General features: G+C 43.4%; 6 protein-coding genes and 2 long non-coding RNA genes across 25 annotated transcripts in view; 4 read left to right on the forward strand and 4 right to left on the reverse strand.

The window, feature by feature from the left end:
* The first annotated feature begins 528 nt into the window (after positions 1–528).
* PSMD6 (proteasome 26S subunit, non-ATPase 6) lies at positions 529–18,352 on the forward strand. The gene is made up of 8 exons (XM_003410032.3): positions 529–688; positions 1,559–1,764; positions 4,265–4,410; positions 4,686–4,905; positions 5,016–5,124; positions 11,664–11,832; positions 17,953–18,030; positions 18,147–18,352. The coding sequence occupies exons 1-8, from the start codon at positions 544–546 to the stop codon at positions 18,241–18,243; spliced, it is 1,170 nt and encodes a 389-aa protein (XP_003410080.1). The 5' UTR covers positions 529–543; the 3' UTR covers positions 18,244–18,352.
* ATXN7 (ataxin 7) lies at positions 2,275–196,054 on the reverse strand. 17 transcript variants are annotated; one of them, XR_010318961.1, is made up of 14 exons: positions 151,926–154,120; positions 135,377–135,646; positions 135,079–135,147; positions 84,335–84,439; positions 51,172–51,424; positions 48,855–49,114; positions 48,147–48,229; positions 43,903–44,168; positions 42,222–42,420; positions 41,779–41,900; positions 33,982–34,948; positions 26,235–26,338; positions 25,528–25,556; positions 2,275–24,921 (listed from the first exon to the last, which is right to left on the reverse strand). XR_010318961.1 is itself a non-coding variant. In XM_064274274.1 (14 exons), exons 3-14 carry the CDS (start codon positions 135,633–135,635, stop codon positions 31,125–31,127), a joined length of 2,748 nt encoding a protein of 915 aa, XP_064130344.1. In that variant the 5' UTR covers positions 135,636–135,646; positions 151,926–152,022; positions 196,005–196,054; the 3' UTR covers positions 27,202–31,124. The 17 variants fall into 17 exon arrangements, 12 of the variants coding, with proteins under 12 accessions (XP_064130349.1, XP_064130348.1, XP_023403327.1 ...); XM_064274274.1 differs by lacking the exons at positions 2,275–24,921; positions 25,528–25,556; positions 26,235–26,338 and adding exons at positions 27,202–31,225; positions 33,122–33,185; positions 196,005–196,054 and having other exon boundaries at positions 151,926–152,022; XM_064274277.1 differs by lacking the exons at positions 2,275–24,921; positions 25,528–25,556; positions 26,235–26,338 and adding exons at positions 27,202–31,225; positions 33,122–33,185; positions 184,908–195,374 and having other exon boundaries at positions 151,926–152,022.
* Positions 195,343–214,181, forward strand: THOC7 (THO complex subunit 7). 2 transcript variants are annotated; one of them, XM_010589701.3, is made up of 8 exons: positions 195,343–195,458; positions 208,473–208,590; positions 209,306–209,433; positions 209,754–209,840; positions 211,495–211,552; positions 212,270–212,336; positions 212,428–212,497; positions 213,852–214,181. In XM_010589701.3, the coding sequence occupies exons 3-8, from the start codon at positions 209,325–209,327 to the stop codon at positions 213,917–213,919; spliced, it is 459 nt and encodes a 152-aa protein (XP_010588003.1). In that variant the 5' UTR covers positions 195,343–195,458; positions 208,473–208,590; positions 209,306–209,324; the 3' UTR covers positions 213,920–214,181. The 2 variants fall into 2 exon arrangements, with proteins under 2 accessions (XP_010588003.1, XP_064130352.1); XM_064274282.1 differs by lacking the exon at positions 195,343–195,458 and adding an exon at positions 196,192–196,315.
* Positions 214,182–215,175: 994 nt separating this feature from the next.
* C22H3orf49 (chromosome 22 C3orf49 homolog) lies at positions 215,176–232,846 on the reverse strand. Its single transcript, XM_064275179.1, is given in 8 exon segments — positions 215,176–215,398; positions 215,807–215,920; positions 219,909–220,033; positions 225,889–226,088; positions 226,090–226,209; positions 231,643–231,712; positions 232,116–232,180; positions 232,821–232,846. Coding segments are annotated over 8 exon segments (918 nt in total). The 3' UTR covers positions 215,176–215,200.
* A 17,297-nt stretch (positions 232,847–250,143) lies between these two features.
* LOC111750619 (uncharacterized) lies at positions 250,144–279,812 on the forward strand. The gene is made up of 5 exons (XR_002785729.2): positions 250,144–250,812; positions 256,344–256,515; positions 258,286–258,374; positions 265,653–265,784; positions 277,711–279,812. It is a non-coding gene; the product is annotated as an uncharacterized LOC111750619 (long non-coding RNA).
* A 16,546-nt stretch (positions 279,813–296,358) lies between these two features.
* Positions 296,359–313,034, forward strand: LOC135228461 (uncharacterized). Its single transcript, XR_010318962.1, has 4 exons — positions 296,359–296,697; positions 302,694–302,858; positions 303,592–303,699; positions 311,570–313,034. It is a non-coding gene; the product is annotated as an uncharacterized LOC135228461 (long non-coding RNA).
* An 86,083-nt stretch (positions 313,035–399,117) lies between these two features.
* Positions 399,118–415,447, reverse strand: SNTN (sentan, cilia apical structure protein). The gene is made up of 4 exons (XM_003409818.3): positions 415,213–415,447; positions 412,730–412,764; positions 403,732–403,871; positions 399,118–399,497 (listed from the first exon to the last, which is right to left on the reverse strand). The coding sequence occupies exons 1-4, from the start codon at positions 415,389–415,391 to the stop codon at positions 399,348–399,350; spliced, it is 504 nt and encodes a 167-aa protein (XP_003409866.2). The 5' UTR covers positions 415,392–415,447; the 3' UTR covers positions 399,118–399,347.
* Positions 415,448–447,534: 32,087 nt separating this feature from the next.
* The window catches only part of SYNPR (synaptoporin), a 433,067-nt gene continuing 303,885 nt past the window's right edge, over positions 447,535–576,716 (reverse strand). The window contains exons 4-6 of the mRNA XM_003410033.3: positions 518,320–518,518; positions 455,657–455,848; positions 447,535–447,982 (exon numbers count right to left, since the gene is read on the reverse strand). Coding sequence (XP_003410081.1) covers positions 447,725–447,982; positions 455,657–455,848; positions 518,320–518,518 — 649 coding nt within the window. The 3' untranslated portion in view covers positions 447,535–447,724. The remainder of the gene's footprint in view (positions 447,983–455,656; positions 455,849–518,319; positions 518,519–576,716) is intronic.

A 576,716-nucleotide genomic window follows, 5' to 3' on the forward strand; every position in this document is an offset into this window, starting at 1 on the left:
TTTTTTTTTTTACTTACTTAGGCGTAGTGGTTAAGAGTTCGGCTGCTTAACCAAAAGGTTGGCAGTTCAAATCCACCAGCCGCTCCTTGGAAACCCTATGAGGCAGTTGTATAGGGCCACTGTGAGTCGGATGTACTCGACAGCAATGTGTTTTTTTTGTTTTTGTTTTACATAGGTGTTGGAGCCCCGGTGGCGCAGAAGGATGTGGCAGTCTGCCTCCGTAAACATTTCAGCCTTGAAAGCCCCATGGGGTAGTCCTACTGCGTCCTATAGAATCCCTAGGGGTCGGAAGCTGCCGCGCGCGGCCACGAGCGAGAAAAAACCTGGCGCGGCCGCATGAGGGCGCCGGCGCTAAGGCCGGGTGAGGCGCTCCCGGTGGTGGCCAGCAGAGGACGCTGTCGGCGTGGGCGGAGCCGGAACCGGAAGCGGGTCTGCCAGGCCCACTCCTCGGCTCCTCCCGCTTCCGCTGCGGCCGGCGCCTTCCGTGCTGCCCGGCTTCACCCCGCCGCCGTCGCTGCCGCTGTCGCCGCCGCCGCCGCCGCGATGCCGCTGGAGAACCTGGAGGAGGAGGGTCTGCCCAAGAACCCGGACCTGCGCATCGCGCAGCTGCGCTTCCTGCTCAGCCTGCCGGAGCACCGCGGGGACGCGGCCGTGCGCGACGAGCTGATGGCGGCCGTCCGCGACAACAGTGAGGCCCGCGCCGGCGCCGAGTCAGCGGCCTAGGCCTCCCGCCCTGCGGCCTCCCGCCCTGCCGGCCTCCCGCCCTGCCGGCCTCCCCGACTGCCTCCCCGACGCCGGCCCCGGCTTCTCGGCCCCTCGGGGTCTTCCCTCCGCTGGGGGTGCCGGAGGACACCCCGATGTTGCTCTCGAGGGGTCTGCGGCTCTGTGGGCCTTGCCCCTCGAGGGAAGCGCGGGGAGGTCCCGAGATGTACGCCCCGGGCCGGGCACAGAGCCAGAGCCCCTGGATGTTGTCGGGAACGGCCCCGGGCCTTTCTCCACGTTGTCTTTAGGTGCCGTGGAGTCGGTTCCGACCCATGGCGACCCTCTAGGACAGAGCAGAACCGCCCCATGGGGTTTCCAGGGAGCGGCTGGTGGATTCGAACTTCCGAACTCGTGTTAGCGGCCGCGCTCTTCACCACTGCAGGGGATTCGGGTCGGATCCCCTGGGCCCTTCCTCGCAGGGAGCAGCGCTTGGCGGGCCTCGGTGTCTGTCTGAACGTCCAAGCGTGTGAACGGGCTTAACCCGTGGAGCCGCGTCCCCTTTTCGTTGCTTGAAGGCTCTTGGGACAGAAGCTGCCCGGAGGATTGCCCTCCTGCAGCCTCAGTAGTGGAGGCTGACGGTGCCAGCATAGTCGCTGGCGTAAAGCTCCCACCAGCAAACCTTTAGGGGCGCCCACTCTTCGCCAAGCCCTGTACCGGGCTGTCTCCCATCCCTTCCCGGTGGTAGGTGGAAGGCTGCTGGCGACCTAGCAGTGTCTGTGGGGAGGAGGGGGCGGACACTGACTTCAGACTCCAAGTGGCCCCGCTGGTAAATCGGAGCCCTCTTTCTTGCTTTCAGATATGGCTCCTTATTATGAAGCCTTGTGCAAATCCCTCGACTGGCAGCTGGACACGGACCTGCTCAGTAAAATGAAGAAGGCCAATGAAGAGGAGTTGAAACGCTTGGATGAGGAGCTGGAGGATGCAGAGAAGAACCTTGGAGAGAGCGAAATCCGCGACGCAATGATGGCAAAGGCTGAGTACCTCTGCCGGATAGGTGACAAGGTCAGTGGAGAGGGTGTCCCTGCCCTGTAGTTAATGTACTCCAAACTTGGGAGGCATTCCGCATTAATACAGTCTTTATTAAAAATCAGTTTCCTTCTGAAAAAGTACAAAGGTAACATGCTTGCCTGAATAGTGAATTGACACAAAGATGGATAGAGAAGAAGTTAATAGTCTTGCCGTACGCTTTCTGTTACCTGCCGGGACAGCAGCCAGGTGTATTCTTCCCCGTCCGTGTCTCCATGCCAACAGAACCTAAGTGCACTTGCAGAGATGTTTTTCTTCGCTGTTTTTACAAAGTTGGGATCACTCTCAGTAGTCTACTTTTCTCACTTTATCTTGTTGGGAAGCAGTGGTTCTGGTGCATTTTGAAATTACCGTTATTTACACAAGTAATGCTCTCATTAGGAATTAAAACGTTGTAGTTAATGTTCAAGTTCTGTTTGATCCATCTTTACTCCTTACCTCCCCAGAGATAACCTTACTTCTTTTATTTTCCATGTATGTGATGTACTTGTAGAAAATAGGGAGGTTTTTTGGTTTTTTTTTTTGAACAAATGGGATCCTGGTGTATTCAGCATTGTGTCTGAGCGCTCATTCCACGTTAGTGCCTCTAAACGTTGTTCTTTCTAGTTACCTGCTGCCTGGTATTCCATCGTAGGGCTGTGCCATTGTTTACTGAGCCGTGTAGTAGCTATTGCTAGACATATATGTTGTTTTCAGGGTTTGTTTTTTTTTTTTTACTATTACAAACTGCAGCTGTAGAAACATTTTTCTGTATGTATGTATGTATGCTAGTGTTTCTCTAGGGTACATTCTAAAAAGTGAAATTGCTGGGGCTTAGATAATGTTGTTTTTGAAGTGAAATGAACTGTTTTTGTTTTAATTTGGCCAAATTGTTCCCCAGCCCAATTTATACTGTCCCAGTGTGACATGAAAGGGATGCCTCCCAGCATTTGATCTTAATGTTTTAGTAGCTGTATGACAGTTAAAAGGGTAGGCTTTGAATATGCTTAATTTAGCAGTGTACCCTGAAGTATTTAAACACAGAAAGTCATGATGTTAATATAAACTGTAAAATAGTGTGGGCTCTTGGGTCAGATTGCCTAGGTTCTAATTCCATTTTCAGTAATTACCATTTACTGAACCTCTGTCTCAGTTTCCAAATCTGTAAAATTGGGGTGACAGTTCCTACTTAATGAGGATTAAAGATTGGGGCAAAGAGCTTAGACTAGTACCTGGCACGTAGTAAATGTTTGCATGTTAAATGATGGGAACAATTATTATTTAAATTTAAAACAAGCTGTGTTTTTTTTCCCTCTGACTCTAAATTTAAGACTTGGTCATTGTATAAATTTGGAAAATACAGAAGTTTTAAAAATAGCTAGAAGTTTTGTGCTTACTTCTAGTTTTGTTTTTGTGTGTGTGTGGTTTGGTTTTGACAATGGTACGTTAGTATATTCCAAGCAGGGCTTCGAACTGCTGAGAGTTTACATTACCACCCCAGATATACAGAATCAGAATCTACAGTTTAACAAGATCCCCAGGTGATTCTTATATGTAATAAATCTTGAGAACCAGCAGCACTTGTAATTTATAGTTCAAGCAGCACTTGTAATTTACAAGTGAATGAGAAGCCTGTAGCTTTAGATTGAGGCCTTGAAGAATTTTTGTTCTTATACTGTATTCCCACCGTGTTTATTGAGTGCATTCTTCTAGAAAGAAGAACATTCTTTTTTTCTCCTACTTACTCTTTTATTTTTTATATTTTATTTAGTATTACTAAATACTTAGTGAGCTTAATGGAATTTTATTATTCAATAAAAGCGCCTTTATGGTGCTCAGTTTGCTGCACTTTGTTAGTGGAAGGTCCTTCAGGACAGTTCCTTCACCCATTTGACATGATCTCAGTAGTTTTCCTCATTATCTGTACAATGAGATGTTGCAGGCTTATCTGCTATTTTTCTCCCCAAACCTGGAATCATGCATTTCTCCCAGGAGCCCTGGTTCCTTTTAAGTGGGAGATGGTGTTTAGAAATCAGGACCTGAGTGCTAGGTGTGCTTGTTGCCGTCTCGCTACTGCCTTTGATAAACCTGTGAGACATAACTGGTAATTACGTAATATAAAGGCAGACACATGCTAAAAAATACCCGGTATAAACAAGGGATTTTACTCATGCTGTGTGTTTAATTAAACAAGAGAATTATTTTATTCCACAGTGCCTTGAGGTAGAATTGTATATTTAAATACTGGATTTTGTCCTAAGTCACTATCAGAGCGCAGTCGAGCATGTAAATACTGATGTACTTTCTGTACTTCACACAAGTGGAGAGAGTAGTCTAATGAGCCTCTGGGTACTTGAGCATCTAATCTCCTCATGGCTACCGTGTTTCATCTCTGCTCCCATCCATTTCCTCATCACTTCTGGAAAAAAATTGCGGACAGTGGGTAGGCTTTGAATCTTTTCGTCTTTTCTCACCTGGTTCCTTGGTTCCCTTGTAGGAAGGAGCTCTGACAGCCTTTCGCAAGACGTATGACAAAACTGTGGCCCTGGGTCACCGACTGGATATCGTGTTCTATCTCCTCAGGATTGGCTTATTTTACATGGACAATGACCTCATCACACGAAACACAGAAAAGGCTAAAAGGTATTTATTTAATGAGGATATGTTCTGAGTTATGATGCTATAAATAAGAGACTGATAAGAAATCTACCTATTTTGTTTACAGCTGATAAATTTGGTTAAATAAATAATGTATATATTTAGCAGAATCTTTTTTAAAAATATTGAAATATTTAGTAAAATATTCCCTTTTGATGCAAGTCATCACAAGTTGTTGACTTTTTGAAAATAACACAAAACTTAAAAAAAATAATGCTATCCATTTCCAGGTTATGACCTTACCGTTTCTGATTTTACAGCTTAATAGAGGAAGGAGGAGATTGGGACAGGAGAAACCGCCTAAAAGTATATCAGGGTCTTTATTGTGTGGCTGTCCGTGACTTCAAACAGGCAGCTGAACTCTTTCTTGACACTGTTTCAACGTTTACATCCTATGAACTTATGGATTATAAGACCTTTGTGACTTACACTGTCTATGTCAGCATGATTGCCCTGGAAAGACCAGATCTCAGGGAAAAGGTGACGACTGAACCTTTAACATTCATGTTTAAAGATACCCTGTGCTTTGCTAAACTTAAATACACAGCAATCATTAAAGCTTAAGATTTTTTATTTATTTTATTTTCTAGGTTATTAAAGGAGCAGAGATTCTTGAAGTGTTACATAGCCTTCCAGCAGTCCGGCAGTACCTGTTTTCGCTCTATGAATGTCGCTACTCCGTTTTCTTCCAGTCCTTAGGTAAGGATACAGCAGCTCATTGCCATCATCTGTCTTCATCTTAGCTCTTGAATAGCTCTGTATGCTGATGGCCTAAGATGATTTTTCATAAAGCTGAAAAAATGTGCAAACAGCCACAGGCCTTTGATTACTATGGCTAAGCGTTTTGCTCTTTTTTGTTTAAAGGGTGGTCAGCAAACTGAGTGTGCTTTCTTATGGCTTAGGAGGTGAGAATTGTTTTTTTATTTTTAAAAAAAACCAAACCCGTTGCCCTCAAACCTGACTCATAGTGACCTTTTAGGACTACCCCATAGGATTTCCAGGGAGTGGCTAGTGCATTTGAACTGCCAACCTTTTGGGTAGCAGCGATAGCTCACTGTAGCTCTTAACCACTGTGCTGCCAGGGCTCCTTATACTTTTAAAGAGTTGTTAAATTAAAAACAAAAACAAAACACAGAAGAACATGCAACACAGATACCTATCTTTGAGGCTCGCAAAGCCTGAAAATATTTCATCTTTGGCCCTTTGCTGACAAGTTTGCCAGGCCCTGGTTTAGGCATTGAAGTGTGTGAGGCAGAAGGGAGCACATGGTTCTAAGCATTGAGTTTTTATGGGGAAAGAGGTGGACGAATTCTCAATCTCCTGTTAGTTGGAGATTAACTGACTCTTGAATTCAACAGTGGGTTATTTATACAATAGCCAAATATTTGTTGCTGATTTGCAAATTGTTTTTAAGGGCTGTGGGCTGAGAAAGTAGTCTGTTGAAAATACTTGTGGTGTTCCTCCAAAGCCAGATTATAGTGATTCTGCTTGTGCAGATCATGTGAACTTTGTGAGCTGTGTCACGCCAGCTGACTTGTCCTGAGACCGTGGTCCTAAGCCTTCAAACCCAGAAAACTGACCTCGGAGGGTATTTGGTTACATCTGAGGAATACCTGTAGTTGTGCCTTCAATGAATGTATGTGTCTGACAACACAGATCTGTATTTACAGGTATGCGTAGATACTTCTGTCCTCACGTACGTATACACCGGCACCTACCCGTTTATGTACATGACACGCATCCTTACGTGATTTTACTCTCTTTTTGTGTCTTTGTGGATTTGTTGCCCTTTTATATACGTCAGGTTCTCAGGTACAGGCATCCTTTTTTTACGAGCACTTCTCAGCAGCATCATTTACTTTGGGCATGATGTGCTCCCATGTTCAGTGCCACTTTTCCCATCACCAAAAATAACAAGTATTTATGATCTAAAGTATGCTTTCCCCTTGCCCTCTCCTCCTCATGATAACCGTGATAACCACCATTGAGCTTTGGTCTCTTTATATGTGTCTATGCTTGTATTCTCATAAAAGATGGATCATACAGTGTCCCAGTGTCCTTAAATGCTTGATTTATGTTTTAATGTGTTTTGTGGACGCATCATTGTTCTTTATCGTTGCATAGTGTCCCATTGTATGCATGTACCACATTTTGTTTATCTATTCATCCACTGGTGGGCACTTTGGTTGTTCCCGTTTTTTTTTTTTTTGCTATTTTGAATAAAGCTGCAGTGAACATAGGAGTGTATGTATCTGTTCATTTCACTACTTTCAGGTCTCTAGGGTGTATCCTCAGGACTGGGATTGCTGGATCACAGGAGTGGGGGCGCCGGATGGTAGGGTAGTTCTATTTCTAGTTTTCTGAAAAAGCACTATACCGTTTTCCACAGTGGTTGTACTGTGTTACAGTCCCACCAGCAATGGATAAGGGCTCCAGTCTCTGCACTTCCTCGCCAACATTTGTTGTTTAATGTTTTTTTAATCAGTGCCTTTTTAGTGGGACTGAGATGGTATCTCACTGTAGTTTCGATTTGCATCTCTCTGATGGCTACTGATCGTGAGCTTCTTTTCAGGAGTTTGTTGGCTGTTTAGATGTCCTCTGTGGTGAAATGTCTGCTTCTATCCTTTGCCCGTTTTATAATTGGGTTGTTTTTTGTTGTTGAGTTGAAGGTTTCTGTAAATTCTGCACATTGGAGCCTTGTGTGATATGTTTCCAGAGATTTTTTTCCCAGTCTGTAGGTTCTCTTTTTACTCTTTTGATGAGCGTAAGTTTTTAATATTTACAAGGTTTCATTTATCAGTTTTGTCTTCTATTCGTGCATTTGTTGTTATGTTATTCTGTTTTTACAAAAGATTAGGTCCCTTAGTTTTCTGGGGCAGACCGTATGCTTCCTTTATCTTCATAGTGCCTGATACACTATTGAGTTCTCTGTGTAAATGCCTGTTGTGTTTAATTAAATCAACAATTTAAGGGGGAAATGTCATCTTAGTGTAATGAAATTGACGGCTTTTGGAAAGCTTTGAATGGTTAAAGGATTAACCTCCCACCTTCCCCATCCTCACTAACAACCTTTTGTTTTAGCACTTTTGAATGAAACTTTTCATCTTTCCCAAATGTAGACGGCAGAATAGTTCATCTTTTGATGACTTCGGGTCATGATTGTTTGTATTATTTTCTGTGATAGTATAGTGAGACGTGTAGGGCTTATTGGGTTTTGTAGGACTTGCTTCTCCAAATGTTTATAGGCTAACGTGCTTTAAAACGTTTTAATTGAAAAAGAAATATACTTTTTTAGGTGATATCTGAATGTTTTTTAAAAGTTCAGTGTTGAGAAAGTGAAAAGCACTGTATCATACCAACCCCCCCGGCCCGCCAAGAAAAGGAAACCCACACATACACATACACATGCACACAGTTATTTCAGAGGTAATGAAGTCAAGATTTTGGGATATATCCTTCCAAACTTTTTGTTCATTTTATTAAAAAAAAAAAAAAGTTGCCGTCAAGTAGATTCCAACTCATAAGCGACCCTGTAGGACAGAGTAGAACTGCCCCATAGGGTTTTCAAGGAGCAGCTGGTGGATTCAAATTGCTGACCTTTTTGGTTAGTAGCCGAGTTCGTCACCACTGCACCACCAGGACTCCATTCATTTTGTGTCGTTAGTTGTTAGGTGCCCTCTAGTCGGTTCTGACTCATAGCGCCCTATGTAGAACAGAAGGAAACTGCCTGGTTTTGTGCTATTCTCACAGTCGTTAATGCTTGAGCCCACTGTTGCTGCCACTGTGTCAATCCATCTCACTGAGGGTCTTCCTCTTTTTTGCTGACCCTCTACCAAACATGATGTCCTTCTCCAGCCAACCAAAAACCAAACCCACTGCTGTTGAGTCGATTCTGACTCATAGTGACCATGTTGCACAGAGTAGAACTGCCCCATAGGGTTTCCAAGGAGTGCGTGCTGGATTAGAACTGCCGACGTTTTGGTTAGGAGCTGTAGCACTTAACCGCTGCACCACAAGGGTTTACATCCTTCTCCAGGCACCTTAAACCAAACCAACACACACACACACCAAGGTTACCTGTGCCCCTGGAAAAATTAAAACAGTACAAAGTGAATATGATTAAAAAGAAGAAAAGGGCTTCCTTTTAATCCCTGATTGCCAGTGTCCTCTTCTAGGGGCAGCTGTGGTTACGTTTCAGGTGTGTCTTTCAGGGCATTTGTATCCAGGGATTCAAGCATGTGATGCCTGTAAACATAGGCCTGTGGATGGTTTCACGCGGTTTCCTCAGTAGTTTTTTGTCTTCACAACGGAATGTGAACATCTTCTCATGTCATCACAAGGCAGTAAGTGTTTCTAAGTGGCTGCCGTGTGCTGGACAATTAGTATGTAGTGGGGTAAATTGAACCAGTAGACTTCCTTGGAGTTCCTAGTTACCTTTTTAAGGACTTACTAGTATTTCAGGCTATTGGGTGTGCTATGATTTTGAATCATCAGTGAGAATGAGCATCATCTGATGTTCACTGGACATTGATCTCCATGTTGGTGAATCATGTGTCTCCGTACTCACCTTAGCTGCTTTCACGTTGACCATCCTGTGCTGCTTGCCACAACTTTGTTCTTTTGGCTGCACAGTGGCACGCTCTTGTTTTCTGTGGACCTCCTCCTCATCCTTTGTCAGACCTCTTCATGGCTGACCACTGCAGGCTGGGTCTTCATTTTCTCATCTCATATATCTGAGCGGCCTGATCCCCAAATTCATGTCTCCAGTCTCAAACTTGTCAGGGAGCACCAAACCTGCCTAAATGGCTCCTTGATGTCTTCACTTGGGTGTTTGATAGGTGAATCCACTTGAACACTGCCAAAGCTTAGTTCTTGAATATTGGCCTCCCCTCCCTCCAGAAAGAAAGCTCCAAACCCAAAAAACAAAAAACTTACGCTCCTTCTCCAGGGATTTCCATCTTGTTTGAGCCAAAAACCTATGGATGATTCTGTCCTCTCTTGCTCTGCTTAACCGTGTTCTCCTCCACCACGTGCACTGCTCTGTACCCCTGCTGTCCGCGCGGCTGGCTCCTCAGAGGGGTCTTCCCATGCACCGCATCCAGTGGAGGACCTCCTCATCACTCTAGCACATCACGGTTTTATTGTCTCCATAGAACTTGTCATTCCATGACATTTTCTTGTTTTATTTGTTCATCTATTTCTGCTCTTTGAAAATTTAGTTTCTGTGGCAGCAAGGATCTTAGGATTTTTTTTACTGCCACATCCTCACCGTCTAGAGCAGTGACCTTCAGTAGTTATTCAGGGAAGTACTTTGTACTTGTGTGAATTGCTGATTAATATCCTGTGTACATTTTATGGCTGTATTCATCTCGTCTTACTGATTCATGAGCATTCCATAGAGCAGTGCTATTAACTTTTTAAAATTTATTTTGTTCTTGAGAATATACACAACAAAACATACACCAATTCAGCAGTTTCTACATGTACGGTTCAGTGACGTTGTTTACATTCTTTGACTTGGGTGATCATTCTCACCCTCCTTTTCTGAGTTGTCCCTCCCTCATTAACATAGACTCAGTGCCCCCAGCGTTCCTATCTAATTTTTCCAGTTGATGTCACTTTGATCTCATAGAGATACTTCTTAAAAGAGTATAATGTTCGAGTCAGGCCTTTTTTACTAGTTACGCTAAACTATTGTTCCATTTTAAGATGACTTCAGGGGATATTTTTAGTTTAAGGTTTAAAGATTGTATCAGGGCAGTAGTTTCAGGGGTTCAGCTACCTTTCATGGCTCTAGAAAGTCGAGTCTGTGAGAATTTGAAATTTTGCTCTGCATTTCTCTCCTTTTGATCAGGATTCTTCTGTGGAATCTTTGATCAAAATGTTCAGTAATGGTAGCCGGGCACCATCCAGTTCTTCTGGTCTCGTGGCGGAGGAGGCAGTTGTTCATGGAGGCAGTTTGCCACATATTTCACTTCCTCCTATTCCTGACTCCTTCCTCTGTTGGTCCAGAAGAATAGAGACCAATTGTTGCAACGTGGATAGCCCACTCCCAAGCTTTTAAGACCCCAGGCATTACACAATAAACTATGAGGTAGAACAGACTCACTAAACACTTCATTAGGCCAGTTAACTGGGATGTCCCATAAAACCATGACCCTAAACCTCCAAACCAAGAAACCAGATCCTGTGAACTGTTGGTTGTACATAAGCAGTCTCAGCAAGTACTCTTTTTTTTTTTTCTTTCTGTCGTAATAAATATATCTCAACTTTTTACAGGAGTACAGCTTATTGGTAGCGATTTCAATGGTTGGCGGTGCAACCCTACCCTTAATCAATGCAATTTTTCCACCACTTAATCCTCCCTCGCCCCCCTCTCCCGCCCTGGTAACTGTTAAAAAAAAAAAACTTCTGTCTCTGTACATAAGTGAGGTCATACAATAGTTGTCCTTTTGTGATTGGCTTATTTTGCTCAGTATAACGTCTTCCAACTCCATCCATATTGTAGCATGTATCAAGACTTCATTTCTCCTATTGGCTGAGTAGTGTTTCATTGTATGTACGTACCATATTTTGTTTATCCATTTGTCTGCTGACAGGCATTTAGGCTGTTTTGACCTTTTGGCTACAGTGAATAGCGCTGCCATAAACATTGGTGTGCAAGTCTCTTTTCAGTGTTATTAATTCTTATGTTACAAATACATACTCCACTTCATAATTTGTCTTCAGGCCTTACAGTGTTTTGTTATTTAGAATATTTAAATTTCTGACAGTAGAATTGATCAGTCTTTTCTTTTATTGCTTCTAAATTTTATTACTTTTTGAAATGTCTGAATTACAGCTCTGTGTAAGTCTTCCATATGTCACAGTATCTGCTGTTAATCTGTTAGAATTGTTTGTAAATAAATATAGAATAAGATGAATTTTCCTCAAGGGTATAAGAAGATGTCCAGGATTAAAATATTAGTACCGAAACATTGTCGTCATCCGTAAACAAAGTCCTTTAGAAGCTGGGCTTTGTTGGATGGATGCTGCCTAAGTGGGATGTTAGCACGGCTGGCTCTCCTCTACAGACCCTGCTGCTGGCTCCCTTATTAAGGGGATGACACGGAAGGGCAGTGAGAAATTCTTGACTTGTTTGACTCTGTCTGTCGGACCCATCTAGACTTGCTTTAGTAAATTTAATCTCTTAACCTGAAAGGGAGAGTCTTAATCATTTGCCGGTTTTTTCATTGTAGCTGTTGTGGAACAAGAAATGAAGAAGGACTGGCTGTTCGCTCCGCATTATCGATACTATGTGAGAGAAATGCGAATTCATGCCTACAGCCAGCTCCTGGAATCGTACAGGTCACTAACCCTTGGCTATATGGCAGAAGCCTTTGGTGTTGGCGTGGAGTTCATCGATCAGTAAGTTTAAGTAATACTAGGTTAATTTAAGTGATTTTTTAAAGTTGTCTTTTAAGTAATCTGTGAACTTGCATATTTTCTCTCTGCTTTGCGTTGGCTCCCTCAGTTTTAAGGGTGGCGGGGGGGACAACAACTAAGGATTTTTGTCTGTTGTTATTTCTTAGTGGACCACATTGCGGCTGCGTCACTGACCTTAGGTTTCACATTAGATCATATTTCCTCTGATAACTCCTCCAGGTTTTTAGGTTGCTGCTGCTTGTCTAGTCAAATTGGTTGTCAAAATGTGGGACTTCTAGCAAGTCAACAAATACTTACTGAGCCCTTAGTGTATATATGACCTTGTTTTAGGTCCCTGTCTTCATGGACCTCTATTGTGTAGGAGAGAGAGGACAACTAAGCAAAACAGTGTAGAAGTTATTTCCAGATAGAAATAAGTTTGTGGAGATAATGTGCCATGGGGACCCCAGCTTAGATGTGGCAGGTCTGAGGAGGAGAGTTTGAGATCCGGATTGAGAGAAAGTCAGCCCTGCGGCGTGCTCTGGAGACAGAAGGGACAACGTGTGGAAGCTCTGAGGCAAGAAAAGCTTGGGCGTCGCAGGGACAGCGAGTGTTGAGGCTGGATACTTACTTAGGCAGGGGTATGTTCTGAGGGCTTGTGGCCGCTGGTACACAGCTTGGGTTTGAACTTAATGTAGCGGGAAGGCATTGGAGGACTGTCAGCATGGTCTCTGGCTGTGTTCACACAGCGAGGGGCTGTTCACTAGCTCATGGAGGTGTCACGGTGCCTTGACTGGGGCGATGGGGTAGGGTTAGGAGGAGTAGACACACGGGGGTGGGTGATGTCTGAGCCGCAGTCAGCTCGACGGCAGCGGGTTTTGTTGGTTGGTTTTATGTGGTGTCTGGATCAGTGGTCTCCAAACATAGGTTTTTTAAACATAGTTTTGAGTGGTCCACAATGAAAAAAGTAATTTTAAATAAAGTTGCATTTCATTGAAGTAAGGCCCTCCTCTTTTTAGTGGTTTTGTTTTCTCCATTTTATCGTGAAAAGTTTCAAACATGCAGAAATAATTATATCATAAACTCTCAATGTATCTTTTATTCATTAATCTTTTATTCCGTAGTTAACATTTGGTTATATTTGCTGTATCACGTATCTATCCATCTTATTTTTTAAACACACTTCAAAGTAAGTTTCAGAGCCTAAACACTTCAGCACACGTACCAGTATTTGTTTATGGGTTGGTTGGTTTGTGAGGTAAAACTTACCTTCAGTGAAATGCATACATCGTAAGTGTAACCCAAATGCCTGCCAAGCTATGGAGCATTTCCATGATGATGAATTCCCTCGTTCTCTTCCTTTGAAAGAAAAAAGGCAGTGATACCTTTGAAAGAAAAAAGGCAGTGATAGTTATATTTTTTTGTTTTTTAAATTACATATCCTTACGTAAACAGGCATGTATAGGTTGGTTTTGTTTAACTTCCTGTCTGTGAAATCCAGGTTGGCGACCTCTGCCCAAGAGGCTGCTCACTGGGATGGAGGGTCAGGCATTAGGAACGTGCTTTCCACAGTCAGCGGTGGGTGTTTACTGTGGGGAGCAGAGCCTGGGAAACAGGAGTTGGCCTGGGTCTTGTTCAGCTCGCCACTAAGCAGCTGTGTCCTTGGTCAGGTTCTGTCCCTTCATCAGTTTCGTAGCTGTCACATGGAGCTGACAGAGCCTTTGCTGTTGGGGAGCAACGTGAGCCTCAAATGACATTGTGATGAGAAGATGCACTGAAGCAGAGAAGGGCCATTTAGACACACGGCAGTGTTCTCTGACTCATCCTGAGGACACGGAAATTCAAGGCAAGGTAGTATAGCATTTGAATTGTTTGGTTATTTGTTCCTGGTCTGAGACCAGCCCTGGAGGCGGAGGACACACCGTTGAGCTCTGGTTGCTGTTACCCAGAAGGACCTTGTTTTAAATTTGTGATATCTGCCTCAAGTCTGGGTTTCCATGGAGTCTTTTTTCTTCTTGTGAAATTCCTGTTTTAGAATAGACTGAGGTACAGTAAGTTTGAACTAAGTCTACCTCATTACTCTTCTCCCTTTCTTACAGCCTGTAAGATACCACTGGAGAAGGGGAAGGGGCCATTAGTTGTGTAAACGGTTGACTTGTTTTTGTAAGCTTTTGACATGTTTTAAGGGTAGAAACCATACCATGGGCTGTGTTCCACAATTTTATTTGTAGGTTTTTTTTGTTTAAGACTTGATGCGTTCGTTCATAAGAACCAAATCTGTGTATGAGGCACTGTGCTGAGGGCTTAGAGAAATAAATACTAGGGATGGGGGAGCTGAGTAATTGCGGGATGTTTGATTTGTCCGGCTTGATTGGCACACATAGGGAGATGACAGAAAAGTCGCCTGGATCCGAAGCTGGGAATGGGGCTAGTCAGAACATAGATTCTTCTTGGCACACAGCACAGATTGAACTAATTGTGAATCAGAGTATTTAAGTGTTGGGAAAGGGCTTTCCAGATAGAAAAAACAGAGATAATGTAGGAGCGAGTTTGTAGTCTAGCTGACCTGGCTGGAGTGTGTAGTGTTAAGATATCAGCTTGGACCTAGAGCATGTTATAAGGCCAGACTAAGGAGTTTGAACCTTGTTTCAAGTCTTTTCTAATAGTCTAACAACAAAACCTGTTGCTGTCGATTGTGACTCATAGCGACCCTACGGGACAGGGTAGAATGGCCCCATAGGGTTTCCAAGGAGAACCTGATGGATTTGAACTGCCGATCTTTTGGTTAGTAGCCATAGGTCTTAACCATTACACGATCCGGGTTTCCTTCTAATAGTCTAGGCAGGGGTCAATGAGAACCTGAGCTAGTCTGGCGACTGTGGGAGCGGGAAGCAGCAGCTGAATCATCGCCACGGAGCAGGGGGCGTTCTTGAGTCAGAGGCGGCTTTTAAGTTAGGCCCAGTGCATTTCTGTCCTGTAGCTGTGTGGCCTTGTTCCTGGACTCTCCTCACGAGGTTTTCTTCCCCCTTCTGTAGGTTTGGGAAGGACTAAGACGACTGATGGTTAAATCTGGTTGTGTCCTTCAGTCCCAGAACAAGAGCTGCAAATGGGGTCAGCAGCCAGGTGTGGTGGCGCAGCTGTTAGGTCCCTGGGCCGTGAGCAGACGTGAGCTCGGCAGCAGTGCCGACCCTTCCGGCTGTACTTAGGGGCCGCTCAGTTGTCAGGTCCCTGGGCCGTGAGCAGACGTGAGCTCGGCAGCAGTGCCGACCCTTCCGACTGTACTTAGGGGCCGCTCAGCTGTTAGCAGAGAAGGAACGGGCACTGTAGCAGCTGGGTTAAATGCATTGAGAGGAGACAAAGAAAGCGGGCTACATGTTAAAGTTGTTGCTAGTTTAGGGTAACCTATAGCTTAAAACCTTCAATAGCATAACATTTTCTTTTTTCATGCTCAACCAGATTTTCAAAGATTGTACACTCCATTATTAAAAACATTCGGTGCTTTTTAAAAATTGTGGTAAACATATAACAAAACATTTGCCATTTCAACATCTTTACATGTACAATTCAGTGACATGAATTACATACATCATTGTGTTCAGCCATCCTCCTCAACAGAACCTGAGTGTCCCCTAACCAAGGAGACCTTCTTTTCCCCCTCTCTCCTGAAGCCTGCCCCTGGTTACCACTAAGGAACTTTGGGCTCAATACACCTCCTTACCTATTCTAGGTATTTCATGTAAGTGGGGTCATACAATGTTCTTTTATGACTGATCTATTTCACTCAACCTAAGGTTTTCACGGTTCATCCAGTGTTGTAGTGTGTATCAGGACTTCATCTCGATGGCTGGGTAATATTCCATTGCATGTATGTACCACATTTTGTTTATCCGTTCATCTGCTGATGGACATTTAGGCTGTTTTCACCTTTTGGCCGTTGTGAATAGTGCTGCAGTGAACACTGGTGTAAAAACATCGTTGTCTTCCCGCGTTCAATACGTGTAGGCAATGTTGAACTTTTTGAGGACCTGCCAGATTGTTTTCCACAGCGGCTGTACCATTTTACAGTTCCACCAACAATGGATGAGGACTCTGATTTCCCCATGTCCTCACCAGCATCTTAGTGGGTATGAAGTGGTATCTCGCTGTGGTTTCAATTTGCATTTCTCCCTAATGACGCTGAATGTCTTTTCATGTGTTTGTTGGCCATTTGAACTTACTTGGTGAAATGCCTATTCAAGTCCCTTGCCCATTTTTTGATTAGGTTGTCTTTTTGTTGGTTAAGTAGTTGTAGGAGTTTTTGATATATTCTGGAGATCTGAACATTAAACCCTCATCAGATACATGGTTCCCAAATATTTTCTCCCGGTCTGTAGGTTAGCTGTTTGTTCATTTTGTTGATAAAGTCCATCAGTGAACAAAAGTCTTTAATTTTGATGAAATACAATTTTATCTGCTTTGTCTTTTGTTGCTCACGCTTTTGGTGCCATATTTAAGAACCTGTTTTTAAAAACTAGTTCCTGAATACCCTTAGGGTTTTAATTCTTCCATTTAGGTCTTTGATCCATTTTGAGTTAGTTTATGGTAGGAGGCAGGGTCCAGGTTCATTCATTGTTGTGGAAACCCAGCTGTCCCAGCACCATTTATTAGACTGTTCTTTCCCCAGTGGATAGACTTAGTGCCCTTGTCAGAAATCAGTTGACTTTAGATGAATGGATTTATTTCTGGACTCTCAATTTTATTCCATTAGTTTGTGTCAGTCATACCAGTACCAGAGTGTTTTGATTATTGTAGCTTTATAATATGGTTTGAGATCGAGACACGTGAGTCCTGCATTGTTTTCTTTTTCAATACTGCTTTGGCTGTTTGGGGTCCCTTGCTGTTCATATAAACTGGAGGACTGGCTTTTCCATTTCCACAAAGAAGGCTGTTGGAATTTTGATAGGAATTGTTTGAATTTATAGGTTGCTTAAGGTATTATTGACATCTTAACAGTATTAGGTTTTCGGATCCATGAGCATGGAATGTCCTTTCAGTACTGTTTTATAGCTTTCAATGTACAAGTCTCTTTCTAGGTATTTTATTCTTTTAGATACTTATTTCTAGGTATTTTACTCTTTTAGATGCTGTTGTAAGTGGAATCGTTCCCTTTCATATTGCTCACCGCCGACATATAAAAAACTATTCTTGCCGTTGACTTGCATCCTGCACTTGGCTGAATTCGTTTATATTAGCTCTAGTAGCTGTCCTGTGGGTTCTTTGGGGTCTACATAGGGTCATGTCATCCTTTGGAAAAGGGATAGTTTTACCTCTTTCCTGATTTGGATAGCATCTCTTTTTCTTGTTTAATTGCTGTCTTTGATGGCTAGTTTCACCACTATTACTTATTTTTGAGGTATATTTGTAATTTTAGTGTTACTTAAGTAGCCATATCAATTCTGAATTTTGGGTTATGAGTAGATATTAAACCAAACCATTAAACCCACTGCCATCAAGTCAATTCCGACTCATAACGACCCTATAGGACAGAGTAGAACTGCCCCATAGAGTTTCCAAGGAGCCCCTGCTGGATTCGAACTGCCGACCTTTTGGTTATGCCACCAGGGTTTCCGCGGAGTAGATATATTCAGGAGTACCTTTTTCACATTGAAGATGAAGTTTTTCTGTTATTTGTTTATATTAATGTGCTCAACAGTTTAACACATCTTTGTGATCCTAATATGCTGGGGCATATTATTCTGGCTTGCTTTTTTCTTCATGCCCTGAGGCATCTTGAGACCAAGAGTTACCTGCTGTTGAGGAAGCCGTCTGGGCAGTTTATATCAGTTTTTTTCCCCCAGTAAATTTGGTTTTCCTCTGAGCACTTCTGTAGCTTTAAAGACCTGATATGAGGGTCTCACTCCTCGACACTGATGTTCCATCTGAGTGTGAACTTCTAGGGTCATGTTTATTCCAGTAGGTGACTTAGTCTTTGGGGATGATCTTTTTACTGCATACGCAACAGCTCCAGTTTGAAGGTAAACTGTTACCTGGAGTGACAACTGAGTAATATTTTAATATATTTAGTGCAGTTTATAAGAATTCTCTCTAGAACTAACGGTGTTCCTTCTTTTCCTCCTCAATCAGGGAACTCTCCAGATTCATTGCTGCTGGGAGACTACACTGCAAAATAGACAAAGTGAACGAGATTGTAGAAACCAACAGGTACTGTCCTGCTGCACCTCACTTGTTAACTGCCTTCTTTTAAAAGTAGGTCAGCTGTTGTTGTGGAGCAGTGTGACTAGTAAATAATTCATTTTTTTTCTCAAATTTATTTGTAGACCTGATAGCAAGAACTGGCAGTACCAAGAAACTATCAAGAAAGGAGATCTGCTACTAAACAGAGTTCAGAAACTTTCCAGAGTAATCAATATGTAAAACCCTACACGAAGGATTCCTTCAGAGATTTGGGATTTTTATAGCTCACTTCACTGCCCTCAGCACAGCTGTATAAATAAATTCTGCATTGTTGTTTCTGTCCATTTTACTAAGGTGAGTGCAGTCATGCTAAAATAATGGGGTCTTAAATTACTCATCAGTGAAAATATTTCATGTGAAAACCATTTTTAGGATAATGGTTAAAATCAGAGGCTTTAGTGTGTGGGTTCAGATCTTGTGCCTCATCTGTAAAGAAGAATATTACAAATGCCCAGTACTACCTTTTGGCTTCCTGGGTTTGAGAAAGAACAGAATAGCACATGTGACACAACAGCCCAGAATTATATACATTGTCTCCCATTTAGCACACAAAAGACAGAAAGTAAGGAAAATGTATATAATAAGCTTTCCCACAGAAACAAATAACCACAGAAGAGGGGAAGTTACCATTTTGTAGGAGGCTGGCATAACCTAGATTTTAGAATTTTCCAAAGCCAGTCTCACTAAACAAACACAGAACAAAATATAAAGCCAGATAAAAGGGACAGAGTGCATCTGGGGTGGAGGGACCTCTTTTCTAGGGTGTTCATGGAAGGCCTCTTAGATAAGGTGACAGTTCAATAAAAATGAGGGAGAGAGCCATGCACGATACCTAGGGGAGAAAAGAGATGGACTCTCACTGAAGGCTTAAGAGGAGGGGTGACCTGATTTGACTTAATTTTAAAAGAGTCACTGTGGCTCTCAGCTGAAGGGGGCACCGCATGATGGTGGCTTGCCTGTTAGAGGAGCCCCTTGCTAAGAGATGGGGAAGGGGTGTACTTGCAAGGATGATCCCAGGCTTTTTGGCAAGTTAACCCTTTCAAGACCCAGTTTTCTCCTTTGGTTTTTTGTTGGTAACTGTTTTCACTAATAGAAAGCATACTGCTATTAAGTTATGGATTTTGACACCCGTTATTTGGGATCAGATGTCCAAGCAGACCTCGGACACTGTAAATCCTGCCAATAGGAGACAAAGATAAAAACATCTGTATCGCTTTTCAAAACATGGTAGGTACAATGCATTCTTTCTACTGCACACGCAGCACTAACAACAGCTAGAAGTAGAAACAGCTGCCCGGGAATACTTCTGAACTGCTCACGGTGGTGCGCAGTGATTGGGCCCTAAGATCGAGTCTCTTAAAGTACCACCATAGTGTGTTATTCCTTATTGCAAAAACGTCATTTACTGTTCAGAAGCTAGAAAAGAAGGGAGTCAGTAACACCTGGGAACAATGAATGGCGTCCAGGAGAAGGTGGCCACTGTAACTGAAGACAGGCAATAGCTTATCCTCACGATAAGGACATTCTCACCAGAACACAGTAATAAGGACACATAGTAAGGAGGCTTATATCACAGAAATAAAAAGGCAGTCCTGTCAAAAGTTCAGAAAACTCACACATCCAGGAGGCCTCACCCAACACCAAGACAATGCCCAGTCTATACAAAAATGAGGCTCCAACTCAAGGTTTGCATTTCAAAAGGCTCCCCGCCTTGAGGCACAATGGGCTGCTGCTTTCCCAAAAAACTCTAGAGGCAAGATAAAGTGGTTGGGCTACCAGCTGACTTCCATGGGAGCAGCTTTAGTGGACGTGAATTAAGAAGGGAAATGGAATTTACTGCAAAGTGAAGAGGGGGAGGGAGGAAATAGCATTTTTAACGGGAGTGTGTTTACACGCTGGTGGGAATGATCTATTAACAGGACAAAACACACGATCTAAATCAGTTGACAATAATTGATAACAATTCAACAGTCGGTTCCTGACAAAAACAAAAAACTTGTGATTAAGGTTGGACTTAGTAGAATGGGAAACGAAAGCCCAACAGCATACTTAACGGCAAAGTATCAGAGGCATCACCTTTAAAGTCAAGACGGTGGCTGTCGTCAGCAGTGTACTGGAAGAGAGCCCTGGATGGAGGAAAGCAATGTGGCAGAGCCATGCTTTGGGAGGAGTTTCCTGTATGGTGGATTGAAGGGTGTTAAGATGCTGGATATTCCCTAAGCATTTGAGATACCCACTTATGTAGTTCTATAATGCTTATCTCTAAATCCTTATTAATAATGATGACGGTAATTTCTTGAAGAGATTGTGAATAAAAGTACCCTTAATAAAACCCATGATCCTATAAATTAGTATAGTCTGTCATTTAGACTAAATCTGTTGAGTCCAACAAGTAGTCATTGAGAACTTACCATGTTCTCTGTGTTCACTTAAAAATTCACTCGTATTTAAGCTCACACTAAAGGAAAAAAGTAGGATTAAAGCATCCGTTTGTTAAAACAACAACTCCTAACCGATAAAGCCACTCGGACTGATGTGATCATGGAGATGACTTCGGTGAAGGCTTAGACTGACTGCTGGCCTAGAGGAGAGGTAAGTCTCAGTTAAAGCACTTTGTTTTCCCCTTTCTTAAAACTGGCTTGATTTTCCTTTTTTTTTAAACCATGTTAACCCAACTGCCTAGCATTAGTAGATGAGGATGACAGATGGTAGATGCTACAAGAAACGAGAATTGCTGTTCATTCCCATTGCACGCTGAGGAGGTTGAAAACTCCAAGGCTGGTGATAACGATCTAGCAGAACAACTCAGCTCGTAATGAAGTCAACAAGAGTACAGTTTTGAGGTGGAGAACCTGACTTTCCCCACTTCGAGATTCTGCTGTGTGTAGATAACTACTGTTAACATCTTGACCAGTCTTCCCCATGCCTAGTTCTATGCATACATAATTTTCAGTACAGAACTGGAGACTTCTGTTACATACTGTTCAACAGTTACTCTATGTAATTATAGATCCCAGTGGATTTCTTTCTTAAGCTTCAAAGTATGAATTTGAAGGTGAAAGTAAAACTGGAATCCAACATACCTCTCTTTAAATGGCCGAGACAACACTGGGTGCTGGAGCCAGAAAAGCTGAATTGTGGGCCCAGGTCTCACACTAGCTTCTGACTCAGAGAGATCCCCTCATCTTTCTGAGCCTACCTGTGAAATGAGGTAGAAAACAGGCTTATTTATGTGAAAGCACTACAGTTTGTAAAGCAGTATACCACAACACGGATTTCTGACTACGTGAAGGAGAGGGAAATAGTAGCTGCTGTCACGCTAAAATGACTTCGGTCATCTCTGCCACGTTTGAAGCCCTGGTGATGCAGTGGTCAGAGTGCTTGGCTGCTAACCGAAAGGTCTACCCACCAGCCGCTCCGTGGGAGAAAGACGAGGCAGTCTGCTTCTTTGAAGATCACAGCCTTGGGAACCCTATGGGCAGTTCTCTGTCCTATAGGGTCACTGTGAGTCACAACCGACTGGATGGCAGTGGGCTTGGTTTTGGTGGGATGCCAAGTTTTACAGGACAAGAATTTTTTTACTTTTCTATCATTAAATTGGTGTTTTTAATAAACTCATGTTTATTATACAGGCATGACTACACAGAATGCTGATTTCAATCCTTGGTTTTCTGTTTTTCAACCAGTTAATTCAGGGTATTATAAACCTGATGAAAGGAAAAGGCCCAACCCATCAAAGAAATTGTAGGTCCATGCCCTTACTTTTCACAGGTGGGGATACAGAAGGCTCAGAAAAGCAAAGCAAGTCAGCAGGCAGCACGGAGGTTTCCTGGTGGTACAAGGCAGCAAGGTGACTACCCACAGCCTGCACTTAGTCTCCCAGATACGCTTTCAAACAAACAAACAAAAACACACCCTTCAAAAATCACATGGGGACCTTCTCAGGAAAAATGAGCACGTGAGGCAACCCTGGGCTCACACTCCCACCCGGCGAAGTGGAGTGTGTTCTCCAGTGAGCCCCGGCCACCGGCCTGCCCGGCCCTGCAGGCACGTGAGCTCGCTGTTCCTGCACATCCCACCCCCCACCCCATCAGCACTGTCCACGTGGGGACCAGCTAGGAACAGCTCTCCCAGAATTCCTGACCCTTCATCTTACCTTTGCTGGCTCCCATTTACGTATATAGCTTGTTTTCTGAAAGTCTTGGCAGTTTTCTAGTTTTAATCATGAAGGCACTTCGCCATATGAAAATAAGATTATCACAGTATGAATTAGATTATTATAAATGGTAGTTTGATAAATGACAAAGAACTAAACTGTATTTAGTTCCTTTTTCATGTTGGTGCATGTTTCCTTTTGAAGTTGAAAACTTCATCTTTTACCAACTCTGGTCTTGCCTGTAATACTATCCAAATATGAACAGAACCATCAGGGTCAACTCTCCTTTGTGAACGGAACCACCGGGGTCAGCTTCCCTTCGTGATTATCTTTTAAAGCAATAGTGCCATATTTCTCCTACCTCAATAAAATTTGATTATATATCAATTTTATCTATCCAGTAAGAGAAATAAGTGTTTTAAAACTGTGTCAAATTATGTTAAGTATTTCCTATATTAGAATAGCTCCAGATAACTTAGTAACTAGTAGTAGCTTTTAGGGATAGACATGCTACTGAGTGTTTGCACCCAACTTGACCCAAATGTGATCACGGAGCAGGTGTACGGCCATACACTTAGGGCTCTATAACTGAACACATTCAGTCCTTAGTAACCTGACCAGCCACCACCTGTCAGCTTATACTGTGGTGGCGTGTGCATCGCTCTGCTGGAAGCTGTGCCACCAGTGTTTCAAACACCAGCAGGGTCACCCATGGTGGGCAGATTTCAGTGGTGCTTCCAGGCTAAAGCCAGGAAGAAAGGGCTGGCGATCTACTTCCAAAAATCAGCCAGTGAAAATCCTGTGGATCACAAGAGAACACTGTCTGATGAAGTGCTGGAAGATGACCCCTAGGTTAGAAGGACTCAGACGTACCGAGGGTCATGAAGGTGGCAAGGACTGGGCGGAGAGCTGGAGCTGACCTGACTCCAACAACAACCTGAGCAAGCTTTAATTTTATCAGTAGATGGTTACTGGTTGCTAATTTCATGTTCTGAATTAATCCTTGGTATTGTTTTTAACCTATTGTTTTCTTAAGAGGATGAACAACTGAACTTGAAATACTGTTTGCCCCCATGATTATGAAAAGAAACAGAGGGCTGTGGTAATTGCTTGTCTTTAACTGTACACAGACGTCTGCTGTTAGTAACAAACCTCGTACCTCCACAGTGGCAGTTGGGGAGTGAGGTGGGACCCTCCCCAGAAAAAAAAAAGCTTTAGTCTTGGTGTCCAAGCAAGCCACAGAGGCACAGGCTGGCATCACCTCCTGTTTTTGCAGACCTACAAAGAATATTGCGACTCTAGCAGTCCAGTCCAGCCCATTGTAACCTTGGAAGTACATGGTGTCAAGGGTAAGGTTTAACCTCTTTTTTCATCACTCAAAAATCTTTGAATGGCAGTTTGCCCTGTACAGAAAGTGGCTGAGCAGCCTTCAATCCAGCCAGTATGTCTGTCACCTCTCCAGCCTGAGGTTCCCTTGGGGAAGGGACGACTTGCGCAGACTTCCAGTAGGTGGCGCTCTGACAACTGTCAACCCTCCCTTTCGGAGGTTACTAGAGGCCAGGTTTTCCTAAGGATCTCGGCAACTAAAGCAGTATCAACGCTGATCAGCTCTACACTTGGTTTTTGAGGACTCTGCTTTTCTGGAAATCCTCTAGGTTAGAGGCTGTCCATATCCACCTCAGGAATGTGGAGCCAAGAAGTCCACATTCTCCACTCCCTTATTCCCTCCCACCCGGTAATACCAACTCACCATCCTCACCGCCCTCAACGACAGGTCAGGTTACCCCTACTCCGTCCAGTCACCGAGGGCCCGACCAGCATCTCTAACAACTTTCAGGTGGACAAGCTCTACAGTAACAGCCTAGCTTCACGGTTCCTCCACCCCTGTGTTTTCTACCTCCTCCCCACGTCCATCCCCTCCGCTGGTCTCACCCGGGACCCGGGAGTGATAAATAAGCACCGCTGAACAGCTCCACTTCTGGAAATGAACCTGGAATTCCACTCTGACCCTACAATCCTATTGCCCCACTCCCTGCCCAACTTGTAAATGCTGTGCCAACGTAATAGCCCTGCCCTGGGCCCTGCCTTGTGTGTTAGCTCCTCTTCACTCTGAACTACCCTGACTTTGCTCTGTGACCTTGAACAGTCCACTTGTCTAATTCTAGATAAGTATCTGGAAGGGGAAGACTTAAGCACAGGGTAATTCCAAACAAAACAATGCTTTCAGAGTGCCTGCATAGCCTCCACATGGTAGCTTCTAGTTCTCCTTCCTGGCTACCCAATCTAGACCATCGTTAATCACTTAACCACACCTTCACTAGTACTTTTAATTCCTTGGCAATCTCTCTGCTCAACTTCTTCTAACTTTCCTGCCAACCAATAGCCACTGCTCCAGTGATCCTGGAGAAAAGAGCAGGAGAAAACACCAAACATTACTTAAGTGGGCTGATGATTACAATGAAGCTTACTCTGAGTTTCACATCTCAACCTCATCCTTCATGCCTCTGCCCCTTACCTCTTTAGTGCCAGTTCTCCATCTGTCTTCACCAAAATACTCTTCTCTGGGGTTTTGTCTTTGGTGAACATTCTCTCTTTGGGCTATGGAGGGTAGGCTTCAGGTTTAGCGAAATCCTCGAACATAAAATATGTGCCTGTGCCTCTGAGAGGATCCACAATTTCTTTCCTGTGATTCTCGAAGGAGTCTGTGACAGAAAAAAAAAAGGTTAAGACCCACTTAGTTGATAGACCTGAACTTAAGCCTGGCTCTGCAGTACCAAGTACAGGGCCTCAGGCAGGACACTTCCTAGGAGCTCCTCATCAGTAAGACAGGAATCAAAATATCTATCCTGTAGGGCCTTTGTGAGAGAGTGTAAGTGCTTGGCACAATATCTGGCATATTAGGCACTTAATTAGGTAGGTATTATTTTTAATAAGCCAAATAATTAAAATCTACTAGTTGCCTGTTTTCTTCCAGGTGAACCCATCCACTCCCAGAGCCTCACTTACTGTCTAAAGTGAAAGCCAGCGCCTTTTTTCAGCCCAAACCTTCCTCCTAGGCTCCATCCAGACTGTACCTCCACCTGGATACTCAGCTCAAATCCATCCTTGTGACATTTTCTTTCTTTGTCACGACATCTCTTTCATTTAAGCCCAACCATCAGTTGGCAAAGCTAGAGATCTCCAAGTTGTCTCAGACTCACTCTTCCCCTTAATGTGCCACATAATGTGCCTCTCTAGGAGCTGGTCACTGCTTTACCTGGAAACTTAATACCTCTTACCTGGATTATCACAACAGCTTTGTAACTTACTTTTGTCCCAAGGTTCTCCCCTGTCCATTCTGTCAAAAAAACGTATTAAATTATAAGTGTCTGATTTTCCCCTTTCTCCGGAAAACGTTTTCTCTGGCTGATCCTCTCACCCTTCTCTGCCTTCTAAAGGATATTCGGATCATGCCAGCTTTGGTTGTGGAATATTAGGGTAACAGGCGCAAAGAACTGCAGCCTCACCAGGTGAAAGACTAGTTTAATTGGCTTCCAATACCAACAGAGGCAAGAGTTCTTCCTAGAAAGAGGAGACAGTGGGAAGAAAGGGGAGGACCTCGGGCTTGACGTGGGGGAAAGTTTTCTGATTAGGACTTCAGGGAAAGGAGTAAAGACATATTGAAGGCAAAAGAGGGAAAATGCAGGAAACAGGGAAATACATTTTAGTGGTCCTTAGTTTTTCCAGACTCCAGTCAAGATCTGCGTGACTTGTGGGCAGCTTCACCAGGCTGGCACTGGACCAGGAGATAACCTCTGGGCTCTGACTGTTCCATTTGGGTTAAACTGAACCTGGCCCCAGGCGTTCCTGAGAGCGAAAGCCCCATGACACCATCCAAAGTCCTTGGCAATCTGGCTCCAACTTCCCTAGCCCTACGGGAACCTCCCTCCAGCAAGCTCCATGCAGAATGATTCTGCTTTCCTCCTTCTCATGCCTCACTTGCCCAGTTTCTTTCCTCTGCCTACAGTGACCTTACCCTGCTGCCTTTCTGCCTGGTGAATTCCCACATGCCAAGATTCAAAACTGCCAACTCCCGCTGCCTTGAACTGGGCTAGCTCTTGCTATCCAGGGCCAGGTTACCTGCGAGGGAATGAAAATAAGAGATTAAGGGTTTGAACCTTTCTTTACCTGGGATGTTTGAGAAGGACACACAAGTTCAAAGAAGGGATTGACAAGGCGCTGATGAGTGGATCTGAGTAGTTGGCTGATGTAAGCACGAAATGGGAAGTCTGTGGGGCAGTGGGGGTGAGGGGAGCCTTCGGTCTAACTCTTCACGTAAGGGATGGACATCTTCTCCAATATATCGGCCTAACTCTTCATGTAAGGGATGGACATCTTCTCCAATGTATCGGCCTAACTCTTCACGTAAGGGATGGACATCTTCTCCAATATACAAACAAATGCTCCCCTTATTTTAAGCAGCAAGAACAAAAAATTTGTAACTTTATTTACCAGCGGTAAAACTGGCCAGATTTCCAGAGATAAAAGATTATCTTGTGCCTGAACTGAAATCCACTTCTATTGCCAATAATGGAAGTATGTAAAAGCAATGAAGAGATGATAGGCCAGCTCTGGTTAAAAAAATTTATCTCCAACTCCAACTGGCTACATATTATCAAATTTACATATAAACACATGCAAAGAATGGTCTCTCAATTCATCAGCTCCGGTTTGTTGTCTCGGCAAACCTGCAGGGCAGGAATGCAGCAGTCCTCACTGTTTACTCTGCAGTTATTAATTCATCCAAGGCAAGCTTTCTGACCAAGAATGGAAACATTCTAAGCCCTCAGAAGTATTCTGCTTATGTAGGAGGGACATGAAAGTGAAGGTGCTTTAAAAGGGTGTTTGTCTGATGCCAAAAAGGAAGACAAGTCAGACTACACTGAATGTAGCTGATATCACAACGAGGCAGAAAACATGTCAAGTACTTCAGGCAGCCAACCTTATTTATTGAAAAGTCCTCATTTTATTGCCCGTTTAGTAACATGTTGGTTCCACAAACTAATTTTTCATGAAGCAAAGCACAACTTTTTCTTATAAATAGTATAAATTATTTTATTTACAGAAACTTGTTACAAAACAAATAGACTATATATTTCTTCTCTTTTAAATATCCAAAGTAATTTTCTATCCTCTGACATTTGTTCATGTTCTATACAGCAGCCAACACAGAGTCCAGCTGAGATGCTCTTGATTATGTATACAAATTATCAAACTATTCACACATTTTAACACAGGAGATTGCTTTTATAACCCAAGCTCAAAACAAAACAAAACAAAAAAAACAACAGCAAAATGCTCTCAAGGCTCTGCGTTCACACCGACAGTATGTAGTGCTCATTTAAAATGATCTGAAAATGTTTTGCACAAAATGTAAAAATGATTATTGTCCGTGACACAATGAAACTTTTTAACAATCATTTTCCAAAGCGCCCCCTCCCCGCGATGAGCGACATTAAGGAATTCCTTGGCAACAGAACTCTTGCAGGAAGACAGCTGCCTTCATAGATTACAGTTGTCAAATTTTACATTTTTTTTCACTGTTCTCAGAGGTACTTCTTTGTATGGTATTTTTGGAATACAAAACATTTTAAATATTCTATTTTAAACTCTGTATTTCACGAATGAGTAACAGAAGCAGACGTATCACGTAAGCTGCTGGCTGAAGAAAAAGATCTGTAACCCTTGGTGCCGCTGGGCAGTCCATCACCAGCTGAGTATCACTATGAACCAAAAGATCTTAATTTTAAAATACCTTATAAAATTACCAGCATTGGTGGGATTTAACTCCTCCCCTAAAATTTTAGAAACAATATTTAGGTGGAAAAAGCAAACTCCAAAAGTTCAACTGAACATTCAAGTCTTTTTTTTAAAGAGAATCTGTCTGAGCTTAAAACTAGCTGTCAGGCACTTTCAGTTTTCCCGTTAGTTTTAAACCACATCACACACTAATACAGATGTGCTCAGGACGCACACACACGGACACACAGGCAGGCGCGCGCACTCTCACACGTAAACACCAACAGAAGAAAAGCAGTGTGTCACTTACTACGTGCCGTCTATCGGGAAATCAGGCAGCCAGGGAGAAGCAATGCCCGCTTCACCGGAAGGAACCTGCTCCCCGGACTGAGACGGGACAGAGACTTTCACAGGACAGAGGCATCCCCCCAACTGTAAGGAGGCAGGTTCTGGAACTACTGGCTTGGCAGTGAACCACTTCAAATTATAAAAAGGTATTTACTTTTATGAATTAATAAATAAATACTAGATGATCTCAATTGTACCAAAACAGGATATCAGAAAAAAAAGACCTGTGCAAAAATACGTATTTAAATATGTACAGTTCATTTTTAACAAAATATGTCTTCTGAAATAGGGAGACTTCCGTATTTATAATAGAGCAAGAAATTCCAAAATAAAGATACAAAAGTAGGTTTTGTATAATTCTTTGTTCATCATTGCAGCACTTTTTTTTTTTCTTTTTTGTAGGTTAAGAAAACTGCAGGAGTTGTCATGAAACTTTATTGAAAAGAATATAAAAACTATCTTGGTTTTAAATTGATACCAAAGTCTGTCTAGAAGCCACCCAACCACTGCAAATTTGGTTTCTGCAAGTTAATTTAATTTAAAAACAAAAACAAACTTGTACTCCCATGTTTTAAATGGTCTTAATTGTTCATCATAATAAAAAGTAGTTGTAGGAGAAAAGAAACTACTTGAACAACAGTCTAAACTTTAATAGCACTGTTTAGAATAGGTCTGTTTGTGGCTGGCAGGCAGAATCCAAAATGGCTAATTCCTAATCGCGATGCTGTGTGTACTACCGGGAGACAAACTGAAAGGCTATTAAAACTTCAGTCTAAAAAGTCAAATGACCAGCACTCGCTAATCTAAGTATCTACATTATTCTGAATCGACTTGCTGTCATGAATCCTGTTCACATCTTTCAGAACAACATGATCTGTCTGTAAATTCCATCCCTAAAAGCAACTTTATTTATAACCATCAAGTCTCCTCAGCTTTGAAAATAAAATTCTACCCACACCCCACTGCACTTGTCACCAAGGAATTAGCTCGGTGTGTTCTGATTCCCCTTCCCTCCTCTCGCTCTCTCACTGGGATGGAACAACTAGGCCACTTCTCCTAACTACATCAAACTGGCCCATCCAAGCCTCCTCCTCACTGCACGTGCCTATAATGCCATTTAAAAACATTTACTGATTGATTGCATAATAAGTGAACAAGGTACTGTTCCCCCTTTTTTAAAAAATCAGTATTTTACATCAATTTATAGCTAAAGTATCTGCATAAAGTTTTTCTCTTGGTTTTCTTACATAATAAGAAGAATTACGTAGCAATTCACATTATTAGGCCGGTGACCACGTACTCGTCCTGTTGGCCTGAAGTTCCCTGAAGCTGGAGTTTGTAACCCAAGAATTTGGAAAAAAAAGGCTGCGCTGCTTGGCTCTGTTCAGGCCCCGAGCAGGGTGATAATCAGAGCTTTGGAGAGTTTACCCTGTTTTCGGCAACTTTGTGTGTTCTTCTGAACAAGGATACCTGGTTCTCGTTTCGGGGGGTGTGGCGGTAGCCTCACCAGTTAAAAGCCCCCCAAATGCAGTGACACTGCCTCAAGCAATGATGTTTGAAGGTATGAAGTTCTCTCCTCTGGGGTGGGGGACTAGAAAACACACCCTGGAAGGCTCCAAACCCTGTTAGGAAGATGGCTGGCACCGATCCCACTAAAGGAGGTGGCTGCGTGGGTCCACCCGCTCTCCGTCCCTGCTCCCCACCCCACCTGCGTCCCAACAGACGAACACCTGTAGCGGATGAAGGCGTGTGCACACACACACACTACGGTGAGTGCTTCAAGCGGCGGTTTACGTTTAGCTCCAGGACAGTACCCAAAGAAGAGACTGAGGGCACGCAGAGAGCCCCGGACACACCGTGTGTAGAATGACTTTGTGAAGGGCAGTTTCTGCTGCATCCTAATGGGTTCACTTTAAACAGGCAACTTTTTGAGAACAGACGACTAGGTAGGACAACCAGCCCAATCGGACAGACTCTTCCACGTGCGGATGGAAAGGATAAAAAAATTCCATTCTTTGACAATCTTGGAAAACTTTTCTCTCCCATGATGGTTTTATTTCTCCCCCTCCCCCCACAATTTGGCTTTCTTGTTAATCAAAACTAGCTCACATTTGTATCACATATATTTATACTTTTTAAAATCCCACGGAATCACTTCTGTACCATAAATAGCAAGCCTCTAAAATGGTTTATACTTGCTCTCTGGGCAACAATGGCTTCAAACCAGTTTGTAAGATGGGAAATTCTGACAGTTTCTTATTCTAAATGACTTGCAAAAAGGCTGGGCAAAAACACAGGCTGTTTCCTCCCAGTGCCTTGCTATTGCCCCTACCCCATTCCTGGAACACGGCTTTACAAACCCACAGCCAAAGCCCCTCCTCCAGAGAGCTGCCTGGGTGCAGCACCCTGCCTCTCCCTCTGGGGGCGTCTCCAGTTAGGGGCCCAACTACTGGAGAGTGACCTACAGAAGACAGTGTAAAAATTAAAAAAGCTGGCAGGGTGTCAGGGGACAAGGCTACAGGAATGCTCTTGCCAAAACATTCTTCTGCCCAGCCAATCTATTGGAAGAGCGGCTCCTTGACATACTGCAAGTGAAAAAAATAAACAGAAATGAAAACTTCTCACAGATTGGCAGCAAGCAGTCCAGACCACTTTAACACTGATAAAAGCAAATCGGTGGCTGAACTTGATCCAGTGTCCTTTGTGAGTCCTCACTGCTACAGACGTAGCTTCAGGGAAACGAGACCCACGGGAGGCTGGGAAAACAGACTCAAAGGCCTCATGGAGTCCAGAGTGTTGAGTGGAGGTCTAACTTGTCGTCAAAAGTGTCCAGATTATTCCTCCCCGTGCTATTCTCAGCTGTCAGGGATGTGCCTTTGGCTTTTAAGAAAAAGGGAAGGGAACAATGGAGAAGGTAAGTCGGTGGCTTTACACTCTGCTGCCCGAGCCTACACGAGAAGTCTCCAAAGACCACACGGCACTCAAGTCGCCAGGGGCAGTCAGCTATGGAACTCTGCCTTAGCTTTTCAAAGCCTTCGTTGCCCTTGGGCACAATCATTCTAAAAGATTTACTTTCAGAAAATTGGCTACTGGGAACACAGGACTGGGTCTCTGGCTAAAGGAAAAGTCCCATGTGCCTGCTTTTTGGTTTCACTGACTGACTGTGTCCCTGAAGGTATCCCAGGCTGTCAACTGAGGCCTGAACAAGGTCAAACGGGCCAGCACCCACAGGTGTGAAAGCTCCTAGCCCGGGGTGTGCTCTGGCCAGGGGAGAGGGCACTCCGGCCTGCTCTGCCCGGGCTGGCTGCTGTCAGGCACGTGGGGACAGAGGCCGTGAGCTCTGCGAGCTGTCTGCCCAGTGCCGTCTCCCAGCACGTCCTCGACTAGGTGGTTTCGCTCAGTCAGCCGTCTGTTTTAAAGCCAGCTCTGCAGGGGCGGCAGGCTAAGGACCCTAGTTTAGTAGGAGCAGCATCCTGTGATGCACTTGGAGGCTGTGGACCCCTTGAGATTCTGGTGAGAGTTACAGGATCCCTTCCCGTACAGAAATGACAGACATAAAAATGTGCAAAACTCTTGGGGGTTCACCCATCCTCTGCTCGTGATCCAAGGGCCCACCCCAGCTCTGCAGTGCAGGCAGTCCCCCGGCCACCAGCCAGGTCTGCTGCCAACTGTGTCTTCAGGTCAGACTGTAGTTAAGTCGGCACAGGTGCACGCGGTTCTTATTTAGTGCCAGGGAAGACTGGAAGCCTTTTCAGTGATTTCAGGGCTGCAGGGCAGCAAGTGAGGTGATTGCGACGGAGTACGTGTTGTGAGTGGGGGTTGCTTCCATCATTCCCAAGTGAGGGCAAATTGACAAAGCAAGAAAGGACAGGTGCGAGCTGTCCCCACGTCAGACGTTCCTAACCCAGGGACTGCCTGTATGATAAAAAGTACTGCACTGCAAAAAAGAGCACTTTTCCAACTTACATCAAAGCTGATTTTAAGGAACAGAACCCAAAGTTAGGCTGTCTGGGTTTTCTTCGTGGGGCAGCTCCTCCCCCAATGGTGTAAACCAGAGGTGGCAAACTGGCAGCTCCTGAGCCGAGCTTGGCCATCAGGCATGTGTTTGGATTACACCAGATGAAAAAGACAAGACTACGTTGCTTTAACATTGGGCACATCTCACATAAAGGCCAGATCTGTACTTTCTCTTTTAATACTGTCTGGGTGAGAAGCAGCCCCTGCCTGTAGGGGGGCCCGTGCTCCTCAATTTTCCAGAGGCGCTGTTACTCCCTACCGCACCCCACCAGCCCCTCTCACTGCTACTCGTGGGCAGCAGGGTCTGGATGAAGACAGTGTGTGTGCTCGGGGCCATGTGTGACGTGGACACTAAAACCCAGTGGAACCCTGTGGGGCTCACAATCGACCAGGAGGCGGCTCGGAAGGGAGGTTCTGGGGGAGGGTTGAACCACTTCTTGCTGTTTGCACTGCATTGTACGCTTCTCATAAACTACACTGAATGACTACAAAGCCCAGGATCCTCTGATCAAAAAGACACACACGAAAAGCCCAGGAGTAGCTGAAGCTCCAACAGAAGGCTTTAAGCAGTTGCTATTTAAATTCACAGATAATTTTCCTCATACTTTTGGCAACAGGTGTTAATTCACAGAGATAATAGAAAGAAATTAAATCACAGCAGGAAACTTCTTGGTATTTTCTTAAAAAAAAAAAACAAAAAACCTTAACCAGGTATTTAAGCTCTAAATATGAGGAAGAAAAAATAAAAAAGAGCCTCACATTTTAAACCAGGGCTCTGGGGTGATGCTGATGACAGTCCTGCTGGTAAGCGAGGTGAGCCATCCTGATGAATGAAATCACAAGAGGAGAGGTGAGCTGGAAGTTAGAGGAAAGAAGGCTGGAAGACACAGCTACTGAGAAAGCAGAGAAACAGCGTGAAGACAGAGTCCCGGCCAGCTCTGGGTCAGCGTCCACTCAGCCTTCTCCACTAACGGGCCATTTCTCAGGGTTCTGTCTCATCCATTAATTGACCTGAGATTTTGGTCTGCTCTTATGCCCATGCTCAATCCTGTTTTCCTGTCTCCCTTGAAACCAGGGAGGAGAAAATACAGGGGGAGATTTAACCACGACCTCTGGACTGTTCAGGGGGCAGAAGTATTGAAAGCTCTCAGATTTTCACATTTAGACCACCCCTTTCCAGGTCACGCTGCGTTTAGCCTAGCTGTCCTCTGAGGAACCCCCTCAAGAACCCCCTCTCAGGAAGCACTGCTGGCTTCCTTCCCTCACGCAGGACAGGACGCACACCATTCTCCCAGGACAACGCCTCGCTCGCTGGCTGCCGAGAACAACTCCCTGCGGATTCCGGCTCTGCCGCTGCCTGTTGGTGTCCACGGGCCCCTCTGCTAAATGCATTGCCATGTTTCCTAACCCAGGAACATCTTCCAAAGTCAGCAGAAATTCTGGCAGAGAGGAGCCCGTTTTACCGTCACAGGGCCATGAACTCTTTTTTAAAGACACACGAAGCTGGGTCTCTGTTCACAGACAAGCCAACCAACCCAACGGCACAGATTTCCAAGCTGGCAAGAGATCCCCAAGGAGAGGAAACAGGCATCCCCGTGGGCTCAGAGTCCACTTCCTACCTGATGAAGGAGGGAACTGTTGGTCAGTCCTTGTGCCCCTGGGAGGACGCCTGCGTGTTTCATGTGGATGTTGTTCACGGCCGGCAGCTTGGAGACCTTTGTGGGTTTGCTGCTATTGGTGCTGACACTGCTTGAGCCAGACGGGCACTTTCTTTTCTTCCCTGTGAGCTGGTCTAGAGGAGTGTGTGAGTGTGAGGAGCGGCTGTGAGCGCTGGCCGCCAGCTCACTGGACTGGTGGACGAACGGGCCCAGAGAGAGAGTGGAGTCGCTGCTGTTGACCACCACGCTCATCCTCTTGATGGACTCTGCCGGGCTCCCACTGGGGGGGCCCCTCCCTGAAGGCTCGTGCCGGATGCTCACCGAGTTAGCTCTGCTCATCACACAGCTGAGGCCCATGCTGTGGGAAGATGTCACCACGGAGGGAAGGGGAGGCCCAGCATGAGCCACGCAGTTTTTCCTAAAAGACTCCATGGAATGAGAAGAAGAGGAACAGGAGGAGAACGGGGGAGCTAATAGCGGGGAACCGCTTTTGCGTTTCTTTCCTGAGCCCCCACTGTTACTGCTACCGGTGCCGTGACAGTTGGTGCTGTTACCAGGAGACTCCCTGGGCCGTACAGACTTGCTGGCTTTCAGCTTCTGAGGTTTCCTGGACATGGGTGAGGAGGGGACCGAGGAGAGGCCGGAGGGCGTGGAGGGGGATGACGATGAAGGGCACACATGTCTGGACTGTGCGCTGCACACAGGATCCACTGCTCCCGAAGCTGCCGGCTGGGCGTTTAGTGTGGTTCCGTGAGCTGGGACCGATTTGCCAGTGGGGGAGACACAGGCGGGTGAGGGCAGGACTGGGGATGGACAGACAGATGCTGCAAGGGAGCTGGCCCCGTACTGGGGTGTCGGCACAGCGTTGGCCCGGTGAGGTGCGCGTGTGGAGACAGGTGACGTGGTACTGGGCACTGGTGGGATTTTCCTGGGAAGAAGAGAGGGCAGGAGGTAAGATTTGCCACAACCATTCAGCTCCGACGCCAAGGGTCGCCCTGAAATGCTATGGACCTGGCCTGCCACTTCTCTGCGTGCAGAATAAAAACCAAACCCTCGTGCTCTATAGGGCCTGTGTGGCTCATCCCTGCCCCAGCTTCACACCCCATTTCCCAGCCCCAGCTCTCTGACTCCAGCCGCTGGTCCTCCTTAAGGTCCAAGGATGCGCCTTCACACTGCCGGGCACTGCCGAGCTGACTCCAACTCACGGCGAGCCCAGGTGTGCCAGAGTAGACACGTGTTCCACAGGGTTTTTAACAACTGGTTTTTCACAGGTAGATCACCAGGTCTTTCTTCTGAGGTGCCTCTGGTGGGCTTAAACCTCCAACCTTTCAGTTAGCAGCTGAGCACAGTTAACTGTTTGCACCACCCGGGGACTTAACACCCCAACTTAAAACCCTGTAAATCCTTCACCTGGGATACTCTTAGCCCCAGTTCTGGCTCATCACTGAGTTCTCGGAGATCTGGCCTGACCATGCTGACTTGTGTAGTTCCCCACAGTCATGCACTGCCCGTTCTTAGACTTTGTAGACGCAGGATGGTAACTGTGTGACTGGTGACTAGCGTCTGACTCCTTTACAGAGTATTCCCAGTGCCCAGCACAGAGCCTGGAACACAGAAAGCACTGAAGTGCTGACAGAATTCCTGAATGAATGACGGCAAATCAACAACAGTGAGGTCTTAACCAGTGGCCTGAATGGCCGCTCAAGGGAGGGCGCCACAAACTCTCAGGAGACTTCAGTCATGGTGCTATGGTAACGTATTCTATTAATAATACATGGGTAAGATATTTATCTGGGGGTGGGGAGGCCATTCGAATAATCAAACCCCCTCCTCCCACCCAGCTCCGATTTTTAAATATCGCAGCACCAAAATTTCAAAAGCTTCTGTGGCAGAATGAAAACAGAGGCGGTAACATCGAAAATGGTACCAGGGCTGCTCTGCTCCTGACCTCACGGGGTAGCCCTGGCTGATCCGGTCAGTGAACCAGCTGCAGCTCCATCTCATCTCTGCGATGAGGGTGTCGGCCTAAATGGCTGCTGAGCTGCTCTGCAGATGCTTCTGAAGAACCATCATTAAAAACCCTTTGCCACTGAGTCCATTCCGATTCATAGCGACCCTACAGTTAGGTATCAAGAAAAGAATCGCTGCAAGTGCTTGCACTTGCTTCAAGACCCTCCTCAGGCGTGCAGCCCTGCTCCAACTGGTGCTTCTCAGCCCTGGCTGCACATTACAATCACTTGTGCAACTCAACCACACCCCAGACCCACTACACCGGATCTGAGGGGTGGGCCCAGACATTAGTAACTTCTCATTTCCCCAAGAACCTGGCTCTAGTCTCTCAGAGGCTTTAGAAACGCTGAGTTCTGTGTCTCTGCCCCAGACCAACTTCATTAGACTCTGCACCTCAGCCAGCCCCCAGAAGCTCTCGGGCAGCACCTTTGAGAAGCACCCTAGTTCTAAAGGAAGCACAGGCCCTGCCGCTCGCTGCGTGCAGTGGCGTCTTGTGGCCACCAGGTGGCGCAGGAAGCCGGGGCCGAAGCATAGGCTGCGCAACCAAATCCTGGGCAAAGGCTTCCCTGGGGGGAAGACGTGGATCTCTTGGGGTGACAAATACTGGTTCCTCTTATAAAACCTCTTTTAAGTAATTTCTCACCTTTTGTATGTAAGAATACATAATCATACTGACTTAACGTCTGCACAAACAAACTCTGCAAAGGTATACAAGAAATTAACAAAAACATTTCCATCTGTGGGGGGTGGGTGTGCGCTAGGAGCCTGGGGGACCGGACTCTGTAGCCCTCTTCACACATCGCCTCTTCGTTTTAGCCAAGTGAATGTACTGCCTGTTCAAAACGCTGAATTACCAAACGACAGCCAACCAGCCCCTCTGAGAATCATCCAAGCCCCTCCTTAAAAAAAAAAAAAAAAAAATTTTTTTTTTTTTTTCAGGGGAGGAAAAGAGGCTCCAAAATCATTAGGGGGCAAGAGTTCATGGAAATCATGGGGGTAAGAAAGGGCCTCCTTCAGAGGAATGGCTGGTCTGATTTCACTGCCATTCGGGCCCCACATGCTGATGACAATTTACCTCATACTCAACTCGAATCCCACCTCCACTCAATCACAAATTAATAATATTCAGGGATAGTGCAGGATGCTGGGAAACAAGGGCTCTTCCTGGAAGGGAAGGTTTCTGGCTGAGCCAGTAGGATGCCACCGGGACCACAGCGAGAGCATCCTTGAGGGCCTCAAAGATGCCACATGTGAGCGGCGCTCACTGGGTGAGAAGCACTGGGCCACCTCCAGCCAGCTCAGGGCTGCCTCAGCCTACATCGCTCCTGTGTGGAACCTTTCCTCACACCTGGCCCGGCACCGGTCTCTAGACCTCCAGTCCGCCCTAGGCCTGTATGCCAGCATGTCACTGAGCAACAAGTCTGCTCCTGTTGTATGGACTTTTTTAAAAACTAAAGGTCACATTAATGGAAAGTAGTAGTTCCCTCTTTCCTAGAAGCAAACAGTAAGGCAGTCAAGCCTTCTGGCTGAGGATAGCACACAGTGGAGTCAACTTCATGATCCTGCTTTGCAAATGTCCACAGCGCAACAGGAAAGCCTGTCTACATGAGCCACTTCACGGGGAACCAGAACTATCTTCATCTAGATGGGCTGCTGGCCACAAGCCACTTACCAAGATAACGGGGGTGAAACGTTCTGAAGACCCTTTGTAACACAAGTGGACTGAACCCACAGGCAACCAGCTCGAGTCCCAGCGGGTAGTCTGCCTCAACAAGAAGCTGAGATCTCATGTATCTTGAGGTGTTTTGATGTGGAGACACCTTCAGAACCCCCACAAAGCACTCCCCTGGCCCTGCCCCTGGGCAGGGACTACTGTCCCTTCATCAAGGTCTCCAAGAGAGCATCTAACCAGTAAAAACCAGGAGGACATGTGCAACAGAAAGGCAGAGTAACAGTGCCCTGGATCTGCCTTTCTAAGTGAACACATCTAATCTAAGTCCTATTCATGATCTTGGATTCGGTCCTCTGCCTGGTGGACATACCTCTTGTATGTAAGAATATACAACCATACTGAGCAGACAAGTCTCTGAGCAGCCCGCTGTGTCTTTATTAGGAAACCAAGGCAGGGAGACGAGCAGATATACTGGGAAAGAGTCCATTCAACGAGACACTACTAAACTCTGCCCCAGTGGAGGGCTGTGGAAGGCTCTGTTTCCCAAAGGAGGTTCTATCAAACACTGGTTCCTTGAGATGCTCCCCGACAAACAGTTCCTGGTTCAGAAGAACCTGGGAGATGTTTCACAGGATACATGATATCCCCCACTTTCAGAGTTACGATGGACACTGCTCATTAAAGGCTGACAGGTCCTTCAGGAAAGAAAACTACTTACTTAAGGAGAGGCCAACTTAGGCTTTTTTTTTTTTTTTTTGCCATGGAACCTTTTCCAAATCCCCTTTGGGAAAACTAGGACACAAACGACCGTCTCACCTTAAAACAGTACATCAGGCCACATGGCTCCTCTACCTGAAGACGTGCAAAAGCGCCCGGCTGCACTTAGGACCACTGTCAGCACCCTCCTCCCTCAGTGTACTCAGGACCAGCGTCACCACCGTGCTCACGGCACTCAGGACCAGCATCAGCACTGTACTGACTGCACTCAGGATCAGCGTCAGCACTGTACAGCCTCACTGCACTCAGGATCAGCATCAGCACTGTCCTCACTGCACTCAGGATCAGCATCAGCACTGTACAGCCTCACTGCACTCAGGATCAGCGTCAGCACCGTCATCACTACACTCAGGACCAGCGTCAGCACCGTCCTCACTACACCCAGGACCAGCGTCTGCACCGTCCTCACTACACCCAGGACCAGCGTCAGCACCGTCCTCACTGCACCCAGGACCAGCGTCAGCACCGTCCTCACTGCACTCAGGACCAACGTCAGCACCGTCCTCACTGCGCTCAGGACCAGCGTCAGCACCGTCCTCACTGCATTCAGGACCAGCGTCCGCACCGTCCTCACTGCACCCAGGACCAGCGTCAGCACCGTCATCACTGCACTCAGGACCAGCGTCCGCACCGTCCTCACTGCGCTCAGGACCAGCGTCCGCACCGTCCTCACTGCGCCCAGGACCAACGTCAGCACCGTCCTCACTGCGCCCAGGACCAACGTCAGCACCGTCCTCACTGCGCCCAGGACCAGCGTCCGCACCGTCCTCACTGCGCCCAGGACCAGCGTCCGCACCGTCCTCACTGCGCCCAGGACCAGCGTCCGCACCGTCCTCACTGCGCCCAGGACCAGCGTCCGCACCGTCCTCACTGCGCCCAGGACCAGCGTCCGCACCGTCCTCACTGCGCCCAGGACCAGCGTCCGCACCGTCCTCACTGCACCCAGGACCAGCGTCCGCACCGTCCTCACTGCACCCAGGACCAGCGTCCGCACCGTCCTCACTGCACCCAGGACCAGCGTCCGCACCGTCCTCACTGCACTCAGGACCAGCGTCCGCACCGTCCTCACTGCACTCAGGACCAGCGTCCGCACCGTCCTCACTGCACTCAGGACCAGCGTCAGCATCGTCCACCCTCACTGCACTCAGGACCAGTGTCAGCACTGTCCTTCCTGCACTCAGGACCAGCGTCAGCACCGTCATCACTACACTCAGGACCAGCGTCCGCACCGTCCTCACTGCACTCAGGACCAGCGTCAGCACCGTCCTCACTGCACTCAGGACCAGGGTCCGCACCGTCCTCACTGCACTCAGGATCAGCGTCAGCACTGTACAGCCTCACTGCACTCAGGATCAGCGTCAGCACCGTCCTCACTGCACTCAGGACCAGCGTCAGCACCGTCCTCACTGCACTCAGGACCAGCGTCAGCACCGTCATCACTGCACTCAGGACCAGCGTCAGCACCGTCCTCACTGCACTCAGGACCAGCGTCCGCACCGTCCTCACTGCACTCAGGACCAGCGTCCGCACGTCCTCACTGCACTCAGGACCAGCGTCCGCACCGTCCTCACTGCACGCAGGACCAGCGTCAGCACCGTCCTCACTGCACCCAGGACCAGCGTCAGCACCGTCCTCACTGCACTCAGGATTAGCGTCAGCACCGTCATCACTGCACTCAGGACCAGCGTCAGCACCGTCCTCACTGCACTCAGGACCAGCGTCCGCACCGTCCTCACTGCACTCAGGGCCAGCGTCAGCACCGTCCTCACTGCACTCAGGATTAGCATCAGCACCGTCATCACTGCACTCAGGACCAGCGTCAGCACCGTCCTCACTACACTCAGGACCAGCGTCAGCACCGTAATCACTGCACTCAGGACCAGCGTCCGCACCGTCCTCACTGCACTCAGGGCCAGCGTCAGCACCGTCCTCACTACACTCAGGACCCGCGTCAGCACCGTCCTTACTGCACTCAGGATTAGCGTCAGCACCGTCCTCACTGCACTCAGGACCAGTGTCAGCACTGTCCTCCCTGCACTCAGGACCAGCGTCAGCATCGTCCACCCTCCCTGCACTCAGGACCAGCATCAGCACTGTCCTCCCTGCACTCAGGACTAGCGTCAGCACCGTCATCACTGCACTCAGGACCAGCGTCAGCATCGTCCACCCTCACTGCACTGAGGACCAATGTTAGCACCATCCACCCTCACCGGACCCAGGACCAGCGTCAGCATTGTCCTCATTGCACCCAGGACCAGTGTCAGCATCATCCACCCTCACTGCACCCAGGACCAGCATTGGCACTGTCCTCACTGCACTCAGGACCAGCACCAGGACCGTCCACCCTCACTGCACTCAGGACCAGCGTCAGCACCATCCACCCTCACTGTACCCCGGGCCCAGCGTCAGCACCGTCCACCCTCAGTACACTCAGGACCAGCGTCAGCACCACCCACCCTCACTGCACCCAGGACCAGCGTCAGCACCGTCCTCACCGCACCCAGGACCAGTGTCACACCGTCCACCCTCACTGCACTCAGGACCAGTGTCAGCACTGGCCACCCTCGCTGCACTCAGGACCAGCATTGGAACTGTCCACCTTCAGTGCACTCAGACCAGCACCAGCAGTCTCTTCACTGCACTCAGGACCGGCATCAGCACCATCCGTCCCTGAGGGCTCTCACACCTCACACTGCACCATGCTTGCCTTCTTGCTATTTTTCAAACCAGCCGTGCTCTTTTCTGACTGGAGACCACTGCATGTGTGGTTCCCTCTGCCTGGACCCACTCCTACCCGCCCACCCCAGTGGCTGCTCTTCCTCACCAGTCACCTCAGTTCCATGACTGCCTCTCACAGGCCTTCTCTGACTGCCCCCGGGACCCAATGCCAACGTGCTGTCTGAACACACACCTCAGGTTCACTGTCTATAAAACGGGCATGACCACGGCAACCTGACATAGACAACTGTGAACATTAAATGTGTCTAACCAGCTGCCAGGCACGGAAAAAGCTCAGTGTTAGCTATTGCTATGTTTTCCATGACAACATGTTATGTTCCCTTTACTCTTCTGTTTATGGGTTCTTGTCTTTCTCCCCCAACTAGAATGTGAACTCCCAGCACCAGAACACCATGTTTGTGAATGAGGGAATGGCTGACTCGGCCTGCTCAGGCTAGCCAGAGGCCCTGCTGTCATTTTAGATAAACGATCTTCATGAAATCATCCCCAGAAGAAATAGGGAAAACAAAGATGCAGGCCCAAGGAGTCAGGCCTCCCACCACGGCTGGTGCAGCACTCACCTCCATAGCTGGGCGTTCAGATGCTTCTCCACTAGGAAGCTGAGGGCGCAGCGTAGCCGGTTCCACCTGGAGTCGAACACGTAGTAGCCTCTCCCGATCTGCCGGCTCCCAAACGTGCAAAACTGGGAGAAAGCACACAACCACGTGCTTACCCACCCGACAACGGAAAGGCGCAAACTGTGAGAGACAGAGCTTACTCAGAACCGTAAGCTGTGAAGCATGAGTGACAATGCCTAGCCCTGAGTGTCGCAGAAGAGAAAGGGAAAGCATGAACCGGCCCCGCGGACAGAGGGCATGGGCCTCTGGGGAGCCCTGTTCTGAGCTGGTTTCACGCCTGGGCCGCGAACGGCACCGACGGGCATGCCAAGGTCCCTGGCACACCCCTGCAGTGCCCTGTCCATGCTGCGTGGGGAGGTGGATGTGGGGGTGCGCGTGGAACTTACAGATGCTGGCTGAGGGTGACGACCTGAATAATGACAGTCCAGTTTCTCAACAGACTCTTCTCTGTCATCACCTTCACCCTCCTCACTGGACAATCGAGAAGCTGGCTCAGTGGCAGGCAGGGGTGGATGTGGAGACTCATGGGCTGGAGGGGGGCCAAAGGGGGCACTCCCACCTTGCTGAGCAGGGCAACCTGGAGGCCTGGTGAGTAGAAAGTGCATCACAGATCAGTCAACACCTGGGCATAGCCGCCTTAACTCAGATACAACAACGTAGCCCAAACCACCACGAGAGGCCTGGGTTTGACCACTAACTCTGGGGAAACAGATGCTGATCCAGGTGGCGCAGGAGTAAGAGGCCTGGCCCCGAACTACCCGATGTTAACTGAAGCTGTCTGCCAGACTTCACCCAAGGTAACTTATTTAACTAGTTCCCTCTTCTAGCATCACTCGAGTGGCCTGGGTCCCCGTTCTACTCTCTCTGAGGGGGAAACACATATGGAATTTAAGAGAATTCCTTCTTTAATACCTCTTCCACTGGGTTTGGATGACTGAGGCAATTATTTGAGATAAATGGCATGAGACAGTGATAAAAAAAACAAGGCAGCATGGCTGCTTCACACACAGCCTGTCACGCAAGGACGGTAATGTTATCTTTCCTACACTTATAATGGCCTTGTGGTTCTTCAATTAAACTTACCTTTTAATGCATGAAACACTTCCATGAGGAGCTGGTCAAAGAGCTTGCTAAGGAAGCCACAGCTGGGGCCTGGCCATGTTCTAGAGGGTCTCCTCAGACCGCTCCTTGCTGCGTGGCTGAGAAACCACATGGCTCTTGTAGGACAGGCTCAAGCACACACTTGGGTTTCCGTGAGGGAGAGACTTCCACCCTTTATGCAACCATTTCAAGGATCAGACACGTGAGGGTGAAGTGTTTAGTCAGAGCAAGCAAAGGTGAGCACCTTCCTGAACGGAAGCTCTTGTGGCCGATATGTGAACAGGTGACACCAAGCTCCCTCATCCTCTATGCCTTTCTTTCCCTTCCCTCTGGAAACTGGGGACCAAGCCCTTAACTTCACCTTAGTTAACAACGCAAGCACAGACACATGCGTTTTCCACACTCACTGCCTTCCAGGTATACATGTGATAAATTCTCAGTAAAACACTTTGATCCATTGCTTATGATGGTGCTAAAATGCCTGATACACACTCAGGCTAAAGTCCCAAATAAATGAATGAAAAACACGTTGAAAAATGGATGCTATAGAACCTCAGGCTAAAAACCTGTCCCCGGCAAAGATTCCCTTGGTGTATTTGCAAGAACTGAGACAAATGAACGGGAAGTTACTGCCAAAGCTGTGTGAGCTGTTCCAATCACTAACCCGCACAAAGGACCAGAGTCCCAGCCCTCGTCAACGGGGTTAACAGATACCTCATGCTGGGCAAGGCTGGAGCAGGCAATGCCCTCTTTACTTTGCTCCTTGTATTTGGCCAAGCAGCAGCCCAGGTTGAAACATCCTAGTGAATCCAATGAATTTTTTCTTTGTCTCATAGTAAATCCAAATGTAAGAAAACCTCTCCATAGTGAGCCTGGTGTGCGTTTCTGGACACTGTGGCCGTGCTGAGTTGTACAACGGCAAAGGAGTTCTCTGAAGGAAAAGGACAGGGTGGACGCTCGGCTTACCTTGGAAGACCGGGGCTGTGGAGTTTAGGTTTACTAGCTACGAAAGGCTTTGATTCGGGAGCAATCACTCCGTGAGAGTTTTGGTGTGGCTCCTGGGAAGTTCTGAGAGGGGCAGGATGCAAGTCCCTGAGAGGCTGCGTTGGCTGCTGAGAGTCCGGATGGCGAATTGATTCCTTTTCCCTGGTTTTGTTTTTGTGCTCGGCTAACAACACATCAAATCGTTTTCTTCTGCCCTGGACAGCCCTCCGCTGGGTTAAGGAATGCGTCTACACACCAAAAAAAAAAAAAAAAGGAAAACCAGAGAATGAGGAATCACAGTGAAAATTTTGTATCTGTCCTGTATTCAAAAGGAGCCCTGGTAGCACAGTGGTTAAAAGCTCAGCTGCTAACCAAAAGGTCAGCAGTTCGAATCCACCAGCCACTCCTTGGAAACCCTAGGGGGCAGTTCTACCCTGTCCTATAAGGTCGCTACGAGTCGGAATCAGCTTGATGGCAGTGGGTTTGATATGGTTTTTGGGTTTATGTTCAGAAACATTCCTCTCAATAAAAAAGCATCCTGGACTGCTAGCACGGTCAAAGGCTGCTCAGCATTTGATGAGCTAAAATTTCTCTGAGTTCAATCTTTTCTCTTTGCTGGAAAGAAGCACGTACTCCAGGCTCTAAGTACATGTGGTCGTTTCCCCCACGAAGAAGAAGAAGCGAGAGCTGTGCCACCTCTTGTGTACCTGACAGGCAAATGGGGAAACACAGGTGACAGGTACAAATGTTGTATTTCGTGGCACAATAAAAATCTACCTATATGAACTCTCGACTCCATTAGAAACACCACACTTCGGACTACTAAAAATTTTGTGTCTAGGGGAAAATTATTCCATAAGACCTGCATCAGAAAGTCTTCCTTTAGTAACTTGCCAGAGAGTAAAAATTAAATAAATTGCTTTTCTCTCTCCCAAGGAAAACGCTATGTAAAGCAAGGCAGTGATGCTGTCTCAAGGAAGGTTGTGGGGCACAGAACATAACACTGAGCGATGAAGCCAGCGAATGCTGTAAAGACACTCATTACTGAAATCAGTAAAACGGGACAGATAGCATCCCTGAGTCTGAAGATAACATCTCATCTCAGAAGTAAGAAACATCACGTTGAGAAAAAGAAAAGCCAGTTATGGTCGTGCTTTCCTTGAGAGGGCAGGGAATACAGGCCTCTGGCAAAAGCACATTCTACCAAAAAAGTCTTAACTCCAAACCCATCTGATAATTACTGGTATCTTAAAAAGCAAAGGCTCCCTTTGGGCTAAGGCCACGCTTGGCAGAAGGTGAGGCTGTGTACCCAAGTGTGAACTGGTCAGAGCTGGGCAAACCTTACAGGCAGCCAAATCTTATGGCTGCGAAAAGACTGTGCAAGTCAAGATAACTTGATCGTTCTGCGTTGCTGGGGTCTCCATCTGTAAAAGTGCAAGGAGACACTCATTCTCAGGAGCCAATGAATTTACGTTAACCACAGTGTCCCCAAATCACATATCCATTGAATACAAGGGAATTCAACTACACACTTCTTTTTCTCTTTTATGCTGAAAACACCATAAACAGTATTTTGTGTTTGTGCCCATACGCATCATACACACACGTTGCTGCACAGGTCTACACAGCACGTTTGCTACAATTTCAGAGATTTAAGGGAATTATGCTTCCAACATCCATTTAAATTTCGGTAACATAACCTATCCCTCCTTGTTAGACACACCACGAACTATGCCTACCCAAAATCTAATCCAGCACAGGCAGCTGGATAAATGTGTTTGGCCTCTTTTTAAATTTTTATTTAATTTTCTTGGATAGGTAATAATATCCACAAGAAAACCTAAATGAGGACAAGGAACTCTGCCTGTTTTGTTTATTGTTTTACCAACACCTAGAGAAGTACCTGGCACTCAATCAATCCTTCAAGCAAAAATACTATTAAAGCAATAGGCACTGGGCGGTGAATGCACCTAAGATGTCACCGTTCCACTGGCCTGTCTCTCCTGACAGGTTATGAACGTCTCGTCATCCTTCAACGTCCCCAGGTGCTTAGGATGGCAAAGCCAAGTGAAGGAAGTGGGCAGAGATCATCAACATCTTCCCAGATCGGTTTAAAGAGTGAAGGCTTTCCACAGAGCTCAGAAAGACATTCCAGACAGCAAGCTGACGATTCCACGGCTCCCCACTCCCCAAGAACTCTCCAGGGGCTGGGGGCGTAACTAACCTTGGGGGTCCTGCATGGTCTTCTTGCTTGCCGTTCCCTCCTCCTCTGTCCCATGGGCCTCCCCCTTCCTTTCTGTTCAGCTATGTGGCCTTCCTCAGGCCCTAAGGTGTGTGCTCATTACAGAGCCTTCTCACAGGTCAAGTCCTCTGCCCTGAACATCTCCCTACCCTTCTCTGCCCAGGCAAATCATCACGTGGATGTCAGCCCAGTGTTCCATGGCAAGGAAGCCTCCCTGGCCAAACCTCCTCACTGCGGGCTCCCTCCCTGTGACTCACTGCGGTGGTTTACATTTCTTTGGGTGATTATCTGATTAATGCCCATCTCTTCCTCAGACGACTCTAAGCTCCACAAGGGCAGGACCACATCCTGACATCTTGATTTTATTAAACCGTGCATCCTCTGGGGCCCAGAATGAGGTCTATGCACCTAAAAAAGTGCTGCTGCTGTCGAGTCCATTCCAACTCATGGCGACCCTACAGGATACAGCAGAACTGCCCCATAGGGTTTCCAAGGAGCAGCTGGCAGATTTGAACTGCCAACCTTTCGGTTATCAGCTGAGCTCTTAACCACCACGCCACCGGGGCTCCACTGCACCTAGACATATGCAATAAATAATTTCCCAGTGAATGAAAAGGCCAACGGTGACCAGAGTCAAAATCTATTTTCAAGGAAGACTTAGAGGAAGAAACAGGACATTAGATAGTAAGGAAGTGAGGTAGGGACAGTGAGGGTGGCAGGTAGACAAGATGGGAAAGATGGCCAGAAGCGGGAGCAGCAGGCCCCTGACAGTGAAGAGCAGGAACAGAAGGGACAGAAGAGGCCTGGGCAGCACCCTGGGGACACTCTGGGTAAGAGCATCCTACACAACTTAAGAGATTCTGCCAAAATGGAGGCAGGGAAGGAGAGAAGGACTGACAAAGGAAATTCTAAGGAAGAGTAGCCTACAAAAGGGCACGCCTGACAGGATGCTGTATTACCTGGGAGTTTTATGCTGAACTCACGACAAGCCGGAGCTGAGGACATATACTAACGCAATGACAGGCTTAGCATCATGTCACAGATAGCTAATGACATCCTTAAAAGAACATACGGAGAGCACACATGTCTGAAAAGGAAGGCAGGGAAAACAAGGATCCACACAGTTTACCCAGCAATAAGGCTCAGGAAGAATTCGGCACAAACTCCTGGCGGATGCTGAGCTGAAACGACGTTTAGTTTCACCACGGTGCTTTTCAGGTGATTAAAAAGAGCATCTTGGGTAAAGAAAGCACCCTTCACTGACCAGGTTAACATAATGGTGGCAAAGCCAGGGAAGCAGGAAGGGAACAGGAGAGGGTGGCCAGGTGTGAGCACACGCGGAATGGGCAGAGGCCTGCCTTCATGAGTTCCCTCTGAGGAGTGAAGCCGTGACACAGTCTTGCTGCCTTTCTATCAGTGCACTGGCATTTTAAAGGAATTAGAATCTCAGGACAGAAAGGAGAATCCTTGCGTTTTATTGATTTATGTATAAATTAGATGGTATTTTACCAGCTCTATTAAAAAAGAATTAGAAAAACAAGGCTATCTCAACAGAGTCACAGATTTTTAAAAGTGGTTCTTTAAAATTTAAGAACCATGGATTACACAAACATTTAAAGAATACTCATTTGTACGCAAGGGAATGTCTATGCGTACTGTAAATCGGCACGATCTGAACCACGGTAAGGGGTAGCCTCTAGTATTAAATCTCTATGGAGAGATATGTCAAGTCTTTGAAAGAACAGACTGATCGGGAAAGAGCATTATTCCCCTGGATACCAGAGGGCTCAGCAGAAGCAAAACCTCTCTAAGATTGTAATTTCTAACAACAGATTCCACATCTCAGACACTCTGCATCATTTACAAAACCGGAACATCCACAGCTCGCCAGGGCCCTCTGGGTTAGAGACTCCGGGACCCTGCAGGGCACCACATTCCCTGAGCTGCTCAGAGTCGGGTGCTCCCACTGCAGAAGGCCACCTACCTTGCATGTCAAAGACCGGGTGCAGGGCTTCTTGGTGTCAAGGTCAATGACCCCACAGTGTATATCAGGATCAAACTCTCTTTCTGTCAAAAGCACAGACATTACAATGGGCTTGCCAAGCTCTCCTTGGTTTATTTTGTAAAGAAAATAGAAAAAAATCTCCAAACAAATTATAATCTGAATAAAATCTACCACATTATCAATAAGTACAAAATATACAAGATATGTAACAACATAACAAATTATAAAATAACAAAGAATATACATAAAATACAGCAAAGAAGCAACATCACCTAGAGCGCTAAAGTCATTACCACATTATCAATACGTTCGCAGAAGATCGCCAGAAAGCTGTCTGTGTTACACACACACACGCACACGTATGCACACACATGTGCATGCACACACGCACGCAGTCACGCACACGCGCTCACACCCACGCACACATGCACTCACGCACTCACACGTGCACACACGCACACACACTCGCGCACACATGCACGCACGCACGCACACGCACATACGCAGACTTGCACACACACACGCTCTTTAAAACCCAGAGTGCAGAGAACGAGCACATCACCTACAGACAATTCCTCTTACAGCTGAAGCTGGCCAGTATGTAAAAGAAGCTTACAGGTAGTTCACTTTGCTCCCCACGGATGGCCACTTACACATAAACGTCACTACGAGGAAGCGCAAAGTTACCTGATAATCTCTTATTTAAAAATTTCCGACTACCGCAACTGTCTTCAGATTTCTTTTCTGGGGCGGGCGGAGCAGGCAGCCCTTTGCCGTTGAGAATCTGTCCAGGTGAAGGCAAGGTTGGCTTTGGTACAGAGGAGCAGTTAAGGCCAGGCTTGACTGAGGAACTCACAGGTGCAGGACAGGCTGGCCCGGTGACAGATTTCAGTAGTGGGCCAGCCACCTTTGGGTGAATCTTCTCCACTTTAACAGAGGCTGTCATGCTGTCGTAGGGGAAGCGAGAACACCAGCGTCTGAGTGTCCTAGCGACCCCAGGAGGCTGCTGAGCCCGAGGGACAAGGGCAGAGCCTGCGAGTGCCCAGGTCCTGCACAGGGCCTGCTCCCATGGGGCACCTTATGGATGTCTGTTAGGACTATTCAGAAACACCGGTAAGGTTCACCCTTGTTTAGTGCAAGCCCCACTGGCAAGGCAAAGCTCCAGGGCACTACCACATTTACTTGACCTTTCTTCATTTCAGGAAAATGTTACACGTGGGCTAAGGGCTAAATCAGACCTTAAACCAAATACAATTCCTGCAAGAAGTGAAAACATGAAACGGTCTAAAGGGACCAAGACTACCTGGAGGACCTTTAGAGAATCTTTTGAGAACTGTCACTTTTAATAATCCAACACAACAAAGTAAATCTCTGAAGGTGCAAAAAAAAAGAACAATCAGAATTTGAGAATACTTCCAAGAAATATCACCAAAGACTTACAAAAACTCCAACGAGCCTAACAATATATCTGAAAGCAGCTGAGTTTAATACGTTTTCACTTGACAACACATATTTTAACCTAAATGCACTGATTTTAAGGGTCCTGCACTTCTGTCAACGAGGAAGACCAATGTTTAGTTAGCGCATGACATGTTAGCAAAGTGGTAATTCTCCAGCCCCTGAAAAAAGCCTCTACTCTAGGAGCGTAGGGTATAAGCACTGGGCAGGACCGCCGGACAATGAATCCACGTACCGCAAACGAAGAAATGCTCTCTCGGGATCTACTGACAAAGCGTTTTGCTTGGTAAAACTCACCAGGGTGGAAAGCTCACAACTGGCCTGGTCCCTCCTACAGCCCAGCTGCAGTGAAGGTCAGGACTGACAAGGTTTATGCTCTCTGCTCAGTAGTCAGGGCTCCAGCAGCAGTAAGCTGGAGCGTGGCTCACGCGCTGAGCTGGCACTTTCTTTGGCTTTCAGACCATTCAGGAACGAAAGCCAAGCTTCCTGCATCACACTTCTGCCAGGTGAGCAGGGCTGGGGGCTTAGCAACCAGGACAAACAGCCCCAATCACCTGTATCTACAACAGCCCGGCAGCAGCGGAGACACTGCAAGGAGCCATGGCCTCTCCCAGCTGGCAAGGGCCTTGGGCACTAGCAGGTGCTGGACCCTGCCCTGAGATTAAACAGGTTATCAGAGTTTGGGACTAAGATGTGCCGCGTGCCCTCCAAAAGGGAGGCAGGCCAGGAATGCCACCAAGGCTGAGGGATGCTGTGACGAGGCAAGAGGTGATTACATGGGAGTGCCTGGTGCTTGCTCACGTGATTCAAGGAGCCTGCCGACCAACGCACCCACGTGGAAACTTGCCAAGGCCTTGCCTGGTGGCTGAGAACTTCTCTGTCCTTCCTTATCACTGTGGTGACATGAACCCAAAGCTGGCAGGGAGGAGCACTGCTTCCCTATTTGCTTTGCAGGCCCCAGAAAATCCTAGAACAGCTTCTGGAAATATCCTCACCTTTTTATTATCACTACTGCCAACGACAGCAACAGACACTCAGGCATCTATTCATTAACTGTCTCTGACGCATCAGACCTACAACGTGTACCAAGTCTAACACCCCCAATAACCTTGCACAGTGGGTGTGAGAGAGCTGCAGTGTCTGCCCAAGGCCCTGCAGCTAGGAAGTGACAGAGGTGGGATCAGAGCCTGGGCCTGTTCGACCTGAGGTCATCTCGGCTAACATCCCTCAGCCTTATCAAGCTTCCTTCTCCTTACCTAGAAAATGGTGATAAAGACAGTATCTCATAGCATTGTGAGCAGTAAATAACATGCTACACACACAGAGCCTGGTTTCAGCACTTGGTGCAAAGAAGGGTTAGTAAGTATTCTCTTTGCTATTACTGCTCCGTAAGGTCTCCCAGGATACGACAGGGAAACAAAAAGAATCAACATCGTATTTCTGAAATTTCCCCCAAATGGGCTCTCTTTCATATTATTTACAGATCCACCCAGGCATATACCATTCCCAGCAGGTAAGCTCTCAAAACCCTCCTGGCCATACTCACATTCTACTATTGGGGCCCCTACTTTGCTGAGTGAGATGCGTTGGCCCAGTGTTCCCCCTGAACTGCGGTTTCTCTTTGGGTGATTTCAACAACTTGGAGCTTGACGAACACGCGCTCAGGGCGCCTCCAGTGGAAGACCGGCTGCTCCCGCCTGCCCCGCCTCCTTTGCTTTTGGACAGAGAAGGGAAGAAGGAATACACTGAGGTGGGAGGGACGGCCAAAGGCGGCTTGCTGGGTGAGCTGTGTCTTCTTTCTGGAAAGGAAAACAATGAAGAACATCACCACGTTTCAGTCAACTCTCAAATGGAACCCTGGAAGAGTACCTGAAATCAACACGTTTAGGTTAAAATACGTGTCAGTAAGTGAAAATGTATTAAAGTTAACAGCTTTCAGAAATGGCTTATCTGGGCCCCACAGACTGTTGTTTAAGATTCTAGGAACCGGTCCTCCTGCTCAGGAAACATCTCAGCATACGGGGGTTTATCACATGTACCCATTAGGAAATTAAACAGCCAGTCAAAACCTGAGAACTCTGCCTTTTGAGTCCTGCACGGGAGAAATGAACCTTGCTGGCTGTACCTTGCGGCCAGAGAGAGGAGAATTATTCATTCATCTGCAGAGTTCTGCTACTGACGCTAAATAAAATTCTCTTTTCCTTTCTAGCACAGTGCCTCTCCAATTTTCAAAATAGCAAAATGTTAAGAAACAAGTTGTACCTTCATTTTTTGTCACTACCCGCCAGCATACAACACCAATAAGAACATTTCTAGGGTTATTTTACCGTTCCTTAAGAATCTGTGCTGAAATTTTCCAGTGAATCATTTCATTCCCCTTTTTTAATAATCTCACTTGACTACAGATGGCACAGCTCCGGTTCACACCACTAAGATGCCAAAGGCGCAAGACAAAAATACCACAAATAAATAGCTACACCCATTTTCTAAACCAGGAAGTAAGTAATTCATAGTTAAGTACAGACCACATAGGTTCAGCTGAAAGGAAATCTAAAATAAATAAGACAACACATCTATCCACTAGAGAAATAGGTTTTCTCAGAGGAAAGCAACCCATGCATAATATAAATCGGAAGCTGGTAAAGAACGTCACCACCTGAAACGAGTAAATTCGGTAACTTTATCCACTGAGATACCTTACGATGGTGACTTGGCAGCTGCTTTCAATTAACCTTGTAATTTAAAATTACACATTTGCTTAACTTTGTTTTAAAATGCATGTGATCCAACATCTACTTAGGACAATATGGGAGCTATATGAGTATTTAAAAATAAACATAAATAAAAAACCAAACCCGTTGCCGTCAAGTTGATTCTGACCACAGCGACCCTATAGGACACAGCGGGACCGCCCTATAGGGTTTCCAAGGAGCCGCTGATGGATCTGAACTGCCGACTTTTTGGTTAGCAGTAGGGCTGCATGTTGAAATCAGTGACTACAAGTACTACTTCAATGTTTTATGGCCAAAGGTCTCTCTACAGCAGTCCCTAGCATTTCTGTGAAGCTGTGCTGACTTACTCCTGAGAGGACACCGGTTCCACAATGCTCCACACCAGAACAAAATTATTACACAATCTGCAGACAAAAATCAAACTCTCCAACTCGACCACACAAAGGCTACAATCAACTGATAGTGGTTTTTTTTTTTGTCCTCTTGCCTTTTTTTCCCCTCCTGATATGAAAGTTATGTATAAGAAAGGGAAAACTAAAAAGAACCTAAGTTTAATAATTTACAAATTCCCCGTCAAGAGTTTTTTTTTTTTTTAGTCTCTCCTCTGTGATCTCAAAATCCTTAATATACTTCCAAACATCAGCATTTATCAGCCAGGACTCTAAACACCTACTTACAGTGTAAATACTGGGGCACCTTGGCAGGCAGCTTCCTTGAGCCTTGTCTTGGTGACCTTCCTCTGTAAGCCATGGCACAGAGTAGGCCTTCAACTAATGTTCGCGCATTAATTAACTCAACTAACGGTTGCTTTAACATTTACTTTGATTCATATTTGCTCTCCCTGTAAAGAGGAGTGATTTTCCAGCGACCCGAGGCCAGCAGGTCTCAGCCCTGGCTCCATACAAACAACACAAGCAGTGGTTTTAATTGGTGTGAGGTGTGGCCCAGGCATCCAGAAGTTGACAGGCTCCCCTGCAGGACTCTACTGTTTAGCCAAGGCTGAAAGCCTGCCCTAGACATAAGTCCTGTCTCAAGAATTGGTAACCCCGGCTGAACGAGCTAACATTCGCAAGGCACTGAGGACACTACCCAGTACAGGGCACTAATGCTCACCGGGGCTACCTGCCCTAAAGCAGTGTTCCAAACTGCCATCAACTGAAAACCATTTTCATAATTTTTACCAACATTCACAGAGAATACTATTTTTTCCTCAACATTTTAATTAAAATTATTATCAACTCTGTTGTCAACATCCTCCTCCCCCACCTTCTCGGCCTAATACCAACCAGTCTTTCTTCACAGGAGCATTATCAGGATTTTTGGGCAATTCTTAGTGCAGCGTTGCCAGATGGTTAGCCCCCCACCTTTTCATCACCAGAGGCAACAAGAAACCTCCCCCCAACCCATCTCCACGTGGCCCCCAAAACAGGTAGGGCCCCACCCTCAGTTGAGATATATTTTCTAAAACAAATCTCTGATATGTATTTACGAAACAATAGGTTTGATAAGCTTGTTACATGAATTTTTATGACATACATTAAAATATCCATCCAGGTTTCTCCTACAATCACTTTGTGGACCCCCAGTGCAGTGCAATGAAGGCTGAGAGCCCATATGTCTGTGATGGAAAGACGGTAACCAACCAGAGCTTCAACTTCTCAAAAGTGTACGCCTTTTAACTCTTCTTTGGGTATTCCAATTCTCAGGCAGGCATTTTGGAGCAAATGTGATGTATTCTATCTTAAGATCAACTGGTGGAAATAAAATTCACGATCCAATTAAGTCAGTCAGTTCTGTTACAATGCTTGTTTTAAAAATGCAAATTTATTCCAAAGTCATTGACATACTAGGGAACAATTTGAGCATAATAGAAATGCTGCGTGTGCTTACAAGAAACACTGGGAGAATGCAGAAGACTACACACGGCTGAACGGAGCCAAGTGGGAATACACAAAACGCACACACCAACTACTGGCTGATTCACCGCTGGTGTTACAACACGCCACACCCACCACGGCCGGCCGGTGTCACCACCCTCCTTCCGATTTCAGGTAACCCTCCTCTTCCATCTCCCACCACTTCATAATAACTCACAAGCTGCAACCAGCCCTTCTGATGCCTACTTCAGAGCTTCCAACCAGTTTATTCTGGCTGAACCCCTGCTGATAATCTGCATTTCTAACCAGTTCCCAGGAAGTTATACATAAGAATCACCTGGGGACCTTGTTAAAATGTAGATTCTAATTCAGTATATCTGCAGATTCTCAGCAGGGAACTTGTTAGAAATATAAATTCTCAGGAGGGGCTCAAACCAGTTCAAAGCCCTGGCCCACTTCTACAATCATAAATAGTCGAGGCGAAGTGCTGTATTTATTCTCGTATCTATACCCTTTAACCATTTAATGTATGTATAACAATTCTGTAGCGTGCAGCAGGTTCCTATCTTTTCGTGTGTGCGTCACTATGAGGGTTTTCAGTGTGTTGCCCGTGATGCCATTCCCCATCAGCCCGTGTGGTTTTTCACTGCGTGATTTTGCACGGTGCAGTCATTTTTCAGGGGGGCGTCCATCATGTTATGGCAGCACTCACCAGAACCCTGGGCCTGTCCTCTCACTCTCCTACTCCCGCCACAGCCCACCTTTTCTTTCCTTCAGTTAACATCTTCCTTTCTTGCCTATGAACTCTTGATGTAGGATTTAGTACTACAAAGTCGGGACTCAAAGTCAGCTGATTCATCAATAACATTTCAAAATAAAATCGTATTTTCTACTTCAACAATAAAAACTATTTAGGAAACTAAGAATGGCAATCTATCATGTGGATTTCTTTCATTCACAAAAACCTGAACAGATAGTGTGTGTGTCCAACAGATCCTGGCTGAAAAGTGCCAGCTCCAATCCTCGTCATGCTACTGAGTTAAACTGTTCCTTCGTGTTATAGTCCGGTAACTTACTCTGCGAAAAGGGCAGCATCTGGCTTTCCTCTCACAAGGAAGCAGAGGTAAAACCAAATTTAATTACAACTGAGTTGAACTCCCCTCATCCTTTGACCCTGGGTCCTTATTTAAGATTCTAAACTGGGCTTCCAGTTCTGTTTTGTTTTTCAAAATAAAGTGTTTGTCCCTAGATCAAAAGAGAAATAGGCAAATTATGGAAAAACTTAGGGACCTATATTAAGTGGACAAAGTGGTGGCCAGATGCTAAGCGTGACAGCAATGTGGCTTGCCAAGGAGTCCAAGTTGAATTTTCAAAGCACTCCTTTCTCCAGAGTCTGGCACCAGCCCAGACAAGGCACAAGCTGTCCCTGAAAGAGGAAGGCACTGTGAATGGCTCCAGCCAGAAAGAAAGGCAGGCAGACTGACAGACAGATACAGATACACAGTGAGTCAGAAAAAGACACACACAGGTCAATGTGTGTGTTGGGGACACGAGGAGGGGCAGGCAGACACACAGACAGAGACAGAGCGAGGGATGGATCCCGGGGCTCCCCTCCTCCTTTGTGGTTTGAACATGTGACACCGCTGAAGGCAATGAAGGATGGGTGGAGGGGCGGGCGGGGGGATGGTGGACAGCTCTCTGTACGTCTTCCAAAACGGAACACAACCAACATGCTGAGATTACGTATATATGTGGTGTGTGTATGCACTGAGACCTAGGTACTCCAAAAAGGAGTTCAAAGCAGATACTTCGATCTTTCTATATGTCATAAATATCACTGCTTTGAAAATAACTAAAAACAATTTATAATGCACAAGGGTCAAAATTAGGGCACAAACCTAAGAAACAGTCAAAGCAAATTACAACTTCAAATGTTATCATCCATGCTTGAAAGTATCTAAAAGGATATATATCAAAGTTTTTTGTTTTTTTAAAGTGGTTATCTCTGGAATTATAGGTCCTTTTTTTCAGCTTTTGTGTACTGTTTAATTTTTCTACAATGAAAACTGGCTACCAAATACATACCTAAAAAAATGGAAATATTATTTGGTGTTCTGGCCTCAATTCCACATGTGCCAAAATAAAGCAAGGTATGTTATCCTTCGTGAGCATGATATAAACCTGTCCCATTCTCAATGGGCAGTATGCAAGGGTGGCTAACTGCTACTAAGAAAACCTCACAAAGCTCCTTTTCCCCAGGCCTCTTGTCTCTCCTTACTCTGGCTAACGTTTTATAGTCTAAATAACTGACTGAGAAGTCTCACCTTCAGCAACAACAGCTGCTGCCGCTTACCAGGCAGAAACCAAGTGCCAGGCACATGCTACTAGATTTTACAGGGATTATCTCATTCAATCTTGACCATCACCCTTAAGAGGCAGACACTGTTATCACCCCCACTTTCCAGATGAAGACACCAAGGCCCTAAAAGGCTTGAGTCGCTTGCCCAAGGTCACACAGCTATTTAAGCGGCAGAGTTGGAATGCAATCTCTGGCAGGCTGACCCAGCGCTCAGCCTAAACCACAGTTCAAGCCACCTGCCCCCAGATGGTATTGTTAGCAAGCCAGGACACAGGGATCAAAGGCAGGCAGAAGGGAGAGAAGGCAGGAGCGGCGTAAAACCAGGCAGTAGAAGCCCGTCCTCCAAAGTGCTCAGCAAGAGCAAGGTAACTGTTAGCCAAAAGGCTGCAAAGGCTGAACGTACAGCAAGGTTGTTGAAGACAAGAGTTTGGTAAATTCAGGGTAAGGGGTCCAGAAAAAAAACCTAAATTGTTCTGGATTTCATCTTTTCATTTTAGAAGCTGCTGTCCCTAAAGATCGGCTATGGGGGTCAGCCAGCAAAGCGTATTTGGTTCAGGGGCTCTTAAAACATCGAAGAAGGTTTGAGGAGTGAATTGTGGTGGAAAGTGCCAAACGGGACTATCTTTCTGGCTTGGATAGAAAGAAAACACCTTACAAAGTTCTCACATGAGTATGTTCTACAAAGAACCACCAGGAGGAGCAGTAAATACCTCTTCTATAGACTCACGCTACACCCCACCAGCCAACAAAATTATGACTACAGCTGGTCAATATGTGGTCACTGATGGCTGTCCTCCCAGTGGAGTCTCGAGGCTGTCAGATCCAGTCTCTGATATTGGCTAAGTGGTTAAGTGATATGACTGCTAACCAAAAGGTCAGCAGTTCAAATCCACCAGCCGCTCCTTGGAAACCCTATGGGGCAGTTCTACTCTGTCCTCTAGAGTCACTAATTGACTTGACAGCAATGGGTTTGTTTTTTTTTTTTTTTAACTGAGTAACTAACCAGAAACCAAACAGAATGGAATCTAAAGCAAAATAAAAATAAGAGACATAAAAAGGGCAAGAACTTTGGAGTCAGAAAGATGTGGGTTCAAATCCTTGCTCTGCCACTTACTAGCTAGCTGGGTGACCTTGAGCAACTACGTGACTCCGTCCACCTTGGCAGCCTCTTCATCTTGTCAAGGCCTACCCTGCAGGGTTGTCGGGGGTTAAATGACAGAGCTGTGAAGCCTGCAGCCCAGGGCCTACCATGTACCAGGTGCTAGGAACTCGACAGGGAGTAAGACAGACAGCTCTGTTAGTTCAGCTGATGCCAGCCACAGACTTACTTCTTTAGAGAAGTACCTGTGAGAACAACCGCTGCCCCCCAAAGCAGGGAGAGGCTACTGAAGAGCAAACCACACCTGCTTTGCTCTCACTGTCCTCTCCAGTATGGGGAGAATTTAATTTACGTGTTTCATATGTATGCTCCTCTGGGAAGACACGGAACTCTTCTCAGATAAGGAATGCGGAAGGACAACCGTTAGAATTAATTTAAAAACAAATGGAGTCGCACCAACCAAAAAGGATGCTCATTCAAGATAACATTGTATGAATAAAAGGTTAGGTCATTTTCCTGACGGAACTGAATCACTCAGAAAGAACTGTAGGTAAAATTGAATAAAGTGGAGATCAAGCCTCAAATTCAGTTCATGGCTTCAAAGGTGGAAATTTCAGGAAGGTTATCAAAGTAGTGATTCCTAATCTTCATAGATTTTTCTTTAAATGAAGCACATACTTTTGGCTGGATTTGATCAGGTCAAACATCATGCATACTGTATACTGAAAAGACTTAGGACAACTACCAAGCCACTCTTCAAGGAACCACGGTCCCATGGAGCCTCTGACAGCCCCGTTCCACTAACATCCATAGCCACTGCCATTTAAAACAGGGCTTTTGATAAGCTTACACATGGCTAGAAAATATAAAACACAGGCAAATATTTATAGATCTTTTAGCCAAGCAACAATTAACAGTTACATATTTCAGAAAGCTCAGTTTAGAAACTCTGAGCTGTTGATTAAGCTGTCCCTTCACAGAATGAAACTATTTGTATATCCAGGTTGAAAAAAAATTCCATTTACTGTTACACAGTTCACAATTAAACTAACTGTCATACTTCACTTTCAGGTGGCCAAGCACAACTGGTAAGGTGTCATCTGGCATTACCACCTTTCGTAAGGGCTATGACCCTCTCCCCACAAGATCCAGACCTGAGACAGGCTATCAACCAAGACTCTAGGTTTCTTTTTTTAATCTCAGCACTTTTTCCTTACAAATCAACTCTGATCCACACCTGTGTTTCCCTCAAACTTCTTTCAATACTGACATTCAGGATCTTTCAGCATATCTGCATATTACCTGGATAATTATTTACATTATATATACACACATGTACACATGGGATACATACACGTATACACACACGTACACATGGGGTATATACATGTATACACACACATTTACACATGGGATATATACATGTATACACACATTTACATGTGGGATATATATATGTATACACACATTTATACGTGGGATGTATACATGTATACACACATTTACACATGGAATGTACACATGTACGCAGACACACTTATGCATGGGGTTGTCATGAGCTGAAATCAGCTAGATGGCAACCAACGACAAACCCTACCTGTATGTGCATATATTTTAATTCAGGGGCTGACTTCAGAGCACCTAAGCCAGCGCTATCCTAAGCAATAATACCTCTGAAAACATGGCACTGGGGTTGATGCAGCGGTTATTTATCTTTCCTAGTAACTATTAAAAATATACTCGGCATGCCACTTACAATCACACCACGGACATTAAGCATTTAATGGTTTTCTCACTATATTCACTGTGATTAGCTTTTCCCTGTAACTTTTCTCATTCTTTCCTAAAAATACTAAAATGTGCCTGAGCCGCAAACCGCAAAGGACAATCCTACAGAAAAATTACTCTACTCTGTCATCCAAGAACCAAAACACCAAACTCATCGCATCGATTCCGACTCATCGCGACCCTATAGGACAGAGCAGAACTGCCCCTTAGGGTTTCCAAGAAGCAGCTGGTGGATTTGAACTGCTGACCTTTTGGTTAGCAGCTGTAGCTCTTAACCAATGTTCTGAATCCTAAATCTGAGTTTTCTGTCATTCCATCAGGGTCCCCAGCCATTGGATTAGACTACAGAGAAAGCTGGGTGTAGTCTGATTTCTGAGAAGTAAAGTAAAGCTCTGGGACTGTCCCTGGAACATCTACATCTCAAGCTGGGGAAGCCAGAGCTGACCCCTGACATGCAGTGCCTCAAAAGACAAATAGCCAAAACAGGAGAAGGGAGGCGGCCTTAGGAGCACGCTTCAGTGGGTTACAAAGAGCACTGGAAAACACTGAGAGAGAAACAGCCTTCACCAGGAAGCCCAGGGCATCATTTCCACTTGAGAGGCTGCACTGAAAAGGGTGATTTCAACACTGGCTACCCTAAGGCGTCAGTCTCCAACAGTAGCCGCTGCCAAAGGCATCTCTCCTCCTGCAGGCACGAGGAAGTGCTTTTATGTGAAAACCTAAGGGAAAGTGCAGGACAGAGTCCTTAACAGCACTTGGGCCACCTGAAACAACTTTTCGCCAAAGGTCTATAATCAAATTATCAAGCTCTTCAAGTTGGTGCTTTATGATGGAAATAAAGGCCCCAGTGAAGAATTCCGGGTCTCCCCGCATTTCCCCGTCTCTGGGCAGAGTGTGCGCCGCAGCATCCCTGGTCACACTGGCCACGTGAAGGAGTACAGACCACAGAGGGCAGACTGTAGGGAAGGCGACCCCGCTGGGGCAGGGCCAGTGTGAATGGCGTGTAAATAATATTGCTAAGAAGGGAGCAGAAATATGGCAACCTCAAAGAATCCTCTTGCCAGGAATTCCTCCCATGAGCACTGTTCCTCCTGGACTTCACCTGCAACTATGTCAGAACTATGAAAACCTTATTGAGTGTCTGGCGGTAGGGTACCCCACCCCTGCCTTCTCAACTTGTATTTCTTTGTAAACATTTTAAAAACGGCCTTAAAACATCCGAATACTTTATTAAAGGAGATGAAAAGGTAGAGAGAAAGAGGAAGTACTGAAGGCTGTAGCAGCTGACCACCTGGATGGTGAGTCCCACATCCCTACTTCGTAATCAGTGTCACGAGACAGCCTGTTTCAAGGACCCTGAATGGCCTGCTGAGTGGAAGGCTTTCTCCCTCTGCTCCCACAACCAAGCCTGCTGGAGGCGCGCACTCTGACCCGCAGGTCACGCGGTCTCAAACACGCACATGCACAACACCGGCTCTTAGGGAGAGTACCCTTGTGAAAGGCGCTGCTGCCCTGAGCACAACACAGCCATGGAACTCATGCCAGCTCCATCTCCTGTCACCACCGCTGACCACAGGCTACCCTGCGATGAACGACATGCTGGCTGACACTTCTGCTTTGCCAACGGTCGTGTGGACTTTCCCCTCTGGCCTCAGGAAACACAGCACTCCCCTGATGGTATCGACAGGTACAGCCAGCCTGAAACAGACCCAAGCTCACCACCTGACTGCTGCACACCATCTCCCCCAAATTCACGCCCCTCTCCTCTGCACCCCATCATTCACTTGAAATGTTGCTATTCCTTATGTTATCAACATATGAGAAGGAAAAAAAAAAAAAAACCCAAAACTAAAAATCCATCAGTCTCCAGTTACTTTTGATTTAATGCTTTGATCTGTTAGGGAGAAAAAGCACCTAGAAGTCCAATGAATCGTCAGAATTTTAGCTTTCCAATTTGTTACACCACCTGAAGCTCGAGAATCAGACACACTCAGACACAGTCATTTACACAAATCTCTGCAGCCACATCTTAGGTTTTGGTCAGCTTTTCCCAAATGAAAGACAGACCATCACTAAAAAGACAAAAGCACTAAGGTATGCCTTTGCCACGCCAATCCAATTTTCATACACAGACACACACACACACAGAGGAGAGAAAGGATAGCCCCTACAGGATTAAGAATGGGGGGTGGGGGTGAAAGGTAGAGAGAGAAAATTAAAGGAATCTGGGGAAACTTAAATTAGAGACGCTGTCTTACAATTTTTTTTTTTTTTTTAAACTGCAACTTCTGTGCAGAAATCCCAGAGGGAGCGTCATCTTCCCAGGCCAAGGGGCATCCGCTCCAGGTGCAACGGAATGACAGCACCATCTGCCAAAAAGCACTGTGCTCAGTCTCTAAGTCACAGTTCCTATTACTATTTTTCACTAGTTTCTATTTTTTTCATCTCACTTTTTTCTAGAGGGGACACTTTATTCTATTCTGGATGGACATGGGACCGATAACAAAACCTCAAACTCAGAACACAACCCAAAAGGCCTCCTCCACTAAGCATTCTCTTGATAACGAGTGGGTGATTCACTTCTTTACAGATGCCATGTTTTCAATGAGTTTGCAGCGTGTATTTATTTGTTCTGAAGAGAGAAACAGTATCTGCCCCAACTGCACCAAAACCAATATTCAAAAACGAAAGCAGAAACAGCAAAACTAAAACTACCTGATAATTCAGAGAGAAGGATTTGCAGAAAAATCGATTTTAGTGAATTAACAGCAATTTGATTAAAGGTTTAAGAGCTGCTTGTATTTAAAGCCCTACAACTAGGTAACTAAATTGCCAACGTTAATGAAAACCATCCGATCAAGCTCATTATTGCAGAAGGCATGAAATTTGAATCCAGTGAAACTAAAGAATTCAATTGTCAGCTCACTTCCTGCCAGAAGACAGAAAGCAGAAAGAGCTAAGGTAACTTTGAGCACAGCCTGTCCCCCCGTGTTGGTTAAGGTTGTGTATCAACCCCCCTGCCCCCCAAACACTTGGCACAAGCCGCTCGGTATCTTAGTAACGCAACTGAAAAGAACCATCTTTTCTGGGAGTCGCCCCACAATTAAACGTTTATACACTCAATTTCAGTCACTGAATGACTTCCCAGGGTTACAGTTTGTATTCTCAAGTTGTCCTTCCTCTTGACATGGTGCTGTCTGAAACTGCTGTGGATCTGAAGTCTCTGACAAGACAGCTCTCAAACACTCTACAGGAAACACTGCGAGCCGCCTGTCATGAAACCTCGCTTACCACAGAGAAGATAAAAAACAAACAGCTAAAGTGTGTCACAACCCTCTTCCATTTTTAGAGAGCGACATAACCAACGCTCTCCCTGTTTTCAGATAGGAGAACTGTTTGGTGCAAACCTCAGCATTTTGTTGGAGTTAATAGCAAACTCGACTCCCGTCTGCTTTTGAACTTTGGCCAGATCTCTCAAGTGACATTTCAGAACGGCTCCTGGGGACTGCTTGCAGCAGCTAATCCCTCCTGCTGCAATGCCCACACTGATCCGCTCCCGGTGTAGAGCTGAGCCCCCACCACCTCGCAGCACGCCCCTCCGGGCCTGCTGGTGGGGCAGCAGCGGAGGCCAGGAGGGAGGAGGCCTGCACGAACTCTGCCGGCCTCTGCTTGGGTCCACATAATGCCAGCGAAGACCTAACCCACTTTCCGCAAGCTCATCTAGAACTGGGCCTCGAGCCAAGCCCGGCCTCGGAAAACTTACCCAGTGGAGCTGTCAGCCCCTGTGCAGGGGAAGGGCTGCTGTGCAGCGGCTTCTGGTGACCTTCCATTCACAGAATCTGGCTGTGCTTCACTGCACACTTGCTACTGCAGGCTTGCATCATGAGTTGGGTCTGCCCACCAACTCCAAATATGCTCCATGTTTGGACTTATGTAACATTTGCTACTACTGTAAAAAGCACTTGAATTACAAAGGTCCTGGCAGATCAACAGAAAACAGGGGGTGGAGTCTAATTTCATCTAATATGGTCATACAAGGCGTCCTGGCCGGTGTAAATTAATCCTTCTATTTGAAAGGCAACTTGCCAAAACTGGGGAAGGTGGAAGTAAAAAATTTAACCTGCTAAAATGTGGATTACTCACAGCCTACTTTTTCTGAATACTTTAAACTGACACTGTTACTGCCAGGTATATTAGAAAATCTACATGATTCATTATAAAACCTACATTTTAAGCCTCAGTAGATCTAGAAGTCTTCAACATACTTCTATAAGCCTGAGAATCCTTTCACCACGTTTTATTTCCACATGCTCTATCCTTAAAAAAAGGCTATTATACATGGCATACGTTTCCATTCTAATAAATGTAGTTATAGAAAGCTTAGCTCATTTTCTGTATTTTATATGTAAGTGTGTGTGTGTATGTATATATACATATAGTAATTTCAGAAGAATATACAATTGATTGTCCAGAATTTGATGTTCAATCATTAGATGACAGATAAAAGTTGAGGATAATTTTAAGCCCAAAATTTTTGTCATTAAGTGGCTCTTTATCAACAGTGCCATCCTGATTTGGCTGGTCCCTACCTTGGCCCTATCACACCCTTCACACAACTATTTCTCCTCTTGCCAGTCGCCAAATGCTACCATGAAATAGACATAGAAAAGAACCACCAACTGATCTGAGTTTTATGATAATAAAGGCTGCACACGTACATAAATAGACTCAGATTGACAGTTCAGAATGAATGTTTTGAAGTATCCAAAGAAGAGGCAAAGACTCCCCTACAGAATCCATCACCCTACAAAGAATATTTGGCAAAAGTCACGAATGACGCGTGTGGGAAAGATAGGGTCTGGAAGGGGTGGGGAAAGGCTTGAGGCATGGCAAATGACTTCTATTAGGCCAGATACAGATTCTAAATTTACACTATTTCATTTTCACTGCAAGCATTCCGCTCCAAACTCTTATCAGCAAAATTAAGATCCAGGAGATTTTCTGAAGCCTACCTTTCTCAGGTTTCTTACAACCACATTCAAACCACCAAAGGCCATGGTGGCCCTTAAGAGATGCCAGAGGAGCATAAGGGAAGAGCCACCGGCAGGCTGAGCACACTTCTCCCAAATCTTTAAAAAAATCAATCTGCAAAAAATTAGAATTTAAGGTTTTCTTAAGTGAGAAGGAAAAAAAAAAAAAAAACCAAAAAACCCTACTGTTGTACTATACCTGATTGCAACAAGTCTCAGCACTGTTCACTGGATGCACGCATTGTCCCCAGGGCCAGCTAAGGGCTCTTTTTGATGGCATCAACTGCAGAACTGAGCTGAGACGAGAGGACCCTTTCTAAGACAACCCTCAGTTCCACACACATGGTGTGCGTGTATGTGGACACCCAGTCCTTGCTGGTCTACTGGCATAAATGCTTGCCTTTCGAATGTTCCTAGAGCCAGCCAAGCCACGACAGCGTGGGAACAAAGTCTTTCTGCAACCCTGACGAAAACAACAGTGAACTTCAGCAAATGTTCTTAAATCCTACAAACATGTCTACATTTAATTTCATGTAAAAACAAGGAAAAAAACAATTTAAATCTATTTTTAAGACCTACATCAAAAAAAGGATGAATGGTAGTATAAGCCAGGAAAATATAACTGTGTCTGATAAAAATACACACAAAACCTGAGCATAAAGCACACATTTCATTTTTAAACACATGCATGACCCTCAATGCCCTGAATAAAATGTTCAAGCAAATACCACTTTGTTCTGCTTGGAAAGCATCTGTTTTTAAACCATTTCCCAATATCCTATCCAAATAAAGTTTATTTTGATATTAAATCTCCCAACGAAGGCTCATATTTAAGTATCTAGGTCTGGGGACATGGTCACATTTCTTTTCACTAAAAAAAGACCACAGACTAAAATACCATTTTAACAGAATAACATCCATGCCCTACAGACCAGAAATTACATGTATCAGCTGTGGTTTGGATGGTGTGCACTCATCAATTTAACTCTGGTGCACAAAGGGAGTCCTGAACTGACAAAAATTCTGTGAATTAGCCTACTCACAGAAAATAAGCAAACAAGCAGCAGCTAGGAGGGGAGAAAGGGCAAGAGTTATGGCCCTCTGTTGGGCTGAAATGCCCAACTAGCCAATCGGCTTGGCATTCAATTATCTGGGAAACTCTTTAACTTGGTAGCGAGGACAGCGAGCCTGCAGTCTGATCATGTCTGGTTGTGGGGCCTTGGGTAAGAGACTTCTGTCCCTCAGGGCCTTTGTCTTCAACTGGAAAACACGGATACCACCACTACCTCCTCCCAGGGAGCTGGGTGAGGAGAAAATGAGGTACTAATGCAACACCCAGCACATCACAAACAGGTGGTCCCTGACTTACGACATACTCGAGTTACGACGAACCACGTTTAACGGCTGTTTGTGGTTCTTTTTTTTTTTTTTGGTACTACATGCAATGCTGCAGCATGTAATTTGCTGATACTACCATTCTCAGATGTTTACTCACAGATGTTTAGGCCAGACAGATTCTAAATTTACGCTATTTCGTTTTCACTGCAAGCACTGTGCTCCAAACTCTATCAGCCAAATTAAGACCAAGGAGGTTTTCTGAAGCCTACCTTCTCAGGTTTCTTGCAACCATATTCAAACCACCGAAGGCTATGGTGGCCCTTAAGAGATGCCACAGGAGCACAAGGAAATAGCCACCAGCACTGTAACGTTTCCAATCCCCAAAGACAAATAAAGATTGGATTTATAAAGATACCGATAATACAAGGCAATAATAACGGAAACTAAAAAAAAAAAAGGATATTCGACTTCCGTGAGACCTGACTTACAAGGCAGTCATCGGAACAGAACTCGTCATAAGTTGGGAAGTACCTGTAAACGTTAGCTACTATGACTAGAACCCAAGAGAGATTTAATGGGGCACAGCATGTGAAAGAAAGGAACAGTAAGAGTAAGACAGGACAGACACCGAGGGAGGTTCTACTATGGAAATCAGTGAAGTCTCCAACCAACCTTGGGATTCCCTAAATCGAATCCCTGAGAAGCCAGCACTGTGTCATTCGGTGTTTTACAGGGCAACAAACAAGCTGTTGGCTGTCATGAAATAATGTGTTCCTGTCACTGGTGGGAGCCAGTTCTCCGTTTTCCAGAAGTATGAGTCTCCACTAACTCCACTCCACAGCCTCAGCAGGGCTGGGGGCGGGGGGGGGGGGGTGGTTACAACTGGCCTTAATTGGCACTTACAGGGGCTTCCTTACCTGCTGCCAAGGAGCACTTGAGGGGGGAAGTATTTTCAAACTTGGAAAACACCGAGCAATTCATTCAGCTGTGGGCATGGAAGCCTGCTACCCAGAATCAGATCAGCTTCACCAAGAAATGTTGCTATGTTACTCCCCAGCGCTCACTAGGTACACACGCCAGATTAGGAGAGGTGAGAGACAAAGCTTAAAGGGGATAATTCACCACGGGGGCTCATACCATGCAGTGGCCCTCGAGCTGGCATCGTCTGATCTGTTTGTGGATGGCTCTTCAGGGCTTAGCCACACTTCATCTGTGTGTCTCTTTTCAGCTGTTCCAACCGTCCAACGGCAGGCAAATAAAATACACCCTCAAGGCCTGATTTACACAGGCTTTGGGTCAACTGTGGGCTGACCTCAGCCCGCTCATTATTTGATACACAACATGAACACTGTTAAATGCGAAGAGCACAATGAGATCAGAAAAAGAACTGATGATGGTTTTCAACTGGCTCTGCAATTAATCTTACCCAAAATTATTATCCTCCAGGAGGCTACAGGTTTTGCAGAGATTAATCCCAGCCCGAAAGAACTAGACTTGTTCCCTAGGGTAAATTCCACACAGAATGAATAGAAATTTCCCAAAGGTGCTGGGAAAACCACGTATAGTTTAAATGAAGTGGCTTTAAAAACATGGGTCATTTGAAAGATCTCTACCTTGTATCACTAAATGTTATACAGGCTCAGAAGAAATCTGCCACACGAGCAGTGAATGTTCGTGCTTGTTTGAGAAATTTACTTCAAAGTCAAATCAGAATTAACCGTGTGTGTGTATGCACGCCCGCCCGCCTGCGAAGAATATTTTAAGAGGCTTTAGAAGAAATAAATGAAGTTTAGAAAAATAAACACGACATTACTCCTGGCCAAGACACACTCACATAGGGCTGGTGGAGATACAAGGTATCACACAGGCTTTGGGAAAGCAGATCTAGCTGCAGCTCTTCACAATGAAAATCAATACCCTTTCAGACCCGAGAATCCCTTCCTGAGACTCTGTCCCACAGGAACTAAGCCATAGTAGGTAAGGACACACGCACAAGGGTGTTTACTGCAGCTCTGCTCAGAGTCAAACACCGGGCAACAAGGTGAATGTCCACAGAGGGGCTGGCGGAGGCAATGCCAGCGCAGCCACACCTCACGACTGTAGGCAGCCTTTAAGCGGGGGGACTGGCCTTGAGGCTGTGACTGGATTTCCGTGCGGTATCGTGGAGTAGAAAAGAAGAGTGCGTGACAGGATCCATTTCTGTAAACCACGACCAGATGCCCCTACTGATAAAACGTAATCCTGCTGTATGTGCCTGGACAGTCGTGAGCATGAGGAGAACGAGAAGACACACGCTAAGTCACCTACTGAACTAACCTGGTTTACAGGGTGGAGAGAAGGGTGGGAGGAGGTGGGGAAGCAGGAAGAGCCAATGAAGTCAAGCGGGCTGCACTCACAAGAGCATTCTGAGATTGCTACACTTGTCATTTATGTAAAAATACGTTGACGCATACGGGAAAACAAAATTTAGGAGGAAAAATTTCAATATATTCATGTGTCAGGCAAAAAAATGTATAGACATTGGTTTAGCAGTTATTTTTGTTGTGAAAAACACATTATAAAGAACAATTTAGGAAGCATGAAATTCTGACATTATATCAAACATATAACGTCACTCTTTTTTTTTTTTTTTTTGGTCCAGCTCAGCAGACTGAGATTCAAGTAGCGGAGCTGAACACAGTAAGAATCTCACACAAAAAAGGCTTTTACAAAATCTGGTGAAACAACACTGTAACTTTCTAAAAAAAAAAAAATCTAAAGCACACCACAAATCCGCAGCATGAGGCGTTCTAACAGTCATTTTTTTAAACTGTAAGAGGTAACGGAACAAATGTCATTCTAGAGTTTGTGACCAAGGAGAGGAGAAAACAAGAAGTACACCATGTGTGATCAGGCGCTTATTACTTTTATCTAACTTTCTTTAAATCTAGATCATTACCTCCCCTGATCAAACGCCCAAGAAGGAAAGGGATACTATTACTCTGAAGTTTGATTTGAGAACTGCTGTCTTAAAAAACCAGATATAACAGTAAGTCTAAAAACTAGGACTTCTGTATACACATAACAAATGAGGAGAGGAAAGAGCTAAAGTCAGCCTTCCCTCTTGTCCACAACTAGTTTGCTTTATGGGCTTGGGCTCGCGCAGGCAGTGGAGGCATGATCCTGGTGATGGGTGCTACAGTACAAAGAAGCAATAAATACTCCCTCTTCGGGTCATACCAAAGACCACAGCTAAGAGGGCCGAAGTACCTGTGTGTGTGGCAGGGCGGGGCAGGGGGGGAAGGTTACCTTAAATAGTCAACATACGTACTAGGCTTATGAAGTAACTTCAGGAAAAGCATCTTTTATCAAATACAACTAAAATGTGGACTTACATCCTGAAACGTCCCCTTTAATGTCTGAAGCACAGCCGTCCTATACAGCTAATGACTTCTATATGCAGCAGACACATCAAAAGTGGCTCTGCTGAATGTTAATGATTTATATTCTATTTTTCATACTGCTAGAAACTCACGTGTTCACTGTCTTACTCTGGTGACACTATCAGAACTGTGAAGTGCTAACCTGGCGGGAAGCTGAGATGAGGCTCAGCCTAGGGAATCGATATGCAGAAATGCTGACGATCATTAAAGCCTACATGTAACAAGGCAGCACTGAAAACCTAAACGCCTACCAACAGACGACTGGCCGAACTAATCATCAGACGTGGATGGAGTGGAAACAGGCGGTCTTTAAAAAGACCTCGGCACAGCAACATGCATCAACGCGCGAAGGTATTTACAATTATTTTTAAGTTAAAAGTAAATTCATAACAAATCTAAATTTGTGTGTTTGTGCGTGGGAGAAGGGAAGTGCGTAGATATCATTTTGTCCAGGGTCTAAAAGCGTCCCAAGGGTACAGGTAAAACCATACTCCTGCGAAGAGAATGGAGCTTTATCCATTCTGATTGCATCCTTGTCTTCTTGTCATTGGTAAATTTTTTTTAATGATATGCATGTATATTCATTTAATTATGAAAAACAAATTAAAAAAATTTTTTTAAATCAATAACATCTTGGTACTCAAATAAGAATATGAGAAGTCCCAGGAAGGCCCCTGTGTCCCCTTGTTTCCTGGCTTATGTGGTATGACTGGGCTGCTGTTCCATTAAAAAAGGAACTTTTGAAAAGAATAAACGACTCCATAACTTGGTGTGGTAAAGTGAATTACTTAGTATGGCTCTTTTAGTCATGCCTGGTCTTGTGACTCCTACAAAATGATTGGGTGCTATTGTTAGGTGCCATGGAGTCGGTTCGGACTCACAGCGACCTTATGTACAAGAGGACTAAACACTGCCCAGTTCTGAACCATCCTCACAACTGTTGTTATGCTTGAGCCCATTGTTGCTGCCACTGTGTCAATCCACCTCACTGAAAATCTTCCTCTTTCTCACTGACCCTGTACTCTACCAAGCGTGACTGGATGGGACTATGCTAATAAGATGCTTGTGGCCCAAGGGGATTGGACAGCATTGCTAATAATACAAATAAGGTGTATGGTACCCTTCTAGAGGTGGGAACATGCAAATAAAGTGCATGGAACTCTAACAAGGGAATTCACCAGTTTTACCATCTCACTAGGCTTAAAACAGAGCCAATCCCTGGGCAGAGGGGAGAACTCACTACCACCAAGAAAGAAGAGTTAGGAGTGGAGGCGTCCTTTGGGCCTGGGGTCTCTGCACTGAGAACCTCCTAGACCCAGGACACAGAGAAAGAGAAAGAGGTCTGCCTGTGGGCATGGCTGAGAAGTTGTCCTAACCGAAGAACTCTATCCTGAGTTATTCCTGATCCTGAATTGTAACCTGTTAATTTCCTAATTAACCCTGTGAGTATGGTCTGTGAGGTCCATGTGGCCACTGCCAGGAATTACTAAACCCAGCAGAGTAGAGAGTGAGGATGGCTGGAGTTAGAACCGGTGAAAACGTTGGAGGGTGGAGGTATGCCTGACCTTCACCCCACAGGAACCAGCCTTGGGTTGCTGATTGTGGTTCTCCTCCCCTCTCTTAAAGTTAGACAAAGACGTCAGACAACACCCCCATGCCATTCTTACACTTGGCATCACTGCAATAATTATTCTCTACCCCTACAATCTTTAGAAGATGTCTGAAGACTGTATACAATACATCAAGGCTTTTCATTCAGGTCAAATTGAGGGTTACCATATACAAATTGAAATAACCACTCCATCATCTATACAAGTGAGATAAATTCATCTAGCTGTTTGAGCAAACACCCCCGTGTGTCATGAGTTCTCACGCCTTCCTTTTCCACACCACTCACCCTCCAGCCATCAGCCCTGCTGGCTGTAACTCCGAGGCAGATTTCAGCTCCATCTCCACCTCACTGTCACTGGCACTGCAATCCTAATCTAAGTTTCTCTGTGAATCCAGCTGTCAGCTGAACTGCCTCAACAGCCCACCGTCTGGTCTCCCTGCTTCCGCTCTTGTCCTCCATATTCCACGTGGCAACCACAAATCCTCCCCTGAGGGCTGCCTCTGTACTGCCTGCACCGCCAACTCTGAGTCCCTTCCCAGCTGGTTGTGCCCAGAGTCATCTGGCCCCCTTTCTCCAACCCCATCCCAGACCCCTCTCTCCTCCTGGCAGACCCCTCTCTCTTCTACCTCCTTAGGGCCTTTCTGCCCACCCCATTTCCACCTCAGGATCTCCACACTTGCTGTTACCTCTATCTGAACACTGACCTTCCAAATGTTCAAATGGCTGGCTCCTTTCCTACCAATGAGCTTAAAAACAAACTCCTCCGAGTGGCTGTCTTCAACTAGTTTTATCTAAGTGGCCTGTCCCAGTCACTCTCTCTCAAGTCATCCCTAGCATTTATCACTGACTGAAATAATCTTATTTTATCTGATGTCTTCTTTATCTGTGTAGTGTCTCCACCACCTCACACCTTCCGCAATATGAACTGCACGAAAATCAGAGACATGGTTTTTCTAGATCAGTGGAGGGCAATGCCTAACACATAGTAGGTACACAATAAGTATCTGTCAAATCTATGAATATCATTGCCAGTTTAATTTCTCTTAAAAGCAACCCCAAAGGCATGGATGTTAATAAAAGCACAGATATCCCTAAGAAGAAAAAATCAATAAATTTTTAAACTAGAAATTAAAATGCTGGTCCTACAATGGCATAAATAATGCAAAGACACCATTTTAAGGGTACCTGTTTATTATACAACTAAGGAAAAAATATTAATAAAATTATTATCTCAGGAGAGAAGAGCCTTTTTTCTGATGCTACTGAAGTTATCAGAAAAATTTAATTAGCAGTATTTGCCTTGTGGCAGAGAAAAAAATGAACTCTTATTTATTTCTACATTATGATACTCAGTAACAAGAAATTCAGGTCAATGGTCAATTTGGAATTTCCTCTGAGAGTCAAACTAACATTCTTCTTGACACTGCTCACTTTTGGACTTGCCTGCTCTGGTTAGCTGTCCCCCCTGCCCCGCCCACGAACTGACCCTCATTGCTGTCCCCCCAGCCCCGCCCACCAACTGACCCTCATTGCTGTCCCCCAGCCCCACCCACCAACTGACCCTCATTGCTGTCCCCCAGCCCCGCCCACCAACTGACCCTCATTGCTGTCCCCCAGCCCTGCCCACCAACTGACCCTCATTGCTGTCCCCCCAGCCCTGCCCACCAACTGACCCTCATTGCTGTCCCCCCAGCCCCGCCCAACTGACCCTCATTGCTGTCCCCCCAGCCCCGCCCACCAACTGACTCTCATTGCTGTCCCCAGCCCCACCCACCAACTGACCCTCATTGCTGTCCCCCCTGCCCCACCCACCAACTGACCCTCATTGCTGTCCCCCTGCCCCGCCCACCAACTGACCCTCATTGCTGTCCCCACTGCCCCGCCCACCAACTGACCCTCATTGCTGTCCCCCCTGCCCCGCCCACGAACTGACCCTCATTGCTGTTCCCCAGCCCCGCCCACCAACTGACCCTCATTGCTGTCCCCCTGCCCCGCCCACCAACTGACCCTCATTGCTGTCCCCCAGCCCCGCCCACCAACTGACCCTCATTGCTGTCCCCCTGCCCCGCCCACCAACTGACCCTCATTGCTGTCCCCCCTGCCCCGCCCACCAACTGACCCTCATTGCTGTCCCCCCTGCCCCGCCCACCAACTGACCCTCATTGCTCTCCCCCCTGCCCCGCCCACCAACTGACCCTCGTTGCTGTCCCCCTGCCCCGCCCACCAACTGACCCTCATTGCTCTCCCCCCTGCCCCGCCCACCAACTGACCCTCATTGCTGGAGAAAGTCGGGGCATGTGTTTTAACCAGAGCAAAAGAGGAGAACATTTTTTCCTCTGAGACAAATTTCAATCTTTATATTGTTGACTACAGAAATATGCTACAAAATGTTAAGCTCATACAAAAAGAGAAGGAGCTTGGTTTTGGATAGCGTCTCTGATTTAGGGTTAAGTAAACCAGGACAACAGGCTGCAGAGAAATCCAATGACTGTGCTAAATTAAAAACCTACCTCCTCTCATTATGTCTTCGAATTACTAAATGTTCTCTAAGGTAACAGGTTATGTGGAAGGCAGAATTTTAAGTTTGCTTAGAGCAGCTGGGTCAGCACTATCTTACCTTTCGCATAACCTGCCGATCTTTTGGTTAGCAGCCATAGCTCTTAACCACTATGCTACCAGGGTTTCCAGAAAAAGGCCCAGATTATAAAAATTTCGTGGCAAAATTTAGCTAGCACCCTGGGGAAGAAAAAAGAAACACTTGTCTTTTCTTTATTCAAAAACAAAGTTACTTAGTAGTCAAATAAAGTAGTCATTCAAAACATACTTGAAGCTGTTACTTTCCAGGTCTCGGATGGCAAAAGGGGGATGTTTTATAACTAGCAAAGCCTTTGCTTTGTCTCACAGATTAGTTATGTGATGGCAATAGCTGGTCACAAATATGTGAAGTATTGTCAATGATGAGAACCAGCATTTTTGCCAGAAGCAGCCCATCCGATCTCAGAGAAGACCCATTCTGCTCTTACACTAACATTTGCTGGAACCAATTAATTAGCTCAAAAAGTATAAGTAATTATTATTTACTCATGCTCTGATGAAAATGACATTTTAGAAAAATACAATTTATGCTGGCATCTAAAAGAATCCAACCCACCCCACCCACACCACAAGCAACATTGTCTAAGCAACGTGTGTGGTTGTCAATTGTTTCAGGACTCAATCTCTGGAGAAAGCTGTAAGATCACAAAAGTGTTTCTGCTAAAGCTATCTTCATAAAGGTCTCCAGAGGCCAGATTTGTAAACAAAGGCGAGCGAGAGGGCCAGAAGTTTTACACTGAGGCCCCACCAACATGTTTGGAGACTCATAAGCCATTTACAGCAAGTAGTTAAGAGCTCACGCTGCTAACCAAAGGGTCCACAGTTCAAATGCACCAGCCACTCCTTGGAAACCCTGTGGGGTAGTTCTACTCTGTCCTATAGGGTAGCTATGAGTTTGAATCAACTCAATGGCAATTTTTTTTTTTTAAGTAGGAGTTCAAGGCATATATATCATACTGATTAATGACAAAGGGGCTTAGTCCTCTGTGAGCCTTTTGCAGACCAACATGAAGTTCCAGATTCTGCTTCCAAAGTATGCTATTTCCTAGGACTAGGGCTGAATCTCCCCCATGCATCTGTCAGTCTGTCTTACTATAGGGGCTTGCGTGTTGCTGTGATGCTGGAAGCTACGGCACCAGTATTCAAATACCAGCATGGTCACCCATAGTAGACAGGTTTCAGCTGAGCTTTCAGACTAAGAAAGACTAGGAATAATGACTAGGTCTACTTCTGAAAATAATTAGCCAGTGAAAACCTTAAGAATAGCCAAGGAACACTGCTACCGGAAGATGAGCCCCCCAGGTTGGAAGGCACTCAAAAGACAACTGGGGAAGAGCTGCCTCCTCAAAGTAGAGTCAACCTTAATGAACCAAGCTTTCAGGGGCACAACTAAAAATGAGAGCAAACAGCTGCAAATATCCATTAATAATCAAAGCCTGGAAAGAATGAATCTAGGATAACTGGAAAGCATCAAAAATGAAATGGAATGCATAAAGATCAATATCCTAGGCATTACTGAGCTGAAATGAACTGGTATTGGCCATTGTGAACTGGACAATCATATGGTCTACTCAGCCGGGAATGACAAATTGAAGAGGAAGGGTGTTGCGTTCATCGTCAAAAAGAACATTTCAAGATCTGCCCTGAAGTACAACACTGTCAGTGATAGGATAATACACATATGTCTACAAGGAAGACCAGTTAATTCAACTATTATTCAAATTTATGCACCAACCACTAAGGCCAACTTAGCCTTTTATTTATTTATTTTTTCTGCAGTCTGAATTGATTGAACATGCAATTAGGATGCTTTCATAATTACTGGTAACTGGAATGCGAAAGCTGGAAACAAAGAAGGATCAGTAGTTGGGAAATATGGCCTTGGTGATAGAGATGATGCTGGAGATTACACGGCAGAATTTTGCAAGACCAGTGACTTCTTCATTGCAAAATACCTAAAACAATGTAAATGGTGACTATACACATGGACCTCGCCAGATGGAACACACAGGAATCAAATCGACTACATCCGTGGAAGGAGATGATGGAAAAACTCAATATCATCAGTCAGGACAAGGCCAGGGACCAACTGTAGAACAGACCATCAGTTGCTCATATGCAAGTTCAAGCTGAAACTGAAGAAAACTAGAACAAGTACACAAGTGCCAAAGTATGACTTTGAGAATATCCCACCTGAATTTAGAGACCATCTCAAGAACAGATTTCACATGCTGAACACTAATGACCAAAGACCAGATGATTTGTGGAATGACATCATAAATGAAGAAAGCAGGAGGTCATTAAAACGACAGGAAAGAAAGAAAAGACCAAAACGGATATCAGAAGAGACTCTGCAAGTTGCTCTTGAAGGTCGAGTAGCTATAGCAAAAGGAAGAAATGCTGAAATAAAAGAACTGAACAGAAGATTTCAAAGGGCAGCTGGAAAAGACAAAGTATTATGACATGTGCAAAGACCTGGAAATAAAAAACCAAAAGGGAAGAACATGCTTGCCATTTCTCAAGCTGAAAGAACTGAAGAAAAAAAATCCAAGCCTTGAGTTGCAATACTGAAAGATTCTACAGGGAAAATACTAAACAATGCAAGATGCATCAAAAGAATATGGAAGGAATACACAGAGTCACTATACCAAAAAGAACTGGTTGATGTTCAACCATTTCAGGGAGCAGCATATAATCAGGAACCAATGGTACCTGAAGAAAGAGGTCCAAGCTGCACTGAACATGAAACACAAGGCTCCAGGAATTGATGGAATACCAACTGAGATGTTTCAACAAATGGATGCAGCGCTGGAAGTGCTCATTTGTCTATGCCAAGAAATTTGGAAGACAGCTACCCTGGCCAACTAACTGGAAAAGATCCATATTTGTGTCCATTCCAAAGAAAGGTGATCCAACCAAATTCAAAAATTATCAAACAATATCATAAATATCACATCCAGGCAAAATCTTGCTGAAGATCTTTCAAAAGCGGCTACAGCAATACATCCACAGGAACCGCGCTGGATTCAGAAGAGGACGTGGAACGAGTGATATCACTGCTGATGTCAGATAGGTCACGGCTGAAAAGCAGGGAATACCAGAAGAATGTTTACCTGTGTTTTATTGACTACGCAAAGGCGTTCAACAGTGTGGATCATGACAAATTATGGATAATACTGCGAAGAATGTGAATTCCAGAACACTTAATTGTGCTCATGAGGAACCTGTACATAGACCAAGAGGCAGTCACTGGAACTGAAGAATGGGATACTACATGGTTTAAAGTCAGGAAGGATGTGCGTCAGGGTTGTATCCTTCCACCATTCCTATTCAATCTGTATGCAAAGCAAATAATCTGAGAAACTGGACTATATGAAAAAGAATGCGGCATCAAGATTGGAGGAAGACTCATTAACAGCCTGTATTATGCAGATGACACAACTTTGTTTGCTCAAAGTGAAAGGACTGGAAGCACTTACTGATAAAGATCAAAGACTACAGCCATTAGTATAGATTACACCTCAACATAAAGAAAACAAAAATCCTCACAACTGGACCAATAAGGCACATCATGATAGCAGAGAAAAGACTGAAGTTGTCAAGGATTTCATTTTACTTGGATCCACAATCAACACCCAAGGAAGCAGTGGTCAGGAAATTAAATGATACATTACATTGGGCAAATCTGCTGCAAAACGCCTCTTTGGAGTGTTAAAAAGCAAAGATGTCATCTTGAAGACTAAGGTGTGCCTGACCCAAGCCACGGTGTTTTCAACCGCCTCATAAGCATGCAAAAGCTGGACTATGAATAAGGAAGATGGAAGAAGAATTGACGCCTTTGAATTATGGTATTAGTGAAGAACATTGAATATACCGTGCACTGCCAAAAGAACAAACAAACCTGTCTTGGAAGAGTCACAGCCAGAATGCTCTTTAGAAGCAAGGATACTTTGGACAAGTTATCAGGAGGAACCAGTCCCTGGAGAAGGAAATCATGCTTGGTAAAGTAGGGTCAGCGAAAAAGAGGAAGGCCCTCAGTGAGATGAATTGACACAGTGGCTACAACAATGGGCTCAAGCATAACAATGATTGTGAGGATGGCTCAGGACCAGGCAGTGTTTCATGGTGTTGTACATACGGCTGCTACACGTTGGGACCAACCCAATGGCACCCAACAACAAGAGCAGGGTTAGCCTCGGTAGACAGCTCCTCCGACATCAGAAGAAACTCAATCCAACCCCCGGAGCTGGTGTTTACCCAAACTTGGAGTGGGTCTGACCCTCAACATTGATACCCCTAAATCACGAGTGAAAAATCCTCTGCCTTTCCACATCTCTCTTCAGTTCTTCTGACGACACCATGCTACCGCGTAGAGAACGCTTGCCGAAAGCATGCCTGTCTTCTTTTCAACAAAGGGAGCAGAGGCATCAGGCTCAGAGCTGGCACTGGCAGGACCATCAACACAGATCTTAGTAATCTTTCCACTATGTTTATTTTTACACTTACCTTCTATTTATGGCAAACGATGTTAATTCTCCCGCATATGGCTCTGACAAGGTTTTCTTCATAAATGGATTTATCTAAATAAAGTGATTTGATTCAAAGGAAAACACTAGGTGGAATTAAGTAAAGCCAATCATCAGAATGGAACAAGTTGATGAGGGCTGCCAAAGAGTGGTCAAGGCACACGTACCTACTGAGACTCTGCTCAGAAACTCAGAGCTGAGCCAAAGTGGAAGGAGTGGATGAGCTTAACAAATCTGAGGCAAAACACTTCAACAGCTGACATCCGAGGACGGGTTTCAATTAATTACAGAGATTCTAAATGTAGCACCTGCCTGAGCTAAATTAACATCACTCATTTATTTCACCTAAGTAAGATCACCCCCATGTCTGCTTAAAAGAGAAATTAAGGCCCTCTTCAGAAGTAAACTCAAAGAGAAGCAGTAGAGTGCTGCACAATGAAATGCAAGCAAGGAGTGTATCACAGCCACCTGGAAATCTCTTTCCCAAAAGGACCCTACAGTCATCTGCTAATACTGCTTCAGGTTCACTGTAAATGAATGTAACTGGGACCACAGCATATGCCATTCAGTAGCCAGTTTTGGACCAACACAAAGCAACTGTCACTAACTCATCAACTGAAGGTCCCAACATGGTAAACCACCTCCAAAGAACGGTGCTTCTAGCCCTGCTTCATACTTACACTGTCAGGTTGTAAAGGCAATTAATATGACGTTTAAAAGACCAGTTGCTGTCGAGTCGATTCTGACTCACAGCAACTCCATGTGTTTCAGAGTAGACTGTGCTCCACAGGGTTCCAACGGCTGGGTTTCCAGGAGATCATCAGGCTTCTTCCCTGGCGCGCCTTTGGGTGGACTGGAACCTCCAGCCTTTCAGCGGCAGTTGAGCATGTTAACCATCTGCACCACTCAGGAACTACTAAAATGTGACACCACCAGCACATAATAAAGATGAAAAAATCACTTTAAAAAACAGAGGCCTCCTTTCTTGCCATCATCAAATGCGAGTGCTGACTCTGTGTCGGCCATGGTGCGAGGCACTGGGAGCACAGAGCGGAGGCTCAGAGGGGTGGCCTGTATCTCTGTGGAAGCAAAGGATCCTGTCTGCACTGTGTATCAGAATTACCCTTGGGAGTTACTCAAAATGCATATTCCTGGGTCCTATGCCTGGAGATTCCCATTCAGCTGGTGTGAGGTGGGCCTTAGGAAGCCACCCACTTAGGAAGTTCCCCTTTGATCAAGATGCACAGCAGGCATCTGATTCAAACTGTTTTTAAATTTGAAATCACAAGTAGAAACACCTCCTTGCTCTTTAAAATACTGAGTAACTGAAGAGAACTCTGAGGCGTGCCAAACTATTTCAAAACATTAAAATAACATCAGGAAAACACGGTATTACTGTGCGGTTTCCAAGGACAAAACCAATCTATGTAAGGGCTGTGAAAAACTGGAAACGATGAAATGACACTACGCTCACTCACCATCACTGCTCCAAAGAAGTCAACTACCGAGTTCCAAGGAGGCTGCTGGGCAGCAAAAATGCCTGTGCCCTCTGACTACTGTGGATGACCAGCTAGTCACCAATCCAGGCCAACATCCCTGCCCAGAAACTGGCCACGAGCTCTTCCCTCCCTGTCCTGGCAGCCCTGCTTCTAGAGGATCTGCCTGTCTGCTCCTTTGTCCATAAAAGTCGCAGATAAATACAGCAACACATGAATTAACAGAAGAACACCCACAGATTTTCACCAATTTCACAGAAAGATAAGAAGATAAATCTCCCCCTTGGCAGCTCGGGATGCTTCCCAACACTGTAATAAATAGACTACAGTGGCCACTCAGAAAAATTCTCAATTTGAAAACCTGTTTTTTGTGTTAACTGGGAAATACAAGCATGCAAGAATTGGCGTCCTGGACTTACAGAAAAAGAGAACAGCTTCCAAAAAAACTCTTTCCTGTCACCCTCCCTGATTTCAAAGACAGGAGACAGTGGCAGCGCTGGGAATGGCTCTGGGACCTGGGGGCCCTGCCACCTCTCCCGTGCTCCAGGTCAGTGGGGTGTCACTCCTAAACCAATATATGGCGACTCCCTCCACTTCACACAACCACCCCCCTCCCCAACCCACGCACACCTGCCCACCTCCACACATTCCCTTAGCTCCTCTGCCTTCCCCTCCTGGGCTCCAGCCTCAGAAAGAGGACTCCTCTAACATCTGCCAGTCTAATCCTTCTCTCAGCGCACGGGGCCCTCATCTTGCTACCAGGGACCTCTCACATCTTTAACAGTTCCCTTGCCAGTGGAGGGCCCAAAACCCCCACTCCAAGGCTTTGTCAGTCATATCTCCTGTCTTGCCACAGAAGCATCTGAGTGTGTGAATCCTGCATTCACACCTTCTCATCTGCCGCCATTGCTTTGTCATTCAGCACACACGTTATCTGGAGAACTGCACTAGGCATGTAGAGAGGCTGAGTAGCAATATGATTTAAAGACACTTCCTCCTGACACACTGACATCTAAGAGGTAGACAGAGGAAGATAAGCAAGTAGCCACTGAGTGAAGGTCTCCTGGGAGAGGGAACCAGAAGGGCCTCTTTCTCCTCGGGAAACCCTGGAAGAGGTAGCACCTTTATTTGGGCCTTGGCAGTCACACTTCCGCTGTAGTCTTCATACCCCCTGCTCCCTCTCTCACTCCTCTCCAACCCGCTCTGCTCTTGGATCCTGCTGGAGCAACACTAAGTCAGGACACTTTGGTGCTGAAAAACCTGCACAGGTCTCTATTGACACACCAAGGCCAAGAGGCTCCGATGGGCCGTGATGCCCTCTGAGCTAGTTTCAGCCTGCCTTTGCACACAGCTCCACATGTATTCAAGTAAAATGAAACTTCATTTTACTTGGATCCACAATCAACACCCATGGAAGCAGCAGTCAAGAAATCAGAAGACACACTGCACTGGGTAAATCTGCTGCAAAGGACCTCTGTAAAGTGTGGAAGAGCAAAGAAGTTACCTTGAAGACTAAGGTGTGTCTGACCCAAGCCATGGTATTTTCAATCGCATCATATGCATGTGAAAGCTGGACAATGAATAAGGAAGGCCAAAGAAGAATTGATGCCTTGGAATTGTGGTGCTGGCGAAGAATGTTGAATATACCATGGACTGCCGAACAAGGAACAAATCTGTCCTGGAAGAAGAGCAACCAGAATGCTCCTTAGGAGCAAGGATGGGGAGACTGCGTCTTACATACTTTAGATATGTCTGGAGGGATCAGTCCCTGGAGAAGGACATCATGCCTGGCAAGTACAAGGTTAGCGGAAAGAAGGAAGACCCTTAACAAGGTGGATTAAGACAGTGGCTGCATCAATAAGCTCAAGCATAACAACGTTTGTGAGGATGGCGCAGGACCGGGCAGTGTTTCGTTCTGTTGTGCACAAGGACGCTGTGAGTCGGAACCGACTGGACGGCACCTGACAACAACAACCTCCACATGTGGGTACATCAGCTCAGGCCAAAAGGGATGGCCTGCAGGACATTCCAGACAGCCTGCAATGTCCTGCCTCCACCCTTGATTGTGCCACCCCTGTTGCCAGCCCAGGACCACCAAATATGGTTGTTCAGTGCACAAACTGTGCAGCTGTGTGTGGCAGCTCTATCCATCTCCAACTAAATGCTTCCCATCTTAGGGGATCCTGTTTTTTAAAAAACATTTTCTGCATTTTTCACAATGGACATGTATTACACTTTTAAAAATTGAGAAAAAAAACCTACACGTGGGAAAAAGAATCCATTCTACTCTTCAAACTCTAACATGAAGGCTATTTTCTCTAAGAAGCTTTCTCTGAGTAACTCATCAAGACACAATCTGAGTTCCTCGTTATTCTTAAGACCTTGGACTGTTTTATGACTTCAGACACACATCTTCCTGTATCTACAGCTGTACCTCTATCTCCCTTACTCGCGACCTATCATAGGCAAGGCGCTGAAGTAGAGGTTTTAACCAGGTTATTTCATTTAATCTCCACCATGAATCTAACCTAAAAAACCCAGTGCCATCCAGTCGATTCCGACTCATAGTGACCCTACAGGACAGAGAACTGCCCCATAGAGTTTCCGAGGAGCACCTGGCGGATTCGAACTGCCGACCCTAGGTTTAGCAGCTGTAGCACTTAACCACTACGCCACCAGGGTTTCCACCATGAATCTATGAGGCTGGTATTACCAAGGAGGCTGAGGCTAGATAACTTGCTCAAGGCAAAAGCTAGCCTACGGCGGTTCCTGCAGGGTTTAAATTTAAACCCAGTCTGGTCCGGCTTCAAAATCTTTACTCAGCAACTGATTAGTTGCCTTTTCTCAGTACCAGCTTCTAGGAGTCAAACAGGGAGACAGTATCTTTTTCATCTGTGTACCCACTCTGGTGACTACCCTGCGGCCTCATCCAGAAGCAGGAACTCAAAAGAGCCCCTCCCCCACTTTTTTTAAAATCTAAATCAAAGACATATTTCTTGGAAAAAAGAGTGGGATGTTGGTTATGACGGTGTGATTCTTAAACAGCAGCTGTCCCACCAGCAAGCTCTGTTGGTTCTGGCTTTAACACGTATCTCAAGGCTGTGCTGTCTCCTTAGCTATGCTGCCCCGCCTTAGTCTCAGTGCAGACATTATCATCTCATCCTTTGCTTCTCGACTATTCTCTGTGCTTGTACTCCTCTTCCTATGATCTGTTCTCAGCAAATCCACCAGTGAAGGCAGACTGTGTCCCTCCCTTATATAAACCTTTCAATGCCCCCAAGCTTCCTACCCTGGCCTACAAGACTGTGCATGAGCAGGTTCCCGACTACAACACCGGCTGCCTCTAGTCTCCACGCCTCCTCACTTACTACCTTCCAGTCACACCAGCTTTCTTCAGGTCTGTGCAATGTTCCCTCTGATGGGACGCTCCTGCTCCAGATCACTGGGTGAGCGGCTCCCTCACATCACTTAGGGCGCATCTCCTCAGAGGCTTTCCTTAAACACTAGCTACAGAAGGACCCCACCATTACTGTCTCAGACTTACAACCACAGCAGTAATGACAATGGGGAAACAGCTTGCAGTTATTAGTCGGAATCTTAATTTAAACACTTTAGGTGACGCTATGACCATGCAAAACAACCTTATTTGGACTCTAAAAAGGTAAAACACACCAGGAGCAGACTTAGCCACCACCTGTCTGTCAGTCTGTCCTTCTGTGGTGGCTTATGTGTTGCTGTGATACTGGAAGTTATGCCACCGGTATTTCAAAAAACAGCAGGGTCACCCTTGGTGGACAGGTTTCAACAGAGCTTCCAGACCAAGAGAGACTAGAAAGAAGGACTTGGTGATCTACTTCCAAAAAAAATTAGCCAGCGAAAACCTTATGGATAGGAGCAGAACAGGAGGGACCAGTCCCTGGAGAAGGACATCATGCCTCGTAAAGTAGAAGGTCAGCAAAAGAGAGGAAGACCCTTAAGATGATGGACTGACACAGTGGCTGAAACAATGGGCTCGGATATAGCAACAATTGTGGAGATGGGCAGTTTCCTTCTGTTGTACGTAGGGTCGCTATGAGTTGGAACCAACTCAATGGCACCTAACAACAACAGGCTTGGAGCCTAGAAGCCCAGGGATGGTTTACCTGCTGCTGTGGAGTTGATTCTGACTCATAGCGACTCTCAAGGACAGAGTAGAGCTGCCCCACAGGGTTTACAAGGAGTGGCTGGTGGATTCGAACTGCCAACCTTTTGGTTAGTAGCCATTTCACTTAACCACTGTGCCATGAGGGCTCCAGAGATGGCTTTAGAGTTCACAGGACCTCTGAAATCACAATGCCCCCATCTAAACACCTGTGCATTTTGACGGGGAAGAGGTCAATAGCATCATATTGACAAAGGAGAACATGACACCAAGAAAGATTTAGAACCACTGAATTTGGAAGTTTCAAAGTTATATTCCTCTTAAAAAGGCATGCCTCCACACTGTATGTATACATATAATTTTAACATCCACTGAATTCACAGCCGTGTAACCCAGAAGGAAAAAAATCTTTCACTAGACCAATAATGCTGTTTCAATACAAATCTTTAAAAACTACATTTTCCCCTGATTAATTTCAATAAAAATCAGAAAATGCACACCACTTTCAATAAAAAAACCAGAAAATACCCAACAGCTGATAGGTATTAGCCCATTCAATGACTTAGACTAAAGTCAACTTCCCAACGAGGGTGGGATATTATTTTGCCCTACCCATGCTGTCCACCAGCCTTCAGCTTAATCCTGCTTTATCTTTAACCCTCTAAGAATCATTTTTGGATGGTTAAGCACTTACCATAATGTGATTGAAATGCCTGCGGTTTGACAACCTGATTACAGTCGTTACACACCACCAAGTAGAAATCATCATGGGCTGGACAGAGACCAAATATTGGCATGTCTGCAACAGAGAGACAGGGTATCACTCACTCATCGGCTTCCGGCTGACACCAAGCCAGCTGCAGCATTACCTTCTAACAGAGCTGCCTTACCATAAAGCGCACCAGGACAGACATTATTCCAGTTTAAACATAATTAATGTGGGAGGCCATGACTTTAAGAGAACAAGCAAATCGGGCTTACAGAGACACATACACAGAGAACTAAAATAAAATTCCCCCAAAATCACTAGTATGAGGTAAAACAGACAAATCTATTAAAATGCAAACTGTGAATATTTTTGCATAATAAAGCAACTTCGGATGAACTCTAAAGGGTTCTGGCGAGAAATCCGCAATCATATAAAATGCTTAGTAATTCACAAAGCTGTACCGTCTAATTTGTTTAGCTGCACTGTACTCCAGCCATCTGGCCCTGAGTTCTACAAACAGTTCAGAAAGGGAGCAGAGATTTCACTGATGGGTGGAATCACTGGATTCACTAGCACGCCACAGAGAGAAAATTATTTTTGTGCTTTCTTTTCTGGTCACAGCAATCTCTCGCTGTTTTGCTTATGTACCGATGGTACTAGACAGACAAGCCTGAACATTAGCACAAACACAGAATTTCATACATTAATCTCAGCACAATGACCAAAATAGGGCAGTGTACAAGTTTTTTTTTTTAAATATAAGAAGTCAACTTAGTTAAAATGCAAAAGTGAAACTAAACTATCTGCATATACATGAAAACTGAAAGTAACTTGATATCTGACAATAGGTGGTTAACTAAAAAAAATCCCAACCATGAACAATTATTAACAACAATCTAGGGAACAGAGCTAAATGTTCAGATCTAGAATCTAAACATTTTAAATATTTCAAAATTGGTAATTTTGAACAAGTATTTTATGCTACACGCACTATTTGGAATATCTGCAATGAGTGGATAATTAGGACAATTCAGTCAGACAAATGTTTTCGCAGAGCAAACAGATTTAAGGGGACAAGAGAAAGCTCATGAGCATCTGCTTCCTTTCCTATAAAATTTAATTTCACACTTTCTCCATCCTGGGTGATCTTGGTGCTTTAAAGGGGAAAAAAGGCCCTAAGGAGATGTCTAGTGATCACAATCTCTAAGACCACACATAAACTGCCTATCTAATATCTAAGCACGGCGACAGCTCAGATATTTTAAACAGTTCTGACTGTACTGAATTGCACAGATAGCTAGCTCTAAGTCTGGAATAATCCCAGGCTCAAGACGATCCTGCGGAACAACAGCAGCAGTCTCCACGTGCTGTTATTTATCCTCACAATCATCTAGGTAGACACCATTATACCCTCACTTTAAAGACGAGGAAACTGAGTCACAGAGACGTGAAGTGATGTGTGCAAGGCCAGGAGCTGGGATTCAAGTCTGACTCACAGCAGTGGAGTGGATTTGGTCTCTCCTGAAGATCAGAGGAATAATGATTTCTAGAAATTCCTTCCAGGTTTCAACTCCAATAACTTGGAATATCAGGAGTGAGCACCTTCAACTGCAGAAATTGATTAGATAACGTAAGAAGCTTCTAGTAGGCTGCTGACTTCTCTGACTAAGCTTAATTATTTAATGAAAAATAAGAGCCAAACAATGTGCTATCTTCCTTGAAAGCATGCCCACACTGAGTTAAATATAGCGTACGTGGGAGCAGAGGAAAGGTTACAGCCACGCAAGATCAATGTGTAATAAGCCATTTTCCATGACTATAGTTTTATGATGTGACATTTCATTCTTAAAAATAACAATGCAAAGTAGATTACCTTAGGGTTCATAGAACCATGTGCTAAATACCTCTGATAAAGGACTATTAATAAAGGCATAATGTGAATTATATAAATTGTATATCATTCATAATTTAGAGCTGAAATGCATGAAACGTCTATAAACAGCAAATCAGACTTGTTAATTAAATCAATCCATATCCTTAAATACGTGGTTTTAGTGTAGTGTTAGGCCTCTAAGTTTTTCTGGTTCCACAGCACTGAATGTGAAGCGATGTCGTTCTGTCAGACACTAGGTATGTCTGGTGACTAACTCCGAATTTATAAATAAGGCAGTTAAAAAAATTAAAAGCTCTGCTTATTCTTTCAAGTAATAAGGATTCAATTTGCCACAATGACATTTATGCAGAAAATTGTTTTTACCCTGCATCCTTTGATCCTTTTGTGAGACTTTCAAAACACTAGTAAAACTAAGACGGCAGACGTCATTCCGTAAGAGACTAGAATCTATACTTTTGTAAAAGCTCACACGTCTTCATTTGCAATTGATGATGGCAGTAATGATGACATTTACTGAGACAGTACTATGTGCCAGGCCCTGTACTAGGCACCTTTTACATGGCTTATTCCATTTATTTCTGATAAAAATCCTACAATTCTCATTTTACTGATGGGGAAACTACCTACTATCAGCCAGCAAGAAAGTAGCACAACCAAGATTCAAACTCAGACTTCCGTGACCCCTGTCATCAGCACATCCTGATAAAAAGCAGCACACACACAGGCACCGAACCCCTGTGGAAAGAAACACGGCCTGCTCAAATCCAGCTCACACCACCCTGTGGAATGTATGAAAATCTAAAGCACCTTTAATTTTAGATTTGTAAATTCTTTACTTTTAGATATCCATATTTGGAAGTAAGCTAGGGGATACAAAACAATTCAAGTAAAATGTCTTCTTCAGAAAAAAAAAAGGGGGGGAGTTATATATTCTTTTTCTACTCTGGGACATTCCAGAGGCCTTAGCAACAGGAACAGAGTGTGGACTGTTGTGGCAACAGAGAGAAATGAAAGAAATTTGTGTGAGATAGTATATGTGTTTCTGAATATTTTCAAAGCATAAATTCACATCAGATTGTCTACAAATTAACATACAGAACTTGCTCAAATGCAGGAAAAAGCTTGATTTACCTCACAAAACGCCAAGTTAATAAAAACGAGTTCCTATTGCATTAACAATGTTAACAAAATAAGCTTACAAAATAAATATATAACTTAAACCATTATACTAAAATGAAAACTTTTTAAAATTTGTACCTGAACTCACGGATTCTCAACTAATTTGAAAGTACGGATTTTATTGTTGCATAAGCCCTAAACCTTTTTCAGGATTTGGGTCACCCCTATCTTTCAATTAGCAAGTGGCCAGCACCCACATCTAGGCCATCGTGAGCTTTGGCAAGCCCAGGCCAGCACAGTAGAAGGACTTAGTGCGAACACACGGATGCATGTGAGCACACGTATGATGCAGAAACTCCACGGTCAAGGGCAGGATGAAGGACCTCTCCCAGAAACAGGCCCTGAAAGGCGGCTGATGTACTCACCAGCTCTGGTGTTGCTATCCCTATCCTGACTGTACAACAAAACAATAAAACAACAAAACACGTGTGTTGTAACAGAGCATTTAACCTTTGCAGTACCCTTGTGTTTCCCGCCTCCCATTTGTCCCCGACTTCTGCGTGCCACTGGCTCCCCATTTCTCTCTCCCGCCCAGACACGCGGCTCCCACACTGTCTAGACTCACATACCCACCTGTCTGTTAGCTATCGCCATCTGGACATCTCATAAAAAAAAAAAAATAGGCATCGCAAATCAAACAAAAAATGTCCAAAAGAACTTTGCTTTCCACCTGCCCTGTTCCCCGCCACCCTCAACAGCCTTCCTTCTGCTGGATAATGACACAACCCATCCCCCCAATCAAACTAAAACCCAGGGGTCATCTACAACATTTCTGTCCCTCATCACATCCAGCCAACCAGCAGGTCTGGTCAGCTCCACTTCTTCCCATTGGCATGGCGGCCACTGTAGGGTCTGTTACCAACACCCTCCCACTGACAGCAGCTTCCTAGGTGGTCTACAATCCCTTCTACACAACTCCCAGGCTGATACTCTAAAATCCTCCACCAGATCGTATCGTTCCCCTTAAAATTTATAGTGGCTTCCTACTCCTCTGGGAATGAAATCCCAGCCTTACCACTGCCCCCTTGGCCCTGTCTCCCTTCTACCCTCTGTTCTCTGGCTCCCCACCCTTCTCTCCTTAGACTGTCTGCTCCAGGCACACTGACCTCCTTTCTCTGCTCAGACTCACAAAGTTCCCTTCCTGCCAGGCCCTGCCCTACTCAGCACACTCTCACACTTCAGGTCTGAAGAGCTGCCCCTACCCTCCAATCCGTCACTCTCTATCACTGGGATTTTAAAGCGCGGCTAGGAATGTGGGTCAGCTGCAAGCTCTGAATGCCGGCTCCTTCGTTCAAAAGCTACGTTACTCTGGCCAAGTTCTGTAACCTCTCTGAACTTGAGTTTCCTCATTCTGTCAAATGGTAGGGACCTTGCTACCTACTTCACAGGATTATTAGAAAGCCTGAGAGTTAACATGCAAGTAAAGCCTTAGGAGAGCGCCTGACCCTGGGAAGGGCCCATGCAGTGTCTCCCTGCTGGCCTGGAAGATAGGAATCACGGGTCCCCGCTGTACTGCTCAGGACACTAAGGCACACAGACACTCAGGTCTCACAAGGCAGGAGGTGGCAGTGCCACGGCCTGAACCTGGATCTGCGGGCTCCCCAGCCAGGCACTTTCCAGTGCTCTCCCAAAAATGCTCCAGACTGGGCTGCTGTGTGCCCCTCCCACTCCCCCATCCAGGCCTGGTGCCTCCACCCACTTGGACAAGTCAGCCTCCAGGGCGGGGTTCTCCCTGCTCCAGCGTCCTCCACCCCACTGCTAGAGCCATCTACCTGCTGGGCACTAATGCCCCTCGTCCCCTAGAGGCTCTACCTCTGCAAACAAGACCCGTGGCTCTCTCCCCTCTCTCCAGCCTGAGTCTAAAGGCTGTGGTCTCAGCATCCCAGAGCCTGCTGTGTTCTCCCTTTATCCTGCTGATTTTGGCCAGCACACTTCCTGTGGCATAGAAAGCCTTTCCCCCTTACCTCTCTGGGATTCCCACCATTCAACAAGAACTGGTTCCAACGCCCCCTCTGCTGGGCTCCTGCTCACCACTCACACTGCCCTCACCCACTGACTTATGATGATGAACGGTAGCTGGTACTGGAACACCTGCAGCCCTGACAGTGGGCTCGTCACCTTGCCTCACACAGGTGCTGACAGGTGAGCTCTTACACTGCATTTGCAATGTGAATGCCTGGCACTTGGAACCCTTCTGTGGCTTCCAGTTGCTCTAAGGACAAAAACTAGGATCCTTAGACCTGGACCAAAAGTCCTAACAGCCTGCTCTGCCTCTCCCTCCCTGGCTCTCTCTCCTGTCACAGTAGCCGAGCACTTGCTGTTCCCTCTCTGCCTGGAACTCTCACTTCCCCCAGATATTCACCTGGCTTTTTCCTTTACTTCACCTAGTCTCAGCCTCAATGTCTCTTACCTGGAGACTTGGCTAGGCAGGCCCCGTTACACGCTCTCAGAATGCTGACAGCCTTGCTACGCTGTCCCATCTGTCTGTAACTATTCCTCTAGCTGTGTGAGCTCAGTCACTGTCTCCTCCCACCGCACTAAGCTCCACATGTCTCTTCCATGGCTACAGAACCAGTGCCTAACCCGGCCCGTATGAAAAGCTGCATGAATATGTATTAAATATTACTTGATGAATAATAATAAGATAAGGTTCCTGTGATGAGATCATAAGTCAAGGATATAATTATGCCTTTACCTCATGGAGTGGCACGTGATCATCTACTAGAACTGGGAACGCCATTCAATGAGACAGAAGTTCAAGGGGACCAGAATCCTCAGCTTCAGTGAGAAGACACACAGCACACGGGTTCACACTTGGGAGGCTGTTTCTTGGTAGTATTTCCATGTTTCAGGGTCTGATGTTCAAATCTGCACACTGGCAAACTCTCTTTTGATAGTGTATCTGGAATAGTAACCAGTAACAGTTTTCGGGCCAGGCTGTCGTTGTTAAGTGTCATGAAGTTGGTTCCGACTTCTAGTAACCCTATGTACAACAGAACAAAACACCGCCCGGTCCTGCACCATCTTCACAGTCGTTATCCTTGAGCCCGCTGTTGCAGCCACTGTGTCAACCCATCTCGTTGAGGGTCTTCCTCTTTTTTGCTGACCTTCTAACTTTACCAAGCATCGTGTCCTTCTCCAGGAACCAGCCCCTCCTGATAACATGTCCAATGTATGTAAGGGCAAGTCTCGCCATCTTCCCTTCTAAGAAACATTCTGGCTGTACTTCTTCCAAGACAGATTTGTTTGTTCTTCTGGAACTCCAAGAATTAGTCAACATTCTTTGCCAAAACCATAATTCAAAGGCCATCAATTCTTTTTCGGTCTTCCTTGTTCATTGCCCAGCTTTCACACACATATGAGAAAAAAAAAAAAAAGCTTGGGTCAGGTGCACCTTAGTCCTCAAAATGATGTCTTTGTTTCTGAACACTTTAAAGAGGTCTTTTGCAGCTGATTTGCCCAATGCAATACGTCCTCTGGTTTCCTGACTGCTGCTTCCATGGGTGAATGAAATCACTGACAACTTCAATATTCTCTCCGTTTATATGATGTTACCTATTGGTCCAGTTGTAAGGATTTTTGTTTTCATGTTGAGGTGTAATCCATACTGAAGGCTATAGTCTTTAATCTTCATCAATAAATGCTTCAAGTCCTCTTCACATTCAGCAAGCAAGGTTTTGTCATCTGTGTAACGCAGGTTGTTAATGAGTCTTCCTCCAATCCTACTGCCACATTCTTCTTCATATAGTCCAGCTTCTCAGGTTATTTGCTCAGCATACAGACTGAGTAGGTATGGTGAAAGGATACATTCCTGACACACACCTTTTCTGATTTTAAACCACAAAGTATCCCCTTATTCTACTTGAACTGCCTCGCGGTCTATGTACAGGTTCTGTGCAAGCACGATTAAGTGTTCTGGCATTTCCATTCTTCCCAATGTTATCCGTAACTTGTATGATCCAAACAACTTCTAATTTTCCTACATTTATACTTCATACATTTCACGTTCCAAATATTAGTGGATGTTTGCAGCTGTTTCTTCTCATTTTGAGTCGAGCCATATCAGCAAATGAAGGTCTCAAAAGCTTGTCTCCATGCATGTCATTAAGGTCAACTCTATTTTGAGGAGGTATTTTGAGTGCCTTCCAGTCTGAGGGTCTCATCGTCCAGCACTGTATCAGACAATGTTCCGCTGCTATTCGTAAGGTTTTCACTGACCAATTTTTTTGGAAGTAGATTGTCAGGTCCTTCTTCCTAGTCTGTCTTAGTCTGGAAGCTCCGCTGAAACCTGTCCACCATTGGTGACCCTGCTGGCATTTGACAAACTGTTGGCATACTTTCCCACAAGAGAGCAACACACAATCCACCCCAATATGACAAACTGGCAGATGAGCAGTGGGGGGACAGATGACTTGGATTCGAATCTCTACTCTTCCTCTTACTAGCTGGGTGAACATGGTTAAATTATCTGGCCTCTCTGAGGCTCAGTTTCCTCTCTGCAAAGTGAGGTTAATAGGACCTATATTTCATAGGGTTACTGTGAAGAGTGAATGAACTAATCCCTGGAAAGCAATGTGTCAGGTGTGTACTAAGTATTCAAAGAACATTAGCTAAAAAAACAAAACACAAAATACAGACGCACCTAAAGTGTTAGCCTCAGGAGGTGAATGGACGTACCAAACGGCAACCGGCTCTCTGACAACGTAACCTTAGCTCGTGAGGCTGCCCTCCTCTAGCTGACCACGTGCTCCCCCTGGAGGCAATGAAAGGCAGGGCAGTGCAGAGGAGACCCAGTAGAGGCTATGGATTGAACTGTATCCCCCAGAATGTGTGCCAACCTGGCTAGGATTCCCAGTATTGTGTGACTGTCCACCATTTTTTCATCTGATGTGATTTTCCTGTGTTGTAAATCCTACCTCTATCATGTTAATGAAGTAGGATTAGTGGTAGTTATGTTAATGATGCAGGAGTCAATCTACAAGATTAGGTTGCCTCTTACAGCCAATCTCTTTTGAGATGTAATAGGGAGAAGCAGGAAACCCTGGTGGCGTAGTGGTTAAGTGCTTCGGCTGCTAACCAAGGGTCGGCAGTTTGAATCCGCCAGGTGCTCCTTGGAAACTCTATGGGGCAGTTCTACTCTGTCCTATAGGGTTGCTATGAGTCAGAATCGACTCGACGGCACTGGGTTCTGGGTAGGGAGAAGCAAGCAGAGAGACAAGGGAACCTCCTTCTACCAAGAATGAACCAGGAGGGGAGCACGTCCCTTGGACTCCAGGTTTCTGTGCTGAGAAGCTCCTAAACTAGGGGAAGACTGATGACAAGGACTTTCCTCCAGAGCTGAGAAAGAAAGCCTTCCCCTGGAGCTGGCACCCTGAGTTTGGATGTCTAACCTACTAGACTAACTAGACTATGAGAGGATAAATTTCCCTTTGTTAAAGACATCCACTTGAGGTGTTTCTGTTATAGTAGCACTAGGTAACTAAGACAGTGGGGCTTCACTGGCAGAGGCCCAGCAGCCCATGCTTAGGAGCTTGGGCTTGACCCTGAAAGCCAGGGAAACCCAAGACTGTATGCACAGAAATCAAACAATATGAAGGGTAAACTCTGGCATGAGTGTGGATTGACTTAGGTAAGGGGGAGAGGCTGTTCATCAAGGCTGATGCAGAGTCGGAATGAGATAGGAAGAGCCTATGAAATGAGGACGAGGGAAACCGCCAAAGAGACTAGGAGACCAGAGGACATGGGGTGAGGCAGAGGCCTGTAGTTTCTTCTTCCGTCGCTGCAGCTAATGGCGGCATGTGGACAGTGGGGAGGGAGAATGAAGGACGTGGTCTGCCGAGGCCACGAGAACCCAGCTGTTCGTAAGGCAAGACTCTGGAACCAGGTAGGTGGGATTCAAATTCCAGCCTTGTCACTTCCTAGCTTACACCTCAGCTTCCTCATCTATCAACGGGTAAAATAACAGCGCCTTCCTCACAGGCTGCTGAGAGGACTAAGGGACATACATCAGATGTGCAGGACAGTGCGGGGCACACACGTAGCACGATGTAGTTAACAAAAAAAAAAACCCAGTGCTGTCGAGTCAATTCCGACTCATAGCGACCCTATAGGACAGGGTAGAACTGCCCCATAGAGTTTCCAAGGAGCGCCTGGTGGATTCGAACTGCTGACCCTTTGGTTAGCAGCCATAGCACTTAACCACTACGCCACCAGGGTTTCCATGATGTAGTTAGTGTGAGCTATTATCATCACCCCCAGCATCTTCCTCTGGTGTCTGCGCCTTTCCCTCACATTCTACCCACCCCCCACAACAACTACACTGATGTTCTTAATTCATAAATCACATGCCATTTGGCCTGATTAAACCCCTCAGTGGTTCTCCAGCGTAGTCAGAATGAAAGCCATTGCTTAGAAGGTCCCGCCTGACCCCGGCAACCTCATGACACAGCACTCTCCCTGGACTCCGCACTCCTGTATTCTGATCTGCTTGACAATCTCACCAACACACCAATCACCTTCCCACTCAGGGCCTCTGCTAACTAACGCTGCTCCCTTTGTGAGAAATGCTTTCCTGTCTGACTCCAGGTCTCAGCTTAAATTTTACCAGAAAGACCTTCCCTGACCACCTAATTTAAGCAGGCTGCTACCTGTTGTCACAATTCTCTCTTATCCCTCCCATTAGTTACTTACTGTTTGTGTTTGTTTCATTCTGTTACACACAAGGTTGCCCTGAATCAGAGCTGACTCCATGAAAACTAACCGTAAAAAAACTGTTTTGGCTTTCTCTTGCTCTACAAGGTAAGCTCCATGGGGGCAGGGATCGTGTCTACCCTGTACAGTGCCTGGAAAACAGCAGGCTCTCAACGGAAGAATTTGCAAACAGCCCCTGGAATCAGACTGCCTGAGTTCAAATGTCAATGCCATCACTCATTAGGAGTGTGACCTTGACCAAGTTACTTACTACTGATTCCCTCTGTGCCTCAGTATTCCCATCTGTGAAGTGGGGATGACAACAGTGCCTACTTTAATGGGCAGTAATGAAATCAAGCGTGTTAGTATACATAAAGCCCTGAGGACTGTATCTGGTACCGAGTATGTGCTAGATAAATGTTTCCTATTATAGTTATGAGGCCCCGGTGGTGTACTGGCTAAGTGCTACAGCTGCTAACCAACAGGTCAACAGTTCCAATTTACCAGGCACTCCCTGGGAATTCTATGGGGGAGTTCTACTCTGTCCTATAGGGTCGCTATGAGTCGGAACTGATGTGACAGCAATGGGTTTTATTATAGTTACAGGGCCATTATGGCACAGTGGTTAAGCGTTCAGCTGCTAATCAAAAGGTTGGCAGTTTGAATCCACCAGTTGCTCCTTGGAAACTCTATGGGGCAGTTCCTACTCTGTCCTAGCGGGTCGCTATGAGTCAGAACTGACTCGACGGCAACTCGTTTTTTTTTAAATTATTATAGCTATAATTATTACTATTTTTACTGTCAGTGGGTAGCTGCTGGTCTGCTGCTATAACCTCATAACACTATCTAGTAAGCACTTACTGTATATCAGATATCATACCAAGTATACTATAAATACCATTCATTCATTCATATGTTTATTCTAGGTGTTGGCTATATATCAGTAAACAAAAATAACAACAAAAGCCCTAGAAGTATCAATACTTCTAACAAAAATAATAAAAGTTGAGATTTAGTGAGTGCTGTCTATGTTCCAGGCACAGTACTAAGTATGAACTCATTTGATCTATCTCAGAGGATTGCTATCCTCACTTTACGGATGCAGTAATAAGGCACAAGGCGCTAAACTGCCTAAGGACAGCGGTTAAGTGAAGCAGCTGGGACGTGCAGCAAGCAACTGCAGAGTCCGTGCTCCTCATCTCCACACGATGTGGGCCCCTCTGCGGCTGGTACTCAGTGATGCCCTGAATTCTTCCCTGCCTCTGCTTTCTCCTGCCTGAGTGACTCTCCTTTTTGGTTAGGTTTAAGTAATGTCAGCCAAGGAGTTCCTACCTACCCACTAGCAGAGTTCTGAGGTTGCGCTGGACTGCTGCTCATTTTGCCGCTCAGGAGTTTCCTTAGATACTAGTGCTCTCAGCCCCGTTAGTGTCTGGAGTACTTCTAAGTTACATGGAAGGCTGGCCGTCACACAACTGAAGTTTTACTAGAGTCGGTCCCAACCTTAGTTCAACTGGTGACTCTCAATACCAGGCAATCAAAAGTAGTATTAACGATATAAAAACCGTTTCTAACTGCTGGTACATGGGCTTTCAAGTCTCAGCTGGGAAAGGGAAGAAAAATTTATTCCCATCCTCCATACGCACATGTCCCAAACTGGTATCTTGCACTTCAATAATTAAAAGGAACTGGACTTCCCTCTGACCACAAGATGATGGAAACAGCCACGGGCTAAAAAAGGCCAAGCAGCAACCTACCAAAAATGTACGTGGTTTGGGGCCCTGTCTGAAATAAGGCAGTCAATAAATATTGGATAAAAAAAGAAAAATGGGATGTTTCAAGTAAAAAGCAACCAATGAAACACCAGGGACCCAAAAAGCTGGAGAGAAGAAAATACTCTTGTCTAATATTTATTGCTCTGAGTCAGAATCAACTTGAAAGTAATGGGTTTGGTTTGGTTTTTGGTAATATTTATTAATCAAACACATCAAATGACCAATCTTATCACAATGACCCTCCAAAGGTAAAAAGTAAGAAGTGCCATTGTTGTCCCTGCTTCTTGTTGAGATACAAGGCATGGGACAGGGCAAAGGAGGCAAATGTCAAAATCCTGGGAATGTGACTTAGGGGGGAGGCAGATAGGGCGACACTCTGGTGACCCATAAGGCAGTACCCAGATAAGCCGCCTCATATGCACCTTAGGCTGTTCCTCAAAACACAGCCAAAAAACTCTAACCTCTCAAGTCAGAAGCCAAGTCTTCAATGCCATATGTGTTAAATCTGGAAGTGTCTGACAAAATTCTTGCGGACTCTTATCTACATCACTGCCATTAGGCTAAGCTTGTAGCCTATGGTAGATGTGGGCTATAAGACAGTCTCCCACTTAGCTGGCTTTGCAACATCAAGCAAGATAATTAACGTCTTAGATGAACCCCCTTCTTGAGACAATTGCCCTAAGATAATCTTTAAACTTTACAGCAAAAATATCCCCTGAAGTCTTCTGAAAATTAACAATAGTTGAGCTTAACTGGTAAAGAATGTCTGCCTTGAGCATTATGCTTTTATAAGATCTAGCTACATGGAATCAAACTGACAACAGCAACTCAAAAGATTAGATAGGAACTTTAGGGGCCAGTGAGTTTATGTTAATGGGGGAGGAACAACTCAGGAAAAGGAGGGTGAGAATGGTTACACAACTTGAAGAATGTAAGCAGTGGCACTGAATGGTACGTGTAGAAACTTGAATTGGTGTATGTTTATGCTGTGTACCTTCTCAACAAAAAAAATAAATTAAAAAAAGATAATTTCTCAGCATCTAGCTTCTTTCCTTAAAAAATAGTGAAAATAATTGTACCTATCTCAGTTCATCCTTGGAATGAATAAAATAATGCATGTAAAATGCTTAGCACTTTGTCTAAACATATTAAGCAGAGTGCATATGAGTCCTTAACAAAGATAGGATTTATTTTATCGTCATTATTATTGTGATAATCTCACGACTTGGTTAAGAATACCCTTCCTTCTTTTGTTCAGAAGGCAACCAATATAGCAACACCTCACCTGCCAGTTATCTTGTACGTGAGCTGCAGGAAACCCACGGCTCTCATATAACTAAGAACACCAACTATGGAATGGCACCATCTACTGACCTTTATGTTTGTAAATGGTTAGCCTTAAACAGGACATATCCTGGTCCATAAGAAAACCTCAACAAATCTGAGAGAACTGAAACTATACAGAGTATATTCTGCGACCACCGTGGAGTCAAACCAGACGTCAGTAACAGGAAGACAATAAAAAATCTCCAAACACTTGGAAACTAAACGACACACTTCAAATAGCCATAGGTCAAACAGGAAGGGAAATTAAAAACAAAACAAAAACAATACATTGAAGCTGGATGAAAATAAAAATACAACACCTCAAAATCTGTGGTATGCAGCGAAAGCAGTGCCAAGATGGACATTTATAGCACCAAACTATTATTTTAGAAAAGAGGTGCTAATCGGTAATCTAATCCCCCACCTCAAAAACCTAGAAAAGAGTAAAACAAACTCAGAGCAAGTAGAAGGAAAGAAATAACAAGGAGCAGAAACTAATGAAACAGGAAAAACAAACAAAAAAAATCAGGGCATCAAAAAACTGGTTCTCTGGCAAAAGCAATAAAATTGAGAAACTTTTAGCAAGACAAAAAAGAGAGAAGACATAAATTTCCAGGGCTAGGAATGAAACAGAGGATTTTAGTCCGGACCTTGCAGACATCTGAAGGGTAACAAGGACATCCTAGGAACAACTCTACACATATAAATTTGACAACTAGATGAAATGGGCCAATTCCTTGAAAACTACAAACTACCCCAACCCCCGAGTATGAAGTAATTTGAATATATCCCTTAATTATTAAAAGGAGCCCTGGTGGTGCAGTAGTTAAGCGCTCGGCTGCTAACTGTTTGAACCCACCAGTCACTCTGTGGGTAAAAGATGTGGCAGTCTGCTTCTGTAAAAATTACAGCCTTGAAAATAAAAATTAGAGCAGAATCAAATGAATTAGAGAGCAGAAAAACAATTGAAAGAATTAACAAAGCCAAAAGTTGGTTCTTTGAAAAAATTAACGAAATTGATAAACCATTGGCCAGACTGACTAAAGAAATACAGGAAAGGAAACAAATAACCCAAATAAGAAATGAGATGGGCCATATCACAACAGATCCAACTGAAATGAAAAGAATCATATCAGATTATTACAAAAAATACTCTTACAAATTTGAAAACCTAGAAGAAAGGGGTAATTCCTAGAAAAACACTACCTACCTAAACTTACTTTTTTTTTTACTTAAACTAACACAATCAGAAGTAGAACTAAATAGACCCATAACAAAAAAAGAGATTGAAAAGGTAATCAAAAAACTCCCAACCAAAAAAAGCCCTGGTTCGGATGGCTTCACTGCAGAGTTCTACCAAACTTTCAGAGAAGAGTTAACATCACTACTGCTAAAGGTATTTCAAAGCATAGAAAAGGATGGAATACTACCTAACTCATTCTACGAAGCCAGCATTATCCCTGATACCAAAACCAGGTAAAGACACCACAAAAAAAAGAAAATTACAGACCTATATCCCTCATGAATACACATGCAAAAATCCTCAACAAAATTCTAGCCAACAGAATTCAACAACATATCAAAAAAATAATTCACCACGACCAAGGGGGATTTATACCATGTATGCAAGGTTGGTTCAATATTAGAAAAACCATTAATGTAATCCACCATATAAATAAAACAAAAGACAAAAACCACATGATCTTATCAATTGATGCAGAAAAGGCATTTGACAAAGTCCAACACACATTCATGATAAAAACTCTCAGCAAAATAGGAACTGAAGGAAAATTCCTCAACATAATAAAGGGCATTTATACAAAGCCAACAGCTAACATCACCCTAAATGGAGAGAGCCTGAAAACATTCCCATTGAGATCGGGAACCAGACACGGATGCCCTTTAACACTGCTCTTTTCAACATTGTGCTGGAGGTCCTAGCCACAGCAATCAGGCTAGACAAAGAAATAAAGGGCATCCGGGTTAGCAAGGAAGAACTAAAATTATCTCTATTTGCAGATGACATGATCTTACACACAGAAAACCCTAAGGAATCCTCCAAAAAACTAGTGAAACTAATAGAAGAGTTTGGCAGAGTTTCAGGTTATAAGATAAACATACAAAAATCACTTGGATTCCTCTACATCAACAAAAAGAACATCAAAGAAGAAATCACCAAATCAATACCATTCACAGTAGCCCCCAAGAAGATAAAATACTTAGGAATAAACCTTACCAGAGATGCAAAAGACCTATACAAAGAAAACTACAAAGCACTAGTGCAAGAAACTAAAAGTGACCTACATAAGTGGAAAAACATACCTTGCTCATGGATAGGAAGACTTAACATAGCAAAAATGTCTATTCTACCAAAAGCCATCTATATATACAATGCACTTCCGATCCAAATTCCAACGACATTTTTTAATGTGATGGAGAAACAAATCACCAACTTCATATGGAAGGGAAAGAAGCCCCGGATAAGTAAAGCATTACTGAAAAAGAAGAACAAAGTGGGAGGACTCACTCTACCTGATTTTAGAACCTATTATACAGCCACAGTAGTCAAAACAGCCTGGTACTGGTAAAACAACAGGCACATAGACCAATGGAACAGAACTGAGAACCCAGATATAAATCCATCCACATATGAGCAGCTGATACTTGACAAAGGCCCAGTGTCAGTTAATTGGGGAAAAGATAGTCTTTTTAACAAATAGTGCTGGCATAACTGGATATCCATTTGCAAAAAAAATGAAACAGGACCCATACCTCACACCATGCACAAAAACTAACTCCAAATGGATCAAAGACCTAAACATAAAGACTAAAACGATAAAGGTCATGGAACAAAAAATAGGGACAACGTTAGAAGCCCTAATACAAGGCATAAACAGAATACAAAACATTATTAAAAATGATGAAGAGAAACCAGATAACAGGGAGCTCCTAAAAATCAAACACCTATGCTCGTCTAAAGACTTCACCAAAAGAGTAAAAAGATCACCTATAGATTGGGAAAAAATTTTCAGCTATGACATCTCCAACCAGCACCTGATCTCTAAAATGTATATGATTCTGTTAAAACTCAACCACAAAAAGACAAACAACCCAATTAAAAATTGGGCAAAGGATATGAACACGCACTTCACTAAAGAAGATATTCAGATGGCTAACAGATACATGAGAAAATGCTCTTGATCATCAGCCATTAGAGAAATGCAAATTAAAACTACGATGAGATTCCATCTCACTCCAACAAGGCTGGCATTAATCCAAAAAAACACAAAATAATAAATGTTGGAGAGGCTGCGGAGAGATTGGAACTCTTATACACTGCTGGTGGGAATGTAAAATGGTACAATCACTTTGGAAATCGATCTGGCGTTTCCTTAAAAAGTTAGAAATAGAACTAACATACAACCCAGAAATCCCACTCATCGGAATATATCCTAGAGAAATAAAAGCCTTTACACGAACAGATATATGCACACCCATGTTTATTGCAGCTCTGTTTACAATAGCAAAAAGATGGAAGCAACCGAGGTGTCCATCAACGGATGAACGGATAAATAAATTATGGTATATTCACACAACAGAATACTATGCAGCGATAAAGAACAACGATGAATTTGTGAAACATTTCATAACATGGAGGAACCTGGAAGGCATTATGCTGAGCGAAATTAGTCAGATGCAAAAGGACAAATAGTGTATAAGACCACTATTATAAGATCTTCAGAAACAGTTTAAACTGAGAACACATTCTTTTGTGGTTATGAGAGGGGGGAGGGAGCGAGAGTGGGAGAGGGTTATTTACTGATTAGATAGTAGATGAGAACTACTTTAGGTGAAGGGAAGGACAACACTCAATACAAGGAAGGTCAGCTCAACTGGACTGGACCAAAAGCAAAGAAGTTTCCTGAATAAACTGAATGCTTCGAAGGTCAGCGGAGCAAGGGTGGGGGTTTGGGGAATATGGCTTCAGGGGACATCTAAGTCAATTGGCAAAATAAATTCCATTAAGAAAACATTCTGCATCCCACTTTGAAGTGTGGTGTCTGGGGTCTTAAATGCTAACAAGTGGCCATCTAAGATGCATCAATGAGTCTCAACCCATCTGGATCAGAGGAGAAGGAAGAACACCAAGGTCACGAGGTAATTACGAGCCCAAGAGACAGAAAAGGCCACATGAACTAGAGACATCATCCTGAGACCGGAAGAACTAGATGGTGCCTGGCCACAACCCATGACTGCCCTGACAGGGAGCACAACAGAGAACCTCTGAGGGAGCAGGAGAACAGTGGGATGCAGACCCCAAATTCTCATAAAAAGACCAGACTTAATGGTCTAAGACTAGAAGAATCTCGGTAGTCATGGTCCCCAAACCTTCTGTTGGCCCAGGACAGGAACCATTCCCGAAGACAACTCATCAGACATAGGCTGGCCTGGACAATGGGTTGGAGAGAGATGTTGATGAGGAGTGAGCTACTTGTACCAGGTGGACACTTGAGACTATGTTGGCATCTCCTGTCTAGAGGGGAGATGGGAGGGTGGAGAGTGTTAGAAACTGGCAAAAGGGTCACGACAAAGGAGAGACTGGAAGGCGGGTGCGGGCTGACTCATTGGGGGAGAGTAAATGGGAATATGTAGTAAGGTGTATATAAGTTATATGCGAGAGACTGATTTGTAAACTTCCACTTAAAGCACACAAAAAATTACAGCCTTGGAAACCCTGTGGGGCAGTTCTACTCTGTCGTATAGGGTCACTAAGGGTCGAGATCGACTCAACTGCAGTGGGTTTTGATAATTACTAAGAAACTTGATTTCGTAACTAAAAACTTCCTGAAAAAGAAATCTCTGGGCCTGATAGCTTCACTGGAGAATTCTACTAAGTGTTTAAAGAAGAATTAACATTAATTCTACACGATCTCTTCCAGAAAAGACAAGAGGCAGGAACACTTCTCAACTCATTCTATGAAGCCAGTATTACCCTAATATAACCAAATACAGTACAAAAATAGAGAACTATAGACAAAGATCCGTCATGAATATAGATATAAAAGTTCTTAATATTAGCAAAAAAATTTCAGCAATATATAAATTAATACACCATGACCATGTGAAGCTGGCTCAATATTCAAAAACCAATGTAATCCATTATATTAACAGGTTAAAGAAGAAAAACCACATGATTACAGCAACTGATGGAGAAAAACGTTTGCTAAAATTCAATAACCACTTATGATAAAAAAAAATTTTTTTCAGAAAATCAGGAATAGAGGGAACTTGAACTTGATAAAGAACTTTTACAAAAAACCTATAGCTAACATCATACTCGATGAAGACTGAATGCTTTCCCCCTCAGACTAAAAAGAAGGCAAGTATGTCCCCTCTCACTACTGCTACTCAACACAGCACTTGAAGTTCTAGTCAGAGGAATAAGACAAGACAAGGAAATCAAATGCACAAAAACCAGAAAATAAATTGTAGTTATCCCCATTTGTAAATAACATGATGCTCTATATAATACAATCCCAGGGAATGTACAAAAAAACCTCCTACAATGTGTAAGTGAGTTCAGCAAGGTCACAGGCCACAAGATTAACATACAAAAACATACATTAACATACACTGGAAGTAAATGGCCAGCTGTCAGGTGGCACAGCATGTGTTACTTGCTTTAAGGTATAAAAATGAAACCAAAGCTGTCAAGTCGATTCCGACTCATGGCGACCCCATGTGCTACAGAGCAGAACTGTGCTCCACAGGGTTTTCATAGCTGTTATCTTTATAGAAGCAGATCACCAGGCCTTTCCTACGCAGTGCTGCTGGGTGGGTTTGAACAGCCAACCTTTAGGTTAGTAGTTGAACACGAACTATATTGCACCACCCACGGACCTTTTATGGCATAGCTAAGTATTACAACAGCCACGTGTCTGTAATGAATGTGGCAATCTAGAGATCTGTATCTTTCATAACTACCTTAAGGAAATGTTCTAAGATGTAAATGGCTCATATTTGCAAAACTCAATACCAAACCCACTCCCCTGGAGTCGATTCTAACTCACAGTGAACCTACAGAACAGAGTTGAATTGCCCATAAGGTTTCCAAGGCTGTATCCTTTAAGGAAGGATCAGTCCCTGGAGAAGGACATCTTCCTTGGTAAAGCACAGGATCAGTGAGGAAAAGAGAGACCCTCGACGAGACTGGCTGACACAGTGGCTACAACAATAGGCTCGAGCATAACAACGATTATAAGGTCAACACAGGACGGGATGTTCTGGAAGTGCTTACTGTCCTACACAGGGTCGCTGTTGAGTCGGAACCAACTCGAAGGCACCTAAGAACAACCTTTAAGGAAGCAGACTGCCGCATCTTTCTCCCGAAGAGCAGCTGTGGACCTTTCACATAGCAGCCAAGCGCTTAACCACTAAAAATCTTCCAGAAAGGTGCCTCAGAAGGCTTAGGACTTTTAACAGTTTATGAAAGTGTAGTAAGTACCTTGCATTTGGTTCAGAAGGAAAATTTCTTTAGTTTTTCTATCTTACTGGTCACAAGGAAACACAAGGTGCACTTGGCTCTATGTTCATCCTTAAAATAAAGCCCCGGCGCTCTAAGTACCCTCCAGGGGCCAGCAGCTCCACAGCACCTGGAAGCTGGTTAGAACCACAGAATCCCAGGCTCATTCCAGCCCCAACTGGTATCATCACCTCAGGCAACAGTGGTGTTCAACAACTGTTGTTGATTTTATTTTTGACAAACACTGTGAGGAGAGGACACAGAGCGAGCTCTGAGTCAGGCAAAATAAAGAACGAAGCTTTTAGGGAGCTATCAGTCAGGCCGGATAATAGTAATGCCCTGGGCATGGGCTTTAGGGGAGCTTCAACCCCATTCTGTTCCCTCAGTGGCTGCAAGATTATTAGTGTTCAAAGCCGCTGTGGCACTGGAGAGGAGGGCCGAAATAGGGCAGATTAAAACACCATAAAGTTTGCTGTTATTACCAAGATTAAGCCATTTTTCTGGAATAAACGATCATCAAATCGTTTCCAGCCTTTTTTTAATTTTAAGAATTATGAAAAGATTGGTTTTGACAACTGTTGCCAGTGTCTTCGCAGCTTTTATGGAGGAGCGGATTTTGGTGGCTCTTATTCCGCCATTCTGGAAGTGCTTACTGGGAGCATCTTCATGGAGAAGAATATAACCAGGTTTTTTGTTATTTTTATTTGTAACATTGCTCAGACTGAGCTGTTGAGAAATGAGGCAGGTGGTTCAAAAACGGAAGTAAGGAGGCTAGTCAGCAGCCAAGCGCAGGAGCAGTACAGGTGAGAGACACGGGGTGGTGAGGAGGTGGCCGAGACAGAACACAGAGACATTTCAAAGGTACTGCTGACATGACTTGGTAATGAATGGCCTGGACGAAGAGTGGTGAGGACAGTGATGCCAAGTTTCCTGTCCTGTGGAACAGGATGGATGGGTAGTGCCAGTCTCTGAGAAGGAACCCAGGAAGAATGCCAGGTCTGAGAATGAGGAACATATGGTTAGCATATCTCAGTTCTAGGTGCCTCAGAGACATCCAGGAAGGTACCAATGAAGCCAATTTGGATAAATGGATCTGAGTAAACGATCATCTTAATGAATTTCCCCTGATTTTAGACAAATGTCTTACAAATCAAGCTCTAAAACTTTATTTCCTCCATATGCAAAAAAAAAAAAAAAAAAATCAGAGCTTAAAAAAGGGGAAGGCATATATATACTGAGTGTCAATAATTCAGTCACTCGGGAATTAAATTTATGCTTCCAAGAATGAGAAACATGCACAAATGTTTGAAACTACTCATTGCTTACACGCAAGTGAATTAAAGCTTCCCCCAAAGGCAGCTTTATTTAAAGAGAAGTTAGCACGAAAATAAAGATAAATCTTTCCTGTGTCTAAAACTGTTGTTGTGCTGAGACACATATGTCAATTCAATGTTCTCGCTGATGCTGGTGAAAACAATCCCAATTAGATTCGTTCACCCTTCCACTCATTCCATAAATACTACTTGAGTGCTTCCTAGATGTCAGCACCTGGTCAGACCCAGGGGCAACAGCTGGAACAGGTCAGACCAGGTCCTGGAAGGGCAAATGGTGGTTTTTTTGGTTTTAATGCCGTCTTTCCTGAATATTTTACTTTTTCAGCTCCACATTTATTTTAAGCCCCATTTTACACATGAAACTCACTCATACTGCTGTTTCCTGGTTGGAAATGGGGGGAAGAGAGAGGTTTGTAAGGAACGCTGAAGAGGGACCGAAGAGTGTTAACTGCTGTGCCCTACCTCTACCCCTGAGCTTTCTCAGCGCTACAAAGGCTTTTTCTGTTTAAACAGAACAGATTAAAAACCAAACCCAAACCCATTGTCATGGAGTTCATTCAGACTCACAGTAACCCTACAGGACTCCTAGATACAACTACACCATAGGGTTTCCAAGGCTATACTCTCTAGGGAAGCAGACAGCCACATCTTTCTTCCACAGAGCATCTGGTGGGTTCAAACTGCCTACCTTTGGGTCAGCAGCCAAGTGAGCTCTTAACCACTGTGCCACCAGGGCTCCTTTAAACTGATTTAAAAAATAACCAAACCAAATCCGTTGCCATCAAGTTGATTCCGACTCATAGCGACCCTATAGGACAGAGTAGAACTGCCCCATAGGGTTTCTATGGAGTGGCTGGTGGATTCCAACTGCCGACCTTTTGGTTAGTAGCTGAGCTCTTAACCACTGTGCCACCAGGGCCCCTTAAAACTGATCGGGTGTAGTTTATAGCCACTGGGATATTTAAAAAAAAAAAAAAAGGCAAGGTTATCTTGATTTTTAGTTCATTTTCTCATTTCTGTTTTAAAAACTACCAGACCTAATGAGCTCCACTTTCAGAAGAAAGTTTTATGCACTCTCTTATCTCAGTTTTACTTCTTCAGACCTCATGGTTTCACTCCCTGTCCTTCCAGGGAGAACTGGTCAACACACCTGAACAAGGTGCTCACAGCTCACTTCCCACAACCATATGCAAATAGCATGGTTGGCTGAGAACACCCCAAGCAGCCACTATTCACTGACACCTCAAGTTAAATGCACATTTGTTCCTAGTTTTTTTTCCCCCAGAGTGCTTCTCCTAAAGTAAAAGGTCACAGCCATTGTTTAAAGACAGTGTAATGACAGCAGCCACCCTGTCAGACATTCGCTGAGCACTTACTGGGCGGTGAGTGTGCAAAGCACTCCACACGCTTTACGTCCTGTAAGCTCACCACAACCTGGGGAACAGCTACTCTGATGAACTCCAGTTACAAATGAGCAAACGGGCACGGAACGATGAAGTAACCTGCCCCAAATCACACAGCTGGTAAGAGGTGGGCTGGTATCAGAGGCTACGCTTGCAGACTACAGCGCCAGGTTCTCTCTACACATGGCTTCATTCCTTCCTCCAACAGGTACTTGCTGGCCCCTACTGTGTGTCGCTCTAAGGATTCAGCCCTACTGTGTGTCGCTCTGAGGAAGGATTCAGCCTTTACAGAACAGACACCGCTGACGCTGAGGAAGCAGCGTTTCCTTTAAGACACTGGCCTGTGTAAAACTATTCGCATGAGTTACTTTGTATACAATACTGCTTAAAACTTACCCTGGCCTGATAAATCCTAATTATACTAGAAATTATTTAGTGAAACTGAGGGTGGAGGGGTTAATTCAAATATGTTTGTTCAACTAAGGTTCAAAACATTCAAATTTTAACCTTCTGTTAAGCCCCCCACCCTTCCACCCTCCAAAAAAAACCCACTGCCGTCAAGTCAATTCTGACACACAGTGACTGTATAGGACAGTAGGACTGCCCCGCAGGGTTTCCAAGGAGTGGCTGGTGGATCTGAACTGCCGACCTTTTGGCTGGCAGCCAAATACTTAACTACTGAGCCACCAAGGCGATGAGAAAATTGAGGAATGGTTAAGGCTTATGGCGGAACATAATGAACATACAGTGTCACTGAACGTACATGCGAAGATCCTGAAGTAATAGATGTTTTGTTACATACATATTTACAATAAAAAAATCAAAAAGAATAAGGCAAAACAAAACTACCAGGACCATCCACACCCCCGCCCGCCCCATTCGGAACAACAGGAAGCACTTGAAGACTACAGGAAAAATGAACTTTATATGCAAATAAATGGAAATTAACAGAAATTACTCTTTTCCCCTACTAAGTCTTTGGTCTATTTCATTTCAGCCAATGTACTTCTGTCCTCCTTGGTTCAGAAAACAGTCGACACACTGCCTTCTTTGCCTCCATGCTTGTCATCAGTGGAAGGCCCACACATCTGCAAACAGTTAACAGCTTAATAAGCTCTACCTCCACCTTCTGGCAGCCTGCCTGTGCCACCCAACAGCACAAATAATTACACCAGGCCAAAGGAGGAACATTTTCATCCTCATTGAGATTTCTTTTCATGGGGCTTGCTGCCTTCCTTTAAGAGTTTGAGTTGTAGAGCACAACTCAGATTAAGGTCATTTTAAGGTCTTCAGAAAATAATGTTTCCATCCTTTACTTCAGCATGAATATTCAACAGGGAGGAGAAAAAGAGGACAGGAAAACTGACCAACATCTCAAAGGCATAAGATGCGGGCAGAACAGAGTCACGGATGAAGCAAAATATAAGCTCCATTTCAGGACAGACCGTCGTCTTTTTCATTATGTTATAATCTGAAGTTAATCTATCAACAAATATTTACCTAGGATCTAAGGCAGTCCTCTGCTTTCCTACACAAAAGCCACACATGAGAAAATCAAACAGGAGAGCACCAGTGGGATTCTGTTCTCAGTGCCACTAACCACAAAATCTCTAATTTGATCTCACCTTTGTGTCTCGGTCTCCAGGGATGTGTTTCTAGCATTTCAATGGGAAACCCAACACTGCCTTGACCAGTTTAAGCCCACCTGACATTTAACTGAGGTCACAGCTTTCTGCACATCTAATGATTTTCATCTGCCTAGGTTTTAACAGGAGCCCTGGTGGCACAGTGGTTAAGAGCTCAGCCGCTAACCAAAAGGTCCATAGTTCAAATCCACTAGCCACTCCCTGGAAACCCTATGGGAGCAGTTCTAATCTGTCCTATATGATAGCTATGAGTAGATATCTACTCAATGGCAACACGTTAGATTTTAACAGAGGAGTTCCATCTTAAGAGAGAATTCGTTGGTTAGTTTCTAAAGTCAGTCAAAATCACCCTAGAAAATTCCTCAGACACTACCTGGAGGCCAACCAGTTAGTCCCAAACAGCCAGTGATGTCGCTGATGTTGGAACAGATGGCTGTTCCTACCAGATTAGGTAGCTGGCTTCCATTTAGGGGCCTTGTCGTCTGAAAAAAAATCCATGTAATTAAATACCAGAATCCCAGGATAGTAAGATGCTTACACTTTGAAAAGCCATCAATATTCCGTAATTACTGTGTGCCTACTATGTTTGAGGCACTCCTTCAGGACACGGAGGACAGCAGTGAGCGAAAGCCTGCCCTCATGAAGCTAACATCCTAGTTGATCCAAACTTCCTGCTTCAACCACACCGCAGAGCAATATGCACTGAACGACGGGCACAATTTAATTAGCCACCCAACTTTTCTCTTTCCTGTAGTGTACAGTGTAACATGTGTAAGTTACAGATGTGTATGATGCAATCCCAATGTATAGTTTAAGATAGCTGCTTCTTATCACCACTATCAGATCATCAGTTTGTCTCGTATACTCATTCTTATAGTGAGCAAAATGCAGTAAAACAGTCAAGTAACCATTCAAGGACACTGCTGAAAGGGCAAAAAGGCAGCTGCTAGAAAAACACTGCTGGTCCCAACACCGTCACGTGGGAGAGACTGGACCGACTGTTAGTCCAGAAGTGTACGTAGGTCCAAAATCGTGTGAAAACCACTGTAGGGGCATTGTCACCGGACACAGGAGTGTGCGGGCCGCTCAGAAGTCTGAGACCGTACATGTGAGACACTGTGCTCAGTTCTGGGAAAAAGGCTCGGAAAGATGGCCTTTGCCCGCAAAGAGCTTCCGACCTAGTTGCAAAGGCCAGGCACTCACAGAAACGCTACACTTCTTAATTCCAAAATTATTATTAAGTGTAAGGTAATAATCAGCTTTAGGGGGAGAATAAAATAAAAAAAGGCGTCTTGGACTCAATAGAAAAACGGAAGTGGCTAGTCTGGAGCCTCATGGGTGTTATTGTGCAGCTACAAGTGAAACAGGACGGGAGCGAGCTCCACCTGGCAGGCACCTGGAGGAACGGAGCAACTGCACTGCCACAAAAACCTGAATGAGGGGTCTCTTCCATAAGGTGCTTCTTACAGGATGAGCTAGCGGTCTTTCAACAACTCACACCAGCAATACCAACACTCACTGGTTCAGTCATTCCCTCAAACATCTACACACCTCTGGTCCAGAACATCAACAGCGCTGAGTTTCAGAAGCCCTGCGTTAATTAAAAGCATCCTCACGACAGCCCTGTGGAGGAGACACTGTTCTAATTCATGCCTACTGTTGAGGAAACTGAGGCTGAGGGGTGTTAAAGAACTTGCCCAGGGGCCGGCATGGAAGGAGTGGAGCAGGAATTGCAAAACCAAAAACCAAACCCACCGCCATCGAGTCGATTCCAACTCATGGCAACCCTACAGGACACAGCAGAACTGCCCCACAGGGTTTCCAAGGCTGCAATCTTTACAGAACCAGACTACCACATCTTTCTCCTGCTGAGTAGCTGGTGGGTTTGAACCACTGACGGTTCTGTTAGCAGCTATGCACTTAACCACTGCGCCACCACGGCTCCGGAGCAGGGATTGAAATGCAGGAAACCTGACGCTGCTGTGCAGTGTGCATGAATTCTGCAGAAGCCCTGGTGTGATTACAGGAAGCCAGACAGGAAGTACTCAAAAACTGAGTCACCAGGACCTAACAATCCTCCTTCACCTTCCCTCCCTCCCTCAGTTCCCATCCAAAATTATTCCCTTTCTTCCTCTCACAAAGGACATCCCTTTCCCAGTCAGCCCCCATTCAATCCTATCTCTGATGATTGTCTGATTTCTCCTTCTATTACTCAGAGTGGTTCCCATAAGGATACAAAAAATAGCCCCCCACCCTCACCCCCAGGAACCCAGCAATTTTTCCCTCTGCGAATCCTCTTCCTACAGGTGGTAAAACATCAGGTCCCAGTGCACAGAAGAGGCCAGACTCAATTACAGCCTCTGAGTGGGCAGGAATGCAGAGGTGGTAGGAGAGGCTGCCAGCTGGCAAAGCACAAGGACAGGACACTGGGTGGTTTTCAGACTTCCCCAGCTACTGCAGAAATTAAGTCTTTGGCCCTGAATACAAATACAGTATTAGAATTAGCTGCAAGACAGTTAAGGCAACTGATTCTGAAAATGAGGAGGCTAAACATTGTAGCTTTTCAAATACAAAATTTGTGAATGAATCAGCCACACATCTTTCAATTACCTTTCTTTTGGGGGCTGGGGGGGCAAATCCAGGGTCATATCCCTATTTTAAGATATGACCCTGGATTCCTCCCCCTCAAAATAGTAGTGAGGTATCAACTGTATCATCCTTTCAGCAGAAATCATTAGCCGCCACACCCAAGAAAGGTTATCTAACAAAATTACTATGTTCATTTCAATACTCAATAGTCTATCACATTCTCTAGAGGGATGTCAAAGGAGATTACCAGTCACAGGGAAATTATATTTCCTTTTTTTTTTGGAGGGTGGCGGGGATAGCTAAGACTACAGTCACTTAACATTCTGTTCCTTATCCCAGATCCTGTTATGAGATGCACAGCTCACTGGTCGTGGGCTTTCTCGGGGCAGGTAGAAAATAGTTTCTGCCTCTGTTTCAGACTGTGAAGGCTGGGGCTTGCAGAAGAGACGAAGAAAATCAACAAGAAGCTGTAAAAACCACACCCTCGATTTTGTGTGGACTGAAGAGCAAATGTCCTCAGGGCTTTGAGGTGCTTAGGGGAGGAGCATTACTGTGACCAGGAAGTCTACAACCAATTCTTCCGGTAACAACAGCACTGACTACTTTCAGAGTCAGGTCTGATTTTCCAATCACAGGGCTCTAAGTTTCTATAGAACAGAAATGCATGATTTCAACAGCCCAAAACTTGGGGAGTAGGAAGACAAGGAAAAAAGATGGATCCTGCCAGTTCCTTAAAGAGAGACCTACCCCACACGACACTATTTGGACAGCTCCAGCCTGGAGGTGAGAAGAGAAGGCAGAAGGGCACAGGAGCTGGTTGGATGGACACGGGAAATACAGGGTGGAGAGAAGGAGTGTGCTGTCACATTGTAGGGAGAGCAACTAGGGTCACATAACAATGTGTAAGTTTTTGTATGAGAAACTGACTTGAATTGTAAACTTTCACTTAAAGCACAATTTAGAAAAAAAGAGAGACCTACCCACAGAAACAGAAGTCCCCAGCCAGCAACACAGTTTTCTGCCACCCAGAATGGACCTCTCACCTGATACCTGAAACTAGCAAGGCCTTTCTAGAGGGATACTTGGCATTATCTATGAAATATACCCTCGGCTTGTCTGACTTGACTTACACAACAACAAGCAAACAAATAAAAACTTCGCCAGAGCAAACTAGCCTGTAAAAGTACCTTAACTGTGGCACTCCTGGTAAAAGCAACAAAAATGTCAACAACTTAAGTGCCCATCCATGGAGGCTGGGTTTAAACAACCAAGTATATCCGTAACATGAAATATCATGCAACACTTTAAAAATGAGGCATTCCATGTCATGACATGGGAAGATCTTTATATAGATGAGTGCAAAACGCAAGCTGCAGACCTGAAGCTACACCAGAGGCCTGGGAAAGGCTGCCTGGAAAAAGTAATGTCTAAGCTCTGACCACGGAGGGCTGGTGGCACAGTGGTTAAAGTGCTTGGCTGCTAACTGAAAGGCTGGCAGTTTGAACTCACCACTGCTCCACGGGAGAGAGACGTGGCAGGCTGCGGCCATACAGATTACAGCCTGAACCCTGTGGGGCAGTTCCACTCTCTCCTGTAGGGTCACTATGAGTCAGAAGAGACTCCAAAGCAATGGGTCTTGGAAACGGGTTTTAAAAGCTCAGACCTAAGAAATACAGGCTAGTTTTCTTTTTGTCGGAGGTGGGGAGGGTTAGGAGAAGGAAGGGAGCAGGGAAGTGGGGGCAAGTGATGGCACCTAACCTGGAGGGAAAAGCCAAGATGCTCCGAGGCTAGGCGGATTCAGGCACACAGAACCATATCCACCAGCCAAGGAAGTCCTTTCAGGTTCATCCTTAGGGCAATGGGGATCAGCGATGTCATTTAGGCAAGAGCAAGATATCCAAGATATCATCAGAGAGCAGTTTGGGAAAGATCATTCTGGCTGCCACCTCATTTCCTGAAGTTTGTCCCCATTTGCCCTTAATTTACAAACAAGTTCATTTCCAAAGCTTCGGGTAGGACTGAAGTTCTTCATCTGCCTTTCTGTCTACCTAAAACAATGCATGCCTGCAGGGCATCACTATGACAGAAAACGGTCATCTTCCCAGGCTGGCATGCTTTTTTAAAAAAAATTGTATTGTGCTTTAAGTGAAAGTTTACAAATCAAGTCAGTCTCTCATATAAAAATTTATATCCACCTTGCTATATGCTCCTAGTTGCTCTCCCCCTAATGAGACAGCACACTCCTTCCTTCCACTCTGCCAGCCTCTGACCCCCTCTGCCTTCTCATCTCCCCTCCAGACAGGAGCTGCCCACATAGTCTCATGTGTCTACCTGATCCAAGGAGCTCACTCTTTACTAGTATCATTTTCTATCCTATAGTCCAGTCCAATCCCTGTCTGAAGAGTTGGCTTTGGGAATGGTTCCTGTCTCTGGGGACCATGACCACAGAGGTGCTTCTAGTCTCAGTCAGACCATTAAGTCTGGTCTTTTGACAAGAATTTGAGGTCTGCATCCTACTGCTCTCCTGCTCCCTCAGGGGTTCTCTGTTGTGTTCCCTGTAGGGGCCGTCATCAGTTGTAGCCATGGCCCACTTCTGACTCTTAGCCTTTAATGCAGCCAGAACATTGCATGTTCCATTAATCAAGCAGAACAGAAAAAAAAAAAAATTATATTTTTTTACTAACGATAAAGATTTTTTTAAAAAAATTATACTGAATACAGGAACTTGAACAAAAATCCTACTTTAACTATAGTAAAATCATGATGGAGACTTGCAGAGATGCCATAAAAAGATCTTTGGGTATTTTCATTGGTAGTGCCAAAGACTGTTGAGTCATGAAGAACTTTGAAAATCTGTTTGGAAGGCATGTGGTCTCTCCCTAGAAAACTGTACTTGTAGTACAATTATGGACGTTGTTTTTCATGTATCTACCAAGGTTTTCAAGGACCTCCCATTATTCAGATAACCCCACAACAGGAACCCTTGACTTCATAGCCCATGCATTAGCTCTTCTTGTGTCCACTTCCACGCTTGGGGCTCTTCTTTCCACAGTCACAATTCACACATGGCCCACCTTATCTGGATGAGATGGGAGATACTAAAAGAGAGTGGGGTTAACCTGAACTCTTTTCCTGCAGGAAGAGCTAGAGGGGCAGGAGAGCAATTTAACGAGAGTGCGGGTACAAAGGAGACCATCTGAACCAGAAGAAATCTGGGCACAAGACGGTCAAAAAAAGAGATGGCTATGGTGTATTCCTCTTTTTTAAGAGAAGGCAAAAAGGCCGTAAGGAAAAGGGAACACTGGATCAGACCACTGGGAGGCCCTACTGGCATGGGCATTTGGCTTGCTTCCTGCAGCAAGAGAAACTCCCAGAGTGCCCGCTACAGTCCCCAGGGGCTCCTCCTTTCTGACACCCTAGCCAATGCCAAACCAAAAAACCAAACCCACGCCTGTCGAGTTAATTCCAACTCAGCGACCCTACAGGACAGAGCAGAACTGCCCCATAGGGGTTCCAAGGAAGGGCCAGTAGATCTGAACTGCTGACCTTTTGGTTAGTGACCAAGCTCTTTAACCACTTTGCCACCAGGGCCAGTCAAGTTATAAGCACAGATTTCACAAGGGTATCCATGGCTACTGCCCACAAAATCTTTGTCAGAACTAAATTACAATTTTGGGTAATTAAGTTTCATGCCTTTCTCCCACCTTTTTTGTGGGGGGGAGCGGAAGGGCTGCTTAAAGGTAAGTAATAGCAAGAAGATTAGCAGTGGAAACAAGAAGTTACAACCTCCATACACACTCCACTAACTCCAGCTTTCAGGGCCTATCTTCTGGAGACCCTTCGTGTTTCACTGAATACCTTGGTGGTTCTTTGAAACACTCTCACTTTCCAATGTCGAGTTGGCAATTGATAGCCCTATTTCACAAAGTCAACGCACAAGCTCCAGCTATGTCTCCACAAAAGTAGCTACTTGTGCAGCATCATAAAACTGGGCAAAAATCCTTAAGCAATAATGGTATGGTAGAATCCACCAAAAATTATAAACTGGGATTTGAAAAATATCAGGTGGCTGTTGTTCCACTCTAGCCCTTCTCTTCATCTGACAGTGCCCAGATATAGACATGATCAGGGCCCAGGCATTCCAGGAAAAGCCAAGGAAGGGGTGCATACAAAGGGATCCTGTTACCAGGTATTTTCATCAGGCAAATCAGCACTGGAGTGATGATGCCAGATCAGCCGCTTGCTAGACGTATTCTCCATTCACTTCCTAATTACCTTTTCATAAAACTGACAGCACTGAAAATTTCCCCGGGATTTGGGAATAAAAATAAAAACTTGTTATCTTTTAAAATGGGAGGAAAAGCTGTCTCTGGGCAGGGGTTGCTGAATTCTACTGAAGTCAAACATTACAGGCTGACCTCTCAAAGTCAAGAGCACTATTTGAGAACCATTAAAATATACATTAAGACCTATTTTTCATGTAATAAAAAAAAAACCCAAATCATGTTCAATTTAGTCATAACCATTTTAAAGCCCTAGATTCCTGCCAAAGGTTATTGAGCAGGTAACTCCCAGTTCTGTGGATGGATGGGGAGCCTCTCAATCGGCTCTCCACTACCTGTTGGCCGGTTCACCTACGGCATACAGTGTGAACCCACTGTGCGTACAGCCAAGGACAGGATGCTGGGAGGGGTCCTGCGGCCAAGCAGAGCAGGCTGGTCTGGCCTTCAAGCAAACCATCTGCCTTTGCTGGTAGTATCACACATGGGCAAGACCACAGTAATACAACAACCTGGTGGAAAGTTCTGTCGTCACTGCTTTGACTTTTTTACCTTCTGGGGTAGCACTACCAAGACAAGTCGGGGGTGCGGGGGGGTGAAGTGGGTATGAAGTCAGATCCATCAACTTAGCTACTTAATACCAACCAGAGCCTGGCTTAGTGAGTGAGACAGATAAAATTAAAGATTTTAATTAAACAACAAAAAGACTCCAGGATACCCTTTGGGTTACGTTATCTCTGTGCGGTGTCATAAAGCTTGTAAAAGGCTGTGTTTATTTACCTTCCCAACTGAAGACACTGCCCCAAGTGGTGAGCATCCATGCGGCTCCCCTGCCTGTTTAAGAACTTTCTGAACTGTTTACTTGTCTCAGCTAACTGAAACTACTATGATTTGCTTTCTGAAAGCTAACCATTTCTTCATCAAACTTTTTACAACTTCAGATGGATCCCTTGCCTGGCCTAACTCCCCCACCCCCATCACATGCACTTGTGCGGGCGCGCACACGGCTCCCCAGGCTTTTACGTCCGAGGTCCTGAGACAATCTCCCCGTCGTCCCCCACGGACTTCACTACTGCCACTAATCCCCAAAGTGCCAACCACCAACGTCCCACATTTTAAACTGCTCTCTCGTGTGCACTGACACTGTACTCATTTACCAGTAAACTAAGCCTACTCCAACTGCCCCTCACAAATGGCAGCTCAACACGCAGAGAACTGTTGCTAGTTGTCGTAGAAACGACTCCGGCTCGTGGTGACCCCATGGGTACAGAGTAGAACTGCTCCACAGAGTTTTCAAGGTTTTCGGAAGCAGATCGTCAGGTCTGTCTTTCAACGCACCTCTGAATGGGTTTGAACCACCAACCTTCTGGCTGGTAATTGAGTGCTTAATGATGTGCACCACCCAAGGATACCTATGCAGAAATGAGCCACTGCTAAAGTGACAAATCAGGGAACCATTCAGCTCTGGGATCAGGCCAACCAGGAATTTCAGCTGTGCCATTTTTAAGCTGGGTGACTTTTGGGCAAGTTAATCTTCCTGAGCCTCAGTTTTCTCATCCTTAAAAATGGGGATAAGGAAGACCAAGGAAGAACTGAAGACTGTGAATTGCGGTGCTGGCGAAGAATACTGAATATATGATGGACTGCCAAAAGAACTAACAAATCTGTCTTGGAAGAAGTACAACTAGAATGCTCCTTAGAAGCAAGGATGGGGAGACTACGTCTCACATACTTTGGACATGTTATTACGAGGGATCAGTTCCTGGAGAAAGGTATCATTCTTGGTAAAGTGGAGGGTCAGAGAAAAAGAGGAAGGCCCTCAATGAGGTGGCCTGACACAGTGGCCGCGACAATGGGCTCAAGCATAACGACAACTGTGAGGATGGCGCAGCACAGGGTGGTGTTTCGTTCTGTTGTACACAGGGTTGCTGAGATGGAATCGACTCTGCGGCACCACCACTACCACCCTGCTTCATTGTACTCTCGTCAGGACCAAGTGCACATTCTCTGTAAAACCCTCAGCCCGGTGCCCGACACACAGGAAGTGCTCAAACAACGAGAGCCATCATTATTCCTACTACTTGCCGTCAAGTATGGGCTAAGAAGCTTAATTTTTCAAGTTCTCAATTACTTTTTAAAAGCACTTGTCCGCTCCTAAATAAAACGGATACGCAAACCAAACAGTTATCAGGATTTCTGTCATGTTTTTGTAACTCTCAAACATCATCCATCAAAACGCTGTATTAGAAAAGCCGTTTTTATTTCAGAATTACTAATGAGGGGGGAAAAAAGGATCTTTCTGTAATTTCTAGATAGAATTACCAGACACTTGCTGGATACTAGTGCTTACCAACCTTTTTAATCTACCTGGATGGTTTGCTGTGTAAAACAATAGAAATTTTAGTTATTTGTTTTCTGCCCTGGGAAAATTATCAGTACAATGAGAAGAATTTAACTCATGAGCAAAATACAAACTCACTCAATACAGATTATTTTTAGCAACAGCCACCAGCTTTTAAGAAAATATCTACCAAACACTGGATCTTTTGAAGAAATTGTCATCACAGCTGCTAGTTAACAATGAAAAGCTCATCGTACATGGAGCTAAGTAAGATAAGAGGAATAGAATTCGTAGCACACAAAATCTACGGTAGACTCTGAGCCTATCTCCAGTACAGTTTAACAGAGTAGACAGAAAAAGACCTAGGAACAGGGATAAAGAGAGGGAAAAAAATTAATTTCCTGTTCAGAGGCTGAAAAAACCGCAGTTTATCTTGGGAAAGAAAACCCCGGTGATGTCGCAGATGCGTAGAGGGACTCGGGTACACTGTCATTTGTTTGTACACAACCAGTTATTCCAAAACCAAAACCACTTCTCTCTTCACAGCAAGCTTATATCGCCACTCAGCCGGAAAAAAAAAAAAAAAAAGGGTGCTAGGACATTGCAAACAAAGATGAACTAGATTAAACTTGATAACCAACAAGGGAATGAAATGCTATCTATTGCAGTAAACACTATTCCACCCTCCCTCTCACCCAACAGGAGGCCACATAATATTAGTGGGTGGTCTGCACTATAAGGAGCCCTGGTGATGTGGTGGTTAAGCACTCGATGGCTAACCAAAAGGCTGTAGGTTCTAACCCACCAGCTGCTCCTCGAGGCGAGAGAAAAGATGAGGCAATTTGCTTTATTAAAGATTACAGCTATATGGGGTAGTTCTACTCTGTTTTATAGGGTCACCTGAGTCAGAATCAACTCAACGTTTGGTTTATTTTGATTTTGGTCTGTACTGTTTTTCCCCGCTGGGCCAGTTTTGTGCATTTAGCCAAGATATACTTAAAAGCTTGTCCTGATAATTCTAGACTAAGTCATGATTCCCAGTATTGTATGACAGTCTACCATTTTGTCATCTGATGTGATTTTACTAAGTGTTTACTATGACGTAATGAAATGGATTAGTGGCAGTTATACTGATGAGATCTACAAGATTAGATAGTGTCTTAAGCCACTCTCTTCTGAGATATAAAAAGCTAGCAGAGAGGCAGGAGGACCTCATACCACCAAGAAGGTAATGCTGGGAGCTGAGCGCATCCTTTGGACCCAAGGTTCCTGTGTTGAGAAGCTCCCTGACCAGAGTAAGATTGATGACAAGGACCTTCCTGCAGAGCCAACAGAGACAGAAAGCCTCCCCTGGGGCAGACACTCTGAATTCAGACTTCTAGCCTACCTGGCTGTGAGAAAAACAATTTTTCTATGTTAAAGCCATCCACTTGTGGTATTTCTGTTATACCAGCACTAGATGACTAAGATGGGTGGTGAGTGTGGACATCCCAGCAGGGTCTAGATCAAGCAGGGCCAGTGGGAGATTTGGATTTTTAATGGGCTACAAAGCCCCCAACCCACTCCCAACTGCTACAGTCTCCCCCCACTCATGCCTCTTGGGCCACACAGATCCCCTGTTGTTCCAAGACCAGGGCAGGCTCCCACCAGAGCCTTTGGACTTCCTGTTCCTTCTGCCTGATGGCTCTTCTGAGATATCCGCATGGCTCAAGCCTTCACATCCTAGAAGTCTTGACACATAAAACCTCTTCTCGCCCTATTTTAAATTGCACTCTTCTGTGTTATTATTCCCCAGAGTTGTCACCACCTAATGTTTAAATTGGGCCCTGGTGGTGCAGTGGTTAAGTGTTTGGCTGCTAGCCAGAAGGTCAGATGTTCGAATCTGCCAGCGGCTCCTTGGAAACCCTAGGGGGTAGTTCTACTCTGTCCTATACTGTTGCTATGAGTCAGAATCAACTCAATGGCAATGGAGTTTTTCTTAATGTTTAAATATTTAACTTTTCTGTTGCTTATTGCCTGTCTCCCCCACTAATACAGCTCGGTGAGGGCAGTTCTGTTCACTGCTGCATTCCTGATAAGGAGAAGAGCAGTAGGTGATGGCTACTAGACAGGTGTGGACTAGAGCAAGATAGGTGCTCAATGAGTACATGCTGAATAAATCAATGAATGAATGAGCAAAACAGGCGCTCAATAAATAAACACTGAATAAACCAATGAATGATTGCAAACACAGAAACCAATAGAGGATTTACCAGGGAGAAACAACCCATTTTATATTTCATGAATACATTTTAAAACCTCACTTGGTCAGTATATCATTCACTACCTAGAAGCTCAGGGATTTCATGTTAAGGAAGTAGGCTACATATCCACCTGGTCTCTAATTTCTACTTTAACCATCAATTACCACACTGCTACCATGGTGGAGCTTCCAGAATAAGACAGACTAGGAAGAGGGACCTAGCAGACGACTTCTAAAAAATCTGACCAGTGAAAACCTTATGAATAGCAATGGAACATCGTCTGATATAGTGTCAGAAGATGAGTCCCCCTCAGGTTGGAAGGCACTCAGAGGATGACTGGGGAACAGGTGCCTCCTCAAAGTAGAGTCGACCTTAAATGATGTGGATGGAGTCAAGCTTTTGGGTCCTTCCTTTGCTGATGTGGCATGACTCAAAACGAGAAGGAACAGCCGCAAACATCCATGAATAATTAGAACATGGAATGCACAAAGTATGAATTTAGGGAAATTAGAAGTCAAAAATGAAATGGAACACGTAAAGATCAATATTCTAGAAATTAGCCATATCCTAGGCATAATGGAATAGGCCATTTTGAATCGGACAATCATACAGTCTACTGTGCCAGAAATGACAAACTGAAGAGGAATCGTGTCATCAACAAAAATAACATTTCCAAGATCTATCCTGAAGTATGACACTGTCAGTGATTGGATAATATCCACAGGCCTACAAGGAAGACTAGTTAATATGACTATTACTCAAATTTACACACCAACCACTAAGGCCAAAGATGAAGAAATTGAAGAATTTTACCAACTTCTGCAGTCTGAAATTGATCAAACATGCAATCAAGATGCATTGATAATTACTGATGATTGAAATGTCAAACTTGGAAACAACAAAAAAGGATCGGTAGTTGGAAAATATGGCCTTCGTGATAGAAAACGATGCTTGAAATTGCTTAACGTAATTACGCAAGAGCACTGACTTATTCACTGGAAATACCTTTTTTCAACAACATAAATGGTAACTATACAAGTGGACCTCACCAGATGGAATACACAGGAATCAAATCAATTACATTTGTAGAAAGAGATGATGGAGAAGCTCAATATAATCAGTCAGAGCAAGGCCAGGGACTGACTATGGAAGAGATCACCAGTGCTCCTATATGTAAGTTCAAGTTGAAGCTGAAGAAAATTAGAACTAGTCCACGAGAGCCAAAGTATGACCTTGAGTATATCCCACATGAATTCAGAGACCATCTCAAGAACAGATTCAATGCATTGAAACACTAATGACCGAAAACCAGATGAGTTGTGGGATGACATCAAGAAAGCAAAAGGTCATCAAAAAGACAGGAAAGGAAGAAAAGACCAAAAGGGATGTCAGAAGGGACTCTGAAACTTGCTCTTGAATGTAGAGTACCTAAAGCAAAAGGAAGACATGATGAAGTAAAAGAGCTGAACAGAAGATTTCAAAGGGTGGCTTAAGAAGACAAAGTATTATAATGACATGTGCAAAGACCTGGAGGTAGAAAACCAAAAGAGAAGAACATGCTCGGCATTTCTGAAGCTGAAAGAACTGAAGGAAAAATTCAAGCCTCAAGGTGCAATTCTGAAGGATTCTATGGGCAAGATATTGAAAGGCACAGGATGCATCAGGCAAGACGGAAGGAATACACAGTCACCGCATACCAAAAAGAACTGGTCAACATTCAGCCATTTCAGGAGGTAGCATATGATCAAAAACTGAAGATATGGAAGGAAGAAGTTGAAGATGCACTGAAGGCACTGGTAAAAAACAAGGTTCCAGGAACTGACGGCATACCAACTGAAATGTTTCCAAAATGGATGCAATGCTGAAAGCGCTCACTCGTCTATGCCAAGAAATTTGGAAGACAGCTACCTAGCCAACCAACTGAAAGAGATCCATATTTGTGTCCATTCTAAAGAAAAGTGATCCAACAGAATGTGAAAACTATCAAACAATATTGTTAATATCACATGCAAGTAAATTTTTGCTGAAGATAATTCAAAACTGTTGCAGCAGTCCCTCGACAGAAATTCAAGCCCCGGATTCAGAAGAGGAAGTAGATCCAGGGATTATCATTGCTGCCATCACATGGATCCCGGTTGAAAGCAGAGAATACCAGGAAGATGTTCACCTGTGTTTTACTAACTATGCAAAGGCATTCAACTGTGTGGATTATTACATATTATGGATAAAATTGCAAAGAATGAGAATTCCAGAACACTTAATTGTACCCATAAGGACCCTGTACATAGGCCAAGAGGCAGTCATTCCAACAGAACAAAGGGATACTGTGTGCTTTAAAAACAAGAAAGGTATATGTCAGGATTGTATCCTTTCATCATACTTATTCAATCTGTGTGCTGAGCAAGTAATCAATGAAGCTGGACTATGTGAAGAAAAACATGGCATCAGGATTGGAGGAAGACTCCTTAACAACCTGCGACATGCAGATGACACAACCTTGCTAGCTGAAAGTGAAGAGGACTTGAAGCACTTACTGATGAAGATCAAAGACCACAGCCTTCAGTATGGATTACACCTCAACATAAAAAAAAAAAAAAAAAAAAATTCCTTACAACTGGACCAATAAGCAACAATTGAAGTTGTCAAGGATTTCACTTTACTTGGATCCACAATCAACATCCATGGAAGCGGCAATCAAGAAATCAAATGACATATTTCGCTGGGCAAATCTGCTGCAAGGGACTTCTTTAAGGTGTTAAAAAGCAAATATGTCACTTGGAGGACTAAGGTGTGCCTGACTCATGCCGTGGTATTTTCAATTTGTTCATACGCACGTGAAGGCTGGACAATGTATGAGGAATACAGAAGAACAATTTGTGCCTTTGAATTATGGTGTTGGTGAAGAATACCAAATATGCCATGGACTGTCAAAAGAACAAGGAAATCTGTCTTGGAAGATGTACAGCCAGAACGCTCCTTAGAAGTGAGACTATGTCTCACACACTTTGGACATACTATCGGGGGGACCAGTCCCCAGAGAAGGACATCATACTTCGTAAAGCAGAGGGTCAGTGAGGAAGACCCTCAATGAGATGGATCGACACAGTGGCTGCAACAATGAGCTCAAACACAGCAATGGTTATGAGGATGGCGCAGGACCGGGTAGTTTGGTTCTGTTGTACTTAGGGTCACTATGAGTTGGAAAAGACAATAACAACAATAATCATGGTGATCTTTCAAAAGCACAAATGCCATCATATCATCCCCCCAAAGAGTCCTTCAGATCCCTCCCCTCTCTCTGCCCACTTGGCCCCCACTCTGGGCAAAGCACAAAGTTCTTTTCCGTAAGTTCTTTTCCGGATGACTCGCTTCCTGCCGCATCTCTCGCTCTCCCCTACTCACCTCCCAAGGCTGCAGCGACTTCCAGGGTATCCCACAGCGATGCCCCACCTCAGAAGCTGCTCCCCCATGAGACTGACTGGCTTATCCTTCCAGGCTCAGCAGAAGCTCCAACTCTCCCCTTCGCCTCCTCCATGAAGCCTCCTCACCTTCCCCCATCCCCTCCCAGTGCTCTCATCACTCCATCTCGAGTTGTTGCAATTCCTGATTTTCTAGACTCACACTCCACCGACTGGGGACCTCCCAGGGGAGTTTGGGTTTTCTTCTACATGTGCTGAGAGCTCTCTAGAGGATGCACAGTTGCCTGTTTACCTGGTTATCTCCTTGTCTAGATACTCTGAGAAGACGACAAAATCCTTCCTCCTACCTACTCTCCACTGATGACCTCCCGAATTCCCTCTTCCTTCACAGAACTGACAGAACAGACTACCTTATCATCCCACAACCCCAAGTCCCCACCTGTAACTGACTCCACACACATTTCCTCTTGTTACAGGGGAACAAAGTCTTCAATTCTATCCAAGACCAACCTGTCCACCTGGGCTCTGGGTTCCATCCCCGTTTGCCAGCTCAAGGTATTATCCTTGTGACTATCCCTTTTTCTCATGTCTTCAATATTTCCCTCACTCCTGAATTACTCCCAGTAGCAGACAAACATGTCCTAATACTATAAAAAAAAGTTTTAAAATCTCCCTTTTATTCCCTTTATCCCACGTCTGTCCTGCTACTGCCTCATTTCTCCATTCCCTTTCAAAGCAAACCCCCTTAAAGAGCTGTCCATACTGACCCTCCCCACGGCTCAGCTCCCATTCTTACAGCCCCTCCAACCAGGCTCTGCCTCCCCGACAACCCTGAGTAAGGTCATCAATGACCTCCACACTTCAAAGCCAGAAATCAATTGTCTGGCCTCACTTTGCTCTACTTCACAGCAGCATCTGACACAGGCATCACTTCACCTTAAAAGCATTTTCTCTTCTTGGATTCCACACTCACCTGGTTCTCCTCCCATCTCACCAGATTCCTCACCTCCTGCATGCAGGTTCCTCCTTACCGCCAGCCCCCTGAACATGCCGTAACACCAGGATCAGTTCCCGGCCCTCTTTTCTTATTTACTGACACACCTTAGGGGAACTCAGTCCCACGGCTTTCAGTACCCCTCGTACACTGATGTCACAGATTCACCTACTGCCTCCTGCCCAGGCTGCTCCACCAAGCCCCACACTGCACATTCAGTTGGCAGCATCACAGCTGCAAGAGATTGCCCACAAGTATAAAAACAGCTCCTGACCCACCTCTCCAGTCTCCACCATTCCTCGTCTCGCTGAAGGGCACCACTCCGTTCCTCAAGCTCCAGATCCCAATTCTTATCTTTCTCTTTCACCACACATCCAATTTTTCACTAAATCCTGTCAATTCTACCTTCCAAACATGTCCTAAACCGGACAGCTTCTCGGCGTGGCTGCTGTTATCACGAGAGTCTGAGCCACCACCACCTTTCATGTGGTCGGCCAGCCTGAGGCAGCCACTGGTCTGTACACAGCAGGAGTTAGCTCACACCACTCCCCTGCTCGAGACCTCCAGTACCTTCCCATTACAACAAGCCCCAACTCCTCACCTTGGCCTCTGTGTGAGCATCATTTCGCTCCACTCTTCTCCACTCCCATCCCAGGGCCCGTGTACTTCCTTTTTCCTCTGCTTGAAACACTCTTCCTCCCCTCTCAGATGTTCCAGTTGCTGCTGCTTCTCATCGTTCAACTCTAAGCTCAAATGTTAAATCCTCAGAAAAGCCTTCTTGGACCATGTTAGCTAGAAACCCCCTACACGCCCAGCTCATTAGTCTACTTCATTGACATTTTAGGACCTAAGAGCCCTTTATAACATCTGTGTATTAACTGTATCTTGCTTCACTAGAGAGCGAGGGCTCTGTCTGATTGTTTCACTGTCTGTCTGGCACCCATCAGAGAACCTGGCACTCAATGGTTAAGTCCACATATTTATATCAGGAAAGACCAGTCCCTGGAGAAGGACATCATTATTAGTAGGGGGTCAGCAAAAAAGAGGAAGACCCTCTACAAGATGGACTGACACGATGGCTGCAAGAATGCGCTCTAGCACAACAATGCCTGTGAGGATGGCACAGGACAGGGCAGTGTTTCATTCTGTTGTACAAGAGTCGCTATGAGTCAGAACCAACTCTACAGCACCTAACAACAACCATACATATTTGCTGACCAACTACCTGACTTTGGGGTTAGGGTCATGCCTTCTCACCCTGCTGACTGTTGTATCATCCAACTCTAGCCTAGCATGAGGCAAAGGGAACATGCCTGTCAAACATTTGTGGGATAAGAGCAGGATGAACGAAGTTAAGGCAGAATGGCCAGAGGATTCTCAAGACAAGAACCACACTGGATAAAACATCCTGAGGCCTGCCAAAGGGCAGGGTCTACACCTTGTCAGGAAGTGAAAGGACCAGGCCAGGAAATTCCAGTCCTGCCTGTCAATAAGTGCCCAAAGTAGCTATATGGGAATCCTTGACCAAGGAGCAATTGCCCTAAGTCCAAAGCCTGTAATTGAAGATGTAAAATTGGCCAGAGTAGATTACAGAGAATGATGACTTTCGTGCTCTACAGTTGCATTATCATCATTGAAATGAACGCATATTAATTTCTATAATATTTTTCCATTAAAACAAATCTGTCCTTATAGTTTCCAATGAGAACTAGGTAACTTAGAGAACTACTTCAAATTAAACAGGAAATTTTCAAGAATTAAAAAGACAATGTTATAAATTCTAAAGCCCCATGTGACGACTACCACACATACTCAAAGTCACCTAAGTAGGAGCCTCGTACATCTGCCTGATCCACTTCCCAACTCAGCGCGGACAACTTCATTCTGTTAGCTGTCTTCTACCTTTCTTACATAGAAAAAATAGGGTCTGAAAAGCATTACGAGAAGTCGTTTAGAGAAATACAAGCTACAGGCTCCAAATGAGGAGTGAGGGCTGTTCTGCACACAGGGGGACAGCACTGAGCTTCTCTCTCCAACTCGGAAGAGATGACCGAAGAAAGAATGAAGAAATGTCAACGTCTGCTTCTCATTTTTAGTGGAGTCCAAAAAGGGTTTAAAATTGGGGTCATCTGCTACACTCTGCTGTCTTGAACATGCCGAGCTTTCCTCTCACTGCCTATCATTTCCCTTCTGCCTCTCCCCTGAGAGTCTCAGCTGCCCACCTGGTTAACAGCATGCTCACAACACTGCATTTTCATCATGGATAAAAATAATAAAATTAGTAGCTAACATTTATTGAACAGTTACTCAGCTAAACACTGTACAAGGTGTTAACCTGCCTTGTATCTCTTTTTTTAAAAAAAATAATTTTTATTGTGCTTTAAGCGAAAGTTTACAAATCAAGTCAGTCTGCCACATATAAGCTTATATACGCACACTCCCATTTACTCTCCCCCTAATGAGTCAGCCCGCTCCCTCTTTCCAGTCTCTCGTTTCGTGACGGTTTTGCCAGTTTCTAACCCTCTCTACCCTCCCATCTCCCCTCCAGACAGGAGATGCCAATACAGTCTCAAGTGTCCACCTGATACCAGTAGCTCACTCTTCATCAGCATCTCTCTCCAACCCGTTTGCCAGTCCCTTCCATGTCTGATGAGTTGTCTTGGGGAATGGTTCCTGTCCTGGGCCAACAGAAAAGGTTTGGGGACCATGACCGCCAGGATTCTTCTAGTCTCAGTCAGACCATTAAGTCTGGTCGTTTTATGAGAATTTGGGGTCTGCTGCCTTGTATCTCTTAATCCTCCCAACTGCTATGAAGTACTACCCCTACTTCCATTTTACAGGTAAGTCAACTTAGGCTTGGAAAAGCTATATAATTTTCCTCAAGTCACTCACCTACTCAAGCTGAACTGTGAAACCAGTTTATTTAACTCCAGAACTGGAGTTCCCAATACTGCTTCTGCTTAAAGCTGCCTTATCCACTTACCATATGGAGCCCCTCTTCTGCACAACACCCACTAATGGCCCACAGAAGCAGCACCGCGGAACACACTTTGGGAAACAATGACTTAAAAAAGTGGTTCTCAAACACCAAAACAGACAGTAGTCTCACAGAAGTTCACAACGAACTAAGGATAAGGACAATGCAATGAGCCTTTCCTAAGTTAAACTTTTTTTCAAATTTAAGGGACTATCTTTTATTCCAAGACAATGTCCTTTATACCTTTACGATGACAGGTAAATGAAATGAGTGGATGAAAATGCTGGCAACCCTAAGTCTGTTACCCCCGAATTATTTTAGAAACTTTCTGGTTTGAAACACCAAAGCCTAGAAACCACTGGTTAAAAGCACTCTCTCCTTCCTAAGCATTACTGGCGTTCAAGATTACGGAAAATATCTGTACAGCCTGGGAGGGGAATACTTTTTCTGTTTTAAGATTATAAATTTAATGGATAATGAACTACTACTTTGTCCTTGGCACATACTTACATATAAGATTTCATGTTAACAGGGTCTTTACTACAAGCAGAACAAGAACACAATCTGGTTTTATGTTCCGAGTGGCTGAAATGTGAAAACCATTCTTCTCCTTTTGCTCACTTACAGCCATCCCTGCTGGATAAGATGAATGTAAACGTAATCCTTTGCCTTTCTCTCTCAGGTACAGCAACCCCAACTGTTAGGTCTACTAACAGGCTTCCTTTTCTCCTTAGAACTTCAATCAAAAAATACTTTAACAACCAGACGGGCACATTTATTAGAAATACTGCCATAAACTTTGAATATCAATGTGATTAAAAGCAATCTTACAGTGAAATGCTATTTAAATAGTGAAATTTCACCTCTCCCTTTTTAAAGGATTTTTTTTTCCTTTTTGCAGACATAAATCCCAGATGATTGTGTTTGCTATCTGCTGGAACCTTAGCTTTCAAGTAATCATTTTTTAAAGCCAATTACTTCTAATGTAAACCACACACACCCCTCACCCCCCACCAAAGAAAAGGTGTTATAAAAAGAACTGTGACATACGACATACAGACACTTACAAGGCACAGCTAGGAAAAGGCTCTGATGTCATGATTTTAAATTATTTTTTTTTCAAGATCAGTATTTCAGCCCAGATACTGTCAGGGAACCTACGAGACCTGCCCAGGCTCATGAAACGCAGGTGCTCACTCTGGAACAGGTAAGCGCGTGGATAGCGGAGTTAGGCAGATCTCAGTTACAGATCCCAAAAGCTCTGTGATACTGCAAGTTACCTGACTTCTCTAAGACTCAGTTTCTTCAGCTGTAAAATGGGGATAATGGTGACACCCACAGCACAGGGATGCTGTGAAGATTATGTACAGTAAAGCACATGCCAGCACACAGTAAACGTGCTATGGAACTTGAGCTGCCCACATTCTCACAGGCATCGTGTGATGTGGACGTCAGAAAGAGGATGTCCTTATAAGGAAGAAAGGAGACTACTTAACAACATGTAGGTCACACTCCAGAAGGATGCATGAATTCCTCACGCTTCAAGCCAAGATCAGAGTTTACAAGAACCACTGAAGACTGTACACACAGACGCGTGGGAAGCCCACCTTACTGCAGAAACACGTGATGGTTTCCACTTGCTATGAAGCCTTGGGCTCCAGAATCCAGCGTGGATTGTGCTGGGAAAGCACAAAACCTTAAAGACGTGGGGTCGAAGAACACGGAAATGCTCCCTTCTTCAATCAAAATGCAGATCTGTTTCCTGGAGAATCATCCCTATAATCCCCAAGTCCTCCAAAAGGGCTTCTACTTCTCTAGGCCAGCCTGATGTCAGGGATTCCAAGGAAACTGAGTCAGACACCCTTCTGAAAACCCACGGAAGACCTACACAGCCTCTTTCTCCAGAAAATTTACAAGCCACACGGGCTTAACAGGACCCAAGTACCACCCTCACAGTCTAAGGCTCTTGGAAGCTAAGACAAGAAACATTCTGTTGATGCTCTGTATTCAAACTACCCTTGTGCAGATGACACAGCCTTGCGTGCTGAAAGTGAAGAGAACTTGAAGCACCTACTGATGAAGATCAAAGACCACAGCCTTCTGTATGGATTGCACCCCAACACAAAGAAAACAAAAATCCTCACAACTGGACCAGTGAGCAATATCATGATGAATGGAGAAAAGACTGAAGTTGTCAAGGATTTCATTTTACTTGGATCCACAATCAACACCCATGTAAGCAGCAGTCAAGAAATCAAAAGACACACTGCACTGGGCCAATCTGCTGTAAAGGACCTCTTTAAAGTGTTAAAAAGCAAAGATGTCACCTTGAAGACTAAGGTGCCCCTGACCCAAGCCACGGTGTTTTCAATCGCATCATATGCATGTGAAAGCTGGACAATGAATAAGGAAAACTGAAAAAGAATTGACGCCTTTGAATTATGGTGTTGGTGGAGAATACTGAATGTACGTACCATGGACCACCAGAAGAATGAACAAATCTGTCTTGAAAGAAGTACAGCCAAAATGCTCCTTGGAAGCAAGGATAGTGAGACTTCGTTTCACATACTTTGGACATGTTATCAGGAGGGATAAGTCCCTGGAGAAGGACATAATGCTTGGCAGAGCAGAGGGTCGGCGAAAAAGAGGAAGGTCCTCAACGAGATGGACTGACACAGTGGCTGCACACAATGGGCTCAAGCATAATAACAATTGTGAGGAGGGTACAGGGCCAGGCAGTGTTTTGTTCTGTTGTACACAGGGTTGCTACAAATCAGAATCACCTCAACGGCACCATATGTATACACGTATAGGTACAGAGATAGATAAAACAGGTGTATGCCCCAGAAAAGTAGAAGTGAGTGACAAAGACGGACAAGCACAGGAACTTTCTTACTCCACGTATTTCCTTGTATCTCAGCATACTTCTTTAGTATTGAATAAACATTGGTTTAAAAATATTGGATTTTACAATTTTGAATACTCTCCCCCTCAAAACAGAAAGTTCAAAAAGAACTCGAATCACATTCTGCAGAGCCGGTTTCCTTTCATCAACCAGAGAACTCATTGGAACAGGGCTGGCAAACGCTCTCCTGTGAAGAGTGGGACAGTCAATAATTTAAGCTGAGGGGGCTGTACGGTCCCTGTCATACCTGCTCAGCACTGATGCTCAGTGTATCAACCAGCCATACAAAGTTAATGAATGGGCATGACTGCGTTCCAATAAAACTTTATTTACGGATACCGACATTCGAATTTCATGTAATTTTCATGTGTCAGGAAATCTTGTTTTGAGTTTCTATTTCCACTGTTTAACAATATAAAAACCATTCTTAGCTAGGCTCCAGGCAGGATTTAGCCCAGGGGCTGCAGTGCGCCTTAGAGTATCTAACACGCTACGGGGGGAGGATTTCTGTTGCTGGAGTGTCTACCTGGGACACCAGGGCTCCTGCACCCAAGGGTTAGTGCAGAACTTACTAGCAGGGAGTTACACACAGGAACTGTCTGCAAGGACGCTGCCCATCGTCACTGCAGCACTGACCACCTGCTACCCAATCACCTGAGAGCTCCTTAAAGGTGGGTTCATGGTCAACAAGCACTCCAGATGTTTCTGATGCACTCTGACACCTAGGTCTCACTGGTTCCTGTCCGAGGCTTAGTTTGCTCCCCGCTTAAGATGTAAGCAGACGACAAGCGGGGTCACCTGCCAGAGCCCTTACACACCCATGGATCAGAAATGGCAGCCTGGCGTGCCTCAAAACAAAGAGCTGTACACGCAAGGGCTCCATTTTGCAGGAAACAAGCTCCAGTTCACACATGCATTAAAAAAAAAAAAAAAAAAAAGATATGATATCTGAGATTTGCTTCACAATTATTCAGTGTGGGGAGGGGGGAAGAGATGAAACAAGATTGGGCCATGACTTGGGAAACGGACTCAGGGAGGCTCGTTAAAATACTTTCTCTACTTTTATGTGTTTCAAATTGTCCCTAGGAAAAAGGGGGAAAACAGGTAAGAGAAACCCTAGAGAAAACGCTCCCCACTTCAGAGAGAGGCTTTTAGGTTTATAATGCAGTGCCTCTGACAAGTACTTTACACAAATACCTATTTGATTTCAGTTAACCGCCTATGAAGAACCCCTCCACCCCCAACCAGGCAAGAAGAAAGTGCTATTGTTATGCTGACTCAGTCCCTGCTGGTCGAGGCTGCCCACCTCTCTAAACCAAAAAACCAAACCCACTGCCGTCATGTCAATTCCAGCTCATAGTGACCCTACAGGCCAGAGCAGAACTGCCCCACTGGGTTACCAAGGAGTGCCAGGAGAATTCGCACTGCCGACCTTTTGGTTAGCAGCTATAGTTCTTAACCACTACGCCACCAGAGTTTCCTCTCTAGTCTGTCTTTCTTTTTACCTAGCTGCCTACAGCTGCCAACCAACCTCTTCTCCATCTTGCCTTTGACTCAACTCTGTTAAATTTAAGTGCGGCTATCTCCCTTTTTTTTTTTATCTCCCTTTTTTTTTTTATCTCCCTAGGTCGCCATCCAACTCCCTTGCCCAAATATCAGTGATAAGAGAGGTGGTGGTGTCCTGTCTTCACTCTTTCTGCAAAGTGTAAACGGAAAGCTACACTCAAGCAGAGCAACAGGAAGCACTGAGAGACAGTCTCTTGCCCTCCCAGGTCCGTGAAGTACACACCCCCACAGAAGGGGTACCAGCTGTCTCACAGTCACAATACAATGGAAAGCTGGTCATTTGAACCATTCACCCTGGAGTAACTCGATTCAATCTTCATAGTAGTCCCATTCATTCATTTTGAACAAGTATGTGCTGAACACAAACCGTGTGCAGTAGCTGCATATACCTCAACACACAAAGCTCCTGCCCTCAGAGCGCTTACTCCGATGAAGGAGCCACCACGTAATACAAAATTTCCAATGGTAAGTAGAGCACCTGGAGAAAGGAAGAGTACTTTGATATTGTACAACAGGTGGACTTAAGTCAGGGATGGCTTCCCAAAGAGAATGTCGTTTGTCCAATTCCACTGTCAACTCCTACAATCCCACAATGAAACTATGTGTGTGTGTAAAAAAAAAACCCCAATCGACTCCGACTCACAGTGACCCTACAGGACAAAGCAGAACTGTCCCTTAGGATTCGAACTGCCAAGCTTTTGGTTAGCAGCCGTAGCTGTTAATCATTGGGTAAAAAAAATAAATAAATAAAGCACCTTACTTTCACAGTGAATTAAACATACAAAAATTTTTTTTTTTGTATGTTTAATTCACTGTGAAAGTAAGGTGCTTAGTGTTTTGATTCCTTATGGCTCTCTTTATGCTCAGACACTAACATGGAAACCTTAATCAGTTATTCACATTGCTTAATTCAGTCTAAACGTAATTTTGTTAAATCCAGAATTTCACAAATCACCCTTGGGAAAAAAAATTTTTTTTTTTCTTCTAAAAGAGTTCTGTCATTTAAAAAATAATCAAAATGTATTATCGTTTTCCACCAAAATCAACTGTGCTGTCAAGTTATAGAACAAAACAAACAAGGCTTCTAAAATATGAGAATGCAGAGAAACAAAAATTAGGTGGACTTCTGAAATATTACTGAAATTTTATCCTAATTAGCCATCCTGTGCTAAAAGAAGAAAAAAGAAAAATCAACCAGTTGTCATGGAGTCGATTTCGACTCATGGCGACCCCATGTGTGTCAGAGCACAACCATGCTCCACAGGGTTTGCAAAGACTTATTTTTCAGAAGCAGATTGCCAGGCCTTTCTCCTGAGGTGTCTCTGGGTAGATTCAAACCTCCAACCTTTGAGTTAGCAGCCAAGTGCACCACCCAGGGACTCCATCTATATTTTGTCTGAGATCATATATACAAGACTCCAAAACGCCTTTTCTTGGTAGGAGATAATGTGAACCAAAAACAATGGGATGTCACTACCTAGTAATTTTTTTTTTGTAATATTAAAATGTGCTTTCATTCCTTAAGCAGCCATAATGCTAGGAGAGCACAAAGACCCTCTGCGTGAGCGCTTAGAGTAGATTCTTAAAATGCCCAGAGAATCCACCAAGTCACAAGCAAATCAAGAACTGACTGAATTTAAAACTTTACTTGGAACAGGCATGTGTGCACTCCAACCAGCCTAGTAGCTACAAAAGAAAAAAAAAAATTTTTTTTTTCTTTTGTAGCTACTAGGCTACAGCATCCTAAAAAAGACACCTCTAATGAAGACTGGAGCCCTGGTGGCGCAGTGGTTAAGGGCTGCAGCTGCTAACTAAAAGGTTGGCAGTTTGAATCCACCAGCTGCTTCCTGGAAACCCTACGGGGCAGTTTAACTCTTTCATATAGGGTCACTGTAAGTCAGAATCCACTCAACAGCAAAGGGTTTCGTTTTCTCTTTTGGTTTAAAAAAGACTAATAATCTGGTAGGTCAGAAGCAGGACAACTAGATCCAGGACCCTAGTTAGAAAGTCTTGTGCCTGTATGGGAAATCTGCTGATGAATGAAAGTCACAGCAAAAAATAACACAGAAAAACTAGATCTAAGCCACTACATTTGTTTGGGTTTCAGTCCAGACCAAGTTGCTGATAATTAGCACTCTGTTTTCCCACAGATTTAGGAACCTTTTATGAGAAAGGTATCCACACCCAGAGAATGAAAACTATGAACAAGTGCGGGTCCAGTCTGCTAAAACTCTATTCCAACTGCTCCTATGAGAGCTACCACCTAGTGATTTTAATTTTCTAAGCCCAGGCGGCCTGCCAATTCAACTCTAAAACCGGACGAACAACTGATTTTTCCTATTGCAACATCGCCAGCAAGTCCTACGCCTTCCCTCTCTTCGCTCGGCTCAGACAGCAATCCTCATTTTCAAAATCAACTAATTTGCTCTATAATCTAATCCAACTGGAAGCTCTCTTCCAACTGCCACTGGTATTACTCTTCTTCACAGTCCCAACAAGTGGCCAATTGAGAGAACAAAGACTAGGAGCGTGAAGACAAACGTGAAGCAAGACTAACAACGGGCCAACTCTGGCTTCGGAAGGTGCCAGGAGCCAAAGTTCTCCCTATTCTTGAGCCCTGGGCAGTAACTCTGCCAAAATAAACGGCTACGGGTGAGAAACAACACTGCACCAGGGAATATAAACTCAGTACTTTGAAAACCAATCTCACTCAATGCCTTGTCCTCACTACCACTCAAACGTAAAACCGAACCTGAACAGGTGGACTGTACTCAAGAAGTCTTTTCTGACCAGTGTGCCCAGGCCTGGAGCTGGTAATAGACAGCACACACAGAGTATTCAAAGAAAATCTTAAGGCAACGTCTGACAGTTTCTAGGTGCCTGATCTGACTTTCATTTGGAGTCACGCCTTCAGCTACAGATATTTCCCTAGAGTATCCTTTTACCAAACAGTTTTATCAAGAACTGACAAATAACTAGATTCTAACTCCTACAGGCACTAAAGGCATGTTTCACCCTATAAATTCTGGCCTTTTCTTTTCTGAACTTGGCAGCTCCCCCACTAACAAAAACAAGCAAGCAAAAGGTGACCAACTTCTCCTGGGCTGTAACACTCACTTTGTAGCATCCTAAACTCTATGACTTAAATCTCACAGAAGGCCCAGGTACAGCGCCACCTTTCTCTAAGTTGAAAATCCATTTTGATCGCAGCAGAAATTTTCAGGTGACATGGTTTCTTTCCAGGGCATCCCCCTAAGCAGCTGTAGAAATGCTTGCTAAAGCTGAGAATTCTTTCCTCCGCTTGCGCGTCTCCTTAAGAGGGTCAGACCTGATGGGATCTGGGTTAAACTCGCGCTCAGCACGCAGCGATGGAAGGAAGTCTGCAGTCCTGCGAGCTGGCTACCTATCACTCGCCACTCATGCTGCACCTCACTGGCCCCCACTCAAGGGCGCCAGGTCGCTCCCCATTAAGGAAGTCCCCGAAGCCAGATTTTCCAAACGATCTGCCCCTTCCCCTCCTTCCTCCTTGGGCAGCATCCTCGCTGGGGGAAGGAGTGGTGAGGTGGGCTGAAGTTTCAGGCCCTGAGGCAGGCGGCAGGATAACTTCCCCAGGACCTGCAGAAACTCCATCAGGGGGGCTGGACTCACCTTCCCGACAGAGACCCATGACTTCACGGTTTTTCCCAAACTCCTTGAAACTTTCGTCCAGTTCCGTCCCTAGGAGACACACACACACACAGGAGGAAGATAGAGGCTGGTCAGTGGCCGGAATGTGACGCACCTCACGCACGCACGGGGTAGGTGGGGGCACCTCAGCGTTCCCCAGGGGCGACAGCGTCGCTGACCCCCAAGTGGGCGGGCAGGGGACGGGCGGGGGAAGGGAGGAGAGCTCAGGACCGGGAGGGAGGCGGGGGCGGGGGGGGGAGAGGAGGGCGTGGACACTCACCGTCCGTCCCAGGAAGTTTGGAAGCCTCAACCCACAGATTCCACGACTGTCCCAGCAGGGCTTCAGGACTGGGCAGGGGCCTGCGCTCCCCGACGGTCGCCATGGCGGCAGCGGCCGAGCTGGAGGCGGCGCTGTCCTCCGGCCGCGGGCGCCGTGGCGGCGGCCTCTGCGGAGGCTGCGGCTGCGGCTGCCGGGCGCCCGCTCCGCCCGCCGCCCGGCGCAGCTCCCCCCTGACGTCATCCACGGCCCGCTCCGACATTCTTTCCGCTCCTACAATGTAACAAAAAGGGGGACCGAGTCGAGCAGGGGCCGCCCTTAAGGAGGCGCCGGAGTTCCGGCGCGCGGCCCGCGGCCCGGGGCGCTGACAGCCCGGCCTCCCCGCCCCCGCCCGCGCGCGCACCCCGGCCTCCCCGCCCGGGCGCAGAGTCCGCGACGCCGGCCCGCTTTCGGTTTCGGGCCCGGCGGCCCTCGGGGCAGGGGCCGGACCCCGGGGCCCGCCACCGCGGCGCGGGTCCCTCGCCCGCCTCCGCCCGGGGTCCCGGCCCGGGGCGCGCAGGCCGGCGTCCGGAGCTGCTCGCGCCCCGGGCCCGCGTCCCACCACGGAAGAGCGGGCGGGAGCCTGAGACGCGCCCCCGGCCCTGGGATGCCCACCCTGAGGCCGCTCGCATCCCCAGGACGGGCCCGGCTACCCCGCTCCTTCCTTCCGTTCGAGCGTCCGTCCGAGCGGCGGCGCCCGGCCGGCTCCCTTAAGCGGAGGCGCCTCCCGACGCCGCCTCCCCTCGCCGGTCCCTCCCTCTCCGCTCGCTCCGGCGAAGTTTGCACGTCAAGCCCCCGGAGTGCAGCGAGGGCGAAGTCGGAAACGCAGCCACCTACGGAGCTGCGGCCGGCCGGGCACGAGCGTGTCGCCGCCGTCGGGCCTCCCGCCCCGGGTGCTGGGGAGGGGGGGCGCAGGGCCGGGCTGGGGCGCTTTCCTCGCCGCTCGCGGGCGGCCGCGCAGCTGTCAAAAGCATGAACGGGGACGACCGCCGAGCGGGTGCCTGGCGCGTCGGAAACCATCCGCAGGCGTGGACGCACGGCCCAGGTGTGCCTGCCGGCGACCCCAGGCCCATGCGCGCAGGAGGCCGCCCACGTGTGTACCCCGACGCTGTCCATCCGGCTCACGGTGTGCGTCCGAGGCCCTTGAATACCTTGTCCAGCAAAGAGGGGACCATGAAATCAGTGTAAGAGCGAGGGCAAAAAGAGACCGAGGCATCTCTTACAATCAGTACCCCAAATTTCTGTATTTACCACTTTGCTTCTGGAAGTAATTCATTTATCACGAAAATAAAAAATTTGCCATTTAGAAATGATTCACTTCTAATTCGAGTTGTTAGTCTCCCCTGCCGGCTGTCTTTGCTTGAGCAAGGCGAGAACTCAGGGTTTAGGGGAATGTATGAAATTTCTAGAAAACTGTTCGGATGATACTGTTTTCCGATTTTGTTTATTAAATTAAGCCTTGGCCCACAAGACTTGTAAAGCCAACATACACACACGAACACAGCTTTTGCTTAGGAAATAGCCTACTGATGTGAAAATACAGGGTTGCAAACATGGGAAGTACTTCAAACAGTAGCAGACCACACGGAGCACTCAACGAGTGTTGCTATTATATCAAATGGCTACGGAAATTTGAAGCTTCGGACAAAAACGATTCTGATTGTCACGCTTCACCGGACAGTAACATCGGTGCTCACAGCGCGTGTGGAAGCCCCTTGTTACAGGTGCATTCTCTGACCAGGTGGAAGGAATGGGGATTTATTCATGTTTTTGATCCCCAACATCTGGTCCCATGGAGGCGGTCAACAGCTCTGAAGAAACAAAGTTCAATTTGCAGGAACATAGACATGTTTAAATAAATATAAAAATTAGTAAGAAACCAGGGCTCCAGTGGAGAGAATTTATTTTAGGTTCAAAATTTAAATGCTTTCGAATACATATGTGTGTGTGTATATATATATATATATTAATCAGTGACTTTTTATTTTAGAAAGATTTAGAAATAAAACTGTAAATTTTTTTCCTGGACTACATGCAAAAACAAGTCCAAAAAGTGAAATTATGCATGCTTCCTGTCCTTATCTGAGAAGTAGTAAAAGCAAAATAACCAGCAATGGTAGAAATGAGTGATTATGTGTGTGTGTTTTAAAACAAATCGTATCTGAAGCTGTAACTTCCTACATAAGTGCATCGATGAGAAAAACGTAAGGGTAAAATGTGTAATTGCTTAGCCAAAACAGGGTTCCTAAATCTTAACACAGGCCTCCACTCTCGGATGTTCCCATTGCAGACTTACAACTTTTCATTCATTTCAAATAATTGAAAAATCTGTATAACTACATGAAAACATTTGATTTTTCTGTTTCCCAGGATTAAAATACACAACTTATTAAGTACATTGAATTTTGTAAGTTCAGCATTTAAGATAAATAAAAACTTGAATTTTAATGGCATTTGGAGCTGCAATTCAAAAAAAAAAAAAAAAGAAGGTTAGGGCCACCCAGTTATACAGATAGCAAAGAGAGCTTGCCTGATACCTGAGTGAGAACCAAAATAAGAGGAAGAATGGTAAATGTGAAGCACAGTCCCACTTCCTAAAGACGCTGCCTGGTAACTCACTTTTGACATGTGAAAATATTTCATATTCACTAATAGGACTTCTAGCTAATGGGGTCAATACAGTAATTCACAGTAATACAGCTTATGTCCTAATTCCTGTTTGATACCCCCTCTCTTTTTTTTCTTCAGCTTTTGATTGCTTTAATAAAGAAAATACAGCAACACAGATTAAAATGAAAAAATACCAAGTATCCTCTTGCCAGTGTGGTAGTTACTAAGGGAAAATATTACTAATTGCACTATCAATTAGGAAGCACCTACTAAATGCCAGGCATTGTCATATATACCTCGGAAACCCTGGTGGCCTAGTGGTTAAGTGCTACAGCTGCTAATCAAAGGGTCCGCAGTTCGAATCCACCAGGTGCTCCTTGGAAACTCTTACGCGGCACTTCTGTCTTTAGGGTCGCTACGAGTCAGAATCTACTCGACAGCACTGGGTTTGGTTTTTTTTTTTTTTTTGGTTTTTCATTATCTCAAATACCATTCACTACTGTGTAAGGTAGTTCAAATCCACCGGGTGCTCCTTGGAAACTGTATGGAGCAGTTCTACTCTGTCCTACAGGGTCTCTATAAGTCGGAATTGGCCTGAAGACAAGGTGTTTGGTGTGAGGTAGAAGCTGTGTTATTTATAATGTACAGACATGAAAATTAAGGTGGGCTCTGGAGTCAGTCTTCCTGAGGTCAGATACTGGCTCCACCCCTTACAAGCTGTGTAACTTTGGAAAAGTTACCTCACTTTTCTGTACTTCAGTGTTCTCATCTGTAAAATGGAGATGAGGCCAGGCTTCATCTGAGAATTACATGAGAAGACTCATGGAAAGTACTTGGTACAAAGCTGGGCACAAAATAAATACTAGAAATAATTGTCATATTGAACTGAATAATTTAAACCAGCTCTTAGCTGAGGAATTTACTAGCAATCTGAAGTGGATGTGGAATGGCAGGTAGTTCCTGGCAACCCCCCACCAATTCCCCCTGCCACAGCCAATATGTTTACCACACTCTCTTCATCCATTAGAAGTCCTCACCCTTTCTGTACAGGCAGTTTCTGGTATCCACAGTTGGTATGGGTTTCCCAAGAGTTTGAATAAGTCACGAACAAAAGTCAAAACTCAGTCAAAACTGAGAAAATGCAGCGTTCTGATACTCAAATTTGGGCAACATTTTAAAAGCACTTCTACAAAGAGCAGTGGCTGTAAGAGTACAACCGAACCCCAAGCACTTAGTTTTCCCCACCAGGCTGTGTAACAAAGAGCACAGTGACCCCTTATTCCTCCTCCACATCGAACAACCGTAACAGAAAACAGCCAATACCATTTATACTCATTTAATAGAACTTAATATAGTAATGGCCTTAACCTAAAAGTGATGGCCTTATATGATATCAATCAACTCTCCTACCAGTGTGTTTCTGAGGACGTCTTGTAGCTCTTAGGAGCTTCAGTATCTGTCTGCACATTTAAATGATACATGTTTTATAAGATTTGAATAATGGGGATTCAATCTACCAAACAGTTCCTCACTGACCACCATGTACCAGATACTCTGCTAGGCACCAGGGTGAGTAAAGCACAGCAATTTCTCTGTGGAGCAATGGTTAAGAGCTACGACTGCTAAATAAAAAGGTCAGCAGTTCAAATCCACCAGCCGCTCCTTGGAAACCCTATGGGGCAGTTCTCCCCTGTCTTGTAGGTCACTGTGAGTCGGAATCAACTCAAAGGCAATGAGTTTATATGAAAAAGTGAGATATGGGGGAAATCTTTAACTCATCAAAACGCTCTTATGGAAAAAGCTATCACCACCAATTAGACTGTATGTGGCTTAAGAACTGGGCTATCAGAAGTGAAACACTGCCAAATTCCGAGCATTTCAGCCCTTCCAAGGATGTATTTAAAACATGGTCTTACTTCACCATCCAAATTTAGGGATGTTCCCAGTAGGTGCCAAGGGTAATAAGGTCTCTCTTTACAAAACGATTCTTTGCACAGCAGATTCACTTGTAAAATGTCTTTGTTCAAAGGCCAAAGGCATCAGTAAGCACAAAAAATCATTGATCTTTTCAGTCTTTAAAGCCAGTAAAATGGCTGAAACTGCCCAAAACTTTTCTAAGATGCAAGACCCCATACAACCAGCCTTTTTATTTGGATAAAACCACCAGACCTAATACAACATTAAAAAAAAAAAAAAAAAAAAAGACAACCAACAACCACACAATCTTTATCTGCGCAAATTACAGGGTTGGTAAAGGAGATTCTCCATTGTCAATCCCGAATGACTAGGGTAATTTTAGTCTCAAGAAACTCAGATCCACTGAGCTATGAATGTTTTCACTTTGGTTTCCTTATTTCCTCCTAAGACTGGCTGAGCCTTGGTTCATGACCTCTCCCTCTTCTGCCCACACCTCTCCCCTTCCCTCCTTCTCCTCCTGATAGGGCAGGGCACTCTTCTGCACCTGGCGCATGGGAGGCAGGCCCTTCCTTAAAGTGCTCCCTCCAGGGAAACACCTGAGGCCTGCCATGAACGCCTCTGTGTCCCAGCAGAGGGAAAGCAGCAGAGGGAGGAAACTGAATTCATCAGCTCAGCGGCTGGAACTGCTGACAGTCAAGTGTAAAATTAGGAATTTGGGGATTTAAAGATGAGGATAATTATTTTTTTTTAAGTCTGAACCTGTACACATATTCATTCTATAAGTGGTATCATTTGTTAGGCAGGCCAAAGCCTTGACTCTTGGGTTTGTTTTCTTAATCATATATATGTAGCTGCATACAAATTCTCCCAAAGAAACATCACCAGTAGTAGCAAATTGTTTGAAAAGAAAGAAAAAATTAAAAATATATACATAAAAGGTGGCTTAAGCTGCATAATGCCCAAATATTTCTAGGCATTTAATACTGTAGTTTTATGACAGACTTGACTTAAAAACCTTTCCCAGTTGATTTAAAGCATTTAGGTTAAATAGTTTTAATAAAATAGAGAAAGGGTTTAAGTTACAAAAAAGGAATAGAAACATTGAACCAACATCCAGCTATAAAAGCAGGCTGGCTATATTGGTTAGCGTTTAATGCACTGCCTCAGATGCAATAAAAAGCAAAAACTGAACACACTGTTAAAAAAAAAAAAAAAATCCTGTCACCTCTGCACTGATGTGACTGTAAATATCGCCATCTTATGGGCCCAGTAGGGCCCATGGGTTCCACAGCCAATCTGTCCAGGTTGAATCCCAGCTCTACCACTTACTAGTTGTGTAACCCGAAGGAAATCACTTAGCATCTCTGTCCCTACCTTATCATCTACAAAATGAGCAAGTTAAGACTGTCTACCTTTTGAGGAGCAAAATCACTCTGAAAGTGTTAGCTATTATGAGTGCACCACCCAGTCACATAGTAACAGCAATTCTAGTCCATCCATGCTATAGGACAACATCAGTCTCACTATGTCAGTCCTTACTCTAACGCTTTCAGGGCTCCCCACTGACCACTGAATGACCAGTTCATGGTTTCAAACATGGCTCCCAGTTTCCACACTTTTGTTCACTCAGGTTACTCCATCCATAATGGTTTCCCTACCCTTCAATAATGGCCCTTCTCAAATTCCATTTCTTTAATAAAATCTTTCCTGATCCATCCAGTAAGCATGTGGGAATTCACCCCTCCCCCCCCAAATCATAGAACTTCCTGGGTTAGGGGTTAAGACTATATGCTCTGAAGTCAAGGAGGCAATGTGATATACACTTAGCCTCCCAGGCAGCAACAGTTTGCATTCCCAATATAAGGGTGTCATTTAGAACTCACATCCCCACAAACCTTTAAGATACATGGTGGGCAGCTTCCCAGACTGGTTAGCAAAAGGCCTTAGGACCAAACTCTGGGACTAACAGTGCAGGTGTGTTAGTACAAGAGGGAAGAAACAACATAGACATTTCTTGCCCTATTCTTCATCAAAGTTCCAGGTCTAAACAAAGCTGTAGATCCAGCAAACACTGGCCTCTGTCTTTTCCACATTCTTTCTTTGCACCTTTATCCAGTAGCCCATTTGAGTTTTACTGCTTCCCAAAGGACTGACTGTTCCATAGACCTGCATCCCCTTGTTGTTGTGAGGTGCCTTGGAGGCAGTTCTGGCTCACAGGACCCTGCGTACAACAGAACGAAACACTGCGCGGCCCTGCGCCATCCTCACTATCATTGGCTATATTTGAGACCACTGTTGCAACCGCTGTGTCAATCCATCTCACTGAGGGTCCTCCTCTTTTTTGCTGACCCTCTACTTTACCAAGCATGATGTCCTTCTCCAGCAACTGGTCCCTCCTGATAACATGTCCAAAGTACGTGAGACAAAGTCTTGCCATCCTTACTTCTAAGAAGCATTCTGGCTATACTTCTTCCAAGACAGATTTGTTCTTTCGGGAGTCCATAGTATGTTCAATATTCTTTGCCAATACCGTAATTCAAAGGCATCAATTCTTTGGTCTTCCTTATTCATTGCCCAACTTTCGCATGCATATGAGGCGACTGAAAATACCATGGCATGGGTATGGTGCCCCTTAGTCCTCAAAGTGGTATCTTTGCTTCTTAACAAAGCAGGTTTGACCAATGCGATATGTCATCTGATTTTTTTAACTGCTGCTTCTACGGGCATTGATTGTGGATCCAAGTAAAATTAAATTCTTGATAACTTCAATATTTTCTCTGTTTATCATAATGTTAGTTACTAGACCAGTTGTGAGGAGTTTTGTTTTCTTTATGTTGAAGTATAATCCATACTGAAGGCTGTGGACTTTGATCTTCTTCAGAAAGTGCTTCAAGTCCTCTTCACTTTCAGCAAGCAAGGTTGTGTCTTCTGCATATCGCAGGTTTTTAATTAGTCTTCCTTCAATCCTGATGCCCCGTTCTTCATATGGTCCAGCTTCTCAGATTATTTGCTCAGCATACAGACTGAATAGGTATCGTGAAAGCATACAACCCTGATGCACACTTTTTTTTTTTTTTTTTACTGTAAACCATGCAGTATCCCGTTACAGGCATACCCCATTTTACTGCACTTCATTTTACTGCACTTCCCAGATGCTAGGTTTTTTAGAAACTGAAGGTTTGTGGGAACCCTGTGTCAAGCAAGTCTATCGGTGCCATTTTTCCGACAGCATGTGCTTACTTCATGTCTCTGTATCACATTTTGGTAATTCTCACAATATTTCCAACTTTTTCGTTACTACTATATCTGTTCCGGTGATCTGCGATCAGTGATCATTGATATTACTATTGTTATTGTTTTGGGGAGCCACAAACCATGCCCAAAGAAGACAGCGAACTTGACTGATAAATGTCATGCGCATTCTGACTGCTCCACCGACCAGCCGCTCCCGTCTCTCTCCCTCTCCTCAGGCCTCCCTATTCCCTGAGACATGAAAATATTGAAATTAGCCCAATTAGTGACCCTACAATGTCCTGTAAGTGTTCAGGTCAAAGGAGGAGTTGCAAGTCTCTCACTTAAAATCAAAAGCTAGAAATGATTAAGCTTAGTGAGGAAGGTATGTAGAAGGGTGAGATATGCCGAAAGCTAGTCCTCTTGGGTCAAACAGTTAGCCAAGTCTGAATGCAAAGGAAATGTCCTTGAAGGAAAATAAAGGCGCTGCTCCAGTGAGCACACCAATGATGCGAAAGTGAAACAGCCTTATTGCTGATCTGGAGAAAGTTTTAGGGCTCTGGGTAGATCGAACCAGCCACGACACTGCCTGGAGCCAAATTTCTACTTCAGGGCAAGGCCCTGACTCTCTTCAATTCCATGAGGGCTGAGAGAGGTGGGGAAGCTGCAGAAGAAAAGTCTGAAGCTAGCAGAGGTTGTTCCATGAGGTTTAAGGAAAGAAGCCGTCTCCGTTACATGAAAGCACAGGGTGAAGCTGCAAGTGGTGATGTAGAAGCAGCTGCGAGTCACCCAGGAGGTCCAGCTGAGACGGCCGCTGAGGGCGGCTACACCATCCACAGATCTCCGCCGCAGAGGAAGCAGCCCGACGCTGGAGGACGCCGTCTGGGACCGTCGTAGCCAGAGAGGAGAAGTCAACGCCTGGCTTCCAAGCCTCAAAGGGCGGGCTGACTCTCTCTTGTTAGGGGCTGATACAGCTGGTGACTGTGTGTTGAAGCCAGTGTGTCATTTACCATTCTGGAAATCATATAGCCCTTAAGAATTACGCTACATCTACTCTGCCTGTGCTCTATAAATGGAAGAACAAAGCCTGGGTGACAGCACGTCTGTTTACAACATGGTTGACTGAATATTTTATGCCCACCGTTGAGACCTACTGCCCAGAAAAAAAAGATTCCTCTTAAAATATTACTGCTCATTGACAATGCACCTGGTCACCCAAGAGCTCTGATGGACACGTACAAGGAGATTAATGCTGCTTTAATGCCTGCCAACACAACATCCATTCTGTAGCCCATGGATCAAGGAGTAATTTTGACTTTAAAATCTTATTATTTAAGAAATATATTTTGTGTACAACAAAACTGAAACTCAAAAAAAAAGACTAGACTTACTGGTCTGATGGGGACTGGAGAAGCCCCAAGAGTATGGCTCCCAAACTCCCATTTAACTCAGTGCTGAAGTCACTCCTGAGGCTCACCCTTCAGGCAAGCAAAGATCAGACAGGCCCATAAAACAAACAATAATACATGTAGCTCAACTATGTATACGAGACTAAATGGGCATACTAGCCCACTGGCAAGGACAAGAAGGCAGGAGGGAACAGGAAAGCTGGACAAACGGAAATGGCGAACCCAAGGTCGAAAAGGGAAGAAGAGTGTTGACACATCATGACACACACACACACACACACGCACACACACACACAGAAATATATTTTATATGGCTATAGCTACCATAGATAGTAACTCCTCTGATGGATCTGGGCAAAGTAAACTGAAAACCTTCCAAAAAGGATTCACTGTTCTAAATGCCATTAAGAACACTTGTGATTCATGGGAGGAGGTCGAAATATCAACATTAACAGGAGTATGGAAGAAGTTGATTCCAACCCTCATGAATGACTTTGTGGGGTTCAAGACTTCGGTGGAGGAAGTAACTGCAGATGTGGTGGAAATAGTAAAAGAACTAGAATTAGAAGTGGAGCCTGAAGATGTAGCTAAATTGATGCAATCTCATAATAAAACTTTAACAGATGAGGAGTTGTTTCCTATGGATGAGTAAAGAAAGTGGTTTCTTGAGATGGAACATGCTCCTGGTGAAGATGCTGTGAACACTGTTGATATGACAACACAGGATTTAGAATATTACATAAACTTAGTTGATAACACAGCAGCAGGATTTGAGAGGACTGACTCCAACTTTGAAAGAAGCTCTACTGTGGGTAAAATGCTATCAAACAGCATCACGTGCTAGAGAGAAATCTTTCATGAAAGGAAGAGTCAATTGATGCTGCAAACTTCATTGCTGTTTTATCTTAAGAAATTACCAAAGCCACCCCAACCTTCAGTAACCACCACCCTGATCAGTCAGGAGCCATCAACATTGAGATTAAACCCTCCACCTGCAAAAAGATTATGACTCACTGAAGGCTCAGATGATGGTTAGCATTTTTTAGCAATAAAGTTTTTTTAAATTAATGTATATACATTGTTTTTTTAGGCATAATGCTACTGCACACTTAGTAGACTACCAAACCAAAACCAAACCTGTTGACATCGAGTGGGTTCTGAGTCACAGTGACCCTACAGGACAGAGTAGAAATGCGCCGTAAGGTTTCTGAGGAACAGTGGTGGATTCGAACTGCCGACCTTTGGGTTAGCAGTCGAACTCTTTAGCCACTGCACCACTAGTTCCCCCTAAGAGACTATAGGATAGTGTAAACATAACTTTATATGCCCTCGGATACAAAAAATTTGTGTGACTCACTTTATTGTGATACTTCCTTTATTGCAGTGGTCTGGAACAAAGCCAACAATATCTCCAAGGTATACCTATGTTCTGTCCCAACAACTGCCTCTTGATCTATGTACAGGTTCCTCATGAGCACAATTAAGTGTTCTGGAATTCCCAATCCTCGAAGTGTTATCCATAATTTGTTATGATCCACACAGTCAAATGCCTTTGCATACTCAATAAAACACAGGTAAACATCTTTCCGGTATTCTCTGCTTTCAGCCAAGGTCCATCTGATATGAGCTATGACATCCCTTGTTCCACATCCTCTTTGGAATCTAGCTTGGATTTCTGGCAGTTCCCTGTCAATGTACTGCTGCAATTGTTTTTGAATGATCTGCAGCAAAATTTTACTTGCACGTGGTATTAATGATATTGTTCAATAATTTCTGCATTTTGTTAGATCACCTTTCTTTGGAATAGGCACAAATATGGATCACTGCCAGTCAGTAGGCTAGGTAGCTGTCTTCCAAATTTCTTGGTATGGACAAGTGAGAGCTTCTAGCATTACATCCGTGTGTTGAAACATCTCAACTGGTATCCCGTCAATTCCTGGAGCCTTGTTTTTTGCCAATGCTTTCAATGCAGCTTGGATTTATTCCTTCAGTATCATCAGTTCTTGATCATATGCTACCTCCTTAAATGGTTATAAATGTCAAACAATTCTTTTTGGTACGGTGACTCTGTGTACTCTTCCCATTTTCTTTTGATGCTTCCCGTGCCATTAAATTTTTTGCCCACAGAATCCCTCAATATTGCAACACAAGGCTTGAATTTTTTCTTTAGTTCTTTCAGCTTCGCAAACGCCAAGAGTGTTCTTCCCTTTTGGCTTTCTATCTCCAGGTCTTTGCACATGTCATTATAATACCTTGTCTTCTGGAGCCAACCTTTGAGATCTTCCAGCTCTTTCACCTTATCCTTTCTTCCATTCGCTTTAACTGCTCTATGTTTAAGAGCTAGTTTCAGAGTCTCTTCTGACATCCATCCCTTTTGGTTTTTTCTCTCTTCTGTCTTTTTAATGACCTCTTGCTTTCTTCACGTGTGCTGTCCTTGATGTCATCCCACAATTTGTCTGGTCTTCGGTCATTAGCGTTCAACATGTCAAATCTATTCTTCAGATGGTCTCTAAATTCAGGTGGGATATACTCAAGGTCATACTTTGGCTCTTGTGGACTTGTTTTAGTTTTTTTCAGCTTCAGCTTGAACTTTCATATGAGCAACTGATGGTATGTTCTGCAGTCGGCCCCTGGCCATGTTGTGACTAATGATATTGAGCTTCCCCATCACCTCTCTTCACAGACGTAGTCAATTTGATTCCCGTGTACTATATCCAGCAAGGTCCATGTGTATGTATAGTCATCATTTATGTTGTTGAAAACATGTAATTCCAACAAATAAGTCATTGGTCTTGCAAAATTCTATCACGTGATCCCTGGTATTGTTTCTATCACCATGGCCATATCTTCCAGCTACCTATCCTTCTTGCTTCCAACTTTCACATTGCAATCACCAGTAATTATCACTGCATATTAATTGCATGTTAAATCAATTTCAGACTGCAGAAGTTCGTAAAAATCTTCAATTTCCTCATCTTTGGCATTAGAGGTTGGTGCATGAATTTGAATAATAGTCATATTAACTGGTCTTCCTTGTAGGCATATGGATATTGTCCTATCACTGACAGTGTTGTACTTCACAATAGATCTTGGAATGTTCTGTTTGTCGATGAATGTGATGCCATTCCTCTTCAATTTGTCATTCCTGGCATAGAAGACCATATGATTGTCTGATTAAAAATGGCCAATACCAGTCCATTTCAGCTCACTAATGCCTAGGATGTTGATCTTTATGCATTCCATTCCATTTCTGACAACTTCAAATTTTCCTAGATTCAAACTTTGTACATTCCACATTCCAATTATTAGTGGATGTTTGCAGCTGTTTTTCTCATTTTAAGTTGTGCCTATCAGCAAAAGATGGTCCTGAAAGCTTTACTCTATCCACGTCATTAAGGTCGACTCTTTTTTGAGGGGAAACCATGGTGGCGTAGTGTTAAGAGCTATGGCTGCTTACCAAAAGGTTGGCGGTTTGAATCTACCAGGCGCTCCTTGGAAACATTATGAGGCAGTTCTTCTCTGTCCTGTAGGGTTGCTATGAATCTGAACTGACTCGATGGCAACAGGTTTGGTTTTGGTTTGGCTACTTTGAGGAGGCAGCTCTTCCACAGTAGTATTTTGAGTGCCTTCCAACCTGAGGGGCCCATCTTCCAGCATTATTATCAAGCCATGTTCCACTGCTATCCATAGGATTTTTTCACTAGTCCATCTTTTTTGGATGTAGATTGCCAAGTCCTTCTTCTTAGACTATAAGCTCCACTGAAACCTGTCCACCATGGTTGACCCCGCTGGCATTTGAAATACCGCTGGCATAACTTCCAGCATCACAACAACATCCAAACCACCACAGTATGACAAACTGACAGACCAACTACTTTTTTGTGTCAAAGACATAAAATACATGTCCTCAAAGATTTTTCTGAATGTCATTTTTTTTTAATTGAGGTAAAATTCACATAATAGAAAATTCACTGTTTTAACCATTTTAAAGTGTATAATTCAGTGGCATTTAGTATATTCACAATATTATGCAACCATCACTACTACCTTGTCCCAGAATATTTTCATTACGCTCAAAGGAAACCCCATACCCACTAAGCTGTCACTCCCCACCCTGTACTCCTCACCCATGCCTCCACAGTCCTTGGTGATCACTCCTCTGATTTCTGTCTCTGTGGGTTTGCAATTCTGGGCATTTCATATAAATGGAATCATGTAATATGTGACTTTTTGTGTCTGGCTTTTCACTTAGCATAAGGTTTTCAAGGTTCACCCATGTTGTGATATGTATCTGCCCTTCATTCCTATTGCAGGGATATATCATCTTTTCTGGATCCATTCATCAGCTGGTGCACATCTGTGTTGTTCCCACCTTTTGGCTATTGTGAATGGCTGCACGCCATTATCTTTTACTTTCCCTCAGCATTACGTGGTAACCAAAGCCAAGCCTTCATTTGAGTGTGAAATGAATCCACCCTCTCCCCGCCATTAGCTCAGCCCAGAGTGCTCTGCTTCCTCTGGATTCCTTCATCACTTCTATAGCAGAGCTAGGACTGTCAGAACAGAAGAATCTAGACCACAAGCCCTACTTAGGTTGACTCAACTGTTTCATTTTCTTAAATTAGATGCCAACTTTTGAAAATTAAAGAAAATTTTCATTACAGTCCAGATTTCAGCTCCTTTAAAAATCTGGAAGGATTGGCAACATCATTGTCTCTTGCCTGGGTTACTGCAATAGCCACTTGACTGGTCTCACTGTTTTGCCTCCTATAGCCTGTATCAATATGGTGGATATGTTAGAACAGAAGTAAGATCAAGCCACTTCTCTATTCAGAACCTTCCAATAGCTTCTCGCTTCTCCCAGAGTGAAAGCCAAGGCCCATCGGATGGTCCATGAGGCCCAACTCTCTCTGACTCCATTTCCTACCACTCTCTAGCTCTTTCCATCACTCAGCTCTGGCTGCCTCCTCCTTTAAGCCTTTGTACTCATTATTCGCTGGCCATCTAAGATTTATCAGTTGGTCTCAACCCACCTGAATCAAAGGAGAATGAAGAACACCAAAGACACAAGGTAATTATGAGCCCAAGAGACAGAAAGGGCCACATAAATCAGAGACTGCATCAGCCTGAGACCAGAAGAACTAGATGGTGCCTGGCTACAACCAATGACTGTCCTGACAGGGAACACAACAGAGAAGCCCTGAGGGAGCAGAAGAGCAGTAGGATGCAGACCTCGAATCCTCATAAAAAGACCAGACTTAATGGTCTGACTGAGACTAGAAGGAAACCGGAGGTCATGGTCCCCAGGCCTTCTGTTAGCCCAAGACAGGAACCATTCCTGAAGCCAACTGTTCAGACACGGATTGGACTGGACTATAGGATAGAAAATGATACTGGTGAGGAGTGAGCTTCTTGGCTCAAGTAGACACATGAGACTATGTGGGCAGTTCCTGTCTGGAGGGGAGATGAGAAGGCACAGGGGGACAGAAGCTGGCTGAATGGACACAGGGAATACAGGGTAGAGAGAAGGAGTGTGCCGTCTCATTAGGGGGAGAGCAACTAGGAGTACATAGCAAAGTGTATATAAATTTTTATATGAGGGACTGACTTGATTTGTAAACCTTCACTTAAAGCACAATAAAAATTAAAAAAAAAAAAAAATGCAAATGCCACAATAGCAAGGACTCTTGTCCCTTTGAATAACTAACTTATCCCCGGTGCCCAGAAGACAGCACGGCACGGAGGCAGGCACTAACAAATACTTGTTGAATGAATGAGTACCAGGCACTGAGAAGGGGCTGCCCCTTTAGATTGCTCATGGACTTGACAGTTGCTCACAGTTCTACTTGGCCCACTTCATTCCCCCAAAGACTGAGTTTGTGACCCCTCTTCTTTACCAGCCCCTTGTCATCTGCCCCCTGGTATTATATCAATCTTTTCATTGATATAGTATTCAAAAAATCTTTAAGTCATAATTACAAACAACGGACGTCGCATCCTACTTTTCTCTTTTTCCCCTCCAGGGACAATCCCTATGGACACAGTAGAAGCTCAATCAACAGTTATGAACTAAGGAGCTTTGGCATTTTTGTCAAACAGGTTTCCTCCCTTCTCTGTCCCCAAACCCCATCACTGCCCTTTGCTAACCACCACTGAGGAAAGCCCTTCATTCTCACTCCTCTGGTACCTTCTGGACACACCAAAATGAATGCCATCCACTGTGATGACTTTGATAATCACCAGAGGACACCCTGCATTGCTGGCAGTCCAGCTACAGACCAAAAAATTTAAAGGCCCATTTTGAATGTGGAGACTTCAGAGCTGCCCGGTCCCTTGTTTTTTCCATTGCCTGTGAACAGAGCTGCCACGTTCCTGAAGCCCCTGGTCTGGTTTGGTGGAGATGGAAATGCTCTCACTGCAGATGAAGGTGCACGTTGTCTGGGACATTTCCAGCGCTGCGGAAGTGGCCCGAAGCCTGACCGAAGCATCACATTCGCTGCAGAGGTACGTGAGCTGACCGATTCCAGAGGCTGAAATGCCTGTGGTCTTCCCTGTTTGCATTCTGTTCAGTTTTATCTTTAAATGATTTACCTTAAGCTGCATCTTAACTCGTCAGCCACCTCAATTTTTTTCACAAGTAGATGGGAAGCTGAATCTTTTTCTTTTTTAACCAAAATTTCTCCATGAAGTTTTTCTCTTTTTCACATTATCCGAAACTTAGTCACTCTCCTTCCCAAAGAGTAACTACACATTGGTGAACATGCAGTGAAATGTTCAATTAATGATGCCGGCTGTTTGTAATGATGTGGGACTGCTCGTGAGCACAGACTCACCTGGCAGGCTGGGCAAAGGAACTGGGCCTAGAAGGTCCTCTTGAAGAACCCCTACGTGTTTTATATTCTGTGTTAGGGTCTTCCCTAGCCCTGAACAGTTACGACTATATTGCTTGGGGAGAGAGGAGAAGAAGAACTGGGGGACAAGGAGCTGGGAAGAAACACAACAGCACACCTTTGGACAAAGGCCCAAGAAAAGATGGGTGTGAGCTGGGGGGCTGAAGAGTGGTAGTTCTATCTCCAACTCTTCCTTCAGAGGTAAGTAGGAGTTTTTGTGTTGCCAAACAAATGATGAATGGAACCAAACACCTAACAATATTGTACTCCTAAACTGACTGATATTTCATAGTAGTAAGATCACATGCATGATTATGCTTGAAACTTGAGATCTTACTCAAATACCTTAAATAACAGTAATAATAAAAACCTACCAACATTTGCTGTAACTTAAACTCTACTATATTTGGAAATATTACATTTATTCAGCTGTGCCCTGTCTGAACAGCCAGTTACCTTTTCCTTGGAGGGCGGGCAAAAATTTCAATCACTTTACCAGTAGGTCTTCATCTGCTTGATTGTGGAAGCTCTTTCTTCTTAATTCTTTTCAGGTCTACGAAGGAAGAAAAGGGACAAAGGGATAAAATAGCGGGTAAAGCCCATCAGAAACCTACTATCTCATTAGTTGCCAGATATCCCAAAATTATCATGTGTTTTGAAATATCAAACTGTTAAAATTCAAGGCACTTTACTAATTTTACAACAAATGCAATTTTTTTTTTTTTTTTAAAGAATGAACTGAACTGGCTATATTTACAGTAAACTGAGAACAAATGACTATCAATATGTACACAGAGTAAGCCTCCTGGGGCTTAAGATCATTGTGTGTAATTTGCCGCTAATGAGTTTTCACTTAATTTTAAAAATGACTATTCAGAAAGTCTGCTCCTATGAAACCTGTCAGAATCACAGACAAAAACAACACACAGACACAATGAATGAGGTTATTATTTGGAGAGCTCACTCTATCCTTTATCATTCAGCAGTTTATAAAAGCAATTCATAATACTGCAAACAAGAAACAAAAACTCAATTAAGCCATCCTCCTAAAAAGCACGTGGAAATTACCCGTTCCATTATCCACACAGTTGTGTCCATGTGTGCACATACACACTTCAGGTAAAATGTAGCTATCCCGCCAAGTAATCTGGGGAGGAGCGGTGAGTTAAAAGAAGTCATAGAATTAGAGATTAACAAACGCAAGTTAGAAATTAAGCAGATTTTCAAATTTGACATGCGCCAGAAGACAAAGAGCAGCAGACGTGGGCAAGGGCACAGCTACAGGGCAGATGCTGTCAAGTATAAAGCACGAGACAGGCTGATTCCACATGAAAAATTCGCCACTCACACACTTCTCCTCCTATAATCCTCAATGGCTGTACACCAAGGTCAGGTGTCAAGAATATTGCTTTGCTCCATTTTCATATACTCTAAAATGGTAAACCAAATATTTCTATAGTTTGAGAGCTTAAAATGCTAATAAAGCATCCCTGAAAGTCGGTGGCTGAAATTCTATGCTATATTTTGAACATTTATTCAAAATTACCTTCACTGGCTTTTAAGTTAACTCCTGGTCATTTCCTTCCCCTCTCCGCTTCTTGAACACTTCGTTTGACTCACCCACAAAATGCTACACAGCAACGCTCAGACTCACTCTTATGATCCCTGTAAGCAGATGTTTCCCTTCCCCAGGTTTCTAATCCCTCCCCAGTTCTCTTTTTTTTTTTTTAATTCTCCAATTTCCATTTTAGTGTTCCTTTTCTGCCTTCCAATTAAAGCAGCTATCTTGCTTAATACGTCTGTCCTGAGTCAAAAATTATTTCTTTGTATCCTGAACATGTTACAGCTACGGAAGACCACTGAAAGCAAGCCACAAATTATCAGGATAGAGACAGTCAATAAAAGACATGTTGCTAGAGACAACTGTTCACTTCCCTGGATATGACCCCCTTCGGAGTCTACTGGAGCTGGAGGTGGAATGAGCTGTCATCAGATTAGACTCTGTGCTTGATCTTATTTCATAGGTCAAGCCACTGTTCAGTTCTCCATTAGGACACTCCACGTTTGTCTCCAAGGCGTCCAAGAAAGCCATCAGATTTGGAGGGTTATGATTCTCCCCCAAGACGGTGTCTGGCTTTAAAAGAATTCATCACTTACTAGCCTGCACACCTCAAAAATGCTTTACAGGAAACCCTATGCTTAGAGAAAAATGGCAATGGCAGTTACTAAAAATAAGCATTTAAAAATAGTAACTTCTGTATTTAGAATAGGGGTCAGGAACCATTCTTCAGCAGGGGAAAAAAAGCCCACAAAAACTACCATATGCTCGTGTACATTCTCTGCTTTGATCTTTACCTAGCCCAGTGCTCCGAAGAGCTGTTACTGTGATTTCCGTTTCACTAGTAAGGAAACAGGCTGAGCAGGGTCACAATTTGCCCAAGATTACCCAGCAAATAAACGGTTTGAAACCGAAACTAGAATCCAGGGCTTTGACTCTGCTTAGTTCCCCTTTTAGTGCACCAAACTGCCTGTAACAGCAACTTAATTTTGTTTTGCAAAGAAAAAGAGAAATAGTTTAAAAAGTAGATGTGGAAAAATTTTTCTAAGAATAGAAACATAAAACTGGATACCTTTTATTCATTCAACACCTACAATGCAACAAGCATTCAATAAATATATTTTTTTAATTTTTTTTTTTTTTTAAAGTAATGGCTGGTTGGAGGTGGGAGAAGAAACAAGAATAAAGGCTATAACTTCAATGTTCCCCAACGCCTGAGAAGCATAAGTTTATTTACTCTTTTATTTTGGGGGGGGGGTGTTACAGTGGAGGGAATGTAGAAGACACCTTTCAGAGGAGCTGCCTAGCCCAGGTGACCCTTTTTCTAAGTACTGTGTAATTCTCAGGGTCCCTGCGTAGCACAAATGGTTAAGCGTTCAACTACTTGTCAAAATGTTGAGGGCTGGACTCACCCAAAGGCATATTGGAAGACAGGCCTGGCAATTGGCTTCCAAAAGGTCACAGCCTTGAAAACCCTATGCAGCAGTTTTACTCTGCACATGTTGGGTCGCCAGGAGTGGAAATCAACTTGACAGCAACTAACAACGATATGTAATTCTCAACTCCACCCCAGTCCTATTCATACTATGACACTCCAAATCCCTCCCGCCTTGAACAAGGCTGGACACATGACCCAAACCAAGACATTAGATTTGTTCACTGGGAACTAGAAATTGGAGCGAAGAGGGTCTAGTTCAGCCTGGGCTACAAGCCCTCAGTCTAAAGGAACAAGCCAGTCAGCAAAGGTAGAAGAATGAACGTGCTGCTCAGAGTGGATCTGACCCAAGAGGCTATGCTGACCAGAGGAGACAGAATAGTCTCTGCCTGGAGGCCTGGACTTTCCTGTCGCAGGTCCAGTACCCCAGAGGCCAAAAGCACTTCTCCTCTCAGGTTCCAAGAATCCTCTAAACCTACAGAATGAAGAGTTTGCCTGCTAACCAAAAGATTGGCAGTTCAAATACACCAGCTGCTCCTTGGAAACCCTACGGGGCAGTTCTACTCTGTCCTGTAGGGTCGCTCACTATGGGTAGGAATAGACTCATTGGCAACAGGTTTGGTGTTTTTTTGTTGTTGTTGATTTCTTTTGAGTGTAAATTCTTTTGAATTGCTTTCTGATAACTACAACAAAAATAAAAACTCTCATGTTAAAAAACAAAAGGGCAAATGTCATCAGAATTTGTTATAAAATAAGATCCTGTGACATGCCCAAGGGTTCAGAAACATTCTCTTTCCCATGGCTTTAAACAGAGAAATGCCCACACTGCTGCATGGACAGCATCACGTCGACTTTTACAGAGAAAATGGCTCGTTGTCTAGGAGTCACATCTCTACGTCCTTTTAAGGCTGAGAGTCTTGTTGCAATTTTAGGCATAATCTGGATCGCCTCTTAATACGTAAGTGAAGAGTCTGTCAAATTAAGCAAAAACCTATTAACCATGATGAAGAAGAAGTAGGATTCACTGAGTCGGTCTTGTCTTGAAGCATAAAAGTATAAACTTTCTTTTTATTCCTTAAACCGTCTTAAACTCTAGGCAGATCATCCAGCTTGGGGAGGGAAGGGAAAGGGCTGGAAGGCAGGCTCTCCAGGCAACGCCGCGAAGCGCATTTTGACTTGATTCTATCTAAGCTGGAGCTCGAAAAAACAGAAGCCTTGAAGGCCAGCTCCAGTCTCTCCATTCCATACATGACAGGACGGAGAACCAGGAGAGGTTTACCCCAACTCGTGCATTTATTCAATAAACACATGTTGAGTAGGTGCTCCATGCCAGACACTGGGCCTGGCAGTGGAATCCACAGTGCACCCAGCAGGGCCACCTGACTCCCAGGGTGAGCTTTTCTCTCTCCATTCCTTCACCCTCAATGCAAACAGAAAGCCCACAGACCTAAAGCTGTCCACGTTTCGTTCATTTGCCTTCCACGGTGACCTTGGGAAAAATATGAACATGTTGCTAATATTGTAAGGTGGGAACGTTCATGTAAAATTTCGAATTCTCAGCTTCTCTTGGAAAATCCAAAAATCTGGCCACAGGGGCCAGGTCTCCTACATGGTGAGAACTGGCTGATGGTGGGCTGTGGGCTGCCACTGTCACTTGCTATGTCCATTCATCCCAAAGCCCCCTCCTGGCTGCATCACTTATTCTCCTGACAGGCCTGTCTCCTGTAGGCAGCTATGCCTGGGGCCCCAAGCCTATATTGTTTCTCTAGTCTCTGCTCCCAAATGAAAAAGCACAACCAAAAACTCAAAAAGCAGATTACGTGCCAACTGTAGACATACTCTCTAGAAATATGAATTAACATGGTCCCTGCTTAGATTACTAGCTCTGATCCTACCCCAGTCCCACCTTGCTTTCACCGTGACAGGCTTTCTCCCTGGCAAAGCAAGACTGAAACCTTATATGCTACACAACCTATCTCTTCAGCGGCACTACTGGGTATCCCCCTCTTCAAACATCAGCCAGAGCTCCTGTGCCCACAGAGCCACAGTAGTGCCTGTTCACAGAGTCACTTCACTGAACACCAAATGTGAGTCTGAAAACACGGCCGCTGAAGAGGGACCCAAGACCCATGACTAGGAAAAGCTTTAGTAATTCCGGGTTTCAGAGGTACATTTCAGTACCTACAGCCAGTCCTAGAGTTTTCCAGACCCTCGTGCAATTCTTCACATGCAGTCTTAACATGTTTTTAAAGCTGCCTCCTTCTTCTGGCAGCTTCTACATACCTGCACACATTCAGTCAGTCTCCTCTCTCCAGCCGCCCCTCACACCCTTTGCCATCTGCAGACTCACGGTTCTCCCATCTAAAGCCCCATCTCTCCCAGGCTTCACTGAGGTTAGCTGGACTCCCTGTCCTTTTAGCTGAGGAGGGAGGTTGGCAAGCCATTTCCCTACCAACTGTGCCTGCAGTATACTACTTCACCATTAGTCTAAAAGAGAACTAAAAGTATAGTAATATTCCCACCATGTCACTGTGCAAAAACCTGGGCAAGTCAGTAGATTTGCCAGTCCATGTACAAGAGCACATGACAGCAGTAGTAGCAGTGACGGCAGACGCTTACACGCATTTACTGTGTGCCAAGTATGGGCACAAGAAAGCCCTTGACTTGCATCCCTATAGTTAACTGTCCCAAGCCTACAATGTTGGTAATCCTACTATTCTCCTTTAACAGAAAAAAACTGAGCCTTGTGAGATGAGGCACCATGGGGCAGAACTGAGGCGGTCACATACTAGAGCTAAGCCTCAAGCCATTTCCTCCACCACCACCTGCCACGGCAATTCCCATCTCTGGTCCTCTGCACCTGCTGTTCCTTCTGCCTAAAATTTCTTTCTTCCTACCTTCCTGGTAACTTGCATCCAGCCTTCAAAACCTAGCACAGATGAAACCTTTTCCAGTCATCAGTTCACCTCCTTAAGTTGGCTTCCTGGAGGCAGGTCCTACAAGGTTCCATCTTGTATCCCTCAGGCCTGACATTCAATGACAATAAATAAATGCTTGCTGAGCTGAACTGGACTGAGCTGCACCACAGGCTCTGGCAGCTACCCATCCTCCCCAGTTAAAACAGGCCTGGGGTGGATAGTCCTGCCTTGCTGAGGACTTGCAGTTAGCCCCAAGGGATAAGGAGCTGTTCCAGCACTCACCCTCATCCTTCCCAGCCAAGCACACCTTCAGACAGCAGCACCAGGGCAGGCGGGAGGGCGGAGAGCTAAGTTATAGTCCAACGCTCCTGCTGTACTCCTAGCTGGGGAGCAGTCTGTGGCGGTGGCCGAGGGACGGAGAGGATAGGGTCTCCCCCTAATAACCGCCCAAAACACTCGGAACCAAACCAGTAGCTGTTGAGCCGACTCTGCCTCGCGGCGACCCACGTGTGTCAGAGCAGGGCTCCCGGCGACCCAGGTGTGTCAGAGCAGGGCTCCCGGCGACCCACGTGTGTCAGAGCAGGGCTCGCGGCGACCCAGGTGTGTCAGAGCAGGGCTCGCGGCGACCCAGGTGTGTCAGAGCAGGGCTCGCGGCGACCCAGGTGTGTCAGAGCAGGGCTCGCGGCGACCCAGGTGTGTCAGAGCAGGGCTCCCGGCGACCCAGGTGTGTCAGAGCAGGGCTCCCGGCGACCACGTGTGTCAGAGCAGGGCTCCCGGCGACCACGTGTGTCAGAGCAGGGCTCCCGGCGACCACGTGTGTCAGAGCAGGGCTCCCGGCGACCACGTGTGTCAGAGCAGGGCTCCCGGCGACCACGTGTGTCAGAGCAGGGCTCCCGGCGACCCACGTGTGTCAGAGCAGGGCTTCCGGCGACCACGTGTGTCAGAGCAGGGCTCCCGGCGACCCACGTGTGTCAGAGCAGGGCTCCCGGCGACCCACGTGTGTCAGAGCAGGGCTCCCGGCGACCCAGGTGTGTCAGAGCAGGGCTCCCGGCGATCACGTGTGTCAGAGCAGGGCTCCCGGCGACCCACGTGTATCAGAGCAGGGCTCCCGGCGACCCAGGTGTGTCAGAGCAGGGCTCGCGGCGACCCAGGTGTGTCAGAGCAGGGCTCCCGGCGACCCAGGTGTGTCAGAGCAGGGCTCGCGGCGACACAGGTGTGTCAGAGCAGGGCTCCCGGTGACCCACGTGTGTCAGAGCAGGGCTCACGGCGACCCAGGTGTGTCAGAGCAGGGCTCGCGGCGACCCAGGTGTGTCAGAGCAGGGCTCCCGGTGACCCAGGTGTGTCAGAACAGGGCTCGCGGCGACCACGTGTGTCAGAGCAGGGCTCCCGGCGACCCACGTGTGTCAGAGCAGGGCTGCACCCCATAAGGTTTTCAGTGGCTGATTTTTTGGAAGTAGATCACCAGGCCTTTCTTCTGAGGCACCTCCGGGTGGACTCAAACCTTCAACCTCTTGGTTAATAGCCGACCACGTTAACCATCTGTACCACCCAAGGACTCCTGATATTCTGCCAGGGGAACATTACTGGCCCAGGGCTATACCCCATTGCCACCGAGTTGATTCCAACTCATGGTGACCCTACAGGACAGTGGAGAACTGCCCCCATACAGTTGACAAGGAGCGGCTAGTGGATTCGAACTGCCTACCATTTGGTTAGCAGCTGAGCTCTTAACCACTTCGTCACCGGAGCTCAAGCCCATGGCTACAGAGTTTTAAAATTCACATAATGTCCTCAGTCATGTTATCCTTTGCTAGTCTAACACAGTCCTTCAGGAAGGATGTTTAAAAAATGAACAGCTAGCAAGTATTTACCTCCGGGGTCATACCTGTAAGATTATCAATACTAACGACAGCTTTCCCTGAGAGCCTGTACTGGGTCAGGCCCTGTACTAAGCACGTCACACGCACTGTCTTGTTTAATCTTCATTATGCCCTATGAAAGGAGCCCTGGCGGTACCATGATTAAGTGCTTCGCTTCCAACCAAAAGGTCCGCAGTTCAAAACCACCAGTGGCTCCCCAGGAGAAAGATGTGGCAGTGTGCTTCAGTAGAGATTTACAGCCTTGGGAACCCTATGGGGTTGCTGTGAGTCAGAATCAACTCCACAGCAGTGGGTTTTGGTATCCTTCCTCTTTAAATATCAGCACCTACCAACAGGCTAGGTAGAGCCCTGGTGGCACAGTGCATAAGAGCTACGGCTGCTAACCAAAAGGCTGGCAGTCTGAATCCACCAGCTGCTCCTTGGAAACCCTATGGGGCAGTTCTACTTGGTCCTGTTGGGTTGCTGAGTCGGAATCAATTTGATGGCAATGGGTTTTTTTTTTTTTTTTTTTTGGTTGTTAGGCCAGGTAGATTGTTACAAATTTTATTCTCTTCTCTAAAAGATAAAGGAAAAACCCCTCCTCTTCTACTAAGCCTTTCTAAGTATTTTTTGTGACAGAGATTGTCAGTGCTCACCGTATCATCTTCCTGGACACACAATTAGACTCAATTTCCCAATGTTCCTTGCAGTAAGGTGTTGCTATGTAACCCATTCCTAAGAGGTGAAGGAAATTTGACCCACACAAAGCTCCCTTGCTTCATCCTCTGTCTCTCAAACTCTGCTGGCCAAATGGGGAGGGATCCAAGCACCCAGAGAAGGGCAGGGCCACAAAATAGAAGATGCCTAGGCCCCTGAGCTTCGCTGCCAACACACAGCTGTGAAGCGAGAGGAAATGAATATGCATCGTGTTAAGCTACTGAGATTTTGGGTAGCTACAGAAATTAAAAAAAAAAAAACTCTAAATACAGTATTCCACCGCCCATCTATCAGTTTGTCCTACTTTGGTGGCTTGTCTGTTGCTGCGATGCTGGAAGCTATACCACTGGTATTTCAAATACCAGCAGGGTCACCCACAGTGCACAGGTTTCAGCAGAGCTTCCAGACTAAGGAAGGCTAGGGAGAAAGGCTTAGTGGTCTACTTCTGAAAATCTGCCAAGGAAAACCTTTCGGATTACAACAAAACACTGTCCAACTTGCTTGCGTGAAACTTGACGGATCTGAACATGCCGGCAATTCTGAGGGGGCATTTTTCTGTTGTACATGAGGTCCCCAGGAGTTGGAGTCAACGCCATAGTAGCTAACTACAACCCAGTACTATTTTTGTTATTATCATCATCTTCTTCTTCACTATCAACAGCAGGAGGTTTACAGAGTGATGGACAGGGTAGTAAATCTTTTATATACATTATTCACTTATCACTAGGAGATAGGTATTATCTCTATTTTACAAGTAACAAAGCCAAGGGTCAGAGATCAATAATGTTTTCCTCCTTTGAACATTTATAACATTTGCTTGCTGAAAGATTTATTTGGCAATTAATTATGTATTGCTATTATACATCTTGCATTGACGGGTTAAGCAATTTTCACTCTTGCAGTTAGTTAATTTTTGTTGTACGTATAACTTGTTTTCCTTTCCTGGATAATAAACTGCTAGGAGAAGGAAGGTGGGGCTTAGATCTCTACATTCCACGTTTCCTCACACATTGCTTCATAAGTACCTTCCGTAAACTAACCACTTACAGATAAGAATGTACTCTTTAAACACAGATTAGCAAATTACAGTTTTAAAAAAGTCATTGCTACGTGAATATTCACAATAGGCGATAAATGGTTTTTACTTTTGTGTTTTGGGTAACAGGCCTCTTAAGTAAATCTGACGGAAAGAATTGGCTTATTTGCTTTAAGGAGTTGTGCAGTATGCCGTTCACTTCCACCCCTTGCTTAATAAGGACCATTAATGTACTTTTCAAATTGTAATTCACAAGTGAGTGTACATAAACACGCAGCTCAGTGAGGGCATACAGTCTGGGATGGCTAAGTGACTGTCTCCCATCTCCTCCACCCCAATAGCTGCTTCACCTACAATCAGAAGCTGCCTGGAAAAAACAAGTGATCAGAAGAAAAACTTTAAGCAGGTAAGTAGAGGCCGATTTTAATTACAAAGAATATTTCCTGAGAAAAAGTCTATCTAAAAATATTAGGAACCAGAGCGAAATGAAGATTAATTGCCAATTAGAAGATTATCCCATTCATAAAAATCAGTCCCAGCGTGACCTTCAGCAACAGGACCGCTGGGCTGCTGAGGAAGCAGCACACAGCCTCGCTGGCCCTGTGGTGAGCTGCAGAGCCGAGCCTTGGGACTGGCCCTCTGTGTGCTCCGCGCCCCAGGTCTGGCCACGTGGGATTCCCTAGAAGCATGATATAGTACTGTAGCCAAACACAAACATGCCCTCCCAGAGTATTTCCTACACTTCAGTAGAAAACAACACACCAGCTTCTGAGGAAGACTCGTTCCTTCTGAGGCCGTGTTCCTAGTCCTTGCCTATCCGTAGAACTCCCGTTTCCTACTCAAGACATTCAAAGAGCCTTATTAACATGATGCAAAGACTGGCTTTCGTATGGTGGCAGTTCACACTAACACATAGGGCAATTCTGTGTCTCCATCTTCACATTATCTAATTAACGTGAATATCTCAACGACTGTTCACTTCCATACCATTCTCCAAAAAGTCCCTCCCTTTGAGGGATTCTTGTAAGATGAAATGAAACACAAATGTGCTTATTTGGTATAATTAGAAAGCAGTATATATTTGGTTTCTTATTCCTGCTCAGTAGTCAATTGTAACATCTATCTCGTTGACAGGATAGGCTTTTCCTGGGGTAATTTTCCCTTCAGCTGCACAGTATCGTCCTTACCAGCAGGCAATAAGGTTAATGCTATAATCAGCTATTACGTCGGCACATTCAACTTTAGCTGCTGTTCAAATATAGCAACAGAGTATAGAACACCCAAGCTAGAAAAATACGCTTCTAAAAATTAGTGACTCAAACTCTGGGTAACAACTTCTTTTAAAAATATTCTTTAAAAATAAACATTTTTTAACATAAATACTTTTAAATAAAAATCTTCTTAAACGGCGAGTGAAAAAAAAAAAAGCCAATATCAAAAGATTACATACTGTACGATTCCACTTACGTAACATTCCAAAAATGACAAATTACAGAGTTGGGGACCAGGCTGGTGGCTGCCAGGAGTCAGAGGTCACGGGAGGAAGGGGAGAGGGCGTGACTATAAGGGTAGTGAGAGGGAGGGGTCTGCAGTGATGGACTGTTCGGTGTCCCAGCTGTGCTGTGGTTATAGGAAACTGCACACGAGATAAAATGACACACAACTGTACACACGTTTCAAGCCAGTACTGACTTCCTGGTTTTGATAGCATACCACAGTTACGTAAGATGTAACCAACAGGGGGGACAGGGTGGAGAGTAACCAGGACCTCTCTACACTATCTTTGCAATATCCTGTGAGTCTGTAGTTGCTTCAAAACAAAAAGTGAAAAAATACCGAAAAGTATGTTGCAATATACAGATATTTCACAGAATTATCTGTCCAGTTTGAAAGATCTAATAATACCCAAGCCTATGCAAACATATCTTACCATCTGATTTTCTGTTTTGTACATAAACGGATAACCACCCATCTTGATGGAGGTGAGGAGGGTGTGGGGACAGATTGGCCTTAGAGCTGCATTGTGCCAGGATGCTCACTGTGAATGGCAGTGTCAGGAACTCCCAACACTGTAGCAGCCGATATCTGGAAGTCTTACAAAGGAACAGGTATGTGCAAAATAAGAACAAGCAGTTAAAGACTTCTAATATCTTAAAGTCTGCAAGATTTTGCCATCAAAAAAATAGGCAGCCATGGAACACCATACTTTAAACACATAGCTTAGAAATAAAAAAATATGTTTTGAGGTTTCTGTATGCTAATCAAGATCCCATTGAGCATATGATTATATGTAATTTGCAAAATACATTATAAGACTTATATGATTACCACACAATAGATTTTTTTTTCCCCCACGTACACATGGCAATAGTTTCTACAGTTCAAACGTCTCTCTGGCTAAATTAATATAAATTGCTGCAATATGCCAATAATAAATAAGAGACCAAAATAATTCTAGAAGCTGGGAGATGCAAATTAAACAAAGGCAATGAAAGTTATTGTCACTAGGGTTTCAGACAGAGATCTTTTTATCACTGATTAAAACGTAACATTCTGGGACTTATCAAAGACACAACTCCCAGATCCCCTGTACCTCACACCTAAGCTGGCTCAGCACCGGTTCATCATGACTCAGAATCTAAAGAGAGGTTGGCAGGACTTCATAAATACCTTCCTGTTCGCCACTCTCTACAGTGATGCAATTTGACCTACATTTCCAATGCCCACTGAAACTTCCTGGGAGGGGGAAGAGGACAGTTTTTCACTTCTCCTTCCCTCTGATTAACTAGGACAGCAAATGCCACTCAAGGGATTGCTACTGGGCAGAAGGAGCGAAGGGGAAAAAGTCATGGCAGTGGGAGATTCCACAGGAGGACGTTCAGAAATACTGCATCCTCTGATCCTGCAAGCAAACTGCCCTGGCTTGACAAGACGGCAGCACGTAACACTTGTCCCACTTTAGGCCAAAATCGGCCCAGGACACAGGGCTGTTTTATTCTCAGGGGAATCCCAGCACAATGAAAGTTGTCTCCGCCATAGCCTTTTTTTTTTTTTTTTTAATTAACTTTTAACTTCAGAATAGCTTTTGCTTTATGGAAAAGTAGAGAAGACTGTACCAATAATCCCTATACAGCCCACACCGGGCTCTGCCAGCTGTTAACCTCTCATATCAGTGTGGTAATCTGTCATTACAGTGAACTGACATTGACACAGTATCCTTAACTGGAGGCCATACTTTATTCAGATTTCCTCAGTTTTTCCTGATGTCCTTTTTCAGTTCCCAGTTCCCACCCAGGATACCACATTACATTTGGCATGTCCCCAAGCTCCTCTAGGCTGTAATCATTTCTCAGACTTTGTTTTTTGACGACCTTGACAGTTTTGAGAAATACAGATGAGGTATTTTGTAGAAACTCCCCGCAATTCTCTGTCCACTGTCTGTTTCATCATTACACTGAGGTTATGGATTTTGGGGAGGAAGGCCAAAGAGGTAAAATGACATTGTCATTGTATGGTATCAATGGCATTCCTCACTGTTCACGTTAACCTTGATCATCTGGCTGACGTAGTGTTTGTCAGGTTTCTTTGGGGTAAAGTTGCTCTTTTTGCCCCTTTTCATTCTTTGGAAGGCAGGCACTGTGCACAGCCCACTCTTACAAGGACTGGGAGTTACAGTCTTACTCCCTGAGTGGGCAGTGCTGTGGTCAGGTGCTGGCACATCGGTTCCAACTCAGCGACCCTGTGTACAACAGAACGAAACAGTGCCTGGTCCTGTGCCATTTGCACAATTGTTGCTATGTTTGAGCCCACTGGTGAAGCCAATGTATCAATCCATCTCATTGAGGGTCTCCTCTTTTTCCCTGATCCTCTACCTTACCAAGTATGATGTCCTTCTCCAGTGACTGGTCACTCCTGATAACATGTCCAAAGCATGTAAGACAAAGTCTCGCCATCCTTGCTTCTAAGGAGCATTCTGGCTGTGATTCTTCCAAGACAGATCTGTTCTTTTGGCGGTCCATGGTATATCTGATATCCTTCACCAACACCACAATTCAAAGTAGTTACATAAATTATCTGGAATTCTTCTGCATGGGAGATATATCTATTCTCTCCTTTTAATTATTTATTTCATCATTTATTTATATCGGTAGTACTCCTGAATGTTTATTTTAAAATTATTTTATTTCTGTATACTACATATTATTTATATGTATTTACATACATTTACCTTAGTTGTTGTTAGCTGTCAGGCCCCCGACTCATGGCAAGCTCATGCACACAGGAATGAAATACTGCCCAGGCCTGCTCTATCCCCATGATTGGCTGAGGATCAGACCATTATGATCCATAGGGTTTTTATTGGCTGATTTTCAGAAGTAGGTAGCCAGGCCTTTCTTCCTACTCTTAGTCTGGAAGTTCCACTGAAACCTGTTCAGAATCACAGCAACACACAAGCCTTCACTGCCAGACAGGTGGTGGCTGCACATGAGGTGCACTGGCCGAGAGCTGAACCCGGGTCTGCAGGGAAGGCAAGAATGCTACCCACTGAACCACCGCTGCCCTCATATTTACATTAGATTGGTATTTTTTTTAAATAGATTTTCCATGTTTACACTGTATGTTTTATTTTACATTTTATACTTGGGACTATAATCCAGTACTGTTATTTAGTTGCCATTGCAAGCTCTTTCAGTTGGCTTCTGTGTCCCTTTGACATACCTCATCATTGCATGCGAGTTTGTTGCTGACGTTTGTTTTGTTTTAAAGCAGTTTATCACTTTCAGTCCCATCTTGCATGTTCCCTGCTTCAGCCCTAGAATCAGCCATTTCTGGTCCCTCTTATTAGAGAATGGTATTTGTCACGGATCGAATTATGTCCCCCCAAAATGTGTGTATCAACTTGGTTAGGCCATGATTCCCAGTATTCTGTGGTTGTCCTCCACTCTGCGATTGTAATTTTATGTTAAAGAGGATTAGGGTGGGATTGTAACACCCTTACCAGGTCACCTCCCTGATTCAATGTAAAGGGAGTTTCCCTGGGGTGTGGCCTGCACCACCTTTTATCTCTCAAGAGATAAATGGAAAGGGAAAAAAGCAGAGAGCGGGGGACCTCATACCACCAAGAAAGAAGCACCGGGAGTAGAGCGCCTCCTTTAGACCCAAGGTTCCTGAGCAGAGACGTTCCTAGACCAGGGGAAAATTGACAAGAAAGACTTTCCTCCAGATATGACAGAGAGAAAGCTTTCTCCTGGAGCTGACGTCCTAATTTGGACTTCTGGCCTACTAGACTGTAAGAAAATAAACTTCTCTTTCTTAAAGCCATCTACCTGTGGTATTCCTGTTATAGCAGCACTAGATGACTAAGACAGGATTCAAAACCAACATCTGGGCACCGGGTCTTACCAGAGTCTTTTAAGGTTTGACATGATTTTTTTTTCTTATATGAACTACTTCTATTGTAAACCAACACAATTCTCTCTTTCAGGGTCTTTGTCCTGTAGTATAACATGGTAAGTCCTGGAGAGGATGTCTGGTAATCAAACTACCCACTGACTAGCCACCTTTCATGTTCGATATGACCAGTAAATGCTTTATCATAATGATGTTCCTGAAAGGAAATGAGACAACAATGAAGATGGTTTTCTGTTGTTGGGGTGGGGGAGGGAGGAGGGGATCTAGGATTGAGCGCTGTGTGTCTGCTGCGTTCTGTGGTTCAGATCTCGTCTTTTCTTCCCTCATTACCGTTAGACCCTGTTGCTTTAAGGTCAGCTTTTAATTATTTGGGCTAAGAGAACAGACGATAACTTTTGGCAGCAGCTACGCATTCCTATTTATGGTCTGCATATGGTTTGCACACTACCAATCAGACTGACCACAAGGACAGAGCCAGGAGCTTCTCAGGCAGTGGAAGCACCTAGTGGGGGAGGAAACAGGTTTCTAGAGATAACTGGGTTGCAGAGACCAGTGCTAATCCCATGCAATGCACACTGGGCAATTCTTCACCCCAGGCTCCAACCATCAGTTTGTGTTGGATTAAAAAAAAAAAAAAAAGGCTACGCTAATAAAATCTTGGGTGACTTCAGACTTTTAAAAAAAAAAAATAGGAAACAGACTGAGGCCAGCACCTAATAACACTTTTCTCTGTCATCTTCTTCTCACTCAGTCTGATTAAGATTTATATCCAGTAAACATATATTGAGCCTCTGCTATGCACCAGGCAGCACTATGCCTGCTGCTTCCAATTACTCCAACATATATTCGAAAAAGACTAAGGGCCCCATTCCACTTTTCCTGACAGTGATGGACAATAAGTCAAGCTTTTGTTAACGCTGAAGGCACAAAATGGTTTGGAGAAGCACATGCTTCAGCGTCTACACCTACAGCTCTGGTAGTGTCTTAGTCTCCCAGGGAGAAGGCGTGGACATGCACGGAAAGCAGGGTGCTGACATGGGGGAGGGGTTCACAGTCCCATCACCCACTGCTTCACACACACCTAGGAGACACTAGGACTGCCACTCAGGTGCTTCACTGCTTAGAATCCCAATTCTGCTATCCTGGTAAATTCTAAAATCACCAGCTTTTAAAAATGCCAATCCTGGTGTCCCATACCATCTGTCTTTGATAAAACAATGCGTATTCACTCAAGAGGCACTGGGCCAGAATGTACAGTAATATCAACAATAACAGGTAATGCTGCCAGAAAGCTTTATTTGTACCAGGCCCTGTGCTAAAAGCTTTACTTAGATATTGCACAACAAGCTTGTGAGGTAAGTGTTTTAACTATCCCTAATTACCAGGTGAGAAGATTGAGTCTAGAGAGGTTAACTGTGCAAGGCTCACCTGGGCTAGGCAATTTGCCCACTCACAAAACCTAACCAGAATTATACTAAAAAGATGAACATAAAAATCCATTCCTTACCCCGCGTTGCTGGTTCCTTTTCAAACATTACGGTGCCAAGTGCTACAGAGGTATGAAAAAATCAGCTACAATGTGTCCTTTGATACAGAGATGCAGACTGGGAGAAGGACTTCAGACACTTGTCTACTAAATGGACTCCAAATTTGAACTTCCTGTTTCCAAAATATTTTCAATGAATAAAGCCCATCAAGGTCCTCGGCAGAAAGCAACTCTGGCCCAGTCTGAGGAGCTCTGTCACCCCAGGTTACGCCCTCAGCCCCGCCAGGCGCTGCAGTCACACGAGTGGCTGGAAGGCTCCCTGCAAGCTCTCTTGCCCCAAGGCATCTGCACTAGAGGCCGCTTCTAGACGCCTCACCTTCCTCTTTGGAAAAGTGGAGCTAATCCCGTGTTCTGATTCCCTCAAATGCTGCAAGAGATCTCCTGCTGCGCGCTTATCAAGGTCAACGTTCTCTGCGTGAGCATCTGTATCACCCAGTACGAGGATCTTCTCCCTTACAGGTTTTACCCCCAGGACAACCACATAAAGGCATGGCTGAGGGCAATCAGTTTTTGGAATTAAACCAACCTGGGTTTAAAATCCTGTCTTCTATTTATAAACTGTGTGACCGCGGGCAAGTGGCTTCACCTGGAGATTACCGTGCGCTAATGCAAGTACAGTGCCTAGCACACAGTAAGTGCGTAACAAGTAACTGCTGCTGTGATCAATAAAAGGAGCCCTGGTGGTGCAGTAGCTAAGCACTTGGCTGATAACCAAAAGGCCTGCAGTTTGAACCTACAAGCCACTTCCCAGGAAAAGGTGTGGCAGTCTGCTTCCGTAAAGGTCACAGCCTTGGAAACCATATGGGACGGTTTCACTCTGACCTACAGGGTCGCTACGAGTCAGAATCAACTCGATGGCAACAGGTTTGATTTGCTTCTGGGTCTGATCAATAAAGTTATGGATTGAAACAGACCTCTTTTGTTTTTTCTTTGTAAAACATGCCCCTTTTTAATTAGCTGAAAATCTCTTCTTGTGTTTCTAGATTGGCTGTGTAAAGGTCTTGCTAATTCATCCCACCTTAGTTAAACAGATCGGAAGGAATAATACGCAAGGACTTAAAAAAAAAGTTTCATTTTCCTTTTGCAGCTTAACCTTAACAACAAAAATCCATTTCACCCATTTGTGATTAAAATCTCAAGTTTTATATTTTTGGATAAATCACTTGTCTAGTTTGTATGCATAATTTTTAAAAATCTTAGTTTAATTTTAACCAGGAACAAAATGCCCCAGCAGAAGGTCTTTCAATGATTTTCCAATTCTTCTGAGAACTGTTCAGATTCTCTCTTTGGATACTTGTTACTCTGGTGATGGTAGGATAGCCAGACTATTTAAAGAGACAGAACTGAGTCGCAGTCAATAGTTCACATGCTTTAAGGTTTATTTTGAGATTTCAGGAGATGAGGACGATAAGATGATAATACTGTTGTAAATGGCTTTTAATGTATCATATAATTTAATCCTTACAATAACTCTTAAGAGGTAGTTTTTGTAATTTCCCTATTTTACAGATAAAAAGCTGAGGAACACGTCATATAGCCAGCAAGTGGCAGGGGCTAGCCTTGAACCAGGCAGGTTAACACTAAAGCCCAAATTCTACCCACAAAAGCCTGGGCAAAGGTGATCAGTTTGTACTGGCTAGTCATTGCAAACCATTTTCTCTTGGGGCTGACCTCCGTGTCCGTGAACTAGCTAAGTGTAAGGGAGAAGTTTTCCTTTATGGTATGCTATATATAACCATCGGAGGAATGTACACTTATTTCAACATTTGAAAAGAAGGCATCTAATAGAAAATGAAATTTAAGATTGCTTCTGCTAGTTTTAGTCTTGGAGCCCTGGTGGAGCAGTGATTAAGGTCTTGGCTGCTACCGAAAAGGTCAGCAGCTCGAATTCACCAGCTGCCCCTTGGAAACCCTATGGAGCGGTTCCACTCTGTCCTACAGGGCAGCTAGGAGTTGGAATAGACTCGATGGCAAAGAGTTTTTTAGTTTTAGTTTGGAAGCTATTGCAGCATTTGAATTTATGCAAGAAGTTAAATAAAAACTTTGTCCAACTTCTGTATTTCTTTCTATATGCTCACATTCAATGACAATGACAGAAAAATAACTTTTCCTTTTTTACTTACATTAGAAATTCTCTCTCGGAAATGTTTCCTCAAACTAAGAAACACAGAAGATGCAATATTCATCAGGGTTCTCTTGGCCACCAAGTGACAGAACCCCAGTTCAAGTATCTTAAAAAATGAGTGCAAAGGAAGGAGGAATGGCCTTACACAAATGAGAATTCCACAGCACGGCTAGCTTCCGGAATTTAAATCACGCCATTGAGCTTGGCTTTCCTCCATCTCTGAGCATGGCTTGTCCCCGCTCAGCTCGCTTTGTTTGCATACGGACCCTCCAGCACAGCAGCTGGGTGGATGCCCCAGGCTAATGCTGTCATCCACCCTAGGAGTCTTTCCTGGTGCCCAAGAAAACCAAACCCACTACCGTGGAGTCGATCCTCACTCATAGCGACCCTACAGGACAGAGTAGAACTGCACCATAGGGCTTCCAAGGAGCGCCTGGTGGGTTTGAAGTGCTGACCTTTTGGTTAGCAGCCACAGCTGTCAAAAGCCAGGGGAGGATTCTGCTTGGTCCAGCTTGGGTCATAAGCCCATTGCTGAAGCAATCACTAAGGTGAGGGTGGTAGAGGACTTGACTGGACTGGTCTAAAGTATACCACCACCCCTGGGTGGGCAACGGCTGGAGTTTTCCCCAACAGGGCTACTCGGACTCTGCGGAATAGGAGGACAGGAACCCATTCCTCCCATCCATCCCCCTGGAAGAGATAGTGGGTGGGTAAAAATTACTTTTCCACTACAAATACCAAAAAGGGTCTCTGGTAAAGTGTGGATTAGGAATAGGCTACTAGGGCATGCTGGTAACTTTGTTTGATTTCCTTTCCCTCCCTAGACCATTTTCCACCATTCTGGGTCCTCCTCTGTGCCCTGACAGGCTGACCTCTATGGACTCCTTGCTGGCAGGCCTCCAGCGGGCTTGGCCTGTGGGAAGCACTGGGAAGGAGATCAAAAAGGGGCAAAAGAAAGATGGGGGTGGGTGTACTTCTTACCTGCTCCCTCCCTGCCCTGCGCTGCATTTTCTGGCAATGGCTGAATCCCTCTAGGACTCCAGCTCCCTCACTGGACTCCAGTAACACTATTTCTTCTCTTTGTTCCTTGTGACCTAGCACTGATGATGCTTTCCCATTGTTAAGGCTCTGGGTGCTTCAAAAACCCTATGCTGCTCTTAATTCTGCCCACCCCTCCAGAAACAATCCTCTCACTAACATCTCTTGAACCATCTGAGTTGGGATCTGTTTCCTGCTGGATCCTGACTGAAATACATGGCCAACTACTTTGGAACTAAAATTTTAAATCATAGATTTTAAAATCAGCAATCTTTCTCCTTTCCAGGTGTGCAGTTATGACCAGGGGTATCCCTCTTCCAAAGTAATCCCTTCCCACCAGGTACTGCATGTAAGCTCTTTCATCTGTCAGACAGAAATGACACCCTTTAAACTGGTCGGTACCAGAGAATACAGGAGGGCGCTCCTGAAGGAAAGTTGGCAGAATGGAGGGGCCAACACTTTAAATTCTCTAGGCAGGAGTCTGTTACATGTCAAGAATGAATCATTTACAAAGAGATGCTACTTCCTCCTACTTTTCCATGGGCTTCCTCTCAATGAGGGCAAGGAATCAAAGTCAGCATTGTGTTTTCACACTGAAAACCAAAGCAAGAAGCTATAGCACTGCCTGGGGAAGTTGCCCTGTGTGTCATTTCACTTTACTCGTTCCTCAGACCTGAGGATCTGCTTACCACGAGCCAAGGCAGACAGAAAGAGAGCCAACCATGTTGTATTACGTGCCAGCCGCCCATAAGCCTACCGTCTTTCTGTTTCATCCCAGGATAAATCTTTCTTCTGCACTATGGCAAAAGGTGAGCAGGATGAAAAAACTTGGCTGCGCTCAGCCTTGCCTATCTCTTTAGCAGATCTGACCAGATTAGCACTTTTCTTTTCCACAGGAGAGAACTGGCATATGTTTATACCATAATCTGCTCTGAGCTCCGTCCCCAGATTTTTCTCTTACCAAGGCAACTGGATTTCACCATTAGACGTCAATTGAAAGCATCTAGGAGTCTCTAACCACTGTACATTACTGTCACTTGGCACGGATAATCCGGAGGTTACTACATTTCTCAATGTTGGGGTATTCTTTTGAATACGAGCTGATTTAAAGTGTTCTTCTAGGGAGCTGAGAAGAACTGATGTGGCTTCCAGTAAGGATTCCAAACGTCTCCCTCTGCAACCAACGGCCATTCTGAGCTGACAGAGAGTCACTCAGATAAAAACACAGGCAGACGGACTGCAGTCTGCAGAAAAGTTGCATTGCTACACTTCAGCCAAAGCTACCCAAAGGAAGACAGGCCTTTGCTCCCATCTTGATGGGGAAGCCTCTCTCCTAAGGGGGAAGGCAACACTTAGCAGGCAGTCTGAGAGGCAGAGGGGTGAGGAAGAGTGGTTCACACTCTGTCCATCTCTACCACTCTCTACCCTGACTTCCCAGCATTAGTTTCAAAGAACAGTTTATTGGGAAATTTGATAAGCAGCTGGATGCATATACATCAAATGTTAATAGTGATATCTCTGGGTGGTAAAAGTATGAGTAACTTTTATTTTCATGCATGTATTTGTAAAATCTTCCAAATTTTCTACAAGCATATGATTTTTGTAATCAGGAAAAAAAACATTAAAAAACTTCTGTAAGCATTCAGGAATTTCAGTTTTTCCACAAGAACCAAATTTATGTAATTCTTGAAACTCAAAATCCAAATTACCACCCTTAGCTTTATGTATTTTAAGGTTTTTCAATAGTGCAATCTATTTTATGGAACCCTGGTGGTGCAGTGGTTAAGAGATTGGCTACTAACCAAAAGGTCAGTAGTTCAAATTAACCAGCTGTTCCTTGGGAACCCTATGGGGACAGTTCTACTCTGTCCTATAGGGTTGCTATGAGTCAGAATGAACTCAATGACCATGAGTTTGGTTTTTTTTTTTTTTTGGTTTAATCTACTTTATGAACTTTTTTTTTTTTTAGAAAACATGTAAAACGTGAAGAACAAGAATGCTAAATTGATCACGTAACTCATCACAATCTTAACTGAGATAATTTAGACTCCTCAAGGTCAAAATTTACTATTTTCAATCTACAAAGTACTCCTAAGAGACGTGAAAACGAATGGAACTGTTTCCCCTGTGTAAGAACACCACACAGACGAAATCATATGAAGCTATATGGCTAACAGGCTACAGATAAAACAGACTGATGCTTGTTCCCCTACAAGTGCCAGGCAATAAAAACTTTCCAGTCTACAGCTGATTAACACTGGACACCACACCTATGGATAAGAAAGCCAATCGTTGCTGGCTGTTGGCTAAAGGAACAGGCACACCAAAGACCTGCCCACTACCAGAACATGACTGCTGTTTACTATGAGAGTCATTTATAAACAGAAAACTGGAATAGTACTTTTGCTAAGGGCTAGCCTTTCTCATAATCTATAATAGCTAAACATGTACTATTCACTGTCTTGCAATGTTGAAATATATCAGCAGGGAATCTTGGAAACCATAAACATCTTTACTAGCTTCAGAAAGCTAGTAAATTGGGGCAAGTGATTCCTTTTAAACTGTCCTAATGTAATGGCAAATGGTCTCTTTCCTAACTTCGATTTCCAAATGATTTATAGCTATAACTACCACAACAATAATCAATAGGGTAGGGTCACAGAGAAGGGAGCCTTATACACTTCCTCTTAGAGTGATTAAGATGTGATAAACCAGACACTAAAAGAACCTTGCATTCAGTATTTAAAACTTGAAAATGCCAGTATGCATTCAGGGTTGAACTTTACCAGCATCGCATCCAGGATAAGGTTCAAGGATCGTAAACATTCAAAATGAGACCATGAGGCAAACTAAAAATGCAGGGGAAAAAAAGAAACTTTTTTTTCAGACTAGTGTTAAAGAGTTAACAACACAATTAGAAGCTGTGGAAATCACCATCTGAAATAAATTTCAAAAAGACAATTTTAAAGCTAGCATTAAATATTAGAACTAGGTTGTAAAAGCTACAGAAAAGTCTTGGATTCTATTTACAAAAAGGTCTGGCCAAACCTGAACCACCTTTTTACCACAAATTTATGGTGCAGACTACAATGACACTTTCAAAGTAAGGGGAGATAAGCTGACTCAAATACGTGACCAAAAAAGGGGCAGAAAACCTTCTTGAGGAAGAAATGGTAATGGATCTACCTGATAAGGAATTCAAAAGACTTAACATATATAGGATCCTCAAAGAGATCAAGGAAAACACAGACAAGACCAAAGAAAATACAGAAAAAACCCTAGAAGAACTCAGAAAAACAACACAAGAATAAAATAAGAAAGTAAATAGACAATCAGAAACCATACAAAAACAGCAACTAGAAACCCGGAAGATTAACAATATAATATCAAAAATAGATAACTCGATGGAAGGACATAGAGGTAGAACTGAATCAATGGAAGAAAAGAATTAGCAAAACAGAGGACAAATTCCCTGATACTAATTAGTTTGAGGAACTATCAGAAAAAAAGAATGAAGAAAACCTAAGAGTTATGTGGGACACTATCAAGAAGAATAATCTATGAGTGATTGGAATTCCAGAACAGGAGCAGATCAAAAAAAAAAAAAAAAAAAAGCACAGAGAGAATTTTTGAAGATTTGCTGGCAGAAAACTCCCCTAACATCATGAAAGATGAGAAGGTTTCCATCCAAGAAGCTCAACGAACCTCTTACATGACAGACCCCAAAAGAAAGTCACCAAGACACATCATACTCAAACTCTCCAAAACCAAGACAAAAAAAGAATTCTGAGAGCAGCTCAAGTAAAACAAAATATCACTTACAAAGACATACCAATATGACTAAGCTCTGATTTCTCAGCAGAAACCATGCAGGCAAGAAGGCAATGGGATGACATGTATAAAACCCTGAAAGAAAAGAATTGCCAACCAAGAATCATACACCCAGCAAAACTGTTTCTCAAATATGATAGCAAAACTAAGGCCTTCCCAGATAAACAGAAATTAAGGGAATCTGTAAAAACCAGACCAACTTTACAAGAAATATTAAAGGGAATCCTTTGGAATAAGAACCAACAACATCACATAACAACCTGAGATTAAGACACACGACAGCATCATCCAGATACCAACCCAGATAAAGAGTTCTCAAAAGTAAAGTAAAGCTACAAAACTGAAAACAGGGAGCCAGAGATGTCAATCTGTAAATGACAGCAACTTCAAAACAAAAAGGTAAAATAAATAGTGTAGTTATAGAACTTCCATATGGAGAGGAAATCAAGGGAATATCAATAAATAAAAGACTGTTTTAAACTTAGGAAGGTAAAGGTAAATTTGAGAGTGACCGCCAAGAAAATTAACAGGCTAACTTGCCAAAATAAAGAACATGAAAACCATAAAGTCTCAGTAAACACCAAATCAACAACAACAAAGAAAATACATGAACAAAAAGGCTCAGCATGGAAAATTAAGCAGAACAAAGAACACGTTGACACCACCAAAAAGGCATAACAAAACTGCAGCAATAACTTCATACCTATCAATGATCACAGTAAATGTAAATCGTTTAAATGCACCAGTCAAGAGATAGGAAGTGGCTGAACGGATAAAAAAACACATGGCCCATCAATATGCTGCATACAAGAGACACACATTAGATACAAAGACATAAAAAGGTTAAAAATCAAAGGATGGGAAAAAATATGTCACGTAACCAAAAAAAGAGCAGGAGTGGCGATATTAATCTCTGATAAAATAGACTTTCAGTCAAAATCCATCATGAGAGACAAGAAGGGCATTATATAATGACTAAAGAGTCAATTCACCAAGAGGATATAACCATAATAAATACTTATGCACCCAACGACAAACTTCAAAGTATATTAATAATAATCAAAAAAAAAAAAAACTCTAATAGTATTCAAAAGAGAAATTGACAGTTCCATAATAATAATAGGATACTTTACCACACCACTTTCCATTAAGGACAGAACTAGAAAAGAAACTAAACAGAGATCCAAACATCTAAACAACACAATCAACAAACTTGACCTCATAGACATTCACAGAACACTCCTCCCCACAGCAGCACAGTACACATTCTCCTCCAAGGCACACAGATCATTCTCCAGAATAGAGCATATTTTAGGCCAAAAATCAAGCCTCAAATAAATTGAAAAACATAGAAATAATACATAGCATCTTCTCTGATCAAAACACTCTAAAACAGAAATCAATGATAGGAAGAACAAGGAGAAAAAGTCAAATATATGAAAGCTGAATAACACCTTGCTTAAAAACCACAGGGTAATAGAACAGGTTAAAAATGAAATTAAAAAATTTCTAGAATCAAATGATAAAGAAAACGCAATATACCAAAACCTTCAGTACCCAGCAAAAGCAGTACTCAGATGAAAATTTATGACAATAAATGCACACATCAAAAAAGGAAGAAAGGTCCAAAATCAATAGCTTAACCCTACAACTCAAACAAATAGAAAAGGGCAGTAAAAGAAACACACAGGCACCAGAATAAAGGAAATAATAAAGATTAGAGCAGAGATAAATGAAACAGAAAAACAATAGAAAGAATCAACAAGAATAGAAGTTGGTTCTTTGAGAGGATCAATAAAATATACCAACCATTGACCAAACTGACGAGGGAAGAGAATGAGAAGATGCAAATAACCAAAATAAGAAATGAGGTGGGTGACATTACAGCAGAATCAATGAAGATAAAAACGATCATAACAGAAATTATGAAAAATTGTACTCCAACAAATTTCAAAACCTAGAAGAAATGGACAAATTTCTAGAAACATACTATCTACCTAAAGTAACACAAATTGAGATAGAAAATTTGAACAGACTCATAACAAAAGAAGAAACTGCAGAGGTTATAAAAAAAACTCCCAATACCACCACCGCCATCACCACCAAAAAAAACACAGGCCCAGATGACTTGACTGTAGAATTCTACCAAACATTCAGAGAAGAGTTGACAGCAATTCCTCTCAATCTATTCCAGAACATAGAAAAGGAAGGAATACACCCTAATTCACCATATGAAGCCAGGATAACCCTAATACCAAAGGCAGGCAAAAAAAAAAAAAGACACCCCTAAAAAAAAAAAAAAAAACAAAGAGAAATTACAGGCCAATATCCCTCATGAATATAGATGCAAAAATTCTCAACAAAATTCTAGCCAACAGAATTCAACAATATATCAAAAAATAATACACCATGACCAGTGGGATTCATGCCAAGAATTCAAGAATGGTTCAACATCAGAAAATCAGTGTAATTCATCACATAAATAAAACAAAGGAAAAGAATCACATGATCATCTCAATCCATGCAGAAAAGACATCTGATAAAATCCAACACCCTTTCCTGATAAAAAACCTCCAGCAAAACAGGAAAGATGGGAAATTCCTCTACATAGTTAAGGGCACATATACAAAACCAACAGCCAGCATTACTCTCAATGGAGAGAGACAGAAAGCATTCCCCTTGAGAACGAGACAAGGATGCCCTTTATCACCACTCTTATTCAATAATGTACTGGAAGTCCTAGCTAGAGTAATAAGGCAAGAAATGGAAATAAAGGGCATCCATATTGGTAAGAAGAACTAAAACTATCTCTATTCCCAGATGATATGATCCTATACACAGAAAATCCCATAGACTCCACAAGAAAGTTGCTGGAACTAATCGAAAGGTTCAGCAAAGTGAAAGGGTACAAGATCAACACACGAAAATCTGCTGGATTCCTCTACACTAACAAAGAGAACTCCAAAAAGGAAATCAGGAAAACAGTACCATTTACAATACCCCTCAAAAGAATAAAATGTTTAGGAATAAATCTAACTACGGACTTACACAAAGAAAACTACAAAAGGCTACTGAAAGAAACCAAAAGAGGCCTACAAAAATGGAAAAACATACTATGCTTGTGGATAGACAATTTAACAAGGTGAAAATGTCAATACTACTCCAAAAAAAAAAATGAAACCAGTGGCTGTCAAGTTGATTCCGACTCATAACAACCCTATAGGACAGAGCAGAACTGCTCCATAGGGTTTCCAAGGAGCGATCGGTAAATTTGAACTGTTGATCTTTTGGTTAGCAGCCAAGCTTTTAACCACTGTGCCACCAGGGCTCCAATACTACCCAAAGTGATATATGAATATAATGCAATCCCAATCCAAATTCCAACAACATTCTTTAATGAAATGGAAAAACTAAACCCTAACATCATATGGAAAGGAAAGGGGCTTGAGATAGCTAAGGCATTATTGAAGAAGAAGAACAAAGTAGGAGGCCTCATGCTTTCTGATCTCAGAACCTACCATACAGCCACGGTAGTCAAAACAGCCTGGTACTGGTACAATGACAGACAAAATTGAGAACCCAGATGTAAATCTACCCACCTATGGACAGCTGATCTTCAACAAACAAAGGGTCAAAGTCTATCAAACAGGGAAGAGACAGCCTCTTTAACAAATGGTGCTGGCAACACTGTATACACATTTGCAGAAAAATGAAACAGGATCCATACCTCACACCATACACAAAAACTAACTCAAAAGGGATCAAAGACCTAAATGTTAAACCGAAAACTATAAAGTTCATTGAAACAAAACATAGGGACAGAGCCAGGGATCCTAAATTATGGCATAAATAGACTACCAAACATAACTAATAATGCGCAGACAGCAGAAGGTGAACTAGATAACTGGGCCTGCTAAAAATTAAATACTTAGGCTCATCAAAAGACTTCCCAAAAGAATGAAAAGAGAACCTACAGACTGGGAAAAAATATTTGGCAATGACATATCTGACAAGGATTTAATCTCTAAAATTTATAGAAAATTTCAACACCTCACCAACAAAAAGACAAACAATTAAAAAATGGGCAAAGGACATGAAAAGACACTTCACCAAAGAAGACATTCTGGGGGCTAACAAACACATGAAGAGAAGCTCACAATCATTAGCCATTAAAACCAAAACCAAATCCAGTGCCGTCAAGTTGATTCCAACTCATAGCGACCCTATAGGACAGAGTAGAACTGCCCCATAGAGTTTCCAAGAAGCGCCTGGCGGATTCGAACTGCTGACCCTTTGGTTAGCAGCCGTAGCACTTAACCACTACGCCACCAGGGTTTCTCATCAGCCATTAAAGGGATACAAATCAAAGCCACAATGAGATACCACCTCACCCTGGCAATAATGGCACTGATCAAAAAAACAGAAAACAACAAATACTGGCGAGGTTGCAGGGAGACTGGAACCCTTATACACTGCTGGTGGGATTCTAAAATGGTACAACCACTATGGAAAATGGTATGGCACGTCCTTAAAAAGCTAGAAATAGAAATACCATATGATCCAGCAATTCCACTAGGTATATATCCTACAGAAATAAGAGCTGTAACACAAAAAGACATATACAGCCTATGTTCACTGCAGCAGCATTCACAATAGCAAAAAGATGGCAACAACCTAAGTGCCCATCAACAGATGAATGGATAAACAAATTGTGGTACATACATACAACGGAATGCTACGTAAAGATAAAGAATAATGATAAATCTCCAAAATATCTCACAACATAGATAAATCTGGAGAACTTTACGTGAATGAAATAAGTCAATCACAAAAGGAAAAATACTGTATGAGACCACTTTTATAAACAGTCAAGAATAGGTTTATGCATAAAAAGAAACATTGTTTGATGATTACCAGGGATGAGAGGGGGAAGGAGAGAGAATCACCAGCTAGAGGGTAGACTGGTGTTAATTCTGGTGAAGGGAAAAGCAATATACAAAATGCGGAAATCAGCACAGCGTGACCAAGGCAAAGGAAGCCATTGAGAGCTATGCAAGAATGAAGGGCAACTGCGGTAAATAATATAACATATACAATCCTGTAACAACAGTAATAACAAACAATTTGTGAGTGGATATACAGATAGATATGTATGCTAAATAGGTGTAGGGGGTTGTACGCGAGCACACCTGCGTGCACGCATAGGTATAAAAAACCAAAAAAAAAACCTGTTGCCTTTGAGTCAATTCCTAGCGACCCTACAGGAATAGTTGTGGATATTTCTACGTAGACATATGTGCGTGCCGCACGTGTATTCATATATAGGACAGAGCACACAGTGGACACAGTCATGGAAGTGTCTCAGACATAACCAAATACCTCGCAGGACTGAGTTACCAGGTTTGAAGTCTAAGGACCATAGTCTCCAGGGACATCTAGGTCAATTGGCATAACATAATTCATAACAATAACGTTTTACATCCTAGACTGGTAAGTGGTGTCTGGGGTCTTAAAAGCTTGCAAGTGGCCATCTAAGATACAACTATCGGTCTCTTCCCATCTGGAGCAATGGACAGTGAAGAAAACCAAAGACTCAAGGAGGCAACTGGTCCAAAGCACTAATGGCCCACATGAACCATAGCCTCCTCTAGCCTGAGACCAGAAGAATTAGATGGTGCCTGGCAACCACTACTGACCACTATGACCAGGAGCACAAGAGAAGGTCCTGGTAAGAAAGGGAGAAAAATGTCCTAACAAAAATCAAATTCATAAAAAAGGCCAGACTAGCTGATCTGACAGAGTGGAGACACCCCCGACACTATGGCCCTAAGATATCCTTCTGACCTGGAACTGAAGCCACTCCTGGAGATCATCTTTAATCCAAATAATAGACTAGCCTATAAAATTAACAATAACACCCGTGAGGAATGTGCTCCTTGGAACTGTCAACCGTAGAAGACCAAAAGGGCAACATTTGCCCAAAAGAAAAGACGAGAAGGCAGGGAGGGGCAAGGAAACCAGATAAATGGAAACCGGGAACTCAGGGGGAAAGGGGGCGAGTGCTGACATACTGCAGGGATTGCAACCAAGGTCAGGCACAATCTGCATATCAATTCTTGAAGAAACCAATTTGCTGTACAAACTTTCACCTAAAGCACAATAAAATGTCCAAAAAAGAAAAAAAAAAAAAATAGGTAAGGAGAGTGGTGGGAGGCCTAACATACAAGCCTGCTGTTAACAGAACACTGTCTGGAGACCTTAATTAAACAAAAATGCCAAGTGCTCTTCTCACAGCCTCTTGTAGTGGTCGAGGACGTGAACAGCAGAAAACAGCTTGGACCATTTAAAAGAAGAATCCAGGGGCTGGGAGGGTGAGTGACTACACCACAAGGTGGTAATTACAACGTGGGGAAGTGAAAAAGGCCAGACTGAAGGGCTCCAAGAGGTTCTTCAAAACCAGCTGAGCAGGGCAAGAGGTGGCGTAAATCGGATCCTGGACTGGCCCTCTGTGGCGAAACACAAACATGCAGGGCCTCCAAGGCAAGAAAAAACAAAAGCAGCTGCTAATGACCAAGGTGATTACTAAACACCACCATTACACACCAACGTCCCCAAGGTGATGGAAGCCGAGCCTCAGGTCCGTCCACCTCCAATCCAGCCTGCAACCTCCAGCGGCCAGAAAAAGGGCTTTGCAGTCAGTAAACCACTGTTCTAGAACCACCCTCAGGAAGGCATGGGCAGTCAGAACACTCGGGTTCTCCTCCCAAAAGCCCTGTGTTTAAGGGGAAATTGCCTACCCTTTCTAAACCGCATACTCAGCTCAAAAATGGGGGAAATACCTGCTCTTCTCTGACTTCAAAGGAGTAGACTATAAAATAATACATGTGAAATATGCTCTAAATAAAATCACATTGTATCTGCACACCATTTTACCATTGAAAAGTGGTTTAACTTACACTATAAAAGCTATGTAAACATAGGTTATCCTTTTAGCTTGTCAGCTGTAAAGTCTAAAATGTTTATTTTCAGCTAAAAGCAAGGTTACAATGAAAGCAGGTAGGCAATAGAAGCCAGAAAACCTACAAATCCAGGGTTGTTTGGGGACATCTAGTGCAGAGGCCAAAAGCTACGTTGATTTCACTGGGTCCTGAGGAAATCACTATGCACAGGTAAAAATGTTCTCGAAGGTGACCCTGAGTTACCAATAAATGGTTAAATTCCAGTCTATACACCATTCTTTAAAAAGCAGGCAAATACATAATACGATTTGGGAGAGATTACGGTGTGTAAATGGATCAGTGTCCTGCACTCCGAGTGGGCAGCGCTCACTAGCTGAAACAGAAACAGAATGGTGCAGGGCCGGACGAGTGCTTCTCAAGCTGGGGTTTAAGAGCCCCTGGAGAATGCTGGCTGGGAGGAAGACGGAGGAGCCAGGAGTCATCACAGTGCTGCAAATATTAAATGTGATAATGTGTGAGGCAACTCACATAAAGTGCCCCACAAACGCTGGGTGGGTGAACACCTGCTGGTTTTACCTGCCCTGCATCCGTTCCTTCTGCAGGGACTACAACTTCCCACTGGGTATATATAGTCTTAGAGGGGCAGCAACCAAGGTGCCCACCTCTGTCTTGTCCACAAATGGTACAGCACCCAGTCTGGGCTTGAGGGATGCCCTCTGAGTAGAGGCTGAGATTAAACATGATTGGAGTAGTGGGCACATATGCAGTGCCCTCAGGGGACTTCCATCAAGTCCTGCCACTTGGATCACTGAAGCTGCTGGACCTCGTCCGTTTTGAGGAGCAATTCTTCATCTCTACCATCAATTCTGGGAGATACACCACATCCTTCCGGTAAACTTTTTTTTTTTTTTTGCATAGTCAGATTTAGTTTCTACTGCTTACAACTAAAGACTTTTAGCTAGTTATTATTTTAATAATAGAAGAATCCGTTTTCTCAAAAACTTAGAGGATAAAATTTAATTTGATTGGCAAGTAACAAACTATTAATGTTATGGTAAAACAAAATGGAGTAGAATATAAAATTCACGTAACAGTTTAAGATACGGAATTTTCCTTTAAGATGCTTAAGACATGCTTCCTCTCTCTCCTCACTCCTCTACCACATGTAAGCTTCTTCAGTGAGGGATTTAAGAAGTTTAGGCCCTGACCCTAACTAGATAAATGATCTAGGGCAAGTTACTTAACCTCCCCAAAGGCTCGTTTACAGCTCCTATAAAGTGGGGATAATAATAGTACCTACCTCAGAGACTATAACACAGGAAGCACTTAGCACTGCTCCCCACGGCAGAGTCTTAGTTTTCTCATTTACAGCAAAAGAAGGGAGTTTGGTTACCATAACAACAACCACGCATGGCGGACTCTTTGCCAAGATGGCTGCAACCATTCCCCATCCTGTAGGCACGTCCCTGTGTGACTGCAGCATCTCTATCAAGAAGTGGTGTCTATTTCTCGCCCCTTGAATAATCTGGCTGGCCTTGCAACCTGCTTTTTTTTAACAGAATGCAGTCGAGTGATTACTGTGTGACTTCTAAGCCTAGGCCTCGAGAGGCCTTGCAGCTTTCACTCTCTTGGAACACCGTGCCTCCACGAGAGGAAGCTGAGTCTAGCTGCTGGACAATGAGACCATTCGGAGCCCAGATGACCCGTCCCAACTACAGGGCTAGAGACCAACCTCTCCAGATGACTGGAGGCACATTAGTGCCCCATCCAGGCAACAAAGAGGAAGAACTGCCCTGTCCCAACTGCTGACCCACAGAACTGTAAGCAAATAAAACGGTTCTTGTTTTAGATACAAAGTTTCAACAGGTTTGCTGCTCAGAAGGGATAACTAATGATAGAGGCTTCACTAATTATCTATTACATGTATCTCTGTCCTATAGGGTCGGAATCGACTGGATGGCAATGGGTTTGGTTTCTGGTTATTACACATATAGATATAGATATTTGAATCATATATTCCATCCATTTCCTAGAATTTCCTATGACAAACTCAAAACCCAGTGATAGTAACTATGTCACAGCCTGATGTGGCTAAACTTCTCATTGTTTATCCCTAGGTCAATGCTTCTAAGTCCATATAAAAAAAACCCACTGCCATCGAGTCGATTCCAACTCATAGCGACCCCATAGGACAGAATAGAACTGCCCCGTAGAGTTTCCAAGGAGCGCCTGGCAGATTCGAACTGCCGACCTCTTGGTTAACAGCCATAGCACTTAACCACTACGCCACCAGGGTTTCCTAAATCCATATAAACACTGAAATGTATCTCAGTCAAAACTGAGGAGGGAAGAAGATACTCCAAGGCCAAAATAAGTGAAACTAAAGTAAAAATTTGCTAAAATGATCATAGTTAAACCACAAAGATGCACGTGCAAAATAGTTGGCTAAAAGAGGAAAAGGTAACAAAATTGCTCTAATTCATTCAAAATATAAAAACCGAAAATGGACTCTCCCGTAACAATTTTTATTCCTGGCATTTTCTTCACATACTTTAGTGATGTCCAAAACCTTCTTTGAAAAGTTCACCACACACTGTCAAGAGAAAATGCTAGTTTAAGTCAACATTCATTCAACAGATCTTTACTGAGCACCAACTCTGTGCTAGCGATCAACACCCATGGAAGCAGCAGTCAAGAAATCAAACGACACATTGCATTGGGCAAATCTGCTGCAAAAGACCTCTTTAAAGTGTTAAAAAACAAAGATGTCACTTTTAAGACTAAGGTATGCTTGACCCAAGCCATGGTGTTTTCAGATCACCTCATATGGTTATGAAAGCTGGATGATGAATATGGAAGGCCAAAGAACTGACACCTTTCATTGTGGTGTTGGCGAAGAATACTGAATACACCATGGACTGCCAAAAGAACGAACAAATCTGTCTTGGAAGAAGCACAACAACGTTTCTTAGAAGCAAGGATGGCAAGACTTTATCTCACATACTTTGGACATGTTATCAGGAGGGACCAGTAGCTGGAGAAGGATATCATGCTTGGTAAAGTAGAGAGTCAGTGAAAAAGAGGAACACCCTCCATGAGATGGACTGACACAGTGGCTGCAACCGTGGGCTCAAGCATAACAATTGTGAGGATGGTGCAGGACCGGGCAGTGTTTAGTTCTGTTGTTCATAGCATCAATGGCACCTAAGAACAACATTATACTATTATTATCAATATTATTGCTATCATTACTGTTGTTATTATACCCTCCCCTCTCCCCCCACCACTTCCTCCTCTTCAGTCCTGCTAAGTATATGACACTGTACTAAGCACTTGCCTCATTTAATCTTCACAATAACTTAGCAAAGTATTGTACCCATTTTACAGATGAGAAGGCTAAGACCCTAAGTAGATGAAAGTATCACATGTAGTAAGTTAGGCTTTTAACCACTACCCTATACTGTCTTTGGGTACCTGGGTGGCTCAAACACTTAATTACTTGGCTGCTAATGAAAAGGCTGGAGGTTGGAGTCCACAGAGAGGCACCTCGGGAGAAATGCCTGGCAATCTGCTTCCACAATGTCACAGCCATGGAAACCCTACGGAGCACAGTTCTACTCCGACACACATGGGGTCGCCATGAGTCAGAACTGACCCAACAGCAACTGGTTTTATACCGCCACCATACACATTAATTCCTTATGTATTACAGGAATTTAAACAGGAGGAAAAAATCCAACACAGCAAAAAATGAGGCACAACATATTATCTTTATCAATGTAAATGTCTCTGAATGTTTTTGGTGAATTTCTTCTGAAAACTGTTATTCAGCCCTGTATGGAATCTTTTCTTTGGAAGATCCTGGAAAACATTTTTGCTTCTTAGTCATAGAGAAGGCATTCTAAAGTTACATGAAGTATATCTCACTTCTCACCCAACATAGCACAGGCTGAGTAGTGGGTGAGTGGTCTCAAGGAAGGCGGGCCCACCTAACCACAGAGATGCTTTCAGGAATTCTATTTATTCTCTAATTGCTTTATCATTTTTTCCTGATTATAAAAGAAACACAGGTTAGCAGGAAAAAAATGGAGGGAAGCATAGAGACCACCTACAATCTCACCACCTAGGGATAACAAAACCAAAAATCAAAACCCATTGCCGTCAAGTCGATTCCAACTCATAGTGACCCTACAGGACAGAGCAGGACTGCCCTATAGGGCTTCCAAGGAGCAGCTGGTGGATTCAAGCTTCTGATCTTTTGGTTAGCAGCCGAGCTCTTAACCACTGCGCCACCAGGGCTCCTAGAGGGAACAAGTAGCTATTATGTGGTGCGCATTCTTTCAGATGTTTTCTTTTAGGTGTCTACATAGGGCTGTTAGCCACCAGGACTCGTAGGTGTGGTGCACATTCTTTGAGATGTTTTCATTCAGGTGTCTGCACAGGGCTGTTAGCCACCAGGGCTCCTAGAGGTGGTTCACATTCTTTCAGACGTTTTCTTTCAGGTGTCTACATAGGGCTGTTAGCCACCAGGGCTCCTAGAGATGGTGCACATTCTTTCAGACGTTTTCTTTCAGGTGCCTACATGGGGCTGTTAGCCACGAGGGCTCCTAGAGATGGTACACATTCTTTCAGATGTTTTCATTCAGGTGTCTACATAGGGCTGTTAGCTACCAGGGCTCCAAAAGGTGGTTCACATTCTTTCAGACGTTTTCTTTCAGGTGTCTACATACGGCTGTTAGCCACCAGGGCTCCTAGAGATGGTGCACATTCTTTCAGATGTTTTCATTCAGGTGTCTACATAGGGCTGTTAGCTACCAGGGCTCCAAGAGGTGGTTCACACTCTTTCAGACGTTTTCTTTCAGGTGTCTACATAGGGCTGTTAGCCACGAGGGCTCCTAGAGGTGATGCACATTCTTTCAGATGTTTTCATTCAGGTGCCTACATAGGGCTGTTAGCTACCAGGGCTCCTAGAGGTGGTGCACATTCTTTCAGGTGTTTACATAGGGCCGTTAGCCACCAGGGCTCCTAGAGGTGGTGCACATTCTTTCAGATGTTTTCTTTCAGGTGTCTACATAGGGCTGTTAGCCATCAGGGCTCCTAGACGTGGTGCACATTTTTTCAGACGTTTTCTTTCAGGTGTCTACATAGGGCTGTTAGCCACCCTGAAAAGCACACATACACATTCTCGTGCTATCCTCTTTTTTTCTGAACACCGTTCCATGTCAATAAATAAATATTGACACATATCATAAAGAAAACATTCTACATCCTACTTTGGTGAGTAGTATCCGGGGTCTTAAAAGCCTGCCAGTGTTCAACTAAGATACATTTGTTGGTCCCATCACATTTGGAGCAAAGGAGAATGAAGAAAACCCAAGACACAAGGAAAATATGAGTCCAGAGGACTAATGGACCACATGAGCCACAGCCCCCACCAGCCTGAGCCCAGAACTAAATGGTGCCCAGCTACCACTACTGATGGCTCTGACAGGGATCACAATAGAGGGTCCTGAACAGAGCAGGAGAAAAAGGTAGAACAAAATTCAAATTCACAAAAAACGGTCTGACTTACTGGTCTGACAGAGACTAGGGGAACCCCGGAGACTATGGGCCCCAGACGCCTTGCTAACTCAGAACTGAAGCCACCTTTCAGCCAAAGATTAGACAGGCCTATAAAACAAACAATAACACAGGTGAGGAATGTGCTTCTTAGTTCAATCAAATATACGAGACCAAATGGTCTGCCCAAAGCAAAGCCGAGAAGGCAGGAAGGGACAGAAAAACTGGACAAATGGACATGAGGAACCCAGAGTGGAAAGAGGGAGAGTGCAAACACATTGTGGGGATTGCAACCAATGACACAAAAAAATTTGTGTATAAATTTTGGAATGAGAAACTAATTTACACTGTAAACTTTCACCTAAAGCAAAATCAAAATAAAAAACAACACATTATACATATTTTCATGCTATCCTATTTTTTCCTGAACATCATTCCATATCAATAAATATTGACCTCCATTACCCTTTTTAAAGACTGTGCGGGGCTTCAAATTGGTTCAGAATCCCTGATGAGAATTTGCATTTCCACCCCAGATATACCGAATCAGAATCCACATTTTAACAAGATCTCCAGGTGATTCTTATGTATAATAAAATTTGAGAAGCACTGCTCTACTAGGGGGAACCCTGGTGGCAAAGCGATTAAGTGCTACACCTGCTAACCACGGGGCTGGCAGTTGGAATCCACCAGGTGCTCCTTGGAAACTCTATGGGGCAGTTCTACTCTGCCCTATAGGGTCGCTATGAGTTGGAATTGACTCACCTGCAGTGGGTTTTGGGTTTGGCTCTACTAGTGGTTCTCAGAACTGATCCCTAACCAGCAGCATTAGCATTACCTGGGAACCTGTTAAAAACAAATTCTCAGCAGGGTTTCGAACCTGCAGGAACTGGTTTGAAGCCCTGAGACTGTGTAGTATTTCACTGTGTGGTAGGCCCTAATTGACTTATGTAATCAGTCCTCTATTAACAGGCACTTAGATGACTTTACATGTTTTTCTCTCATAAAATGGGACAATGAGCAGTCTGGTACACATATCTATGCACGCTTGACCCATTATTGCTTTAGGATAAATTCCTAGAAGTGGACTTGCCATTATTTTACTGACTTTGTACTGCTCGAACTTCATGCGGAGCCCTGGTGGTGCAGTGGTTAACTGCTATGGCTGCTAACCAAAAGATCAGCTGTTCAAATCCACCAGCCACTCCTTGGAAACCCTATGGGGCAGTTCCGCTCTGACCTATAGGATCGCTGACTTGGAACTGACTTGACAGCAATGGGTTTAAACTTCATGCAGAAAAGGTGTGCCAAATTTACCTTTTCAAAAAGAAAACCTTAAATGTTAAGAGTAATAACATATTCTACGTTTCTAATATTTAGATAAAATGGCATTTTGTATCTAAATATCTAAAATATCAACTCAGGCCTCTGATTATTGCATTAAGTTTACACTTGGAGGGGGAAAATTCTAAAATACCCAATAATCTCCAGTGGTTTCATTCTCCACATGATATATCTTGAAAAGTTAAACTCTAAAAGAACATAGGAAAAGAAAACATTTGCCATCAAGTCAATTCCAACTCATGGTGACCCACAGGTGTCAGGGCAGAACTGTGCTCCAGAGAGTCTTCAGTGGCTAATTTTTCAGAAGTAGGTTGCCAGGCTTTTCTTCCGAGGTACTTCTGGGTGGATTCGAACCTCCAATCTTTCAGTTAACACCTGAGCATGTTAACCATTTGTATCGCTCAGAGACTCCATAAAGAACATAAAACCAAACCCATTGCCATCAAGTCAATTCCAACTCATAGCGACTCTATAGGTCAGAGCAGAACTGCCCCCATAAGGTTGCCAAGGAGCTGCTAGTGGGTTTGAACCATGACCTTTCTATTAGCAGCCGAGCGCTTAACCACTGTGTCACCAGGGCTCCTAAAAAGAACATACTTGCTGCAAAACACGCAAATCAGTACAGGATGTTCAAAGGCAGGAAGGGAGGCAAAAAATAAACCAATTAGTTGGATCATTTATCAGGTCACCAAATCTGCATCCCATACAAAGGCCCAGAGAGAAGGGATGAGGGAGATGAGAGAGAGAAACAAAAGGGAGCGATGCTCAGCACTTGGATAATGGCCAGATGGAATTATACACAGACGTATATACCTACATGCTCTCTACACACCAATCCTAGAGCTAATCTCCAGGAGCTAGACCACAAGAGGAATCTTTGTATGCTTTATTTAACCAAACATATGCAGAAAGGGGGTTGGGAAGGCCAGAATAAAGAGTTCGTTAAGGTGAGAGTGCCTAGCCAGCAGCCTGGGGGCTGGTCTCAATTAGGGGATTCCCCTCAAGAGCAAGTGAGGGTAACAGGAACGTCAGGCTTAAGACAGCACAGACCCCTGTCAAAGCCAGCACTCACGACAAGGCTCACACCAAGCTCTGTGGAAAACTGAGCAAGGTGAGAACATTCTTTGCCTACCCAAAACCCAGTGCCCTCAAGTCGATTTCCGACTCATAGCGACCCTATAGGACAGAGTAGAACTGCCCCATAGAGTTTCCAAGGAGTGCCTGGCGGCAGCCGTAGCACTTAACCACTACGCCACCAGGGTTTCCAACATTCTTTGCAGTAAATAAAATTAGCTGGTGGTACAGGATACAGTGTGTGCTCTGAGAAGGGAAGGTCATGACTAGTAATAGCTTATGCACTCAACTGCCATCCTAATGCAGGAGATGAGGGCATGATATCAAGCCACCACGTCAAATGCCCAGTCTGGGAGGTGACAAGTGGCAGTGTGACACCACAAACCCATAGGATGTAGGGGTCTAACTTCCTATAGGTAAGAGGACCAGCAAACTATGGCCCACAGGCCAAATATACATCATAAGCTAAGAATAACTGTTCAATTTTTAAATGGTTGGAAAAAATCAAAGAGGAATAAAATATTTCATGGCACATAAAAATTACACGAAATTCAAATGTCAGCGTCCATAAATAAAAGTCTTATTAGAACATAGCCATGGCTGCTTTCACACAACAGGAGAGGTAGTAGGTCTGACAGAGATCCAGCTGGCCCACAAAGCTGGAAGTATTTATTCTGTGTATAGAATTGAAATTTCCATACAATTTCCCTGCATAGAAAAGTCTGCTGACCTCTGTTTCAGGCCATGGAGTCCTGGGGTGGAATGCATGGTTAAGCCCTTGACTACTACCTGAAAAGTTGCTGGTTCGAATCCACCCAGAGGCACCTAGGAAGAAAGGTCTGGTGATCTGCTTCTGAAAAGTCATAGCCTTGAAAACCCTATGCAGCACAGTTCTACTCTGATACACGTGGATTCGCCGCGCGTTGAAATGAACTCGAAGGCAACTAGTTTAGTTTTTGGTTCTAGGCCATAACATTACGAAGCCTTTGTTTGGCTCATGGCTCCAAACCTGTGCAGGCTTGCTTGGCTACTGACATAACCAGGATTTAGACATGACCTGGCAGCCTAAAAGAGACTGCAACCCCATTGCCAAGAACAGTGGACAGGTCCAGTGTGTCCTGTATATGCTGGGAGTACCTGCCCATGGTAGCCAGAAAAAAGTGAAAGGTTTTTGAGTTGAAAGTAGCATGATCTCAGATGATCTATGTGAGGAACTGAGGATGACTGAATATTCTGTCTTTGAGAGGACGTATTAGGTCTCTCCTTCTAAAGGTGAGACTAAACTCTTCTCAAAATGGCTACTGTCTTCTGAGTACTTACTAGGGGCCTAGGGGTTAAGCGGAGTCCCTGGGAGGTGCACACGGTTAATGCACTGCTACTAACCAAAAGGTTGGCAGTTCAAGTCCACCCAGAGGTGCCTCCGAAGAAAGGCCTGGCAATCTACTTCTGAAAAATCAGCCATTGAAAACCCTATGGGGCACAGTTCTACTCTGACACACATGGGGTCACCGTGAGTCGTAACTGACTCGATGGCAACTGGCAGGAACCAAGCCAATCCCCCTGTATTTATTATCTCATTTAATCATCACCTCCTGAAATGACTGGCCCAAGGTGAACACAACCAAAAGCTCACGAAATGGGAGTCAAATCCAGGTCTGAGTCTAAAGCCTGTGTTCACAGGCACCATCTCATCTGAAAGCAGACGACACCAGAGCTCACCACGACTACATGAGAGGAAAAGGGAGAGACCATGGAAAACCGGAAGCAAGTTTATTTTTACAGCCATAAGCATTTCAAGTATTTTATTCACATATCTCATGTTCTTTTCATTCACAATACCCTCTCTTTCTTCAAAGTTAAAAAGAAAGAAAATACAGTTCACGCTCTGCCAAATTCTTGTCTCTGTGGAGAAAAATCAACACAGGTATCCAGTTTTGGAGATGTTTTAAAGATGTCAGAATCAGACAGCCAGAGTTATAGGCGAAACTTCCATTCATGAGGCCCCTGGGGTGCCTGTAAGGGCCCCAAAAGGAGGAGTGAGGAGGCAGTTTTAGGGATGATGGACTACAAAGCACATGCACAGTTTTTTAATTTAGATTTTTCATTTAAATTACAGGTGAGGAGGTAACGTGAAATGCAATCTTCCTCGGAGAGACAGTCAGGATGCTAGGGAGCTGCTACTGTCTCTTTTTTGCCCAGCATCAGTGTCCTCAGCTTTTCTAACCACACCATTTCCTTCAACCTTCCCCCAGGTGTCTACACTGCAAGGACCACTTGTTCCTAATTCATTTTTTAAATCCAATTTCTTGAAATGTTTTAACTTAATACTTTCAGCATACCAATTTTAATAACTTATTATCAAATAACATGACTCTACTTTTTTACACGTTTGCTCAGGTATTTATTTTTGATCGTTGTGGCAAATGTTACCCAAACCTAGCTTCCAGGTCCCTCCTATAGGCCAAATGAGGAGCTCAAAGTTTTTTACAGAAAACATCATGCCACCCTCCAACACATACACGTTATTAGGTGGGCTCTGTTCAAATGAGGAACCGGAAGGTAAAGCAGGTAGAGCAGCTACAGGGAATGGGGGAGCCCAGATTTGAACTGAGGTCCGCCTTGGCATAGAAACTATGTTTTCCCCATCATGCTCTGCAGTCCTGCCAAAGTACAAATGTGTTTTCTTAGGACAATTATTTCCTAGGCAAATTTCAAATTTGCTAGAAGAGCAAAAAAGAGAATGGAGCTGAAAGAACCACTTACTCCAAGGGCTGGCATCATACTCATGTCTCTGCTTATCCATTGTCAATTATCTGGTCTGAATTTTTAGATATAATTTAAAAACAGCCACAGTGGCCCCAGGACTGGCACAGCAGGCTGGCTTGCCCTCTGTTTGTATGCATGGCCTATCAACTGCTGGCAACGCTCTCCTGTAGGAAGAAACCCAAGAGTTTTTGCACCTCCAGGACCTCCTGGCTGGGGGAAGACAGCTTTAAAAGGCAAGTACTGAGCACAAAGATCCACTTTTTCTTAATTCTTTTCTCCTAAGAATGAGTATTCTTAACTTCCATTCTATTTAATAAAAAAGGTATGTCTCACTTTGACCCCTGGATCTCTTTTATAAAACAGGTATAGACAGACCCTCTCCCCAAGAAAAATACACATACACAAAAAAAGTTTTGGTCACAACTACAGAGGCTTCAGGAATCCTTTCAAGTCCACTCATGGGTTCCTGGAGGCCCACAGACCCTTCTTCTAAAATAGAATAACCCTTCTTCTAAAAGCGTATGACAGAAATGCCTTCATCGTTTCACAGGCCCAGGGTGAAGCCATCAGCCAGCTCCCTCATCATTCTTTACACTTTCTGAAGGTAAATGGTAAATGCAGACTCCGACTAACTTCCTTGACTAGTCCCTCATACTCTCAAAGAAAACAGAATGATTTGAGTAAATCAAAGTCACTAAATCTAAGGTCATACAAGTTCAAAGTCCAAATCAGTTTTGTTATAACTTAAAATCTGCTACTTCCATTTCTGTGTTTCTGTCCACAGACACCTCCTTAGAAACGAAACTTCTAAAATTTACTAAAATATCTTCCCTTGCTATAAACTGTTTTTCTAACATATATGCATACGTGTGTGCGTGCATGTATACACACACAATATGACGACAAAGCAATTAGAAAAATTCTTAAATGTTCAACACAAATTTGTGTCAATGCACTTGTGAATTAAAGTATGTAGATGGAAAAGGAGATTTTAAAGAGGCCATAAAGGTTCACATTATGTTGTGTTTCCCACTACTGAATCAAGAACTTTCAGGAACGTTTATTTTCAAGTACACCTCGTACTTTAACCCTTTCGCGCTCACAGGTACCTGTAGGGACCAAGCACTTTTTTCTGCCTCTGAGCGTTTATGGGAAGCTGCTGGACCACTGACAGTCTGTGCCACCGAAAGGCAGGGGTCTTTAGGACTGTCTGAGGGTGAAGAAACGGGCGTGTCCTGCAACAATTACTGTTTTTGCAGGGTATTGTACAAAGTGTCTGAATTTCTGGTAGGAAAAACAAATTTTGAAAATTTTTATTTGTTACATATATGTACTAATAGGCCCCACTGGGGACGCTGGGGTATAATTAACGAACGCTACTTCATATGCACTGCTGAACATTTACAGTAGGCTTTTTTTTGTGGGAGGGGGCAAGGAAAAAAAAATCCATTCTACCCACCAAAAATTCAGATACACTCAATGATTCGGCACGCTTCCCTTAATGAAAACATAATATCAATAAAAAATTCAAAGCAGAAAATAATTGGTTCACAAAAGTGTTAAAGCAGGTCTTTGAACAGGCAACTTCAGGTTCAAAACCCTGCTGAGAATTTCCATTTCTAACAAGTTCCCACGCAAGGCTAAGGCCGCTGGTTAGGAGCCAATTCTGAGAATCACTAGCAGAGTAGTGGTTCTTAAAATTTATTATAAGAATCACGAGGGGATCTTGTTAAACTATAGATTCTGATTCAGTATATCTGGGGTGGAAATGCAAATTCTCAGCAGGGGTTCAAAACAGAAGAAACAGGTTTGAAGTCCTCCTTTAAAGTCTTGGTATTAATACATTAGAAATTTCTGAGCACTGTCCAACAAAATTATAAATTACTAACTGAACTTCTAAAAGTGTCTGCAAGGCTCTATCTGTGAAAAACTGACAGAATGTCTCGTGAAAATACTTCCGAGGGGCAGTAACACATTCCTATAAAAACATTAAAGCTTATTTTAAACCATTAGATACTGTTTCAAAATCAGTATTATGATAAAACCAAGTAACAATTTAAAAAAACATCATTTCATCACTTGACAATTACCTTTTGAACAACAACAATCCCCACTAAAATGTCACTGTGGCTAGATAATCGATTGAAACTTTCAGTTTACTGTTTGTAGTGAAGATTTAAAGCAATCCTTCTGGTTAGCGTTCCCTCTCTCTAAAACCCAGTAACTGAACAGTCTGATGCCATGTGGAGCCAGCGTTTGGGCCCAATAGAGTTTCAAAGCCAGGGGAGGTTTCATATCCTAGGGGACGGCAAGTGAAACCTCCGAATCTTCACTCACGGTAATTTAAAAATCGAAGGTGCTAATTCCTGTCACCGCTGTGAATGACACTATTGAAGTTTCTGGACTCGTGGATGTGTGTAAAATTTTGCATACGCCGACGTCTAGCTAGAGATTGAACACACTTTACAGCCATACGTTTGCATTTACAGCTCGTCCTCTTTGAAAGAACTAGGGAAAACAGGGAGGACCAGTCCCTGCTAGTAAAATACAATCAACAAAATTGAAACCACCGAATCCATCCTATACGACTGCTGCATCCGGATATGAAGACGCAGACAGTACTTGGGAGGCAAGAAAACGGGAAGAGAGTCACGACATGGCTCGGTAAAACACCAGAGCCGGCTCGGAGCTCAGCCCGGCGTCTTGCGCTAACTACCCATCGGTCCACCGAGGTCAACCCGGCTGCGCCGGTGCCCGGCTCCGGGCCGCCCCTCACCACTGCGCCGCTGCCACCTACGGGCACCTCGGCCAGGTGGGAGCTGGGGGACTTCGGGAAGGGATGCCAACAGCATCTGCAGGGCGCTCCGGAAACGTGTAACTCTGCGCGGAAAGCAGCGTTTCTCATTGGGCCCCCACCCCTTCACTTCCAACTTCCCCTTAACACCGGGACGGGCGCACAAGACTTTTTTTTCTTTTTTTTAAATCAAAGCAGCAGATGAAAGCAGCCCTCGGTGGCCGCCGGCGGGTCCCGCTCCGTCGGGGAAGGGGGTGCCCGGCGCTGGTGCTGGGCGCCGCCCCCCAGGCCGACAAGTTCCTCTCCCCTTCCCGCTCCCCAGCACCTCTCGGCCCGGGAAGACGGCGCGGCCGCAGGGCCCGAGGCGCCCCCCGCACCCGGCCTCCCCGTGGCCGCCCCGCGCCGCGCAGCCCTGAGGAGACCCGCCGGGCGCGCGGGCGCCAACTTCGCCGGACCCTCGGCCGCGCGCCCGGCTCAGCCCGGAGCCCCCGCCGCCCTCAGCACCCCCGGGCGCCAGGCCCCCCAGCGGCGGCCGGACGGGGTGGTCCCTGGGAGGGAGCTCACCTGGCGGCGGGCGGCGGCCTCCGGGCGGGCGCGAGGGGCGGCGGCCGGGGCTGCACGGACGCCGCCGCCCGCCGGGACTCGCCTCCACGCGCCGCCCGCGGCCGCCCCGGCTCACGAGGCGCGGGGGGCGCGGGTCCCGCGGCGGCGGCGGCGGCGCGGCTCAGACGGCGGCGAGGGCGGCCGCGGGCGGCGCCTCCTCCTCCATGGCTGTTTACCCGGCTGCATTGTGGGAGTTTGACCTCCGCCGCCGCCGCCAACCGCCGCCTCAGCTGGCGCCGCCGCCGCGCACGCCATGGGAGCCGTGACTGACGGTGAGGCCCCCGGCCGCCCCGGAGAGACCCTAGTCTTTCTCCCCGGCCGCCTCCTCAGGACCCCCCGCCGCTCCCCCGAGACCCTCGGCCGCCTTGGGACCCCGGCCTCCCCAGTCAGACCTGTCCGTCTCCCCCGAGACTCCCGGCCTCCCTGGCCGCTTCCGGGAGCCCCTGGGCCTCCCCGGTCAGACCCCTCGGAGCCCCTGGGCCTCTCCCGAAACCCCCAGCCGCTTCCGGGGGCGCTGGCCTCCGCCCGTGTTCCCCGAAACCCCCGGTGACTCCCGGAGGCGGCGCAAGGCATGGAGAGGGGGTGCTGGCAGGGGGCTGGGCGCCCACGTGGGGCCGGGGCGGCCGGAAGCCGGACTGGGACCCCGAGGAGGCCTGGGCTGCCCGCGAGGTGACGGGGAGCCCTTGTGGGGGGTGGGGGTTGTGGAGGGCATGGAGCTGGGGGTCCGAGCGCCTGTGGAGGGCTGGAAGGGGGTGGAAGCGCAGGGGTCAGGCGGGCTATCGGAGTGTGAAGGCCGACAGCTGGAGGAGTCCTCTGGGCAGACTGGGAAGGGGCCCCGAGCTACAGTGACTGGGAGTGGGGAGGGGCAGCTGGGGACGTCATCTAAAAGGAATAGATGTGGATGGGGTGCCTGGAGGGCAATCTGGGAGTGTGCCTGGAGACTTATTTGAAAGACGAGGAGCCACTATTGGGTGGGGGCAATAAAAGATTTGTGTGTATCCTAGGGAAGGTGGTTTGTTGGTTGGACTGGATGGAGGGAGGCTGGAGACAGAGGCTGAGTTTGTGGACAGTTGTGAGGGCAGCTTAGGAAGGTGGACGTGGTCAAGAAGGGCCCAGGGGGTGGTTTAGGGACTGAGGGCAGAAATTGTGTGGCACCCTGGGGAAGGTGGACAGGTATGATGAGCAACTGGGGGAGAGCCTAGCTTGGGGGAGGGGGTCTTTGGTCACTGGGTCTGTTAGAGGAGAGGGTGACCAGTAACTATAGATGCCTGTGGAGAGACCACTTCTGAAGAGTGGGGGGCAGACAGGGTCTCCATATTAAAGAGCTGGGCAATGGAAGGGAGAGTGCTGAGCCCAAATTTGTGGATACGGTAAGGAGTAGTGGAGGTGGGAGGCTGTGAACGATCCAGAAACCTCATGAGGAGTTTCAACTTTGCTTCATTCCAATTTCATTTATTCAGTAATATTTATCCTAGCTGGGCTAGGCCTTGGGATTACAGCCCAGAATGAACAGGCAAGATCTTTCTCCCTTTGAGGTTACAGCCATTCCGCGGGAGAAAGGTGCAGCAGTCCGCTTCCATAAAAATTTACAGCCTCCGAAACCCTATGGGGCAGTTCTACTCTGTCCTGTAGGGTCGCTGTGAGTCAGAATCTACTCACCAGCAATGGGTTTGGGTGTTTTTTTTTTTTTTTACTTTTCTTTCTTTCCCAGAACCAATTGATTTCTCACCTGTTAGCCATGTTATTTTATGCATGTTGCTGCAGTGGTCCTCAGTCTGAATTTATTTACATGCCTTATTCCAGAAAATATTTACTTCAGCTCACCATAGTGAGAAAATACAGAATAATGTAAATAGATGATAAAACAGGGCAAAAAGGACATTGAGACTAAGAAAAACAGGAGGAAGCCAGACGCGGGGCAATCTTTAAAATGCAAGAAGTGAAGTGTGGTGCGTTAGTTAAGAAAGCTACAAGTGGCTGGGCTCCCTTAGCGGCCCATCCAAGAGGTGAGACCTTTCCACTCTGAGCCAGTGTTGGTGACAGAACGCAGCATTAGATACCCTGGACAAACTTTTCGTCTGATTTAAACACTAGAGAAAAAGTTTCTATTTGAGGTCCTCATAAAGAGGAGCCAGTGTCGTTCTTCAACCCCTTTGTTGGCACTGAGAATCATAGGCTGTTTCTTAGCACATCTCTGTTATAGGGGAAAGTAGGCTAAATCACAATTCAGAAAGGCGTGTTAAAGCCGATAAATAGCCCGTGTGGTTAGGTGGGTAGCTCTGCTGGCCTGGTTAATCCAGAGCAGAGTTTTTTGCTTTTTGTAAGAATATTTTAGACCATAAAGGAAAAGACAAACCACAACGTCTTTGGGCAGTCGTCTATAACATGGGTTTCCTCATCGGAGCTTTTACTAAAAATCGAGATGTGAATAGTATGTGTGATCAGTAAACAAGTATCTATCGCGTACCTTATAGGCACAATGCAGGATGCTGGGGTTACAGCAGTAAGCTAGACAGAGTGCAGCCCTGCCCATTGGGAGAGAGAAGCAATAGCATGCAAACAAATAAGTAGATAAGATAATTTGTGAGAACGTTATTAAGTTCTGAAATTGATTATGTTCTGAGAAAGAATGTAGTGTAATGATGACAAAGTAATAGGGAAGAGTGCTGACAATTAGGTTAAGATACAGCCATCAGGTAAGACCTCTCTGAGATGTAACATTGGAGGTGAGACCTGAAGTGGAAGAAAAGGAGCTAATTATGTGAAAAGCCCAGCAAAGTGTTCCAGGTACAGACAACAACTAGTGCTTTGTGCCCTTTAGGAAGATAAGGCCAGTAAAGCTGGGTGCAGGAGGGCCAGGAGAAGTGAAGTCCAAAAGGAGGTCAGAGACATACACCAGAGCTCCCAAAGAGCCGTACAGACGATGGGAAGGAGGCTGGATTGCCTTCTGTTGGCACTGGGAAGTGATGGGAGGACTGTGAGCAGGAGAGTTAGCAATCTGATACATCTTGTAGATCACTCTGGACTGCTGTGTAGAGAATAGATGCTATGCAGGCAAGAATGGTCCTGAAAAGTTCTTGGAGAAGTACCAGTACCTGTCCCTGGAGCTTAGAAGAGGGTTGATGCCATCTTATGAATTTGAGGTTCCTGGCAAGGCACAGTGTCCTCATGTAGTCCTCACCCATGGGCCTACGTATTCCACTGGACTGGGAGCTTGTGCAGACGAAGCTCTATGTCCTGGTCCGGTACAAGGACACACTGGTAACGCTGAGGAACTTCCCTGCCTCAAAGGGAAGGAAGGAGTGGATGAACTGTAGGTAGTGTCGCCAACACCATGATTGTCTAGAAGAAATGGAGGTCCTGGGAAGTTAAGTGACTCATGGTCACACACCTACTTAGTGGCAAAACCGTTCTTTCTGCTTTCCCCATTGCCACCCCAGTGTTTTGGCTAACTGAAAACAGTTTACATATTGTTGTGGTTAATTTAAACTGTCTTAACAGTTTGTATTTTGCGTTAAAGTATGTACACTCAGATGTTTATTAGTGATTGTGTGTGTGTGTACACACCCTTCTAGTTTGTTTTTTAAATGCCTGTAAAAGGAGCCCTTCTCTGCAGCCAGACTTCTGAGTTTGAATGTAAGGCCTGCTTCTTACTTTCTGTGATGTTTAATTTGGGACAAATTACTTTCAGTTCCTTCATTGGTAGTACAGGGATAATTATATCTACTTTATGGGGTTATTGTGAGGATTAAGTGTGTTTATATGTGAAAAGCACTTAGAACAGTACTTAGTGTAGTGCAAACACTATCTGTTAGCTGGTCTGCCAGTAGATATACTTCTAAAATTTATATAAGCACGTACACACTCTCGTGTATTTTTACAGTTAATGATATCTCGGAGCTCTTTCTAATTCAGATCTACCTCATTCTCTTGTAGCAACAGGAATATTCTGTTAACTTTTCTAACTAACCCCCTAGTAAGCATTTAGTTTATTTCCAGTTTTTTACTCTTACAGATAGTGTTACAATAGAGGTATTCGTACAGATGTCTTTTCACACTTGTGGGAATAATTTCTAGAAGACAGATCAAAAGGTATATGTGTTTTTAATTTTGATGGAAGTTGCTAAATTGCCCTAGTAGCCAGCTGTTTTTCCACTGTAATCCTGTCGCAAATTGTTACCCCTTTCTATGAGTTTTCAGTCGGGATCCAGAGTGTTTAGGAGCAGTAATAACAAGCCAGTGGCGGGTTTGTAGGAACACAGAATTCCTTGCTAAACTGCCTTTAGAAAGGAAATGCTAATCCTCGTTAGGAGATTCCAGGATTACCAAAGAAAACCCAGGTTGCTGTCAAGTCGATTCCGACTCCTAGGGACCGTATAGGACAGAGTAGATAGAACTGCCCCATAGGGTTTCCAAGGCTATAACCTATGGAAGTAGACTGCCATATCTTTCTCGGGTTCAAAACGCCGACCTTTCGGTTAGCAGCCATAGCGTTTAATCACTGAACCACTAGGGCTCCTTGAGTCCAGGATTGCCAGCCCATTGCCGTCAAGTCAGCTTCCAGGATTACTACTGCGAAAAGCGAGGGAGCCTCAGCGCTCTCAGAGGTGCCCTGAGCTCTTAACAGTTTGGGGAGGCATTTTTGGTAATATGGCCGGAGGAAGAAGTTAAGTAACAGGGAAGCTGTTGTCACTGGTTGTCAAGCCTTGACCTGTTACAAAGGAGCATTTTGGAATTGATTCACTGCTACCCTCCAAGTTGTTTTCCTCTTCCTTTTTTAAATATTGGCTCCAAGATGTTCTGAAAAGTTGTTTTGTAATCAAGGTTTTCATAGCTTCTGTAGGTGAGTAACTATTAAGGGCTTTGAAAATGTTGTCGTTAGGTTCCCTCCAGTCAGTTCCCACTGAGGGTGACCTTGTAGGACAGAGTACGACTGCTCCGTAGAGTTTCGTAGAATGCCATCTTTATGGGAGCACATCCCCAGGTCTTTTCAGAATGTTGTCTGCGTTTATGAGAGATGTCGCTTTCATGCTAAAGTAGCAATGCTGGCTGTGTCATCAGAGGCCTGGAAACCCGAGAGGTGGCCTGGTGCCTGTAGTTGTTTCTTCCTGCTGCCCCATTTATGGAGAACGGAGTGCTGAAACCTAACCTCTGCAAAGGACTTTCTGAGGCTTATTTGGTGCCTTAATTAATTTCATATTTCTGCTAGGTATAGGTTCGCATACGAGACAGGAAGAAGTCTAAAGAATATCCCAACTTTGAGAGGAAAACTTTACTGTTCAGTATATGTGTATCGTAACTGATTTTAAAGTGGTTTTGAATGGTAGACCTTTTGTGTATGTAATTATGGTATAACATGTAACTGAGTCCAGTAGGAAATCATAAGTTCTAGCATTGTGGTTATAATCTACTCTTCAACCAAATCTGTTTTTTATGTCTTTGGTGTTTAACATTCCATTTAGGCGTATTGGATGTGAGATATTTTGAGGAAAATATATATATATACGCATACATAAATATATACCTATGTCCCGTGTACCTCATGTACCCTATACTGTACAGTAAATGATCAGGAAGTAACCATACTTCTTAATTAATATGCGGAGTTAATTACTGCCTCTTTTTCTTGACTCAGGAGCCCTGGTGGTGCTGTGGCTAAAACGCTCAGCTGCTAACAAAAAGGTCGGTGGTTTGAACCCACCAGCCAGCCCCTCCACAGGAGAAACATGTGGCAGTCTGCTTCTGTAAAGATTTACAGCCTTGGAATCCCCATGGGGCAGTTCTGCTCTGTCCTATAGGGTTGCAGTGGGTCAGAATCAACTCTACAGCAGTGGGTTTGGTTTGGTTGGGTTTTTTGACTTAGGTTTGCACTGCACAGTCTTGCCAGAAGCCAGAAGGGTGGTATCACCTAGCCATCTTCCTACAAACCTAAAGTCAGGGGGAAGGGCACCATCTGCAGAGCAGGTGTTAAGGATTTTGGTTTAAAAGCCTTTTCAGATATTTATAACATTAATAAAATAATTTCTAAGTCATCTTTATTTTTTTTATAAGGTGAAACAAGGTGCACCAGGATTACTAATATTAGCATTCAAATTGACTACGGAGGGCTTCAAGCATCACAGTAATTTTCAAAGTCAAAGTGTATGGTAAATAAAACGTGTTAGGGTATTTGGTGTAGAACTCATTGATGAGTATCATTAAAAGTAATAATGCTAATGGCATACTGTCCGGAGCTGTCAGCAACAAACCACCTTTACATTTAAAAGGAGCAGACTGTTCTCAAACTGGGAACTTTTTGTTTTGTTTTATTGTTAAAAAGAGCCCCGGTGGTGCAGTGGTTAAGTGCTTGGCTGCTAACGGAAAGGTTGGAGGTTTGAGGCCCACCAGCTGCTCAGCGGGAGAAAGATGTGGCAGTCTGCTTCTGAAAAGATTTATAGCCTTGGAAACTCCATGGGCGTGGTTCTACTTTGTCACATAGGATCACTGTAAGCCGGGATCAACTTGACAGCAGTGGGTTTGGTTTGGTTTTTGTTGTTGGCTCTGTGCTGCACTTTTGTGTTATTTCAGTGAATCTCATCCACAGTGAATTCTCTCCGTGTGCAACTCTCTGTGTACACTTTAAGCTGGAAATGCCTACAAAAACCATGACCTTGCAACATGAAGTTTGAGACAGAAACAAATTTGTGAGAGGTCATAACTGGGCAAAGTTTTGTATGCATAAATGCACACAGGTGTATCTACTCAAGTATATAGATCTTTCTTCAATTTCTACTTGCTTTTAAGCTTTTTAGGATGATACAAGTTGTAGGTTAAATTCAACATAAAACCCAAACTAAACCAAACCGGTTGCCATCGAGTCGATTCCGACTCACAGGGACTGTATAAGATTTTTTTTTTTTTTTGCTTTCCTACTATGGGCAGGAATTGCGCTCCTTTACATACTATTTCTATGAAGTTTTACACCAGCTCTACAGAGCAGAGACTTTTATTTCCATTTCACACATGAGGTTAAATGTCGAGTGCGCACACCCACAGTCAACGCTGTGGACTAACTAAAACGTCGGCCACCAGTTACTGACTTCTGGCGATGGGGGTGTTGGCTGGCTGTGAGGGGGCCATCTTGTATGAAAGAGGAGGGGCTGAGGAGGGAGTCTGTGACTGCCTGGACAGGGAACCCCTGTGCTGCCAACACTGGTCATGCCACACCCTTGCTCACGCCCCCAGTGCTGGCATTGGCCCTGCAGCCTCCCAGCCAAGTCGCTGCTCAGGCCTCACCTGTCTTTCCAAGTACTAACTCTGCTCCTAATTTCCTCCACGTTAGTTCAGGCCGTTTTGGTTCCTAACTGTGTATCCTTTGGTAGGAGCCTCTTAACTAGCCTCCCTGCCTCTTGGCTTTTACAGTTCATTTTGTTGACTGTCCCCGTCCTTACCCCCTCCCCCCACCCCAAAAGTTCTGTCCATGAAATTTAAGCAACTCATTGGCAGCAAGGGCCGAATTTACTAGTGTGGCATTTCCAGTACGACTCTCACAATCTGGCCCCCAGCTACCTTTATATCCTCAGGTTCCACCGTGGCTCTTCGTTCATCCAGGCTGCCTAGTGTACCAGCGGTCCAGATTCAGCCTCGCATTCTTTTACTCTGCTGTGGCTCACAGCTTTCTCTGCCTGGTATGTGAGGCAGGTAGAGAACTTCAGCTTTCTTTTTTATAAACAACAGCTAACAGATGTTGAGTACTCATATGGTTCAGATGGAGTCCCTGGGTGGTGCAGACTCTTAACGTGCTAGGCTGCTAACTGAAAGGTTAGAAGTTCTAGTCTACCCAGAGATGCCTCAGAAGAAAGTCCTGGCAATCTACATTGGATAAGTCAGCCATTGAAAACCCTGTGGAACACAGTTCTACTTTGGCACACATGGGATCTCCATGAGTTGGAATCGACCGACTCACAGCAACTAGTACTGGTACAGTTCAAAAACAAAGCAATATGAAAAGAACCCATCTTCCAGCCTGCCCCCGATCCCTGTCCTGTGTAGCCCCTTTTATGTTTTGAATAGTCTTCCATGGTATCTATGAAATACAAGCACATATGAATAGATATTCTTATTTTCCATGCATAACTGTTGTTCGGAAACCCTGGTGGCGTAGTGGTTAAGTGCTTCGGCTGCTAACCAAAGGGTTGGCAGTTCAAATCCGCCAGGCGCTCCTTGGAAACTCTGTGGGGCAGCTCTACCCTGTCCTATAGGGTTGCTATGAGTCGGAAGCAACTCGACAGCACTGGGTTTGGTTTGGAGTTTAACTGTTCACCTTGCTGTTTTCACAAGTTACCATAAGTGACCTCTGTACCAATACATACAGCACTTCTCATTCTGAGATTTTCTTAATAGTGCCATAGCATTCCATCATACCTTTGTACTTAAATTTGTTTACTTAGTCCCCTGTTGATGGACGTTTGGGTTGTTTCCCATTGTTGTTTTAGTGTTCGAGTGAATAAGCTGATGTATGTCGTTTTGCATATATGCCAGTCTGTCTGTAGGACTGTTGGGTCAAGGGTACATGTTTTTGAAATTTTGATAGATACTGTTAAAATGGAAACGCTGGTGACATAGTGGTTAAGTGCTACGGCTGCTAACCAAGAGGTTGGCAGTTCGAATCCGCCAGGTGCTCTATATCGGGCAGTTCTACTCTGTCCTATAAGGTCGCTTTGGGTCGGAATTGACTCAATGGCAGTGGGTTTTTTTTTTTTTTTAAAATACCCTTTATCGTTTTTGATCGATGCTTTTAAAGTATCAAAAGGCAGCTCAAATTTCCTCCCTTTTAAGGGCCTCCCATGATATCCCCTAGCCACAGGGAGCCTTCCTAAGCTCCTCTAATGTGTGTGTGTGGTCAGCTCTTTGACAGTCCAGCCTCCTTGGTGGGTGTGTGTGATTCTGCAGCTGGAGTGAAAGAGCTGGGGTCTTTATCTCCCATCCTCAGAACTTACTCAGGAACCTTGTGGACACATCTGCTCATTGATCACATATTCATGTCTTCATACAAGTAAAGAATCTCTGCTGTGGATGTGAAAATAAGTTGCCTGCTAGTCCTTGTTAGTATTTAATGAGACAAAGCTCTTTAGAGGGCAGATGGTCCCATGCAACACCACCAAATCCAATTTAAAAATATTTATTGAGCATCTGAAATGTACAAGACACAGTGCAAAACACTGGGGAGGAAGCAGAGATGAATAAAACACAGGACTCATGTAACCTTGGCACGGTAGAGGGGCATCTGACCTTCTCATCTAACTTCACGATGGGGAGGAGAGAGGATCACCATCAGCAGCCTAAAACTGACTCCTCTGAGGCAGAGGTCAGACATGCCTCCTCTTTTTTAGCAACTCCAGCCGTGCCTCCCACGCACTCTCAACTTCTCTGCTGGGTTCAATAATTTGTTGCAGTCACCACACAGAACTCACAGGCCATACTCACAGTTATGGAGTGTATTGGGGGTGTCACAGGTTACAATTCAGGATCAGGAAATACAACTCAGGATACAGTTCTTCGATTAGGACAGCGTCTTCTCAGCCGTATCCACAGGCGGCCCTCTCTCTGCCCTTCAGCCCCTCATCCCAGCCTCTGCCCTGCTTGAGAAAGTGTTAACAGAGCTCTTTAGTTCCACCAGTAGGTGCCCAGAGGTACCCCATTCATCCAGTAAGCCTCAGCCCAAAGGCACTCAGCTCTCTTGTTCCATGGGTTGGCAAGGCGCGTTCCCCCAAGTGCCTAGAGGCACCCCACTCTGCCAGGAAGCCTTCTACCCACAGGCACTCAGCTGTCTTGCTCACTATGGACTGGGAAGTTCATTGCACCATCTCATGCCAATCTCCTGGTTCTGCTGCCACCACTTCTCACCATCTCCAGTGTAATAGCTTTCTCTGTCTCTTGGGTAGAGGAGGTTCTCAGAGCTGGGACTCCTAACTCTTCCTTCTTGGTGGTAGTGAGACCTATCCCCTTTCCACCTCTGGGATGACAAAACTGACCAATCCCCTCATTAGGGTTCCATACACCTTATTTGCATGATCCCACCCCCACAAGTGTACCATGCACCTTATTTGTATTATTTGCAAGCTGTACAATCCCCTTCATGGGCCACCAGCACCTTATTTGCATAGCCCCACCCAGTTTTTTTGGTGGGAGTTAACAAGACCATGGCTAGAAAGTCCATGTAGAAACGATCCATCACACCGCAGCTGGCTTTGTGGATCCTTTTCCCATGTTAGGGAAGAGAAGTCTGGCCTGTGGGCTTGGCTTCTTTGGCCTGTACGGTGTTTTAAATGTTTCTCAAAAACGTTTGTAATTAAAGTATTGCATACATACATGAAAGAACACAAGTCTTTAGTGTACAGCTGGGATGATTACAAATGTGTTTTAAATGTTTTCAGGCAGTTGCCAAACTTTAAGAACCTCTTGAAAGATCCCCCCTGGACATAGTTCCCCTCAGAAGGGCACGCACTCCCGTTTCCCTCAGGTGCCACCTGCCTGCCCTGTGAAGGCATTTACACTGCAAACCTCTGGTCCTGGTAATAGAGCAGGAGGCGCAGGCATCTGGTGAGAAGGGGAGATAAGATTCCTTGGGGGCTGGAGAAGGGCAGAAACGAGGCCACCAAAGGAATGGTGAACAGTATCAGTGCCACCAGCTTGCCTCACCTGCTGGATGTTTACTTTTGCTTTTCATGAAGTTAAAACACGTTTGCCGTAAAAAATATATATATATGTCAATTTACTTCCTGCAGTCTCTTTGGAGACTATCTTTCATTTGTCTCAGTCTCCTCTAGTGGCTGAATACTGAAAGCACTAGTTTGTATCTTAAACTGTAAAATGAAAACACCTGATGAACCTGTAGCTTCAGCAGTCTGTCAGAGCCGTGACTTCAAGAGCCAAACCCAATTCTAAAAGCGTTTATCTGACGTTGTCACGGAATGCATTTTAAAACCAGAGTCATCTGCCTTCCAAAGCTTGTCTCCGCTGCACCTGCGCTCAAAAACATTTCTGCCTACACACAGGAACTATTGTTTGAAGGTTTTGATGTTGATTCGTCATGTGGGCTCTCCAGGAATTATTCACACTTAAAATTTAGTATTTTTTAAAAAATAATTCAGGTACATGGTAAAAAGCAAACAAACGAAAAAACACTACCGATGGCATATAGGAAAATTATGTCTTTTCTCCACCTTTGTCTGCAGCCCCTCTCGCCAGAAGCAACCATCATTATCAATTTCTTGTGTCCCCTTCTCTAAATATACATGCACATACTTGTGTGTCTAGGCACACACACACACACACACAGCCACCCCCCTGCACAAACGACAGCTTTCCTGCACCTGTTTTCTTTTTATTTTACTGAACACAGGCTATGGAGGTTTTTCTTGCTTTTCGGCATCAGTATTTACTTCCACGTTATTCTTTTGACTGCATGCTATTACACTGTATAAAGGTTTCACAACTGAACGATTCTTCACTGCTGAGTGTTTGGTTTGCAATGTCTACTACGAAGAGCAGTGTGAAGAGCATCCCTTCACACCTGTCTGTGCATGGGTGCACCTGAGTCTAGAGGAAGAGTTCCTAGAACTGGAATTATGGGCTCAGAAAAGTACAGGCTACACAGAATTGTGCCAGCTTCTATTCCATCTGTATATGGAAGTGCAGTCTCCTAACCCCGTTACCAACACTTATTATCAGGTCTTTTCATCTTTGCTAGTCTGATAGATGAAAGTATTTCGTTGCGGTTTTAATTTGCCTTTCTCTTGTTATGACCCAGCGTTTTTTTTTTTTTTTTTGGCCAGCTAGAGCACATACTCAGGGCTGCAGGGCAGGCAGGTTGGGGTCCCACTTGTTACTTGTCGTTATCATCTGCACTACCTTTCCGTTCCTTTTCTTCCTCCCTCTCCCCCCGCCCCCACCCCACCCTTAGAGCAAAATTGAGACCAGATTTTTTTTTTTTTTTAAATCTTCATGGGGAAAGAAATGTTATAGCTATGATAGCTAAATTACATTTCTGTGTAACAAATCCATTCCTTTTTCTCTGGCCCGCCTTCCATTCTCCTTCCCTAGTCTGCGTCTTTTAAATCTCCTTCCCTCTTCTCCTTTTACCATGCCTTTCCCCCCAGAGATGGAAACACTCAGCCCTACCCTCCTATCCGGACACATTTTTCAAAAAAACTTTCTTCAAGAACCACTGGGTTATTTCCTCAGTGGTACCTGAAAATTACTTCCACTCAGCAAGCCGCAGAGTGCCAGCTGTCTGAGGGCAGGGGTTTTCTTCCCTGGCTCATCCCCTAGGACGGGGCCTGACGCAGCAGACACTCAGAACGTCCTTTGGAAGGAATGTGTGAGAAGTGACAACAGTGACAAGAGCCAGAAGGTCATTCTAACTCCCGCTGCTCTTCCTTCCTCCAGACGAAGTCATCCGGAAGCGTCTCCTGATTGACGGAGATGGCGCTGGGGATGATCGAAGGATTAATCTGCTAGTGAAGAGTTTCATTAAATGGTGCAACTCTGGGTCCCAGGAAGAGGGGTATTTCATTTCACTCTTGTTTCTATGCCAGGGTCCTGATGTGATTCTAGAACATAGATTAAGGTCCTCTGAATAGTTTAGCTTTTCACTCACCGTAAATGTCCACTAGATTTCTGGCCTTTTCTTCTCTTCAGAGGCCTGTCTTATATTGATTACAACTTCCTGACATAAGAAGAGATGAAGATTAATTTCAGGCCCCTTTTGGCAGATCTTATAAATGTTTAGTATGATAAAATTACTGAATCAAGTATCCTTTTTTGTTAATAAGCTAATAAGAAACTGCTGCAAGGCCAAATATATATTCTTAAAAAATGTTTTAACTTAGAAAATTTATTTGAATTAGCTTTCTACATAGATAAATAACTGTCTAGAGTGAAAAAATTGTGAGAATTTTGAAGATAAAATACTATCTTAATCGAAATATTTTAAGTGTTTTAAACAAAATTCGAATAAGTAGTCATTTGAATTAAGCCCGTATTGGTACAAACAACAGTTTTGTTTTTGCATTTGTAACTAAGCCAGTTTATAAATTCAAGTAAACCATATGTGGTAAAGGAAAATGTTAAGGGTTAGATACTCTAAATCATTTTAAATAAAGCAGATGATTCTCTCAGAACCTGGTATAAGTTAATTAGCAAGTCTTTCCTGCAATATAGTAGTTGGCTTTTGGCAATCTACAAACACGTTTGTTCTGTTGTTCTCTCGTTTTCATTAGGTATAGCCAGTACCAACGTATGCTGAGCACACTGTCACAATGTGAATTTTCAATGGGCAAAACCTTGCTGGTATATGATATGAATCTCAGAGAAATGGAAAATTATGAAAAAATTTACAAAGAAATAGGTAAAGCAACTTAATTAATGTTTGAATTTGTTCCTATGATTTTAATTTTATGGTCTAGAGGAAAGAATACCTGCTAACATTTGTCTTTAGTTGGTGGAAATAAAAACAAGAACAATATTAATGCAAAGAATACAGTGAATGTTAACTACAAAAATATATTCCAGTATTATACAATGTTTTGGGATAGAGCTATTTTTTTAAATGCTAGCATGTATTTTGTTAGCAATGGAACTTCAATTTAAAAACACACTTTAAGATTGAAAATAGAGATTATACATGTTGTTATAACTATCTGAAAAAAACCCCACTTTTTGATATAGAATGTAGCATTGCTGGAGCACATGAAAAAATTGCTGAGTGCAAAAAGCAAATTCTTCAAGCAAAACGAATACGAAAAAATCGCCAAGGTAAGGGTTTTGAGGGATTTATTGTGCAAATACCCTATTACTGACTAGTGTCTTCATGCAGTGTTTAATGTCTTGAGGTAAAATCTTTAGCTAGAATCAATCCGAAGTGTAAAAAAGAATTAGCAGCCAAACTAATTCTTTAAAATTATATTAGTCTTTAAAATAGAGGAGAAGGAAAGCTATGCGATAAAGTTTGTGCTGGATTTTATTCATTGTCTAATTTGTTAAGTATATGAATATTTTTTAGGTATTAATTTTTTACTGTCTCTGGACGCTTTGCCTAAATAATGTCATGGTTAATCAGCATAGGCAATTCACACAACTACACTGGATTTAGGAATCGTTGTTGTCATTGAGAACATACACAACACTTCAGCAATGTCTGCATGTGCAATTCAGTGGCAAGGAGTTTTTTTTTTTTTAGTAGAACTACTTTAAAAAAATAGAAAAAATTTAAATTCAGTGAGCTTTTATTAAGTACAACGCAAGCAAACATTTACAAGCTGCCTAGTATCAAAGTTTATTTTTGTTCTGATCTTTTTTGTTTTTAAATTAGGGTATGTCCTTATGTACCCCATAAAAGCAATTTCAAAATAATTTTTAATGACATGGACCATTGCTCCCCATATAATGCGAATTGAAAAACACAAGATAAAAAAACATAATGTATAAGTGCAATTGTAATGTATATATGAAAAACTAGAAGGAAGTAGAAAATGTTAATGGTTATTTCAGGGTTGTTGAATTTAATAGTTTAGGTTCTTTTTCTTCTTTTTTTTTTTCTTTGACATTGACCATGCATTATTTTGTAATCCAAAATTTTTTATTAAAAGTATCACTCCTTTATTAAATTAATATGCTGAGCTCCAAAACAACGAACTTCACCTTTTAATGAGTTAAGATGAAGTTTAATTTCCTGTTTTTAAAAGTTGGTTTTTGAATTCATTATAAAACACACGTGCTCAAGTTTCAGTGGCCAATAGAAAGTAAAATACCAGCATAATTAATAAAAAAATTAATATTAATTCTAAGGTCATTTTAAAATATTTTGCCAACAGTGTTTTTTCTAGCTAAGGAGACTGTTAAGTGAATACTACTGCTTATCATTTCTTCAGAAAGGTTAGCAGGAGTCATGTGACTCATCATGGAGGATCCAGTGAGCAGAAACAGGGTTCCTGAATTTTAAGTCATTTCTTAGGTTTCTGAAACCTGTACCTTAAAGTGAGGAGAAGTGCAGTTTGCATTTCATTTGTCTAGGATCCGAAATTAACGGTAGGATATATTTACCTCACTGATCTTTTTTGCTGAGCAAATAGTGAAGGAGATCCTTTTCCGAATCAGTCCACTAGATGATCAGCAAGGACTTAAGCTGGCTTCCCTGCTTATGCTGACCTCTTATGTTCTGCCCAGGGATATTCAGATGGAAAGCCAGGAGTGGGATCTGAAAGCCCTGTGTGGGATGCTTTCGAGGTCATGTATCGGTGCCGTTATAGTTGAATGGAGAGAGATTGGAAATACTCTTTCCATCCTTCAGTGTGTTCATTTCTTTATGTACTAGGCAAAGGATTACGAGAGATTTATGATATTACAGATTATGTTTTGAGAATCCAGTTTCAAAACATCTTATTTTGGTAAATATTTTTATGTCTTTCAGAATACGATGCTTTAGCAAAAGTAATCCAGCATCATCCAGACAGGCATGAGACATTAAAGTAAGTTCAGAGCTTTTCTTTAAAATGAACTAATCTTTATATTTAAATGTTCAAATGCTAGTTTATGTATTCCTTTTTTATGGCAACCCATAATATGTTTCAAAGGGAGCAGTCATATCTTCGATATTACGTATTCTAATATTGCTTGATTAGATATTTTGTTTTGTTTTTTCTTCTTTCTATTTTACTACCTTTTTTTTTTTAGGCCTAGAATAAATCCACATAATACGCGTCTGTAGGAAAATCGATGAATAGAACATGGTCTATTTATATGGTAGAATACTAAATGGCAGTTAAAAAAAGAATAAACAGATACTCACTTTTGACACAGCTCTCAAAAACATAATTAGTGAAAGAAAAAAAGAAGGCAAAGAATTTTAAATTATTTCTAGTTAATGGGAATGTTTTATTTTACTGAGAAAAAGACTTAAATATGACAAGATGTTAAACATTATCGATTCATGGTGTCTGTTATCTCATTGTCTGTGTTTTCCTGTACTTAGAAAAATTAGCTTAAAATGTTATTTAATGAAAATAAGTGCATATTTAGAAATTAAAATAGAAATCCTCAACTTGATAAGCACCTCTATAACAGAGTAGTGTAACTCCTTATTCTTTTTACATTTTTAAAGTACTATTTAGTAACTTAAAAGTTAGGTATTAATTGTGAATTCTGTTTTCCCAGTTAGCAAAATATAACACTTTTGTTTTTTTCAGGGAGCTGGAGGCTTTGGGAAAAGAATTAGAGCATCTTTCACATATTAAAGAAAGTGTTGAAGATAAGGTATTTACGTATATTTATTAGCCTTTGTGAGATATATATATATGTATGTCAATTTTTGAGCAATTTGCATTAACTTTTTTCTTTTTAACAGCTGGAATTGAGACGGAAACAGTTTCACGTTCTTCTTAGCACCATCCATGAACTTCAGCAAACACTGGAAAGTAAGTGGAAATAATCTCAAAATAAATGCTTGTGAAGATTTTTAAATGATCTGGGAGCATACCTTTTAGGAACTTACATCTCAATTATACACCTTCAATTTCTGAACAGGAGTGTAGCTGGATGACTAATTAGAGGGTACTCACATCATTCAACTTTCTGAGTATACACAGAAAAGTCTTAGTTTGTAGTTGTGTACGATTTAAATATGCACGCAGTGGCTTAAGTGGAGAAAAATTCAGTTAGCATAGATTTGAAAATTTTCTGGGTTTATTAGATCTCATTGTTGTACGTAAAGCTTCAGGACACAGGCAGGTGATGATAAGTGCGTGAGATGATCAGTGCATAAGAGCATTTGCGTGCATTGTGAACGGTCGGTGCTACCGAGGCCTGGAGACTTGCTCTTTGTATTGACTGTAGACGAGTAGAAAGGTTTGTATTTACCTAATCTTCTGGTTGTTTCCAAGAAAAGCCTAACATCCATAATTTTTTGTGTGAAATCTCACACAAATTTGAAATTTTGGCTCAAATAATAAACAACAACAACCAGAACAGTACTTTCTTTTTTTTTAATTGTGCTTTAGGTGAAAGTTTACAGAGCAAATTAGTTTCTTATTCAAAAATTTATACACAAATTGTTTCATGACATTGGGTGCAATGCCCACAATGTGTCAGCACTCTCCCCCTTTCCACCCCGGGTTCCCTGTGTGCGTTCTTCCAGTTTTCCCGTCCCTTCTCATCTTTGCTTTTGGGCAAATGTTGTCCATTTGGTATCATATACTTGATTTATTTAAGAAGCACTTTCCTCACATGTGTTGTTTGTTTTATAAACCAAAAAACCAAACCCACTGCCATCAAGTCAATTCTGACTCACAGCAACTGTATAGGACAGAGGTGAACTTCCCCATAGTTTTCCAAAGAGTGGCTGGTAGATTCGAACTCCCAACCTTTTGGTTAGCGGCTAAAGGCTTAACCACTGGACCACCAGGGCTCTGTTGGTTTTATACACCTATCTCATCTTTGGCTAAAAGGTAAAATTCGAGAGTGGCTTCAGTTCTGAGTAAGAAGGGTGTTCTGTGGCCATCGTCTCAGGAGTTCCTCTAGTATCTGTCAGACCAGTAAGTCTGGTCTTTTTTGTGAATCCGAATTTTGTTCTACACTTTTCTCCCACTCTGTTATTAAAACAGCACTTTTCAAGCCAAACACTTCTGCAGGCCAACTGTAGTCATAGGCTGCCATTTTGCCTTCTTGATTTAAATGTGTTGGCTAATAAAGGATAAAATGTTTTCATGTATTCACTAGGCACATAATTTAAGCAAATTTGTCTAAGGTTTTATGTTTCTTTGTCAATTTCAGATGATGAAAAACTCTCAGAGGTAGAAGAAGCTCAGGAAACAAGCTTGGAAACAGATCCTAAGCCATAGACAGGCTAATCGCTCATCATTCCCGGGAATACTGAACTAGCTGTGTGATCTTAGTGTGTTAGAAGTTATTGTGCTCTTGAGATATTTAAAATCTCTGCAGCAAGATACTTTGCTTTTAAAATTAATGCACATTTTATTTGTATTTCTTCACACACAGGAAAATGACTTCAGAATAGATTTGGTTTTATTAAAATTCATTTTTATTCTTAAAAAGTAGGAAGCAACAGTCCAAAAATGTTTAATAAAGTGTTTTCAAGCAGGATATATTTGTGCTTATTAATATTCTAGGTGGTTTTTAACAGCTAACACTGATAGCTTACAAGATAAGTTGAAGATTATGAAAAGATGGTGTTTCTAGGATTTCCATGAAGGAATAAGTCCGTTTCCTGGAAATAGTTACCACTTGTGAAAATGGACCCAGGGAATAGGCTTCAGGAGGACCGTGAATGTGTGAGATGGTTGGTATGTGACATGGTGTGGCGTGTGCTGGGGAGACGTTGAGGACCTCCAGTGTAAGAGTGATCGTAAGATGCGGTGTGGTTCAGTGTCCTTTACGCTATGTATCTCTCTCCTTTACACTGAGGAATATGGTTGTTCAATGTTCCATTGTTATGTTTTCTCTCTGTTGTTCTTTAGGAGTCATTTTCAATAGAAACACATTTATTGGTAAAGTGAATTGTTTGAGGTAAATAGTCTGTTGTGACTGTTTTGCATACAGGATTTCATGATCTTAAAAATTAAGGCTGAATCACTTGTACTTTTTTTTTCAGGTATTGAATTATACATTTAATACCTGTTAGGTTCCATCTTTATCCATTTGTACTAGTTCAGAAACATGACACTTTGCATGACTCATACCTTAATAATGTTACAATTTTATAATTTTAATAAGTAGAATTTTTATCTTTAAAAATTAAAGTTTAAATCTAGCCGAGTAGTAGTCAGATTAAAAGTATCATAATACCTTTAATTGCTTCCTCTCATTTCATCTGGCAAATCATAGGAGAAATTTCTTTGTAGAATTGTTACACCCTGATAAGTGTTTCTGTTTTTCATTATTAATAAGAATTATGAAGGCAAAAACCAAAATTTCCTTATATTAGCTCAGAATTAAAAGTCATATTTTCAAAAAGCATCTTTTTTTTTTTTTAAGTACCATTAGGCAGAATATTCTAAAAAGCGTCACCCTATTGCTTAATTCACCAGAGGGATTTATTCAGGATTATGTACCAGATGGTAAGAATCCTTACAGCAGGGACTTTTATGCAGTCAGGAGCAGCATCAGAAGCAGCAGCAGGTACATGGCAGACAAACATTCTTCCGTGTATACTTCCTCGTGGTTCTCGTGGATATCCTCTGGGACTGCTTAGAAGACTGAAGAACCTTGTGCCCTAGAAACTCGCATTGCTGAAGCTCAGCGTGCCTCTGGGCCAGCAGCTCCATGGACTTATCAGTCCCTGTTTCTGTGAGATCATCCACCTGTGACAGTGCCATGTGTTGGAAAGCCTTGTCAAGAACGAAGGGAGGGTGGTTTTTCCTGAGAAACGAGTTCAGGAATTGGTGGATGTTTGCAAGTCCCAAAGTATGATTCTAATTCAAGTCTTAGCAAACAGAGCTTGAAAACATCCATTTACCACCCAGTGGTAAAGACCATCTTATTTCTTCTCAAAGAAGCCTATGGGATGCCTTCATTTTAGTGGAATTGACTTAGCATTTGTTAGGCACATGGCATCGTCCTAGGTGCCCTTAGCAATCTGTTAAGCACTCTCAGAATGCCCCCCGCTGGCCATGCTTCGTAATGCTAGTCATTCATTGTGTCCCAGGTCCCTGCTGTGTAGCAGGCCCCAGTGCTTCCGAGACAAAAAAGTAAAAGCTTTTGTCCACTACCTGCATTTGAAGCTTCCCTACTGTCAGATCATCTTCGGAGGATGTTTTCCACGCTAGGTTTTTTTTTTTTTTAAGGGCCAGAAAGTATCGTCTCTTTTTTGATGAATATGGAGCCTGTCATAAAGATGTAAAACCACATCAGATTAGGAGGTACCAACATTATTCCTGTGATGGTGCTAAATAAGAATTCTCGCCCTTGGGACAGCCTCTTTTAAACTAAACATTTGCCACATAACAATGTCAGGCTGGAGACCCTATTCACATTGTTCTCCACGCCCCATGTATCTCCTCTGTGCCCAGAGCTCTCTTTGAAGAGATCTGTAGGGTTCAGAGAAATGAGATTGTCTGGCTCTGAAAGAATACACAGCATCAGGAAAAAAAGCAGGCCATTCGGAAGGGGGAGAAGAAGAAATTGCCTCTGTAAGCTACTGAGCACAGTGAGAGTGTGGGGCTGCTGTGGACCAGCGCCCCAGAAAGCTCATTATCACTAGACCCAGTCGTTAATTTGATCTCTCTTCTGCGGGTTTCCTTATTTTCATGGCAGACAAATCTCCGAACATGAAGTGAAAGCTCTGGCCCTTTTCACCACAAGCTCAGTGCTTTTCCCATCGTCCCTGGCTCTCAGGTTCCAAGGACCTGTCCCAACAGTGTTGCTATTAGGAGTCGTTCCTGGGTCATGGCTTCTGGCCAACACGCCCTTTTTAGTGCCATCATGTTCACTTTTCTTTCCCCTTGCGCTGAATACTTAGCAAGAGGACTCTTGTGAGACCTCCACCAAGTAGGATGCGGGATCTTATCTGGTCCTGCCTTTTCCCTGAAGAAGGCGTTTACAAAGGGTGTCGGCTGAACCACCCATCTGCCCGCCATTGCCCCTGCAGAGCCTTCCCTAATCCTTCAAAGTGCCACCCCTCTTTTTTTTTTTCCTCTTAGAACACAGTACTTTTTCCTACTAAGTATTTATCATACTTGGTAATGACACATTTCTGTGGTTGTTTGCTGAATGCAGCTGTTATGAAGTCGTGCCCAGAAGGGCCAGGCAGGACCACTTGGGGCCCGTGTGAACTGGAGAGAACACGCCTGCTCAAAAGGAGGCAGCCTCTGCCCAGCTCCCCCAGTTGTCACGAGGAACCGTGGAACTAGTGTTTTCAATTCTTCTTACTTTCCGGAAGAAAGCTGAAAATCCAGAGTTTTGTTCAAAATATCCTAATTTTTAAATGTGGGTGACTAATTCAAATATATTTTTGAGTACATTCTGAGCACTAAACAAAACCCTTCTGTACACCAGATTCAGCCTAACGGCTGCTAGTGACAACCTCTGATCTTCTGATGAACAGAAATTCCTTCACATAGCCAAACTTACCCATCTTTTCCTTTATGTCAGTGATGTTTGTGCTCTGAGAAGTCTATCCGGAAGTCATGAAGGTATTCTTAGTGTCCTCCAGAAGTTTTAATGTTTAGCCTTTCCCACTTAGCTCTGCAATTCAACAGGAATTAATCTTCGTGTATGGTGTGAGGTGAGGATCAAGCTTCACTTTTCTCCATATGGATGTCCACTTGTACCAGCACCATTTATTCAGAAGATTCTTCTTACAGCACTGTCTGCAGAGCCCTGGTTTAATGTCTGTCTCCTCTATAAACTCTAAGCTGCACAACAGCAGGATCATGTCACAGTATCACCCTCTTAGCCCCCAAACCTGGCGCATAATAAAAAAACCAAACTCGTTGCCGTCGAGACAGTTCTGACTCATAGGGACCCTATACAACAGAGAAGAACTGCCCCATACTGTTTCCAAGGAGTGGCGGGTGTATTTGAACTGCCGACCTTTCTGGTTAGCAACCAAGCTCTTAAACACTGCACCACCAGGGCTCCTGGCACATAATAAAAAATAGGGGCGCATAAATAGGAACTAGCACACAAGGGACAAAATTAAAAATAAATATTGGTGTACTCTGAAAGTGATGTTCCAAAACATTGCCATTCACTAGAACATTCTGTGAAGGTGGAGATATTCCATACCTGTGCTGTCCAATACGATAGCTAAGGGTCACACCTGGTTAGTGCACACGTGGAATGTAGCTAGTACAACTGAGGAATTGAGCTTTCAATTTTATTTAATTGTGATCTGATCAGCTTAAATTGAAGTAGTCATATGTGACTGTTGGCTCCCACATAGCACAGAAGAGTACATAGAACAAGGACTCCAGAGCCAGGTCTTCTGGGTTTGAAGCCTGGCTTAGCCATTTATCTGGGGAAATTACTTAACCCTTCCAGTGCCATCCTAAAATGAAGGTAGTATTGCTGCCTGCCTTATGGGGCTGTTACGAGGGTTATCTGAGTTGGTATTTTTAAAGTGCTTAGAATAACCGAACCCGTTTCCGTCAAGTCAATTCCAACTCATAGCAACAGAGTGGAACTGCTTCATAAGGTTTCCAAGGAGCGACTGGTAGATTCAAACTGCTGACCTTTTGGTTAGCAGCCAAGCTCTTAACTACAGCACCGCCGGGGCTCCATGTTAAAATAATAACAATAAATAAGTTTAGGATTCTATTTTCAAAAATAGCCTGGGTAGCTGCCTCTACAGCCCTTGTGGCCTGTAAAGTCAAGACTGACCAGGACTCCGAGGCAGTGAAAGAGCTTCAGGCTGCTGGGAACGTGGAGTGACGCGAGCTTCAGAAAGCCCAGTGAGAGCACCTCAGAGGCTGCAGGCTTCAAAGACCAGAAGAATGAATGGCGGTGATGGAGGAGAAGGCAGTCAGCGGCATCGCCCGCATCACTGCAGCACAGAAAGAGTTGCTTTGGGAGGAACAAGAGCTAGTGAGTCCTGGAAGAAGCTGGCTCAGCTCCAATAGCATACAAGTCCTGCCTTCATGGCTTTGAGATGAGCACTGGACAGCCACTTCTATCTGACACAGACTCAGCCCAGAGACAGTGCCTGCCACTACCCAGAGTTTTACAACGCTCCCCAAAGTCCTTCCAAACCCCAGGCCTGGCCTGGCCTTGCCCCATCCCACATCACACCCCGGTCCCCTCTCCAACTCCCCGACCCCAAGTACCTTCTTGCCCAAGGGTCCTCTAAGTGCCTGCCCCTCCCAAGAGCATTATCACCACAGAGTATTACAGTCTGAACCTACCAGGGCCCAGGCCCTTTCCACCCTGCCTGCAGCTTCCAGCCAGTCCTCACAGCCTCAGTTCTATTCATCCTTTTTATACTATCTATTTTTATTCCTGTGGAGGCTGCAGGGGTATGATTCCCAAATGGGTCATGCTCCAAAACAGGTGATTCTACCTGGAAGAAAAAAAATGAAATGTCTGGACAATTTAGGCTCAAACTTACATACTTAAGGAAAAGTAAAATCTTTGGTTTGGAGAGTCCTGGATTGCTGTACCTGTGGCTACTTAAATTTTAAATAAAATTAAAAATTCAGTTCCTCAGTTGCACAGGCCACATTTCTAGGTCTCAGTAGCCACATGTGACTACCAGCTACTATATTGGACAATGTACACTTTTATCCTTGTAGAGAATTGAATTGGGTACCACTGGTCTCGTGAATTCCTGCCACATAAAATGTATGGATTGGCTAAACTGCTAATGTACTAACTTGCCATTAGAACGACTGAGAAAAGTCAGTGTGAAGCTCAAAACTTGAGGTTCTGCCCCCCAGGCTGTCATGGAGCTGAACTCTTGGAGCTCAGTGGGGAGGGATCTGGCCTGCAGAGCTTGGCGCCTGTGCCCTGCGTTCTCGGACAAGAAAGAGAAGCAGCAGATTTAAAGGATTTACTGTGAGGTACTTGGAGTAGGAAAGAGCTTGGTTTTTACAAAATCCCTAAACAATGCCTTAAGGAGCTCTGGTGGCACAAAGGTTAAGCACTTGGCTGCTAACGGAAAGGTCAGAGGTTCGAACTCACCCAGCAGCTAGACAGGAGGAAGAATGGATAACCTGCTCCCATAAAGTTCACAGCCTAGAAAATCCTATGGGGCAGCTCTCCTCTGTCACACAGGGTCGCTGTGAGTCAAAATCGACTCAGCAGTGCCTAACAAGATCAATGACAACAAACGATGCTATTCACCTAAGTCTTTAGGGGCAGGTTTTAGAGTGTTACATTTTGCAGTCCTGAAGGAAGGGATGTCACAGACAACTGCTTGGTGGTTCTTCTGGCCCAGACCAGGGTATTGCCTCAGGCTATCGACTCTGTCTCCACTTCTACCACATCAAGTTGTATAGTTGCTTAGAGAAAGGAAGAAAAAAAAAAAAAGGAAAGCCCTGTTAAGAACACAATCTTCATACGAGAAAACATTCTGAACAAAGAGCATCACGCATGCCTCAGTTGTCCCTTGGGGGGTAAATATACCAAGTGGTTGTGCTTTTCCTGGTCTGACAGTTTCTCCTTTTGCGATGCCCTAACCTCAGTGGACACCAACCAGTCTTGACAAGGGGTTGCCTCTTTCTCTTTGAGTTTTAAATTTTGTCCTGAGGTGTTTTTTTTCCTTTCGCCATTGTGGGTGGTGTGGTGGTTAAGAGCTCAGCTGCTAACCAAAAGGTCGGCAGTTTGAATCCACCAGCTGCTCCTTGGAAACCCTATGGAGTAGTTCCAGTCAGTCCTATAGGGTCGCTGTGAGTTGGAATTGACTCGAAGGCAAAAATCAAAGGGTTTTATTTTTGGTTTAATGTGTAAGGCTATCCTTTTGAGTACTTTTTGACTGGAGCAAAGTTTAATCCTATTCTCCTGCAATGTGGCTCCAGGCTCAGTCACTCACATACTATCTTAGTAGTTTTTCCCATGTCCAGGAACCATGTGAGCCCTGCGCTCCTTAGTATTTTTCTTTATTTCACTTCAATTTCTAACTCAGTAAACGTATTTATAAAGAGACTTTGTAACACACCATAAATAAAAAACTAGTATCATATGTCCAAAAACCCAGATCAGTTAGTTATAACAACAAAAATTTTTTTTTCTTAAGCCCAGCTTACATGTATCAATATACCTACAAGGCTAAAACTCTATGCTAGTTTACATTTTGAACCTTCTAATGCCTCTGGACTATATGAAGAAGAACAGGGCATCAGGATTGGAGGAAGACTCATTAACAACCTGCATTATGCAGATGACACAACCTTGCTTCTTGTAAGTGAAGAGGACTTGAAGCACTTACTGATGAAGATCAAAGACTACAGCCTGCAGTATGAATTACACCTCAACATAAAGAAAACAAACATCCTCACAACTGGACCGGTAAGCAACATCATGGTAAGCAGAGAAACGATTGAAGTTGCCAAGGATTTCATTTTACTTGGATCTACAATCAACACCCAAGGAAGCAGCACTCAAGAAATCAGATGACGTATTACATTGGGCAAATCTGCTGCAAAAGTGTTCAAAAGCAAAGATGTCACTTTAAGGACTAAGATGTACCTGACCCAAGCCGTGGTATCTTTAATCATCTCATATGCATGTGAAAGCTGGACAATGAATAAGGGAGACCAAAGAAGAATTGTTTCCTCTCAGTTATGGTGTTGGCAAAGAATATTGTCTATACCATCGGCTGCCAGAAGAATGAACAAATCTATTTTGGAAGAAGTACAACCGGAATGCTCCTTAGAAGCGAGGATGGCCAGACTTCGTCTCACATACTTTGGACAAGTTATCAGGAGGGACCAGTCCCTGGAGAAGGACATCATGCTTGGCAAAGTAGAGGGTCAGTGGAAAAGAGGAAGATCCTCAATGAGATGGACTGACACAGTGGCTACAACAACGGGCTGAAGCATAACAAGGATTGTGAAGATGGCAAAGGACTGGGTGGTGTTTCGTTCTGTTATATGCAGGGTCACTATGAGTTGGAACCAACTCGAGGGCACCTAACAGCAGTGCCTTGGATCAAAGCTGTCATTGTTACCCGATTACAATGTCACTTGGAATCACGCACGTGGTTTCGTCTGCACACGCTACAGGCACGCACTGTTGTTTTCCTTGCTGCCAGTGTGTTTGTCAAATTTTCTGGTGTTTTAGCTATAATACTGTGGTAATTAGCATTTGTGAATCTATATCAGTAACTTTTTAACCATGAAGGAGTCATTAAAGGAAAAGAAGGAGAAAAATTTAAAAAAAGGCTTCCTCTCAGTTACTAATAATGTAATTCAATGTAGTAAGATTTTACAAAATATTTTGTTGTTAGTAATCATACAATCTAAGAAATATTTAAGCCATTTACAACTGTATCACATATTATTCTATGATTAAAATTGATAATAAACTTACATGTATAACTGTTTGATAACTAGAGAAATTGACAGTTTAAAACATAAAGTGGGGCAAATGCTATGTTTTTGATACATGTTTAGAAATTATAACTTAAATCTTAAATTCAGTTTTTAAAACAATTTTTAGTTTCATTAAAATTTTCTTTAAAAACATCACCGTCTTACAAATATATAATTGACTTTAATGAAATTTTCAGGACTTCAGCTTGAAATCGGTTTAAAAAAATAATGACACATTAAAAAGCGAGTTGGCGAAATGTATTGATGTCAACGAAGTCCTTCACAAGTTCCCAGGTTTGAAGGCCAGGAAAGCAAAGCTCTGATTTACTCAAGATGCTCACCAAGTGCTAAAATGCTGCATACCTGTTCCTGTTTATTTTTATGGTATTATTTCAGTCATCAATACATTTCCCTATGCGTTGTTTGTCTACAACGTCTACGTTATTTGCGCTGTTGTTGATTATGCAAACCGAATCCGCTAATGTATCTCATGTAGCAGTAACATTTAATATTAAAATGAACATAATTTTGATGTGGTTCTTAAACATTTTTACTTCGAATTCTTTTGTCTTCTTACCGAATTTTCACTTAACCACATGAAACTATGTCAATGTAAATACAGGTAGGCCGCGCGTGTGATATTGTAATTTAAAGGTGGAACTTTAATTTTAGAAACCCTGGTGGCGTAGTGGTTAAGTGCTACAGCTGCTAACCAAAGGGTCGGCAGTTTGAATCCACCAGGCGCTCCTTGGAAACTCTATGGGGCAGTTCTACTCTGTCCTATAGGGTCGCTATGAGTCGGGATCGACTCGACGGCACTGGGTTTAGTTGTTTATGTCAGTACTATTGCCATTACATTCAGTGATATTTGGGAATTACGATTTACGAGTGACATTAGTACAAAAAAACCTTACTAAGGATTCTGTATGGGCTGGTACGGGAAGAGGCCCATGGAGGGGGTGACACCAGGAGTTACCGCCCTGCATAACACCAACCCTAGTGACGCCACTACTTGCATCTGCTCTTCCCCTCCTCCAATCCAGCCTCTACTCTGCAACCAGAGTTCTCTTTTAAAAAATGCAAATCAGATGATAATGATCCCCAGCTTGGAAGTATTCATTGGTTTCTTATCACCATTAGGAGAAAGTTAAAAATTCTTCATATGGCCTATAACACGCTGCCCACCTCGTTATTCACCAGCCTTCCCCCGGATCTCTCTGCTCCAATGACACTAAAAAAAAATTACTTTTATTTCTTAATTAAGCCCTGAGCTCTCTTGATATTGGGACTTTAAACATATTCTTCCCCCTCCCTAGGAAACAGTTCTCCCCATGTTTTTTTTTACCCAATTCTTAGTCATCCTTCAGATCCAACTTGATTGTCCCTTCCTTAGGGAGGCCTTTCCTGCCTGTCCCCTCACCCCCATTAGGTTAGAGGACCTACGATGTTCCATAGCACCCTGTGCTTCTACATTTGCATAAGATGTAACTCTCAATAATGTCAGAGTGCCCTCTAAGCTGTATCTCCACGAGGGCAGGGACCATGTCTATCCTACATGCTGCTATATCCCAGATATTGTGATTGGCATAAGATGTAACTCTCAATAATGTCAGAGAGCCCTCTATGCTACATCTCCATGAGAGCAGGTACCATATCTATCCTACATGCTGCTATATCCCAGATATTGTGGTTGGCATAAGATTGTTGTTGTTGTTATGTGCTGTCAAATCACTTCCAACTCATAGCAACCCTATGTACAACAGAATGAAACACTTCCCAGTCCTGCACCATCCTCACAATCATTGCTATCCTTGAACGCGTTGTTGCAGCCACTGTGTCAATCCATCTTGTTGAAGGCCTTCCTCTTTTTCGCTGACTCTCTACCAAACATGATGTCCTTCTGCAGGGACTGGCCCCTCCTGATAACATGTCCAAAGTATGTGAGATGAAGTCTCGCCATCCTTGCTTTTAAGGAGCATTCTGGCTGTACTTCTTCCAAGACAGATTTGTTCATTATTCTGGAAGTCCATGATGTGTTCAATATTCTTCGCCAACACTATGTAACTAGTGCTTAGGAAATATTCGTTGAATAGAAAAAAATGTTACGGAGTCAACAGAAAAGAGTACCTACCTTGGGACCACAGAAAAGGCAGGAAAATAATGTTGGAGCTCCATCCAAAGGATAGGCAAACTTTCTAAAGAAATCGTAGTTTAGAGATTCATTATTCCAGCTGAGGCTAAAGTAAACCAATGTACAGACTAGAAGGAGAAGTTTGGTCCTCTGTTTCCTGTGGACTCTCCAACTCCAGCTCCTCCACTAGAGAAGCATGTCTTCTTTGTTATTTTCAACAGAAATATGCAGGTCAATCCATACCAGGTAATTGCTAGATGCTTGGATGCTTGTATTAGTGACTGATTTTTCCAGAAGAGAGAGCTTGTCTGAAAGGGCAATCAGTCAGCTGGAAACCATCAGGATTTATTTTTGAAAAAGCACCCACCGGGTTTGCAGCCTGATCTCTGAGTGAAATGGGAGGTTGTGCGTGGATTCCCTGCATGTACCAAAAGGGCTGGAGGCAGTTCCTGATGCGGTACCATAAAGGACCTTAAAAAGCTACAGACAAGAAGGCAAACAGTAATGGTATTGCTAATCTTAACTCACAGGACCCAAAGAGCAGCGCTACTACACTGAAAAAAGGCTCAGCAGTTCAAATGTGGATTCTTTCATAAAGAGCATAAAACTGTTCTGTTACCATCAAGTTGTTTTTGACTTATAGTGACCTTATAGGACAGAGTGAACTGCCCCGTATGGTTTCCAGTGAGTGCCTGGTGGATTCGAACTGCTGACCTTTAGGTTAGCAGCCGTAGTTCTTAACCACTGTGCCACCAGAGTTTCCACAAAGAACATAAGGAGATCAATATAATAAATACCTTTTATGACTTACCAATTGTAAGTTTTATTCATTTAATCCTCGCCACACACCCTCAAAACTGTGTGGGAGCGGCCATTTGAAAGGCTGTATCACTGCTTATTCCAGAGACAAAATAAAACAAAAATTCCTACTTTAGTTTGATTTTCTAGTATTTATATATATATATGTATGTATATATATATATATATATATATATATATATGCACACACATATATATACCCATTGCCATCAAGTCACTTTCGACTCATAGCGACCCTACAGGACAGGTTAGAACTGCTCCAATTGAGCACCTGGTGGGTTCAAACTGCTGAACTTTTTGTTAGCAGCCATAGCTCTTAACCACTATGCCACCAGGGTTTCCATATATATATATATAAACCCAAACCCATTGGTGTCAAGTCTATTCCGACTCATATATATATATATATATATATACACACACACACACATACACACATATATATACATATATTTGCATACATATGAATATAGGAGTCCCTGGGTGGTACAATCGGCCAAACATTGAGCCATTAACTGAAAGGTTAGTGGTTCACATCCACCCAGAGGCACCTCAGAAGAAAGATCTGGTGACCTGCTTGTGAAAGGTCACAGCCATGAAACCCTATGGAGCACAGTTCTACTCTGCAACACATGGGGTCGCCATGAGCCAGAATCAACCCAATGGCACCTGATCCTGGTGGTATAGGAACATATACATGGATATATATTAGAATACATAAAAAGAAATTTTAGAGCTGACTAGACCACTTGTTACTTGAACTGGGAGGGACTTCAAAAGCAATCTATTCCAGTGCTTTGAGTAGCCAGAAAATCCAGCCTAATGCCACTCTTCCTCTTGGCCTTGAAGCTTAATGACCTGTCCCTTTGATTACCATTCTGTGAAAGCTTTCTCATTCTTGGTTTGGTAAATAACTTGGGGGATGGAAGCTCCTTGGCAATTCTAGGAAGAAGACTCTGTGTGTTTGAAAGGAGAGCTTCCTTGTGGCTAGTGGAGCCCTCTCCGCTGAAACTTGCTGGCTTGCTTCTATACTTGCATCATAGCATCTTCCCCAAAGCAGTCTTCACCTTCATCACATTTTTTTTTCTTATTTTGCTGGCTTTCATGAAATTCCATCTCACTATCACTGGATTATTCCTCTTTGGGGACCAATACATTTTGTTTTACCAAGTTAGTGGACACAGCTCTATGCCATCTAAAGAAAACAAAAATAATGGGCATTAAGGAAACTGAAAAGTTGAAAATGAGTGATTTCAGTCATTAAAACCCAAACTTCGAATGTGAGCAAATAATACAACTCTGAAAATAGAAATAAAAAACCAAGGATCATATCACAGGAAAATAAAGTCAAAACAACTGTTTGGCTTTTGTCACCAAACTGTAGTATGTTCATGAGAACCACTAGTTCATTTAATTGTCATGGCACCGAAAGAGATAGGATATATTATTATCTTCATTTTACTAATGAGTAAATTAAGACACAGAGAGGTTAAATTAAGCGACCACGTGTAGGATGAAGATTTTGACCCTGCTCTGTGACTGTTTAAAATACATTACTCCATATTGGCAAATTGGCAATCTTGTTTCAGTGGAGGTTCAGATTGTTTCTGCTGAATTTGGCAGCTCAGAGGTCATAGTGATGAGAGAATCTGCTGTGGTAGGTGTCTTAGTCATCTAGTGCTTCTATAACAGAAATTCCACAAGTGGATGGCTTTAACAAAGAGAAATTTGTTCTCTCCACAGTCTAGTAGGCTATGAGTCCAAATCCAGGGCGTCAGTTCCAGGGGAAGGCTTTCTCTCTGTTGGCTCTGGAGGAAGGTCCTTGTCGTTAATCTTCTTCTGGTCGAGGAGTTTCTCAAGCTCGGGGACTCCAGTTCCAAAGGATGCACCCTGCTCCCGGTGTTGCTTTCTTGGGTGTATGAGGTCCCCAACTCTCTGCTCACTTCCCTTTCCTTTTGGTGTTACAGGGAAACTCCCTTTATATTGGATCAGGGATGTGACTCGAGCAAGGGGGTTACATCCCACCCTAATATTCTTCAACATAATGCAGTCCTGCCTCGTTAACCACAGGCAGATATTAGGATTTACAACATATAGGAAAATTATATCAATCACAAAACAGAGGGCCACCACACAATACTGGTAATCATGGCCTAACCAAGTTGACATATTCTTGGGGAACACAGTTCAATCCATGACACTTGGCAATCCTACTTCAATGGTGGTTGAGATTGCTTCTGCTAAATTTGGCGGTTCAGAGGCCATAGTGATGAGAGAATATGCTATGGCAGTCGATGAGAAATATGCACTTCTAAGGTCCCCATACACTGGATTTACAAAGAACACTTGTGTAGATAAACTCCCCACACTGACATCTCCATTTTATAAATGAGGAATTTAAGCTTAGAAAAATCAGGTATTTTGCACCCAGATGATCTGATCCCAAGGTCTGTGCTGTTAATCTCTACACCAGAGTGCATATTACCTATACCATGATACCATTGTTGTTGTTGTTGTAAGGTGCCGTCTAGTCAGTTCCGACTCATAGTGACCCCATGCACAACAGAACGAAACACTGCCCGGTCCTGAGCCATCCTTACAATCGTTGTTATGCTTGAGCTCGTTGTTGCAGCCACTGTGTCAATCCACCTCATTGAGGGTCTTCCTCTTTTCCGCTGACCCTGAACTTTGCCAAGGATGATGTCTTTCTCCAGGGACTGATCCCTCCTGGCAACATGTCCAAAGTATGTAAGACGCAGTCTCGCCATCCTTGCCTCTAAGGAGCATTCTGGTCGTACTTCTCCGAAGACAGATTTGTTCGTTCTTTTGGCAGTCCATGGTATATTTAATATTCTTCACCAACACCACAATTCAAAGGCGTCAACAACTCTTCTTCGGTCTTCCTTGTTCGTTGTCCAGCTTTCACATGCATATGATGCGATTGAAAATACCATGGCTTGGGTCAGGCGCACCGTAGTCTTCAGGGTGACATCTTTGCTCTTCAGCACTTTGAAGAGGTCCTTTGCAGCAGATTTGCCCAATGCAATATGTCTTTTGATTTCTTGGCTGCTGCTTCCATGGCTGTTGATTGTGGATCCAAGTAAAATGAAATTCTTGACAACTGCAATTTTTTCTCTGTTTATCATGATGCTGCTCATTTGTCCAGAATGATACCATTATTTCCCGAATGTTCTCCTCCAGTTAACTGTGTTTTTGTTAGCCTCATCCAGAGCAATAATACCCATGAAATCCCAAACCAGAAAAACCAAACCTGTTGCTGTCAGTCGATTCCGACTCATAGTGACCATATAGGACAGAGTTGAACTGCCCCATGGAGTTTCCAAGGAGTGCCCAGTGGATTCGAACTGCCAACCTTTTTGTTTAGCAGCCTTAACTCTTAACCACTACACCACCAGGGTTTCTATGAAATTCCAGAATATATAATATTTATAGACCAAAAAAAAAAAAGAAAACCCATTGCAATCGAGTTGATTCTGACTTATAGTGACCCTGTAGGACAGAGCAGACCTGCTCCATAGGGTTTCCAAGGAGCAGCTGGTGGATTTGAACCACCAACCTTCTTTTGGTTAGCAGCAAGTTCTTAACCACTGCACCACCAGGGATCTGTAATATTTATATATATTTCTAATAAGGATTTAAAAAATTCACAAACATTAAAATTTTAAAATAAATGTTCTTCATATCATATTCTGTCTAATGTACCTTAAGTACCCCCAAAAGTGTGTATACCACACTCCTGAGAAACATGGCTCTACATTGAACACAGAGCATTCACTGTTATCTGTAATTATACACGGGGATAGTTGGTAAGTACCCAGGCATTGTAGTTAACCACCACCTTGGTTCAACCTCGTATCGTGCTTCCTAGCTGTGTGATCTTGGGCATGACTTTTAACCTCTATAAGCTTTGGTTTTCTCATTTGAAAATGGGCATATTATTCTCAGAAATGTGAGAATAAAAGGAAATGACTTATAATCTTGGAACATAAGCATTCAAAAAGCGGTAGCTTTTATTACCATGTAGATCAGATCTGTGTGGGGAAAATGTAAAAGGCAAGCAGGGAGCAGAAGCTAGAGGTCAAAACAAGCAAGAGCTCGTGGGTCAGCAGCCTCCTTTTGAGACCAGGAAAAGAAAGCCTCCAGGTTGTACATGCACAACTCTAATTGTTAGCAGCCACAGATGCATGACAATCTCATGCACAACGGAAGGAAGCGCTGCCTGGCCCTGTGCCATACTCACGGTCAAGTGTGGATCTAGCAGTTGTTATCCATAGGGTTTTCGCTGGCTGGTTTCCAGAAGTAGATCACTGGCCCTGTCTTCTAGTCCACCGTAGTCTGGAAGCGCCACTGAAGCCTGTTTAGCATCACAGCAACACGCAAGCCCTCCAGACAGGCGGTGGCTGTGCGTGAGGTGTCTTGGCTGGGCATCAAACCCAGGTTTTCTGCAAGGAAGGTGACAATTCTACTACTGCACCACCAATTTAAAGCCTCATACACAACTTCTAGGGTGTGCTGCTATTGTATATTGTTGAGTCAATTTTGACTCCTAATAACCACATGTGATAGAGAGGAATTGCCCCATAGGGCTTTCTGGGGAGGAGCTCTGGCGGTACATTGGTAAGGTCCATGGTTCGAACCCACCAGCTACTCCGTAGGAGACAGATGTAGCAGTCAGCTTCCTGGGGCAGTTCTACTCTGTTCTGAAGGGTCACTAGGAGTCAGAATCAACTCGACGGCAACGGGTTTGGTTTAATCTTTTCTTCCATGGAGCTGCTGCGTGGGTTCAAACTGCCCAACTTTGTTAGTTAGCAGCCTAGTGTTCAACCTTTTCACCACCAGGGCTCCTTCGGGGACGTGTTATTCACGTTTAATCACGTAAGGATGTAGTTTGTGTACAGTTATTACCATATTTTCCCAGCAGATGGCAGTAAAATGTCCTGAGGAGGGACCACCATTTTCTAATTCTCCCAAAGATAATTTGTGGAGCAGGATTCATCTTTCATGGAGCCCTCTCAGAATCTTTTAAAGAAGTTATTGATTTCTATTACCATAAATATGTACACACACACACACGCACACAAAACAACTATAATACAATTTCGGGAGGTACAGGAACCCCTGAAGTCCATCTATGTAACCCACCCCATGTTAAAAGCCCGGCTCTAACCGGTCTCTGAATTTCTAGATTGTGTTTCTCAGGGAGCTGCGTCTCCCACTTCCATCCCGGCCCTCATCCCCCACGTATTTCTAACATAATTCCAGGGCCCGGGAATAGAATGGCTGCCATTCTGCTATGAAAAGAACCCTTCCCATCTTAAGTTTTTAAAAAGTGTCTTGGTTGGCGATGAATTTATTTGGTTGTATTGCTTCCACGTTAAACTCCTATTTCTTATTGAAAGTGGAAATCCCTGCGATATTTCATTTTGTCTGTGGAAGATAAGGTGTTGGGCCTTTAATGCCCCAGGCCTTGTGAAAACGTCTCACTTCTTTCACATCTGAGCTATAGCTCATGGCCGTTATTAAGAACCTGGTAAGGAGAAGCCCAAAGAAATTGGAAAATAAATCATCACCCTCACTTTCCAAATTGAAAAGTATCATGTTTGGAGTATTTCACACTTATCTTTATGGTTTTGCCATTGGCAAGAAATATCAATTACCAGATAGTTTTAATGGTCCGTTAAGGAACGTGCACTTAGGCAAAGACGGTTAGGACCTATTTCAGTAGCAAAGCTGCCGGGAAAAGGAAAATAAAGCTCTGATCATGGACTTATTTCGAAGAATGAACCACTGAGTTTTCAAAAATAACGATATTTGCTTGGGAGGCGGGGTGTCTAAAATTCTGAGCCTGAAGTATGAACTTAATATCACTGCTTATTTTAGTCTCGTACGTCACATTAACACTCAAATTCAGGTGGGACAGAAAGAATTTCCCCTGTTACAATTAAGACTTTGCTGATCGTACTATGACGTTTCCATTGTGGCGCTCGGTTTTCTGACCCGAAGTTAAATATGTACCCAGCCCCCATCCCATACAGTTTTCAGTTCTAAATGCAATTCTTTTTTTTTTTATCAGAAAACATCTTTATTCATTATTATTTTTTAAATTCTTATTGTGCTTTAAGTGAAAGTTTACAGATCGAGTCAGTCTCTCATACAAAAATTTATACACACCTTGCTATGTACTCCTAATTGCTCTCCCCCGAATAAGACAGCACATTCCTTCTCTCCACCCTTTATTCTCCATGTCCATTCAGCCAGCTTCTGACCCCCTCTGCCCTCTCATCTCCCCTCCAGACAGGAGCTGCCCACATAGTCTCATGTGTCTACTTAATCCAAGAAGCTCACTCATCACCAGTACCGTTTTCTATCCCATTGTCCAGTCCAATCCCTGTCTGAAGAGTTGGCTTTGGGAATGGTTCCTGTTTTGGGCTAACAGAAGGTCTGGGGACACGACCTCCGGGGTCCTTCTAGTCTCAGTCGGACCATTAATCTAAATGCAATCCTTAAAAAGAGATGCTACGTTTCCTCATCGGCAGAGCAAATAGTGTTCAAGGTGAAACCCAAAGGCTTTCACTCCGCGGAAAAGAAGTGAGGAACCATTGCCTACCTTTCAATCCCCTTATTTTTGTATGAGCCATTTTTCTTTCTGTGCTGCTGGAATCTTCGGTACTGACCAACTTAGAGGGCTCCAGGAGATATAGCTGAGGGTGGTCCACTGCTGTCACCTTCACAGGAGGTAGCTGTTCTGATTTCTTTACGTCTTAAGCTGACAAACTTTAAAACAAAATCACCCGGTTAGTGACAAAAGGCACTTTCATCTTCTGGGCTCTTGGGGGTAAAGTATGCAGGAAATGTTTGGAGTCTCCTCCTTATTCCCTTCCAAGTGTTGGAGACGTCATTTCCAGGGCTGACCCTGTTTACCATCTCACAGAGGTCACCAACGATGCATTTCACAGAACTATGGGAAATTCTGAGGCACTTTGTGGAACACAGTAATAGATTCCTATGAAATTATCAGACCCAGGTTGATGATCACACTCAGAATGTGCGTGTTTGAATCCCAAAGAGGAAAGAATCTACAGCAATACCAGTAATAGAAATAGGCACTGCTAGATCTTCGGCTGGAGCTGACGGTTTTCTCTGCCCTGGGGGACGGACATAAGAAGGTCAGTAGTTGCTGGGGTTATTTCATTTTGTGGTCTCTCAAAGCTCACAGGTGAAAAAGGCGCGAACCCAGCCCATCCATTCCTTCCAACATTTCCCCAATTTTTTCCTGAGGAGCAAAGTCTGCCGCGGATGGAACTTCTCACCACAGGGTGGCAGCAGACGTTAGGATTTATTCCTGTCACTCTCATTGGCACTTCAGTTCTTCAGTCTAAAATAACTGTGGCACCGTGGTTAAGAGCTACAGCGAGCTATGGCTGCTAACCAAAAGGTCGGCAGTTTGAATCCACCAGCCGCTCCTTGGAAATCCTATAGGGCAGTTCTACTCTGTCCTATGGTTGGAATCCACTCAATGGCAACAGATTTTTTTTTTTTTCTTTTTTTAAGGAGGAAAACTTTCAAATGGTGTTGGGAGGTATAGGAAAGAAAGGCTTTGCTTTGTTTATACTCATTGATGGCTTGGAGCATGTTCCTCAAATTTTTATGTGTGTTTGAATTTCTTGGGGATCTTTTTAAAATGCAGATTTTGATACAGTAGGTTGGGGGTTGTTGCTGTTGTTAGCTACCATTGAGTCGGCCCTGACTTATGGCGACCCCATGCACAACTGAATGAAACATCACCCAGTCTTGCGCCATCCCCGTGACATCTTGCGGTCAGGACCATTGTGATCCATAGGGTTTTCATTGGTAGATTTTTGGAAGTAAATTGCCAGGCCTTTCTTCCTAGGCCCTCTTAGTCCAGAAGCTCTGCTGAAACCTATTCAGCACCACAGCAACACAAGCCTCTACCGACAGGCAGGTGGGGTCTGCGAGTTTGTGTCTCTAAGCAGCTCCCAGGTGATGCTGGTGATGCTGGTTTACACACCACACTTTGAGTAGCAAGGACCTTGTATGCTCCAGTGCTGGGGGAAGGAGCCCCAAAATGGTCACGAGTGTAGTGGATAGCACTGTGTGGTTAAGGAGGTGGGGCTGGGATTTACACCTGGGTCTGAGCTCCAGCCCAGTCACTCACTAGCTGTGTGGTCTTAGGAAATTCACCAACCTATCTGTGTTTGTTTTCTCTCATGGAAAATGGGGATAGGAATGGTGCCCAAGCCATAGTTTCATGGTCAGAATGAAGTGAAATAGAGATTCTGCTTTTGCAGATGTCGGGGCCCAGGAATCTACATTTTAGGGAGCACCCTAGGAGAGTGAGATTCAGGCGGTCTTCTGTCCCACACTCTGAGGAGCACTGAAATATGGCATACCTAACGGGCTTTGGCAGAACAGGCTCGTGGTTTTGCTTGGTCTGTTTTTCTTTAGGCCTGTTGGAATCCCCAGAGCACCATAAATAGTAGGCGCTTGAATGAATGAATTAATGAATGTTCATTTTCTCTAACCATGGGCCAATGTTTTCCACTCTATTATTGGTATGTTGTTGTTGTTAGGTGCCTTCCAGTCGGTTCTGACTCACAGCAACCCTATGTACCATAGAATGAAGCACTGCCCAGCCCTGCACCATCCTCATAATTGTTGCTGTGTTTGAGCCCAATTATTGGTATAACTGTCTTAATTCTAAAGAAGCCCTGCTGGCACGGTGGTTAAGCGCTTGGCTGCAAACCCAAAGGTTGGTGATTTGAACCCACCAGCAGCTCCATGGGAGAAAGATGTGGCAGTCTTCTCCCGTAAAGATTTACAGCCTTGGAAACCCTGTGGGGCAGTTCTACTCTGTCCTATAGGGTCATTACGAGTCAGAATGGACTCAATGGCAGTGGGTTTTTAGTTTGGTCTTAATTCTGTTGTATTTTGTCAAATATGTGGATGAATAGTATTAATTCTACATGAGGAAAGGAAAGTTGGTTTGTGTGTGTGTGTGTGAGAGAGTGTAAGTCCACATATGTGTGTGTAATAGGCTGACACAGTTGCAGCTTTGGTTTCTGTGACCATATATGTAGGTTCTCAAAGGAGTCCAGAGGTAAATGATGGAGCTGGAGAGAGCAGAGCAGGGGAGAAGAGCAAGGAGCAGAGCTAAAGCACAGAGAGCAATCTTGAGACAAGTCTGGACTTGAATTCTAGCTCTGCCCCTTATTGATGCAAACAGTTTGAGCCTGGCTACTAACCCAAAGGCTGGCTGTTCAAATCCACCAGTGGCACCGTGGGAGAAAGCCCTGGCGTCTGCTTCCGCAAGACTACAGCTTATGCTGTGCAGTTCTACTCTGACGTATATGGTTGCCATGAGTTGGAATTGACTCAGTGGCAACAGGTTTGATTTTTTTGGTTTTTCTGCCCCTTACTGGCTATGGGCCCGTGAGCAGGTAACAAAAATCTCTCGGACCTTCATTTCCTTAACTGTTAAATAGGAGGAGGAACTGCTACCTTCCAGGGTTGTTTTATTTACTCAGTTATTCAACAATTATTTGAATGTCTACTGGCTGTTGGGCACTATTCTAGGCACCAGGGATACTGCAGTGAACAACAAGCAAAACCCCCTCAACTAATGTATCCTCTTACAATGCTTTGGGAGAGGCTGAGAAGAAAAACGAGAAAATCAATAATTTAAATAATTCCCGCTAGTGGTAAGTGTTACGAAGAAAATAAAAGATAGTGATAGGATATAGTGACCGAGGGTGAGGGTCACTGTGATGGTAAAGGTTGTGTGTCTACTTGGCTGAGCCATGATTCTCAGTGTTTCAGCAGTTGTATAATGTCGTGGTCACTTCCCTGTTGAGATTTGATATGAGATCATCCCCAAGATGGGATCTGCTGTGAGTAGCCAATCAATTGAAAGGGAGTTTCCTTGGACACGTGGCCTACATTGAATATAAGTGGACATTCTTTCAAGACTTGCGGGCTTTTTGCTCATGCTGGATCTTGCAGCTGGCTCCTGTTTGTCTGACATCTTGTTCTTGGGACCTGAGCTAGCAGCTTACCTGTGGTCTTGCCTGCTGATCTTGGGATTCATTGATCCTCACAGCCAGGGAGCAAGAGCCCTGCTCACTGACCTGCTGATCTTGGGTTTGCCAGGTCCTGTGGCTACGTGAATCAGGATAAGCTTCTATTCTGACCCAAGACTTGGGACATTCCAGAATAAATGCATATTGACTAACACTTTAAAAGTGTTTAATAACTCCCATCTCTCTAAAGATGAAGATCCAGATCTTTAATTTGGCCTGGCCCTTGCCTGTCTCTCCAGTTCATCACATACGTTCATCTCTTCATTCTACAACCGTGTGAGCCATTTCCTTGATATAAATCTCTTTCTGTATATGTTTATATGCTTTACTGGTTTTGCTTCTCTAGAGAACCCAGCCTAAGCCAGTTACCTTTAGATAGGGGACTCAGGGAAGGCCTGCCTGTTGGGGTCTTTGGGGCTGGGAGCTGAACAGAGAATAGGGGAACTCATGTGAAGATCTGGGGAAAGTGTGTCAAGGTGGATGACACAGCAAGGACAACAGCCCAGAGGTGGGAATTGTCTGATGTCTTTGAAAAAGTACAGATAGCAAGGGTGGCCAAGACAAAGAGATGAACGTATGTGATGAACTGGAGAGACAGGCAAGGGCCAGGCCAAATTAAAGATCTGGATCTTCTTCTTTAGAGAGATAGGCATTATTAAACACTTTTAAAGTGTTAGTCAATATGCATTTATTCTGGGTACTGGGGATACAGCAAGGAACAAGACAATTAAAACCCCTGCCCAGAAATTACGTTTTGGTGGAGAAGACAGACACCAAACATCTTAACAAATATTAATTTTTTCAGGCACTGATAATTAATCTATGAAAAATAAAACAAAAACAAGAAAACCAAGCAAACAGGAAAGCATCATGGAAAGTGACCAGGAATGAGCACTTTTGTCAGATCAGGGGAGGCCTCTTCAGGAGGCGACATTTGAGGTGAGACACAAATACTGGAAAGGAGGCAACTATGCTAAGAAAAGGGAGAAGTGGTTCAAAGATGGGAAACTACATGGGCAAAGGATTGGACATGGGCGTGCAGTGGGCATGCCTGAGAGCAGAAAGACCAATGTGGTCAGAACACAGGCAACAAGGGAAGCCTGAATGATGCGGGGTTTTAAAAAGACTGCTGTGTATAGTTTGGAAAATACATTGGAGAGGGAAAACGTGTTGCTGTTGAAAAATCATTAGGTCGCCAATTGGTCCAGGCCGTCAATGGTGCTGATTAGAAGTGGAATGATAGAGACATGTACAGATTCAGGAAATATTTAGGGAGGAATCACTCGGCTACTAGCTGAAAGTTGGTGGTTTGAACCCACCCAGAGGATCCTTGAAAGACAGGCCTGGAGATCTGCTTCTGAAAAGTCACAGCCTTGAAAACCCTATGGAGCAGTTCTACTCCGCACTTACCGGGTTGCCATGAGCTGGAATCAACTCGACGGCTACTAACAACGCAAACGTAATATTGAAATGCAATTTTTTTCCCGAAGGTCACAGCCTTGAAATCCTATGGAGTGCCATTCTACTCTCTCCAACATATGGGGTCTCCATGGATCAGAATCGACTCATCAGCAGCTGGTTTTTTAACATACTGAAATGCCCTGGGTACGGGGGGTGGCGAGAACAAAGAGGGAGCTATTAGGTTGGGGGGTTAGGTTGCTGCACTAGTTCAAGTGTGAGGTTGTAGTGGTTTAACTAAGGGGGCAGAGCTAGCCAGAACGGCACCAAATCCAGAGACCCCCATATGTCTACTATCTTCTCAACTATCCTTCATGGGATATGGATGGAACTATCCCAAGGTGACCATTATCTGAATGTTCGTTAATCTCTCTCTGAAAAGCTGGAGCAGGGCAAACTCTGGGCAAAACCATTTCCCTTGTTCACAGCCTTATCCTTCTATTGAACGTGCCTGAGGTTACATAATCCTATTTAGGTAACCATAGCAACAGTTGACTCCTATGGAGATAGCAATCGATCGAAACCTCTAAATCAGGGATTGCAAACATGAACGTCCTCAGGAGCCAGGCAGGTCAACGTGAGAAACACGGGGGCCTAACAGGGAATAGTGGAAAGTCTAGGAAACTGCTCTTGAGCTTTAAATTTTTTCAAAGCCTTGTGCATTTACAAGTGTCGTCTGCACGCCGTATTTAGCCTATAGGTTACAATTTGCTGGCCCCAGAGACCTTTTTATGCCAACTCTTCCTTAAGCCAGATCTCTCCCACCTGTGGTCCTAAAGCTGATTTTCCCCCAAGTTTTAATTTAAAAACTTATTAACTTGCTCCTGATTGGCTTTTGGCCAATTATTAGGGTGTTTTTGCATCTTGCCTCTATCTGGCTGCACGTTAGCCTCACCTAGCAACTTGTAAGCCCTCTGCAAACTTGGCAAGCTGAGATTCTGAGTCTCTTTCTGAGTCTGGGTGCGATAAACACATAGAGCAGGGCAGGGCAATATGCCTTAGTGACCTGAGGTCATTTCTTTCTATTTTTTGGTGGTAAATTTGTAAGTAACAAAACATTTGTCATTTCAACAATATTCACATGTAGGGCTCAGGGACATTAGTTACTTTCATCATGTTGCTCAGCCATCACCACCAGCTTTTCCCAAGTTTTTCCATCACCCTTACAGAAACTCAGCATCCCCTAAGGTCTGTGTCCTCCTTTCTTCCTAAACTTTGGTCTCTATATACCTGCCTATTCTAGATACTTCAAATAAATGGGCTCATTCAATATTTGTCCTTTTGTGACTGCCTTATTTCACTCAGCATAATGTTTTCAAGGTTCATTCATAGTGTACTAGAAACTACCTGAAGTAATTTTTAAACTGAATCCTTTTATAAAATGAATGAGTCTTGGGAAGCGACCATTTCCTGAAGGAACCAAAACAAACAAACAAGCAAACAAACCAACAAACCCATTGCCATTGACTTGATCCTGACCCATAGCAACCCTATAGAACAAAGTAGAACTGCCCCGTAGAGTTTCCAAGGAGCTGCTGGTGGATTTAAACTGCTGACCTCTTGTTTACAGCTGAGCTCTTAACCAGGGCTCTGTTTCCTGAAGAAAAAAAAAAAAAAAAAACAAAACGAAGAGTCCCTACTAATTCTGACCACCCAGATTTACAAGGATTTAGGAGATCTTTGCATGTGGAGAAATGTGAGTTGGGGGTGGTTGTGCCTTGTCAAGCAAATCCCCTTGCTGGTGTTTTTGCCCTTTTGAGAGGATAAGGTGTCATTTTACACATCACTGAGTAAGGGTTGTGTCATGGCAAGTGTATACAGCTCGCCTAGAGACAGAGTGTTGCTTCCGGAGACAGCTCCTCACCATGAGGGAGCCACTCCCTAGAAATCCACAAAGGTAGCGGCTGGAGCAGCTGAAGCATCCCCAAGGATGCAAGAGGCTTCCCAGTAAAGGATGTTTTTTTCCATTTGTTCTTTTTGTTGGTTGCTGTCCCAGGTCAGTACCCATAATTTTGGACTCGTACCGTACACTTTTAAATGATCATTTGGTAGTCTACCATCCAGTTTGCTTTGACTCTCTGTAGTAATATCTCAATGTTGGCCTGTGCCAACAGTGCTGCACATGTTGGAAAGTTTGCATTTTAATCAGAATGTTCTCTCATATACAGCTGGTGTGGGCATGAATGGATGCAAGCTCTTTGGAGGGCAATTTGGGAATATCTACCAGCATTTGGGAAACCCTGGTGGCGTAGTGGTTAAAAGCTATGGCTGCTAACCAATGTCTGCAGTTTGAATCCACCAGCCACTCCTTGGAAACTCTATGGGGCAGTTCTACTCTATCCTATAGGGTCGCTATGAATTGGAATCGACTCAACAGCAATGGGTTTGGTTTTTTTGGTTTATGTACTGGAGCCTGGTGGTGTAGTGGTTAAGAGCTATGGCTGCTAACCGAAAGGTCAGCAGTTTGAGTCCACTAGCTGCTCCTTGGAAATCCTATGGGGCAGTTCTACTCTGTCCTATAGTGTCCCTATCAGTCGGACCTGACTTGACCCCAGCAGGTTTGGTCTGGTATTTTTATGTACGTACTATGGAGCATCTGGAATGATTAAAAGAAGGCAGATTGTATTTTGAAATGCAGGTAAAAAGGAACCTACAGTGTACTGCGGAGTGGAGACAGTATGTCTTAAAACTGTGAACACAAGGTGATTACTTAAGATAATTTATCTATATTCACATACGAACACACATACAAAGTTCTGGAAGGATATATACCAATATATACATGAAAGATTTATCTGTTGATATATACCAAAGATTTAACAGTGATTATTTTTAGAGAGATTGGGGGTGGAAGTGGCAGGGGAAGAATAAGAAGATTTAATTTTTTTTTTTCACTTTATATACTTCCATATTGTTTGCTTTTTAAAGAAAAGAATAATGGATATGTATTACATTTATAATATTAATTACAAAAGCAAGCCAAGTTAATTTAAAATTGAATCACCCCCATTTCTTTTTTATTTATTGTGCTTTAAGTGAAAGTTTACAAATCAAGTCAGTCTCTCATACAAAAACTTATATACACCTTGCTATGTACTCCTAGCTGCTCTCCCGCTAGTGTGATGGCACACTCCTTCTCTCCACCCTGTATTCCCTGTGTCCATTCAACTAGCTCCTGTCCCCTCTGCCTTCTCTTCTGGCCTCCAGACAGGAGCTGCCGACATAGTCTCATGTATCTACTTGAGCTAAGAAGCTCACTCCTCACCAGTATCTTTTTCTGTCTTATAGTCTAGTCCAACCCCTGTCTGAAGAGTTGGCTTTGGGAATGGTTCCAGTCTTGGGCTAACAGAGGGTCTGGGGGCCATGATCTCTGGGGTCCCTCCAGTCTCATTCAGACCATTAAGTCTGGTCTTTTTACAAGACTTTGAAGTCTGCACCCCACTGCTCTGCTCTATCAGGGGAATCACCCCAAATTTTGAACACGTAAAATACCAAGATATGTTTCAAGAGATCTTTAAGTGGCTCAGTTGTTGGATTTAGCCATTTGTTTTAGAATCAGTTGCATTAACTATCAGGTAAAAGCTAGAAGTCATACAAATCTGTGTTTACTGTTTTAAGAATAAATTCTGGGAGTCTTAAAACTGAAAAAAAAAAAAAGAAAAAACCCTCCGATAATTTCCAACTTCTTGGTTAGGCCTGATTGACTTTGGTATTTCTAATAAAAATTACAAAATTTGCAAAAGAACATCAAGCTTCAGGTATTCTGTAAAGTAAGGATGTAATGAAATCTAAGAAAGATCATGTTTTAATTTTATTTTTTTGTGTGTGTGGGAGAAGATGTCAGTATAACCCTGGGAAAACAAACTAGAGATGCTAAGGTACACATGACTGACATAGTGTTTTAAATGCCAGACAATTTCACATAAAAATCTCCATTCCTGACTCATAAAAATGAGAAAATCCGGCAACTCAGGCCACAGTCCCACATGGGCCAAGTTCCCCTAGGTGGGAATAAGCTCTCAGGTTTACCGTAGTCACCACCCCCTGACATGCTGTGACTAGCTCTGTGGCACTGTTTACGATCTCCACCAATGGAGCTCATCTAAGGTTTTCTCACCTCCTCTTCTACTTGGGCAGAGGTAGCCTCTCAGTCTCCATCATTCTATGAAGTCACATGCCAGCATTTTAACGTAGTCTGAGGTATTTTTTTCACAATTTTTCCCATGATCCAGCTATGGGACTATCACCATTTTTATCCCTTTTATTTTGAATTATTGATTTAATTTGAAAAATGGTGAGTTTATTGTGGAGCTGCCCTGATAGGAAGTGCATAATAAAATGACAACTCTACCTATTTAAACAAATTTGGTGGGTGAGCTGATATGCTCTGAAAATTACTATCCTCTTTTCTAGAGATTATTATATGTTCAAGAAATGGAGCTGTTTCTCAGAAAAACCTTTAGTGGAAAACCAAGTTATCCCCAGGTTTCTCAGCACATAAAAATATACTGAAGAAAACATGAAATCAGTGACCCTTTAATGCAATGACAAGGAAGCACCATAGAAGGTAGAAATAAGACTGTTGACATGGCCCAACTTGTACATCAGGTAGAAATCCCCAACTAATGAAATGACATGGAATTGCGAGTTTTCAAATGCATACAGTGTCACAAAATAACAAGGCCTTGACAAATATGTCAGTAGGACCTAACCGATCTATTTCGATTAACAAAAAAGAATCATTTAATGTGCTCATTCATTCATTCACTCACTCATTCATTCATTCAACAAATATTAAAGTGCTTACTATGTGCTACACAGGGCCCTGGTGGCACAGTGGATAAGAGCTTGGCTGCTAACTGGAAGGTTGGCAGTTCGAATCCATCAGGTGCTCCTTGGAAACCCTATGGGGCAGGTCTACTCTGTCCTAGAGGGTTGCTGTGAGTTGGAATTGACTCGATGGCACTGGGTTTTATGTGCTACATACAGTTCTTTCTACTGAAGGTACAGCAGGAAACAGATGAAATTTTCAAGTTTCCTGAAGTTTATGTTCTAGTTAAGGGGGCAGAAAATAAACAACTAACATGTAATTTCAGGAGGTAGGAAGTGCTCACGGGGGTGGGAGTTGTTGCTTTAAAGGTGGCATGGAAGAGTGTCTCCGATACAGTGACTTTATATCAGAGACCTGAAGGAAGTGAGGCAGAGTCGTGTGGATATCCAAGGAAGATGCGGTTTGGACAAGAGGTGAATGCAAAGTCCTCAGGCAGCATTTGCTTGATGTGTTGAAGGAATGGAAAGGCTTGTGTGGCTGGAACAGAGCGGGTAAGGGGAGGGTGATAGAAGATCAAGCCAGATAGATAAAAGGGTATCAAGCCACATAGATAAAAGGGTACCTATCCTGTGGGGGGAGCCCTGGTGGGACAGTAGTTAAGAGCTACAGCTGCTAACCAAAAGGTTAGGAGTTTGAATCCACCAGGTGCTCCTTGGAAACCCTATAAACCAAAAACCAAACCCAGTGCCTTCAAGTGGACTTCGACTCATAGCAACCCTATAAGATAGAGTAGAACTGCCCCATAGAGTGTGTGGCAGATTTGAACTGCTGACCCTTTGGTTAGCAGCTGTAGCACTTAACCACTACGCCACCAGGGTGTCCATGGAAACCCTATATGGTAGTTCTACTCTGTCCTATAGGGTCTCTATGAGTTGGAATTGACTCGATGGCAATGGGTTTTTTGGATTCTGTGGGAACTTGAGGTCATCATGTGAACTCTGGCTTTTACTTCATGTGAGAAGAGAAACTGCCAGAGGATTTTGAGAAAAGGAGACATGTTGTCTGATTTAGCTTTTAGCACGTTGTCACCTACCTCCATAGGGCAGCTCACACATGTGAGCTGTGCTTATTGATACAGTAAAACCTACGAAAGCCGGAAACTGTGTAAGGCAGAAACCTATCAGAGAAGGAAAACTCAAATACTTTCCACTAAATAGAGAGCTGTAGAAAAGTGGTAACTGCACCCTGTCAAAGGCAGAAAACTTGCGAGACTCCCCAAATCAAAGCAGCCCTGTCGAATTCCAGCTCTCACAGGTTTCACGGTATTTTCTTCAATGAACTAAATGGCCCCTGTATTAGATTTGCTGAAAACAACATAAATTTATTATCTTACCTTTCTGTAGTTTGAAATCTGGCCTGGATCTCAATGGACTGAAGTCATGGGCTGCATCCACTTCTGGAGGTTCTCAGGGCGAATCAACTTCTTTACCTTTTCCAGCTTCTAGAGACCACCCACATTCCTTGGCTTGGGGTCCCCTTCCTCCATCTTTAAAGCCAGCAATGTTGCATCTTTCTGACCATTCTTCACATTTCCTGATTCTCTGCTCCTGCCTTCCTCTTCCACTTTAAAGAACTTTGTGACTGGACAACCCGGAATAATCGCCCCATCTCAAAATCCTCAGCTTAATTAATTACATTTGCAAAATCTCTTTTGCCATATAAGGTTTGTAAGGTAATCCTAGCCCAGGAGCTAGGCACCTGAATTTGTATATACGAACTATCATCTGTCCACTCCTGAGGCATTAATTCTCTAGCACTTTTTTTTTTTGTCGTCTGAAAAAAAGCTGCAGTGCTTGGCAGATGGAAGGTGGGTCTTTGCGACTGAAATGGTAAAAGCTGAAAGGATATGGGCGGGGCACTGATGGTGTCTGTCTCAGCTCTCTTTCCTGGATACACCACACCTCCTATTCAACTGGGAGTGCTTGGGAGTAGGGCCAGAGGAAGCAGATAGGAGGCCCTATTCATCATTGTCTGTGGGGTCTTGGTGGCACAGTGGTTGAGAGCTTGGCTGCTAACCAAAAGATGGGCAGTTCAAATCTGCCAGCTGCTCCTTGGAAATCCTATGGGGCAGTTCTACCCGGTCCTATTACATCACTATGAGTTGAAATTGACTTGACAGCAACGGGTTTTTTATTCATCATTGTATGTGTCTTATGTCCTACACAATAGCCAACCTGTTTTAGTGCTCAGTAAGTGCTTGAACAATTAAGTCAGAACAGAGTTTTAATTTGAGAATACAGAGGCCGTCAGGCTAGAACTCAGGGCACCATCTTCACCCTTTCCTTTTTCCAAAGTAGTTCTGAGAGTCTAGGCTTAGCCCACCTTAGCTAAAACCTTCACCGTAAAGAAAAGGCCCAGTTGAATTTAAGAGATCCAAGAAAAAACACAAGCGAGGAAAAGGAGAGAAATAGAATCAAAGTAGGCCAGCTCAATAGGGAGTGTAATGACTTTTTGTCTCTGACTGCATTGTGGCTTTGAAGCATTGAGTAATTCCCTGATGCCGCAGGGGTAGACAGAAGTTGTACAGAATAATGTCGTTTAGGGAACTTTTTTTTTACCCACATTTCATGCATCGTGCATCGTGTCTAATAAAACTTATAATGAATTGCTGTAAAAAGACATCTTGCTTTTCCTATAAGAATGAATGGCAAATCTTTTTAAAAATAATGGCCATTTATCTCTTAAATGCTGTGGTCTGTTTCTGTCTGATCCAGCCAAAGGGGCTTCCTTCCAATCAAGCAACAGCTGACTTCTAGCTTCCTTGCCCAAGTGGTCACATAGCTGGTAAGGGACAGACCTGGCATCTGAGTCAAGGTCTGCTTAACTCAAAAGTCCATTCCGGATGAGGCTCTTCCTCCTCAGAGCGATTGCTATCAGTTTAGGGAGGGCCTTCCCAGATTCTGGAATGCTGAGGACTTTTGCTTTTTCCAGTTCCCGTAGAACTTCACTCTGAATCATGACATCAATGCAATCATTTAGGAACACGGAATTTAGATACAGAAAGTCTGGAGTTCAAATCCTGGTTCAACCATGTATTTAGCTGCGTAATTTAGGGCCATCAGGCCTTTCTGTACCTTAGGTTTCTTATATGCAAAATGGAAGTGATAATAATAGTACCCCTAACCCTGGAGCTGTTGTGAGGATTAAATGAGAAAATCCACATAAAAGATATGCCCTGTAAATGGTAATGAATATTACTTATCGTTCTTTCAAAAATACACATCCCCATTGCTGACAAGTCAATTTCGAATCACAGCGACTCTAAGGGACAGCGTAGACCTGCCCCATAGAGTTTCTAAGGAGTACCTGGTAGATTAGAATTACTGATCTTTTGGTTACTGGCCATAGAACTTAACCACTATGTCACCAGGGACTCCAAAATACACATTAGGTACTTTTGTTTGGTGATGGAAATGAACACATTTCCTGTAGTTAGAGTTTATGGTTCCCTGGGGAGTCACACAAGTGAAAGGCAACTATAAAGCAAAGTAATTTATGCAAAGTTATAATGAGATGACAAGGAAACACTGAGAAGGAGCATCTAACCCAGTGTACACAGGTCAGGGAAGACTTCCTGGAGGAAGAAATATCCAAGGGGTAACAGAAGGATGGATAGAATTTGGGAAGGCAAAAAGTATTTTAGAAATAATATGCATAATAGACTCGAGGTGAACTGGAGAAATGGGAAAAAGTTTAGGATAATTGGAAGAGAGAGGGTAAAGAGGGAAGTGCAGAGACATGAGACCAGAGGTGAGCAGGAGTCAGATTCAGCAGGACTAGAAAATCTAGTCAAACATCAGTGCTCATCAGAGCTAGCTGCCTGGTTTTCCTGACACTCTTCTCTGACTGTGAATGGCCCTTACAATAGTCTTCATGTTGTGTTGAACATTGTAAAAAATGATTATATCACGTAATCTTGGTTTGAATTCTCCTGGAAGCAGATCCCAAGAGAAGGGTTCAAGGGCAAGTAATTTATTTGGGAGGTGTTCCCAGGAAACACCAGTAGGGGGATAAGGAAGTGAGACAACAAATGGAAGGCAGCCAATATAAGGTGTGTTAATTTTTTTTTTTTATTAAGCATGTCAGCACTGGAGAGCAACTGGAGCTCACTCAGTCCTACTGGGGAACTCAGGGTTCCAATGTAGAAGTACACTGCAGAGTTACCCACATTGAAGGGTGAGAAACTGAGGTGTTTGACCACCACATCCCTGTTGTTCATTGATGGAGGACTGCTTCCAGTGCCCTAGCTCTGGCACTTCCAGCTTTCCGTGTGCAGGCCAAGATGCTCCCAGGTAGGCCTGTAGATGTTCCCAGTAACTAGTCTTCTGCATGTAGAGGTGAGTATGAAGACAGTGTGGGCAGTGTGTTTACAGAGCATCTGATACACATATCTAAAGAAAGTTTGAAAGAAAAATGAAAAAAAGGCCAACCCTTGCTGGGAGACAATTTTCTGCAACTCTCTTGAGTTTCTGCATATCCTGTGAGTGGAGGCACTGGCTGCCTTTGTTTTGTATGATTTTTTTCACAGCTGTTTAAATAGTAATAGAGATAATGTCTCCATCTGGAACAAAGGATGGTTTGTTTACCATCCAGTCTAATACAGTTGTTAAGAGCTCAGGCTGCTAACCAAAAGGTCAGCAGTTCAAATTCACCAGCTGCTCTTAGGAAGCCCTATGAGCGAGTTCTACCGTGTCTTATAGGGTTGCTATGAGTTGGAATCAACTCAACAGCACACAACAACAGCATAATAAAGGTAATTTCTCCCTCTAGGACAAAGGTCAGGCAGGCTTATTGCTCATTATAAAGGATTTAGGTTCAGGAAGCTCAGGGTTCCTCCAATGTGCTGCAAACCCACTGTGTGCACAGCATCCACTTGGGTCCCTCTGCATTGCCCCCAAAGGACTTGAGGAGCAAGGAGAACTAATGAGAACATGAAGCTCATCCTGCTTGCTGTGCCATGAGGAACAAAGTCCTTTGTCTCTGACCCTGGTGTCTTTTGTCTTCTGCCAGTAACCATGAAACTGTGGCAGGCTAAGCGGTCAGCTTGCAAGTAGGATAAATTCTCAGATCCTTCACGGTTCTTGATGACCCTACCAAGCCAACTTGAATGATTGTAAGTCTTTTAATAATTCAGAAAAAAAAAAAAAAGGTACTCTAGGTATTTATTGTACTTTTGCTTTCAGTTTTAAAATGTGAAAGACATTGGGAAGCCTTGAAGAAATTCTTATTAAAAAAATAACACTTTGTGTTTTCTCCCAGACGTTCTAGCATTTTTCAATTTTGCCTTTGAGAATGCCAGCCCTCTTCTGGAAAATACATCTGAGCATACACGGGTCACCATAATCACTGTGTCTGTCTTACCTCACACTTCTCTGGTTGGAGATCTTGTTATTATTAATGGAAGTCCTACAGTCCACCCATTTGTGCTATTTCATAGAGCCACAAATCAGTGGGAAGTAAGTATACAGGCTAACAGTATATTAACTTGGTACCACAAGGTTTCTAAAATTAAACTATCATCCTCTCCCTTCTTGCCTTCTACTATATATTATTAATTTAGTACCCACTCAACTAAGACCAAACCAAATCCGTTGTTGTCAAGTCAATTTCGACTCATAGTAACCCTATAGGACAGAGTAGAACTGCCCCATAGAGTTTCCAAGGAGCGTATGATGGATTCCAACTGCCAACTTTTTGGTTAGCAGACATAGCTTTTAACCACTATGCCACCAAGGTTTCCACCGACTCAGTGGAACCCCATTATGTGCCAAACACCCTAAAAATCATTGGAGACATCAATATTCTTTTATTCTACAGGTATCTATAAGGATGTGAGAGCCCTGGTGGCACAGTGGTTAATCACTTGGCTGCTAATCCAAAGGTCAGAGGTTCAAGCCCACCAGCTGCTTTGTGGGATAAAGATGTGGAAGGCTGCTTCTGTACAGACTATAGCCTTGGAAACCTTAGGGGGCAGTTCTACTCTGTCCTGTAAGGTCGCTATGAGTTGAAATTCAATTTGACAGGGGTGGGTTTTGGAGAAGGACACATACTTAGGCACAGGGTAGGCACTGGGGCTATCACAGTAGAACATGGTCCTTGCCTTCACGGCATTTACTGGATCATAGAGAGGCTATGAGTCAGAACCGACTCAACGGCACCTAACAACAACAACAACAACAACAGAGAGGCATATTAATCAGGTGAGTACACGAACAAGTATAAAACGGTAAGTGCAAAAAGATCCATGAAAGACAGGGACATTTGTGTATGAGAGAACCTAATGGGGACATTTGACTTAGTCAGGACACATGGGCAGCAACCTGCAGAATAAACAGGAATTAAACAGATGGAGGGAGAGCACTTCAGGTAGAGGGAACAGCAGTGCAGAGGCCCTGGGGTAAGAAGGAGCAAGGTGAGAAGGGACTGAGAGGAGGCCAATATGGTAGGAGCTGAAGGGAAAGCATGGTGAGAAATTAGACTGTAGAATAGAAACCCAAACAAGGAAAGTTGGGAGAGGCTCTGTCAACAGAGGTGTAACTAGGGTATGGCAGCCAGGGCACGTGCCCTGGGCACCGCTTGAGGAGAGGTGCTAATGAGCAGTTTGTATTGGCCATCACAGTTTCCATCACCAGCTGTGAGAGACCATTCAGCAGTTTAACAATAATCGCCCGCCATAGGTGCTATTTCCTGTAGATAGGCCCCTGTCTGACCGCGAGCTAATACTCCTTCAAGAAGACTCAAGAGAGAGGACATTATATCAGAGGAAACAGCATCAGTAGAAGCCTAAACCTGTTGCTGTCGAGTCAATTTCCACTCATAGTGACCCTGTTGGACAGAATGGAACTGCCCCATAGGCTTTCCAAGGCCATAAATCATTATAGAAGCAGACTGCCACACTCTTCTCCCAAGGAACAACTGGTGGGTTCAAACTGTCATCCTTTCGATTAGCTGCCAAGCACTTAACCACTGTGCCACCAGCGCTCCAGCAAAATCCTAGAAGCTTAGAACTATGGTATCTCATGAAGACCGTGTATCAATGTGGCTGGAAGACAGAGGCTGCAGGGTCTGCAAGCCATGTTGTTGTTATTGTTGTTGTTAGGCGCCATCAAGTCGGTCAGGGTCTGATCCTCAAATCTGCACATTGACAGACTCTCTTTTGATAGTGTATCTGGAGCAGTAGCCAAGAACAGTTTTGGGGTCAGACTCTTGTTAGGTGCCATCGAGTCAGTTCTGACTCATAGTGACCCTACGTATAATGGAACGAAACACTGCTCAGTCCTGCACCATCCTCAGAGTTGTTGCTATGTTTGAGCCCATTGTTGGGCCCACCGTGTCAATCCCTCTCACTGAGAGTCTTCTCCTTTTTCACTGACCCTCTACTTTACCAAGCATGATGTCCTTCTCCAGGGACTGGCTCCCCCGATAACATGTCCAAAGTATGTGAGACAAAGTCTTGCCATCCTTGCTTCTAAGGAGCATCCTGTCTGTATTTCTTCCAAGACACATTTGTTCATTCTTCTGGCAGTCCATGGTACATTCAGTATTCTTTGCCAACACCAGAATTCAAAAGCATCAATTCTTCTTCAGCTTTCCTTATTCCTTGTCCAGCTTTTGCATGCATGTGAGGCGATGGAAAATACCATAGCTTGGGCCAGGCACACCTTAGTCCTCAAAGAGACAACTTTGTTTTTTAACACCTGAAAGAGATCTTATGCAGCAGATTTGCCCAGTGCTGCTCAGTATAATAAATTTAATTTCTCCCTCCAGGACAAAGTTCAGGCAGGTTTGCTGCTCATTATAAAAGATTTGGTTTCCCCAAGCTCAGGGTTCTTCCAGTGTTGTGCAAACTCACCACATGAACAGCATCCACCTGGGCCCCTCTGTATTGCCCTCATGCGACTTGAGGAGCAAGAAGAACCGATATGAACATGAAGTATATGCTGCTTGCAGTGTCATGAGTAACAAAGTCCTTAAGAGCAATGAGTTGTTTCCACCAAAGAGCCTGAAGTAGGGAAATCTGAACTGGTTCCTGGCTTTAAAAGATTCTGATGCTGGTGGAGTAGACAGATACCTAAATAATCATGATGAATCATGAAAGGGGGAACGGGATAGTGGTTCAGAGCATGGTCTCTAGAGCCAAATGGCTTGGGTTCCAATACTGGTTTTGTATGTATTCTTTTGGGAAAATTACTTAACCCTTATGTTCTAATTTTTGTTATTTAAGAATAGGAATAAGGAACCCTGGTGACTCAGTGATTAAATGCTCAGCTGCTAACCAAAAGGTCATTGGTTTGAACCCACTAGCCACTCCATGGGAGAAAGATGTGGCAGTCTGCTTTTGTAAAGGTTACAGCGTTGGAAACCCTATGGGGCTGTTCTACTCTCTCCTACAGGGTCGCTATGAGTCAGAATCAACTTGACAGCAGAGGATTTTAGTTTATAAATGAGAATGAGAATAACAATTTCCTCATAAGGTAGCTGTCTGAGAATTAAGTGTGTGAAGTGCTTAGACCAGTGCCTGTCTATACCAGCGTTTGTTATGTTATTGTAATGGTGACCCAGGCTAAGATAGAGGTCAAGCCCAAACAGCAGAGGTAATCCATAGGAGAAAGACAGACCTGGAAGGCTGGGAGCGTCAAGGAGCTAATATTCCTTCAAGAGGACTCAAGGGAAAGGACATCAATCAGAGGAAATAGCATCAGCAAAAGCCTAAACCAAAATAAATAAATAAATAAAATAAACCCAAACCCACTGCCTTCGAGTCAATTCCGACTCATAGCGACCCTACAGGACAGAGTAGAGCTGCCTCACAGAGTTTCCAAAGAGCACCTGGCAGATTCAAACTGCTGACTTCTTGGGTAGCAGCCGTAGCGCTTAACCACTATGCCACCAGGGTTTCCGGCAAAAGCCTAGGAGCTTAAACATATGGTGTCTCATGAAGACCAAATATCAATGTGGCTGGAAGACTGTGAAGGAGTAAGTGGCCAGAGGTGAGGACAAATCCCTATGGAGAAATGAAAAATTAGTGGACAGATTTCTGGCTCCAGTGCTTTCACTTAATAGTTGTGGCTCTTTTTGAAAGTTTTGGTATCTGCAAAATGGGATAACGATAACATGTTCTTTCATAATTCCTTCATAATTTCATTGGGTTAATTTGTTGTTGTTAGGTGCCGTCGAGTCGGTTCCAACGCATAGCGACCCTATGCAGAACAGAACGAAACCCTGCCCAGTCCTGCACCATCCTTACAATCATTGTTATGCTCAAGCTCATTGTTGCAGCCACTGTGTCAATCCACCTCGTTGAGGATCTTCCTCTTTTCCGCTGACCCTGTACCCTGCCAAGCATGATGTCCTTCTCCAGGGACTGATCCCTCCTGACAACATGTCCAAAGTACGTAAGACACAGTCTCGCCATCCTTGCTTCTAAGGAGCATTCTGGCCGCACTTCTTCCAAGACAGATTTGTTCGCTCTTTTGGCAGTCCATGCTATATTCAATATTCTTCACCAACACCACAATTCAAAGGCGTCAGCTCTTCTTCTGTATTCCTTATTCATTGTCCGGTTTTCACATGCATATGATGTGATCGAAAATACCATGGATTGGGTCAGGCGCACTTCAGTCTTCAGGGTGACATCTTTCCTCTTCAACACTTTGAAGAGGTCCTTTGCAGCAGATTTGCCCAGTGTGATGCGTCTTTTGATTTCTTGACTGCTGCTTCCATAGCTATTGATTGTGGATCCAAGTAAAATGAAATCCTTGACAACTTCAATCTTTTCTCCGTTTATCATGATGTTGCTCATTGGTCCAGTTGTGAGGATTTTTGTTTTCTTTATGTTGAGGTGCAGTCCATACTGAAGGCTGTGGTCTTTGATCTTCATTAGTAAGTGCTTCAGGTCCTCTTCACTTTGAGCAAGCAAGGTTGAGTCATCTGCATAACACAGGTTGTTAATGAGTCTTCCTCCAATCCTGATGCCCCGTTCTTCTTCATACAGTCCAGCTTCTCGTATTATTTGTTCAACATACAGATTAAATAGGTGTGGTGAAAGAGTACAACCCTGATGCACATCTTTCCTGACTTTAAACCAATCAGTATCCCCTTGTTCTGTCCAAACAACTGCCTCTTGATCTATGTAAAGGTTCGTCATGAGCACAATTAAGTGCTCTGGAATTCCCATTCTTTGCAATGTTATCCATAGTTTGTTATGATCCACACAGTCGAACACCTTAGCATAGTCAACGAAACACAGGTAAACATCCTTCTGGTATTCTCTGCTTTCAGTCAGGATCCATCTAACATCAGCAGTGATATCCCTGGTTCCAAGTCCTCTTTTGAAACCGCATCAAATTATATAAAATACTTTGTAAAACACAGTAAGATGCTTTGCAAAGCAAGTGGCAATAAGCTTGTCCATATTTCTTATAACACATTTTACTCATTGAAGTTTGGGTTTCAGTGCCCATGTTTAATGTTGAAAGAACAGCAAGGAGTTAGTGTGGTTGAGTGGGGTAAACAAGGGGGAAATGGCGGGAGAGATGTTGACGGGGTAAGCCTTATAGAGCCTTTTGAGGAATGGCTAGGAATTTAGATGTATTCTAAGTAAGGCAGGGTATTATTTACCTATAGCTGCAACCATGGCAAAATAAAACACCTCAGAACTCAGAGGTATACAACGATAAGCATTCATTTCTTGCCTACGTACCTGTGAGTTGGTCGGTGTTCAGCTCATTTAGCTTGGTTTGGCTCCAGACTGTGGGCTGGGTTCGAGTCTATTTCTCTGCCTCTCTCATCTTGACCACCGGCTGGCAGAGGCTCATTCTTCTCTGGGCAAAGGCAAGAGAACAAAGGACAAGCCAACCCACATGCACGGTTAAAGAGCTATGTCTGCTCACATCCCATTGGTTAAAGCAAGTCACTTGCCTCAGTCATAGCATGGGGAAGTATAGCTCACTTTAGTGGGAGGAACTGTTAAGTCACACGGCAAAGGACACAAACATAGGGAAGGGTAAAGAATTTGGGCCATTAAATCCATCTCCGACATCTAAGGAGCCAGTGGAGAGTTTTGCAGAGAAGAAACGTGATTTGTTTGCATTTTAAAAGCACCTCTCTAGCTGCTGTGAGTAGAATAGGCCCTAGGAGGAAGAATGCAGGCAGGGAGACCTGTCAGGGGGCTATTGAGTATCCTTGCAAACCTTGGTTTTGTCAAACTTTGGAATTTCTCAGCTTCAGTGAGATGTAAAATGACGTCTCATGCTTGTTCTTAATTAGACTTTTATTCCAAGGCTAAGTACAGCAACAAGACAATGGGATGGTTACACTTATTTATGTTATGTTCAATTGTTCAGGCTTACTGTTTTTGGAGAGGCCAGTGAAGCACAGCTGTTCTAAGCACAGGTTTTGGGTCTGATAAATCTAGGTTTGAATCACAGCTCCTCTATATAGTAGCAGCATGATCATGGGCAAATTATTTAACTTGCCTGTGCCTTGGTTTTCTTTTTTTGTATAATGGGACTGATAATAATAGTATTGCCACTTCACTCGGAGGCTGGTAAGGAGATCTAATGAGATACTGTATGGAAAGTGCCATCAGGGCTTGGCACAGAACTGGCAGTTAACCCAAGGTAGCTGCTACTACAATAAATACAGGCAGACTTCAACAGTCAGCATTATTGCAGCCAGATTAAAGATTAAAAAAAAAACAACCTGTCAGAAAGATAGACGGCCACAGTGTCATAACTGTATCCTAGACAAGCTCCAGGTAGCTGTAGAAACAGTCCAACTGGGAAGGCAGTTTACCAGCATGGAAACCCGCCTGCAGGTAGAGGCTGAACCGAATGATTTAGTGTCTGTCTCTACAATGTTACAGTGTGACAGGCAGAAGCCGTTCTATCAGGAGTTCAGCGTATCATTATCCTTTGTCCAACGTCCTTCCTTGCGGGATATATGCTTGTCTGGTTAGCAAAGACTTAGCTGGTGACTGGGGGTACAATCTCACAAACAAAAAAACTAGTCTCCTGGAGAAACAAGAGCAGAGCTTAAAGTGAGCTGGGTATAGATAAATCAACAGAAATGAGACAAGGTGTGCTCTGGTTACGTAATCTTCCAATTGCTACCTGTCATTGAGCGACATAAATGGGGTTTCGTACCCAGGATGCGAGAGGGAACCCAAGTCACCCTTTGCGTGTGCACACCCTGTTCCCTGGATGCAAGTAATCAGGGGGAGACAGACGCCATCTTCCAGGCTTCCTCCTCAAGTGTAGAGAATAAGCATTTGCTACTTTTTAAAAATGCAGTAGATATTTATTCAAAACTATTTTGGAGCCTGAGAGTGCGTAAGATGTTAGGGGCTAAATGAACACAATTGCTGTCCCTGAGGCACTCGCTCGGGGCCAGAGGAGCCACAAGGGGGCGTGCTGCCTGAGCCCAGCAGCACTTCTAGCAGATGGAGTCCTGGAGGACAGCGCTGGGTTTAACTGCACTTTGTTGTTGTTGTTGGTTGCAGTCGAGTTGATTCCAACTCATAGCGGCCCCATGAGACAGAGTGGAACTGCCCCATAGGGTTTTCTAGGCTGTAATCTTCACAGGAACAGGTTGTCAGGTCTCTTTCCCATAAAGCCAGTGGGTGGGTTTGAACCACCAACCTTTCAGTTAGCAGCCAAGCACTTAACCATGCACCACCAGGGCTCCCTGTATACCTTAAAGTCAGGCCTAGGGCTCTATTGCGGGATCATAGACAATACTTTAACTTATCAGGAAGTGTCAGGGTGTGACTAAAAGGAAAACGGTTTTAGGGTCAGGGAGACTTTGTTTGAATCTTAGCTCTGCCTGACTTCTGAGCCTCGGTTTCCTCACTGGTAGCATGAAAATGCTAGTAGCGCTTTCTCCACGGGATTCATGTGAGAATCAAAAGGGGCTATGTGTCTGGCACAGGGTAAATGTCCGTGGAGGGGAGCTGTCAAGTATCCGTCAGTGTGAGAAAACACGCAGGAGAGGCTGTGAGCAGAAGGAGAGAGGTCCGCGCCAGGGCTCTGGGGCAGGCTGGCGGCGCAGGTCCAGGCTCTGCCTATTCTCAGCGTGACTTTCCTAGCTGGATTATACAGTGTCTCTAAGCTTCCGTTTCCTCGTGTTTGAAATGGGGAGGGTAAATGTACCTCCCTCCCAGGTTTGCTTTGATGACTGAATGGGGGAAAGACCTGAGAACAGAGCCTAGCACGTAGAACCAAGACCACTGCTGTGAAGTCGATTCTGATTTACAGAGACCCCATAAGTCAGAGTAGAACCCCATCCCAAAGAGTTGCTAAGGAGTGGCTGGTGGATTCGAACTGCCAACCTTTTGGTTAGCAGCCGTAGCTCACCGTAGCCCTTAATCACTGTGCCACCAGGGACCTAGCACACAGAAAGTGCTCAATAAACCTGGGCTCTCGCTAGCATGAGGTTGTCAGGGTGACATCAGGATCACTTCTTCTGAGAGTCAGTGGTTCCATTTCTGGGAAGGCCACACACATGGCATGTAGCACTGCTGATGAGAGCATGGAATTTGGCGCCGAAGCCTGAGTGCACATCCTGACTCTGCTTCTTGCTGCATGCCCACTGTAAGGCTCAGCTTCTTCATCTGTAAAATGGCCATATTACTAGTACTAATCAATCACACTGCTTTTTTTTCAGGGTTAAATGATATTATTCATATTAAGCACTTGCAGTTGGTACATGCAAAATGCTCAATACACATAAACCATTGCCTTAGAACTAACCTCTATTATTGACCAAGGATCACCGTTTGACATAAACTGTCCAAGGAAAGATACGGCAAGCCTTTCTAGTGGGTTTTGCTACTCGATAAAATCTGTGTTTTCTTTACTTTGACAACAAAAAAGCTTTAAAAATGAGCATTTCCTAACCCCCCTGCATCACACTAGCCCCGGAGAGGATGTGAGCCACCGAAGGTTCAAGGTTTTTAAGTAGCAGAGGAAGAAATCCAGGCCAGAGACCTGACAGGTCATGGCTGAAGTCACAAAGTCATTTCGTACTAGAGATGCTTAACCTCAGGGGCCCCTGAATGGAGCAGTTAAAAAGCCAGCGTGAAAACTACAAAGGAAACCTAGAACAGGAGATGTGGGGCACTGAACAGGGCAGGGCCCAGAGAGGCTCTTACCTGCTTTCCATTCGTTTTTAGGTGGTAGGCAGTTTAGGCTCATGGTTAAGAGCATGAGCAACGAAGTGAGATGGGGTCCACTTCCATTGTATTTATATTTTGAGAGCTTGGTCAAGTTGCTTAGCCTTTGTTGTTGTTGTATGCCGCTGAGTCAATTCCAATTCGTAGCAGCCCCATGTGACAGAATAGAACAGCCCCATAAGGTTTTCTAGGCTATAATCTTTATGGAAGCAGATCACCAGGTCTTTGTCCCGCTGAGCAACTGGGTATATTTGAACTGCCAACCTTTTGGTTAACAATTGAGTACTTCGCAGTTGAGTGCTTAACCTTCTGCACTGACAAGGCTCCTTCTGGTTCATCTTTACAAGCCTCAGTTTCTGCATCTAAAATACACCCAATGACAGCATCGACGTCAGAGGGCCATTTCAAGGACAGAATGAGATGCCGGTAGACTCAGGAGAGTCTCTGACAATTTGGGAATGGAGGATGGGCTCAGTAAATGGTTAACTTAGTTATTAGGAGGAACAACATGGAGCTGTGGGAAGGGTGAGAGGGAAACCATCTGATATAACTTCAGTGAATTCTTTGTTCACTGAGGTTTTTAATAAATCCGATCACCTGTCTTTCGCATTTTGAATAGAGGATTTTATGTGTATAGTTTTTAATGATGATTCATACTGGAGATTATAGATCTAAGTTATTCAGTGCATACTCTTTGAATCTGGTCACTTGCTCCATCATCTTGCACGTTTATCATTCTTATTATTTAGCTTTTCGCCACTGGAGTACCCAAGCTGGACTTTGAGACAGTGACTGTCTACTCCCTGATGATCTATGCCAAAGACAACCAAGGAACCACGGCATCACAGACCATTTTAATCCAGATTGCGGATGTGAACGAGCCACCTGCCTTCACCGGCTCCCTCTCTCAGAGAGACTAAGGTACAGAGCTCTCCCTTTGGGGTAAGACGCTCCAGTGGGAATGTATGTGTAGGCGTTGTTACCAGTTCACTATGTGCTTTCAGGATGTCGTGGCTGTAATAGGATAAAGGAAATAATAATGATGACGGCACTGATATACGACTGATGTTTACTGGGTCATAACTATGTTCTGGAGTCCTGGATGGTACATATAGTTAAGGTGCTAACTGAAAGGTTGGAGATTCAAGTCCACCCAGAGGTGTTTTGGAAGAAAGGCCTAGTGATCTGATTTTGAAAACAATCAGCCATTGAAAACCCTTTGGAGCCCAGTTCTACTCTGACACACATGGGTTTGCCATAAGTCAGAGTCAACTTGATGTCAACTGGTTAACTATATACCAGGCCCTGTTCTAAGAGCTTCAAATGAATTAGTTTATTCAGTGCTTGAAGCACTGGAGATGGGGTCTATTCTCACTCCTGTTGTAGAGATGAGGTACCAGACTTAAAAAGGCAAAGTAACTCGCTCAAGGTTAAAAATCGCTCATTGGTTTGAGTGGTTTCTGTGCTCTAAAATTAGTCTTTTATTTGTGTGCTCATCTAATTAACAGCGTGTCTGTGTAATTAAACTAGAGGCTTCATGAGGACAAGGATCGTCTGTTTTTTGCTCTCCCACTGGTTTTCACCGTTTCTGTGTCTTTCTCTCATTACTCTCTTTCTGATGTCTGTCTCTTTCTGTGAAGAGAAGTATTTAGTACTCACGTGTGGACAATCTATGTTCTAGATTATCAGCATAAACATTTGAGGTCCAGATGCTGGGTGGCTGCTAGCTGTGTGACCTGGGGGGAATTACTTACCCTGTCTGAGCCTCAGCTTCCTCATTGCTTAAACTGAGATATTAACCCTTTCTTGACGAGGCATCCATGAGATAATCTTTTAGTGTGCCATGGATACAGTCAGGGCTAATAATGTTACCTGCCCTCCTTTCCCTTCCCCAAGCAGATGATAGACTCCTCCAGGGCAGACAGAAGCTCAAATCACGCACTTCTGACTTCTAAAACAGTGACTCCACTGCCAGGGAGCTTGTGGATACCCCATAAGCTTTTGCTTATTGGAAGGCCAGGCCAGTCTCTTGGTCCAAACAAGGCTGCGGACTCCTTTGCTTGCCACAAATCCTGCTCCCTTGGCAAAATGGTGCAGTGGCTTCTGCTAGCAATGGGTCCTCCACTTAGGCACTTGGGGGTCTCAGGCTGCCCCAGCACTCCTGATCCCTGAGGGTGGTTTGACCACCAAATTTGCAAGTGTGTGGTCCTCACTGTTTTAAAAGCAGATGGGAAGAGAGCAAGCTTAAGAAGAAGACAGACATTACTAAAATAATCAGACAAAATTAATGCATGAGCTGTGTGGCTCTGAGCCAGGTATGCAGTCTTGCTAGACCTCACTTTCCTCATCAGTAAAATGGAAATAACAATAAAGTCAGCAATGATGTAGTCACCAATAATAATAAAGTCAAACAGGCTTAGCAATTAGTAAGCACCCAGAAGGTGGTTGGCATTATTACTGTTTACACTTATAGGTCTCTGCTCTGTACCTGACACAGGATAGACACTTGATAAATGGTGTCTATTATTGTTATTATTATTATTGGCTTCATGGGAGTCACCCTATAAAAACATCCGTGCCAAGAAAACACAATGCCATACGATTTATCTAAAGTCCAGAATTGGATGAGAGTTTCTCGGGCTTACAGTGATGACATCCACTGAAGCACATCTATTGTACATTTTCTGGCAGTTGCTGAAATTTACATCCTCGAAGACACTGCTCCGGGCACAGTCATTTACACAGCAGCGGCTGAGGACCCGGAGGATGCTGTTTTGGAGGTAATTTATGGTTTGGGTCAGAGAATATCACTGCCTGGTGGTTTTATGTGTACCCACATATAAAGCCACGGAGACGATAAGGCCAATTATAGTCACAGTTCAGGTTCCAAGCGTACTTTTTCCTCAATTATCAGGACATTTCAGGTGAAAATGACAGAGGGCTGGGCTCTCTAGGTAATTGCTCCCCTTCTGGTGCATTCCATCCTTTGCAGGCAGGCCCGATCTAATCCTCAGGTAACTTTTGACAAAAGATGCCAAGCCATTTCATTTTGTTCTTAGGGATGTTGGCTGCACACACTGTAGAGAAACAATGCAGCTTTCTAGGAGAGTTAGTTTGTATTTCAAAACTCTAGGTCTTGGCCTCAGCCTTTATAACGTCCCCGGAATGCAGTTTGTTTTCAGGATCTCCATCTTCCAGTTATAGACACCATAGGACAGGGAGGAAGCCATGGACATGGTGCCAAGAGGCTTGAGTTTACATCCCAACTTCACTATTGCAAATTGCTTACCAATTCTGCTTTTCTGTTTCAACCATAAAATTAGGGAAATGATACTCGCTTTGTCTTCTCAAACGTGAAGATGAAAGTAGTTTTCCAACTGTGAAACATCCTGCAAATGACAGGAGTTATCCTGATGTCTTAATTTTTGATGACTTACCGAGTGATTGTGCCGTTATCAAGCTGTAACATTTTTAGCTAATGGATTGATGGTCTCGAATATGAGGCCTATAATTTTTAAATGTTGTATTGCTTTTCTAAACTGGATCACATTTACCTTTAAACGATCAGTGGTCACGAGTATCTGAGGCGTTGCGCACATGCTTTTTAAAAGGATTGAATACACTCACGTAATTACACAAAGGAACACTGCTGCTCTCAGTCTCCCCCACACACAGTTGTCTTGCCCTCCTCCCAGGAGCACAATACCACATCCCGGATGGGACTGGAAAGGTCACAGCTTCTTTTACAACATGCAATTAAATCACCTATTGCTCCGAATCAACACGTTCAAGATTATAGCATTGAATCCAGTACTGAGCCGCTCCAGCCACATGGGATTCAGATATCGTATTGCAATTGCTTCCGTCATGTTTCCCATGGCAGATCACCCACCATGTTGACATTTTAGGGTGGAAAGCACATCACAGTCCAGTTGGGCTTAGCTGCAACTGTAACATGCAATCAAAATGACTTACTAGCCAATTAACACAAGTAATTCATTTCTAATGAAGGAGTCCTAAATACTTGCTCATACAGAGTAAATGCTTCTGGCCCTGGCCCCATACTTTTCTCAGAAGAGAATCAGCCCCTCAGCCATATTTGGAAGGCCCATGCAATGATCTTTGTGAATTTTACCAAACATGGCCTGAGGTTTCAATGGTGACACAGGCTGTGGAAACTTGCATTAGCCTCCTACTCACAGACTTCTGCCCCAGTAGACAAGACCACATGTGTTGGTCACGTATTTACGACTGGGCAGCCACCTTCATTTTTCTGAGCCTATATATTAAGTCAGAGAAAAGCTGCTTCTAATATGGGGAAGATATTCTTTGGGGCCTGATATATGATGACGATAATAATAACAATAACTGTTAAGTGTTTGTCATGTGATAGACACATTATAAAAAAAAAAAAACCTTTTTTTGGTTTTTATGTTAGCCCCTGAAGTACTCATGCTACTATCTACTGTGATATTACTTAATGGGTTGATAGAATATCATGTATTTGATTTCTAGATGAAGAAGATGACGCTAATAGAGATGATATAAATTGCCTGAACAATAAGTAGTGGAGCTGGGATTCAGACCTATGTCCATCTTGTTCTAAAGCCTTGAGTTTCTATCATGCCAACAAGTCCCAAAATGTATCCCACAATACACAAGTCCCACTAGATGTTCCATGAGAAAAAGGAAAGATGATTTAGGGAAATGTTGTCTACGTGTCTCCCCTGAATTCATAATACACAGCATATTAAATTCACTGAGGAGGGACTTATCCAGAAGAGAGGTGCTTGTTTAATCATCTTTATTCTGATTATTTGCTCATAGCCCTTTTTTTCCCTCAGTGTAACACTTGTTAACATTTCATGTAATCCCTAACTAGTGTTCCACAAAGTGGAAAGGCTGCATTGGACTCCGCCGTAAGATTGACGTAACATGACCTATCTTTGGGGTTATCACATTATGAAAGATGAAATTCCAGTTTAGTACCTAGCACACAGTAATTGTGGAATAAACATTAATGTAACAGTCATGGATTTTATCCACGTCTAGACCCACTGATTGGAAACCCTGTTGGCATAGTGGTTAAGAGCAACAGCTACTAACCAAAAGGTCAGCAGTTCGAATCCACCAGGCACTCCTTGGAAACCCTGTGGGGTAGTTCTACTCTGTCCTATAAGGTCGCTTTGAGTTGGCATCAACTCAACAGCAACGTGCGCTTAGATCCAAGGAAGTTCTAGGACTAGGGCTTTTCATGCTGCTCCACCATTGCTGCTGTCCTTATAAAGCAACTCTCATACTCTAGCTTAGGGGGTGTTCTGAACTTTAGAAAAAATGGGACCTCTCATCCTTACAACAACAAAAAATAAGTTGAACAAACTGAAAATCATGACATTTTGTGGACCATTCAGGGCTTTTCAGAGCTTGCAGGGCAAGCCACCACCTCAAAATTTGCAGATACAGGTGGATCCAGAGAGTCACAGCTGAGCTCTGCTTATCTGTAGCAGAAGCTGCTGGATCCATAAACTGGTAGGAACACTTAAATGGTTGTTGTTGTTAGGTGCCATTGAGTCGGTTCTGGCTCATAGCGACCCTATGAACCATGGAACGAAACACTGCCTGGTCCTGCGCCATCCTTACAATTGTTATGCTTGAGCCCATTGTTGCAGCCACTGTGTCAATCCATCTCATTGAGGGTCTTCCTCTTTTCAGCTGACCCTGTACTTTACCAAGCATGATGTCCTTCTCCAGGGACTGATCCCTCCTGACAACAAGTCCAATATGTATAAGAGTTTCAGCATCCTTACTTCTAAGGAGCATTCTTCTAAGACGGATTTGTTCATCCTTTCGGCAGTCCATGGTATATTCAATATTCTTCACTAACACTACAATTCAAAGCTGTCAGTTCTTCTTCAGTCTTCCTTATTCCTTGTCCAGCTTTCACATGCATGTGATGCTTTGAAAATACCATGGCTTGGGTCAGGCGCACCTTAGTCTTCAAGGTGACATCTTTGCTTTCCAACACTTTAAAGAGGTCCTTTGCAGCAGATTTACCCAATGCAATGTGTCTTTTGATTTCTTGACTGCTGCTTCCATGGCTGTTGATTGTGGATCCAAGTAAAATGAAATCCCTGACAACTTCACTTAAATGGTAATTCTGACAAAATGCAGGAGTCTGAGTGTGGACTGGTGTGAGAGTGAGAAAATCCCAAGGGTCAAAGTGTTAAGAAATCCCTCCACACTTTTGTGGGTTTTACATCCAGGAACTCCACCAGGTTCTCACAGTGAAGACCCAAGATATGTTGTGGCTCTGGGAGAAAGAGAGGAAGAGACTCATTGTGAAATAAGCCCAGGATCTTCTTCATGAAAAACATCCACTCTCCAGGGGAAAGGACTTTTCGTGAGCCTTATCCCATTTGGGAAAGGACACCACACCACACCAACAGGGTTCCTGCATAACAAGAGTGGATTACAGCAGAAGAGACTACAAGACAGACTCTCATTGAGGAGGAGTACTAAGGGACACCCCAAATCAAGGGGGGAAACAAAAAATAAGGACACTAGAATAATTTGAAGCCCCTGGAACCTACAGCTACAGCAAACATTAAACACAACCCAACTCCTAGCCAGATTAACATAAATTCTCAGTCCTTCTTACCTGATATAACCTGTTATATAACAAAATAATAAAAAAATTACAAGGCATGACAAAAGGCAAGAAAATAATACAGTGTGAAGAGACAAAGCAAGCATTTGCACCAGACTCAGTTATAACACGAATGTTAAAATTTAAAATCAGACAGGGAATTTAAAGCAACAGTGAGCTCAAGCATAACACCGATTGTAAGGATGGCACAGGACCGTGCAGTGTTTCATTCTGTTGTGCATGGGGCCGCTATGAGTTCAAACTGACTTGATGGCACCTAACAATGACAACAACAACAACGTGATTTATATTTTAATGGCTGTGATGAAAAAAGTAGACAACATTCAAGAACAGATCGATAATGTAACATAGAGATGAAAACTCTAAGAAAGAATTGAAAGGAAATTCTAGAATCAAAAACACTGTAACAGAAATGAAGAATGCCTCTAATGAACTCATTGATAGACTGGACATGGCCATAGAAAGAATCAGTGAGCTTGAAGACAGGTCAATAGAAATTTTCCAGACTTAAATCCAAAGAGAAAAAAGAGAGAAAAAACAACAAGAGCAGAACATTTAAGAACTTTGGAACAATGTAAAAAGATAAAACATACATGTAATTGGAATACCAGAAGGAGAAGAAAGGCCAGAAGAAATATTTGAAGTAATAATGGGCAAGAACTTTCCAAAATTAATGACAGACATTAGTTTTAGGAAGCTTAGAGAACACTAAGCAGGATAAATACTGAAATGAACAATCACACACACACACACACACACCCACAAACCAAACCCATTGCGGTTGAATCGATTCCTACTCATAGCGACCCTATTCTTATTCATACTGAAGGACACTAAAAACAAAGAGAAACTTAAAAGAAACCAGAGGAACAAAAGTTTACCTATAAGAAATAAGGATAAGGATTATAACAAACTTCTTATGAGAAACCATGCAAATGGGAAGAGAGTAGAGTGAAATATTTAAAGGACTGGAAAAATAAAGGAAAAAATTCTCCAACCTAGAATTCTGTATCCAGTAAAATTATCCTTCAAAAGCAAAGGAGAAATATAGACTTTCTTAGACAAACAAAAACTGAAAGAGTTCATCATTAGAATACCTGCCCTGCAGGAGAAGGAAAATAATATAGATCAGAAACTCAAATCTACATAAAGAAAGGAAAAGCATTAGAGAAGGAATAAATGAAGGTCAAAATAAAACTTCTAATTTTTAATTGACTTCAAAGATAGCTTTATTTAATAGTGAGAATGTATTTGGTGATTATAGCATATGGATAAGTGAAATAATGACAGCAAGGTCATAAAGAATTGGAGGGAGGAATTGGTAATACTCTGCTGTAAGGTACCTGCACTACTCATGATGCAATATAATGTTATTGGAGAGTAGACTTAGATTAGTTAAAATATATATATTGGAAACTCTAAGGCACTGACTAAAAAAATGGAAAAAAAAATTAAGAAGAAGTATAGTTGATGTCTTAGGCTGGCTTCTCTAGAGAGCCAAAACCAGTAAAGCATATAAATATACATATATATAGAGAGAGGGAGAAAGAGGTTTATATCGAGGAAACAGCTCATGTGACTGTAAAGGCTGAAATGTCCCAAGTCTGTGCAACAGGATAGAAGCTTCTCCTCATGATCGTTGCCCTAGGGACCGGCAAACCCAAGATGGGCAGGTTGGAGAGCAGGGCTTTAGCTCACAGGCTGTTGTTGTTGTTAGGTGCTGTCGAGTCGGTTCCAACTCATAGCGACCCTATGCACAGCAGAATGAAACACTGTCTGGTCCTGCGCCATCCTGACAATTGTTGTTATGCTTGAGCTCATTGTTGCAGCCACTGTGTCAGTCCACCTCGTTGAGGGTCTTCCTCTTTCCTGCTAACCCTGTACTTTGCCAAGCATGAAGTCCTTCTGCAGGGACTGATCCCTCCTGACGACATGTCCAAACTATGTAAGACCCAGTCTTGCCATCCTTGCTTCTGAGGAGCATTCTGGTTGTACTTCTTTGAAGACAGATTTGTTCGCTCTTTTGGCAGTCCATGGTATATTCAATATTCTTCACTGACACCACAATTCAAAGGCATCAACTCTTCTTCAGTCTTCCTTATTCATTGTCCAGTTTTCAGGTGCATATGATGTGAATGAAAATACCACGACTTGGGTCAGGCGCACCTTAGTCTTCAAGATGACATCTTTGCTCTTCAGCACTTTAAAGAGGTCCTTTGCAGCAGATTTACCCAATGCAATGCCTCTTTTGATTTCTTGACTACTGCTTCCATGGCTGTTGATTGTGGATCCAAGTAAAATGAAATCCTTCACAACTTTAATCTTTTCTCCGTTTATCATGATGTTGATCATTGGTCCAGTCGTGAGGATTTTTGTTTTCTTTATGTTGAAGTTCAATCTATACTGAAGGCTGTGGTCTTTGATCTTCATTAGTAAGTGCTTCAGGTCCTCTTCGCTTTCAGCAAGCAAGGGTGAGTCATCTGCATAACGCAGGTTGTTAATGAGTCTTCCTCCAATCCGGATGCCCCGTTCTTCATATAGTCCAGCTTCTCGTATTATTTGTTCAGCATACAGATTAAATAGATATGGTGAAAGAGTACAACCCTGATGCACACCTTTCCTGACTTTAAACCAATCAGTATCTCCTTGTTCTGTCTGAACAACTGCCTCTTGATCTATGTAAAGATTCCTCATGAACACAATTAAGTGTTCTGGAATTCCCTTTCTTCCCAATGTTATCCATAATTTGTTATGATCCGCACAGTCAAATGCCTTTGCATAGTCAATAAAACACAGGTAAACCTCCTTCTGGTATTCTCTGCTGTTAGCCAGGATCCATCTGACATCAGCAATGATATCCCTGGTTCTACATTCTTTTCTGAAACTGGCCTGGATTTCTGGCAGTTCCCTGTCTATGTAATGGTGCAGCCATTTTTGAATGATCTTCAGCAAAATTTTGCTTGCGTGTGATATTAATGATATTGTTCTATAATTTCCACATTCAGTTGGATCACCTTTCCTGGGAATAGACATAAATATGGATCTCTTCCAGTCAGTTGGCCAGGAAGCTGTCTTCCATATTTCTTGGCATAGAAGAGTGAGCACCTCCAGAGCTGCATCTGTTTGTTGAAACATCTCAATTGATATTCCATCAATTCCTGGAGCCTTGTTTTTTGCCAGTGCCTTCAGAGCAGCTTGAACTTCTTCCTTCAGTACCTTTGGTTCCCGATCATATGCTACCTCTTGAAATGGTTGAACATTGACTAATTCTTTTTGATGTAATGACTCTGTGTATTCCTTCCATCTTCTTTTGATGCTTCCTGCGTCATTTAATATTTTCCTCATAGAATCCTTCACTACTGCAACTCAGGGCTTGAATTTTTTCTTCAAGATTGGCAGGCAAGACCTCAAGGCTTCCCCTGATTCACGTTGCCATAGGAGCCGGGGAACCCAAGATCAGCAGGTTGAAGAGCAGGATTCTCGCTCAAAGGCTCTGAAGACTGACGAAACCCAAGAATGGAAGGTAAGCTGCTAGCTCAAGTCCAAAGAACCAGAGGTCAGACAAATAAGAGGTAGCTGTAGGATCCAGAGAGGGCAAAATCCAGAACATCCAATTACATTTGGATGCAGGCTACATGCCCAAGGAAATTCCCTTTCAACTGATTGGCTACTCACAGCAGATCCCATCATGGGGGTGATCACTATAAACACTGAGAATCATGGCCCAGCCAAGTTGACACACAATCTTAATCATCACAGTTGATATGCTAAGTGAGGATGAAAAATGGAATCACCTAAAATGCTCAATTAAAACCGAAAGAGGGGGAAAAGAAACAGAGAACAACTGAAATGAACAGAAAACAGTCACAAACATTGTAGATATTAATTCAGCTAATGTAAATGGTCTAAACGCACCAATTAAAAGACGGAGATTGTCAGAGTGGATTAAAAACACAAAAAAATGACAACAAAAACAAACAAACAAAAAACCAAGACCAAACTATATGCTATCTACAACCCCATTTTAAATATAAAGACACAGACAGATTAAAAGGAAAGGGAAGGAGAAAACTTTACCATGCCGACACTAATCAAAGGGTAGCTGGGGCAGCTCTATTAATTTCAGACAAAAACTACAGGTGGGCAGCCAAAGAATGTCCAGAAGGAGGAAGTCAGCAATATCTTGGGTCCAGGTGGCTGTTCTGCTGCATAATTAGAAGCAGGCTGGAGATAGAAGGCCCACCTCCTAACCCTTATCCCAGTAATGAGGTCGCCAGTTGACAGACAGTGATGGTCATTAAGGCTGGCCCTGCTCCTCTTCATGGTTGTCTTTCAGATTCCTCCCAGGGTCTTCTCAGCTCTGTACCTCAGCCCTCCATGTCACATTTGATCCTCCTCAGCCCACGTGACCTTCTCAGCCTTTCTGGCTCAGTGGTTTTGGTAGTGGTAGTGGTCAGGGTGTAGGTAGCACATGTCTTTTTTGGGGAGTCTAAATGCATTACAGTAGTCCCCCTTATTCACAGGGAATAACTTCCAAGACCTCCTGTGAATGCCTAAAACCAGGGACAGTACTGAACCCTATATATACTATGATTTGCCCATACATACATACCTATGATAAAGTTTAAATTATAAATCAGGCACAGTAAGAGATTAACAACAATAACAAATAAGGAAATAGAACAATTATAACAATATACTATAATAACAGTTACGTCAATGACGGAGTGGGATGGCGTGAGATTTCATCATGCTACTACTCATTTAATATTTTCGAACCATTGCTGACCTTGGGTAACTTACACTGTGGAAGCCAAACTATGTATGCGGGGGTGGAGGGCGCTACTGTATCTGTGTACTGCTCTGCTTAATCCTGCTGGGGGGGGGGCTACTGTATCTGCTTACTGCTCTGTTTAATCTTGCTTAAAAAGTCCTACTTATTGAGGCAATATAGATAAAAAAAAAGTCTTTGCTTCTGACTAATTGTCATGAACAAGAAATGATGGGAAAGAATTATCTTTCTCAACATTTGTTTTGATTTTTCCTTTCTTAGTTGTGAGATGAAAGCTATTTCCTAAAATTTACATTTCAAACCAGTGTATTGTGCCTTGGTGTATCTATCAAACCAGTTAATTAGCACCTTGTGAAAATAAGCCCAGACTTTGAGGACGGGCAGCATGGTGGGCCACGGAGAAGGATGAGAGTGGGGTGGGGGCTATGTCCATGACATAAGGTTTGATGCCTCAATTTCGAGGCAAAGTATCTCCTTCAAGGTACTCCAAAGTTAGTGACATACATTTCATTCCATCAATAAACTTTTATTTTCTTTTGGGCATTATGTAATAGGCTAAAGAAGCAATTACTAAGTTGACATTCTAATAACTTGGTGAGATTTTTTAAAATTCCATTCAAGAACAGTTTCTGAAAGATTCATGGTAGCAGGCCGCAGATTGTAGATGGGGCAAACAATATTTTCCACTCAGTCAACTGTATTGACTGAAGGCTGACAATGATTAGATTTTTATGGGAAAGTGATATTTGGAAATTCTAAGAGGCATAATTAGTGATGGAATCATCAAAAGACCCAACAATTACATGGCAGCAGAGCTTATAATTATGGGCCTGAGGATTTTAATTATATACTCCTATTTTATAACTCAGCTGTAAAACAAACATTAAAATGGAGAGAAAGATGAGTCTATTGAGTTAGAAACCAGAATATGTAAATTTTTGCTTTATAATTTGGGGTAGCAATCTGAGTTTTAACGGGATTGCTTTTAAGTATAATCATTTTAGGAAAAGGCCCATGTTGTCATTTTAATAGTGCCTACATTTTAAATTTTTTACAAGTTTTACATGTGAGGAGAAAACACATCGAATAGATGAAATGTATCCAGCTGTTGGAAGTTTTAGGTCATGTCATTCTGTATATATTTTAGGCAAAATTAATAAATAAGAGGCTATTTCTTCCTTATTGTGAGCCTTAATCACTCAGGTATGTTAGGATTCTTGTGGTTGCAACTAAGAGGAAACTTGATCCAAGTGGAATTTATGGCTGCAATAGCTGAAAAGATAATACTGACTTCTGTGTGAAAAAATTTGCTGTAAAGAGGCAAAAGTGGAGACAGGGAGACAAATTAGAGGTGACTACAGCAGTCATGTGAGAGATGACAGTGGCTTGGTCTGAGGTGGGAACACATGTGGTGGTGAGAAGTGACATTTTACATATTTTTCAACATTTTGTTATGAAAATTTTCAAGCATACAGAAAACTTAAGAGTCAAAAGTTAAAAGGTGAACACCTATAGGCCCAACACTAGCTTCTGTGATTCATATCTTGCTATATCTGCTTTATCACCCAGTTATCCATCCTTCATCCATCAATCCCTCCTATTTTATTTATGCATGTCCAAGTAAATTGCAGACATAGCTCTTTTCACTCCTAAGCACTTTGGCAGCTTGCATGTATTTGGAAGGTAATATTGACAGATTTATGAGCAAATTGGATGTGGGGTATAAAGGAGAGAGAGGAATCAAGAGGCTTCTGGGTTTTTAGCTTGAGCAACTCCTTGAAGAGGAGGAGGGATGAGGAGGAAATTGAAGTGTTTTGCTTTGTACCTGTAAGATAAAGAAGCCAGTTAGATAGCCAGGCAGCGTGGGCAGGATTAAAAAGCCTAGAGCTCAGCAGAGACGGGGGCTGGAGCAGCAGTTCGGAGTCACCAGCTTGTACATGGTATTTAAAGCCTGGGACTAATAAGATGACCTAGGCAATAAGCGTGGATATGACAGAAAAGGACGAAGGATGGAGCCTGGGGTGCCCCAACATTTGAAGGTTAGAAAAGGAGGGACATTGAGAAAATGAGACTGAACAGGACCAGTGACAAAACAAAATCAGGAGGGGAGTGTCTCCTAGAACAAGGGAAGACGTCTTTTAAGAAGGAGGGATTCATCACGTGCCCCTGGGTGGTTGCGATTGATGAAAACTGAGATTACTCATCACTGAATTTGGCAATATGTTAATTGATAGAACTCGGATAAGCACCTGGTACATAGCAGGTGTTCCGTGAGTGAATGAATGGAGATCTTTGATGACCTTAGTAAGTGGAGTTGTTCAGTGGAGTGGTGAGGATGAGCGATTGGAGAAGCTTCCAGGGAACGAGAGGTGAGCAGAGGCTGCTTGCAAAATGTTTTCCTAAGAAGCAGGGCAGAGAAGTTGGCCAGCAGCTGGAGAAGGATACACGGTCAAGGCGAGTTTTCGGTTTTGAATGATGAGAAACATCATAGCATGTTTTATGCGGATGGGAACAATCAGTGGAGAGGAGAAATGTAATAACGCAGAAGGGAATGACACTGCTTGCTGGAGCAGTGGTCTTGGGTGGGCAGTGGGGGATAGCATGCAGTTCAGGGGGAATGACACTGCTTGCTGGAGCAGTGGTCTTGGGTGGGCAGTGGGGGATAGCATGCAGTTCAGGGGGAATGACACTGCTTGCTGGAGCAGTGGTCTTGGGTGGGCAGTGGGGGATAGCACGCAGTTCAGGGGGAATGACACTGCTTGCTGGAGCAGTGGTCTTGGGTGGGCAGTGGGGGATAGCATGCAGTTCAGGAGTGGCGGGTTTGACGTTAGACGCACTTTGTTCTTCTACAGTAACAGGGAGGAAGACAGGGTGTGAAGGGACAGATGCCAAGTTGCTCAGTAGAGCTAGTGGTTGCCCACGCATTCTCTTACCCACTTGACAATCACTTATTGAGCGCTGACTAGTGCCAAGCAGTATTCCAGGAAGTGGGGCTCTAGAAGCAAAAGAAACAGTCAAAAATCCCTGTCCTCATGAAGTCTATTCTAGCAGCAGGAGGATAGACACACACACACACGTGTATTGTTGTGAGTTGCCTTTGAGTTGTTTCCAATTCATGGTGACTCCATGCATGCAGAGAAGAATGGCTCCATTAGGTTTTTAAGGCTGGGACATTTTGGAAGCAGATTGTCAGGTCTGTCTCCTGAGGTGCCACTTGGTGGTCTTGGTGGGTTCAAACCACCAACTTTACAGCTAATGGTTAAGCACGTGACCATTTCAGTCACCCAGGAATTGCCCTACACACACACACACACACACACATTATATACATATGTATAAGATCTCTTCTGTGGAGTCCCTGGGGGTTATGAACTGTGGACATGCTCAACTACTACCCAGAAGGTTGGAGGTTTGAGTCCATTTAGAGGGGGTTCACAAGAAAGCCCTGGCGATCTGCTTCTGCAGACTTAGTCACTGAAGGACCTGCAGGCACAGTTCTACTCTGACACACGTGGGGCTGCCGTGAAGGACCTGCAGGGTACAGTTCTACTCTGACACACGTGGGGCTGCCATGAAGGACCTGCAGGGCACAGTTCTACTCTGACACACGTGGGGTTGCCGTGAAGGACCTGCAGGGCACAGTTCTACTCTGACACACGTGGGGTTGCCATGAAGGACCTGCAGGGCACAGTTCTACTCTGACACACGTGGGGCTGCCATGAAGGACCTGCGGGCACAGTTCTACTCTGACACACGTGGGGCTGCCATGAAGGACCTGCAGGGAACAGTTCTACTCTGACACACGTGGGGCTGCCATGAAGGACCTGCAGGGCACAGTTCTACTCTGACACACGTGGGGCTGCCATGAAGGACCTGCAGGGCACAGTTCTACTCTGACACACGTGGGGCTGCCATGAAGGACCTGCGGGCACAGTTCTACTCTGACACACGTGGGGCTGCCATGAAGGACCTGCAGGGAACAGTTCTACTCTGACACACGTGGGGCTGCCATGAAGGACCTGCAGGCACAGTTCTACTCTGACACACGTGGGGCTGCCATGAAGGACCTGCAGGCACAGTTCTACTCTGACACACGTGGGGTTGCCATGAAGGACCTGCAGGGCACAGTTCTACTGTGACACACATGGGGCTGCCATGAAGGACCTGCAGGGCACAGTTCTACTCTGACACACGTGGGGCTGCCGTGAAGGACCTGTAGAGCACAGTTCTACTCTGACACACGTGGGGTTGCCATGAAGGACCTGCAGGCACAGTTCTATTCTGACACACGTGGGGCTGCCATGAAAGACCTGCAGGGCACAGTTCTACTCTGACACACGTGGGGCTGCCATGAAGGACCTGCAGGCACAGTTCTATTCTGACACACGTGGGGCTGCCATGAAAGACCTGCAGGGCACAGTTCTACTCTGACACACGTGGGGCTGCCATGAAGGACCTGCAGGGCACAGTTCTACTCTGACACACGTGGGGCTGCCATGAAGGACCTGCAGGGCACAGTTCTACTCTGACACACGTGGGGTTGCCATGAATCGGAATCGCCTGGATGGCAGCTGTTTTTATACAGTTTTGTATGGTTTATATTGCTGATGCAGGTATTGTTGCTGAGAGGAGGATGGGGGGAACATCTTTCTGGGAGCAGCAGGACCTTTTTCTACCTCCCTTTGCCATGATCAGCAACATCATGGAGAAGTAAGGACGGGCTGCTGTTGCCAGAGCTGCTAGGCAGGAATCTGTAGCTTACATCTATCTACATAAAGGAAACAAAGTGTTGGCACAATTAGGCTGTTCAGAGCCAACAGCCATGTTGAATGTCCAACAAAACAAGACAAAACAGAAATGTTCTGTTGTTCATGTTTGAAAAGTTAATTGGAAATTAACACCATTTCACTTGGGTAGTGTTTACCCACACACGCCAACTTGCCCAGATTCTTTACTAGGAAAACCTGGGGACCTAATAGGAGAACTGACTCTTCAGCTATTTTATGTCAATCAACATTGTAAGGGAGTGATTTGCTTTTACCTATTTGATCTGGGGTAGTGAGAACACGTCAATGTTCTTATAAAATTGTATTATCTGTGTTTGTGTCTTTCCTTTACATGAACAGGAAGTCAGTTTTATTCTTCTTGATTCATGGGAGATCCTTAGGATATGTTTGCAGAATCTTTTGAAAGATTCATTTCTGAGTTTCCCCCAATGAAGTGGCCTTTCACCCTAAGCTCACCTTAAAATATCATCTCCTTGTAAGACCGAGAGAAGGGGAAAATACGACATTCTTGGGAAGTTCTGATATGGGATGAAGTATCACTCAGTTTAGGTGTAAGAGCAGTGCCCAGGTTACACATGAGATCTGTTCCTGAGTGTGTCTTAAGTTGAATTTGTGGGTAAGTCAAAAAAGGTGCATATGGTTCTTATTTAGCCTCACTGTAGTGCAGGAGGAAACCCTGGTGGTGTAGTGGTTAAGAGCTTGGCTGCTAACCAAAAAGTTGGCAGTTCAAATCCACCATGCGTTCCTTGGAAAACGAATGGGGCAGTTCTACCCTGTCCTGTAGGTCACTATGAGTCAGAAGTCAGAATCCACTTGACGGCAACGAGTTTTTTTTTTTTTTTTTTGATTAGTGAAGGAAGGAGCCCTAGTGGTGAAGTGGTTAACTATTGGGCTGCTAACCAAAAGGTCAGCAGTTTTTGGTTTTAGTTCAAGAAAAGGCTGGAAGCCTTTTCAATGATTTAAAAGCTGTACATGCAGCAAATTAAGGTGAGTGTGATGAAGAATTTGTCTCGAGTGGGGGTTGGTTCAACTGTTTCAAAGTGAGGGCAAATTTACCTAATATTAAAGGGCAAGTGCGGTTGTCCGTAAGTCGGATGTTTGTAACCCGGGACTTGCTGTACTGTAGCCAAATGAATTTGGGAACTGAGGCAATTATGTGGGTTATCCAAGCTAAAAACTAATTTTGCTTGAAATAGCTGTATAATTGGGGGGAAGTGATTTTGAGAAAAGCTTTAATTATCTAGAAAGTATCTTTAATAACCCACACGAAAGGCAGAGGTTTGGGAGAAACTGCAGTAACATTTATAATAAATATTTTTTTGGCGTATTTACTTCATAATTGTACAACTTGCACCATCACCCACAAGATGGCATGCAAGTTTGTAACATGTTAGTCAGTAGCTGTGCCATTGCTAAACCGTCTTGCAACAAGCAACAAACACGGGGGAGTTATACTATATATATTCTTTGTTTTACAAATTGTGAATGTGTATATATACATATATGCCCTAGCAACGTTTTCTATGGGTTTAAGGCTATTGTCTTACAAAGATGTGTATCTCCAAGTGTATTTATTTGAATGGTGTGTGAAAAGAAAACAATAACTTGAGTCATTTACACAAGGCAAATAAATTGGCAATGATTAGCCTGTTCAAAGTCGACAGCCATGTTGAAGGTTAAACAAGACAAAACAACAATGTGCTGCCGCTCAAGTCTGAAAAGAAATTTATACAAGACTAAGAAAGGACTCGTTATAAATAAAATACCTTTTTAGGAAGATCTATTTCATTATTTTAAAGCATTCCTGAAAGTATTTCCTAGACAAGAGGGAAATATCATGACATCATGCTGACTATTACTGTGGGTCTTTCCCTTGGTGATCTAATTCCAAAAAAACCAGCCACTGAAAGCCCTGTGGAGCACACACAGTTCTTGGATACACACTGAGTTGCCATGATCGGCAACTGGTTTCATTTTGGTGTTTGGTTTACCTTGGTGGCAACGATAGGATCACTTGGGAAGATTCTAACAAAAACAGATGCCAGGCTCCCCCATCAGACTAGTTAAATCAGAATCTCTGGGAGTGAGTCCCAGGCATCGGTGTTCTTTAAAGCATACTTTGGACATTATCAGAAGGGACCAGTCCCTGGAGAAGGACATCATGCTTGGTAAAGTGGAGGGTCAGCAAAAAAGAGGAAGACCCTCAATGAGATGGAATGACACAGTGGCTGTAACGATGGGCTCAGGCATGACAATGATTGTGAGGATGGAGCAGGTGGGTAGTGTTTCATTCTGTTGTATACAGGGCCTCGATGAGTCAGAACTGACTCGATGGCACCTAACAACAACAATGACAACAGGCCTTCTAACAGCACCTAGACATCAAAGTTCTCTGGTAGTAGTATCCTGATCACCTTCTCATTTGCTGTGGCAGGCATCCCTCATCAAATGTGGCCCTTTCCTAACCTGAGCTTACAATCTTCCTCAGTACCATGCTCCAGGTAGCCCTTACCAATCAGTTCAGAGTTGAAATGAAGCCTTCTTGCTACCAGATTTATCAAAGAATATGGGCTGGAATTAAATGTTACTCACATACAAACTGACTAGCTTTATAATGTGGTAACGAACTCTGTTTTCTGGCATGAACCAGCCAAACAATGATTTCAGCTGCTGTAACAAAGGACAATATTCATGCACTTCTCAGAATATTTTAGATACCTTTCCACTGTCTTTGAGTTTCACCCCTCTACCCTCTCACTTTAACGTGCTTTAGCTTCTATCAGCTAGAGGAAGACTGTCCTAGGGTTTTCCTTGCAGGTTCAAAGTGCAGGTTCCTGGGTGGTGGAGACGGTTAACTTGTTCAACTGCTAACTGAAAGGTTGGCAGTTAGAACCCACCCAGAGGTGTCTCGGATCAAAGGCCTGGCATCTGCTTCCAAAAGATCACAGCCATGAAAACCCTGTAGTGCAGTTCTACTCCGTACGCATGTTAAAGAAAAAGAAAGAGGTCGTCATAAATCAGAACTGGTTTGGTTTTTTGGAGGAGGGTAGCCCTTAAGCACTGAATGAAGGGTGTGGGAGTATGAAAGGCCCATCTGCTTTCCCTTGGGTGGGGACAACTCCAAGGCATAACGTGTACCCCAGATCAGGCTGAAACAGCCTCTGAGGGAGTGTGAGATCACACCCCTTTTGGCTTCTTCCCCTCCTCTGTCATGGTTTCCCCACTTCCACCCCAGTTTCCCTGGAGCACTTAATTAATAAACGGCATGCACACAAATTTTCACCTCAGGATCTCTTTCTGGGGAACCCCTAAGACCGATGCCTAAACCTGCAGGGACATCTGTATAAGCCAGGTTTAAGTTGTGCAGAGTCAACCCATCTGGGGGGAGCACATCGAAGAACCAACGACCCTGGGCCACTCTGATCCCTGAGACAAGGGGGACCTCAATAGACTGCTGAAGTGAGGTGGAAAAGGCAGGGTGTGCTCTCTTGGTAGGCCCCTGTCCTGGCTGCACTGTGGAATTATTAGTACTGCCGCCAGGTCCCACTCCCAGGTTCTGACTTTATTGGTCGGGGATGGGGTCTGGCCGTTGACACTTAAAGAGTACTGACACCCAGTCCCACCCCCAGGTCCTGATTTTATTGGTCGGGGCTGGGGTCTGGACATTGACACTTAAAGAGTACTGACACCCAGTCCCACCCCCAGGTCCTGATTTTATTGGTCGGGGCTGGGGTCTGGACATTGACACTTAAAGAGTACTGACACCCAGTCCCACCCCCAGGTTCCGATTTTATTAGTCGAGGATGGGGTCTGGACATTAGCACATTTAAAGCTTTCCACTGTGCAGCCAAGTTTGAGAATCACTTTGAAAAACCAACTTCTGAATATATAAAAATCACTCTAGCCAGCCTATTAAAAATTCACATTCGTAGGCCTCCCCGACTCCAAGGATTTGGATGCAAGTAAGTCTGAATATTTAGTATTTAGGGAAATTTCATGTGTATGCAAAAGTAGAGTGAACAGCATAATCAATTTCCACATAATCATACCACTTCAACCATTACCCACTTGTGAACGAGGGCGCGGTGAGGCACAGGCTGAGGACGTGCAGGAAGGTACCCACTTGTGAATGAGGGTCTTTAATATTCAGGGGGGTCCATGGGGCCACTCTGAGGACATGCAGGAAGGTTTGCTTGGCAAGATTTCCAGATGGTGTTACTTAGGGGTTATTGCTGCCAGGTGAACAGTGAACACCTGAGTACGTCCACTGGGAACGTGTGGCTTGGACGGGATGGCAGATGAGTTTCAACTTGGGCACTGTCATGGATGGAATTGTGTTCCCCAAAAATGTGTGTATCAATTTGACTAGGCTATGATCCCCAGTAGTGTGTGATTGTCCACCATTTTGTGTGAAACCCCCAAGTCTTTCAAGGGCAAGCATAAGTCTCACTGTGCCTCTCTTGAAGAAAACTGTCAGCGTCAGATGCTGTTGCTTTCCGTGTAGCCCTGGGAGGAAAATGCGAGGTTACGCTGGGAGAGCTCATGGTCAGTGCAGAATTATACCTGTGTTCGCATATCAAAAATCTTTTCCTAAATGTATTTCTCTTAAAAAAGGTTTGTAGGTGATCTTTGATGAGCTAATAGTTTTGCTTTAAAAAAAAAAAACACAGAATATTTTTTAAATAGAAAAAATTTAGCCCAGGTCATGCTTCTGCATTAATTCTCCTCAAGAAAAGCCTGTCCTGGATCACACTGGACACAGTGTATCAGCCAAGAGGTCAGGTCTAAAGTCAGGCAGCCTTGGTTGAAATTTGGACTTGGCGGCTTGCTGGCTCTGTGATCCTGGACAAGTCTATTAACCTCTCTGTGCTTTGGTAATGGGATTAATTATTTGTAATGGGATTAATAATAGGATCTACCTCAGGGCTATTAGCATTAGATGAGGTAATACATACAAAGGGCATAGAATGGTCCCTGGAGATAGTAAGCGTTCAATAAATATTCGCTAATATTATTAGCTAGTACTATTCTGTGATCATGAGCACTCTTGGTTTTTCTCCTACTTTTCTGACTAATCTTTCTTATTTTCTTTCCTGGGTCATCTCCTTCGTTGGATGTTCAAATGCTGGAAGTTCATTCTAGGCTCCATCTTAGCTTTCCCCTTCCCTTCCCTTGTTCTCCTTTTCTTCTCTTCCTGCCCCTCCCTCTCTTCCTCTGTAAAAGTAACACTAAATGGCTCTGCAGCCATGTTTTCCCCCACCTAGATTATTTAACCCCTACCCAAAACATTAACAAGATAAGTCTAACTAGAATGTTTAAAAAATAGAACTACGTAGTGCCTTTTTCCCAGGAAGACAGCCTTGTATGAGACTGGCCGTATAACACTCTAGATTCGGAGTCAGAGAGGCCTGGGTTTGAGTTTTAGCTCAAACCAAACGAAATCAGTTGCCCTTGAGCTGATTGCGGCTCATGGCGACTCCATGTGGGTCCGAGGAGAGCTGTGCTCCACAGGGTTTTCAGTGGCTGATTTTTCAGAAGTAGGTCACCAGGCCTTTCTTCCGAGGCATCTCTAGGTGGACTCAAGCCACCAACGTTTTCGTTAGTATGAAGGGGTGTGTTAACTGTTTGTACCACCCAGGGACTCCAAGTTTCAGCATAACCATTTGCTAGTTAAGTGTAATTGGGCCATTTCCCTAAGTATGTAAGACTCAGCTTCCTTATGTGTCAGAAAGGACTGCGTGTAGTGCCACTGTCATAGCATCATTTTAAGGATGAAATAATTCAGAATAAAGTGGTGGGCCAGGATCTGGGTCAGACTAACTGGTAGCCGTTGCCTTTGTTGTTTTTGTTATCACTGATGCCCGGGACAGAGGAGGATCCAGCCATGGCTTCTGTGTGGTTGCTCTGGAAGCTTGGAGTCACGAAGCTTGTGTTCACCTGGGAAGCGCTAACCCTCCTTGGTTTGGCGTGAGGTTGGAGCTCTGCCGTTTCCAGCTCCTGAGTTCTCCGCGAGCAGCCCTGAATGAGCCTTTCTCAGAACGGAATAAACTGGACCCTGAAGAGAAGTCCGTCCAGGACCGAAAGGCTCCCGGCCACACGTTCTCCCCTGTAACCTGTTCTCATGCCTCCAAACCCCGCAGTGGGGCTGTCATTCTTCTTAGGGTAGAGGCATTTCTTTACTAGTTGTTGGCGTCGTTACGGATTGTTGTTGTCAGGCGCTGTCCAGTTGTTTTCGATTTATAGCGACCCCATCAATGTGAATTATTACAGAGAACACAGAGGGGGAAAAAAAAAAACCCAAACAAGCCTAAGTTGGCTGGCCCCACGGAGAGCTAATTTCTGTCCTTTGGACGGCCTTCCTGTTTAGGGACGCCTTCATTTAGGGGGTGCTCCCAGCAACCACAATCTCCAAGCCTTCCTTTCACAGCTGCAGTTGTTCACATCAGCGCCATCATTTTTTTTTTAAGAGTATCTCATTTTATGAAAGATTTGATCTCATAAAAATGTAGCTTCCCAATCGACACTCTGCCCCAACAAGTGTTGACAACTCTGTAATAGTGAGATTGAATTTGAAACTGCATATTCCTCCGCGGCTACAAACATTAAGGTGGGTGTCTTAAAAATTTTATATAGATTGATGTGTAACCAGACCTGTGCTCGAGAGCACTCTCAGGCAGCTCAGCCGGCGGCCGCCCTCCGTCCTCTGCCACCACGCGGGCGTCGTTACTCCTGCGTTTCCCCTAAAGGTAAACACGTGACGGACTTGCTGGCTGTCCGAATGCTAGCACTCTGCTACCTTCTACGGGAAGGGCAGGCACCAGTTCTGTCCTATTGCTCTGTGCAGAAATGGGCGGGATGAATTAAAATTAATCTGAGCATGATGACTCATCAGAACGTCGATAAATTAAAAGGCCACTAGTTTCTCCAAGGAATTTTTAGGTTGCTTTCCAATTCTTCTGGGTTTAATTTTCCCTATTAAATTATCTCCAGTCTACACGATTATTAAGTCAGTAGCACTTGAGATAATTAACTCCTGGTATTAATCATCTCAGGGCTTATTGCCCCAGCTTTTTCTAATCATTTGATGCTCATCTAGTCCAGAAATTTTGAGCTTAGCTTCCCCTTTTGGCAGATGTAAGTCTGAGGTTTGTCATAAGGATATATGGTGAGAAAAGAGGCATTATGTAAAATACCTAAAAGCTTGGCTCTCAGGCTGCCGGCATACCATTTAAATTTTTTAAGCCTCAGTGTTCCTATCTGTGAAATGGGAACTATGTCATACCTATGACAGAGTTGCTGGGAGAACTACAAGACAATTTAAGACATGAAGAAAAACACCTTTACAAAGTATTACTGTCATGGATTGAATTGTGTCCCCCCCCCAAATATCTGTCAACTTGGCTAGGTCATAATTCCCTTGTATGATTATATTATTGTCTCCCGCTCTATCTTCTGATGTGATTTCCCAGTGTCATAAATCCTGTCACTATGATGTAATAAGATGAGTTAGTGGCAACTATACTGACGAGCTCTACAAGATTAGGTAGTGTCTTAAGCCAATCTCTTTTGAGACACAAAACCGAGAAGCCAGCAGAGAGACATGGGGACCTCATACCACCAAGAAAGCAGTACTGGGAACCTTTGGAATTGAGGTTCCTGCACTGAGATGCTCCCAGACCAAGGGAAGACTGAGGACAAGGACCTCCCTCCAGAGCCGACAGGGACAGAAAGCCTTCCCCTGGAGCCGATGCCCTGAATTCGGACTTCTAGCCTACTGGACTATGAGAGAACAAACTTCTCTTTGTCATAGCCATCCCCTTGTGGTATTTCTGTTATAGCAGCACTGAATGTCTAAGACAATGACCTGTGCTGACACACACAAAGTAAGATGAATAAATCCCCAATATTTCAGTTTTTTCCTTCTTACAGCTCCCGTTCCCCCATTCTCACCACTACCGAACGATCCCTGAGTTCCCAGCCAGTAGTCAGCTCGTTGCTCCACATGTAACTCACGCTTACTTAATGTTTAAAGAATTAATAGATTTTAATTTTCAAAGCAGTTTTGTTGTTCTTGTTGTTAGGTGTTGTGGAGTCGGTTCTGACTCATAGCACCCCTACGTACCACAGACCAAAACACTGCCGGGTCCTGTGCCATCCTCACAGTCATTATGCTTGAGCCCATTGTTGCAGCCACTGGGTCAGTCCACCTCATTCCTCTTTTTTGCTGATCCTCTACTTTACCAAGCTGTTTTAGGTTTATAGAAAAAATGAGCAGAAAATACAGAGAGTTCCCAAATACTCACTCCCCCCACCCTACACAGTTTCCCTGCTAATAACAGCCTGCACTGTGTATTTGTTACGATTGATGAAGCAATATTGGTACACTGTTATTGACTAAAGTCCCTAGTTTACATTAGGGATCACTGATTGTGTTGTACAGTCCCATGGGTTTTGACAAGTGCATAATGTCTATGCCCTCCATTACCATAGCCCACAGAATGGTTTCATTGTCCTAAAAGCTCTGCCTTTACATTGATTTTAGCTTTGGGTACAGTGTGCTGTGTGAGCAATGTTCAGGTAGCATGCTGAATGTAAGAGATTAAGAAAATTCATTTTTAATATTTAAGTGCAGGTTGTCTGGCCTGAAGGTGGTGGAATGGAGCATAATTTCAACATCGTCTTTACCGGTAAACATTCAATGAGCCCTGATCATGTGTGGGGCTGGCGGGAGGCGGCGGCCGGGAGAGAGATTTTGGGCCTGATTCTCGGAGGAGTGCAGAATCTCGCTGGGGGGACTGTTGGAATCCCTCCAATATTTTGCTTTCTCTCTACTGCCTGATAAACAGTACTTCCTGTCCCCAGAGAGCTGTGGCTTCACCATCGACAGGATCGGAATAGTTTCTACGGCAGCAGTGTTTGATTTTGAGGGTGAGGCTGAAAGGTAAATACTGCTACTGGGTCTTCATTCACTCAAATGAAAATCCCTGTTTCCTTTTTTGGGAACATTTCCGCCATCGGGCCTCCACGTGCAACCAAAATGTAGACGCTGTTGACATTGCCGTAAAGAATAAAATCATCCGTAATGGCACTATTACTGGTTTAGGTGCTAGACTTGGCTACTTTGGCCACTCTCAGTGTCACCTACTTTTTTCTGAGCCAAATATCAAGGTGATTTCAATGGTTTTGTTTGCATCTGACATGGGTGACTTCTCTCTGAATAGCTTTGAAACAGAGTCTACTCACAATATCATGAAGCAAATTTGAAAAGTTAATGGACCAACATTTTCTCCCTACTTCCTTCACATCTGTCAAAATAGTAGCCATTGGTTCATAGTTTTTCAGTTTTTATAGTGATTTTTATGATTACCCAGTCCTGCATCAAAGTACTTCACAAGAAAAGAAGTGAACCTTTAAGCCATTCCAGCCAACTCGCTCCTGAATCTTCTAAGATTCTTCCCTGTTATGAAATTGAGGATGGGACTTATCCTAAGTGTTAGCACCTCTAGAAGTTAAGCCCCGGCAGAGATTAGACGCCCATACAACGTACGAAATTACCTCTCAACACACCAAACAGAGGCAGGGTTAAAGATGGGACTTGCTTTCTCTTGCCGACTTCATAAAGTCAGCAAGAGAAGGATCCTCCAAAATTGGCCTAATTATATAAATTTTGGGTAGAAATTGCCACAATCTCTATTAATTTTCCATAAGTCTCAAACACTTCTACCCCATTACGCAAGGAAGCTTGGTGGTTCAATGGTTAAGCTCAGCTGCTAACCAAAAGGCTGACAGTTTGAACCTACCCAGTCGCTCCATGGGACAAAGACCCTACAATCTGCTCCAGTAAATGTTACAGCCTAGAAAACCCTCTGGGGGCAGTTCTACTCTGTCACATGGAGTCGATATGAGCTGAAATTGACACGACAGCACCTAAAAACAAAAGCAATTTTTTCAATTATCCGGCCTCATAAACAGTTCTGGAATTATGGATAATGTCAGTCACATTTTTTCGGCTTGGTATTCAGCATGGAAAAATGATTATGCATTTATCAAGGGATTTATAAATCTTAAGATTTGCTAACAAATGGGAGTAAAAGTTGCTAATGAGATTTTAAGAAGTTAATTTTTTCTTTAAATAAATGAAAACTAAAGTTTTCCTTTTTTTCTGCACCTTTGTGGCCAGAGAAGCTGACAACGAAAAACCAAAGCCCTGTTTGCAGAGTCTGAATAGATAATTTGGCCAGTGTTTCGCACGGAATTCTCGACATCCCTTACATTTTCTCTTAGCTCCGGAGGGATAACAGCTTCTAGGGTCATTGAGTAGACCTTTAAGTGAGAATAAAGGAAATTTTGGAATGCCTCATTGATTCTTATCAATTCCCTCCCTTCAAAGGAGACATACCAAAAACAGGCTCGTATCTTCCTTCTGCCTTGCCTTCATCTCTCCAGCATCCAGCTAGACCAGACATAATTTGGGCTCCCTAGGTCTTGCACACCTCATTCACTCTGTCCTTATAGTCAAGCCTTCCCAGAATTATTAAGGAAATGTCTTCATTTTAAAAAGTGGATTGGCTTTGGGGTTTTTGACAAGCATTATCTCATAAGTAATCATCTTCTTTTAGGAAAAGTTATGAAACAAGGGTAAACTGGAGAACTGGCTTAGTTTTTAGGACAAATAGAAGGAAAACAGTTATTTTTTTGTCTCAATTATCAGTGCATTTCACATTAAAAAAGATTTTTATTTTTCCTGAAAGATGCAAGGTGACCAACAGCCCTGGTTTGCCGGGGACTGAGCAGTGTCCTGGGAGGAGGTGCTTTCCTGGTAAAACCCGGGATTTGTTGTTAGATGCTGTCAACTTGGCCCTGACTCATGGTGACCCCTCTGCAACAGGAGGAAGGCTTGCCTGGTCTTGCTCTATCTTCAAGATCGTCAGCATACTTGAGTCCATTGCTGCAGCCACTATGGATCTTGAGTGCCTTTCAACCTAGGGAGCCTATCTTTCAGCAGTATATCAGCCAAGTTCTCTTGTGATCTATAGGGTTTTTACAGGCTAATTTTTGGAATTAGATTACCAGGCCTTTCTTCCTAGTTTGTCTTAGTCTGGAAGCCCCACTAAGCCTGTCCGCCAAGGATATTTGAGATACTGGTGGCGTAGCTTCCAAAGTCATAGCAACGCTCAAGTCGCCACAGTATGGCAGACTGACAGATGGATAGGTGGTGGTAAGCCAGGAGAGTTCTGGGCAAATCAAGGTAGTTGGTCATCCCAGATCACCGTTTATGGCAGCACACATTGACTTTCAATTAGGATATATTTAGTCAGTGTCTCCACTTCAAGCTCTCTCATACTTCAAAACCATACACATCTATGCTGAAATTAATAATAAAAAAAACAAAGAACACAAAAAACCTGTTGCCATCAAGTCGATTCTGACTCATAGTGACCCATAGTGACAAGGTCGAACTGCCCCATAGAGATTCCAAGGCTGTGATCCTTATGGAAGCAGGTTGCCACAACTCTCTCCTGCAGGGGGGCAGATGGGTTCCATTCGGACCTCTGACCTTCCAGTATGCTGCAGAGTGCTTAACCACCGTGGTGCCAGGGCTCCTCTGCGAAAATAAAAACTAATTAATCATCTAATTGTCCTAATATTAAAGTGGTCTTAAACACTTCTCTTTGCATCGGTCAGTTTTCAGTATTGAAAAAATAAAGGTTTGTAAAGTAAGAACCCATAGACGTAAGCTTTGGTTGCTACACCGAGCTAAGGAGTTTCCTTCATTTTTTTACTTGCGGGGTTAACAGACTTTTCTATGCACCTGTCTGTCCTCTCAGCTGATTTGACTAATGACTAATTTGGCTCTTAAACTGTTACCTACTTCCAACTGTTAAAATAACTGTTTTGACTGATGTTTTTACTAAATGAATCAATTGTTTTAACTGCCCCCCCCAAAAAAAGACGAAAATGAAAATCCATTGCTGTCAAGTCAATTCCAACTTCCAGTAACTCTATAGGACAGAGTAGAACTGCCCCACAGGGATTCCAACGAGCAGCTGGTGGATTTGAACTGCTGACCTTTTGGTTAACAGCCAAGCTCTTAACCACTGCACCCCCAGGGCTCCCAAGCAACCACTAGCTTCTCTGTCTGTGACGGCCTGTCAGTTAGGGAACTTTGGAATCTCAGCTGCCTTTCCTGTGGCTGTGCTTGCAGTTTTTCCCTAGCTTTTAAGGTGGTAGATGCTGGTGGACTTTCTGCTGCCGGAAGTCTAAAGGTTTTCCTCATCAATGTCAACAATAAGGACCCTGTTCTCACCTGCAGGTAAGGAAATAAAACGTGAAACATTGTATTTTGACTTGACCTTGCAAATTCAGTGTGGAAATGTAGTTTCTGGAACTCATTAGCAAAATTTTCATTACAATGGAATATCTTTTTTTTTCTGTCAAGAAGGAAAATAACTAAGATGTAAACAACCACTTAAGATTTTAAAGAAAAGGCTTTCTTAAAAACTGAAAGCAAAATTGTTTTAAAGTATAAAATGTACTGAAATGGGAGTAAAATAAGGTATTATTAATGTGACATATTCCTAGTGTCTGACGTGCTGGTTTATCTTTCATTAGATCCTGGTGGCGTAGTGGTTAAGAGTTCGCCTGCTAACCAAAAGGTCAGTAGTTCAAATCTACCAGCCGCTCGCTCCTTGGAAACCCTGTGGGGCAGTTGTACGCTGTCCTATAGGGTCGCTATGAGTCGAAATCGACTTGATGGCAATGGGTTTGGTTTTGGTTTTAACCTTAAGGAAAATTCTAATATTACCTATTTTAAAAACAAACAAATGATCAATAGGGAGTTTATATAACTTTTTCAGAACTAGCAATTTTAAGAAACTAGCTATTTTTATAGAGGGGAAAGAGGTTAAGAATACAGTCTCTAAAGTCAGACCAATTTGAGGCTGAAGTCCCTCAGCCACCCAGACATTTACTTCTGCAAGCTACTCAGTTTCTGAAAATCTCAGTTCCACATCTGTAAAATGGGGACAAAAATGGTACTATTCTATGGGGCTACTGTGAGGCATAAATGAGATAACACATGATAAAGGGCTTAGCATTGTGTCTAAACTACAGTTAAGTGCTCAGTAAATGGGTTAGCGATGAATACCGCAGCCGTAATTTCCACTTGCATCGTATGACATCCAAACAACCCAACCCTCCACCACCATGCGCGGTGGAGAAGAATACACACCAAGCAAACGCCACTCTAACCAGCTTTTCTTTTTTAAAACAAGTTTATTCAGTATTGACAATGCGGTCTTGAGTGTTCCTTCTATAAACTCAACTCTGCACAATAAAGTTGACATCATGCTCGATGAAGAAATTCCAGTTGGGAAAACGGTTGGCGTATGCCAGGCAACAGATGAAGATAACTTGGAAGAGGTAACCTTTGAATTAGATCCAGGGAATGCTTACTTTGTAGTTGACAAAGGTAGGTTGAGAGTTATTCTCAGCAAATCATCTCTCTTATCATATACTATGGAAACCCTGGTGGCGTAGTGGTTAAAAGCTACGGCTGCTAACCAAAAAGGTTGGCAGTTTGAACCCACCAGGTGCTCCCTTGGAAACCCTGTGGGGCAGTTCTACTCTGTCCTATAGGGTCGCTATAAGTCAGAATTGACTTGATGGCAATGGGTTTGTTTTTTGTTTTTTATCTTATACTATTGTTATCTGTTTATTATTTATGTCTCCTCCACAAGACTGAATTTCCTGAGGGCAGGTACCAGGTCTTTCTCGTTTCTAGAACTCTGACATGAAGGACGCAGTAGATGCTTGGGAAAACTCTGCTGCCATACCCAGTTCTCTGTCCGCTCGGCTACTGTTTGACTCTGTGTGGCAGCTACAAAATGGCAGCCTCAGCTCTCTACTCTATGTGACCTTCTTCTAGCTCATCTCCTCAGACCTGACTCACTCTGCTCTCTGATTAGGGGACAATTTTTTTTTTTCTTTACTTTCTCAGAGTTTATCATTTGTTGTTTTTCCTTATTAAAATATAATGCACTGTCACTACTGTCTGTTCTAGGAGAAACAAGCCCTGGGGTTTGAGCTTCCTCCCTCAGCATTAGTATGGCATCACGAGTAAGCCGGGATGCTGGTCGCTCTAACTGAGGCAGCTGAGGATTCTGTCCCCCTACACCTGATTCCTTCACCAATGTGTGCATGTTCTGAGTGTTAGCAGAGGAGGCACCAGCTATTTCATATCAAAGATTTATACCCCGAACCGGTTCTCTGATGATTTACCACGCTAGCACAGGAAGTTTGAAGGAATTACAAATTGTGTAACAAACACAGCTGAATTTTTGTGAGAGAGAATCTGACTGGACTTTCTAGAGCCGGTCATTTACTCCTCATCCGGCCAGCGGTGGCTGAGGTCATGTGGTATGTCAGGCTTCTTCTGGGCTGAATGGGGGAGAAAGGTGGTCACCTTTAGTGCCTTTGCAGGTTAAAGCCATTCTAGCAGATGCTGTTGGTTTCCCACCCGTATCTCCTCAGGACTTATCATGCAAGTCCAAAGGGCCTGTTTCTAGCTGCCAGTATCTGCATCTCTTTGCTTGAGGGTTTATTCGGAATCTGTTACCTGTTCTGCCCCCCCCCCCCGCCACCCCGCAGAAGGTCCCATGAAGGAAGTTGGTGCATAAATACTCCACCTCCTTGCTCCTGGCCTGGGACAGTCTTGAATGCGTTTCCACACTGGCTTTGGAGTTCACTGGTGGGGTCATGCTACGGTTGCCCACAGTGGTGGCTTGCTTGATGAGTGCTTTTTCTTGGAGCCTTTCTTTCCTTGCCTCGCTTCCCTCAAGCCACGTCCCAGAGTTGCCCTGATCACCTCCCAGATAAACTACTTGCACTCAGATCCTCATCGCAGGTTGTGCTTCTGGGGGAGCCCCAACTAAGAAAGACATCGTCCCCTGTCACCTGCGTTGCTGCACAGACCTCTTTACTGGCCATCTGCTTCCACTCTTCCCACTTCCAATAGTCTGTCTGCATAGAGCAGTTCAAACGTGTTTTTTTTAAAAAAAGTCATATTGGATTGTATCCCTCCCTGTATAAAGCTTCAAGTGATTTCCTGTGCACTTGGAATGCTGCCCAGACTTCTGAGCTCGCCCACAGGACCCTCTTTTCTCTATCCTGCTGCTCTCTTCCAGGCTCATCCTATGTTTGTCCAACAGCTAGGCCTCCTGCCTCGGGCCTCTGCCCTTGCATTTTTCAGGGCCTGACCACTGGACACTTTTTTAAATCACATCAAGATTTTCATTTCCTTAACAGCACACCTAATTGCAATTATTTATCTTTTTCTTTTTGCTTTTCTACCACTTTCTTAGTGTCTGTCTCTCAGCCCAGATTGTAAATTTCATAAAAGAAGACTACATTGTTGTATAGATAGCACTCAGTTCCTGGCATGTAGCTGGCACTCAACAAATGCTTGTTGAATGAATGGGTAGGCGGGTTGGTGAAAGGAAATATAGCAAGTCAGGATCTTATTGCTGTTTTTATTTATGGTGTTTTCTCTGGTGGGAATGGCCTCCTGCTCCTCACCCCCTATTTCCCTGCCCCCATTTCCTTCTCCTACTTATCCTCCAATGCCCCAAATAAAGGCCTCCTCTAGAAAGTATTCTGTTCCCCAAAGATGAAAAAATTTTGTTTTTCTACCAGCTAATACGATATAATTATAAGATAAGATAATTATATTTTTTATAATATAATACAATTAATGAGTGTATTTTGGCAATAAACAATTACATACCCATGCCTGCATTTTGAACCAGTTTCTTAATTCTAACAAATGGGACATAATTTGCACTATATCTTTTTCATTGCCACATATGTAAAAAGTAATTTTGAAAATGACTAAATGGAACAGTTTTTGTAGCAAAATGTGTTGTGTCGTTACAGAGTATGGGACCATGGTCACTGCTGCCCTCCTTGACATGAAGAGAGAAGGGTTTGCAAGTGTTCTGTCCTTCTGCATTAGGGCTTGTGACCATGACCGGAGGTGTGCAACAATTTCAGTGGCGGCCTGTATCCGTGGAATCAATGGCAACACTCCTTTCTGTGATCAGTACGTGATTAGGAGAGCTGAGGGGGGCGAGCGGGGGCAAAAATTCAGAGTGGGCAAGAGCAGAGGTATTGCCATATCAGCTGGAATGCGGCTGATCATCAAAGTGACTCAGTTCAGCCACGTATCCTGGTGCTCAGGAATGATCTGTGGGCCTGTTCATGACTGAAATCTGGGTCTTCTGGATCTGCTAGCATGTAGTCAAATGCTGGAGTTTTGGAGTCACAGACGTGGCTTGGATTCCTGGCTCTATCACTTATTAGCTGTGTGATCTTGAGTCATTCACTTAAGCCCTTTGAGCTTCAATTTCTTCATTTGTAAAATGACATAATAGAGTGGTCGTGAGGAATAAATGGAATAATTTATGTACAATCTGAGCACATGTGATGCGAGCTTTGTAAATGCTAGTTTCTGTAGGTCCATAATCCCTTAGCTGGAGCCCTGGTGCCGCAGTGGTTAAGAGCTGGGCTGCTAACCAAAAGGTCAGATCTACCAGCTGCTCCTTAGAAACCACATGGGGCAGTTCTACTCTGTCCTATAGGGTTGCTATGAATCGGAATCAACTTGACAGCAAAAGGTTTTTTTATGTTGTTGTTGTCCTTGTTAATTCCTTAGCTGAAACCCTTGGCACTTGATATGTTTCAGGGCTAAGAATTTTTAAAAAGAAAGGTAGTGTGGTTGTGTATGCCGGGTCAGTTGTGGAATTCTCACCCCTACCTGGGAGACCCAGGTTGGATTCCCAACCAGTGTACCTCACATGCAGCCACAACTCACCTGTCAGCAGAGGCTGCGTGTTGCTGTGGCACCGAGCAGGTTTCAGTACAGCTTCCAGACTAAGGCAGACTAGGAAAAAAAGGTGGAACAAATGAGTAAGCATTCAATTACTAACCAAGAGGTTGGCAGTTCCAATCCACCCAGAGGCACCTCAGAAGACCTGGTGATCTGCTTCTGAAAAGTCACAGCCTTGACAACCCTCTGGAGCAAGCTCTGCTCTGCACACATGGGGTCACTGTAAGTGAGACTGATTCAATAGCAACTGTTTTTTTTGTTTTTTAAATAGCATATATGATCTTTCCAGCGGGAGCTGGGGTGGTGATTCATCTTCAGATCGACAAATGTTTCTGCAGTAAGATACATGAACACTCACACGGAGCAGGGCAAACGAAGATCTGACAGGTCAGGCAAAGTTTCGCTGCCGAAAACGTCAGGTTCAGTCAGGTTTGGATGCCAAAAAGTCATGAGAAAACTTTGAGTTTCAGAGCTTTTTGGTTTTTGGAATTTGGATAAGGGATTGTCTTTGTCTTGCTGTCTGTATTACCTGAAGCTCAGTCCCCAGCCTGTAGCTCTGTCGGCTTCTCCCCTCGCCTCTCAGTTACAAGTAGGACAGCAGCCTGGTCAGTGTCTCCTAAGCTTTGGTCCTGGTTAGCTACTGAAAAACCAACTCTAGTCTCTGCTAATTACTCCTGCTCGGTCTTTCTTGGGCCCCGAAATTTCTGCCTTTCAGACGGATGACAATTGCACCTACTTCAGTGATCACAAGGATCAAATACAACCTACCAAAAAGACCAAGGCCATTGCCGTCCAACTGATTCTGGCTCATAGCAACCCAATAGCACAGAGGAGAATTGCCCCACAGGATTCCTAAGGCTGTAAATCTTTACGGAAGCAGACAGCCACATCTTTCTCCCACAGAGCAGCTGGTGGATTTGAACCGCTAACCTTTCAGGTAGTAGTTTTGCGTTTAACCATTGTGCCAACAAACCTCCTTCAAATACAACTGATGCCTGGAATTTGTTCAGTACAGGGGCTTGCATGCACTCAGTAAGTGCTATGCATCAGTATTATTATCATCATATCCCAGGAGGGTCACAGTTAATTTGCCAGATACCTACCACTTGCTGCACCAGTGCTATAGCCCCTGGAGGTAACAAGAGGAATATTTTGTATGCTCGTTTACTCTCAGGAAGTTGTATCTTGTCAAGGCAACAAGATGAGTATGTATAAAACAACGGTAAAAACATATAACGAGATTTTACATTAAGTCCTGCGAGCTGTGCTTTGATTGTGGAAAGGAGGAACGTGGAAGGTGGAGAAGTCAGATGAACTTCCTGAGAAGTGAGGTCTGTGTTAAGATTCAAAGGTGGGTAGGGTTTAGAGGAGAAGCACTTGGGGCAGGGAGAGGTGAAGAAATGGGTGAACATATAGAGGTGGAAATAAGTCTGCTATGATGATAGATTGGAAAAATTGTCCATGTTGACCCTAGCACTCATATGCTCCAAGTTGGAACAATTCCAGAGGAGTATCTGATCCCCATTCAGCCTGTCTCCATTGAGATGATACCCCCAATAAACTTCCTGCCCCAAACAAGTACCCAGCTGGGTGAAGAAAAGAAATACTCCAGAAAATAAAAAAAGCCATTCTAAGCTCATGGCACCTTTTGGTAAATGGCTTTCCAGACGTGGCTCCAAAGCTAGTCTGTCTGCCCCAGAAAAAAACAGGGCCTCCGTATGTATGCATTATCTAAACTAGCAGGGATTTATGGGAAAAGCATTACATTTATAAGGAATATTCATCTAAAGTGCCCTTTCTTCTTAAAAAATAAAACAAGTACACAGGCAAAGAGGTGATTGCAAAAGATACAGTAGTTCCACGACTCTTGTGTTAGGGCCTTGACCAGCCTCCTGACACTCTCCATTATGTTCCTAGCTCAGGGCCAGTTGGTTCTGGACAACTCTTTGAGCAGGTGCCAAGTGCTGCAAATTTCATCCAGGTGAGCACAAGTGGCTGTGTCTCCTGGAATTTTTCCAAGGAGCTGGGGTGATTTTGTGGCCACAGTTGAGGTGGTATTGATAGATCCAGCAAGGGGAGGGCTGACATAGCACAGTGGCCTTCTGGGCTGTCTATCTGGAAGGCGTTAGGGCAAATCCTTCATTGTCTTGCTGCCAACCTTCATTTCCTTCCTTTTATAATGAACACAAGATAATTTACTCCTTATATAGCCAGGAGAAATGATCCAGAGGCTGTAAACATGCTTATTTCCTTAGAGGTAAGTCTGTGTGGCCACATGCCTGACAATGGTCTATTCTCCTGGCATTGGAGACGTTGATCAGCTTCTCCCCTCTCCACTCTCTTTAGATTCTAAACTTTCCCTTGGCAGAGGATGGACAAAATAAGTTTATTTTTTCTTCCAGAGATGGGATTTACCTTCTAACTCCAAATTTCCACAGGTCTTTTTTTCAAAGTGTTAATTCCTGTTAGTTTGGCGTAGTTGTTCTTCACCTCAAATGTGAGCAAACACTTGGCCATAGCCAAATGATATAGCTGAGAAAGCTGTTTGCTGACCTTTCTCTTTCTCTGGCTCTAAACCCAAAATTTCTTCACAAATTCCAAACGCTGCAAGTTGAGTTTTTGCATACGTTGTGCAATTTGGAAGCTTAAGCACTGAGCCAAGAGTTTTCCTGGGTTGACTTTCATTTTGAGATGCTAAGCCAAACTGTTATTTTCTGAAGTGGAGTTTGGAAAATGATGGGGGTTTTGTAAACATGTTGTTAACTAACTTTTGAGTGTTCACGTGTGCTTGCTCTATGCATGAATTATCCTCTCCATCCATCACCCACCTCCAATTAATTTCTACATTTTCATAATTATTCTTTAGGTCTCGAATGTCACTTATTCCTACACACTTTCTATGCCCACCATAATTGGCTTAGCTCTCACTGCTACAGTTCCCATTAGAAGTTCTACTTTTCCTATCAAAACATTTATGAGATTCTCTTGTAAGTGTCTGTTTAATTGTTGGTCTCTCTCATTAGATGGTAAGCTGTACAAATGGTTCTGTGTGGTTCAGTATTGTGTAGCAATACCTACCTCAGGGCTTGGTGCATAGAGAGTGTTCAATAGGCTTTAAGGGATGGGTGAGTGAGTCAGACCATACATTTAAAAATATGCAATTGTTTCCAAACACCTGAGTACCTGATGTCATATTGACCCATTCTAATTAATACAAACTGGGGTTGATTGAAGTGCTATGAAATTAGGATTATCTTCAAGTCTTTGTTGTGGGATCTTGTTCATTGCTGTATCCCCAGTGACTACAACTGTGCCTCAAACCCAATTAGTACTAAATAAATATTTTTGAAATGATGAGTGACTTGTCATAAGAAAAATAACATATATACACACCCCATATTTTTATGCAGATAACACCGCATTTGTTTGTAGGCCATGCCGTCCCCTGCGAGGTATTTTTGTAAGCCTGACAGCCAATTGTTTTCCACAGAAACAAGTGGAAGAGGATTCCGAGTGTGCCTGCGGGGAGGGCCTGGCCTGCAAGTAAATACTGAGGGCCCACTTTATTTTGAAAGCACTTGTAAGTGATAAAGCACTATTTCATATATATATATATATGTATGTACATAATTGTGCTGTAAGTGATGAGGCACTTTTGTGTGTGTGTGTGTAATAGTGCTGTGAGTGATAAGGCACTATTATGTGTGTGTGTGTAATAGTGCTGTGAGTGATAAAGCACTATTATGTGTGTGTGTGTATAATGGCACTGTATGTGTGTGTGTAATAGTGCTTTATCACTTACAAGTAGTTTCAAAGTATTTTTTCTTTTTAATATTTTTCCTAAGGTCACACAATTAGCATGCAATGAAGACATACTGTGACTCCTGTTTTTCTTCTACTAGCCGGGTCACTCTGTCCAAGAGTAAGCTCCTCTAGAAGAGGACCCAGGATGTCCCTTAATTCCACCAGAATGCTTACTTAGTGTGCCAGGCTATGACCAGTCTCTGGTGTATTCTGATGCCATTCCTATGAAATTAAAATAACCATACTTTTGCCTCTTCCAGAATGTATGTAGTAGTGCTGTAAGTGAACATTAAAACATGAACCTTAAAAAAAAACTTCTGTTCTTTTTCCTGAAATAATATTATTCTAAAGGTTGCCAGAGAGTTGGATTATGAAAATCCAGAGATAGTTGCAACCGGACATTTCAGTGAAATGATGGTTTCAGTGTTTGATGACATATGTCCATCCCATACAGGTAAGCTTGATAAACATTTCCTGGAGCAGTGAGTGCTGCCCCAGATGTAACAAAGATTCGTTATACCTGGACAGTTTTGCTAAGGTAGGTAAAGAAGGAAGGGGAGAATTGGTAGACACTTAGTAGAAGTTCTCATTAGATCTAGGAAGAAGGAAGGCCGTCTCCTGATCCTTTTTTACCTCTTACCGAAACCCATTGCTGTCGAGTAGATTCCAACTCATAGTAACCCTGTAGGACAGAGTAGAACTTGTTCATAGGGTTTCAAGACTGTAATTTTTTGCGGAAGCAGACTGTCACATCTTTCTCCCATGGGCGGCTGTTAGATTCAAACCACTAACCTTAGCAGGTCCTTAAACATAACACAATTCATAAAAATAGCTCTGGCTAGAGATCCTTGGAGCTAGAAGTATCAGGGGATGTGTTGAGCCCAGTCTTATCCTTGGTGCTTGAATGACTTTATGCTTCATAATGCTGAGAGCCTCTTATTTGGAAAGACCCAGATATTGGGCAGCCCGCAGCCCAAATGCATAGGTAACTGGATGCTTTTACTTTATTTTTGTATTTTACGTGAATTAATTTATGCGATATAGAGAGAGCCATTACTAAAGCAAACCATGGGACCCCTGCCAAGTTCTGTATCTCATTCCCTTCATGAAGGTGCAGAGGCTCGCTCTCTCTGTCATTAAGTTCAGCCCCATTACACAGTCAGAAGACTCTTGTGGGTTTAACAGTCATGGTCTTGCTTGTTGCGAAGCACCCTGAGGCACAGATTTGAGTTGTGTGGTGTGGGGCTGGAGCAGAGTGATTGCCTAGTGAGTGAGCTTAGCTGACCACCTGATACCTGCTTCACTTGCTTATTGTTGTACACACGAGAATATGCTTAAGTGCCCCAAGGTGTCCTTTACATGGTCAGTTACATATTACCACATATTAATGGTGAATTTATTAGCTTTAGAAGTATTTGTGAAAATAGGGATTCACAAAGGTCTCTGGATGCACCTGTAATTAAGACCAACTGTCTATTTAATCTGGAAAGTATGCTACTAAGTGATCCAGCAGGTGGTTGGCATCAAGGACATCCAAGAAGATATGAGTGTTTGGGTGGAGAACACAGGTTTAGCTATAGAATATCAATGCTTGGTAAGGGAGAGCCTAGAATAGGGGAGGATTTGAGTTTCATCTCTTGCACTAACTCTGATTTATTGGTGGTGGTTGCCTGGATCACCGGGTTAAGAAAGATTCTGAGGTTGCATCTGGTAGCAGAGTGGAAAGAATGCTTTGTCTGCCATGGATGTCGGAAGGTGGAGTGATGGTACGCATCTATACATTTGCAACCAAAGGGAACTTAATGCTAAGCTTTCAGCAACAGATCTAGGGCTCCTTAAGTTCCTCTTGACTCACTGATATAAGAGTCTTCATGGAGCTAAGTCTATAAATGGTAGACAAACTGACCCAACTATGTGGAGAGGTGACCGTGCAGGGGACAGATACCAAGCATGACTGTGTGCCCAGAAATGTCCCTGTTGTGTTTTCTCTGCTCTCCACTGGTAGAGTTTCATTGTTTCATGCAAAATCCTATTACAAGCCCAACTGACCTTCCAGAAGGATGGTTTTTCTTGCAGTTCTTATCCTGACGGCCAAACTCATCAAAAAAGAATCTGCCCTTCTCACCAGTTTGAGCTTTCCCCCAAACGGAGGGGGAAAAGTGTTCTCACAGTAATAAATCCACATCCTCTCTGGTCCGCAGACCAACGCACTCACAGGAACTGCTCATAAAGGACACTTGTAACCCCTCACACGTGGTTCAGTCTACTTTTATAGGCTGGCTAATGAGCACAATTTTGAGTCTTTACGGAAGTAAAAACCATAGCATGACAGAGCTGTAAATGCAGACGCTCTTGCAGCGCAGGAGTGGGATTTACTAAGGGAAGGAGAGAGGGTTTAAAATAAATCACCTGTCTCTGTAGGATAGTGCTTCTTTACCTTTGTGGGAGGTTGTGGACACCTTTGAGATTCTGATGAAAGCTGTAGACCTTATCCCCCGAACAATGCCCAGAGTAACACATGACAAAATACGAAGGATGTCACAGACTCTTCTGAAGTAAAGGCGCCATGGACCCCAGATTAAGTTTTGCTATGTCACACGTGTGGCGTAGATTTCCCAGAAAGATGATACACGAGCATTCTTCAGAACACAAATTCTACAAGATGACCCACTAAGAATTTTGTGGTCAAAATCGGTTTGGGGAACAATGCAGAGCTGTGGATTCAAAACGCTTACTGGCATATTGGAAATCCTAAGAAGTCTTGCTGTAAATAATTTTTTTGAATTTTTTTTTTTCCTAACTTAGCATTTGGTATTTGACTCATCAACATTTCAGTGAAGACATTTTGGGGGATGTAGGCAGACCCAGCTTTGTCCGTTCCCCACTCAGTCACTTACCAGCTTTGTGACCTTTGTGAAAGAACTTGATTCCGTGAACCTCGGTTTTCTTATCTGTAAAACTGAGACAATAATATCTACCTATGGAAGAGAGAAGGAGCCCTGGTGGTGCGATGGTTAAGTGCTCAGCTGCTGACCTAAAGGTTGGTAGTTCAAACCGACCCAGTGGCTCCATGAGAGAAAGACCTAGGAATCTGTTCCCATAAAGATTACAGCCTCGAAAACCTCATGGGCCAGTTTTACTCTGTCCATAGTGTCCCTATGAGTTGAAAATCGATTTGACAGGACTCGATAGCAACAACAACAATGTGGTAGAGAGACAATGTCTATAAAATACCAAGTCAGTGCTTTGGAGAATAATTATTTTACTTTTATAAAAAAACAACTCCTTGTTTGCAAGTTGCTTGCCTTTATTCATGAACATCATATTTCTTCTTTTTGATAACTCTATTTCTGATGTGCTGGTTTCAGCATGCTGCTCTGAAATGTAGAATTATTTTTTCCAACAAACCTCTGGCTGAGATGAATGTAATGTAATAACTAGTTTTTACTTATTTTGAGAAAAGCCTTCTTGGGCATGGTCTCATTTTTGTTCTCATATCCACATTGCCATGTAGGAGATTGGAAATGATGTTATTTCCCTTTTATAGATGGGGAAACTGGACCTCAGAGAAGTTAAGTAGTTCAAGGCCACAGAGTATATGTTAAAGCCAAGCTTTGAACACGGGTTTACTGTATCTCCTTCCATTCCACCTCCTAGGACATATATTAAAAGCAGAGTGTAGAACACTGTATGCTGGGTTCAGAGTGACAGACAACCCAGCAAACCCTTGAGTGGAATAGACTGTACCCATGAAAAATACATTAAGTTCTTTGTGTACAATACATAATTGCATATTTATATATGATACATATCACTATTATGTAATATGTAAATACAAACTAGAATACACTATATTTCTTTGACTAAATTGCTTAGGCTGGCACCAGGATCCATTTGAATTCCTTTGGAGCAAGCACATAGTTTGGGAATAGGGATCATTAGGGAGCAGAGAAAATCCAGTTGTAATTTCAAAATCTTCTGCTAAGCTTGTTCCTGAGGGTGAATTTAGCTTGTTTGTAGGATAAAACTGCAGCAACAATAAGCAGTTATTCCATGTTCAATTTTACAGTAACCATGGGGATTATTGTGGAGATTGCTCCTGTGAATGATTTTAGTCCTGTATTTGAGTCTGCACACTACTCGTTCTCTGTTCCAGAAACATCAGGAGGTAAGAAACCCTTCGCTTCTACTGTCTTAATGGATACACAAGGATAAACCTTCCAAATGCCAAATGAGTGGCCAATGGAAAAACACGTGCACATTTTACAAAACCCAAGCAGGTGAGGGAGAACTATGGGGTGAGGGGGAATTGTGGGGGGCTCACAAACTTCAGGGAACAGGTGGTCCTTGGGAATGCCCTCAGCGTATCATCATGATGGCTGCTCCAAAGTCTCCCTTGGAAGTTGATGTCAAATCTAGGATTCTTGTAAAGGACAATCACACATGGCATTAATTTTATTTCAATTCTCTTCTACCATGAAGCTTTGGACAAGTTCTTAACCTCTTTGTAAGATAAATACACACCTATTTAAATCTTGATTCTGGAACATAATACAATTGAATCTTACAATGTATGACCAAGTAATTGCAGAAAAGTTGCGTATAAATGGAGTTGTTATAAACAGCGTTCTGTTTTTTTCTACTTGTTTATATTATCATAAGTACTCAAGATTGATTTTTTAATAATCTTTTGTTGATAGAGCCTCATAACAATGACTTCTTTCCTCCCTTCATATTCTCCCAGTTATCTGAGTTGGTTGATAGTATACTCTTCTAGCTCTAGAGAGTTCTAGAATTAAAAGTCATTAAACAGGCAAAAAAAAGACAGAAAAGACCAGAACAGATGTCAAAAGAGGCTCTGAAAGTTGTTCTTGAAAGTAGAGTAGCTAAGGTGAATGGAAGAAATGAAAAAGTAAAAGAGCTGAACAAAAGATTTCAAAGGGCAGCTTGAGAAGATAAAGTACTTTAATGCCGTGTGTAAAGACCTGGTGTTAGAAAACCAAAAGAGAACACACTCAGCGTTTCTCAAGAAGAAAAGACCAAAAGGAATTGGTCAATGTTCAACCGTTTCAAGAGGTATGATCAAGAACCAATGGCACTGAAGGAAGAAGTCCAAGCTGCACTGAAGGCATTTGCAAAAAATAAGGCTTCAGGAATTGACAGAATACCAAATGAGATGTTTCAACAAATGGGTGCAATGCTGGAAGCGCTCACTTATCTATGCCAAGAAATTTGGAAGACAGCTACTTGGCCAACCAACTGGAAGAGATCCATATTTATGCCTATTCCTAAGAAAGGTGATCCAATTAAATGCGGAAATTATCAAACAATATCTTTAATATCACACACAAGTAAAATTTTGCTGAGCATCATTCAAAAGTGGTTGTAGCAGTATGTCAGCAGGGAACAGCCAGAAATTCAAGCCTGATTCAGAAGAGGACATGGAACCGGGGATATCATTGCTGATGTCAGATAGATCCTGGCTGAAAGCAGAGAATACCAGAAAGGTGTTAGCCTGTGTTTTATTGACTATGCTAAGGCATTTGACTGTGTGGATGGTAACCAATTATGGATAACATTGCAAAGAACGGGAATTCCAGAACACTGAGTTGTTCTCATGAGGAAGCCGTACATAGACCAAGAAAGAGGCTGTTATTGAAACAGAACAAGGGGTTAGTGAGTGGTTTAAAATCAGGGCTGTATCCTTTCACCGTATTTATTCAATCTGTATGCTGAGGAAATAATCTGAGAAGCTGAACTATATGAAAAGGAACGGGGCATCAGGATTGGAGCAAGACTCATTAACAACCTGTGTTATGCAGATGACACAACATTGCTTGTTGCAAGTGAAGAGGGCTTGAAGCACTTACTGATGAAGATGAAAGACCACAGCCTTCAGTATGGATTACACCTCAACATAAAGAAAAGAAAAATCCTCATAACTGGGCCAGTAAGCAACATCATGATAAATGGAGAAAAGATTGAGGTTGTCAAGGGTTTCGTTTTACCAGGATCCACAGTCAATGCCCATGGAAGCAGTAGTCAGGAAATCAAATGATGCATTGCATTTGGCAAATTTGCTGCAAAGGACCTCTTTAAAGTGTTAAGAAGCAAAGAGGTCACTTGGAGGACTAAGGTGCATTTAACCCAAGCCATGGTATTTTTCAATCACCTCATATGCATGTGAAAGCTGGACAATGAATAAGAAAGACTGAGGAAGAAGCGATGCCTTTGAAAAATGATGTTGGCAAGGAATATTGAATGTACCGTGGACTGGCAGAAGAACGAACAAATCCGTCTTGGAAGAAGTACAGCCCGAATGCTCATGAGAAGTGAAGATGGTGAGATTTTTTATGTACTTTGGACACATTATCAGGAGGGAGCGGTACCTGGAGAAAGACATCATGTTTGATAAGTAGAGGGTCAGTGGAAAAGAGGAAGATCCTTAGCAAGATGGATTGACACAGTAGTTGCAACAATGAGCTCAAACATAACAATGATTGTGAGAATGGCGAAGGACTGGGCAATGTTTCGTTCTGTTGTACATAGTGTTGCTACGAGTTGAAAGAGACTCAATGGCATGTAACAACTCTGTACAGTACTTTACAAATAGGTGGCTAGTGACTGAGTTGTACCAGGTAGAAAGCTCCTAGGTTTTCTAGAGTTAGCTTCAGGATGTAGCAGAAAGAGCATGGGTGTTGGAGTCAAATAGAACTGGTTTCAAATTCTGCCTCAGCCACTTCTGGCCAAATGACCTTGGTAAGTCACATTGCTTCTATGTGCCTTCAAGCTCAGTGTTGGAAACAGAGATCATAGTAACTATGTCATGTAGCCAACAAGAGGATAAAATGATAGTTATATGTATGTTAACTACACACCACATACTAACAATGGCACTTACACCGTTGCCAATAATAGTAACAGGTAACATTTATTGAGTGCCTACAATGTGGCAAAACTCTTTCCTTGCTTTTTCTTACCATCCCTATATCTTCCCTACCAGAGTACAGGAGCTGAATGAAATTAGGGGAGGGTTGGTTTTTTTGAGTAGATGCCCATCAGAGCAGACAAAATCTTCTTTACAACTGAGTGGCAATTTACTTTAAAGCAGGAAATTGAAGGTTAAAGCTACTCGGGAACAAACTCCCCTCAGTATGGAACAGTTAGCCTGTAACCTGGAGGACATCTTACAAACACACTAACGTGGAAGTCTCCTTTAGTGCTGTGGTAATCGGTACAGAGGACTTGGCTTGTGTCTTGGTCACTGAGTGAGGTTTCTCCCTCCTAACAAAATGATGGGAATCCATAATACTTAAAATATGATTTTTTCTGATGGTATATGGTGAGTAACTTAAATTCTCATCGACAAAAAAGCCTCCGGAGAGGGGTAGTCATAGGCAAAAAAAAAAAAAAAAATCCTTTATAAGAAATGATTTAGAAGAAAACACATAAAAATATATCACTTCATTGCAAGTCACAAGGGAAGACAGGTTTTGTTTGAAGTAGCATTTGATGAGGATGTTTGGCAGACTGACAGAGTTTTATAGTTATTCTATTTTAAACTTAGGTGAAGATGCTCAAGACAGCTTTTAATTTTATTGAAAGGTTAATTTTACATCCACAGAAGCATATAAGCTTCCCGTTTTACTGAACTAGGAGTTAAATGTGAAAAAGATACCATCTCTGTCCGGAGCAGTATGACAGAGATGGCAATTTTACCCTTAATCTATTCTGTGTCTTGTAGCAATTGAGACAGCTTTCTCTTTAATACTGATTCTTTCACGCAGGCAATTGGTTTGGGCTCTGGAGTCATAGTAATGGAACATTACGTTCTTCTTCATTAGTGTGGTTTCTCTGCTCTTGGTGTTAAGAGTTGCGTTCATTACCTGCTTAATGACACATTACCAGCGATTGATGAACCTTGGTCCCAGGAGAATGCAGATGAGAAAGAGATCTTTGTGAGGCTGAAGGTGCTGGGGAGCACACGTAATGGTTTTCTCATCATGAATTTTCATTCTTGATTATTAGCTATCAAAATGCCCTGTACACATGCACATGTTGGTGTGTTTGGTCATTGTACAGTGGTGTTTTACACAATGGAGGAGATAAGGTATTGGAACTGGTGTTTACTGTCCAGGTGGAAAATGATTAAGGAGTAAACCCATTGTAATAGTTATCTATTACCATAAATATGCTGGGTAATAAAACCACAAAATAAATTAGAGTAATACAGCAATAAACACGTATTTAGCCCATGAGTCTGAGAACTGTCTCAGCTATCCCTCTGATCTTATCAGGGCTTGCTCAAAATTGTGGGATTTGGCTGACTTTCAGCTGATCTAGCCTGGCTTTGGCTGGAGTGACCAGGATGGCTTTGGCTGTCTCTCACCCCCTGACAGGCAAGCCTTAGCATGTTCTCAAGGTAAAGGAAGAGGAACAAGAGTAATGCAAGCCTAATCTCCTGAGTGCTCTCCAGACTCCTGCATCTGTTTGTTAATATCCCATTGACCAGAACAAGTCAGGTGACTGAGCCCAGAGTCAGACGTGGGGCAGTGGGGGCGGGATGGGGGGGAGCGCGTTCTCCAAGGATTCACAGCAAAGAGCATGAACACCAATCAATTAATCAAAAATAATAAATAAATAAATAACGGATGGATGGTTGAATAAATAAATGAATGAATTAAAAAAAAAAACCCCTCTGCTGTTGAGTTGATTCCAACTCGTAGCGACCCTACAGGACACAGTAGAATTGCCCAGTAAGGGTTTCCAAGGCTGTAATCTTTATGGAAGCAGACTGCCACATCTTTCTCGCACAGAGCAGCTGGTGGCTTCGAACCACTGACCTTTACGTCAGCAGTCAAGTGCTTAACCACTGCACCACCAGGGCTCTTAGCATGAACACAGAGAGGAGTAAAGAATTTTGGGCTATTCAATCTACTATACTTACCTGTCTTTTAAAAGATTTTTGGAGGATTCTAGATTGGAATTATGGCCAAATGGCTTTATAAATGTGGGCTGGAGATTCCGCAGACACAATCTGAACTCTGACTCTTCTACAACCAGCTCTGTGACCTGGGGCAAGTTATTTACTGTTCCTGGACTGTGGTTTTCTTACCTGTAAAACCAGGACAGTAATGCAACATATGTCAAAAGGCTGTTGTGAACATTCGGTAAGAAAATGCATATAGAGAGTAGTTAATTCTTGCATAACGTTTACTATATACCAGGCACTCTTCTAAGAGCTTTGTATATTTTAACTCATTTAATCTCACAACTCCATTGGAAGACACTGTTGTTATTCCTTTCCTACGGATAAAGAATATGAGGCCCAGAAAGGTTACAGAATTGTCCAAGGCATTACAGCTAGTCAGGGGCAGAGCTGACATTTGCAACCTAAGCAGCCTGGGCTGTAAACCATTATCCAGTTCTAATCTTAGCATAATGCCTGGTAGAAAATAAGCATGCAATACAAGGAAGCTACCTATTGCGATTGCGAAACTTTCCTTGGCTGACGCCATTTGGCCTAGGCCGTGTAGTTCTAAGTGGTAGAGGACCCGCCTTCCTTCGTGTAGAGTTGGGTTCTTCAAACACATTTCATTGTCCAAAAGGATTCAGATTGACCCTTTGAGAAATTACAATATCATTGGGAAGGCGATGTTTCTTGTGTGTGTCTGTTCCTCAAACTAAGTTTTTTAAAAGTAATATTTTGCGACAGATTTCAGCCTCATACAGGGATGACCGTGGTAGGTAGAGAGCCCCAGGTTCTTATATATATGTTGTTGTTGTGTGCCACTGAATTGATTCCACTCATAGCAAGCCTATAGGACAGAAGAGAACTGCCTCATAGGGTTTCTAAGGCTGTAATTCTTTATGAAAGAAGATTTAATGAACTAATTGTTCATTAGTTATAGTTTTTAAGCATTTCAGTTCTGTCCTGTGTTTTTCTCTCATTCCTTCAGGGTCCATCTATTGTGACCCTGATCAGGATGGTTGGTAATGGTAGCTGGGCACCATTTAGTTCTTCTGGTGGCATGTTAAGCTTTTTAAGAGTTGTATATCTGACACAAATGAACCTTATAAAATGTTATTGGCAGCTTTCTACAAAGTTGGCAGAGTGACTGCCATCGATGAAGACTATCCACCAAACTGTGTGACTTATTACAGAATAACCAAGGGAGACATCCAGGCTGTACAAAGATTTTGGATTTGCCTTCTCTCTGGGATGATTGACTCACCACACAGCCTGACTATGAGTCTGGGAAGCAGTATAACCTCACCGTGGAAGCCGTGGACTATGACAGATTTCAGCCTCATACAGGGATGACTGTGGTAGGCAGAGAGCCCCAGGTTCTTATATATATGTTGTGTGCCCCTGAGTTGATTCCACTCATAGCAAGCCTATAGGACAGAGGAGAACTGCCTCACAGGGTTTGCAAGGCTGTAATTCTTTATGAAAGAAGATCACCGTATCTTTTTTCCTGCAGAGCTGCTGGTGGGCTCAGACCACCAGGGCTCCACATGTATATACGGTTAATGTGTGTGTGTGTGTATGGATGTGTGTGTGTGTGTATATATATATGTGTGATAGATGTATATATATGTATATGTACACACACACACACACACACACACATATATATATATATAAAACAAAAACCTGTTGCTATTGAGTCAATTCCAACTCATAGCAACCCTACAGAACAGGTTGGCGCTGCCCCATCAGGTTTCCAGGGAGCAACTGGTGGATCCAAACTGCAGACCTTTTGATTAGCAGCCGTAGCTAACCATATGTACGGAGTCCTGGGGGAGCAATGGTTAAGGGCTTGGCTTCTAACAGAAAGGTCTGCAGTTTGAACCTACCGGTGGCTCCACAGGAAGAAAGGCCTGGCAGTCTGCTTCTGTGAGGGTTACACCCCAGGGAACCCTGTGGGCAGTTCTCCTCTGGGCTGCAGGGCTGCTGTGAGTTGGCGTCAACTCGACGGCACATAGCAACCACACGTGTAGTTAATCCTCAGCCTAAACCTCTGAGATGGGCAATGTTATTGTCATTTACACTTTGCAGGTGAGGAAACTGAAGCACAGAGTCTACGAAGCAGGAGTAGAAGTGGGATTCAAACTCGCGCTGCCTCTCATCAAGAGTTGATGTTTACAACAAAGGCATCTAACCAAGGTACATTCTTTCGACACCAAAGTGGGAGAAAGTGTGGGACACTAAATTATTTTAGCAACATCAAAGGACTCTTGAAAGACATCAGTGGGTGATTGCTGCTGTATTGATGACGTAGTGTGCTGTTAATGACTAAGGGCTCGTCACTGGAGAAGAGGCAGAAGTGGGATTGGAGAACGTTAAGGCCCCATCTGGTCTGATGACTCACTGTGCATTTCCTCCTGTTGTAGAGTCCCCTGGCTTGGTTCTTAGGTGGTTACACCCACTCCTCACTTATTGGCTATGTTGTTATCTGACATTTCGTGTTTAAAATAGGAAAAGTCTACTACCTGACTATTTTGTGCATTAACAACGTATGTCTGGCAGTAACAAATGCTGAGGTATGAGGCAAGAGTAACAGTGGCTGTAATGGTTGTTATATGTCAGCTTGGCTGGGCCATGATTCTTAATGGTTTGGCAGTTATGTAATGATATACTTTGGGAGTTGTGTAATGATGCTGTCATCCTCCATTTTGTGAGCTGATGTGGTCATCCTGAATTTTTGCATAATGCTGATTTTCACATAACGACCCGGTCTTTGGAACCCAACCACATTAATAAGTGAGGAGTGGGTGTATCAGGTTACCTAAGAGTGTGTCATTGTGAGGAAGACACCAGGCCCATTCTCATCAATAGTTAGAATGGCTTTCACAGGCAGTGAGTTACAGTCATGAGGACAGTATTATGTGGCTCGGATGTCTCGAAAAATATCCGTTAAAGTTATTTTTAAACCTGTGGCAGGTTTTCCTATAGATACTTATGAACTCCAAAAATAGCACAAAATAACATCATTTGCAATTATCATTCACCTATTATAAATACAAAGAGGAAGCAAATTTTTAAAAATAACTTTCAAATGATTCTGATCTTTTAAAAAGAATTTCTGTTTTGCCTAGAGGTAAAATAGAAACTTACTCATTCCTTCTTTGTTTTAACAAATATTTATTGAGCAATTACTCTATATACAGCATCTGGGTTACAAAGAAGCTTAAACTTTTTAACATATGAAAAACTAAACAATATATAGCAATTGCCAAATTAATGGTATAGATAAAAGCTAAGAAAAGGGAGATAGGTCTTTGGACTTTCAAAGTTTAGGAATCCATCATGCTCATGGTTATCATGACTATCAATAACCACTCTTTTCTGAGAACCTAATAAACTCCAAGCAGTATCATATATGCCATAATGATCTCATTTAGTCTTCAGTCTGATCCCATGTGGTAGTTACTGATAACCTCTTTTACAGACGAAAGAATTTTCAATTCCAAGACATGAAGTTAAGTAATTTATCCAAGATTACCCAGCTAGAAAGAGTAGAGGGATTAAGACTGGGCACTTAATCACTATTACGTACCCTAAGTTATCTTCCCAATCCATCAACAAATCCTCATCTGTACTTTCAAAATATATCCTGAATCCTTCCCCTTGTTACTCATCTGCTGCTAATACCTGGTTGTGTCACTGTCATCCCTCATATGGTTTAGTGCAGCCACCTCCTAACTAGAATCCCTGCTTGCATCTGTGCCCTTCACAATCTACTCTTCACACCGCAGCCTGAGGGAGTTTTGAAAAAGACAAATAAAAACAATAGAAAGAATCAACACGGCTAGAAGTTGGTTCTTTGAGAGGATCAATAAAGTTGACAAACCTGGCCAAACGGACAAAGGAAAAGAACAAGAAGATGCAAAGAACCAAAAGAAGAAATGAGGTGGGTGACACTACAACAGAACCAACTGAGATAAATAGGATCGTAAATGTTAATATTATGAAAAATTCTACTCCAGCAAATTTGAAAACCTAGAAGAAAGGGACAAATTCTAGAAATGCATTACCTACCTAAACTAATACAAATAGAGGTAGAAAATGTGAACAAACCTATAACAAAATAAGAAATACAAGATGTCATCTACAGCTCCCCCTCCCCCTCCCCCGAAAAAACCAACAAAAAGCACCCTGGCCCAGATGGCTTCACTGGAGAATCAAATCAAACGTTCAGAGAAGAGTTGATACTAGCACTACTCAAACTATTTCGGAACACAGGAAAGGAAGGAATACTCCGTAATTCATTCTATGAAGCCAGCACAACCCTAATACCAAAGCCAGGCAAAGACACCACTAAAAAAGAAAATTATAGACCAATATCCTTCATGAAAATTCTCAACAAAGTTCTAGCCAACAGAATTCAACAGCATATTTAAAAAAATCATGATCAAGTGGGATTTACACCAGAGATGCAAAGATAGTTGAACATTAGAAAACCAACCAATGTAATTTACCGCATAAATAAAAAAAGAAAAAGAATCACGCAATCATCTCAATCAATGCAGAAAAGGCATTTGATAAAATCCAACACCCTTTCCTGATTAAAACTCTCAGCTAAATAGGAATAGAAGGGAAATTCCTTAACATAATTAAGGGCATGAGTGCAAAACCAACAGCCATTATTCTCAGTGGAGAAAGATTGAGAGCCTTCTCCTTAAGAACAAGAATGAGACAAGGATGCCCTTTATCATCACTCTTATTCAGTATTGTAGTAGAAGTCCTAGATAGAGCAATTAAGGTAAGAAAAGGAATAAAATTTATCCAAACTGGAAAGGAAGAACTAAAACTATCCTTATTCACAGATGACATGATCCTATACATAGAAAATCCCAGAGATTCCACAAGAAAGTACTGGAACTAATAGAAGGATTCAGTGAAGTGGCAGGGTACAAGATCAACACACAAAAATCAGCTGAGTTCTTCTGCACTAACAAGGAAGACTTTGAAAAGAAAATCAAGAAATCAATACCATTTGCAATAGCCCCCCAAAGGATAAAATACCTAGGAATGAACCAAACCAGGGATGTAAAAGACTTATACAAGGAAAACTATAGAACACTACTGCAAGAAACTAAAAGAGATCTATACAAATGGAAAAACATCCCATGCTCATGGACTGGAAGACTTAACTTGTGAAAATACCAATACTACTCAAACCGATCTATAGGTATAATGCAATCTGATCCAAATCTCAACCACGTTCTTAAATGAAATGGAAAAACTAATCTCCAACTTTATACAGAAAGGAAGGAGGCTCCGAATAGCTAAAGCGATACTGAAGAGCAACAAAGTAGGAGGCCTCTCACTTCCCAATCTCAAAACTTATTATACATTCATGGTAATCAAAACAGCATGGTACCAGTTCAGTGACAGACGCATAGACCAATAGAACAGAGTTGAGAACCCAGGAATGGAAGTGCGTCCACCTACATATGGGCAGCTGATCTTTGATGAAAGCTCAAAATCCATTCAATCGGGGAAGAAACAGCCTCTTTAACAAATGGTGCTGGCAAAAGTGGATATCCGTATGCAGAAAAACGAATCAGAATCCACATCTCACATCATGCACAAAAACCAACTCAAAATGGATCAATGACCTAAATGTTGAAGCTAAAACTATAAAGTTCCTGGAAGATAACATAAGGTCAAAACTAGGGGCCTAATTTTCAGCATAAATAGTCTATCAAACAAAACTAAAAAGGCACAAACAACAGAAGATAAATTAGACAACTCCTAAATATTAAATGCCTAGGCTTATCAAAAGAGTTTAAGAGAGTAAAAAGAGAACCTACAGGCTGAAAAATATCTTTGGCAATGACACACCTGATAAAAGTGTAACCTCTAAAACATATAGAAACAACAAAAACACAAGCAATCCAATCATGAGACACTTCACTAAAGAGGACATTCAGGTGGCCAACAAATACGTGAAAAGATGCTTGCAATCGTTAGCCATTACAGAGATGCAAAAGAAAACTACAATGAGATACTATCTTACCCTTGCAAAAATGGCAATGATTGAAAAAAAAAAAAAGAAAAACAAACAAAAGCTGGCAGGGTTGTGGGGGGATTGGAGCTCTTAGACATTGATGGTGGGACTGCAAAATGGTACAACCCCTATGGGAAAACAGTATGGCACTTCCTCAAAAAGCTAGAAATGGAAACCCCTTCTGATCCAGCAACCCCGCCCTTAGGTACATGATCTAGAGATATAAGCGCAGTAGCACAAATAGACACACGCACCCATGTGCATTGCACCGTTATTCACAACAGCAAGAAGGTGGGAACAACCTAAATGCCCATCAACAAATGAACAAGTTGTTTTACATACATGCAATGGGACACTATGTAACTGTAAAGAATAATGAAGAGTCTGCAAAACATAACGTGGATGAATCTGGTGGGCATGCTGAGTGATATAAGTCAATCATAAAAGACCAGACATTGTACGGTCTCACTTTTATCAAAAATCAAGTACAGATGTACACACAGAAAGCAATGTTCCTTGATGGTTACCAGGGATGGGAGGGGGAGAGAAGAAAAATCACTTTCTAGATAACGAAACTGAAAAAAACAAGCTGGTTGCTGTCGAGTCAATTCCTACTCATAAGCGAGTAGGGCTGCCCCACAGGTTTCCAAGGCTGTGACCTTCCAGAAGCAGACTGCCACGTCTCTCTCCTAAGGAGCAGCTGGTGAGTGCGAACTGCCGCCTTTCAGTTAGCAGCTGACGCTTCAATCGCTGTGCCACCAGAGCTCCTTTTCTAGATAACGGACACTTATTATTTTTGGTTGTGGGTGAAGCCTGCACAGCTTGTCTAAGGTAAATGAAGACACTGAGAAGTACACAATAATAAAGGACAATTTTGGTAAATGCTATAACATATAATTTTGCAATAACAATAGTAACACCCAAAAAATATGGGTGGGAGTTACATAGGTAGACATGTATGCATGTATGTGTGGGTTACATAGGTAGACATGTATGCATGTATGTGTGGGTTACATAGGTAGACTTGTATGCATATATGTATATAGGAAGGTAAACATGAGTATCTGGGGGTACATGTACAGGTGTACCTGTGGGCGTATGTATGTACATGTTTATGTTCACTGCGTATGTAGTCATATATGTAATAAACCACACAGAGGGCATGGTTATGGCTACTTCCTAGACATAACCAAACACCTGGTGAGATTGGCTTACGGGTTTGAAGGCTTGGGACCGTAGTCTCATGGGGCAACTCGGTCAACTGGCATAACATAGCTCATAATGATGTTCTACATCCTAGTTTGGTGAGTAGCATCTGAGGTGTTAAAAGCTTGAGAGCAGCCATCTAAGATACAACTGTTTATCTCTACTCATCTGGAACAAAAGAGAGTGAAGAAAACCAGAGTCAAAGAAGAAATTCGTCCACAGGACTAACAGCCAATATAAACCACAGCCTTATCTAGCCTGAGACCAGAAGAACTAGATGGTGCCTGGCTACCACTACCAACTGTTCTGACCAAGGACACAGTAGAAAGTCCCGGGCAGAAAAGAAGAAAAATGTAGAATGAAACTCAAATTCCTAAAAAAGGCGAGACTTATCTGACTGATAGAGACTTGAGAAACCCCCGAGACTATTGCCCTAAGATACCCTTTGAACTTGGAACTGAAGCCATTCCCAGTGGTCAGCTTTCATCCAGGGTATATTGGCTTATAAAATAAACAATATCACCTGGGAATACTGTGCTTTCTTAAAAAATCAAGTATATTATGAGACCAAACAGTCAACAATTACTGTAAAACAAAGAAGAGAAGCTAAGGACGGGAAGGGAAGCTAGATTAATGGGAACAGAACACACAGAATGGAAATAATGAGGATGTTGACACCTTGTGAAAAATGTAACCGATGTCACGGAACAAGTTGTATAAAAATTGTTAAATGAAAACCTAATTTGCTATGTAAACTTTCACCTAAAACACAATCCCAGTGCCGTCGAGTTGATTCTGACTCATAGCGACCCTATAAGACAGAGTAGAACCACCCCATAGAGTGTCCAAGGAGCGCCTGGCAGATTCAAACTGCCTACCCTTTGGTTTGCAGCCGTAGCACTTAACCACTACCCACCAGGGTTTCCAAAACACAATACGATATTTTAAAAGCATAAAATAAAAATAAAAAGACAAATAGCTCCTCCTTTAAAGTTCCCCAGTGACTTTCCATCACACGTAACATAAACGCCAGTGTCCTTTACAAGGTCTGTGGTGCCCTGTGTGATCTGGGCCCTGGCTACCTCTTTGTCTTCAGCTCCTAATTCTCTCTGTGTTGCTTACTCCAATCCAGCCACACCGACTTCCTGCTGTTTTCCGCACACACCCGAGAACGTTTACACCTCAGGGTCCTTGCATAAGACTTGTATGCTTGACTTCCAGATAGCCACATGGCTCCTGTTTTCACTCCGTCTCATCTCTGGCCCAGGAAATCTGCTCACGAAGGCCTTTTACATTGTGTGTGGTGGTGGAAATCACAAGGAAGGTGAAAGAGAGATGCCAAGAATCAAGAAGAAATAAGAAAACTGGCTATATGAACAGCAATGTGGAAAGAGCAGAAAAATAAGATGCTGTTAGAAGAATGGGAAACAGGAAAGACTGAAAATGCAGTATCAATCACTGATGCAAATTAAAATCACACGACCACACACGATGGCTTCATGAGGATATGTACTTGCTTCAGGACATGTGTCAATATGGTTGGGGGTAGGAGTGTGGGTCAAAAAAGAAAGGTCTTCTCTGAACGCTACGCCCTATTAAAATAGTGCCATCTTCCATTCTCTATCTCCTTCACCTTCATAGCAGCAATTACGATGTGGCGTTGTCTAATATGGAGCTCCGGTGGCACAGAGGTTAGGAGCTACAGCTACTAATCAAAAGGCTGGCGGCTCGAATCCACCAGCCGCTTCCTGGAAGCCCTATGCAGCAGCTCTAGTCTGTCCTATAGGGTCACTGTGAGTTGGAATCGACTCAATGGCAATGGGTTTTTATTGTCTAATGTATTTATTTGTTGATATGTTTATTACTTTGTCTCCCCCACTAGAATATAAATTGCATTAGGCCAGGAACTCTGGTTCACCACTGTATTTTTGTGTGTGTGCACTTGTGTGTGTGTGACTAGAACAGTGTCTGGCACATAAAATTTCTGCTTCCAAGTCCAGTAATGTTTCTATTATCAATCCCTCTAAAACCCACTTACTTTTCAAATAAAAACACCTCACATGTTAAGTAGAACACACAGCTAAATTCAGTTTATAGAAATAATATTAAAGAAAGAAATTAAATTCCCGAAGAATTTAGCTGAGCTGTTCAAACATCTCATAAAACACTTTAAAAAAAAAAATAGATAATGCGTGCAAATGTGAGCACCCAAGGGCTTATTCTTCGGAGGTTGCTGAGAATGTCATTACTCACCTTGGAGTGGGCCGACGACCTTTCTAGGCCAACTGACATTCCGTCACTGACGTTCTAAAATCCTTGATATTTTGAAATTCTTCCCCATAAATCACCAGAGTCTCTTGGTTTATGGTATTTTAATTAAGGAAAGATTGATACCAGCTCCTAATTCAGGTCAGAGCATACTTTGAAGTAATCGGATTGTTAACAAAAAGTCTATTGTGCTTGAGAGAACGTTACAGGGGAAACCTCAAAGCTAAGAAAGAGGAAGCAAACTCAGGCTACATTTGCCATCAACCGTAGATGTTTCGAGGGTTCAAGGGATCACAATTTGGGGAGGCATGATTCTTCTGCTTTCTTTTTCTTATCACTAATGTGATTTTCGGGCTTTCTACCGGCTAGTCTAATGAGCCCGAAATTCTCCCTAAGGGTCACACTGAACATCACGGTTGACCCAGGAATAAGAAGGCAGCTGCCTAGTTGATTGACAGCCAGGGCACAAATCTACAGGGACATTTCCTCAAACTCAACATTCTAGGCTTTCTGTTTAATAATTCCAAACAATCTGTCTCTGCCTAGATGCTTGTTTCTGATTTTGTGCATAAATAGTCACATGACATTGGTGAGCGTCTTTCCCTCCCTGGTCGCTGACACGTCACGGTTGACATCGAAGCTGAGAAGGATGAAGCACCTATCTCCACACCCCGTCTACACAAGGTGGTCATTTCTGACGGTGTTGCTGCTGGGACAAACAAACGTCAACGGCTTCAAACCGAGCTGCTGCAACAGAGGCTCACAGGATTTTGAAATGCGCTTTGAGATTGTTTCTGGTGAATGCTTTCATTATTCCTTTTGATCATGAACATGTGTCAAATTGACATTAATCACACGCTGTTTGCTGTCACCTCAGAAATGTCTCCGTCTGTAAAGGCCAAGCCATTTCCTATCAATAACATTAGGCTTCCTTGAGGTCTGCCTCTCACTTCCACATGTCCAACCTAATTCCTCCTTTTGTGGAACACTCAGGGAATCTCACAGGTGCTTTGAAAGTGAAGGAAACCCTGGTGGCATAGTGGTTAAGAGCTATAGCTACAAACCAAAAGGTTGGCAGTTCAAATCCACCAGGCGCCCCTTGGAAACTCTATGAGGCAGTTCCACTCTGTCCTATAGGGTTGCTACGAGTCTGAGTCGAATAGACTCGACGGCAATGGGTTTGCTTTTTTTGGTTTCTGACAATGGAGAGACCTTAGACCTGCATGAGAAATGCCAAGGGTTGAGGATCCACGTCTGCTGCCCTGAAAGGGTCACCAACCTTCCATCTAATAGAAGTCCCTGGCTGGCATAAATGGTTAAGTACTGGACTAGACACCGAAAGGTTGGTGGTTTGTATCCACTCACTGGCAACCCTGAAGAAAGTTCGTGTTGATCTACTTCTGAAAAATCAGCCACTGAAAACCCTATGGAGCTCAGTTCTACTTGGACACATGTGGGGTCTCCGTGGGTCAGAGCTGACTCAATGGCAGCTGGTACCGGTTCCTTCTAATGATGGTGATACAGAATCACTAGGCCAGATTTTTTTATTGTATTATTGTTGGATTTACCCAAATCTGTATCAACTTTACTCATGATCTGTTAACCAAGGGAAACATTTACTAGAGACCAAATATGTGTTAGATACAGTGCTAGGCAAAGGGTATTCGGTGTGTACAAGACGGACGTGATCTATGTTCACAGAGCTCATTGTATGTTAAACCAGCAGTAACATCAACAACTGTAAGATTACAAACTGTGATGAGTTACATAAAGGAAACCTCCCGGGCATCATGAGATAGTATAACCCACCTTTAAAGGATGGAGCTCAGGCCCACTGTCACGTGTCTGAAAGAGTAACAACAACAACGAAAAAGAGTTGCTCTTGAGTCGATTCTGACCCATGGTGACCCCACGTGTGCAGAGTAGAACTGTGCTCCTTAGAGTTTTCAGTTGCTGTGATCTTTTGGAAGTAGATTGCCAGGCCTGTCTTCTGAGGGACTTCTGGGTGAGTTCAAACCACCAACCTTTCGGTTTGAAGTCCAGCAACCATTTGTGCCGCCCAGGGACTCAGCCTGAAAGAATAAACCTGTTGCCATCAAGTTGATTCCAATTCATAGCAACCCTAGAGGACAGAGTAGAACTGCCCCATAGGGTTTCCAAGGAGAGGCTGGTGGATTGGAACTGCTGACCTTTTGGTTAGCAGCCGTAGCTGTTAACCACTACGCCACCAGGGTTTCCGTCTGAAAGAATAGGAGCATGAAAATCAGTCAACCCACTGATTATTTAATCGCTAGGTAGTAAGCTCCGTGAGGGTAGGGATGGCGCGCACCTTGTTTACAGCTGTGTCTCCAGAGCCATGGAGAGAACCTGGAACGATGTGGAACGACTGATCTAAAATAAGACAAAGGTGGGAATCAGATTGCTCAGCGTGGGAGGTGGAAGAGAGGGAGACCAGTAGGCAGGATGGCTTGATAAGAGAGGGAAGCTTGCTGACCACATACGGGTCTCAGACCCCACATCTCAACCTTAAAATATTTTTCTGACTAGATGAATTATTAGCTTATTTGGTCTCAATTTTATTATAAAGCAGGCATAGATATAAGAATTCAGCATACAATAGAAATTTTATTTACTTAATACCCCACTGTGTATCCATAACAATGAATTATCCCTTTTAAAGGAAACGAGAATCATCATTTTGGATTTGACCCAACTCGAAGCTCAAATACTCTGAAATTATTTGTGAAATATCCCTTTAACTTTGAGCCTGGAGCTGAGCTGCAGTGGCAGTACCATCTTGTGATGCATGTAATTGATGACAACCTGAAATATGGCAAAGCCACCAAGCCCAGGACAGGCACGGCCATTATAGATGTTTATGTGACGAGGGCCAACATGCCACCGCCTCCAACCACCAATGCTGAAGTAAAGAGTTATGGAATTTAATTTGGTCTGTGTATGGGAAATATTCTGCTGTAAACTCGGGTTTCATCTAGAAAGGTTACTCAGGGCAGTGCCTTCACCCACATGCCTTTCAGGCGCAGTGTTACCCCTTCCTCCACCAGGTAACATTTTAGTGTGTGTGTGTGAATCTGTGTGACTGATGGCGCACACCCATTGCAGATGGAATCCAGAGGAACCCCAAGCAGCAGACTATGTCTGAATGACCTGCAAGTCCTGCCCATCACAAGGGCCCACTACTCAATGAATTCTGCAGTTAAAAACTGGCACTTGGCATTATTATTCTCCAGTAGCCATGCAATTCATAATGGGCACCGACCACCTGCCAGGCACTGTACTAGCAGCTGATATTCATTTTATCTAGTCTGCACTCCAGCCCTGTGAAATTCAGCAGATGCTTTGTATTTTATTATTTCAAAAATAGATAATGCAAAGCCTCTGCAAAATTCCGAAATGTCACTCAAGGGAAAGCCTGCTCAGTTGACTTTGTGGTTAGTGTACTTTAATGTACTCCTTTGAGATAGGAGCCTTTCTTTTAAACAACACGGGTGGTAAGTCTTTCCACACGAGTATTTGATTTTCAACAACGCACTCTTTTCTCGGGCTGCACCACAGGGTTTATTGTGCGTAGATAATAGGCAGACAGGATTCAAAGAGCCTCGGATACCATCTAGCTCAACCCCTTGATTTTACTGATGAGAAAACTGAGGGCGGAGAAGAGAAATGATTTGTGCAAGATCACAGAGCATTTGCTGCGTACGATTCAAGGCTTCAGGTCCCTCAGGTGGTGCTTTCTTCTCTGTGCTAGGGCCTTGCTCAGCAGCATCATCTGTGTGCTTAAAAAAAGACACGGTCTGCGTCTGTACCCCTTTTCTGTATGGGACCACTGTTCTACACTGATGCTACCAGGTGTGAACAGACACTCTGAAAACAGGAACTAATGCTCCGTTTGCTTTGAAATAATATTTCCCAGCAAAAAAAAAGCTCTGACCATTGTGTACACAGGTATCAACACGTACAAATCCAGTGACTGGTGCATTTCTTTTGTCTTCATTCTGATGGCTGTTTTTTGGCTGGATTGGCTGCCTGGGTATGTTTCCTGCTTTGGTGATATGGCAACATTAAGGAATGCTGTCAGAAAATGGCCAAGGACACCTCTAGGCCCAAACCCAAGTATGTGATTCATCTTCTCTCTAAGCTTCTTAATGAAGAGTTGAGGCCAATTGGGGTTTGGTTATCTTACTCTGAGGGCTTCTACCTAACTTTGCTTTTGGGGAGCATAGAGGAAAATACTTAGGATATAAAACTCAGTGATCCTTTTCACCACTGGTCCCAAGCATGCTCTATCTCAGAAACATTTGGGGAGCTTTAAAAATCAACATGAGCATATTTTTGGGTTCTATATTAGAACATGGAGCCCTGGTGGCACAATGGTTAACAGCTCGGCTGCTAATCAAAAAGTCAGCAGTTTGAATCCACCAGCCACTCTCTGGAAACCCTGTGGGGCAGTTCTACTCTGTCCTGTAGGGTTGCTATGAGTTGGAATTGACTCGATGGCAGTAGGTTTTTTTTTTTAATATTAGACCATGGAGCCCTGGTGGCGCAGTGGTTAAGAACTTGGATGCTAACCAAAAGATTGGCAGTTTGAATCCACCAGCTGCTCCTTGGAAACCCTGTGGGGCAGTTCTACTCTGTCCTGTAGGGTTGCCATAAGTCAGAATCAACTCAATGGCAAGGTTTTTTTTTTTTCTTTAAATATATTAGAACATCTAAGTAGATTCTCTGCGAGACTGTTTTAAACAAATAAATTTGTGAAGCAAACAAGCAAACAACTCACATGTCATTTTGATGCATGCAGCTTCATGGACAGGAGTCTGATAAGCACTGTGAACCAGCCCAGGGACAGGTGATAGCCCAGGTGGCCTCTCCATTTCAATCTATGTCAAGCAGGGCCAAAAGAAGGGACAGAAAATGCAGTTGCTTTCATCACCATCCAAAAATATTTCTTCTGGGTGAAGGACACCATGGCTTCAAAAATAGAGTTGGGTATAAATTTTATTTGACTAAATAGAGTTTATATATGGTACAGGGAATGGGGTGGGTTAATGAAGACCATTTTATTACTCCTCATGTAGTGTTTCTTTTTCCTTGTGGTGAGGGAGCTGTGATGATGGTCATATGCATGCTACAAAAAATTAAAATTCTTTTTTGCCATATGGCAGCAAAATAAGCTGATATTTTGTCAAATTTTCTTTTCTTACAGAGGAATGAAGTATATTGCAGGTAAGATACAGATTGCTAATTGTTATACGATTATGTTTGAATTGTGTGATTTTTTTAAAGCCACTCATCAGATGACTGACTTTTTTTTTTTTTTTGAACAGGAGACAGAAATCAAGAGGAAAATCTTGTCACAGGAAACTAATAAAAAATTAGAAGTACTGACAATAAGTACAATTTTTGATCACTGTACAGCAGAAGAAAGAGGGCCACCTTTTCTCTGGAATTGCTGTTTGATGAAATGTTCCTCCACATTGCATTATAGGAAAGGAATAAAATAATTTCAGTTTATTTGCTTCTGTAGAATGTCCATGGATTACAGAACTAGAATTCCAGGTCCAGCCTTAGACTTTTCTTACCTCAAAATTGGCCTCAAATACTTATGTGCACTTAGCAAAAATAACTGTGTTGTTGAGGCTGTGGAGAGATTGGAACACTTTTACAGTGCTGGTGGGAATGTAAAATGGTACAACCACTTTGAAATCAATTTGGCGCTTCCTTAAAAAGCTAGAAATAGAACTACCATATAATCCAGCAATCCCAGTCCTTGGAATATATCCTAGAGTAGTAAGAGCCTTTACACAAACGGATATATGCACATCCATGTTTATTGCAGCTCTGTTTACAATAGCAAAAAGATGGAAGCAACCGAGGTGTCCATCAACGGATGGATGGGTAAATAAATTATGGTATATTCACACAATGGAATACTACGCATCGATAAAGAACAGTGAGGAATCTGTGAAACATTTCATAACATGGAGGAACCTGGAAGGCATTATGCTGAGTGAAATTAGTCAGTTGCAAAAGGACAAATATTGTATAAGACCACTATTATAAGAACTTGAGAAATAGTTTAAACTGAGAAGAAAACATTCTTTTGTGGTTACACGAGGGGGCAGGGAGGGTGGGAAAGGGGAATTCACTAATTAGATAGCAGATAAGAACTACTTTAGGTGAAGGGAAAGACAGCACACAATACAGGGGAGGTCAGCACAATTGGACTAAACCAAAAGCAAAGAAGTTTCCTGAATAAACTGAATGCTTTGAAGGCCAGCGTAGCAGGGGCAGGGGTCTGGGGACCATGGTTTCAGGGGACATCTAAGTCAATTGGCATAATAAAATCTATTAAGAAAACATTCTGGATCCCACTTTGAAGAGTGGCGTCTGGGGTCTTAAACGCTAGCAAGCAGCCACCTAAGATGCATCAATTGGTCTCAACCTACCTGGATCAAAGGAGAATGAAGAACACTAAAGATACGAGGTATAACGAGCCCAAGAGACAGAAAGGGCCACATGAACCAGAGACTACATCATCCTGAGACCAGAAGAGCTAGATGGTGCCCGGCTACAACCGATGACTGCCCTGACAGGGAACACAACAGAGAACCCCTGAGGACGCAGGAGAGCAGTGGGATGCAGACCCCAAATTCCCATAAGACCAGACTTAATGGTCTGACTGAGACTAGAAGGACTCTTGTGGTCATGGCGCCCAGACCTTCTGTTGCCCCAGGACAGGAACCATTCCTGAAGCCAACTCTTCAGACATGGATTGGACTGGACAGTGGGTTGGAGAGGGATTCTGGTGAGGAGTGAGCTTCTTGGATCAGGTGGACACTTGAGACTACATTGGCATCTCCTGCCTGGAGGGGAGATGAGAGGGTGGAGAGGGTTAGAAGCTGGGGAAAAGGACATGAAAAGAGAGGGTGGAGGGAGAGAGCGGGCTGTCTCATTAGGGGGAGAGTAATTGGGAGTATGTAGCAAGGTGTACATAAGTTTTTGTGTGAGAGGCTGACATGATTTGTAAACTTTCACTTAAAAAAAATTAAAAAAAAAAAAACTCCATTGTTGTTGTTTGGTGCCATCGAGTCAGTTCTGCCTCATAGTGACCCTATATGTACAACACAATGAAACACTTCCCAGTCCTCATGATCGTTGCTGTGCTTGAGCCCATTGTTGCAATTCATCTCATTGAGGGTCTTCCTCTTTTTCACTGACCCTCTACTTTACCAAGCATGATGCCCTTCTCCAGGGACTGGTTCCTTCTGATAACATGTCCAAAGTACGTGAGAAGTCTCACCATCCTGAAGACAAATGGAAATCCAAAGTTATCCACCATTAATGAAAAAAAAAAAATCTGTATTTGATAATAGATTATACATGTGATAGCTCTGAACAAGTTCTTCAATCCTGAAGTTTCTTAGCAGATGGTAAAACCTACATCCTGAATTGGCTGAGGCCCATTATTAGGTGATCCACATAAGCACCTGTACAAGGGTAAGCCTGTAGAGGAAGTGTAAATGTGGAGAAGAACAAGAGAGGACATTGTTAGTCTTCACTTTCTACCTGCCTCCCCACATACCGAGGACATTCCTATCTGGGTCCTGAATAACCAGGGCATTGCTTCTTGAGCTGGCTCTCTCAATGCCCTTATTCCCACTGCCTTACCCACCTGCCCTTTTGCCCCTTCCTTTAGGGACCTCGATGCCAGCTAACCTGACCCTGATCCACAGTGAGGGCTCCAAAGTGATAGCATTTCCCACCCAAGATAAGGGCCTCAGTTCAGTAGAAAGATCTGAGTCCATGGAGGGCGTGGCTAGCAGACAGATAGGGCTGAGAGGAGACAGGAGAGCAGGAAGTGTTTGGGTCCTAGAATGCTAGCCTTCTATAGATTAGAAAGAGGAGGTAAGTTATTATAAGAAGTCATCTGCTCAAAGTATTCAACACATGTCAAAATTAATTTTACCAAGCTCACTTTGTGGCTTACATTTTGTGCTTTTTAAAAGGAAACCATTGTGTATGAGACTGTGTTTGACGGAGAAGCCATTGATGCAGGTATGGTGCTTAAATATCTTTTTAGTTAAGCCCATTTTACTATTTGGATGCTAAACTGTGTGAATGAACTACTTGCGTATTATACCTTACATAATAAGACTCCAGCCTAAAGCAGATCTTCAAGGATTAGGCAGGAAAAAATCAATGAACGGAAGGGGCCAGGGAAAATAGTAAATTCAGTCATCAGTGACAACTGATGCTTGGGGTACAACAGGGAGTGGTGAAGACTGTGGAAAACTGCAGAGAATATAAACTTGTAAAGGGGGTGGCCGTTACTCAGCTTCAGCAAATTATCGCCATATGGGAATAAGGCCTGACGTTGCCGTGATCCTGATGCTTCAGAAGAAGCTGGTAATCCAAACCATTACATGAAATTGGCCCAGTTGTAGGTGTAGACATCTAATTAAGTTAAATCAAACTTTGTTGTGCAGGACAAATAAAACACCTTTTCCCCCTTAGTTATCTATTGTTGTATAACAAACCACCCCAAAATCTACTGGCTTAGAACCACAACCATTTAGTACCTGCACGAGTTTTTGGGTAGGGAGTTGGTGCAGGTCTCCCCCCGAGAGCTCTTTTGATTTTGGTGGTATCAGCAGGGGTTGCTCAGTATAATTCCGCTGGCAGCCGGACTGCTTTGGTGGGCCCAGGGTGGCTTGACTCACATGCCTGACATCTTGGTGGGGACAGCTGCTGGGCTGGGCTCAGCTGGGTCCCTCTCCCCTCCATGGAATCTCAGGGCCTCTTCACATGGCCTCTCCAGCAGAGGTAGTCGGACATCTTACATGGCAGGTCAGGGCTTCCAGAGGTTTCCAAGACACAGAAAGTGGAAGTGGCCCATTCTTGAGGCCTGGTCCTGGGATGAGCAGCGGTTCCACCACATTCTGTGTTGGTCATTGCACTCACACAGTCCACCTAGGTTAAAAGAGAGACGCATAGATACCAGCACTCAAGGGAAGAATTTGTGGCCATCTGTAATCTTCCACAACATCATGGGCCAGATAGGTCATGGATTTGCAATCCCTGGCCTAAAGCTTTATCTGTTATAAGCCCTAAACTGCATAACAGATCATAAAAACTAATCCAAACCCATTGCCATTGTCGTAGCAACCCTATAGGACAGAGGAGAACTGCCCCTTAGGGTTTCCAAGCAGGGGCGGGTAGATTTGGACTGCCGACCTTTTGATTAACAGCTAAGCTCTTAACCACTGCATCACCAGGGATCCATAACAGATCATACCTCCTTTTTATAAAACATTCCACAAGCATTTATTTTTCCATGCATTTCTTGCCTAAAGGAAGAGGCAGGAACAGGAAGTTGTTAGAGGTATTGGAAAAACCTTGGTTGTAGAGTTAGGAGACTTGAGCCAGAATGTTGACATGACCACCAGCTCTCCCTGTGAACTTGGACAAAGTACTTAAACTCCTTGAGTCTCCTTTTCCCAGTTGAATAATGGGCATGATATTGTGTGCTTTGTCCATTTCATGTGGGTGAGCGTGAGGTTTACACCTGAATGTAATCAATGTATCAATCATTTTGGAAAGTGTCATTTAACGAAGACTCATTGGCACCGTAACGGCTGACAACACTTCCTGCAGGTTAAATCCTGGCTGCTCTGCTTGACGTGGCATGAACTTATTGACACTTTATTATTGACTGTGAAGCTCCCCCTAAAGGAAGGCTCAAAAATATTTTATTAAATTAAAAACATGCTACTTCGCCCCGGTGGCACAGTGGTTAACAGCTCGGCTGCTAACCAGAAGGTTGGCAGTTCAAATCCACCAGCTGCTCCTTGGAAACCCTATGGGATAGCTCTACCCTGTCCTATATAGAGTTGCAATGAGTCTGAATCGACTCAACGACAGTGTTTTGTTTTTTTTTAAATAGCTGGGCTCCTGGGAGTCTCAAGAGACCCTGGATGGCACAAACAATTAACACACTTGGCCGCTAACTGAAAGGTTGGCGGTTCAAGTCTACCCAGAGGTGGCTCAGAAGAAGGGCCTGTTGACCTACTTCTGAAAAACCAGCCATTGAAAACCCTGTGGAGCCCAGCTCTGCTCTGACACAGGGTCGCCATGAGTCAGAACGGACTCAACGGCAAATTTCTTTTTTTATGAGTCCTAATGGCCAGAAATTCTTTAAAAGCGTAAGTGAACATTGATTGAGTGCTACCTATGCCAAATATACCTTGTCCCCTTGAATCCCCGTGGCAGCCCTACGAGGGAAGCACCATTACTATCCCCATTTTATGGACATTGAAACAGAGGCTCAGAGAGGTTATGGGATGTGTCTAGAGTCACACAGCTTTTTTTTTTTTCTTTTGAGGAAATGGAGGAGAATAGCTGGTGGGACTCTTTAGAATAGGGCCTGTATCTTCCCAGCGGTAGAACGGAGGCTGGCGAGGGGGAGGTAGGCAGTGTTTTCAGTACAAGAACAGCAAGAACCTTGTCCTGTGCGGGCAGGGGGTAGATCGTTTTATACCAAACTTCCTTATGAAAGAACGGCACAGACGTTCTCAGGTGACCTCTGGGCCCTTCGCTCGGTTCGTTTTCTGCTTTACTCTGGTTATTGGAAATAGCAAACACCTATACTCCATTTCTCCTTTCCCTTTACAATTTTTTAAAATGTGTATTTAATAAACACTTATGAATTTTTTTTTATGAATACTTACCGAGTGCCAGGCTTTTTCTAAGTACTTTATAGTTATTAACCAATAATTTTAACATTATTATTCCTTGAATACTGAAAGGTTTTCCACTTAATTGTCAAGCTGAAGACTTATTACCAGATCTTTTAGGGTAACATCTAATCATAGCAAACATTTATCGGATTCTTAATGTAGTCAAAATGCTTTTACGTGGCTTACAAACTCTTACAAGTATTTATGAGGTAGATGCTGTTATGACTACTCCCACTCTATAAATGAGAAAACTGAAGCATAGAGAGACGAAGTAGCCTGCCCAGAATCACAGGCTGACAAGAAGGAAGGGCCAGGATTAGAGGCTGGGAAGTCTGACCCTGGAGCCCTCCTGGCCAACACTGTTCAGGACCTCTCTCTTCAACCAAAAAAACCCTAGTGCCGTCAAGTCAATCCCAACTCATAGCGACTCTACAGGACAGAGTCTCTCTTCAAAGGCCTGACTGAATCAGCATATCAACGAAGACAAGACCCTGAGGTCCTTCATCCAAAGAGAAAAAACAAACAACAAAAAAAACTGTACATGGTCTAATAAAGACAATCAAAAACAAAAAACCAGTCACTGTGAGTCCACTGAGACTCATGGTGACCCCATGTGTGTCAGAGTAGAACTGTGCTCCATAGGGTTTTCTTTTTTTAAATAATTTTTATTGAGCTTTAAGTGAACGTTTACAAATCAAGTCAGTCTGTGACATATAAGCCTATATACACTTTACTCCACACTCCCACTTACTCTCCCCCTAATGAGTCAGCTCTTCCAGTCTCTCCTTTCGTGGCAATTTTGCCAGTTTCTAACCCTCTCTGCCCTCCTATCTCCCCTCCAGACAAGAGATGCCAACACAGTCTCAAGTGTCCACCTGATACGAGTAGCTCACTCTTCATCAGCATCTCTCTCCAACCCATTGTCCAGTCCCTTCCATGTCTGATGAGTTGTCTTTAGGAATGGTTCCTGTCCTGGGCCAACAGAAGGTTTGGGGACCATGACCGCCAGGATTCCTCTAGTCTCAGTCAGACCATTAAGTCTAGTCTTTTTATGAGAATTGGGGTCAGCATCCCACTGTTCTCCTGTTCCCTCAGGGGTTCTCCGTTGTGTTCCCTGTCAGGGCAGTCATCGGTTGTGGCCGGGCACCATCTAGTTCTTCTGGTCTCAGGATGATGTAAGTCTCTAGTTCATGTGGCCCTTTCTGTCTCTTGGGCTCATAGTTATCGTGTGACCTTGGTGTTCATCATTCTCCTTTGATCCAGGTGGGTTGAGACCAATTGATGCATCTTAGATGGCCACTTGTTAGCATTTAAGACCCCAGACGCCACATTTCAAAGTGGGATGCAGAATGTTTCCATAATAGTATTATTTTGCCAATTGACTTAGAAGTCCCCTTAAGCCATAGTCCCCAAACCCCCGCCCTCGCTCCGCTGAACTTCGAAGCATTCAGTTTATCCCGGAAACTTCTTTGCTTTTGGTCCAGTCCAGTTGAGCTGACCTTCCGTGTATTGACTATTGTCCTTCCCTTCACGCAAAGTAGTTCTTATCTACTAACTAATCAGTAAATAACCCTCTCCCACCCTCCCTCCCTGCCCCCCTCGTAACCACAAAAGTATGTGTTCTTCTCAGTTTATACTATTTCTCAAGATCTTATAATAGTGGTCTTATACAATATTTGTCCTTTTGCCTCTGACTAATTTCACTCAGCATAATGCCTTCCAGATTCCTCCGTGTTATGAAATGTTTCACAGATTTGTCACTGTTCTTTATCGATGCGCAGTATTCCATTGTGTGAATATACCACAATTTATTTAACCATTCATCTGTTGATGGACACCTTGGTTGCTTCCATCTTTTTGCTATTGTAAACAGAGCTGCAATAAACATGGGTGTGCATATATCTGCTTGTGTGAAGGCTCTTATTTCTCTAGGGTATATTCCGAGGAGTGGGATTTCTGGGTTGTATGGTAGTTTTATTTCTAACTTTTTAAGAAAACGCCACATAGATTTCCAAAGTGGTTGTACCATTTTACATCCCCACCAGCAGTGTATAAGAGTTCCAATCTCTCCGCAGCCTCTCCAACATTTATTATTTTGTGATTTTTGGATTAATGCCAGCCTCGTTGGAGTGAGATGGAATCTCATCGTAGTTTTAATTTGCATTTCTCTAATGGCTAATGATCGAGAGCATTTTCTCATGTATCTGTTAGCTGCCTGAATGTCTTCTTCAGTGAAGTGCGTATTCATATCCTTTGCCCACTTCTTGATTGGGTTGTTTGTCTTTTTGTGGTTGAGTTTTAGCAGAATCATGTAGTTTTTAGAGATCAGGCACTGGTCGGAGATGTCATAGCTGAAAATTCTTTCCCAATCTGTAGGTGGTCTTTTTACTCTTTTGGTGAAGTCTTTAGATGAGCATAGGTGTTTCATTTTTAGGAGCTCCCAGTTATCTGGTTTCTCTTCGTCATTTTTGGTAATATTTTGTATTCTGTTTATGCCTTGTATTAGGGCTCCTAACATTGTCCCTATTTTTTCTTCCATGATCATTATTGTTTTAGTCTTTATGTTTAGGTCTTTGATCCAGCTGGAGTTAGTTTTTGTGCATGGTGTGAGGTATGGGTCCTCTTGCATTTTTTTGCAAATGGATATCCAGTTATGCCAGCACCATTTGTTAAAAAGACTATCTTTTCCCCAATTAACTGACACTGGTCCTTTGTCAAATATCAGCTGCTCATACGTGGATGGATTTATATCTGGATTCTCAATTCTGTTCCATTGGTCTATGTGCCTGTTGTTGTACCAGTACCAGGCTGTTTTGACCACTGTGGCTGTATAATAGATTCTAAAATCAGGTAGAGTGAGGCCTCCCACTTTCTTCTTCTTTTTCAGTAATGCTTTACTTATCCGGGGCTTCTTTCCCTTCCATATGAAGTTGGTGATTTGTTTCTCCATCACATTAAAAAATGTCATTGGAATTTGGATCTGAAGTGCATTGTATGGATAGATGGCTTTTGGTAGAATAGACATTTTTACTATGTTAAGTCTTCCTATCCATGAGCAAGGTATGTTTTTCCACTTAAGTATGTCCTTTTGAATTTCTTGTAGTAGAGCTTTGTAGTTTTTCTTGTATAGGTCTTTTACATCTTTGGTAAGATTTATTCCTAAGTATTTTATCTTCTTGGGGGCTACTGTAAATGGTATTGATCTGGTAATTTCCTCTTTGATGTTCTTTTTGTTGATGTAGAGGAATCCAGGTGATTTTTCTATGTTTATTTTATAACCTGAGACTCTGCCAAACTCTTCTATTAGTTTCAGTAGTTTTCTGGAGGATTCCTTAGGGTTTTCTGTGTATAAGATCATGTCATCTGCAAATAGAGATAATTTTACTTCCTCCTTGCCAATGCAGATGCCCTTCATTTGTTCGTCTAGCTTAATTGCTCTGGCTAGGACCTCCAGCACAATGTTGAATAAGAGCGGTGATAAAGGGCATCCTTGTCTGGTTCCCATTCTCAAGGGAAATGCTTTCAGGCTCTCTCCATTTAGAGTGATGTTGGCTGTTGGCTTTGTATAGATGCCCTTTATTATGTTGAGGAATTTTCCTTCAATTCCTATCTTCCTGAGAGTTTTTATCATAAATGGGTGTTGGACTTTGTCAAATGCCTTTTCTGCATCAATTGATAAGATCATGTGGTTTTTGTCTTTTGTTTTATTTATATGGTGGATTACATTAATGGTTTTTCTAATATTAAACCAGCCTTGCATACCTGGTATAAATCCCACTTGGTCGTGGTGGATTATTTTTTTGATATGTTGTTGAATTCTATTAGCTAGAATTTTGTTGAGGATTTTTGCATCTGTGTTCATGAGGGATACAGGTCTGTAATTTTCTTTATTTTTTTTTTTTTACCTGGTTTTGGTATCAGGGAGATGGAGGCTTCATAGAATGAGTTAGGTAGTACTCCGTCATTTTCTATGCTTTGAAATACCTTTAGTAGTAGTGGTGTTAACTCTCCTCTGAAAGTTTGGTAAAACTCTGCAGTAAAGCCGTCCGGGTCAGGGCTTTTTTTTGTTGGGAGTTTTTTGATTACCGTTTCAATCTCTTTTTTTGTTATGGGTCTATTTAGTTGTTCTACTTCTGATTGTGTTAGTTTATGTAGGTAGTGTTTTTCTAGGAATTCATCCATTTCTTCTAGGTTTGCAAATTTGTTAGAGTACAATTTTTCGTAATAATCTGATATGATTCTTTTAATTTCAGTTGGGTCTGTTGTGATGTGGCCCTTCTCGTTTCTTATTCGGGTTATTTGTTTCCTTTCCTGTATTTCTTTAGTCAGTCTAGCCAATGGTTTATCAATTTTGTTAATTTTTTCAAAGAACCCGCTTTTGGCTTTGTTAATTCTTTCAGTTGTTTTTCTGTTCTCTAATTCATTTAGTTCAGCTCTAATTTTTATTATTTGTTTTCTTCTGGTGCCTGATGGATTCTTTTGTTGCTCACTTTCTATTTGTTCAAGTTGTAGGGACAGTTCTCTGATTTTGGCTCTTTCTTCTTTTTGTATGTGTGCATTTATCGATGTAAATTGACCTCTGAGCACTGCTTTTGCTGTGTCCCAGGGGTTTTGATAGGAAGTGTTTTCATTCTCGTTGCATTCTACGAATTTCTTTATTCCCTCCTTAATGTCTTCTATAACCCAGTCTTTTTTTCAGCAGGGTATTGTTCAGTTTCCAAGTATTTGATTTCTTTTCCCTAATTTTTCTGTTATTGATTTCTACTTTTATTGCCTTATGGTCTGAGAAGATGCTTTGTAATATTTCGATGTTTTGGATTCTGCAATGGTTTGTTTTATGACCTAATACGTGGTCTATCCTAGAGAATGTTCCATGTGCACTAGAAAAAAAAAGTATACTTTGCTGCTCTTGGGTGGAGTGTTCTGTATAAGTCTATGAGGTCAAGTTGGTTGATTGTAGCAATTAGGCCTTCTGTTTCTCTATTGAGCTTCCTACTGGATGTCCTGTCCTTCTCCAAAAGTGGTGTGTTGAAGTCTCCTACTATAATTGTGGAGGCGTCTATCTCACTTTTCAGTTCTGTTAAAATTTGTTTTATGTATCTTGCAGCCCTGTCACTGGGTGCATAAATATTTAATATGGTTATATCTTCCTGGTCCCTTTAATCATTATGGAGTGTCCTTCTTTATCCTTTGTGGTGGATTTAACTTTAAAGTCTATTTAGTCAGAAATTAATATTGCTACTCCTCTTCATTTTTGCTAATTGTTTGCTTGATATATTTTTTTCTATCCTTTGAGTTTTAGTTTGTTTGTGTCTCCAAGTCTAAAGCGTGTCTCTTGTAGGCAGCATATAGATGGATCGTGTTTCTTTATCCAGTCTGAGACTCTCTGTCTCTTTATTGGTGCATTTAGTCCATTTACATTCAGCGTAATTTTAGATTTTTATGTGTTTAGTGCTGTCATTTTGATGCCTTTTTATGTGTGTTGTTGACAATTTCATTTTTCCACTTACTTTTTTGTGCTGAGACATTTTTTTTAGTAAATTGTGTGTTCCTCATTTTCATAGTATTCGACTTTATGTATGCTGAGTCATTATGTTTTTCTTGGTTTTTATTTTGAGTTATGGAGTTGTCATACCTCTTTGTGGTTACCTTAATATTTACCCCTATTTTTCTAAGTAAAAACCTAACTTGTACTGTCCTATATCGCCTTGTATCCCTCTCCATGTGGCAGTTCTGTGCCACCTGTATTTAGTCCCTCTTTTTGATTATTGTGATCTTTTACATATTGACTTCAATGATTCCCTGTTTTGAGTGTTTTTTTTTCTTTTTAAAATTACTCTTGTTTTTGTGATTTCCCTATTTGAGTTGATATCAGGATGTTCTGTTCTGTGACCTTGTGTTGTGCTGGTATCTGATATTATTGGTTTTCTGACCAAACAATTTCCTTTATTATCTCTTGTAGCTTTGGTTTGGTTTTTGCAAATTCTCTAAGCTTGTGTTTATCTGTAAATGTTTTAATTTCTCCATCATATTTTAGAGAGAGTTTTGCTGGTTATATGATCCTTGGCTGGCAGTTTTTCTCCTTCAGTGGTCTATATATGTCATCCCATTGCCTTCTTGACTGCATGGTTTCTGCTGAGTAGTCTGAACTTATTCTTACTGATTCTCCTTTGTAGGAGACCTTTCTTTTATCCCTGGCTGCTTTTAAAATTTTCTCTTTATTTTTGGTTTTGGCAAGTTTGATGATAATATGTCTTTGTGATTTTCTTTTTGGATTAATCTTAAATGGGGTTCGATGAGCATCTTGGATAGATATCCTTTCGTCTTTCATGATGTCAGGGAAGTTTTCTGCCAGCGGATCTTCAACTATTCTCTCTGTGTTTTCTGATATCCCTCCCTGTTCTGGGACTCCAATCACACGCAAGTTATTCTTCTTGATAGAGTCCCACATGATTTTTAGGGTTTCTTCATCTTTTTAAATTCTTTTATCTGATTTTTTTTTCAGCTATACTCGTGTCAATTCCCTGGTCCTCCAGATTTCCCACTCTGCATTCCAACTGCTTGAGTCTGCTCCTCTGACTTGCTATTGCGTTGTCTAATTCTGTAATTTTATTGTTAGTCTTTTGGATTTCTGAATGCTGTCTCTCTATGGATTCTTGCAACTTATTAATTTTTCTACTATGTTCTTGAATAATCTTTTTGAATTCTTCAACTGCTTTATCAGTGTGTTCCTTGGCTTTTTCTGTAGATTGCCTTATTTCATTTCTGAGGTCATCCCTGATGTCTTGAAGCATTCTGTAAATTAGTTTTTTATATTCTGTATCTGGCAATTCCAGGATTGTATCTTCATTTGTGAAAGATTTTGATTCCTTAATTTGGGGAGTTGTAGAAGCAATCACGGTCTGCTTCTTTATGTGGTTTGATATCGAGTGCTGTCTCTGAGCCATTTCTAAGATATTGTAGGTGATTTATTCTATATTTGCTCACTGAGTCTTATCTTGTTTTCTTTCAATATACGTGGATGGGCTACTAGATTGCGCTGTCTTGATTGTTGTAGCCCTTGAATCAGTTATGTCCTATTACCAGCTGGTTTGGGCTGTTACCAGATATATAAGCCTAAGAGTCCATTCACTATTCTTGAGTAGAATCTGATTTTGGGTCATCAAGTGTGTGGTGCAGACTGTCACCTATCCACCTAGAGAAGTAGTGGTAATAGTTGTGTGCACCAGATTCTAGTAGCAGCAGGGGTTCACACTCCGGGGCCGGGGGGAGAGGGGCAGGATGCTGACAGGCTTCCCCCATGTGCCAGTGAGGTAGGTGTGTCTCTATTCCTAAAGCACTTTGGTGGGTGGGCTCTGCAGCTGTACCTTAGGCCCCCAATGCAAGTACCTCTACAGATTGGTAGATGTCACCCTCCTTAGACCCCTAAGGCCAGAGGCTAGGTGGTCTGGGGGGAGCTTCAGCCCTCAGTTCCCTGTTGTGGGTCAGTGAGGGCTCTGTTGAATATGCAGAAATATCAGACCTGGGAAACTTGTCTTTCCAGGAATCTGATAAAATAATTACAGTCAGATCCCTATCAGAAATGCCTTTGCATTATAATAGCGACCTTGATCCCTATAGGGATGAAAGCCCAAGACTGTGGATCACATATCCTTGGCTGGAGCTGGTTCTGTGTTTTTAGTCCAATTAGGGAAGGATTTTTGGTCCCTGGGTTTTTTGTAGTAGCACCCCAGAATATGGCCAAAGTTACTTATCTTGCTTGGGATGACTGTTTTATCTGAGATTCCCGAGGGGCACGTCAACTGTGTGCACTGGCTGGGTAGAGATTGCCCCCAAGGGTCAGGCCCATGTCCCGTGCTTGTGCTGTCTCAGAAGCTGTGGTTAGTTTCTCCGCTCCCAACCCAAAGCCCAGCGCCAAGGTTCCCCGGCTGGGATGCTGCACTCCTGGCTCCAAAACCAGTCGCTGCCTCCCGGTGACTTCTCCTCCTGTCAGCCGCGTCGCTGCGCTGCCTGCGTGCACTGGCTGTGCTTCCCCCGAGGTCAGTTCAGGGGGCTAGGGCTGCGCCCCGTGTTTGCGCCCTCACAGTATGCCGTGCTCAGCCCACCTGTGCCTAGTCCAAAGCCCGGCACCAAGGTTTCCTGACTGGGACTCTGGCTCCAGGCTCCAAAAACAGTCGCTGCTTCCCCGTGGTTGTTCGTTCTCAGTCTCTGTCACTCAGGTCAACTCCTTAGATCTGTGTTTGATGATCAGCGTTCGTAGATTGTCATGTATGTGATCGATTCACTTGTTTTTCCGAGTCTTTGTTGCAAGAGGGATCCAAGGTAGCTTCTACCTAGTCAGCCATCTTGGCCCCCTTCCATAGGGTTTTCAGTGGCTGTTTTTTTGGGGGGGAGTAGATCTCCAGCCCTTTCTTTCGAGGCACAGCTGGATGAACTGGAACCTCCAACCTTTCTGTTAGCAGCTGAGCACATTTACCATTTGCACACGAGGCACTCCAGTAAGGCAACAAGCAGTGGCGTCACTGCACCGACTCAGCCTTCGACGATTACTTTGTTGCCTTCAGTGTCTCAGTAGCGAGGACACAGGTGCCACATGTTTGGGCTGACGTTTGTGGCTTGTGTTGAGACTAGATGTGACATGAGTGTCTCTGCGATTCATTTCCAAGTTCCAGCATCTATTACAGACTGGTGGTGTGAATTTGTGGCCATGAGGAGAGGTTGTCAGGGAAGTGAGTTGTCCACCTCAGCACAGTGACTCTGTCAGAAGGATCATTTTTCAATTAACGGATTTTTGCGGGCTGACTCAGCATATTGAAGTTTCACACTAGGCTAAAGAAGATAAATATTTTAAAATAAAAAAATTGGTTCAGCTGTATATGTGTTGGGATACACCATCATTTATTGAATGTTCTGTGGAACCCAGGATGTGATGTGTTCGGCACTGATTTAGTCAAGAAAGCCTAATCAAAGTCAAATAGGATAAGGCCCCTGTCCTCAGCAACCCAGTATTCACAGCTTCGGAGCCTGACTCCCTGAGTTCAAATTTAGGTCTGACACTTACAAATGGTGTGGCTTTGCCAAGTTACTTAACATCTCTGCACCTCAGGTTCCTCATCTGGAAAATGGGGCTAATAATATGTACCTGCCTCATAAGGATGCTGAGTAGATTAAAGTGAATCAATATAAGCAGAGTCTGGCATATAGTAAATCCTATAGGAGTATTTATAGTACAGGAGTCCTGGTGGCATAGTGGTTAATAGCTCGTCTGCTAAATACATAGTATATATTTAAATACTATATAGTAATATATATACATAGTGATATATATAACCTATAGTAATATATGGAAACCCTGATGGCGTAGTGGTAAAGAGCTACGGCTACTAACCAGAGGGTCGGCAGTTCAAATCCGCCAGGTACACCTTGGAAACTCTATGCGGCAGTTCTACTGTCCTCTAGGGTCACTATGAGTCGGAATTGACTTGATGGCACTGGGTTTACTGTTACATATAGTGATGTATATTACTGTTATATATATCAGTGTATGTATTACTATACACTATTATCATAATACAACAGTAATGTTATTATTATTATTATTGTTTTATTCCTTTTATTTATTAATTCCATCTTAATCACCTAAGAAATGACAATTGATTGACTTCGTACTATATTTCAGGCCATATTTACCTTCCTCTTTACTCTTGTGTATTACTCTTATTGTTTCCACGGAGGGTGGGCTGATATACCCTTGGACACCATGTAAAGTGGTTCACTTTAGGATAAAAAATTTTAGAACAGTTTGGTAGGTTATACTTCTTTTTCAAACTTTTGTTTTAAAATAATTATAGACTCACAATAAGTTGTAAAAATAAAAATAAGAAAAGGTTGAGAGTGGTACTGTGTGCCCATGGCCCTGCTTTCTCCAATGGCAGCATCTTATGTAAGTGGTACATTGCCAAGCCAGGAAATGGAAGTGGTGCTGTACAGCTAACCAGGCTGCAGACTGCATGTTACTCAGATTGCCCACGTTGTTGCACCCACTCATTTATTTCTAAGATGTCTGTGTGCACGGTTATTTATAGTCACTTATTTTTTTTATAGACACATAACCACCTGTATAGATATAGCCATTTATAATCACTACAACAGTCAAGATACAGAGCTCTTCCTTCACCATAAAGAATTCCCTTGTGCTAAAGAGGTAATTAAAAAATATTTTCATTTAACCCAATATACCCCAAATATTATGTAACTGATATAAAAAATTAATGAAATATTCTACATCCTTTCACACTGTCTTTGAAATCTGATGGTATTTTTCCCTATGGCTCATCTAAGTTCAGACTGGTCACATTTCAAGTACTCGGTAAACATGTGTGTATCATGGCCCCTGTATTGGACTGCACTGAACTTATACATGAATTAGATTATGGTAGACCTAGCGAATGGCACCCTGGTGGTGCAGTGGTTAAGAGCTCGGCTGCTAACCAAAAGGTGGGCAGTTCAAATCCACCAGCTGCTCCCTGGAAACACTAGAGGGCAGTTCTTCTCTGTCCCATAGGGTTCCTATCAGTCGGAATCAGCTCAACGGCAAGGGTTTGCTTTAGACATGGCTAATAATGATGCAGGTTTGCCCATTATGGTTGCACATTTACATTGAACACAGGACTTTAATACTTTTACCAAAATGCAAGAGAAAATGTGGGACCTACAAGAACAGGTCTAGCACCCGAGAGGGGGATTTTGGACGCCAGACAAATGTCTGTTAGGGACTGTCAAAGTAAGGGTATATGGTGTGGCCTTCCACTTTGCCTATAAGCAGTCTCTCCTGTCTTCTTGGAAGCCTGCTATCAATGATGGCCACGATGGGACATTCCGGGCCCACTCCTTCCATGGTAGCACTTTGGAATCAGGAATCCTTGGGACTTGGAAGGCCTCAGGGGCTCACAGCAGGCTCTGCTCTGGACAGGGAACTAAGGGATAGCCACAGTGGTCCTTCTTTAAAAGGCCATGAAATACCGTTTCAAGTTTAAAGCAGGAACCCGTACTTTATAATAAAAATGTCAGGTCTGGAAGGAACTAGCATGCTGCTCATTTTACAGATGAGAAGACTGAGGCTGTAAGCAATAATGTGACTTCCCTGAGGCTGACTGAGAACAGAGGTACATTTTCTGAAGGACACAGCGGTGCCAGTCTTAAAAGGGTGGTGGTGGTGGAGGAGATAGAGAACGGGTTAGCGCCTGTGAAGTCACAGGCTACTTCAAGTTCTGCCTCTAGTTTTTCCTTTGGTAACAGACCAGGACTGGAGAAGACAAGTAACTTGTCACTCTACTGCGTATATAGCAAAGGGTCAATAAGCATCTGTGGACAAATAAGTGCTTGATGCCTGCCTTGTAATTCACGTTCCTGTGTTCTGTGTTCTCTTCCCCCACAGTCTCTGGGAATGTGTATCAGTACAACAGCAGAACAGGAGCAAGAAACTGGAAGAAGCCCCCTGGGCTCCAGGAGTACCTGACAAATATATACTCCCTTCCAGGGGCCCACCACCCTCGGGAGCAGTCTGCAACTTTAAACACTCCTCTGCAAGAGTAGAATTTTCAGTGTCTCCAAGGGGCTGTTTTTTTGTGACTCTGGCTGTCATGGACAGTTTTTACTTGGTTATCTAAAATTAAACTGTAGCTACGAGGCCAGCTGCTCTGACTGTGTGTATAGCTTTCTGTTATCTTCCAGTTCATGGTGTCTGGGTGAGGGCAGCAGTCTGAGTGCTCAGACTTGATTCGCTGAACAAGTTTTGCTAAAAACAAGAGCACTAACTTGATGTAATTAACTGCTCATTGTCTGACTTAGCCCAGTACAATGCATGCTTCTTAAGATGGGGGACTTCATTTTGCGCCTGGCTAAAGCGAGTTCTCCCTGTGTATTTGTGGAATAAATGACTTGGAATGTATAAATTTAGGTCTCTTGCCTTCGATTCAAATTGCTTTTTGCCTCTTTGACCCACAAAAGAGAGACAGGAAATATCTTTAGAAAAGAAGTTTTTCGGTTTCTGGAAGTCATAAAAAATGCAGGAATTTTTTTTTCTCCCAGCATTTTTAAAAGCAGAATTGATCTTGCTTTTAATTTTCTTTTTATAGCCCTGTAGAGAATGACCACCTGAAAACTTGACTTATTAATGATCCGCCAAGGAAATATCGGAATCAAGCCTTTGGAGAGCTATGTACTTAGACAAATATGTTTGAAACAGATGTAGGCTGTCAGATCTCCTTCCCTGGATATCACAAGACTCAACCCAGCAGGGGACCAGAACAGTTTGTTGATCACAGAGGATAATGCCACACTTAGCACAAAATGGAGTTCAGCATGGGGCTAATATATTTTTTTTAATGAATATTTTTTTAAGATAAAGCAAACTGTGAGCAATGAACTGGTAATTGAATCAGAGGATGTGGGCAGCTTGATTGATCACAAATGCCTTGATATTCGTCCCCTTTTGCATGTGTCCGTGCAGATAATTCATTTTCAGCCCAGGGACACCTCTTCTCCCGGCCACGGGAGCAACGGACAGTGAGAAAGGGGCTTGTCTTTTCTTTACGTCCAGTGTGGATGGGTCGGTCCAGAGAAGGCATTGTGGGTGGAGGGCATCACTGGAGTTGAAGGCTGGGACTTGGACAAGTCACTTAGCCTCTCTAAAGGCCAGCTTTTTCTTCTAGAAAACGTATATATTATTATTCCATAATATTATGATAGTTGATTCTGACTCATAAAAATAGCAACCCTATAAAACAGAGTAGAACTGCCCCATAGGGTTTCCAAGGAGTGGCTGGTGGATTCGAGCTGCCAACCTTTCGGTTAGCAGGCGAGCTCTTAACCACTACGCCACCAGGGCTTCATTATGGTAGTAGATTGTATTATATTGTTACATTATTAACGCCTGCACCATTTCTGTCTTATGGTTTTGTTGTGAGAAGCAGCATAAGTCATTTGGCAGTGGTTTAAAAAAAAATTTTTTTTTTATTGTGGTAAAACATATATAACAAAAAATTTACCATGTAACCAATTTTAATGCACAATTCAGTGACATTAATTACATTCACCATGCTGTACACCTGTCACCTCTGTTCATTTCCAAAGGCTTTTCGTCACTCCTAAAGGAAACCCAGTGCGTCTTAAGCAATACCTCCCTCTCCTCTGTGCCCCAGCCCCCGGTAACCACTGAGAAAACCTGGTCTCTATGCAGTTGCCTATTCTGGATATTTCATGTAGGTGGGTCCATCCAATATTTGTCCTTCTGTGTCTGACTTATTTTGGTCAGTGTAATGTTTCCAAGGTTCAGCCATGTAGCATGTATCAGGACTTCGTTTCTCTTTATGGCTGAATGATACTCGGGCAGAGCTTTTTAAGCTAAGTGTAAAACAGAAACCCTGGTAGCATAGTGGTTAAGAGCTATGGTTGCTAACCAAAAGGTCGGCAGTTCAAATCCACCAGGTGCTCCTTGGAAACCAAATGGGGCAGTTCTATTCTGCCCTATAGGGTCACTACGAGTCGAGATTGACTCGACGGCAACGGGTTAAGTGTAAAACAACGTTCATTTCGTAGTCAAAATTGGTCACTCAGACAGCAATAATGTGGGTTGTGGGAATACAGAGAAAGTCCATGCTGTGGTCAGGCTATGGTTCTAAGCTGATCTAAGTTGGAATTGGTCGGTAATGAGATTGGCGACACCTGTGGAAGGAGTTGACTGCCTTCTTCCAGGTGGTGTGATCATTCTTCAGCTGGGAGAGACCAAAGCTGGTCTGGGAAACTCTCACCCCCTCTGGCAAGGTACGCTGTGGATGGATTATGAGCACACAGCTGCAGATACGTGAGTCTTCACCTGCCATCACTTGGGCTTCTAAGGAAAAAAAATTATAAACTTCTGTTTTCCAAAGTCTGGATTCGATTAATTAGTATTTAATCTGCCTGTGCCAGAACCAAGAAAAAGGTTTTTGTTTTTTTTTTTTTCCCCCTTGCTTCGTTGCAGTGGGCCTCAGTTTTGGACATGGCCCGGGGAGAGTGCCCAGACTGGAGATGACAATGGGGGTGGGGGGAGTTGCTTGGAGGGAAGGGAATGAGAGCTGCTCTTGGGGACACACACACCCCACACCCACTGCCATCTACTTGATTCTGACTCCTGACTGCCCCGTGTGGTACACGGTGGAACTGCTCCACAGGGTTTCTCTGCTGTAATCTTTACGGAAGCAGACTGCCAGGTCTTTCTCCCGAGGCGCCGCTGGGTGGGTTTGAATTTAGGCTAATAGCCGAGGGCAAACCATCTCCATCACCTGTGGACCTTGCTTTCAGGGGTAGGAATCTGACCTTTTGTTTGTGTCATAATCGATTTGCCTCCAGAACCTTGATTCTTCTTTTTATTTACTAATAAGCTCCATTTTAATAACATGATTTTGTTAGTTTTTCCAAACGTGGAGGCTTAAAACAATAGAAGTTCATTCTCCCATGTCTCTGGAGGCCAGAAGGCTGGAATCTGGAAGGGTCGCACTCCCTCCAGGAGCTCTAAGGAAGAATCTGTTCCTTGCCTCTTCCAGCTTCTGGTGGCTGCCCTGGCTCTGCTGGGCCTGTAGCCACATCACTTCAGTCTCCACCTCCATCTTTACTTGGCTGTCCCCTATCTGTCTGTCAAATCCCCCTCTATCTCTCCCTTAAAAGAGAACTTGTCATTGAGCTTACGGCCCACCTGGGGAATTCAGGAATGTCTGCTCATCTCAAGATCCTTAATTCAACCCGCAAAGACTTTTTCAAAGTAAGGCCACATTCACAGGTTCTGGGGTCGCTATGAGTCAGAATTGACTCTATGGCAACAGGTTTTGGTTTAGTTTTTTGGGGGGCGATTAGGATGTGGACGCGTCTTGAATTTCTGGCAGTTCCCTGTCGATGTACTGCTGCAATCATTTTTGAATCATTTTCAGCAAGATTTTACTGGCATGATATATTAATTATATTGTTTGATAATTTCCACATTCCTTTGGATCACCTTTCTTTGGAATGGGCACAAATATGGATCGCTTCCAGTTGATTGGCCACATAGCTGTCTCCCAAATTTCTTGGCATAGATGAATGGGCACCCTTTCTTCTGATCCATGCAATGGGGCTCTCCTATGCTGGCCCTCAGTTTCTCTTCTTCTTCAGAGAGGAGAAATCTTGACAGCTTTTCAACCTCTCCCTCTCTAGGCTCCACCTACCTACCAGCTGGGGCGGAATGGAGTGGACTGCTTCAGTTCGTTGGTCTTTCATCCCTCCTATATCCACACCCTTTGCCGTGTGACTTTGTAGTTTTTCCATAAGAGCAGAATATATGCATACTTCTTGAGTTTGGGTTCTGCCATATGACTTGCTTTGCTCTCTGGAATGAGGTGGAGGCTAGGGCATACCAGTACTGAGCATAGGTCTCAAGGAGACTTGTCTCTGGTCATTGTCACAAGAAGATATGACCACTGGCCCCAGGAGGAGGATGAGAAACATGCACAGCAGAACTGCCCCAAACAGGCTGTTCCAGCCAGTCCAATCTAGAGTAAAACCCTCAGCCAACCCACAGACGCGAGAGTCTAGCCAAGATGAGCAGAACTGTCCAGCTGAGCTCCTTCTGGATCATCTAATCTCTAACTGACTCGCAGACCCATAAACTGTGACAATAAATGATTATCATTCTGAGTCACTGAGCTTTGGGGTGGTTTGCTATGCAGTAATAGTTAAATGCTACCAGAAAGGTGAGATGTTACCTTCCTCTATTTCTCTAAAACATACACACAAGTAAGTATTATTTAAAAAGTTGAGCCCCTCAAAAATTTAAAAGGTAAAAAAGAGAGATGTGATGTAAACTTCACTAAGAAGTTGTAGAATCTCAGAGAGAAAAGGGGTTGTTGTTTTTGTTAGTTGCCATTGAGTCAATTCTGACTAATGATGACCCCGTATATGCAGAGTAGAACTGCTCCATAGGGCTTTCAAGGCCATGACCTTTCAGAAGCAGATCACCAGGCCTGCCTGTCTCCTGAGATGCCTTTGGGTGTGTTCGAACTGCCAACCTTCCAGCTAGTAGGCAAGCACCACCCAGGGACTCCTTAAAAGGGATTAACCCCAAATCCCAAACCTGTTGCCATTGAGTTGATTCCAACTCATAGCAACCGTATAGGACAGAGTAGAACTGCCCCATAAGGTTTCTAAGGAGTGGCTGGCTGGTGGATTCAAACTGTCGGCCTTTTGGTTAGTAGCCTGAGCTCTTAACCACTGCACCTGTGCTTTGCTGGAAGGTAGGATCTGCAACCTCTGCAAAGTTCCATCCCACAGTGTCTGGCCCAAGAAAAGGAATCCACAAACATTCATTAAATAAATGCTCTTTGAGATAAACCAAAAAACCAAACCTATTGCTGTTTAGTGATTCCGCCTTATTGTGACCCTATAGGACTGCCCCATAGGGTTTCCAAGGAGTGGCTGGTGGATTTGAACTGCTGACATTTCGGTTAGCAGCCATAGCATGCCGTAGCTCTTAACCACTGCGCCACCAGTGCCCCAAATCCTTATCCCGTAGACTAACTTAGATGAATTTCCCCTACAACTTTTCCAGTGATGATCCTGGATCAGCTTAAGTATCTTCATGAGGGGAAATCACTACCCATCAGAAAGCTCTTTCCTGTTTTGAGAAGAATGTTTATTCGGATGACCTTCTTTTTATTAAGACAAAGAGGAAATCTAGTTGACGGTGTGAAATACACGCTAAATAATTAAAAAACACAATGTTTTTCCTCATTGAGAACCCCGCTTGGATCAAACAGGCACATTTTCACTGGCTGATAAAAAAGCTAGCTGCAGACCAGGACATCTGCGTAATAGCTTCCATTCAGTGTTGTTACCTTATACTTCATCCAGCTCCAAAATTATACTCCTTCATCTATAATAAGTGATTTACTTTCAGCTGGAAAAAGCAAAATGATCCCTTTTGGATCAAAATTACCTCAGAATGTAATTAACGGCATCTCATTTGGTTAGCTCATCATTTAAGCTCTCTGTGGATGGATTTAGATAGGAAAAATTGGCAGTTTTATTGTGTTCTTGATATATCACAAACATTGCTGCTAGCACACGTGGCTGTGGAGACAGGCCAGATATTCTGTTGGATCTGAAACAAATGTAATTTGTGTTTATTGTAGGGAACAGTAACATTAGATTTAAAGAGTTCCTTATCTAACGTTATTCAGCATCTTAAAAGACACCACCCTCAGGTGTACCCATGTGTGCACAGGTGTTGTTGTTGTTAGGTGCCGTCAAGTTGGTTCCAACTTGTAGCAACCCTGTGTACTACAGAACGAAACACTGCCCAGCCCTGAACCATCCTCACAATCATTGTTATATTTGAGCCCTTTGTTGTAGCCACTGTGTCATTCCATCTCATCGAGGGTCATCTTCTTTTTTGCTGACCCTCTACCTTAGCAATCATGGTGTCCTTCTCCAAGGACTGGTCCCTCCTGATAATTTGTCCAAAGTATGTGAGATGTAGTCTTGCCATTCTTGCTTCCAAGGAGCTCTCTGGCTGTACTTCTTCCAAGACAGATTTGTTTGCTCTTCTGGCAGCCCATGGTATATTCGATACTCTTCACCAACATAATTCAAAGGCATCAATTCTTCAGTCTTCCTTGGTCATTGTCCAGCTTTCACATGCACATGAGGTGATTGAAAATATCGTGTCTTAGTTCAGGTGCATCTTAGTCCTCAAAGTGACTTGCTTTTCAACACTTCAGAGAGGTCTTTTGCAGCAGATTTGCCCAATGCAATACGTTGTTTGATTTCTTGACTGAAACTTCCACGGGCGTTGATTGTGGGTCCAAGGAAAATGGAATCTTTAACATCTTCAATATTTTCTCCATTTTCATGATGTTGTTTATTGGTCCACTTGTGAGGATTTTTATTTATTTTTTTATGTTGAAGTGTAATCCCTACTGAAGGCTGTGATCTTTCTTCTTCATCGGTAAGTGCGTTAAGTTCTCTTTGCTTTCAGCAAGGAAGGTTGGGTTATCTGCTTATCACAGCTTAATGAATTTTCCTCCAATTCTGATGCCACATTCTTCTTCATATAGTCCAGTTTCTTGGATTGTTTGCTTAGTATGCAGATTGAGTAAGTATGGTGGAAGGATAGAACCCTGACGCACACCCTTCCTGATTTTAAATCATGCAGCATCCCCTTACTCTGCTTGAACAACTGCTTCTTGGTGTATCTACAGGTTCCTCATGAGCACAATTAAGTGTTCTGGAATTCCCATTCTTAGCAATATTATCCATAATTTGTTATGATCCACACAGTTGAATGCCTTTGGGTAGTCAACAAAACACAGTCAATAAAACACAGGTGAACATCCGCTTTCAGCCAAGATCCATCTGACATCAGCAATGATTTCCGTTGTTCTGTGCCCTCTTCTGAATCCAGCTTGACTTTCTGATAGTTTCCTGTGGATGTACTGCTGCAACTGTTTTTGAGTGATTTTCAGTAAAATTTCTTTTATTATATTAATGATACTGTTTGATAATTTCCACATCCTGCTGGACAACTTGTCTTTGGGATGAGCATAAATATGGATCTCTTTCAGTTCGTTGGCCAGGGAGCTGTCTTCCATGTAACAGATTGGCACACAAAATAAAGGATATTGCCCGTGAGTATGGTGCTTCATGAAAAAAATCGCCTGTATAAGACTAAAAGGCCAACAATTACTCCAAAACAAAGAAGAGAAGGGAAGGGGCAGGGAAACTGGAATACTGGAAATGGAATGACCAGAATGCAATTAAAAAGCATGTTGACACATTGTGCAAAATGTAAATAGTGTCACTGAACAGTTTGTATAGAAATGGTCAAATGGGAACCTAAATTGCTGTGTAAATTTTCACCAAAAACACAATAAAATATTAAAAAAAAAAAAAAAGACACGCCGTATCTGGTTGTAGGTAAGGCTAGAGAACAAAGACCATCAGTTGAACTCTTTATTCCTCTCATCCTTTTAATTTCAAGAAGTCAGTAAGTATTGAAGCCTATTTATATAAAGTGCTATTGATATAAAGTGATTAGCAAAGTATCTACCAAACAGTAAATGTTTCAGAAAAGTTACCAGGTATATTTTATTACAATATTAACTACTATTACTACTACCACTAGTACTACTACTGTTATTAGCTGTGTGAGGTCTCTAGCTACTCACACAGTATACTGGGTCCTCAATCTTTTCCCTTTTCTTCTTCCAGATGGAATACAGTTGCTTTAACCTAGTCTGCAGTGATACTATAACTGTGACAATAGACCTTCTTTTTACCTGACCTCCAAAGTCAAAGCTAGAGGAGAGGGTCAGGTGGAACCCCAAAGACTCCTTTACTGTAGTATGGGTCCCCCTAGCTGGGGCTGTTGAAGCCCGTGGGCTGATTGCACAAACGTAATTAAATGGGAAAAATCCAAACCCATCACTCAGGAAGTGAAGGTTGAAGACTTCAGTGCTAAAATCATCCCTTATATGTGGCTTACTCTTCTCTGTCATATTCCAACATGAAGCTCCATGCTTGGCACAGAATGGGTACTTAACAAGTGAATGTAGAAGAGACAAAGGAAGGACGAGCAATTATTAGAAACCAAAAGAGCTTTTCCATGTTCAATCCAGCCCAATAGATAGTTAACTTGAAGGCAGCCAGTTACTTGCTGGCTTATTTGTTTTTTTCCTGGGCCCAATTTACCCTCAGGTATCACCGTGATATTCCAATCATAGGCCTTATCCTCTAAAGCACAGTGGCCGAACAGCTGGTACAGTTGTTGCCATTCCCTACTCCGGCAGACATTGCTAATGGATTGTTGCACTCTTCAGCTGAGTCTGTTGCACCCTATGGTAGACATGGAGATATGTCACCCAGATTCTCTGGGTGGAGTGTGGTCAGTAGACGCCCCAGCTGTCAGCTCCTTTAGGGTCAGCTGCAGCTGCAGAGAGCCCCCTAACTGGAAGTCATGCCCTTCCTGGGGTGCCCTCGGCCGGTAATGAGCCAGGTGGGTGGTGGTGGGGCGTAGTTATAAAGGTAGCCATGCAGCCCACTGTGGGACAACTCTGAGAGGAAATACTGGCTCCAGAGCTCCCCCTTCAGGTTGCCTGAGGCTTTGTCATGTTTGCATTCTACCTCCCCCGCCTAATCCTCTTCGCTTCACAGGTGTGGATCCTAAAAAAAATCTCATACCCCAAAGGGTGTGTCAAGGTCTGTTTTCAAAGCAGCCAACCTGACTATCCCGACTGAAAGATTAGATCAGGCATTTTCCGTGCTTGTCCTAAGGGGTACTCACTGATAGGTACTGTAGTCAAGATATTACAGAACTTTCCAAGAATTCCTAAAACTAGACCCACACCCTCTTTTGGCCTGCTGGCCACGGAGAATACGGCTGGTATCAATGTTTTGTGCCTTCCTTCAAAGCATCCAGATAATTTCCTTCATTGTCTAGGACAGTTTTTCAACGTCGGTGCTCTTGGTATGTTGGGCTGGAAAGTCCTTTCTCGTGGCAGGCCGTTTTGTGTATTGTAGGATGTTTGGCTGCATCCCTGTCCTCTATTGCTGGCTGCCAGTAGGAACATCTCCCTACCCCCCAAAGTGGGACAACCAAAAATGTCTCCAGACATTGCCAAATGTCCCCTGGGGAGCAGAACCTACCCTGGTTGAGAAGCAGTTGGCCTGGGTTCTGTCTGGGGAGGCAGCCCCCAGGCCGTTGTTGTGCTGTTGTTGAGTTGGCCCCTGACTCACGGCAACATCAGGCACAGTGGAGCAAAACGATGCCAGATCTTGTACCATCTCCATGAGAGGTCGGGGTTCAGGTCTTCGTGGTGTTTTCACTGGCTGATTTGCAGAAGTGGATAACCAGGTCTTTCTTCCCAGCCCTTCTCAGTCTGGAAGCTCTGCTAGAACCTCAGCATCATAGCAACATACACACCTGCATTGTCAGATGGGTGAGGGCTGCACATGAAGTACGTTGGCCAGGAATCGAACCTGGATCTCCTGCATGGAAGGAGAGAACTCTACCACTGAACCACCACTGCTTCCCAGCTTTCAGGTGAGGGCAATTCAAACCATGGCATGTCTTGAAGCACTTCTCGGTGAGCCAAAATCCTTGCCAAAGTCCTCAGTTTGAGCTCTTCTCTCAGGACAGGGGTCAATGGCTCATTGAAGTAACCCTCACCAAAACAGAAGAAAGCTTGGGTGGTCCTTTTAGCACCTTAAATGACATGGAGCCCTAGTGGCTTAGTGGTTAAGAGCTCAGCTGCTAACAAAAAGGTCAGGAGTTTGAATCCACCAGCCGCTCCCTGGAAACTCTATGGGTTAGTTCTGTTCTATCCTATAGGGTTGCTATGAGTTGGAATTGACTTGATGGGAACCGGTTTGGTTTTCCTGTTTGACCAGACTGAATATCCTGCAAGGCTGCTGGACCAGTCCTCAGACTCCCTCCCAATCCTGAGAAGGGTTTCTCACCCCAGGCAGCCCACAATGAGGGGGTGCTTTCTCCTAACACCTTGGGGAGGCTGCAGTGCTTCTGTCCTTGATGGCGCCAAGGGCTGGTTTTTTGTTCCTGAGGCTATTTTCAACTTGAGAGGGACAAAGTCACTTACTGAAAAGCCTAAGAAGCAATGGGCTTCCTGGGAAATTCCAAAACTATTGTGGCAGGTAAAATGGTTGGAGGATTTGGGGTCACACATGAATATATGTATGTGTCCACTTTAAAGGTTCAGCTGTGACCTTGTCATACACCATAACACACACCCACTTGGAGTAAGTTCCAAACCACAGGTCACCCAAGCATGCAGGAAATAATAACCACTCGTACTTTTACCAGCTAGTGATAGCTGTAATTAATACTTTGAAATATAATCTTCCAGATCTCTTTTTTAAACATGAACACGGGGTATGCCTTTCAGAACAAAAATCACATCAAATGCTGATATTTTTGTGCAGCTCTTTGTTTCACTTATAAAAACAGAATGTGTTTCTATTTTTGCATCTACTATCTCTCGGTGATTACCTTCCCTTCGTTTACAACAAAAGCTTCTGAGAGAGAAGGAGATTTTTCTTCTGACTAACCCAGGTCTAATGTTTGGAGGGAGTAAAGAAAGACCAGGAACCTGAGAGGAGCCGACCGTGTTCCTTGTTGCCTCACACGTACCCACAGGCGCCCACACCCTGCCTCCCAACCCCACAACCTGGGGATGGAGTGCTAACTCTGACTCACTTTGCAGCCTCGTTTAGAGAAATTGAAGCCTGACTCCTGAAGGAAATCTCCACTGATAATACAGTAGCTCTACAGAGAGCTTCAAAATAACATCTGCAGTGGCTGGGACACAGCATGTAAATGCCGCTTACATAATACCTATCAGTCTAGAGGATTTACAAGGTAATAGAAAGGAAACTTTTCTCACAAAACTTTTCCTATCTTTCATGGTAAGGCTTTTTAATAAAGTTGCTTTGGGCAGATCTTTAGGGGAACATGTTCGTATCTGGCTGGGTGGTAGATTGCCCAGAGAGATGCCAAGAAAGTTTCCTAGAAGGCTCTGGGACTATACAGCTCAGCTTGGGAGTTGTCATTTGGGGGCTAGCAGCGGTTTGCCAAGGAGCCCCGGGGGCATAGTGGTTAACTGCTCGTCTGCTAACAAAAAGGTTGATGGTTCGAACCTACCCAGCGCTCTGCGTGAGAAAGACCTGGCAATCTACTCCTGCAGAGAATACTCAAAATCGACTCAGACTCATAATGACCCTATAGGACAGAGCTGAACTGCCCCGTAAGGTTTCCAAGACTGTAATCTTTATGGAAGCAGGCCGCCACATCTTTCTCCTACAGAGCTGCTTGCTGGTGGGCTCGAACTCCCAACCCTTCGATCAGCAGCCCAGCACTTAACCATTTGTGCCACCGGGGCAAATAGTAATATTTCGGATATTGGGTAAAATAAAATACATTATTAAAGTTAATTTCACCTGCTTCTTCTCATTTTTTTACATAGTGCTGCTAGAACATTTAAAATGACTTGCAGGTAGTTTGGATGGACAGTGCTGACCTACAGGGAAAAACAGAGGATAAATGAACCGTGGACAAGCAGTCATGTAGCTCCAGTTGTGCTAAGTGCCATGAAGAAGTGGAGGGTGCTATGAAGGCACCCGGCGGGGCGTCTGGTCTTGTCAAAAGAGCTCCCTGAAGGATGAGGAGATGTGAGCCACGTGGAGAGTGAAGTGGGGAGCAGGAGGGGAAGGGGCTTCCTGGCAAAAACCCCAGCAAATATGGATTGTCGAGTCTGAGGGGGAGAGGGAGGGCTGGGGTAACTACAGCGGAACAGAGAGGAAACGGGGGTGGGGGAAATGTGGGTAGGGCATATTGAGGATTTGAGTCTTTATCCTGAGGATTGGTTAGGAGGGAATGACATGATCCATACATTAAAAAAAAACCAACTTGTTCTGGCTGCAGAATTGGGCAGGATCCTTAGGAAGTGGAGAGACCCAGTTCTCTCTCTGCAGCATGGGTGCTTGGACTAGGGCCATGGAAGGAGAAGGGAGAAGGGGATGGAGGTGGGCTAGCCAGCACTTGGTGACTAGAATAACATGGGGCTAAGGGAAAAGAGGATCATACATGGGGTTTCTGCCCTGAGATGCTAAGAGGTGAACAGTGGTATTTTCAGGTAGACCTTTACTAAAATACCAAAGTGAAGGAGTCATCGCCCCTAATCTCAGTAGCTCGCCGTGTAGTGGGGGAGGCAGACCCATACAAAGCTCCTTCTACAATATACCCACTACCAGTTGCCATTGAGTCCATCCTGACTCAGGGCGACCCCATGTGTATCGGGGTAGAAGTGTGCTCCACAGGGTTTTCAGTGGCTGATTTTTCAGAAGTAGATCACCAGGCCCTTCTACCAAAGAGCCTCTGGGTGGATTCCTACCTCCAACCTTTTGGTTAGCAGCTGAGTGCATGAACTGTTTGCAGCATCCAAGGGAGATTAGCATCCAAGGGAGACAGAATTCTAACAAGAAGCCCAGGAGAGATCTTGTCTGAGAAGGAGGATTTGGGCTGAGCCTGAAAGAACGAAGAGTATTTCAAGGACAGAGCAGGCAGGACAGGAGGGTCAAGATCATAAAAACAGTTACTATGAGATATTGTGCCATGATCATGTTCCACACTGTCTGTTGGTCTCCATAGACATAATCTCGACTAATCTGTAAACAGCACAGTAAAGTAGACACTATCGCCTTCATTTCACAGAGGACATTGAAGTTTGGGGGTTAAGTAACACGCTGGATTTTCACGATATTCGTTAAATACTACTAGTAAACTGGAGGGACAATTGGAGTCTACGTCAGTGTGACTCCAGATGCCTTGCTCTTAATACACCTTATTGGTTTTCTGCTTTTTTTTTTTTTTTGCCTTTTTTAAATCTTAAGAGGCATTTAAAAACTGACATTTATCAATGTGGCAGTCTGTGCGTCCTGGACCTTTCCTGAAGGGAGAGCATGTAGAGTGGTTTGAGCATAGATGCCGGAGCCAGACGGCATGGGTTCGAATCCAGACTCTGCCACTTGACCTCTCTGTGTCTCAATCTTCCCATCTGTAAAATAGGGATGAGAATAGCAGTTCTTCCTCAGGGCTGTGGTGAGGGTTAAAAGAGATAAAGACTTGTAATGATAGTTGTCAAATGAAAGCAGCCTTATTTAATCCTCAATGTGACTCTAGTTCATCTGTTTTCCAGAGGAGTAAAGTTTGTTGATTAAGGTCACATGGAAACTAAGTGGCAGAGCCAGGATTTGAACCATGTCTTTCTGACTCCAGTGCCCAGTACCGTTTCCTTGGTTTGGGTTAGAGCAGTGAGTATTCACATTCCAGGCCATTTTTCAGGGAGCTGATTTTCATGGCTTCACATCAGTCAGATGGAATGACACACTCGCCAAAGCAATGGACTCAAGCATAGCAATCCCCACAATGCACAGGACTGAACAACATTTTGTCTGTTATCCATAGGGTCGCTCTGAGTCAGAGCAGACTCGATGGCACCAAACAAGAACATCAGAATATCTACAAAGAAGCCCAAGGTGCCCCTTCTCATCTTTCCTCTTTTTGCCCATGTTCATCTCTTCCTTTCCCCAATAAAAAACAGTGGGAATGCTTTTGTAAACTCTGACTTCTCAGCCAGAGCCACCCAAACTTCAATTCCTTTTTAGTCTTTCCTGACATGGCTACCTGAGCATTACTGCTATCCGGGAAAGACTGCCGTAAAGCAAACTAGCTGAAACCCATGGGGTGGATAGAAGACCTGGAAGTCCAGCAGCTACTCAGCTCAAGCCCTTGCTCAACTAAGATGTAGCTGGAACCAGAAAAAAGAAGATAATGAAGACCAACTGGAAAGAGGAAGGCCTCATTCTAGAACTGGTTATAACCTTATCCTCTCCCCAGGAAATGCGACTTGGTATGGAAAGCTCAAGAACAGTAAATTGCAAAGGCATTCATTTATTTGCACAATTTAGTTGAGCATCTACACCAGAGATCAGCCAACTTTTCCTGTAAGCAGGCAGATAATAAACATTTTATTTAATTCTTCGCGGGTCCTAAGGTCTTTAAACTCTGCCTTTGTAGTTTAAAACAGCCAGAGACAATACATAAACAAATGGGCATGGATGTGCTCCAAAAACTTTACTTATGGACACTGGAATTTGAATTTCATGTAATTTTTATGTGCCATGAAATAATATACTTCTTTTGATTTTTTTCCCCATCCATTAAAAAATGTAAAAACCATTCTTAGCTTGTGGATCACAGTTTGCCAACCCCTTGTTCATTCTATACCAAACACAGTATTGAACAAGGAGATATGGCCTTTACCCTCACAGGACTTACACAAAGTAGTTCAGGGTTCTCAAAATGCGCTCCTTGGATCACACTTTAATTGATATTTCACCAAAAAAGGTATCTATGCTCCAAAAATCTTTGGGAGATACTGGATTTAAGCTAAGTTTCTTTACTTCAGGACTTCTCAGAAACTTTCATATGCTAAAGTGCACTGTGACTTTCCAAGAGGGGGGTGTGCCAAGACGAAATTGCAAGGCGGAACTTACTGGACTACAGAACCTTTTTACATACAGAATACTTTTCATGGCTGGTGTTCCATGGGACACACTTTGGGAAACCCTCTTATCTTGTCAGATAGGAAAATGAGGCTCAGGAATGTGAAGTCACTTGCCAGCTGGTGAGCTGAAAGATCAAGTCAGGACCTGAAGTCTCCCTCCTTCTAGGGCCGTTCTCTTGCTCCCAAAGGCCAGGCAAAGTTGTAGAATTTCACCTGCTTTTTTGATAAGAAGGTGGAAATGACAAAGAGGAAGGTCTATTTTGTTATTTCCTAAAGGACACCATGTTACTTCTCGTTCGGTTATGTAGACCCCCGGACTAATTGCTTGGTCGTGTCTGTGGTTTTCTGCCATTACAGTCCCCACGACTCCTCTCACCCCGCCATCTGCTGCCGGATTCATTTTCGATCTCACTCTTCTCAGTTTTATAATTGCTGCTTTAATAATTAAACTTCAAAGTCCATCTGACCTCTCAGCTCTTGGGGGCCAGGGCACAAAATACCGAAAGCAGCTGAAATGAGGCTGGGAAGAGCTTCCAGGCATAAACCCAAGGTGTGAGTTGTTTAAAAGCAAACATGAATACTGGGATTTAGAGGGAGCACTTCCGATTAGAATCAGAGAGCCTTTCAAAAAAAATCATATAATATGAATGATGCTTGAGTCTGGAGGTGCTGAAGGACTTAAGAGCTACATTTTGTGTGGGAGTTGGTGTTTAAAGCCAGCACATAAGGCAAAAATTGCGTAGAGTCAAAAATTACTCTAAAAATCCTTTAAATCATCGATAAAGTGCCAAAACAGAGGACTCTGTGTGTACTCTGTAGTCTCCAAGTAAGTCCAAGATTCTGAAAAATTATTTTCCCCTCTTGCGTTATAGGAAGAAGCCCTGGTGGCACAGTGGTTAAGTGCTCCGCTGCTAACTGATAGGGTGGAGTTTCGAACCCCCCAGCTGCTCCACAGGAGAAAGACGTGGCAGTCTGCTTCCTTAAAGATCACAGCCTTGGAAACTCTGTGGCGGCAGATCAACTCTATCGTATAGGGTCACTGTGAGTCAGAATTGACTCGACAGCAATGGGTTTGGTTGTGTTGGAGGTCCTTATTTTTAGTGTGAAAACAGATGAAGTAGCTGGCTTACATTTAGGGAGCTTGCTGTTCAAAAACTATCTTTCTTCCTTGGTGATTGAATTTCTCAAAAGAAATACACCTATGATGTGGCCTGTTTACCCTGAAATGTCTTAACGTAAATGCCTCTATAAATCACCCTGGGAAATGTGGCTGGATTTTCCATTTGTCCTCTTTGAGTTTAAGTTCATTTATCACTATCATGAAGTCCCTGGCATTGTGTGACGCAATGCATTTACAGATTCTTGCTGGATGCACAGCACACAGCTGCCCAACAAAGTTCCTGAGAAGAACATGGGTAAAATGTAAGGGTAGGGAATACTGGTAATTTCCATTTCAGTTGGAAGAGTAAAATGAATGAAATAAGCAAGATAAAATGAATGAAATAAGCAAGATAAAATGAAATGAAATACAATTTTTTTCTTTGTCTTTTCAAAAAATTTTTATTGTGCTTTAAGTGAAAGTTTACAAATCAAGTCAGTATCTCATACAAAAATTTGTATACACCTTGCTATATGCTCCTAGTTACTCTCACCCTAATAAGACAGCACACTCCTTCTTTCCACTCTCTATTTTCATGTCTATTCAGCCAGCTTCTGACCCCTCTGCCCTCTCATCTCCCACCCAGACAGGAGATGCCCGCATATTCTCATGTGTCTACTTGATCCAAGAAGCTCACTCCTCACCAGTATCATTTTCTATCCCACAGTTCTGTCCAATCCCTGTTTGAAGAGTTGGCTTTGGGAATGGTTCCTGTCTTGGGCTAACAGAAGGTCCGGGGACCATGACCTCTGGGGTCCTTCTAGTCTCAGTCAGACCATTAAGTCTGGTCTTTTTATGAGGATTTGAGGTCTGCATCCCATTGCTCTTCTGCTCCCTCAGGGGTTTTCTGTTGTGTTCCCTGTCAGGGCAGTCATTGGTTGTAGCCGGGCACCATCTAGTTCTTCTGGTCTCAGGCTGATGTAGTTTATGTGGCCCTTTCTGTCTCTTGGGCTCATAATTACCTTGTATCTTTGGTATTCTTCATTCTCCTTTGCTCCAGGTGGTTTGAGACCAATTGATGCACCTTAGGCGGCTGTGTGTTACTGTTTAAGACCCCAGACGCCACTCTCCAAAATGGGATGCAGAATATTTTCTTAATAGATTTTATTATGCCAGTTGACCTAGATGTCCCCTGAAATCATGGCCCCCAAACCCCCTCCCCTGCTACACTGGCCTTCGAAGTGTTCAGCTTATTCAGGAAACTTCTTTGCTTTTGGTTTAGTCCAGTTGTGCTGACATCTGTATTGTGTGTTGTCTTTCCCTTCACCTAAAATAGTTCTTGTCTACTGTCTAATAAGTGAATACCCTCCCTCCCTTCCCACTCTCATAATCATCAAAGAATGTTTTCTTCTCTGTTTAAACTATTTCTCAAGTTCTTATAATAGTGGTCTCATACAGTATTTGTCCTTTTGCACATGACTAATTTCAGTCAGCATAATGCCTTCCAGATTCCTGCATGTTATGAAATGTTTCAAGGATTCATCATTGTTCTTTATCATAGTATTCCATTGTGTGAACAAATCATAATTTATTTATCTATTCATCAGTTGATGGGCACCTTGGTTGCTTCCATTTTTTACAATTGTAAACAGTGTTGCAATGAACATGCGTGTGCATATATCTGTTCGTGTAAAGGCTCTTATTTCTCTAGGATATATTCCGAGGAGTGGGATTGCTGGATTGTATGGTAGTTCTATTTCTAGCTTTTTAAGGAAGCATCAAATCGATTTCCAAAGTTGTTGTACCATTTGACATTCCCACCAGCAGTGTATAAATGTTCCAATCTCTCCACAGCCTCTCCAATATTTATTATTTTGTCTTTTTTGGATTAATGCCAGCCTTGTTGGAGTAAGATGAAATCTCATCGTAGTTTTGATTTGCATAATGATCGTGAGCATTTCCTCGTGTATCTGTTAGCTATGTGAATGTCTTCTTTAGTGAAATGCCTGTTCATATCCTTTGCCCGTTTTTTAATTGGGTTATTTGTCTTCTCCTAGTTGAGTTTTTGCAGTATCATGTAGTTTTTAGAAATCAGACGCTGACTGGAAATGTCATAGATAAAAACTTATTCCCAGTCTGTAGGTAATCTTCTCACTCTTTTGGTGAAGTCTTTGGATGAGCATAGGTGTTTGATTTTTAGGAGCTCTCAATTATCTAGTTTCTCTTCCAGTGTTTGTGCATTGTTAGTAATTTTTTGTATATTGTTTATGCCGTGTATTAGGGCTCTTGGCATTGTCGCTATGAAATACATATTTTAATATTTCTACTTGTCTTTCCTCCTTTTCCCAACACATATACACAGTACAGAGGAGAAGCATGTTCTGCACTTAGAAGGTAAAGCTATTTGTGTTGGAATCAAACTGAGGCCTTCTGAACCCAGAGTCCATGCTGGGATCCACATGCCATAGCATGTATGTATACTAGTCTTGGAGTCACCAAAGGGGGCACCTAGATGTCACTGGGAACTTCTTGGCAGATGCAGCCAAATGCTCGGCCATTGGCCTATTGCCACATCTTGCATCTAGAGGGATCACTGACATTGTCTCCTGGATGAGGTGGGTGTTGGAACAGAAATTTTAGGATAGGTTGCATTTAGGTGTATTTAAGCTGGGCTGAGAGTGGGACTTCAAAGTGCCACTTCTGGAAAAAGGGCATCTGAAACAGAGTTCTGGAGAAGAAATCCTCTTCCTGGATGTGCTCTGAACCATCTCTGTGTCCTGCCTGGAATTGAATACAAGGTTGGTTCATCCAAGATGCTCTAATCATGCTTGTTAGGATGAGTGGCACATACAGGGGAGAGTGAACATTTCTGTTTCATTGGAGCACAAGGAATATAAAGAGGATTCGAGGGAAAGAAGGTTGAAAAACAGGTAGGGGTCAGATTATGGAGGGCCTTGAGTTCTATCTGTAAGAGAATAATGGCTGTCCAAAGATGTCCACATGCTAGCCTTGGAATCTGTGAATATGTTAGGTTACAAGGAAAAGGGGAATTAAGGTTGCAAATGGAATTAAGATTGCTAGTCAGATGACTTTGAGATGGGGAGAATATCCTGGATTATTCAGGTGGTCCTTATAAGTGAAAGAGGGAGGCAGAGGAGGGCGGAGAGATGGCAGTGGGTACAACTCAGCCTGGGTTCCTGGCTTTGAAGATGGAGGAAGGGGACCAGAAACCACAAAGAATGCAAGTGGACTCTAGAAACTGGAGAAGGCAAGGACATGGATTCTCCCCTAACCCAACCTCGCTGCTGTTGAGTTGATTCTGATTCAGCAACCCTATAAAACAGAGCAGAACTGCCCCATAGGGTTTTCAAGGCTGTAAATCTTAATGGAAGCAGACTGCCACATGTTTCCTCTGTGGAGCAGCTGGTACCTTCAAGCTACTCCCACTTTTAGTTAGTGGCCAAGTGCTTTGGTCACTGTGCTACCAGGGTAGAGCCTCCATAAAGGAACTCAGCTTTGTCAACACCTTGATTTCAGCCCAGTGAGACCCATTTTAGACATCTAATTTCCGGAACTATAAGATAATAAATGCATGCTGCTTTAAGCCACTAAGTTTTGGTAAGTTGTTACAGTAGCAATGAGAAACTAATACACTATCCCAAGGAAAGGCTGTATGACCTACCAGGTAGAGCCTGGGCTATAAGCCCAGATTCTTATAGTCATACGGACTTGGGTAAGTTACTTGGAGCAGCATGGCCCAATAGAACATTCTGTGATGATGAAAATATTCTAAATCTGTGCTCTCCAATATGATGGCCACTGGCCACATGTGACTACTGGACATTTAAAATGTGGCTAGTGTGACCAAGGAACTGCATTTTCAATTTTATTTTAATTAATTGAAATTGAAATGCCACACGTGGCTAGTAGTTGCCATCTGGGCAGCATAGTTTCAGAGCCTTGGTTTCCACATCTATCAAGGGGAATACACAGGAATCAAATTGACTATATCTGTGGAAAGAGAAGATGGAAAAGCTCAATATCATCAGCCAGAACAAGGCCAGGGGCTGACTGTAGAAGACCGCCAATTGTTCACATGCAAGTTCAAGATGAACCTAAAGAAAATTAGAGCAAGTCCACGAGAGCCAAAGTAGGACCTTGAATATATCCCACCTGAGTTTAGAAACCATCTCAAGAATAGATTTGACGTGATGAACACTAACGACCGAAGACCAGATGAGTTGTGGAACGACATCAAGGGCATGATACATGAAGAAAGCAAGAGGTCATTAAAAAGCCAGGAAAGAAAGAAAAGACCGAAATGGATGAATATAGAGTAGCTGAAGTGAGAGAAAGAAATGATGAAGTAAAAGATCTGAACAGAAGATTTCAAAGTGCTCGAGAACGCAAAATAAAGTATTTTAATGAAATATGCAAACACTGGAGATAGAAAACCAAAAGGGAAGAACATGCTCTGCATTTCTTTCTTTTTTTCCTTCTTTTATCATTGTACTTCAGATGAAGATTTACAGACCAAACTACCTTCCCATTAAACAATTAGTACACTTATTGTTTTGTGACATTGGTTACCAACCCCACAACATGTCAACACTCTTCCTTCTCGACCTTAGATTCTGTCCCCTCCTGCCTTCTAGTCTTTGCCCCTGGGCTAGTGTGCCCCTTTAGTTTCGTTTTGTTTTATGGGCCTTTCTAATCTTTGGCTGAAGTGTGAAGAGTGACTTCATAACTGAGCTAAAAGGGTGTCTGGGGGCCATATTCCCAGAGTGTCTCCAGTCTCTATCAGGCCAGTAAATCCGGTCTTTTTTTGAGAGTTAGAATTTTGTTCTCCTTTTTTCTCCAGCTCTGTTTAGGACCCTCTATTGTGATCCCTGTCAGAGCAGCCAGTGATGGTAGCCGGGCACCATCTAGTTGTGCTGGACTCAGTCTGGTGGAGGCTGTAATAGTCCTGGTCCATTAGGCCTTTGGACTAATCTTTCCCCATGCCTTTGGTTTTCTTCATTCTCCCTTGCTTTCAATAGGGTGAGATCAGTAGAGCATCTTAGAGGGCCACTCACAAGCTTTTAAGACCCCAGATGCTACTCACCAAAGTGGAATGTAGAACTTTTTCTTTTTAAACTATGTCATGCCAATTGAGCTAGATGTTTCCCGAGACCATGGCACCCACGGCCCTCAGCCTGGTAATTCAGTCTCTCAGGGAGTTTGGATGTGTGTATGGAACTTCCAGACCTTGCCTTGGACAAGTTGTGCTGGCTTTCCAAGTATTGAGTACTGTCTTACCCTTCACCCAAGTTACCACTTATCTATTGTCTATTTAGTTTTTACATCCCCACCCTTGGCATTTTTTAAGCTGAAAGAAATGAAGAAAAATTCAAGTCTCGAGTTGTAATAGTGAAGGATTCTACAGGGAAAATACTAAACGACGCAGGAAGCATCAAAAGGAGATGGAAGGAATACACAGAGTTACTGTGCCAAAAAGAATTGGCCAGCATCCAACCATTTCAGGAGGCAGCATATGACGAAGAACTGACAGTTTTGAAGAAAGAGGTCCAAGCTGCACTGAAAGTGTTGGCAAAAAACAAGGCTCCAGGAATTGACAGAATACCAATTGAGATGTTTCAATAAAGGGATGCAGTGATGGAAGAGCTCACTTCCGTTTCTGTGCCAAGAAATTTGGAAGACAGCACCAGGCTAACTGACTGGAAGAAATCCATATTTGTACCCATTTCAAAAAAAAGGTGATCCAATAGAATGCAGAAATTATCGAACAATATCATTAATATCACCCAGAAGTAAAATTTTGCTGAAGGTTATTCAAAAACGACTGCAACAGTATGTTGACAGGGAACTTCCAGAAATTCAAGCAGGACTCAGAAGAGGATGTGGAATGAGGGATATCATTGCTGATGTCAGATGGATCTTGGCTGAAAGCAGACAATACCAGAAAGAGGTTTACCTGTGTTTTAGTGACTATGCAAAGGCACTCGACTGTGTGGATCATAACAAATTATGGACAACATTGCAAGGGATGGAAATTCCGGAACACTTAATTGTGCTCATGTGGAACCTGTACATGGATCAAAAAGTAGTCATTTGAACACAACAAGGGGATATGGCATGGTTTAAAGTCAGGAAAGGTGTGTGTCAGGGCTGTATCCTTTCACCATACCTATTAAATCTGTATGCTGAACAAATAATCTGAGAAAGTGGACTATAAGAAGAATGCTGCATCAGGATTGTAGGAAGAATTATTGACAACCTGTGATAAGCCAATGACACAACCTGCCTTGCTGAAAGTAAAGAGGACTTAAAGCACTTACTGATGAAGATCAAAGACCACAGCCTTCAGTATGGATTGCACCTCAACATAAAGAAGACAAAAATCCACACAACTGGACCAATAAGCAACATCATGATAAACGGAGAAACTATTGAAGTTGTCAAGGATTTCATTTTACTTGGATCCACAATCAACACCCATGGAAGCAGCAGTCAAGATATCAAATGATGCATTGCATTAAGCAAATCTGCCGCAGAGATCTCTTTAAAGTGTTAAAAAGCAAATATGTCACTTAAAAGTGTTAAGGTGTGCCTAACCCAAGCCATGGTGTTTTTAATTGGCTCATATGCATGTGAAAGCTGGACAATGAAAAGGAAGACTGCAGAAGAATTGATGCCTTTGAGTTACGGTATTGGCAAAGAATAATACTGTGGACCGCCAGAAGAATGAATAAATCTATCTTGGACGAAGTGCAACCAGAATGCTCCTTAGAAGCAAGGATGGTGAGACTTTATCTCACATACTTTGGACATGTTATCAGGAGGGACCAGTCCCTGGAAAGGGACATCATGCTTGGTAAAGTAGAGGGTCAGTGAAAAAGAGGAAGTCCCTCAACGAGATGAATTGAAGCAGTGACTGCAACAATGGGCTCAAGGATAATGATTGGCACAGGACTGGACAGCGTTCCGTTTTGTTGTACATAGGGTAGCTATGAGTCAAAACCGACTGTATAGCACCTAACAACATCAAAGGCGATAATAATAGAACCGATCTCATAAGGCTGCTATTTATTAATCAATCTTGTTGTGTTAGATAGTATAAAACAGACACTATGCTCTTCCATAAGCTTTCTCTTTGCCAGGCTGAAAAAATTTATGGCTATATTGACTTTTTCCCTACAGTTCCCTTTCTAACATTTTATGTAACGCTTGAACTTCTCTTCCAGCCATGTGCAAAACTCCCGTATTTCTCAAAACCTGCTCAAGGTCTGAGTTAGTGTTTACGTTTGGTTGTCTGCAGCAGGAGCAGGCAGGCCACGGCTCCTTGTCTTGTCCTGTTCCATCATCTTCCACACTTGTCTGTGTGCCTCACTGTCCTTGTCACCCCTGATTCCTGATTCGTCTGCAGTGTCTTGACCATGTTCCAGGCAGAAAGAAGTGCATTTTATTCTGAGACTTTGCCTTCTCATTCTAGAAAGAAGCCCTGCTAGGAGTTTTCATTTCATTGCCAGAAATACATCATATGGACACCATTAGTCTTAAGGAAAGGACCTCCAGTGATGCAGTGGTTGAAGTACTCGGTTGCTACCGAAAGGTCGACGGTTTGAATCCACCAACTGCTTTGTGGGAGAAAAGACCTGGCAATCTGCTCCTGTAAAGATTACAGCCTTGGAAACCCTATGGGGCAGTTCTACTCTGTCCTCTTGGGTTGCTATGAATCGGAATCACTGGACGGCACAAAACACAGTCCTAAGGACTATGGAGTCCCTGGGTGGTGCAAAATGTTAAGCCCTCAACTACTAGCCAAAAGGTTAGCAGTTTGAACCCACCCAGAGGCACCTACGAAGACAAGCCTGGTGATCTGCTTCCATAAAGATTACTGCTAAGAAAACCCTATGGAGCAGTTCTACTCTGCACACATGGAGCCACCATGAGTAGACTCAATGGCAACTATGGACAACAACAATCCTAAGGAGTCTGGGAAGGTGTGTGTTCTACTTCCTAGACTCTATAGTAGAGGAAGGTAGGAGAAGATGGTTGGGCTGGGTTTTGAGTGAGTGAATTGACAGTATTGCTATGGGGTTTAAACAATTAATTCAAGTAATAGCCACCAAATGTTTACCGAGTACCAATATGGTGAGTCTATTCTTTTGAGCCTCAGTTTATCCATCTCAAAAAGGGGAAGGACAATAATTGCCTCCTTTAGGTATATGTGGAAGCGTTTTGCCAACTACACAGTGATGGACAATCAGAGGCTGATTATCCAATAAGCAAGGTAAGTGCAGTGCTTACCTGCTTCCCAGATCATCTGTAGTGAACAATTTCACATTGTTTCACCACATCAAAGATTCTGCTTCTAGGTATGGTTGGTATCTGTCTCTCTCCCAGTCCCACAGCACCTTCCTACAGAATCAAAGCCTCTTTTCAAATTTACAGTCCCTGACAGGGGCAATGACCCAGTAAAAAAAGTAAACAAGTGCAGGCTTTCTTGTGCTTACTAATTTGACGTGAACAAGTTTTCATGAGTTTCACCATGTCTCTGATGATCTGCTGAGCAAGGTAAACACCATGTTTACCCTGCTTATTGGATAATCCGCCCCTGCATGCACTGTCCACAGGGTAATCAAACTGCAGATGGCTTGTTTTCATGCAAACATATGAAGCGGGCGATGCTCACTCCAAAGCGATCACCGATGTTTTTACTGTCTTTTCTCTGCAGCTCAACACAGGTGTGACAATGAAAGGAATGGATGCAAGCGCTGACATCCTGCACTGGCACTGGCCTAAAAAAGAAGAGAATGTCCAAAAAACAAAAGGGAACTGAGAGACCCTGAAAACCAGCTTGGCCTATTTACACTTGACACTCCATTATTGCTTGTTACTTGGCTTGGAAATAGAGTCCAGCCCTGAAATCAGACAGACGTGAGTTCGAAAGATCTATAGCCCCTGCGTTTATCATCTAGGTGACCTTGGATGAGTGATTGCACTGCCCTGGTCCTCAGATTCTTCATACGTAAAATGGAAATAATAATAGGAGCCTCCTCCTAAAGTTATCAAAATGTTACCAAAAAGAATTAGTTGATGTTCAACCATTTCAAGAGGTGGCATATGATCAGGAACTGATGGTACTGAAGGAAGAAGTCCAAGCTGCTCTGAAGGCACTGACGAAAAACAAGGCTCCAGGAATTGACAGAATATCAACTGAAATGTTTCAACAAACAGATGCAGTGCTGGAGGTGCTCACTCGTCTATGCCATGAAATATGGAAGACAGCTTCCTCGCCAACTGACTGGAAGAGATCCATGTTCATGCCTATTCCCAGGAAAGGTGATCCAACAGAGTGTGGAAATTATAGAACAATACCATTAATATCACACACATGCAAAATTTTGCTGAAGATCATTCAAAAACGGCTGCAGCAGTATATCGACAGGGAACTGCCAGAAATTCAGGCTGGTTTCAGAAGAGGACGTGGAACCAGGGATATCATTGCTGATGTCAGATGGATCCTGGCTGAAAGCAGAGAATACCAGAAGGATGTCTACCTGTGTTTTATTAACTATGCAAAGGCATTTGACCGTGTGGATGATAACAAATTATGGATAACATTGCAAAGAATGGGAACTCCAGAACACTTAATTGTGCTCGTGAGGAACTTTTACATAGATCGAGAGGCAGTTGTTTGCACAGAACAAGGAGATACTGATTGGTTTAAAGTCAGGAAAGGTGTGTGTCAGGGTTGTATTCTTTCACCATACCTATTCAATCTGTATGCTGAACAAATAATATGAGAAGCTGGACTATATGAAGAAGACTGGGATATCAGGATTGGAGGAAGACTCATTAACAACCTGCGTTATGCAGATGACTCAACCTTGCTTGCTGAAAGTGAACAGGACTTGAAACACTTATTGATGAAGATCAAAGACCACAACCTTCAATATGGATTGCACCTCAACATAAAGAAAACAAAAATCTTCACGACTGGACCAATGATCATGATAAACGGAGAAAAGATGGAAGTTGTCAAGGATTTCATTTTACTTGGATCCACAATCAACAGCCATGGAAGCAGAAGTCAGGAAATCAAAAGACTCATTGCATTGGGTAAATCTGCTGCAAAGGACCTCTTCAAAGTATTGAAGAGGAAAGATGTCACCCTGAAGACTAAGGTGCGCCTGACCCAAGCCATGGTATTTTCAATCACATCATATGCATGTGAAAGCTGGACCATGAATAAGGAAGACCGAAGAAGAACTGACGCCTTTGAATTGTGGTGTTGGTGAAGAATATCGAATATACCACGGACTGCCAGAAGAACGAATAAATCTGTCTTGGAAGAAACAACCAGAATGCTCCTTAGAAGCAAGGATGGCAAGACTGTGTCTTACGTACTTTGGACATGTTGTCAGGAGGGATCAGTCCCTGGAGAAGAACATCATGCTTGGCAAAGTACAGGGTCAGCGGAAAAGAGGAAGACCGTCGAGGAGGTGGATTGATACAGTGGCTGCAACGATGAGCTCAAGCATGACAATTGTGAGGATGGCTCAGGACCAGGCAGTGTTTTGTTCTGTTGTGCATAGGGTTGCTATGAGCCGGAACCGGCTTGACGGCACCTAACAACAACAACAACCTAACGTTATTCTGAGGAATGATGAGTTAGTGCAGGAAGAAATGTTTTCACCAGGCCTCACAGAGTGTACTCAATCATTATTATCATTGTTGTTGTTGTTGTTTGGCTTTTAGTTTCCCCAGGCCCTTCCTTCTGCCCAGTTCATTTATTCACTCAGTCCATTAATATTTACTGAGTGTTGAGTCAATGCCATGTACTGGAGTAGGCTCAGGACCTGCAGTAGAAAATGAGGCATGTACTTAACAGACTAGGATGGCACAGAGTTAACGTTAGTGATAATAAAACATTAGTTGGACATTTACTATGCATTTACCAGCTTCTATTCCAAATGCTGTATATGTGTTATCTCATTAAGTATTCTCACAACAACTCTATGAATTTGGTTCTTCTGTTATCCCTGCTAGATAGCCCAGGATTAGAGAGGTTAAACTACCTGCAAGGAGCCCTGATGGCACAATGGTTAAGTGCTCAGCTGCTAACTGAAAGGACGATCGTTGGAGCCCACTAGCATCTCCACTGGAGAAGAGACCTGGCGATCTGATTCCGTAAAGATTACAGCCTAGGAAACCCTATGGAGCAGTTCTACTCTGTCATGTGGGGTCGTTATGAGTCAGAATGGACTCGATGGCACCCAACAACAACAAATTACTTACACAAGGTCATACTGCCTCATGGTATAAGCAGGATTTGAACTCAAGCACCCTGGGTCTAGAGCTCCTCTGTTTAATCACAAGGGCATATGGTGCCCCCACGCCCAGGACTTCACCAGTGTTTTGTGTTATCTCCAGTATGGGAAGTGAAGCTACTGAGTAGCCCCTAAGCTTGAGGTCCAGGTACAGCATTTAGCACTCAACAAACACAGCATATTTTGAGGGCTTTTGGGAGATAACAAATCTTCCCCTACTGTGACAGATCTGATGGAATGCTGGGAGCCCCGAGATTGCTTGTGATTTGCCCAGGATAAATGGGTCTGGCTGTCTTCATTTAAAAAAGCGTCGCTTCCTGCCTGCGATGCAGCCCTAGAGAATACATATTCTTTCCCCTCAAAATCAGCAAAAACGAGTTTCCAAGATATTTCCAACAGTCCACCAACCTGCAAGCCTAGCCAAATGAAATTAAATTCCACCTTTCTTGAAGATGAGTCTTTTTTTAAGTGTGAGCTATAGACTAATGTTTTATTTCAAGTCCCCAAACGCTGAGGCTATTGATCTTGGCAAGTGTAAATAAGGATTAGTATATCTGAAGAGGATATATGGAAAAAGATATCCAGGCAATTACAAATAGCATCCAATAAAAAAATAATAAATTTTTAATAAGTTGAAGGAACTACGTATAAAAGAGAAGCCAAAAAGAGTAAGAAGATCAAGATACATTTGTGTGCATAAAATATACATATATGTGTGTATATATATAAATATATATATACATAGAGAGAATACATACAAATACATACACATGCATATATACACACACACACACATATACAAGGAGAGAGAGAAATTACCACTTAGAAATAACTACTATCTCTATTTCTATTCTCATTAGGCTGGAGAACCAGTCCAGTCCTCTCCCCAGAGTTTGCCCCTCTTTCTAGTCCTTTCTGTTAAAACCTAGAAATTCGGGCATGTGATGAGATGAAAAGATGTAACCCCTGGATTTGCAGCGAGAAGTGTGGAGTGAGGAGCTGAAAGTGTGTTATCAAGGAGGAAGAATGCCATTCTAGAATATCTGGGCAACAAGAAATGAGGAGACACGAAGTTAGACTGGATGTTTATACCCCTGAAATGCCCAGTGTAGAACTGAACTGGAGGCAGTCCTCCCAAATTCGTTATATTGACAGAAAAATCTTTCTCTATAGCTTTTCCTTGGTTCTGGAATGAGCCAACCTTAGGTATAAAAACAGCCCCTGTATTGTAGGGAAATAGTAAGAATTAAATGAGTTGATGTGTGTAAAATCCTTAAAGAAGTGCCTGGCACCTAGAGATGGATAGATAGCTGTTGTTGAGTTGACTCTGACTCATGATGACCTTATGTACAACAGAAGTAAACATTGCCCAGCTCTGTGTCATCCTCATGATCAACAGCGTGTTCAAGTCCATCACTGCAGCTGTTGTCTCAGTCCATCTCACTGAGGGTCTCCCTTGCCGGCCCTCTGCTTCATCACACACGATGCCTTCCTCCAGCTATAGAGATCCTTCCTGATGACGTGTCTATAAATGTTCTGTTGTGATCCATAAGGTTTTCACTGGCTAATTTTTGGAAATAGATCACTAGGCCTTTCTTCCTAGTCTGCCTTTGTCTGGAAGTGCTGCTGAAACCTGTCCACCATGGGTGACCGTGCTGGTATTTGAAATACCTGTGACATAGCTTCCAGCATCACAGCAACATGCAAGCCACCACAGTACAGCACACTGACATACACACGTGTTGTGGCCCTGGCACCTAGTAAGAGCTATGTATTAAGTAGAAATTATTTGAGAGATTTAAACAAAAGGTAGCACATAAATGTTTGCATTTTAGTAAGATCCCTCAGGCTGTGCATGAGATAGAGGACGGATTGGGGGGGGGTGGAAATGAAGGCATACACATCCACTGGGGAGCTGTTACAGGAGAAGGAAGATGGTAGCCTGGACTAGATGGCTCCATTGGAGATAGAAGGACAGAAAGTCTGATGAATTTAGGAGGTAGAACCAACGGGTCACGGCAATAGATTGGCTATGAGTGTAGATGTAAATGGAGAAATCATAGGTGACACCACGGTTGTTTGGGCAGCTGAAAGGAACATGGGTGTCATTTACTAAGACAGGGAACATTAAAAAAGAGAAGATTGGTTGGAAAGCTCAGGCATCGTTTCCCCATTGCCTTCAGTTATTTTTCACGCCACAGTTTCCACGTGGTTTCTGAACAAAGGTTCAGAGTGTGGGCTCTGAAATCAGTAAAAGCCTTTGTTATTTACTAGCTCTGTCTCCTTCGATAAGTTATTCAGCATCTCCATGCCTCAGTCTTCTCATCTGTAAGATGGGGATGATAATAATAATCTAACTCATTGAGTTATAGAGATTTAACATAAAGCGCTTACCAAGGAGTCTCACACACTGAAATGTTCAATAGATGTTAGTCCTTGGTATTGTTACCTTGTTATTAATTACCGAATCAATATGCCTAATTGAAATCCGAGTTTGTGTTCTCTGAAATGACTCACATGGCCTAAATCCCTCTTAAATCATGGGCCATGCAGACCGTAATACTACAGGGCAAAGACAGGTGTTTCACGTTTTTCAGTGAGACGCCATTCTCACCTCACAGCCTTTGCTGTTCCGTCTTGTTGGAACATTTTTCCCTTCCCACTCACCCTCCTCATCTTAGTCGAAATGTTACTTCCTGATGGAAGCCCACTCCGAAGCCCCCAGACCCACTTCCAGTGACAAAACTCTGCTCTGATGGGCTTATAGTACCTGGGCTTCCTCTCTGCAGCACTGCCTCGTGTGTAAGTAAACGTGTGTGATCATTCAGGGTCCATCTCCCCAAACTAGACCGGAACCATTTCATGATCCTATCCCCAGTACCTGGTCTAGGGTATGGCAAACAACTCAGGCTCAGTAAATAATTGTTGAGTGAAGAATAGAATTTAAAGTGTTGTTTCCAAACCTATTCTGAATGCTCCCCACCCTCCAAACACACAGTGACTTCTTGCTTGTCTTGTCATTTTCCTGGCTGTTCTTGGAGTGAAGACACGAGCCCTCTGGCCCTTGAAGTGCACACGTCTCTCATCTTCGGGCTCTCCGGCGCCCTTGCTGCACAATCAGTCGCTCAGACTTCAGGTTAATATTCCAGCTCTACCTCTTGCCAGCTGTGTGGCCTGAGGCAAGGAAATTTACCTCTCTCGGCCTCAATGTCTTCATCGGTAAAATGGGGTAATGATGATTCCTACTTCATAGAGTTAGCGTGATGACGAAGTGAGAGCAGCTGTGTGACGTGATTAGCACAGACCTGCTCAGATGAGTTAACTATTATTAATATGATTCTCTTTGTATTCAATTCCAGATTATACTTTCAGTGAGAATTCAACCCCTACCCTCCTGACAGATTCGTTTTATTTATAGAACAAAGCTTCCTTGCTTTAAAAAAAAAATCGTGGTAAATATACACATACGTATGTGTGTATGTGTGTCTGTGTACATGTGTGCATGTATATGAATTATGGGTATGTGTGTGTATACGTGTTTACATGTATATGTGTACATATATATATAAATGTATATCTATCTCAAAACATTTGCTTTTCACTCTCATTTCCTCCAGCTCTTTTAAACACCAAGTGCTAACAAATATCGAGAAACTGTATTGGTGAGAAAAAAGTTCCTTTTACTTTCACATGATCCTTCAGGCCAGGTAAAAAGCCCAAGTGGAAAAGGAGGTTTATCGTGTGGGCACATTTATTTATATATTTATTTACTGAGCAATCAGGCCACTCCCCCCACCTTGTTCCGAAAGGTTCATTAGTGGAATTCTGAGTTTTCTGTCACAGAAACAGAGCAGAGAATACAGTCAGGAAGGAGCTTTGACAGGTGAAGACAAGTCCGATTTTCTCAAACCACAAGAATAAACCACGACTCCATCTCTGGACCATTTACAGCAAATGACGTTGACACCCACCCAGATGTCCTGTACCTGGCCTGCACTCACCTCCAGCTTCTGCTGTTATTGGCTGCTCCCACCTGTGCCTGTCTTCAAATGCTTGCTCATGGCTGATGAACTGCCTAGTTTACAGGTGCCTGGGGTATGCGTGCTTTCACATTCATACGTGGAGGGAAGGCGGGAGCACAGCTTCCCAGATGGTCCGGATGGGCCAGGCACTGAGCGGGGCCCTTTACATACCACGCATCTCATTTAACGTTGCAACAACTACAGTAAAAAAGATGACAGCAGCAATCATATCAGTTAATTTATTTGACAAGTATCTACAGAGTACCTTCTATGTGCCAGGCACTGTTCTGTGCTCAGTGTACATGTGTGGGAAGCTGAAAGTGCTAGGAGCATATGTCTTCCTGAGGTCATTCTCAGCCAGTAACTCACTCTTAGCCAATGACTCACTCTCGACCAATGACTTACCCTTAGCCAATGACTCACCCTTAGCCAATGACTCACTCTCGACCAGTGGCTCACTCTCGATGAATGACTCACTCTTAGCCAATGACTCACTCTTGACCAATACTCACTCTTGACCAATGACTCACTCTTAGCCAATGACTCACTCTTGACCAATGACTCTCTCTTGACCAATGACTCACTCTTGACCAATACTCACTCTTGACCAATGACTCACTCTTGACCAATGACTCACTCGTAGCCAATGACTCACTCTTAGCCAATGACTCTCTCTTGACCAATGACTCTCTCTTGACCAATGAGTCACTAATGCAGGTTTAGGAAAGCCTTGCTCCCTTGCTTTCAATGGGGACAAAATGAGGGGTAGTTTATCTTCCAGAACTCTCCACAAGATCAGACTGAGGCTAGAGCTTTGCTTGATATGACTCCACTTGGGGCTTTTCCTCAGGCCTTTGAACCGATTCAGTCCAATTCGAACGCCTGCTGAGAATCTGCATTTCTAACAAGTTCCCAGGTGATGCTAATGCTGCTGATTAGGAACCGCTCTGAGCACCACTAAAACCAAACCCAAACCCATTGCCATCGAGTCAATTCTGACTCATAGTGCCCCTATAGGACCGAGTACAATTGCCCCATAGAGTTTCTACAGATCTCCTGGTGGATTTGAACTATCCAACTTTTGGTTAACAGCCATAGCTTTTGCCAAAATCAAACCAAACCTGTTGCCGTTGACTCAATTCTAACTTATAGCTACTCTATAGGACAGAGTAGCACTGCCCCATAGAGTTTCCAAGGAGTGGCTGGTGGATTCAAACTGCTGACCTTTTGGTTAGTAGCTGAGTTCTTAACCACTGTGCCACAAGGGGTCCTAGTAGAGCAGTGGTTTTCAAAATTTATTTTACATAAGTATCACCTGGGAATCTGGTTAAAATGTAGATTCTGACTCAGTGTAGCTGGGGTGGAAACTCAAACTCTCAGCAGGGTTTGACCCAGAACGAACCAGTTCCAAGCCCTGCTTTTGCCCTGCCCTGTCCTGCTTCCCCAGCTCCCTCATCAGTTTCTCCTGGCAGCACTGCCTTAATAAATCACTTGCAGATGGGTCCCTGTTTCTGGGGAATTTGGCCTAAGACACTCTAAAAGACACCTAGTATCATCTCATCTTTGAATTTCTGCTTGCATAAATGACAGAAAGTCTTTTAGTCAAGGGAATACCAAGGACCAGATTTTCTGCTTGGAACAGAGGGAGGAGAAAATTCAGTAGACCTTAACACCTCAGTAAATTTTTCAGTAAATCACAGAACTTCTGAAGCTGCCCATGTCCCAGGCAAACTCTTGGGAGAGGCTGCTTATTGAAATCATGAGCCAGGAAGAGAGTGTGGCACCCTAAGCTTCCCTGGGTTTGCCAAAAACTGAGAAAAAACAAACAAACAAAAAACCCAAGCCCCTTGCCATTTAGTCAATTCTGACTCATAGTGACCCTATAGGACAGAGTGGAACTGTCCAATAGGGTTTCCAAGGAATGGCTAGTGGATTGGAACTGCCGACCTTCTGGTTAGCAACCCAGCTCTTAACCATAAAGTCCTCAATGTTGTTGTTTTAAATCAGCAAGATTGCAGTTTGTGACAGCAGCAATAGGAAAATCATACCCTTGCCCTCTAATGTTTTCTTCCTGAGCGTCTGAGCATGCTTACTCCAGCCCAGCTTCTCAGATTATTTGCTCAGCATACAGATTGGATAAGCATGGTAAAAGGATACAAACCTGACACACACCTTTTCTGATTTTAAACCTTGTAGTTAGGGTCGTATTGTTTCACCAAATTTGTTCAGGCCATATGCTGAGCAAATAATCTGGGAAGCCAGCTTATATGGAGAAAAACACAGCATCAGGACTGGAGGAAAACTCATTAACAACCTGCAAAATGCAGCGACACAACCTTGCTTGACAGCCTGCAAAATGCAGCAGGCACAGCCTTGCTTGCTGAAAGCAAAGAGGACTTGAAGCACTTACTGACGAATATCAAAGACTACGACCTTCTGTGTGGATTGCACCTCGACATAAAGAAAACAAAAATCCTCACAACTGGACCAATAAGCAACATCATGATAAATGCAGAAAATATTAAAGTTGTCAAGGATTTCATTTCACTTGGATCCACAACCAACCCCCATGAAAGCAGCAGCCAAGAAATCAAACTATGTATTGAATTGGGCAAATCCACTGCAGAAGACCTCTTTAAAAAAGAAAAAAAAAATATTGTACTTTAGATGAAGGTTTACAGAGCAAACTAATTTCTCATTAAACAATTAATACACACATTGTTTTGTGACATTGGTTGGAGTGACTTCATTACTGAGCTGAAAGGGTGTCCGGGGGGCCGTACTCTTGGAGTTTCTTCAGCCTCTGTCAGATGATGAATCTGGTTTTTTTTTTTTTGAGTGAGTTAGGGCTTTGTTCTACATTTTTCTCCAGCTCTGTCCAGGACTCTGTATTGTGATCCCTGTCAGAGCAGTCAGTGGTGGTAGCCCGGCACCATCTAGTTGTGCTGGACTCAGCCTGGTGGAGGCTGTGGTAGCTGTGGTCCGTTACTCTGTTCCCTAAAAGCCTCCGAAGACTCCCCATTGTCATCTGGGTAAGGTCCAAGTCTTCTATGAGGTCCTTGATGACTGCATGCTGACGCCTTTCTAGTCTATTATTTGACTTGGAACTAATTTCCCACTTCCATGCCTTTCATTACCATCTTGCTCCATCCTGTGTACTCAAGCCACTTGTTGTACTTGCCTTTTACTGAACAGGGTGAATTTTGTCTGCCTCCTTGTCTCTGTTCATGCTGTTTCCCTGCTTGGTGTGTGTTTTCTGGCCTTCTTTACCTAGCTGTTGTTAGCTACCATTGAGTTGACAGCTGAAAACTAGAGACCCCATGCACAACAGAACAAAACACTACCTAGTCCCGCGCCAACCCCATGATCGACTATGTTGGGACCCTTTGTGATCCATAGGGTTTTCATTGGATTATTTTTAGAAGTAGATCACTGTGCTTTTCTTCTGAGGTGCCTCAGGTGGACTTGAACCTCCAACCTTTCTGTAACCAGTGGAGTGTGTTAACCATTTACACCACTGAGGGTACCAGTCATTGCTAAATCCGTCCCTTGTAAATATGTTTGCTTTTGGAGCCCAGGAAGAGGTCCTGAGCTGGAGTGGACAAGCTACCACTTTGGTAATTGTTCTTCACCCACTCGCTCACTACCTGGCTGTAGCCAGATGGCTGGGGAGAGAGAATTAGAATAACTCAGGTAAGGTCAGCGTTCTCTTCACTAGGGTGGGAGCCACATACAACTTACTCAGCACAAGTCTGCATCCTCATTTCTTTCAGCATCTAAGCCCTGAAAGCCCCTAATAGATATAGGCCCATATCTAAACTGAGAAAAATCTTGGCTAGTAATTTTTTTTTATTAATAGCTGAAAGACCTGGGTTCAATTCCAGATCAGTTTCTTTATGACTGTGTTACTTCAGGGGAATTAGCTAAATTTTCTGGAAATCAATTTATTTTTCTATTCTACACACATGTGTTCATTGTAGAATATTTAGAAAACCTAAAAAGAATTAGAAAGAAAAAAAAGAACACTTATAGTCCTAAACTCTACTAATAACTACTGTTTCCATTTTGCATATTGAAAGACTGAATATATGAACAATGACCAGACCATGTGTAAAAACAACCAGCCTGGGCAACCAAACCACCATCTCTGCAGTAATTGGCCCCCAATTTTCAGAACGTGGCCAGTAACCACTAGTTTCCCTAATTTTTACTCCCTTTTCCAACTTGGAACTAACCAGAGGAAGTGGCATGGAGTGCCCCGCTTCTCGCTGGCCTACCTCCAGCATCTCCATGCCACAGCCTCCAAAGAGGACATAACCGGAACCTCCCCTTTTTCCACTATAAAGCTTTCCCACACTCCTGCCTGCTTTTGAGTCATTGCCAAACTCAGATGATGGTGGCTGACTCCCTTGTTACAGCAAGCTCTGAGTAAACAGCCTTTGCTTGTTCCCATTTGGGTGATCGTCATCCATTTCTGGAGTCCCTGGTGGTGCAAATTTTAACTCGCTTGGCTGCTAACTGAAAGAATTGAGTCGATGGCAACTGGTACTGGTGTTTTATTTACACAATTAATTATTCTCCATACTTTTGTTTCTGTGGGTATTTACTCATCACATATATTTTAACATTTGGATATACTGTATTTTATTACCTACCCTTTAGTTTTTATAATATATGTCAGGAAATAGCTCTCAAAAATGTGATTTTAAATGGCTGCATACAACTCACGTGCATATCCTCAATAACTATCACTGTGCTTTTGACCCTTTAGTCTTGCTTTGTTTATCTGTAAAATGGGCGTACTAGTATTAGTCCTGTAGGGTGGTTGTGAGAATAAAATAAAATAATCTGTATAGCCTCTAGCAGAATTCCAGACACATGATAAAACCAAAAAACCAAACCGGTTGCCATCTAGTCAATTCCGACTCAGGGCGACCCTGAAAGCCATTCCCTGAATGTCAGTTCCCTTATCAGGGAAATGGCCAGGACGCCTCAATAAAGGCTCCGTCCTTCCCCTCCTCTGCTCCCAGACACTGGGTGTCTTTTCAGGCTCCCAGTCTTCCCCACTGAGGTCAAAATCATTCCAGTTCCCAGGGAAGCAGTCTGGTAGTCACGGACCTGGATTTTCAAAGCTAAGAGCTACTCAGACAGAGAACTTGGTGAAGAGTAAACAAAATCCCAGTAGGGTCTCTTTCTGTTGACATGGCAGCCTGAGTACCAGCTGGCAGGCAGTGCTGTCAGGCTGTGCGTTTAGGGGACTTTACCAGGCTACCTGATTAATGAGTCTCAGCTGGGGGTGGGGGGCTGCCTAAAAGCACTTGTGCCAGGAGCTCCTTCAGCCACTCCCTCAGCCAAACCAAACAAGTCCATCTCTGAAGCTTGGTTTAGGGTGAACTCTTTATTATCCTTCCTCGCCCTCTAGCAGTTGCTTAACCCAGGGCTGCAAATAATATCTGCTTGAAGGCCTTTTGTCTTAAAGTTTCTGCCTGGCTGGCTGTCACAAGCCATGCTTCAGCCCATCCTTTGCAGTACATTCTGCCAGCAGAACTGACGGGAAGATGCAATCAGTGAGAAACAGCTGTTGTCAAAAACAGAAGCGATCGGGAGAGAGAAGCCGCTTGCTTAAGGAGCAGCTACTGGCCTGGGGTCAGGGAAAGCAGCCTGTACCTCTTACTCTGGACAGGGCGTTGTCTGATGTGATTAGACCTGCCCTCTCCGTTATTGCTCCACACTCAGACGAGGGGCTGAGATCTTTCTTGAAGGTCCAGACAGCTGTCTCAGGGTGGCTCTGTATGGTGGTGCAGATTGTATACCACGCAAAGCTGACTGGCAGAGGGGCCCGATAGGGGCTGAGGTCCCATCTGTGTGTCACTTACCACTTTGAGGGGCGGTCTTGTCCTCCTGTGAGAGGGTTTTCCTAGCTTAATAAATGCTCTGAGTGGGCTGCAGGGGCTCTGATGGGGCTGTATTACTTTGTCAAACTCTATCATGGCGGAAAATGAGGGAGAGAGGAGAACTTTTTCTCCTAGGCCTCACATTTCCAAAAGGCCTCAAATTTAGACTTTCCTCATGAATTGCAGTTGAGTTTGTAAATATAATCACAGGGTTGGACCAATGGGATTATAAAAGTAAAATAGCCCACAATTTTTATAGCATGGTTTTAGGATGTTTTCATTTTCTAATACAACAGGAGTTTCTAAATATCAAAGAGTGTGGGCCACTCTGGAAGCCCTGTGCCTTGCTCTGCTCTTTGGGCCTACGTGCCCCAGGCCAGGTTCTGTCTTGGGGGTGGGCTGGAGCGTATGTTTAAGTGTTAATTCGGTCACCATGCACTGGAGCAAACTTTAATGAACTCACTCTTGCTGCTTTGCATTTGAGTCTTGGCATCAACACTGTCTACTTCGCTGCGCAGGAGGACAATCTGTTGCAATGATTAATTTGGGCTTTTTCCTCCAAGATTTTCCCCTGATCTCCTGCCTCAAGGCTTTCTTACATTCCCTGCCGCAGGTGAAAGGAGCCTGGTGGCACTTGGCTGCTAGCTGAAAGGTCGGTGATTTGAACTCATCAGTGGCTTCTTGGGAGAAAAGATCTGGCAATCTGCTCCCAAAAACATCAAACCCAAAACCAAACCAACCCCTTGCCGTTGAGTCAATTCTGACTCACAGTGATTCTATAGGACAGAGTATAACTACCCCGTAGGGTTTCCAAGGTGGTAACTGAAACAGGATGCTCAGCCATGTCTTGAACAGAACCTGCGCCATTTTTCCTTTCCCTAGCTTGCCTCTGTCTCCGAGCATGATTTTGCTGTTAATTCCCCTAAAAGTTAAATGTTAACCAATGTTTCCCCCAGGATCTTGAAAAACAAGTGATAACAATCTAAGCCTGTCGAACAGGATGAAGGATGGTGCCAGCCACCCTCCCTGGGCTGATGGGATAACGGCAACAAAAAATCAACATGTTTGAAATATGACCACCGAAACCAAACAGAAAGAGAATGGACATTCCACAAGTTCCTAAGACCCATGTTTCCCTATCCCTGTAAAACCCCAGCTGGACTGCAGTTCCTGGAGACAGACAGCTTTAGGAGGAGATCATTCCCCTCTGTCTCCATATGTCGGTATACCTAATAAAGCTCTTGCTACCCACCTCACCCCTGTTTCAAAAATTGGCTATTTGCAGCAGGTGGCTCTAACTCGTGAAGTTGCAGTAACTTAAGCTTTAAGGAAGCAAACTACCACATATTTCTCCTGCAGAGCAGTTTGGTGGGTTTGAGCCACTGACCTCTCGGTTAGTAGCTGAGTGCTTTAACCAGTGTGCCATCAGGGCTCCATCCCATAAAGACTACAGCTTAGGCAACACTACGGGGTAGTTCTACTGTGTCCTACAGGGTCACTATGAGTTGGAATGAACTCGAAGGCACACAGCAGTGAACCTAGGGTAGGGGTGTGTAGGGGGGAAGTGTATATCCCGAGCCAAGAACAGGAGTTCAAAGCATTTGTCTTCCTATCAGCATCATAAGGATAAAGACTTTTTTTAATTTACTCCCAAGGTGCCATTGCCTGGCACCTAATAGTTCGGGGGATCAACTGTCCCAGTTTGCTCCAGACTCTACTGGTTTCAGTCCTGAATAATCCCAAATCCTGGGAACCACCACTGTCCCAGGCAAACTGGGATGGTGGGTCACCCTATAAGGATTTGTTAAATGAATGAATAAATGGTTTTTATTTTCCAGAAGTCTGCATTCATTGGAGAGATTATGCTAACTTTCTTTGAGGACAGCGAGAGAATAGAGCAGGGGTTGGCCAACTAGGAGCTGTGTGTCAAACCCAGCCTGCCGCTTGCCATGTGTTTTTGTATGGCCTGCATGCTAAAAATGTTTTTTTAAAAAACCAAAAGCAGAATATTTTGTGGCACATGAAAATCGACTTTTGCAACTCATCACTGAAGTGTTAATGGAGCACAGTCACACATTCATTTACGTAGTGTCTTGTGGCTGCTTTCTCGTTATAGTAACAATGTTGAGTAGTTGCAACAGAGGCTGGATGACCTGGAAAGCCTAAAATATTTACTATCTGGTCCTTTCCAGAAAAAGTTTGCCACCCTGGAATAGAAGGAACTCTTGCCTGAGTTAAAAAAAGAGGTCAGAGTATTACTAGTGGGAACCCAAAATTCTTGCTCGACGTGACTCATATAGGCCACTAAATGAGAGACTGAGGTGGGAAGGGCAGAAAAGCACCTCTATTTTGTTACACAAGGAAAAGAATTAGTTGGAACTGCTGCTGCCAAGACTGCTCTCCAAGGGTGAGGGGAGAAAGTTACTTTTAAGGAGTTTATAAGTAGGAAGTTCATACAAGTTACATCAGCAACATTCTTAATAAGACTACGCACGTGCAATGGGGTTTACATATAACCTCCAAGCAAAGAAAGGAGAATTCTGATGTAAAGCTGCTTGAGGTGGTGGAATTTTCCACAGCCTGGGGAATCTGTCTTAAGAGTTGGAAGATGAGAGATGGTGGGGATCCTCACACTGCATGTGGCAGTACCTCACAGTGTAGCAAGACGTCACAAGGATGGCTGGGCCCAAAACTCCAGGGTGTCTGCCTCAGCAAGTCTCCTGTACCCATAGAAGCTGTGTGAAGGGACCATGGGGAGCTTAGACAACAAGGAGGTCGATGATGGCCATGGGGGTGGGAAATTAGAGGCCCTTTCTCTGTCTTCTGGGCACCACAAAAGTCTCCTGGCTTCTGGAGTGACTCTGAGAAAGGTGGGAGGTGCTCAGTAGTGACAAAGAATTTCCACCCAGTCTGGTGGGGATAAGGGTGAGTGTCATGAAACAAAGAAATAGCTATTTCTTGCACACCTGAGTGTGATTGTTAAGACCGATCTCTACTCATTCAATCAAGGATTCTGTTGGAGGATTGAAGAATCTAAAGGTGCCCTGGTGGTACAAGGGTCCAGCCAGCATTCGTCTGCTAACCAAAAGGTCAGTGTCTTGAACCTACCCAGACCCTATGAGGGAGAAAAGACTTGGTGATCTTCTCCAATAAATGTTTCAGCCTAGGAAACCCCATGGGGTAGTTCTACTCTGTCCTGTAGAGTTGCTATGAGTTGGAATCAACTCTACCGCATGCAACAACAACAACAATGTAGAATCTGGGGACATCACCCAGAAAGCGCTTCTAAATCAGGTTCAGAAGGATAAGAACCAGGAATTACATGGTTTATTTGAAGCAGAGAGGAACATTTACAGCACCCATAGGCTTGTCTTCCTTCCGCACCCCCCCGCCCAACTAGTGCAGTCCTGGTACATCATTGGTGCTAAATCAATGCCTAGTGAGTGAGCAGGCAAATGTTTTCTTTCACCCTTCTAGCTCTTCAGAACCTGCTCTTACCAGATATGGATCATTGGCAGCTTAGTGTAAATTTACGTACATGGGTATTCCTCCTAGGCATTTTTGATTAAGCTTTATCTACAACAGTGGAATCAAAGGCTATTCTCCAGTTAAAGGAATTCAAACACTAGCAAATTAGATGAGGGAGCAGGTGACCCAGACACCCTTCAAGACTCTTGAAGTCAGCTACCCAACAATAATGCTAACAGCTCAGGGACACCCATTAATATCAGGTTCTAAATGAAGCACTTCACAAGAATTATCTGGAGTCCTCACAGAAATGATGCAAGGTAGGTTACTCTCCCCCCATGCCTCTGTCGGTCTGTCATACAGTTGGGGGGGGGTGCCATGTTGCTCTGATGCTGGAAGCTATGCCACCGGTATGCAATTACCAGCAGGGTCAGCCATGACAGGTTTCAGCTGAGCTTCCAGACTAAGACGGACTAGGAAGAAGGACCTGTCGGTCTACTTCTGAAAAGCATTAGCCAGGGAAAACTTTATGAATAGGACTGGAACGTTGTCTGATATAGTGCCGGAAGAGAGCCCCTCAGGTTGGAAGGCACTCAAAAGACGACTGGGGAAGAGCTGCCTCCTTAAAGTAGAGTCGACCTTAATGATGTGGATGGAGTAAAGCTTTCGGGACCTTCATCTGCTGATGTGGCATGACTCAAAATGAGAAGAAACAGCTGCAAAGATCTGTTAATAATCAGAATGTGGAACATACAAAGTATGAATTTAGGAAAATTGGAAATCATCAAAAATGAAATGGAATGCATAAAGACCAATATCCTAGGCATTAATGAGCTGAAACGGACTGATATTGGTCATTTTGAATTGGACAGTCATATGATCTACTATGCCGGAAATAACAATTTGAAGAGGAATGGTGTTGCATTCTCTGTCAAAAAGAACATTTCAAGATCTATCCTGAGGTACAACACTGTCAGTGATAGGGTAACATCCATATGCCTACAAGGAAGACCAGTTAATACAACTATTATCCAAATTTACACACTAATCACTAAGGCCAAAGATGAAGAAATTGAAGATTTATTTCAACTTCTGCTGTCTGAAATTGATTGAACATGCAATCTGGATGCACTGATAATTACTGGTGATTGGAATTCAAAAGTTGGACACAAAAAAGGATTGGTAGGTGGAAACCATGGCCTTGGTGATAGAAACGTTGCCAGAGATTGCATGACTGAATTTTGCAAGATCAATGACTTTTTCATTGCAATTACGTTTTTCCACCAATATAAACAGTGACTATACACATGGACCTCACCAGATGGAATACACAGGAATCAAATTGACTACATCTGTGAAACGATGGAAAAGCTCAATATCATCAGTCAGAACAAGGCCAGGGGCCAATTGCAGATCAGATCGTCAATTACTCATATGCAAGTTCAAGTTGAAACTGAAGAAAATTAGAACAATTCCACAAGAGCCAAAGTATGACTTTGAGTATATCCCACCTGGACTTAGAGATCATCTCAAGAATATATTTGACATGTTGAACACTAATGACTGATGACCAGGCGTGTTGTGGAATGACATCAAGGACATCATACATGAAGAAAGCAACAGGTCATTGAAAAGACAGGAAAGAAAGAAAAGACCAAAATGGATGTCGGAAGAGACTCTGAAACTTGCCCTTGAACTTTGAGTAGCTAAAGCAAAAGGTAAGAATGATGAAGTAAAAGAGCTAAACAGAAGATTTCAAAGGGCAGCTCAAGAAGAAAAACTATTATGCTGACTTGTGCAAAGGCCTGGAGATAGAAAACCAAAAGAGAAGAACACCCTCAGCATTTCTCAAGCTGAAAGAACTGAAGAAAAAATTCAACTCTTGAGTTGCATTACTGAAGGATTCTATAGAGAAAATATTAAATGATGCAGGAAGCATCAAAAGAAGATGGAAGGAATACACAGAATCACTATACCAAAAATAATTGGCTGACATTCAATCATTCCAGAAGGTAACATATGATCAGGAACTGATGGTACTGATGGAAGAAATCCAAGCTGTACTGAAGGCATCGGCGAAAAACAAGGCTCCAGGAATTGACAGAATATCCATTGAGATGTTTCAACAAACAGGTGCAGTGCTGGAAGTGCTCACTTGACTATGCCAAGAAGTTTGGAAGACAGCTTACTGGCCAACTGACTGGAAAAGATGCATATTTATGCCTATTCCCAAGAAAGGTGATCCAACTGAATGTAGAAATTATTGAACAATACCATTAATATCACATGTAAGCAAAATTTGCTGAAGATAATTCAAAAGCAGCTGCAGCAGTATATCGACAGGCAACTGCCGGAAATACAGGCCAGGTTCAGAAGAGGACTTGGAACCAGGGATATCAATGCTGATGTCAGGTGGATCCTGGCTGAAAGCAGATAATACCAGAAAGATGTTTACCTGTGTTTTATTGACTTTGCTAAGGCATTCGACTGTGTGGATCATAACAAATTATGGACAACATTTTGGAGAATGGGAATTCCAGAGCACTTAATTGTGCTCGTGAGGAATGTGTGTGCGGATCAAGAGGCAGTCATTTGAACAGAACAAGGGGGTACCGTATGGCTTAAAGTCAGGAAACGTGTGAGTCAGGGTTGTATCCTTTTACCATACCTAGTCAATCTGTATGCTGAGCAGATAATCTGAGAAGCTGGACTATATGAAGAAGAATGGGGTGTCAAGATTGGTGGAAGACTCATTAACAACCTGCGTTATGCAGATGACACAACCTTTCTTGCTGAAAGTGAAGAGGACTTGAAGCACTTACTGATGAAGATCAAAGACCACAGTCTTCAGTATGGATTATACCTCAACATCAAGAAAACAAAAGCCCTCACAAGTGGACCAATAAGCAACATCATGATAAACAGAGAAAAAATTGAAGTTGTCAAGGATTTCATTTTACTTGGATCCCCAATCAACATCCATGGGAACAGCAGTCAAGAAATCAAAAGGCGCATTGCATTAGGCAAATCGGCTGCAAATGGCCTCTTTAAAGTGTGGAAAAGCAAAGACGTCATCTTGAGGACTAAGGTGTGCCTGACCCAAGCCATAGTGTTTTCAATCCCCTCATATGCATATGAAAGTTGGACAATGATTAAGGAAGATGGGAGAAGAATTGACGCCTTTGAATTGTGGTGTTGGTGAAGGATATTGAATGTACCATGGGCTATCAAAAGAAGGAACAAACCTGTCTTGGAAGAAGTACAACCAGAGTGCTCCTTAGAAGCAAGGATGTCGAGACTTTGGACATATTATCAGGAAGGATCGGTCTCTGGAGAAGGGCCTCATGGTTGGTAAAGTACTGGGTCAGCAAAAAAGTAAAGGAAGACCCTCAATGAGATGGATTGACACAGTGGCTCCAAGAATGGCCTCAAGCATAGCAACAATTGTGAGGATGGCGCAGGACCCGGCAGTGTTTCATTCTGTTGTGCATAGGGTTGCTATGAGTCAGAATCGACTCGACGGCATGTAACAACGACAAGGTTATTCTTACTAGACAGGTGAGGAAAATGAAGTTCAGGGAGGTCAAGAAATTGACCCAAAGTTACATAGTTACTGTTTATCTTTTTCAGCTTTTTAAGTCTCCAATGGAGCCCTGGTGGTATGGTGGTTAAGAGCTTGGCTGCTAACCAAAAGGTCGGCAGTTCAAATCTACCAGCCGCTCCTTGGAAACCCTATGGGGCAGTTCTACTGTGTCCTGTAGGGTCAGTATAAGTTGGAATGGACTCAACAGCAATGAGTTTGGCTCTTGTTTGGTAAGTCCCCAATGGGAGGCAGGTCTCACCATTTCCCAGAGAACTATAGCTGCCTTTGCTTCCTGATGCTGAATTTCTGAACATTCGCAGTTACATGCCCGTGACAGACTCTGGGCTGTAGGAAACATAGAAGCTTTTCTCCTAAATGGTTTTCCTAGTTATTCGCAGCTGATTTGTTTCATCAATCATCTCTGAAGAAACACAGATAAGTTTCTGCTTCATTAGCTTCATCTTAAGCCGGGGGAAGTTTAGCCAGAGAGCGGTGTTATTTTGAATAATCAGCTTTCTACTTCGACATTTCTCCGTGTATTGGAAAGAACTCAGATTAGGGTCCTGTGGGCCTGAACCCTCATTCATATACATGGGAGGCCGTCTCTTATGGCGTCCCGAATCCTTGTTCGTGTGCATGAAGTCTGTCTCATGCGACGTCCGGTTCGGTGACATTCCCGGCTGTATTACTAGGTGTGGGTTGAGGATTAATTCCCAGTCCTTTACTAGACCTATTAGTGAACAGACTTCAAGATCCAGTTATAAATTATAATGCAATAGAGAGTATTCTCAATTCTCACAGCACCTCAGAGACTTAGAGACCATTTACCTGGGAGTTATTTACATTCATTGATTCTTGGTTCTGTAATGCTGAATTCTTCCAATTTGTTATTTAAGGATTCTATTCTTTTTTCCTTTTTACTGAGTCCTAGCTCTCATGCTCCCTGTGTCATCAGCTTATGGAAATGAGGAGCTTGTTTTCTGTGAGGGAGACACAGGGGCTCTCCCAAGGAAGGCACATCTCAAAAGGGAGTGTGTAAGGAGCTTACTTTTTGGCTTTAGAATATCTTGCTATTAGTAGGGCTCTAAGACTCAGACTTTTAAAAACTTAACTTTTTTCCTGAGTATAAAACAAACAAAGTAACTGTAGGCAATTAAAAAAAGCAGAACTTTTGAATAAAAAAATGAAAATATATATAAGTACACTGTTCTGTCATAACAACTGTTAATATAGTTGGCATATGAATGTATGTATCCTTTTTCAAGTGCCAAGCATGGATTAGTTTATTTAATCCTTCCAGCTACCCGAGGTGATAAGTAATATTATTATCCACATTTTATAGATGAGAGACAGGGCACAGGGAAGTTAAGTAATTTGCAGGAGGCCACCCAGAGGGAGTAAAATGGCAGGTCTGGGTTCAGCCCCTCCACCAAGCAGCCTGATGCTGGAGCTTAGGTTCCTCAACAATGGGTGTGCGCTCCGTGCCGCTGTGAAGTGGGATCATGTCAATGGTGCTTGCTCTGTGCCGCTGTGAGGGGGGATCATGTCAATGGGTGCACGTTCCGTGCAGCTGTGCGGTGGGATCATGTCAATGGTGCACGCTCCATGCAGCTGTGAGGTGAGATCATGTCAATGGTGCACGCTCCATGCAGCTGTGCGGTGGGATCATGTCAATGGTGCATGCTCCATGCAGCTGTGCAGGGGATCATGTCAATGGGTGCACGTTCCGTGCAGCTGTGCAGTGGGATCATGTCAATGGTGCATGCTCCATGCAGCTGTGCAGGGGATCATGTCAATGGGTGCACGTTCCGTGCAGCTGTGTGGTGGGATCATGTCAATGGTGCATGCTCCGTGCAGCTGTGCAGGGGATCATGTCAATGGGTGCACGTTCCGTGCAGCTGTGTGGTGGGATCATGTCAATGGTGCATGCTCCGTGCTGCTGTGCAGTGGGATCATGTCTATGGTACACGCTCCATGCAGCTGTGAAGTGAGATCATGTCAATGGTGCACAGGAATTATTTTTAATGCAGTTACTTACACTGTGTATAGAGTTGATGCCCCTCCCTTTTTCCCACTTAAACTGTGCCATAAGCATGTTCCTATGTCATTAAATTATTTTAAAAAAGTATTTTAAAATATGATGGGCCTGCTGGTTACATTTTTAGAAAATAAAATATGGATGTCTCACTCCACGTTGTGCTCCAAAATAAATTCCACATAGGCTGTTGTTAGGGGTTGTGGAGCTGGTTTCAACTTGCAGTGACCCCGTGTGATGGAGTAGAACTGTGCCCTACAGCTTTCTTGGCCATAACCTTTACAGAAGCTGATCTCCGGGTCTTTCTCCCTTGGGGGTATTGGGTGGGTTCAAACCATATTAAACATTGAAAAAAGCATGAAAACATAAGTGAATCTTATACCTCTTAGAGTCTGAATAGCAGACCAGCCATCTACCAGCTTTGTGACCTGGGCAAATTACTTAATCTCTCTGGGTTTCTGCTTCTTAATCTATAAAACAGAGATGATATAGTTTCTTATGCAGAGGGCCCTTCAAGGACTAAATAAAGGGTCATCACTGTGCCTGGCAGCTTACTAAGCGCTCAGTAAATGTTAGCTATTGTTATTATACGTAGGGATAGAAAAAAATTTGCCCAACATTTCAAGGGATTAGCAGCCCCCAGCCCCAAGGACTGTTAATAACCTGTTGTATTTAAATAACCAGATTCCCCCAACCTCCGCTTTATCTTGACAAGAGAGGTTTAATCTAATTGAACTTAATGAGGAATTGGAGTCCTTGGGTGGTGCAAAGGGTAAACACTCTATGCGGCTAACCTAAAAGGTTAGAGGCTTGAGTCCACCCAGAGGTGCCTTGGAAGAAAGGTCAGGCAATCTACTTCTGAAAATTCCATCGCTGGCAACCCTGTGGAGCACAGTTCTACTCTGACACACGCAGGTTGAGTTGGAATTGACTTGATAGTGACTTTTAGCGGTTTTTAATGAGGAATTGCTTTTATTCTTACATGTGGCTCTGGGTGAGTGAAGCCAGCTTCAAATTAGTTCAGAAATGAGAACGCTGGCTTTCTCCCTCAGCTTATTTTTTTCTCTTTGTTATAGAATCATAAATGAGAGGCTCGGAGTATGAGTCTTCATATTTCGAAGATGCAAAAATCTGATTTTCATAACCAGTCTCCTACCTCCTAATTGCTAAACAAAGAGATGGTGGGTGAATTTTACCCCAGGGCCCCTGGTTAGATTTAGCCCAGTCCACCCACCCTGTGAAGCAGAGCTGCTTGTGACTCAGTGTGAGCTTGTGGACACTTGGACATTTTTAATTGTTAGATGTGCTGGATGGCAAGGCTGCATGCAAACTAGCCAGGCACTCAGCCTCTGCAGGCCTGGATGAGAGAGCTGGACAGCAGTGTCTGATCAGAGAGCTTGGACAGTGTGTGGGTGACGGATGAAGCAGCTGGCACTTGCAAGAAATTCGACAGTGACTGTTGCAGCCACTGTGAAGCACCGCGCCCTGGGTTAAAAAACGCCTTTAAGCAATGCACAGCTTGAAAAGCAGACACTAGAGCAAACTGGTGATGGCCCTACAGCCCATGTGACGAGGCAGAAACTCATTGTTAGGAACAGAGCACAACGTGAGAACAATCTAAATTCACTGAATACCAGAGTGACAAGATATATGAAGACCCATTCTTACCAAATTGGAATGGATTTTGTTGAAAGGTGCTATCAGCTCAGTCACTGAATTGAGACTATATATATGTACACACACACACATACCAGGTGGCATTTCGTTCTGCTGTACATAGGGTCGCTGTGAATTGGAACCGACATGACAGCGCCTAACAACAACAATAACAGCATATATATATGTTGGCCTCCAGCTATGAGGACCTTATGCACAATGGAAAAAAATGCTGCCAGGTCTGCTCCATCCTCAAAGGCATTTGACTGTGTGGATCATAACAAATTATGGATAACATTGCAAGGAATGTGAATTTCAAACACTTAATTGTGCTCATGAGGAACCTGTACATAGATCAAGAGGCGGTCGTTCAGGAAGCACTTACTGATGAAGATCAAAGACCACAGCCTTCAGTATAGATTACACCTCAACATAAAGAAAACAAAAAACCCTCACAACTGGTCCAGTAAGCAACATTATGTTAAACAGAGAAAAGATTGAAGTTGTGAAGAATATCATTTTACTTGGATCCACAATCAACACCCGTAGAAGCAGCAGCCAAGAAATCAAATGACGTATTGCATTGGGAAAATCTGCTGAAAAAGACCTCTTTAAAGTGTTAAAAAGCAAAGACGTCACCTTGAGGACTAAGGTGCGCCTGACCCAAACCATGGTGTTTTCAGTCACCTCACATGCATGTGAAAGCTGGACAATTAATAAGGAAGACGGAAGAAGAATTGAAGCCTTGGAATTGTGGCGTTGGCGAAGAATACTGAATATACCAGGGACTGCCAGGGGTTTTTACAGGGCCAGAACAAACAAACCTGTCTTGGGAGAAGTACAGCCAGAATGCTCCTTAGAAGCAAGGATGGTGAGACTTCATCTCACATACTTTGGACATGTTATCAGGAGGATCCAGTTCCTGAAGAAGGACATCATGCTTGGTAAAATAGAGGGTCGGCAAAAAAGGCGAAGACCCTCAGCAAGATGGATTGACACAGTGACTGCAACAATGGGCTCAAGCATAACAATGACCACGAGGATGGCGCAGAACTCGGCAGTGTTTTGTTCTGTTGTGTAACCAAACCCAGTGCCATGGAGTCGATTCCGACTCATAGCGACCCTATAGGACAGAGTAGAACTGCCCCATAGAGTTTCCAAGAAGCGCCTGGCGAATTCGAACTGCTGACCCTTTGGTTAGCAGCCGTAGCACTTAACCACTATGCCACCAGGGTTTCCATTCTGTTGTATATAGGGTTGCTATTAGCCAGAACTGCTTGATGGCACCTAACGACAATCTTCAGCTCAAAAGTGGACTTCGGGGGTGGCTTCGGTTCTGAGTTAGCAACGTGTCCGGGGGTTCATAGTCTCAGGGGTTCCTCCAGTCACTGTCAGACTTGCAAGTTTGGTCTTTTTGGTGAATCTGACTTTTGTTCTACATTTTTCTCCCACTCTGTCTGGGACCCTCTGCTCTGCTCCCTGTCAGAGTGGTCATTGTGGTTCATTTTCAGTTTTGAGTTTTTATTTAACTGTCTAATTTGGGGAGCTGTGTGGGCCCTCAAGTATTTTATCCTCTTATTTTTCCTGTGCTCAGATTTTTGTATCTCACATTCTTGCTCAGTTTTAAGGTTTGCCTCTTGGAAACAATGCAAGTCCTTCCCACCACCTTTCACTAGAGAGATTTGCTCCTTATTTAGCCATTTGCAGATTTACAAAGTGGCACTTTCTGCTTCAACACCTACAAAGATCAAGTGCAATGGAAGAATATTAGAACAACACTTAGGTGAGTGAAAAGACAATCATTTTTAAAATCCCTGTAACAAATATCTAGTTTGTGTGTCTGCAGCAGCGACTGTCTTCCAGCATGCATTCCTCCTTTGTACTTAGTAAAGAACACCCGTGTTTTTTATGGCTTCATGGAATAAAGTTATACGTTCCATTTTTCCTTGCAATTTAGTGTGGGATGTGGTAAGTTCTGGGCAGTGGACACGTGGAAATGTCCTGCATGTGCCTTCTGGGTTGTGTTCTTCTAGGGATGGGCAAATCTTTTTTCCCCTCTTCTTCCTCCTTGCTGGCTAGAATGAGGATATGATGTCTGGAGCTCAAGTGACCAACATGACCATGAGGACAAATGACCTGAAGCAGATGGCAGATCAACAAGACAGAGCTGGCTCCCTGAGGAGGGTGGAGCTGCCATGCGAGCCCTGTACTTCTCAACAGGGTGCTTGCTTCCTTAGAAAAAAGATAAATACACATCTATCTTGTTTCAGCCATTTTTATTTTGGGTTTCGCTCTCTTGCATTTGAACTGATTTTTGACTGATACACCTTGCTTCCTGCCATTTTCCTATCCATCCTTCCCCCACAGCTGGATTGTTTCAAGCTTTAGGACTAGTTCAGATTCTCAACCTCTGCACTATTGATATTTTGGGCTGGGTAAGTCTCTGTTTTGAGGGGTTGCCCTGTGCATTGAACGATGTTGAGCAGCATCCCCGGCTTCTATCCACACTAGATGCTAGTAGCTCCCACTCCCAATTGTGACAATCAAGAATGTCTCCAAACATTGCCAAATGTCTCCTTGGGGGAGAGGGGATCGCTCCTGGCTGAGAACCACTAGGCTAGTCCAAGCAGAGAGGGTTGCTCCTTGAACTTAGAAAAACTAGAAAAAGCTGAGCCTCTGGTGTTCAGTGAGCTGGCCAGAGACATATCAGGTGCCCTAGACAAGACAGTCTTGCATAAATTAAAGTCACCGAGCCTCTGTTTCTTCCTTTATAATAATGGTGGGACAGTAAAAATATGCAAGTCACTGAATCAATGAATATACAACTTTTTTTTTTTGACAATAGGAAATTTCAAGTACATTGCTTTAAATAAATATATGGTACAGTAAATATAAGATTAGGTAAAATGTGCTACTCTTCCCGGGTCTATTTTCTGGACGCTAGTGCAAGGCCTCTCCTTTGTCACTAAAATAAGCTCTGGGTTCTGATCCTGATTCAGTCTTTAAGTAGCTCTGCAACACTGAGCGACAGAGTCTTCTGTGCATCACTAGGGCCAGTATCAGTTCGCACTCAGTGGACGTTCATGGAATCGACGAATGAAGAGGGAACGTGTAATTGAACGAGATGTTATTGCTCCGGCCACGTTTTACGCCTTCAGTATGTTTCTTCTAGGCTCTTTAAAATGTTCTCATTTGCAAATGTCAATCTTATAGAAAAAGTTTCAAGAACAGCACAAAGAACATTCATGTACTCTATGCTCAGATTCACCAGTTTTTAACATTTATCACAATTCTATATATCTACATATATGTACATACAAATTTTTTCCTGAACCGTTTGAGTAAACTGCATGTATATTATGCCTCTTTGCCCCTACGTGTTTCCTAACAAGAACACTTTCTCCCCAAGCCACACTAAAATTTCAGAAAATTTGATATTGACAGACAATTTTTTTATCTAATCCATTGTCCATGTTCCGTTTTTTATCAATTGACTTAACAATGTCCTCTAGGTCAGTTTTCTCCAACACAGGAGCCAGTCTTACATTTAGCTGTTGTGTCTCTTTTAATCTGGGACATTTTCACAGCCCTTCTTTGCTTCTTATGACATTGATATTTTTGAAGAATATAGCATACTCCCTTTTTTAATAGGATATTTGTAATTTTGGGCTGGTTTGACGTTTCCTCGTGATTGGATTCAGGTTGTGTATTCCTGGCTGGAATACTACAGAAGTGTTGCTGTATCCTTCTAGGACATTCCACCTGGAGGTCACAGTGTCCATCTGTTCTTCATTGGTGATGTAAATTTTGATCACTAGGTCAAAGCGCTGTCTGGTTTCTTCACTATACGGTTACTATTTTTTCCCTTGTAACTTATAAGCAGCCTGTGGGGATTTACCGACTCCAGTGAGTACTTGGACATTTGCCAGCGTTGGCATTCAAAATTCTGCTGTAAGCAAGAGTCCTTCCTTCTTCCCATTTTTTATTTTTATCTGTTTTCAGTATGGAATTACACATTCCTTTTTTCAGTTGTGTGTGATTCATTACTATCCTCTATTATTTTGATGTCTAAATTGTCTCAGATTTGGCTTGTGCGAGCTTCATTAAGTGACTCCTGTGTCCTTGTGAAATGCCCCCATTATTATCATTTTTGAGCTCTTCCTTTCTTTCTGGCATAGCAAGATGCATCAGGCTCACTTACATTCCCTGGCCCTGCTCTAAAATCAGCCACTTCTCCCAGGAGCCCCGGGTCCTTTTAGTTTCCTTACACTCCTGATATCTAAATGCTAACAGTGATGATTTCCCAGTAGTGTTTCTGTGCTTTCTGTTTTGCTTGAATTTTTTTATAATGAGCACATATCTTTTTTTTTTTTTCACAAAAGACATTAGGAAAAAACCAACCACCACTATGAACCAGATAGCTGTGTAGGTGTTTTCCAAGAGGCACCTTCTCTCTTTGTTTCTCCCTCTTCTCCTTCCTCTTCCTCATTGGCTGCACCTTTGAGGAGAGAGAGTCTCTTTGACTCAATAAGACCTTTAATCTCGTGGACTTCAGATAGGAATTCTGAAGGGAGGTAGAGAGTTGACGTTCTGCAAACATGAGGTCTAAAGGCTAAATAAAAAAAGGAATTTCTTTCCCTCCTCAGAGCAGAAGTGGACTGTGGAATGCCTTCTTGGCGTAACCCACACACAGAAGTGACCTTTCAGCATGCAAGAGAAGAAAAGGGCAGTTTCCCAGTGACTGTGGATTTCAGGTTGCTCTCCCACTGAAGTTCATCAGAGCAGGACACGAAGTTTCATTATGGTCCCTTTGGCTGCAGTGTGCTGCAGATGCTGAGGGCAGTGTCTTTCATGCTACGAATGGAAAGTTGAGGCACTATATAGGTAATTTAACCTAAAAAAAGAGATTAAAAATGTCCCAATTTGTATATTTGAGGTTAAGAGATTTTTGTGGAAATAATTTAACCCATTTTTTTCCATTTTTACAGGTAAGGAAACTGAGGTACAGAGAGGGGAAGCGATTGCTCAGCGTCCCAATGGTACTCATTGATGGAAGCAGCATCAAAACTCAGGCTGCCTGACTCACATAAAATGTTCCTTCAGATAACTGTCCTGTTGTCATGTGTGTGTGTGTTCACGTGCACACACACCTTGTTAGAGCCTGCTTCATTCAGAGGATATTTAAAAAATATGTATAATGGAAAATTTCAAACAGATGATGGTAACTAAAATACTACAATGGGCTTTCGTGTACTTGTCATCCAGGTTCAGTAATTATCAACTCATGGCCAATTTTGTTTCATCTATCTATCTCTTCACCCACTTCCTTGCTGCCTTATTATTTTGAGGCAAGTCCCAGATATTATATCATGTCTTCCATAAATATTTCGATGTGTCCTAAAAGATAAAAGAGCTTTAAAAGTAGCCACAATGACATTACAATTCCTTCAAAATTAACACTAATGTCAGAAGATCTTGAACTCATCTGTTAACACAGGTGTTAACACAGTGTTACAGGTTTCAATCCTGACATGGGGAAATTACAACCCAGAAAGAAAACACTGCACAGGAGAGACTGCAACACATCAGAGAGGGGCGCATACACAGGATTGCCAGGATCCCTAACGGTGCAATAGTTAAGCACTCAGCTGCTAACTGAAAGATCAGTGGTACAAAGTCACCAGTAGCTCCTTGGGAGAAAAGACTGGGCAATCTGCTCCTGTAAATATGACAGCCTAGGAAACCTTGTGGGTTAGTTCTACTCTGTCATATAGGGTTGCTAGGAGTTGGAATCAACTCAACAATGTACATTCTCAGGATGGACCTGAGAGCTTCTACAAGTGAGGAAAGCTCTCTTCAACAGGCTCAAACAAAAAAAGCAACACCTTAGTCACCTAATGGAGAGGCCCAGGGGGAGCCTGGCATCATGAAGTGCCGCTTTCCAACAAGTATGGAGCCAGATCCTCGCCCAACACCACCGTGAATCCGCCTCTCTTCATCTCAGCTTGGTTTCTTGTGTTGGTTTTATCCTCAGACAGCTCTCTCTAGGTGTCCGTTCCACCAGCGTACACTCCCTTGCTGAACGAGAAGGCCTTTTTCTTAGTGGTGTGAGTAATATCTTCAGCACTCACTCTCTGGCTTATATTAGGTATGTGTCCATCCCTGACACAATCACTATGATGGTAGGTCCATCTCAGATTTGGGAAGCATGGTGATTCCACTGGGTCCAGATGGACCACCCAATCCAGCATTCAAAGGCAAGCAGGTGTGGTCATGAGAAGGGAGACCGGACATTGGCTAGGCAAAGGGAACAGGTGTATACTCCAGGAGTGACTGAAAGTCAGCCAGTGAAACTTCTAACATGAGGTGACTCCTGTTTAAAACCACAGAGCCATTACAGTTCATCCTGTGTGAAGAACAACAAGAGAAAGCAAGAGGGCAGAGTGCCTTGGAGGAGATACAGAGGCAAGGGGATGGAAAGAAAGGTGCAGTAATATTTCTGATGAGCTTCATTTTTCCAAGTGCTGCCACTTATATTTCCTAATTTGGGCCTCCCTTGGAACATCTGTACAGGAGAATCAACTCCAGCATTCTCACGTGTTAAATGTAGATATTCTTGTCTACAGCGGATGGTCCAACAGCTTCGCACTGCTGCTAGGTCCAGTGTGCTTCAACATCTCTTGTTGGTTTCTCTTACCCTGTCCATGCTTTCGTAAATCGTCATTTTGCTAATATCTCCTTAATTCGCCTGTTTGGTTGTCCTGTCTGTGTCATGCAGGGCCTTTGCAAGAGAACATACAATCGGGGGAATGGGCAGTTGAATTGGTCCCACAAACCCAGGAGTTTCTTTGGGTAGAGCCCTGCTTCATCTTCCCCCAGAATGCAGGAAGAAGCTATCAAATAACAACCAGATGAACCTTGCAGTGTGTTGGCCAAAGTCAGAAGGAGAAAGAAAGGAATTGCGGGCTGTTTGCCACCAGCAGGTTATCTAGCCAAGGCCCTCCGTGATCTGTAATACAAAGTGGGCCTCAACAGGAAACACTTATTTTAGCTTCATCACTTCCTTCTCCTAAGGATGTTTACTTTGCAAAATGCTTCTCAGAATTTCCTTATTTGAGACTGCATCCTCCTGTCAGCATTCTCCTTTGTTCCAAGAGCATAAGCAGCTCAGATCTACCAACTTTCTCGGAAGAAATGTACTCTATTAATTACCCTCTGAAATGGGACTTCTGAAATTCAGCTGTAGAGCCAAATAAAAACAAGAGAAATAGCACAGGAAGATGAACGAATGACTTAACCCGAATATAATCTAGAAAGTCAAGGTCAAGCCACCTTTTTTTTTAAAAGAAAGCAACATTCAGAAGCTGCTAATTCCACCTACCCATTCTTCCTCTTATCCATCCATCCATCGTATATTCACTGAGTGCGAGAAATTTGGGTTGGACTCTGAAGACACAGTGGTGAGCAAGACAAACATGGTCTCTGCCCACTTGGAGTTTATGGTACAAACGGGCAGGTAGAATGTGAAACCAACACTTAGAGTTATTCATTTGTATGATAAGTTCTAAACAGATAGGTACCAGGCACTATATGATCCCATTAACAAGGGTCCTAAGGCAATCCAAAAGGTCCATATTTGTGCCTGTTCCAAAGAGAGGCAACAAAATGGGATGTGGAAGTTATCAAACAATATCATTAATATCACATGTGAGCAAATTTTGCTGAGATAAACCAAAAATGACTGCAGTCGTACACCAACAGGGAACTGCCAAAAGTTCAAGCTGGATTCAGAAGAGGCTGTGGAACGAAGGGCATCATTGTTGATATCAGATGGAGCTTGGCTTTCCCTCTTATTGTACCGTCCAGCCGGCCCTCACTTTAATCTGACTCTGACTAGATCACTGCAGTAGCCTCCATGCTGGCCAACGTGGTTCCAGTTATCTTCAATCCATTTTCTTCTCACTTTTTTCAGGTCAACTCCCCCCCCAAATACATCTTTGATCACATCACAGCTCTGTTCAGAAATATCATGGCTCAAAGTCTCAATTCCTTGGGCTACCATTCCAGGTCGTTCATATTTTGTGAGAAATCCACCTTGGTTTTCAAATCCTACTCTCCCTTCCATGCAGGGTCTGTGGGTGGTGCATTCTCTACTTGCTAGTCTCACATTTTCAAGCCTGGCTTCTATGCCTTTGGTTGAGCTTTTCCCTTCACCTGGATAGTCCCCAACCCTTTTGTGTCTATATTAGTCAGCACCCCAGCAAGGTCCAAATGGTATACTCCAACTGATTGAGAAGCATTACAAAGAGACTGCTTCCATAGATATGGGCAGGGTTTAGGGAAACCAGTGTGAGTTGGTATAGGACCCCACGGCTAACAAGAATGAGGATCCATTACCACCCCTAGACCTGAAGGGGTGAGGAAGGGAGGTTACCAGAATACAGAGAAGGCCATACACCTCACTTCTTCGGCTACCATTCAACATTGTTCACATTTTGTCTGCAATCTACCTTGGTGATTTAAATCCTACTACCTTCTCCATGCAGAGAAGGCCATACAGCTCACTCTTCTCCCTGCCTATCACCTACAACTATTTTTATACATTTCTCTTAGGTTGGGCTCCCTAAAAGCAGACCTTGGAATGAGAACTTGTGTTGAGGAGATTTATTAGGAAATTTCCTGAAAAGAACTGGTGGATAAGTGGGGAAAGAGGAAGAGATGGAAGCCAAACCATTGACCAGTGTGACCCAATGCTGTAAGGGGTGGGCTCAGTGCACACCTGGCCTCAGCTTTGACCAATCAGGGTCAAAGGAGAAGTCCAGCCATACTCCACAGAAGCCAGTCGTTGGTGAAGGACTTCAGGTTCTCTGTGCTAGCAGGAAAGTGCTCCTGGGAGCCTGTGGGCAGCCTCCAACTATAAGATGCAATGCTGGCTGTTGAACGTGAACGGAAGTGGTAAAGGGATTGCAGATGACAAGGGTGAAGCACCAATAGTGTCTTTTATCCACACATCTTCCCTCCATTCCTGGATCGTAAGCTTCTCCAGGGAAAGGGCTGCCTCATATACCTTTGTAACATCTAGGTCTAGCACCACGGCTGGCTTCATGGGTGGGTGGCGTATGCAGGTGCACAGGCCCTGTGCTTACAAGGGCCCCACACTTGGTTTAATGCTCTGCTTTCACCATGCTGAAATTCTTCATCAAAGTCGAATGCGGGGCCCTGCATTTTTGCTTTGCTCTGGACCCCACAACTTATATAGCCAGTTGTGTCTCTCACACGTTTAGCACAAAGTAGGCATTCTACGTGTATTTACTGAATGAAGGAACAAATGCCCGTCATCCATTAGGTGGCCAATAAATGCAGGCTAAATGGGCGTATGAGGAGAAACTGTTGTCCTTTTGTCTTCAAGCTCAAAAATAAAAAAGTTGGCCTTGCCAGCTGACTGCCTCCTCCACTTCCCCCAGTCTTCACACTTCCCTAGGGCCCTGCTGACACCTGATGAGATGTGGGTAGAACTTGTTTATTCTGAGCTGCTATTTATTTTTCTCTACTCGTGACACCAAAGATTTCTGGCATCAGGCAGCCTCGGGGCAACACTATTTTTAATTCCCCAGCAGAATAATTAAATTTAGGCTCCCTTGTTTTTCCCTAGCAGAGAGGCTTTGGGCAAAATGGGATGAACAGGCTGCTGCAGAGGACCAGTTGGGATAGAGTTCCAGAGAGACTAGGCATATCCCTCTGCAGCACATTGGCTGTGGGTCTGTGTGGGGAGGGGGCAGTAAAAGTTTTTCTATCATCTGTCCAGCTGACCTCTCTGCTGTGTAGGACAAACACAAACATGTCTTAGATCTCAGAGCTGGTTGGAGATGCAGGACTGACCTACAGCAACAGTCAGCAAATTATAGCTCATAGGCCAAATCCGGCCCACCGTTCAATTTTGTAAATAAAGTTTTACTGGAACACAGCCACACTCATTTGTTATCACATTGTCTATGGCTGCTTTCATGATACAACGACAGAGTTGTGTAGTTGTGACACTGACCATATGACCTGCAAATCCAAAAATATTTACCATCTGGCCCTTTGCAGACTAAGTTTGCCGACCACTGAACTAGATAAGGAACCTCTAAAGTGTGCTATGTGGGACATCACTTGCCCTCTAGGATGCTCTGTACAAAGAGGACTCTGGTTAAGTATATTTGGAACATATACAAACTTCATGCATATTTTATGAAACTCTTGGCGCTTCACAAACCACATTAGCCTTTAGTAGTGGGCAGCGTCCATGGTCTGCCCGGATCTCCTGAACACTCTAATTACTGTAAACACCTGCACCTCTTTGCCCTGTGTTGTTTTTTTTTTTTCCTCCTGACCCAGAGCTCACTTGGTAGCCCTCAGGGCAAGCTGGAAGTTCCTGAAAGTCAATGCCCTGGAAGCTGACTTTGACGGATGGGGGACAGTAGTTGGGAGAGAATTCTCAGCTTCCTTGCCAGTGGATTGGGTTAACTCTGAGGCCTGTCGTACACTGTGTCCCAGGGCTCGCCAGCAGAACTGAGCTCCACTTGCCCACAGAGGTAAACCTGCTCACTCCCTCACCCTGTATTGATTAACTTCGCTTTCCCCTACTGGAGTTGCTGAAATCACCTCCCAAATAAACTAATTGTATTCTAATCCACATTTTAAGGAGAATCCAAATTAAGATAAAAAACAAAACAAAACCTGTTGCCATTGAGTTGATTCCGACTCATAGTGACCCTACAAGATAGAGTAGAACTGCCCCACAAGGTTTCCAAGGAGCGCCTGGTAGATTTGAACTGCCGACCTTTTTGTTAGCAACCTTAGCTCTTAACCACTGTGCCACCAGGGCTTCCAAATTAAGATACGTACCCATCAAAAGGAAACCCTGATGGCGTAGTGGTTAAGTGCTACAGCTGCTAACTGAAAGGTCGGCAGTTTGAATCCACCAGGTGCTTCTTAGAAACTCTGTGGGGCAGTTCTACTCTGTCCTGTACGGTCGCTATGAGTCGAAATCGACTCGACAGCAATGGGTTATGTCCCATTAAAAGCTCTGAGAAGTCCTGCAGTAAACACACATATCTTCTTAACGTGGCCCTCAAGGTTTTGATGATCTGGCCTCTATCCAGCTTCCCAGACTCATTTCTCATACTTTCACCTTATGCTGTACCTCAGTCATATAAACATTCTGCCCCAGTTTCTTGAGCCTACCATGCTCTTTGATGATGATATCGCCTTTCCTCTTTGCCTTGCCAACTCCCACTCATCTTTCAGGACTTAGATGAGAAGTATACCCTCTGGGAAGTCATCCATAAAACAACAACAAAGTTAGGTGCACTCATTGGGTATTTCTGGACCGTGCCGTGCTTCTCCTGCTGTGGTACTTACTGAACTATTTATTCCCAGTGTGAGTGTAGGACCTTCCTTTAACCCAGGCACCTCCATAAGAACTATGTCTACCTTGTTCCCTCACTGTATCCCCAGAATCTGGCACAGGTTCTTCACGAGTATCTGTTGACGTGTGTGTGGAAGGGTGAATGCTTCGGGTACCTTTGTGTAGGAGTACAGGTAGCTCACAGGTCCTGGACCGGTTTCATAGAGGTGGCGTGCTCCTTTGTGCTTGAGCCTTAACCCTGGCCCATGAGGAATGTAGGTCATTGGACAGCCTGGAGCTGCTCCCCTAACCCCCACCTTGCAAGCTCTCTCACTGCAGTGAGACCAAAAAAAAAAAAAAAAAAACCCAGCGAGACAAAGGGACAGAGAATTGACAAATACCTATATCCTGTCTCATTCCTACCATTCGTCCTCTACCCGCCTGAGTCCCAGGCTTGCAGAAACACAACCTTTCTCTGCATTTACCACACATGTTTCTGGCCTCACATATGGGCTGTTCCTTCTTCGTGGAAGAAAAGGGCTTTTCCATTTTCTCTGCTTCCTAATTTCTAACTGTGGATCGCCTCCCAGAGGCTTACAAGGAATACCTGGAATTACTACTAGGCAGTTTCCTAAAACAGTCCCATGTGCTTTTTGACTGTTATGATGTCCAAAATACTGTTCTCAGTGCCAGGGGTCAGGCCAGGCATTTCTCAGTTTGGGTTCCTCCCCAAAACAGACTCTGCGAGGTAAGCGGGAAGTTTTTTGGAAAGTGATCCTAGGAAGGAAAAGTGAAGGAATTGGGAAAGGGAATCAAGGAAGGGAGAAAGGCAATAACAGTATGTTAACCAGCAGTTTACCACTATGAGCAGCTGGGGCTGGGGCTGGGGCTGGGTCTTACTGGGGACCCTCTGAGAAACTGCGACAGACTGCCTTCTCATCATAGGCTGGGGAGGCTGGAGGATTCAGCCATTGACACCTCATACCACTGCCTAAGAGTTGCCCCTGAGGCTTTCAACTCTTCTGTACCTCCAGATTGCACCTGCTTTCTATAGGGTCGCTATGAGTTGGAATCTACTTGAGGGCAAGGGTTTTTTTCTTCTGTGGAGCCAGCTCCTGTGGTGCCAGAGAAGAGAGATGTGTGCCTGTGAGGTAGGAAATTGTCAGTACACTGGAAATAGTCTACTGCAGTTACAGGTAAACTCAGGTGGGCCGAGGATATCGTCTAGCCATCAGTGTCATCTGCTACAAGGGTGACATTCAAAAATATATACCAACCTGCACTGCATGGGCACAGGCCACTCAGAACAGGTGCCAGGTGTTGATATCTGGTGTGTGGACATGACACGGAGTACAAGCTGACTATCAGCCCTCCTCAGGACACAGAAGTCCCTGGTGACACAGATGGTTTGTGCTCATGTACTAACCCAAAGTTGGCAGGCTGCACCCACCCAGCTGCTCTGAAAGGAAAGGTCTGGTGATCTGCTTCCGTAAAGATTACAGTCAAGGAAACTCTGTGGGGCTCAGTTCTACTCTGTAACCTGGGATGACCATGAGTCCGAATTGACTCTACAGCGATGAGTTTGGTTTTGGGTTTTTAAGGATCTGGAGATGAATAAGCATCACAGTTCTCATCCTGGGATCTCCCAGGAAAAACTGATCTGATTTTTTCGGTGACATGTGGCTCCAGAGCTTTTGCAAAGATCAGAGACAATATCACAGTCACGGCTGCTTTGTGTGTCTCCTCAGGGTACAGATTAAAGCCTCCTACTTCTTTCAGCACAGCACCTATCTCTAGTTTAATTTCGAAAAGTTTCCAAGAGTCAAGAAACCCCAGTTCACTTGCAGATGGTGAATCCCGAAGATTAGAAGTGATTTCCGTCCTTTGCCTCTCCTCCCATCCTGATTTCAGGGACAAGGTGGGCGGAGGGAAACCTAGCCTGGCCGGCTAGGGAGTGATGGCTGCATTTCTCTGCTAGTTAATGTCTTCCTAGTCCCACGTGCTTTTCAACAACACTTTTTCCTCTAAGGCCAATGTGTCAGAGAAATCGAAGATCCTTTAGAAACCTCCTGTGGTCTTCTTTTTCCACTTTTAATTTCATCATCGATTTTCAGTAAGCCTCCGGAGGGAGGCCCGCAGAGTATCTAGAGCTTTCTTTCCTTCAAAGAGAGAGATTTGGAGGAAGCATATAGCTCCCAGCATTTACAGGCCATTAAGGACACGACAGCGTTACAACCAATAAGCCCTCATTCTGATCCTGAGGTCCCCCATCTCCTCAGGTGACAGGTCCAAAGATATCCCAGCATTAACCTGTCCCCACTGTGGACTGCAAATCCTTAAGGTAAGAAAGGACAGGAAACTCAAATGAGAAGCAGAGGACGATAGTGAAGCTATTGCTCATGTATAGATATAGCAATACATTTTGAAATGGCTTTACCTTATAAATTAAATGTGCTTTGTAAAATGGTGGGGCTGACTGGGGTCCAAAAAGCAGTAAGAAACAGAAGGTATCTCAAGGGCTCGTATGGCTCCTCCTTCACGTACCCAGAGCTGGCCGGTGGCCCTTCGCCTGGGCTCCAGTGTCCTGGTGGATAGCCTGTTCTGTAGGAGTTTATTGGCCCCAAACACTGGGGCTGCTTCACTTCCGTGAGCCTGTGATCTTGAGAATATTCTCGGCGCTGTTTCTTTGCTGGATCTGAGCTAAACTGGAGCAAAAGCAATCCTAAACCGAGTCTAAGGCTCCAGTCTTCCCAGTTCCTGGAACTACACCAGTCTTCGTGATCAGCCCTAGCTCACCCAGGCCCCGGCAGAGCACCTCGTGTTTGCTTTTTTCCGGTATGACAGTAATGGGCTGCCAAGAAAACACATTAATGTCTCTCTTATCACCTCTTCTATTTGAAGAGGACTCAAACATTTGCTCATCCATTTGTTCTTTCAGTATTCCATCACCCTCTGCTCACTGGGCTCTGTTCTAGGTGTTGAGAGTACTATATAAGACAGGCAGCGTTCTTGCTTGTAAAGATCTTTAAAAAGAAAAACAAAACAAAACCCAAACTCATTGCCTTTGAGCCTGTTCTGACTCATGCCAACCCGTTGTGTTTCAGAGTAGAACTGTGCTCAGTAGGGTTTTCAGTGGCTGTGAGCTTTCCGAAGTGGATTGCCAGGGCTTTTTTCCGAGGTCTCTGGGTGGACTCGAACCACCAACCTTCTTGTTAGTAGCTGAGTGCTTAACAGTTGTGCCACCCAGGCGGCCTTACAGGTCAGTAAATGGTCATGTGAATCGTGTGACCTAGGTGGCGCTCTCTAAAACAAAGCATTCTTTTGTGAACAGTAATTACACCCTCTGACCTTTCATTTAATTATATGCCCCAATCAATAGATTCTTGATAGGAGTCCTTGGGTGACACAAATGCTTAAACATTGGACTACTAACGGAAGAGTTGACGGTTCAAACCTACCCAGAGATGCCTTGGAATACAGGCCTGGCAATCTGCTTCTAAAAGGTCACACCCTTGAAAACTCTATGGAGCAGCTCTTCTCTGTATACATGGGGTCGCCATGAGTCAGAATTGACTCGACAGCAACTAATAACAACAACAACAACGTATCTTATTGATAAATACAACCTTCCCCCTTTACATGTGAGTATGTGTGTGTGTGTGTAATTTCAGTGGGTTTTGTTCTTTGCAACCAAGAGGTCTCAAGACAAATTTGCATCCATAATTTCACCCATGAAGACCAGTAACATTTTCAAGACAGCCCCTGTTTTCAAAGTAGAGCTCAGGCCCTGGGACTAGAACCAAGATGTGGGGCTCTGTGATCAGCACCTTAACTTCATGCTCACTGACTTATCTGCCACTGATGCTTAAACACAAACATGTGATTTCGCTCTGTTTTCATTCTTTGCCTCAGGCAAAAAAAAAAAAAAGAAAAGAAAGATTCTATAATTGATATCCCTGTCAGAGGAGCGTGACTTTCCATCTGGAATGGATTTTCAGAAAGTCTTACCAGGAGCCCACAAGGTAGGAATGGGTCCAAAATTCCTCATCACACCATTGGCCAGGGCCGTTGCTGTCTGCTCTGCAAGGAGTGAATTTGACCTTTTCATTGGTCACCAAGTTTGCCATATTCAGCTACTTTCTATTGAGACATAAAGGGCTTTGAGGGGGAGCAGCCCACAGAGTCCTATTTGAGGAATGCCAAATGGTTCTCCAGGACCCAGCTGGTACTGTTCTCTCTTACACAGTACCCAGAACTTGTTAGGCTATTTTGGTTGCGTTATAATATTATTTTTCACAATGAAGTCTGGTAATAAAAAAATAATACTAACGAGCCCCTTGAGGAAAAAAGAGGGCAGCAAAATCCCAAACCTGCTGGTTGTTTGACTAAGAAAGTCAAAACCTTGTACTTCAGTTTCCTCGTCTACAAGATGGAAACAGTACCTACTTCATAGGGGTGTTATGGGGGTTATAAGAGTCAATATTTATAAAGCCCCTTAGACAGTGCCTGGCACAGAGTATGGGCCCTGTGTTCATTTAAAAATAAATAAATAAATAAGAAGGAAGGAAAGAAACTTTGCTCTGCTCTCCCCCCTCCCACGCCCCTCAATCGATTCTAGGAAACAGCTCAAAGCAGGAAGACTTTGAAAGCTGGACATAAGGAATGTCTTTTAATCTCACCCCCTCCCCCCATTTTTCTTTTGTCAAATAATTGAGTTTGAATGACTCTGATAAACACATCTGCCTCCTGTTAAAATGGTGCTAGAGAGAAAAGCTTGAGGCTTTCCCGTGTGTGTTGTCTAAACTCACAGATTTAGAATGTCTGAGGTTTGGCAAGCAGGGAGGGCCCAAGGGTTTGGTCTTGGTCTCTTCGGAACACCACAGGATGAAGTAATACTTCACCCACCACAGCAATGGTGACGAGCTGTCTCCTGAAAGGTTTCCTTAATACCTGTAGGTGAGGCTTACGGTGTCTGGCTGGGAAGAAAATGAAAGGGGAGGGAGGGAACTTGGGAATTTGCAATAATTTTACAATGAATAAAATGTCTTTGTGAAGGTCTGCCGCAAAGGTTCTGGCACTGACCAGTACTTTAACTCCCAAGCTGTGGAGAATGACCAATAAAATTGAAAATTCTCTCAGTCTGTTGGTATATTTTATACACATGTATAAAATACGTGCATAAACACATACACCCATATATAGGAGCCCTGGTGGCACAATGGTGAGCTCTCGGCTGCTAACTGAAAGGTCAGCAGTTGGAACCCACCAGCCATATGAGGGAGAAAAGACCTGGTGATCTGCTCCTTTAAAGATTATAGCCTAGAAAACTCCATGGGGAAGTTCTATTCTGTCTTTATAGGGTTTCTTTGAGTCGGAATAGACTCAATGTGAAACAACAACACATATATAATTTAAACTTAGGGATACAGGATGTGGCCACAGGGGGGTGTGGGTCTTTGCTAACGCCCACTTTTAGATCACAATCTCAAAGAGTTGTATGGCCAGAGATTACAAGGATGAAATCATGTCTTAAAGTCCTGTTTATTTAGATTTTTGCACCGGGAGCAGTCTCTACTCATACTCGGCTTATCAGGTCCTCTCTCCTGGGGATCGCAGTTGGGTTTCTGAGATGCCATTGAGTGTCTGTTGGATTTTTACAGAAAGAACTGGAGCCAAGTCAGCGACGGGACATTGTGTTAGGATCTTATGCCTAAAAGAGTTACATACAGTAACATACAGTCAAATTCACCAGTTTTAGTGTGCAGTTCTAAGCGTTTGGCAAACGCATAGTCCTGTAATCACCATCACAAAGAAGATTTAGAACTTTTCCATTGCCCCCAAATTTCCCTTATGTCCATTTGTGGACCACCACACTTCCCACCCACAGCCCTGGCAACCACGGACCTGTTTTTCTCCCCTGTGGTTCTGCCTTTTACAGTGTCAGTAAGACTTCTCTGATCTTTGAACCCAGGTCAAGTGACAAGCTCTGTTAGGACCCTGTAGCCCTTATAACGATGACAATCATACATGCAACAGATGAATAAGTCATTCGATGTCCATCTCTTCTGCTACACTGTAAGGTCGGGGGGCAGCAGAGACTGGTCAGTTCCTTACTGTATCCTGGAAGCGTCTTTCATAAAGCAGATGCCCAACAGATACCATTAATGAGTGAATAAATGAGTGATTGAATGACTCCAAGACAAGTGCTCTAAGTCACCAGTGATGTAGCAAGAGCAATGTGATATTCAGTGGTATCAAATATGTCATAATATAAAGCACCCAGAGACTACATTATTCAAGCATTCCTGATAGGGATGAGTAAATTCTGGAATAATATTGACTTTGATTATTAGAAATCAGAATCATCCCAAAGGCTTAATCAGTGTCGTCATCCCTCGGTATCCACGGGGGATTGGTTCTGGGACCCTCTGTGGATACCCAAATCCATGGATGCTCAAGATCCCTATATACAATGGTGTGGTATTTGCAGACAACCTACACACATGCTCCCGCATACTTTAAAGCATCTCTAGATTACTTGTAATACCCAATGCAATGTAAATGCTACGTGAATAGTTGTTACACTGTATTGTGTAGGGAATAATGACAAGACTGGAGGTGAATAATGTTCCAACAATGAGTGCTGGAGAGAGGCCGAGGATCTGAGATGCTGGAGGCCACAGCACGGGGTGCCTTACATCACTTCAATTGCCTGGATTCAGTGTAGTGCTCGGTGTGTGGCAAATTCAAGTTTTGCTTTTTGGAACTTTCTTTTTGTTCCCCAAATATATTCTATCTGAGATTGGTTGAACCCATGGCCACAGAACCTATGGATACTGAGGGGCTGACAGTATTCAATTAATTAAAACTAAGATAGAAACTTGCTTAACTGCTTCACACTGGCTTTGCCTTTATTTTGTTTAACTGCATTTTTAAAACTATTTTGTGCTCCATATATTTTGCAGCAGATCTGACATTACAGTGACACTTAGGAGCAAGATCATGAAATCCTCAAAGTCAAGCTTATTTTCCGTGTGCTCTTCCAGTTCAGAAAGGATCTGTCTGTATTTTGGCTTGGTTTCTTGTCCCTGTGAGAATGAAGAAGGGTAAGTAAAAACCCAACGTGCTGTGCTGCCCTGAGTTCACGGTAATAAGCTATAATGAACATCATTAGCAATAACTGCCTGTCAAGTTGCTGCCGGTGCTATCAGCTGAGCACTGGTTTAAATATTTTTAGGACTTACCTCATTTCATCCTCGCGGTAACCTTATTGGATAAGTACTGCTGTTATTCCTGTTTTGTGATGCATCATCAGAGAGTCAGTGAGAATTCAGGAACTTGCCCAAAGTTAGGTACTATTGGTATAGACTGGATTCTTAGCCTCATCTATGGATCGAGAAGCCGTGCTCTTACCTACTAAGCTATCAGCCCCTCCATGGACATAGATATGGTTATGTTTTCAGATTTTCAAAATCAAATCCCTTAATAAGGAGCCCTGGTGGTACAATGGAGCCCTTGTCTGTTAGGCAAAATTTTGGTGGGACAAACCCACCCAGTAGCTCCTCGGGAGAAAGGCCTGATGATCTGCTCCCATGAAGATTACAGCCTAGGAAACCCTATGGGGCACTGCCCTGTAACATGGGGTCGCTATGAGCCGGAACTGACTCAGTGGCACTCAGCAACAAACAACAACATTTACTATGGGAAGCGTCCACTTTGTGTTCACTAGCAACATGGAATAACAGCTGCTAAAAGAGAATATGTGCTTGGGAAGGTGGTTAAGCATAAATGAAACCCAAGTTCACAGTCCTCACAAACAGTAAGACTGAAGGAAAAACTGATCAGTATATTTAATTAATTAAAAGTCAGATAGAAACTCTTTAATTGTACATAAAAGGAGTGACTTTTCAGTTTCAAACCACTGCAGTGACACTAAAAACATTAGGGTCATTTGATTCACTGTTGCACTGAGCTAGGTTTACATTTAGTTCAGCCCAGACTTCTCACTCATGTGCCCGCTGTCAGATACATCACACCAAAGACTAGGGCACTTGACACGTTCCACTTAGAGGCTTCAGCCAGTTCTTGCTTCTCTAGACTGGCTCTCCTCAAGAGATCACTGATGCAGAGACGGCGAAGGGAGCCCTCCTCCCAGGTCTGAGAGCTGAGTACTGTTTTGAAAGGGTCAGATTCCAACACAGCGATTGGACTGTTTTACTAGTGGAGTGGTCTACTGTTGGCTCAAAGGTCTGAGATGAGTGTAGGTCTTCCTCCATTTTTCTGTGTATTGTAAGACCAGGAAGCTGACGAGGTCCAGTCCTCTTGGGACATGATCAGTCATCTTGCTTTCTATCTTTTTAGCAGTACCTTTAGGTGCTCCGTTTTATTATATTTAAATGGCTATACCTGTTGCTGTCTAGTGAATTCTGACCCATATGGCCTTATAGGACAGAGTAGAACTTTCCCATAGAGTTTCCAAGGAGCAGCTGGTGGATTTGAACTGCCAACCTTTTGGTTAGCAGCTGTATTACTTAACCACTGTGCTGCCAGGGCTCAAAGTAAAAGGCTAACCGTGTGCGTCAGAGTAGAGCTGTGCACCAGAAGATTTTCACTTGCTGATTCTTCAATAGATCACCAGGCCTTACTTCTGAGGAGCATTTGGGTAGACTCAAACTTCCAACCTTTCTTTTAGCACCTGAGTGCTTAACCAACTGCACAACCCAGGGACTCCTTAGGGTGCATGTTTGGACGTTTGGGAAAGGGGACATTCCCCAAAGAGCTCAGGCCTGAGCCGAAAGGTCCAGCTCAGCTTTCCAGAGAACCCCACCCTGGGATTTTAGGACAAAGCCCAGTTACAGATGAAGTGGGCTTCGCTGTCTTTGCCATTGGCTCTGCACATGTACGTGCCTTGGGGAATCTCACAGAAGGGGTGGTCGGCCCAAGACAGCATTCCGAAGTTACATGTTTGCTGAGTGAAGTCAAACTACCGCCATTGGTACTGAGAAGGCTCCAGGAAGAACTGTTCCCTCAGGAGCCTCTAAAACACGGCTCTGATTGAGTGTGCCTCTCATCTCCAGCAGAGCAGCATCACACTGAGGCCTAGGTGTGTCTGCTGCTACAAAGACCCAGAAATTCCCTGCCTTTCCTGGCTTTAGCCTGCACTTAGGGGCACGAGGCTGAAGGTGTCTTTCCTAACGCGTTTGATTTTTAATATTTTCCTCTGGTGTCCTCAGAGGGGTGATGGATGAAATCGAGGGGATTCATCCACTGGGCCTTTATTTTCATACTTGTTAAGCACTTCCTGAGGATTTGCCAGGCCACCAGGTACAGCCTGGGGAAGCAAACATTACATGTGAGACCTGGTGCAGAAGCCATTACAGGTGAGGCCTGGTACAGCAGACGTTAGAAGGGAGGCCTGGTGCAGGAAATGTTACAGGTGAGGCCTGGTGCAGCAGACGTTACAGGTGAGGCCTCTGATACTCGGTTTGCATTGTGGAGGATTTACCTCCCCTTTGTAGGTTCCCCAAAGCTTTTTATCTCACACCAAATCCTGCCGGATAGTTCTGCTGAAAAAAGGATAGCTTTTCTTAAATTTTTTTTTTTAAAAAAATAATGCCTGTTTAGTATAGAAAATTTAAAAACATATATTTTTTAAAAAGTAGAATGTACAAATAACCCTATCATCCAAAGGTGGCTGACTACTACTAACATTTCTTTCCAGTACTTTTTCTATGCATCACACCGTATCACACACACACACCCAAGCATTTTTGAAATAATTACACACTCACAGGAAGTCATATTCTTCACCCAGCTTTCCCTGGTAGGTAGTACACTAAAAACATATACATAATATATATACGTATACTTTTAAATATGGAATTACATCATTTTCGTTTTACTAACTCAGAGCACACATAGAACCTTGGCGATAACCTTCTTTTAAGTTCTTTCTTGCTCTGCCTACCAGAGGCTCTGCATGGGGCTCCCTTTTCTTCTTACACTTTTTCCCTTTGTCAGTATTTCCCAGAGTCTGAACACACTGCTGGCTGAATGTAAAGCTGTTTTTTGATACAAGAGTAGATGTTAATAAAAGAACTTATAGTCATCTGTTTTTTTTTTACTCTTATCTCCCACTTTCACCTACTGAATTTACATTTAAAATAAAGTATCCTTATAAAATAAATTTATTTAAGTACAGAGTGAATGAAAACAATTCTAAGTAATAATTGGTAAATATGGGAAAAATATTGACGATGGTATTGTAATGACTGAAGTTTAAGAAATCTACCCTTTGGTGATTTAGAGCGCCCCCTTCAGAACAGTTTCCATCTATACTCTCTGAACTCTCAGTTTTGTAGCTGTAACCCAGATCTCTATCCTGACCTCTCAGCTCTAAATCCTGTTGCTGTCTGAGTATATCCACTTGAATGTCTCACTGACGCCTTCAAATCGACATAGCCTAACAGAACTCATCTTCTCCTGCTCACTTCCCTCCACCTCACCCTGTATCTGCTTATTCTCATCTTTCTCTTCTCTGGCAATGGGACCACCAACCATTCTCATTCTTCGCTCCCTTTCATGCTTCAGTTCTCACAAGCCAATCAATGATCAGGGTCTTAATCTTCTTCTTAACCTCCAAATGTCTCTTGTATTTGATGTTTCTCTCCATTTCACCACCCTACTGGGAGCCACCACCATCTTTTGTTTGTCTTGCTCCCCACAGTTACTCCCTTCTTCTCTGTCCCACCCTCTGCTCTAGTCTTGTCCACACTACAGCCGTTGTTATCTATTAGTCCTGGACTTAGGAACAATTCGTGGCTTCTTCTTGCCTCCAGACTACGCCTCTGAAAGGTTTGGGTTCTGCCCACCTCCCCAGCCTCATCTCCCACCATTTGACACATCCCTTGCCTCCTTGGAGTATTGACCTTCCAGAACCTTGATCTGCCTCCTGGCTGTTGCACCTGCCATGTCCTCTCCTTGGACTGCCATTGCTCTCACCTCCCTGCTATGTTCTGCTTATTCTTCAGATCTCAGCTTATAACTTAATTTTCCAGTAGCACTTCTTTGATCACTGCCCCAGGAGAGCACCTCTGTTCTACTCTCTCACTGCCCTTTGAATATTTCTAATTACTTTTCAGCATATCTCTTTAATAGTTGTTCATTGTACTGGCCCCAGTGCCCAGCTCACTGCCTTTGGCAAGTGCTCAATAAGTGTTTGCAAAACAACGTCAAGGTGGCCTTGAGCTGTCGTCGTCGTTGGCTCTTCTGGCTAGCCAATATGGGTAACCCCTCTTTCTTCATGCATATTACCCTTCTCACCTCTGTGAAACCCCCAAATTGGCTATGCAGCAGATTTCTGGCGGTAGTTTTTCCAAGTTTGCCATCAGGGTCAGAAGAGTTTCTGAAAGTCAGAGCGAAGGTGGCCATGGCTTTTTCCAGATCTGAGCCCTTCCGTAGAGCTATGAGAGAAGAAATGGGCAAAGATGCTTCCTAGGCTAGAAATAACCCTTCCCCAAACTTGGAGCTGTATCTTCCAAGAGTACTGGGTGGAAGAGGGTTGGAGGGTGTCAGTGTGACCCTGTGCTTAGGCGCTTTTCCTCCCACTCTGGGAGGGACATGGGGTTGTCTGATCCTGGCTCTTTAAACAGGGGAGAACAAAATTTCCTTCAGAAGCAATTACACTGAGTAGAATTAGGGTGGGTCCCTCAGAAGATGAGCCCCTCAGGTTGGAAGGCACTCAAAAGATGACTGGGGAAGAGCTGCCTCCTCAAGGTAGAGTCAACCTTAATGACGTGGATGGAGTCAAGCTTTCAAGACCTTCATTTGCTGATGTGACATGACTCAAAATGAGAAGAAACAGCTGCAGACATCCATTAATAACTGGAACCTGGAATGTACAAGGTATGAATCTAGGGAAATTGGAAGTCGTCAAAAATGAAATGGAACACATAAACATTGATATGCCAGGCATTAGTGAGCTGAAATGGACTGGTATTGGTCAATGTGAATCGGACAATCCTATGATCTACTATGCTGGGAATGACAACTTGAAGGGGAATGGTGTTACATCCATCGTCAAAAAGAACATCTTCAAAAAGAACATCTATCCCAAAGTGTAACGCTGTCAGTGATAGGAGAGTATCCATATACCTACAAGGAAGACCAGTTAATACAACTATTATTCAAATTTATGCACTGACCACCAAGGCCAAAGATGACGAAATTGAAGATTTATACACTTGACAGGGCTGGGTTTGGTTTGATTTTTGGACCAACATCTGCAGTCTGAAATTGATTGAACATGCAATCAAGATGCACTGATAATTACTGGTGATTGGAATTTGAAACTTGGAAACAAAGAAGAAGGATCGGTATTTGAGAAAATAGGTCTTGGTGATAGAAACCATGCTGGAGGTCGCATGACTGAATTTTGCAAGACCAGCAACTTTTTCATTGCAAATACTTTTTTTCGCCAACATAAACAGTGACTATACACATGGACCTTGCCAGGTGGAATACACAGGAATCAAATCGACTGCATCTGTGGAAAGAGATGATGGAAGAAATATCATCAACCAGAACAAGGCCAGGGGCCAACTTCAGATCAGACCATCAATTACTCATATGCAAGTTCACGTTGAAACTGAAGAAAATTAGAACAAGTCGACGAGAGCCAGAGTACAATCTTGAGTATATCCCACCTGAATTTAGACACCATCTTAAGAATAGATTTGAAGTGTTGAACACTAATGACCGAAGACCAGACAAGTTGTGGAATGACATCAAGGACATCATACATGAAGAAAGCAAGAAAAAACCAGACAAGTTGTGGAATGACATCAAGGACATCATACATGAAGAAAGCAAGAGGTCATTAAAAAGACAGGAGAGAAAGAAAAGACCTAAATGAATGTCAGAAGAGAATCTGGAACTTACTCTTGTCAAGTAGCTAAACCAAAACGAAAAAATGATGAAGTAAAAGAGCTGAACAGAAGATTTCAATGGACAGCTCGAGAAGACAAAGTAAAATATTATGATGACATATGCAAAGAGCTGGAGAAAGAAAACCAAAAGGGAAGAACACGCTCAGCATTTCTCAAGCTGAAAGAAAAAAATTCAAGCCTCAAGTTACAATACTGAAGGATGCTATGGGGGAAAATATTAAATGAGACAGGAAGCATCAAAAGAAGATGGAAGGAATACACAGAGTCACTATACCAAAATCAATTGGTCAATGTACAACCATTTCTGGACGTAACATATGCTCAGGAACTGATGGTACTGAAGGAAGAAGTCCAAGCTGCTCTGAAGGCATTGGTGAAAAACAGAGCTCCAGGAATTGACGGAATACCAAGTGAGATATTTCAACAAAAGGATGCAGTGCTGGAAGTGCTCACTCATCTATGCCAAGAAATTTGGAAGACAGCTACCTGGCCAGCTGACCGGACGAGATCCATATATATGCCTATTCCCAGGAAAGGTGATCCAACCAAATGCAGAAATTATAGAACAATATCATTAATATCACACACAAGCAAAATTTTGCTGAAGATCATTCAAAAGTAGTTGCCTCAGCATATTGACAGGGAACTGCCAGGAATCCAAGCCAGATGTAGAAGAGGACATGGAGCCAGGGATATCATTGCTGATGTCGGATGGATCCTGGCTAAAAGCAGAGAAAATCAGAAAGATGTTTACCTGTTTTTTACTGACTATGTAAGGCATTTGACTGTGTGGATCAAAACAAATTATGGATAACATTGCCGAGAATGGGAATTCCAGAGCACTTAAATGTGCTCATGAAGAATCTGTACATGGATCAAGAGGCAGTCATTCAAACAGAACAAGGGGATACTGTATGGTTTAAAGTCAGAAAAGGTGTGAGTCAGGGTTGTATCCTTCCACCATACCTATTCAATCTGTATGCTGAGCAGATAACCTGAGAAGCTGGACTATATGAAGAACAGGGTGTCAGGACCGGAGGAAGGTTCGTTAACATCATGCGTTATGCAGATGACACAACCTTATTTGCTGAAAGTAAAGAGGACTTGAAGCACTTACTGATGAAGATCAAAGACCACAGTCTTCAGTATGGATTACACCTCAACAGAAAGAAAACAAAAATCTTCACAACTGAACCAAAAAGCAGCATCATGATAAAAGGAGAAAAGATTGAGATTGTGAAGTGTGTCATTTTACTTGGAAGCACGATCAACAGCCATGGAAGCAGCAATCAAAAAATCAAAAGACACATTGCATTGGGCAAATTGGTCGCAAAGGACCTCTTGAAAGTGTTGAAAAGCAAAGATATCACCTTGAACACTAAGCTGCACCTGACTCAAGCCATAGTGTTTTCAATCACCTCATATGCATGTGAAAGCTGGACAAGGATTAAGGAAGACTGCAGAAGAACTGGTGTCTTTGAATTGTGGTGTTGGCGAAGAATATTGAATATACCATGGACTGCCAGAAGAACAAACAAATCTGTCTTGGAAGAAGTACAACCAGAATGCACCTTAGAAACAAGGATGGGGAGACTACGTCTCACATACTTTGGACATGTTATCAGGATGGATCAGTTCCTGGAGAAGGATTTTATACTTGGTAAAGTAGATGGTCAGCGAAAAAGAGGAAGACCCTCAACAAGATGGATTGACACAGTGGTTGTAACAATAGGCTTAAGCATAGCAACTATTGTGAGGATGGCGCAGGACGGGGCAGTGTTTCATTCTGTTGCGAATAGGGTTGCTATGAGTGGGAACCGACTCAATGGCACCTAACAACAACAATAGGAACACCACTGTATATAAGGGACTTAAGCATCCTCAGATTTTGTTATCTGTGGGGTTTCTGGAACCAATTCCCTGCTGATACTGAGGGATGAGGGACAACTATATTGTGATCCTGGTCAGACTGGTCGGTAGTGGTAGCTGGGCACCATCTAGTTCTTCTGGGCTCAGAATCTCACTGTCTTGATTACCATAACTATATAATAAGTCTTAAGGTTAGGGAGAGTGGTTCCTGCCCCTTTATTCTTCTTTTTCAAGATTGTTTTGCCTATTCTAGGGCCTTTTTCTTCCCATACAAAGTTTAGAATAGGCTTGTTTATCTACAAAAAACTTGCTAGGACTTCGACTGGAATTGTGTTAAACCTATAGATCAGTTAGGGAAGAAATGACATCTTTACTATGTCCACCCTTCCAATCCATGAACGGGTTATTATACCGTTTTATAAATGAAGGAGGAGCTGATCTTGGTAAGGACACAGAACCAATAAGTGGCAGAGCTGGATTTTGAAAGCATGTCGAAAACAAGCTTCATGAAGACAGAGACTTTGTTTACCTGTCTTGTTTTCTGTTGAATTCTCAACTCAGTGCCTACAGCATGATACCTGCTTAACAAACATGTGTTGAATGAATGACTTGCTTCCTGATTTCCTATGTAATTTCCGATTCTCAGAATCACCCTGACCTTTGACTTGTACCTACCATTCCCATTTCTGACTGTTTGCCTAGAGGCTGCCCCCTATCTAGCCTAGACCTGCAGCTTCAGAAAACTCCTTGATTCTGTTTCTGACTGTTTTCCCCCATCCTTAGCTACCTCTTTTCTCTACCTCTGCTACTCCCTCCATTGCTTAACGTTTTCCTGTTCATGGAAGCACAAGGAGAAGGCCATATTTCTTGTAGCTCACAGTTGGTCTTTTTGGGGTGTGTGTGTTTGAAATGTTGGAGTGATCTACTGCAGTATACTTCCTTTTTTAATGGTGGTAGCCTTGAGTTGAAGGAGCCCTGGTGGTGCAATGGTTAAGTGCTCAGTTTTAAAGGCCTTTAGTATAATCTCTATATTATAAAGCCCTGTACCTTAAAAAAGCAGCCCTGGTAGCACAGTGGTTAAGCACTCGGCTGCTAACCAAAAGGTCGGCAGTTCAAACCCACCAGCAGCTCTATGGGAGAAAAACTGGCAGTCTGCTTCCGTAAAGATTGATACCCTTGGAAACCCTGTGGGGCAGTTCTACTCTGTTCTGTAGGGTTGCTATGGTCAGATTCAACTTGATGGCAGTGGGTTTGGTTTTCTGGTTTAAAAATATGTGTAAATTCTAGCCCCTACACTGTTTATGGTGCCTTGGTGGTGCAGTGGTTGAGAGCTAAGGCAGCTGCTAACCAGTAGGCTGGCAATTTGAATCCACCAGCCGTGCTTTAGAGACCCTGAGTGGCAGTTCTACCCTGGCCTATAGGGTCACTATGAGTCAGAATCAACTCGATAGCAGTGGGTTTGGTTTGGTTTTGGTATAGTGGTTATCATCCCATTTGGGAACGGGTTTTCCTTTTTATATTAATGACACAGTATTAGTGTAAGGTGTGTTTTAAGTTAATCTCTTGAGATAGAAAAGAGCAGATTGAGCAAGCAGAGATGGGAGAAGATAGATGACATGCCACATGGAGATCACCAAGAAACCAGGAATAGAAGCTGAGAAAGAGACAAGGGCTTCCTCCAGAGGTGACTGAGAGAGAAAGCCTTCCCCTAGAACCAGTGCCCTGAATTGGGACTTCTATCCTCCTGAACTGTGAGAAAATACATTTCTGTTTGTTAAAGCTACCAACCTGTGGTATTTCTGTTATAGCAGCACCTAATAACTAAGACAGGACTGAGGAATAAACTCCATTTCTAAATAGTCCTATCTCTAAGAAGCAAATTGCTTGGAGAAAGCAATATTAATCCTTTATTGTTGTGAACTACCATAGAGTTGACCTCCTCACACATGGAGACCCCATACACAATGGGATCAGACCACTGTGATCCATGTTTGGAAGTTGATTGCCAGGCCTTTCTTCCTACTCTGTCTTAGTCTAGACTGTCCAGTGAAACCAGTTCAACATCATAACAACATGCGAGACTCCAGTGACAGTTCGTTGGTGGCTGCACTTGAGGCGCATTGGCCAGGAATTGAACCCAGGTCTCCCACATGGAAGACGAGCATTCTACCACCAAACCACTGCTTTCCCATTAATTCTTGAGGAGGTAAACATTTCTTTTGTAACCTGGACAGTTAATTTAATAATTGTTGCTGTTGTTGTGAAGTGCCATTGAGTCGGTTCTGATTCAAAGTGACCCTACGTACAACAGAACAAAACATTACCTGGTCCTGCTCCATCCTTACAATCAGTGTTATGTTTGAGCCCATTGTTGCAGCCACTGTGTCACTCCATCTCATTGAGGGTCTTCCTATTTTCCGCTGGCCCTCCACTTTACCAGCATGATGTCCTCCCCCAGGAACATTAGTCAAGATAATTAGTTAGGGCCTTAGTTTGAGCTGCTCTCCAGGGTCTGAGACTGTTGATAGAGGACAGCAGCCACTTGCTCTCCTGGGTGTCCCCTCCTGGTGAGGAAGGAGTGGATTTTTCAGCTGTGAGTGAATTTGCAAAAAAGCTAGGCACCTGCCTTGGTTCCTATGTGCCAGGTTCCTTCCATTCATAATCTTATTTAATCCTACTTAGTGAACTCGTGGAGGTAGGGACTCTTGTGTCTCAATTTTACACATTGGACTCCTATGCAGGGAGAGACTAAAAGCCTTAAAGTCACATTGTAGGGTGGCCAAGGTGGGATTTGAAGGTCTGCCTGACTTCAAGACCCATGGAAAGATCAGCCAGCTTGGAGTGCCTCCTTGCAGGGCATCCTGTGGAGGTTGTGATATCCAGACATTTTCCAACCCTGTGTGGAACTCTTGGTTTGACTGCTGCTGTCTGGATGAGGACTCCATTTGGACTAGCTACCTTCTCTTCCTTCTCTTTTTTAAAAAAAGCACCACCTTGCATTTCCCCCCAGACTGTAAAACAACATATGCTCATGGCAAAAGCACAAGTAGAAAATATTAAAAATAAAAGATAACGAGGACTTCTGGTTATCCTACCAATGCTGATGATATTTTGCAAGAAGCTTGGTTTCCTGTTTTTATGGTTGGGTTCTTCCCTTAATAAACCTAGCATGTTGCCTTCTAACCCCTGCCCTGTCTGCCTCACAGAGTTGTGAGGAGTACGCGAAATCATATTACAAAGGGCTAAGTGCATTAAAATGCAAGAGATTGGTGTTTCTGTTCTGGTGTCTTTTATTAGCTCTCTTGCCTCTGCCCTGGGGGTGGAGGAGAGAGTGGTAACCCAGGCTGCTTATGTCTCCCTCTCCTGCTATTTTTTCCTAGCTCACTTTGTATGCTATAATAATACTGAACTGTGTGGGGCTTCCTAAACTCTCTATTCATCCAACAAGTATTTCTTGGCAGGGCCTATTCTAGTTCTGGGTGTCCCTGGGTTGTGCAAAAGGTTAATGTGCTCACCTGCTAACCAAAAGGAAGGAGGTTGAAGTCTATCCAAAAAAAAAAAAAACACCTTAAAAGAAAAGCCTGGCAATCTCTCCTGAAAACTCAGCCATTGAAAACCCTGTGGAGCGCAGTTCTGCTCTAACACACGTGAGGTCACCATGAGTCAGAGTTGACTCCACACCAACTGGTTCTTACTGGTTTCTGCCAGTTCTGGGGGTGAAGTAGGGAACAATATCAAAAGAACAACCCAGTCCAGTATGACTCAAAATTTCCCACTGCAAAACTGTCCTGAATGGGAAAAATTGTGTAAGAAATGTGATAGAACAATTATCAAAAGTTCCTGAAATTGTATAAATTGTAAAAAAGTAATGGTTGGTCTGTTGTGTTGTTATAATGTAAAAATCAGGGATGGATTACCCAATAAGCAAGGTAAGCATGGGCTAACTCGTGCTTGTTGTTGTTGTTAGGTGCTGTCAAGTCTGTTCCGACTCATAGCAACCCCATGTACAACAGAACAAAACACTGCCAGGTCCTGCGCCATCCTCACAATTGTTCTTATGCTTGAGCCCGTTGTTGCAGCCTCTATGTCAACCTATCTCATTGAGGGTCTTATCTTTTTCTCTAACCCTTTATTTTACCAAGCATGATGTCCTTCTCCAGGGACTGATCCCCCCCCGCCCCGATAACATGTCCAAAGTAGGTGAGACATAGTCTCGCCATCCTTCCCTCTAAGAAGCATTCTGGTCATACCTCTTCCAAGACAGATTTGTTTATTCTTTTGGCAGTCTATGGTTTATTCAATATTCTTCTCCAACACCAATTCAAAGGCACCACCTCTTCTTCAGTCTTCCTTATTCATTGTCCAGCTTTCACATGCATATGAGGTGATTAAAAACACCATGGCTTGGGTCAGGTGCAGCTTAGTCTTCAAGGTGACATCTTTGCTTTTCAACACTTTAAAGAGGTCTTTTGCAGCAGATTTGTCCAAAGTAATGCGTCTTTTTTTTTTTTTTTTCTTGACTGCTGCTTCCATAGGTGTTGATTGGATGTAAGCACAAGTAGTGCTTACCTTGCTCACTGGTAATCTGTCCCTGTCGGAGATTGTAAATTTGAAAAGAGGCTTTGATTCTGTAGGAAGGTGCTGTAGGGTTGGGAGAGAGACAGATGCCAGCCATACCTAGAAGCAGAATCTTTGATGTGGTGAAAAAATGTGAAAATTTTCACTATAGATTATCCAGTAAGCAAGGCAAGCACCATGCTTACCTTGCCTATTGGATAACCCCACTGGCAAAAATAGTAATACTGTCATTAAGATGAAGATTTATTTATATAAAAATTTAAAGAGTCTCTTCTGGAGAGTTGGCCAGCTGTCCAGGAGGGAAAGGCGACTGCAAAATCATAATGTCTTGCTGGATGTTTTCAGAACATGGAAGGGCAGCCCATGCTTGTTACTCTGTAAACATTCAAAGTCACACATTTTGGAAGAAGATAATGATCCAAGTATATGTGTTTTTCTTTCCTTATATTGCTGTTTCCATAGCAATATTATTATCTCATTACCTATAAAATTGAATTCTGAGGGCAGATATTTACACTTTGGGAATTGGCCACACTGTTTCGGCTCAATCAGCAAAGGCAGCCAGGAGTTGGCTGTACCTTGAGCACCACTGAATCCTCATGAGTCAGACTCTCGTGGTTCTGCTCCTGACATCCTGAGGGTGCAGCCTGTCCAAAGGCAGTGGGACTCCTGGGAGGTCACTGAATTAGGAGTTAGGGGATCCACGCTCTCATCTGAGCTCTGCCTTTAATGGACCCACCAAGCTAATTCCTGTCACCAGACCTCAGTTCCCACACTTTAAAAAGAACATCATGAATGTTTAGATGATACATCTGCAAGTTCCCGTACAACCCTGACATCTTTGATGTCCAATTATTTTAAAATCTTGACATGCCATCCTGCCTGAGGGAAGTGCAGACACCCCACTCACCCCACGGCTTCCTTACCTTCTATTGAAGCCAGTTGTTTGGATATTGAAATGCTGCCAACAAAATGAACAAAACATAATAAGACTTTGGGTATTGATAGCATGCTCCAAAGTAAAACAATATCATGATTTTAAAATTAACTTATTTAAAAAAATATTCGAAATACTATTTTATTGTGTTTAAGGCGAAAGTTTACACAGCAAATCAGGTTCCCATTTAACAATTTCTACACAAATTATTCAGTGATATCAATTACATTTTTCACAGTGTGCCATCGTTCTCATTCATTCCTTTCTGGTTGTACCATTTCCAGTTCTCTAGTTCCCTGCCTCCTTACCTTCTCATCTTTTTGACCATTTGGTCTCATATAGATAATTTTTAAAAGGAGTTCATTACTCATGGGTGATAGTCTTTATTTTATGAGCCAATCTGTAATAAAATTAACTTATTTTGTTATTTGACTAGTGTTCATTGAGCACTCTAGTAGAGCAGCCAGCTGTCTGCTAAAAGCCTCTCCCCTTGCCACGTTGTAAAGAAACACTTGGCCAGAGGCTGGCCTGTTAACCCACATGTCCCAGGCTTCTTTGCAGTTATGTGGCAGTGTGACTAAATTCCCTCCAATGAACTGGAGTGGAAGGAAAGCCCACATCTTCCATGTAAGCACCTCCATGCTCTTTTCCACTTTCAGCTGACTGATATGGAAATTACCATAAAGACTTTGAAAACCACGTGTTGAAGATGGCGGGGCATCCCTCAGCCTGGGTCCCTGTGTGGCTGCATGGAGCAGAGTTGCCACAGACCTGGGACCCCCAGTCTGGACTGTCATATGGAAAATAAAAATCTAACTTCTTGTTCTATAAACCACTGAGATTTTGAAGTTTATTTGTTCCAGCAGCTTAGCCTACCATACTAAAAATCTAGGTAGCCTGCTGATGGGTGGAGGTGGGTCAGTGCATGCTCCTTGCCCTCTATGGGTTTAGAGTCTGGAGGCTAAGACAGACGTTAAACACGTATATAGGGCAGAGAGGAATAAACCCAGTCTATAGGTCATGGCAATGACATTTTACCTGAGCCTAATGAATCGGTAGGCATTTGTCAGGTGAAGAAGGTGGAAGGGTGTTTCAAGCAGAAGGAATAGCGTGTGCTGAGGCTCTGAGGTGGGAGAAAGCAAGACAAGATTGAAGAACCAGAGGAAATCCAGTGAGGCTGGAACCTGGAGCAGGATGGAGACAGAGGTGGAAGATGAGGCGGAAGTCAGCGCCAGGGCCAGAGCACTCTGAGCCTAGAGCACGCTGAGCCTTTGTGGCCTCATGAAGGACTCAGGGTGCCATGCTAAAGGCATTTGGGGAGTAAGTGAACGACAAAATCTGACTTGCATTTTGGAAAATTATGTCGCCTACTACAAGTAGATGGGAAAGGGGCCAGATTGGAGGCAGGGAGATGAATCTTGCCGCCTTTCAAAAAGCAAATCAAAGTTCACTCTATACTTCATGCCCCAATGGCTGGGGTAGCTTTTGAGAAAGCAAACATAAATAAGAACTTGGTCATAGGGTGGACAATTCCCCAAAAGGAGCTTTTGGGTTCAAGCCCTGGTTTTGGGACTGACCGGTGGAGGGATCATCTCCTTTGGGGGCCTTATTTTCTTCTCTGTAAAATTAGGAAGCTGGACCCAGATCTCCTGGACGCCTGGGGAGTTCATCTTCATCCCCTAAAGCTCTGCGCCATCATCATTGCTTCACAGGGTGACATTCTCTACCTCTATGCCGCCTGTTCATTTTGCACAGTGTGCACTCACAACGTGGCCTGTGCTCTTCTCTGTTGCCGTGGTCCTTGGCCTCCCATGAGTCTGGGAGGTCCACGAGAGCAGGCTGTGCTATCCCTATACCTCCCACTGCCCACCTACCAGAGGACTCACCACCTGGTAAGAGCGCAAAAAAATGTTTTCTGAACTAAGTAGGTCCCCTTAATAGAATTACAGGGGACAGATGTTTTTCATTTATTAGACCTCATTTTACACATTTGAATGATAGGAGGAAATTTCCCTCTGTTGTAGATAATTGGAAAAAATATGATGTTCAGTTAAAATCCTTACCAATTTTAGATTTATAAATATTTCTCAAGAGGCAATCAAAGATATTTGTGTTAATCACATCACTCCTTCAGTTTGCAGTCAAAGTCAAGTTAGTTCCTTTTGTTTTTCAAATTCAATTGAAAGCTGATTAGGGTAGGTAACAGGTGCCAAACTTACACTATCTTGGCTATCAAGCTGTTGAGATGAAAATAAAAACCAAACCCGTGGCAGTCCAGTTGATTCAGACTCATAGAGACCCTATAGGACAAAGTAGAACTGCCCTATAGGGTTCCAAAGAGTGGATGGTGGATTTGAACTGTCGACCTTTTGGTTAGCAGCCAAGCTTTTAACCACGACGCCACCAGAACTCTTTGGAAATATACTAGCAAGTTAAATGAAACTCAGTAAAGGAGAGCCAAGTGCCACTGACCTTTTAGGCATTTTCCTAGGTGCTAAAGTGGATGTTGGGGCTGCAGAAGGACTGGGTCCCACTTCCGAGTGGAGCGCTTGGTCCTGGGTGCTGTGGGTGCAGCCACACATAGCTTGGCCCTCTGCTGTGTGTCTGTCCTTCCTAAGCAACAGCCACTTGCCCACTGTTGCTATTGCCATTCACCCCATGACAACTATACAATGGCACTCTTAGAAGGGCTCTCCCTGGTGTTTCCGTATGTAGACATTAGATCAATCCACTCATTTAATAAATATGCCTACTGTGGGCTAGGCACCATACAAGGTGCTGGAGGCGTCAAACACAGGCCCTGATCTCAGGGGGCTTAGTGGGGGTGACTGATATTAACCAGGTAATTGCACAGAATGTGTTACTCCATGAGACTGGCATAAGTCAGGGAGATCAGGAGGCATCTCTAGGGAAGCAGTGCTTGAAGAGAAGAAGGGGAAGGAAACTGTACTATTAGCAGGAGGAAGGCCTCTGCCAAACCCCCAGGAGCTCTGGTGGCACAATAGTTAGACGCTTGGCTGCTAACTGAAAGGTCAGCGGTTTGAACCCATTCAGCGGCTCTGCAGGAGAAAAATCTGGCAATTTGCTCATATAAAGATTACAGCCTAGAAAAACCCTCTGGGGGAAGTTCTAATCTGTCACATGGGGTCACTATGAGCTGACATCTACTTGAAGGCACCTAACAACCTAACAACCACAAACCGTGAAGTGAAAGGGAGTATCCTGTTAAGGAAGGATGAAAGAAAGCCAGTGGCTGAGTGGGGGGGTGGCTCAACCTTATGCTGAAGAGGAAACAGGGCAGCTAGACCTCATGGGAACTTTTTACTCCAGAGAGAGAGAATGGGAAACTATAGGTTTTAAGCAAGGAGGCTAAAAGAATTAATCTTACATTTTAGGAAGATAACTCTGGCTTCGGTGTGGCTATTGGTTTGGAGAGATGGTCAGAGTAAATGCGGGAAGAACGAAGGGAGGCCACTGCATTCAGGCTAGCTTAGAGCTCTTTCTGTGAGACTGGAGGATGTGTCGACTCAGTCAAATGAGCGGTTCAGGGAAGACGTGTCTAACAATTGTGTAAGTCGCTGGTGAGCAGAAGGGTGAGAAGAGATACAATTCTCAAGAGGAGCTAAGAATAGCCATTGTTCAGGCTACAAGTTGGCTCCAGGGGTGCTGTTATTGCTGCATCATTACTCGCTGGTCCACTGTCAGTATGGCCATGTCGCTCTTTCGTTGCCTGCTCGTCTTTGTGGGTTTTCTTGGCTCTCTTCCCTCTACACCATGACCGATTTCCTCAGCATTTCTCTATTCAAATTTGGGAGGGACAGAGAGTTTGATTGGCCTATCTAATTACTGTTGCTGATACTAGTCACAGTTTTAATGCCAGCAAGGCCCCATTGGTTGTCAGTTAGCCTATGGAAATATGGAGGCCGGTGAGAGCTGGGTTCTTGGAGCAGGGGCCACCTGACGTGAGCTGTGGTTGGAAGGAGGCAGCTACTGCTAGAAATGCAGGCAAAGCCAAGAGGGAGTGGGGCAGAAATACCGCATTCTCGGATCTCCAGCCTTCCATGGAATAAATCAACCAAGAAAAGAGCAGCAAGTGATTTCGATTCATAGCGACCCTATAGGGCAGAGTAGAACTGCCCTGTAGGCTTTCCAAGGAGAGCTTGGCGGTTTTGAACTGCTGACATTTTGGTTAGCAGCCGAACTCTTAACCACTACACCACCAGGGTTTCCCTGGAAGATGAAGTCTGTAAAAATCAGAGCACAAAGTAGGACAGGGAATAGAAGGGGAAAGAAGTAGACAAGTGGGGAAGAACTAGCATAATGATGATGATGAGGACAATGATAGTTATGATGATAACGATGGAAGAAAACTGCTGGGAATCTGAGATTTATCGATAATCTTCTTTTTGTCAGAATTGAATTAAAACTGGCATTTGCAGACAAACACAGCAGCATCTACAAGCAGTTCATGTGATAATATACTATCTTTCCTCCACCACAACCTCAGTAACATCATGGAATGTTTAGGCTGTTTCCAAGGAGCCCTAGTAGTGCTAAGCTGCTAAATGAAGGTTGAAAGTTTGAACCCACGCATAAGCTCTGTGGAAGAAAGACCTGGCTCCCATAAAGATTGTTGCTGTTAGGTGCCATTGAGCTGGTCCTGACTCATAGCAACCCTATGAAAAATTGATGTAAACACTGCCCGATCCTGCACCATCCTCAAAATCCTTGCTATGTTTGAGCCCATTGTTACAGCCACTGTGTCAGTCTGTCTCATTGAGGGTCTTCCTCTTTTTTACTGATCCTCTGCTTTACCAAGCACAATGTCCTTCTCCAGGGACTGGTCCCTTCTAATACTATGTCCAAAGTACATGGCCATCCTCGTGTCTAAGGAGCATCCTGGCTGTATTTCTTCCAAGACAGACTCGTTCATTCTCATGGTGGTCAATGGTGTATTCAATATTCTTTGCCAACATTATAATTCAAATGCATCGATTCTTCCTTAGTCTTTCTTAATCATTGTCCAGCTTTTGCGTGATACAAGGCACGTGAAAATACCATGGCTTGAGTCAGGCACACCTTAGTCCTCAAAGTGACATCTTTGCTTTTGAACACTTTAAAGAGGTCTTTTGCAGCAGATTTGCCCAATGCAATACATCGTTTAATTTTTTGACTGCTGCTTCCATGGACGTTGATTGTAGATCCTAGAAAAATTAAATCCTTGACAACTTCAATCTTTTTTCCGTTTATCATAATGTTGCTTATTGATCCAGCTGTGAGGACTTTTGTTTTCTTAATGCTAAGATGTAATACATACTGAAGGCTGTGGTCTTTGATCTTCATCAGTAAGTGCTTCAAGTTCTCTTCACTTTCTGCAAGCAAGGTTGTGTCATCTGCATAACACAGGTTACTAATGAGTCGTCCTCCAATCCTGATGCCTAGTTCTTCACATAGTCCAGCTTCTCAGATATTTGCTCAGCATACAAATTTGAGTAAGTATGGTGAAAGGATACAACCCTAATGCACACCTTTCTTGGTTTTAAACCACAAAGTTCCTCTCGTTCTGTTCGAATGACTGACTCTTTGTTTACGTATAGGTTCCTCATGAGCACAAGTAAGTGTTCTGAAATTCCACTTCTTCAAAATGTTATCTATAATTTGTTAGGGTCCACACAGTCTAATGCTTTTGCATAGTCAATAAAACACAGTTAAAGGACTTTCTGGTATTCTCTGCTTTCAGCCAAGGTTCACCTGACATTAGTAATGATATCCCTGGTTTGACATCCTCCTCTGTATCTGGCTTGAGTTTCTGGTAGCTCCCTGTCCAGGTACTGCTGCAGCTGCTTTTGAATGATCTTTAGCAAAATTTTACTTGTATGTGATATTAATGATATTGTTCAATAATTTCTTCATTTCATTGGATCACCCTTCCTTGGAAGGGGCACAAATATGGATCTCTTCCTGTTGGTTGGCCAGGTAGCTATCTTCCAAATTTCTTGGCATAGATGAGTAAGAACTTCCAGCGTTGCATCCATTTGTTGAAACATCTCAGTTGGTATTCCGTCAATTCCTGGAGCCTTTTTTTCTGCCAATGCCTTCAGTGCAGCTTAGACTCCTTCTTTCAGTACCATCAGCTCTTGATCATATGCTACCTCCTGAAATGGCTGAGTGTCCACCAATTCTTTTCGTACAGTGATTCTGTGTAGCCCTTTCATCGTCCTTTATTATTTCCTGTATCATTCAATATCTTGCCCGTAGAGTCCTTCAATATTGCAGTTTGAAGTTTGAAATTTTTCTTCACTTCTTTCAGTTTGAGAAATGCTGAGCGTGTTCTTCCCTTTTGGTTTTCTAACTCCAGGTCTTTGCATATTTCGCTGTAATACTTTGTCTTCTTGAGCTGCCCTTTGAAATCTTCTGTTCTGCTCTTTGTTTCATCATTTCTTCTTTTCACTTTAGCTATTCTACATTCAAGAGCAAGTTGTAGAATCTCTTCTGACATCTTTTTTGGTCTTTTCTTCCTTTCCTCCCTTTTTAGTGACCTTTTGCCTTCTTCAAGTATGATGTCCTCGATGTCATCCCACAGCTCATCTAATCTTCGGTCGTTAGAGTTCAATGTGTCAAATCTAGTCTTGAGATGGTCTCTAAATTCAGGTGGGATGTACTCAAGGCCATACTTTGGATCTAGTGGACTTGTTTTAATTGTCTTCAGGTTCAAGTTGAACTTGCATATGAATATTAATGGTCTGTCCTGCAGTTGGCCTCTGGCCTTGTTCTGACTGATGATATTGAGCTTCTCCCTCATCTCTTTCCACGGGTGTAGTCAATTTGGTTTCTGTGTATTCCGTCTGGTGAGGTTCACATGTATAGTCTCCATTTATGTTATTGAAAAAAGGTATTTGCAATGAAGTAGTTGTTAGTCTTGCAAAATTCTACCATTTGATGTCTGGAGTCGTATCTATCACCTAGGCTATATTTTCCAACTACCAATCCTTCTTTTTTGTTTCTAACTTTCACATTCCAATCACCAGTAATTATCAATGCATCTTGATTGCAAGTTTAATCAATTTCACACTTCAGGAGTTGGTAAAAATGTTCAATTTCTTCATCTTTGACATTAGTGGTTGGTGCATAAATTTGACTGATAGTCATATTAACTGGTCTTCTTTGTAGGTGTCTGAATATTATCCTATCACTGACAGTGTTGTACTTCAGAATTAGTCTTGAAATGTTCTTTTTGATGATGAATGTAACACCATTCCTCTTCAATTTCTTATTCCGGGCATAGTAGAACCGTAAGATTGTCTGATTTAAAATGGCCAATACAAGTCCGTTTCAGCTCACTAATGCCTACGATGCTGATTTTCCGGTGTTCCTTCATTTTTAACGACTTCCAATTTTCCTAGCTTCCATAAAGATTACAGCCTATAAAACCCTATGGAGCAGTTCTACTTTGTCACATGGGGTCACTATAAGTCCAAATCGACTAGGGGTGGGCGTGGACGTGGAGGAGTACCTAACAACAGACTGTTTACACACAATGTCAAACCATCTGGGAAAAATGTTTTTAAAAAATCCCTCAATCAGCGTGGCCCTTTGGCTGTTTAAGAGAAAAGCTTGCGTGTAATGAGGTAGGTGTCAGCGTGGGGAAAGAAAATATGCAGACAGCAAGTAGGGGCCTGACAAACAGCTCCATGTGGATTTGTTTACAAGTCCACAAAACCACCTGCCTGAAGGTAGAAAAGACAGGACTCATATGTCAACTCAGCAGGCTGCAGGCAGCTCAAGATTAGCACAGTATTAATGGTGCTGGAGGGCTGGTAAATTATTTTGAGTGAGAAAATACGCCACCACAGAGGCGCATTTTAATCAGCTTTACTGTTACGCCTCAGTCCACTGTCTGGTTCCTATTCAGCAAAAATTAAAAAGCAACTGGTAGGATGAGATTCTAAGAGGCTTGCCTGTGATGGTTTGGTTTAATTCTTTTCTCTGGTGCTTAGTTCTTCATTGGCGTCTCTGGACGTTCAGGGGCTCCAGGACTTGCTTTTTAGGGAGGTCTCCGAACCTCTTGGCATTATGCAATTTTTTTTATTGTGGTAAATATATATGCAATAAAACATTTGCCATTCTACATTCTTCACAAGTACAATTCACTGACATGAATTACATTCATCTTGTTGCCCGACCATCACCACGATCCATTTCCAAGTTTTTCCATCGTCTTTAACAGAAGCTCAGCATCCCCTAAGCAATGACTACCCTTTTCCCCCACCCTTCTCCCTGTTCTTGGTGCCCACAAATAAACTTAGATAGCTATATACTTTCCTATTCTAGGAATTTCATATAAGCGGGATTATGCAATATATGTCCTTTCGTGACTGACTTATTTCACTCAGCATGGTGTTTTCAAGATCTATCCATGTCGTAGCCTGTATCAGGACTTCATTTCGCTTTATGACAGAATAATATTTCATCGTGTCTATATATCACATTTGGCTTATCCATTCACCTGTCGATGGCCATTTAGGCTGTTTCTACCTTTTGGCTACTGTGAGTACTGCTGCAACTTTGGTGTGCAAGTCTTTGTTTTATGCAAGTTTTTTCTTGTGTGTGTGCATTTTCCTGGCAGGAAAGACTAGACTCTCAGAGTGACCTATAGCTACTGTAAGAGCCACTGCTGTAGGCTAATGCCACCAGCTGGTCACCATGCTATCCTAGTGAAAGGAACGTCCTCCATTCCCACCCCAGCAAGGATGAGTGTGTGGCGCCTTCATTTTCTGCTCCATTAATATGATTGTTAACATTTAGGCATCGGGTAATTAGTATTGTGCTACAAAATGATTAAGAGCTACGGCTGCTAACCAAAAGGTCGGCAGTTCAAATCCTCCAGCCAATCCTTGGAAACCTTATGAGGCAGTTCTATTCTGTCCTATAAGGTCGCTATGACTTGGCATCGGCCCGATGGCAATGGGTTTGGTTTTTGGCTTTTAGGTTTTTATAAACATTTCTTTTTATCTGTAAAATAAGCATTAGAAACAGGAATTCTCATCATTTACAAATGATGAATTTGAAACCTAGAGAAGTTAGATTACTTGACCAAGATCCTCTGGCCAGTAAGTGGATGAGTCTAGGTACAAACCTAAGGCTGTGGAGCTTCAAACTTGATGCCTTTTAAAGGATAGCATGTTCCCTCCTGCTGTGCTATTTGGTCATTAAAATTGGGCTGTATTTCTTGTTTCCTACGCTGATATATCCCGACTTTCTATAAATCCTATGAGAAGCCTTACCAGAATTCCCCAGTCAAAATTTCCCACTTCTCTCTCCATATCCCCAAAGCACATTTTGCTTCTATTTTAGCACTTCCGATCATCTGCTTTGTATTAATAAATAGCTATGATACGCCTTCTCTTCTCATGAGATTGTAAATATAATAATACTACTAAAAATAACCCCAATAGTAACATTGGTTGACAATCCACAAAGATAACTTGAGCTCTGCATCCTCTCATTTAATTCTTAAAATGCTATTTGGTGAGCACACTATTATTGTTTGCGTTGTGCAGATGTGGTCTACGGATGAGGAGACCAGAGCTTGCCCAAGGGCATACAGCTGAGAAGTGGTAGTCTTGGAATGCAAATTTGGGTCTTTCTGACTTCAAAGATCAAGCTCTTAACCACTATTGCCATGGCAGTGACCACGTCTTACTCATTTTTGTATCATTCTCTTAGAGTCTAGCATCATGCTTAGGAAATGTTTATGAAATTGAACCCTTGTTGAATACTGTGGCACCCAGAATCTAGAATGTGATATTCGCTGGGGAAAGTTGGACTTATATCTGGTATTGGGAGATACAGACTGCCCATAACTCTCTTCCTACATTCAAAGGAGCCTGAGCATGAAATGGAATCCCCAACAACAGGGTGCCATGCCTATAGCAGGAGGAGATGACCAGGGCAAAGGGTATGTTTTGTGTGTAGTAGACCTTAAAAGGTACTCATTTAAATATATACTACAGCCTGTGAATCCAACATCTTGTTGACAGAATTTTTTTTTCAATTTAGGACTATTGTGAATAAAGCTGCCATGAACATTTTTTACAAGTATTTTTGTGAACACACACACTCATTTTTCAGGGACGTACAAGGTAAATCAAAAAGTCTTGCTGCTAGGGTTCCAGTTCATACATGCCTGGGTTTATTCCAAACAAAACGTGTTTAAACATATCCCTGCGATCAGTGGATGGCTGCAGACAAGTTCTCTCAGTATACACTTGTCTTAGTCTCATTAGGGTGCCTTCAAAAAAAGGATACTTTTTGTGCCATGGAAAAAAATGATTTTGAGGCCAGGGCTAATATCAAATTTTAACAAAGCTCAGGTGGATATCGTCCCACATAATTCAAGCTTTACAATAAGTTTATGGAAATGCTGTCCCACATAAAATAACAGTTTTTAGATGGATCAAGGATTTTAAGGAAGGTTGGGAGGACCTCAGAGCCAAGAGAGGGAAGACACCACTCAGGAGGTTATGGCCACTGTTTTTTGGGATTCCAAAGGGGTAATCTTGATAGATTTTCTTGAAGGACATGGATGATCACAGGGACTTATTATGAAGAAGTTTTAAGAAAATTGAAAACTGCACTGGTGAGGAAAAGTCCAGGAAAGTTGGCCTGAGGAATTTCTTTCTGTCATGACAACGCACCTGCTCATTATATGAAGGTAGCAAGGGCTGGCCTATGAGAATTTCACTTGGAAATCTTACCCCATCCACTCTACAGCCCTGATCCTTCCCCTTGACACTTCTTTTTTTCCACAAACTCCAAGAACATTTAAAAGGAACAGGATTTGAGTCCTTCAAGGATGCCAAAACTACAGTTTTGACATGGTGTAAATTGAAGAGTGCAGAATTCTGTGGGGAAGGGTTAGAGAGATGGAAACACCTCCTTCAGAAGTGAGTAGACCTGGATGGAGGATATGTCGAGAAACAATGGTTTCACATTTTGATTTTTGTTTAATAAAGCTTTCTATAGTTTTGTAGCAATACTTTTTGACTTACCCTCATGTATGTAGGAGTGGAATTTCTGGGTCTTAGTCCAGGTGGTGCAGTAGTTAACTGCCCCGCTGCTAACCAAAAGGTCGGCAGTTGGAACCCACCAGAGGCTCTTCAGGAAAAAGAACTGGTGATCTGCTCCTGTAAAGATTACAATCTAGGAAACCCTATGGGCAATTCTACTTTGTCATATAAGTGTTCCTATGAGTTGGAATTGATTCGACGGTGCACAACAACAGGGTAAGTTTTTAATTTTATTAGAAAGTGCAAAATAGTTTTCCAAAAGGGTTGTTCTATTTTATATTTCCACCAAAAATCTGGGAGAATTCCAGTTGTTCCACACCCTCACCAACACTTGGCATTAACAGCCTTTTAAAACTATACTCATTCTGATATCATGGTATGGTTCTAATTTGTGTTTTCTTGATGACTGCTGATATTTATTACCTTTTCCTATGCTTACTGGCTGGTTATCTTCTTTGGAATACTATTCAGCAATAAAGAAGAACAAACAATGGACACACACAATGACACAGTCTATTTCTGAAAATTAGCCAGTGAAGACCTCACAGATCACAACAGAACATTGTCCTAACCATTATGTTTGTTAAAGAAGCCAGAAACAGATACACAGACACAAAATATATGCTGCGTGACTCCGTTTATATGAAGTTCAAGAACAGGCAAAATTAATCTATAGTGATAGAAGTCAGAATAGCATTTACCTCTAGAGTGGACATTGTTTGTGAAGCAGCATGAAGGAACTTTCTGGATAACGAAAATGTTTTATATCTTGATCCAGTTGGTAGCCCCATGGGTGTACACATATATAAACAAGATTTTTTTTTTTACATGAAGTTTTTTTAAATCTCAGAGAGAAGCTGACAATTTCTATGTTTATCCATTTCCTCATTTAATCCTACATCAACCCGTGAGTAGGCACCATTATGATACCCCTTTTATAGATGAAGGCTTTGAAAGGTTATGATTTACCACCGCTCAAAACAAAAACAAAACCCGTTGCCTTTCAGTCAATTCCAATTCATGGTGACTCCATGTGTTACAGAGTAGAACTGTGCTCCATAGGATTTCCTTGGTGCTAATATTTTTTTTGTGTGTGCTTTAAGTTGAAAGTTTACAATTCAAATCAGTCTCTCATATGAAAACTTACACCCACATTGCAATGTAACCCTAGCTGCTCTCCCACTAAGGAGACAACACACCTCCTCTCCACCCTGTGTTCCCGTGACCATTCAGCCAGCTCCTCTCCTCCTCTGCCTTCTCATCTCCCCTCCAAACAGGAGCTGCTCACGTAGTCTCATGTGTCTACTTGAGCCACTCCTCACCAGTATCATATGAGCAAATTTTACTTCAATAAAGTTTTATTAAAAAATTTTCCAAAAGAATTCATTTTGAAGAATTAAGGAATATAGGATCACCTCAGTTTGAGACCGCTATCATGGAAGACCTTGAGTGTACTCTCCTACCAAACATCAGCTGGTTCCCTAGCTCCCTGGGGCACTACTTTTCTGAGCTTGTCTTTCAACACCTTCCTTTCTTCCACAAGGTAAGATTAGCCCGTAGTCTCAGGAACCCTCTTCTCCAACTAAATATGCCCTCAATTCTATTACTGAAGATGCCTCCTTCCTTTCCAGTGGGAACTTGATAGGAATAATTTAGTTTGCTGAGTCCTTCCACAGTTTTATTGCCACAAACTCAGTTGAATAAACTACAGAGTTGGGCTCCAGGCATTGGGATGATTTGTACTGATTTTTTTTTCAAGGCCTAATCTAATTCTGTTATTCTATAACCAATGCTGCTTTTCTCTGCAGTAAAAAGCAGTAAAAGGAGACCAGAAACTTACTTTCTTCCTTGTTGGGACAGGATGTTATATAACCTGGCAATGGCAGTTTAACTTTAGGTGACAGGCGTCGTTGCAGCTACTGGCCCTTCCTGCCAATCTCCTCACTAAGGTGGGGAGCTGGTGCAACACAGTGAAAGCTATTTATATAATTAGATCTTTACTCAACCACACTCGTATGTAAGAAACAATGTTGTTTGGGCATAAATTTTATATTCCACCCCTATAATCTATCATTTCCACAACTCATCAGTCACTTTGTCATACTGTGGTGGCGCCCTTATTGCTATGATATTGGAAGCTGTGCCACCGATATTTCAAATGCCAGCTGGGTCACCACTGGTGGACAGGTTTCAACAGCGCTTCCTGATCAAGACTGTCTAGGAAGAAAGGCATGGTGATCTACTTGTGAAAATTGGCCAAAGAAAACCTCAGGGATGACAACAGAGCGTCGCCCAACTTGCTTCCCTTGGACATATCGTTGGGAGGGATCAACTGTTGGAGGAAGACATCATGGTTGGTGAAGCAGAGGGCCAGCTTGGGTAAGGGAACCCCTCGATGAGACGGATTGGCACGGTCGCCTCGGTGATGAACTTGATCATGCTTGTGATCGTGAGGATGCAGGACCGGTCGATGTTTCACTGGTTGTCATAAGTTAAAGTTGACTCAACGGCAGCAAACGACAATCTACCATTTATTAACCTTCTATTATGTTGCCTTCAGGAGGAAGTCCTAGTGATCTGCTCCCTTAAAGACTGCAGCCAAGAAAACCACACAGAGCAATTCAGTTCTGTAGCACATGGGGTCACCATGCGTCAAAATCGACTCAGTGACAAGGGGTTTGGTTTTTTATTGTGTTTTTGATATGGTGCTAGTTGTGTTTTGAACATTATCTCATTTACTCCTCACTCTGAAACACACTTAGAGAAATTAACTTATCATTCACCCACTAAGCAAATACTTATTAGCACTTACTATGAGTCACACTATCAAAGCAAGGGGAAATGCTGAAGGGCATCTGTTTTGTTATCTACATACTTGTTACTGTTACGTGCCGTTGAATTGACTCCCTCTCATAGCAACCACACGAAATGAAGCAGAACTTCCCCACAGGGTTTTCTTGGCTGTAATCTTTACAGAAGCAGATCATCAGATCCTTCTTCCATGGAGTCACTGGGTGGGTTCGAACCACCAACCTTTCTATTAGCAGCTGAGCACTTAACCGTTGCGCCACCGGGACCCCTTATGAGATATATTTACCACAATTAAAAAAAAAAAAGCAATGGGGATACAACATTGAAGCAAAACCAACAAAGATCCCTGCCCTTTTAGAGTGTGCGGCCTAGTGGGGAGACGAGGTAAATAAGTAAAATATAGAATTACGGCAGAGGACCGAGTAGGGCAGGGAATAAGAAATGCTGGAGGGAGGTGGGGAAGCTGCAGTTTTAGACAGGTTGGGGAAGGCCTGAAGGAGGAGGGGGAGAGAGGTATAAGGGTATGTGAGGGAAGGGCATTGGGGACAACGAAGAATACGTGGAAAAAGACTAAAATATATGTCTCTCTGGCTCCAGGTGATAATAATGGTCATAGTATGATAATGATTACTCGGAATTACTATTGCAATTGTTCTTTATTTTTCAGCAAGTGTGGTGTTATTTTTTAAAGTAAGTTTTATATTTCGAAATAAATGCAGCCGTAAGAAATAACACATAGAGATCACAGGTACCCTTTACCCAGCTCCCAGTGGTAACGGTATCATAACCAGGATTTTGACGCCGATACAGTCAAGACACAGAACATCTCCATTACAAATCAGTTGTCATGAGTCAATTCCTAATCACGGCGACCCCATTTGTGTCAGAATAGAACTGTGCTCCAAAGGGTTTCCAATGGTTCATTTTTTGGAAGTACATCGCCACGCTTTTCTTCTGGGGTGCCTCTGGGTGGACTTGAACCTCCAACATTTTGGTTAGCAGTTGAGTGAGTTAACCGTTTGTGCCACCCAGGGACTCCAAGGGTCCCTTATGTTGCCCTTTTATAGGTACACATAGTTCTCTCCCACTCCCACCTCCTCCGTAACCCCTGGCAACCTCTGATCTGTTTCCTATTTCTGTATTTTCGTCATTTCAAGAATGTTACAGAAATAGAATCACACAGTAAGTGACCTTTTGGGATTGGCTTTTTCAATCAGCAGAATTCTCTGGAGCCTCAGCTCGTTGTGTGCTCACTCCTTTTAACTGCCGAGTAGTCTGCCACGGCATGTAGTCACCACTGTTTGTTTAATTGTTCACCTGTTGAAGAACATCTAGGTTTTTTCCAGTTTGGGGCTGTTGTAAATAGGGCTGCTATCGACATTCACGTACAGGTTTCTGTGTGAACATAGGTTCTTATTTCTCTGGGATAAATGCCCAAGAGGGCAATTGCTGGGTTGTGTGGTAGTTGCATGGTTAGTTTACCAAGAAACTGCCGAGCTGTTTTCCAGAGTGGCTGCACCATTGTACACTCCCACCAGCAACGTATAAATCATCCAGTTTCCCTGTACCCTTGCTAGTATTCGATGTTGTCATTATTTATTTTAGTCATTCTGATCAGTATGTAGTAATATTTCATTTTGGTTTTAATTTGCATTTCCCTAGTATCAAATGGGAAACACTGGTGGCATAGTGGTTAAGTGCAACGGCTGCTACCCAAGAGGTCGGCAGTTCAAATCTGCCATGTGCTCCTTAGAAACTCTATGGGGCAGTTCTACTCTGTCCTGTAGGGTCGCTATGAGTCGGAATTGACTTGACGGCAGTGGGTTTGGTTTTTTTGGGTTTAGTATCAAATGATGGTGAGCCTCCTTTCATGTGCTTATTTGCTGTTCGTATATCCTCTCTGGTGATATGTCTCTTCTTGGATCTTGCTCATTATCTAATTGGACTGTTTGTGTTTTACTGTTGGGTTTTGAAAATTCTTTATATGTCCCAAATAGTTTGTTGTCATATATGAGGTTTCCAAATATTTCTCCCATTGTACAGTTTGTCTTTTTGTCCTCTTAGGAGGATATTTTGCAGAGCAAATTTTTTTTTTTTTTTTATTTCGATGAGGTCCAATTTATCAATTTTGCCTTTTATGGATCATGCTTTGCCTAACCCTAGATCCCAAATGTTTTCTTTTGTGTTTTATTCTGAAAGTCTTGCATTTTATGTTTAAGCCCTTCCTCTGTCTTGAGGTAATTTTTTTAATAAGGTACAGGACTTGGGTTAACTCCCCCCTCCTCCTGCTTCTGTTGCCTGTGGATCTTCAACAGCTTCAGAGCCGTTTGTCCTAATGTCTACCTTTCCTCCGCTGAACTGGCTTCGTACCTTTGCCAAATCAGTCAGGTGCATTTGTGTGGCTCTACTTCTGGTTTTTATATTCTGTTGCATTGATCTTTGTGTCAGCCCTTCTGCCAGCACCACACAGTCTTGTTTATTGCAGTTGCATAATAAGTCTTGAAATTGGGTAGGCCGATTCTTCCCACTTTATCCCATGTATTATTTTTTTCAAAGTTGTTGTAACTGCTTTTCTCCCAGTTTGTGTGACTTGTCTTTCCAATTGATTTATGTATGCTTATCTTGTGTCCTGTGACCTTGGTGAATTCACTATTAATTCTAGGATTTTCTTTTTCTTTTGAGATTCGTTGGGATTTTCTACATAGACAATCATGTAATCTGCAAATGGGGGCAGCTTTATTTCTTCCTTTCCACTCTGCATGTTTTTATGCCCTTTATTTGCCTTATTGCACTGACTAGAACTTCTGGCACTGTGTTGAGTAAGACTGTTCCTTATTTTAGGGGGGAAAGAAGTTAGTCTTTCACCATTAAGTGTAACATTAGCTGTAGGCTTACCATAGATGCTCTTTATCAAGTTGAGGAAGGTCCTCTCTACTCCTACTTTTCTGAGAGTTCTTACCATGAATACAAAAAAAAAAAAAAAAATTTTTATAGGTGTTGAATTTTGTGAAATGCTTTTCTTGCAGTGATTGATATGATCATATGATTTTTATTCTTTAGCCTATTAAGATGGCAGATTACATTGATTGATTTTTAACTACTGAACTAGCCTTCCATCCCTGAAACAAACCTCACTTGTTCATGGTTTATAATTCTTTTTATGTATCGTTGAACTCTATTTGATAATATTTTGTTAAGGATTTTTGCAGCTATGTTTATGAGAGGTGTCAGTGTGTAGTTTCTCTTTTTGTACTGTCTTGGCCTGATTTTGGTATCGATGAATACTAGGTTCATAAAATAAATTGAAAGTGTTCCCTCCTCTTCTATTTTCTGGAAGAAATTGTGTAGAACTGCAGATTGTGTAGAATTATTTAAAAGTATGATAGAACTCTCTAGTGAAACCATTTGGGTCTGGCAATTTCTTTTTGGGAGTTTTTAGATTACAAATTTCATTTCCTCAGTAGTTATAGGGCTATTCAAATGATCTATTTCATGTTGATTGAACTTCAGTAGTCTGAGTTTTTTCAAGGCACTGGCGCATTTCACTAAGTTGTTAAATTTATGTATGTAGAGTTGTTAGTTTGTTAGTAGTATACTGTCTACAGCGTCTGTTGTGATACCTGGTTTTATTGCTAACATTGGTAATTTATATCCTCTCTCTTTGTTCTTTGTCAGTCTTGCTAAAGGTTTATCAATTTTATGGATGCTGTCAAAAAACCAGCTGTTTGTTTCATTGATTTTCTCTGTTTTCAGTTTAATGGATTTCTACCTTCAGCTTTAATATTTCTTCCTTCTTCGGGCTTTAGGTTTATTTTACTCTTCTTTCTCTAGGTTCTTGAGGTGGGAGCTTAGATTACCGACTTGGGAATTTTCCTCTTTTCTAATGTGTGATACAAATTTCCCTTTCTGCACTGCTTCAGCTGTGTCTTCCATATTTTGATGTGGTGTGTTTTCATCTTCGTTCAGGGCAATGTATTTTGACATCCTTTGAGACTTCTTCATCGACCTATGGATTATTTAGAAGTGTGTTTTCAGTGTCCACGTTTCGGAGATTTTCCTGTTTCCTTTCTGTTTATTGATTTCTAGCTTGATCCCATTATGGTCAGAGAAGATAGACTTTAAAAAAAAAAGGAACAGACCTGTGGGGCTCTAACAAAAGATCAGAACTTTCATGCCACCATAGTACTGGAGGAGAGGAGAAAGAAGGCCAGATGACAAGTGCTTGGAGAAATAACGGCTGAAAAGTCCCCAAATTTAGCAAGAGACATGAAACCGCAGATCCAAAAAGCTAAGTATCCGGCTTTTTAGTTGTACTTAGCAGGAGCAGTGAGGGGAAATACGTCTACACCATAACTCCGGAAACGGAAGCCCCGGAAGCGGAAGTCCCTATGTAATTTTAGAAACATTAGCTTACTTAAACACTTAACGTACTTTCATGAATTGGTTCAAGGAGGTTAAAGAATTTGCTCAAGAGCTGGTTTTCTGACCTGTCAATGTTCAGTGTGTGTGATTTCACCATGCTTCCTTGAACATTTTTGGGACTCCACTAGGTTCCTGTCACTTTATCAGCTGCCTGCACACACCATGTAGTCAGGTCTTCCCTCCCTCCCTCCCTCCCTCCCTCCCTCCCTCCCTTCCTTCCTTCCCGCCTTCCCCTTCCAGCCCTGCCTTTCTCCCTCCTTTGTTTCTCCTCTCTTCTCTGTCTCTCTCTTCCCCTCTCCCACGCAGTCTGTTTCTTTCTAGTAAGTTTTACATCCACATTCTGGAGATCGTTGCCCATATGGGCATGCTGGGTATCATGATGAGCTGCAGTGGGATGGTCTTGTCTTTATATTGGGGCCTTGCTATTAAAACCCTGTGTTGACCCCTACTGATGGACAGAGAATCAGGCTTGGTGGAAATAAGCCCAGTGCATAGCAGAACCTGACCCTCCCATGTCGCATGTTTTATGCAACACCTTTTCTTGTTTGTTCGTTTTTAATAAAACATCTCTTTGTTACCCAGAAGCCAATAGGCACTGGGCCCAAGCCTGTCAACACAATGCAGTGGGTCAAATTGCCAGGTCCTTTTTCTCTCTTTGGCTGGGCATTGACAGAACCACCTGGAAAGCCTGTGGCTTTGTCGAGCACCTCCATCCCCTCCACCCCCAGTGAAGTGGCTTAAAGCATTTAGCTACTGTCTGATGGAGTGGAGATTAAATTTCTGAACAAGGATGCTCGACAGTTTATTGGTCTGGGCTTTAATTATCTCACAATGTAAAGGGGGTAAAAAGAGAGAAAACCTTTAATTTTCCATTGGCCGCTGTCATTAGGCACCTTCCAGATGCTCTTTCAAGGGGGGAACTGGCTCCAGCGATCACTGCAGCTTCTGGGGCTTTCTCATGAATAAAACATACCATGTAATTACAGATGGTGCAGCCAACACACCCATCTATGTGTGATCGATGCTTACTTACAATTAACGGAGAAAATTAAACAAGATTTTTGGCTTTCCTATTATTGTTAGTAATCCACTACACACTAAGAGCATCTGGGATCTCTTTGATTAACCCATGGGTTGTTAATTTAAGATTTTAATGCCCACAGGGTGAAGAAATCAGGCAAGAATGTTCAGCTCAACAAAGTATGTTTAAACAGGTTTGGCTGAAAGACCAAAATACTTGCTCACCTTGACAAGGATATGCTCATTTGCATTTTCCTAAAATGGTAGCTTATGAAGGGAATGTCATCTGAATGCATTTAACTATATACAGTCAAACTTATAATTTTTTGAATAAATAACACATTTATATGTTTTAAAAATCAAATATATAAAAAATCATGCAGGGAAAAAATTCCTTCCAGCGCCTGCACCCCACAAGCCCAGTTCCTTTCTCCCTCGATTATGAGCACCTTGATTATAAAGACTGATTTTTTTTCTAAAAAAAAACTCCTTGTGTGGCTTCCATATAGAATCAAGATTGTCTGAAGTCCTTTAGACATAATGAGACATAAATCCCAAACTATGAAACCAGGCATCTAATGGGGACATGACAGCGTGCTAGTCCCCCCCGCCACATTGCATGGGTCCCCAGGTGGTGCAAACGGTTAAGTGTTCCACTACTAGCCTAAAGGTTGGCAGTTCGAGCTCACTCAGAGGCTCCTCAGAAGACAGGCCTGGCGATCTGCTTCCAAAAGGCAACAGCCTTGAAAACCCTGTGGAGCAGTTCTGCTCTGTGCACACAGGGTCACCGTGAGTCAGGATCGATTGGCAACTAACATCAGCAACAACTCTCTACTATAGATCTTACCCAAGCTGTGTGCCTGTTGCCTGGTTTCTGAGGAGCCCCTTTCTGTGTTTCTGAGAGTGGGAGACTGTAGCACTGCTGAGCTCAATGATGGGGAGCGTTTTCAGCCTTCTTTATTGTCCTGGTGAGTTCTTGGCTGTACTCTTCTCTGACCTCTGCCTGTTGCCTGTCTCCCCCTAACTACTCCCTCCTTCCACCAGGGAACTGCAACGCTGAGTCTTCATTCAGACCTTTATTTTTCTCAGTTTACTTCTCCAGCGCAAGGTTTTTCAAACCCAGTGGAAGCTGTTTACATGCTGGTGTCGGAGTTTGGGACCAATCTGCACTGAAGAAGTAAAGAACGACCTGATCTGAATGTCCACGGGTGCTGGTGTGGAGAGAATGTGACCCAACCAGAAGGGATGTGGGTTCCCAGAGCACCAGCAAAGTCTGTTTCCTTTGGCGCTTTTGTTTTACTCTCTTTTGGATCACGTTCTCACCAGAGTATGCACATGGAGCTTGGGGTAAAAAATATTGTGTTTATAAAATTGTCCTTTTGAAACTCAAAACAACTGGCAATACATCTTCCTCATAAAAAAAAAAAAAAAAATTTTTTTTTTTGGACAGATAAATAACACAGATAAGCAAGTTGTAAACAGAAATATCCAACCTTCAGCCCGGCAGAGACATAAATACACTGAAGAATCTTTTTTGGAGAACCCTGATTTCCCTAACAGAAGATATTTCCCCTGAGATCTGACTGAGGGAAGCGGGGCATCAGCAAGTTTCCTTGGACTCCACAGCACCTGTCACGATGATAAACTGCTGTATGGCACATCTGCTTGGGCAAATTCCCTTACCAATTTTAACTAATTTTAAGTCTGCTAGGATCTTTGTAAACTTCAGAGACTGCAGAGAACCTGAAAATAACACCCAAATAAAGATTTACTGATACCTTGAGTACCTGCTGACTGTGATTGACAGCACTGATCAGCAGGGATTCCCGCTGTTCATGTACTCTGGGCTTTCTTCCTTTCAAATATCTGATTTAGAACCAGCGTTACTTTGGGTCAGGAAGACAGGGAAACACATTTTGGAACCGTTTTTGCAGAGGCATCGAAGTTAGAACAGGTGCCCAGAATCTCGGTTTTGATACGCGTTCATTCACTACCCACCCATTCATTCATTCACTACCCACCCATTTATTCATTCACGGAGCATTCATCATCTGATATTCGATAACCAGCATAGGCTGAGCATCAGCCATGTGCCAGGTGCTCTGCCAAGGGCTGTGTACACATGAGGTGCCACACTCCTAGGCTTACATTGCAGTTGGGGAGACAGATGATAGACGCAAGTGAAAACTATTGGTCTCAATAAGCAAATCTGAAAGACAATCACAGAGAAGCACTGGGTGGGAAATTTAGGCGGGAGGCAACTTTAGGTTGAGGGTTCAAGGAAAGCATAAGCAGCCTCGACAACTGCTCTTTTTTAAAAAATAAATATAACACAACATTTGCCAATTTGATGTTTCTCAGATGTACAGCTTTGTGATATCAATTACATTAATCAGCTGTGCGACCATTACCCTTAATCGATGCTAAGTTTCCCATCACCATACACAGAAACTCACTGCTTCCCAAATGATGGCTCCTCCCCTCGTGTTCCTCCCTCCCCTGGTAACCACTAATAAACTTTCATCTCTCTATATTTGCCTATTCTTGTCATTTTATATAAGTGAGATCATACAATATTAGTCCTTTTGTGATTGGCTTATTTCACTCAGCATGTCTTCAGAGTTCATCCATGTCGTAGCACGTATCAGAACTTTGTTTTTCTTTCTGGCTGAGTAGTATTCCATTGTATGCATGGACCACTTTTTTGCCTATCCATTTGTCTGCTGGTGGTCATTTAGGTTGTTTCCACCTTTTGGCAGTTGTGAATAGTGCTGTAGTGAACAATGGAGCACATATGTCTGTGTAATAGAACACTTTTATCTTTGCAGAAATTTCTATTGGATAGTGCTGTATTAGCCTTTAAATTCTACTTGGATGGAGAATGTGTCGTCTTTGTTTATTGCTATATGTTGAGTATCAGGCATATAGAGTTGTTGTTAGCTGCTACCCAGTCACCTCTGACTCATGGTGACCTCACATACAACAGAACAAAATATTGTCCAGTCCAGTGTCATCTTTACAATTTTTGCTATGCTTGAGTCTATTGTTTCGGTCACTGTTTCTTTTGTATACAGGCATATAATAGGTACTCAATAAACAGTGGTTAAGTGCTTAGCTGCTAACTGAAAGTTTGGCATTTCGAGCCTACCAGCTGCTCTGTGGGAGAAAGATATGGCAGTCTGTTTCCATAAAGATTATAGCCTTGGAAACCCAATGGGACAGTTCTACTCTGTCCTAAAGGGTGGCTATGAGTCAGAATTGACTCGATGGCTGTGGTTTTTTTTGATTGGTTATTTAATTGGCTGAGACACCATTCTGTGAGGAGATCCAGCACATTAAAAAATGAGCTGAGGCAGTATTTATGTGTAGGGAAGAATATTTTAAAATCTGTTTTATACTTCTCTTTCCAAAAGCTAATTCTGTATTATCTGTGTTATGTCAGATGGGAATGATCTGAAACACTCAAAGGATTAAATAGTTGCCATGTTTTCTTGGCAGTACTTAGCCAGAATGCTGTCGTAGTTCAGAATATCTCAGCAGTTATGACTTAGCAAGTTGAAACGCACTCAGGAGCCACAGTTCGGACTTGTGTGTTTGCAGTAATAGTTAGCGTTAGTGATCGTGTGTTCCCAGTAATAGCGTTAGTGCACGTGTGTTTGCAGTAATAGTTAGCGTTAGTCCTCGTGTATTCGCAGTAAGAGCGTTAGTGCTCGTGTGTTCCCAGTAATAGTTAGCGTTAGTGCTTGTGTGTTTGCAGTAATAGCGTTAGTGCACGTGTGTTTGCAGTAATAGTTAGCATTAGTGCTCGTGTGTTCCCAGTAATAGCGTTAGTCCTCGTGTGTTCGGAGTAATAGCGTTAGTGATCGTGTGTTCCCAGTAATAGCGTTAGTGCACGTGTGTTTGCAGTAATAGCATTAGTGGTCGTGTGTTCGCAGTAATAGCGTTAGTCCTCGTGTGTTCGCAGTAATAGTTAGCGTTAGTGCTCGTGTGTTCGCAGTAATAGCGTTAGTCCTCGTGTGTTCGCAGTAATAGTTAGCGTTAGTGCTCGTGTGTTCCCAGTAATAGCATTAGTGCACGTGTGTTCCCAGCAATAGTTAGCGTTAGTGCTTGTGTGTTTGCAGTAATAGCGTTAGTGCTCGTGTGTTCACAGTAATAGTTAGCATTAGTGCTCGTGTGTTCGCAGTAATAGCGTTAGTCCTCGTGTGTTTGCAGTAATAGTTAGCATTAGTGCTCGTGTGTTCTCAGTAATAACGTTAGTGCACGTGTGTTTGCAGTAATAGTTAGCGTTAGTGCTCGTGTGTTCGCAGTAATAGCGTTAGTCCTCGTGTGTTCACAGTAATAGTTAGCGTTAGTGCTCGTGTGTTCCCAGTAATAGCGTTAGTGCACGTGTGTTTGCAGTAATAGCATTAGTGCTCGTGTGTTCGCGGTAATAGCATTAGTGCTCGTGTGTTCCCAGTAATAGTTAGCATTAGTGCTCGCGTGTTTGCAGTAATAGCGTTAGTGCTTGTGTGTTCGCAGTAATAGTTAGCGTTAGTGCTCGTGTGTTCCCAGTAATAGTTAGCATTAGTGCTCGTGTGTTTGCAGTAATAGCGTTAGTGCTTGTGTGTTCGCAGTAATAGTTAGCATTAGTGCTCGTGTGTTCACAGTAATAGTTAGCGTTAGTGCTCACGTGTTTGAAGTAATAGTTGCATTAGTGCTGTTCCTAAAAGCTTCCAGTATTGAGGAAAGGCACAGTGTTTATCAAGTAAATAGAAAACGCTTAATGCTCATAAATTTGTCACTAAGGGAAATAGCTGGAGTGTTTAAAAGTTTCTATTCCACATTAGAACAGCCTGGGTTAAAACTGTGTGGCTCCGTCATTTAAAATCTGATAACATACGTACATCAAAGCCCTCATTTATTTTCTAAAATCACACTATGATGTGAATACTATCGTTATTCCCATTAAACAGAAAAGAAAACCAAGGCACGTTGTTGTTGTGTGCCATCCACTTGATTCCGACTCGTAGTAACCCCCATGTGAACAGAGTAGAACTGCTCCCATAGGGTTTTCTTGGATGTCATCTTTACAGAAGAGCTTGCTAGATCTTTCTTCCGCAGAAATGCTGAGTGGATCTGAACTGCCAACCCTTTGGTTAGCAGCCAAGCACTTACACGTTGTGCCACCAGGGCTCCATTTGAGGCATTAAAAAAATTAAAAAAATTTTTTTTTTTTATATCTGAGGCATAGAGGGGTTAAATTACTTCCTCAAGGTTGCACACATACATACACACATAAATACGCACATATATATGCGTATATATACACAAACCCACATATGCACACACTAGCCAGGGAGCTGGGATTCAAACCCAGGTAGTCTGACTCTAAGATTTGTCTTCTTAACGTTGTTTATAGGTATCTTCATGGACCATCTCTGTAAAAATCTATAAGAAATTGAGAACAATGTTTGCTTCTGGGGTGCAGTCTGAGAAGTTCTGAAATAGGAGACTTATGATTGTATTTTTACAAAAAAATAAGAAAATATAGAAAGGCCTTGGAGTTGCCCAAATAAGTATCTTGTGAGGGTGGGGAGGCCCACAGGATGGCTGGCTGAACTCTGCTCATTTGTCTGGGTGGCTGAGCTGATGAAACCTCTGGGTCCTCGTAAGCCCTTGTGAAAGGAAGGCAGCCATTTCTTACATGGGGGAGAGGTCTGCTCGCCCCTCTTCAGTGGTGCTGTCTGCAGCCTCTTCTTCCTTTCTCCAGACAAGAGACTTTTGGGATTCTCTGTTCCCCATAAGCACTACAGATTAGAAGAGAGAAGTAGATGTTCAGTGAGTTCTTTTTTTTAACTCTTTGTTAGAATGTACCTAGCCCAGTCTTCCTCTCTTCTGGAACCCAGAAATTCGTCATATTAAGATACACTTCCCGTTTACTTTTTGTTTCTCAGCAAATGAAGACTCTGCTGGATCCAACAGCACATGCTGAGAAAAAGGAGTAAAGGCGGAGAGAACTGGTAGACCCAGGATGAAAACCTTCTGGGTTCTAATCTTTGGTCTAATTCACTAAGCCACACTCCTGATCTGGTATCAAAACTGTGTGACTTTTGTGGAGAACTGGACCCATTCTGGGCCAACTGCTACTGGCCCATTGGTGTGTGTGAATCAGTTGACAGATGGAGACCAGTACTAAAAACAGAAGAAACGAAACACAAGAGAAGGAACAGAATTGATAATGTAGAAAACAGACTGTGTCCCACGTAGTAAATATAAGATGTGCTTTGTGAAACTTCGAGCTGAGTTCTCTATGAGCACTGGGGCACATTCAAATCATACTCCTTGCTAAGGATGCCCTTGCTATTAGGAGACGACCCAAGCCCTTTGGTTAGCAGCCAAATGCTTAACCATTACACCACCGGGGCTCCTACTCACACGCATATACACACACATATGCGTATGTATATACATGCACATACGCATGCACACATATACGCACATACATACACACACATATATACACACACATACATACACAAATATGCACATATATATGTATATATAAATGCACACATATACACACACATAAAACCCAAGGCCATCGAGTCGATTCCGACTCATAGCGATCCTATAGGACAGAGTGGAACTGCCCCATAGAGTTTCCAAGGAGCACCTGGTGGATATGAACTGCCAGCCCTTTGGTTAGCAGCCGTAGTGCTTAACCACTACGCCACCAGGGTTTCCATACACACACATACACACACACCCACAAATACACACACATATACACACACACACACATATATAAGCACATATTTCTTGGAAGAAGCACAACCAGAACGCTCCTTAGAAGCAAGGATGGCGAGACTGCGTCTTACATGCTTTGGACATGTTGTCAGGAGGGATCAGTCCCTGGAGAAGGACACGGTGCTTGGTAAAGTAGAGGGTCAGCGGAAAAGAGGAAGACCCTCAATGAGGTGGATTGACACAGTGGCCGCAACAGTGGGCTCAAGCATAACAATGACTGTGAGAATGGCGCAGGACCGGGCAGCATTTTATTCTGCTGTATGTGGGGTCACTATGAGTTGGAAACAACTCAATGGCACCTTAACAACAGCAACAACAACATATGCACATATATACACACACACGTATACACACACATATACCCACATACAATTTTATCCATTGTTGGTAGGTGAGTGGGTAGGCAGAACAATGGTCCTCCATAGACGTCCATGTCCAATTCCCAGAACCTGTGAATACGTTAGGTTACATGGCACAGGGAATTTAGGAGGCTGATGGAATTAAGTTTACTAACCGGTTGGCCTGAAAATTGGTAAATTGTCCTGGACTATGTGGGTGGGCCCAATGTAGTCACAAAGGTCCTTAAAGTGGAAGAAGGAGGCAGAAAAGGAGGTCTGAGTCATGCAATGGGAGAACTTGACCCACTGTTGCTGGCTTTGAAGAGGAAGCAGAGGGCCACGAGCCACAGGGTGTGGGCAGCCTCTGGCAGATGGAAAAGGTAAGGGAATGGGTTTTCCCCTAGAGTCTCCAGGAGGGAACATAGCCCTGCCAACACCTAGATGTTTGCCCTGTGTGGCCTGTGTTGGACTTCTATAGAACTGTAGGATAATAAATTCGTGTTGTTTAAGCTGCTCAGTTTGTGGTAATTCATTACAGCAGTCGTTGGAAACTAGTACAGTAGAATCATAGCGCCCATTTTATGAACAAGGCTCAGAGATGCTGATTCACTCTCCCAGGATCACACAGCCTGGTTCCAGGGGTACAATCAGGATTTCAATTGGGATCTATCTGACTCCAAGCGCATGTGTACGCCCTGCAGCTAGGAGTTTACATCATCAATTTACACTGATAGAACTAATGACAACACCTAGCTTTCAGCTTCAGGTTTCCTCGGGCACAATTGCATGTGCTGGAAAACGCCTTCCTCGTGAGTGAACCTGGCACCAAATCACTAAGTTCTGTGGAAACATATCATTAAAAAATATCATTACTAACCGTGAAATTCTAATGGAAGGTTTAGGAGCTTCCAGAGAGCAAGATTAGAGAAGAACTTGTAAAAAGGGCAGTGATGCTTGGGGCAATGTGTGTGCTACCGAACGTGTCAAATTCTGGAAATACCTTGGGTGGATATCAATCAGGATAGACCTGACTGTCTGAAAGACCAGACGAGAAAATATTCAGGAGAAATGTCAGGAAAGAAGGGAAAATATTCGAAATAAAAACCGTTCCGCTTGTATTTTGCTTTTCTTGTGTTTGTCAAGCGGGTGTGAAAGCAGGTAACATTTCACGGGTGATTGCTTCCAGCAAGTAGGGAGATCACTACCAACCAGTGAGTCTAATTCACAGCACAAGCCAACCAGACCATTGTAAACTACAAAAGGTCAAGCAGTCAACGTGTGAATAAAATGGCAGAGACTCAATGGTGAACTCATTCTCGGTCACTAGGAAAATCACTAGCCTTATTATAAACTCGCTCAAGGGTTTTGCTCAATAAACCAGGGCACAGATCATGGGGACCTGTCCATTTAAAGGGAACAGTTGACTAGATTTAAAGTATTTTCCACAAAAACATAGGATTCCAAGGAAAATAGCTAGAGTTCACTGTATTCTTGCCTCAGCCTTTTTTATATGCAGTGTACCTTATTCAGGTGACCTGGGTGGTGCAAATAGTTAAGTGCTTGGCTACTAAACAAAAGGTTGACAGTTTGAGCCCACTCAGAGGCGCCTCCTAAGAAAAGCCTGGCAATCAGCTTCTGAAAGGTCACAGCCTTGAAAACCCTATGGGATAATTCTGTTCCAACACATATGGGGTCACCATGAACTGGAATCGACTAGACAGCAACTGGATTGGTTTTTGGTTTGGCACCTTATTCAGGAAGGTGAGTTTCCATGGGGAATAGGGCCATTCCTGGAAGGACTAGTTCCTAAAAGGTTCTGAACGGCATTCAGCGAAGTCCTGAAACTCAGCAAAGCTTGACTCCAAGTCAGGCATGTTAAGAAACCATTCTTAGCTCAACTGAGCCTTTCGTAGTTTTAATAACTTATTCACTGAATTGGTGCTGACTTCATTCATGTTGGCAAAAGATTCTGACAAAAATTTTCCTCCCAACTATCAGAGACTCGGAAACCCTGGTGGTGTAGTGGTTAAGAGCTATGGCTGCTAACCAAAATGTCGGCAGTTCAAATCCACCAGCCGTTCCTTGAAGCTCTATGGGGCAGTTCTACTCTGTCCTATACGGTCGCTATGAGTCGGAACCGACTTGATGGCAACAAGTTTGGTTTTGGGCTTTTTTTGTCAGGGACTCGGCATTACTGTGGAAGGTCAAATGAAGCACTTGGTGTTCTGAGTCTATATATCTGGCTTAAAACGCAGTAGAATGGTGGGGTAGTACCGTGATGTTCTAGCAAGGTGGATTAGAATGAGAGATTTTGGCCTCACAGACACCTGGATTTGAATTTGGGCTCTGGCCAGTTCCAGCTCAGTGACCTTGAGTAGGTTACCAGATCTTTAGGAACCTCAGTTTTCTCATCTGCTTAATGAGTCTAAAAAATAATATTCTACCTTGTGCCTTCTGTGAGCGTGAAATAGGAAAATGGACATAAAGTGTACCAGAGTTCTTAGTGCAAAGGAGGGGCTCAGTGGACAGTAGCAATTAAGCACTGTTTTTATTCCTGAAGGCGCTCACAGGGAATTTGTCATTATTCGGCTTCTCCAAAACTTGGTTTCCTCAACTGTGACACAGGAGTAATACTAGCTCCGACTGCATAGCGCTGCTATGGTAAATGGATATACGGGGCTCAGGGGCTGTGGCACGTTGTAGTGCTCGATAAATGTTAGTGATTGCTATTGTTAATCAAACTGTTATCCCTGGACACCTGGATGAAATCCCATGGCATATTGGGGTTAAAATGACTGGGCTGGGGAATAAGTGGGAAAAAAATCTCTTAAGGCTGAAAGAAAAGGAGCTTAATTCTGTCTTTTTCCTGGTGTTCAGTTGGTCAAGCCATTTAATATTGCTGAACCTCAGTGTGGCGGTCACTGTGGGTGGCCCACCCACATCCCCTCTGAGCTGACCATGGCGGAGTATGCTGACCTCATGACTCCCACCTGCCTCCGATGCTGCCTGAAGCTCTCTGGCTGCTCCAGCCACGTGCCTCACCTCAGGCTGGTCTGAAAGCCCTGGGGGAAAGATCACCCCCCAGGAGCTGCCCTCGCTCAATGACCAACAAGAGTCAGCGGGTCAATACCACAGCTCCTCTGACCCTTGGCTGGGATAGCTGTGAGCTGTGTTCTACTCTGTGCCTTGGCTTCTCCAGGGAAATTGAGCCCCAGTTACCTGTAGCGGTAACCTCTATAATGCACTGTTTATTGCCTTCCTTTCCTTCCCTGGTTCAATTCCCGAACACTCTACTTTCGGGTCACTATGAGTCGGAATCGACTCGACAGCACTGGGTTTTTGGGTTTTCTACTTTCCCTTGAATCTTGTCTCAGGATCTGCTTCCAGGGCAACTCAAGACACTCTCAAATGGGAACAATGGCATTTACCCTTTTCACTTGGCTGTTTAGAGGATCTGGTGAAATCATGGGTGTTATGACCTTTGCACTGCACAAGATCCTATATAAGGGAATACTTATTACTCTGCTGCCAGTATTTAAGATTTTCCCACACCAATACTTAAGACCCAAGAGCCAGTCTAAGCTATGGCTGAATTCATGAAGCCCCTTTCTACTTTACGAGACATGTTCTCCTCTAGGGCTTCTGGCGTCTCACACTGTGCCCACGCTCCTGTAGCTCTATTATTCTCCCTCGGGTCTTTCTGTTTCATTTGCTCCTTAGCGTTGACCGTTATTTGAATCTATCCTCTTTCTTTATCTGTACATGACCTGTCTGCCCAACACTGGGCTGCAAATTCCACAAGCACAAGGATAACATCTATCCTCTTAAAACCTGTATCCCTAGCACCTAGGTTGGAACTAAGTGCATAATGGGTGCTCAATAAATAGTTGTTGAATATTTTGATGAATTAACTAACTCATTCTCAGCATCTCCGTTGCAAAAATAGTACAGAAAGCCTCATGAATCCTTTACCCATTTCCCCCAATGTTTTCGTCTTACATGACAAACAAACAAACAAAAACAACCCAAACCCGTTGCCGTTGAGTCAATTCTGACTCATAACAACCCTATAGGACAGAGTAGAACTGCCCCGTAGGGTTTTCAAGATGCAGCTGTGTGGGTTCAAACTGCTGATCTTTTGGCTAGCAGCCAAGCACTTAACCATGTTGTGCATAGCGCAAATCAAGACCAGTATGTACAGGGGGATCTTTTCAAAGGGAAAATTTAATCACGTCATTGCTCTGCCTACCTGCCTGATGGCTTCCCACTTCACTTAGAATAAAATGTTTCCCATGTCCTAGAGGCCCTTCAGGTCCCCGGGTGGCACAAACACTTGCTGTTCGACTGCTAACCTAAAGGTTGGTATTGGAACAAAAAGTCCGGCAATCTGCTTCCGTTAAGATTACAGCCAAGAAAACCCTATGGAGCAGTTCTCCTCTGTAACACATGGAGTCGCCATAAGTAAGAACTGACTAACAACTACAAACAGGCCTTTCACCATCTGGCCGTTCCCAACTCTACAGCCCCACTCCTGACTCTCCCCTCATGTGCCTCAGTCCCACTAGTTTTCTTCTTGTCAGTCCTTCTAAGACACTGGGCAGTTTCCTACCTTAGGTCCCTGGGTGTGCTCTCCCCTGTTTCTGACTGACTCCTTCCCCTTCTTTCTGTCTCAGCTTTAATGTCACCTCACCTCCTCAGAGGGCCTTTGCTGACAGTATTTCAGGTAGACCTTTCCTCTCTGCCCTTGCACCTGGTTCCTTTCCTTCATGCTGTAGGTGCCATAGAGCTAGGTCTGACTCATGGCCATTCCATGTACAACAATGAAACATTGCCTGGTCCTGTGCTATCTTCATGATCCCTGGTATGCTCCAGTCCATTGTTGCAGCCACTGTGCAATTCTAGGGCCTTTGAACCTAGGGAGCTCATCTTCCAGCACTATATTGGACAATGTTCTGTTGTTATCCATAGGGTTTCCACTGGCTAATTTTCATAAGTAGATTGCCAGGCTTTTCTTCCTAGTCTGTCTTAGTCTGAAAGCTCTGCTGAAACCTGTCCATCATGGGTGCCCCGGCTGGTATTTGAATTACCGGAGGCATAGTTTCCAGCACCAGAAAACCACCACAGTGTGACAAGCTGACCTGGATAGACCTCAAAGGCCGCCCTCTTTACTGTAGGCTTTATCCCCTCCCAAGTAAACGAAGGCTGGAGGTGGGTAAGTTACACCCTGAAACACAGCCAGGAGTGGTGAAGCTGCAGGTCCACAGTGGGTCTGTTGGATGTCTGGACCACGCTCTCCTGCTACCCTGATTATAAAAAAAATAATATATATGTATTTTTTACTCCCCCTTTAAAAGGCCGGATCTGCTGCTCTTTTCTTGCCACCAGAAGGAACAAAAGCAGCTTAGCAAACACCCCATTGGATTACAGCAGCTCTTTATTGCGAGTCTGCATGGACGTGGAAGCCTGGCTGTCTCTGGGCCCATAGCGGGTACTGCTTTCCATTGCAGGAGCCGTGAGTGTACTTTGGAATTGCCAAGGCTGGTAAAAAATAACTGCTGGCTGTGGGGACTTCTACACTTTGGAGCATTCATGACAGCTTACGAAGCAAGGGCCACTTTGTCACCTTGGACAGTGCTGGGGGAAATAGTCAAATCCAGCCATTGGCCCTGGGAATAGGGGGCGGGGGCGAGGGTGGGCTCATGGAAGTTCCCCTCCCCCACTCCCAGCCCACTGCCTAATAGAGGTAGGTGTCCCGATTTATTTCTTTATCCCCAGGATGGCTTTCATGCTGGTCCTCCTACAATCCACTGTTCAGCCTGCAGCCACTGTGATCCTTTCAAAATGCCAATCTCATCATGTCCCTCCTCACTCAAATCCTTCAGTGGTTTCCCTTAGCTTCAGGATAAAGACAGAATGCCCTCATCACAGCCTGGCTCCATGTGGGGCTTCACCCACGCGTGCACAAACAGCCGCATCTCTGACAAAGCTGCCCTTGTCGTTAGACTCGGCTACGCTGCGTATCCACCCTGCCTCCCACCATCAGGAGAACTAGGCAAGGCTGCTTTGGTGGGAACACTTTTCTTTTCCAACCTGGCCCACTTAAAGACTGTGCAGTCTCCAGATCTTCAATTCGCTTGCTACTTGCTCAGGGAAGACCTTGACTGCCCTTCTTGTTAGCTGCCTTTGAGTAGATACTGACTCGTGGTGACTCCGTGAATGCAGAGTACAGCTGTTCTGTAGGATTTCTGAGGCTGTGGCCTTTCAGAAGCAGATTGCCAGCCCTGTTTTCTGAGGAGCCTCTGGGCGGCTTCCAACCACCAACCTTCAGGCTAGTAGTCAAGTGCTTAACCATTCGTGCCATTCGGGGACTCCTTACTGCCTTAACTAGCTCAAAAACAAAACAGCTGCCATCAAATCGATTCTGACTCATGGCAACCCCATGTATATCAGAGTAGGACTGTGCTCCATAGCGTTTTCAATGGCTGCTTTTTTGGAAGTCGATAGCTAGATCTTTGTTCTGAAGCAATCTAGGTGAGCCCCAGCCACCAGACTTTCAGTTAGCAGCTTAGCACGTTAACATTTTGCGCTACTCAGGGACTCCTGTCAAAAAACCAAGACTGTTGCCATCAGGTCGACAGAGTATAGCTGCCCCACAGGGTTTCCAAGGAGCAGCTGGTGGATTTGAACTGCCGTCCTTTTGGCTAGCAGCCAAGCTCTTAACCACTTCACCACCAGGTCTCCCAGGGACTTCTAGCTAGCTCAAATCTGTCTGGTACATGTTCTCGTGGAAACTTGTGCCTCTCTATCACACATGTCCTAATTGTGGCGTGATTGTTTTAATGTCTGTCCCCCTGAATAGACTGTAAGTTTCCTGAGGTAGGGTCTGTTTTTGCTCTTGCTTGTAGCTGTATCCCCAGTACTTTGCACAGTGACGGGTGTGCAGTAGGTCCTTCAGTGGTAGAAAGAATGAATGAACATCACTGCGCTTCTGAAACAGGGAGAAAGTGAGAGAGATCAGAAACCCTGTGCATGTAACCCTTTTTCATTGTGCAAGTCATCCATGTGCTTTGTTGTAATTCTCCATCATCCAGTCAGCATTGTAGGCAACAGCTTTATTAAGGTCATATAGATATCACAACACAGATTTATGCAACGGAATCCAGAAACTGTCTACAGGTATCATCTAAGACACAAGGCTGTTTTAATGCCAAAATGCGTCCAACATCACAGATCACACAATGTTTACACGTTGATAATGACTTTTATCTGGAAATACAGATGCTCGGCTTGTCCTCACTGCTGGGCTCTCCTATTTCAACTGAGTTAAAACAAAGAGGTGACGATTGATAATGAATACATTCTGGGGAACTTTTCATGAGATACGTCTTTGGGATTCAGAGTGGCACATGGAAGCCATTTTAAATTTACGGGTAACACCCAAATCAGAGTTAATAATTAGTCCATTGAGGTGTGACTTGAGAATTTTTTAAATAATTGGTTAGAGAAACATATTTACATTACAAATAAATAGGATTCAGAAGTTTAGCTGTTGGTGTAGGATTTATAGGTCATCCTTTATAAATCAGTACTTCAGTAGGACAGCTTCTTGAATATGGTGTCTGACACCTGCATCTCCATTCTAAGAAAACAACACTCCATAAACACAACACAGTTACTGGGCCTTATTATTCATGCCCCACAGGATAAGCATCACAAATCACCATAGAACGTTATAAGAAGGTAAATATGTCATTAAGTAAATAGATTAAATATCGGGCAGTTACCACATACAACACTGAATGTCTATAAATAGGGAAAAAACTTGTTACCACGCATTCAGACTTGGGTAAAGCCAGAGAGACAAATTTGCAAAGTACACAAAGTATTCAATACATTTCTTTTAACGTTCATTTAACAAAGTCATGGTGCAAACAGGAAAATTTACTTAAGTACAGCTCAAATGTTCATTTTGTGAGAAAATGCTTATTCATGCGCTAAATCATATGAGCATTGATTCACCAAGTTAACAAAAAAAACCAAAAACACGGAACAATTTTCTGCAACTAATATTTACAGACTCGCGGTTCTATAGGGCCTAAAATTCAAAAATAATAATGCATGCACATTGTGACACACCAAACCATCTTATAGAAACCATTACAATTTCTTCCACATCAAAGTGCATAGGAAAACTCAATGCTATTTAATTCACTATGCATATTACGTACTAGAGACGTTAAGCTACAAAACACTTCTCCTATTTCAACGCACGTACAAAACGACCATAAAGCTACCTGTGTATGTAACAGGGTACTCTCCCAATTAGCCACCTATGACGAATAAAGTATCTGCTCACGCCATCTCGTTTCTAAGTACCATTTGTCATGACCCAGGCTGTTCTGCCTCAATGAGGACTACAGATCTCTAATTCACATTCAGCACCCTGTGCGTTAATAACTGATTTAAACTCTTAACAAATTCTGCCACTGAAACGGAGGGCGGAGCAGCACTCTCCGGAAGAATGCAAACACTGCTTGGTTAAATCTGATTGGTAAAGGAAGTGGGGCCACTGGGTTGTTGGCCAAACTCCTCAGAGGTTGGCCCCAAACTAGCCTGCTGGCTGTACCCACCGCTTGACCCATAGCTGTCTTGGTTGTAACCGCCTTGGTTATAGCTGCTCGAGTGCTTCTCCATTGAATCTGAGAGATATCTCTGTCCTGAAGAATGCCAGCCAGTCTCCTTGAATACAAACCATATGTTTCCAGCCCAGAGAATAAAGTTCAAGAATCCGAAGACCTGAAGGAGAATCAAAGCAAATGAGCTGACAGACTAAGACAGAAATCCAAGAAAAATCCCAATTTCAGAAAAATCCTTCACGATGCAAAAGTTTACTTTATAGCTCAATGTCGAGACCTCTTCCACTTTTCATTTGGAACCATCTGTTCATTTAGAATATCTGACCTTAACTGAGGGCTTACCACAGGTCAGGCTCTGCATGCAGGGCTTATGTGCCTCCATTCGCATAGTCCTAACAGTAGGTCTAAGAGGAAGGCGCTATTATTATACCCATATTAAAGATGTGGAGCCTGAGGTTCACCAAGGATGAGATGCTTGCCAAGGTCACATGACTTAGTAAATACTGGATCTGGAATTCAAACCTGTTCTGTCTGATTCCATAGCCTGGGCCCCTACCTAAGCTGTCAGTCCTTACTTCTCAGAATGACGTATTCTGCCTTTCGGTGGTACAGGCTTGAATATTTTTATTTTAATAATGGTGCATTGATTTTTAAAAAATTATTGGGTTAAAAATTATGTAACTTAAAGTTTTCCATTTTAATCACTTTTAAGTGTGCAGTTCTGTAGCATAAATTACCTTCACAATATTGTGCAACCATTTCATGATCTATCATTCACAATATTGTACAACCATCAACACTATCTATTTTCAAAGCTTTATCACACCAACCAGAAGTTTTGACCCATTAACCAATTTCTCCTCCCCAGTTTCTCCTCCCCGTAGCCCCTGTTAATTCTAACCTATTTCTGTCTCCATGAATTTGCCTATTGTAGATATTTTATGTGCCTCGTGTGTGCTTCTTTCACTCAGCATAATGTTTTCAGTTCATCCATGTCATAGCATGTGTCAGAACTTCATTCCTTTTTATGGCTGAATAATATTCCATTGTGTGGCTATATCACGTTTTGTTTATCCATTCATCTGTTGACGGACACTTGGGTTGTTTGTACCGTTGGCTCTTGTGAATAATGCTGCTATGGTGAGTTCTTAACCACTGCACCACCAGGGCTCCCTGTGAACACTGGTATGCAAGTGTCTGCCTGAGTCCTTGCTTTCAATTACCAATGCATTAATTTTTTTCTTTAAATAATTTTTATTGTACTTTAAGTGAAAGTTTACAAATCAAGTCAGTCTCTCACATATAAACTTATATATACCTTACTACATACTCCCATTTACTCTCTCCCTAATGAGTCAGCCCGTTCCCTCCTTCCAGTTTCTCCTTTCGTGACCGTTTTGTCAGTTTCTAACCCTCTCTACCCTCCCATATCCCCTCAGGACAGGAGATGCCAACACAGTCTCAAGTGTCCACCTGATACAAGTAGCTCACTCCTCATCACCATCTCTCTCCAACACATTGTCCAGTCCAATCCATGTCTGATGAGTTGTTTTCAGGAATGGTTCCTGTCCTGGGCCAACAGAAGTTTTGGGGACCATGACAGCTGAGATTCTTCTAGTCTCAGTCAGACCATTAAGTCTGGTCTTTTTATGAGAATTTGGGGTCTACATGCCACTGTTCTGTTCCCTCGGGGATTCTCTATTGTGCTCCCTGTCAGGGCAGTCATGGGTTGTGGCTGGGCACCATCTAGTTCTTCTGGTCTCAGGATGATGTAAGTCTCTAGTTCATGTGGCCCTTTCTGTCTCTTGGGCTCATAATTATCTTGTGACCTTGGTATTCTTCATTCTCCTTTGATCCAGGTGGGTTGAGACCAACTGATGCATCTTAGATGGCTGCTTGTTAGCATTTAAGACCCCAGATGCCACACTTCAAAGTGGGATCCAGAATGTTTTCTTAATAGAATTTATTTTGTCAGTTGACTTAGATGTCCCCTGAAGCTATAGTCCCCAAACATCTGCCCTTGCTCCACTGACCTTTGAAGCCTTTAGTTTATTCAGGAAACTTCTTTGCTTTTGGTCCAGTCCAGTCGAGCTGACCTTCCATGTATTGAGTGTTGTCCTTTCCCTTCACCTAAAGTAGTTCTTATCTACTAACTAATCAGTAAATAACCCTCTGCCACCCTCCTTCCTGCCCCTCTCTGGCAACCACAAAAGAATGTGTTCTTCTCAGTTTAAACTGTTTCTCAAGATCTTATATTAGTGGTCTTACACAATACTTGTCCTTTTGCATCTGACTAATTTCACTCAGCATAATGCCTTCCAGATTCCTCCGTGTTATGAAATGTTTCACAGATTCATCACTGTTCTTTATCGATGTGTAGTATTCCATTGTGTGAATATACCATAATTTATTTATCCATTCATCCGTTGGTGGACACCTTGGTTGCTTCTAGCTTTTGCTATTGTAAACAGTGCCCAATGCATTAATTTTTAAGGTGACCTCCTCCTTATGGCAAGATATACTACTTTTCCATTTATCGTAGTAATGCAAAGAAAGTCAATTTAAAGGAAAAGCATGAAGTAAGTGATGGTACAGGTGGTATGCAGATAAGGCAAGGTGAGCCAGGAGCAGGCCCAAGCATGGTAGAGTCCGTCCAGGTGACTTCTCAATAGTTGCACTTTCTGTCCCCTTTCTCACCCAGAGGTGTCAGATGCTGAGACCAGACAGTAAGTGAGGTGTAAGTTGCAGAGAGGTATGAAAGGTTTTCTCACGAACTGGGTGTGAGACTTTCCAGTGGAAATTCCTCTCCAGAAGGAAGGTGACGAGTCAGAGGAGTAGGGTTGTTACCTCCTCCCAGGACCTAAGTGTTTGAAGCAGAACTGTGTGCTGCTGAGAGAGGTGCCAGTCAGGAGTCCTCGTCACCTGGGCTCACTCTGCAGCTTTTTCCCAGGCAGGCCATTGGCAATCTGTTTGACAAACAGCCCCCTTACTGGAGACGGAGTTCCTGGGTGTCATGAATGGTTAAGCACTTGGCTACTAACTGAAAAGCTGGCGGTTCAAGTCCGTTCAGAGGTGCCTCGGGAGATAGGCCTGGTGATCTGCTTCCCAGAGGTCGCAGCCATGAAAACACCATGAAGCACAGCTCTACTCCACACACATGGGTTCACCGTGAGTCAGAGCTGACTCTGTGGCAACCATTTTGTTGTTGTTTTATTGAAGACAAGCACAACAGCATGGTGCAAGGCTATGATGACACTGAAGTCTGTTTAGTGACTGCTCTAGCACAGCATTCACTAACCAAAATGGACTTAGGCAGCGGCCGCAGCTCTGGAAGCTACTTGCTAGGCCAAAAGTAATCCCTTGGTTGCGGGATGGGGAGGTGGCTCAAGGTGTTCCCAGGGACGGGCTGGCGTGGCCAAGGAGGTGGAAGGCCCTTGGGGGCTCGGAGCAGGTTGATTTCCATATTTTAGCAGCAGGCGGGCCAAGGTGCACGGGCTGAACGTCAGCTTTGGAGTATGTCCATGGTTTAGAACCAGAGTAGCCTGGGCTCTGCACTTTCTTTCTCTACAACTGGGACAAGGCCTTTCTTTACCTCCAACCTCAGTTGCTTTTTTTTTTTTCCTTATATGGAATGAGGGTGGTAATTTCTACCTTGGGGTATTGAGGTTTAGAGATAATGTGTGTAAAGAAATTAACTGTGTTGGACACACGGTGCTCAATAAATAGTACCTATGTGCTGAACCATTTCCTAGAATAGTTCCGTGCGCCCTATTTATTCAGTTGCTGTTGCTGCAGCTGCACGGAAGTTGGCTTTGACACTGAGGCCATTTTCCTGGGAGATGTCAACAGCAAAAAGAGAATATCTAGGTCTACCTGGTCTGACGAGAGACCGGCTTACCTAGACCTTCCTCTCTCCCTCCCTCCCACCCCTCTTCTTTCTCTCCTATCCCACCTTCTTTCCTTCCTTTAGCACTTACTGACGGACAGCCTATTTTGGGCTATCCTCTAGGCCACCTGCTGAGAGAGATAAGAAAGATAAATAAGGCACCGATAGAGTACAGCTGCTTGATCAAAATGAATGAGGTAATCCCTGGGATTCACATACAGGATCATCTAACAATGTGCACAGTCACTTGTATATTTTCTATCAAAGGAGAGATCTTGATTGAATTGTACTTCTGTGAGTACATGTCAATGGATGAATAGAAAAATAATCAAGGCATCTTCCCAGATAAGAAGGCTCTGCCCAGCACTCTAATTTTATCTGGTCTCATAACCCTTGTTCTGTCTCCTTTCCTGCTGCTCCTTAGTTTTTTGCCAAGGAATGCCTGAGAAGAACCGAGAACTCAGGGAGATGTAACTGAAGAGTAAGAACATGAAGAAGGCATTCCCACAGGCACATTGAAGGAGCACCGACTTCCTAGCCCAGAGCAATCACAGATCTCTTTCTTGGCTGCCACATTTTAGGGACTCACAGGTCCTTGCGTCGTTTCTCGCCATTCTGTTGCAACTGAAATCGGGGTATGGATTTTGATTCAAGCTCAGATGTGTGGACAGCAGAAAGACAGATTGTGTACAGCCTGAGTAAGGGTGGGGAGACAGAATCTAGATTGTCCAAAAGGATGTATCAGGATTGCCTGGGGGTCCAGATGGACAAGCAGGAATACAGACTATGGAGAGAATGGCTATGCTCAGTGAACCCTGGAAGAAAAATGAAGAGATTGAGAAAAATTCTTTTTTCCTTTTTTTTCTTTCCTCTTTGGACTCAAATCCTGTATGACTTTAAGGAAATGGATGCATTTCAATTGCAGCTACAGGTGATGCCTTTTGAGCATTTGGGTCCCACGCTAAGGATTTCTCATGACTGAGCTTCAACAGTCTTGTGAGGTCTGGTCTGTAATTAACCCCATTTTTCAGATGATGACACTAGGCTTAGACAGCTTAATTAATTCTCCCCCCCGCAAAAAGACACCTCAAATCTGTTGCTGTTGAGTTGATTCCAACTCATAGCGATCCTACAGAATAGAGTAGACCTGCCCCATAGGGTTTCCAAGGAGCAGCTGATGGATTCGAACTGCAGACGTTTTAGTTAGCAGCCAAATGCTTAAACACTGGCTCTACAAGGGCTCCAATTAATTTCCCCAAGTTCAGTTAATTTTTGAGTGGTGGAGCCAGGATTCAAATCCTGACCGCCTGATCTTGAACTGTGCCCATAACCATTTGGAGTGGCAGCAGCTTTAGGAGAGGGTGACTCCAGTTCTGGCATTGCTCTAACTACTTGGGAAACCCTATGAACGTCCTTTAGTCCCAGCTCCCTGCAGCTCTAATCCCTGGATAACTTACTTACCTTTGAGTGTTACTGTGAGATTACAGATGCCAACGTGTTTGAAGAAAGTACATTTGTTATCCAGGTGGAAAATATCATGATTACTGCCTGGACCATTTACTTGTAGAGGTCACCTACTGTGGTGCTTGTCTGGTTTCTTCTCTGAAACCTATGCTTGCCCATTAGGAAGGCTCCTGTAAGTCCCAATTCTACCGCACGGTCCTTCCCTTCACTCCCAACCATGCCTGATGACACCAAGATGCAAAGGTGGTCCAAAATGGGCTAATGAGATTCGTGTTACCAGAAATTTGGCATTGGGCCTGAGTGATTATTTCAGTCCAAGTTGTTTGTCTAAAAAGAAATATAAACTCAGAAAACATAGGGTGGCTATCTTCTGCTGTGTGTACAGGAAAGAGAGATAAAATTCCATCAGCAAAGAGAGGATAATGTAACAGTCATGCGGAAGGGACAGAGACGAGGGCTGGAGGATGAGAACAGCCCAATTTCCTGACAGTCTTCCAGTTCCTGGTCCTGGGTCCTGCCCATGGGTTTCCTGTCTATCTTCCAATTATTTCCTTTTTTTTTTTTTTCTTTTGCATAGGCTAGCTCATTATAATTTTTAAAGCCAAATGAGATTTTAAGGGAAGAAATTGTTGTGTTTTGGCTGATTTATATCCGCTTCCCTTCCTTTTTGTCCTGGAACTTGACTTCCTTTTCAGAGCTATGTTGCCGTCGAGTGGCCTGAGTCTATTTTGGAACTTGGAATCTTGATTACAGTAATACAAGATTGGATAAAACTTCCTACTAACAGCAACGTGAAGAGACCACATTCTTTGGTGTCTCACATTAAGACCTCTGGTCCTGCTAGCGCCTGCCATTTTTAGAGTCTGTTCCTTCCAGTCTCATCAGTTTTGTGAGTGACTTGATATCTTTCAAAGACTTTTTTCTTTCCCTAATGAAATGAAGTTAGTCACAGTCAGTTTCTATTACTTGCAGCCAAAACAGTCTAACATATACAGAAATTGGTACTAGAAGTGGGGTGCAAAGAGCAAACTTTCAGGAATTGAGGGTTGTTTTCAACTTCACTCCAGTTTGAGTTCAGTTTTCTGTCACTAGGAACCTGAAGGGTGTTAACTGACACGGATCCATAACTAAAACACCACTGACCTGTCCTTTCACAGACGTCATATTATTTGGTTTTGGTCCATTCCTCTTTTTGGTTTTAAGAGACATGTTACATCATTTCTTATTCAAAATTCCAACCTCCTAGTTGAAAACTCATTAGAGACCTCGGAAGTGCTAATAAAGGGTCCATGTAGGATGTGACAATTTATTAGGAGATTCATTTTTAAACTTACGAACGCATCAAGTGATTTTATCTTTGTTCTAGATTTGAGATGAGGGTTACAACAACTTTAATTAAACACTGCCTATAAGCCAACTGCAGAAGCAAGAGTATACATGCTAACGTACACCTCAAAGTCTTTATCTATAGGTGTGGCCAGCAGTAAATGAAAATGATTCTGAGGTCTACCACACGAGTTATTTCCATGGTTACTATCTCACCAAGGCAAGATCCTTGGTCCTATCATCAGGAGCGCTTTAGCCACCCTTCCCCCTTCTTAAATGCCTCTCAAATTGAATTCCAGAAAGCCAAAGAAACGTTAGTTAATCCTGAAGCAAGGATAACCATTTTCAGGGCCTGCTGTAGGGTGTTGTTTCTTCAGCAAAGGCGGCTGAGCCTTCCATCCTTCAATAACTGCTGCTTTTTCTTTGCTGCTGTTAAAGCTTATGTCTTCCTGACACACAGCTTCTCTCTTTGGAATAACACAGATTCTTACATGTGTAGAATAAGAATCCAGTTCAGCATCCCTGCTAACAGTCAGGTTTTCCATCTTCCCGTAAGAGCTACACGCTTGACAATAATATTCGACTTTGTTCAACTAATACAGTTTGGCTTTTCCAAAATTATCAAGCAACTAAACCAGAAGCATAGAGAAGATAAAAACAGACCTCCATAACTATTAGAAGTACTGTTTCATACCATGCATTTCCTCCTGCACCCTACTAGGTCTGCATGTTTTTCTCCAGATAACCAACTAGGTGTATTCTAACCATGTGTGGTTTGAACAATATTTTCTTCCCAGGAAACCTCTAAGCCATCAAATATTCCTTTTAACTTCTGGCAGGCTTCAGCCTTGAAGTTCAGATTTCATATCTGCTCCTGGCTTCAAATTTTGACTTGACTGTCTTCTAAGCAGCAGCTGCTAATACCTGCTGGGTTCTTATTAAGAACTCCGTACTTGGTGGCATTAAAGTCTATGGATTCTGACAATAGCAAACCGGAAGGCCACAGGATCATCTTAGTGCATGGAGTGAAATATCAGGTTTTTGACTGGCCTAGTTTTAGAGGAGAAATTCCCCAGACAACTCCTGAGATGTTTTTCTTACTCATTTGACTGGTAAACAAAGGCCTGGGTGGTAAAGCATGGATGAGAACATACTCACCACGGACGTGTTTAAGCTGGACATAACAGGGCTGTGGACAGCCATGCACTTGTTGGACGTCTGTTTGCAAGCTGACATCAGTAACAACACTTCCTTGGGATCCGTTGCGACTTTGACATCAGACAGTCCTTTCGCCCAAGCCGATGAGCCCACCAACCACAAGAATGAAAAGACTACGGTAATAATGAAGTCCTATAGAAACAAACAGACAAAACATGGGAGAAAATGTGAATTCTAGACACAAGTCAATTAGTTTTATGCAAATATAGGTTTGCGTTTTGAGAAATTCCAAAATACTAGTGGCACAGTGGTTAAGAACTGGCTGCTAACCAAAAGGTTAGCAGTTCAAATCCACCAGCCACTCCTTGGAAACCCTATGGGGCCGTTCTACTCTGTCCTGTAGGGTGGCTATGAGTCGGAACTGACACGACGGTACCTGACAACAAGAACACGTTAAAAGCAAATAAAAGAAAGTTTTATAGTATTATGTATATATACATATATATACACACATCCTTGGGTGGTGCAAATGATTAGCGCATTCAGCTGTTAACCGAAAGGTTAGGAGTTTGAGTCTACTCAGAGGCATCTCGGAAGAAAGCCCTGGCAATCGACTTCTAAAAAATCAGCCATTGAGAACCCTAGGGAGTACAGTTCTACTCCGACATGGGTCCACTAGGTTAACTCAATGGCAACTGGATATATACATATATGTATGTGTGTATATTCACGTGTGTATACATATATATAAAATAAATAATAGACATACTTACTGAGCGATTACTATGTCCCAGGCTTGATGCTAAGTACTTTATAACTATAGTCTCATTGTTCCTACAACATCCGTGTAAGAAAGTTATCATTGTCCTATTTTCAGATGACAAAACTAAGACAGAGATGGTCAAACACCTTGTCTGAGATTCCAGACAACCAGTGATGGAGTCAGATTCCAATCCAGTCATCCTGAGTACTGACTACCATGCTATGGTGATTTCAAAAGGTTAGAGAGATTTGCAGATTGTTAACAGCTCCTGGATTGCAATATTCATTTATTCACTTATTTAACAAACCCATGAGTTGTCTATTATATGCTTGGGACTGGGTTAAGTGGAAGACAATACAGCCACTCTTGCTTATCAACTATCTTGTTATCTGACATTTTGCATTTACAACAATAGTAAAAAGTCTATTATCTGAATATTTTGTGCATTAATGACATACATCTAGCAGTAACAGATGCCAAGGTGCGAGATGAGTAATGCTAGCTGTGATGGTTAAGGTTATGTGTCAGCTTGGCTGGACCATGATTCTCAGTGGCTTGGCAGTTATGTAACGATGCAATTTGGCAGTTATGTAATGATATAACCATCTTCCATTTTGTGATCTGATGTAGTCATTCTCCATTTTAACATTATACCAATTTTCACATAACGACCTCGTCTTTGAAAACTAACCATGTTGGTAAGTTAGGAGTGGGTGTAATAGCTACAATGTTTCGAGTGCCTACTAAGGGCCAGAGCTTTTCTATAAAGTTATCCTTACAATAATCTTGTTAGACTGTATTTTTAAAATGAGGAAACTAAGACTCAGAGATATAAGGTAACACATTAGAAGTGGCAAAGCCAGGATTCAAATCCAAATTTGTCTGATTCTGAAAAGCACCTGACATGAAGGCAGGTGGCGCAGTGGTTAAGCTCTTGGCTGCTAACCAAAACATCAGTGGTTCAAATCCCCCAGCCACTCCAAAGGGGAAAAGACCTAGTGATCTGCTCCAGTAAAGATTACAGCTTAGAAAGCCCATGGGGCAATTCTATGTTGTCATATAGGGTCACTATGAGTCAGAATCAATGGCATGTTTGCAGAAGAAAGAAGCTTCTTTATTATTATCAAACAAAAGCTGAATGATATAAGGGGAACCAAACATTTTAGAGAAACATCTCCAAACTCCTGACAATGGAGGCTATTTCTCATGTCCTCTCTCATGACTCAGAGGGGGTGACACTGTGCAAAATATAATCAGATCATGTTCTAATACAGCAGGACAATTTTTTGGAATTATTATATTTACATTTAACTACTTTAAAAACACCATGTGCTGCTTACCTAAAATAATAAAAACACTGATCTGGAAAGGAAAGTAGTATATTTGATAACCAGAAGAAATAGCATTTGCTTTTATTCTAAGCAATACAGTCCTCAAGTAGAAAACCTGGCATGTATTTCTTTCCAACCCAGAGGCATGGCGCCTCATGTCTTGCCTTGGTTAGCCTCTTCATTGAGGGCCATGAACCACACTGAAGAACCTTATACCCTGAGGAGGTTGTTGTGATTGACGCTCGTTAGCTGTGGCCTTTGTGGAGAAAGTTCTGGGGGTCTTACTACTAAGAGTGGTTGAGTCTTCTGAGCAACTGCCCTCTCTTCATGCAGAGGTTGTTGTGAATTATTTAACTCATTAATTTACCTTTTGTGTTGGCTCTAGAAAATGTAGGGCGAATGCGTGTCTCACCCATAGGGATTTTTATGGCATGAGTCTTCTAACACTGGAGTTCCTGGGTGGTGCAAATGGTTAACGTGCTCACTGCTCACTGAAAGGATGGTGGTGTGAGTTCACCCAAAAACTCCTCGGAAGAAAGGCCTGGCCACCTACTTCTGAAAATCAGCCACTGAAAACCCTATGAAGCACAGTTCTACTCTGACACACATGGATTGCCATGAGGTGGAGTTGACTCCAACTGGAAAAATGTAACCCTATTCCTGTGTTTTTATCCCTATCCTTGTTTTCCCTTTTTCTTTCCTGCTAGTTCTAATTAATTGTATCTTAAATCCCATACATCCTTGTAAGCCATTGTAAGTCCTTTCTGGAACGAGGGGGGATATAAACCAACAAGCAAACAAATACAACATCAATAAATCTACAGCTATTTCAACATCAATAAAAATGTTAGGAATAAAGAAACTCAAGTCTTGGAAGTGATAGGGTTTGAATTAGAAATTCGAGGAATGGGTACAAATAAATAAGCCAGCTTGACAGTGTCGAGTCACAGCTTTCTGTTCATGTTCAGTCCTGTGACTTATGATTTCATTCAAATATTTTTTTGAGTAATGTGCCAGGTATTGAACAAAGTCTTACAGGGGGACAAAACAAATGCAAACTAGGGACACCACTCTCTTGATATTACATATTTGTTAGGAGTCACAGATATCCTACAATTCCAACTATGACATAATGACTGTCATTATTTACAAAACCAAAACCAAACCCGTCGCCACTGAGTTGATTCTGACTCATAGCGACCCTACAGGGCAGAGGAGAACTGCCACAGGGTTTCTAAGAACCAGCTGTTGGATTTGAACTGCTGGCCTTTTGGTTAGCAGCCTGAGCTGTTAATTACTTCATAGGCTCCTCATCACTTACAGTGATCATAATTAGATGCAGAAGCATTTAAGAAAATAACAGAGTCATATGAAGATCTTTCGCTTGGAAATGGAGAAAATCCCGTCAAAACATTTAGGTTGATCTGTTAAATGATTCTGTGGTGAAGGAAGCCCTGGTTGCGAAGTGGTTAAGAGCTCAGGCTGCTAACCAAACGGCCAGCAGTTCGAATCCACTAGCTGCTCCTTGGAAACTCTGTGGGGCAGTTCTCTGTCCTATAAGGCTGCTATGCGTCGTAATCGACTCAACAGCACACAACAACAATAGCAATAATAATAACACCCAACATTTATTGAGCACTTATTATGTGCCAGGAGTCCCTGCATTGTGTCAATGGTTAACACACTTGGCTGCTAACTGAAAGGTTGGAGTTTGGAGTCCACCCTGAGGAGCCTTGGAAGAAAGGTCTGGGTATCCACTGCTGAAAAATCACCCATGAAAACCCTATGGAGCACAGTTCTACTCTTTAACATGGGGGGTCATCATGAGTTGGAACTGACTCAACGGCAATGGTTTGGGTTCGGTTATTGTTCAGGTATTGTTCCAAGTTTACATGTATTAACTCATTTAATCCTCACAGCAATCCTGTGAAATATCTGCTAAATTTCTTACCATTTTACAGATGAGGAAACTGAAGCCCAGAGAGGTTAAATTGCTCAAAGTCATTTGTCAACGAAGTAGCCAGGATTCTAAGCTTGGCAGTCTGTCTCCACAGCCTGTGTACCTGCCCTTCTATACTGCCTGTCATGGCTGCCTAGTGGAATGCTGATCTTCCTATTTAAAACAAGTTCACAGGAAAATGAAAAGATATTATATTTGAAGCCCTAAAAAAAAAATTATATTTGATATTATATTATATTTGAAGCCCTACTGAATTTAAATATGAAAAATAGTGCAGAAACATTTTCCATAAACAAACTTCATAATTAAAATCAAGGACCTATGTCCTTAGAGTGAATATGGTGTTTTTTGGAAGCTGATCCAATATTTTATGCCCTAGTTGTTTTTGCTGCTGCCTGCCATCCGGCTGGCTTCTGACTCATGGAGACCCCATGTACAAGGGGATCAGACCGTCATGATCCATAGGGCTTTCATTGACTGAATTTCAGAAGTAGATCACCAGGCCTCTCTTCCTAGTCTTTCTCAGTCTGGAAGCTCTGCTGAAACCTGTTCAGCATCCCAGCAGCATGCCTGTAAAGAGGGCATCAGTATATTGTACTAGGGTATCTCTTATCTGAGTTAAAATCTCAAACTCTCATCTGACAGACCTGGGTTTGAACTCTGGCTCTGCTGCTTACTAGTTGTGTGGTCTTGGGCAATTTCCTGCACCGTGTGAAGCCTCAGTTTACTTCTCTCTAAAGTGGGATAATAACAGTATTTGCCTTACAGGAAGGTGGTGAGGATAACACAAATACAATGCTTAGCACAATTCCTAGCCAACAGTAACTGGCCAATACCTGTAATAAGCAACAATAACCACTGCACCACCAGGGCCTCATTTTGCCCATAGAATCCTTCAATATGGCAACTCGAGGCTTGAATTTTTTCTTCAGTTCTTTTGGCTTGAAAAATGCCAAGCGTGTTCCTCCCTTTTGGTTTTCTGTCTCCAAGTCTTTGCACATTTCATTATAATGCTTTACTTTGTCTTCCTGAGCTGCCCTTTGAAATCTTCTGTTCAGCTCTTTTACTTCATAATTTTTTTGATTCACTTTATCTACTCTGCATTCAAGAGCAAGTTTCAGAGTCCCTTCTGACATTCATTTTGGTCTTTTGTTTCTTTCTGTCTTTTTAATGACCCTTTTTTTTCTTACTTTCTTCATGTGTGATGTCCTTGATGTCATCCCACAATTCATCTGGTCTTCTGTCATTAGTATTCAATGCATCAAATCTATTCTTGAGATGGTCTCTAAATTCATCTGGGATATACTCAAGGTCATATTTTGGCTCTTATGGACTTGTTTTAATTGTCTTCAGTTTCAACTTGAACTTGCATATGAGCAATTGATGGTCTGTTCCGCAGTCCATCACTGGCCGTGTTCTGACTGATATGGAGCTTCTCTGTTGTCTCGTTCCATCAAAGAAAGGTGATCCAACAGAATGCAGAAATTATTGAACAGTATCATTAATATCACACACAAGTAAAATTTTGCCGAAGATAATTCAAAAATAGTTCCAGCAGTATATCAACAGGGAACTGCCAGAGATCCAAAAAGCTGGACTCAGAACAGGATGTGGAACTAGGAGTATCATTGCTAATGTCAGATGGATCTTGGGTGAAAGCAGAGAATTCCAGAAAGATGTTTACCTGTATTTTATTGACTATGCAAAGTCATTTGATTGTGTGGATCATAGAAAGTTACAGATAACGTCGCGGAGAATGGGAATTCCAGAACACTTAATCGTGCTTATGCAGAACCTGTATGCAGACCCAGAGACAGTCGTTCAAATGGAACAAGGGGATACTGTGTGGTTTAAAATCATAAAAGGTGCGAGGCCAGGTAGTATTCTTTCTCCATACCTATTCAATCTGTACGCTGAGCAAATAATTCGAGAAGCTGGACAATACGAAGAAGAACGTGACATCAGTATTGGTGGAAGATTCATTAACAATCTGCAATATGCAGATGACACAATCTTGTTTGCTGAAAGTGAAGATGACTTGAGGCACTTTCTGATGAAGATCAAAGACCACAGTCTTCACTATGGATTACACCTCAACAAGAAGAAAACAAAAATCCTCACAACTGGACTAATACACAACTTATGATAAACAGAGAAAAGATTGAAGTTGTCAAGGATTTCATTTTACTTGGATCTATAATCAACGTCCACAGAAGCAGCAGTTAAGAAGTCAAACTATGTATTGTATTGGGCAAATCTGCTGCAAAAGACCTTCTTAAAGTGTTAAAAAGCAAAGATGTCATTTTTAGGACTGAGATGTGCCTGAGCCAAGCCATGGTATTTTCAGTCACCTCAAATGCATGTGAAAGGTGGACAACGAATAAGGAAGACCGAAGAAGTATTGGTGCCGTTGAATTATGGTGCTGGTGAAGAATATTTAACGTACCATGGGCTGCCAGAAGAGCAAACAAATCTGTCTTGGAAGAAGTACAGCCAGAATGCTTGTTAAACCTGAGACTGGCAAGACTTCATCTCACATGCTTTGGACACGTTATCAGGAGAGATCAATACCTGGAGAAGGGCATCATGCTTGGTAAAGTAGAGGGTCAGCAAAATAGAGGAAGGCCATTAATGAGATGGACTGACAGTGGCTGCAACCATGGGCTCAAATATAGCAACAATTATGAAGATGGGGCAAGACTGGGCAGTGTTTCATTCTGTGGTACACAGGGTCACCGTGAGTTGGAAATGACTTGACGGCACCTAACAACAACAACAACAACAATATAACATTGCACAAGAATTTACCAAATGGTACTGGTAGAATAATAGATTCTTTTGTTGTATATAAGCTTGTGTATTTTTAACATATTTTATAATAAGACTAAATAAAAACTGTATGGCAATATGATCAAGGCACTGATTAATCGTACCAATGGCTATCCCAGACAGAACACCTTTAGATGGCCTTATTTGTCTTAATAGCAGCACCAGGATTTATAAATGGACCAAATAATAGATGTCTTTAGGATTGAGAGTTTTTGCATCCGAGAGTTTCAAGCCAGGTTTTCTATAACTAAGCAAAGTGTAAAACTGAGGAAACTATGCCAAAAATTCTAGCCAAAGAATATATTAGTCTGAATGTTTTAATTTTGGGCTTCAGTATAAGCCCGAGTTTGAGGCTGCCTTGCTGAGATAGAGACTTGGAGCCAAATGCCCTGACTCCAATTTCCCCCCACCCTCCAACCTCCTGCTGAGGATTCTCATTGGCTAAAACAACCGGAAGCCAGATGGCAGGGAGGCCACCGATCGGATCCATGCTGGTCACCTCCTGGGGCACAGAGCATGGTGGAGGAGGGCAGAGAGTGAATCAGAAACTGTCCCAAACCAACTAGTTGTTGACTTAGGACAACATTTACTGTGAACTTCCTGTATGTAAGGCACACTGCTAAGCACCTCCTGACTTCACTCACCAACCTTATGGCATAGACACATAAGCCCCATTTTTTGAGGAAATAGAGGTATAAAAAAATCCAGTTGCTGTTGAATCGACTCTGAGCTGTGGCAACCCCATGTGTGTCAGAGAAGAGCTGTGCTCCGTAGGCTTTTCAGTGGCTGATTTTTCAGAAACGAATCATCAGGCCTTTCTCCTGAGGTGCCTCAGGGTGGACTGGACTTGCCAGCCTTTCAGTTAGCAGCTAAATGCTTTAACCTGCACGGCCCAGGGACTCCAGCTGAGGAATAGGCAGGTTAAGTATTTCCCCTCTCATGAATGCCTGGCTTGACTACTGCTGCATACCATGTAGTTTCCTGAAAATTTGGAGAGAAGATACCATTTTGTGTATTTTATGTTCTCCAAATTGTGCTTTCACAATTGTGGCCTATGTGGTCCCCATAAAACCCCTATATCCCAGATGAAGAAACTATGGCCAACAGAGGTAAGTGATTTGTCCGTGGTTCATTAAGTGGTTTATAAAGTGTGCTCTGAGCATCGCCCTCTTTCTGTACCTAAAGAACTTTGACACACAGTCTGGTCGGGTTTCTGCAACATATTTTAAGTATCTGTTCAGTGAGCCAAAAAAACAGCTCACTCTGAGGGAGCAGCTGGTAGGGTGGTTTGTTTCCACGTAGTTTGTAGGGTATGCTTCAGCTTCCAGGAACCCCAGCATGAAGCTGCGAATCAGGGAACACAGAGGTCTAACAACAAGATGGCAGCTCAACTGGGGATAGAACTTTGGACTCGCTTTGGAAGGGCGAAGAGCTAAGCGTGGGTGGATGAAGCAATGATCTGCCTACTCCTGAGTCTGTTTCCTCTGAAGCACTAATAATAATGACTTCTGACTTTGGGAGAGTGCCCACTGTTTTCAACACACGGCTGCAGATTGATCTCATTGTTATTTGATCTTCACAACAACTAAGAGAGGGTGAAGATAATTATACCGGTTTTACAGATGAGGAAATTAGATGCAGGGAATTTAAGTGATGTGTCCAAGTTATCACACAGAGATGAGATTTGAATTCAGGACACCAGGCTTCATGTTCAGTGAGCCTAGGTTATTCTGCGGTTTGGGTCACCTACCATGGTGGGAACCCAGACATAGCAATAGGTAACATTGAACTACACAGAGAGAAAGGCATTTTCTATCACAATTCTCTTTCAACCTGAATAGTGAAGGAGAAAGTCTCAGTTGGGCATTAATCTGTCTCCAACACCTGTTTAAAAATGACCAACTAGCTGCTGCAAGTCATGACGGCCCTGTGTGTGACAAGCAGAACTGGGCTCCATAGTGTTTTCAATGGCTGACCTTTTTTCTGAGGTGCCTCTAGGTGGACTTGAACCTCCAACCATTCAGTTAGCAGTCAAGACCCTTGACATTTTCATTACTCAGGGGCTCCAACACCTATTTAAAAAGTGCTAATCTCTCTCCTTATATCAAAAAATGTCCCATCTTGTAAAAAGACCAGACTTAATGGTCCTACTGAGACTAGAAGGACTCCAGAGGTCATGGTCCCCAGACCTCCTGTTAGCCCAAGACAGGAACCACTCCCAAAGCCAACTCCTCAGACAGGAATTGGACTGGACTATGGGATAGAAAATGATACTGGTGTTGAGTGAGCTTCTTGGATCAAGTAGACACATGAGACTATGTGGGCAGCTCCTGTCTGGAGGAGAGATGAGAGGGCAGAGCGGGTCAGAAGCTGGCCGAATGGACACGAAAATAGAGAGTAGAGGGAAGGAGTGTGCTGTCTCATTAGAGGGAGAGCAACTAGGAGTATATAGCAAGGTGTATATAAGTTTTTGTATGAGAGACTGACTTGGTTTGTAAACTTTCATTTAAAGCACAATTAATATAAAAAAAAAAAAAAGTTGTCCCAGGCTCAGAGCCCTCAGACAAGCAGTGACATACATCGAGGTGAAGTTTAATAGCACTATTTCTTTCCCTTTGGTTCATTCCTATGAATTATGTCTTTTGATTACATCAAATTAATGCTGGGCTTCTGGATCCAAGGGCAGTACAGGGTTTGCTTAAAACATAATTTTATTTAAGTTTAAAAAGTAATTTATTTTTAAGAACTATATTAAATAACTGGTAGCCAGGTGATAGGAGCAGGGTGGAGAAACCTGCAGTTTGGGAAGGACTGTGTGGTGCCGTTCTGGGACAGGAACACGGAGGTTCTATTACTGTGCTGTCTGATAGAAATAGGATACGAGCCGCAGATGCAAGCCACATGTGTGATTTTATGTTTCATAGTAGCCACGTTGAACAAGAGCAAAAAGAACCTAGCAAAATGAATTATAATACTATTTTATCTAACCCAATGTATAATAATATATACCATAAAAATTATTAATATTTTACTTTTTCCCTTTTTTGTACTAAGTCTTTGAAACTGGGTATGTGTTTTATACCTACAGCACACCTTCACTGGGACCAAGCCACATTCAAGTGCTCAGCAGCCACATGTCACTAGTGTTGCCCTCCTGGCTGGTGCAGCTCTAACCCCCATTAACAGTGGGAGCACATTTATTGACTCTGTCAAGCAAGAGTGATGCCCCTTCTGGTTCGGGTCATTGACATCACAATTTCTCTTGGTAATTAGTCTTCCCTCAGCTTAGCTTTCACAAGGCTTAGGCCTCTCATCCCTCTGGCCTGCAGGATTCCACATTGGGTTGATACGGTTGCCCAAGCCATTGCCTCAGTGGTCTGGTGGAGGTCTGAAGGCAGAGCAGCATGACCAAAGGGAGGCTTGGTTTTCTGGACTGGCAGCCCAAAGAAGGAGCTAGCCCACAGGGGCAGCCCCAGCACGTGGGAACTGCGTTTAGGGCAGGTGTAGGGGAAAGCCTGGCTGGATGTCTCTGGGCAGGATAGTGGCTGGTTAAATGGGATGAAATATGCTGTCTTCTTGTTTGTAGAGCTGGCTATTGTGATCAAAGGAGGGGAGGATGACAAAGGGGAAGGGCAGGAGGAGAAGGGGAAGGAACAAGAAGAGAAGGGGAAGGAACAGGAGGAGGGGAAGGAACAGGAGGAGGAGGGGGAGGAACAAGAGGAGGAGGGGGAGGAACAAGAGGAGGAGGGGGAGGAACAAGAGGAGGAGGGAGAGGAGCAGGAGAAAAGGAAGAGAGAGGACAGAGAGGAAGAAGAAGAGGAGGGAGAGGAGAAGAGAGAGGGGAGGACAAAGTGGAGGAGGGGGATGAGGAAGAGGGAGGAAGGGTGGAGGAGTGATGTGAGGAGAGGGGGGGAAGAAGCAGGAAGGAGGCAGAAGTGGAGCAGGAGGAGAAGACATTGAGGGCAGGAAGAGGCAAAAAGAGGAATACAGGTTCCAGAAGGCTCATTGCTATCAGACACTTTTAATGTACCAGGTCCGGTGCTCAATGTTTTATATGCACTGTTTCATTTTACCTTTACAACTCCATGAGGCAGACTTTACTATTACTTTATGGCTAAGGAAACTGAAATCCAGTTTCTCAAGGCAAATAAAGTGAATTTATACCAGGTTTGGAGTTTTCAGTTCCTCTCTTCCTTATATAAGGAGCCCTGGTGATGCGATGGCTAATCACTTAGCTGCGAACGGAAAGGTCAGAAGTTCGAACCCACCAAGAGGCACGGTAGGAGAAAAGACCTGGCCATCTGCTTCTGTAAAGATTACAGCCTAGGAAACCCTATGGGGCAGTTCAACACTGTCCTATAGAGTCGCTATGAGTCAGAATTGACTTGAAGACACCCAACAACAACTTCCTGATGTTGACTGTGCTTGGACACATCCCACTGATCCCCTAAACTTTACACAAACCCCCTGGGTGAGCTCCAGTCTCCATGGGAAGTCAGAATCCAGAGAATAGGCTTCTGTTTCGAATGTGCAAAGGAAATCTGCCTGGAGTAAGGGAGCTCCAGCCACCATCCTCACTAGAGTAAAAAGTTGAGGTAGAAACACTCTTTAATCATAGCCAAACAGCTGGCTCCATGGAGATTTGGACGTGAGTTACCGTCCTTACATTTGGAGGAGAATGCCCTACCCTGTCTGCTCTTATCTTGCAGCCAATAAGCCAAGAGGCCATGGACTTCTGCTGCTTCATTTGTATAACACATGTTTGGAAAATCCCATCCCGAATTGCTACTGCCTCACACCACACCTCCGTACTTCTTTCTAACACCCAAAGCTGGAGGCCTCCACTTTTATTCCTTATTGTGGGTCTCTGTGCCTCCTCCAAGCAGGGGTTGTTCTGAGCTCAGCCAGAACCCTGTGCAGGCTAATAGTCCACACAGGTGATGAAAAAGAAAAAACAGGCTGCCTGATTTTCAATGAAATTTGTAGCTGGAATAAGCTTTTCAGTCCATTCAATTATTATTATTGTGCCTATCATTTTTAATTTGGGAGGTAAGCAATTTCTAAAGAGTTGATTTTCTGACCATTTCATGAAGAAGAAAGAGAAAAGTGAGATTATCATTTTTAATTTGGGAGGTAAGCAATTTCTAAAGAGTTGATTTTCTGACCATTTCATGAAGAAGAAAGAGAAGAGGGAGAAGGAGGCTATGACGATGATAATGGTGATGATGATGATGCTAGCTGCTACCACTTAGCATTCACTGACTGTGGTTGTTGTTAGGTGCCGTTGAGTCGGTTCCAACTCATAGCGACCCTATGCACAGCAGAACAAAACACTGCCTGGTCCTGCACCATCCTCATGATCATTGTTTTGCTTGAGCCCACTGTTACAGCCACTGTGTCAGTCCATCTCATTGAGGGTCTTCCTCTTTTACAATGACCCTGTACTTACCAAGCATGACGTCCTTCTGCATGGACTGGACCCTCCTGATAGTATGTCTAAAGTATGTGAGACGAAGTCTGCCCATCCTTACTTATAAGGAGCATTTTGGCTGTACTTCTTCCAAGACAGATTTGTTTCTTCTTTTGGCAGTCCATGGTATAATCAATATTCTAACCAACACCATAATTCAAAGGCATCAATTCTTCTTCGGTCATCCTTATTCATTGTCCAGCTTTCACATGCATATGAGGAGATTGAAAACAACATGGCTTGGGTCAGGTGAGCCTTAGTCTTCAAGGTGACATCTTTGCTTTTTAACACTTTAAAGAGGTCTTATGCAGCAGATTTGCCCAATGCAATGCATCTTTTGATTTCTTGACTGCATTTTCCACAGGTGTTTATTGTGGATCCAAGTAAAATGAAATCCTTGACAACTTCAGTCTTTTCTCCGTTTATCATGATGTTGCTTATTGGTCTAGCTGTGAGGATTTTTGTTTTCTTTATGTTGAGATGCAATCCATACTGAAGGCTGTGGTCTTTGATCTTCATCAGTAAGTGCTTCAAGTCCTCTTCACTTTCAGCAAGCAAGGCTGTGTCACTATGTAAAGCAGGTTGTTAATGAGTCTTCTTGCAGTCCTGAAGTTAGGTTGTTTGTTCTTCATATAGTTGAGCTTCTTGGATTATACAAGTTGAATAAGTATGGTGAAAGGATAGAACCCTGACACATACCTTTCCTCATTTTAAATCACACAGTATCCCCTCGTTCTATTCAAATGACTGCCTCTTGATCTATGTACAGGTTCTTCATGAGCACAATTAAGTGTTTCAGAATTTCCATTCTTCTCAATGTTACCCATAAATTGTTATGACCCACGCAGCCAGATGCCTTTGCATAGTCAATAAAACATAGGTAAACATCTTCCTGGTATTCTCTGCTTTCAGTCAGGGTCCGTCTGACATCAGCAGTGATATCCCCCCTGGTTCCACGTCCTCCTCTGAATTCGGCCTGAATTTCTGGCAGTTCCCTGTTAATGTACTGCTGCAGCTACTTTTGAGCGATCTTCAGCAAAATTTTACTTGTGTGTGATACTAATGATGGTGTTGGATAATTTCTGCATTCGGTTGGATCATCTTTCTTTGGAATAGGCATAGATATGGATCTCTCCCAGTCAGTGGCCTGTCTTCCCCTCAGTAGCTGTCTTCCAAATTTCTTGGCATAGGCCAGTGAGCACTTGTAGTGTTGCATCTGTTTGTTGAAATATCTCAATTTGTATTCCGTCAATTCCTGGAGCCTTGCTTGTTGCCAGTGCCTTCAGCGCAGCTTGGATGTCCTCCTTCAGTACCATCGGTTCCCGATCATATGCTACCTCCTGAAATGGAAGAATGTTGACCAGTGCTTTTTGGTACAGTGCCTCTGTGTAGTCCTTCCATCTTCTATTGATGTTTCCTGCATTGTTTAATATTTCCCCCCAAAACCAAAAACCAAACCCAGTGCCATCGAATCGATCCCAACTCATAGCGACCCTATAGGACAGAGTAGAACTGCCCCATACAGTTTCCAAGGAGCGCCTGGAGGATTTGAACTGCCGAGCCTTTGGTTAGCAGCCGTAGCACTTAACCACTACACCACCAGGTTTTCCCCCATAGAATCCTTCAGTACTGCATTAAGATCAACTCTACTTTGAGGAAGCAGTTCTTCTCCAGTCATATTTTAGTGCCTTCCAACCTAGGGGCTCATCTTCCAGCACTATATCAGACAATGTTCTGCTGCTATTCATAAGGTTTTCACTGGCTAATGCTTTTCAGAAGTAGACTGCCAGGTCCTTCTTCCTAGTCTGTCTTAGTCTGGAAGTTCAGCTGAAACTGTCCACCATGGGCGACCCTACCAGTATCTGAATACCAGTGGCATATCTTCCGGCATCACAGCAACACACAAGCCAGCACAGTATGTCAAACTGACAGACACGTGGGGGAGTCACTGAGCGCCTTACATATATTTGCTTATTTAATCTCCCAACAACCCTGTTGGGGTAGCTACTATTATTATCCCACTTTGCAGATGGGATAAGTTACTTAACCCCAGCTTGAAAGATACAGAACAAGTACTTGAACCCAGGGAGTTTGGCTCCAGAACTTGTGTTTGTAATCACTGCATTCGATTGCTTCTTAGAGACCTAAGATTTTATTGGTTCATAATAAATTAATAGTAATATTAATAACTATGGTATCATTTATGGAGCAGTCACTATATATTGGACAGGATACATTATACACACTATTCATTTAATTCTCACCATAACACTTTGAGGTGGAGAGTATTAACCCCACTTTACAGATGAGGAAACCGAGATTCAGAAGTGTGAGTGATTTTTCTGGAGGTTTCTCAGTTACTAATTTGTTAAGCTGTGTTCCTGGGCTGTAATGGGAGCGAACCATGTGCTAAGATGATGTAAAAAGTGCTTTACCTAGATCACCTCATTCCATCCTCACCGCAACCCGATGAAGTAGCTGGTAGCTTGTTTTGATTTTACAATGAAGAAGGTGAGGCTTAAAGAAGTTAAGTAAGTTGAGGGGTTGGGCCCCAAACTCAGATCTGTTTGACTCCAAAGTCCATTGATTTGTTCACTTGTCCATTGTTCTATCTATCCCTTTGTCCAGTCTTCTGCCCAACATTTATTAACTTCACACTATAGGCTGGGTAAAAGGGCCCTCATGGTGCAGTGGTTAGAGTGCTCAGAAGCTAACCAAAAGGTCAGTGGTTCCAACCCACCAGCTGCACCACGAGTGAAAGATGGGGCAGAGACAGCCTTCGAAACCCTGTAGGGCTGTTTCCCCCTGTCCCACAGGGTTGCTGTGGGTCAGAGCTGACTTTGCAGCAGTGGCAGGGGCAGATTAACCAGTAAGTAAGGTATGCACAGGCTTAACTGTGTCTGTTTACTGATCTGCAGTGCACAATTTCAAGTGGTTTTCACCACATTGATGAAATCAGTTGCCATTAAGTTGATTCTGACTCATGGCAACTCCATGTGTTTCAGAGTAGAACTGTGCTCTGAAATGGCTGTAATCTTTCAGAAGCAGCTCACCAGTCTTTTCTTCCGAGGTAGATTTGAACCTCCAACCTTTTGGTTAGTAGCTGAGTGCTTAGCCATTTGCGCCATTCAGGGTCCTATGGTCTAGGCACTGTTCTAAAAATGGAGGGTGTGGGGGAATCCCAGCCAAAGAAGATTCCTTCCCATCCCTCAAGCAGTTTATGTCTTTTACTCTCTACACTGCCTGATTGTTTTCTGTTGCTACTTTCAGACACACTACGGTTGCATAGTCAGTTAAGCTGGATTTTGCAAAGAGAGAGACTAGTGGATGCTGGTGTGACGTCAGTGGATGGGCAATGATCAGTCACCTCGTTTCATGCGTGAAGAATCGGCTTAGGCTTGAGAATTAAGGTAGGATGTCACTTCTTAGTCTCCTAAATGAGACTTGTTTATGATTGACATACTGAACTTTTTCTTCTCTAGCCCATTCTCAGAGAAGCTCATCAATTAATTTGTGGCTGCTCACCTGTGGAGCTTAGGCCCCCTGTTTCTTGTTTCCAACTTTTCTTGTAAAATGAAGATTTTAAAGGTTCTGTGCATCTCTCCCAGTAGCACAGTTGTAGGCAATTGACTTCATAACCTTGGTGCAAAAGAGAGGTATTCGTTGCTACTTAGCGATCTCAGAATGGATGTAAGTCTCTTCTAGCTTTGTGCAATGGTATTGAAAATGCTGTGTTAAAACACTCGTCAAAACCTGATATGATTTCCAATTGATTCTGCCTAATTTTTTCATTACAAATCACACGAGCCTTTCCATATAAGTTAATAGTAATATAAATAAGTTAATAATTGGTCAAAATAAATTAATAGTAATACTAGTAGTATTACTATCAATAGCTATGACTGACTCACTATATGCCAGCACATACCTTATTCCACTTAATCTTCACTAAGAAATTTGAGGTAGGTATTATTATTATACATAGGTTTTTAGGGAAGAAAGTAGCATTATAATATTTGGAATCAGACAGCCCTGAGTTCAGATCTCAGCTCTTACTAACCTGCCCTGCTGTGGGACTCCATTAAGCCTCAGTTTCCTTATCTGTAAAAACAAAAACCAAGTCTGTTGCCATTGAGTCGATTCTCATGAGGACCCTATAGGATAGAGTAAAACTGCCTCACAGGGTTTCCAATGAGCAGCTGGTGGATTTGAACTGCCGACCTTTTGGTTAGCATCCGAGCTCTTAACCACTGAGCCACCAGGGCTCCAAAAACCAAAACCATAGCGATTGAGTCAATTCCAACTCATAGCAACCCTATAGGACAGAGCAGAACTGCCCATATATCTTTAAAAAGGGGCACTAATAATATAGATTTTCCTAGGATTTTTGTCAAGAATAAATGCATTAATGCAATAAAATACTTAACACAGTGCCTGGTACATAGTAACCCCAATGGATGTTCTAAATATACATTTGACTAACTCACGGTCCACACTTTTCATTGTATCACACTATTTCCTTGCTCTGGATACAGGAAAACTTCACCACGTGTAATAGCCATAAATGTAACAGCATAGAAAAGGGTATTGGCGTTATTTCGTGGCATCATCTAATATCCTTTTAGGCTTTTCCTCGGGTGGTTTTCAAAGCAGACTCATGCTGAATAATAAATACATCAAAATGGCTTATCTGGAAAGCCTATGAATTGGCCCCCAGAGGGAGCTTTGGGCTCCAATCCACTACCTGCTTACTCCATGCCTAAGAAGGATGCATGCTGATATTGAGTAGGTCAGGAGCAAGGGCAGGTATTGGGCTCTGGTGTTAGTTGGAGGAGGTTTCAGTGTGAGGATGAGAAGATTGCTCCTTTCTTGGGTGTCCTGGTGGTCCACATGGCTACTGACACTATTAGCTCTCTGCATTTGCCTACCTGCAGCCCTCTTCTTTTTAGGAAGCCAAGCAATAAACAAGGTGAGCCCAAGGACAAAGAGATCTGGGGTAGATCTTTTATAGGTCTAAATTGTGGAGGAAGAGTATTCCTGCTTTCTGGGCCCTAGGACCTTGGTCATTTGCAAGCAATCAGGGTCGTTAAGTGTTTCCAGGTGAGTTGTGACTTACACCTGAAACAGCAGACTTTCTAAATAATTGGTTATTGGTTATTTGGCATATCTATCAATAAGTACAAAAATAAGTAACAAGTTCAAGATCTTACACCAGAGATGAGGAAACTGCTGAAATCAGTTTGAATGTTTTAAAAATAACTGGAAAAAAAATCACATGTTTAGAGTTAGTCAAGGATGAATCTGGGAATTCGGGAATGTTTGTTTTTTACTGTTATCATCATATCAGTCTTTTCTATTCGTACGTATTTTTGGGCACTTTTAAAATATTTTTGAGGCTGCTATTGAACAAGCTAGATGAAAGTGCTAAGATGTAGGGAATTAACTACCAGCTTTGTCTACTTGACACAAAACATGTGGTCACAATAAACATCCTGGGAAACACCAGATGTCAGGCAGCTTGCAGGTGAAACATCTGGAAGAAATATAGCATACAGGAGACACAGGGGGAGACTTACAGCCAGAAGCAGCCAGATTTGAGCTTCATCTCGCACACGCCTCCTGGGCCACAGTGCTCTCTCATCAAGTGAACAAAACAACTACCCCATCACAGCTTTATTACACACACACACACGCCCCACAACTATCTTTTTTTTTCTCCATGTAATGGGAGAGGGTAGAGACATGAGTAGCTAAAATATCAGATAATTCAAAGTAATTTCTTTATTTGTCTAAAAAATATTGAAGACACCCCCACCACCCAACCTATATTTGAATACAGTTGTGTTCTGCGTGAACTCATTTCAAGTCAGCTGTACTGTGCAGTTTTGATGCAGAAAACTCTGGCAGGCCTTTCAGGTGCCACCTTCTGACCCAAACCAGCTCCTCTCTGAAGGCTGCTCTATAGTTTTTTGTTATCATTTTCTCTGAAACTGGGAAAATGTACATCTTCCTCCCCCAGAATTACATAATATTAGAGTGGGAAGGGACAGCCGGGATACATTCAGGCTGTCAAATACGCCTTTGAAAACATAACCCTGTTATTAACTTACTATTCTACACTACAGATATTTCCCAGATAAAACATGGAAGAGAGCTGATACATACGGCCAGAAATAACGTGATAAAGCTAACCTGATCAGGAATTTTAAAATTAATGGAATAGGAGTGCCTGCCTTACAGGGTTGATGTGAGGATGAAAATTAAAGTGTTCAGCATGGACACTGGAATATTTAATTGCTGCATCAATGGGTGTGATGAAGATGATGGCAATGGGTTTGCCATTTTCTTTCTTTTTTAAAATTTTTATTGTGCTCTAAGTGGAAGTTTATGAATCAAGTCAGTTTCTCATAAACAAAATTTATATATACCCTGCTATATACTCCTAGTTGCTCTCCCTCTAATGAGACAACACACTCCTTCCCTCCACTCTCTATTTTCGTGTCCATTTGGCCAGCTTCTGACCCACTCTGCCCTCTCATCTCTTCTCCAGATAGGAGCTGCCCACATAGTCTCATGTGTCTACTTGAGCCAAGAAGCTCACTCCTCATCGGTATCATTTTCTATCCTACAGTCCAGTCCAATTCCTGTCTGAAGAGTTGGCTTTGGGAATGGTTCCTGTCTTGGGCTAACAGAGGGTCTGGGGACCATGACCTCTGGAGTCCTTCTAGTCTCAGTCAGACCATTAAGTCTGGTCTTTTTATGAGAATTTGAGGTCTGCATCCCACTTCTCTCCTGCTCCATCAGAGATTCTCTGTTGTGTTCCCTGTCAGGGCAGTCATCGGTGGTAGCCAAGCAGCATCTAGTTCTTCTGGTCTCAGGCTAATGTTGTCTCTGGTTTATGTGGCCCTTTCTGTCTCTTGGGCTCATAATTACCTTGTGCCTTTGGTGTTCTTCATTCTCCTTTGGTCCAGGTAGGTTCAGACCAATTAATGCATCTTAGATGCCCGCTTGCTAGCTTTTAAGACCCCAGATGCCACTCTTCAAAGTGGGATGCAGAATGTTTTCTTAATAGATTTTATTATGTTGATTGACGTAGATGTCCCCTGAAACCAGGGTCCCCAAACCCTCACCCCTGCTACGCAGGCCTTCGAAGCATTCAGTTTATTCAGGAAACTTCTTTGCTTTTGGTTTAGTCCAGTTGTGCTGATGTCTCCTGTATTGCGTGTTGTGGTGTTGCTGTTTTCAAGTGACATGGCCTGATTTGTTCATGGTCATTGATATTTGACTGTGAATTCAGCTGTAATGGCTTGACTTAAAAAAAAAAACAAACTGTGTTCTGATGTTCTTTTGTAAATAGCAACACTCTGCTGAGATTAAATCCATGTGGCCAAAACTTTGCCAACCGAGTCTAAAGGGTTCAGTCAGTAGGCAGAACATCAAATCTATTTGACAACAATATGTCATCTAAGTGTGTGTTTGAGTATTTCATTTGGCTGCAGTTTATGGTTGGGAAAGAACTCTGATCATTTTGTAAAGACTTATAAGCCCATCTGAAGATGTTCTGCCTAGGAGGCTGTACCACCAAGATGCTGAATGGATGCTTTGTTACACTGTGAAAAATCACATCATGTTCTATTTGACATGTTGGTCTCACTCACTGGACTTTCAGTACCTTGGGGACAGGACTGTCTTCACCAGCTGTGTCCCTAGGGCCTTCTCAAATACCTGGCATATAGTGAGTGCTTATATACATTCACTGAACAAGTATAGAAAGGTGAGAGACTTCACATTTGGAGGAGACACTTAAAGGGAAAATCATTTGGATTTCAGAAATCTGGATGTTCCCCAAATTATCTCAAAGACACAAGAAACACCTAACACTGCTGCCTTAAAAAAAAAAAAAAAGATAATTAAATGTTCATGGGATAGGGATGGAAGAACGCTTTTTGTTGATGTTTTTATTTATTTATGCTTCACTTCCCCTTTCCCTGCCCCTCCCTCAGTAAATGACTGGATGTGAAAACTCTGGCATGATTTTAGAATTGGCATATTCTGCTGGACTCGACCTTTGTCAATTGTGAGAAACTTTCTGTTTAGGGGAATGATTATATTTCACACTTCCCTCCCATCAACTTTTTTTTTTGAGTGAGCTAGTGGCATTAGCACAGCTAGGTTCATGAAAAGAGCTTCTATTTTTCAAGCATTCCTTATGCCTTTCTAGAACTGAAGACCCATTATTCTGTCATACATCAACTCATCTGTCAGCCTGCAACAGATGGTTAAAATGAAGAACTTTGAAAATACCAAGAAGGAAATTATCCTGTACTTCACCATCCATAGTTCAAATTCAGTCTGCATTCAAAATATTCCTTTGCCACTTCCCCACTCATCAGAGGAAGTGAAAGCCAGGAAAAATATTACGTTGGAATTACAAATGAGAAGCCATTCCTCAAGAAGATGGCTATTGGATTGATAGGCATTGTTTTTACCATGTAAGTTAGAGAGCAGACGTTAGACCTGGGTTCCAGTCTCAGTGTGCTACTTGTTAGCTGTATAGCTAGCCAGCTAGTTTCCATCAAGTCAACCACGAAGCATGACAACCTTATGTACAACAGAACAAAATGCTGCCCGGTGCCTGTACCATTCTCGTGATCACTGGCATCCTCTAGTCCGTTGTTTCAGCCATTGTACCAATCCACTCACCGAGGCTCTGCCTCACCCCACTGGCTCCCTACCTCCCCAAACATGATGTCCTCCTCCAGCAGCTAATTACTCCTGATGACGTGTCCAAAGCGAGCGAGTCCGACAGTGTTCTGTTGTGATCTCTATGTGTTTCATTAGCTCATTTTCAGAAGTAGAGCACCAGGTGTTTCTTCTTAGTCTGTTTTAATCTGGAAACTCCACTGAAACCTGTCCACCATGGGTGACCCTTCCTCGTCTTTGAAATACTAGTGGCATAGCTTCCAGCATTACAGCAGCATGCAAGTCACCACCGTACAACGAACACTTGGCCTTTGGCAAATGATTTGATCTCTGTAGATCCTCATTTCCTCAGTTGAAATAGTAGAGAATTAATAGCCTGTCTTAGAGGAGTTTTGCAAGAGTTAAAATGAGATGATGAAAGCTCAAATAACGTGTGGCACAATACCTTGCTTGCATAAGTAGGCACCTGATAAACATAGGTATTACTTTCACAATCGGTTCACCCCTTTGTTCTTGTTCCATTTCAAGTTTAGTTCAACTCAAAGATTCTGTGTTTCTGGCTAAGAAGCAGAAGCTAGGCAGACAGGAAAAGGAGGAAGGTGTGGATGAGGCGGGGTATCTGTCTGCTCTGTGGTATGTGGGGTGTACATAGTGTAGCTCACCAAACGTTGTTTATTGTTTGATGTGAGCTTGAGGGAATGGGCAAGGGTTCACATGGAATTGAAACGTTGTTGCTCCCTAGAGGTATGCACGTTTTTCATAAGTCTGATGGTACCAGGGATTTCTGCCCAAATTCTCCCAAAGACAGTGATGATATGTTCTCTTGGTTTTCATTTTCAGCCTGGATGAAATAAATATTTGCGATTTTTATCCTGCCTAAGCATAAATATTAATTGAATCATAACTTATGTTCCTTGCTTTATTCAGCTGGTTCTGTTTATTTTTCTCAGTACTATCATATTTCTGCCTATTACTGTTGGTATTTAACATTCACAGTTTTGTGCACTGGGAATTTTGGGAAGTACAGTCTCCCTCTCTAGCCTGTTGCACGTGCTGATGTGAATGACAGGATTTAATGGCAGCTCTGGGAAGCAAGGTGTGTCCTAGAGTAGGGCTTCCCAAACTTTATGTGCCGTAAGTGTCATGGGCATCTTGTTGAAATGCAGATTCATCTTGTTGAAATGTAGGTCCAGGGTGGGGTCTGGGATTCTGCATTTCTAACAAGCTCCCACGTGATGCCAGTGGTGCTGGTCCATGGATGTGCTTTGAGAAGCAAGGTCCTAACCTCTGAGGAAACATCCTAACATCTTCCCAGTTGACTCGACTCCGCTGGTATCCATGCCCCCCACCAAAGCCCCTTCCCACACCATTTTGCATACACTGCCACTCACGTAGGTAGGTCTCATTTTGCCAATTCAATTTTAAGATCACTCTCTCCTTACCCTCTCTTCTCTAACCTTTACTGGGTAATCTCTACATCCTGGGCACTGTGCTAAAGGCTTGTGTGAATTCACCTCATTTTAGTCTCACTGTGGCCCCATGGGATATTATTACCATCAGCTACCAGGTGAGGATGACAAGGTTAAGTAAATTGCCTAGGGTCACCCAGCTAGCAAGTGGTAGAACTAGGACGCAAACCCAGTCTAACTCCAGAGTCTGGGCCCCCAACCACTAAGGATTTGCTAAGATTAGCCTTACTGGGACAGCATCAAATGCCTTTTATAACCCTCACAGTACCTGTTCCAGTGTTGTATCATTACAGTAGATGTAGTTTTAAGCAGAGAAGGTAAAAATCTCTTGTACAAATAGAGACAAGCATTTGTTGCTTTTTCTTCTTTTCCTAACTGCTTAATGAAACCTGTGGAATATCAGGGGATTAGGACTAAAATTACCAGACAGAAGTCTAATAATACATACTTAGCTAAACTACACATTATTAGAATCTTATCATGAGTAATTATGCTATGGGGACACCATTTGACCTATGGTATATTCAAATCTGTTACAATGAGGTTTCATTATATGCCACATTGTGTCCTGTTGCTGCGAGGAAGTAATTAGCTATTAAAAAAAGTGAAGGTTCTACATAAGATATTCTTAGTCACAAAGAGGGCCCTGCTTCCACACAAATTTGCAGAAATTAGTTGAAGATATAATAATCTTGTACCAGCTTGCCAAACTGCCCGTTAAGTGGTATTCATAATCTCATTCCATTTTTGATCTTTTTCATTATTACCAAGATAAAGCCAAAAAGAAAGTATTTTTCAGAGCATGAAGAAAGCTGCAGCTGCTCTGTGGGTAAGTATGCAACACCTTGGTTCCATACTTCAGGACCCTCCCTTGCTCCATGTCTTAGTCATCTAGTGCCACTATAACAGATACACCACAAGTGGATGGTTTTAACAAAGAGAAATTTATTTCCTCACAGCAAAGCAGGCTGAAAGTCCAAACTCAGGGCATCAGCTCCAGGGAATACTTTCCCTCTCTGTTGGCCTTCTCATCAGTCTTCCCCTGGTCTAGGAGCTTCTCTGCACAGGGACCTCGGGTCCAAAGATGCTCTCTGTTCCTGGCACTGCTTTCTTGGTGGTACGAGGTCCCCCTGTCTCTCTGCTTGCTTCTTTCTTTTATATCTCAAGAGATTGCCTCAAGACACAATCCAATCTTGTAGGTTGAGTCCTGCCTCACTAACACAACTGCCACCTATCCTCCCTCATTAGCATCATAGAGGCAGGATTTACAACATATAGAAAAATCACACAATACCAGGAATCATGGCCCAGTCAAACTGATAACGCACATTTTTGGGGGGACATAATTCAATCCAATGCACTCAGTTTAGGCCCCGTGGCAAACAGTGCTGAACCTCCTGGAAATCACCTGGGAAACAAACATTTTCCAAGTATTTTGTTTTGATGATTCAGAGAGAATTTGAAAGCCTAAGCATTAAGGTAACTGTGTTTAGCTTTGGTGAAGAGGAAATCAGCATTTGGAATGACTGTAACCTTTTAAAATGAGCTGGAAATATGGGAGAACTGAACCCTATGTGAGTGAAGGTGGGCTCTGACGTCTTTGTGTGATGCAAAAACCACCGAAAGTCAAAATCATTTTTGAGAAATCTTTTAAGTTCCCACAGTGAATGGCGTCCTTGGCTTTGTGCATACAGAAGATTGTTGGCTTATGTTTCCAAGCCACTCCCGAAGCCCACCTTTCAGCCAAAGATTGGACAGGCCTATAGCACAAATAGTAACACATGTAAGGATCGTGCTTCTTAGTTCAATCAAGTATAGAAGACCAAATGGGCAACACCTGCCCAAAAGCAACACAAGAAGGCAGGAAGGGACAGGAAAGCTGGATGAATGGACACAGGGAACTTGGGGTAGAAAGAAAGAGTGCTGACACATTGCAGGGATTACAACCAATGTTGCAAAACTATTTGTGTATAAATTTTTGAATGAGAAACTAATTTTCATGTAAACTTTCACCTAAAACACAATAAAATAAAAAAGAAAGAAAACCTTATGAAGCAGTTCTACTCTGTAACAAATGGGGTCACCATGAGTTGGGGCCTAACTCAACGCAGCTAACAACAACAACATTGTTATTTCCAGGTGTACTAGACACAGCCCAAAATTGTTCAGCAATGAGACTTACTTCTCCAGCATGAATTCTCAAAGCAGATCACTGGTAGTAGAGGTGAGGCATTTCTAGAGATGAGACTGTGCTTCTTGGATGTCAACCTATTTGGTTAGAGTGAGAAAAACTCACTAGCTTTTAGGGTCAGAGACTAACTGAGGGGTAACTAAACCTAACTAGTTTTGATGCCAGGTTAATAGAGGCTGGAGTTAGCATTAAGTTAATGCTTCAGCTTCCTGGAAGCCAAGCAGTAGTTAGTTGCCCTGCTGAATTTCCCCCTTTGGGAACACTCGTACTGCGTCATGTGTCTGGAGTTTGTGGATATTTCTTTCCAACTTATTCTGAGATCCGCATTATCCCTTTAGCTCCCCATAGGCTGTACCTAACTTCAGATTTGTGGTGCTATGAGCAAAGAATACTTATTAAAGCATTTTTCTGAGTCCTCATCTTAGTTGCCTCAGGGTACCTAATTCCATGGATTTTGGCAAAGAAATGCAGTCTTTCCCAAGATACTGTTGTGTTTGCTAACTCACCTGCATTTTATCAATGCATGTATGTTTTCTGCAAGAAAAGCAGGACTTTCTAAAAACTGTGAGTTCTGTTCTAAACAGGTTTTGAGTAACGTTGCTCATAACAAAGTAACGAGATAGAGCGCTTTCTTTTTCTAATATCCACCAAGTTCTCTGTTTCTCAATATGAAATGGTTGTGAGGATTAATTTCACCTTAGGCATTAGAGCTCCTAGCTCAACTGGGTCATATAATAGCTATTTATAAGCATGAATGAAAAAACCTATCAAATGAAGATTCCTAATTCATTTTTAAAAACTTTAAAATGGAAAGCCTTTCCCCCAAACGCCTGGTGTTGAAAACTAAGGAGTAACACCACAGTGTCCTTCCTTAAAATGCCAGGTAATGGTTTCTTTCATAGCTAGATATAAGGCACCAACCAAAACAGAACTTGAAATTATGTATGCTGGGTCTGCACACCTCAGGTGAGAACTAGAAAAATTAACCAGATAATCCAGGACAATAAAAAAAACCCAAAGAAACAATCAGCGAACATTATTGCTCATTCATTCATTCACTCACTACCTAGTGCTCCTCCAGACACTGGGACTGTCACCAGCTGCTGCTGAGTCAGCTCTGACTCGTGACGACCCCATGTGTGTCGGGATAGAACTGTGCTCCCTAGGGTTTTCAGTGGCTGGTTTATCGGTAGATAGGCAGGCACCTCTGGGTGGATTTGAAATTCCAGCTTTTCAGTTAGCAGCTGAGCTCATTAACGGCATCACCCAGGGACTCCAATGGGAATACGTTGTTGCTGTTGTGTGTCCTCTAGTTGATTCTGACTTATAGCCCCCCCCATAGGACAGAGTAGAACTGCCCCCATAGCGTTTCCAAGGAGTGCTGGTGGATTCGAATTGCCAACCTTTTGGTAGCAACGATAGCTCTTAACCACCATGCCACCAGGGTTTCCAATGGGACTATAGCAGTGGGCAAAAACAGATAAAAATCCCTGCCCTTGTGGAATGTACTTTCTTTTGGAGGAGAGAGACAACGGACAAGATTACTAAGTGAAGGGTGTAGCGGATTGGATGATGGTAAGTAAGTGTTATGGAGAAAAATAGTGCAGGGAAGAAGGATATGAACTGGGTATGTTGGGGATGTGAGTGCCGAAATTCTAAGCGAAGTGTTCAGGGAAGCCTTATTAAGCAGGTGGGTTCTGAGTAAAAACTTGAAGAAAGTAAAAAGCCATCCATGTGGCTATCTGGGAAGAGCCTTCTGGGCAGAGAGAAGAGCAAGCATAAGCACTCAGCGTTGGGGGTGAGCTTGGTGGGTTTGCCAACCTGGAAAAATGAAGGTCTTGATTTATTTCGTTGTATTTATTTGGTCAGCGGTTCTTCATCCTTTTAGGGTCAAAGGCCCTTTATAGAATGTGATAACAAGTGTACATATACTGCCCCAGGGAAACTGGATTTGAAAGAAGGAAGGACCGGCAGGAGGTTGTGGTCATATTTGATATAAGAGTTGACAACAGCCTGGATTAGGGGAGTGGCAGCTGGATTCAAGGAGGGAATAATAAGGAAATGTATCTAATGGCGTTTGATGAGGGATTTAATTTAGAGGCGGGGAGAAGGTGTCCTCGGAAATACCCAGGTTTCTGGCTTTTTTCACTTAAGGAGATTGTAGTTCTATTTATTAGGGATAAAAGTAATTCTTTAAGCTAATTACGTTGGTTTGGTTGACCTGCCTTGCTGAACTCAGGAAGTTCAGGGGTGTAGGCAGGTCATGCTCTTGGATGGTTATTTTGGAGACACATGTCTCGGGCTCTATTTACTCAGTTAAAATTGTATACATGAAAAAGTACCACCTAAAACCCAAACCCACTGCCATCGAGTCGATTCCGACTCATAGCAACCCTGTAGGGTTTCCAAGGCTGTCAATCTCTATGGAAGCAGACTGCCACATCTTTCTCCCATGGAGCCGCTGGTGGTTTTGAACCACCAAACTTTCAATTAGCAGTCGATTGCTTTAACCACTGCATCACCAGGGCTCCTTGAAAAAGTACTATAGTCATTCTAAATCTTCTTTTTGGTTAGGGATGGTTACGAGGAAGTCTCATGCATTCATTTCAGAATCTTTCACATGGGGACCTTCCAGTGTTCAGCACTGCCACCTCAGTGCTTGACAGTCCTTAAAGTATGGGAGTTCTTGAACACATAGCTTCTCTTCTCACTCAGCCTCTCCCTCCACATTCTCATCTACTTTCATGACCAGATCTGAACTTCAGATCCACGCCCCAACTCCTCCATACTATCCATACATGGATGTCTTTCCTGCTCTTCCAAATTAACATGCCTGAAAAAGGAGCTCAGTGCTTCTCCCTTAAGCCTACTCCTCCATCTGGGAGTGTCTACTTGTCTACGGGCACAACCCCATGTTATAGGAACAATGGGAGCCTTTGTAAGCTCTTCCTTCCTCCCCCTCCTGCTCTTCCTTCTTTGGGGTCCTGTAAGGTGGTGAGTGCCAGCCCAGGCCCTGGATCAGCAAATCTGGTTTGATTTCTGGCTCGGCCATTTACCAGCCATGTTACTTACCTTGGGCCTCACTTAAAATGGGAATAAAAACAATTCTTACGGTTTCTGTGAACTTTAAATGAGCCCTTGATACTGTGCCAGGCACGCAGTGCGCACTCAGGAAAGAGTTGTTACGATGACTCTTACTGCCTTCTCTTTACAAAAACCACTGCCGTTGAGTCGATTCTGACTCAGCTGCAATCACCTCTTAATTGTTAATCATGAGCTTTTAAAAACAAACGTGTATCCCTCTCTCCCATTCTAAACTTCCAGTTGCGTAGAGAGGTACATTGGACTTCACCCTGACCTTCAAAATCTTCCAGAACAAGGCCCATCCCACCTTTATAGCCTCATCCCCTAAGCCCTCGGAGCCCTGGTGGCGCAGTGGCCAAGCACTCAGCTGCTAACTGAAAGGTCAGCAGTTTGAACCCACGAGCCACTCTGCGGGAGAAAATATGTGGCAGTCTGCTTCTGTAAAGACGTTTTTTTTTAATAATTTTTACTGTGCTTTAAGTGAAAGTATACAAATCAAGTCAGTCTCTCACACAAAAACCCATATACACCTTCCTACACACTCCCAATTACTCCTCCCCTAATGAGACAGCCTACTCTCTCCCTCCACTCTCTCTTTTCCTGTCCTTTTCGCCAGCTTCTAACCCCCTCCACCCTCTCATCTCCCCTCCAGGCAGAAGATGCCAACATAGTCTCAAGTGTCCACCTGATCCAAGAAGCTCACTCCTCACCAGCATCCGTCTCCAACCCATTGTCCAGTCCAATCCATGTCTGAGAGTTGGCTTCGGGAATGGTTCCTGTCCTGGGGCAACAGAAGGTCTGGGGGTCATGACCACCGGGGTCCTTCCAGTCTCAGTCAGACCAGTAAGTCTGGCCTCATGAGAATTTGGGGTCTGCATCCCACTGCTCTCCTGCTCCCTCAGGGGTTCTGAGACTGTCGTGTTCCCCGTCAGGGCAGTCATTGGTTGTAGCCGGGCACCATCTAGTTCTTCTGGTCTCAGGATGATGTAGTCTCTGGTTCATGTGGCCCCTTCTGTCTCTTGGGCTCGTAATCGCCTTGTGTCCTTGGCGTTCTTCATTCTCCTTTGATCCAGGTGGGTTGAGACCAATTGATGCATCTTAGATGGCTGCTTGCTAGCGTTTAAGACCCCAGAAGCCACTCTTCAAAGTAGGATGCAGAATGTTTTCTTAATAGATTTTATTATGCCAGTTGATTTAGATGTCCCCTGAAGCCATGGTCCCCAGATCCCTGCCCCTGCTATGCTGGCCTTCGAAGCATTCAGTGTATTCAGGAAACTTCTTTGCTTTTGGTTTAGTCCAGTTGTGCTGACCTCCCCTGTATTGTGTGCTGTCTTTCCCTTCACTTAAAGTAGTTCTTATCTACTACCTAATTAGTGAATACCCCTCTCCCACCCCCCTCCCTCCCCCCTCTCGTAACCATAAAAGAATGTCTTCCTCTCAGTTTAAACTATTTCTCAAGTTCTTATAACAGTGGTCTCATACAATATTTGTCCTTTTGCAACTGACTAATTTCACTCAGCATAATGCCTTCCAGGTTCCTCCATGTTATGAAATGTTTCACAGATTCCTCACTGTTCTTTATCGATGCGTAGTATTCCATTGTGTGAATATACCATAATTTATTTATCCATTCATCCGTTGATGGGCACCTTGGTTGCTTCCATCTTTTTGCTATTGTAAACACTGCTGCAATAAACATGTGTGTGCATATATCTGTTTGTGTAAAGGCTCTTATTTCTCTAGGATATATTCCAAGGAGTGGGATTGCTGGATCGTATGGTAGTTCTATTTCTAGCTTTTTAAGGAAGCGCCAAATCGATTTCCAAAGTGGTTGTACCATTTGACATTCCTGCGAGGAGTGAAGAAGTGTTCCAATCTCTCCACAGTCTCTCCAGCATTTATTAATTTTGTGTTTTTTGTATTAATGCCAGCCTCGTTGGAGTGAAATGAAATCTCATTGTAGTTTTGATCTGCATTTCTCTAATGGCTAATGATCGTGAACATTTCCTCATATATCTGTTAGCTACCTGAATGTCTTCTTTAGTGAAGTGTCTATTCATATCTTTTGCCCATTTTTTAATTGGGTTGTCTTTTTGCAGTTGAGTTTTTGCAGTATCATGTAGATTTTAGAGATCAGGCGCTGAACAGAAATGTCATAGTTAAAAACTTTTTCCCAGTCTGTAGTTAGTCTTTTTACTCTTTTGGTGAAGTCTTTGGATGAGCATAAATGTTTGATTTTTAGGAGCTACCAGTTATCTAGTTTTTCTTCTGTGTTCTTTATAATGTTTTCTATACTGTTTATGCCATGTATTAGGGCTCCTAACATTGTCCCTATTTTTTCTTCCATGATCTTTACCCTTTCAGATTTTATATTTAGGTCTTTGATCCATTTGGAGTTAGTTTTTGTGCATGAAGTGAGGTATGGGTCTTGTTTCATTTTTTTGCAGATGGTTATCTATCCAGTTATGCCAGCACCATTTGTTCAAAAGACTGTCTTTTCCCCATGTAACTGTTTTGGGGCCTTTGTCAAATATCAATTGCTCATATGTGGATGGATTTATGTCTGGATTCTCAAGTCTGTTCCATTGGTCCATGTATCTATTGTTGTACCAGTACCAGGCTGTTTTGACTACTGTGGCGGTAAAATAAGTTCTAAAATCAGGTAAAGTAAGGCCTCCCACTTTGTTCTTCTTTTTCAGTAATGCCTTATTTATCCGGGGCCTCTTTCCCTTCCATATGAAATTGGTGATTTGTTTCTCCATCTCATTAAAGAATGTCATTGGGATTTTGATCAGAATTGCATTAAATGTATAGATCCCTTTTGGTAGAAAAGACATTTTTATAATGTTAAGTCTTCCTATCCATGAGCAAGGTATGTTCTTCCACTTATGTAAGTCTCTTTTGGTTTCTTGCAGAAGCGTACTGTAGTTTTCTTTGTATAAGTCTTTTACATCTCTGGTAAGATTTATCCCTAAGTATTTTATCTTCTTGGGAGCTACTGTAAATGGCATTGATTTGGTGATTTCCTCTTCGATGTTCTTTTTGTTGGTGTAGAGGAATCCAACTGATTTTTGTACTTTTATCTTGTATCCGGATACTCTGCTGAACTCTTCTATTAGTTTCAGTAGTTTTCTGGAGGATTCCTTAGGGCCTTCTGTGTATCAGATCATGTCATCTGCAAATAGAGATACTTTTACTTCTTCCTTGCCAATCTGGATGCCGTTTATTTCTTTATCTAGCCTAATTGCTCTGGCTAGTGCTTCCAGCACAGCGTTGGATAAGAGTGGTGATAAAAAGCATCCTTGTCTGGTTCCCGATCTCAATGGGAATGTTTTCAGGCTCTCTCCATTTAGGGTGATGTTAGCTGTTGGCTTTGTATAAATGCCCTTTATTATGTTGAGGAATTTTCCTTCTATTCCTATTTTGCTGAGAGTTTTTATCATGAATGAGTGTTGAACTTTGTCAAATGTGTTTTCTGCATCAATTGATAAAATCATGTGATTCTTGTCTTTTGTTTTCTTTGTATGATGGATTACATTAATTGTTTTTCTAATGTTGAACCATCCCTGCATTCATACCTGGTATGAATCCCACTTGGTCATGGTGAATTATTTTTTTTGATATGTTGTTGAATTCTATTGGCTAGTATTTTGTTGAGAATTTTTGCATCTACATTCATGAGGGATATAGGTCTATAATTTTCTTTTCTTGTGGTGTCTTTACCTGGTTTTGGTATCAGGGATATGGTGGCTTCATAGAAGGGGTTTGGTAGTATTCCATCCTTTTCTATGCTCTGAAATACCTTTAGTAGTAGTGGCGTTAACTCTTTGAAAGTTTGGTAGAACTCTGCAGTGAAGCCCTCTGGACCAGGACTTTTTTTTGTTGGGAGTTTTTTGATTACTTTTTCAATCCCTTCTTTCGTTATGGGTCTATTTAATTGTACTACCACTGTTTCTGTTAGTTTAGGTAGGTAGTGTGTTCTAGGAATTCATCCATTTCTTCCAGGTTTTCAAATTTGTTTGAGTATAGTTTTTCATAGTAATCTGATATGATTCTTTTAATTTCAGTTGGGTCTGTTGTAATATCGCCCCTCTCATTTCTTATTCAGGCTATTTGTTTCCTCTCCTGTTTTTCTTTTGTCAGTTTGGCCAGTGGTTTATCAATTTTGTTGGTTTTTTCCAAAAACCAGCTTTTGGTCTTATTAATTCTTTTTATTGTTTTTCTGTTTTCTATTTCGTTCAGTTCGGCTCTAATTTTTATTATTTGTTTTCTTCTGGTGCCTGTGGGATTCTTTTGTTGCTCTCTTTCTATCAGTTCAAGTTGTAGGGATAATTCTTTGATTTTGGCCCTTTCTTCTTTTTGGATGTGTGCATTTATTGATATAAATTGGCCTCTGAGCACCGCTTTTGCTGTGTCCCAAAGGTTCTGATAGGAAGTGTTTTCATTCTCATTGGATTCTCTGAATTTCTTTATTCCAACCTTAATGTCTTCTATAACCCAGTCTTTTTTGAGCAGGGTATTGTTCAGTTTCCAAGTGTTTGATTTCTTTTCCCTGCTTTTCCTAGTATTGATTTCCACTTCTATGGCCTTATGATCAGAGAAGATGCTTTCGAATATTTCAATGTTTTGGATCCTGCTAAGGCTTGCTTTATGACCTGATATGTAATCTATTCTAGAGAATGTTCCATGTGTACTAGAAAAGAAAGTATACTTGGTTGCTGTTGGGTGGAGTGTTCTGTATATGTCTATGAGGTCAAGTTGGTTGATTGTGGCATTTAGATCTTCCGTGTCTTTACTGAGCTTCTTTCTGGATGTCCTGTCCTTCACTGAAAGTGGTGTGTTGAAGTCTCCTACTATTATTGTGGAGCTGTCTATCTCACTTTTCAATGCTGATCGAGTTTGTTTTATGTATCTTGCAGCTCTGTCATTGGGTACATAAATATTTAATATGGTTATATCTTCTTGGCATATTGTGCCTTTAATCATTATACAGTGTCCTTCCTTATCCTTTCTGATGGATTTAACTTTAAAGTCTATTTTGTCAGAAATTAATATTGCCACTCCTGCTCTTTTTTGATTGTTGTTTGCTCGGTATATTTTTTTCCATCCTTGAGTTTTAATTTGTGTCTGTAAGTCTAAGGTGTGTCTCTTGTGGGCAGCTTATAGACAGATCTGTTTTCTAATCCATTCTGCCACTCTCTATCTCTTTATTGGTGCATTTAGTCCATGTACATTCAGGGTAATTATGGATAAGTATGAATTTAGTGCTATCATTTTGATATCTTTTTTTGTGCGTTGACAGCTTCTATTTCCCACTTGATTTTATGTGCTGAGTAGATTTTCTTTGTATATTGCTCTTTCCTCATATTTGTTGTTGATTTTGTTTCTGCTGAGTCTGTATTTTTACCCTGTATTTTATTTTGATGAGTAGGATAGTTTGTCTCCTTTTTGGTTACCTTATTATTTACCCCGATTTTTATAAATTTATAACTAAGTTTTGTTTCTTTGTATCGCCGTATCTTCTTCTCCATATGGAAGGTGTATGATTACATTTCTTAGTTCCTCTTTATTATTTTAATGTTGTTTTCTTTTATGTAATAACATCGCCGTTACACTGTGTTGGGCTTTTTTTTTTCTTTTTTTAATCTTGCTTTGTTTTTTTGGATTTCCCTGCCTGGGTTGACTTCTGGTTGCTCTGCCCAGTGTTCTAGTCTTGGGCTGATACCTGATATTATTGATTTTCTAACCAAAGAACTCCCTTTAGTATTTCTCGTAGTTTTGGTTTGGAATTCCCTCAACTTGTGTTTATCTGGAAATGTCTTAATTTCACCTTCATATTTAAGAGACAATTTTGCTGGATATATGATGCTTGGCAGGCAATTTTTTTCCTTCAATGTTTTAAATATGTCATCCCATTGCCTTCTTGTCTGCATGGTTTCTGCCAAGTAGTCCAAGCTTATTCTTATTGGCTTACCTTTGCAGATGACTTTTCTTTGATCCCTCACTGCTCTTATAATTCTCTCTTTATCTTTGGTTTTGGCAAGCTTGATTATAATATATCTTGGTGACTTTCTTTTAAGATCTACCTTATGTGGAATTTGATGAGCATCTTAGATAGCTATCTTCTCATCTTTCACAATATCAGGGAAGTTTTTTGCCAACAAATCCTCAATAATTTTCTCTGTGTTTTCTGTTATCCCTCCCTGTTCTGGTACTCCAATCACTCGTAGGTTATTTCTCTTGATAGAGTCTCACATGATTCTTAAGGTTTCTTCATTTTTTAAAATTCTTTTATCTGACTTTTCTTCAAATATATTAGTGCCAGGTGATTTATCTTCGAGTTCAGAAATTCTAGCTTCTACCTGCTCAATTCTGCTCCTCTGACTTTCTATTGAGTTATCTAATTCTGTAATTTTATTGTTAATCTTCCGAATTTCTTATTGCTGTCTGTCTATGGATTTTTCCAGCTTTTTAAACTTTTCATTATGTTCTTGAATAATCTTTCTAATTTCTTCAGTTGCTTTATCTGTGTGTTCTTTGGTTTGTTCTGCATATTGTCTCATTTTCTTCCTGGTGTCTTGAAGTGTTCTGTATATTAAACTTTTGTATTCTGCATCTGGTAATTCCAGGAATGCACTTTCATCTAAAAGATCCCTGGATTCTTTGTTTTGAGAGCCTGTTGAGGTGACCATGGCCTGTTTCTTTATGTGACTTGATATTGACTGTTGTCTCCGAGCCATCTATAGGCTATTGTATTAGTTTATGATTGCTTACTGTGTCATAGCTGCTTGCTTTGTTTTGTTTTGGTATACCCCTATGGGCTGCTTGAGTGAGCTAGCTTGGTTATTTTCACCTTTGGAGCTCTGGTGTCCTTTCCCCAGCTGGCTAGAGCTGTTATCAGGTATATCAGTCTAGGAGTCCATTCAGTTTTCTTGTATGAATTCAGCTCAGGTTTCCAGATAGCTGATATCAAGTGTATGGTACAGGCTCTGTGCTACAGTCTTAGAGAGGCAGGGATGATTGGTGTATACACCGGTATCTGATTGCAGCAGTGGGTCACGCTCTGAACAAGGCAGGGGGCTAAGAACCGACCCCCAAGTGTCCCTGAGGAAAACGTGTCTCTGTTCCCTAGAGCATGCTGGTGGGTGGGTTCTGCAGAGGAACCATGGGCATCCAACATTTTTGTTGTAAGGACTAGGAGGTACCAGTTATCTTTGGACCCCTGTCGCGGGTGTCTGGGTGACCTGAGTGGAGCTACCAGTCCTTAGGTCCCTGTTGTGGGTAGGTGAGGACCTTGTTTAATAGGCAAAGTGATGTCAAACACCCACCTCTCCACCACACAGCTGAAATGGTTGGAGTTTGCCAACAAGGGCCTATTCTCCCGAAATAGGCCCACACAGGTCCATGCAGAAGGGAAAGTTGCTCAAGGTCCACGTACGGTTTATGTCTGGATAGGAGCCACTTCTGTCCTGAGCTCCCCCGGTTAATGGAGCTAGCACATTATCTTTTCCTCCAAGTTGCAAATTTTTTCCCTTCCCCCAGGCCAGGAGGATGGCTCTATGTGCTCACCTGGGTCTATCTTAGGCCCAGGGATTCAGCCGCTGAAGCCAGCTTGGGGGTGGCGGTGGGGGGGCGCGGTAAAATATACGCAAGTACCTAGCTTTTGCCCAGAGCGCCCTTCTGCTCAGGTTCCGGAGGTGCGAGTGGGTTGTGTGGCTGGCTGCTTCTCCCTGAGGAAACTGCGGCCGAATGCCAGGACCAGACCGCTGCCCCCGCTTTGGGAATGGTGCCTGAGGGCTCCCCGCCACCCAGGTCCGGTAACTCCTCTCCACTTCTGAACAGCCTCTTCCTTCCCCTGCCCCTCACTTTGTTGTCTGAGCTTTCCTTTGATGCTCAGGGCTCCCCGCCCAGCTTGTCACAAATATACTTGTTTCACTTGTTTTTTCGGGTCTTGTTATAAAGAGGGCTCGACGGAAGCGTCTGTCTATTCTGCCATCTTAGCTCTGCCTACTCTTCTGTAAAGATTTACAACCTTGGGAACATATGGGGTAGCTCTACTCAGTCTTATAGGGTCTCTATGAGTTTGCATCAACTCAATGGCAGTGTAGGGTCCCAAGTTCACTCACCCTTAAATATACACCCCCACACCTTCACACACATACACACTTTCTCACACTCACAATACACACTAACACACCCGCTCACACCTTCACACACCTCAGACATACACATGCATACACTCAAGCATGTACATTCATACACACTCTTTCATACTCGCTTCTGCCCTTTCTGCTTCGGGTTTGTTACTTCAGTTCTGCTCTTCAAATGGAAGAAGCTTCCCACCATATTTGTGCCTAAAAACCCAGCCTTTGTTCTTGCATTCAACTTCCTCCTAAACAAGAAAAATGTTCCTGGGTTTCTCTAGTCGGAATCAATCCCTTATTCTTTCTTGTGACACAGCCTTTTGCTTGTCCTTCCATTGTGGTCTCAGGCACAGGGAGCCAAAAGACTCAAGCCTGTAATTCAATTCTCTCCCCCTCAGAGCCTACTGTAGTAGTTGGTACCTCAGAGCCTAGCGTGGTTAATTGGTACCTCAGGGCCTAGCACAGTTGTTGGTACCTCAGAGCCTAACGTAGTAGTTGGTACCTCAGAGGTGAACATAGTAGTTGGTACCTCAGAGCCTAGCGTGGTAGTTGTTACCTCACAGCCTAGCATGGTAGTTCGTACCTCAGAGCCTTGTGTGGTATAGTTGGTATTTCAGAGCCTAATGTGATATAGTTGGTACCTCAGAGCCTAGCGTGGTAGTTGGTACCTCACAGCCTAGCGTGGTAGTTCGTACCTCAGAGCCTTGTGTGGTAGTTGGTACTTCAGAGCCTAATGTGGTATAGTTAGTATCTCAGAGCCTAATGTGGTATAGTTGGTATCTCAGAGCCTTGTGTGGTATCGTTGGTATCTCAGAGCCTTGTGTGGTATAATTGGTACCTCAGAGCCTAGCGTGGGTGGTAGTTGGTACATAACCGTTTCTCAGTAACTGTTTGTTGAATTCAATTAGGAAGATTTCAGTCCCTAAGATCTAAATGTAAACATACAGACCGCAGTTAAGCTCTGCGTTTACCCAGCCACCTGCTGCTCCGAGTTTGCAGTTTACCTTACAGCTGAGTGTGAGAATTGTCTTTGCATAGCCATCTGTTCTATAAAGTGCCAGCAAGCCCGGATTTGTGAGTGTTCACATCATAACACCTTACAACCGATTCCCTTCACCAGTGTTTCCAGGGAGATGTGCTGCCTCATGGTTTAGGCTAGAAATTAGGAACTCTTTCAACCAGTCTGACTCTCTGAAAGTAGCTAAAAATGGTGGTGTTTAAGGGTGTGCCTAAGAAGCCCTGGTGGCGCACTGGTTAAGTGCCCAGCTGCTACCCTAAAGGTTGGTGGAAAAGACCTGGTGATCTGCTCCTGTAAAGATTGCTGTTGTTGTTATTGTGTATCCTGGAGTCGATTCTGACTCATAGTGACCCTGCAGGACAGAGTGGAACTACCGCATCGGGTTTCCAAGGCTGAAATCTTCACAGAAGCAGACAGCCACAACTTTCTCCCTCAGAGCGGCTGGTGGGTTTGAACCACTGACGTTCCAGTTAGCAGCTGAGCATTTAACCACTGAGCTACCAGGGCTCCTTCCCGTAAAGATCACAGTGTAGAAAACTCTATGGGGCAGGTTTATCACATGGGGTTTTTACTTGTCGGAATCGACTTGACGGCACACAACAACAAGGAAGGTGTGACTAAATGGTCACAGGCTTCTGAGGCCTGCCTTTGTTGCAGTCAGTGTGTTTACAGAAGTTTGGGATGAAGATTTAGATAACATGTTTCCTATGCATGGAACACGGTGGCCTGGCTTGACATACTGTTAAGCAGAATGATGGCACAGCTTTGAGAAAATCAGACAGCTGCTTCTTGAAACTTGGAAAATCATTCCAACTGAGAATTCCCTCCTAACTTTGGGTGAGGGAAATGGCCAAGAACTCCCTAAAATTAGCACCAATTCCCTTATCCCTATACAAATTACCATCTGGTGTTTGTTTCATGTACTTGTAGAAAGTCAACTGGAACGTTGTTGTTATTGATTGTGCCATCGAATCTATTCTGATTCTTAGCGACCCTAATGGGACAGTGTCCAACTGTGGTCCCATACGGTTTCCAAGGAGTGGCCAGTCAGTTCGAACTGCCGATCTTCTGGTTAGCAGCTGAGCTCTTAACCACTGTGCCACCAGGGCTTCTAGAGGATATTAGACAGTAAAAAAAAGACAGTAGTAACATTTTATTCTGAAAGATCCACTTGATATCAAACACACTCACATACAATGTCATGGAATCTCTAGATCGGTACAGGGGGACGGATGCCATTGATGTGCTGTTGAGGGGGGTCTTTTTGAATCTAGTCTAGGAAAGGGTAGTATGTACAGTAAAATCTGTGTAAGCTGGAAGCCGTGTAAGGTGGAAACTTGTCAGAAAAGGAAAACTCACTGGGTGTTTGTGACGCAGGATTCTTACCCTTTTTGTTACCATTGGGCTAACAGTATACTACCAGCCACTTTTTATGCCTCTGGACCTCAGAGGTAAGGCGATATTTCCATTGTAATCCATTTAGCGTCAGGGTGGGTCCCTTCTGAAGTGCATGAAGCTCAGCAGACCAGAGTTGGAACATCATTGTTGTGTAGGTTGAGCATTCTATTAGGTGACGCTTCCAGGATGTGTTAGCTTTGTAAACTTTTGCCTTTTTCCACTTTATTTCTGTGAGATAAGGCTTGCAAGCATGCTTATGGCTTTCCTGTGTGATAGTTAGGGAGCCCTGATGGGTTTGGTTTGATTTTCCTGAAACCAGAAGTTCCCCATGTAACCTAATGGAAAGGTGCCTGCAATATGATCTATCTAGCTCTCCTTGGTATACTGTCATACTGAAGAAGAGAAAATACATTTTCTGTAGTGTTTTAGTATTCAAATATTAGAGAATATATTTTCTAGTTTAGCTGTATGAGCTGTGATTAAATCTTTAGTCTTTGAAAATGTCGATTACTTGCTCTAGAATCTGTCTCACAATTGTTCCTTTGTAGAAAAACAAATTCTGTTGTAGAAAAACAAAGTAATCAAGATTTTTTTTGTTGTTGATTAAACCATGTTTCTCTCCCAGGGGGCAAAAAACAATAACAATACTATCAGGACCTGAGATAATTGAGCAAAACCTGGACCTATCTTGTGGCCAAAACTAGGATGGCGTAAAGTGGCCTGCAAGATGTCAACAGCAGTTCACTTCATCATATGTCCACCTCAAAGAAGAATCAACATTCTTGGAAATCTCTAAACCCTGACCCTCTCCCTGTAAAACTCTCCAGTTAGCCCTTTCGGGGCAGATGGAATCTGGGGGAAATTTAGCCCCCTCTGTCTCTTGAACACAGTGTCCAATAAAGCCCTCTTGCTGCTTACCTCCTCCTGTCTCAGTACTGGCTTTGCAGCAGGCAGCTCGAACCCGCGATTTGTGGTAACAATACCACAGACTGGTGGCGCCACAGTGCCACTCACCTCAGTGGTGCCTTGTATTAGCAGATCATACTCCTCAAAATCTGTATTGTCAACCAAAAATTTAAACCCACTCAATTGGTAAGCATGCATTCCAATACTGAAAACATACGCTGCAAAAAAAAAAAATTAAGGAAAACAAAAAGCACTAACAAAAGGGGTTTTAAGAGAGAGGCATAGAAAAGTGGAAAGTACCCTGTCAAAGGCGCAAAACTTCTGGGACCCAGAAAAACAAGGCAGTCCCATCGAGTTCCAGCTCTCACAGTTTTCACTGTACTTTACAGTCTCATTGGGAATTTCCCTGCAAGCAATAGTTGTGTCAGATGGGGACACAGAATAAAAGAAGTTATTTTGCCTAAAGTTAAAGACAGTAAATTTGTTGTTCCTAATATTTGTTCAAGGGGCCCTGGTGGTGCAGTGGTTAAGCACTTGGAGGTTAACCAAAAAGGTCTGTGGTTCGAACCCACCAACTACTCTGTGAGAGAAAGATGTGGCAGTCTGCTTTTGTAAAGATTTCAGCCTTGGAAATCTTATGGGGCAGTTCTACCCTGTCCCATAGGGTCATCATGCATTGGACTCTACTTGATGGCAACGAGTTTGGTTTTTGGTTTCTTAATGTTTGTTTACAATAAAACAATGACACTTTGGATTGCAAAGAAGTAGGTATTTGTTTTCACAGTAAGTGCATTGAATATTATAAAGGATTGGTTTTTACTGAAATAAGAGTTTAGAGGCATTGGTGGTTGAGTGGTAGAATTATTCCATGTGGGATACCCAGGTTCAATTCCTAGCCAATGCCCCTAGTGCTTAGCCACCACCCGCCCTTCAGAGGAGGTTTGCGTGTTGCTAAACAGGTTTCAATGGAGCTTCCAGACTAAGACAGGGTAGGAAAAAGGGTCTGGTGATCCACTTCTGAAATTCAGTCGGTGAAAACCTTATGGATCACAATGGTCTGATCCCCAGTCGATCATGGGGAGGGTGAAGGACCGGGCAGTGTTTCAACCTGTTGTGTATGGGTAGCCATGAGTAGATGGCTGACTCAAGAGCAGGTAACAACAACAACAAAAGAGGAAAATAAAAAGTTAAATTGAAGTCTCATTGTCTTCATTCTAAAGTCTAGGCTTGGAGGAGTCACAAAACATACTCTTATTATTTATGTCACTCTCTAGCAAGTTTCCACATAAGATCTTTGTGACTAACCCCCAACAAAACATGCCTGCTGGTGAAGAAACTCTTTCTACCCACTTGGAAAACATGAATCTCAGACTTTTGGATGAGTTTCCTTGGCTTGATGATTAATTTTTTTTTTTTTAAGTGAACTGGTGATAGGCTGTGTCTGAAGTATTATATCCTCTGCAGAGCTTTCCCCACCGTCCCAGGTAGAGTTGACCCTGCTCTCCTGTGTGTGTAGCTGCAGCTTTATAAAGACCCCAGCTGTATCAAGAGCCATAAGAACCATGTTTGGGAGAAGTTGTTTTTATCTGCCATCTCTAGCTGGTTCCTAAGCAGGGAGGGACCTTCGGTTATTGAGCAGGATTAGTGGGTATGGGGGTGCAGGTGAGAGAATGCTAAACCTTTGTGATAGAAAAAGGGGGCGGGGGTCACAGAACAGAGACATTCTGCAAGGTTAGAGAGGTAGACAGGAGAGACTGTTGCTGCAAAGCACTGGGCAGAAGCTGGGCACGTGATGAGGCTCTGGAAAGAAGATCAAGCCGACTAACGAGGTTTTATTTATTTACTTTTATCAACTTTCTGCTGTGTGACATGTATTGTAAGCTTTTTCAGCGCCCCATGGTATCTTCTGTAAGTTGAATACTAGCTCATTGTCGTCGTGGTGGATCCTTGAAGTGCTGGCACCTGGTTTACGGTGGGCGCTCAGTATCGTATGGGCTCTAGCAGGAGTTGACCATAAATGTGTCCTGGTTGGCCTGGGAAAGGCCTGTGGCAGGGATTCACCTGTTGCTCTGCCTTATATACTTGGAAGTGCTCACTTTCAGTTTCAAAAATGTATCAGTCTGCTGGTGGGATTGCAAAATGATATAGCCTCTGTGGAAATCAGTCTCCAGGTTCCTCAAAAAGTTAAACATAGAATTATCATGTGATCCAGCAATCCACTTCTAGGTAGAAACCTAAAAGAACTGAAGCAGGAACACAAACAGAAACTTGTACAGCAACACTCACGGCAGCACTCTTCACAACAGCCAAAAGGTGGAAACACCTTAATGCCTCTCAACAGATGAATGCATAAATAGAAGGTGGTACATACATACAATGGGGCATTACTCAGCCAGACACAAAAGAACAAATATTGTATGATCCCACTTACATAAAATAGAATAGATAAGTGTAACAGGCCAAGGTTGATTAGTGGTTACCAGGGGGCAGGCAGGATAGAGGGGGAAATGGAGACTCATTGCTTAGGGGGATACTCAGCTTCTGCTCAGGGTGATGGAAAAGTTTGGAGGCAGATAATGGTGATGGTTGCACAATGTGACGAACACAACTAATGCCACTGACTTGTATGTGTGAGGAATGCTGAGATGGCGAATGCTATGTTACATAGATATTTACCATAACTTTTTTTAAAGGGGCAAACACCTCTCCCCCAGAAAAGTATATCAGTTTAGATGACAAACTACAACCAAAAAAAAAAAAAAAAAAACCAAACCCATTGACATGGAGTGGATTCCAACTCATAGTGACCCTCAAGGCCAGAGTAGAACTGTCCTATAAGGTTTCCAAGGAGTGCCTGGTGGATTTGAACTGCCATCCTTTTTTGTTGGTAGCTATAGCTCTTAATCACTATGCCGCCAGGGCTTCCTGATAAAGTATAGGTCACACAAAATAGCTTTTATATGACTGCTTTGAAGACCAACCACATTTTATCCCCAAATTGCCTGCTTACTTGTCTATCTCCACCCACCCCTGAGTTTGTGGGCTCTTTGGGGGCTGGGATACCATGTTTATTCATTTATTCACCCTGCGTATTGAGTTCTGTATTGTATTTGTTAGGTGCTGGGATACAATGAAGAATAAGAAATGGCTTCTGTACTCAAAGATCTTGCAATACAGTAAGGGAGGCTGATATGTAATCAGTTATAAACTAGAGAGACAGGACTACAACATGGTTCCTCTACCTTGGCAGTATTGATAATTCATTGCTGTGAGGCTGTCCTGCCATTGTAGGTTGTTTAGTAGCATCCTTAGCTTTGACCTACTAGATACCAATAGCACCCCCATCCAGTGGTGACAACCAAAAATGTCTTTGGACATGGCAGATGCCCTTGATCCCTACTGAAAACCACCTGCTGTGTTCAGGCTAGACACAGGCATTATGCAGGAGCCCCTGAGCCAGACTTGGGTAGTCCTGTTACTCCTTTGTCCTCAACACCTAGCTGGTGTTTAATGAGGGCTTGATGAGTAATATAACGCTTGGTGTATAATATAATAATCAGGCTACCCTTCAGAATTCTTGGAATGAAGTCTAGTAAACTAAGGGGATGTTTAAATATGAGGCCTTAGGCAAAATTTGGCAAATGAATTGCCTCTGAGTCATTGGTCTCAACATTGCTCCCACGAACACCCTCTTTGGAGCCCCACAGGGACTTGCTCCCCAAATGTCACGGGGCAGATTGACTAGCAGTGGTTCCCCTGTTAATAAACCTGGTTGTCAAGCACTTTGGAAAACACCAGGTGCATGTAAATGCTAAACAGTCATTATCAAGCCGGATAAATATTTTAGATTCCATTATCCACAGCAGGGAGAGCCCAGATTCTAAGAGGAAAACAAACCATCCTGACATTCAGCTACTGGCTCTGCCCATGACACACACTCCCTGGGAGCTTGAAGCCTCCCGCATCTTGGACCAAAATGCCCCATGGAGGAGCTTTTTGCAGAAAAGAGTTAAATCTGTCCAACTTTGGTGGAGTCATCCTGTCCCCAGGCCAGCTATTGTTTCAATGTAAATGATGACAAGAAAATTGACAGCACAACCCAGGTATTCCTTTCACACTTCCCTCTTCCCTGCAGCAGACTGACAGAACAATAACAGGACGCCGGAGCTGACTGGCTGGGACCTGACCCACAGGCTGGCCTTTCTTCCTGGGTAGGAATGTGCTGAGCAATAACGGCAGTTTCTGTGAACAGGCTGTGTGACCTGGGGCAAGTGACAAATTCTCTGGGCCTCTACTGGTGAAACAAGAAGTTGAAGAAAATAATGATTTCAGTGTTGCTCGCTGCATTCACTGCTGTTCCTCGATTTGCAGTTTTATCTCCCTAAAGATTCACAGATTTGAGAGGTTCACAGCATTAATTTTTAGGGTGCTCTCCTGATACCTTTTCCTCACAGGCTTCTTGAGTGTGAGGGAACCTCACAGCAGAGTGTTGAGGACGAAGGGGCAGGAGTTACCTATGCAGCTGAGTTAACTCTCAACTCCCGCCTCACCTGGAGCGTCTTGTGTTGACCGTTAGTGTTCTCTTGACCAAAGCAAAACCCAGCGGGCAGCCTTGGGCTTTGGGTTACCGAATCTTGTGGGATTTCTCTGAAATCCCTTCCTTTTTGCAAGATAAGTATTCAGGCCGCTGCACACGGACCCACTGATGTTATTTAGAAATTGCGATTCATAAGTTTTTTTTTTTTTTCCTGATCCATCAGCTGTTTCCTTAATTGCTAAACTATCATTTCTTGGCTGACACCCAAGAGGTTCATTTTATCTGCAGCACTCAAAGCACACACAGCACCTAGCAGAGTAGCTGCTCCTTTGTTTTAACTTTGCTGCTAAAGCTTAAAAAAAAAATCCTCCCTCCTTTAATTCCTCCAGGAGGTGTCTTATTCTTAGAACTTATTAAAAATGAGAAAGCAGTCCTAGAGGCTTCTGGAGGTCTAAGTTCATAAAGTGAATATGCATAAAGCTACAGAATACCAAGTTTTCAAAATTATACCTTTTCATGCATACAGTACCTGGAGTGAATCGGCTGATTTAACATAACCTTGTCTAATTTAAATCTATCCCTTTCTTCTGCTTGGCTGTTGTTCAATTTTAGATGGGAAAAATGGGTTCCTATTTTCTACTTTCACAAACCAACAAGGCTTCTGTATTTCTAAATAAGAGTGAGGAGATAGCATTTAATTTCTGACCTCTTCCCCCCCCGCCCCCCCTAATTCCAGAGCTTTGGGGAAGGAAAGTACTTCTGTTTAGGGGAGACAAACTATTAAATGAGAAAAACAGAGAATGGAGAGACTCAGGCTTAGGTTCCGATGCCTAGCGTAAGGCCTTACTCAAAGTTGGCAGGCATGGGTCTTGGTTGCAAGTACAATGCTTACACAGAAGAGAAGTCGTTGAATAATCTCCTTGCAAGAGGTAGTTATGAGGGCATACAGAAAAGCACAGAAGTGGAATCTGGATGGAAATGAAGGACAGTTGGCTCAATAGGTAGAAAGAACAACTGAAAAGTTTTAAGTCAAATGACAACTGAAAAGACCACTTGCTTTGCTAGCCCAGGCCATATGGTAGCATGGAGGTCAGGCAGATAGATGTGCAACTGGCTTAAACTGAAGGTCTTGTGAGTACGGGGTCTGAATTCTAGTGAAAGGGCCATGTCCACACAAACTGAAGTTCTGAATTTATTCGTTTGATAAGCTCTTACTGAATGCCTGCTCTGTGCTGAGCTCTCTCCTAGTTAGTGCTGATCTTTCAGGGATAATAAAACCACTCCTACCTTCAAGAAGTTTGTTTTCCAGCGTAGGAAGCTGAATATGTAATGCCTTGCTCAAAGTCAGCGGACATCAGTGTTTTTTGGGTAATAGATCTGGGAGGGGACATCAACAGGTCAACTTGTCAAACCAGCTTCTTCCAGCAAAATTTCACTCATTTTTGGGAAATACAATGACTTAGCCACAAGCCTTTCATATACAGTTTGTCATCAAATTATATAAACAAGAGTCTAAAGTCTCAGTGAATTACCTTCGTTTTCTTAGGCGTGTAGGAAAAGAGATTCCTCCTCTTTTACAAACACTTGGAAACTCTCTGAATTTAAAACAGATCATTTCTGGATTCTCCACTTCTCTTTGGGGGAAATTCACTCTGAATCTTGAAAAGGGTGCCCCCTATTCAAGAGTTAGGTCTTCAATTTTCTGATTCTACATTACCAGTAACATCCTACAACCAGAAAAGAGATAGGTGCTGCTCGCCACTGGCTGAAAGGATGCTTGGAAGTCTACGAATTTGAATTTACCTTGATGCTCCATGAATGACAAACATAAACACCTCTTTTAAATAGAAAGGTATGAATGAAGACCAACTCTCATGTCCTCATAGGGGAATAAAACTGTAGGGATGTGCTGTGTACTGTATTTTGATTCCATTTCCCTCTTACAAAATGCTTAATGAGAGCAAAGTGCATGACAGAGCTACTTGAAGATCCTTTGGCCAGACAGCATCTTAGTTATCTAGTGCTCCTGTAACAGATATACTTCAAGTGGATGGCTTTAACAAACAGAAACCTATTCTCTCACAGTTTAGGAAGCTAGAAGTTTAAATTCAGGGTGCCAGCTCCAGGGGAAGACTTTCCCTATTGGATCTGGAGGAAGGTCTTTTTTACCAATCCTTCCCTGGATCTAGGAGTTTTTTAGTGCAGGGACCCCAGGTCCAAAGGACACACTCTGCTCTTGGCTCTTCTTTCTGGTTGGTAGGAGGTCCCTCTCTCTCTGCTTGCTTCTCTCCCCTTTTATCTCTCGTAAGATAAAAAGTGATGCAGATCAGGGCACTGACTTGAGTAAGTGTGTTGCTTCCCACCCTAATTCTCTTTAACAGAGCCTAATGTCTCATTGGAAACCCTGGTGGCATAGTGGTTAAGTGCTACAGCTGCTAACCAAAGGGTTGGCAGTTCAAATCCACCAGGTGCTCCTTGGAAACCCTATGGGGCAGTTCTACTCTGTCCTATAGGGTCGCTATAGGTTTGCTATGAGTCAGAATTGACTCAATGGCAATGGGTTTGGTTTTTGGTTTTAATGTCTTATCAAGCACAGGCAGAGATTAGGATTTACAACACATAGGAAAATTACATCAGATCACAAAATGGAGGACAACCACATAACACTGGGAATGATGGCCTAGCCAAGTTGACACACATTTTTAGGGACACAATTCAATCTATAATAGACAGAGTCCCTGTACATTGTAGTGTGCATGCTGTATGAAGTATTCGAGAAGGATTAGCGTCCAATGTTTTGAAATAGTAAGCTCAGTCTCTTTTAAGATGAGGCACTGTTTCAATAACACTGATGCTTGTTTGTATTTTCAAAATCCTGATGTTTAACATGTAGTGATCCTGACAGACACCTCTGATGTCTACAGACCAGATTCTAGATAGTACATATTCTATATTTTTGGGAGTCCTTCTCTATGTTTCTCTTTGTAACTAGTGCTAATCATGGTACTTGGCACACAGTAATACCTCAATAAATGTGTGTTGAAAGAATGATTATAATCTAGACCCTATCCTTTATCATTTATTTCATTTTTAATATTTAACTGACTTTAGGGAACCATAGCTGTGTTAGAAATAGCCCTCACTCTTATGACACCTAATATCTAGTAGAGGACTTCAGCCAAAACCACAGCTAACTAAAACATGAGGTGGTAATGATCTTCACACAAAGGAAGATTCTCACACAGAGCCATGGAGGTTTAGAGATGGTAGAACTCGTCTGTCTTCGGGCAGGAGGATGTGGATGGTAAAGAAACCTTCATGGAAGAGATGTCATTTGAGATTGGTTTTTGAGGATGAGTCAAATTTTGATAGGCTGAGATGGGGAGGAAAACCTCCCAGGTAGTGGGAGGAAACTCAGTAAACATGCTGAAATAGGAACTTACAGAGCACATTTAACCAGTGGATGTTGTCACTTCTGACTCACGGTGACCCTGTGTTTCAGAGTAGAACTGTGCACAACGGGGTTTTCAATTGCTGTAATCTTATGGAAGTTGATTGCCAGGTCTTTCTTTCATGGTGTTGCTGGGTGGATTCAAACCCCCAACCTTTTGGTTACCAGCCAAATGAAAACTGTTTGCACCCCCCAGGGTCCTTAGAGCATGTTTAGGAAATGGTAAGTAGCCCAGTTTGGCTAAAATATGGAATGCAAAGAATGGGAGCAGATGGCTGTCAAGGGTAGGTGACGGGTCATGTCTTCAGAGGACCTTGAACACTGGAGTGAGGAGTGAGTCTTGATTTCTATAAGCCACAGATGGTGACTGGCATAAACACAACTGTATGTGGAGAAAAAGTTGGAGAAATGAGGTAGGAGACTACCCTTTACCACAGCCCTTCAGCTACCCCATTCCCTGTAACTGTACCAGCACTTAAAGTGTAGGGATTTCATAAAATTCAGAATGGGCTCCTTGGCAGTGGAGCTTCTAATCCGGGACAATGATCCAGTATAGTTTGAAATGTTTGTGTTTTCCTGTCCTGAATCAAAAATTTATAGAGCCAGAAAAAAAGGGCCAAGAAGGGCTGCGGGAAATAGCTTACTGGGGGCTTGAAAGGAACCACCAGATTTATGCAGAAGCTCTCCACAGGCCATTTGCAGCAGGCAGGCTTGAATAAAGACCCCTGCCGCTTTTTGACCATCTGCCAGGTTAACTCATACAGAACTACAGGCATTTGAGTGTACCCCCAGGATGAAACTTACAAAGCATTCCGTTACTTAAAAAATATCATCATGTGGAATTTCTATTTGTTTTTTTCTTCCATTTTTTTTTTTTTTTCCAGAGGAGCTGTTAATGGTCTTGAACTTCACTTACTGAGCCTCAGTGAGAAAGGAAAACGCCAAAGCTAAGGGCTTGCAGAGCTCAGCACTGAGTCTAAGCTTATGTGGCCGTGCAGATTAATGCCTGTCTTGGGGATTTGTCACTGATAATTAAAGGCTGACCTTTTGCATACTTAAACATGAATTGAATTTTTGATGTCCCCTTAGCATCTTAAGTTTCAAAGCAAATGTTTCAGTAGCTGCCTCCTTAAAACAAGTTTTGTTTTTTCCCTCCCTGGGAAGAAAACCTCTATGTAGATCTTTCTGGGGAGATCTCCTTCAATAGCGTAAGATCTTACAGTCTAGGGTAGACTCAAAAGTTGGGATCTGAATTTTTCACTCAAACCAGAGGTAATTTCCGAGGAATGTGTGTGTGTGTGTGTGTGTGTGTGTGTGTGTGTTTGATGAACTTAAAAATAGAAACTTATGCTTTCGAAATCAAGAACAATCAATTTCTGCATTTCTTATCCTAAATAATTTAAAATATGTGTAAAGATTTAAATGCATAACATTATTTATAAGAGAGAAAAATGTAAAGTCACACAACTGTTCAATAATAGGGAATTGGTTAAATAATTCTATGATATCTCAATAGAATGGAATATTACACAGCTGTTACAAATGGAAACAATTAGAGTGGAATGATAATGAACACGAAAGCATTACCAGAATCATTCCACCTTAAATGAAAAAAATCAACAAACTGTTATTAAAACCAAAAACCAAACCCAGTGCTGTCGAGTCGATTCCGACTCATAGCGACCCTAAAGGACAGAGTAGAACTGCCCCATAGAGTTTCCAAGGAGCGCCTGGTGGATTCGAACTGATGACCCTTTGGTTAGCAGCCATAGCACTTAACCACTATGCCACCAGAGTTAAAGCACCTAATTTTTAAAATGGGTTTATGTTCTTAGCACCCAAAGACCATGCAAGACATTTGTTCTTTAATGACAACTGTTCTTCGATGTATGGGTTTTTATAACTTTTTTACAGAAGTACCAACTATGAATAGATCAAGATTCCTTCATTTGGCAAGTGCCAGAAAACCAAATCAAATAGCCAACACAAAGAGAAATTCATTAACTAACATAACTGAAAAGTCTAGTGAGTTTCTAGCTTCAGATATGATAGAATTCAGGGGCTTACATTCTCTGTCAAGACACTCTCTCTCCCTCTCGGTGACCTGCTTATCCTTGCTCAGTTTTATCCTTTAGACATATTCTGTCCACATCATGGGCAATATGGCCACCAGCAACCCGACTCACATCTTCCTAGTTTATCACCTCTAAGGGAAGAAGAACTTCATTCCATAGATAGATGTCAGAGGAGACGTTGATTGCCTGGCTGGGGTCACTTGACCATCTTATGATGTTGGGTGAGGCACCACCATTGCTAGTCCAGCAAAACTGTGTGAGTGCGAGACAGCTGGTTCCTCCCAGGAAGGAAGCTGGCAGGTCAAAAAAGTATCTGCTATTCTATCATTTTCTCTTGCATTCTTGCCTAAGCCACCCCCCAGTCAAACAGCTGTCCCTACCACCCATCACTTGCTACTCTTCATCAAGGCTGTCCTAGTCCTTGAAGCATTTGACCACCAAGCCACTGGCACACTCTCTTCCCTGTTGATTCTGACACAGTGTCTCTATCACTCGTAACTATAAAACACACTTCCTTTGAGCGTTTATCCTGAGGTGTGTCTTTGTCTTGTCTTGTTGTCTTGACCGTCAGCTCCAGAACGGTGAAGACTTAATGAATTGTATGCCACCGTGGGCCTCACAAGGAGCCCTGATGGTGCAGTAGTTAAAGTGCTCTGATGCTAAAGGTCCGCAGTTCCAAAGCACCAGCCACTCCACGGAAGAAAGCTTCTGTAAAGATTTACGGCTTTGGAAACCCTACTGGGCAGTTCTACTCTATCTTACAGGGCTGCTGTGGGTGGGAATCAACTCGACAGCAGAGGGTGGGCAGCCGTCATGTGCCTGCACACAGCAGGTGTTCAATAAGCTGATAGACTTCTCTTGACCTTCCGTTTTTCTGCTTCCAGGTAAGAATGAGGTGGAGAAGAGCAGGTCTCAGGACTCCCTTTGCTCACTGTCCAAGTGACTTACCCTCTATAAATCTGAGTCTTTGTCTGTACAGTGGGGTAATAATACCAGCTGTAAAGGTGTTTGAGGAATCAAACAAGATAACTTCTATGTTATTTAATTCCTGGCCTGTGGAACATGCTCAAAAATAAAGGGCAGCTAAAATAATGGCAGAAGAAAGGCCTGGCGATCTACTTCGGAAAATCAGCCCATGGAAACTCTTCCGATCACAACAGTCCACTCTGCAGCTGATCATGGGAATGGCACAGGACTGGGCAGCGTTTCACTCCATTGTGCATGGGGTCGCCATAGTCAGGGGCCGACTCGATGACAGCTAACAACAACAACAGCAACAACAAAACGCCATTGGAACTCGCTTTTCCCTAGCCACAACTGACATTTTTCCAAGTTCTTTTTTCCACTGTAATAACTTGACATTTTTTTTTTCGGTCCTGCAATTTCTAGATTGTCAGTAATTGACATAATTTTCTGCTCATAGGTGTGGCTCGTTAATTGGCTAAAGGATCAAAGAAGACACAAAAATACTCATTGCAATTCAGCTTAGCTGTTTATTTCTTGAAACTGCATGAAATTATTAGATGCCTCTAATAAATCTATTAGAAATTTCAGAACTACGTGGAAGAGGATTCAAAGTTGCAGATCCCAGACAGGTAGGGGAGTGAAGGTGAGATCAGGCCTCAGCCAAGTTCTCAGTTATTTCCGGTAACCACGTCCCTCACAGGGATCCAAGCTGATCTTACTGTGAGTCACTTCCTTCTTGTTCCCAGGGTGAGCTTCCAAGCACTTCCTTGTGTGGCTTGGATCGGGGTCCTGCTAATAAGCAATGGAAATGAAGATGCCCATCAGGAAGAAAGAGCTAAGAGGTTTGGAAAAAATACAACCTCTGGACTTTGTTCCAATTATTTGCGAGTGTAATGAACCATAGATATTAGAACAAGACATTTCAAACTGTGAGAGCCCCAGAGAGCCCAGAGTACCGTGTGTGTGTGCGTGTGTGTGTGTGTGTGTGCGTGTGTGTGTGAGAGAGAGAGAGAGGGAGAGAGAGAGAGAGTGTACCTGCTCTGAAAGCAAAGACAAGTAGCAAGGGGATTTTTGCCATCTTAGGGGGTGGGAGGAGCCCTGGTGGTGCCCTGGTTAAGTGTTTGGCTGTTAACCAAAAGGTCGGCAGTTTGAATCTACCAGCTACTCCTTGGAAACACTATAGGGCAGTTCTACTCTGTCCTATAGGGCCGCTATGAGTTGGAATCAACTCAATGGTAACAGGTCTGGTTTTCTTTTTTGGGGGTTGGCAGGTAGGGGTGGTGAAGGCCTTTAAAACAAGTCACAGGAGGAGAAAAAGTCTGATGCTAGTTTCTCAGCTGAACGCCCCCGAACAATCACATTTCTGAGTTTATTCCTGGTGCAGGATTATGCTCTTCACAGGTCCAGCTGTTTTCAGACTTTCCAGTTGACAAGGGTTCGGGTTTCTGTTCTCTGGAGCCGGGCTAGTTTAATGGAGTCCTGCTCCCTCCCCTCCTTCCCTGGAGCCTGAGGTCTGAGTGCCAGGTGGGGGCAGGGAGGCTGAAGAGTGGGAAGAGGGAGAGACAGCGGGAGGCTCCGCCTCAGGGCTGACTGCATTTGTCTGAAGTGAGGGCAGCTTGTGCTGAATCTGGAGCCTCGGAGAATAAAAAATAAGGTAAAAGAGCAGCTGATGCCAGAAACCAGAAGCCTTCCGAAGTGTTTCTCAGGACGAGGAAGACAGTGGAGTTGTCACCCACTTGTTTGTCAGCCAATCAGCCCACTGAGATGCGTTAACCTTCAGCTACTCAGAAAGTACGGTGGACACCAGGGTCACAGCACGGATAAGGCCAATGAAGAGAATGGCTTGCACTAGTGAGCAATGCTGTGTGCCTGGTGCCGTTCTGCCTGCGCTGTGTGGTAGCTCATTTAATCTGACCAACAAGCTGGTATGTCAGAAACTGCTATCTCCACTTCACAGGTCAAGGACTTAAACCTCAGAGGGAGCTTGTAACCTGCCCAGGGGCACGCAGGTGGTTAATGAGCTTGGCTGCCACCTGGAAAGCTGGATGTTGGAGTCCACCCAGAGCTGTCTCTAAAAGGAAGGCCTGCTTATCTCCTTCCCCAAGCCAGCCGTTGAAAACCCACAGAGCGTAGTTCTCCTCTGACACACTTTGGGGAGCCATGAGTGGGAGCAGCTCGACAGCACTGGGTAGTCTGGCTCCAGAACCCGAATTCTTAGCCAGTGCTCCCTCCTGTCTCCCCAAAACAGATTTTTCTCACAGGGGTAACAGGAGTGAAAGCCCATGGCTGGAGGCCAGGAGCGGGGTCGTACCCTGCTGTGTGTTCTGGTGCCCCACACATCTAGTTGCCTTCACCTGTGGTGCCGAAAACGGAAAAATATGTTTGTTGATGCCAAATTTACAGCAGCTTAGATTAAGAGTTCGTTTAAGGTGAGGTCCATATCCTTTTGTATTGTCAATACTTCTCCCTCAAGGAGAGGGAGTGGCAGAAAACCCACAGGCACACCACAAGTGAATGTCAGACTCTGACAGGCGTGCCTCTGACTAACAAGATGCATACTTTGGGGGTATCAAATGATGTGGCTATTTTTAGCATCAAATACATTGTACTTAGGGCAGAACTTCAGAAACGGTCTCTCTATTCAGTCTGCTCAGGTGCCTCCAGGTACTCTGGTGTTGTCTGTGAGCTTACTCAGCCCTCTCTCCTAGCTGGCATTACCTTCTGCCTCTAGGTTATCAAAGCTCCTTTACATTCCTCCAGCAGGAGTCCCCAGGCCATGCACATGGTGCTTGGCTGCGAACCAAAAGGTTGGCGGTTCAAGTCCACCCAGAGGCACCTCAGAAGAAAGGTCTGGTGATCTGCTTCTGGAGAATCAGCTGTTGAAAACCCTGAGAAGCACAGTTCTGCTCTGACACACAAGAGGTCACCAGTTGACTCAATGGCAACTTATTACTTAGCAGGTCATTAGTATGAGAGCTGTAATTGTTAAATACTTTTCCTCACCAGACTAGATGCTTTCAATTCATCCACATACACACATTGCTTGGGCTATGAAGATATTATTACCTATTAAAATTAGATATACTGAGACATGAAGCGGATCTGAGAGAAGAGAGAGGAGGGAGCAGAGCAGAGGGGAGAGGGCGGAGGGAGGTTTCTCAGCTATTTCCGAACGGCTCAGGAACTGCAGATCTGAGTCCCATCTCTGGTTACATCCAAGTAAAGATGCAGTTGATGTCCAGGAACTGGTGTTTGATTCTTTGATCATCAGCTCTGTTCTTGCCTCCTGATTTTCTCCCTTAGTGATGGCTTCAGCCTGTACCTCATGTGTGAAGCCTTCTTTTGCTTTGGGGGGTTAAAAATCCACCATCTCACAGAGAGGAGTTTCAGGAACAGACAGGTGAGTTTGATGGATTAACCTAGCCATTGTGATCTTAGAAGTAGTCCTGAGGAAAGCGCTATCCTCAAGGACTTGGTGGTCAGAGAGAAAATTAGGATGTGGGCACTATAGTCAGTTCCCTTTGTGGGGCCAAGCCTCACAAACTACTTAGTAATGGGCAGGGGAATAATTAAAATCAGTGACAATAATAAGGTTACAATTAGAAGGCTACCGTCGAGTGGTCTGTGGCTCAGGTGATCTTATTTATGTACAACGGAATAAAACACTGCCTGGTCCTGCGTCATTCTTGTGATTGCTGGCATGTTTGAGTTCACCATCGCAGCTGTTGTCCCAATCCATGTCACTAAGGGTCTCCCTCACCCTTGCTGACCCTCTACTTCACCGCACACGATGTCTTCCTGCAGCGATTGATCCGTCCTGATGATGTGTCCAAACCAAGTGCATCAGACAATGTTCTGTTGTGATCCATAAGGTTTTTTTCCTCGGCTAATTTTTGGCAGTAGATCCCCAGGCCTTTCTTCCTAGTCTGTCTTAGCCCGGAAGCTCTTCTGAAACCTGTCCATCATGGATGACCCTATCTGGTATTTGTAATACTGGTGACATAGTTTCCAGCATCACAGCAAGACACAAGCCACCACAGTATGACAAACTGACAGATGGTACTATTAAAGTGCCACTTACTGTATGGTTTCCCTGTGCAAAGTGCTTGAGGACATTGACTCCTCCTTGTTTCCTTCCAGCAACCCTGTGACACATGTATTATTAGCTTCATTCCACAGATGCAGTAACAGGCTTCCAACTGTTAAATAATAGTTCTTAAAAATAAAACCCAGGAATCTGCTGCTTGGCCTCTACCCTTAAGAACACTGGACTAAGAGTTTGAGTCCCTGTTCTACCATTAATAACTTCTCTGTCAACAGGCAAAATTTCTAATACCCAGGGACTCATTTTCCAATGTCTGGTACATAGGATGTGCTCGGTAAAGAGGAATGAAATCAAATGTGGGGATAATTCTAATTGCTCAACTTGTCTGTCAGGGTTGTTTAGAGGCTAGATGGGGGTGAAAATATAAAAATACTTTGGAATGCATTGGGTGTAAAACAAACGTGAGCCTCAGTTACCACTGTGTGCCTGCAACGGGTACATACTTCTAGGCGCGTGAACCTCCTTTGGTCAAGCTGGTCTTCTTTATGGGGAAGGGAGAGTTTGAGTAACATGTTGCTAGTTGCCGTTGAGTCATCGCGGACTCATGGCGACCCCATGTACAACAGAACGAAATCTTGTCCAGTCCTGCACCATCTTCACATTCCCTGGTGTGATCAGGTCCATTGTTGCAGCCACCGCGTGACTTTCTGAGTGCCTTTCAACCTAGGGGGCTCATCTTCCAGCATTATATGGGACAGTATTCTGTTGTGACCCATAGGGTTTTCATTGGCTAATTTTCAGAAGCAGATTGCCAGGTCTTTCTTCCTAGTCTGTCTAAGTCTAGAAGCTCCTTTGAAACTTTTCACCGTGGGTGATCCTCCTGGTATTTGAAATACCAGTGGCATAGCTTCCAGCATCACAGCAACATGCAAGCCACCACAGTATGACAAACTGACAGACAGGTGGTGGTAAAGGAACAAAGCCCCTTCCTTTTCCATGAAATCTTAGGTGAAAATTGTGATTCTCCTTGACTCCTAGAGGAGTAACTTTAAACCAAACCTCTGGCAATAAGAATTCACCTAAATGTATGCTTTTGCTTATCATATGCTCGTTCTTGGAGCACTCTGTCAGCCTTGTAAGATAAGTTATCTTTTAAAGCTATTTTTCATTAAGACAAAAAAAAAAAAAAAAAAAACCCCATGCTTCATAGTGTGACTATTTGACATGAGATCTGAAAATGGCTCAGAACATCCTGTCACAGAAATCTCAGCAGGAGAAAGGCTTTAAAACCGTACGCTAAGGAACATGACAGAATGTATTAACCAGACATGACATTTCAGTTCCACAATCATACCATTCAGGTGGCCGTTTCTGTTATCCGAGAACTGGTATTTATTCATCTGTAAAAGCAGGCACATACTGTAGTGATATACAGTAGCTGGCTGATTCCGTTGGCCCAATTTTCTGTTTACTGTGTCATTCAGCCTCATTAGCAATTATGTTACTTCTATAGACATTCAGATTCTCATTTTCACGTAAAGGTGGATAATCTTGTCAAGTGGATTCAGTAGAAAAAAGTTATTTTGAAAAATAGCCATTGATAAACTTGGCCCTAGTCTGCAAGAAACTGTGCACAACTACTTACAAAAGTACTGGAATCAGTTCTGGTAATCTCTGTTTAAGGAGCCCTGGTGGCACAATGGTTAAGCACTCAGTTGCTCACCCAAAGGTCAGTGGCTCAAACCCACCCAGTGACTCTGCAGTACAAAAGACCAGGTGCTCTTCTCCCATAGAGATTTAAAAAAAAAAAAAATTAGAAAACGCTGTGGATCAGTTCTACTCTGTCCTCTAGGGCTGCTATGAGTCAGAGCTGACTCAACGGCACACAACAACAACAACGTCTGGTTTATGACCCACATTGATCTGGGCTTTTTTAAAGCTTGTTTTCTAACGCTGGCATCTTCTACGTTCAACAGACATAAACTGCAGCACAAGGAGAACCCTCCAGCTGATCTAGTTTATAGATTCATGGCAGCCATTCCATAACTCCAAATAGATTTTGAAGATAAATAAAAAACTCTCTATGGTAGTCAAATGGGCAGAAGACCCTAGGGGTTATAGGGATTGGCTCTTCCATTTCCAGAGGAAGACAGTATAGCAGCCACACAACCTGTCTTACTCATCTCTATACATCTAACTTTGTAGCACGTCACCTACGAGGATCTTGGACCATTTTGGTTATGAATTCAGCCCTTGGACTTGGAGAGACCTGGCTTCAAATTCTGGGTCCTCTGCTTATTAGTAATGTGGTCTGGGAGAGCTGGGTAACTTCTCCAGGCCTCCCTTTCATCATTTATAAATGTATATACTAGCAATATAAACCAGGGCTGCTGGAACATTAAATCAGCTTGACACTGGATAGAAGCTCAATCAATATCAGTCGGTATTATCGTTATCATCATTATCACTTCCCTACAGATTGATCCTACTTGTGCACGATGTATAATATATAATGTATAATGATACAGACCTAGATGGGAATTCATTAGTTTTAGGGATGTAATGATCTCTAGAGGCTAGTGGAGCCCTGGTGGTGCAGTGGTTAAACGCTTGGTTGTTGACAAAAAGGTTGGTGGCTCGAACTCACAAGCAGCTCTGAAGTAGAATGATGTGGCAATCTGCTTCCATAAAGATTAGTCTGGATATCCTATGGGGAAGTTGTACTTGTCCTATAGGGTTGCTACAAGTCAGAATCAACATGACTGCACAGAGGATGGCAAATCTTTGCCTTGCTCACTTTGGACACATCATCATGAAGGACCAGTCGCTAGAAAAGGACATTATGTTTAGTAGAGGGTCAGCAAAAATGAGGGAAATCTCCATGAGATTGATTGACACAAGAGCTGCAAAGACGGTCTCAACCATATCAACAATTGTGAGAATGGCACAGGACCAGGCCATGTTTTGTTCTGTTATATACAAGGTTGCCATGAGTTGGAGCTGACTGTATGACAACAAACAACAACAGAATAGCTTCGGAGGATATATGATGTCTTAGAACTGTCTGAATCAGTTTATATTCTTATAATATGGTAATTTTGTTGTTTCAGGATAAAAGTTTGTTTGACTTGGAGAATCCCAAGTTAAGAATAATAATAAAAAAAAAAGTGTGTGTACTTTGCTAAAAACAAAACAACAACTAAAAAAAGAACAGATGGTCACAAGAACGAAAACCAAAGTTGCCCCAGTAATGGTCAGTAGCCATCCTTATGAAAATAAGACTGGCTGAAAACCAGTACAGTTATTGTTAACATATGAACACGTGCTTTCTGTGTGTTTGACAAGCTGTCGTATGTGTGAACCACTCTCTCGAGCTCTTGATACACTCTGAGTTTGGTTACATCTGCTCTTCACAACTGGTTGCACAATCTGCTGTGGTAGAGTCCCTGATTGCTGTCTCATCGTGGTGGGTTTGAACTGATAAGGTTTGTCATCATTAGCACCTGCAGTGGCATCACGCTGGCCTGCTATGTTCCTTCTGCTTCTCTGAGTCTTATGACTCAGGCTCATTTTTAAATTAACTTTTATCTGTTAAGTAACGAGCACATCAGTTTTTTATTATCACAGACATTTCATCTAGGAGGCTTTCTTTTTTTTATTACCAGAATTTCCCCCCTCCCCAACAATGTAATGAAACAAAACCTACCCAGTGTGTACACAACGCAGGATTTCATTAAACCCCGGTTGATGGCAAAGACGATTTACACAGAGCGAGGTAGCCCCTTCACAAGTTTACGTCTTGTGAGGAGAATGAGGTTTCATATAACAAAACAGGTATTTTCCCACTTTATGTGCAAACTAGCTGTGTCACCTTCTCCTGTCTGGAAGTCACGATATTTCCTTGTTCTTTAGAATTCTGTGTCTACGTGTATATGTGTCCCTTGTGTCCAGGAATGGACAGGTACATGCTGGTATTAGGCTACAGGCGTGGCAATCTCTTTGTGTACCTATCTGCGTATCACAGGAGTGATGGCCCCAAGTTGGGTTACTCTGTTAAAGACACTTTAAACCATTAGGACAATTAGATCCAATTTGGGAGGGAAAAAAAGACACCTGCTGCATTACCCTTCTTCCTCAAAGTTAACATGATAAAGTGGTGAGAATCTGTATTTCTTCCAGTCCCTTCAAAAGCAACTGCAAGGTTCTACAAACAGGAATGTCTCCTAGTTACCCTTCAAAATAGATTTACTTTCAGGTACCAAAACTTAAAAAACCAAACGCATTTCTGTCAAATCAATTCTGACTTATGGCGATTCAGCGTGTTACGGAATAGAACTGAGCTCCCTAGGGTCGTAATCTTCATGGTAACACTTCGACAGGTCTTTCTCCTGCAGCCCTGCTAGGTGGGTTTGAACCTCCAACCTTTAGCTTAGCAGGCAATTGCAATCTGCTTGCACCTCCCAGGGAGTTCTTTATCAGATACCAAATGCAAACAAAGCCCACTGCCCTTGATTCGATTCTGACTCATAGCAACCATGGAGGACAGAGCAGGACTGCACCATGGAGTTTCCAAGACCGTAAATCTTTATAGAAGCAGACTGCCATATCTTTCTCCCATGACGCCACTGGAGGGTTAGCAGACGAGTACTAAATCACTGTGCCACCAGGGCTCCTTTTAAGGTATAGGGCTTTATAATATAGAGATTATACTAAAAACGAAAACAAACCCATTCCCACTGAGTCAGTTCCTACTCATAGTAACCCTATAGGACAGAGTAGACCTGCCCCATAGGGTTTCCAAGGAGCGGCTGGTAGTTTCGAACTGCCGACCTTTTGGTTAGCAGTTTGCTCACATATTCCCTAAATAAATTAAAAAAAAAAAAAAAAAAAGAACCGTGTTTCTACTTCTATATTTTAAGGTTGACATTTAATTTTTTTTATTAAAGGTTTAAATAGTTGCAAAGGATGTAATTTCTGTCATATTGTTAGTATTGATATTTAAAAATATAACCATTATATCTATCTTTTAAATGTTTCTAATAAAAAAGTTATTTTATGCTCACCATTTTCTATGAAAAAATTAATGAACTATTGTTTTTTTTACCATTGGACATTTTACATTGTTTCTTTTGCTCTCTTTGACCTTGTATTTTCATTACACTTCCCTCATAGAATTATGTCTTAGAATAATATTGTTCACACTGGAAAGCACTTTTTTGATCACCATAGTATTATATTTCTTTGCAACAAAAATATGTATATAAATTTAAATTACTTTTTAATTCCTTATGACCCTAATGCTTAAAGTATCAAAAATTTCTTTTGGATTGTGTTATCATTACAAGCATTATTAATACACAATGGCCCAAAACAATATAAATGTATTATAAAACTTAATAAATAATGCTTAAATATAAAAAAGTAAATTTTTTATATTGGAAATTTATCTGTTATTTGGATGAGGCTTTTTTCTTCAATGAGTTTATATAGTTTTTGGACAGATATTATTTATTTCAAGAATGGGATGTAATTCAGCATGAATTCTATTTCTGTTTTTCATTTTATAGATGTAAGTCCTGAGAAGGCTTGTTCATATCAACGAGCAGATGGGAATGGGTGAGGTTTTGTTGTAGTGTCATTCATTTCTCTGAATTCCTTCTGTGTTATAAGCTTTAGGCCACACGGTACTTGTCATCAAAAATGGTTTTTTAATGATCTATCAGCTGATCAGTAGATTGCTGTTGTTGTGTGCTGTCAAGTTGATTCTGACTCATGGTAACTCCACGTGACAGAGTAGAACTGCCGCGTATGGTTTCCTAGGCTATAATCTTTACGGGACTAGATCACCAGGTCTTTTCTTGGGGCTCCTTATGAGTAGATTAGCATTGTAAAATGGCAGCATCGCACCTCATCTAAGTTCAGGGGAAGGAGAGAGGATCACCATCAGCGTCAACAGCCCACAGTTGATCCCTGTGAGGTGGCCGTCAGACATAACTTTGCTCTCCAACCTTTTTATCAATTCTGACACCAGTAATCCCTCTCACAGCACTCTCTGCTTCTCTGCTGGGTTTGGTAATTCATTGCAACGGCCATACAAAACTCACAGAGTATACTCACAGTTATGGGGTTTATGAGGGAAGTAAGAGTTACAATTCAGGGTCAGGATCAACTAGGAAGTACAGTGACACCTGTGAGAGCTGGAACTCAGCAGGACTGCTTTGTTTTTCTGAGTCAAGTTTTCCGCCTTTGACAGGGTTCAGTCTTCCCACTTTTCTATCACTTGTTTTAGTGGAAAATATTTGTGTTTTCCTTCTCTGACAGGTTTTTGCTTTACACAGGTTTTGGCTTTCACAGGTTTTGTTGTAACAGAAACAACTCAGAATACAGTCCTTTGATCAGAATAGCTTCTTGGCTGTGTCTGAAGGCAGGTCTCTGGTGCCAGGCCCTGCTCAGGCCTGGCCTCTGCCACTGGGATCTTGTTCTTGACCTTGTCCCCCTGCCCTTGACCCCTGCTCAGGCAAGTGTTACAAAGCTGTTTAGCTCCACCAATAAGTGCCCAGAGGCATCCCACTTCACCAGGAAGCCCCGTGCCCAATGGTGCTCAGCTCTCTTGCTCCATGGTTCAGCAAACCTAGCTCCATCAATAAGTGCCCAAAGGCACCCCACTCCACCAGCAAGCCCACTGCCCAAAGGCTCTCAGCTCTCTCACTCTGTGGGTCAGCACACCCACCGTAGCCACCTTGCTCCACAGGCTATGATGCCCACCATGTTGTCTCGCGCTGGTGTCCTGGTTCTTCTGCCCCTTGACTCTGCTGTGCTTGCTGCTGCTTCTTGCCACTTCACGCTGTCTCCCATGTTACAGCTCCCTCTGTGTGTTGGGTCTAGGAAGTTCTTAGCACAGGGATCCCAGATACAAAGGACACACTCTACTCCTGGCTTTTTCTTGATGTAGTGAGGTACCCCACCCTCCAACACCTGGGACTGGTTTTTTTAAGCCTAGTGGGATGGCAAAACTGACCAACTCCCTACCAGGGTTCCATATACCTTATTTGTATATTCCCAGCCCCACAAGCATTCCATGCATCTTATTTGCATTAGCAGACTCTCCAGTCCCCTTGGTGGGCTACATGCATCTTATTTGCATAATCCTACCCAATCATTTTGTGGGAGTTACAAGACCATGGCTAGAAGGGCCATATAATAGCAATTCACCACACCGTAAGCACTTTCAATTTTTTTGAAAGCAAAAAATTGGAAACCTCCTGATATGCAAAAGATTACATCATCCAAGCACTGGAATAACTCTCTTTCATCAGCACCAACACCAGTATTCCCTTTGTTTAGTCCCAGAGGCTTTGTATCCTGTGGCAATGGGCTATGTAGTAAGATTTGGGATGGGAGAAGGATGTTTGTACAATGGGAGTAGGTGACGAAAAAGACAGCAAGATATTGTCAGGTGACAGGCATTCTCAGGAAGATATATTTTAGGCAGATGTACATACGAAGTTTGAGATATTTTAAATTTATTTCCTTAAAATTATCCATGCCCGTGTACCTCTGGGAGAGTTTTATGTACCCCGAGGTCGCCATGAGTCAGAATCGGCTCGATGGCGACTAACAACAAACATATGAGTGCCCCACTGGGATATACTCAGCTATATTGGCTTCACGTATGACAGACCTTGAAACACTGAAAAAGAAGAAAAAAAGGTAGGAGAGAGAGGGAAAAAAGGAGGACGAGGGCGGAAAGGGAGATGGAGGAGAAGGAGAAGGAAGGAAGAAAAGAAGGAAATTAGGAAGGAGGGAGGAAAAGAGGGAAGGAAGGAAATTAGGAAGAATGGAAGGAGGAAAGGAAGGAAGGAGGGAAGGGAGGAAGAAAGGAAGGATGGAAATTAGGAAGGAACTAAGGAAGGAAGGAACAGATGAAGGCAGTGTCGAAAGATGTAGATCCCCGTCTCAAACTAAACAAGCACAAGTCACACTGTCCAAATACTCAGAGAGAAAAATGGTTGACTAACTCCGAGATGCTGAGCTAAATCAATTTGCAGCAAACTTCGTTACTCTTTCCTTGATCTCATGAGATTTTCAGTCATTTATTTCAGAGGGGTTTCCAACAACTCTTGTGCTACTTTTCTAACACAGTGGCACAAGAGAATGACAGACATCATGTTTTTGCTGTAGATCCAAGAGATTTGGATGAAAAAGAAATTGTTTACCTTTAAAATACCTGCCCTGAGTGCTCAGGCAACTCCATAGCCCTCCAAGCATTAGAAAAAAGAGATAAGAAGGAATAGAAAGTTATTTCAAAAAGAAAATCACTTACAATGAGTGGGCCCCGGTTGTTCTCTCGGTACTTGTTCTGGAAGAAAATGTAAACGACAGTGGCAGCCAAGGAGTAGAGGAAGGCGAAGACTGCAACGGTAACGAAGAATTCTGCTGAAGACGAGAAGTCACCAATCAAGGCCAGCTTCTGCCGCTCCTTTCCCTCGCAGGTAGGTACCTCAAAGGTCACCTGGTGCAACCTAAATCCCAAGATTCAAGAAGACACTCTTTAATATGCTGTGGAGAGGAAATTCGATGCCACATGCCTACACCTTCTAAAGCAAATTGAAATGTGGTTTTGAGGGTTTTGTGGCATGTCTAAGAGGCAACTTCATTAAAACCATTGTAGAGATGATCACTGTGGATGTGGAAATAAATATTGCAGTTAAACATTGTTCAGTTGGGTTGAATAATGGCTAGCCACTCTAGAGAAAAGGGATAGGGCAAGAAAAAGGAGTGTGAAATGATTATAAGTTGAAGTACAGCACCTTCTGCTTAAATCCCCTAGTGTTTCCCCACTGTGCTTGGCATAAAATCCCACCAGCTCCTTAACGTGGAAGACCAGGCCTTACTGACATGCCCATATCTATGTCTCCAGCCTCTTCCCCTACCACTTCCGCCTCCATCGCCCCTTTGCACCGTGCGGGCCCACATCCTATTTCTCAGTAATGCCAAAGCTTGCTCCTGCCTTAGGGTCTTGTATCTGCCTATTTCCTCTTCCTCAATCACTCTGCCCTCTGACATCTTCCATGGTCAAGTCCTTCTTGGCATCCAGGTATCCCCTCAGTTATCATCTCCTGGGGGAACCTTTCCTTGGCTACTAATCCACTGTAGCTCCCTTCTTTTAGGCATTTTCTATCACCTCACCCTCTTTAATGTCATTCTTAGCACTGATCACCAGCCAAAACTGTCATGGTAATGTATTAGATTACTTTTTTTTTCTCTCTCTACTATACCTTCGGCACTAAAAAAAAAAAAAAAACTATACCTTCAGCAATGAACTCTTCCTGGTAGTTGGACCTTGGCTTTCTTCTCTATGTATCCTGAATGGCTGAGGCTTGTTACACTCAGTACATAGTACTTTAATACATAGATTAACATTCCTGATTTTGTAAGATGACTGATAGGTCCTCATTTGATTGAACTTTGGAACTTCTATTTTCTAGAATAAGTTCTGTCAGGGCAGCATCCAAGTGCATTATGTTATTTAATAGAGAAAAAAAGATGTTTGGGCAACACTTTGTGCTCAGTTGATGACACTTAAGGAAGATGTGTTATAGGCATAACAGGAGCTCATGATGGGAACTAGAACCATGCAGTTAACTGTAACTTAATATAGTAGCTGTCGTGGATTGAACTGTGTCCTTCAAAAATATGTGTCAATTTGGTTAGGCCATGATTTCCAGTAGTATGTAATTATCCTCCATTTTGTGATGTTATGTAACCATCCTCCATTTTGTGAGTTCTAAATCCAAAAACCTCTATGAGGCAGGACTAGGGTGGGGTGTATCTTGAGTCGCACTGCCTTACTCAAGTCATGCCCTTACTCAAGTCACATCCTTGCTTGAGTCACACCTTTTGTTTTACAACAGATAAAAGGAAAGAGAAGCAAGCAAGTAGGGACCCCACTCCCTAGAAAGAAGAGCTGGGAGTACAGAGCATCCTTTTGAAGCAGGGGCCCCTCTGCTGAGAACCTCCTAGACCCAGGGGAAGACTGATGCCAAGATACATGGAGATCTCCGAAGAATGCTGGGCCCACAGATGTTGAAAGGAGACAAGGACCTCACCCCAGAGCTGACAGAGAGAGAAAGCCTTTCCCTAAAGCTGGAGTCCCTGAATTTGGAATTCTAGTCTTCTAAACTGAGAAAATAAATTTGCATTTGTTAAAGCCATCCTCTTGTGGTATTTCTGTTATAGCAGCACTAGATGACTAAGACAGTAACCAAATTCTTCTTCTTCAGAAGTGACTAATTTATTCCTTAAGGATTAGGCAAGCACTTGAATGAAAACTATTTACATCAATAAAGCATCACTTAGAAAATTATCTGTGAAAGTAACAATGATCATACAACCATTGATGAACCTGGTAAATTCCCAACTTAGGTCCAGGAAGTGATTTACTGACTAAGTAAAACTCAATCCCTTTAAAACAGACCCATGTGCACATCCTCTTCCAATTAAGGTAATAATGATCATGAAAAAATAGCAATAATACTAGCAACTAACATAGGTGCCTTTTCTATGTGCCAGGCTTTGTGTTAACTGTTTATATGTGTTATTCAATGTAATGCTCAAAACAAGCCTATGATGTAGGCATTTTCATTGCCTCTCCTTCTCTTTATAGATGAAGACACAGAGGTTTAGAAAGAGTGAGTAATTTGTCCTAAACCACATAGTAAATGTTGGGTCATGGATTTAAATCTTCGTCTGACACCAGAGCCTGATTTTTTTTTTTTCTTCAACCTCTGCATTAACCTGCTCTTCATAAATAATGAGAACATTAACCAGGATGGATGTTTCCTCAAAGTGAAGCCTGTGGATACCTAGCATCAGAATCACTGGGGGCCTTGATTTAAAAAATAATTTAAAAAAAAAAAAAAAGGATATTCCAGGGCCCTTTCCTGAACCTGGAGTCCCTGGGTGGTACAAACGGTTAGTGCACTCAGCTGCTATTTGAAAGGTTGAAGGTTCAAGTGCACCTAGAGGCACCTCAGAAGAAAGGCCTGGTGATCTACTTCTGAAAACTCAGCCATTGAAAACCTTATGGAACACACACGTGGGGGTTGTATTGAATCAGAAGCAACTCAGTGGTGACTGGTTGTTGTTGTTTTTATTCTGGACCTACTGAGTTAAAATCTCTAGGGGTGTGCCCTTGTTGACAGCCAAAGCAGGAAAGCCCAGTTGCCCTAGGTTCCTTCTCAAAAACATACTCTTTTTTATTTATTGTTTGACTTAAAAGAAAACTGTTTACAAAGTCCATTTGATTTTACTTGTGGATACTGAGCCTCACTCACAAAGAAGAGACTCTTTTCTTGACTAACTGAAAGTTGTGTCCCTTAGTTATCTAGTACTGCTATAACAGAAATACCACAAGTGGGGGGCTTTAACAAACACGAATTTGTTTTCTCTGTTTAGGAAGCTAGAAGTCCAAATTCAGGGCACCAGCTCTATGGGAAGTCTTTCTCTCTCTTTGTTGGCTCTGGGGGAATGTCTTGTTTCTTTGAGCTTCTGCTCCTGGGTGATCTTCATGTGGCTTGGCATCTCTTTTCCCCCAAGTCTGCCTCTCTCACTTGCTTGTTTAATCTCTATTACATCTCAAAAGGGATTGATTTAAGACACACCCTACACTAATCCTGTATGATTAACATAACAAAGACAACCCATTCCCACAGGCATAGAAGTTAGGATTCACAACACATACATTTGGGGGACACAATTCAATCTATAACATTGCACCCTTTTGTCCCTAAAAATTCATGTCCTTTCCACATGCAAAACACATTCACGCCACCACATCATCCCAAAATTCTTCAATCAATTCCAAGTCCAAAATCTCATCTTCTGAATCATCTAAATCAAATACGGGTGAGACTTTAAGCATATTCCATCCTGGGGCAAAATTCCTCTTCACCACTGAATCTGTGAAATCTAAACTCCAAGTTATCTATTTCCAAAGTCTGATTGTGGAACAAGTAAAAGGCAGACATTTCCATCACAAATGGAAGAATCTGGAGGGAAAGAAGGGATAATGGGCACCAAGCAAGTCCAAAACCCAGCAGAACAATTTACATTAACTCTCAAGGCTTGAAAATAATTCTCTATTCTCTGAAACCATCTGGGCGCTGGCCCTGCCCTCCAGACTCTGGGTTTTGGCCATGCTGTCTGGATTCTGGGTGGAGGCCCCTCAGCCCTGGGCTTCAGCTTTGCCTTCCGGGCCTACTTGGATGGCAATACTGCTCCCTAGGCTTTGGGTGGCCCTGTTCTCCTAGTCCATCTGAGCAGCTACCTCACCATCTGGTTTCAACAGCCCCCATTCTTCTGCCCTTTGGGCATGGCAGCCTTGTCTCCTCAGCTTTGGGCTGTGCCCCGTCCCCTGGTACACCTTAATGGCAGCCCCACACTCCGGAACTGAGTTGGTTAAGATCTGGGTCGCCGAAACCCAGGAGCTGTGACCCCACCCTTTGAAATCCAGGAGACTGTGGCCCCACCCATTGAAACCGAGAAGCCCTGCTTTCTATACTCCTTCCAACAGTTCTTCGACCTCTGAACTGCTCCAGAAATGGTCCTTTTCTTTTCTTGGAGGACAACAGATTTAGCTCCTTTGACCTGTTTCCTACCTGTAGAATTCCAAGAGGCAGTGTTCTTTTCTTTAATTTTTTCTCTGCCCCCTTCAGTCTAAGCTGATGGGTTTTCTGCTGTGGTAGTTGGTTAGATCCATCAGTCACAGGCTTAATCTCTTTAGCAAAAGATTGCATAACCACTTTCTTGTTTAAAGTTCTAGAACACGTGTCTTTAGTTTGCCCAACAGAATTTTCCAAATCTTTAAGTTCCGTTTTCATTTTGCACAGTTCATTTTTAAGTCCATCTCTTTCTTCTCGCATTTTACCATAAGCAGCAAGGATAAACCACATGGCGCCTTTAAAATCTTGCTTAGAAATCTCATCAGCCAGATATCCAAGTTCATTTCTTACACGTTCTACCTCCCACCAAATATTTGAACATAATTCAGACAAACTCTTTGCCACTGCATAAAAAGTATCACCCTTCTTCCACTACCCAATTACATGTTTATCATTTCCTTTTAAAGCCTCACTGGAAGCACATTTAATGTCCACATTTCTAGCAACATTCTGCTGCTGATGCCGTATGTATTCTCTGAGACTATAGAGATTTTCTCTATAGCTCTCCTCACTTCCTTCTAAGCCTTCATCAGAATTGCCTTTGATGTCCATAATTCTACCAACAGTGTTTTCAAGCCAATCTAGGCTTTTACTATCACACACACACAAAAAAACAAATCCTGTTGCCGTTGAGTCAATTCCAGCTCATAGCCACCATCAGGCCTTCAGGTTTTTACTATTAGGCACCTTAAAACTCTTCCAGCCTCTACCCATTACTCAATTCCAAAACAACTTCCACGTTTTAGTTACCTGTTAGAACTGCACCCCACTCTGCTGTACCAAATTCTAATTTAGCCCTGGTGGTGCAGTGGTTAAGAGATATGGCTGCTAATCAAAAGATTGGCAGTTAGAATCCACCAGCTGCTCCTTGGAAACCCTATGGGGCAGTTTTGCTCTGTCCTATAGGATTGCTAATAGTTGGAATCGACTTGACAACAATGAGTTTAGTTTTTTGGTTTAGTGCTGCTACAACAAAAATACCACAGGTGGGTGGCTTTAACAAAAACAAATCCATTTTCTCACAGTTTAGAAGGTTAGAAGTCCAAATTCAGGGTGTTGGCTCTAAGGGAAGGCTTTCTCTCTGTTGGTTCTGGAGGAAGGTCCTTGTCTCTTTGAGCTTTTTCTCCTGAGCAATCTTCATGTGACTTGGCATCTCTCTTCCCCAATCTCTGTTTCTCTAGCTTGCTTGTTTAATTTCTTTTATATCTCAAAAGAGATTAAGATACACCCTACACTAATTATGTATTATTAACATAATAAAGACAACTGATTCCCACAGGCAAAGAGGCTAGGATTTATAACACATATTTTGGGGGACACAATTCAATTCATAACAGTGTATAACTTCGATAAAATTTATGGTAATAAGAGTTTTGATATTGGTTATATTGTAAAGCATCCTTCTTCCCCTTGCCAGAGACATTAAAATATGTTTCTCAACAGTGTAGTCTATAAGGAATGCTGAGAAATAAAAAAGATATAAAAAGTCCTCAGGCTAATTACTTTGATATTGGTGATGTTCAGATAACATATACCTTTTCATGATTATTTCTTAACATGTCATTCATTAAACTAAATTTTAACAAGCACCACTACAGATCACACAATGGCTAGATGCTGGGAATAGAGTGGGGACAAAGTAGAGATGGGATCATCCCTGCCCATGTGGAACTTAGAGTTTAGGGGGGAAAGATAGGGTTTTTTGAGAGGACTCTTACGTTAGTCCAGAGGGCGGTGGTCAATGTAAGATAACCAATGGGAGTGAGTTTTAAGCTACAGTTTACAAGAGAAGTAGAAATTACACATGTCAAAAGATAGGGACAAAAGAACAATGAGCTCTCTCTTCACATACAGTAGGATGGCTACATTAGAAAATATGGGTGATAAGTATTATCAAGAATGTGGAGAAATTGCAACCCTCATGCACTGCTGGTGGGACTCTAAAATGGTGCAGCCACCTTGGAATGTAGTCTGTTAGTTCCTCAAACGTTAAACACAACAAGCAATGTCACTCCCAGGTATATTTGCTGTTGTTGTTAGGTGCCGTCGAGTCAGTTCTGACTCATAGTGACCCTGTGGACAACAGAACAAAACACTGGTAGCTATCTTCCAAATTTCTTGGCACAGATGAGTGAGCACTTCCAGCTCTGCATTCGTTTGTTGAAACATCTCAATTGGTATTCTGTCAATTACTGAAGCCTTGTTTTTTGCCAATTGTCTTCAGTGCAGCTTGGACTTCTTCCTTCAGTACCATCGGTTCCTGATCATATGTTACTTCCTGAGATGTTTGAACTGTCGGCAAATTCTTTTTGGTATAGTGACTCTGTGTTTTGATGCTCCTTGAGTCATTCAATATTTTATCCATGGGATCCTTCAATATTGCTACTGGAGGCTTGAGTTTTTTCTTCTTTTATTTCAGCTTGAGAAATGCCAAGGGTGTTCTTCTGTTTTGGTTTTCTATCTCCAGGTCTTTCCACATGTCATCATAATACATTACTTTGTCTTCTCCAGCCACCTTTTGAAATCTTCTGTTCAGCTGTTTTGCTTCATCATTTTTTCCTTTTGCTTTAGCTACTCAAAGTTCAAAAGCAGTTTCAGAGTCTCTTCTGACATCCAGTTTGGTCTTTTCTTTCTTGACTTTTAAAATAAATTTTATTGTGCTTTAACTGAAAGTTTACAAATCAAGTCAGTCTCTCACACAAAAACCCATATATACCTTGCTAAAAAAAAAAAAATTTTTTTTTACACGCTCCCAATTACTCCCCCTCTAATGAGACAGCCTGCTCTTTCCCTCCACTCTCTCTTTTTGTGTCCTTTTCACCAGCTTCTAACCCCCTCCACCCTCTCATCTCCCCTCCAGGCAGGAAATGCCAACATAGTCTCAAATGTCCACCTGATCCAAGAAGCTCACTCCTCACCAGCATCCCTCTCCACCCCATTGTCCAGTCCAATCCATGTCTGAGAGTTGGCTTTGGGAATGGTTCCTGTCCTGGGCCAACGGAAGGTCTGGGGGCCATGACCACCGGGGTCCTTCCAGTCTCAGTCAGACCAGTAAGTCTGGTCTTTTTATGAGAATTTGGGGTCTGCATCCCACTGCTCTTCTGCTCCCTCAGGGGTTCTCTGTTGTGTTCCCTGTCAGAGCAGTCATCAGTTGTAGCTGGGCACCATCTAGTTCTTCTGGTCTCAGGATGATGTAGTCTCTGGTTCATGTGGCCCCTTCTGTCTCTTGGGCTTGTAATCACCTTGTGTCCTTGGAGTTCTTCATTCTCCTTTGATCCAGGTGGGTTGAGACCAATTGATGCATCTTAGATGGCTGCTTGCTAGCGTTTAAGACCCCAGAAGCCACTCTTCAAAGTGGGATGCAGAATGTTTTCTTAATAGATTTTATTATGTCAATTGACTTAGATGTCCCCTGAAACCATGGTCCCCAGACCCCTGCCCCTGCTATGCTGGCCTTTGAAGCATTCAGTGTATTCAGGAAACTTCTTTGCTTTTGGTTTAGTCCAATTGTGCTGACCTCCCCTGTATTGTGTGCTGTCTTTCCCTTCACTTAAAGTAGTTCTTATCTACTATCTAATTAGTGAATGCCCCTCTCCCACCCTCCCTCCATCCCCGCTCTCATAACCACAAAAGAATGTTTTCTTCTCAATTTAAACTATTTCTCAAGTTCTTATAATAGTGGTCTTATACAATATTTGTCCTTTTGCAACTGACTAATTTCACTCAGCATAATGCCTTCCAGGTTCCTCCATGTTATGAAATGTTTCACAGATTCCTCACTGTTCTTTATCAATGCGTAGTATTCCATTGTGTGAATATACCATAATTTATTTATCCATTCATCCATTGATGGGCACCTTGGTTGCTTCCACCTTTTTGCTATTGTAAACAGAGCTGCAATAAACATGGGTGTGCATGTATCTGTTCATGTAAAGGCTCTTATTTCTCTAGGATATATTCCGAGGAGTGGGGTTGCTGGATCATACAGTAGTTCTATTTCTAGATTTTCAAGGAAGCGCCAAATCAATTTCCAAAGTGGTTGCATCATTTGACATTCCCACCAGCAGTGTAGAAGTGATCCAATCTCTCCACAGCCTCTCCAGCATTTATTATTTTGTGTTTTTTGTATTAATGCCAGTCTTGTTGGAGTGAGATGAAATCTCATTGTAGTTTTGATCTGCATTTCTCTAATGGCTAATGATTGTGAACATTTCCTTATGTATCTGTTAGCTACCTGAATGTCTTCTTTAGTGAAGTGCCTATTCATATCTTTTGCCCATTTTTTAATTGGGTTATTTGTCTTTTTGCAGTTGAGTTTTTGCAGTATCATGTAGGTTTTAGAGATCTGGCGCTGATCAGAAATGAAATAGCTAAAAACTTTTTCCCAGTCTGTAGGTAGTCTTTTTACTCTTTTGGTGAAGTCTTTGGATGCGCATAAGTGTTTGATTTTTAGGAGCTCCCAGTTATCTAGTTTTTCTTCTGCATTCTTAATAGTGTTTTGTATACTGTTTATGCCATGTATTAGGGCTCCTAACGTTGTCCCTATTTTTTCTTCCGTGATCGTTATCGTTTTAGATTTTATATTTAGGTCCTTGATCCATTTGGAGTTAGTTTTTGTGCATGGAGTGAGGTATGGGTCTTGTTTTATTTTTTTGCAGATGGATATCCAGTTATGCCAGCACCGTTTGTTCAAAAGACTATCTTTTGGGGACTTTGTCAAATATCAACTGCTCATATGTGGATGGATTTATGTCTGGATTCTCAAGTCTGTTCCATTGGTCCATGTATCTGTTGTTGTACCAGTACCAGGCTGTTTTGACTACTGTGGCGGTATAATAGGTTCTAAAATCAGGTAAAGTAAGGCCTCCTACTTTGTTCTTCTTTTTCTGTAATGCCTTATTTGTCCGGGGCCTCTTTCCCTTCCATATGAAATTGGTGATTTGTTTCTCCATCTCATTAAAGAATGTCATTGGGATTTTGATCAGAATTGCATTAAATGTATAGATCCCTTTTGGTAGAATAGACATTTTTATAATGTTAAGTCTTCCTATCCATGAGCAAGGTATGTTCTTCCACTTATGTAAGTCTCTTTTGGTTTCTTGCAGAAGTGTACTGTAGTTTTCTTTGTATAAGTCTTTTACATCTCTGGTAAGATTTTTTCCTAAGTATTTTTTCTTCTTGGAGACTACTGTAAATGGCATTGATGTGGTGATTTCCTCTTCGATGTTCTTTTTGTTGGTGTAGAGGAATCCAACTGATTTTTGTACGTTTATCTTGTATCCTGATACTCTGCTGAACTCTTCTATTAGTTTCAGTAGTTTTCTGGAGGATTCCTCAGGGTTTTCTGTGTATAAGATCATGTCATCTGCAAATAGAGATACTTTTACTTCTTCCTTGCCAATCTGGATGCCCTATATTTCTTTATCTAGCCTAATTGGTCTTGCGAGGACTTGCAGCACAGTGTTGAATAAGAGTGGTGATAAAGGGCATCCTTGTCTGGCACCCGATCTCAATGGGAATGTTTTCAGACTCTCTCCATTTAGGGCGATGTTGGCTCTTTTTTTTTTTTTTTGGCTCTTGGCTTTGTGTAAATGCCCTTTATTATGCTGAGGAATTTTCCTTCTATTCCTATTTTGCTGAGAGTTTTTATCATGAATGGGTGTTGAACTTAGTCAAATGTCTTTTCTGCATCAATTGATAAAATCTTGTGATTCTTGTCTTTTGTTTTATTTATGTGGTGGATTACATTAATTGTTTTTCTAATGTTGAACCATCCCTGCATACCTGGTATAAATCCCACTTGGTCATGGTGAATTATTTTTTTGATACATTGTTGAATTCTATTGGCTAGAATTTTGTTAAGGACTTTTGCATCTACATTCATGAGGGATATAGGTCTATAATTTTCTTTTCTTGTGGTGTCTTTACCTGGTTTTGGTATCAGGGATATGGTGGCTTCATAGAAGGAGTTTGGTAATATTCTATCCTTTTCTATGCTCTGAAATACCTTTAGTAGTAGTGGTGTTAACCCTTCTCTGAAAGTTTGGTAGAACTGTGCAGTGAAGCCCTCCGGACCAGGACTTTTTTTTGTTGGGAGTTTTTTGATTACCTTTTCAATCCCTTCTTTTGTTATGGGTCTATTTAGTTGTTCTACCTCTGTTTGTGTTAGTTTAGGTAGGTAGTGTGTTTCTAGGAATTCATCCATTTCTTCTAGGTTTTCAAATTTGTTTGAGTATAGTTTTTCATAGTAATCTGATATGATTCTTTTAATTTCAGTTGAGTCTGTTGTAATATCACTCCTCACATTTCTTATTTGGGCTATTTGTTTCCTCTCCTGTTTTTCTTTTGTCAGTTTGGCCAGTGGTTTATCAATTTTGTTGTTTTTTTTCAAAAAACCAGCTTTTGCTCTTATTAATTCTTTCTATTGTTTTTCTGTTTTCTATTTCATTCAGTTCAGCTCTAATTTTTATTATTTATTTTCTTCTGGTGCCTGTGGGTTTCTTTTGTTGCTCTCTTTCTATTCAAGTTGTAGGGATAATTCTTTGATTTTGGCCCTTTCTTCTTTTTGTATGTGTGCATTTATTGATATAAATTGACCTCTGAGCACCGCTTTTGCTGTGTCCCAAAGGTTCTGATAGGAAGTGTTTTCATTCTCATTGGATTCTCTGAATTTCTTTATTCCATCCTTAACGTCTTCTCTAATCCAGCCTTTTTTGAGCAGGGTGTTGTTCAGTTTCCAAGTACTTGATTTCTTTTCCCTGCTTTTCCTATCATTGCTTTCCACTTTTATGGCCTTATGGTCAGAGAAGATGCTTTGTAATATTCCCATGTTTTGGATTCTGCTAAGGCTTGCTTTATGACCTAATATGTGGTCTATTCTAGAGAATGTTCCACGTGCACTAGAAAAGAAAGTATACTTGGTTGCTGTTGGGTGGAGTGCTCTGTATATGTCTATGAGGTTAAGTTGGTTGATTGTGGCATTTAGATCTTCTGTGTCTTTATTGAGCTTCTTTCTGGATGTCCTGTCCTTCACCGAAAGTGGTGTGTTGAAGTCTGCTATTACTGTGGAGCTGTCCAGCTCTAGCTGGATATATGGTTCTTGGCAGGCAATTTTTTTCCTTCGATTTTTAAAATATGTCATCCCATTGCTTTCTTGTCTGCATGGTTTCCGCCAAGTAGTCCAAGCTTATTCTTATTGGCTCTCCTTTGTAGGTGACTTTTCGTTTATCCATTGCTGTTCTTATAATTCTCTCTTTATCTTTGGTTTTGGCAAGCTTGATTATAATATGTCTTGGTGACTTTCTTTTCAGATCTACCTTATGTGGAGTTTGATGAGCTTCTTGGATAGATATCTTCTCACCTTTCACAATATCAGGGAAGTTTTCTGCCAACAAATCCTGAACAATTTTCTCTGTGTTTTCTGTTATCCCTCCCTGTTCTGGTACTCCAATCACTCGTAGGTTATTTCTCTTGATAGAGTAGAGTCCCACATGATTCTTAAGTTTTCTTCATTTTTTAAAAATTCTTTTATCTGACTTTTCTTCAAATATATTAGTACCAAGTTTATCTTCAAGTTCAGAAATTCTAGCTTCTACTTGCTCAATTCTGCTCCTCTGACTTTCTATTGAGTTATCTAATTCTGTAATTTTATTGTTAATCTTCTGAATTTCTGATTGCTGTCTGTCTATAGATTTTTCCAGCTTATTAAACTTTTCATTATGATCCTGAATAATCTTTCTAATTTCTTCAGTTGCTTTATCTGTGTGTTCTTTGGCTTGTTCTGCATATTGCCTCATTTTCTTCCTGATGTCTTGAAGGGTTCTGTATATTAAACTTTTGTATTCTGCATCTGGTAATTCCAGGAATGCACTTTCATCTAAAAGATCCCTGGATTCTTTGTTTTGAGAGCCTGTTGAGGTGACCATGGTCTGTTTCTTTATGTGACTTGATATTGTCTGTTGTCTCTGAGTCATCTATAAGTTATTGTACTAGTTTATGCTGGCTTACTGTGTCATAGCTGCTTGCCTTGTTTTGTTTTGCTATACCCCTGTGGGTTGCTTGAGTGAGCTAGCTAAATTATTTTCACCTTTGGAGCTCTGGTGTCATGTCCTCAGCTGGCTAGAGCTGTTATCAGGTATATCAGTCTAGGAGTCCATTCAGTTTTCTTGTATGAATTCAGCTCAGGTTTCCAGGTAGCTGATATAAAGTGTGTGGTACAGGCTCTGTCCTACAGTCTTAGAGGGGCCGGGGTGATTGGCGTATATACCGGTATCTGATTGCAGCAGGGGGTCATGCTCTGATCAAGGCAGGGGGCTGAGAACCGACCCCCAAGTGTCCCTGAGGAAAACATGTCTCTGTTCCCTAGAGCATGCTGGTGGGTGGGTTCTTCAGAGGGACCATGGGCACCCAACATTTTTGTTGTAAGGACTAGGAGGTACCAGTTATCTTTGGACCCCAGTCACTGGTGGCTGGGTGATCTGAGTGGAGCTACCAGTTCTTAGGTCCCTGATGTGGGTAGGTGAGGACCTTGTTTAATAGGCAAAGTGATGTCAAACACCCACCTCTCCACCACACAGCTGGAATGGTTGGAGTTTGCCAACAAGTGCTTATTCTCCCAAAATAGGCCCACAGAGGTCCATGCAGAAGGGAAAGGTGCTCAAGGTCCACAGACGGTTTATGCCTGGACAGGAGTCTCTTCTGTCCTGAGATCCCCTAGGTAATGGAGCTAGTGAATTATCTTTTCCCCACAGTTGCAAATTTTTTTCCCTTCCCCAAGGCCGGGAGAATGGCTCTATGTGCTCACCAGGGTCTATTTCAGGCCAAGGATTCAGCTGCTGAAGCCGGGTTGGGGGTGGGGGTGGGGGAGCTGTAAAATATACACAAGTACTTAGCTTTCACCGAGAAAGCGCCCGTCTCCTTAGGTTCCAGAGGTGTGAGAGGGCTGTGTGGCCGGCTGATTCTCCCTGAGGAAACTGTGCCCGAACACTAGGAGCAGCCGCCACCACTGCCTCTGCTCCAGGAATGGTGCCTGAGGGCTCCCCGCGATTCCTGTCCGCTAACTCCTCTCCACTTCCAAAGGGGCTCTTCCTCCCCCTGCCCCTCAGTTCATTGTCTAAGCTTGCCTTTGATGCTCAGGGCTCCCAGCTTGTTACAAATATATTCGTTTCACTTGTTTTCTAGGGTCTTTGTTGTAAAGAGGGCTCAACAGAACCGTCTGTCTATTCCTCCATGTTGGCTCCGCTGGTCTCTTTCCTGACTTTTTAATGATGTCTTGCTTTCTTCATGTATGATGTGCTTGATGTCATTCCATAACTCATCTGGTCTTCAATCATTAGTGTTTAACACATCAAATCTATCCTTGAGATGGTTCTAAATTTAGGTGGGATATACTCAAGGTCATACTTTTGTTCTCATGGGCTTGTTTTAATTTTCTTCAGTTTCAGCTTGAACTTGCATATGAGCAATTGATTGTCTCTTCTGCAGTCAGCCCCTGGCCTTTTCTGACTAATGGTATTGAGCTTTTCCAGAGATGTAGTCCATTTGATTCCTATATATTCCGTCTGGTAAAGTCCATGTGTACAGTTGCTGTTTATGTTGTTGAAAAAAGATATTTGCAATGAAGAAGTTGTTGGTCTTGCAAAATTCTACCACGTGATCTCCAGAATCATTTCTATCACCAAGGCCATATTTTCCCAACTCCAATCCTTCTTTATTTCCAACTTTCAAATTCCGATCACCAGTAATTATCAATGCATCCTGATTGCATATTTGACCAATTTTAGACCACAGATGTTGGTAAAAATCTTCAATTTCTTCATCTTTAGCCTTGGTGGTTGGTGTTTAAATTTGAATATTAGTTGTATTAACTGGTCTTCCTTGTAGGAATGTGGATATTATGTTATCACGGACAGTGTTGTACTTCAGGATAGATCTTGAAATGTTCTTTTTGACGATGAATGCAATGCCATTCCTCTTCAAGTTGTCATTCCTGGCATACTAGACCATATGATCTTCTGATTCAAAATGGCAAATATCAGTCCATTTCAACTCATTAATGCCTAGGATATCAATGTTTATGTGTTCCATTTCAATTTTGACAGTTTACAAGTTTGCTAGATTCATACTTTGTACATTCCATGTTCTGATTATTAATGAAAGTTTGCACCCGTTTCTTCTCAATTTGAGCTGTGCCACATCAGCAAATGAAGGTCTCAAAAGCTTGACTCCATCCGTGTCATTAAGGCCGACTCTACTTTGAGGAGGCAGCTCTTCCCCAGTCGTATTTTAAGTGCCCTCCACCTTCCTGAGGGGCTTATCTTCTGGCACTATATCAGACAGTGTTCCGCAGCTATTCATAAGATTTTCATTAGCTAATTCTTTTCAGAAGTAGACTGTTGAGCCCTTCTTCCTAGTCTGTCTTAGTCTGGAATCTCAGCTGAAACCTGTCCACCATAGGTGACCCTGCTTGTATTTGAATACTGGTGTCATAGCTTCCAGCATCACAGCAACACACAAGCTCCCACAGTCTGACAACTTGACAGATGTGTGAGGGGTACAGGTGTATACCCAAGAGAAATGAAAGCATGTGTCCAGTCATAATTTGTACATGAATGTTGAGAGTAGCATTGTTTACAACAGCTAAAAGGTAGAAACAACCAATATGTCCTTCAACAAATGGATGGATAAATAAAATGTGATACAGCCATACAGCGAAATAGTATTCAACAACAAAAAGGGGTGAAGTACTGATATATACTACAATGTGGATGAACCCTGAAAATGCTATGCTTAGTGACAGAAGCTAGTCACAAAGGACCACATATTGTGTGATTCCATTTATATGAAATGTCCAGAGCAGGTAAAATCACAGAGACAGAAACCAGTGGGGAGATTGGGGATGATGGCTAAGGGATGTGGGGTTCCTTTTTGGGGTCAGGAAATGTTTAAAAATTGTGGCTATGTATGTACAATTCTGTGAACGTACTGAGAATATACTAAGGTGAATTTTACAAAGCAAAACAAAATCCAATGCCATTGAGTCAATTCCAACTCATAGTGACACTATAGGACAGAGTAGAACTGCCCTATAGGGTTTCCAAGGAGTGACTGGTGGGTTTGAACTGCCGACCTCTTGGTTAGTAGCTGTAGTTCTTTACCACTGTGCCACAGGGCTCCTCCTACACTTTAAGTGAGTTGTATGGTTTCTGAACTGTTAAAAAGCAGTAGGAACGAACATGTGCCAAGAAGCTGAGTAGGCAGGGAGCACAGCACATGGGGGTTTGAGATATGGCTTGTGAAGCTGGGGCATAGCAAGTGAGGGGTGGGTGGTGCAGGATGAGATGGAGGACCGTGGGGGCTGGGCTAAGGATTTGGGTCTTTGTCTTAAGTCAGCGTTTGTAAAGATTTTCTTATAATAGACACCATGTGAAATGAAAACAGTAGGCAGGGCCATGTCACGTATCATGACTATTCAGAGCCATGCGTGCTCCCTTTCCAGGCGCCAGGATGCATCTCAGCATCTGCCATGCTTCCGTCACGTCAGTCCCATCACCTCACACACACTGACTGTGCCTGCAGTCTTTGTGGAGTGGAGGCTGGAGGGGATGGAGAGAAGAAAATAATGGCTTTTTTCTATGTAGCCAGCTGAATATCAATGTTTTCCCCATTGCTAAATTATTATGTCGACTTATAGGAATTGTTAAGTGTGCTTATCGGCACAAGGCAAAATAACTTACTAAATAATCTGCCTTGTTTATCAATACCAATGATCTTTAGCTCAGTGTGTAGCCCTCCAGCCATGCTGGGCTGAAATCAGGAGAAAGAGGAGGAGTGGAAGTGAAATTGTAATCTAGTGCCTGTTCAATGGAAGTGGGTAGGAGATGATTTATAAAGGAAGAGCGTGTCAGCTTCTCATAGTCTGCTTGTAATAATTCATATCATGAAGCCTTTTAAATACTCTATGAGAATACGCATTAGTAAACCTATATATTTCTATTAACATAAAGATGGTTTTAAGCAATCGGAGTTACATTTGCATATGTACAGATTCATATTTACAAATTTCATTGAAGGGGAGCAATTTTATAGTCACTGGGTTTAGCAGCTATAACAACTTTGGAAGCAAATATCATTCATTTAGAACCCAGACAAGGACAAACACTGTTCTCCGTGGATAGCGTAGTTCAGTTGACGGGTAAGTGGAATCTGGGAGCTGACTGAGTTCACCTCTGATCTGGTGAGGAAGTAGTCAGGGAGTAATTGCTGAGGCTGCAAAAGGGTGCCAAATCCAATTTGGTGATTTCAAATGTATAATTCCCTTCTTGGCTGCCTGACCAATCACGGGGTAGTTGAATGTGATTGGGCTTTCCTGTGTTGTGTCTGTCAATGAAAGGCCTTCATTTTTGTGATTTCTAAAAATTTCACTGCTTAAACAAAGTCTTTAAGACATTTTACATCTGCTTCGCACATTATGCTCTTTTAAAGAATTATCTGAGATCAAATTTTAACAATGGAAGCTCAAAATGTTGGATGGGAAGCTTAGGCGACAGTGAATTTAAGATAATGGTGGTGAAATACTTTGGAAAAGGATAGCAAGGGTGGTAGCACACCTTGAAGAATGTAACCAATGTCCCTGAATCGCACATGTAGAGATTGTTGAAATGGCGTCTCATTCAGTGTGTGTACGCTCATCAAAAAAAAAAAAAAAATTATGATGCTTCAATTAAACCAAAGAAACTGCCGAGTGTCTACATGTTTTAGTTCTGTTTACAAGGCCTAGAAAAATAATAAATGTAAGTATGCTTTCAGGGAATTAGAGAAGGGTAAGTCGATATTTCTTTATTAATAAAAGAATGTTTATAATAACCACTACCACCTTGTTGCAACCACCAGCATTGGGCTAGGCTCTTTACCTACTTGTGTCTCATTTAATGTTCAGCACAATTTTCTTACTATCACCATTTTACAGATGAAGAAACTGAGGCACGGTGAAGGTAGTGAGCTGGTCCACGGCTGTGTGTCTAACAGGCGACAGAGACGAGTCTTGAATGCAAACATTTTAGGAGGAGCCTGTACTTGCAACTAGTACTCCTCTCTGCCTCTCTGCTTTACGTTACAGCATCCTCAGATTTCCAGCAGAATGTTCGTATACAAACAAGCAGCCCAGCTTTCCCATGACATCTAATTTAATAGTAGACCTGAACAAATAGTTTACATACAGAAGGTTTCTAAACCAATTTTTGTTCTGCTACTACCTCGATCTATGTGAATTAGACATAGTACCGGCTACCCAGAGGTGATGCAGCTGAATCCCTGCAGAGTGGCAGATACGAAGTCATTAAAAAGCTTCCTAGTTTCCAAAGTTTGTCCTGGGTTATTCTAACATTTGCCTCAGAATCAAGCAGGGGCAAATGAACCTGATGGCAGCATGTCCTGAAATTATGATCATCACAGTGCGATTCTTTATAGAAAGTGCGGCGTTCAGTAAACAGCAGCATTGATTCATCTTTAGGTCACAACATACCATTATGGGCATCTGGTACCAGGTGTGAAAGAAAATAGGGCTGAAGCTCCTAACAGCACGTCTGGGGGTTGCCCAGTGCAGACAACAATGGCATGCCCTGAGAGCTGTGATCTGGCCCAGGAGCTGATGTGGGACACATTGAGGGTGACGGGGAGCAAGCCGCTGTCGCTGAATTTGTGAGAGCTGGAATTAAAGTGGCAGAGGTGGGATCAGTGGGCAGTGGGTGCATTGTGGTGCGGAGCACGTCTTCTCTCCACTGGATGGTTTTCTGTAGCCCCTGTTTCAGTTGACAGAAACTTTCATCCTCTTGCTCCATTTTTTCCCTCTCTCTTCCAAATATGAAACATTGGCATTTGTCTGGCTTTTCAGCACTTTTAGACTGACTTTTCATTTGCTAGCCATGTATGTGGGTGATAAGTGTGCTTGCATGTACATTTACACATACACACACACCCCTACTTGCTCAGCTTATATAAGTCAGAACGCTGTTGTTGCTAACATTGTTGTTGCTAGAACAGGTAGGCTACAAGGTGATTAACAAGGATGGCGAGCTGCCATCAAGTCGGCCCCCAACTCATGGGGACCCCATGCACACGGAATGAAATGGCATCCCCATGAGCGGTAGCAGATTAGACCATTGTGATCCACAGGAATTCCACTGGCTGGTTTTCAGAAGTAGTTCTCCAGACTTTTTCTTCCCAGGCCGTCTTAGTCTGGAAGCTCCACTAGAACCTGTGCAGCATCACGACAACACGCAAGCCTCCACTGACAGGCGGGTGGCCATTGTGTGTGAGGTGCACTGGCTGGGAATTGAACCCAGGTCTCCCGCATGGAAGGTAAGACTTCTACCCCTGAATCTCCACTGCCCGCTAAATCATTACAAAATCCTGAGTGTTTGCAGAGCATTTTGCCACACAGCATCTCACTTTTTATTCCCCGTAACTTTGCCCATTTCACAGATGAGGAAGCTGGAACTCATTTTGAAAGAATCGTCAAGGCCACTGAGTTGGCACAGAGAAGAGACAGGCAGAGAGCTCAGGTTTTCTGGGTCCCAGCTATAAATACTTCTTACTTGTGACCCAGCTTCCATTTCTAAGTTTTCCAAGCCAATGAGTTCTTCACCGTGTTCAAGTCCTTCCTACATTCATTCCCTGCGACCCACTCATGAGAACTGAGGATGGGAAGACCATGAGTTGTGGGGAATGGGTAGGAAGCTTATCTAGGAGGTTGACAAGGGCAAGTCCCCTGTGTGTGTCCCTTCTCCTGAATGTCTTGCTGTACCTACAGCCTGGGTCTTGGTGACGTTGTTTACCATGATGATGGTGATTCAACTTCTATTACTACTGGCTGACATTCGCTGACATTTATTGAGCACATATGAGGCCAAGCACCATGCCAAGTGCTTTCACATATTATCTCACTCATATTTTAAAAGCTGATGAAGTGGGCACTATTACCCTTATTTTAGGAGCAAAAAACCTGACGTGCAGGGTGGTCAAGTGACTTGCTGAAATAAGAGACTTAAAACAGAATCTATTTGACCCTAAATCTCTTACTCTTAGCCTCCCTTATGAAAAAAAAAAATGCTATCAATTGTTTTCATCAACTGCATATTTAAAGACTTCTTGCACTGCTGCTGATGGCCATCCTGTGTAAAATCTCTCGCTTTCCACGTGCAGTTATTTCTCAACAGGGGAATGGTCATGGGACACAAGTATGTGGACCATGACCATCTGTCCCATGGCTTCTCTGGCTCATGGGTGATTCCAAACTGGGTCTAAAGAGTCCCATGTCGATCGGAGTGAGATTTTTCCTCATGCCACTAGCACCTCACCAGGCACATCTTTACACCATGGTCTAAATCTGGGGAGAGAATGTGACTTCAGGCCTGAGATCTGTTTGGGGACGAAAAGGCAGAAGAGTTCAGGGTGGGGATTGAGAACAGGTCTCGGAGACGTGGCCTTTATGGTGAGGCTGAGGGAAGGCAACTAGATTCGGGTTGCTGAAGTTGGAAACTAGTTTGAAGTCTTCAGCTCTGCAAAGGAGAATGGAGTGAGTTTATCTGAGAAATAAGACTCCCTGCCTGGAAGGCAGAGGACTGTATACTGGGGTTGCTTTTGTTTACGATGACAGCAATTACCAGGCTCTGTGCAACATCGAAGCAAGCCAACATATAAAACATGCCTGGGGTGGGTGCAACATCAAAGCAAGCCAACGTATAAAACATGCCCAGTGCACAAATCACCTCAGGAATTCTAATGATGTTCCCTGTTCCTGGGAGCATCAGTGCACACTGAGCTGGTACCTACTTTCTCTTCTTTCAGACCCAAAAGACGACCTCCAGCTTTCTTATTTTCAGGTAAACGGCCTTGTTCAGGCAGTCAGAATCATTTTCCCAGACATTTCTATCTTGACCTTGGCTGAGAAAAAACAGCTTCATCTCCAAGGCTTGCAACAAGAGCATGTATTCACTAAACAGCTTTCTTTTTCAAAAATGAGAAAACAACAACAAAAACCAAACAAAAGGTAGAATACTGAGCTTCTGCTCTCAAACACAATTGGGGCGTTTCTCTCCCATTTGGTTATGTATTATGTATTCTCCATAGGAAGTATTTTCCATGACTTTTTGTCCTCTCCACCTTACTGTTAGAGGAGGTGACTGTTTTTTAAAGAGTAATAATAAATAGTGAGCAGAGGGACCTGAGTGGCAGATTGGAGAAGCAATCAAGGTTACTGCAAACAATACTCATTTCTATACAATGAATTGTTGTCATACACATGGGGACAAGGCTGGAAAATCACTGCTCCCCCATCCCCACTGAACCCTAGCACACGGCTTCCATCTTGATGAGCCAAAAAGGTATTTATCCAATTTATTGTAAGTGTATTATGCTGTAAAGAAGGACCTTTTCAAATTCCACCCCCTACACTGGTTGGTATTTGTGTAGATAGACATTTCCTTACGAACAGGTAGGCTACAAGATGATTAACAAGGAATGGGCTGGTCCAGCCCGGGGCATGGAATGACGTGGACCCGAGAGAAGGAAAAGTCTATAAATCCTATTAAGCCTCTATAATGGCTTGCGAAGGTGGATCGCTGTTCTCACTAAGCTATAATTTATTAATTTTAGTTTCTTCAAATAGAGTTTTGAGTCATAAAGAATGTAAACTGCCTCTACATTGTCAAATTAAAATAGATAATGAAGTCATTGTCTGGAACTGAAAATTCTCTCTACACAAAGCAGAGGGAATCACACCTGGCTTTAATCTGCTCCCTAGCATCAGAAATCGTCAACTCATGGCCATTCTTGTTTCCTCCCAACCCCGACCCACAGCCCCATACGGGATTATTTTGAAACAAATCCAGGATCACCTATATTTACATTTATAAGCATTTTAGAATGTATTTCTGAAAGATAAGGACTCTTCAAAAAAAAAAAAAAAAAGACACAACCACAGTACTTTTAAATTTTCACCTACAAAGCAACAGTAATCTCTTAAATCATCGATGTTCAAATTTTCCTTACACTCTCGTATATTTTTAAATGGGTTTATTGGAAGTAGGTTGCAAAGAAGTTACTGTATTGCATTTGGCTGATATGTCCTTTAGATCTCTCTTAAGCTACAGGTTCTTCCTCCCTGTGTTTTTTTTTCTCCTTTGTACTGCGTTTGTGGAAGGAATCAGGTCCTGTGGAAACCTCTCATTTCTTACATGCATCAGATTCAAGGGTAAGGCTGCGGCTCTGGTAGGGTGTGCTTGCTGCTTTAGGGAGAAGATGACAGGACACAGGCACTTGGTCAAATCAGCAATTCCGAGAGTTTTAGATTTCTTGGATCGGTACAATTCCAGAAGAATTTTGGGATCAGCAGAGAATTACCTTTTTTTTTTTTTTTTAATTTAGCCAGGTGAGGACATTCAAAATGGAAACTGAAATTAAGAGCAGTAATTATCACTTAAAAAAATTATTTCATCCAAGAAAAGAGATACTAACATTCCAAAATTAGAAGGACAAACTTTCAGAATGAAAGCCAATCATTTCAAATGGAATAGTTTCTGAATTTTAGGCAACAAAATAGAACCTGGGAATTATATAAGTGAGAAGGGTTAGATTTCTGAACCCAGACACATACTAATTTGCTGTGTGACTTTGAATAAGTTCCTCCTCCTCCGGGTCTTGGTATCCTCAAATTTAAAATGAGAGGGTGAGGTGGTTGAAGGGTTGTCAGGAGGCTCAGGAATGAACTTTGGGGCTCCTTGAAGAGCTGCAAATGCCTTCGTAATTATAAGTATGTATATTTTATACATAATATGGAAACACTGGTGGCCTCGTGGTTAAGTGCTACGGCTACTAACCACAGGGTTGGCAGTTCGAATCTGCCAGGCGCTCCTTGGAAACTCTACAGGGCAGTTCTACTCTGTCCGATAGGGTCGCTATGAGTCAGAATTGACTCGACAGCACTGGGTCTGGTGTTTTGGTTTTATATTTAATATATATGACATATGTGTACTATATGTAACATGTAGTATATATATTTACATGTGTCCATGTATGTATGTGTATATCTATCTATCAATCTGTCGTCACTGGATTTGTCCATATGGGACAAAATGTGGGGTCATGAAATAGTCTGAATGGAACCTCTAGAACCCAGCTCTTATTTCCATTTTCAGCACTGGAGCACCAACATGATGAAGTTTCATGAAAGTTAACCTTATTGGTATCAGGAAACCTATTAAGAATTTAGTAAATTGTACAAATTCTTACTGTTTCACAGCCTCACATTTTATCCAATATGGACAAAACCAGTGCCAACCCTTCATCCTTACCTCGTCTACTCTCAGGCCTGAGGGCAACGTGGAGAAGACGACACAGGGACAAGTCCAGTTACTGAGATGCTACTTCCAGACCCACCCAGTGCCCCCATTTGGTGCCCAATGGACCATGACATTTTAGCTTATTTTTTCCTCACTGAAAGGCAACATCAAGCAGTTCCACCAGCCACCAGCTATGTGACTGCAGAGAAGTCCTGGGCCTTTCTGAGCCTCAGCTTTCTCATCTGCAGAATGGGAGAAACAGAATCACCTACAGCTCACAGAGTTTTCTGTGAGGCTCAAAGGACATAACAACTCACACCACGCTTACCATAATGGTGGCTGCAGTTACTATTATTACGCCAAACTGCGAGGAGTTTCAAAAGTCCAAAATTCAACTCTAAGCACTGAAGTTGATTTAAAAATCCCAAACGCTTTCAAAAAGTAGGTTTTAAAACTTGGCAACACAGCACATTCTATGAATGTATTGCTCTGTCCAAAAGCCACCATATCAAGCAGTTACTTGGTCATTTTCTATTGTTGCTTGCTGTGGTTTCATTCTGCACCCAACAACTGGCCTCACTGAAGGATCAAACTAGGGAAGCTTCCAGAATTCTGGCTGGGTAGGAAATTCAACATACCTTCCAGATTATAATGAAATAAACATGAGTCATTTGCCATCTAGAACAAAATGCAATCTCCTTTAAACCACCAAAAAGCTATTGTCCTGTCAAGAGGCTGTGGAATTGTAAGTTTCCAACTCTTCAGTTATTAATATCACCATAAATACAAAACCCTTTTTGAGGAAAAAAAAAGAGTCTAAGACACAAGTCAACATGTTCATTTTCGTTAACTAGGAACAGTGTGTTCAACACATTTATCAGCTTGGGATAGAAAAAGTGCCCTTTATAGTCAGCAGCTGTAATGCCGCCCATGCTTCCAGCGCTTCGCCAGCCACCAGGGGATTCATGGTACTGCTTCCAAGTCGCATTTGCAATATGCCATCTAAGAATCCACTTTCCGCCCAGCAACCAGAGATCTTTTAAAAACAGAAATCAGAACATGCTACTCCTTACTTAAGACCCTCCTCCAATGGCTTCCCCTTACACTCAGGGCCCCGTATAAATGCCTTATCATGACCCCCAAGGCTGCTTGTCTGCCATCACCATGCCCACGTCCTTCTTTCTCTTCCTAGAACATGACTCTTTCCCCCTGGAGGCTTTGAGCCAGCCCGTCTGTGGCTCCTGGCCAGCTTCATCTCTTCATGCAGGTCTCAGCTCCAACGTCCTGCCTCTGAGCACCCAGGCTGAAAGGTGCGCCCACCCCTAGCCGTTCTCTATGATGTTATCCCCTTTTATTGCCTTATATAACTACATAACTTATTAAAGCAATTCTCTTTCTTTTTGACCTTGTGTATTTTCTGCCTCTCCCACTAGAATGTAAGCAGCATGAAGAGTGATCTTGTTTGTCTTGTCCGCCTCTCTATTACCAAGCACCTGGTCATATCTATTACCAAGCACCTGGTCATACCTGGTTCAGCACTCAGTGAATACTGGTCAAGTGAAAGAAAGGAGGAAGGAAGAAAAGTAAGAACAAGAAAAAGGATGGATCTTATTAAATCCTTAGAGCAGATATTTGTCTGGGAACCAACCCTGCTCACATCTCATATTGCTGTGAGGAGAAAAGCCCTATCCATTCCGTAAGACAAAGCCAACAGTCGGAGAGATGAAGACACCTGTTCAAAGCTACATGGTGAAAACCCCGCCACTCTGCTCCTGGCTCAAGAGGCCTTCACTGCTCTACAGTTCCTGTGAGGAGCAACTCCCCAGTGGTCCAGAGAGTCCATGGCTGCAAGGCTTTGAGAGGCACCGGGCAAGGAGTCAGAAACAGCAGGCATCCCTCGGATAAGCCATCCTCAGTAAGGAGCCCTCTCCCCTGGGCCTTTTCCTGCTTAGTCCTGGCTTCGCTCCAATGTCGGGGCCAGGCAGATCTGACCCTGCTCCAGCTTGTGTCTCTCTCATTCGTTTATTCGTCCATCCACCTCCCACACGCTGGCCACTGCTAAGGATTACAGATACCATGGTAAGCAATGGGCAGACGCTTTCTGTGCTCAGAGTTTCTGTTTTAAGGAAAGGCAGACAATTGAACAACCTGTTTCAGTAAATGGCAGTGAGGGCCAAGGTGGGAACATACAGGAGCCCTAAGCTAGTCTAAAAAGACCAGCTGCCGCTGAGTTGATCCCAACTCACAGCGACCCATGGGTGCCATATTAGACCTGTGCTCCATGGGATTTTCAGTGTCTAATTTTTTGGAAGGAGATCACCGGGGCTTTCTTCTGAAGCATCTCTGGGTGGACTTGAACCTCTAACCTTTTGGCTTCCTGGGGGAGGTGATTTTTAAGTAAAGTCTGGAGAGGATTTAGACTAGGAATTGAGGAAGGGGGCAGGGGACACCAGTCCTGGAGGTGAAAAAGTGCATCATTTGAGGAACTCTGCGTTCTTTTAGAAAAGGACTGTAGAATTGCCACGGTAACTTCTGTCATTAAAAGTGATAACAGTAAAAATGACAGTTAATATGTATCAATCCCTGCTTATTTACAAGCCTTATTTCATTAATCTTTACAGCAGCCCTGAGAAGTATAATAGTTATCATCCCTATTTTACAGACGAGGAAACTGGGACTGAGCACACAGGGGGTCCACCAGATAAAACTGGCTCGTTTAGAGAGAGCCCCCCACGCCCCACGCATGCTTCATGCTCCCTCCCGCAGACCGAATGTTTCTCGGGCTCTTCTCAGGGACTCACCTAGACCAGTGCCCTTTACACCTGCAGGGTGGAAGCTGTGCAAAGTTTCAGAACAGTTTATAGATGATAAACTAGTTTTTAAAAAATAAATTGGCTGAAAAATAAATTTGCCAAATAATCGATCTTTCAAAACTCTAAAGGAAATGTTACTACAGCTGTTTCACCGTAGGTCAGAGCTGCTCCTCAACTGGAAGCCCAAATAGGAATGCGGATGTGTGTGTGTGAGTGTGTGTTTGTCTGTGTGTCTGTGTGCTGCATGTGTGTCTGCTGTGTGTGTGTCTGTGTGTGTCTGCTGTGTATGTGTCTATGTGTCTGCTTGTGTCTGTGGCTGTGTCTGTGTGTCTGCTGTGTGTCTCTGTGTGTGTCTGTGTGTGTGTCTGCTGTGTGTGTGTCTGCTGTGTGTGTCTGTGTCTGTGTGTGTGCCAGTGTGTCTGTGTGTGCGTGTCTGCTGTGTGTGTCTGTGTGTGTCTGCTGTGTGTGTCTGTATGCCTGTGTTTCTGTGTGTGTGTCTGCTGTGTGTCTGTGTGTGTCTGCTGTGTGTGTGTCTGCTATGTATGTGTCTGTGTGTGTGTCTGCTGTGTGTGTGTCTGTGTGTGTCTGTGTGTGTGTCTGCTGTGTGTGTGTCTGTGTGTCTGTGTGTGTCTGCTGTGTGTCTGCTGTGTGTGTGTCTGTGTCTGCTGTGTGTGTCTGTGTGTCTGCTGTGTGTGTCTGCTGTGTGTCTGTGTGTCTGCTGTGTGTGCCTGTGTGTGTGCTGTGTGTCTGTGTGTGCGTCTGCTGTGTGTCCGTGTGTGTGTCTGCTGTGTGTCTGTGTGTGTCTGCTGTGTGTGTCTGTGTGTGTGTCTGCTGTGTGTGTGTCTGTGTGTGTGTCTGCTGTGTCTGTGTGTGTCTGCTGTGTGTGTATGTGCGTCTGCTGTGTGTGTGTCTGCTGTGTGTGTGTCTGTGTGTGTGTGTCCGTGTGTCTGTGTCCGTGTGTCTGTGTGTGTGGCTGCTGTGTGTGTGTGTCTGTGTCTGTGTCCGCTGTGTGTGTGTGTCTGTGTGTCTGCTGTGTGTGTGTCTGTGTGTGTGTCCGTGTGTCTGTGTGTGTGGCTGCTGTGTGTCTGTGTCTGTGTCTGTGTGTGTCTGCTGTGTGTGTCTGTGTGTGTCTGTGTGTCTGTGTGTGTGTCTGTGTCTGTGTGTCTGCTGTGTGTGTGCCTGTGTCTGTGTGTCTGCTGTGTGTGTGTCTGTGTGTGTGTCTGCTGTGTGTGTGTGTCTGTGTGTGTGTCTGTGTGTCTGCTGTGTGTGTGTCTGTGTGTGTCTTCTGTGTGTCTGTGTCTGTATGTGTGTCTGCTGTGTGTGTCTGTGTGTCTGCTGTGTCTGTGTGTGTGTCTGTATGTGTCTCTGTGTGTCTGTGTGTGTGTCTGCTGTGTGTGTCTGTGTGTGTCTGTGTGTCTGTGTGTGTGTCTGTGTCTGTGTGTGTCTGTGTATGTGTGTCTATGTGTCTCTGTGTGTGTGCCTGTGTGTGTGTTTGTGTGTCTGTGTGTGTGTCTGCTGTGTGTGTGTCTGTTTGTGTGTGTCTGTGTCTGTGTGTGTGTCTGCTGTGTGTGTGTCTGCTGTGTGTGTGTCTGCTGTGTGTATGTGTCTGTGTGTGTGTCTGCTGTGTGTGTCTGTGTGTGTCTGTGTGTGTGGCCGTGTCTGCGTGTGTGTGTCTGTGTGTGTGTCTGTGTGTGTGTGTGCCGTGTGTGTCTGTGTGTGTGTCTGTGTGTGTGTCTGCTGTGTGTGTGTGTCTGTGTGTGTCTCTGTGTGTCTGTGTGTGTCTGCTGTGTGTGTCTGTGTGTCTCTGTGTGTGTCTCTGTGTGTGTCTGTGTCTCTGTGTGTGTGTCTGTGTCTATGTGTGTGTCTGTGTGTGTGTCTGTGTTTGTCTGTATGTGTGTGTCTGTGTGTCTGTGTCTGTGTCTGCTGTGTGTGTGTGTCTATATGTGTGTCTGCTGTGTGTGTGTGTGTGTGTGTCTGTGCGTGTCTTGTGTGTGTCTGTGTCTGTGTGTTTTTGGGTGGGCTAGATAAAGGGCTTGGATCTGTACTGCTGATACATTGGAAATATTCTAGAAGAGAAAAGCCTACCTTTCAGCAAAATGACTATTTGGGAAATGTCTTTCCTGCATATTTAGCTTTGGGGAATTAACCTGGAGGCCCTCAGGGCTGCCCCACAGGTTGCCCTAGAGTAGAATTCTTAAAGGATGACTCAGAACCTTTGAAGCCAGTGTCATCTTCCTCTTGGCTACACGAACAATGCTGCATCACCTGGGCGTGAGAGCTGCTTTGTCCTCCAAGCTGCTCACCAAAAGGAGTAAAATGGCTTCCTTCTTTCACTCACTCCAAAGTCTACTGTTTGTGGTCTCAGGCAATCTTCCACTACGTCCTGCTCAACCTCATCCTGCTTATTCAAGCCAGTGTCCTGACTTCTGTCCCCATATAATCACCTCGATTGGACTCCGCTTAAGTGGAAGGCATTTTATACAACCCCTAGCAAGGATTTCATTGGAAAGATTTCACAGTTTTTAATGAGGCCAGTGACACCAACTATTTATAGAAGAAGCAAAAAGTCTTTAAAAAGGAAAATTTTATTTAATCATTGGGAAGGTCTCAAAACAAAACAAAACAAAAAAGTCAAACAAAACACCTCCTTTCATTATAGGTCAAAGGCTACCTCCTGGATTCACAGGACGTTTAAATGAGAGACAACAAAAGCTAAATCCAGGTTCCTCCACTGATAATGAAAAGTCGAGGTCTAAGCCACGTGAGCAGATGCTACAAGTAAGTCTTGCAAATAACTTAATATTCAATCAGTTTGTTGAGCTTAGAAATCCTTGATGTTTCTGAAAACTCTAGATCAGAGCTCAAAGTGAGGCTTAGAAAATTCTGGGAATTGCAGACCTTTCCAGGGGGTCCCAGAGATCAAAACTGTGTTCATAATAATATTAAGATGATAATTCTCATTTTCACTCTCACTTTCTCCTGAGTTTGCAGTGGAGTTTCCTGAAGCTCCACGTCCATTGCTTTGACAGCTAATGGAATATGTGCTCGCGTATTCTATTTCTTAGTTTTGATTTCTAATATGATAACTACCCATAGACAGAATCTATGTAAATAAAAATCTCATTGTGGTCCTCAATCTTTATTAAAAAATATTTTATTGTGTTTTTGGTGAAAGTTTACTCAGCAAATTAGATTCCCACCGGTTTTTGGTGGGTTATACATACTGTTCAGTGACATTGATTACATTTTTCACAATGTGTCAGGATTCCCTTTATGTTCATTCTGGTTGTTTTGTTTCCCTTAATCTAGCTTCTCTGTCCCCCCTTAACTTCTCGTCTTTTGTCTAGGATAAATGTTTACCACTTGGTTTTATTTAGATGATTATTTAGAGAAGCACAGTACTTACAAATGATATTATTTATTTTATGAGCCAATCTGTCATTTGGCTGAAAGGGGACCTCTGGGAGTGCTTTGAGTTCCAAGTTTAAAGGGTATCCGATGGCAATAGTCTTGAGGGTTCCTCTAGTCACTACCAATCCTGTAAGTCTGGACTTTCTTTTTAGGAATTTGAGTTTTGTTCTACATTTTCTCCTATTCTATCAGGAACAATCTATTATGTCCCTCGTTGGAACAGTCAGCAGTGGTAGTTGGGCAACACTAGCTCTTCTGGTCTCAAGGTAGGTGAGGCCATGGCTCCTGTAGATCATTAGTGCTGTAGACTAGTTTCTTCTTTGAGTCTTTGGTTTTCTTCTTTTTCTTCTTAGCTCTGGATAATTGGTGGACGATAGTTGTACCTTACATGGCTGCTCGCAAGCTTTTAACACTCCAGATACTACTCACCAAATGAGGATGCAGAACTTTATGAACTATGTTATGCCAATTGACCAAGTTGCCCTATGCACTTGTCATGGATTGAATTGTGTCCTCCCAAAACGTGTCAACTTGGTTAGGCCATGATTCCCAGTATTGTGTGGTTGTCCTCTATTTTGTAATTAATATAATTTTCCTATGTGTTGTAAATCCTAATCTCTACCTGTGGTTAATGAGGCAAGTTTAGATTATGTTAAAGAGGGTTAGAGTAGGATCATAACACCCTTAATAAGGTCAGATCCCTGATCCAATGTAAAGGGAGTTTCCCTGAGATGTGACCTGTACCACCCTTTATCTTATAAGAGATGAAAAAGAAGCAAGCAGAGAGTGGGGACTTTATACCACCAAGAAAGCAGCGCTGGGAGCAGAGCATGTCCTTTGGATCTGGGGTTCCTGCTCAGAGATGCTCTTAGACGAGGGGAAGATTGATGACAAGGACCTTCATCCAGAGCCAATAGAGAAAGAAAGCCTTCCCCTGGAGCTGATGCCCTGAATTTGGATGTCTAGTCTACTAGAGGAAACCCTGGTGGTGTAGTGGTTAAGTGCTACAGCTGCTAACCAAAAGGTCGGCAGTTCAAGTCAACCAGGTGCTCCTTGGAAACTCTATGGGGCAGTTCTACTCTGTCCTATAGGTTTGCTATGAGTCAGAATTGACTCAATGGCAGTGGGTTAGCCTACTAGACTGTGAGGGAATAAATTTCTCTTTGTTAAGGCCATCCACTTGTGGTACTTCTGTTAGAGTAGCACCAGATGACTAAACCAAAGGAAAAAAAAAAACCAAATTCGTTGCCATCGAGTTGATTCTGACTCATAGCAACCCTATACGGCAGAGTAGAACTGCGCCATAGAGTTTCCAAGGAGCGCCTGGTGGATCTGAACTGCAAACCTTTTGGTCAGCAGCTGTAGCACTTAACCACTACGCTACCAGGGTTTCCACTTGATGACTAACATAGCACTAAATCCTCAGTCCCAATAAACCAATCCCACGAGGTGCTTGGCTATGTTTAGGAAATATCTGTAACTGTGCCCTCTATGTGCTTTATTTTATATATGAATATATATGCAGCACACATAAACCTGTATATACATATGCCTACAGATACACCTACACCTGCACATCCGTGTGTTCATACGTGCCTTCCTATGTATATATATACATGCCTGTTTATCTATGTAACCACACAGATATTTTTAGTTGTTATTACTGTTGTTGTAAAATTGTATATGTTATAATATATATTATAGCATTTACAAAATCGTCCCTCATTCTCTTGTGCTTCTTAGTGTCATCATTTAGCTTGGTCAGGTTGTGCTGACTTCACATTTGTTCAGTATTGCCTGTCCTATCACCAAACTCAACAGGGGTCTACTGTCTAGAAGAAAAGATTGCAGTTGTCAAGGATTTCATTTTACCTGGATCCACAATCAACAGCCATGGAAACAGCACTCAGGGAATCAAAAGATGCGTTGCATTGGGTAAATCTGCTGCAAGGGACCTCCTTAAAGTGTAGAAGAACAAAGATGTCACCTTGAAGACTAAGGTGCGCCTGACCCAAGCCATGGTATTTTCAATTGCATCATATGCATGTGAAAGCTGGACAATGAATAAGGAAGAGCGAAGAAGAATTGACACCTTTGAATTGTGGTGCTGGCGAAGAATATTGAATATACCATGGACTGCCAAAAGAATGAACAAATCTGTCTTGGAAGAAGTACAACCAGAATGCTCCTTAGAAGCAAGGATGGTAAGACTGCGTCATACATACTTTGGACATGTTGTCAGGAGGGATCAGTCCCTGGAGAAGGACATTAGGCTTGGCACAGTACAGGGTCAGTGGAAAAGAGGAAGACCCTCAACGAGGTGGATTGACACAATGAGCTCAAGCATAACAACAATTGTAAGGATGGCTCAGGACCGGGCAGTGTTTCGTTCTGTTGTGCATAGGGTTGCTATGAGTCAGAACTGACTCACCAGCACCTAACAACAACAACAACAATAACTGTCTAGAAGGTGTATTTTTAAGAATGTAGAGCAGTCCTGAGACTTAGTGCTTGAGAACTGCTGCTCTATATGATGATTTTTGACTTCCCTCTAAATTATTTCATTTTCCAATTTTTGCAATTTGGGTAATATGAGCATGCATGGCCTGATTCCCCATATTACACAGGCTTTTCTTTCATTTGACAAATATTTATTGAGTACCTACTATGTGTAAAGGGAAACCCTGGTGGCATAATAGGTAAGTGTTACGGCTGCTAACCAAAAGGTCAGCAGTTCAAATCCACCAGCCACTTCTTGGAAACTTTATGGGATAGCTCTACTCTGTCCTATAGGGTTGCTATGAGTTGGAACTGACTCAACAGCAACGGGAGAGAACCTAGGATAGTGTCTGGCACATAACAGTTATACAAAAATATTAATTGACTCAATTGACTTCTAAACAAGCTTCTTTACAAGTGACTGGAACATCTAATAAGTTAAAGACAGAGGCCTTTATAAGCCTTCTAGGTCTTGAACAGGCCTTGGCCGCAGAAATGGCCATTGGCACCTCCAATTTTGATAAAATCCTTTTCTTCTTCCCTCTATTTACCCTCTGTTTTTGCTGCTAACTTGTACCACATCTCTAGCAATTATTTTCCTTCCAAACGCTTTCTTGAGAAGGTAGTTTTTTTTTTTTTTTAATTTTTATTGTGCTTTAAGTAAAAGTTTACAAATCAAGTCAGTGTCTCACACAAAAACTTATATACACCTTGCTACACACACTCCCAGTTCCTCTCCCCCTAATGAGATAGCCTGCTCCCTCCCCCCACTCTCTCTTTTCGTGTCCATTTCACCAGCTTCTAACGCCCATACCCTCTCATCTCCCCTCCAGGGAGGAGATGCCAACATAGTCTCAAGTGTCTACCTGATCCAAGAAGAAGGTAGTTTTTGTGTTTTTTGTTTTTGTTTTTTAAATCAGGACACTGGATGTGTTGCATGATTCAAATGCATTCTTTTCTGAAAGCATTTTTAGCCTTTGCATTTCTATGTTTATCTTCTCTGAGCTCCAGAATCTTGTAAAGATTTCTTCACATATGGGCAACCAGTGCCAGTATTCCTAGTCTGTATCTCGAGCCAAGGAACATGAACCAAAGTGGGCCAGGAGAGCGAGTGGGAAGAGGAAGCAATTTATAAAAGGAAGGTTATAATTAGCAGGATCCAGTACTCAATAGTGGTTAAGAGCTGGGCTGCTAACCAAAAGGTTTGCTGTTGGAATCCACCAGCTGCTCTTTGAAACCCTACGGGGCAGTTCTACTCCATCCTGTAGGGTCACTATGAGTCAGAACTGACTCCATGATGTCAAACAACAACTAACAGTACTCAGTAGATTTGGACCTGTCAGTCGAGGAGAAGTTAATCCAAAGTTCAGATTCCCATTTGAAATCTACATAATTCCAGACTCCCACCTGTATAAAGACACAGGCAGTCTGATTGCCTGTGATGGCTCAGGCCAGTAGACAGGACTGGTGTACTCTGGTGTTTGATTGCCTGTGATGGCTCAGGCCAGTAGACAGGACTGGTGCATTCTGGTGCCTGATTGCCTGTGATGGCTCAGGCCAGTAGACAGGACTGGTGCACTCTGGTGTCTGATTGCCAGTGAAGGCTCAGGCCAGCAGACAGGACTGGTGCACTCTGGTGTCTGATTGCCTGTGAAGGCTCAGGCCAGCAGACAGGACTGGTGCACTCTGGTGTCTGATTGCCTGTGAAGGCTCAGGCCAGCAGACAGGACTGGTGCATTCTGGTGCCTGATTGCCTATGATGGCTCACGTCAGTAGGAGGATCTGGTGCATCTGCCATCTGATTGCCTGTGATGGCTCAAGCCAGTAGACAGACCTGGTGCACTCCACTGTCTGATTGCCTATGAAGGCTCAGGCCAACGGACAGGACTGGTGTATCTGCTGTCCTATAGAATGAATAGGTTATAACTGCATCTGAGGTTGATCAAGTCTTCAAGAAGTGTAAGCGGTAAGCAGTCATGTTAAGAAAACCACCCAAACGCCTCCTTTCCTTCATGTGCAATTACAGAGGTTTCTTCTGAAGAAATTGAGAGAAGATTTATCTGTGGTTTACTCTCAAGACAGTCCAAGAGCTCAAAAAAGATTGCAGAACACTCATTTTCTATTCATTAGACTGCTTGCCTCTGCTGGTTTTACTCTATCTGTACACGGAGGCCAAATTGTACACGGAGGGCAAAATGGCAGCCCCATGCGCATGTCCGATGTGCTCAGTAGCCCTGGCCAGCAGCAGCCAGCTTCCCACCTGGCTTCCGTAGAAAAATCCAATTAGGTCACACGCTTATCTCTAAAACAATCACTGAGGCCAGGGGGACTACTCTGACTGGTAGTCTGTTGCCCAGTGTGGGTACGTGTGTGTGAGTGTGTGTGTGAGTGGGTGAGTGTGTGTGAGTGTGTGTGAGTGAATGTGTTTGAGTGAGTGTGTAAGTATGTGTGTGAGTGAGTGTGCATGAGTGAATGTGTGAGTGAGTGTGTGTGAGTAAGTGTGTATATGAGTGAGTTTGTGTGTGAGTAAGTGCATGTGAGTCTAAGACTGTGTGTCAGTGCATGTGTGAGTGTGAATGTGTACAGTGTGTGTAAGAGTGAATGTGTGTGAGCAAATGTGTGTGTATGTGTGAGCGTGTTTGAGTTGTGTAAGTGCATGACTGTGTGAGTGTGACAGTATGAACATGTGTGTATGTGTGTGTGAGTTATATGAGCACATGAGAGCATTAATGTGCATGTGCATGTGTGTGTATGAGTGTAAGTGTGTGAATGTGTGTGTGCATATGTGTGCATGTATGAGTGTATGTAAGTGTGTGAGTGGGAGTATGTGTGAGTGAATGTGTGCATGTGTGTGAGTGCGTTTGAGTGTGAGTGTGTGTGTGGTGTGTGCAATGTAAGTGTGTGTGAGTGAATGTGTTTTCAGTGTGTGTGTGTGCGTGTGCATGTGTGTGTGTGTGCATGTGGGTGAGAGTGTGTGTGTGTGTGAATATGTGTGTGGGGGGTGAGAGGAAGCAGAGAGCTCTGCATAAACCTCACTGACTGGGTTCTTCGCTGAAAGGAAGGTTCCGGTTCTAGAAAAGATAAACCAACAGCACAACACCTACTGCGTGTGTCTCTTCCCTAGCCATCCTGTCTGGGTATTTTCGTCTCTGTGTCTCCAATGCTTAGCACAAAGCAGATGCTGAATACATATTTGTTGAATAAAAAAGCACAGAATTACATACACTTTGTATTCACCTTACTCCATGACGAGGACCGTCTCTGCACGCCCTTCAGTGTGGATATTTTACAGACTGCACGCCCAGTGACAGCCCTTTCCATCCCCCTTCCCCATTCCTACCACACACCGCCTCCTTTTTGTTTCTGTGCTTGTACACTCAGTTAATTTTAAAGTACTCCTCAAAGCCATTTCTCGAGAAGCCTTCCCTGAGGACCACATGCCTCATTATTTTCCGTCTTCGAAGGGCTGGCGCACTTGTTTTCTGCACCTTGTCCTTCGTTAGTGAGGTGTGGTTTATAAACCAGGGTACTGTGGTCAGGGTCCCACCCCCAAATCTCCACCATTTACTGGCTGTTTCACCTTGGAAATTTTCCAAAACTTCTGTGCCTCTATTTCCTTATCTGTAAAGAATCATAATAACTCTATATCTCAGAGGGTGGTTGTGAGGATTAAACAAGATGATGTCTTAAGCAGCTTGGCACAGTGCCTGTCACTGGTAAATACTCAGCAAGTACTAACTCCTGTTATACCTGATGAAGTAAGTAGCTGTGTTCTTGCAGTGGAGGCCCTGGGCGGTGCAAATGGTCAACACACTCAACTGCTCACCAAAATTTGGAGGTTTGAGTCTACTGAGAAGCTCCTTGGAGGAAAGGCCTGGCAATCTACTTCCAATCAGCCATTGAAAACCCTGTGGAGCAGTTCTACTCTGATACACATGGGGTCTCTGTGAGTTGGAGTGGACTCAGTGGCAACTGGTGGTTGGTTCCTGTCACAGACGCAGGTGATGCTCTGTGCCACATTCCCTTGGCTGACCTGAGTTTAGGTAGCTGCCACAGGTGTTGATAAGCCTCCCACCATAGGCTCCTTTCTTCTGTCTGGAATCAAGGCAGGCACATACGGAAGTACAGAGGGGTTGACACTCTTGAGTGCAGCTCTCAAACCGTGGAGGGTGGAAGTCAGTGGATAAACGCCCCAGCCTCCCTGCCCTCTGGTCTCACAATTCCACAGTGGGTTCCACCCACTTTCTTAGAGATCCCCAGCAGGGTTGAGCCCCACACAGCTGTCCACAGTAGGAACCTGCTCACTAACGCAAACTTTATTGGCTCTTCTCCTGGCCCCATCTCACTTTTTGCACTTCTTCATGTGTGCCTTTGGGACTTGTGTCCAAGTCTTTGTCTTCAGATCATCTTGGGGGAAACCCAAATCAAGACAGCTCCTCAACAGATTCAATTGCTCAAATCATTTCTCAGGATACCTTTATTTGGGGTAGGGGTCAGGCCCTTCTTCGGTTGCTCTGTGTTGCTTGTATTGCAAGTTTTTTGGACTTACACTTAACAACTACTTGGTGATTAACTGGTTTAGTTTTGAGGAAAATCGTTTGTTTTTAGTCTAGAGAAAAAGGTCCTGTGATATTTCTCCCTACAGATGATGAGATTAATTTTCTACTTGCATTCCTGTTAGGTTCAAGTTCAAGCTTGGGACATACATGCATGAAAGCCTGAACTCCTTTTGGAATATTTAGCCTAGGGACTATAAATTGTGAAAATGAGCCATAAATTGGATTTATTTACAAAAGTAACTTCACACTTCCTTCTGTAAATTTTACTTTGTAACAGGATCGCCCATCTACTGAATGGCTAGTAGTAACACACTAAGGTGCCAAAATAAAAACACACAAGCTGTAAGTTGTATTTTTGTGTTTGTTTGTTTTCGTGTTTGGTTCAGTAACGCAAAAACTTCTAGCCATGGGACTGAAACAACAGATGCCCTGGTGCCGAGGTGGAAATAAAACTGGGAGGAGAGAAAGTTTCTTCAACTAAACAAATGGCTAAAACAAATCAGGATCACGGTCAGATGTCTTTTTTTCCCCAAATACGCGTAGATAGACTCATGTAGTCATGTTTATGACTATAAACAATCTGTCATTTCCCAGAAATGATTTGGCAGTTAAATATTATATGCATAATAAAATAATGTTTTAAACAGGGAAAACGGAAAGATTAACAACGCGTAAGATGGGTGTTGAAGGCTTATCTCTTCTTACTGCCATGAAGCTGCATGATACAACACCTCTGAGCTCAGTGGCTGAAAACAACACCCATTTATTCTTGCTCTTGGGTCTATAGGGTGGCTCTGCTTCGTGCGTGCTCATTCTGTGGCCCAGGATGACGGGGGCAGGGGATCTACCTGGAAGAGGCCTTCTGATGGATGACAGAGGAACAGGAAGGCCAGCGGGAACAAGCGATGCCCTGTAAGGACTCGTCTGGGAAATCACATGCTATCCCCTCTGTCCATATTCCATTGACCCAGCCAAGCCAAACATCACTGAGGCCGGGAAATACACTCCGTCTCTATGAGAGCCAGGCAGAGTGGTTTTTGCAAAATACTAGTTGGGGAGGAGGCTGAAGAACTGTGACCAATAGTGCTAATTATCATACTGCCATCTAATGGGTGGGTCTAATGTTCATTATGCCCCTGTCACACTGGCCTTTTCTTCTTCTGCAACTCACCAAACACATTCCCACTTTTACACTAGCTGTTCTCCCTGCCTGGAATTCTTTTCCCTTCTATTTTCCCTTAATGTCTCTTCTTCCACCATAATGTAAAATACGTAAAGGCAGTTCGAGGGGGTGTCTGTTTTATTCATTGTTGGTGTTTTCTCATTTCTAGGATGCCGTTAAAGCCAAACACCAAACCTGTTGCTGTGATGTTGATTCTGACTCATAGCGACCCTGTAGGACAGAGTAGAGCTGCCCCACAGGGCTTCCAAGGAGTGGCTGGTGGATTCAAACTCTCGACCTTTCTGTTAGCAGCCAAAAGGTTAAACCACTGCACCACCAGGGTCATTAGCTGCTTAAATGTATGGATTTGTGCATCAAGAAAAGTCTTACTGATCAAAATTCTTTGTAAATTCTTATTCTTTCTATACAACAACCTTGTTTACATGTTTCAAACTACAGTGTGCTTGGCCTGTAAGACAGGGGAATATATATATTAACCCTGGTGGGACCAGTGGCTAAGCGATCAGCTGCTAACCAAAAGGTCGACAGTTTGAATCCACCACCTGCTCCTTGGAAACCCTATGGGGCAGTTCTACTCTGTCCTATAGGGTTGCTCTGTGTCGGAATCGACTGGGAGGAGGACAGATATCTGGATTAAGTTGATTCACCAGAGGCTCTATTTCTAAACCACAACAGGCTCATGGTGCAACCCTTAAAATATCTTGGGATTATTGTCAATCAAGGCTAGATGCTTCCAGCGGAATGTTTTAGGACCCTGCATTACAGATGGTTAATTGTCCAAGAGTATTCCATGTGGCAAGAAAATCTCTTGCCCCTCTTAGGAAGCTTGGCTTATTCTGGGATGCCTGAGGACTGAGTTAGCATCTCACATCTAGAAAGTAAATATTTATTCCTTTTGGTATTGATTTCCACAGGTCATGTGAATCCAGCGTACAAAAGTGTTTAAGTTTTAAACCCAAGATACCTTCTACGATCAGAAAATACCCTGACAGCTTAGAATCTTTCAACTAGGAGACATTCTTTTGTTTAGTTTTCTGTCTTGAGCATGCATGCACACACACATTCATTTATCCATTTATTCATTTCTATGTGCCTAATATGTGCCAGGCACTGTGCCAGATCTGGAACCACAAAGATAAATGTCCAAGTTGCTTATACACTAGTGGGGAGACAGACACATGAACAGACAATGACCAGGGAGGATGGTTTGTGCTGGAATGAGGCCTATGAAGTCCAACTGATCTTCAGATACATGCTGCTCTAGGTGGAACCAGAGATTCAGGGAGACTGCTCTGGAAGGATGAAGTTCGAGCCACCTCATGAAGGAGAAATAAGGAATTTACAAGGCAGGAAAAGTCTGGGGTGGGAGTGGGAAAGCAGGTGTCATGGATTGAATTGTGTTCCCCAAAAATGTGTGTATTAACTTGGTTAGGCCATAATTCTCAGCATTCTGTGGTTTCCTCCATTTTCATGATTGTAATTTTATGTTAATGAGGATTAGGGTTGGATTGTAACACCCTTACCCTGGTCACATCCCTGAACCATGCAAAGGGAGTTTCCCTGGGGTGTGGTCTGCACCACCTTTTATCTCTCAAGAGAGATGAGGACCTTCTAGTGTGCTTATTGGCTATTAGTATGTCTTTTTTGGAGAAATGCCTATTCAAATATTTTGCCCATTTTAAATTGGGTTATTTCTCTTTTTTATTGTTGAGTTGTAAGTGTTCTTTACATATTCTGTTTATTCTTGATCAGATATATGATTTGCAAATATTTTCTCCCATTTTCTGGGTTATCTTTTCACCTTCTTGCTGATGTCCTTTCAAGCACAAAAGTTTACAATTTTGACGTGCAGTTTATTTCTCTTGCATTGCTTGTGTTTTTGTTGTAATATGTAAGAAATCATTGCCTCATCTAAGGTCACTAATGTTTATGTTCCTATTGTCTTCTCAGAGTTTCAGCTTTTACATGGTCTACGATCCATTTTAAGTTAATTTTCGTATATATGATGAGGTAGGAATCAGCTTCATTTTTTTGTATGTGGATGTCCAGTCGTCCCAGAATCATTTATTGAAATTGTCGAAGATCAATTGATTACAAATGTAAAAGTTTACTTCTAGACTCTTAATTTATTTCATTGGCCTGTATGTCTATCCTTATGTTAAGGTCACATCGTCTTGATTACCCTGACTCTTTCAATGTCAGAGAAATACATTCCACCACCTCCTTTAATGAGCTGTTCCAGAGGCAAATACTTCCAAGGGTCAAAAAAACAAAAAACAATTCTTCCTTGCCCCAACTAAAAACTGTATTCAGAGGCAGAATAATGAGGAACAGGCCGTCATGATCCATACAGAAAGCCCGCTTACATGCCGATGGATCTCTTTCCCTAGCTACAAAAATATTCTCGAAAAATTTCCTGAAAGTCATATTTTTAAAAATCATATTATAAACTCATACCAAACTTTAATAAGCATTTGGTATGAATTGACACAGTGATGGCAACAATGGGCTCAAGCATAACAACAATTGTGACCACGGTGCAGGGCTGGGCAGTGTTTCATTCTGTTGTACGTGCCGACTTGACGGCATCTAACAACAATACACATTTATTGAGAAGTGATCTAAGTACTACAGAAAATAATTTCTAAAGTGAACAATAATGTCTGTAATTATATATACGAATGTATGTGCCGTGTATTTATTTTCCATATCAGTGTTTTCTGCCACTTACTAGCTGTGCAATCTTGGGGAAGGTACTTACCTTCTCTGACCCCCAACTTCCTCGGGGCGACAGTACCTGTCCTCAATGGGTTCTTGTACACATTAAATGAGAAATGCCTGTAAAGCGCTCAGCAGAGAGCCTGAAATACAGAAGCCCTTAGAAAGCTCAGACCATCAGTATTAGCAGGAGCTGTGCAAGGAGACCTGTTGATAAGATGCTATTTTCATGTATTCATTCAAGTGAAAAAACTGCAAATATGCAATGATGTAATTCCTAGAGTTTTATTCAGCTCAGAAACTCAGTTTGTTTATTTTTCCGCTTTCCATACGCACAAGAAAGAGTACAAAAGGGCTGACAGAAATTGTTAGCTCAATGTTCTCATCAACTCCGATTTCAGATTTAGTCATTATTTGACAGTCTCTGCCAAGCTTTTTTTGGCCTTTCACCTTTCTACAAAAAATACAGCTTTCTAAGCAATTTAACAGGATAAAAATATATATGGGCAATATGGATGTTAGCCAAACTATTTGATAGCACTTGTCCAAATGTGCTGTACTCAGGGACAAATGACACAAGGCACGCATGGGTTTATTTGTGCTTACTTAGTAATCTAACCTGCAGCACACAGTTTCCTCTGATTTTCAGCACATCAAAGATGTGGTGAAACCCCTGTGAAATTGTGCACTGCAGATTGCTAAGTAAACATGAGGAAGCCCCTGTGTACCTTGCTTGCTCATTAATCCATCCCCGGCTGTACTTAATCCTCAAGTCCAATTTCCTTGATGAATAAGAGTTTTCTAAGGTCTTATTTTTCCTGTTAGCTTCAAGAGAGTTTTAGTCCTTAAAGTAGTTTTCTAATTTAGATATTTCCCAAGGTACGACCGCAGTGGACATCAGCTGTTTTTTTCAGTTGCCAAGAGCTCATTCTCGCTTCTTTTGTTAATAGCACCTTGATCTCCTTTTGGGGTATTGCATCTCTTCCCGTGAAGAGCCATTTCCTAACCAAAGGATTGGCATGTGACCCAACTTAGACCAACTCAAATCTTTTTCTGGATTTTGGACCTTGAATATGTGATGTAAGGATGGGGTAAGTGGTTGAGCTGAATCGCCCTATAAAATGAAGAGACTGAACAATGACTTGAAACCAGTCCTTAGTTTCTACCGTACACATACCCTGAGCTGCCTCTTTACCTTTAGTTTTGGGAATTCAGTTCTTTAGCCTGCCCTTTGTTTACGTAAACTTCCTCATATCCGTCCAATAAATTATTTCTCCATTTTTGTTACCTAAAGGCAGTTTATTGGCAACATGCAACCTCAAGAATTCTTAGTGATGCAAATTCTGCTTCCATCCCTGTCCACTCTCAGACCCTCCACAACTAAGTGTTGTTATCTACCAAGTTGATTTTTGACTCATAGCTACCACATGTGACAGAATAGAACTGCCTCATAGGGTTTTATAGGCTGTAATCTTTACGGCAGCAGATTTCCAGGTCTTCCTCCCACAGAGCCACTGGGAGGGGGGTTTGAACCACCAACCTGTTGAGTTAGCAGCCAAGCGCTTGACAATTGCACCACCAGGGCTCTCTTCCATAATGAGTAGGGCTATTTAAAGTGTTTTTTCCTGTGTATTTGAATACTGACTTCTTTAATCTCTTAAAAGGCTCACCTCTAAATTCCCCTGAAATTCTCCTATTAACATTAAATACTAGAAACTCTCATGGGTTCCAGAAGTGTCCTACAAAGGATCTGACTGAAACTGCATATAGTAGAAGACAGCGACACTTTATAATGGTAGAGAGAACCACAAAATTCTTCTTTTATTTCCATCCTCCAGTTTTTCAACAAACATCTAATCTATGGAGCGTGTAACATACCCTGTCCTAGGTGTCGGAATCACAAAAAGGAATAGGACAGAGTCGTTCCTGAAAGCCTGGAATCTGGTGAGGAGGACAAGCCACACAGAAATAACACTAATGCCAGGGACGCTGTGGTAAGTGCTGTCATTGAGGCAGAGGTGAAGGGCTGTGGGATCACAGAGCACAGGAGATGAATTCAGACCAGAAGGAGTGTGGGAGATTTCATCTAATCCAGCTAATCCCCCATAGTGCCCAGCGACCAGTTATCTCCAGGAAATGGAGTTTGCAAAATTAAGCCTGACCCGTAGAGGATACTTTATTTTTCCCTTAGCATGGCGTATCACCGTTTCCAAGGTTTACACTTTCTCGGGCAACATACCAGATTGCTCAGGATGGGCCTGAGAAAACAAAGATGTCAAACTTTGCTGTTCGGTGCCTGGTGTGTCTGGGGCCTGGTGCTTGCATTTCGTGGATGTTAATGGGACTGAACGACAACTGACCATGGCTTGAAATGAGGCCAGTGTGTTCCCTAGCAGTCTTTAAATCTAGTTTAAAATTAACTACCAGCCTCAACCATCTACTTGCTCCTATTTTCTCCAAGTGGAGACAGAGGCGGGGACAGAAATCGCTCCCGGAGACCTTGAAAAGAGACAAGCATTTAAATTCCTTTTATTTCCACGTCTTCCCTTCTTCTGCCCACACAGCGGGGCCAACTTTTACCTTCAATTTAGCAGAGAAAAGGTGATCTGAATTAATCTGGGATGGACAATCAGTCTGACTGAGCAGGCTTGAAAAACTTATTGCCCATGGCGATACTTGCAGGGGTCTGGCATGAAATGCTCTTTAGAGCTGGTAACCTCTAAGACGTTCAAGAGCACTGTGATTTGGAACACAAATTCTTGTGTACCCAGGTGACAATGAATTCATTTATCTAGCCAGAGAGCATCTAATTGAAAAAGAGGAAAGCCATTTGTTGTTAAAAAGTTCTACTTTTACAAGAGGATGGTTTAATTTTATAAAATAACTAACTCAATGCTCCTTTCCACCAGCCCACAAAGTGCATAGTATGGACTGTGTTTTTGTTAGACTTCTATTGGGCAAGAGCAAAGGGACAGAATGGCAGGTCACTGCTCCCTGCAGGGGCTGGGGAGACATTGTAAGTCATTATTTTACTGAACATGGCCATGTGAACACGGGGGATGTAACTACTGGGGCTCCAGTTTCTTGAGGATGACACCCATTCCTACAGAGTTAGGTGGAAAAAGAAGGCTTCAGGGGGAATTTGCACGCTGGCCTCATTTCCCCAACATCACTGTCCTGAGTTTACAACTCAGTTCAGTGACCCCCAGGACGTCCTAAAGATCCTTTGTAGAGTTGGGAAGGGGTAAATGTAGGGAAGGCAGAGGAGATTGGGGGTCTCCAGACACTTCATTTGTTCCCAGTGCTCACTGGGAAAGGCTACTGTGGAAGTTTATCCGACAGGGCACAGAAGATTGCTTAGGCCCAATGAGTGCACACATACTTGATTAGAACCACCCTAGACTGTACTTTGCTACTGAGTTAACACCTGTGAAACAGGTCTTTGTATCTGTTTCCAGGTCCGTGATCCACTTTATACCTGCCTCCCCCTCTTCAACACTCCACACACTCTGGGCTTTCCAGGACTGCCAGTACCTGTTACTCTGGGAGTTGATTCTGACTCATAACGGATCTGTGTGTGTCAGAGTAGAACTCTGCTTTATAGGGTTCTCACTGGCCACATTTCTGCAAGTAGACTGCCAGAAGTAAAGACGCACCTTGAGGACTAAGGTGCGCCTGACCCAAGCCGGGGTGTTTTTAATTGCCTCATATGCATGTCAAAGCTGGACAATGAATAAGGAAGGCAAAGAAGAATTGACACCTTTAAATTATGGGGTTTGTGTTGGCAGAGAATATTGAATATACCACGTGCTGTCAGAAGAACAAAAAAATTCGCCTTGGAAGAAGTACAGCCAGAAGTCTCCTTAGAAGCAAGGATGGCGAGACTATGTCTCATGTACTTTGGCTGTATTATGAGGAAGGATCAGTTCCTAGGGAAGGACATCTTGCTTGGTAAAGCAGAGGGTCAGCAAAAAAGAGAGAGACCTTCAGCAAGAGTAACTGACACAGTGGCTGCAACCATGGGCTCAAGTATAACAACAATTATAAAGATGGCACAGGACTGGGCAGCGTTCCATTCTGTTGTACATAGGGCCACTATGAGTCAGAACCTACTTGACAGTGCCTAACAACAGCAGCTCATGTCCCAGAAATCGGGGTGGCTTCCCAAACCAAATCCCCTGAGTTTAAATCCTTACTTAATTCCTTTGCAATTATTTCAACAAATCCATTTACTGATGTATTCTATCTTCAATTCTTTTACAGTCTTCCTGTCTGGCAAGGCTCCTGCTCCTATGGAGTGGCAATTAGATTGAAACTGGAGTTTGCATCTCTCTCCTGACTTTTCAGGTTCTGCCGTCACATTCTATAGCAGGGAGTCTGGAGAAACCACAAATTTCATTTAGTCCAACAAACATCGTCATCCTCCTTCTATGTGTGTGTGCATGTGTGTGAGTTTGAGGAGCAGGAGAATGTCACGATTAAATGCAGGGGTGCTGGAGGCAGACAAACCTGGGGTCCAACCTCGTATTTACCACTGTAAGCAGGCTCGTCTGACTGAGTGTAGCTGCGGACAGGGTATCCATTAACACAGCTGGTATTTTGGTGTATGTTTGGGTGTCAGTTCAGTGGGTCAGTTATTTCCTCAGTCATTAGAGACGAAGAGTAATGATTAATATGCCCAGACATCCAAAGATGCAAATGAAGCCAAAAATCCTGTATGGGGAGGAGAGTCACACCAAACCCTAGCCAACCCATCCCCTGTTGATGTCTCTAGTCACACTGGGTGAGGAAGAGCATGTGGCATTTGATTGGGTCGGTGCCATCTACTCCACTATTAAAAGACAAGCTACAGCGTTGCTAAATATGTAGTTGTTGTTGTTAGGTGCCGTCGAGCCCATTCTGACTCATAGCAGAATCAACACATGACAGCGTAGAAATGCCCCATAGGGCTTTCTAGGCTATAATCTTGACGGAAGCAGATTGCCAGGTCTTCCTCCTGGGGAGCTGCTGGGTGGGTTCCAACTGCCAACCTGTCAGTTAGTAGCTGAGCATTTAACCCCCACACCACCAGGGCTCCTGATTGGTAAGTATATAAAGCTTTTTTAAAAATACTGGCTGGGAGATGTGCTTTCTTGTTGTAAGAGTTAATATTTTCAATGAAAATACATAAACAGTAAAATTGTGATCTTCATCTTTCTATGTAAGGAAATCAAAATGTGCACTTCTCATAAAAAACTGGGAGAACAGCAGGTGTGAAGAAGCGCTCACTGACTTATATGATAGGCTAATGTTACAAACCGAGTCAGTCTTTGGGCAACAATGGCGACAGCCCTGGGAGCCGCAATTTCAGGGGCACATCTGAATATTGGTTCCAGAGCTAGGACTCTTCTGCTAGTTGTTGGTTGGCAAGCTCACGTTCCTCAAGATTCGACATCAAAAACGGTCCCAGGGGAAAAATGACTTAGGGAAAGGCTACGCATACACGTCTCTCCTGGAGCCGCATATTGAAGCCTTGGCCTCGTCCTCCGTAAACATACCTGCTTAACTTTGTTTAACTCAGTTTTCCCTAAAGTTAGTTTGACCCCAAATTGAGGTTGTATAACAGCCATTAACATTCTGTGGAACACACTTTGGTTTTTAAAAATGAGATGTTAGTGACGGAAGGAGCTCTAAAGGGAGTCTGGCTTCATGGGTTATTCTTTCATTGAGAGAGGGAGAGAGGGAGAGAGGGAGAGAAAGTCCTTCTCTCATGCAATTATCTTCCAAGTGGGAGCTTTCTCAAAATCAGATATGAGCATGTGGGAAGGGAGCTTGGGACCAGCAGAAGCTTCTGAACCACTGGGAGCAGAGGTTCGCTTTTCTGTGCATTATTTAAGATCATTACGTCCTCCCTAGAATCGTCTGTTCCATGTTGTAACTCAAGACAGACCTTCGATAAAATGAAGTAGGATGTTCACTGTGACGCACGTTGGGAAGGTTAAGTGCCACATTAAGCCATACTAACTTTTAAAAAAAGGATACTGAAGTCATGAGCTGGACACACAGAGACAGGACTATTGCAAAGTAGCAGGATAAGACCATGCAAAGGACATTAATTACCCATGGGGGGCTGCTGGGCTCAGACAGTGGAGGAGGGGCACTTGGCTATAGGGAGAAATCTCTATTCAAGGATACCTTCCCCCACTGAGATGAAGGATCTCATTAAGAGCCCAAAAGGTCAGCAGCTTGAATCCACCAGCCACTCCTTAGAAATGTTATGGGGCAGTTCTACTCTGTCCTATAGGGCCCTATGAGTCAGAATCGAGTTGACGGTAACAGGTTTGGTTTGGTTTTGGTTAGGGCAGTGATTGATTACTGCCTGAGAGCGTACCATAGGAATGATACCAAAAACAAACAAACCAGTTGCGTTTGAGTCGATTCCAACTCATGGCGACCCCATGTATGTCAGAGTAGAACTGATCTCCATATGCTTTTCAGGGGCTGGTTTTTTGGGAAGCAGGTCACCCACTCTTTCTTCTGAGGTGCCTCTGGGTGGGTTTGAATGGCCAGCCTTTCAGTTAGTAGTCAAATGCTTAACTGTTTGCATCACCCAGCCACTCCACAGGAATGATAGGAGGGGCTTTTCCAGATATCTTCCTTATGGAAAGAAAAGAGAGGACTTGTGGCGGGCTATTTGGAAGCCGAGATGCCTCCCTGAAGCTCCTCTTGGGGTGGACATGGGCACTATCATAAGAAATGCTTTCTGGGTGATGTGGGGTAAGATCCCAAGAGAAGAAACCAGGCAAACATGAGGTGCTGCATGAGTTCCCCCTGAAACTCTAGACTTTTTCTTCATTAAAACAAAACAAAACAAAACAAAACAAAACAAAACAAAGCCCACTGCCATCAAGTCGATCCCAACTCATAGAGACCCATTAGGACAGAATCCAACTGCCCCATAGGGTTTTCAAGCCTGTAAATTTTATGGAAGCAGACTGCCACATCGTTCTCCCGTGGAGCGGCTGGAGGGTTCGAACCACCGACCTTTTGGTTAGCAGCCGAGTGCTTAAATGTGGGCCACCAGGGCTCCTTAATTGTACCTTAACATTTGGAAAAAGATTGCTATTGGGGATAGGCAAAGCTCCTTGTTCTGCCTCCTGATTTGGGTGACCAGCTGACATTTTACTGACATTTTAGCTGGTTCTTCCATCTTCACTTCCTGATCTGCTTCCTAGGCCAGTGTTTCCCAAACGTTAATCATTCTTGTATCACTCTCGTGAGTTTTGTCACATTTGTGAGCCGTGTATGCTTCTATTTACTTAAGGTTTTTCTTTAAATTGATTCCCCTTTTCCTCGCATTAACTAGTTTAAAAAGCAGAACATTGATCTCTGCTACAATCAGAAACTAGCATCCCTGTCCTTAATTGAAGATGAATGTATACATCAATGTAGTGAAGGAAACACTGTTATTGCATTCATTCATTCAACAGTAGTTATTGAACATCTACCACGTGCCAGGCACTGTGCTAGGTGCTGGGGATTTGGCAGTGAACAAGAATGACATAATCCCAGCACTCTTTGGGCTATTCAGGAAACGGAAAATGAACAGCTAAACAATAAATATATAGTCAGTGCCATAAAATGAAATGAAACAGGGCAAGGGGATGGAGCGATGATGGTGCTATTTAGATAAAGAGATCAGGGAAGTCCCCTCCAAGGAGGAGATGTCTGAGCAGAGACCTAAAAGAGCAGAGGCTTAGAGGACCTGGGAACAGCTGGTATCAGCCCTGAAAAGGGAATCCTGCTTGATGTACGTCAGGACCAGTGAGGAGGCAAACGCGGCTGGAGCGACCTGGGCCGTGGAAGGAGCGCAGGAAATGAGGTGGGAGAGAGGGGTAAGAACAAGGCCCGTCAGGTCTCGTGGACTAGGGCAAGGACACAGAATTCTCTTTTAAGAGGGATGGACCATTCTAGCCACATTCTGTTATGCTCCAGGAAATAGTGTCACTGGTAAATAAAGATCCCAGGAAAGCCTCTTTGGCATTTTAACTGAAACTTCCTCCTTTTTTTTCCTCCTTGGTTCATGATCAAACCCTGCAGTCACGCAGTCCTGGCTTCAATGGTAGAAGTTCAGGGGACCTAAAACTGCAAATCCCTCCTGGCAAAACCTACCCATTGCCGTCAAGTCAATTCCTACTCATAGCGACCCTGTAAGACAGAGTAGAACTGCCCCATAGGGTTTCCAAGGCTGTAAATCTTTACAAAAACAGACTGCCACATCTTTCTCTCTCAGAGCAGTTGGTGGGTTCGAACCGCCATTCTTTCCGTTAGCAGCTGAGTGCTTGGCCACTGTGCCACCAGGACCGCAAATTTAATCCTTTGTGGAATGAAGGAAACGTAAATCATCTGTTTCGGCCCCTCAGGCCCTGTGTCTGTTTCTGGCTCACCCTGTGCCCCTCGGACCCTGCTCCTTACCCGACCCTGCCAGATGAGCAGGGAGGGGAAATCAAGTCAGAGAGCGTGACTACCTGCACGCTCCTTCCAGAGCACTGGCTCTCAATCAGCCGCTTGCTAGGCCCACCTGAGGGGCTCTGTCAACCTGCTGCTGCCTGGGCCCCACCTGCAGAGACGCTGGCTTGACAGGTCTGGCATGAGGCCTGGCACCTGTGTTTTTCAAAGCTCCACAGGTGATTCTCAGGTGAGCTGACAGCCACTACTAGAAGGGAGGCCAGAAGAAAAGTAGGCATTTTCACGGCTGTTTCTGGAAAGGGAGAAGTCAGTGAAAACTGGCATTTTGACGTGATGTAGATACACGGATGGGCTTGGAACAGAACACATTGGAGGTGAGATAACCAGTTCGTTAGAGTGTGAGGAGGAATCACGACTTTGGCCCTTTTTGCTTCCCCCCATTACATATTTCCAGGGCACAAAGGCCTTCTGTGTCCTTTTACTAAATCCATCTGTGGTCACAGGGACACAGCCCTCAAGTCAGAATCTGGAACTCTGAGTTTCTAACTTCACAGCCTCAGTGCAACTCACCTGTCCCCTTCTTCTTCTTGCATAGCTCAGATCCCATCTACATCATGACACAACTAAGTAAAGAGAAGGACACACACACACAAACACACACACACACACACACACACACATACACGCACTCCATGTTGATGGGATTTGGACCCCATATTAGGAATCTGTTGGGAGGAAGAAGCAGGATGGCATTAGAAACCGACATGATAAAGCCTTAAAACGTGTTTTGTAAAGAAGCAGCATTCTGAATGAGATGCTAACAACCTTGGGTGGGCTGCAGAGTGAGACCACGCTCCTCCATGCCTGAAGACGGCTTTCCTGGACTGCCCCTCACAACGTGTGCTGCAAATTAGTCAGCGGTGGCAGGAGGGTGACCATCAATTGGCAACTGCCCAGTCTGCACTCTGAGACATAAAAAAAAAAAAAAATGGAGCCCAGAATGCCAGCCTTCCAGTTCATTGCCAATTATTTAAAATACATGCTGATACTGTTGGTGGCACTCCCACCTGGATGCAGCCAAACTTTCTCCTTAGTTGCCTTCCAGAAAGATACGGAGCTGGAGGATTCAGCAGTCCCTGCCCTGCAGACAGGCTGAGTTCTTCATCTTTGGTCTATTTGTAGAGGATTATAGATTGTCTGAGCTGGAAGGGATTTAGAGACCATCCAGTACAGTACTTCTCAAAGTATAGTTTCTGAGATGATTTTTTGGTGAATTTCTGCTACTTTTTTTTTTTTTTTGGTATAGTTTTAGACTTTTCTGGGGGAGAGGTGCCTTTTATTGATGACAAGAAATACTGGTTTTCCACTTATGGCAATGATAGGAAGCTTCCTTTAACAACGAATTAAGTTCGATCCAATTGCTGTCAAGTCGATTCCAACTCATAGCGGCCCTGTAGGACAGAGTAGAACTGCCCCACAGGGTTTCCAAGGAGTGGCTGGTGGATTCGAACTGGCAACCGTTCGGTTAGCAGCCCAACGCTTAACCACTGTTCCACCAGGGCTCCCTTAAGTTCAACAGTGAGTCCTAATGAAGTATGTATCAGGAAGGTGATGTGTACGTGGATATGGCAAAATTTGTGATGTGGTATATGATGGAATAACAGATGGAGATGCAGCCTAGTAAAAACCTCTCTTTTTACAGATGGGGGAGCTGAGGTCCACAGTAAACTTGCCCTGACTCCCACAGTGAGTCCATCCCCCATGGCTGTTCACTCCACCCTGAAGTCACTGTGAGCAAGGGTGATGGTTTTAAATTATAACACACCCTTGTCCCACCCTACCCTACCCCCTCAAAAGACAAATAAATAAAACAAAAACATAGCAAAAGGATGGTCTGGCCGTCCGAGACACAGGAGAAATGGCCTTTGCTGAATATCCTGGAAGAAGAGTTAATGTCTTCCAACCCAGGGCTCCTGAGGAGGGGTCACGCTGAGCATCAGCTAGATCTGGGAGGTCACTGCTGCGCCGTGAGGGTTGTGGCAGCTACCACCTCGGTAATTAGGGGCAGAGGAGGGAGCAGCTCCTGGTACTGGGTGGGGGGGCGTGGAGAAGGTGGAGAGAGAGACAGAGTACACTAGCACTCAGGACAGCGTGAGCTAACAGAGACTGTATCATCTCTTCCAGGGATGCAGCAAGCTAACAGGGGCTGTATCATCTCTTCCAGGGGTGTGGTGAGCTAACAGGGCCTGTATCATCTCTTCCAGGGATGCAGCGAGCTAACAGGGGTTGTATCATCTCTTCCAGGGGTGCGGCCAGCCAACAGGGGCTGTATTGTCTCTTCCAGGGGTGTGGCCAGCCCAGAGGACTCAGGGCACAATAACTTGCTCTCCCATTAGCCAAAGACAACAAGAACTTGACGGAAAAGCCCCCAGGGCTCAAAGTAGAGAGGTGAGCTTGGAAGGGCAGAGAGAAGCTTCCGGCACACTTCCTCTTTTCCGGGCTGAGGTACTCTGCTGAAGCTTCCTGCTCGGTCAGAAGGGTGGGGTTTCACAGACAGCACTGCGCCATGTGGAAGCCTTGTGTTCCTATGGTTTCCCCCACATCACACCGTCTTCCCACCTCAGGATATTTCCTGAATCTGCCCACTTCTGTTTCTCTGCCACAACCCGGCTCCAAGCCGCAAGCACTTCTTTCTAGACTCTTACCACAGGCTCCTTTTGCTCTACCACCATCTGTTTTCCCCATCGCAGCAGACTGACCTTTTAAAACATTTAATTTGGTCACTCCCCTTCTAAATCCCTCCAAGGGCACCCCATCCTTCTTAGGGTAAAATCCAAACTCCCACAAGGCTCTGTGTGGTCTATCTCTGCTCGCTCTCAGACTTCATCCCTAACCACCACCCTTCCTCACTGTGTCCCATCTATACCCAGGGGCATCCTTGCTGACCTCTGAACTGTCTGCCATTTCTGCCTCGGGGCCCTTGCATTGCTGTTTCTTTTATCTGAAACAAATACCACCCCACTGGTCTTTGCATAAGGAGCCCTGGTGGTGCAGTGGTTAAAGAGCTTGGCTGGTAACCCAAAGGTCAGCGGTTCGAATCCACCAGCCACTCCGAGGTTAGAAGGGGAGTTATTGCTTCATGAGTAAAGCCTAAGCTTCTGTTGGGGTGATGAAAAACATCTGGAAATGGTGACAGCAGCACAACATGGTGAATGTAATTACTGCCACTGATTTGTACACGTCAAGATGGCTAAAACAGAAAGCTCTATGCTGTATATACAATAAAATTGATAATAACAACAAAAAAGAACCAGACTGCGTGATTCAAACTGGACTCCGACACTTACTACCTGTCTTAGGCTGGGTTCTCTAGAGAAGCAAAATCAACAAAGCATGTAAATACATATAGAGGGAAAGATTTATATTAAGGGAATGGCTTACACAGTTGTAGAGGCTGGAATGTCCCAAGTCTGCAGATTAGGATAGAGGCTTCTCCTGATTCATGTAGCCACAGGGGCTGGCGAAGCCAAAATTGGCAGGTTAGAGAGCAGAGCTTTGGCTCACAGGCTGGGAAGATTGTTGAATCCCAAGATCAGCAGGCAAGACCACAGGTGAGCTGCTAGCTCAAGTCCCAAGAACCAGAGGTCAGACAAGCAGGAGCCAGTTGCAGGATCCAGCACGAGCAAAAAGCCTCCAAGCCTTGCCAGAATGTCCACTTATATTCAATGCGGGCCACACGCCCAGGAAACTCTCTTTCAACTGATCGGCATCCCCGTCATGGGGATGATCACATATCAAATCTCAAGAGGGAAATGATCACCTTATACGACTGCCAAAACACTGAGAATCATGGCCCAGCCAAGTGGACACACAACCTTAACCATCACACGACCTGTGCAACTTGCATCTTGGTTTCCTTGTCTGTACAATGGAGACAATATGAGCACCCACATCCTGGACTCCTTGCATGCACAATGACTTAATATTTGCAAATTGCTTACAGCAGTCCCTGGCACACATAACTCAGCAGATGTCAGCAAGTCCCATTACTACCAGAATAGAGCTGAGATTCAGAAAATTAGTTGGGCAATTTCTTGGAGATTAGATTTTAAACAGTGGTTCTCAAAATTTTGTGACCACTTTCTGGGATCATTTAATATATTTTCTAGCCAGCCATCCCAGATTCTAGTTCAATAGGTATGATGTGGCCCCAAGAATCTACATTTTTAGGAGCCAGAGATCCATAAGTGATTCTGAAAGAACTGGTGCCAACCCCACTGGAAGAAGCACTGAAGGATCCAGGGGTCCTAGAAAATCGAGGCAGGGAGGGAAAGCCCTGCTGAGAATCACCATTTGCCACCATTTTAACCCATCTGAACAGTCACTTGGGAGCAGTATAGAAGAGAACGGAAGGCGGGGAGATGAGAGGACGAGAACAGACAAAAAGCATGTTTCGTACAGAGGGTGGATTTCCTCGCTGTGGGTCCGTGAAGTTGACAGCCTGACTACTGCCCTCAAGAATGGGCAGCATCATCCATGTTTACAAATGTTGAACCTGACCCTGCTGTTGTGGAGCATCGTGGTACTGTGAGTGGGAACACTGGCTCTGGAGCTAGATGGCTTGGGCTCCATTCCCAGCTCCGCCCACTTGCTGTGTGACCCCCAGAAGGTTGCCTCTCCTGTTCCTCATAGCCAATGGTAATAATAATAATTCCTTCCTCATAGGGTTGCTGTGAGAATTGGCTGAGCCCACATATGCAAAACACTTAGACCAGAGCCAGGCATACAATTGGCACTCAATAAATGTTATTCAGTATTCCCAGAGGTTATGTAACTTGACCAAGGCTGGCAGGTGGTAGATCTATGATTTGAATTAGGGTCCCTGGATGGTGCAAACAGTTTGGCTTGACTACTAACCAAAAGGTTGGTGGTTCAAATCCACCCAGCAGTGCCATGGAAGAAAGGCCTGGTGATCAGCTTTCATCAAGATTACAGCCAAGAAACCCTTTGGAGCAGTCCTACTCTGTAACTCGTGGGGTGGCCATGAGTCAGAATCGACTATATGGCAATGGGTTTGATTTTTTGTTTGTTGTTTAAGCAGGGAAGGTCTAACCACAGAAATTAACAACAGGCTTAGAAGTGAGGGAAATCTCTCTGACGTTGCTCCCAAGCTCACTGTAGCTTTGAATGGCCACACCATTTCCTTACTATCTCCCCTTTCTTGCGTGTCAGAGTGAGAATGTTTGGCTGAAGAAGCGAGCCTGCAGACCTGAGACACAGAGCCCTCCACACACGTGGTGGGTGCAGAAGGTGAAGCGCTGCTGTTGTCACCTCTGGACATCCGTCTCTCTTTCCTTGCAGTTGTATCAGTTTGGTCTCGGGGATTTTCATGCTCTGTAGTTAGACACACACATTAAGGGCTGTTATGTCTTCTTGGAGAGTTGATCCCTTTATCATTATGCCCCTCTTTATCTCTGATCATTTCCCTTGCTCTCAAGTCTGCTTTGTCTGAAATTAATATATAGCTACTCCAGCTTTCTCTTCATTAGTGTTAGCGTGGTAAATCTTTATCTCTTTACTTTTTTTTTAGTATTCTTAAGTTTGTTTTAATGCAATCATTGAGAATATTCATAATATATAGTCATTACAGACAAATTCTTACTTTGTACCATTTAACAGCAAATGTGCAATGTTTAATTGTTATTACATTGTATAAGACCAAGCATAATTTTCTGACAAGTACACTAAAAACGGTACACGCTATCTGGTTTGGGAACTGAGTGTACACTAAAAAGTACTTCGAGATTCAACTCTGTGGTACTGCATCAAATACAGGCAAAGACTGTTTTCTAAGAACTGATGTCTGAAATTTTATGCTTAAAAATACTACTCTTTTATTTTTATAGTTTCTATGTTTTGTTTATAAATGACAGGAGGTGAATGATTTCGGGCTGCTATTTGCAAGCTCTGTGCAAATAACACATTTCCAGTATGGGTAGAGCCTTTATTCTCAATAAATTAAATGCCAAGTTAGATATAACTGTCACTCTGTTTTCTCTTTCTCTTTGCTTTTGATGTATCTGTGTCTTTATATTTAACGTGGGTTTCTTGTAGAGAACATACAGTTTGATCTTGGCTTTTTCTTCTTTTTTTTATCCAGTCTGAAAGTCTTTGTCTTTTCATTGGGGTTCCTCTGAATATTGGGAATCAAGAACTCAAAAATTTTAAGGCTTGACACGGGATGCCATAGGCTGCATACGATATTGTATGTATGAGCTGAATATATGATATCATATGTATGAGCTCAATATATGATATCGTATGTATGAGCTGAATATATGATATCGTATGTATGAGCTGAAACTTGTCCAGCAATGGATGAAGATACGCATCCTTACAAGTTGCCATTCACCTACTACCTCCATCTCTCATACAGATAAGCGGCATGGACACTGTTCCAGAGGACACTGGCGATTCTTTGAGTTATCTTTGATATCAGACTTTTGTTTCAATATAGCGTATGCCACATGGTCCATAAAATGTCCCCAAATTCTGACAGACCCTGAGACCACTGCTGCACTTGTGAAATCAGCTCAAGTAGAGGTTGTTCTAGTGATCTTTGCCTCTCTCTCCCCACCTCCAGCCAAGCCTGCAACAGACAGTCATTACTTTCAGCGGGTTCGCTTAGTATTGCCCTTCATTGGGCTGTAACTATTTCCCTGCTTGTCTTTCTTCCTGGATTAGGATTGTTCAGGGCAAAGAATGTATCAACCTTGTGGCATAATTATGATCTCTGGCTTTAGGGTTGAGCATATCCATCCGGAGTCCGGAGTCTGCCATGACCTCTCCTTTGTGACCTTGTTCAGGAAAAAAAAGTTTCTCCTACAGCCTCTATGGTTTGGGGGCAGTCTTAACCCAGACACCATGGGCTTTCCTGAAATTGCAACATGTGGCATGAATGTGCACATTCCTATGGAGAATTCTAAGCTTTTATCAGATTTTCAACTGAGAGTTCCAAAAAAGTAAAGAATTTCTGCTGTAATTAAGTTGATTAAGAATTATTAAGAAAGTCTGGGCTTTCATGGTGCTTTTCATAAAAAATAAAAATGGGAGTATTATATCCTCGATCCTAGGAGAGTCAGTTCTAATATTCCTTTCATGCTTTTCCAGTAGAAATTCACTTGGCGTATTTTTTTGTCATTGTTGTTTTAAAATGTCTTTCCCTCTGTGATCATCCATATCATTCATGTGTCAAGCACTCTACTAAGCACCTGAAAGCCATTTAAATCATTTAAACATCATGATGTATCTCCCCATTATACAGAAAAGGGAACTGAGACTCAGAGTTCAGATTGGCTCCGTTGTCGCCTGTCTGTGGTTATAACCCTGCGCTATATTGTTCTTGTCTTTGCTAGAGTTCTCCGTTTGTGGACATAAGCACATTCAGTCCACTGTTTGGTTTGTAAATATACCCAGGTCTGTAGATTTCCGAATTCTCCTTAAGAAGGAATTAAGAAACATGTGTGGATAGATCACTCTGAGGCCAGCAGGTTGTGTTCCCTTTGAGTCCGAAACTCAACTTACCTGAACAAGCAAGTCTCACTTGTATAAACAGGCTTTGCGAGGCAGGCTAACTGGCATTGCATATACAATGCTATTTGAAGGCTTCGTGAATATCTATTGAATTTTTAGGTAAAGGGAGAGAAGAATACTTCAATACATCAAGGATTATAATGAAAACATGAATGACATGTAAAGCAAGGGAAAATTTGTTTACTAATACCTAGGAAGGCAAACGCACACCAAACTGATATTAAACAAGCAAGGAAACAAGTGACAGAAGATAAATACCACTAGGTTCCGATGCAGATCCTGCATGGCCTTGGAGCTGCTCTGGGACGTTATACTGTACGACTGAGTTATAACGGGGAGGGAAGGCGAGGTCTTTGGAGCCAGGCGGACAAGGGTCTAACGTCTCTACCATGCCTCAGCTGCCTCGTAGCTTAATTTACTTACTCAACCATGAAATGAAGGTGAGACCTCATTTACCTTACAGGATTGTGGAGAGGGTGCAATGCCAGCATTGGACAGGTGGTCAAGAAGCATTCATTTTCTTTCTTCCTTCTAACTTGGCATAAAACCAGGTTAACTGTTTCCGGTGGTCAGTTCTTTAAACCTGAAGAACTTGCTTCGGATATAACTGATGTCCCAGGGATACAGGACTCTGATGACAAGCTATGATGAGCCTCAGAGTGTGAAGAGACTTTAGAGCCACTCTGTGAATCTAACTGGCATTTCCAAAGCATGTCCAGCCAGAAAGAAGGCTCTGGTCCTGTGCTAACTGTCCACGGTGAGCAAACACTGGAAAGAGACTCCCCAAAGTAGAGTCTCCTTTCTAATCAAAACCAAGATGAGAATTATGCTTCAGTACAACCTTCTGGGCATCTTTCTAAACACCCAATGTTCACTAAAATTTCATATCCTTTGAGCCAGCAAATCTAGTTTTAGAAACTTAAAGAAATAATTATATGTATATATATATATAAACAAAACTAGAACGGCTATGCATAAAGGACGTTGATTGCAGCATTGTTTATATTAGTCCAGTTAACTGTTGGACTAACAGCTTATTGGAAACCAATTCCTTGTTCACCCATAGGGAACAAGTTAAACAAAGTATGGTCCAACTGTGTGGTGTGCCAAGGTGCCCTGTGACCATGACGATGTGAAAAAATTTAAATGTTCACAGTATATTCGGTTTAAGATGCAGGCTAGAAAACGCTATGCCCAGGATGATCCTTTTTTTGTGTGCAAAATAATGATAATGATAATAATATGAGTATAATCACGTACACACATACACATGCACACACACACACACATACATCCACAATCTGTAAGGTAGAAAAGCAGGTGATATGCATTTTCACTTGTGCACTTTTCTCTAGTTTTCAAATTCTCTACAAAGATTTGGTGTTGGTTTAATGATAAAAATAGAAACCACTTAATGAAGCCCAACGACGCAGACCATTCACAGCACCCTTTGTGCTGTCTGCCCCTCTGCCGTCCCTTCTCTCAGGCCAAACACGTGTGGACAGGCCTCCGTTTTCAGTAGTCGGCAACTGGGGGAAAATAACTCAGCTCTATTACAGTTTTTCCATTTAAGGAAAGACTTTTCATTATTTATACCCCACCAACTAGGACAGAGACAAGAACAGGAGAGATGAATGTGATTTCCATCCTGTGAGACTTCAAGATAATAATGGTAACATCCCCACGTAGTGCTGGAACAGCACCTAGCATCTTCAGAGCTGTCTTAGATATTATCTAATTAAGCAAAGTGAGGAGGACAATGACAAGAGTGGGAGATTTAATCTAAGAAGCATGAGGGGGCCTATAGTTACCGAGAAGATGAAAAGTAACGAGAGCGACCAAATGAGAAACTTAGTGCAAAGTCAGAGATGTCATAAGCTCATAGAGGTTTTGAGGGCTGAAAGCAAGATAGATGGATAGATGGATGGATGGATGGGTGGATGGGTGGATGGGTGGATGGGTGGATGGGTGGGTGGGTGGGTGGAGGGGTGGAGGGGTGGAGGGATGGATGGATGGATGGATGGATAGCTGAAAAAGATTGAGGAGGGAAAAATGATGAAATATGTAGAAAAGAAGGAAGGAAAAACTGCTAGAATATTTAACAAAACCATGTTGCTTCTAGAACTCCACTTTCTGACTCATAGTGACTGTATAGGAGTAGAACTACTCTATAGGGGTTTCCAAGGAGCGGCTGGTGGGTTTGAACTGCTGACCTTGTGTTGACCATAGTGACCTTAGCAGCCTGAGCTCTTAACAACTGTTCCACCAGGGCTCCTCATCGATTCAGTCGTGCTTTGTACATATTTGGATGTAAAACAATTCCTGCGACCCTGGGACTCACGTAACTCCAAAAGCCGTAAACATTGGGGCCACTGCTCAGAATCCCTGAGGGCACCTACCCCTGGAACAGAGGAAAAGCAGTAAACATACATCACA

The sequence above is a fragment of the Loxodonta africana genome, chromosome 22, assembly GCF_030014295.1.
Source record: "Loxodonta africana isolate mLoxAfr1 chromosome 22, mLoxAfr1.hap2, whole genome shotgun sequence".
Lineage (NCBI taxonomy): Eukaryota > Metazoa > Chordata > Mammalia > Proboscidea > Elephantidae > Loxodonta > Loxodonta africana.

Excerpts from the sequence above, each read along its gene's own strand:
- THOC7 (XM_064274282.1), top strand. Across the intron at positions 209,434-209,753 it reads AAAAATTTACAAAGAAATAG|AATGTAGCATTGCTGGAGCA; the intron begins GTAAAGCAACTT and ends TTTTTGATATAG. Across the intron at positions 211,553-212,269 it reads GACAGGCATGAGACATTAAA|GGAGCTGGAGGCTTTGGGAA; the intron begins GTAAGTTCAGAG and ends TGTTTTTTTCAG.
- PSMD6 (XM_003410032.3), top strand. The coding sequence starts at position 544 with ATGCCGCTGGAGAACCTGGAGGAGGAGGGTCTGCCCAAGAACCCGGAC. Across the intron at positions 689-1,558 it reads GGCGGCCGTCCGCGACAACA|ATATGGCTCCTTATTATGAA; the intron begins GTGAGGCCCGCG and ends TCTTGCTTTCAG. Across the intron at positions 5,125-11,663 it reads CGTTTTCTTCCAGTCCTTAG|CTGTTGTGGAACAAGAAATG; the intron begins GTAAGGATACAG and ends TTTTCATTGTAG.
- SNTN (XM_003409818.3), bottom strand. The coding sequence starts at position 415,391 with ATGGCAATAGCAACAGTGGGCAAGTGGCTGTTGCTTAGGAAGGACAGA. Across the intron at positions 412,765-415,212 it reads CCTAGGAAAATGCCTAAAAG|CATTTCAATATCCAAACAAC; the intron begins GTCAGTGGCACT and ends TTTTGTTGGCAG. Across the intron at positions 399,498-403,731 it reads AATTTGGGGGTTTCACAGAG|GGACAAGAAACCAAGCCAAA; the intron begins GTGAGAAGGGTA and ends TCATTCTCACAG.
- ATXN7 (XM_064274274.1), bottom strand. The coding sequence starts at position 135,635 with ATGTCGGAGCGGGCCGTGGATGACGTCAGGGGGGAGCTGCGCCGGGCG. Across the intron at positions 135,148-135,376 it reads CAAACTTCCTGGGACGGACG|GGACGGAACTGGACGAAAGT; the intron begins GTGAGTGTCCAC and ends TGTGTCTCCTAG. Across the intron at positions 41,901-42,221 it reads GTCACCCTCAGCCAGCATCT|TTTTGCACGTTTGGGAGCCG; the intron begins GTAAGTTCCACG and ends GCTTTCTCCCAG.